The sequence below is a fragment of the Bos indicus x Bos taurus genome, chromosome 9 (genome assembly GCF_003369695.1).
Source record: "Bos indicus x Bos taurus breed Angus x Brahman F1 hybrid chromosome 9, Bos_hybrid_MaternalHap_v2.0, whole genome shotgun sequence".
Taxonomy (NCBI): Eukaryota; Metazoa; Chordata; class Mammalia; order Artiodactyla; family Bovidae; genus Bos; species Bos indicus x Bos taurus.
In genome coordinates this window covers 68,818,039-69,394,754 of record NC_040084.1, presented here as the reverse complement: position 1 = coordinate 69,394,754, position 576,716 = coordinate 68,818,039, and the positions used below count along the sequence as shown (strand labels likewise).

General features: G+C 39.6%; 3 protein-coding genes and 1 non-coding gene across 32 annotated transcripts; 1 reads left to right on the top strand and 3 right to left on the bottom strand.

Annotated features, from left to right (window-relative positions):
• Positions 1 to 3,413: 3,413 nt before the first annotated feature.
• On the bottom strand, positions 3,414 to 125,904 carry AKAP7 (A-kinase anchoring protein 7). Of its 4 annotated transcripts, none has more exons than XM_027551553.1 (8): positions 125,535 to 125,904; positions 118,017 to 118,145; positions 110,924 to 111,063; positions 102,569 to 102,705; positions 96,612 to 96,772; positions 79,488 to 79,600; positions 58,758 to 58,905; positions 3,414 to 5,434 (listed from the first exon to the last, which is right to left on the bottom strand). In XM_027551553.1, the coding sequence occupies exons 1-8, from the start codon at positions 125,779 to 125,781 to the stop codon at positions 5,241 to 5,243; spliced, it is 1,269 nt and encodes a 422-aa protein (XP_027407354.1). In that variant the 5' UTR covers positions 125,782 to 125,904; the 3' UTR covers positions 3,414 to 5,240. The 4 variants fall into 4 exon arrangements, with proteins under 4 accessions (XP_027407354.1, XP_027407353.1, XP_027407356.1 ...); XM_027551552.1 differs by having other exon boundaries at positions 3,414 to 4,564; XM_027551554.1 differs by lacking the exons at positions 58,758 to 58,905; positions 79,488 to 79,600; positions 96,612 to 96,772; ... (2 more) ...; positions 118,017 to 118,145; positions 125,535 to 125,904 and adding exons at positions 34,620 to 34,688; positions 37,045 to 37,474 and having other exon boundaries at positions 4,665 to 5,434.
• A 4,757-nt stretch (positions 125,905 to 130,661) lies between these two features.
• On the bottom strand, positions 130,662 to 130,733 carry TRNAE-UUC. Its single transcript has one exon. It is a non-coding gene; the product is annotated as a tRNA-Glu (tRNA).
• Positions 130,734 to 179,488: 48,755 nt separating this feature from the next.
• EPB41L2 (erythrocyte membrane protein band 4.1 like 2) lies at positions 179,489 to 391,057 on the top strand. 26 transcript variants are annotated; one of them, XM_027551531.1, is made up of 23 exons: positions 179,537 to 179,652; positions 278,528 to 278,991; positions 279,737 to 279,955; positions 303,778 to 303,882; positions 320,174 to 320,216; positions 327,847 to 327,922; positions 329,783 to 330,001; positions 331,584 to 331,671; positions 335,825 to 335,977; positions 336,467 to 336,564; positions 340,752 to 340,924; positions 346,003 to 346,175; positions 350,932 to 350,994; positions 352,902 to 353,048; positions 354,385 to 354,486; positions 358,597 to 358,761; positions 360,741 to 360,794; positions 361,005 to 361,325; positions 363,441 to 363,563; positions 365,413 to 365,511; positions 367,165 to 367,245; positions 372,351 to 372,456; positions 389,795 to 391,057. In XM_027551531.1, exons 2-22 carry the CDS (start codon positions 278,542 to 278,544, stop codon positions 372,453 to 372,455), a joined length of 3,057 nt encoding a protein of 1,018 aa, XP_027407332.1. In that variant the 5' UTR covers positions 179,537 to 179,652; positions 278,528 to 278,541; the 3' UTR covers position 372,456; positions 389,795 to 391,057. The 26 variants fall into 26 exon arrangements, with proteins under 26 accessions (XP_027407340.1, XP_027407330.1, XP_027407342.1 ...); XM_027551526.1 differs by having other exon boundaries at positions 179,538 to 179,652; positions 279,740 to 279,955; positions 361,005 to 361,574; XM_027551524.1 differs by having other exon boundaries at positions 179,538 to 179,652; positions 361,005 to 361,574.
• Positions 391,058 to 395,156: 4,099 nt separating this feature from the next.
• On the bottom strand, positions 395,157 to 405,008 carry SMLR1 (small leucine rich protein 1). The gene is given in 4 exon segments (XM_027552131.1): positions 395,157 to 397,461; positions 403,817 to 403,967; positions 403,969 to 404,088; positions 404,862 to 405,008. Coding segments are annotated over 4 exon segments (504 nt in total). The 3' UTR covers positions 395,157 to 397,375.
• Between the last annotated feature and the right edge of the window lie 171,708 nt (positions 405,009 to 576,716).

Genomic DNA, 576,716 nt, shown 5'->3' with positions numbered 1-576,716 from the left:
GTAGTTTTGAGGACATTACACAAGAGATGATAATAGCACCTTTCTTCAGCTCTCAAATTACCTTATAAACAAGCTTTCTTATCCCCAAAATGGTGTTCCAGGAAAGAATTGTTGTGAATTTTAAATTCACTGACTCAAGAGCGAGTTGCTCTAATATTCATTTTTACTGTGAATGAATAATCTAGGGGTCTGTCTTGTTAAGAATGTGTGCTGCCATCATATTCATGTAAGGACTTGTAAACTATTTTTTAAAGTACACTGGGTTTATTTCTTTTTTATATGAATACCTGGAAAAGTTGGAATTCAGGAATGCATCCACAATTTGTTCAAAGATAAGACTGATACTAGGTTTGGAGATATTATAGTTTTGTTTTGAGTATATAATGAAATAAATTTTTGTTATATAACATGGTAACCGGTTTATGAATTGGTGATCAACTATAGAGGTGCAAACATATTGTATTAGTCTTCTGTCTGAAAGGACATCCAGAATATGAAGTCAAAACTGTTTTAATTATCTCCTTATGGGAACATCTGGCTGCTGAGATGACACATAGAAACACCGGAGTTTTAGAGGGTATAGTTTGAATCTTAAGTATGCTCTAGCTATAACCAGTATATTTCAAAGGTCTGAAGTTTAGAACAAAAGGTAGAGTAATACAACAATCATCTAAGATGCTACTGTTGCTATTGTTCAAGTCGCCCAGTTGTGTCTGACTCTGTGACCTTGTGGACTGTAACACACCAGTTCTCCCTGTTCCTCACCAGATCCCAGAGTTTGCCCAAGTTCATGTCCATTGCATTGGTGATGCCATCCACCCATGTAATCCTCTGATGCCCTCTTCTCCTTCTGCCCTCAATCATTCCTAGCATCAGGGACTTCCAATGAGTCGGCTGTTCTCATCAGGTGACCAAAATACTGAAGCTTCAGCTTCAGCATCAGTCCTTCCAATGAGAATTCAGTGATTTCCTTTAAGATTGACTGGTTTGATGTCCTTGCTGTCCAAGGGACTTTCAGAACTCTTTTCCAACACCACAATTTAAAGACATCAATTCCTTGGCACTCTGTCTTTTTTACCACCCAGCTCTCACAACCACACGTGACCACTGGAAAGACCCTAGCCTTGACTATACAAACCTTTGTTGGCAGAGTAATGTCTCTGCTTTTCAACACAGTCTGTGTTTGTCATGGCTATCTATGCTATAAATAGGACCAAGTTCAAAGCTAGCAAAGTCTTGTCCTGCTGTTGAAAATATTACTTTTTTGATATTTTAAAAAATATTCATATAGGGTCTACTATTTTACCAGTGACAGAAAATGTTGGAATCTGGTCATAAAAGTCAATTTGTGCCTACATGATGCTGACAAAGCCTTCTAGAAATTTCAGTCTCTTGTTGAAAACAGATGTACTAGAATGGTGTAAGCAAGAAGGTCTCACATGTGGGTAGCTGGTTGAGACATGGCATCAGCATGAATACCATCAAAATAAAGTCACAAAGAGACTAGGATCCCTGGAAATCACCTATCACCAAACTGCTTCAATTCAGAAAAGGGAACTGGTTTGTTTAGAATCACCGTTGGTGCGGTCCAGGTCTAAGACCACAGTCTGCCTCCTGGACCAGACTGACACCCTTTCCCCAACCACGCAGCCTCCCTGTCAGAAGACAAGGCTATGTAACAAACTAGACCAATCGAGGACAACACAGTCTGTCTCGGTGACCCAACAAACGATTCTTCTGCAGTTCTGACTAAATGGGGAAAAAGTCATTTTGAATATTTCCCATCACAAACTTCTCTCCTATGTTCATAGAACTTCAGGGCTTCAAGGGAGATGATTTAGTCAAAAGAAAATGACTTCCCTTTGTTCCACATTCTTAACTTGTGAAATGACTTGTATTCGGTGGAGAGAGGAACTGCTGCTGTGTGGAAACAGCTTGGCTTTGAAGTAGAATAGACCCATGTCTAAACTGAGCCCTACCTTTGATTAGCTTTATAAATAGCCATTTAACCATTTAGAGCCCCACTTTCCTAATTTCCTAATCTGTAAAACAGTACTAGTAACTTCCTAACAGGGTCACTGAAGGGAAGAAACATAATAATGTGCCTAAAGCATTTGGCTCGCAGCCAGGTATGTAACACCTGGGAGGTATGATGCTTAATCAAAAAAAACAGTAAGTTGTGCAGAAAGTCGTGTAACTCCAGATTGCAAAAAGGATACTTTTTTAGCTTTTCAAATTGCTGGGAAGTGTTGAAGTAGCTCTTTGAGGATAAAGAGATCTATGATATGCTATAAGATGTGCTGTTTCTCCTAAAATACTAATAACTTAGCATGCTGTTTCTCCTAAAATACTATTAACAGGTTATTGAACAGTGGATGTTGAGATGGGGCCCTAGGTCCGAGCACAGGTCCAATTGCCTAGCAGCAGTGTGGCCTTGGATAAAGCACTTTATCTCCTTATGACTCTTTCCTCTCTTAAAGAACAAGGCTGCTGCTGCTAAGTCACTTCAGTCGTGTCCGACTCTGTGCGACCCCAGAGACGGCAGCCCACCAGGCTCCTCCATCCCTGGGATTCTCCAGGCAAGAACACTGGGGTGGGTTGCCATTTCCTTCTCCAATGTATGAAAGTGAAAAGTGAAAGTGAAGTCGCTCAGTCGTGTCCGACCCTCAGCGACCCCATGGACTGCAGCCCACCAGGCTCCTCCGTCCGTGGGATTTTCCAGGCAAGAACAAGGCAAGCTCCCAAATATCTTTGCTTCCCACCTCAAGGGTTAACTCAAGGAAGTCGTCTACATACAATAAAACCTCCACCCTCGGAGAGGCTCATGGGAAGCAGCACCCAGGTCTCCACATCTGGATGCACATGCTCTCTTATCTCTGCTACTGACATTGCTGGAGTGACACGCTGTGAGCAGTTTATGAGATGCTACTGAGATTTTCTTTGCCTTTAATGTTCTGTTGATATTCTCTGTGAAGCTGACTGATTTGGAGTGATTTAAAAGTCTAAGATTAAAGGTGCTCTGACAACTGTGCTATCTTAGCAAACAGGATAAGGACACAAAAGTTAGGAAACACTAAACAAGGACCTACTGTATAGCACAGGGAACTCTGCTCAATGTTATGTAACAACCTACGGACAGGGAGGCCTGGCGTGCTGCGATTCATGGGGTCGCAAAGAGTCGGACACGACTGAGCGACTGAACTGAACTGAAGTGAGAAAAGAATTTGAAACAGAATAGGCACATGGATATATACAACTGAATTACTTTACTGTACACAAGAAACTATCACAACATTGTTATCCAACTATATCTAATACAAAATAGTCTTAAAAAACACTGAAACTATCAGAGCCCCTATTTCTGACTTCACTATATTCAGATTCTAAGAAGAAAAAAATAAATGAAGAAAGGCAACAAGGGAAAACAATACATTTATTAAGAGGCATGAAAATGCATAAACTCACTTATAAATAAATGTAATATAATTTACCCAGTGAAAAAATAGCAAAAATCCATGAGTAAACTGGATTTTATCTTTGAAATGATTACATATTTGATCTCTAATAATTTCCTCCTCCAGCATGATCTGTTAGTAGCAGCAATTTTACAATGATCATAGAAAAAGCTGTTACCAGTGATTATCATATGGGAAGGAAAATTTTCAAGAATATTCTTTAAAAATGAACCAGTGCAAGCAAATTCAGATTATAAGGGATACAATAAGACATGGGCTAGCTTATCTTCAGAAAAGTAGAAAATAAAAACCCCAAACATTCAGTAAGAAATGAAAAAGCAAACTACATTTCAATCATTGAAAAATAATACATATGGAAATTATAAAACATTCTTAACCAGTGACTGCAATAATTACATTTATAAATGTTCATTCAAGTACTAGTGATCAATAAACATTCAGTCTCATTAAAAGTAACACTAGATATAGATACACATGAACAATGCTTCTTTTGACTGAACAACAACAAAAGTCATGTTAACAGGAAACAAATAACCCTTAAAATACTGGGTTTTATTTTGTGTTTTTTTTAGTAAATGATTTTTCACAGTCTGTATATTTTATCTGTGAGGACTCAAGGAACATCTCACAACAGCTAATTAAGAAGTCTTTTCTATAAAATGAATCTTGATATTACAGAGATAAACATTCTAAAACACAAGTTTAGCTTAAAAATAACAGTGCAGAATTCAGTTTTCTTTGGAAAGAAATTGTTCATTCCTTACCAAATATTGGTTTGCTGTTGTGCAAACTATCAGAACACTTCTTTGGTATTCACCAAAGAGCTATTTAATGAGCTGGAAAGATATCATAAACTCTAGTACCATGATAACAATGTAGAGTTTATGTCAAATTTGCACTGAAATCCACATCGTTTCCTTGATTACTGTTGTTAATGAATCTTCCTTCAAAGAGCTCCCTCCTGATTTTGGCCTGAATCTCAGGCTTTAATAAAAGTGCTTTTATCTCCTTCACTTTGGATTGCAGACCCATCCTCTCTCGACGCAAAGCTTCATTAATTAAGTCCTGGATTCCAATAGGTTTCGGGCCTATGGGAAAAAAATTATATGATACATTTCACGTACAAATGCCAATGAAAAACACTAAATATGGCACACTGACTTATCAAAAGAAGGTTAAAAAGAAACCTTTAAAATGCTGCCCACATTTTATAGAAAAGGTTGCATTTCACCAAAATATATCATTTACAAGAATCAAATTTACTGTAAATAATGCATAGCAACAACACACAAAGGACAGACATGAAAACCTGTGGACCAACTTATGGGCAATAATGTCAACAGTGATCATTTTAAGCGTAGCACTTGTTAGCTCTGTGTGTTTTGGCCTCAGATAAGGTAGTCAAATGCCCTGCTAAGCAATTGAAATGGCAGTATTCCATTTACGTCAAGGCCTCTTCCATGGCCTTTAATTCGAGTCCACAAGGCATAACCCAAAGTCCCCTCTCCCTCAGCCATGGCTGAGGGCAAGTGAAACCAGGGCCATTCTTCCTTCGTAAATTGATTTCCTCTGATAGTCCCAGTTCTCCATTCTTCTTCTGTTGTGCTTCAGAAATGCAAAGACATCAATCATGAAAAGTATTAGGCAATCTTCACGGACTGGACAGGACACTTAGACAGCACAATGCAAATTAGTCCACTGACTCGGCAGAGGAAGGCAGGGGTGCTTCTCATGGAGCAGCGGGGTCCTGCCTGCATTTGGGTCTCATTTCCTGTTGTCACTGTCAGTGCCATTCCTATCAGCCTCTTCAGTTTTCACAGAGCTCCCATCCCCTGGCTTGTTTTTGTTCTGTGTTTCTTCCAGATACTGCTGGACAGCCTTGAGCACTGCATTCTCCACCAGCCTCTTACTGAGCCTTACCAGTTCAGCATCATCAGGCTCACCTCCATTCTTATCACCTACATTCCACAACAGAGAAGAGAGGTCACTGAGATCACATTGCCATAGAAACTCGGCATGCAGGGGCCAGCTAGTTTAGTTAGTTACAAAGAGCAAGCGTCCTTCAATCTGGCAAACTGGATCTATACATTCAAGAATACTGGCTTGGCTTTTCATTTGGTACTTGCAGACTGCCTGTCCCTGAAGACTTCAGGCTGAAAAGCAGTTCATTAGCCCCAATCTAAAAATACCTTACCTAGCAAAGCTGGAAGTTCCCCAGTTCTACATGGGATTTTTGTTTTTCTTTCATCCAAGGCTGATCATTACTACAAAGTCCATGTACCCACCACCGGGAGACTTAGACATGTGAAATCGCCAGCAAGATGTATCTGTTCGTACTTCATCACCATCAAATGTTAGGTAACGGAGATTTCCTAATTAACTAAGCACACAGGATCAGTGATTTTATAATACTTGGCCTGGACAGCTGTTAACAAAGTCTCAGCACTCCCATGAAGACAAAGGTGGTTACTACTGCTAGGAACTAGTTTAAAATAAGCATGTTAAACTAGTATTCTTTTTAATTTCAGATCACTACAATTTAAAAAATAGGAAACTCTTACAGAAGAATTAGGATTATGACAGTAAATTACTAGATGTTAGTATTTTATGGTCATTTTGCTTCCCTGCTAGTGATGATCAAGGTTTAATTATCTTCTCATATTTCTGTAAAAGAGCTGGCTCTCATCTGGTCGAATGCTGCACATTTCGCACTCATTCTCTTTCCTGTCTCCCTTAACTGAGTAAAAGAAAAAAACTAGAGGCTCACCTGTCAGGCCCATTCAGTCCTTTATTTCCTTCCATTGAACTGTGGACCCAGGAAGGCAGATGAGTGACAGCGGCAAAGACTTCTAAGCACCTAAGTCCCTTACGCGAGTGAGTGAAGTGAGTGAAGTGGCTCAGTCGTGTCGTGTCCGACTCTTTGCGACCCCATGGACTGTAGCCTACTACACTCCTCCGTCCATGGGATTTCCCAGGCAAGAGTACTGGAGCGGGTTGCCATTTCCTTCTCCAGAGGATCTTCCCAACCCAGGGATCGAACCCAGGTCTCTAGCATTGCAGGCAGACACTTTACAGGGAGAAGTAAGTACATTAGGTAAATGCTAACAGATCTCAAGGGAGTGATAGACATCAATGTAATAATAGTAGGGGGGTTTAGTACTCTACTTTCAACAATGGATAGATCATTCAGACGGAATATCAATAAGAAAACATTGGGAAAAAAAAAGAAAACATTGGACTTGAGCTACACTTGAGGCCTAATGGACCCAAGAGACATATAAAGAACATTCCATCCAACAGCACCAGAATATACATTCTTCTCAAGTACATACGAAACGTTCTCCAGGATAGACTGTTAGGGCCAAAACAAGTCTCAGCAAATGTTTAAAAACTGAAATCAAACCAAGTATCTTTTCTAACTATAGTGGAATAAACCTAGACATCAATAGCAAGAGGAAAACTGGAAAATTCACAAATATGTAGAATTTAAACAAACACTCATGAACAACCAGTGAATCAAAGATGAAATCAAAAGAGAAATTTAAAACATATATTTTGAAACAAACAAAAATGGAAACACAACGTACCAAACCTTATCATCCAGCAAAAGCAGAGCTAAAAGGGAAGTTTATGGTAAAAAATGCCTGCATTAAGAAAAAAGAATAATCTCAAGTAATCGACCTAACTTAATATCTCAAGGAACTAGAAAAATAAGAACAAACTAAGCCCAAAGTTAGCAGAAAGAACATTAAAATCAGAGCAGAAATAAATGAAATAGAGAATAGAAAAACAATAGAAAAGATCAATGGAACAGAGGGTTGTCTTTTTGAAAAGATAAAACAAAAAAGAACAGACCTTTAAATAGACTTACCAAGATAAAGAGAATTAAAAACTATAAAAGAAATCAGAAACATTGTAACTGATACCACAGAAATTAAAAAAAAAAATGTCACAAGAGACTACTATGAACAATTATAGGCCACAAATCAGACAACCTAGAAACATACAACTTTCCACAGACCAGTAACAAATTTAAGATTACATCAGTAATCAAAAGCCTTCAACAAAGAAAAGCCCAGGACAGTCTGGGTTTATGGCTAAATTTTACCAAACATTTAAAGAAGAAGAATTAATAACAATTCTCAAACCCTTCCAGAAAGAAAAAAAAAAAAACTAAAGAGGATATAACACTCCCAAACTCTTTTATGAGATCAACATTACCCTGATACCAAAGTCACATAAAGGATACTATAAGGGAAAAAAAAAGGGCAGGCAAATACCCTCATGAATTTGGATGCAAAAAACTCAACAAAATACTTCTGCTGCTGCTGCTAAGTCGCTCAGTTGTGTCCGACTCTGTGCGATCCCATAGACGGCAGTCCACCAGGCTCCGCCGTCCCTGGGATTCTCCAGGCAAGAACACTGGAGTGGGTTGTCATTTCCTTCTCCAATGCATGAAAGTGAAAAGTGAAAGTGAAGTCACTCAGTCGTGTTCAACTCTTAGCAACCCCATGGACTGCAGCCCACCAGGCTCCTCCGTCCATGGGATTTTCCAGGTAAGAGGACTGGAGTGGGGTGCCATTGCCTTCTCCACAACAAAATACTAGCAAACCAAATTCAACAGTATGTTAAAAGGATCATACACCACAATCAAGGGATATTTATCCCTGAGATATAAAAGTGGCTCAACATATGCAAATACATCAATGTGATATGCCACATTAACAACCTGAAGGTTAAAAATCACATAATCATTTCAATGTATGGTAAAAACACGCACACACACACACACGACAAAATTCAACATCCCTTCGTGACAAAAACTCTCAACAAACTTGATATGGAGGAACATGTACGTGCATGCCAAGTCGCTTCAGTGACGCCCGACTCTTTGTGATCCAATGGACTATAGCCTGCCAGGCTCCTCTGTCCATGGGATTCTCTAGGCAAGAACACTGCAGTGGGTTGCCTTGCCCTCCTCCAGGGGATCTTCCCGACCCAGGGATTGAACCCCGCGGTTTTTTTAACAGCTCCTACACTGGCAGGCAGGGCTCTTTACCACTAGCGCCACCTGGGAAGCCCATGGAGGAACACACCTCAGCATAATAAAGGCCATATATGACAAACCCACCACATTCAATGGTGAAAGTTTGAACACTTTCCCTCCAAAATCAGAAACAAGGCACGAGTGCCTACCCTCACCACTCTTATTCCACACAGTAATGGAAGAACAAGCAAGAGCAATCAGGCAAGAAAAAGAAAAAAAAAGACATCCATATCAGAAAGAAAAACCCCTCTGTTTGCTGATAGCATAATCTTGTGTACAGAAAATACTAAAAATTGTTAGACCTAATAAGTGAATTCAGTAAAGTTTGAAGATATAAAATCAACATACAAGAATCAGCTGCATTTCTATACAGAACAACAAACTATCTGAAAAATTAATTTTAAAAATAATACCATTTAAAATAGCATCAGAAACAATGAAATATTAAGGAATAAATTTAACCAAGGAAGTGAAATAAATATCTATATACTAAAAACCTGTAAGACTCTGATCAAAGAAAATGAAGACACAAATAAATGGAAAAAAATATCCCATATATATGGATTGGAAGAATGAATATCATTAATATGTCCTTACTACCAAAAGCCATCTAGATTCAATGCAATCTTTATCAAAATTACAATGGCATTTATTTACAGAAATTTAAAAAAAATTCTAAAATCCATATGAAAACACAAAAGATCCCAAATGGCCAAAGCAATCATGAGAAAGAACAAAGCTGGAAACATCACACTTCCTGATTTCAAAATAGTATGGTAGTGGCATAAAAACAGACCAATGGGATGGAGTTAAGAGCCCAGAAATAAACTCACATATATACGGTCAACTAATATTTGACAATGACAATAATACAAGAATACATAATGGGAAAAGGACAGTCTCTTTAATAAGTAGTGTTGGAAAACCTGGATATCCACATGCAAAAAAAAAAAAAAAATGAAATTTGACCCCTATCTTACATCATTGACAAACATTAACTCAAAATGAATTTAGGACTTAAGTGTAAGACTTGAAACCATAACACTCCTAGAAGAAAACACAGGAGAAAAGCTCCTTGACACTGGTTTTAGCAATAATCATTTTTGAATATGATATCAGAATAACAAGTGACAAAAGAAGAAATCAACAAGTGGGACTAAAGCAAACTAAAAAGCTTGTGCACAACAAAAGAAGAGATCAACAAAATGAAGAGACAACACAGAATATGAGAAAATACTTGCAAATCACCTGATTTCATATTCAAAACTTCATGACAAAAATACAAACAATCCTATTAAAAAGTGGGCAGAGAATCTGAATATTTTTCCAACGAAGACATGCAAATGGCCAACAAGAACAGGAAAAGGTGTACTTTCAAATCACTAATCATCGGGAAAGGAAAATCAAAACGACAGGGAGGTACCACTTCACCCATGTCAGAATGGTTATTATGAAAAAAGCAGAAAATAAATGCTGGTGAGGACGTAGAGAAAAGGGAACCCTTGCGTACTACTGGTAAAAATGTTACACTGATGCAGTTATTATGGAAAACAGTATGAGGATTCCTTAAAAAATTAAACATATAATTATCATATGCTCCAGCAATCCCACTTCTGGGCAAATATCTGAAGAAAATGAAGTCACTATCTCAAAGAGCCATCTGTGCTCCCATGTTCATTGTAACGTATTTCACGATAGCGAGAAATGGAAACAAGCTCAGTGGCCATCAACAGTTGAACAGATAAAGAAAACATGGTGTATATCTACTAAAAAGAAAGAAATCCTGCCATTTGTGACATGGATAAACCTTGAGGTCTTATGTTAAGTGAAATAAGTCAGAGAAGGACAAATACTGCATGACCTCACTTACCTATGGAATCAAAAAACACAGAACTTACAGAAACAGAAAGCAGAATGGAGGTTGCCCCTCACTCCAGCGGGGGAGTGAGGCAGGGAAATATGTTGGTCAAACGGAACAAACTTTCAAGTATAAGATGAATAATTCTGAGGATCTAATGTGCAACATTGTGACTATAGACAACAATACTGTATCCTAAACTTGAAACATGCTATGAGAATTGTTCTCAACATAAAAACAAAACTATAATTATGTGAAGTGAAAGATGTGTTAACTAATCTCGTTGTAGAAAACATTTCATTTTATTTATAGATACATAGATATGTTATCAAACCATCACCACTGAACACTTTAAACTTATATAATGTTATATGTCAATTATATCTCAATAAAGCTGGAAAAAAAAGAAGTAATTAGAATCCTCACACAGTAAATGTCAGCTCAGTTTTTGGAATAACAGCCATGACCTCCAGGAGCCAAAAGCCCAATGTTATACTTACAACCTTGGGTCTGGGTCAGGCAGACACAAAAGGTGTGAGCAGGAAGATGCACGTTATTTTCTATCCTCACATGTAATAGGGATTGGAATACAAAAGCATATATGCCAAGAGTGAGAACTGGCACCTAAACCCTCCTTCTGAGCCCCACCACTTCTATTTAACACATGTCCAAGGCCAATTATGCTGATACCATCATTCCTAGCAACATCCAAGCAGAAGAGAGATGGGTTACAGGTCCATCTGGACACACTACCAGTGAGGGCCTTAGCAACTGCTGCCTCCTCAAAAGTGAAAATATGGCACTCCAGAGCTATGCTAAAAAATTCCTAGATAGAATATTTGCAGTGTAAAATATGCTTAGAATTGAGTAAATTTCAACTCAGTGATATCCACACAGAAGTTATTAAACATAAATATGTCAAATTATTAAAAGAAAGATAAAGAAATTATTATTAATGTGGCACTATTAATACCACATTTGGGAGCAAGAACTGTGGGGCTAGAGAAGACTCTTGAGAGTTCCTTGGACAGCAAGGAGATCAAACCAGTCAATCCTAAAGGAAATCAATCCTGAATATTCACTGGAAGGACTGATACTGAAGCTGAAACTCCAATACTTTGGCCACTTGATGCAGAGAGCTGACTCATGAGAAAAGACCCTGTTGCTGGGAAAGATTGAAGGCAGGAGAAGAAGGGGACAACAGAGGATGAGATGGTTGGATGGCATCACTGACTCAATGGACATGAGTTTGAGTAAGCTCCAGGAGATGGTAAAGGACATGGAAGCCTGGTGTGCTGCAGTCCATGAGGTTGCAAAGAGTCGGACACGACTGAGCGACTGAACAACAATAAGAAGACTGTTTTTATTAGTAAGAATGAATGAGTACATTGCCTAATATTTAAAGGATTCTACCAGTCTTATAACACAATGTTTATACTGTATAGATACCTCCAGGTGTGTTACCTGGAACTATTTTATAGTGGCTCTTCAAATTTAAGACAAAACCAAACTTCAAGTGAAGGAGTACTTCTTAAGTACCCTTCAATACATTGTAAATGACTCTCCACATCTGCCAACCTGTTTGTGCTCTGCATCTAAGCCAGAGACTGCATTTCTGGGGGCTCTTTCTGACCCCAGGTGGCTATAAGACAACATCACTCATCACATACTGATACATCATCAATAAGATAACAGGGTTGGACTGGAGTCTAATCATAACTCAGTTTCCAAGATGCCTCTCAGGTCAAAAAGATCTGTGCTGGCTGTGATTTTTCTCAGCCCACAATGAAGTGTCCCTTTTATTTTAAACATTAAGAAATTTAAAACAGAAAAATCTTCCCATAAAACATTAATTTTCCCTTCTGATTTTCCTTTTTTCGTTTATGCTTTTACTATTACATTATCCAAGTCAACCAAGCTCAAACAAGAATGTCACCATCTTTAACTTCTCCCTTTTCCTCATCAATCCACTTCATCACCAAGTCTTATCCATGGGCTTTTTACAACTTCTCCCCTCTTCAATGCATCTAGTATAACACCTCTAGATTCCTATTTCTAAAACATCCTTTTCACACTCCATTGTCTCTACAGGAAAATTGAAATGTGCCATCCAAGGCTTTTCAAAATCTGTCTTTGGTGACCACCCACCCCTGCCACACTTCCACTGTTCGCTTGCAGCATCTCCTCAGGAACGTCTTCACAATCCCTTTTCTCTAGGCAGTCCTGCCTGTCTCAGTAACTAAATCCCCTACTTTACAAAGCCTTCCTTGGCTAACCCAGACAGAAGGGATGAACTTCCACTGGATTACAATAACTCTGACTGCATGTATAATACATGGTTGCTCGGTCATTCATTCAACAAGGGTGCATAAAGCACTTACTATATACCTGGCTATTTCAGCCTATGGTGATACAGGAGACAGACAAAACTAAGTCTCACTGGTTTTCCTTTTAAAATTTCATTACAAATTATGAGCATTACTTATCAATGTATTTATTCACCAACTACTGATTCAGTTATCTGCTCTGCTAAAGACACATCTTGAGTGCAGAAACCATGCCCTACTTTTCTGTTATCTCTTGGCTCTGCTACTCCACGGCACAGTTTATTGAATGCAATAAAAGTTCAATAAATATCTGTCAGTCAAGAGAATAGTTGATTAAAGTCCTCGCAGGCAGTAGCAAAACTTTTTAAATGTTTTTTTTCTAATAAGGATAGCACACAGTGGCCAGAAATTTAAACTTAATATTAAATTTAAATTGAGGGCAGAGAACTCCATTAATCCAAATATCCATATGAAAAATCACCACCCTCTCCACTTGATGAACCTGGTCAGTCTGCCAAAATATCCAGTCAAATATTAACAATCTACAATAACAAACTAATTAACCAATTGACAAAAATACATTTATAAATGAATCTTCCAGATCTGTCCTGGATCCCTGGCTCACCTAGGATTTCCACAAAGCATCCTCAGACTATCAACATTAGCCCAGGGAAGAGGCTATCAGAAGGCTCATCATAGAGCCCTGTTAAATATACAGTGATTCAAGAAATGTGTATCTTCATTCCACTGAGACCTTATTTGTGTTTTCACTTGTAGGTTCTTAATTCAGATTAATCAGAAGAGGCATTTTAGGAATAAAGTTATGCTATGTTCTTTTTCTGCCTACTACTTGAAAAAAGGTATCTGTCTCCCACAGAGACCTCTAGGATAAATGACTGCATTCATTTTCCCTGAAGCCTAGTTAACAATGGAAGTTCAATGTCTATACGATTTATCATTTGACATTCCAACAAAGGGGCTTCCCTGGTGGCTCAGCAGTAAAGAATCCACCTTCAACGTGGGAGACGAAGGTTTGATCTCTGAGTTGGTAAGATCTCCTGGAGAAGGAAATGGCAACCCACTCCAGTATTCCTGCCTGGGCAATCCCTTGACAGAGGAGCCTGGCGGGCTACAGTCCATGGGGTTGCAAGAGTCGGACATGATTAGAGACTAAAACAACACCACCACCATTTTCCAACAAAAGTACACATAAAATATATTACCAAGGTATGCAACAACCTCTCAACAAAAATATTCTTTCTGGTTCTACCTAGGTTATTTACTATCATACCTATTTTAAATGACAGATTAATCTTTGTCTTTGACACTGTTTTTTTTTCTTTTCTTTTTTTTAGAAATCCTCCCCAAAATATCTTTAATTGACTTCTTAGGATAATTCTAAAATTATAAAGGAAAGGAAATGAGAAATGCTATCAAGTCCACCAAACACAATACTTTCCCTAAAAGAACAGACTTAAGAAACTTTTCAATAAACTTGAAGTAAGCAATTCCACTCTCCATAAGAGCTGTAACACCATTAGTCCATGGTATATACCCAAGATTTAGTTTTTTAAATTCTGGTAACAAGTCAGCACTTAAATAAAATTTATATTTGTGATTATGAAAAAGAAAATAAGTGACCTCTTTTGTAGCAGCAAGGAGAGTAGCAATTATATCTACTGGGATAATTTAAGGTCAGTATTAATGTGGGTCAGCTGTTTTTATGTGTGCGTTGACCCAATAATTCCTTAACTGATATCACATGAAGGGCTCCAGAAAGCATCGCTACCCTCCATCCACTGCCAAAATCTAGGTGCCTGTTAGTCACGACAAGAATAAGTCATGCTAATAGATTTTTTTTTTTTAAAGAACCCAAAAAGTCTTCATTACAACATCATGTAAGACCTAAGGGAGAGAATACAACTACATTAAAAGTTCTAATTTGTTTCAATTTGCAGCATAATGTATCCTCCTTAGAAGCAAACTTCTTTTTATTAGCTGAGCTTACCTTTTCTTTCACCTACCTAGACTAAAAGAAACACTAAGTATAGATCCACAGGCTATTCAAAAGGTTGAGGTGGTATACTTGGCTTCCTTGCACACCACCTGCAACTCTTCTGAGATGAGGGACAGGTCAAGAGTTGTCCCCAAGTGCACACTTACACTGACACTGTCTTCAGACCCTTGTGTGCCAACATGGAAAACAGAGCTGCTGTAACAGAAGCTCCCCTTCTTTTGTCAAGTGCCAAAGCTCTCCACCCCCAGCACACAGCAGAAAATTTTAGAATTAAAACACCAAAACCACAGTTTAACTATTTTCTAGAATATAAAGGCCAAAGTGGAAAGAACCATGCCTTTGTAAATTTTATTCTGAATTCAGTAGTACAGAATAAATTTTAAAATCATGATATTTATGTACAAAAGGACAACCCCTGCAGCTTCTGGAGACCATGACACTCCATTTTTACACTCAACCACTACACTGAGACCACTACACTCAACATTTTTAAATTGGAGGGGTGGGGGTGAGCTGCAATTAGGCTAAAAATCAGTGGTCGCCTTGAGGGGAACCTAAGAGGAGATAAGGTCCAACAGGCAGTGACCTGCAGCTGACTGGGTGGAGGCATGTGGCCCCAGCCAAAGCTGTCATGATGACTAAGGGTTCTGAGCCTCTTGAATCTTTTGTTAGCACAGCTGGCACCTCTAAAGTCTTTCCTTCCCTCTACTGTTCCCCAAGTCACCGCCTAAAGCCTCTTCACCCCTCTCTGTAGGAAACTTCACATCCCGTGGCTTGGGAAGATTTCTATGACTTGTTACCTCAAGACTGCCCGTCACATGACCATATGACAGATGAGACAAGATATAAGCACTGGATGTTTGTAGGCCAGTCTACCAAAGAACTCTTTCCAGACATACACAATAGCCTTTTAGATAGACTTCTTTTTTGTCTGTAACATCAGTTTTCTGAGTCCATACTATGATCCACACTGTTCTCTATACAATTTCTGCTGTAACTCTCTTATTGGAAACCTAGATAATACAATAGAACTATCAGTGACGTGGCAGAACTCCTCATATGCATGTAAGAAGGGAAAAGTATGACATACACGTGAGTTTGCATTCCAATTCTGCCATTTTCTACCTGCACAACCTTGTTCATAATCTCTCCAAACTTAAATTTCCCATGAGTGGGCCACTCATGAGGATAATACTCCTTGTACCGCTGCTGTAAACACAAGAGGTGAGGTATGGAACGTGCCTGACATCGTGCCTGTAACACAGTAGGCTCTCAAAATGTAATTATTGTATTAGTGCTTTTTATACATGTGCTATGTTTAAATTTGAGTTCAATTTATTTTAAGAAGAATGGTCTCAATACCTACTAAATACCAATCACCAATCTACTCAAACACCTTACTAAGTGCTTGCTATGTGCCATTACTAAGTATTTAACAAGAAATACAATATAGTCTCTACCCACACATAAGTTGGCCTAGAGGATGACTAATAAACAATGACCTCAAGACAATAGAGCGTGTTCAAGGTCCAAAGGAGTTGGAAAGGGATGACAAGGTTATTATGCTTCACAGAGGAGGTATGTGAATTTGATGAGGAGGCGTCTATAGGCACAAGGTAAGGGAGGCAGGAAGGTCTCGTAACAAAGGCATGAGTGTGTACATAGATGGAAGTGCACGATGCACTTGGGGAACTGGAGGCACTTCCGTGGTACGGCCACAAAGAGTTCATAGTGCCATCCGTGGGGTGGGGGTGCTACAGGGAAAAGGCTACCGAGCAGGGAGGGATGAGGGGCTCTACGGACCATGCTGTGGAGTCTAAGTGCATTCTACAGGCAACAGGCAACCACTGCAGGGTTTTAAGCATAGCACACTTCAGAACACTCACTGTGATAGACCGTGAGGAATACAGAAGAAGGACTGGAGAGGGGCAAAACAAAGACAAGTTCTTGCAACAGACAAAAAGAGAAACAATGAGGACCTGAACTGTGGTAAATGCAACAGGAAACAAAGGGACACATTACAGAGAGTGAAGAAATAGGAATTAAACGCCACTGTGGGCCAATTTAATAAGGAAAGAGAAAGGGGAGTGCAAAATACACACCTGTATAAAGAAATATATGTAATATATATGCTAAGTCCCTTCAGTCGTGTCCAACTCCTAGTGACCCCATGGACTGCAGCCTACCAGGCTCCTCTGTCCATGAGATTTTCCAGGCAAGAGTACTGGAGTGGGGTGCCATCGCCTTCTAATATATATAGAGAGAAATAATGGGCCAAATGTTTGAAATGCAATAAAAACCATAACCTTAAAATCAAGAAGCTCAGAAAATATCAAGTACAAGAAATGTGAAGAAAATCACACCAAGTAACATGATGATCAAACTGCTGAAAACCAATATTAAAAGAAAATCATAAAAGCAGCCAAAGCAAAAAGGACACATTATACAGAGGAACCAAGACAAGAATGATAGCAGATCCACACATCAGGAACAATGCAAGCCAAAAGACATTAGTACAACATCTTTACTAAAAGAACGGGAAAAGGAACCCCAGAATTCTTTATCTGGACGCATTATCTTTTAAAAGTGAGGGTGAAAGACTTTTTCAGACATGTAAATGCTAAATTAATCCATCATCAGCCAACTAGCACTAGAAGAAGTGTTAAAGGAAAAACTTAAGGCAGGAGGGAAATGCGACCAGATGGAAATTTGGATCTATTCAAAGATGAGAACTAAAACCTGTACATATACAGATAAAAATAAAAAGCTTTCTCTCATTCTTAATCTCCTTAAAAGACATAACTATTTTAAATGGAGTTTATATAATACATAGAAATAAAGTATATGGTAACAATAGGACAAAGGCCAAGAGGGAAATGGAAATAATTGTCATAAGGTGCTTATGTTAAATGTGATAAGAAGAAATAATATTATTTGAAGGCAAACCATCTTAAGGATGTATGTTTTAAAACCCAAGAGCAACTACTAAAGTAAAAATAAAAAAGTATAACTAATAAACTAATAATGAACCTAAGATGAAATCCTAATGCTTTTTAATATAAAATAACACAGTAAACGGAGAAGGCAGTGGCACCCCACTCCAGTACTCTTGCCTGGAAAATCCCATGGACGGAGGAGCCTGGTGGGCTGCAGTCCATGGGGTCGCGAAGAGTCGGACACGACTGAGCCACTTCACTTTCACTTTTCACTTTCAAGCACTGGAGAAGGAAATGGCAACCCACTCCAGTGTTCATGCCTGGAGAGTCCCAGGGACGGTGGAGCCTGGTGGGCTGCTGTCTTTGGGATCGCACAGAGTCAGACACAACTGAAGCGACTTAGCAGCAGCAACATAGTAGAAGAGAAGAAAAAGGAACAAAGAGCAAAGGAGACAAGTAGAAAACAATACGCAAAATGGATGATTTAAACTCACCCATATTGATAATCATATACAACAGAAGATGCTCTAAATATACCAGGAGAAAGTCAGAGATTGTTCATTTGGATAAGAAAACATGAATCAGCTATGATGTCAACAAAAAATTTACTTCAAATATACAGAAACAGAAAGGTTAAAGGTAAAAGGATGGAAAAGGATGTACCACACTGACACTCATCAAAAGAAAGCTAGAGAATCGATACCAGACAAGGCAGATGTCAGAAAAAAAAGAAGGATATTATCTGCCATAAAGAGGGACATTTTATAATTATAGTAGAGTCAAGTTTATCAACAGGGCATAAAAATCATAAATGTGTATGCACCTAATAACAAGAGCCTCAGAGTACCTGAAGCAAAAACCAACAGAACTAAAAGTATAACAGATAATCCACAATTACAGTTTGAGATTTCAAGACCACTTCTATAGTTGACAGAACAAGGAGGGAAAAATTCACCAGAAACAGAGAAGACTTGAATGCTAGTAACCAAATCCACCTAACTACCCATAGATAATTATAGAACACTTCACCCAACAATAGCAACAAACACATTCTTCTCTGATGTACAGAAAACAGTTATAAAAGGACATCATATTCTGAGTCATAAAATAAGTCTCAACAAATTTTAATTTACTGAATTCATCCAGTGCATATGGTCAGTACAATGGTGTCAAATAAGAAATTAATAACAGCAAGATATCTTTAAAAGATGTTTTTAAAGTCAACTTATATATATTAGTCATAACAACTAGAAACTGAAATTCAAAAATATCATTTTTAATAGCATAAATAGTTAGGGACAATTCAACAAAGTGTATGTAACACCTAAATGCTAATAACTGCAAAATTTCCTGAAAGAAATGAAATAAGACCTAGATAGAGAGATTAAACTATACTCATTTTTCAAAAGATTCACTATCCTTCAGAGGTCAATTCTCCATCAACTGCTCTGTAAATGCAAAAACTACAGAGTTCTGCAATCCAAACCCCACCAGCCCCTTTCATAGAAATTGAGGAGTTCTAAAATGTATATGAATATGTAAAGAAACCAGAACAACAGAAACAATTTTGTAAAAAAGAACAAAGTTGGAAAACTTATACTACCTGATTTTAAGACTCATATAAAGCTACAGAAATAGAGACAATGTGGTATTGGCCTAAAGACAACCATATCGATCAATGAAATAAAACACAACCCAGAAATAGATTTACAAACATGTGGCCAACTGATTTTCAACAAAGGCACCAAGACAGTTCAACACAGAGAGAATAATCTTTTTAAGAAACGGTGTTTAGAATGATCATCTATATAAAAAAAGAACCTCAAACCTTATCTCATACTATATATAAAAATGAACTCAAAATGGATAGCAGACTTACTGTAAGAGCTAACTTGTCTAGAAGAAAATATAGAACTTCTCAGTGACCTCAGATTAGGCAAAGATTTTTAACCAGGAGATGAAAACCACAACGTATTCCCTAAAAAGGATAAATTGGACATCATCAAAATGTAAAACTTTTGCTTTTCGTAAAACACTGTTAAGGCAAAAAAAGCAAACTACAGCCTAGGAGAAAGTACATATATTTGCAAAATATATATACATAATACATATATAAAGAAAGTGCATTCAGAATACAAAAATAATTCCAACAACTTAGTAAGACAAAATAAAATAAAAAACGACCCAAAAGAATTGAAATGTTCCTTTCCAAGTGATATACAGATGGCGAATAAACATATGAAAAGATACGCAACATTATTAGCCATTAGGAAAATGCAAATTAAAGTCACAGTGAGATACTACTACTCATCCACTAAAATTAAAACTTAAAAGATAAACAATATCAAGTGTTGGTAAGGATTTGAAGCAAGTGGAACTCCTGTTGCTAGTGGGAATGCAAAAATGGCATAGTCAGCTTGTAAAAACTTTGCAAATTTCAAATACAAGTTTATCTTATGAAAGTTGGCCACACTCTTACCATGCAACCCTGCAGTCTCATTCCTCACTAGAATTGAAAACAAGTGATATGAAAGCTTATGCTCACATGAAAATCTATACATGAATGTTTATCGTAGCTTTATTCACAAATGCCCCAAACTAGAAACAACTGAAATACCTTCAACTGGTGAATGGATCAATAAGCTGTGGTATATCCACCCAATGGACTAGTACTCAGCAAAACAAAGGAATGAACACTGATACATGCCACAGCACAGATGAATCTAAGGTGCATTACTGCTAAGTGAAAAGAGGCCAGAGTCAAAAGGCTGCATACTGCCTGATCTCATCTTTATGACATTCTGAGAAAGGGAAAACCATCAGTAGTGAAACAGACCAGTGGTTTCCAGGGGCTGGGGATGAGGACAGGAGTTACAAAGGGGCCCGAGAACATATGAAGGGTAATGCAACTCTTCCACTGTTGACTGGTGGTGGTTAAATGACTCTATGTGTTGATCAAAACTCATAGAACTATACACACACAAAAGTGAATTTTTCTGTATGTAAATTCTACCTCAATTAATAAAATACTAATGAGAACAATTTCCTCCCCACGATGAGGGACTATTGAGGGGTTTATTCCACATGTGAACTCGCTGAATAGACTGGTGCCCTGTCACTCTTTGCAATTAGCATGAAGTGAGTAGTAAGGATGACTCTCTCAGCTCTTCTCTCTAAGAGTCACGTCTCAACTATGATATCTGTGCTCTCTCCCAGCTGCAGGCTTCAGAGTCTCAAGTGCTCTCTTTCTGAATCATGTTTTTTTCTCTTGTGCTCAATATCAAAATTTGAAAATAATTTCCAGAAAAAGAAACTGGGGTAGTTTCTGAGCATGAATAAACCCAAATCATTCTCATTCTCCTCTTCAGTGTATCAGACACATATCATTTGCACCAATATGTTCAAAGACTGCAAACTAAACTGCTACCCGGTACTTGATTGACAGGTGATTATCATCACTCTGTTGTTGAAATCTATTTCCAAGGGGCACTCTGCTCTCCGTGGTTTGTTTGCTCACTTGTTTTGCCTTGTGTTGTCTGTAGGTGTCTATCTGCTGTTCCGTATCATAAATTGCTCTCTATTAAATAGAAACTGTGGTTGTTTCCTCCTGAATTTTGATTCCTGTATTTGCTCAGGTGGAAATATAAGGAGTTCCCTATACCCCCTGATGGTCTGCTCAGGACCACTCTATGTCATTTTGTACAAAGCTGATTGTGGAGTGCAGTTCGAGCAGTGATAAAGAAGCAGACCTTCCAAACCCAAGTCCTGGTGCAAAGAAGTCGAAACTTCTTTGGCTATCATTGGAAAGTGATTCTCATGGCAAAGAAGAAATGAACATGTTTCAGACATGTACGGAGCATAAATTTTCAAATAATCATGCTCTTATCTGGCAGAGAGAGAAGAAGGCTAGAAAATGAGCACTGCTTTGAAACTTAAAATTATTATGTTTATGTTATTCATTCTTTTATTTAGGGCTTTCCTGGAGGCTCAGAGGGTAAGGAATCTGCCTGCAATGCAGGAGATACAGGTTTGATCCCTGGGCTGGGCAGATCCCCTGGAGAAGGGAATGGCAACCCACTCCAGTATTCTTGCGTGGAGAATTCCATGTACAGAGGAGTCTGGTGGCTACAGTCCGTGGGGTCACAAAGAGTCGGACACGACTGAGCAACTACACCACATAAAACTTAAAGGTACAACTAACTAGAATTAATTTTCATGTGTTTGACCAATACATCTGCTCATGATAAACTATACTTTTCTTTCCTAGGCTGATCTTCCAGGGTAGCAGCAGATTCAAGCAGAAATAAAGGTCACTTTCCTGTTTTGAAGGTAATGTTCACCAATGTAATCAGCGGCATAAATGTTGCCATCAATCTAATTGGTGAAATAAATCATAACTATAGATATCACTTCACCTCTTTTATAAGCAAAAAGGATACACCCAGATCAAGAGCTTCCACAGGCTGAGAAAAACCCCAAGGTACCAGGTCACTAACAGCAATAGCAAGAATATATCCTTCCATCTATTTAGGGAACACTTCACCCTTTCCAAAGTGCTTTCAGGAACATTCTTTTATTTGGTCCTCAAAGAAATCTCATGAGGTAAAACAAGTGCTGTTCTTCCATTATTTCAAGCAAGAACATGGAGATACAAGAGCTACATAAAATGCCTACCAATACCATGTAGTAGTGATGGCAATCCACAGCTCCCACTTGCAATCAGAAAGATGAGTTGATACACGACACCCACCCCCCAGCAGATTCTCCACAATTCCCTGTTGCAGCCTTGTCCTGGAGAAATGAAGGTATATGTATGAGAAATACTGTGTCATTTAACAACTGGTTGACTGGAAAACAAAGATTCAGAAGGTTTCGCTAGCAGATTGAAATTTTTATTTATTTTTTTTTAACTTTTAGACTAAATAATGGATTTTGGGGCTTCACTGGTGGCTCAGGGGTAAAGAATCCACCTGCCAATTCAGAAGACATGGCTTTGATCCCTGGGTTGGGAAGATCCCCTACAAAAAGAAATGACAACCCACTCCAGTATTCTGGCCTCGAAAATTCTATGGACAGAGGACCCTGACGGGCTACAGTCCATGGAACTGCAAAGGAGTCGGCCACGACTTAGCAACTAAACAACAACAACAATGGGTGTTGGTGAATGCAGTGAATCCTTTCCTTCCATCTTCCTTCCTTCTTCTCCCCTTGATCTCCTCTTTCTTTCCTTTCATCTCTCTGGCCACACAGTCACGGGCATGGACCCTGCCTTCAGGAAACCTGCAACTGAGTAGAGGTAGAAGTTATTATGTGTTAATAAATAAGGGAAACTTCAGAATGCAGTCTTGTAGGTGGTGACAGAGGAGGAGACAGAGATGGAGAAGGATGAGGCTGAGAATGTGTGCGGGAGGGACCACGGAGGCTCCTGCAGGGCATGCCGTGGAATCTGCTCATCTCTTGTTTCTAGAGCATCTACTATGATCAAATTATACTTCTCAATTCTGACATACACAAAAATTACTATGGCTGGTCTTCAAGGAATTGCTTATTTCAACCCATGAGGTATAATGGTAAAGAAAATCAGATTTTTACAACCCTGCTAATGCTTCAAAATGTAAGCTTGGGTGTCAGAACATTTCTATTATTTTATAGGAAAACATCAGCTATGCCACTAACCAGTGATTCTGCTTCATTCTGTTTCAGGCTTGATGTAAATAACCAGTTGTTAGGCTTAGTGAGAGGGACAAAACCTAAGCTTAACTACAATATGATCAAGAGCACCGTGCATGCCAAGTTGCTTCCGTCGTGTCTGACTCTTTACGACCCTATGGACTGTAGCCTGACAGACTCCTCTGTCCATGGGATTCTCCAAGCAAGAATACTGGAGTGGGCTGCCATCCCCCCCTCCCAGGGATCTTCCCGACCCTAATGAACCCTACATTGTCTCCGGCGTTGGCAGGTGGGTTCTTCATCACTAACACCGCCTGGGAAGTCTTAAGAGCACCATAAATACTTGAAATATCACACACAGGTTGAAAGAAATCAGATTTTTTAAAAGGATTCAAAACCTAGCTCTGTTTAACTCAGCTAACTGCCCAATCTTAAAGCAAATGCTTTTGGTATGATCATGTGGAGTGTGTTTCATGCTAAAAAATGTTCCATCTAATGATTCAACTAGCCAACACAGAAAGTAGGGTAAACTGTTTCTGTTATCTTTCTTTCATGGCTCCCAAAACCTAATTTTCAAAGTCTGACCAAGGAAATTCAGATGCACAGGACGATGTATTTGGCTTGTAAGCCCTGAGAAAAACTGTGGACTGAGTCTAATGGCTATTACTCCAGCAATGCTGCTGGGTCAAACAGAGCATTTCCAGGCTAAACAAAACGTGGAGATGGTTGACCATTAAAACAAAATCAAGAGAAAGTTGACAATTTACGGTCATCCTTGGCCATTACTCTGGGCATACAATAAAAACAAAGAAACAGAGCACAAATTCAAACACTGAATCCTGAGCAAAAAGAACTATTCCTCCACTGTAAAATGGGGCAAGTCATTCTGCTCTGCTGTCTCCACAGAGCTTCCGAGAGGCTCTGAGGGGGACAGAGTGGGCCTACAGAGAGGTGTGGGGCCAAAGGCATTGTCGCTGCTCCCCCACCCCCACCATTTCAGTTCTAACCACCCCCGCTCATCTGAGCCCCACAGCCCTCGCCGTGCGGCCAACTGTTCATTACGCATGGTCTTGTTATATTTTAAAAAATGAAGCTCAGTGAACTCATAAATTGATTGCTGCAGCCTCAGAAATAATGGTTGAGAAAAGTAAATATGAAAGTATATCCTAAAGGTAATCGAGGATATACTTTACTTTTCTCAGTGACCTAAGACTAGGAATTTACTAGAGGCTTCCAAAAAGACAAAAATCAAATGATTTTTTTTACGTTCTCTTTGGTGATATCTACTACTCATCAAGTTCTCTGACTGTGTGAATTGATACTGCTGCTGCTACTGCTGCTAAGTCGCTTCAGTCGTGTCCGACTCTGTGCGACCCCATAGATGGCAGCCCACCAGGCTCCCCCTGCAGGAAGTTAAATGAGCCAGTGAACTTGTTGAATAATCACTGGTGGTCTGTAAGGGTAAATTCATTTCTTCCAGCAATGGAGGTCTGCTTCTCATGCTCTTGGTGTCTAAATGGGGAAGAACTGCTCCTAGCCAAAGGAATTTCAGGAATTGGGTAGAGAGATACACGTGGTTCAGGGGTGGACAAAAGACAGTCACTGCCACACTGGACTGATGTTCCTGGGGAAACCGGGCACCGAAAAGATGCTTAGAAGAAGGAGATCAGAGATGATCTCCACGACATCACCATTCCTCTCTGAGGATGAAACCAGAGCTGCCCCCACCACCACTGCTTAGAGTCTCCTCCCAGGAATTTAGAGGCTGAAGAGCCAAGTTCCTGCATCATCAGCTTCTTCCAAGCTCTAGTAAAGTCCTGTATAATGAGTCCCGAGACTCTGCATACTTATGTTTCCATGACACACAGCATATAACTCTGGCTGCAATAACTGTATTTATGAATCCTTTTAATAATAATAATAATAATAAAACCTAACATTAATTGCCTATTATGTGCCTGGCTTTTTTCCTCACACATTTAAATCAAAAGCTTACAATTGTTATTGCTATTTTGCCCCCACCCTGAACACAAAGGATCAGAAAAGCCGTGAGACTTGCCCGTCTACACAACTAAAGAATGACAAGGTTGTGACTCAAACCACACTTCTGCCATTACACCTCCATGCTTCTCTATCTCCGAAAGTAAAAGTGTTAGTCGCTCCGTCATGTCCTACTCTTTGTGACCCCATGGACTGTACACCACCAGGCTCCTCTGTCCATGGGATTCTCCAGGCAAGAATACTGGAATGGGTAACCATTCCCTTCTCCAGGGGATCTTCTCGACCCAGGGATCAAACCTGGGTCTCTCATGCTGCAGGCAAATTCTTTACTGTCTGAGCCACCAGGGAAGTCCCCCTGTCTGGCAACTAAAAATATTCCTATGATATGTTCTATGATATTTTTAGCTCTAAAAATGAGACTTCCAACCAGAAAATACTTAGAATGCTTCCTTTTTAGTTATAAGGTCAGAATACCTGGACTGGATTCTCACTTCTCCATTCACTAGCTCTGTATCCCTGTGAAACTTGCTTAACCATTCTAAGGGTCATTTTCTGTATTTATAAACCAGGAATAACAGTAGTGTTGTACGAGAATAAAGGGCTGTGAAAATTAAATGAGATAATAACACAAAGCACTTAGCAGAGTGCTCCCCTTACAGTATTCAATAAAATTAGCTACAATTATAGTTTTTATTTAAATGAAATCAATACTGCAACCCTCTTTCAATTTATCAGGCAATAAGGCTATTTGTTTATGAGCTCCCTGCTTAGGGCTCTATAAGCAAATATGATATGGGCAACCTATTCACTTTATACAACTGGAATGACTGCAAATAAGAAAGGTATGCATCGTTCTATATAGCTTACATTCATATTCTTTTGCAACTAAATAATGTTCCTTCTTAGGTAAAGAGAAGGACTACTGCTCATGAATCCGATAAAAAGCCTTCAAGCAGACATATAAACAGACAGTAACTGAAACACAAGATACAGATGGTTTTAAGTTTCTATTAAGCTATTAGGGCTTCCTTGATAGCTCAGTTTGGTAAAGAATCCACCTGCAGTGCAGGAGACCCTGGTTTGATTCCTGGGTTGGGAAGATGAATGGAGAAGGGATAGGCTACCCACTCCAGTATTCTTGGACTTCTCTTGTGGCTCAGCTGGTAAAGAATCTGCCTGCAATGCGGTAGACCTGGATTCAATCCTTGAGTTGGGAAGATCCCCTGGAGAAGGGAAAGACTACCCTCTTTCAATTCTAAGAGTGGTGCTTTTGTGTTTCCAGCGACTACTTACGTTTCTACATGCACCAAATTAAAAGGGAAGCACTGAAAGTAGCAATTTTTCTGTACTTTAAAATCACAATGGATAAAAATAATCACATCAAGTTTAGTGTATATAGACAACGTCCCAGGAACATATCAACATCAGAACATGTGTTATGCACGTGTGGTAACTGTCACAATCTTTTGTGGCTTCAGCTTTACTTTTATCTTCCTGGTAGAAACCATTAGGTACTTTCAGTCACAGTGCTTCTTTGCATCCATTCATTGTCTAATACTCAAAAGACCTGAGATAATTAACGGCAAAAAAAAAAAAAAAATACAGTAAAAGGTCAGCTCAAGGTCAGCTCTCCACCTTCCTTGTTTGCATATGTAACCCAATAAATTTTCCCTTTTAATAAAAAAAGGATAAATTTGCCTTCATGAATGGGATACATGGTGGGGGCGGTGGCTTCAGGCAACCTCTGGGTCCTCACCTTCTCAGGCTTTACTCAGTGGGAATAGGACTTCTGTCAGCTCTGGGGAGCATTTTTCAGCATTCCAGTAGAATAAGTTTTTCTCTTCTAATCCCCATATATGAAATCTCAGGGAAGATACAGGTTGTAAGCTACATGACCCTAGAGGGCATTGTATGTATCAGAGACGCTGCAATCTATGTTTTATGGCATAAAGTACCTTCAGATATGCAACATCCTAGGTAGCTCAGCTGGTAAAGAATCCACCTGGAATGCAGGAGACCCCAGTTCGATTCCTGGGTCAGGAAGATCCCTGGAAAAGGGATAGGCTACTCACTCCAGTATTTTTGGGTTTCCCTCGTGGCAGCCAGTAAAAAATCCACCTGCAATGCAGGAGAACTGGGTTCAATCCCTGGGTTGAGAAGATCCCCTGGAGGAGGGCATTGCAACCCACGCCAGTATTCTTGCCTGGAGAATCCCCATGGACAGAGGAGCCTGGCGGGCTACAATCTGTGGGGGAGCGAAGAGTCGGACACAACCAAGCAACTAAGCACAGCAGCATGTGACTTCCCAGCATCTAGCCTCTCACTGCCTTGACTTTCTTTGCTGCCCTTCTCTATCTCTGCTCTGACTGACTGGTTCCCAGATCCCTGAAAGAATTCCTCAGATTTTCAAACAGTTTATTGACTGCCTTGTCTCCTGGCATCTGAGCCTTTGATTCTCCTTAATCCCCAAAGTCATGAGAGCACAGCTGACCACTCCCAAACACTCATCCCCACCTGCCTGAAGGTTTAACTCTCACCTAATTCACTAACCTGTCCCTATATCTGTGCTGACGGTGAACGCCTAAAATTTCACATAAGTCTAAGTGAGAAAAGCCTTTAAAAAAAAAAAACAGAAGTAGAATCACAGATATAGAAAACAAATGTATGGTTACCAGGGGCAGGATAAATTGGGAGATTGAGACTGACACATTCATAACACTACATATACAACAGATAACTAACAAGAATCTACTATATAGCACAGGGAACTCTACTCAATACTCTGTATTTGCCTGTAAGCAAAAAGAATCTTAAAAAAGAGTGGGTATATGTATATGTATAACTGATATACTTTGCTGTACACCTGAAACTAACACAGCATTGCAGATCAACCATGCTCCAATAAATATTTTTTAAATTTCAAATACTGGTTAAAAGAAATATGCCAAAATTATGTCAATTTTATTTCAATAAAACTGCAGGAAAAAGAAATATTCACCAAATAAATCACAGTAAAGACTGCAGAATACATACTTAACAAACTTCAACAGAACATATTATTTTTAAAGCATTTCCATAAACTGTAAGTTAGTCTAAAATAACTTGCTGTTTTTAAGTTAAATTCATCTGGGTGAGAGTCCTCCTTAGAAATATCTTATTAACAATTAGTCTGAATTACTGTAACCAAATCTGATTTTTAAAAAAAGTTCCTTCAAAACATGTTTAACTAATTAATTCCCTGTGTTAAATACTCTGTTGAAATAACTGGTATAATTCCTATTTTCTTGACTGGATCCTGACACAAACTATTTCCCCCTACAATGTTGTATTTACAGAGGCCTAAGTCATGAAAAAGTTGGCTTAAAGCTCAACATTCAGAAAACTAAGATCATGGCATCCGGTCCCATCACTTCATGGGAAATAGATGGGGAAACAGTGGAAACAGTGGCTGACTTTATTTTTCTGGGCTCCAAAATCACTACAGATGGTGATTGCAGCCATGAAATTAAAAGACACTTACTCCTGGGAAAGAAAGTTATGACCAACCTAGACAGCATATTAAAAAGCAGAGATGTCACTTTGTCAACAAAGGTCCATCTAGTCAAGGCTATGGTTTTTCCAGTGGTCATGTATGGATGTGAGAGTTGGACTATAAAGAAAGCTGAGAGCCGAAGAATTGATGCTTTTGAACTGTGGTGTTGGAGAAGACTTTTGAGAGTCCCTTGTTGAGATCCAACCAGTCCATCCTAAAGGACATCAGTCCTGGGTGTTCTTTGGGAGGACTGATGTTGAAGCTGAAACTCTAATACTTTGGCCACCTGATGCAAAGAGCTGAATCATTTGAAAAGACCCTGATGCTGGGAAAGATTGCGGGCTGGAGGAAAAGGGGACGACAGAGGATGAGATGGTTGGATGGCATCACCAACTCAATGGACATGGGTTTGGGTGGACTCCGGGAGTTGGTGATGGACAGGGAGGCCTGGTGTGCTGCGGTTCATGGGGTCGCAAAGAGTCGGACACGACTAAGCGACTGAACTGAACTGAAGTCATGAATGACAAAGACAACAGGTACAAAGGTAAAAGCAGCTAGGAGTCTGATTTTTTTAAAAATTAAAACTGCATATTTCATGAACTTGTTTCCTCATAAAACAATTTGTTTGATATGTTTTTTAATTTAATATTCAAATTTCATATAGTTTTACATATCTTTTTAGGTTTTGTTTATAAAACCTAAAGATCTGTGTATCTAATTTTATATTGAAGTACAGTGTGGTATACAGAAGTGGGTATACAACAGCACCACAATGAATTTTTATCTTAAATTCACTAAACCCATATTATAGAAAATTAATTTTAAAATTGATGTAAATCTGGACAAAATGCTTTAATAAAAATTTCATTCATAAAGACAATCATACAACACACAGTATGCCTTGGCTTGTTATGTCTAGGACTTATGGATACCAAATACTCGCTATTACTGGGCTTCCCTTGTACCTCAGCTGGTAAAGAATCTGGCTGCAATGCGGGAGACCTAGGTTCGATCCCTGGGTTGGGAACATTCCCTAGTGAAGGGAACAGCTACCCACTCCAGCATTCCAGCCTAGAGAATTCCACGGACTGTATAGTCCATGGGGTCGCAAAGAGTCTGACGTGACTGAGTGACTTTCACTTGACTTCACTTCTTCACTCACTATTACTATGGAGTTCAATATTCAATATTTTATGTGGTGCTTAGGTAAGATGACAACGTACCTAGACAAGAACCCAAAGTTGTCTATTTCTATTTTAAAGCAAGTTTGTTGATCCTAAAGGCACTAATTTAAAATAGGCATTAATAGTAATTATAAAATATGAATTAATAAAGAGGCAATTTTTTTTTTCCCATAAAAATTTTGGTCTTCCATTTAAAAAGACTTCCCTGGTGGCTCAGATGGTAAAGCATCTGCCTACAATGTGGGAGACCTGGTTTCGATCCCTGGGTCGGGAAGATCCTCTGGAGAAGCAAATGGCACCCCACTCCAGTACTCTTGCCTGGAAAATACCATGGACGGAGGAGCCTGGTAAGCTACAGTCCGTGGGGTCGCAAAGAGTCAGACACGACTGAGCAACTTCACTTCACTTCACTTAAAAGAAAAAGTTTGATGGCTAAAAATAGTCTGAAAACTCTGCCTTAAATTATCTTCTTTTAGGCAACGTATTAAAAATTATTAAGGTAAGACCTGATTATAACTTCTTTCTGCTTTAGGGCTTCACTTCAGTATTTTCATTATTTAAAACAAGAGCTGTGCAAATATAATTAGAATACTACTGGGTTTAATGTAGCTTTACCATTTGGCTCCTAAAATCACCAAAAGAAAATGAGTTAAAATGAACACTCACTGTCTTAATTCTACCACCCTGGAGCCATAGAGAATATCTTCTTTCCCTTCCACATTAAAGAAGCCTCCAAATATTATAAGACAATTAACTGACTATCCTAGATAAGCAGCCGGAGTCTGTAAGCCTTCCTCTTATGATGTGGTTTCCAGCCTCCTCGCCACCCTGGCCTCCTCAGGACACAATCCTGATTGTCAGAATTCTAAATAAGGTCTGACTGCTACAGATCTAGATAGAAAGTTTTAGATTAACAGATCATCTACTTGCCAGTTTATTACTTATCATAAACATCAATCAAAACTCTTCAAAAGCTAAGCTTCACAGCTAAATTTAGCTGAATATTTTAAATGCTTAGAAAGTGTGAATTTTATTTTTGCTCTAACAGTCAGATGTAAGATATCAAATTGAAACTTGGTGTAATTCACATGGCAAATGCCAACACCAACTATCTTACCACAAAGTCGGGGTCGGGGGACACAGGCTGCTGAGATGCATTAAAAAAGTCAATCACCCTTTTCCATCAGATTCTTACCAACTGGGTGAGTTCTTTCTTGGGAATATGAAACCCTCCCTCCATGTACTCAAAGCATCCTGTGTTATACCACTTTCTCCCAGCACTCTAATTTTCATGTATACATGTTTGAGGTTAACAAATGTCCTTGACTAAAGTCATAAGTTTTGAGGGAGAGTGTGCAGAAACAGAAAATTGTAAGCTTCAAATATCTTTGACTCAGCCTTTAGTAAAATTAACATTATTTATATCCTAGTTGGCATAGACTATACTGATTCTTTATGTTTTCATCATATAATTAAAACTATACTTATTCTTTATATTTTCATCATATAGTTCCGTTTTTGCCTATGACTATTTGCTAAGGGCAAACAACATTACTATATGCCAGAAAGGTTGGCTTTGTAGTTCCAAGGTCTGCTAACTTGTACCTTTGACATTATAAATGTTTGTTAAGGAAAACTGTATTTGCTAAAATGTCTATTGTAGAAACTGTGATTGCCTGAGTCAAGCTGTAACCACTGCCTGTGATAAGAGCTTGAGGTAACTTCTACCCTGGGTGGTAATTAACTCACTTTCAATGGACTTGGCCGGTAACTTCTCTGAAATGAATGGGTGTGGTTTTGCTTGTTAGACTGAGAGCATCATGATCTTTCATCCCCAACTTTCTCCCTTCAAGGCATGATAAATACTGGAAACCAACACATCTCTTTTTAAAGAATCAAGTGAATTTAAAAAGAAATCCTCCAACAATAAGGACCATGTATCATCATTGTATCTTCCTAACACTTGGCTCAAAGCTTTCCAAATGCGATGTGTTCAACAATATTTATCAGTTGAAGTGAACTGAATTACTCTTCCTAACAGCTCCCATAAATTTCATTGCCACTAAAATGGAACATGAAAGTTCAGAAGAAATCAAAGACTTTTGGTTTCTTTACTAGGTTTAGAAATATTTGTTCCAGAATGGATGTACTCTTAGATACACTGAGTATCTTCCAGAATATATCTGAAGCCTTTTGGTTGCAGGTGATAACAATTTAGCCCAAGCAAGTTAAACCGAAAAAGAGGGGAAGGATTTATTGCTTCACAAAATACAGGTCTTAGTCACAGCTGAACTCAGAGACTCAAACAATATCATCAGGACTGTCTCTTTTTCTCTCTCCTTCTCTGGCCTCTTTCTTCTGTGCTTCACCCTCAGGAAGATGCCCCCTAACTCCCTATCAGCTAGCAATCTTGTGCTTACATCCCTTTCACTCACAACCCAAAAGGAAGACAGATCCTTGATCAACTCTTAAGAAAGTCTCTGGTCAACTCCACGTGGACCACATGTCCCTTGAACATGTGCACATGTCCCAGGGCAGGGAAGCCTAATGTCATGATGGACAGACCCCACAGAGAAGGGGAGGGAGTCCCCCAGAGGAAGGGCAGCTACACAGATAAATGCCGTAAGGCTGCTCAACAATTAAAGGCCTAAAATCCCGAGTCCCTTCCCTTCCTGGCCATGATGGAAATAAAAACAGTCTTCCAGGCTGACATCTAAGGTGACTACAGTTGTACAGTACAGTCTCATTCATTACAGAGGAATTGTATTTACTGGGTCTATAATGAGCCGATAATCAAATTCCAAATCATCAGAAACAAACTATCTTCAGATTAGACTCATATTTATAAAATAGTACAAATGATCTGTTTAACTCATCCCACACAGAAAGACTCAGCTATTTGTCAGCATTACTTTGCCGATAAAGGTCCATCTAGTCAAAGCTATGGTTTTTCCAGTAGTCATGTATGGATATGAGAGTTGGACCATAAAGAAAGCTGAGCGCCAAATAATTGATGCTTTTGAACTGTGGTGTTAGAGAAGACTCTTGAGAGTCCTTTTGACTGCAAGGAGATCAAACCAGTCAATCCTAAAGGAAATCAACCCTCAATACTCACTGGAAGGACTGATATTGACCTGAAGCTCCAATATTTTGGTCACCTCTTTTGCGAACAGCTGACTCATTGGAAAAGACCCTGATGCTGAGCAAGAGTGAGGGCAGGAGAAGGGGGAAACAGAGGATGAAATGAAAGGATGGCATCACTAACTCAATCAACATGAGTTTCAGCAAGCTCCAGGAGTTGGTGATGGACAGGGAAGCCTGGCATGCTGCAGTCCATGGGGTCGCAAAGAGTCAGACACGACTGAGCAACTGAACTGAAATGAACACAGAATGACTGTATTGAAACATATTTCATATATAAAAGTAAAAGGTCTATGTATTATTTAAACACATACTTATAAAATTAAGACGTTTCTTGTTAAAATACATATTCTGTGTGTGTGTGTGTGTGTGTGTGTGTGTGTGTATTTGTGTGCTTAGTTGCTCAATCATGTCCAACTCTAAGCAACCCCATGCCCTGTAGCCTGCCAGGCTCTTGTGCCAGGCAAGAATATTGGAGTGGGTTGCCATTTCCTACTCCAGCAGATTCTTTACCACTGAGCCACCTGGGAAGCCCTAAAATACATACTAATGCTCTTATTTTCAGCATCCTAGAAGGCCAGGGCTAGAAAGTAACTGAGCTGTCAGTGCACCCAACCATTAGCTGTTCTATCCTCCGCTAACACATGTCGCTTTGACAAATCACCACAGGATGGACATTCACCTGTTTCATTCCACATAAAGCAAATGTACTTCAAAATGGGAAAATTTGCAACAGGAAAGGAGCAAATAAAACGCCTTCTGAATTAGCTACAGAGGTATCTCTTATAGTGATTAAAGCTTCCTTTTCAGGTTTTTTAGTGAGACTGACAAACTGCAGGGGCCAATAAGCTTGTATTCCTGTTCAAGAACAATCCCTTCAGGAAGCTCACTAAGAGACAATGAGGTAAAATTCAAAGAACACAAGTACTGTAAAAGACTTCAGCAAAAACTTCATCAGAGACTATTTACAACACTGATTAATCCTACAACATCTGCAGAAACATTTCATGGTAAGTATGGTCCTGTGTAGCAAGGGAAAGTGCTTAATCTTCCAAGAAATACGCATTTATTGTCAGTCTATTCTACCTATTGTGGCCAAAAAGTATACAGTTTGAGAAAATGTTCCACTGCTGGGGCCTTAAACAAAATGGTCTAGCTGCTTTGTGCTGCATTTACTGAAAAATAAACTATGATGAATTCTACTAGATTTGACTACTCACCCCATTATCAAGATTTCTGGCTGTGCATACAGTTAACTTTTTACACAAACATCACCCTTGCACAAGTTGATTTTTTTTTAATCATTTTGCTTGATTAAAATAGTAGCACTAATAAATCAATGAGATGAGAACACTTTCTCTCTACCACCACCAAGGGCAAAGGCAGGATATAACAGCAGCAGGAGGGGAAAGGGACCATTTGACTCTTACCACTCGGCCAGCTGGGTCCCTCCCTTCTGTATCTCTGCAGGACTACAGAGGATGGGCTTTCCAACTCGCCTGTGTTTTGGGAACGACAACCACAAATGTAAACATTTACCAAAAACTCATTTAATTCCTCATTCGAGCTGCTCTCAGAAGGTACATTCTGGGGTCATCACCCTTTACAATGGAATTAGAAGGGCGTGGGCATAAGCTCTCTTGTGCTCTGCTCCTGGGAGGTCCTCACTTAGCTCAGAGCAGGCTAACAAGGCTACTAGGTGGGCTCACAAAAATGAAAAAGACCCAGAAGCTTACTGCACAACCCAGTAGCAAGATCAGGCCCTCCCAAACATCTAATATGGGTTCTTTTACACGCAATCAACACAACTTATGAACTGAATATTTATGTTAGTGCTAATTTACATGTTTCTTCAAGCACGCTGGCTAAGAATTTCTCTGCCTTTTTTTTCAAGTCCCCTTTTTAAGTACTGGTAGACCATCAGCATAGCAGTGCCTGGCAGAGAACCTTCTCTTTAGACCACCCTGTAGCAAAGAAATTAAACACAACACCAGACAACAGCTGATGGGGTATATGAACACAGCGTGAAGAAAACAGTGAAGCAATGAGAAAATCAAAGACAGATGAAAGAATAACGGGGAGAGAATGGGGACGATCCAGGGGCCAGTAGGCATGAATGAGAGGAGAGGGGGCACAAATGCTTCGATTCTAACCATAATTTGCACTTTGGGACTTGAACTTCACTTCAGACACAGTGGCTTGTCTTCATTTTCTTTTTAAAATGTTGTAAGTTGAGAAAGGAAGCCCCCCAAAGTACTTCCTGTTGATCAATATTGAGAGGTGCTCTATGTAAAACAAAAGACTTTGCATTCCCAGGGTCACAGGTGAGAAAGAAAAGAGCAAATTCCTCATCAAGGTAAAGCCTGGCTTCTATGATTAGAGAAGAGAAGGCTGCTCACAGATGGGAAAAAGAGAAAAGGGAACACAAGGAAAGCAGGAACTCTAGGAAAACCTGGAGCAGTGGACTAGGAAGTGGAGAAAGGAAAGAATTCACTCTGCCTACATCTGTCCAGACCAAGGTTTTTCCTATGCAGATCTACCTCAAGGAATCAATCAATCAACCAAAGCCCTCAGTTATACAAATGGATCATTCTGACAAATATCTGAAAAGTTTCACGGTGCCGAATGCATATCAGTGCTCACTGTTAGAAAATGAACAGCTCTGTTGTACAAAGTCATATCAGGTGTTCAGCTCAGGACCACTGTATACTACAGAGTATCATTTTCACCAGTAAAATTTAGAGCACAGCTGGGGACTCTTGTTAATAAGCAAATACTCTGAAGTCTCCTAACATTTATTCCAAAGCATTCCCAGAAGATTTCTTGTAAAACCTGGCTTATTTTCCCAAGTGCATAGGTATAAGATATGTATTCATTACTTTTAAACCTGCCTCTGGCTAGTTTCCTGAGGAACAGGAAATAAAAGCCAGATGTGAATCTTTGAGTATCTGAATCTGATATTGAGAGATTCTGTTGACCTATTTAAATTTCAATAAAGCACTGATGTAAAAGAAATGTGGCTGCAAATTTTAATAAGCACGTCTGTGAACATTTTTACTGAAAAAGAAGTAAAAATTCAATACTTGGGGGTAACGAGTGTACGGCAAATCTATTTGGGATGTTAATTACAATGTGGGTACTGTTTTAACAAAGTTGAAATGTAAGTGATTACACTTAAGTCAGGGAGGAAAACATTTCAGTGCAAATGTCATCACTTTAAGTTCTGTTTTCTGGGCCATAAGCAGATGTGGAACCTGACTGACATTAGTTTAAGAATATTCAGTGAGGTTTTTGCAGAAGTCAAAGTGGCATCCCTCGTCTGGAGGAATCTTACAGTTACACCCAAATTCCCTCCACGGAGAACAAAGCAAAGGACATACGAAAATATCTGCAAATGTATAATACATGTCATTTCCGAGCCAGCTTTACTTCTCTATATGTTATTATTGAGCACTACTCTGAAAACCTCTCAATTTCAGAGAACACAAATGAAGTCTGGCCTGTATAATTTGTCAAATTGCATGCAGTGACATGCAGAGAAACTCAAAACTAAGACTCTAATGTGATAAAAATAAGCTGTAAAATTCCAACAGAAGGAAGATGAAATTCTAGATCTTTAACACAGCCCTATTCATTGAGTGACTGTACTCTGACGGTTAATTATTAACTATATACCTATAGTTAATACACATGAAATACACATGAAATACACACGAAATATCAGAGCTCCTTATTCTCCTGTTTCCCATAAGGGGAAAAAAAAAAAAAAAAAAAAACAACCACTACCCCTAGAAGAAGACAGTCACTCTAAACAGCCAAGCACTTAGGATTCAGCACAGTGCAAATCCCACTTACTGATTTTTTCCTCGTCTCTTGAGAAAGGAAAGCAGCAGAGCTGGCCCATGGCACTGGCGCTCTCTCTCCCGCCTGGTGTTCTCCCCAGGCTCCCCAAAGAGCCACCGCAGTTTACCCCACGGTCCGCGAGCACACCCTGCCTCCTCCACTCCCCGGAGCAGCACAAGAGCAGGGAGAGCGGCGGCGGGGATGCTCTCCGACGAGGGGGCTCTCGCAGCCGCTGGGAGAAGGCAGGCTCCACCTCCCCGGGCCCCAGCCCCACGCAGCTGATACGCGGCTGGCTTTCGGGGAAGCGGGACTGGCTTTCGGGGAAAGAAGCGGCCCTACGTTCGCCTAATTCTCATAAAACTGGGAGCTCTCGCCCTGAGATGAGTGCCACGTGCGCTGCGCGGCTCTGCAGATATGTCTCTAAGAAAGGTAGTGGAGAGCAAACCACAAGGAGTCCTTTCTCCTGCAGACAGATACGGTAATTACACAGGGAAATTCAAAGGGGGAGGGGGGGGACCATATATTCTGTCTGCTACTTAAAGAGGAAGAGCTTTCTTTTATCCCCAGGAAATTTTTATTTCTTTGTTTCAGAAACAGGGAACCTGACTTTGCAGAACACAGAAAACACAAGTTGGAGTACCAGGAACTTCAAGCTGCAAGAAGGGTAGAATGGCGAAGTGGAGGAGGGATATAAAAGAGACCATCAATTGTCATCTGCACATTACAGTTTATCATTTAAATATCTGCTTTTTTAAACACTGCCGTGTTTCTCTACTAAAGCATTAAATCAATACCATGAATTTTTAAATTACAGCATCAAAGTATGTCAGTAGCCCAGAAAATGCCCCAAATCACTGAGAAAAAGATCAGCAATAATAGCATCTTTTCTGAATAAAAACACAAGGTGGTTAAGCAAATTCAGGGATGGCAAAATAGCTGATTTCCAGACACGATATATTCTGAACTTCATGTAATCGTTCATGTAAAGATTTCATGTAATTGTGCCAAATCTGTTATCTTGCATAGGGAAGAGCTTTATCTTGCAACACTATGTGAAGGAAAGACTGCTCATGGTGCCAGGAATACCACCCAAATTCTTACTCTATTCCTCAACTTTCCAGCTAGGCACTCACATCCATTCACTGGGAGCTGGAAGGAGAAGGCAGTGGGTGATGATGAAAATTTCCCTGGTTTTGAATGCAGTGTGTCTATTTTCCTACTCATCTGAAGAAAAAAAGTATACAGTCTGGAAGAAAAAAAAAAACTTATTTTTTAAATCCTAACCATTACTTTGTGTGTTAAAGAAATATATGCAGTGAACACACTTCACTGAGGAACATGAGTAACTCCTGGCATCCCCTAATCCTGGCATTGGTGTAGGGATAGAACCTTTAGAAATAAAAAGCCAGAGGTCTGAATCTCAGATCCGTCCGGTATTAACAGTTCTGAAACGCTGACCTCTCTGTCTGAGTTTTGATATCTTCATCTGTAAATCTGGCAAACTCACTATAAAATTTTAATTTGTTATTGCAGAGTAGGTGGTGTTTGGGAGGAGGGAGAGAAGAGAATAGACTGAATATCTCAAGTCTTTCCAGCACCAGCTAGCAATCGCACCTCCGCCTCTCCCAATTCTGGCGCCCTCTAGCTGCCATCTTGAGTTACTGCTTACACCTGTCACGTCCAAGCAAATAGCCCCCTCACTCCAATGCAACCTCCAGGGGATAATGTCCTGTGATAAACTCTACCAACTTGACTTTTATTAATTAAAGTCAAGTTTATTTATTAATTAAAGTCGTTTATTTATTAGTCCCCTGTTGGCACTACTACTGGAAACTTCCAAATATGAAACCTATAAAATGTATTGTTAGCTAAGTAACAGTGTGTATCCCAGGATGTCCTGAAATCCAAAGCGGAGGTGGGGGGCGGATGGAGTTATAAAATGTTGGAGGCTTTTTTCCCCCATAAGCATTAAAAGTGAATTAAGCATAACAAAAGACTAGAAAACTACTGAAAAACTCAAGAAAGGAATTTTAAAACTGGCTTGCTGCTGCTGCTAAGTTTCTTCAGTCGTGTCTGACTCTGTGTGCAAATAATTAGCATATCGTTTAACCTCAAAGAGGGGATGGAGTCTGTGCTCAAGGTCACTAAGGTTTATCTCAGTTCTAAAAGGCTGCAATTTCACACTGTAGGTTTATGACTACTTCTAGCTCCAATCAGTCAATCCTAAAGGAATCAGTCCTGAATACTCATTGAAAGGACTGATGCTGAACCTGAAACTCCAAAACTTTGGCCACCTGACGCGAAGAACTGACACACTGGAAAAGACTCTGATGCTGGGAAAGACTGAAGGTGGAAGGAGAAGGGGACGACAGAGGATGAGATGGTTGGATGTTATCACTGACATAATGGACTTGAGTTTGAGTAGGCTCCGGGAGTTGGTGATGGACAGGGAAACCTGGCGTGTTGCAGTCCATGGGGTCTCAAGAGTCGGACACGACTGAGTGACTGAACTGACTGAGCTTGGGATTTCTAAGAATGGTTTTCACACTGCATAGTTGTGAATTTTTTCAATAAAGATGATTCCTTCAACATAAAATTAAATGTGATTTCACTCCTATAGATTTCATAAGAGCTTTCATATACATAAATTTTTAATTCAAAATAACTAAGAAACTCATGTGTCTGGATTTTTTCATTTAGGAAAAAAACTATTTCATATGTATATGAAATTCTGGTCAAAAAATAGAACTTTCCCCCCTGCCATTCCATGCCCCACTCCCAAATGTGAATAAGTATCACGCAGAAGGACCTAGAAAGTAGTCATATTTTACCCAATTATTTGAGAATACAACAGTATATAATTAAGTTGAATAGTTTAAGGTAGAAGCCCCACCACAGTTCAGTTCACTCACTCAGTAGTATCTGACCCCATGGACTGCAGCACACCAGGCCTCCCTGTCCATCACCAACTCCTGGAGTTTACTCAAACTCATGTCCATTGAGTCAGTGATGCCATCTAATCATCTCATCCTCTATGGTCCCCTTCTCCTCCTGCCCTCAATCTTTCCCAGCATCAGGGTCTTTTCAAATGAGTCAGTTCTTCGCATCAGGTGGCCAAAGTATTAGAGTTTCAACTTCAGCATCAGTCCTTCCAATGAATATTCAGGACTGATTTCCTTTAGGATGGACTGGATCTCCTTGCTGTCTGAGGGACTCTCAAGAGTCTTCTCCAACACCACAGTTCAAAAGCATCAATTCTTTGGTACTCAGCTTTCTTTATAGTCCAGCTCTCAAATTCATACATGACTACTGGAAAAACTATAGCTTTGACTAGATGGATCTTTGTTGGAAAAATAATGTCTCTGCTTTTTAATATGCTGTCTAGGTTGGTCATAGCTTTTCTTTCAAGGAGTAAGCATCTTTTAATTTCATGGCTGCAGTCACCATCTGCAGTGATTTCCGAGCCCCCCAAAATAAAGTCTGTCACTATTTCCATTGTTTCCCCATCTATTTGCCATGAAGGGATGGGACCAGATGCCATGATCTTAGTTTTCTGAATGTTGAGTTTTAAGCCAACTTGTTCACTCTCCTCTTTAACTTTCATCAAGAGGCTCTCTAGTTCTTCTTCATTTTCTGCCATACCTCAGTCTCCCTAACTCACAAATGCAATCAAGTAGTAATTTAAAATTTAAAATAATTGCTAATAGCAAAGGAAACCATAAACAAGATGAAAAGACAACCCTCAAAATGGGAGAAAATAATGGCAAACAGAGCAACTGACAGAGGGTCAATCTCCAAAAAATACAAGCAGCTCATGCAGCTCAATATCAGAAGAAACAAACAACCCAATCAAAAAATAGGCAGAAAACCTAAACAGACATTTCTCCAAAGAAGACACACAGATGGCCAATAAACACATGAAAAGATACTCAACACTGTTCATTATTCGAGAAATGCAAATCAAAACTACATGCTGCTGCTGCTGCTAAGTCGCTTCAGTCGTGTCTGACTCTGTGAGACCCCATAGACGGCAGCCCACCAGGCTTCCCCGTCCCTGGGATTCTCCAGGCAAGAACACTGGAGTGGGTTGCCATTTCCTTCTCCAAAAACTACATGTGGTGTCATGATATATCTGATGCTTTTGAACTGTGGTGTTGGAGAAGACTCTTGAGAGTCCCTTGGACTGCAAGGAGATCCAACCAGTCCATCCTAAAGGAGGTCAGTCCTGGGTGTTCATTGGAAGGACTGATGTTGAAGCTGAAACTCCAATACTTTGGCCACCTGATGTGGAGAGCTGACTCATTTGAAAAGACCCTGATGCTGGGAAAGATTGAGGGCAGGAGGAGAAGGGGACGACAGAGGATGAGATGGTTGGATGGCATCACCGACTCAGTGGACATGGGTTTGGGTGGACTCCAGGAGTGGTGATGGCCGGGGAGGCCTGGTGTACTGCAGTTCATGGGGTCGCAAAGAGTTGGACACGACTGAGTGACTGAACGCAACTGTACTGAACTGATATATCTGTCAGAATGGCCATTATCAAAAAATCTACAGTAAACACTGAATAGGATGTGGAGCAAAGGGAACCCTCTTGCACTGTTGGTGGGAATGTAAATTGATACAGGCACCACGGAAAACAGTATGGAGATTCCTTTAAAAAGCTAGGAGTAAATCTACCATATGACTGAGCAATCCAACTACGGGGCATACATCCTGAGAAAACCATTAACAAAAAAAGACACATGCACCCCAGTGTTCACTGCAGCACTATTTACAATAGCCAGAACATGGAAGCAACCTAGACATCCATTGAGAGATGAATGGATAAAGAAGTTGTGGTACATATACACAATGGAATACTGCTCAGCCATGAAAAGGAACAAATCTGAGTCAGTTCTAGTGATGTGGACACACCTAGAGCTTGTCATATAAAGTAAGTCAGAGAGAGAAAAACAAGTATGTATATTAATACATATATACTGAATATAGAAAAATGGTACTGATGAATCAATTTATGTAGGGCAGGAACAGAGACGCAGATGTAGACAGATTTGTGGACACAGTGGGGAAGGAGAGGGTGAGATGAACTGAGAAAGTAGCACTGAAATATAGACATTAGGAAAGGAAAGGAAAGTGAAGTCGCTCAGTCGTGTCTGACTCTTTGCGACCCCATGGACTGTAGCCTACCAGGCTCCTCTGTCCATGGGATTTTCCAGGCAAGAGTACTGGAGTGGATTGCCATTTCCTTCTCCAGCGGATCTTCCCGACCCAGGGATTGAACCCAGGTCTCCTGCACTGTAGACAGACGCTTTACCGTCTGAGCCACCAGGGAAGTCCATATATAGACATTACTGCGTGTAAAAAAGACCGCTAGTGGGAAGCTGCTGTATAGCACAGGGAGCTCGGCTTGGTGCTCTGTGATGAACTAGAGGGGTGGGGGGGAGGTTCAAGAAGGAGGGGATATGTGTATACTTATGGACAGTGGAGTCTGGCAAGCTACAGTCCATGGCGTTGCAAAGAGTCAGATATGACTAAGCAACTAACACATGGCTGCTTTGCACTGTTGTATGGCAGAAACCAACACGACAATGTAAAGCAATTATCCTCCAATTAAAAATAAACTTGAAAAAATAAAACAAAAATAATCACTAACACTTACTGGACACCTGCCAGGCACATGTTAAGTGCTTTACATTTACTCATTCATTTCATCTTTACCACAGCTCTGAGGTAGATACTATTAATACTAACCCCACTGCACAGGTGAAAAACTTCAGAAAAACGTTCAGAAAAGTAACTTGGCCAAAATCTCCCCCAAGAGCATGTGACAATAATGGGATCTGGACTCAATCTGTCTGGATGCATAAGCCCTGAGCATCTCATTGCAGAGTTCCATGTTATTTAATATAATTTGTGTGTAGTATCGGGTATATATTGGGTTGGCCAGAAAGTTCATTAAGGATTTTACCTAACGTCTTACGGAAAACTTTTTGGCCAATGCAAACACTTTATGAAACCTCTTACAATTTCAGAATAATGCTCAGAAAAATAGTTATTTAACCAAGCTCTATGGCAATATGTTTTAAATGCCTTGTTTTCTTATGTTTTTTCACCAAATCCTTTTATTAATGGTGCAAGAGTAATATAATCCTAGTTTAAAACAAAGGACCTAAAGACAGATCCCTTGTTGGAGCTGCCTGCCATGCCTTGGTGAAATGATTCAATGAAGAACACAGGGCACCAGAATGTCCCCAGGAAGCATTCATCTTCCAGGAAAAAAGAGCAACTCGGACCATTCACAAGTGATCCCCAAAAATATTAGTGGGGTTTTATTAAGGGGTTAAACAGACTCCTTTCAGTAATATATAGAGATCTACCATAACTAGATTAAAAAAAGAAGTTTAACGTCAATGATACAAAAATATCTGCTATGATTTCATGTTCAGAAATTTAAAACATAACCTTTTCATGTTATCTTTTCTCACAGGCCTGGCTACAAACCAACCATGGAGACGACAGTTGCCCATATCAGCTATAGCTGTTTGAATTTTTATTATAATGGTGACAATGGCAGGAATACAACTAAAAGTATGAGGGGGTGGCAGCTGTCTCTTCTTCATGTTCTTTGAAATATCAGCTCTGATTACTGTCTCCAGTGAAAAACACAATTCTTAACTATGACCAAAGACTCTATTCTCTGTGTCATTGTTTGGCTTTATGTTCTATCTATAACTGAAAACATTTGTATGTGGATTTCTGAGCAACCTTGTTACAAAAGTCTGACTCAAAATAAAGAAAGAAATCTCACTGTAATATTTTGACTCTAAAAAACTGTAGAAATGACCAATTCTTCTGAGACTTCCAGTTCATTAAGAAAGGAAATCTGAGTTTAACAACTTACAGAAACAAATGAGAAAGAAAATAAAAGGTAAATGTTCCTTTAGTCAAAAGAATGGAGACAAAGAGAACATAAAATCATGAAGTGTAAACAGAGGGGGGAAAATGCTTTATCCCTCCAAATTCTGGAACCAAGCCTTAGGAGACGTGCCTTTAAGCACAGAAGACACACTCCAGGCAGACTTCCTCATAAAACAGGTAGCACGCTGATGGGAACTGTTATGCCAAGAAATGTCACCGTTTCAGTGAAAAGGTACGTAAGTTCAAGAAGTGCTTGACAATTGATGGAAATACAATTCACGAAAATTGGGATGTTTTGGAATATATCACAATTTTTCATGTTGACATCAGGGTACCAACAAAACAAACAGCTAATCTGGGCTTGAAAAAGCTGGATGGACTTACTCAAAACTGTTTTGTTTCTCTATGTTCCCATAAAACCCAATTCAGTTTTCAATGATCAATCCACAGTAAGCATATATCTATCATACAGATGTGCTTCCATTTTTCAATCATGCTACATCTGTGTAGCCTTTCTGTACCCAAAGGGCAAGGTTCTGAAACTACAACATTATATATCGATGCTTGAAACCTGTTCTTATGAGTATCTGTCTGCAAGGGAAAAAGACTGAAAAATTATAACTGAAAAGCCTTAAGGATGATCTGTAAATCTCACTGGTGAAGTCCTTTTAAATTACCAGCTAAAAGAACCTTGATCTAACTGAAATTTGGAAGGCAAGAATTATTTTTTACCATTATTCTTACTTAGTCATATTTTCAACAAAGACTTTTAAACTTCTCTCTACAGAGCTTTAGCTGTTTTTCTCAAAAACTGAAAGTTATAGGTATTTCAAACTGCCATATGCTGTACAATTTCAGTATGTAATTGGAAAGAGAAAGTGTTTTTTCATATATGTGAAAAACATACCATATACAGCATATGTGCATTTAGGAAAAAAGAGGAAACAAGCAGACAATCAGAGCAGCACAAGAAGTCCTTCCTTATCAATCCCAATGTCCTTCCCAACCTCTGCTGACGCATGCCTGCCGAGTGCCGGTTTTCAAATGCCTCCTCCATGCTTATCATTCAGTCAGTTCTTTTCTAAGTATGTGGCCCAACCTTAAACAGTGGATGTAGTTGAAGCCTTTTCCTTAATAGTGAGAATAAATTAGGGCGGATGATCTATTTCCCTGCTCAGAGAACAGACAGCAGTAGGGCTGGGAGAAGGCTGAGAATTACAATGTGTTTATACACAGACACCTTGAATTGATATTACACCGTTTTATCAAATCTATCTGATTCCAGGCACTATTTATGAAGCACTGAGTATGTGCTAATATTATAATCACATCAGCTCTTGGGGTGGAGGTAACTCTTGAGTCGGGGGCTGCTGCCAGAGTAGGTGAGAGAGAAAGCCTGGGCCCAAGGAGGGCAGGAGGCCCACATCTGTAGGCACGGTGAAGGGAGCAGGAGAAAGCCCAGAATTCACACTGTGGTAAATCCTATTCGGCAGTTTTATGAAGGCAAAGCAGCACCAGGGCGACAAAGGCCTGTAACAGTCATCTACTCTAGACAGATACTCTTCAGGTCTGCATTTTACAGTCTGTCCTCCTTTGCAGGCAGTAACAATGAATTCACAAAAGCTGACAGGAGTTACTCACAGGCAAGTTCAATGTCTGCATGTTAAAACCTATTTTAAAAAAGAAAGAAGAGCAGAGAATACACTTAATCTGCTGGCCAGTATTTGCATTATCCGACATGGCTGCTTTCTCATTCAAGTGCCTTTAATCCTCTAATGCCATGCACCTTTCAGAGAGAAAGACACATCCTTCACGGGAAGAAAAAAAAAATATTTCAAAAAGCTAACCAATAAGTAATGAGTTTATTTGTAGTTTAACAGTGTAAACAACACAAAATTTGGTTTTACAGTTCTCAACTTATTGGGTTTTTTCCCACAGGTCCTAATTCTTTACGTAGAATATCCTCAAATCTATATTTAGTTCTGAAAGTGGTTCACTGTTTGTCTTGATTCACTGACAGCACAACAGTCAGTCACATTTACTGCGATGTAAAGTATCTGAAGACTTCAAATAAAGGGTGCTTTAACGACTCAGGATATAATGATTAATTCTTTTTTCCTCTAATAACACAAAGTAATACAGAAGAATGAAAGGGAATCCCCAAGATAATGAAAAGAAAATTTTCTTATACTAGATGAAATGCAGTTAAATCAAGATTGGTTTCGGCAGGTCTCAGGACCTGTCATGATCCACCAGGGCCTAGGCTGACACTCATCTGGTACACTACGTCAGTATTCTTTCTGTTTATAGATTCAACCATAAAGTTTTAGTAACTGTCAGAACTGTGTTTAAATATACATAAAACACTGAGTATTTTCTGCTAATACATTCTGTAATTCACATCCAAATTGTGTTACATCTGTTAGGATGCATTCACCTGCAAGTAACGGGAAACTCTTGACTCAGATGGTAAGAAATTTTTAAATGTCACTACCCCTATAATCTAAGGTAGAGTTGCTCTAGGTTGGTTAATTCTGTGGCTTAAGAAGATCATCAAGGGCCGGATGGGAAGCAGGTTCAAGAGGGAGGAGATATATGTATACTTATGGCTGACTCACGCTGTTGTATAGCGGAAACCAACACAACATTGTAAAGCAATTACTCTCAAATTAAAAATAAATTAAAAAAAGAAGAAGATCATCAAGAGTCATGTTCCAGTCTCCCATACTCAGCACATCAGGCGTGAAGTCCCCTACTGTCCCTATGGTTAAGATGCTGCAAAGTCCAGGGTCACATGTATATTCAACAATTTCCAGCTAAAAATAATGATGTCTTCTTCCCAACAAATTACGCATCATCAAAAAAACTTTTCTCTGGGATCCCAAGCAGACTTGCCCTCACTTATCAGAAATGGGTCACATGCCACTTCCTAAACTAATCACTGGCAAGAATGGGACCAATCACCTGAAGGGCTAAAGTGGACCCCACATGCTCTGAAGTTCACTGTCTCACAGGGAAAGAAGGGCTCTGCCAACCAGGAATCAGGGTGGGAAGAAAATGGACTCAGAACAGGCAAACCCCTGTGGCCTCTAGAGTTTTATATTTAACTTTTAATAGAAATGTGGTATCTACTGTTTGGTCTCTTTAAAATTAGAAAAGTGGGACTTCCCTGGTGGTCCACTGAAGTAACCTACTTCACCAGGTTAGGTTCACACTGTAACCTAGGTAGGTTCACATTGTAACCTGCCAGTACAGGGGACATGGGTTCAATCCCTGGTCCAGGAAGATGTCACATGCTGTGGGGCAACTAATCCCGTGTGCTACAACTACTAAAGCCCGTGCACTCTAGAGCCCGTGATCTGCAACAAGAGAAGCCACCACAGTGAAAAGCCCTTGCACAGCAACGAGACAGTAGCCCTGGCTTACCGCAACTAGAGAAAGCCCACTCACAGCAATGAAGACCCATTGCAGCCAAAAATAAAATAATTGAAAAATGTTTTTTAATTAGAAAAATGATTGAAAAGGTCTAAATAGTTCTGAGCAAAGAAAAAGTCCTGAAAAGTAAATCATCGATAAAGGGTGGCATGCTAATTTTTTTAAACACCTATCCTATATAGATAAATGTATGCCATACTTAGGGCTTCCCTGGTGGCTCAGCTGGTAAAGAATATGCCTGCAATGCGGGAGACCTGGGTTCGAGTCCTGGGGTGGGAAGATCCCCTGGAGAAGGGAACAGTGATCCACTCCAGTATTCTGGCCTGGAGAATTTCATGGACTGTACAGTCCATGGGGTCACAAAGAGTCGGACATGACTGAGTGACTTTTACTCACTCATGCCATACTTATAAACTAAATTCTTGCTAAAAATGCATAGCTGGAGCACAACTGTGAACTCTCTTTCTCTAAAGTGTATTAGGTTAAGACTGACTTAAGTAAAAGCTCTGGCTTTTATGGGAGCTGTTAGCAGTGAAAATATATTTGGCAGCTACGGTTCCCTGGTATGAACCACGTGATAATCAAACGTAGTTTCCTTTACTCATAGCCAGAACCAAAACAAAATATTTCCCTGAATACCGTAGTCAATATAAGATCAAATAGAGCCACAGTTCATGAACTGACAAAATGCTGTTCTTTCTGTTAGCAACAGTTATTGCTTTAGGTATTTTATACAAAACATAAATAACACTATACTGTGTTTTTTTCATAGCCCCCAAAATAATAAAGTCCATTTTCTATCTTTACCATTGTATTTATATACATAAATTACACATAAATATGTATATGCAATATAAAATAATGCAGCTCAGTGGTAAAGAATCTGCCTGCCAATGCAGGAGACACAGGAGACGCAGGTTCGATTCCTGGGTCAGGAAGATCCCCTAGAGTAGGAAATGGCAACCCACTCCAGTATTCTTGCCCGGGGAAATTCCATGGACAGAGGAGCCTGGCAGGCTGTAGTCCTTGGGGTCGCAAACAGCTGGACATGACTGAGTGACTGAGCACGCATACAAAGGTATCTGATGGATAAACACATGTAAGTATATGCATGTGTGTATATACATGCATTTTATTTATATATGGTATTTTTATTTTTGAAATGTACCCGTGGTAATACCATGCCAATTTAAGGAAAGCATTAGGAATAAAGCAAATTTATAATAATCTGAGTGGGTGTTCTGATGTCAGGAATAAGTACTGTTACAATAAGTATTCTAATATAACTATTACTGCTGTTAATCTTAATAACTAACATTTTTATAACTTTATGTCAGGCATTGTGCTAAGTACTTTTAAAACATTAATATACTAGCTTGGTTAAAAAAAAATGTGTTCAGAGGCAATTAGGTGATGTGATGGGCCAGTTATCCATAATGTTTGGCAATCAGAAGGCTTTTCTAACATTAATTTCCTATATCTTAATGGTTCCCTTTGACTGCAGACTCTGCCTTCTAATCATTTCATTCATTTTTCTTTTTATTTGGAATTCAATATTTACTTTCATGTTTCTTAAAATACACTTAAAGGCTATACACATATATCATCAGTCAGTTCAGTTCAGTTCAGTCGCTCAGTTGTGTCCGACTCTTTGCGACCCCATGAATTGCTGCACGCCAGGCCTCCCTGTCCATCACCATCTCCCGGAGTTCACTCAAACTCACATCCAATATCACAAATTATCACTATATCATTCTAGCAGTGATGTTTAATTTGTCAGTTAAATTTACCACATAGCAGTGGCCACAGGACTGGAAAAGGTCAGTTTTTATTCCAATCCCAAAGAAAGGCAATGCCAAAGAATGCTCAAACTACCGCACAATTGCACTCATCTCACACGCTAGTAAAGTAATGCTCAAAATTCTCCAAACCAGGCTTCAGCAATACGTGAACCGTGAACTTCCAGATGTTCAAGCTGGTTTTAGAAAAGGCAGAAGAACCAGACATCAAATTGCCAACATCTGCTGGATCATGGAAAAAGCAAGAAAGTTCCAGAAAAACATCTATTTCTGCTTTATTGACTATGCCAAAGCCTTTGACTGTGTGGATCACAATAAACTGTGGAAAATTCTGAAAGAGATGGGAATACCAGACCACCTGACCTGCCTCTTGAGAAATCTGTATGCAGGTCAGAAAGCAACAGTTAGAACTGGACATGGAACAACAGACTGGTTCCAAATAGGAAAAGGAGTATGTCAAGACTGTATATTGTCACCCTGCTTATTTAACTTCTATGCAGAGTACATCATGAGAAACGCTGTGCTGGAAGAAACACAAGCTGGAATCAAGATTGCCAGGAGAAATATCAATAACCTCAGATATGCAAATGACACCACCCTTATGGCAGAAAGCGAAGAGGAACTAAAAAGCCTCTTGATGAAGGTGAAAGAGGAGAGTGAAGAAGTTGGCTTAAAGCTCAACATTCAGAAAACGAAGATCATGGCATCTAGTCCCATCACTTCATGGGAAATAAATGGGCAAACAGTGGAAACAGTGTCAGAGTTTATTTTTTGGGGCTCCAAAATCACTGCAGTCATGAAATTAAAAGACGCTTACTCCTTGGAAGGAAAGTTATGACCAACCTAGATAGCATATTGAAAAGCAGAGACATTACTTTGCCAACAAAGGTCCATCTAGTCAAGGCGATGGTTTTACCAGTAGTCATGTATGGATGTAAGAGTTGGACTGTGAAGAAAGCTGAGTGCCGAAGAATTGATGCTTTTGAACTGTGGTGTTGGAGAAGACTCTTGAGAGTCCCTTGGACTGCAAGGAGATCCAACCAGTCCATTCTGAAGGAGATCGGTCCTGGGATTTCTTTGGAAGGAATGATGCTGAAGCTGAAACTCCAGTACTTTGGCCACCTCATGTGAAGAGTTGACTCATTGGAAAAGACTCTGATGCTGGGAGGGACTGGGGGCAGGAGGAAAAGGGGACGACTGAGGATGAGATGGCTGGATGGCATCACTGACTCGATGGACGTGAGTCTGAGTGAATCCGGGAGTTTGTGATGGACAGGGAGGCCTAGCGTTGTGCGATTCATGGGGTCGCAAAGAGTCGGGAACGACTGAGCGACTGAACTGAACTAACCCTTTCATATGTAAGATTCCCAAGGCATCTAATATAAATCATAAGGTTTGAAACCAGGCCAACAGATGGTTGGATTTTCAAAACACCCTTCACAGCTGCCACTTTGTGTTAGCATCAGATTAATAACTGATATACCCGTTAAAATACAGTGAGCCATCACTAAGATTAATTTGCTCAGTTACTTATCTTGCAACTTCCTCTAATTCAAGCAGATGTAAAAAAGCAAGCTGGGAGTTCCAACTATTAGTTCTCTTTCATTTTTATTTGAGCATAACAATGAAATTTTAAATAATTTCTTCTTAGTAGACAGGTTTCATCAGGGAAACTTTCTTACAGGTTTCATCAAGAAAACCTGTAAGAAGACTGTTAGATTATAAAAAGGAACAAGACTGGCACTTGAAATATAATATTCTACCATGTCAAAGGTTCTGCTTTTCAAGAACATTATGATTTCTAGGTAGGATGACATAAGTCTGTTAAACCAGGATAACTTGGTTTTCTTGGTTTTCTTCTAACTCAGCAAAGTACACTTCCAAGGGTACCATTTGGATGATAAATTACATGGCCACACAATTTATGTGCCATAGAGTAAATAATTAAACACCTTGCACTCAGCTCTCATTAAATTACATGATAATTTTGAACAGGGAAAATTTCTAGACGCTCAAGTTTTCAGGTGAAAAAACAATGTACAATTCCCTTAGGTGATAAACTGTATTTTTACTTTTCCTTCTTCTAACATGCTTGAAACAGATTCATCTTAAACAGTTTAAGTAGAGATGAAATTTTCTTAATCATTTCCCTGTCAGTCTGTGCAAAAGAAAACAAGACCAAAATTTTTGGCCCCGCCCACCACAAAAGAGGCATTCCTATATTCCTACAGAATATAAGTGTCACATAATATGATTTTAACATATCATTTCACATAGATATGCTATTGTCAGTCTTGGGTATTTTTCTACTTGTCACATTTTTAACCACAGGATGCTAAAATGGAAATTTTAAAGGGATGAACAAAAAAATTAAGGAGAGAGGAATCAAACCATTTATATTTTATAGAGAGATAACTGAGTAGCCATCAAAATTAATCTGTTCAAAGAAATGGTTGGAAATATTGATCAAAATTAAGCTTAGAGAGTTGTCTGAGGAATAAATTTTTTCATAGTTTTCTTGGATATATGTACTGAAGCAAAAGTTCTTAAATGTTTTGGCCTCAAGACTCTGCTACACTGTTAATACTTATCTACAATCTCTCGCACCAAGAGCTTTTGTTTATTTGGTATATTTACTACATTAGAAATGAAAAGATTTTTAAATGTATTTCATTCTTTTCAAATTATCAATGATAAATTCACTATATATATAATGTCATCACAAATGTTTTGTGAAAATAACTATATTGTTAATTAAAAATTTTATAGTGAGATGAATGGCATTATTTTACATTCTTGTGACTTTCTTTAATGTCTAACTTAATCAAAGATTTATCCTCATATCTGTTTCTGCATTCAATCTGTTGCAATATGTTGTTTCATTTGAAGTATAAGAAAAATCCAGCCTCACAGAGAAGTATATTTGAAAAATGCAGGAGAATAATAGCCTTTTCAGATAACTGTGGACATTCTTTGATATTACACTGAAACTCAACAAGTTGTAGTTTCTTAAAGCTTAATTGCAATGTTGAATCTTAAAATGGATCAATAAACTTTCATACTATTTACAGTCAAATCTTTTGGTCTATCTTGAATATTAATGGATCTTTTATCCACACATGTCTTTGTAACAACATGCATCAGTCATTTTAAAAATACAAATTCACTGAGTTACAAAGATTCTCCATATTTTGACATATTTCATTATATAACATCAAAAAATTCATTAATATCACATCTTCTTACTAGGAAAGTCTTTATGGATTACAAAGAGGAGCAAATAAATGTCTGAGGGAAAGGAAATTTTCAGTATCTTGATAATGATAATGGTTTCATAGGTACATACATATGTTAAAAATTCATCAACTTATCCACTTTAAACAGGTACAAATCTTGAGTGTAAGTTATACCTCAAAAAAGTAAAAACAAAGTTTGATAGATAAAAACAACCTGGGAAAACCGAGTTCCTTATTCTACTCTGTTCTCTTTCTGTATAAAATTTTCCATTAAAAAAAGTGGGGAAGTTTAGGAATCTGTCTACTCACAGTAATAGATCAGTTTTCTTAAATTCTTACTATTGTCTGAAACCTTGAGTTTTATTATTAGCGGTAAACGATGTCAGTTTTCTTTGATGTGACAGGTTTATTTCAAGAAAATGGCTGCCAAATACCCAAATGTGGAAACAAAAAATGTCTAAAGGTCGTTTTTTGAGAAAAAATGGTGTTCCATGACAGGAAGTGGCTACTTTAATATCATCACTAATATTACCTCTGCTCTGTCCTGCCTCCTAATGTACTGCTTCTCTCCCCTGTAAACTGTACCTATTGTTCCTGGACAGTGTCCTTTCTCTACTATCCATCTCATCCTATTTATCCAAACCCTGAAACTCCCCACGCCCAGCTCTCCTATAAGCTAAAGTTATATGCTTCTTCCACTGTGTCCTATCAAAACCCATCATTGTTATGGATGAAGCTCTATTCATCTACTCCTCCTCCCTCTCCATTTTTCAGATGTAGTCTTAGCTCCCCAGTGACACTGTATACTCTTAAGGACTATGTCTTACACTTCTCTGTATCTTGTGATACCCAAGAGGAGTATACACATCATACACACTCAATAACATTTATTAAATTAATGATGAGTAATTATTATTAAACAGCTAGGGTTCCCAGAAAATCACATTTGTACCTCTGCTTGCTGAAGTTATAAAGAAGTACACGGGCCTGGTAAAAAAAAAAAACCTTCTAGACCTTTCCAAATTCTCCACTGCCTCCTATGAGAAATATCTGACAGCTGAAAGTAAACTAGTCTTTGCAAGCACTAAATTGCTCATCAATCTTCCAAAGGGTGTCATTTAGTCAATTATTTTCCCAAAGGAAATATAAATGGAACAGAGCTGCCAGGGAAAAATTAATACACTCAACTCCAGTAAGTAGCTCACAGAGAAGAGCTTTCACCACCCTAGGACATCTGAGCTATATTTCATTCCTGGATTCACCAGGAAGGACTGGTTTTACACTTAAAAAAAAAATTGTATTTTAAATGATTAATGAATGCAGTTAGGTTTGTAAGAAGTTACAGCCCAATATTAAGTAAGCATATTATCAACCAAATTTTTGATGAGAATTAAAAAGTAGTACTTTTTTCTTGCATCTGAATGTATGACTATTGCCTCCATAACCCACCAAACTTCCCCCTAACACTCCAGATAAAGGTGCACAATGACAGAAGTTGGAGAGGAAAATGCTCAGCATGGAAACCTAAAGCAGGCCCAGGGAACAGCAACAGCTGCCAGGAGATCCAAACTCAGATGCTGTCAGGAACCACGGAGGTAGTGTGACTGAGTTAAGCAAATTGTAAAAGAAGAACAAGAGTGAGGGGATGACAAAAGGTAGCTGCTTTCAAGGTGTACCCACCCAGGAAATCACTGCATTCAAGATCGTGAAACAGGTGTGGCCATATTTTTTGATTGTTCAAAGGCACCAGAAACCCAGATTTTTTTTTTAAGTAAAATTACCCCTAAATTGGCAACAATTATAAAAACAAACAAACAAAAACCCTGTGTTAGTCCAGTATTAATACAACACGTTGTAGCTGTTTAGTCACTAAGTCGTGTCCAACTCTTTTGCAACCCCATGGACTGTAGCCTGCCAGGCTCCTCTGCCCATGAGATTTCCCAGGCAAGAATACTGGAGTGGGATGCCATTTCCTTCTCCAGGGGATCTTCCCCACCCAGAGATCAAACCTGCATCTCCTGTATCAGCAGGCAGATTCTTTACAACTAAGCCACCAGGGAAGCCCAAGACAACATGAAGGGTTGCTAATTAGTGATCTTCGGAACACACAGTAAGGTTGGTGGGGTGCAAAAAAAATTCTAAAAAAAAATTCCTAAAACTAAAGCTCTATTTCACACCCACTTTTAGTAACTGAATTTCTTTCTTAATCTGAGTGTCTGAGTACTTAATTAATGATCACACCAGATAGATGAAAAGCTCAAATGTAAAAATAACCAAAAAAGCAGAGGAAAATATAAATGAAAATGTATCAAATTTTTAGTTTGGAGATGACTCTAGTCACAATAATTAAAGAAATCACAGAATTTTTGTATCTATAATTTTACAAAACTAAAAAACATCTAATATGAAAAATTTCTTGTGACCAAAACTGAATGCAAAATAAAACCTGGCAAATATCTGAAGCCAATATAGCAAAAGGCTAATCATCTTTACTCTTAAAAAAAAAAATCCTCACAAACTATTAAGAGACACAAGAAGAATGAAATCCAACTCCTGATGGACAAAAATAGCTTGCTGCTGCCAGTTCCTAATACAAAGCAATTACCCTGTGGGACCAGGGCTGAGACATCTGCAAAACCACACATGGGGTTATGACTGGGAAACATACATAGTTAAATGAGTTCTCAGAAAAACTTTAAAAGCACCAGAGAAAATCAAGTGCCACAAGAGACCCAACAAATAGAAGAATTCATAGGAACTGGATCTTCAAATATGATAAGAATTTTCAAAATTAATTATATTGAAATCATCAAAGAGATAAATGAAGGAATGCATCCATAAGCAAAGAGCCGAGCAGGAAAATATGATAAAAATCAACTGCAAATCTTGGAAATGAAGCATATAGTCATTGGTATTTTTAAAATGTCCTAAACAATATAACTGAGACAGCTGAAAAGAAGATCAGTGATTTGAAATCCAGTATTATCCAAGAATGCACCATTAACAAATTAAGATGGGAAATATGCAAATCTAAAAATTCTCTCCGCCAAAAAATTCACATATGTATCTATATATACACTTTTATGAATAATTTCAGGAGGTTCCCAGAGTTCCTGAAGCCGAAATTCTACTCTAGAATTCTGAACACAAAATATCTTATGATCATCTGAAATCTGTCCCATTCTCTGTATACAACACAATACTGGTTATAAGGTTCAGGAAACAGACATTATATTTGAATTAGGATCAAATTAAAGAGCAACCATACCAAATGTCAGCCAAATAAATCTGAACAAAAGGGTGGAAGATCTAAAAAACACCTTTCTCCAAAGAAATCACCCATATGACTAAAAAGCACATGAAAAGATACTCAATATCACTAATTATTTGACCAAAACTACAAATAAGATATCACCTTACACTGGTCAGGAGGGCTTCCCTGGTGGCTCAGACAGTAAAGAATCCACCTGAGATAAGGGAGACCTGGGTTTGATTCCTGGGTTGGGAAGATCCCCTGGAGGAGGGCATGGCAACCCACTCCAGTATTCTTGCCTGAAGAATTCCATGGACAGAGGAGTCTGGTGGGTTACAGTCCATGGGGTTGCAAAGAGTCACAAAAGCCTGAAAGACTTTCACTTTCACACTGATAAGAATGGTCATCATCAAAAATCTATTATACAAACAATAAATGCTGGAGAGGTTGTGAAAAAAAGAGAACCCTTCTACACTGATGGTGGGAATGTAAACTGGTACACCCACTATGAAGAACAGTATGGAGACTCGTTAAAAAACTGAAAATAGAGCTACCATAAGATCCTGCAATTCCATTCCTGGACATATATCAGGAGAAAACCATAATTCAAAAAGATACATGCTCTCCAGTGTTCACAACAGCATTATTTACAACAGCCAGGACACGGAAGCAACCCAAATGTCTATCAACAAAGGAATAGATAAAGAAGATGTGGAACATAGACACAGTGGATTATCACTAAGCCACAAAAAAGAGAAGGAAATAATGCCACTTGCAGGAACATGGATCACCCAGAAATGGTCGAACTGAGTGAAGCACGTCAGACAGAGAAAGACAAATACCACATGACAAACATCATTTATATGTGGAATCTAAAAAAAAGGGTACAATTGTACAAATGAACTTATCTACAAAACAGAAATAGAGTTACAAATGTAGAAAACAAACTTATGGTTACCAGAGGGTAAAGGAGGGCGAGGGATAAATTGGAAGATTGGGATTGACATATACACACCACTATACATAAAATATGTAACTAATAAGGAGCCATTGTATAGCACAGGGAACTCTACTCAATACTCTGCAATGGCTTAAATGGGAAAAGAATCTGAAAAAGGGGAAATACATATATATATGTGTGTGTATATATATATATATATATATATATATATATATATATATATATATATAAAACTGATTCACTTCACTGTACACCTGAAACTAACACAACATTGTAAATCAACTATACTCCAATAAAAAAACTTTTTTAAAGATAATACAAAAAAAAATCTGAACAAGAAATGAAACTCACAAAGAGTCCTGAATCCTGCCCAATATTTTCGGCTGTAAAACTCAGGTAAGATCAAGAAAATCAGTAATTATCCACAGCAAATATAAGACTCTAGTGTGTATTAAAATTTGTTAATGATTATAAAATAATTATCATTTTCAATGTCAACAGTAATGTTCAGAATGGTAGGAGAATACAGATTATGTGCAACAGGTAAAAACCATTTTTTAAATAATCTTAATGATCCATATGGGTGAAATTTGAAAGAAGCTAAATTGCTCTGAGTTAGAAAAGGATGAGAGATAAAGAGCCTGAGAGAAAAAGTCGAGAGAAATTGCCTGGGATAAGGGGAGTTTTAGAAACCGAGCTGGAAAGGAGCAGTAAAAGAAAATTCAGTGAGTGGAGCATAGTAATTTGGGGTGAGCTGAACAGAGCTGTGTAATGGCAATATTGGCGATCCATGCTGTGAGCTGCATAATGCAAGCCCACAATATCTTCAGTAAAATCTACATGTTGCTCTTTTTTAAAAAAATAGGAGTGGGAGAGGCAATGAAGCACTGAGTTCTCCTTCAAGGCTGGCCTAAAGTAATTACAGACAAGATATGGAAAGCTAGCCAAAATCTGTATTATGCAAGAAGGATTTAAATTTGCTTTTTACAGTGAACATAAAGAGAAATGTTTGGTCCGCATCAAAACTTTGATGGAAGCCAGCTCTCTTACAGAGGTTCTGAAAACAAAAAAGTCTTCCTTAAAACACACTTGACATGTTTCAGAACACAGAATTCAAATGACATACTGAATATCTTCTGTTTAAGAGGGCTAAGATCTTTGGAAGGTAAAATGGCTTCTCTGATGAGAATTTAGAAATAAAATTGTCTTCTTGAACATTTTAAAAATACTTTCTGTATAAAGATTCTTTCAGGATGTATATTTCCATAGGTTTTCTTCAAGCTGACCTTGATGGTGGCAAGAAAGTACCTTGGTTGAAGACCCTTGAGATATTTAGATACATGTTTTTATCTTCTCTACTTTCACATCACTTAAAAAGTATACAAATGATGTTGTCTTGAAGTTCACAATTTTGTAAGAAGATTGCCCAGCTTGAAATAGTAAATTTCAATCACAACAGATCAGGTTCCTTTGAAAGACAGCCACATTGCAAACGAGAAATACCCCTGTTCTAGTTTTTCACATTCTTCTTTTGGTGTACATGCTCTGTACTTGGAAACATAACTGTGTATGAATCTGTCTCATCACAAGCCATCTCTCTCATAAGATGACAGAGCATTTATGCATGAATCTTGGTCTCCCCTCAAAACATATTTTTCTTAAGGAAAAAATTGAAAGACAAGTTTTCGATCTCTGCAGGCCACCTATGCTTTTTCTTCTCAGAGTGAAACTTTCTGGCCTGGCACAGTCTATTCCTAATTAAAAGCAGCAAAGATGAAAATAGCTGGCATAGAAGGCTGTGATCATATAGGCCTTCACTGATGAAAACGCTTTTTTTATATTCACAAAATAAAATTACACTGAAATGAATTTTGAATCAACATTTCAAGACTTCACGATGATTATATTTTAAAGCACAGAAGCATAAAAACTATTGGTACTGAAATCTTGACTGATAAATATAAATAATAAATATGTTCCACAAAATTTTTAATGTATTATTGTCAAAACATAATGTTTAGGAAAATATGGCACTGAGAAAAACATACAACATAAACTTTGCCAAAACAAAATGACGCTGAAGAAATCAAAACCAAAGATAATAATTTTTAAATGCCACTCACCAATCACAATTGAAGACTCACAGTGATAATAGCCATTACTTTGCTTTTTCTTCAGCATGGAGCAAAGATCTATACAGTGTACCACTTCTTCTCCAAATCTATGGCCGATAAATTTTTCATATAATTTGGGGTCTATTTTTTTCACTCCCTTGAAATGACAAGACAAAATCACATCAATCAATCATTTCATTTAGGCAACCCATTCATATCTTTATCACTTTCTTAGAACCTGATAGTACATTTTGATATACAGTCTTGCCTGCTGGCATCTGAAAATGGATGCCACAAAATTGCTGTAAAGTTGTTTTTAAAGTCTCTCTGCCTGGAATGAGTTGTATTTTTTTTTTTTAAATTGAAGAGTGTTGAGCAAAATTAATAAGGTATATCAAGTTGAAATTTGAGGTATCAAGGACAGAGTAATCATCTCCAAAGACAATGGAGAAATGGGAGAAATTTTCAATGACATGGAACGTAACATTTTATAGTTTATATATATATAAATATAAATATATATATATATATTCTTCAAGTCTTTCTCTATGCATGTATGTTATTTTCAAATTATACTTATATAAAGTAAAGTAAAGTAGCTCAGTTGTGTCCAACTCTTTGCAACCCCATGGACTGTAGCCTACCAGGCTCCTCTGTCCATGGGATTTTCCAGGCAAGAGTACTGGAGTGGGTTGCCATTTCCTTCTTCCTTTATATATACTTATATAAATCTTACTAAAGTATAATTAGAATATGCACTTTCCCTTTTTATTCACAAAAATCACCAAAAAACTTTAAATGCAGATAGAAAAAAAATTAAAATCACACCAAACTACTACTAAAATTTTATATATTTTATTTTTCCTATGCATGAGTTGTACCATGAGTACTATTTGATAATAAGCTTTTTTCAGTTAATATGTCATATTGATAAGTAATAAATAAATGTGAAAAATATTTCTATATAGTATTCCATTATATGGAGATATAATTTATTCACTCAATTCTTTATTGTTGAACATGTTTATTGTTGAACTCTCTCCGAGTTAAGATCCTACATGCCTCAGCCAAAAAAAAAAAAAATATATATATATATATATATAAAACATATTTTTGTTGAGCTATGTGTTTCAACTGAGCTCCTGATCTTTCCTAACCACTTCACTCAGACTTCCCCACCTCAGTTAACAGCAACCATGTTCGACTTGATCAGGCTGAAAACCTTGGGGTCATCCTTGATTCTCCTCTTTCCCTTAGCCCTACTTCCAATCAGATCATGTTGGTTCTACCTTCAAAACACACCCAGTTCTCACCACTCCCCTGCCACCTCTGTCCAAGCACTTCTGTTTCTTTCACCTGGATTATCCCAAGAGCTTCCTGACTGTGTTCTCTTTGGAAGTCAAACCGATCCTATGAAAACATACACCCAGATCATGTCATCCTCTGCTCAAAATTCTCCAAAGGGTCTCCATTTTTCTCAGAGGAGCCAAACTGCCCCAACCCGCCTGCAGGGTCCTGATCTGCTGTCCCTGGACCTCGTGGGCCTCGTGTCCACCACTCTCGCCTTCATCCCTCAGCAGCCTCCCCAACCTCCTCACTCTTCTGTGAACAAGCCAGGTAGAGCCTACCTCACAGTCCCTGTGCTGCCTGTCCCTGCTTCCTGAAATGCTCCTCCCCAGATATCTTCATCGTCCATCCTCATCTCCTTTAATTCTCTCCTCAAATATTACTTTCTTAATAGGGCTTCACTTATTACCTTTTTATATAAAAAGATGCCTAAGAAATTGATGCTTTTGAATTGTGGTGTGAGAGAAGATTCTTGAGAGCCCCTTGGACAGCAAGGAGATCAAACCAGTCACTCCTAAGAGAAATCAACCCTGAATGCTCAATGGAAGGACTAATGCTGAAGCTGAAGTTCACAAACAGATGACCCATTGGAAAAGACCCTGATGCTGGGAAGGATTGAAGGCAAAAGGAGAAGAGGGCAGCAGAGGATGAGATGGTTGGATAGTATCATCGATTCATTGGACATGAACTTGGGCAAACTCCAGGAGATAATGAGGGACAGGGAGGCCTGGTGGGCTGCAGTCCATAGGATTGTAAAGAGTCAGATACAACTTAGCAACTGTACAACAATAGGGCTTCACTTAACCACGCCATCCCTCCTCCCCAAGCAGCCCTCCCAAACCCTCTCTCTCTTTCTCCCCCTATACATACTTATGTTTCTCCATAGCACTTACCATCTTCTAATATATTATGTAGTTCATGTTTATGTCACTGTCTGTCTAGCTGTCTCTCTCCATTAGAATAGGAGCTCCACACAAGGATTTTTGTCTGATTTTTATTCTCTGAAATATATATCCTCAGTCCCTTATAGCTTATGGGCTTCCCTTATAGCTTAGTCAGTAAAGAATCTGCCTGCAATGCAGGAGACCCGGGTTCAATTCCTGGCTTGGGAAGATCACCTGGAGAAGGAAATAGTAACCCACTCCAGTATACTTGCCTGGAGAATCCCATGGATAGAGGAGCCTGGCAGGCTACACAGTCCATGGGGTCGCAAGAGTCAGACATGACTTAGCAACTAAACCACCACCATCCTCAGTCCCTAGAACAGTGCTTGACATGAAGCAGGGCTCGATAAGCAACTGTCACAAGTGCAAAGGAGGATAAAGTTTCAAGAAGAGAATAGTTGACAACATCAAATGCTGTTCATTCAGAGTTCAGCAAGAAAGAAAATGAATGGATTTCTTTTGATTTGGTGAGCAGAAGTCCATGAGGGACAGCAGAGCCTAATGCTGAGGGTCAGTTAGTGCATGAGGGCAAGTCCCTGCTTGGCCACTTCTCAGCCATGTGGCTTCATTTCAGTTTCCTTATCCATAAGATGAGGCTAACAATCATACCTACCTCTAAGTGCTATATGCACTAAATTAGTCAATTTATAAAAGTGCTTAAAACAGTGAAATATGGTAAATGCTATAATATATTGTAGATAATTATTATTAGGAAAGACTACTGAAAATCATAGGTAAGATCTCAGGGGGGAAAAGTTCTGAGTAAATGGAAACTGACCATCTTATTTCTCTTTCAAATGCTTTTTCATTTGTGTGTGTTTGTTGTGTGGGGATGGGATGGGGAAAGGGTGTCATTCATTCCCTTTGAACAGACAAAAGATCAGTGATAACTTAGCAGAAAAATTAAGACCTTCAATTTTTAAGATACCATTGCCAGCATTGTATGGCCACTATAATCTCCATTTCAGTTTTGTAAGATGTCACTATTTTTTTTAAAAAATAAGGAATAAAGGAAATATAAAAGCTACTCTAATCTGTTAGGCTAATTAATTTAGTTTTAGCAAAAAGTAAGTACCAACTCTTTTGTAAGAATTCTCCACAGATGACTTCCAACATGAATCTCAAGAAGCTATTTTTTACTGGAGAGTGAAATGAACTTAGTTCTTTAACCCATAACTTACAGAGAGAGCTGTGGTTCAAAGAGGCAGGAGACCTTAGGACGTACTAAAAGTTACATGCTCTGATCAGAAAACATCTTCAATAATAAAAGTATCCAGAACAGCTTTGTCTGTTATATAATATTAGCATGGTCCTTGTTCTCCAGGGAATTTTTTGTTTGACAATATATTTTGCAGGGCTTTTTTAAGGCTCTTTTGTCCCTTGGAAATATATTTCTTTTCTAGTAAAATCTACGTGAATTAGTCTCACTATCCAGCGGCAGCAAGTGGTATTTCTCCTTCATAATAAGGAAAGGACTTTCATTCAAAAAAATAAACAAGTACATCAAAATTGGGTATCTATATAGTAAGATTAAGCAGCCTCTAATTTTCCAAATGGATCCAGAGGGTTCTCAAACTATTACCAGGGACATCAGACTGCAAAGCTATATTTTTAAAGCTAAAAAAGATGGTTTTCAGGTTTTGGACCACAAATTAGTCTTTGCTTCCCTTCTTCATAGCCCAGACACTTTCCAAGGTACCTCATCATTTAAAGAAAAGATGGAAGCTTAACATGTTGTTGTTGCTGAGTCTTTAAGTCATGTTAGACTCTTTGTGACCCCACGGACTGTAGCCCACCAAGCTCCTCTGTCCATGCCATTTCCTTCTTCAGGGGATGTTCCCACCCAGGGATTGAATCCAGGTCTCCTGCATTACAGGCAGATTCTTTACCATCTAAGCCACCAGGGAAGCCCATAACATATTAGGAAAGCGCAAAGAAAAGCCTCAAAAATGGTTAGAGGCAGGAAAATCTGACCTGTAAAGGCTGAGAGAGTTGGGATTCTTTCAAACAACATGTAGGGTATCTTCAACAAAACCATGCTAAGGGTGCTGCATCCTGGAATGCTGAATATGCCTGGTGACTGTCTACTACTATGCTTGAAAATTATTTTTGCCTAATAAGGAACAGGGTGTATTTTTAAGGCTTTGTATTGATAACTGTAACCAATATAACTGACTTATCAATTATACATCATAACACTGAAGGAGAAAATAGGAATTTAAAGACAGAATGTCACACTTTGAAACAATAAATTAGTGACAAGAAACATCAAACAAAATTTGTTCAAGACTATCTTAATTAATCGTCAGAAATGACTGAAGTTTTACTTCCCTTTGGCCTAGTTTCGGGTATAGCTTAGGGAGAACTATCAGTGCTGTTCACAGCCACATGATAATTTCTGATACAATGGACCATGAAACCCGGAGGGACTTCATTCTCGATTGTTACTTGGCACCCAAACAGCCAATACAGGGAAAATGCCATTGAGAGTGTATTTTTACAATCGTCTGATGGCTGCTTCTGATAACTCATGGGTATTATTTACTCAGGAAGCATTCATCATATCATGATGTGCAAAATTTAATATGTACCAAAGAGGGCTCAGTCTTATAAGCCTATGCATCCATCTCTATTTTCAATTTAGGAAGTAAACAGCCACAAAATAAGAAAATTCATATTAGTTAACAATCTGAATGTGAAAATCATTCAGCTAAGGTTCTGAAAGATAAAATATTTATTATTCAAATTTAGTTTCTACAACAAAGTTATTGTGATCAGAAAAACAATGGGATGCCAGTTTTGTTAAGAAGGTTAATTTTTTTATAATAAAAGATAATTTCATACTGTTACTTGTTATCTTATTATAATGATTACAACCTCCATGATGCAGAAATGTACAGGCTGCATATCAGACCAAAAAGAAAAGAAGTGTCCTTTTGAGGTTAAGTTTGATATTCCTGGAGCTCTGTTATTTTCCAATAGTTTATTTCTGTTACCCAGCAGCTATGAAAGAAATGCATGTTTTCTGTGATAATGGTATGAAATAAAAATTCAAGATGCAAATTAAGACTCAATCCAAACTGGCCTGTCATTTTAGGCATCAGCTGATAAAAGAATGGTAATCTTTTATGTTCATTTTCATAAGTGATAAAAAGTTATATATCTTTAGTGATATGATACCAGTTAGAAAACTAAAATTATTTTTTAAAGTGGGTTTTCAGTGACTTTCTGTTTCCCAGAGAGCCCACACATTTTATTTTTTCTTAATATTTATTCATCTCTCTGTTTCTTTATTTTGCTGTGCCAAATTTTAGTTGCAGCATGCAGGATCTAGTTCCCTGGCCAGGAATTGCACCTGTGCCCCCTGCATTGGAAACATGGAGTCTTAGCCACTGGACCATCAGGGAAATTCCCTAAACTTATTCTTAATGATCACTATTCCTAGTGAAAAGTTACATATTGGTGATTCAAAGTTATAAAAAGATTCTCCATCCACAAGGGGCTTCCCTGAAGCAAATCTTACTTTACAATTCTTAATGACTCTGTCTCTTGGCAAAACTACATTTTTCACTTATTTGTACTGTTTTACTTCCATCTTTCCCCGGATACAGACACTTGATGACCTCCTTGTCAGCTATAGTCTTTCCCTCAGCCCCTCTCAGTGGGGAAAACGGAGACCCCTCCCATTCAGGCTCAGTCCATCCAAGCCTGTTCATGACAGGGACGGAAAGACATGAGGAGTTTCCACCACACAGCCAGTGTGTTCTCGAATAGCATGGTGGTTTCAGATCCAGTGCCTAGCATCCCTGGCTGAGAACTGCCTTGCAGCTTTCCCATCTCCTCCTCCTGCTGCTCTCAGCCTGCCTGTCAGCCTGGGCTGTGCCTGGACCCTCTGTCTAGCAATGCCTATTTCCTCCCTGGCTGGAGCCCTAACACCCTGCCTCAGGCCTGTCAGTAACTTCAGAGATGAAAAAGTTAACGAGTGATGGGAAATACAAAAAACAGTTCTACTTTGCTCATTGATCTGTACCAATCTGAAAAAAAAAAAAATGATGCTTTCTACCATCAGTTTCACAATACTAGAAAATACTTCCATAGTATTTACTATGTACAGGCACTACTCTAAGAACTTATTAGCTCAGTTAATAACTGCAATAACCCTCTGAGATTAGTACCATTATTATCCCCCGATAAGGAAATTGATTCACAGAGAAATCAGGTCACTTACTGACGGACACACAGCTAGTAAGAGGGAGGGCTTGGACTCAGATTCAGGGTAAGTGGAGAACACAAATAAATTGAAAAAGAACAGAATGACAATATTCAAGCTCTTTCACTATTTAAAAGATTAAAATTCTAAGAATACTAATCATTCTTAAGATATAATCATATATACTATCATTGCTAAAACCAATGTGAAAATTGCTTTGAGAATTTGTAGCATCTAAAACACCTACATTTAATATGCTGCATTAGTATTAATAAATAAAGTGATAATTATACATCCATAGTAAATGAATTTTATAAAGGGAGATGGCAAAGAGTTTGTAATGTTACTTACACACGGTAAAAATTATCCGAAGTATCCAGACTGTAAGAAGAATTCCTCTACTGCTAACATGCAAATAATCAACTAAAACACAGGCAGAGATTATCTGCATTTTTTAAACCAGCTGTTTGTTTCAGCATCCAGTATTTCTCAGTTCTTCTTTTTAACTTACTTAATGCTAGAGCATCTATGCATCTCACCATGAGGCTTTTCAGAGAGGTCATCCCCTTAATCCCTCTATTTATATACTTGCGTTTAGCACTACTGCTTTGTTTAATCTTCAGGCTTTAGAGAAAGAAAAAGTAGAAACTCTTTACCCCAGCATTATATCTAACATTTACAATACTGCACCTTTCAGCAAGTAGTAAGTAGAAACAAAGCCACTACAGCTATGTTTTGAATCTGTTGTTGACACCTACTTCTCGCTGTCCTAACACTGAGAAGAGATGGATGATCCTTGGGGGTATCAAGTGGCAAGGAAAGCTGTCAGAGAAGAGGTGATAGACAACTCCCAGTAAAACAAGCCACTTCACAAAAAGCACCAAGAGAATATGCGGCATTGCTTTGTGGTATTGTTTTTATGAGTTGCTGGAATCAAAAAGATCAGAGGCAGAAACACGAATTTGGTTGCAGTTAGCCCATTTACACTGACTATGAATGTCATGTTAACCGGAAAAGAACATGTTGAGGGCACTCAGGGAAGTTCTCAAAGTCACAGACAATGCAAAAGCACAGGGAGGTTACAATACCTTTATTTACAACGCAGACTGCTCCCATCTAGGCTCATTCTTTGTCTACTTAGCAAACCTCAATTCCTCCTCAAGATTTCTCAAGTAGAGCATAAGAAAACATATGCTGTTTGGCCATATAACTGTTTCTGATATTTGCATGTGGCTTTTCTCATTTCTCATATGGAAAACTCAGCAGTGGCCACAAGACTGGAAAAGGTCAGTTTTCATTCCAATGCCAAAGAATGTTCAAACTACTACACAATTGCACTCATCTCACACGCTAGCAAAGTACTGCTCAAAATTCTCCAAGCCAGGCTTCAACACTACATGAATCGTGAACTTCCAGATGTTCAAGCTAGATTTAGAAAAGGCAGAGGAAGCAGAGATCAAATTGCCAACATCCGTTGGATCATCAAAAACACACGGGTGTTCCAGAAAAACATTTACTTCTGCTTTATTGACTATGTCAAAGTCTTTGACTGTGTGGATCACAACAAACTGTGGAAAATTCTTCAAGAGATGGGAATACCAGACCCCCTTACCAGCCTCCTGAGAAATCTGTATGCAGGTCAAGAAGCAACAGTTAGAACTGGACATGGAACAACAGACTGGTTCCATATAGGGAAAGGAGTACGTCAAGGCTGTATACTGTCACCCTGCTTATTTAACTTATATGCAGAGTACATCATGAGACATGCTGGGCTAGATGAAGCACAAGCTGGAGTCAAGATTGCCAGGAGAAAGAAACATCAATAACCTCAGATATGCAGATGATACCATTCTTATGGCAGAAAGCAAAGAACTGAAGAGCTTCTTGATGAAAGTGAAAGAGGAAAGTGAAAAAGCTGGCTTAAACCTCAACATTCAGAAACCTAATATCATGGCATCTGGCCCCATCACTACATGGCAAATAGATGGGGAAACAATGAAAACAGTGACAGACTTCATTTTGCGGGGGCTCCAAAATCAATGCAGATGGTGACTGCAGCCATGAAATTAAAAGATTCTTGCTCCTTGGAAGAAAAGCCATGACCAGTCTACATAGCATATTGAAAAGCAGAGACACTACTTTGCCAACAAAGGTCCATCTAGTCAAAGCTATGGTTTTTCCAGTAGTCATGTATGGATGTGAGAGTTGCACTATAAAGGAAGCTGAGCGCCAAAGAATTGATGCTTTTGAACTGTGGTGTTGGAGAAGACTCTTGAGAGTCCCTTGGACAGCAAGGAGACCCAATCAGTTCATCCTAAAGGAGTTTAGTCCTGGGTGTTCATTGGAAAGCCTGATGCTGAAGCTGAAATTCCAATACTTTGGCTACCTGATGGGAAGAACTGACTCACTGGAAAAGACCCTGATGCTGGGAAAGACTGAAAGCAGGAGGAGAAGGGGACAACAGAGGATGAGATGGTTGGATGGCTTCACTGATTCTATGGACATGAGTTTGAGTAAGCTCCGGGAGTTGGTGTTGGACAGGGAAGCCTGGCATGCTGCAGTCCATGGGGCTGCAAAGAGTCAGACAGGACAGAGTGACTGAACTGAATTTTTTCATTTCAATGAAGCAGAAACTCATAACTAAGGCATCTAGGAATGCTCCCTAGACAGCCCAATCTCAGCTGGAACCTCAACTCCCCTTGATCAAAGTCCAGCTGTGTTCTTGGCTCAGTGCAGCCTAGAGTTACTCAAGTGTAAACAAGTTATATCCTACTCCTCCTAATCACATCTGTTTTCCTAATATTTTGCTCTTTGGAGCAAATAATAACATGTTCTCCTGAATTTACCAATGTAACCATTTATTTCTATAAACTAAAGATAAAACATAAAATATCCAGTCACCAAATTTCTTCCCAATTACGAACTATAAACTTATAACTCTATTTAAGATGTTTTCATTCTTCATTGCAATAGCTTTCCATTTAATCAACAGTTCTCTCAACATTAAGTAAGTAAATATCAGCAAGTCACTGGTGCAAGAAATTCCCAGGATGTTAACAACGAAAAATGACAGTGAAGCTGTTCTGCAAAAGCTCATTCAGAAATAAGTTCATGAAAAATCCTAATGAATAATTTTAACTTGTCCTGTAACACTGGCCTATATACTGCAACATACATATATTGTGGTTGAATGTGTTCTGCTTTTATAGCCTAGAGGTCAGAAGTATGGAATCATTCATATAAATCGATTGGATTATCCACAGACAGAATTTTAGACCAAACTATAGCCTCAGATCCAACCTAAATGAGAACTGAAAACTTAGACAATGTAGCAGGGATTATATACACACTGGCAAAATCTTTTATATGCATCCATAGACATCATTGATGCTCAGTAAGATTGAAGGCAGGAGGTGAAGGGGACAACAGAGGGTGAGATGTTTGGATGGCAACACAGACTCAATGGACATGAGTTTTGGTAAACTCTGGAAATTGGTGATGGACAGGGAGGCCTGGCATGCTGCAGTCCACGGGGTCACAAAGAGTCGGACACGAGTGAGTGACTGAACTGAAATGAACTGAACTGATAAACATCACTTGGCTTACAAGTCAACATTAAGAAAACTAAGGTCATGGCATCTGGTCCCATCCCTTCATGGCAAATAGATGGGGAAACAATGGAAACAGTGAGAGACTTTATTTTTGGGGGCTCCAAAATCATTGCAGATGGTGACTGCAGCCATGAAATTAAAAGATGCTTGCTCCTTGGAAAAAAAGCTACGACAAACCCAGACAGCATATTAAAAAGCAGAGACATTAGTTTTCCAACAAAGGTCCATCTAGCCAAAGCTATGGTTTTTCTAGTAGTTAAGTACGGATGTGAGAATTGGACTATAAAGAAAACTGAGCATCAAAGAATTGATGCTTTTGAACTGTGGTGTTGGAGAAGACTCTTGAGAGTCCCTTGGACTATAAGGAGATTCAACCAGTCCCTCCTAAAGGAAATCAGTCCTGAATATTCATTGGAAGGACTGATGCTGAAGCTGAAACTCCAATACTTTGGCCACCCGATGGGAAGAACTGACTCACTGGAAAAGACCCTGATGCTGGGAAAGATTGAAGACAGGAGGTAAAAGGGACGACAGAGGATGAGATGGTTGGATGGCTTCACTGACTCTATGGACATGAGTTTGAGTAAGCTCTGGGAGTTGGTGATGGACAGGGCAGCCTGGCTGATAGTTTGCTGATAGTTAGGATGATAGTTTGCCAAAGATCATAAACACTGGCATATTCCACTTGCTTTTCTGCTCTACCCAGTATGTTCATCACCCAGGAAACCTAGACCAGCCAAACCTGACACCATTACCTGCATGTAGACCTCATCCCCATTGTGTACAATTTAAGCACATGCCTGTAGGGATATACCTGATAGAAAGTTACAATCTGTTGGGAAATATGTTTCACATGATTTTCGTATCCACTCAGCTAATTACCAGGAGACTACTGCCCCCATATCTGCACTGGAAATCAAGAGCACAAGGTCCTGTTTATGATTCTCTTGATTATCAGGATAGGTCAGGGAGGACGAGGAGCAAGATGGAATCCAAAGGGACCAAGTCATGAAAACAGGATGGAGTATGAAGGTGGGGGAGGAGGGATGCTGCTAAAGGTCCAGGACCACTAGAGAAAGTCACAGAACATTCTCCCAGGTAATGGCTGATTAAGATCTCACAGCTGTGCTGGAGACAAAAGTGAAACCACTCTGAATGAAATGTTCTGCTCTAAATAAAGTTATGTAACAAATCAGAATCAAATTCAGCTGTAGAGAAGGCTGTAGCCAAGGAAGGAAGAAAAGTACCTTCACACACTGGCCATCAGCTTGAGGTCAATGTAAAGACACGATGTACTTATAAGGCCTTAAAGATGGGTCTCCAAAATGATGTCATAGAGTTTACTAACAATTAAAAACGTTGGACTTCCCTGGTGGTACCGTGGATGGAAATCTGCCTGCCAATACAGGGGCCATGGTTTCGATCCCTGGTCCAGGAAGATTCCACAGGCCACAGAGCAACTAAGCCTTTGCACAAAAACTACTGAGACTATGTGCTGCAACTACTGAAGCCCATAAACTAAGAGCCCGTGTTCTGCGAAAAGAGAAGCCACTGCAATGAGAAGCCTGCACACTCCAACTAAACAGTAGCCCTGCTTTCCGCACCTAGAGAAAGCCCAGGAAAGGAAGGCCGAGCGCAACCAAAAATAAAATAAATAACATATAAAATGTTGCTATAGGTGATACGAGCTAGATGTCTTAAGTCTTTAACTACAGATAATGTGAATTTTTGCCCTTGCAAAGAGAAAAGAGCAATATTATTCATCTTTAATTTATAGGGCTTATCAGTTGGAAGAATTGAGTAATTTAGTATTATTCTGTTTTTGAGGTACCTTTCCTTGGCAGAATATGGTTCTAATAAATGGTCAAAGTAAATCCTTTGATATTTAGGATTGGAAATAAAATTCCAGTGTAAACTAGTTTGCTGCTGCTGCTGCTAAGTCGCTTCAGTCATGTCCGACTCTGTGTGACCCCAGAGATGGCAGCCCACCAGGTTCCTCTGTCCATGGGATTTTCCAGGCAAGAGCACTGGAGTGGGGTGTCATTGCCTTCTCCAAAACTAGTTATACATCTGCATGACTCATTTGAAAAGACCTTGATGCTGGGAAATATTGAGGGCAGGAGGAGAAGGGGACGACAGAGGGTTAGATGGTTGGATGGCATCACTGACTCAATGGACATGGGTTTAGGTGAACTCAAGTGATGGACAGGGAGGCTGAATGTGCTGCGGTTCATGGGATCACAAAGAGGACACGGGGACTGAGTAACTGGACTGAACTGAAGGCTAACTCATGCAACTCTAATTACCTCAAATACTTCATTATTGCATCTTTTAATCCTAGCTCTAAAACTGTTTTTTTTTAATGGCATTTAAATCAGAATCTTGCCTTGGGATACAAATGCTCAACAGTAAGTAAACTGGCCAGTGAATCTGTATGTTTGAAGAAAAGGTATCATTTAAGCCTGAATGATCAAGACCAGCGTTGCCTAAATGATGTGCTAAAACATGGGAGATGAAAAAAAGGCCACGCTTATCAAGTACATTTAGGAAATGATGCTCAGGTAGGATGTATAATGTTAAAAATATCCACTGCCCTTCTTGTGGTGTCCTTTGCTGCAAGTGGGTTTTATATCCTGCTCTGTTGAACCCGGAAAGGACCATGTGACCTTCTTTGGCCAATAAGACATGACGAGGAATGACGTGCGTCACTTCTTAGCAGAAACTTTCAGCTGTTTATCACCATCTCTCTCTTCCTTCAGTCAAAGGCCAGTGAAGTCCTAGATGTAAGCTGCTAAACCAAGGTCTTGAATAAAGACAACGTGCAACAGAACCACAGATGACCCAGCGGCAAAAAATTAAACTTTTGTTGTTAGAAGCTCTTAAGGTTCACAGTAAACCTTCACGTTTTGGAGATCCTAAGAAATCCTGAAATAAAGACTCAGATTAACTTTAACCCATCACTGCTAACATGCACTTGATCACAGAATCCTTACCTCACATAAAATCCTGAGAGATGTCCTGAGATAAAACTTTCAGGAAATGTCAATGAAAACACTTATTTCAAATCTCCATTCCACTCTGCACAGACTTAATAATATTAGGTTGACTGGGTCATTTCTTCTAGAGTTTTCAAATTTTTCAAAATCTCTTAACAGAATAAAGGTCAATCAGGAAGCCATTTTGGTATTTTGACATGAATCAAATTCCAGAATTCTTCCTTAAAAATAATATTGCTTTCTGCTTATTATTTCCTATATATTTCAATGTTCAAAGATGTATAAATTACTGAAAGGTTACAAATGAACATTTAGTGAGTCTACTTTTGAAGACAGCATTTCCAATTTTTAAACAATTAAAAGGCATACTTAGGTTTATCTCAAAACACAGAAACAGACAACAGAACAGCATGAAGCTGAAAAATGCCTTAGAAACAAAACTGAAGTCAGTTGCTATATATAGTGCTCTGACACACAATAGATGACACAGTTGACTAATGGCACCTAGACTCTCAGAAGAAATTACAATTCCATCTCACAGTAGATTGCACCACTTTTTTAGCTTTAAAAAAATTAAAGCAAAAAGAGATACTGTATTGTGTTTTCACTTATTGATTTTTAACTAAGAAAAATCCAAAGAGAATTCCATATTACAGCTTCAGAACTAAGTGCACTTGATAATATGAAAAGAGACTCAAAAACAACTAAAATTTTTAAGTTGTTAGGCATTGGGAGATCCAGGAATAGGTTACTGAAACAATCTGCTTTAACGTCAGTTCAGTTGCTCAGTCACGTCCAACTCTTTGCAGCCCCAAGGACTGCAGCAAACCAGGCTCTCCTGTCCATCATCCACTCCCAGAGCTTACTCAAAAGTAAGCTTTTGAGTCACCATCGAGTCAGTGATGCAATCCAACCATCTCATCCTCTGTCATCCCCTTCTCCTCCTGCCTTCAATCTTTCTCACATCAGGGTCTTTTCTAATGAGTCAGTACTTCGCATCAGGTAATCAAAGTATCAGAGCTTCGACTTCAGTATCAATCCTTCTAATGAATATTCAGGACTGACTTCCTTTAGGATGGACTGGTTGGATCTCCTTGCAGTCCAAGGGACTCTCAAGAGTCTTCTCCAACACCATAGTTCAAAAGCATTATTTCTTCAGCGCTCAGCTTTCTTTATGATCCAACTCTCACAGGCATACAGGACTACTAGAAAAACCATAGTTTAGAATAGATGGACCTTTGTTGGCAAAGTAATGTCTCTGCTTTTGAATATGCTAAGTTGGTCATAGCTTTTCTTCCAAGGAGCAAGGGTCTTTTAATTTCATAGTTGCAGTCACCATCTGCAGTGATTCTGGAGCCCAAGAAAATAAAGTCTCTCACTATTTCCACTGTTTCCCCATCTATTTGCCATGAAGGGATGGGACCAGATGCCATGATCTTCCTTTTATGAATGTTGAGTTTTAAGCCAGCTTTTTCACTCTCCTCTTTCACTTTCATCAAGAGGCTCTTCAGTTCCTCTTCACTTTCTGCCATAAGGGTGGTGTCATCTACATATCTGAGGTTATTGATATTTCTCCTGGAAATCTTAATTCCAGCTTGTACTTCATCCAGTCCAGCATTTCACATCATGTACTCTGCATATAAGTTAAATAAGCAAGGTGACAATATACAGCCTTGGCATACTCCTTTCCCAATTTGGAACCAGTCTGTTGTTCCATGTCCAGTTCTAACTGTTGCTTCTTGACCCACATACAGATTACTCAGAAGGCAGGTCAGGTGCTCTGGTATTCCCATCTCCTTAAGAAATTTCACAGTTTGCTGTGATCCACACAGTCAAAGGTTTTAACGTAGTCAATAAAGTACAAGTAGATGTTTTCTGGAACTCTCTTGCTTTTTCTATGATCCAACAGATGTTGTCAATTTGACCTCTAGTTCCTCTACCTTTTCTAAATCCACCTTGAACTTCTGAAAGTTCACGATTCACATACTGTTGAAGCCTGACTTGGAGAATTTTGAGCATGTGTGAAATAAGTACACATGCTAGCGTGTGAAATAAGTACAATTGTACAGTAGTTTGAGCATTCTTTGGCATTGCCTTTCTTTGGGATTGGAATGAAAACTGACCTTTTCCAGTCCTGTGGCCACTGCTGAGTTTTCCAAATTTGCTGGCATATTGAATGCAGCATTTTCACAGCATCATCTTTTAGGACTTGAAAGAGCTCAGCTGGAATTCCATTGTCTCCAATAGCTTTGTTCATAGTAATGCTTCCTAAGGCCCACTTGAGTTCACATTCCAGGATGTCTGGTTGTAGGTGAGTGATCACACCATCGTGGTTATCTGAGTCATGAAGATCTTTTTTTTACAGTTCTTCTGTGTATTCTTGCCACCTCTTCTTAATATCTTCTGCTTCTGTTAGGTCCATACCATTTCTGTCCTTTATTGTGCCCATCTTTGCAAGAAATAATCCCTTGGTATCTCTTACTTTCTTGAAGAGATCTCTAGTCTTTCCCATTTTATTCTTTTCTTCTATTTCTTTGCATTGATCACTGAGGAAGGCTTTCTTATTTCTCCTTGCTATTCTTTGGAACTCTACATTCAGATGAATATATCTTTCCTTTTCTCCTTTGCCTTTTACTTCTATTCTTTTTTCAGCTATTTGCAAGGCCTCCTCAGACAACCACTTTGCCTTTTTGCATTTCTTCTTTTTGGGGATGGTTTTGATCACCACCTCCTGTACAATGCTACGAATTTCTATCCATAGTTCTTCAGGCACTCTATGTATCAGATCTAATCCCTTCAATCTATTTGTCACTTCCACTGTATAATCCTAAGGGATTTGATTTAAGTCATACCTGAATGGTCTAATGGTTTTCCCCACTTTCTTCAATTTCAGTCTGAATTTGGCAATACGGAGTTCATGATCTGAGCCACAGTCAGCTCCTGGTCTTGTTTGCTGACTGTATAGAGCTTCTCCATCTTTGGCTTCAAAGAATATAATCAATCTGATTTCGCTATTGACCATTTGGTGATGTCTATGTGTAGAGTTATCTCTTGTGTTTTTGGAAGAGGGTGTTTACTATGACCAGTGTGTTCTCTTGGCAAAACTCTGTTAGCTTTTGCCCTGCTTCATTTTGTACTCCAAGGCCAAACTTGGCTGTTACTCCAGGTATCATCTCTTGACTTCCTACTTTTGCATTTCAGTCCCCTATGATGAAAAGGACAACTTTTTTTGGTGTTAGTTCTAGAAGACCTTGTAGGTTGTCACAGAACCATTCAACTTCAGCTTCTTCAATATTAGTGGTTGGCACATAGCCTTGGATTTTTGTGATACTGAATGGTTTGCCTTGGAAACAAACAGAGATCATTCTGTCATTTTTGAGATTGCACCCAAGTACTGCATTTTGTTGGCTATAAAGGCTACTCCATTTCTTTGAAGAGTCTTGCCCACAGTAGTAGATATAATGGTCATCTGAATTAAATTCACCGATTCCAGTCCATTTTAGTTCACTGATTCCTAAAATGTCAATGTTCACTCTTGCCATCTCCTGTTCGACCAATTCCAATTTACCTTGATTCAAGGACCTAACATTCCAGGTTCCTATGCAATATTGTTCTTTACAGTATTGCACTTTATTTCCGTATTACCAGTCACATCCAAAACTGAGTGCTATTTTTGCTTTGCCTCAGCCTCTTCATTCTTTATGGAACTATTTCTCCACTCTTCTCCAGTAGCATATTGGCCATACTGACTTGGGGAGTTCATCTTTCAATGTCATATTTTTTTTGCCTTTTCATACTGTTCACAGGGTTCTCAAGGCAAGAATACTAAAGTGGTTTGCCATTCCCTTCTCCAGTGGACCACATTTTGTCAGTACCTTCCACCATGAGCTGTCCATCTTGGGTGGCTCTACATGGCATGGCTCATAGTTTTATTGAGTTAGACAAGGCTGTGATCCAAGTGATCAGTCATTCTCCTGTTGATGAATGTTCAGCAGTTAGTTGCAATATTGGAGTTCTCACAGGAAAAGATGAGCTCACGTCCTTCTACTCTGCCATCTTGTGAATCAGACTTGCTTTAACTTATACCAAGGATATTTCTAAGATCAGTTTTTGTCTGGAATAATAAAAGTCTGCTCTTACCAAGGGCACCTAAAGTGCCTTCTTTCAGAAAAGAAGACAGAGGCAGTGCAACCTGGCAGGCCCTCTTTTGTTGCATACCTTCAGAGTCATGTGCAACTTTTGTGACCTGATGGATTGTAGTCCACCAGGTTCCTCTGTCCATGGGATTTCCCAGGCAAGAATACTGGAGTGGGTTGCCATGCCCTTCTCCAGGGGATCTTCCCTACTTTCCCCAACCTCATCATCGTAGGGTCCAATAACTACCCTTCTGTCCTTAGCTATGTGCATATCAAACTCTGCACTCAAAGCAAACCAGTCCAAGTGAAAAAGGGAGCAAACAATTTCAAAGAAGATCATTTCTTTCATTCTAAAGTTCTCTCATTGTCTGACTTTGTGAAACACTGCTATAAGAAAGGGCCAATTAATAACCTATAGCTTTGATAGTTTAAGTGCTATATTAGTAATTTGAAAGAGTTATAACGCAGGAAAAATATCCAAGAAGTCCAAAAAATAATTTATGATTAAACACAACTGTTCTATTCATGAAAAGAGTGCATTTATTGCTCAAAGAATCTGGATCTGCCTTAAGATGCATATTTGATTTGAAACTGGTCTTCTTCTGCCACCAAGTGTTAGCACACACTTCTAACAAACCAGTTTCTACAATGTCAAATCACAGAAATACCAACACAAGGTCACTCAGTGTGAAAAATAAACCCAAAATAAAGCACTATAAAAAGCACTGACCAAAACAAATAGAGTCTAACCATGAGAAACAAACATACTCTGAAGAAATGATACAAACAAGTTGAATTTTAGCTATTCAGAGACAAAATAATTTAAAGAAGCTTTTCTGAGGCTTCATTCATTTGATTTAAAAAACTACTGTTTGAGACCCCGTGAACTGTAGCCTACAAGGCTCCTCCCTCCATGGGATTCTCCAGGCAAGAATACTGGAGTGGGTTGCCACTTCCTTCTCCAGGGGATGTTCCCGAACCAGGGATCGAACCCTGGTCTCCTGCATTGCAGGCAGACGCTTTAACCTCTGAGCCACCAGGGAAGCCCTTTGAAAACATAGTGATAATCAAAATAGCTTGAAGATATACAAAACTACTTTCAAGGGAATTCCCTGGCAGTCCAGTGCATAAGACTCCATTCTTTCACTGCTGAGGGTATGGGTTCAATCCCTGGTCAGGGAACTAAGATCCCGCAAGCTGCACAGCCCAGTCAAAAAAAAAAAGCATACTACTTTTACTACTCCCTTATGAGATATATTCCACTAGAATTTCATGAAACTAAGAATATGGACAACTAACATATATATGTAAATGCCTCCTGGTGTTAGAAAAACATATAATTGTCAAAAAAAAAAAAACACAAAAAACCATGTTTCCCAGAATCTCAATTAGAAAACTTAATTCTCTAGTTTGAGAACCAGAATACCATACTGGAGCAGAGGAAGTTCCATATCAGGAAATTTGAAGGAGAGTTTTTTATTTGAAGGAGAGTTTTGTTTGCAGGGAATAAGAAAAGGCCAGAAGGATATACTAGTAATGGTACCTAAAAGAGAAATGATATTGGGAGGAAGGGAGTGAGAGATTGGTGATGAGGGAAAAAAATTTATCTTTCACTCTGTAGGTCTGTATGTAGATAGATTTTTTTCAGTAAGCATATATTCATCTAACACTTTTATAATTAAAATAACTTTTAAAATATAAGTACTTGAAATGACACAAACTTCTTAATATGAGTGAAAAAAAAATTATTCAATATCCCTCTACCCTTTTATTTCATTATCAACCTTAAGTAAACTGAATGTTGGTAATACATTCCATTATTGACTTTATCAATGGTCTCACCCTTGTAAATGAGTGGACCCAGAATGAAAACCCAGAAGAGAATTAGAGAAGAAAATAGATTCTGGATGGGGCTCTGCAACTGAGAACAGTGTGATCTCATTTCAGCCACTTAACCTCTGAGTCTCAGATCCCCTTTCTATAGAGTAAAAGGAGCAGACTCCGTGAAATCATCTGTCAAGAAATCACTTAAAATGCATGCAGTCTGAAATGTTGAAATATAAATTCTAGAGTTAATTTAAGCATCCCTTTGATAAACATCCTTGGGTGCTCTCATTTCAAAGTTAATAAAGACAGAAACATTTTGAAATGTGGGCATTACCTTCACCACTGATTTGTCATTCTGGGATTAAGTTTGAAACCACTGGGAAGAGGACAATCCACGTGAAAGCAAGATAAGAAAGATAATGAGTAAAAGAGTCAACTGTCAGTCTACAAGTTTTGTCAGTTTTCATCATTCCTAATTCCAAAATCTATGATATACACAAATTATTTCTACCTAAATATTCTGGAATGGTATCTAATACAGTTATTATTTAATTTGAGCATAGAGAAAAAAAACATGCAAGATACTGGAGGATAAGGTGATTTTTACAAAAGTTTGTAGTAAACTCATAAGCACAGGATGGCCAACCACCCAAACACATGTTTTACAGGACCAAAAAGACTTTCTGAGCCCAGACGTTAAATACAAATTGTCGAATTTAGAAAAAAGATCTACTTACTAATAAACATGACCTTCATTTATAGAGCTGCAAATCAAGTCTGAACTGCAGCAAAGGGTTATGGAGAGCAGGAGCGAATACTAATCTGCACGCCCATCTCCAAAACTCTGGTACATCAGAGCAGCTCAGCAGATGCTTTAATTCGCATGACAACCTCCCTAGGCTGAAATGGGAGAAACAAGGAAGGGTGCCCTTAGGATTCTAGGAGAATTGCTTGTGACTCCAGACAAAAATTCAAAGTGCCTCCAGCCTCTGAAGAAGAAGGCAATGGCTTAGGAAGGCAGCAAGTCGCCCTGAGATAGGGGAAGTCAAAAGACATGTCCCCTGGCTTGTGTCACTGCTGACCATTCCCAGGGACAAGTACTTTCAAATACTGAGCTAGGGAGGGCGGCCCTTCTGTTACCCTCTTGCCCAGTCCCTGCAACACCTGCTCCACGCCCTCAGTGGAAACAACTGCTGAAAAGAGCAGTGGCTTTGTAGAAACTTCGAAAGAGTTACATAAAAGTGGGGAGGGGAGCAGAGCATGTCCCACCTTGAAGAACCCAGCTACAGGGAGCAGCACCAGTGTATGCAAGCCAGTGGAGGAAGCTTTGAAGGCAGCAGGCTGCAAACAATCAGAAGACAATAACGCAGCAAAACCCAACTCTGGCTCCACCCCCCAAGGCTTTTCAAGGGATGAAGCAAGATGTAGCAACAGATGAAGCAGCAGTTAAGTAATGGTCAGTGTGCAGCTAACAGCCACAGAGGCAAAGGAGGAGACAGCAGTAATGGCCTCCATGGAGCCTCATGAGCCAACTCAGCATCCTTGGGAATTGGAACCAAATCCAACTGGAATCCCAGGAGCAATAGTGGCAGGGATGTCGAAAACCACTACACATGTCACTCATGCTGTGGGTGGTGAAACAAGGCTGATAATAAAATGTCCACTCACCTTCTTCCGGAGCCATGGTAACCTGGACAATTTCATGAAGGTCAAATGAGGCTTAAAAGTTCTGCTTTCTCCTGCCAAGATACCTTTTTCTTGAAACGTCCTTTTTGCAGCATCTGAAGAAAATAAAAAGAAGCTTTAAAATGCTACTATATGATACCTTATATGAGAAAAGAATCTAAAAAGGAATAAATACATGTATAACTGAATCAGCCTCTTGAGAAATCTGTATGCAGGTCAGGAAGCAACAGTTAGAACTGGACATTGAACAACAGACTGGTTCCAAATAGGAAAAGGAGTACGTCAAGGTCGTATATTGTCACCTTGCTTATTTAACTTCTATGCAGAGTACATCATGAGAAACGCTGGACTGGAAGAAACACAAGCTGGAATCAAGATTGCTGGGAGAAATATCAACAACCTCAGATATGCAGATGACACCACCCTTATGGCAGAAAGTGAAGAGGAACTAAAAAGCCTCTTGATGAAAGTGAAAGTAGAGAGTTAAAAAGTTGGTTTAAAGCTCAACATTCAGAAAACGAAGATCATGGCATCTGGTCCCATCACTTCATGGGAAATAGATGGGGAAACAGTGGAAACGGTGTCAGACTTTATTTTTTGGGGCTCCAAAATCACTGCAGATGGTGACTGCAGCCATGAAATTAAAAGACGCTTACTCCTTGGAAGGAAAGTTATGACCAACCTAGATAGCATATTCAAAAGCAAAGACATTACTTTGCCAACAAAGGTCCATCTAGTCAAGGCTATGGTTTTTCCTGTGGTCATATATGGATGTGAGAGTTTGACTGTGAAGAAAGCTGAGCGCCAAAGAATTGATGCTTTTGAACTGTGGTGTTGGAGAAGACTCTTGAGAGTCCCTTGGACTGCAAGGAGATCCAACCAGTCCATTCTGAAGGAGATCAGCCCTGGGATTTCCTTGGAGGGAATGATGCTGAAGCTGAAACTCCAGTACTTTGGCCACCTCATGAGAAGAGCTGACTCAATGGAAAAGACTCTAATGCTGGGAGGGATTGGGGGCAGGCGGAGAAGGGGATGACAGAGGATGAAATGGCTGGATGGCATCACTGACTCGATGGACATGAGTCTGAATGAATCCGGGAGTTTGTGATGGACAGGGAGGCCTGGTGTGCTGTGATTCATGGGGTCGCAAAGAATCGGACACGACTGAGTGACTGAACTGAACTGAACTGAATCACTCTGCTGTACACCTGAAACTAACTGATTTACAACAATGTAAATCAACTATACTCCAATAAAATTAAAATGTAAACAAAAAATGCTACTGTGGCTGTCTTTAATTATAAAAATGGCAACTCAAAAAATAAATTATTCTACAACGAAGGTAATATACTGGCTTGAGATATTATTTTTAAGAGAGGAAAAACTACAACGTGTATGATGCCAAATACATTATGACGGTTATATCTGCAATAATGTCAAAGTTTGGCATACGGCAGAAATCAACACAACTTTGTAAAGCAATTACCCTCCAACTAAAGATTTAAAAATAGAATTCAAAAAAAAAAAAAAAAACTTTGGGTAAGCACACAAAAGCAACAATTGGAAAAGGAAATATTTAATAATAATAAAATAACTGACTTTATGATGCTGATTTCATGCAATATCCCAGTGACACCCATATATATATAATGAACTAGTTTATCTGTAACTCCTCATATCCAAAACTTCTGCTTCCAACCAACATAGAATAACAGGAATCTGATTTACCCTCCCATCTGAAATGACCGGGAAAAACAAGGACAAAATATACAAAACAACGGTTTGTAAAATGCTGTACACCTGGCAGTGAAGATGAGTGATCCCTTAGAGATGAGAAAAAAACAAGGTGAGCCCTTTGATTAACCAGCTTACATCCCTGGGTGTCAAGGCCCCTATTCAAGGAAGATAAACCCAGATGGAGCCCAGTCATCACACTAGGTTCAGAAAAAAAAAAGCCAAGAATAGAAAGACCAACGCATCTGGAGCTCATGGGACAGAGTGCCAGAGAAATGAGGGCTGCAGAGAAAAAACTCCAGAGATCTGCAAGGGCTCCCCCGAGTGGATTCAGCGGAGAAGTGACCAGCATGGGTCCCTGAGCAAACTACCTGAAGCTGAAAAACACATTTGAAAGGATTAGAGAGAACACTCCCAGCTCTCACCCAAGGTCAGGAATTGTATCTGTTCCCATCAGCCAGACTGGAAAGCCTCAAGATGCATGGGACACTGGGAAGAATAAGGATTTTGCCTCAGTGGAAACGAAAAATGAGCTCTACTGCTAAGTCACTTCAGTCATGTCTGACTCTGTGCAACCCCATAGACGGCAGCCCACCAGGCTCCCCCGTCCCTGGGATTCTCCAGGCAAGAACACTGGAGTGGGTTGCCATTTCCTTCTCCAATGCATGAAAGTGAAAAGTGACAGTGAAGTCGCTCAGTCATGTCCAACTCTTCGTGACCCCATGGACTGCAGCCCACCAGGCTATGCTGTCCATGGGATTTTCCAGGCAAGAGTACTGGAGTGGGATGTCATCACCTTCTCTGAAAATGAGCTCTGGCCTGGTACTATTCTAGTCCCTCCTAACAAATATTAGAAGCAAAACCCAAGAGGAAAAACCTGTATCAAAGTAATTTAGTTGTTCCTCAGCACAGAGCCCAAGTATAATTATAGAAAGACAAAACCATCCAGCACCCGACAAGTGCCTGATATCGGACAACAGGCATGTAACAAACAGGAAAATATGACCCACAAAGAAGAAATAAATCAATTAATCAAAAGCCACTTAGAACTAACATAGATGTCAGAATGAGCAGGTAAGGGCTTCAAAGCAGTTATTCTAATTGTATTCTTTATGTTTAAAAAGTTATACAGTATACTAACGCATATATATGGAATTTAGAAAGATGGTAACAATAACCCTGTGTACGAGACAGCAAAAGAGACACTGATGTATAGAACAGTCTTATGGACTCTGTGGGAGAGGGAGAGGGTGGGAGGATTTGGGAGAGTGGCGTTGAAACATGTGGAATATCATGTATGAAACAAGATGCCAGTCCAGGATAGATGCACGATGCTGGATGCTTGGGGCTGGAGCACTGGGACGGCCCAGGGGGATGGTGTGGGGAGGGAGGAGGGAGGAAGGTTCAGGATGGGGAACACGTGTATACCTGTGGCGGATTCATTTTGATGTTTGGCAAAACTAATACAATTATGTAAAGTTTAAAAATAAAATAAAATTAAAAAAAAAAAAGAAAAAAAAAGTTGAAACGTGCTAGTGATCAAAAAAAACCACATTAAACTTTTAGAGATTAAAAAATGCAAGGTCTGAGAAAAACAGATGAGACACTACAGAACAACAACAACAACAAAAAAAAACAGTGAACTTGGGAGACGTAACAATAAAAACCACCCAAAATAAAACAGAGGAAAAAAAAGAAATAATAACAACAACAACAACAAAAGAATAGTTCACCAGTGAGACATGAGGCAACTTAGGTTGCCTAATACGTGTGTAAATGGAGTTCCCTGAAAAAAAGGTGAGAGAAGTAGGGAAGTTACTTGAAGAACTAATGGCTGTTGGAGAGTGAGAGCTACCACAACCACAAAGAAAGATAATCTGGGCAGTAACTACTAAAATTTAAGCTGCACAAGCATTTTGACAGCAATTCCAATATTAGGAAAACACACAAAAATAAGCAAAAGTACCAATACGTACGATTTTATATAAAAGATATTTAACATTGCTTGAATTATCACACGCTGAAAACAACCTTCAACAATAAAGAAATGGTTGCTATTGGGTCTCCCAGGTGGTTCAGTGGTAAAGAATTCCCTGCCGATGCAGGAGACGCAGGAGATGCCAGTTTGATCCCTGGGTCGGGAAGATCCCCTGGAGGAGGCCATGATAACCCACACTCCAGTATTCTTGCCTGGAGAATCCCATGGACAGAGGAGCCTAAGTGGGCTACAGTCCCATGGATCACAAAGAGTCAGACACAACTGAGTGACTAAGCATGCATGCATGCATACTAAAAACTGCTATAATCAAAAGAATGAATTCAAGTTACATATATTAACCTGAAAAGACATCTGTGGCACCTATTAGGCAAAAAAAAAAAAAAAAAAGGCAAATTGCATGTTTACTAGATCTGAAACATGATTCCATGATTTAAAAGACAGATGAAGAAACAACAAGGATCTACTGTATAGCACAGGGAACTATATTCAATATCCTGTGATAAACCACAATGGAAAAGAATATATGTGCATAACAATCACTTTGCTATATAGCAGAAATTAATACAACACTGTAAATCAACTATCCCTCAATAAAACAATTTTTAAATAAAATATTTAAGAAGACAAAGAAAATCAATTCTATATATTTATATTTTTATTAGCACAGAATAGTATAGAATACTTTAGGATGGAAGTTGAGATTGAATAGAGGTAGGAGAGAAGAGTAATGTTTTCTTTATACCTTTTTAACTGTATGAATGATTATAATGAGCATGCATTACTTTTGAATAAAAAGTTTAAAAATAAGCATGGTAACAAACTGACAATACATGAGCAATATAAGATTGCTACACGTGCACAAGCATCATGGTCGAGTGCACAGGTGAGAGGGGAGATTACTTTGCCCGACATGTGAAAAATCCATCCCTTTCAAAGACCTTCAGTAAACAACTTCTCATTTGGTCTTTTTATCTTAAAATCAGGGCTAATGCATAAGTCAATTTTAAAGATAAGAAAACTGAAACATAAGAACCTGATGCTCAAGGTCCCACTCCTTGTGAGCAGTAGAGAAGGAAGTGAAATCCAGGTGCCCTAACTTCTACCCTGGTCATGCTTCAAGCTGGCTGAAACCTCGGCTTGAACCGAGGGCACAGGGAAGGGCACAGAAGCTGCCTCTACAACTTCAAGGGGAAGAGGAAGGCAGAGGATTCTGCCATCTCCCACCATACCCATGCACATCGGTTTCAGTCAGAGAAGTTCCCTTCTTCTATACGTTGAGCTCCCAAGTACCATTTCTTTTTTTTTTTTTAAAGAATTCCAACATATACCAAAAAAAAAAAAAAAAAGTTTGAAAATCAATGATCAAAAAACCTGCACAGGGTCCCTTCAGTAGAAATAATCCCACCAATAATGTCCATTTAAAAAAAAGGAAACATAGGACTTCCCTGCTGGCCCAGTGGTTAAGAATCTGCCTGCCAATGCAGGGGATATGGGTTCGATCACTGGTCTGGGAAAATCCCACATGCCAAGGAGCAACTAAGCAACTAAGCCTGTGCACCACAATTTCTGAGCTCGCATGCCTAGAGCCTGTGCTTTGCAACAAGAGGCCATCACAATGAGAAGCCTGTCCACCGCAACTAGGGTCGCTCCCACTCACCACAACTAGAGAAAGCCCGCACACACCAAGGAAGACCCAGCACAGCCAAAAGTAATTTTTTTAATAGAAACTGGTAAAACATAGGACGCAGAATATATCTTTGAATCTCAACAAAGACCACATTCAATCTAAATATTCAGTGAGAAATAGTCCTTTTTCAGTTCAGCTAAATCTTATCAATGTTAAATATGTCCTAATTTTTCTAACAGTTAAAATCATGAACTTAATGAAAGATGACCTAATGATTCAAGAAAAGGTGTCCTTAAAAATAAAAGATACACCAGGTACTGTTCTGGGTGCTGGGAATACAATGGGTAAAATAAACCCTCTACCCTCATGGAGCAGAGAGAAAGCACCACAAACAAACACGCAGCATCAGGAATCAATAAGTGATACAAAGAAAAATAAAGCGGTAGGGGTATACAAAGTGATGTGGAAGAAAAGGGGTTGCTGTTTCAGACAAGGTGGTCTAGAAATGCTGTTCTGAAGGTGAGACATTCAAGAAGCCACTTGGAGAAGAGAATCGTGTGTTTCTGGGACGAAGGAGCTCACAGCAGAAGGAACAACTTTCAGAGTGGTGAGTAGGTTAAAGAGCAGTAAAAAGGGTAGGTAACTGGAGCAGGGTGGGAGGCTTGGGGAAGAAGTAAGAAACGGGTTTAGAGAAGCGGTCAGGGGCCTTATGAAGCATGGTAAATAAGACCTTCAGATTGTATTCTCAGTATGGTAGAAAATTTTGAGTGTTTTAAGCAAAGGAAATTTATATATGATAGTGACTTTCTTTACTCAGCTTTATTTCAGCTGGAAAATACATGTCTTCCTGGTAGGAGAAATTGAGGCTTGGGAGACTCAAAGTGCTCCTCTCTTTCCCTGGGGCTGTATTAGTTGAAGAGAAGACAGCTAAACGGGTTGTCAGAGTGTTTAGAGGAGGGGGACACGTACCAGGCTTGGGTTTTTTTTTTTAATATTTTATTTATTAGCTGTGCCAGGTCTTAGTTGCAGCCTGCGGGATAGTCAGTCTTCACTGGAGCACGTGGAATCTTTGGTCACAGCATGCAAATTCTTGGTTGTGGCATGCGAGATCTAGTTCCCTAACCAGGGATGGAACCCCGGCCTTCTGCACTAAGAGCATGGCATCTTAACCACTGGACAACCAGGCAAGTCCCCAGGCTTGGTTTTTTAAGCTGGAGCCTTCCTTGTCCCCATATATAGTTATTTTCTGTAACTATTCTTGGGTACACGAGATTTCACTCTATTGCTCATAAACTCATAAACTCAATGGAGCTGTCTGAGGGCCCTTTCCACCCTTCCGCTACTCTTGAACACAAAGAAAAAGCAGAATTCCCCGAGGCCAAGGCGGAATGGATAAGAATACTGTACAGCCATCCATCACACAGCGTCATCCTAGCTTCACCTCCACCCTGAGGGCACAGGGAATTCTGGCTTTGCTGCGTCTGTGGACACGTCTCAGAAACAAAGCACAGGTCACTCCTGCTCTCAGCCGTGTGTGACTTTGTTGCTTCATTCATAGGATGATGGAGGGACAAGAATTCACACTCTAGCTTGGCCTCTAACTCTCTTCTTCATCCAAACGAGAACATCTTTCCTAGCACTGGGGCAGGAAAAAACACCATTACGCTTAGTTGCTGAAACCTCAAAGTCCTTTCTCTGTTGTTTCTGCTGTATTCTCTCTTGTGAACACATTAAGTGCCACTGCTTAGAGGGAGGTTAGGCATAAAAGCTAGGGAAGAAGAAACACACAGATAAAAATTCAACAGTTCAAAATACTATTTCACTGCATTTTCAAAATCTTACTTTGTTATTTTGTCTAATATCTACCAAATGCTAGTATGTGCTACATATGATGTTTTGATCACACTTTGTAAATTTGGGGCATGTCCTAAAAACCCTTCACTGCGACTCACTGCCACCAAATGATTTTTCCCATCTCTTCTACAGTAATAAAAAAGGTTAAGCAATAGACCATTAAAATATCAAGAAAACATTAATTCTTAGCTGAAACCAACAGATAACAGTTTTGGCTGAGTTAAGCGGGAAAGGAATTTATATAATAACACTGGGAGGACTAAAGTTCCAGGCTGGAAGGCCAGGAAGCCAAGATGTCCCCTGTTATAGTCCAGAGACACCACAACCTCTCCAAGCTGGCATTACTGAAGCCCGCATGCACACGTGCACACACACACACACACACACACACACACGAAGAGCGATAACCCTGCCACCTGTCTTCAACAGTGACGACTCCACCTATCCCCAGAATGGATTCTGCACAGTACTTTTTTTTGCTCAAGTTGCTAGCTTCTGACTCAAAGTCAGGGCCAAAGCAAGATGATGTAGAACCAACAAAGCAAAACCTGTGAAAGAAGGTATGTGACATGATGGTGCAGGAAGAGTTTAGATGCTGGGCAGCCTAAATAAAAGACAGAGGTCCAGCATACACATGTTTTAAAGAAGACTGTATTTATAACAATCACGGGTGTGCCTTGGAGATTCCGACAGTTCAGTTCCAAACCACCACAATAAAGCAAATATCATGATAGAGTCACACAAATTTGAAGGGACATATACCTGATGCTCGGAGGGATTGGGGGCAGGAGGAGAAGGGGACGACAGAGGATGAGATGGCTGGATGGCATCACCGACTCAATGGACATGAGTTTGAGTGAACTCCAGGAGTTGGTGATGGACAGGGAGGACTGGCGTGCTGATTCATGGGGTCAAAAAGAGTTGGACACGACTGAGCGACTGAACTGAACTGATACCCACTCCAGTACTCTTGCGTAGAAAATCCCATGGACGGAGGAGCCTGGTGCGGGCTACTGTCCATGGGGTCACAAAGAGTCGGACACGACTGAGCGATTTCACTTCATTGCTAAAAACGGCTAACCACCATCTGAGCCCTCAGTGAGTAGTAATTTCTTTGCTGGTGAAGGGTCTTGCTATGAAGTTGATAGCTGTTGAATGATCAGGATGGTGGCTGCTGAAGGTTGGGGCGGCTATAACAATTACTTAAAATAAGAATGAAATCTGCCATATTGATTAACTCTTCCTTTCACTTGAACACTTAGAGGCCACTGTAGGCTTATTAACTGGCTTAATTTCAATATTATTCTGTTCGAGGAACAGGGAGGCCCAAAGAGTGAGTGAGAGATGGGGAAACGGCCATTCAGTGAGTAGTTAGAACACACACATTTATTCACACACGCCTTACATGGGCGTGGTTCATCGCACCCTGAAGGTCGCTGACCACAGGTTACTGTAACAAATATAATAATGAAAAGTTTGAAATATTGAGAGAATTATCAAAATGTGACATACAGACACTTAAGTGAGCAAACGCTGGAAAAGTGTCACTGACAGACTTGCTCTATACACGGTCACCGCCGACCTTCAATTTGTAAAGCAAACAAAAACAAGGCCAGAGCACGTGAAACACAATAAAATGAAGAGCAATAAAACGAAGTGTGCCTGTACTGTTATAATTAACTTATCATCTTTTAGTTCCTATAAATTGCTTTTGTTGTTTAGTCACTATGTCCAACAGTTTTGCGACCGCATAGACTGTAGCCCACCAGGTTCCTCTCTCCATGGGATTCTCCAGGCAAGAATACTGGAGGGGTTGCCATTTCCTCCTCCAGGGGATCTTCTCAACCCAGGGATCGAACCCAGTTCTCCTGCACTGCAGGCGGATTCTTTACCACTGAGCCACCAGGGAAGCCATCATATAAATTACAAACAGGTGTATCTTTTCTCAACTACCCTATCACACAACAGCTTTGATCCTCTCTCTTCTGACATATTCTCAACTGTTTTAAATAGAACTAAAAAAATTTTTAATAAAACAATAATAAATACTTAAAATCAAAACATTAAACTGAATATTATAAAACTCATTTTTATTGCTCAAAAATAGTCAAACATTGGCAATGTCTTAGGGTTTAATATATTCCATGATGGACAAACTTAATAAACTCCCAAAATTTGACTAAAGAGACTAAAGAGATGAGGGCATATTTTCTATGTCTTCAAGTATTTGAAGAATTACCACATAGAAGAACTTCAGATGGCAGATTAGCAACATGTTCAAACTAGCCTTCAAAACAGAAATGGCATGAAGGTATAAAAGGTAAAATGTATTTGTTCAGTTAGTTACTGAGCAGCTCCCACATTTGTCAGATACATAATGTCCTGAAGACAGCAAGCATGTCCCTGCTTTCATGGACCTTACAGTCTCAGGGGACAGATTTTAGCCCAATAAGGAGAAAGACTTAATGCTAAGAATTATCAAAAAATACAAGAGCTACAAGGCAAAAATACAAGAAATACAGGGATTTGTTAACAGAAATCAAAACAGTAGGCATTTGTATGGTTCATTAACTCTCTATATTCATTGTTACATATTATTTTATTCATATATCATTATGTTCAATTGATTCTAAAGAAACAAAATTTTCTAAATTATTGGCTTCAGTAACATCAGATTTTGACTCAACAGTTCTCATTATTCACTGGACCTTGATGGGTATTTATTCACAATACTGGCTTAAATAATACTTGTCACAAAGCACATTTCATTTCTATTAATGTGTTTTTTTCAACAGTATATTCTCTACAAGGATGGAAATAAGGGGGAAAAAATGCCACCTTCATTTGGCATTTTTGATACTTCTTAGTACTGATTTTATATTCCTAATAGTATAATTATTGCTTAGCCAGAGTACTGGGTAATAGTTTCAGAAATATTATTCTTGAGATCAGAAAAGCTTTTGCTAGTGTTGAAAACCACATGTCCTTTTTAATTTATGTTAACTCATATTCCAGAAGAGAAGTTTATGAATATTTTAAGAAATTGTTCGATTCCTCCTAGTAACACAGACATTCCTTCAATCACTAAATAGAAAAACACATAGCAAATACATCAGATATCCTTCAAAAATCAGCTAAAAATGCTCCCTGAATAATATAATTCACCTCAGCTAAAGAAGCAAATTGTCAGAGGAACAAGTTTTTAACAAGTATTTTAAACACAAGGAGACTTTGCTATATAAAAGAACAATGAAATGAATAATAAAGATACTTTTGTAATCCTAAGTAATACCATCTCATCTGTTTTTTTATGTTTTGCATTTACTCAATTCCTTTCCCACTGAAATGAAGCAGTGTAACTGGAGCACAGTGAGCAAAAGAGAGAACCATGGTTAAGACAGGAGACTTCAGCCGGAGACCAGAACACCAGGACACCGTGGGCTGAAGCAAGGAGTCCGGGATTGTAATGAACAGCCCTACCTGATTTAAGGTCTCAGAGTAGTTCTGGCAGATGAAGAGTCAAAGATTTCACTATGCTTATAAACTGCTGGAGTGAAATACTGGAGGCCACTGTCAAAGAAGGCAAGGGATCTCAAGAAAAGTAGTAGTTGTAATGGCAGTAGTGGGGATAATTATTATCATTTTTTACTAATGATAATAGCTCCCATCTTATTTAACATTGTACATGTGCCAAACACTATACCAAAGCACTTCACATATGTTATCTTGTTTTGAGAATAGTTACAATTATGTTCATTCTACAAATAAGGAAATGAAGTAAGAGAAAGTGGGTGACATCTCTGGGTGCCATGTTGCAAGGCATTTGGTGAAACAAGGAACCTATGATCTCAGACTGGAGCTGGGCTTCAGCTTAGGCAGGAAGGTGCTTCCACAAGCTGGTTAGGAGTCCCGTTGTTAATTTACAGTGTAACAGACGAGCAAAGTGATTAAGAACAGAGGATCTGGTGAAAGTGGCAAGACGGCTGAAGGAGGTCAAAAGATGCAAACTTCACCTCTTAAAAAAATAAGTGCTGGAGATGTAATATACAGCGTAGTGCCTACAGTTAACAATAGTGTCTTACATAACTGAAGGCTGCTAAAAGAGTAAATCTTACACATTCTCATCACAAGAAAAAAAAAATGTGGAACTTTATGTGCTGATGGATGTTAACTATCCTTCTTATGGTGATCATTCTGCAATATATACAAACACCAAATCATTACAATGAACACCAGAAACAAATATAATGTTATATATCGATTGTACCTCAAGTTTTTTAAAAAGCCTAACAAGAGAAAAGTAAAATAAATTATGATGCAACGGAATATTATACAACCAGTAAAAGGAATACTTTTGGAGACTATTTCATAACAATGATAACAGTGAACATTTCTTAATTGAGCATTTATTCTGTACCAAATATTGTTCCTTATGTGTATCACATATCACACATACACTATAATAAATAATAATAACAATTTAAAAACAGAACATGGAATCTGGAGCCAGACTGCTTGGATTTGAGTCCTGGCTCTATCACTTACTAACAAATTATTTAGCCTCTCTGTGTCTCAGTTTCCCTACTGAAAAATGGGGATAATGATAATCATCCCTGTCTCATAGAGTTGTTAAGATTAAAAGAATTAACATTTGTAAGATGATTAGAATAAAGCCCCACACAAGGTAAATCCATTTAAGTATCTGATTGAAAATCAAGTAAAATAAAAGACATAGGGGATCAGAATATGCCCTCCAGAAATACGCCACTTGGGCATAAGGCATACTTTGAGTAGAGACAAAGAGAATCAATAGCTGCATAAAGAAACTTTCCCCAAGCTTCCCTTGTCCGAACAAAAGCAGACACTTGTGAAAAATGAGGACTGCCAAAAATCCTCTCTCGTGGGGAAGTCCTACTGCCAAAGTGGACCTGTGCAAACAAACCTTTCTCCACTGGAGTTCCCACCCCACACATTCACTTCCCCCCAGTCTGCCACCCATGAAAGCTTAGAACCCTTTTCCTTTGTCTTGTCACTTCTCTACAAACTTATTGTTCTTCTGTTAAGATGCCATTTAAGCCCACATTCTAGCCACCCCACTGAGTTCCTCTTCATTGTGGTTTCTCCCACAGGATGTGTACTGGACACATTAATAAACTTTGCTGCTTTTCCCTTGCTAATCTGTTGTCAGTCTAAGTCTACAGGGTCCCTTGGGAAGAAGCTAGGAGGGCAGAAAGAAAAACAATTTCTCCCCTCTATGAGACAATATAAACGGTAAAAAGAGAGATGAAAGGGGAGAATAGGCAGATGTGTGCCTGGGGGCCTGCACAGAGGCAGGGCGTATCACAGAGGCTCTGATGGTCCTCTAGGAAGCATGTCTGTGATTCAGACATTCTGGTTAGGAAGAAGAGCTCGTCTTTGCTTAGTTCTAAATGAGGTGTAGCTAGGGTGTTCTGATGTGTCTGAAGACAGCTTAGCCCAGGCCATTCAACAGAACAGTCAGCAGGGCCACTGGGATGTCGACCTGCTTGTAGTGGTTAGAAGTCCAAGAGCCCAGCATCTGAACAGATTCTCCACAAGAAGAAGCACAGGGTGTACACTCTCCATCTTTTGGGGAACATGATAGTCATAATAAGAGAAAGAGTAATATTCAAATGAACATCCTAAAAAACTTTCATTTTTCCTTTTATGAGATAAATGCACTTGGAATCTTTTATCATGCTAACCAAGCACTCTTTTCTCATTTAAAAAAAAAGATTTGCAAGAGCTATTATAATCCAGGCAGGCTAAACTTTTAGCAATCTCTCAATCTCACATACTTTTTAACAAAATTACATTTCATGGAAAAAAATGAATGAAATCATCACATATTCATTTCTATGCAAAAAGCCTTCAGTGCAATTTCATCACAGTAAAATGTGCAGAAATGACATATAAATGCAAAATTTTCAATACCTTCTTAGCTGTATGAGCTATTGTGTACTGCTAGGAAAAGAGAAGGTACTTACTATTTTATTCTGGAAAAAACGGATCATTCAAGGTCAAGGTAGGAAACTGAGACACACAGCCTTGGATGCCTAAATCTTACCAGCTCCCTCAAGTGGCTAACACCATAAGGCTACTTATACACGATGTACAAAGATAGCCGTGGTCTCTTCAGCCCATCAGCATCTACCAAAACCATCTAGTAGTACTAGTAGCTCATCGATTCAGACTTTACTAGTTCAAAATGCATAATACTTTCTTTAATTTTATATATTAATTCTAAATTACTCTTTATAATTTTTCAATAATGAGTTCAAATATTAGTATCTAAAATTCAGTCTTTTTTCATACCAACTGCATAGTTTCAATTTTAAGATTTTGTTTCCTTTAACTTAAAAACTGAAAAACTCCTTGAAAATTACATAAATCAGACTATTCATGAACTATAATTTTCACTATTTTTCAAGTTAATTTTACTTCATAATATGGACTTCTTTATCAAACTTTAATAATTAAATATATATTCTTTAAAAATTTTCCTGCTTTATATTAGGTCAAACTAGGTCTGCCTCCATTAATGCTGAACAAGTAAGATTTTAATATACTGGTATAAGCATATATTAATACACATATATAGTTTATATCAATTTCTAAGAAATGTATTACCATGGTCAATAGAATATATTCTTCTGAAAGTTATAATATATTTGAATAAAGTTTATAAAATATGACACAAAACAAACGTGACATTATTTTACTGATCTTATTGGACTAAAGCAATACTAATACTGAGGCATTCTTTAAAAAATAAATTTAAATAAGTAAAATACTGACCAAAATTCCACATACTGAACATCTGGACATTATACAAATTGAGGCTGCAACCAAACTGCAATGGAATTTTCCATATACATCTTCAAATATTTAGATTCCTTAAACTGCATAAAAGTGGGGCTCCCTGATAGCTCAGTTGGTTAAGAATCCGCCTGCAATGCAGGAGACCCCAGTATGATTTCTGGGTCAGGAAGATCCACTGGAGAAGGGACAGGCTACAAACTCCAGTATTCTTGCGTTTCCCTTGCGGCTCAGCTGGTAAAGAAAGTGAAAGTGAAAGTCGCTCAGTCGTGTCCGACTCTTTGCAACCCCAAGGACTATACAGCCCATGGAATTCACTAGGCCAGAATACTGGAGTGGGTAGCCTTTCCCTTCTCCAGGGGATCTTCCCATCCCAGGGATGGAACCCAGGTCTCCCGCATTGCCGGCGGATTCTTTACCAGCTAAGCCACAAGGAAAGCCCCAGCTGGTAAAGAATCCGCCGGCAATGCGGGAGACCTGGGTTCCATCCCTGAGTTGGGAAGATCCCCTGGAGAAGAGAAAGGCTACCTACTCCAGCATTCTGGCCTGGAGAACCCCATGGACTATACTATACAGTCCATGGGGTCACAAACAGACACAACTGAGCAACTTTCACTTTCAAACTGCATAAAAAGTATAATCGAAAGCAACAGCACAGTTTACAAAAAAAAAGCTAAAAGCAATTGATTATATGAGGGAGACAGAGTGTTATTCTCCCTCCATTTTCCATTTCTTGTAATGTTTTGTTTAAATGTTTAGAAAAGTGTACATATTTTTAAGAAACAGTCTCTGGCATCTAGAAGGGAATTACAGGGGCAGTGGCCTTTTCTAAAATGACAAGCCAACACTCTTGGGCTCATAGTCACACGAAAGTTGGCGAGATTTCACATTCCTCTGCACACAATGGATCTTTCATCAATACTGGAAACTGCTTTTATGAGACTATGTGCTAAGAATGGATGGAATTCTCAATGTTGCAAGCACCCATTGAATTATTTAAAAGAACAATGAATGAATGACTAATTAGAAATGTGTCTTGAGCTCAGAGATATTTATATTACAAAAAGAAAGACCTGAATCTAGCATTCTCTCCAGAGCAGTTCAGGAGGAATAGCTACGTCTGTTCAGTGGAAGGTATGGGTTCCCAAATGCTTTGCCATCAAGACTGTTGGAGTTGCCTTCTCCTTGGCCAACTGATGATTTTAAGTCCTACTTGACTCATAAATATTGTTTAACTGCTTGCTTGTTTGTTACTTATATATATTTTGTTCCACAAAAGAAAAACTTAACAATGAAATGAAATCTGACCCTCATGCCTACCTCCTCCCAAAAACAGGTGCAATTTTGAATGGGCAACTATATAAAGACAGTATGATATTGAGTTTTTCTAAAAAGTATGTCTCAAAAGATCACATACAATATGATATCCTTTTTATTGAATATAAGGTTAAAGCTGATTAAAAATACACATATAATTTAGGAAAATACAAAGAAATAATAAATTCTGACATCAGGATGATGGTTAGCTTAAATGAAGGAAGGCCAAAGGACAGATTGATGAGAAGGACAATGTGGTGAGATTACTACCAAGGTTCTCACTTGTGTTTTAGGTGGTGGATTCCCAGATGATATAAGCCCAGCATGGAGCAATGATCAGAGAGTGTTATGAATTAAGGATTACTGAACCTGAAATGGGATGACATAAAATGATCCGACATGAGAGGAAAAAATAAAAATTTTTTACAGTACGTACATGAATACCCAAACTATGATCTCTGGTTCATCTCAAAAAAGCACTCTTCCAGGTTTTATAATTTTCTGCTTCTATTTCCCTATAAAGCTGACTGCCAAAGAATTGATGCTTTCAAACTATGATGTTGGAAAAGACTCTTGAGAATCCCTTGGACAGAAAGGAAATCAAACCAGTCAATCCTAAAGGAAATCAACCCTGAATATTCATTGGAAGGACTGATGCTGAAGCTGAAGCTCCAATACTTTGGCCACCTGATACAAAGAGCCCACTCATTGGAAAAGGCCCTGAAGCTGGGAAAGACAGAAGGCAGGAGAAGGAGATGACAGAGGACAAGATGGTTAGATGGCATCACCAACTCGATGGACATGAGTTTAAGCAAGCTCTGGGAGATGGTGAAGGGCAGGGAAGCCTGATGTGCTGCAGTCCATGGGGCTGCAGATTAGGACATGACTGAAAGACTGAACAATAACAAACTTCCCTAACATTTTCAACTGTGCTGCACAAAGCAGCATGTTCTCCAATGGATGTTAGATCTACCACCACCAACGGGCCTTCTGCTTAGACAGTGGTACCTAAACACGAAGGAAAAAAGGTAGCACAGAGGGAAATGTCACTGATTCATCTACTGACTCTCCCAAATGGGGCTGGCAATCCCCACAGCTTCTGAACAGGCAACTGGTGTTTCTAATTAACTCATTCAATATTTACTTAATGCCAGCTATATGTCATGATAAGCACTGGATCCTTCGGACTTATGATTAGGATGCTGCTGCTGCTAAGTCACTTCAGTCATGTCCAACTCTGTGCGACCCCACAGACGGCAGCCCACCAGGCTCCCCTGTCCTTGGGATTCTCCAGGCAAGAACACTGGAATGGGTTGCCATTTCCTTCTCCAATGCATGAAAGTGAAAAGAGAAAGTGAAGTTGCTCAGTCGTATCCGACTCTTAGCGATCCCATGGACTGCAGCCTACCAGGCTCCTCCATCCATGGGATTTTCCAGGCAAGAGTACTGGAGTGGGGTGCCAGTCCTAACAAATACTTGAGTCCGATCCATCATCTTCCAGAATCAACATATTGCCCCGAGTCAAAGGATCAAGATACTGTAACTGTTCTGGCCTTTTATTTGGCTACTTATCTACATAAGCAAATGCTGAAGTAGGTCACTCATAAAGTGAGGCTACATTGCCCCCCTCCCCCCCAACAAAGTTGAAAGATGTCAAATCTCTATTATAAGAATTGGGAGAAAAAAATTTCTTCTTCAACAATGAGATTTCATGTAAGTATATCACTGTTTGTTTTACCTGCTATCTCCAAAAGTGAGTTTATGTGATCTCCTTCTGCCAGCTTCACAAATCCAACCTGATTTCCGAAAGTGTCAACCCCTTCAAAGGGCAAAGTCAAAGGTTTTCCTTGGAGGATTTCTTCTACAAATGGTTTTAATTCCAAAAGAGCATCAATACCACTGGCAAGAAACAATATATACTTTTAGTAATATAATAAGTAGTAAAATATACAAAACCAAATGAGAAAAGAGTTTTAGATAAATTAATTTTTGTATTTGTACTAATTATTTTAATGCTCAGAATACCTTCAAAATCAAATCCATATGATCAAAATAAAACTAATATAATTTTAAACAAAATTTATATAAGTGAATTAATCTTTACCTAATTGCAATTTATTTTATATTAAAGATACAAAAGAAGATGTTATAGTTTACCAAAAGGTTTTAAACCAAGGAAATACTGCATGCACAACTAAAGAAAAAAAATAGACAATATATTGCAGAAAAATCTAATACCTACAAAAGTTTAAATCAGATTATGTGAAAGTTTAACGTTCTTGTTAAAAGTACTAATATTTACATAGTATTTACTATTTGTGAAGCACTTAACTAAAACTTAAAATATATTATCTCTTTAAACTATAACAGTCTCCATAATAAGATAATTAATTATACTTAGACTTGACCAAAGCACAAGTTTACAACTACAGTGACATAAATTTGCTGTATATGTTTAGTCTATCTGAATAAAGGGCTATTCTGTGTTTCAAATGCACTATTTTTTCTTTATAAAAATAAAAGTTTACTATATTAGTGAATTAGACATTATCAGGTTTGGAATATTTTGAAAATTAAGATCAATTATTTCCATGCTAAGAGGATTTTAGTATAGGGACTTTATAATGAGAAAAAAACTAAAATCTCACTAGAGGGCAGCAATCACTCAAGAAAGAAAGAAAGACATTTTACATTATGGAGAGGGGTTTAAAATACCCTTCTGGTGAACCACCTTAATTTAAATTATCTTGATCAGCAACTTGTTCATCAATAGTAATAAGATGTCAAATGTGTGAAAAGAAACAGACATTTTTCTAGATGTTTCATATTTCTACATTAGCTTTAAATTTTTAACTGATTTTCATCCACAGTTTCCATACTGGTCTTACTTCTTTGTCAAATAATATATAATACTTCAAAACAGCTTTAGAAATGTCAACATTTCTCACTGGACCTCCAAATTCACATCCGAAATCCAATCTCTCCTGACTGTATTTACGTTCATCCAAAAAGACACGCTGCTACTGCAGTACTACTTTCACCATGGGCTGAATTCAAGCATGTGAAACAGAACAGCTACTCTGGCTCATCTTCCATAAATCAGGGGATGAATATCGGGATACTCACTTTAAATATAACTCTATAGCAAAGCAGGCCATCCTAAAGCTCATGAGTTTTCAGAAACAGTGAATTCTACATTCCATTTTTCTTTAAAGAAATATAAATGATCCGAATTCAGTCCAGTTTTTCCACTCTGTAGTAATATAAACCAATAAATTTATCCTAATGAGATGTCACTGGTCACAGAGTGAAAATGAGTCACAGTGCCTCTTAGTAAATATCACTGACTTTAAAATTCTTTTAAATAGAGTATCTTTTCAAGAACTGTTTATGGAAAGATTTCTTTGTAGTAAACTAAACAGAATATAGGTATGTAGGAAACAGAATTCTGAAACTAGAATTCAGACCCAAAGGTTGTACTCAAAACAAAGACAGGACAGCCATCTTTTCAAATCAGTATCTGGATTAATATATTTCTATTTCTTTCTTCTGCACTGTGAAGACACAAAGCGTGCCACCTACCTGAAGAAATTCATTACATTAAAAAAAAATGTTTCTACACACTCCTTATCTGACCCATTGATCAGTACTTTATATTAAATACCTAAAATATGATACTAGACTTTGAAAAGTAAGGATATAGAACAAGAAACTGACAATATGGATGTCTAGCATATTATACTGTATGGGATGAAAGATAAAATTAAAAGATTAGGGACTCAGAAAACCCCTCACATAATCAATGTCTTGCAGAAAACCCAATCAGTTTCACTCACTATGGAAAGTGAAAGTGAAGTCACTCAGTCGTGTCCGACTTTGCAACCCCAAGCCTGTAGCCTACCAGGCTCCTCCATCCATGGGATGTTCCAGGCAAGAATACTGGAATGGGTGGCCATTTCCTTCTCCAGGAGATCTTCCAGACCCAGGGATTGAACCCAGGTCTCCTGCATTGTAGGCAATCGCTTCACTCACTATACAGCTACCCAAAATGAAGCCATACCTTGAATCTCATCATCTTAAGTGTCATCTTAAAAGTTGACACTTCAGTCACAAACACTTACTTCCCTGGTTCCCCAAACTAGAAGCAAATCTTCTCGCCTTTGAAATTCCATTAATATTTTATACTTTATGAAACACACCACTTTTATCACATTTTTCTATTATAGTTTTTTGGATCCATTTGACCCAGTCAACTATAATGTATAATACATGAGCACAAGATCCATTCATGATTCATCTTTATTTCCTCCAAAGCACTTAGTTCAGTATCTTATAGGTGGTTGATAAACAATGTTGGTTGAACTGCAAAACACTATCTTGTCTGTATAGTAAACTTCAAATATTTCTTAATTTTTCATTGCAACTTAGTCAAAAATAATTAATTGCTAAGTTGCAAGTATCTGGTCATCATTTTCTAGCAGAGCTACAACTCCCAGTACTATAAAGTAGCACAAGGATGTGACTTCAATTCCTCAAATACCAAGCAGACTTGCTAACTATTTAATTTTTAACAGAAAATTGAAATTTGCAAACACATATTGTAAACACAGGGCTAAATGACTCAGAGTGTCACTATGCTCTGGACAGTAACTCTTCAACAAACGATACCACGATTTAGGGCAAGACAGTGCTTCCTAGTTCAGGACTGTTCCATGTACTGACTGCAGGTGGTTTAGTACCACTGACCCCTGCGCATAAAATGCCCATGGCACTCCTTAGTAACTGTGACAACCAAAATCAACCCCCCTCCCAAATAATTCTAAAAGTCTCCTAGAGAAGGCAGTCCTACCTCCAATGAGAAATGTAGACATTATAATATATTGAGAACATACACCCTCACCCCAACCCAACTGCATAGCACTTAACAGTATTTCTAGCTAATTATGTGTTCATCAGTAGAGGCCACTGAGTTACATGCTGCTGCTGCTCAAGTCGCTTCAGTCATGTCCAACTCTGTGCCACCCCATAGACAGCAGCCCACCAGGCTCCTCTGTCCCTGGGATTCTCCAGGCAAGAATACTGGAGTGGGTTGCCATTTCCTTCTCCAATGCATGCTAAGTCACTTCAATCATGACCAACTCTGTGCAATCCCATAGACGGCAGCCCACCAGGCTCCACTGTCCACAGAATTCTCTAGGCAAGAACACTGGAGTGGGTTGCCATTTCCTTCTCCAACTGAGTTACATACAGGAGGCCATTCACACTTGCAGCAGACTCATCTCTTCCACCTCTTTCATGAACTTGTGCTCATCTTCTCCCTCCTATCTCCATCCCACCCCCTCCCTCAATCACACTCCATGGAACAATAATAAAGAAAACCAACTAGTTCTGGTTTCTCCGCTGACCAGCATTCATTTAATTCCTAGAACTCTCAGCTTCTTCATATGCATAAGAAAGATGACCTTTCTGTGTGGCCAGACTCACAACACTTGTTAAGGAAATAAAATAATACTTGTTCGGGAAATAGAGGCTGACGAGCAGAGACTAAAATATATATACATGCCATGGCCAAGACCCATTTTTGATAATAGAGCTAAAACTTAAACTTATCAATCAATGGTAACTCAGTCTTCTTTGGTTTAAAAAGGCCTCTTTGGGGTACAATTATTCTTTAACTCAAATTTCCTTTCAGGATTGCTTTTCCCTTTCCTCTCCCCTCCTCCTTCCTAGGGAACCCAGTATACTTTTGTATAAAGATTGAAGAAGGTCTTTGGTTTGCTTGCTGTTTGGGTTCTCGGAGATGCCCGATTCAGGAGACTGGTCTGGTCATATCCCCAGGTACCCTTCGCTGGTGTCCACAAAAAATCACGTGTCCCTCCTGGGCACTGCACTAGCAGGCCCTGCTGAAGTATGAGACCTCTGTAGGGGCCTCTGATCAGGAAACATGGATACCTGGCATTGCCACTGTCCCTTATGACCACCATGATCCCTCATGATCACCACCCCTACTGATCCACCGATTCTCTGTGAACTTCCAAGTCTACCTACCAGGAAACAAGGAAATTTCTGGATTCATCTATTAATATATACCATGATAGACAAAGGGGAATTGAAGGAACTACCTGAGGTCTCTGTGTTAGAAATCTCCCTCAACGCTAACCTCCTGGCTGTGTGGAAGCACATTCTTCTTTGAGGTCCCCCAGGGAAGAAGGAATTCTTCCTCCAGACTGCCTTCGGACTTGAGACTCTACTAAATTAATTCTCACCCGGGTCTCCAGTCTGGCAGACTGCCTTGTAGATTTGAAATTTGCCAGGCCCCACAATCACCTGAGCTAATTCCTTAAAATAAAGCTCTACATATAGCTACAGTGTACATACAGATACATCAATATATCTATATATACAAATGAAGACCCATCCTACTGGGTCTGTTTGCCTGGGGAACCCTGACTCGTCCACCATTCTAACATACAGAGTGCCACCCATTTTCTCCGGGGCTTGCATCTTCTTGTGTCGCATTTTCTCTGACTTCTTTTAAGAGCATCAGAGAATTTCTTTTTTTTTCTTCTGATTGGCAAAGCAAACAGTGAACGTGAGTTAAGTAAAACCTTCCGGTCCTCTCTGTCATTGTATCTGCTTTTGGGTGGAGCACATTGGGACAGATGAGAAGACTGATCCCTAAAAATATGCAGTTCTACTATTTAAAAGATATCACCACTAGAATCATAATTTGACTGTATATTTTGAGCTACTACTTTATTCTTTTCTCCCTTATATTTCCCCTTTCCTTCGCGCCCTCCCCATCCAAGTCTTATTATTCATTCCCTCAGGAGACTACATGTCAGGGTAGAAGTAAGCTGTAACCTGTAATTCTGACTTTGGCTATCCAAAGAGCTTAAGCTTGAGCTTAATCCAGAGAGCTACACAGAACAAGGGGCGCTCATTCCAACAGTGTCCCAGAGAAGTGGAGGATGAGCAAGGTTTCTCCACTGTGGGCTGGAAAACAGCAAAGACTCATACTCAACTTGTGTGGCACAATTCTGAGTTTGGCGGTGCAGAGTATACAGTATTCTAGTAATGGGGTGGGGGTGAGACTGAAACTGTCCACTGACCTAGTAAATGACAGCTCTAATAGCTAATAATATTAAGTGCCTACTATGTGCCAGGCCCTATACTAAGAGTGTTTACCTGTGTCAGTACTATTATTTTCTCCATTTACTTAAAAAATGATTTGCCCAAAATTGAACAGCTTATTAAGACATGGTTCCAGAATCTTTACCTGGAATCCTAACCTAAATGGTCAGACGCCATAGTGCTTATATAATTAACATGGACAAAATAACTGCATAACAAATGCATCTGATAACAATAACACAGTTCAAAAGTATAGATTAGGGGCAATTCCCTGGTGGTCCACCGGTTAGGGCTCTGCACTTCCACTCCAGGGTACAAAGGTTCAATCCCTGGTAGGGGAACTAGGATCCCGCAAGCCATGTGTCACAGCAGAAAAAAAAAAAAAAATACAGATTAGGAAGAACATTGTACAGCTAATTCTGTACCTTGGCTTGTTGATTGCAACAAATTATAACAAAGAATGTTTCTTTAGAATTTCAGTGCCTCTTTGGGTTCTGTTATGTTTACTCATATTCAAGTAATAACTTGGAAAACAATATTCCAGAAAGATGTAGTACTCACACGTTTACGTCATCTTCATTCAATAACTGCATCACTAGTAGGGTAATATGAAAGGAGCCATCACTGCTCATTGCTCTGGCCAGTTGCTCATCTTGTCGTATTATTGCATTTTGCAGGATCTTAATTCCTTTTGTAATCTAATCACACACAGACAAAACAGAGATTAGGTAAGCAACATTTCCTTACAGCAACATTTAAATTGAGAAGAAAATAAGTAACGATTAAAATGAGAACACTGTCAGGATTTTCAATCAAATCATGCTTGTCTACCTATTCTTAAATATCCTGGAGGGATAACTCGGAAAGTTTAATGGGATGTATAAATGTTTTAAAAATTACACAATGCTTGTCCATCTTAAGAGCATAGCCCAACATCCTTCTTTTACAGACTGGGTCCCTGACTGAGTGGAAAAACTCAATGGCTATGTATCTTTCCAGAAACTTATCCTTGAAATATACAGTATGACTCACCATCATTATGGTCTTTCCTAAAAATAAGAGCTTTATTCTTGCCACAGAAAGGTCAAATCAGCAGACAACATTCCATTTCTGCTGGCAGTAATATTTATTTGTCTCCAAATGAATGTGTCTGAGAACCCATTCTTCATGGCCTTTAAGATCTTTCAGGACAGCAATAATTCAACAGGAATGACTACTGTCATTTCCCCAGACATGTGAGGCGGGGCATAACCATGGTGAGAGCTGCACAGAAGGCTAAACGCGTATGTTTACAAAACTGTATCCAAGCAAAATTCTTGTACAAAAACTGTATCTTTATCCAAGCAAAATCCTTGGTCCCTCATCAGCTCACCCCTCTCAACCTACTGAGAACAAAGAGGAATGATGACTTTTCCCTCCTCTATTTCCAGCTAGAGACAATGCTGTGTGTGCTAAGTCACTTCAGTCGTGTCCAATTCTTTGCAGCAGTAGGGACTACAGCCTGCCAGGCTCCTCTGTCCATGGGATTCTCCAAGTAAGAATATTGGAGAGGGCTGCCATTCCTTTCTCCAGGGAATCTTCCTGCCCGAGGGATCAAACCTGTGTCTCATACGTCTCCTGCACTGGCAGGTAGGTTCTTTACCACTAGCACCAGCGGGGAAGCCCAGAGACAATATTAGCCAACTTCTAAATGGAAAATAGCTTGAATATAAACTAGCAAACCAAGTGATCCCCAGAGAAAAGAGTGCATATAGAAGCCTGGAGGCAGCAGGATTAGAGAGAAAATGACAAGAGAGGAGACTGGCAATAGCAGCAGAACCCCAAAAAGACAGCAGAGATAAGAAAGAGCTGAATCACGAGCGTTCCCATACAGACAAGCTGTTTCATACTGAACAATCTTTCCATTATCTGCAGACTGTGACTGGACAAATCATGAGGTGCTGGCCTGGGATCTGACTTCCCACAGATCTTTACAATAAATCCTCTTCACCCAAATAACCTCAGCATTTCTCTATTCCTTGCAACATGGAGAACAGTAACACAGGAAACAGTGTTTTCCTGGTGGGACGATACGCAATAACACCTAAGATTTCCCAAGGTACGATGTCACTTCCGAGACACCCAACAAAAGAATATTGATAGCCTGGTAGTTAAAATGCTCCTAATAATAATACACAAAGGTCTTACAGTCAGAGTTTCCTCTACCTCTACATTGATCAAATTAATGATGTCCCCGAGGACATATTTCTTCCTCTCCATGTCTCACCACAGTTCTTGGTAATACAAATAAACACAACGTTGAAACAACAACAGTCCCCTTCTTGTGTGGTCACTAGGTTTCAGGCACTAGAGTAAGCATTTTACATCTATTCGTTCACTAAGCCTCCCACCGATCCTGTGAAGTAGGTATTGGTATTGTCTCCATTAAAATAAATTGAAACACAGAAGATTTAAAAAAAAAACTTTTCAAGATCTTAATACTACCCACTCTTGGGCTTCGCTGGTGGCTCAGCTGGTAAAGAATAAGCCTGCAATGTGGGAGATCTGGGTTTGATCCCTGGGTTGGGAAGATCCCCCAGGGAAGGGAACAGCTACCCACTCCAGTATTCTGGCCTGGAGAATTCTACGCACTGTATAGTCCATGGGATCGCAAAGAGTCAGACATGACTGAGTGACTTTCACTTTCAACAGCCACTTTCAATACCCAAAATAGCAAAGGAACTTGAGAAAAAGATAAATTACAAGAGATGAGAAAAGATGAAGGAAATATCTGGAGGAAAAGATCCAGGAGTGAGAAGGAGGAGGAGGAAAACTGGCGAGAATTGTAGAAGAAAAGGTATGAGGAATGTGTTTTTGAGAGGAGACAAGGACAGGGGCAACATGAGGGTATTGACTCAAGTCATGAAACATCAAGGGAAAAAAGACATTTAAAGGAGATTTTGAGGAAGTCTTACTGGATCCTGTGTAACAGAACACATGTGTGTGTGTTAGTCACTTAGTCGTGTCCTACTCTTTACATCCCCATAGACTACAGCCCACGAAGCTCCTCTGTCCATGGATTCTCAAGGCAAGAATACTGGAGTGAGTTGCCATTTCCTTCTCCAGGGGATTTTCCTGACCCAGGGATCGAACCTGGGTCTCCTGGATTGAAGGCAGATTCTTTACCATCTGAGCTATAGGGAAATCCCAGTAGAATACATGGGCTCAAAAAAGCCTTTGGTGTAAGTCCACACTACTCTTCGAGGATTTTACAGGTGAACTTCTGAGAGATTTTTCCAGGTGCAGTGAAGTCCTAGACTGGTTTACAGGAATACTGAAGCAGCTGAAGAAGATCCATGTTCATGTGGGAAGAACCTAGCCCAGTGCTGCGTAAAAATCGTGCATGCTCTAGAATGTCAGACTCAGAACAGTATAACTGCATCTTCAAATATTAGCTGGCACAAAATGGTAATTCTGGCTTAAATAATCATGAAAAAGTGGTTTAGGATGAGAACTTTTTAATACAAAGTGAAGCAAATTAAGGGTGCTAGACTTGTATCAGAAATCCTGGATTTTAATAACAGGTCAGCCACAGGTGTAACCCCACGGACATCACCTAGTCTCACTGAGTCTTGGTTTCTTTTCAATTGTAAAGCACTGCCAAAGTTACAATGGCAACCCACTCCAGTACTCTTGCCTGGAAAATCCCATGGATGGAGGAGCCTGGTAGGCTGCAATCCATGGGGTCGCTAGGAGTTGGACACGACTGAGCGACTTCACTTTCACTTTTCACTTTCATGCATTGGAGAAGGAAATGGCAACCCACTCCAGTGTTCTTGCCTGGAGAATCCCAGGGACGGGGGAGCCTGGTGGGCTGCCGTCTATGGGGTCACACAGAGTCGGACACGACTGAAGTGACTTAGTAGCAGCAGCCAAAGTTACAGGGATGTGTTAAAGGTCAACACACAAGCTACAGGAAGGCAGACAAGCTTAAGGAAAGCACTTCACCACATCTGCCTAATATAAGGTCTGCAACACTGCCAGTATTATGAAAATCAGGGGTTCTCTACCCCAAGGGACATCTGTCAATGCCTAGAGACATTTTCATTGTCACACCTGGGGTCTGCCATTGCACTTAGTGGGTAGAGTATCTGCATTTTCATAAAAATTTAGTTTTTATTCTAAGCTCAAATACTAATTATATATAAATTCAGGACAATGCTCAAAAATTTGTATATTCAGCATTTTAGTGCAATGTCCTATTATTTAGTGCAAAAGAGTTATAGACCATTCACATCTTTGAATTATCCAGTAGCTTATAAAACTGCAAATTAAAATTCATAAAACTTTTGAAGACTATCTCTCTGAAGTCACACAGTACTTAAAATGCAAAATTAACCTCGACCTATGAAAATTCTAAAAGACAACCTAATCAAGTAATGTATATCTAACTATGCTTTGATGCCTCAAATTAATTTATATATTCCTTGATATCATCTTTAAAAAAATTTAATGCTTTTTATTCTTAATTGCATTCTTAAAAGATAAAAAGAAAAAAGGAAACTACTTCAGAGTCTTCTCTGTATGCCATTTTTAAAAGTACCAATGTCATTAAAGGCCAAAGGAAACTAATTTTTATAGCCACTGTTTAAAATTTTACAAAGCCATTGAAGCTTATCTGTTATGATAATCCCCAGCCACTGGCAGTATTGAACAATGCACATTTTTTAAGCCTAACATTACAGAGCCATATTTAAATAGGATACTGAAAGAAACTTAAAAAAATAAAAGCTTATTAAAATCTTAAATATTTCATCCACTGAGTAATTTTCTTTGTATTTAGAGAATAAAAACAGACATGCAACTGCTAAACCTCACCATGAAGCCATATTCCACATGCCTAAAAATAAAAGCAATAAGAAATTTCATTTTTGTATGTTAAGCTTTCTAGTTGATTCAAAGCATACATGAGCCCACAGAAAATGCCTTCAAGTCAGTATGTGAGGGAGAGTGGTTACAGTCTAGCACACAGAAGGACAGTGTCCTTTACCTCATCTTTTGACATTATTTTTGGATTTTTTCCTAAGCTGTTAACATACATCATTCCTAAATTTTCTGCCTCATTAAGGTTTAACAGAATTATCACATCAGTTTGCTACCTAATATCTCTTCAAAGACAAATATAGTCATTTTTCTTGCTTGTCTACAGGATGAAAAAAACTTGAAAATTTGATGATAAAGCGGTAAGTAGAGTAAAAGTAAAAAATCATCTGAAGGTAGGAGAATTTTCTACATCTACCAAGTGTTTAACATGCATGATGACATCATGTACCTTCACAATTGCGTTTCCCAGAAAGGAACAGAATGCATAAATCATATTTCATCTTTTCATAAGACCAGTAATTTTCACATTACAAAATGAAATACAAAATTAAATGTAACAAATGCCTTTTAAAACTCCTAAAGAGTATCATATTTTTCCATTGGTATAGAACTGTCATCTTACAAAAAAATTAATGCATTCTTAATTTCAATTAGCTTCCTTTGCATTTTTCAATATTGACTTATATTATTACCTCTTATAAGAAAGTATATAAAACCAATATATGGGCAAATCCACCTAGAAATAATAATTGAGCAATTCTAGTCAGTTAAGAAATATTTAGGATTCACTAAAATACCATTCAATTTCTCCTCTTTATTTTTAGTTTTAAATTAATGTATAATTGTAGGTAATGGAGAAACACATTCTCATATACATGCAATTACGATATGTTTACGCATTCTAATTCATTTTCCAAATCTACTTCTTAAAAATACAAAAATCATGACCTTCCAAAACTAAAGCATTCCAAATGTCTACTAATGTGTTTAAAAATCAAAGACCCATGTAAGTCTGAATCCTTTTTCCTTTAAAACTAGATGCCAACAAGTAGAGGCAAAAGTAGAGCGGCTCATTGTCAATGTGCTAGCTTCCAAAAGCTTGTTTGCAGGTCACTTAATTGGAACTTGGAATACAGTCTCCCATTGAAACAATGTTATAAATGCTGCTCCTTTTCCCAGGACTCCCCACAAAAGCCCATAAGCAGTTTCAAAAGAAAATTAACATTAGATACTTTCAAACAAACAACAAAAAGGTGCTCACACAGAAGACATAAAAAGGATCTACCTCATCTTGTCCTAGTCCCTAATCCTCCTCCCTATATAGGCATTAAGCTTTGTTACCCACAAGTCAGTCTCTTGAGAGAGAAACATTAAATTCTTTGGTTTCCAGGTTATTTGAAACTTGTGTGCCCACTATTACAAGTCATGGACCTCCTGGAAAACAAACTATCACTGAACCTATATTACAGAAAACCAGCATGTGTCACACCGTATCTATTATTTGTAAATTTGTTCTGGTTGGAATTTGGTATGCCGGAAACATCTTCTGCCCTGAAATGACAGTATTTTGTGTGTGTGTACCTCTATTCCTGCCAAACTCTGTTCTAGGTACTGGGAAGGAGCTGTAAAACTGTGAGGAGGACTAACAAGTGTCAGATTTCAAGGATGACAATGGTGGGGATGGGGGGGGTGGTGACCTAGTCAGGGTGCTCATGGGTGGGAGAAGTTTGAGCTGAGATTTTGGCATTAACAAAACCAAAAGGAAAGAAAAGAAAACTAGCCAGAGAAAGCTTTCCCACAGGCAGGCAGAACTGGCAAGTTCAAACAAGGTCAGAGGGGCTGAGATGGAGGTCAAACCATATAGAACCTTCTAGAATATGGTAAAGCCTTTGTCTTTATCCAAATATCAATGGGAAGATACTGAAGTGCATAGGATGAAGGTGATGTGTCCAAATTTGGGTTTAGAAAATAATCATTATCACCTTCACTTTACACCTCAAGACACTGAAACTACAAAAATTAGGTAATGTGACCAACATCCACAGTGGCATTTGTGATCCAGCTGGTATCTGAGCAAGGTTGGTCAGGCTCCAAAGCCTGTACTATACCCACTTTCTACAGAACCTGCCAGCAGCAAAGAGGCAGAAACAAAGGCTACACTGACTTACAGGGTAAAAACAAAGGGTTGCGATGGTTTTCTTTCATCTCCTCCTCCCATCTTTGTGACCAATCTAAGTGTCAGAAGAAAAGAACCTCTTCACCCTCTTTCCCCTCAGCACCCTTCCCCGCCGGCCTTATTCTAGCACATCACCCCACCAGTCTTCACTGGAGGAGGTGGGAAGCGGGCCCAGCGCTGGCGGGGGCTGGGGCAGGCTGGAGGGAATGCAGAGCTGCTGCTCCGACCAGGGGAACCAAGAATAGCTATTTAGAGAAGAGCTCACCCAACTTCTACACACACAGACTCTGGAGTGGAACAATGTCTAAGCAAGAAACCAAAATAAGGAAACTGGCATCTCTTCCAATCACAAAAAGTGTGGGGATGTCACTAGGCCTGTTTCACGTGCAGTTTCCTCAGGACCTAACCTGCTCTCCTATAATGCCCGTAGGTACACATGATCCTAAATCTCATAGAAAACCTGTCTGAATAACTTACAAGTATTTTAATATTTGTCAAAAACATTAAACTTGCCATTGGCTAAACACTTAAGGGCTATTTTACAGTTAACCTACCACTACATACCAGTAAAATCAAACTTTGATTCTTTACTGTATCAAACTCTAAAATTCTGTATTGCTAGGTAATTCCACTTATCTATGTATCTTTTCTTCCCAAGTGAACTATACCTCACAAACTAGAAGTTTCCTGGAATGCCCCAACAGAATTTGTTCTCTTTTATATTTATTTCTTTGATTTCAATTTTGTTTGCTTTGATTTTTAAAAATTCATTAGCATTCTGTAGAAACATTCTAGTTAAATAAAGGGAGAAACAACCTGAAAATATGCCCAGTTAAGAGATCAGAGTCCACAATCAAACAGGAATTCAGATCTAGCTCTGAAGATACAAAATGGCCAAGTATAGAAACAGTCAGACTTCCAAATGAGACGTTCTTTCCTAAGGCGTTACAATTCCTATCTCACTGCTCTAAAAGGCTTAGCTACTACAGTTTTCTGTCTCAGTCATGTGAGGGTACCTTACTGTGGGACAATTGGCTGGTTTCATTTCCTATTACTGACGGCACATTAAATTTTCAGACTTTTAATAGATTTCTACCAAGTTTATTATACACCATTAAGTTGGTACAACAATGAGTAATTTTTGAAAAAACTATATTGCAATAATCATTACCATAAACTGGACTGCTGCTGCTAAGACGCTTCAGTCGTGTCCAACTCTGTGCGACCCCAGAGATGGCAGCCCACCAGGCTCCCCCATCCCTGGGATTCTCCAGGCAAGAACACTGGAGTGGGTTGACATTTCCTTCTCCAATGCATGAAAGTGAAAAGTGAAAGGGAAGTCGCTCAGTCGTGTCCGACTCTTAGCGACCCCATGGACTGCAGCCTACCAGGCTCCTCCATCCATGGGATTTTGCAGGCAAGAGTACTGGAGTGGGACGCCATTGCCTTCTCCAATAAACTGGACTAAGCAGCAACAAATTCCAGTTTACTTTCCCCACAGAGATTTCAGAATCTTTTTTTTTTTTTTTTAACCAGCTCTCTGCTTCTGAAACATTCTTCCATTATGATGAACAAAACTTTAGAAAGAACCTTGACATGCTATCTGGCAACATTTTTTGAAGTGGCTTTTGTAAAATTGTCATTTAACTGTGATTGCTTAAATAATATTTTCCAAAATTATTGTTTAAATATATTCTATAGTCCCTGTATTTTATATTCCCTATGTGTGTGTGTATACTCCATATTTTCTGCCCAGCTAAAATGCCACTGAAGACTCTTAAAGGCTGAAAGTAACAGGGCTTACAAGCATTTAGTGCACCTTAAATATAATTTAGAATAAAATATAGTAAAAATACTTAAAAAAAAAAAAACAGCACCTCTTTGTTGGTGATTGGAATGGATAGGAAATAGTTGGGTTGATAATCTTTTCGCTTTTTTTTCCTCTTCTTTATTTGCTCTTTATTGTTGCATTCATTTTCTTTACTTCTCTCCAAATTTACTTTAGGAACATCAGTGACTAGAGAAAAAAATTCAAACAATAATATGTCTAATGCAGTTAAACAAAGATAATATAATCAGTAAAAAAAAAAAAAAAGCACTATACAACTAGCAATCATTCATAATTGTCATTTTCAAATCTAAAATAGGAATTGACAAATTCTTCTGTAAAAGACTTCATAATAAATACTTTAGGCCTCGCAGATCATACAGTCTTAACTACCCAAGTCAGCTGTAGACAAAACACAGCTGAATGGGTACAAATGTTTTCCAATAAAACTTTATTTACAAAGCAGATAGTTAGATCTGGCCCATGTGCCATGGTGCACTAACCCCTCATCTGAAGTATAACTAACAACCATTCTCTTCCCCTTGCCACAATTTTCATGATGCTAGGAAAAATCATTGTTTCTCCATCCTGTAATATGTATATTCCTAACTTTTACAACAAAATCACTTGCAGCAGTGCCACTGAAAGTTCAATTTCTGGCTAATGTCACACTATAAACAATTAGCAAAAACTGAGAGGATGCTTTATAAACTTTCAGAGCAAGTAGGCAAAGTAATTTTGTTTGTTAAATTCTGGCTTCTGTTTTGCAGATCTTTTTCTTTAATGTTTTTTTCTAATAATTAATGTTTTATTATATATTTCACAAAAGTATCAGCCAGCAACAAATAAACAACTAAAGAAAAAAAAATAGTCCTTAACCACACCTAACTTGACAAACACTTACCACGCTTTTTTAAAGTCATCTTCAAAAGACATTTCTAACAACCAACAATTCTTATTATGAAACTATACTCCTAGAAATAATTTTCAAATCAATGTGAAATGCTTTTTTTTTCTTTAACAGATTCTATCAGGGGCTTCCAGATGCATGGAAAACTACCCTTAGTTTATATTTCAGGTTGTGTCTTCTTGAACAGTAGAGTACCTCATAGGGACTTTGTAAACTGCAAATATATATCTTCTGAGGTATAATTTTGCAGAGGAGGAGGAAGTACTTTGCCTTAGACTCAGTCTTATGAAGTTGGTCTCACCTTTGAGATCAGCTCTAACAAACCATGGTGACCAAGAGCACAAGATCTGTGCATATCTAACTAAACTCCTTATTTTACATACAATGAACAGAAGAGAAAAAAAAGTTTTAAAAACAGCTCAGTGTCACAGAGTCAAACCTGGTATCCAGACCTTTCAAAGCTCTCCTTCTAGCGTAATTTCCACTGGAACAAATTGCTTCCCTCTTGTGGTTCTAGATAAGTAGTTACTACTATGAACAAAATCAAAGAGCAGAAGAAACTGTCCTTATTCTGTTTTTCTTTGAAATATTAATAGTAAATAATTTTAAATGAATGTTGCAAATAATATTTTAATGAGAACTTCTAAGAAAAATAGTAGAAAATGTTTAAAATTTTAAAATTAAGCATTTGTGGGAACAGACATGCTTTCTTTCTAGGATCAACATATGTGTGAACCCTAGAAGGAGACGTAGAAGACAGGTCTATTAAGAACTAGGTGATCTGGGTAATAAGTCTGACTGTATTGTTACAGGTTAAGACAGAATTAACTGGTCTGTTTGTGCAACCGTTTCTCTATTACACTTCTCAACAACATGCATAATGATTAATATAGTTAAAATGACGTACCTTCACAGAGAATACAAATTTGAAATATAAATTAGCTTCTTTTATACATGTGAGCTTGTCAGAACTTTTATAAGTTCACAGCACTCTCATCCACATTGTCTTGTGTGTGTATGCTCAGTCACGTCCAACTCTTTGCAGCCTCATGGACCCAAGCCTCCCAGGCTCCTCTGTCCATGAGATTTTCCAAGCAAGAATACTGGAGTGGGTTGCCATTTCCTCCTCTGGGGGATCTTCCCAACCCAGGAATCAAACCTGTGTCCTGTGTCTCCTGCATTGGCAGGCAGATTCTTTACCACTAGCACCACCTGTCAAGTATGAGCAGTATATGAATTGCCTCATGGGATGCCCCTGGGTTTTATTTCCATGCAGCTTTTTTCATTTGGAAAATCAAATATGTTGAGCTGCTTGTAAGTTCAGATACATATAAGAAACAGTCCTTACTTTGTAGCAACATGAACTAAACAAACTAACTTTAAACAGAAGCCACAATATAATATGCTAATGAAGTACCACATATTTTAAATCTACTTCTAAATACATTCCAAGCCCACCTCCATCTGTTGTTAGTAAACTGGTACTCAAGAAAAGCAAACCAATTTTAATATAATCTGTGATCTAGAATAACAGAGCCAACTGCTAATTACCTCTGTACTAATTAAGATATTTTATATTGAAACTGGGCTTCCGGGGTGACGCAATTTGGTAAAGAATCTGCCTACCAATGCAGGAGACACAAGAGATGCAGAAATTAAATAAAGAACGGTGGCCAAACTAATAATCCAGTTGATGTTATAACCTTTAGTTCATCTCAAAATTAACACAGTAGAAAGAGAATCCAGAACCTATAGTCTATCTTTTCTTTTTTCAAACTGCAAACCATTAGTGGGTTATGAAATCACCAGAGAAGATAATTTTTAAAAGTACTTTTCAATAACTGGAATGGACAGATTGGAATGGAAAGGAAAGCAAAACAAAATCACAGAATGGTAAACAGTACCCTGCTTCCGGTACACGTAAGTATTACTTTGTGAAATTTCAGTTTTTTACATATATATGTATACCGGGTGGCACTGCAAAATCTACTGCAAAATCTATTTCTTACTTTGAACATAAGACATAGTTTTGCTGTATTTTACTCAATATAAACAGTACTAAGCAGAGGAACAGACCACTGAGTCTTCAGTATTTTAAGTTGTTTTATAGCTTACCTGTTTAAAACTAAAGAGTCCTCCTGTCTGTAACTACTTATTTTTGCCATTTCAAATGTTCCATAAGTCCATTTTGCAGATATTCAGAGAAGGAAAATCATAATCTCTGAAGGTAATAGTTACAATTTATAATAGTTCTAACAATTCCGGTATCATGAGAATGATACACCTGAAAGCCCCCAGTTCAGAATACAACCTCTTGGTAAAAATAAAGTACAGCGTTTTTCTAAATTCCCTTAGCTTCCTTTTATCAATAACTACTAAGCTTTCCTTTGAACTGGATTATCTAAATTTTTTCTTTTGTTAGACATCACAGACAGAGTAAAGTTTAAAATAATCTGGTGTGAGCTGGACAAATAAAGGGGGGAAATAATCCTGTATTTATTGTTATAGTACAGTTTAATTTACAGTTGTAAGTAGTATGCTTGTGTTTTTCTATTTCAGTGAGTCCTGCTGATTTATGGTCAACTTGCTAGACACTTGTTTGCATATCTTCTATGCCTTTCATTAGCAGGTTTATTTGTATGGCCAGGGTATAAAATCCCTTTTTTCCTTACTGAACTTCATTTTATTTATAACTTTTAAATCATAATCTAAGTTCTAAAATACAATTTAATATTATCTTTTTATTTTCCTTAGGTCGGGAAGATCCCCTGGAACAGGGAACGATCACTCCAGTATTCTTGAGAACTCCATGGACAGAGAAACCTGGTGGGCTACAGTCCATGGGGTCACAAAGACTCAGACACAACTGAGTGACCAACACTTTTATTTAATTCATACGAAAAGACAATGAGCAAAGTATTCGAGTAACATCAAGTTTACAATTAAAACATTAAAGATCAATGACAATAGAAGCAAAATGTAGAAAGCTTTGGCCATGTGCCCTGAATCTTTCTCTGGATTATTTAGAGTAACTTTCACTGTTCAGCAGAAAAAAAAGTATTAGTTGTAGTAAAGCTTGTAAACCCATCCCATAAATTTAATTTATTATACTTGTTAATTTTCATAATGATTTCAGTAGCCATTTTAATGTGCTCTAATGAATCTGGTCTTGTTGACAAAGGCTGTAACTCATCCATGCATTGACTCTTTTTTACCTAAAGCACCACGTGTGTCATTTTAATGTAAATTATCTAATTTTCTTAAAGGCTTTTTAATTCTCTCAAAAAACTACAAGGAAATGAATTATGAGAGAAATTAATGTAATGTAGCCCATCTGTTATTGTTGGTTGACTGTTTTTATACTTGCTGTTAGCCAAAACAATGAGTGAATTCAGTTTTGCTTTTATATTCTTTTTCTTGCTACGTAAGCCATCAAATCTCTGAAGTAACCATTCTTAAAATCTAAGTATACAACATAGACTATTACCTTCTATATTTCATAGAATTACTCTGAATAAGGACAAGGAAATGGCAACCCACTCCAGTACTCTTGCCTGGAAAATCCCATGGACAGAGGAGCCTGGCGGGCCATGGTCCATGGGGTCGCAGAGAGTCAGACACGACTGGAGTGACTAAGCACTCTGAATAATCTTTAGCAAATTACTAAAACTTTCTAATTTTCTGTGAGAATTAAGCAAAGAAATGTAAAGCATTTAGTGATGGGCTAGAAGCACTCAAAGGTATTATCATAAAATACTGCTTTCAAGGGACACATTCTTACTTATTTTGGCAAAATATTTTGGTAAGATTAAATTAATAAAAACTTATGGAGACAAGTTCTTTGCCATACACAATTGGAAGGACTTTACATTATTAATAAGTTAGTTGAATCCTGTCAACAATCTTATGAGATAGCTACCATTTTATACAATTTTTGAGATAGTGAAAGTGAGCCCAGACACTGGCTCAAAGCACACAACAGGAAAGTGTAGGAGTAAATTCTGTCCCTTGACAGTCTGACTCCTCAGCCCTCACTTGTAACTGCCTCAGTTTAACACTGTTAGTAAAATCTTGATGGATAACATCAAAAAAAAAAAATGAGTTTCTCTACCTCCCTGTTTACTGAATCGATGAAGCACACATCTTTAAAATCAAGTTTCTAACCACAATTCAAAATTTTAATCATATTTTTTCATGAAAAGAATCAAGAGTTCATAAAATTTGAAGATTAGAAAAAGGAATAAAGAAAAAAAATTGTTCAGAAACCTACTATCTTAACACAATCACTAGGAATTTTGGTGACAGATCACCTAAAGTATTTACACAATTGTAAACTAACATTACATATATTCCCCCCTGATTTTTTACTTTGCATTTTATATAGGAAATATTCCCTATGTTTTCAGAAATATTTTCATAATATGCAATTCTATGCTATGTGGGCTTCCCTAGTGGCCCCAGTGGTGAAGAGCCCACCTGCCAATGCAGCAGGCCATGGGTAAGAACCACAGGTTCTATCTTCCTGGGTCAGGAACATCCCCTGGAGAAGGGCATGGGAACCCATTCCAGTATTCTTGTCTGGAGAATCCCATGGACAGAGCAGCCTAGGGGGCTACAGTCCCTACGGTTGCAAAGAGTTGCACACAACTGAAGTGACTTGAAATGTTCCCCATTACATAGTTTCTAGAAATATCTGCATAACATATAATTCAATACTATGTAACCTAAAGGCACTGGTATAGCTGAATAAGCTATACCACAGTCTAATGGACATTTGGGTTTTCTGGCAATATTTTTACTACTTAAAAACACTGTGACGCATGTTTATAAATAAAACTTCTTCCCACAAGTAAGACTATGTCCTTACATTAGGAATTCCATGAGTGACTCCACTCCATGTATCAACATTGCTTCAGTTAAGTTCAGTTCAGTCGCTCAGTCGTGTCCACTCTTTGCGACCCCATGAATCGCAGCACGCCAGGCCTCCCTGTCCATCACCAACTCCCGGAGTTCACTCAGACTCACATCCATCAAGTCAGTGATGCCATCCAGCCATCTCATCCTGTCACCCCTTTCTTAAGATCCCAATAAACCCCATTCTAAAAGGACTACTACAACAATACTCTGTCAGAAGCCACAAAGAAATAACCTAAAATCACAGAGTATTATTTTCAAATGATATTCCCAATCTGATAAGTTACAATCATATTTTAATGTACATCCTTTGATACTTATTAAATTGAATAATTTTCCATACATTTATTTACTAACTGAGCTTTATCTTTTACATCCTTTGCCAGGCACCAATCATTTTTTCTTATTTGGGATAAATATTTGCCTCAAGTCCTTTAATAATACAATTTGGAATAAACATTACAGACTTCTCCAATAAATTACAGAGAAATACAAGACACAATTTACAGTTTTTTAAAAACTGACAATTTACACTTTTTTAAAAACCAACTCAAGACAATCACTCACTAGACCAAATACTAAGATTCAATCTTTATTTGACATACATTTTTCTGTTAAAATTTTTTTTCAAGTAAATGAGGTTTTAATCAATCCTTTAAAATACTTAAGATCTGAAGTATTTTTAACATACAACTTAACAGTATTAACTAATGAGTACATAATAACATGGTGATTTCCAGTATCTCTAAAATCTACAATAATTACAAAACTGGACTTAGAATTCAGTGAGGTAAAATAAGGATTATGATCATTTCAGTGAGGAGAACCGAATGCCCCATTTAGGAAAGACCTATGACTGAAAGAAAGAAAACTCACTGAACGACTCTGTTTTGAACCTTGATTTAAGTTAAGGTTAACTTAACCTTATCATCTAACTTAACCTTAGTTCATAGTTAATGATTACGATCATCTTGAGAGTTGTTACTGTTGTTTAGTCACTAAATCGTGTCCGTCTCTTTGGCAACCCCAGACTGTAGCCCACCAGACTCCTCTGTCCATGGGATTTTCCAGGCAAGATTACTGAAGTGGGTTGCCATTTACTTCTCCAAGGGATCTTCCTGACCCAGGGATTGAATTCACATCTCCTGCATTGGCAGGCGGATTCTTTACTATGGAGCCAAACAATTATTAATTAACAACCCAAACTCAAAAACATAACAATACTTAAGGTAAAATAATTTATTAAAAAAATATATATATATCACTAAGTTTACTGTTCACTGCTTCTAAACACATATTTATTTAATAAAGTACTTACTTTCACTATCATCTTTAATATCTATGGTAGCAAATGGCAAATCCACCAGAAAATCCATGGTGTTGGCTTCAAATTCTTCTGACATTTCTTGTTTGCTTGATACACTTTCACATTCATTGGAATTCACCCCTATAACATAACAAAAAGAAAACTGTATTATTTTTATTTATTTTTTAATTCATATCCTAAGCTAAAGCACGGAGAAGGAAATGGCAACCCACTCCAGTGTTCTTGCCTGGAGAATCCCATGGACAGAGAAGCCTGGTAGGCTGCAGTCCGTGGGGTCACACAGAGCTGGACACGACTGAAGCGACTTGGCGGCAGTGGCGGCAAGCTAAAGCAACTCAACTAACTGAACTCAATATAAATTAACATCTGTTAAGAAATGGTAAAATTAGTATTCAAACATACTGTAAACTACTTATTTAGTTATACCATATGCTAAATTTCTATAAACCCATTTTTATGTTAAACAACTTTAATAATTTCCTGAAGCACAGTACTTAACTCAGGATTAAAGTTGAGTTAATCAACAAACCTCAAGATCCTTTATAAGACACATTTTCTTAACTTCAAAACTACATTTTTCACATAACTTCTGAACACAAGCCAACAAGATTTTGGCAATCTCTACCATGTTTATTTGTTAACAACATCAATTATGTATTCTCATCTGTACAAGCTCTGACTTTTATTTTTCCTTATGAAAAGATTGAAAAACTTTTTTCATTCCATATTAACATGGGAAATTCAAACATTAAAATTCACACATTAAAAATACATAGCTCTAAATATGCTTTTCTAGAAATTCAGTGGTTAAAAGCAAAAAGATCTTATAGTTTCCCTGATAGCTCTTCCAAAGACATGTACTAATACTAGAGTGACATTTCACACCTGGTCCTTGTTTTTTTGTTTTGTTTTGTTTTCTTATTATGAGTAGAACAATCATATGCCTCAGGAGGAGGTTAGGGGAAAAGGGTGTCTGTTTAAACTGATAAAGTCAATTTGCTAAACTTACCAGCTGGTGGTCTCCCCATAACATTACCCTCCATGCTTTTAGACACAAACGTTGTCTGACCCAGAATTGAACAAAACCCTGGGATACTTACATAATTTTTATTCTATATATTGACTAACAATTAATTTACCACTGAAGATATTAAAGAAGTCATTTATTTCATTGTTATAATCCTCTATTTTCATATATCAGACCTTTAAAACCACACTCCATTAAGAATGTGGCTTACAATACACAAGATAATAAATATTCATCATAAGTTATAGTTAACATAAGCCAAAAAAACTAAATTTTTATCGTAATTTCAGTAATCTTTAATATTATTTACAGACACCCTACACACAGGCACACACACACATACCTATTTTGTAGATAAAAGCAAAAAATGACAGCTAAAACCTTTTTATTGCTGATTTTTTTATATCAACTAGTCATGTTCAACACCAAAATCAAAAAAGTTAATAGTACACTCTTAATAATGCTATTTATTTATATTACAGTTCAAACCTTATTAAGCTTGAGTGCCTGGCATGCAGGTGTTCAACAAGTGTTAGTTTACCATGAATCTATTCACAGCTATTGAAATATGTGAGAACAAGTAAATGTTTCCTTTCTATTTTTACACTTGTGTTGAAAAATACACAGCTTATATTTAAAGAAAAGTTTTAATAAATCAATACATACCTATATTTGGGCAAATGCACCTACACTGAAAAGATCATCACTAATCACTTAGCTTACACAACACTATAAATAAAATGTTTAAAGGTTTTTACATTTTTTAAAAAATAAATAAAATTCTTGAATGCAATGGTATGTCAAAATCAACAAGAGTCTAGAACTTGAAACACAAAATTTTTTCTATTAAATTACCTAATAGCTGAAAACCTTTTTGTAGATATTAATTATTAACAGGCTTTCCTGGTGGCTCAGACTTGGTAAAGAATCTGCCCATATTGTGGGAGACCTAGGTTCGATCCCTAGGTTGGGAAGATTCCCTAGAGAAGGAAATGGCAACCGACTCCAGTATTCTTGCCTGGGAAATCCCATACACAGAGGGGCCTGGTGGCCTACAGTCCATGGTGTTGCATGAATTATTAACTCAGCAATAAGAGAATACCACTTGCAAGTAACTCTTGGAACTCCATGTTCTATGGTCATCCTATAGAACAATGTCTCTCAACAGGGCTCAAATCTGAAACACTTCCTCCAGTTCTCTAAGCTCCAGTGTTTCAGCAAAGGTTGGCAGATATGAATTAAACACATCCACATCCAGCCCCATCACTTCATGGCAAATAGAAGGGGAAAAATGGAAACAGTGACAGACTTTATTTTCTTGGGCTCCAAAATCACTGCGGAAGGTGACTGCAGCCATGAAATTAGAAGACGATTGCTCCTTGGAAGGAAAGCTACGACAAACCTAGAAAGATAACAATTTGTCAACAAAAGACCCTATAGTCAAAGTCATGATTTTTCCAGTAATCACGTACAGATGTGAGAGTTGGAATATTAAGAAGGCTGAGTGTCAAAGAATTGCTGCTTTTGAACTGTGGTGCTGGAGAAGACTCTTAAGTGTCCCTTGGACAGCAAGGAGATCCAATCAGTTCATGCTAAAGGAAATCAACCCTGAATATTCATTGGAAGGACTGATGCTGAAGCTGAAGCTCCAATACTTTGACACCTGATGCCAAAGTATTATGCATTATTAAGAGTGTACTATTAATTTTTTTGATTTTGGTGTTGAACATGACTAGTTGATATTAAAAAAATCAGCAATAAAAAGGTTTTAGCTGTTGTTTTTTGCTTTTATCTACAAAATAGGTATGTGTGTGTGCCTGTGTGTAGGGTGTGTGTTTGTAAATAGTATTAAAGGTTACTGAAATTACAATAAAAATTTATTTGGCTTATGTTAACTATAACTTACGATGAATATTTATTATCTTGTGTATTGTAAGCCATATTCTTAATGGAGTGTGTTTTTAAAGGTCTGATATATGAAAATAGAGGATTATAACAATGAAATAAATGACTTCTTTAATATCTTCAATGGTAAAGAGCCAACTCACTGGAAAAGACCCTGATGCTGAGAAAGATTGAAGGCAGAAGAGAAGAGGGCAACAGAGGATGAGATGTTTGGATGGCATCACTGACTCAATGAACATGAGTTTGAGCAAACTCCAGGAGATAGTTGAAAGACAGGGAAGCCTGGCATGCTGCAGTCCATGGGGTAGCAAAGAGTCAGACACACCCAAGCAAGCCACTGAACAACAATCATAACGACATTTTCTTTTACAGAAGTACAAATTTTTGTTTTGGAAAAATTGCCTTAAAATAACCAACCTTCGGACTTCCCTGGTGGTACAGTTTTGTAAGAATCTGCCTGCCAATGCAGGGGGCATGGGTTTGATCCCTGGTCCAGGAAGATTCCACACGCCTCAGGGCAACTAAACTCAACTCATGTGCCACAAGCAACAATGCCCCTGCACTAGGACCACTGAGCTGGAGCTCTAGAACCTGCTAGCAGCAACTACCGAGCCTGTACTCTCTAGGACCTATGAGCCACAACTACTGAGCCTGTGCGCCATAACTTCTGAAGCCCAGGTGCCTACAGCCTGTGCTAAACAAAAAGAGAAGCTACTGCAATGAGAAGCCTGTGTACCGCAAGGAAGAGTAGCCCCAGCTCTCTGCAACTAGATAAGTCTGCGTGCAACAAGGGATCCAGCATAGCCAGAAATAAATAAAATCATAACCAACCTTGAAATAAAGGACTTAAACTATAAATTGATCATTGTGAGTATTTAAAATTTGGTTTAACTATTGTTAAAATTCTTTTGTACAAATCCAAGTAAGAGTAATGTTGCTAAGTGAATTAATACCGTAAAGATACGGTGAGGGGGACTTCCCTGCAGTTCAGTGGCTAAGACTCTGAGATGCCAATGTAGGGGTAAGGGTTCGATCCCTAGTATGGCAGCTAGGATCCCACAAGTTGAATGGTGTGGCCAAAAACAAAAGAGGTAAAACTGGTTAACCACTACTAGCATAACAACAATATCTAACATTTGAGCAAGTGTCTATGCCAGGCATTGCTGGAAGCACTTTACAGAAGATGGTAACTCCCTTAACCATGTTATAAGGGTAATATTAAACTCTTTTCACAAACTAGCCAATTAAGCAACTTGCCTCAGGTTACAGGTCTTGGGGCTAGAATTTGAATCCAGTTACTCAACCCCCAAAACCTGCCAGCAACAGCACTGCTGGAAAGTTCACATACACAGTTTATATTATAATATACACAGTTTATATAATATAATACACCCAGATATCTGCCTGGTATCTGTTCTGGTTAAGAAGAGCATTTTCATTTTAAAGAGGGGATATAAGAATGCATATGCACTTGTACTATGTGTATAATTATATACAAAAAAGCTGACATAGTTGTACTCAATACATTTCTGCTATTCAAATATTTCAAATAGAATCATTACTTTTATAAGAAAACAATTAATGCATATGCTTCAGTTCAGTTCAGTTGCTCAGTCATGTCCCACTCTTTGCAACCCCATGAATCGCAGCATGCCAGGACTCCCTGTCCATCACCAACTCCAGGAGTTCTCTCAAACCCACGTCCATCGAGTCGGTGATGCCATCCAGCCATCTCATCTTCTGTTGTCCTCTTTTCCTCCTGCCCCCAATCCCTCCCAGCATCAGAGTCTTTTCCAATGAGTCAACTCTTCGCATGAGGTGGCCAAAGTACTGGAGTTTCAGCTTCAGCATCATTCCTTCCAAAGAATACCCAGGGCTGATCTCCTTTAGAATGGACTGGTTGGAACACCTTGCTGTCCAAGGAACTCTCAAGAGTCTTCTCCAACACCACAGTTGAAAACTATCAATTCTTCGGCGCTTAGCTTTCTTCACAGTCCAACTCTCACATCCATACATGACTACTGGAAAAACTATAGTCTTGACTAGACGGACCTTTGTTGGCAAAGTAATGTCTCTGCTGAAAAGAGATATGCTATCTAGGTTGGTCATAACTTTCCTTCCAAGAGTAATCATCTTTTAATTTCATGGCTGCAGTCACCATCTGCAGCAATTTTGGAGCCCCAAAAAATAAAGTCTGACACTGTTTCCACTGTTTCCCCATCTACTTCCCATGAAGGGATGGGACCAGATGCCATGATCTTCGTTTTCTGAATGTTGAGCTTTAAGCCAACTTTTTCACTCTCCACTTTCACTTTCATCAAGAGGCTTTTTAGTTCCTCTTCACTTTCTGCCATAAGGGTGGTGTCATCTGCATATCTGAGGTTATTGATATTTCTCCTGGTAATCTTGATTCCAGCTTGTGCTTCTTCCAGCCCAGCGTTTCTCATCATGTACTCTGCATGTAAGTTAAATAAGCAGGGTGACAATATACAGCCTTGACGTACTCCTTTTCCTATTCGGAACCAGTCTGTTGGTCCATGTCCGGTTCAAACTGTTGCTTCCTGACCTGCATACAGGTTTCTCAAGAGGCAGGTCAGGTGGTCTGGTATTCCCATCTCTTTCAGAATTTTCCACAGTTTATTGTGATCCACACAGTCAAAGGCTTTGGCATAGTCAATAAAGCAGAAAAAGATGTTTTTCTGGAACTCTCTTGCTTTTTGATGATCCAGGGGATGTTGGCGTATGTTTAAAATACATTATAAAATTGTACATGAAGTATACAGTAATATTCAAATACATGTGTACTTACACAAATGACTTCATCAAAGACAAACCAACAGAAGAAAAAAGAATAGTCTGCCCTTCCTCACACAAATTGTAAGTTTCCTATCTGGATAACAAAGCACAACTTTATTAAGCAAAATTCTCTTCTACTCACTCTACTAGGTAGGTATATTCCCCAAGAAGGTATATCCAATATTCCTGCCTGGGAAATCCCAGGGACAGGAGCCTGTTGGGCTATACAGTCCATGGGGTCAAAAAACAGTTGACAGGGCTTAGCAACTCAACAATAGATATATAGTTGGTATAGTTCCCAAGAATCAGTGGAAAGGGTCAGTTCCATCATCCATGCCAGTTCTGGCCTAGCTACTAAAAATAGAAACATCTTACAGCTGGAGAAATGTTGACAGCTGTCAACAAGTCACTTGACCTCCATGCTTTGGTTTCCACATTATGAAAAAAGGAACAAAAGTACAACCCAAATTACTAGCCAGAAATGGACAAAGTAAGCTAATAATATCTGAAACGCAATGTAAAAAGGCATTAAACTCCACAAACATCTTAAAAGTATGCTACCCGCATCCTCAATTCCAAGGCCACACACTGAAGGAACTGGGGTGGGAAACCCTTCTCTTTGACACTGACAAGTTTCCCTTTATAACTGCATCTCAAAAATTCCCATCGTCAGCATTGACCTCCCAAGGTCTTCATCATTTAATTCCCTCAACAATTGTAAACATATTTACACTAGTTAACAATTACATAACATTTTAAGATGTTCATGCTCTTTATATCTATGCGGTGGCTCAGACGCTAAAGCGTCTGCCTACAATGCGGGAGACCCGGGTTCAAATCCTGGGTCGGGAAGATCTCCTGGAAAAGGAAATGGCAACCCACTCCAGTATTCTTGCCTGGAGAATCCCATGGACAGAGGAACCTGGTAGGCTACAGTCCATGGAGTCGCAGAGTCGGACACCACTGAGCGACTTCACTTTCACTTTCATTTTCATTTGTTTATATTTCAAAAATCTCACATGAAAAATACTTGAAAGTCTCTCAGTTGTGTCCCACTCTTTGTGACCCCGTGGACTGTAGCCCACCAGGCTCCTCCGTCCGTGGGATTCTCCAGGCAAGAATACTGGAGTGGGTTGACATTTCCTTCATAGAAGAGCACCTTTTCTCTAATTGGCTTGTCGGTGCCTTTCACCAAAAGTCCAACCCCTAACTCGCTCTACCCACCAACATCAGTTCACAGTAAATGCGGACATGAACTGGAAACTCATTCTGAGCCCTACTGCAGATCTGGCGCCAATTTAGAAAGGTCACTTCCACACCGAGAATAAAATCCTACGAGGAAAACCTAAGTGCGGTGGTTCAAGCCTTTGTTTGTGATAAAGTATAAAAACGGAGCTTTTTCTAGATTTTGCTGATACACAAACACCGTCAGAGGGTATGTGTCGGCAAGAAGTTTCTAAAAGGTTAGAAGATCATCGGGAAAGAAAAGTGAAACTTAGAATGGGTTCACAGTCCCGGCCTCCCGTCGCACCAACAGTGCGTGCATTAACAAAAACACTCGCTGACAGGCAGCACTGATCATACCGGGTGGTACCGGGTTCCCTAAGGCTACACCGAATTCCGCGGAGGCGGGGGAGAGGAGCCCCAGAGCAGGGCGGGCGTGGGATCGCGCTCCAAGCGCTGGGGGCGCAGGCGGGGCGGCAAGGCCGGGCCCTCCCGGCGGCCGAGCCGAGCCCACGCCCCCAAACTCCAGTCGCCCCACACCGCCCGCCCGAGCTCACCAGCTCCGGGGAGCTCCATGCAGGCGGCGTTGGCGGGCGACGGGTCTCCGCAGGCGACGACTGCCGGGCGCTGCGACCACGGGCTAAGGGCGAGGAGGGGACGGAGGCGGGGCGGAGGACTGGCGCGCGGCGCGCGGGGGCGGGGCAAAGGGCGGTGGTAGCGGCTGGCGCCCGGGGCTCGGGCCGCGGCGACCAGACCTGCAGAGGCGCCGAGCCCCCAGAGCCGCAGTCCTCGAAGTAGCTGCATGCCCAGGCCGGGCGCCCAGAACGAGCGGAAAGGGCCGAGCCGATGCACCCGCAGTACCCGGATTCTTGCGAGCGACGCAGGCCAATTGCGGGGAGGGCGGGGGCCTCCTCTCTGCGCGGCGACGCTCCGCCCCCGACCCCGCCTCCGCCCTGGACCCCGCCTCCGCTCCTGGGAGGGGCACTCTGCGGTCTTTGGCCGGGCCGAATTATCTCCAGTAGTGCTGCCGTTCCCATCCCAGGCTTCCAGGGGTGAGATTGGTCGCTGACTGAAAGCATTCCCTGATTGGAGTCTCCTGAGGATCCATGTTTTTAGTTTTGCAAAGAGTTTTCAAAACATAGAATTCTGATTACAGAATATTTGAGAAGAGGGAGATATATACAGGAACGACACCTTGCTTTATAGGGGAGGGAAAAAAGCCAAATTGTGGCAGTCTCAAAGTTTTAACAGTGGTTTCATGCCTAGAAATTAAATGGAAAACAGCTACTTGTATTTGCAGATTGAAGCAATAATATGAGTAAAATGGAAAGAAAAGTACTTGGGGTTTTTTTTTCAGACTTTCAGCTTTAGATCAGAATTTAACTGGAGTTTTCTTTTAAGTGCAAAGAAACCTTGCAGTAAGAAAATCAGGTGTGTCTCTCAACAAATTAATGTAGCCTATTTTACGAGAGACAACACTTATCTTGAATACATCCTAAAATGGAGATGAAGCAAGGACCTCAGTCATAATAGTTGACATTAAAACCGTACACAAAAAGTCATAAACCTCATTATCCTGGTCGCAAAATAATTCTAGCAAATTGGATATTTGGTTTGCACGCCCATGCCCATAGTAATTATGAACTGATTCCGCTAAAGTCTGCTCTGTTCTGAGGGTGTGCAGGTGAATAGACAAGTCTTTTTCTCAAGGAGTTGGTCATCTAATAGCTGAGAATTAAACATGCTGCTGCTGCTGCTAAGTCGCTTCAGTCATGACTCTGTGCGACCCCATAGACAGCAGCCCACCAGGCTCCCCCGTCCCTGGGATTCTCCAGGCAAGAACACTGGAATGGGTTGCCATTTCCTTCTCCAATGCATGAAAGTGAAAAGTGAAAATGAAGTCTTTCAGTCGTGTCCGACTCTTAGCGACCCCATGGGCTGCAGCCTGCCAGGCTCCTCTGTCCATGAGATTTTCCAGGCAAGAGTACTGGAGTGGGTCGCCATTGCCTCCTCTGGAATTAAACATGAGTAATTGCAATAAGCAATAAACTAAAAGCTGCAAAAAAAGAAATCCACAGTCAACAGTTGAATGGGCTTAAAATATGCCACTTTAGCATTAAGATTATTTTTGGAGGCAACCAAGAAACATGCTGAAGAACTGTCTGCCCTTCCCTTTCTGCCTAATACCAGAGCATCAATTTTACTTTGTGAAACTGACATAAATTTCCACTTGTAGAGGCAGTCCTAAGCACTGGATTGCTAGGCAATTCCCCTTGAAGGCACAAACTGTTTTAGTGTTTGATTTCCCAAGGGCATAGAGGTTATTCAATGAATAGTTGTTGAATGAATGAATAAAATTTTATAACCATCAGATCTTGCACCTATTTGTTAAAAAAAAAAGCAACACACCCAAATGAATTTCAAAAAAAAAAGACAGTATCATGGGTAATCTTAATGTCATAAAGCTTCACCAGCCTGAGGCTAAAAATCAGTTGCTATTAACACTAGTATCTAAATCTGGATAGTTGAATTAACATATTTGCTCAAGCCAGAACTCCAGCCCTTAGTGAAATCCCTCCAGAATACATCTAGTGTTCTACACTGTGCCTAACATCACTAGTGAATCTTCCAGGCTGCAACCCATGCCCAAGCTTCATTTCAGTGATCCAGTCTTCTTTCCAGAAGTCCTCTGTCCTCACCAGAGACCTGCTGATTGGTAGTTCACTTGGTCATGGTGGATCCTCTCTGTCCTCAAGGTGACAATCTCTTGCAAATGAACAGACCAGTTCATCCTCCATGTGCTATGCTGCGTAGTAGATAGGGCACAGTGACTAATGTCAGGAGGATGATTTGGACTTCTGAGAGTTACAGAATTCATTGAGATAGCATGTTCCTTTTGTTAAAAACAAAACAACAAGCCCAGAATGGAGTTGCTTATATTAAGCCCCATATTACCAGAGATTTAGAGTTTCTATTTTCCCAGAAATGGAATATTAAACCAGTCAATTAGGAACTGTCTGATCAGCACTAGCTAGTTAATCTGCCTGATAAATCCCTCCCATCCCCTAAAGGAAAGTAACCTTGCAATTTGTGATTGTTGTTTAGTCACTAAGTCGTGTCCAACTCTTTTGTGGTACCATGGACTATATCTCACCAGGCTCCTTGGTCCATGGGATTTCCCAGGTAAGAATACTGGAGTGGGTTGCCATTTCCTTCTCCAGGGGATCAAACTCACATCTCTTGCGTTGGCAGGCAGATTCTTTATCACTGAGCTATCAGGGAAGCCCAACTTTGCAATAACCAACTCAGGTTTTTGTGTAGTATAACTTTCTTGTTCACACTCCTTCTACCTGTAAAAACCTTTCATTTTGTACCATTCCTTGGAGCTCCTAACTGCTAGATTAGTTGTTGCTAGATTTGAATCAATTTTTGCTCAAAAAACTCAAAATTTGTAATATGCCTCAGTTTATCTTTGAACAGTTCACGTTCACCTCTTTTTCTCCCCCAGATAACAGTGTACACTGTCAAGATCACTAGATTGGAAGGTTCCAGTTCAAACTGCCATACTTTTCCTGTACCTGCACCCACCTCTGACCTCTGACCTTCAAGACCTGCTGCTAAATTGGCATATTTGTTCTGCAAGTCTTCTTCTGTATGGTGAGTTCTCTCTTTAGTTCTCGCATTCTCTTTTGTGATACTGAAACAGGACAGAAGAGGGTAGGCACAACCTTTAAAAGAATGGCATAGCCCAAGGACATATAAGCTGATTAAAATCAAATAGGTCCAAGATGGTGGACAAGTTGACTTCCACTAGACCTTGGGCCACTGTTCTCCTTGCTTGGCCCTTCAATAAATCTTTCCCTGCTTTAACTCTGATGTTTTGGTTTGTTTGGCCTCACTCTGCATCTGGCACATGAACTTGCATTTGGTAACAGGAGAATAAAGTCATGCAGTTCTACAGAAAAGTGAAAGTGAAGTCACTTGGTCGTGTCCAACTCTTCATGACCCTATGGACTGCAGCCCACCAGCCTCCTCCATCCATGTGATTTTCCAGGCAAGAATGCTGAAATGGGTTGCCATTTCCTTCTCCAGGGAATCTTCCTGACCCAGGGATGGAACCCAGGTCTCCCACATTGCAGGTAGATTGTTTACCACCTGCGCCACCCAATAGAAAGTCAACTGAGACTTTTGATGACCCACAGTGACTCCAGATGACATTTCATTTTGTTGGAAGAAGGACATATGCTTAACAATAAAACGTGTATGCTTTTCAACTAATGCTTGAGTATAGAATTTAAGAAATCATTGTTTAGTTCATTAAAAAATAATAAAGGGGCAGGGGTGGGAGATAGGAGGGAGGATCAAGAGAGAGGGCATATATGTAAACCTATGGCTGATACATGTTGATGTATGCCAGAAACCAACACAATATTGTAAAGCAATTATCCTTCAGTTTAAAATAAATAAATTTTTTTTAATAATAATAAAGGGGCAAAGGGAGGCTATGTTTATTACATTAAAAAAAAAAAGAAATCACTACCCCTATTTCATAAGGGCTTCTAGGTGGTGCTACGGGTAAAGAACAAGCCTGCAAATGCAGGAGACATAAGAAACGGGGGTTCGATCCTTGGGTTGGGAAGATCCTCTGCAGAAGGAAATGGCAACCCACTTCAGGATTTTTGCTTGGAGAATCCCATGGACAAAAGAGCCTGGCAGATTACAGTCCATAAGATCGCAAAGAGTCAGACACAGCTGAAGTGACTTAGCATCCCTATTTCATAATAGTTTTATTTCAGTAACCAAATACAGTTAAAGGATCTGATAATATTAAGTATCAGGATAAACATTTTAAATTATTTTAAATATTTCTGACTTCAAATTTCTAATTTATGTAAATAAATTTTACTGTTTTATGCAATTTTTCAATTCGGAAAAGCTCATGGAATAACTAAAATTATCTATAATACATCAACCAGAAGTCTATCTCTCTAGATACATATATGCATACACACACCACTATAGTATATATTTATAAAAATAGAATTATATTGTATATTGCTTTGTAGCCTGCTTTGTTTTTTGTAACATATTGTGACAAATATTTCATGTTATTAAGTTCTAAATTTTCAATGACTGCATATTGAATCTTTATATAAATGTACCCAATGTATTTGATCAGTTGCCTATTGATTATCATTGTTCAGCTTCATTTAAACACATCTCAGTTTTTTCATTACTAAAAATAGCTCTATGATAAAACTTTATTCTATAAATCTTTGTATATATATATATATTTTATTATTTCCTTAAAATAAATTCCCAGAAAGAGACTTGATAGGTAAAAGATTATAAATCATTTTAAGGCTTTTGAAATATATATTACCAAATTATCCACCAATTTTCATGCTTACAAGCAGTTTATGAAATTCTAATTCTCTCCTCATTTTTCATTTGAAAGGTACAAAGGCTTGTTAATTTAACTTGAATTTTGTTCATTGTAAATGAATTTGGATATTGTTTTATGTATTTAATAACCATTTGCATGTCTTTTATAAAAAAAAAGTTTTGCTTATTTTTCTTCCAGGTTGTTTATCTTTTTCGACTATATCATAAAAACCTGGGTATTTATTAATGATTTTTTTTTTTTTTTTTTTGGCCATGCCGTGTGGCTTGCATGATCCTAATTCCCTGACCAAGGATTGAACCTGGGCCCCAGCAGTGAAACTGCCAAGTCCTAACCACTGGACCATCAGGGAATTCCCTATTTATTAAAGATTCTTTTAATGATTTTAAAGCCTTTGTCATATATATTGAAAACCTTTTCTCTAATTTGTCATTTGCATTTTAATTTGTGTACAGTAGCTTTTAGCATGGAGAATTTGAAAGTTTGCATATAGTCTTATGTATTAATTTTCCTTAGTGATTAGATTTCTCTGCTGTAACAATTAAAAATATTTTCCTTTCTAGGGACTATTTATGGAGACTTTTCCATCTTTATTTCTTTAATATTTCACTCTTTATGAATCTGGAATGTATGTTATTTATTCCATAGGTAATTTTTCCCTCCAAAGTCGCCAACTGCTCCATTGCCATTTCTCTTTTTATATTTATTTGCCTATTTGCTTGTGCCAGGTCTCAGCTGCAGCATGCATGATCTTTAGTTGCAGCATGGAAACTCTTAGTTGCAGAATGTAGGCTCTAGTTCACTGACCAACGATCGAACCTGGGCCCCCTGCATTGGGAGACAGAGTCTTAGCCACTGGGGTACCAGGGAAGCCACTCCATTGCTATTTCTTGACAAAAAAATCCACAGTCAAGCACTTCCAGGTCCTTTCCCCACACAAAACATCCTTTTTTTGTCAGATCTTGTCAGGTCATACTTTCAGTCAATTAATCTCACAACTAAACTGTGCTAATGTACTAATAATTCTCTATGAATTATTTTGTGAAAATACTGTATACACCACAGCTACTTTAGTGTCATTTAACTGCTTAATTTCTATTTAACAATTATCATTATCTAAATTGTATTATTCAGCTACTCACTTTTCATCTGTCTTTCCTACTAGAATGCAAATTCCATGAGAGTAAGGATATTGTAGTGCTCATTCAGAGTCTAGCACACAGACATATCCAAATAAATATTCATTGAATAAGTTATTTATTTGATGAATTGATGAAAGATTGAACCTGATCCTAAGGAGATGAATAACGGGAGTCAAGGATGGAGATTTGGGAGGTCTGACAGCCTTTGCCTGCTGTTTTGCCTATTCATAAGATTAGCAATGCCTGTGGACATTTACTTCAATCATCGTAAAGTTACACATATTTGGATATTAAGTCTGCATTCACATAGCTAATTCACCTCCAAAGCATGACTTCTGAAACACAGGAATACAGTAAGTAATTAGTAATTTCAAGTACTAATGATTGGCACTCTGCTTCTTCCCAACCAAAAAAAAGAGAAAAGAAAATAAGCAAACCCCATTAAAACTATTGTCACAAGTTGTAGATAATCTGGGCAACCAATAATATGCCACAAATCTGTTGACCAAAATAATTATATACTGTCTCAAGCTTCAAATTTGTGCAGAAATAGAACTTACTTATTAAAGTGAATACTTGTTTAATAACAGAATGCCAACTGAAGAAGGACACCTTTGTGAAAGATGAATGTTTTTCTGAAATTGTGTCATACAGGAAATTATCTTGATGCAAAGTGGCCTTCAAGTCTTCTACTGGGCAAGCTAGTGCAGAGGTCATGGAACAGAAACATTTCCAAACCAAATTAAAATGCTCATGGCACAGAGTTTATCTGATCAATTTAAAACTACAGTAAGGAAAAAGGGGCAAGAAAAAGAGTACATTAATAGACTTAGAGTTGGGTGTGACTTGGGTGATGGGCTGTACTACCTGCGTCTTAGAGTGTGCAGTGTTCATGCACGCTGTCTCTCTCTGCTGCTCCGTCAGCTTTCTCTCCTTATGGTGTGGTTTCTCTTCTTATGATAACCAGAATTGAGGATCAAGCAATCTCTAGCATATTCCTTAAGCCACTGACACACCTGCTCTGATGGAAAGATACAGGGACAAGTATTCCTGGCCACAGGTTCCTGGTATACATCTAACGCCTCGTGATTTTTAGATACTTCTTGGTTCTTCCATTCCTTGAACACGCATCTACATTTAACATGTACATGCTTCGCTTGCTTGGAGAAGGAAATGGCAAACCACTCCAGTACTCTTGCCTGGAAAATTCCATGGACGGAGGAGCCTGGTAGGCTGCAGTCCATGGCGTTGCTAAGAGTTGGACCGGACTGGGCGACTTCACTTTCACTTTTCACTTTCATGCATTGGAGAAGGAAATGGCAACCCACTCCACTGTTCTTGCCTGGAGAATCCCAGGGACGGGGGAGCCTGGTGGGCTGCTGTCTGTGGGGTCACACAGAGTCGGACACGACTGAAGCGACTTAGCAGCAGCGGCAGCAGCTTCACTTGCTAACCACTGATCTGTACGTAATATATCTTCATTCATTCATTCCATCTTTTCTTCTGTAACAGAGGAAATGATTATATTGTAATTGTTTTGTAATAGATCTGAACATTCTCAAACAATACAACATGGGCATATTAGAAATCTCTAACCCAATTCTCTGACTGGTTAATATGCTGCTGTATTACCAAACCTTCATAACTCACCTTGGATTTCAACTTAGCATCAGAAAACCTCCAGAAAGTCTGACCTTAACTTCTAGGTTTCATTTAATTCTCCTGGTAGTGAATAGCTCTGATTCTGTTTCCAAGGAAACAATAAAAGGAAAAAGTTGTTTACCTGTTTAAATTTTCCCTTCAGTTCTAAGATTTGTGATTTTCCCACCCAGTTGGCTCCTTATTAAAACTCATTTACTCAGAATGTATCTTTTTTTTTCCTCCTTATTTTTCTTAATTCCTTAAATAGAGAGAGAGAGAAAATGAGGGAAACGGCAGCAGTGGAGTCCCTTTGGCTATGTGTTTATCTGAAGGTCTCAGCCCACTTGGCCTATCCTTAGATCCAAAAAAATGTTCTTATCAAGGACCTCCCTTGTGGCCCAGTGGTTAAGACTTTAAGCTTCCAAAGCACATGGTGCAGGTTTGATCTCTGGTCAGGGAACTAAGGGCCCACATGCTGGGTGGTGGGCATGGCCAAAAAATATATGCTCTGAAAAGAGAAAAGTGTCCTTTTCACCTTCTTTTTCCCTCCCTGGAGTTTTTTGTGGCCAGCCCTGCCATCTAAATTTCCACAGTAGGCATGTACAAAAAGCGTGGCCTTCCTTTCCTGCCCCAGGTCCCTTGCCACATATATTGCAAGTACCATATATATTACATGTAGAGTGACCAACTGTTCCAGTGTACCCAGGACTATTCATTTTTAGCACTGAAAAGTCCCATGTCCTGGGAAACCACTCAGCCCCGGCAAACAGAGACAATTATCATTCTCATACAAGTGGAAAGGAATAAGATCATATGCCCAAAGATTTCTATGGGCTTAGAGAATCAGGAAAGTCTTGAAAGACGAAGCAATATTTGAAACCAGATCTGAAAATGAGTGGATTAAGAAAACTGGAGCATGGAGGGATTGTGTGAGTAACACATTCAACGTTTGGGAGGCAAGATGGTAGAAATAGACGCAAAAGACAGTGGGTCTACCAGTTTGACTGGATCAGGTATCAGAGGACTGGGAGATAAGGTGAGACAGTTAGTTTAGGACCATATTATTGAAGATCTTAAATTATTTGCCAGACTAAGCAATTGGGATTTTTATTACATAAGAATTGAAGTTTGTTAAAGAACTGCCCTTGGAAGTGACTTGGTGAAGTGTTACTTTAGAAAGACACATCGTTAAGGTCTGTGCAGGATTTATGAGGGAGAGCAGAGTCCAAACCCCATGTCATTAGTTTACTGAGGAGTTCCAGTAATTCACGTGTGAGGGTCAGAAACCCAACCTAAGGTGATGTCCTAGAAATAAAATCAAAAGTCATAGATTTAAGAGATTTCAGCAATGTGGAGAAAGAGAAAATTGATTGGCTGGCACAAAGACGTAGAAGTGAGGTGAACTGGGTGCTCCCAAGCAACCCAGAAAAGGACATGCAGTGAGCTGATGGACACAGGGGTGAGTTGAGTGAGCAAGATGGCAGCAGGTGTGTGCTGGCTGATGGGACCTGTCCTCCATCCCTCAAACATCCTCAGGAGAGTCAATAATTGAATTCACTGATCTTAAGTGTGAGTGAATTTGTTGTGAAACTAAAGAAAAGGCTGAGGAACAGAGAGCACACAAGGATTCCTGGGCTCAGAGGCTGGAAGGGTTGGTTCTATGGCTGCAAGCACCTAAGAATTTGAATTCTCAAACACGCCTTCACGTGAAAGCCAGTTTCACTGAATCTTGAGAGGTAGGAGTGCCATTCAACTGAGTTCCATTTAAATGCTTATGGAAAGACAGAGATACAATAAAGGAGATACGTGGGCTTCCCATGTGGTCCTAGTGGTAAAGAACCTGCCTGCCAATTCAGGAGATGTAAGAGACGTGAGTTCGATCCCTGGGTTCTGAATAACCCCCTGGAGGAGGGCAGGGCAATCCATTCCATTATTCTTGTCTGGAGAATCCCATGGACAGAGGAGCCTGACAGGCTGCAGTCCACCAGGTTGCACAGAGTTAGACACGACTGAAACGACTTAGCTTGCATGTATAGCTGATTCACTTTGCTATACAGCAGAAACTGTATAGCACACAACAGAAACACAACATTAAATCAGCTCTACTCCAATAAAAATTAATTTAAAAAGCAAGAAAGACAAAATTCGATTGAGTAACATTAGGGGTATAAAGTCAGAACAAAATGAAGGCATTGATCTTAGATAAGAGAGACAGGTGGGAAGCAAGTTCGTGTAGGTAGGTAGGTATTTGGTGTAGGTAGATAGGTATTTGGATGAGAATGTAGTTAAGGAAACAACTTTCTAAGATGTCAGTTTTCCTAATGAAAATAGGTGAAGTTATTTGCTGGAAGGAGAAGATGACACTGAAGGAAAAATCTTGGTGATTTGGAAGTTTTATAGATGTCATTGAAACTATGGGTTTATTCATTCAGGAAGAGTGTATGGACTTGGGGAACTATGACTGAAACACTTTCACCATCTTTGTGATAATGATCGAAAAAAATTTTTAAATACATTTCATCAACTGCCTGGATTATTACATGGAAGTAAAAAAGTGAGTCACATCTGACTCTTTGGACTATATAGTCCATGGGATTCTCCAGGCCAGAATACTGGAGAATACTATCCCTTCTCCAGCAGATCTTCCTGACCTAGGAATCAAACCCAGGTCTCCTGCATTGCAGGTGGATTGTTTACCAACTGAGCTATCAGAGAAGCCCAAGTTATTACATTTCTTTCATTCTGTGTAAGGATAAGAAAGAATCATTGTAAGAAGGAATTCAAGATCATGATTCTTCTTCAGTCAAGTGAAAAGAAAACATTTACTTATCATAATGAATATGCTAGTTTGTATTATTTCTCAGAAATAATGATGTTCTTAAATTGTTGATTTTGAGACCATGTCTATTTTTATACCCTAAAGTAGTGCTCCTGACCACATTTTGGGCACAAGCCAAATTGGAAGATTAGACTTAACAGCTCTAATTATGCTTCCTGAATTTGATTAGTGCTGGGGATTAGTTTCTCATTTGATAGTTTATAAGATTTCTTAGCTTGAAGCTGTATGTTTCCTTGGCTATTTTTGGTATCATACACATTATGTAAGCCACCATTTTACTTTTCAATAGAACATTCTGCATTAATTTGTTGTTATTACTCGCTAGTAAGACCTCCTAAATACTAAAAGGAAAATGTTAAGAGCTATGTCAAATTCCACTTTCCAGGGTCATCAAGGCTGTGGTTTTTTTTTTAATTGAAGGATGATTGCTTTACAATATTGTGTTGGCTTCTGCCATATATCAACAAAGGCTGTATATTATTATTTGTTGGTTTCATTGTCCTGTTGCAGGGGGATTCTTTACCAGCTGAGCTACCCGGGAAGACCTGTTAATGTGCTAGAAAGTATTAATGTAGTTGATGTTTAAATTTGTTATTTTTAACTTTAAATGTGTGCTATAATTATTTTCAGGAAGATATTAATATATATTATATTCTGTCTTAGCAGATTTCACATCTTTCTAAATTTAGTCATGGTGTACTTGGCATAAGTATTTCTCATTTTTAGCTGCATAATTGATATTTAAAACAACATTACATAAGACTTCACTAGCAAGACTAATCTTATTTGCATGCCAATCAGAGTATAATGACAATATGAGATTTTCTATGACTAATGTAAGAATTAGATGATATAAGAAATGAAAAAAAAAGAAAGTTTAAAAGTCTTTCAAATATATCCAATGAAGTAATAATTGGCTATTCTCTAAGTATCCTTGAAGACTTCCAACAACTATTTTCTAGTGTATGATGTAAACTTCACCTAAAATGTCTTCTTCATTACCTGTAGAAATTATTTCAGTTCTTCCTTAAATGTCCATCTCATATGTCCTCTTTATCTGATCTTCCCAACCAAATAGGAATATTCTCTACGCTAAAAATACTCTGAGATTTATTTTCTTTTGCAGTAGTTAAAATATTCTACTTTCCATGATAGATAATCATCTTATTGGATAGTTAGCACCTTAAGGAAGCTGAGCACTTCGCTTAATACTTAAGACAGACTTGATTTTTTTTTCTTCCAAAATAAATGACAAGTTGACTGACCCACACTGACACACCAAAGCCTTACTCGTATATGCTATAAAAATGGAAAATCTAGGCAATATCCAGGTAATATTATTTTTTATTTTTAAAGATATTTTTTATATTAACCATTTTTAAAGTCTTTAAAGGTATATGGAATCTTAACTCCGTGACCAGGGATCAAACCCACACCCCTCCTGTGCTGGAATCCTGGGATCTTAACCACTGGACCACCAGGGAAGTCCCCCAGCTAATTTTAAGCAATATTTTTGAGTTGATGATGCAGTGATTTCCTCACCAAAACCTCCGAGTAGTTATACTTTTTCTTGATATTTGCCTTGTGTCCATTAGACAGATTTGCCTTCCATAATTCCTATGGTTGAATCTTAAAGTAACGGACCCCAAGATTTTGAGCTAATCTTGACAAAAGCAAGAAATTTACCAACGACTTTACCTCAATTACATGCTATTATTATTGCCTAATAATCTTTCTTCTCTCCAACAGTTTTAAAAAATCACCTCTTTGTCTTTGGAGCACTATAGCTTTGTTTTCTGGATCTAGGCATGAATTTATTCTCTTTATCTTCTAGAAAACATGGGCCTTCCTGAATCTGAGAATTGGTATCTCTCAACAATTCAATAAAATATCCAACCATTGTTTCCTGTATTATTGCCTATTCCTCATAATCTTTCCTTCTTCTAGAACTCTAATTGACTTGTGTTAGAAATCCTGCTTGTCTTCAATTAGTTTTAACCTCTGTATATTATTCTTCATCTCTTGGTCTCTCTGGGCTTCATTTTGGATAGGTTCTTCAAATGTTTTCTCCAGTTCACTAATCCTTCCTACAGCTTTGTCTAATAGGCCATTTACCCAGCCATTGAGTTTTTAATTTCAGGCATTATATTTTTCATTCTTTCATAGACCTCTATTTGTTTTTCTTTCACATCTACTTGTATATTTTTTTCTAGGCTGTTGCTCATGTTTTCAGGTCTCTTCAATTCTTTAGACATATTAATCATGTTATTTTATATTTTAAATGTGGTAATTATAATTTCTAAAGTCTTTGTGGATTTGATTATACTTCCTGGCTTTTTTCTGATTCATACTTATATTTCCTTTTTATTCTTACATATTTTGTGATTTTTTTTTAAATTATGAGCTTGTGTTAGATTTTAATCTAAGGAAATTCTTAGAAACCTGGCTTGAAGTTCAGTTGATGGGACCAGATACCATGATCTTAGTTTTCTGAATGTTGAGTTTTAAGCAAACTTTTCAACTCTTCTCTTTCACTTTCATCAAGAGGCTCTTCAGTTCCTCTTTGCTTTCTGCCATTAAGGGTGGTGTCATCTGCGTATCTGAGGTTACTGATATTTTTCCCAGCAATCTTGATTCCAGCTTGTGCTTTATCCAGTCCGGCATTTCACATGACGTACTCTGCATATAAGTTAAATAAGCAGGGTGAAAATATACAGCCTTGCTGTACTCCTTTCCCAATTTGGAACCAGTTCGTTGTTCCACATCCGGTTCTAACTGTTGCTTATTAACCTGCATACAGATTTCTCAGGAGGCAGGTCAGGTGATCTAGTATTCCCATCTCTTTAAGAATTTTTCACCATTTGTTGTGATTCACACAGTCAAAGGCTATGGCGTACTCAATAAAGCAGAAGATGGTTTTCTGGAACTTGCCTTCTTTTTTCAATGATCCAGTGGATGTTGGGAATTTGATCTCTGGTTCCTCTGTCTTTTCTAAATCCAGCTTGAGCATCTGAAAGTTTTCAGTTCATGTACTGTTGAAGCCTGGCTTGGAGAATTTTGAGCATTACTTTACTAGCGTGTGAGATGAGTGCAATTGTTCGGTAGTTTGAGCATTCTTTGGCATTGCCTTTCTTTGGGATTGGAATGAAAACTGACCTTTTCCAGTCCTGTGCCCACTGCTAAGTTTTCCAAATATGCTGGCATATTGAGTACAGCACTTTCACAGCATCATCTTTTAGGACTTGAAATAGCTCAGCTGGAATTCCATTACCTCCACTAATGCCGTTCGTAGAAATGCTCCTAAAGCTCACTTGACTTCACGCTCCAGGATGCCTGGCTGTAGGTGAGTGATCACACCATCACGGTTATCTGGGTCATTAAGATCTTTTTTTTATAGTTGAAATTACAATCTTGAAGGCTTGAAGTTACAGTCCTCTTAAAAGGATATGAGTTTGTTTCTATGTCACCAGAGGGCACTATTAATCAGGAACAATTTACATTTGCTACTGAATGCTTCATACCACGTTGGTATGGTTGCCAAACAAAACACAGGACACATAGTTAAATTTAGATTTCAGATAACAAATACTTTTTAGTGAAATATTTGGAACATATATTAACAAACTGTTCATTTAGCTGAAATTTAAATTTAACTGGGCATCCTCTATTTTTATTTGCTAAATCCGGCAACCATATACATAAGTAGCTTGAAATTGGCTTCAAACTCATGTTAGGGCTTGCTTAAGGTTATGAAGTGTCAAAAAAAATATTTTTTTTCCATTCTCCCAGGGCAAAAATTGAGACTGATAAATCTGCAGTGTCTTCTTTAAGGCAGATTTATTTCTTGCTCATTCTTTTTTTTTTTTAATTCTATTTATTTATTTTATTTTTGGGTGCACTGGATCTATGCTGCTGCATGGGCTTTTCTCTAGTTGTGGCAAGCAAAGCTACTCTCTGGTTGCAGTACACGGGCTTCTCACTGAGGTGGTTTATCTTGTAGAGCACAGGCTTCAGTAGCTGTGCCACATAAACTCAGTAATTGTGGCTCCGGGGATGTAGAGAACAAGGTCAATAGTTGTGGCCCACGGTCTTAGTTGCTCTGTGGCATGTGGGATCTTCCCAGACCAGGGATCAAAATGTGTCTCCTGCACTGGCAGGCAGATTCTTTACCACTGAGCCACCAGAGAATTCCCTTGCTCATTCTTATAATGATAGTATTGTTCATTAGAGTCTCAGATCTCTGCAGTGATTTCCCATAGATCCTTGGCTTTATCTGCTATCCTCTGCTCAGAGTGTAATTTTCAAAATGTAAATTCAAGGTCCCTTAAGTTGATTCTTACTGTAAAAATCAGTTTTACAGATCAGTTACCTTTTCAGAGTCTTTTCTTTTTTCTTTCTTTGTTGTTGTTTCTATAGGTTCCTTGCTGTCTTGCCAGCTCCGCGAAATATTGAAAATATTTCTAGGCAGTTCATGCAGTAAGTCTAGTTGTTTTTGGCAGCAGGGGATCAAGGAGTTGATGTTGTGAAGGGGAGTCATCCAAGTATCTCAAATGATATTCTATCAGAACCAGATGTCCTTCAGTCCTTGTTCTCGCTAACTCTGAAATCTGGTATTCTTGGTATCTCCTCCAGTTTTTCATATTCCTTGCCAGGCAGTGTATGTAATTTAGAATATCTAGTATCATTTGACTTTGATTTCATACTCTGCAAAGACTGGTGATCTGTCCAGTGATGAAGTGTGGAAGCTGGCTCTGAACCCTATTTAATGACTTGGGCTCCTTGCCACATCTATTTCCTACCAGTCAGTGCTCTTTCTCTGCAGGTAAAACCTACTTTCCTGTCTCCTAACCTCTTGAGGAATTTTATAAAATACAGGCTGATCTAATGCTGCCATCACCACCACCCCAACTTGTCTTCCCAGTTAGTCCAAAAGAATCCCATTCTTAGTTAAGACTACAGAATTCTGAGACTTCTCATGGAATTAGCCTTAGATTATTTTTCTAGTTACCTTTAGGAAGATTAGTTTTCAGAGCAGAGTTAGATTTCCCTGGCCACCCTTGCCTTCATGGGTGAGTTTTATCACAATTTTAATTTGTCTTTTCTCTAGGACCACCCAGCAAGGTACATTCTTAGTACCAATGGTGTGCTGGAACTGGCTTATACCAAATTGCAGTAGCCAATTGTTGAACTTCAGGAATTTTCAAAGGTGGTGATTAAGTCCAGCTTCTATTAAAAATAATAGAAATGAGAGTCAAATAAATTAAAATGATAGTAAGTATAAAACTCTTAGAAAAGTAAGGATCAATCTTTATGCCTTGAGTAGGCAATGATTTCTTAAATATAAAATGAAAAACAAAAATGACAGAAGACAAAAGTATCAAAATTGGACTGCATCACAGACACGTCTAAGAAAGTGAAAATGCAAGCTATACAATGACACAAAATATTTGCAAATCATATATCTGGTTAAGGACTTGTATCCGGAATATATTTTTTTAAACTCTTATAACTCAATAATAATGAAAACAACAACAAAAATAAGCAATTAAAGGATAAATAATTTGAACAGACACTTCACCAAAATAGATAAACAAATGGCCAATAAGCGAGTGAAAAGCTCTTCAACATCATTAATCATTAAGGAAATGCAAATCAAAACCACAATGAGATACTTACCCACTAGGATGGCTGTAATCAAAATACAAACAAAACCAAATATTGGTGAGGATGTGGAGAAATTAGGAATGTCCAGAATATGCATATCCATAGAAATATAAAGTAGATTTGTGGCTGGGAGGCAGGGGAAGGGATGGTGGTTTCAGGGTTTCTTTTTGGAATGTTGAGAATGTTCTAAAATTAGATTGTGGTGATGGTTGCCCAACTCTAAAATATACTAAAAATCATTGAATTGTATCCTTTAAATGGATGAATGGTATGGTACGTGAGTTATATCTCAATAAGCTTTTTATTTGAAAAAAAGATAGTAAATATTCAAAACACAGTATTTTCTGATTATTTTAGTTTACCTATGCTCTTGAAATTATTTACTAAGAGATGTTACTCAAGTGCCCCATTGTACATGATGTTAAACTGGCAAGAGCTGTTAAGATCTTGTTTATCTCAGACAGCCAGATGGCAGTGAGTGATAATACTCTGTACTAATCCCTTAGGAAGACTCTTTTGCTTGAGCTTTAGATGTGAAAATAATGATCTGCACCATTGTAAGAAATACAATGATACCAGAAAAGACTTTATGACAAATAAAATTATTAGAATATGGTACATAAACAAGATCTCTTCATTCATCCTTCTCACTCCATTGACAAATACTTGCTGAGAATTACAGAAAATACAAAACTGAATTAGATCCTATTTCTATATGCAATCAAGTCTCAGTCAAGAACATAGTATGTGTTAGTCGCTTGCTGCTGCTGCTGCTAAGTCGCTTCAGTCGTGTCTGACTCTGTGTGACCCCATAGACGGCAGCCCACCAGGCTCCCCCGTCCCTAGGATTCTCCAGGCAAGAACACTGGAGTGGGTTGCCCCTTCCTACTCCAATGCATGAAAGTGAAAAGTGAAAGTGAAGTCGCTCAGTCATGTCTGACTCTTTGCGACCCCATGGACTGTAGCCTACCAGGCTCCTCTGTCCATGGGATTTTCCAGGCAAGAGTACTGGAGTGGGGTGCCATTGTGTCCAACTCTTTGCAACCCCCATGGACTGTATAGCCTGCCAGGTTCCTCTGTCTATGGGACTCTCCAGGCAGGAATACTCGAGTGGGTTGCCATTTCCTTTTCCAGGGAATCTTCCTGACCCAGGGATCAAACCCGGGTCTCATGCATTGCAGGCAGTTTCTTTATCATCTGAGCTATAGGGAAGTCCATCAAGAAAATAGAAAGCAATTTAAATATTAAAGCTAAAGGTATTTAATACCAAGAAGTAGGTAGTACTTATAAACTTGTGAAAGATTTTAAGGAGTGAAAGTCCTACCACTACCACCAGTTTTCAGATTCACTGAAAGCGAATCTGAGGGAAGACTTCCCTGGCAGTCCAGTGATTAGGACTTTGCCTTCCAATACAGGGAGTACCGCTTCCATCCCTGGTTGGGTAACTAAGATCCCACATGCCTCATGGCCAAAAACACAAAACATAAAAAACAGAAGCAATATTGTAACAAATTCAGTAAAGGCTTTAAAAATGGTCCACATCAACAACAAAAAAAAAATCTGAAAATCTGAATGTGAAAGTTCTTGCTTTCATGCAGAAACAAGAAGATAAAAGGTCTGAAATCAATCATTGTGGTTGCCCACCTCCCCCACACTGGGGTGACAGGGTAGACAGGAAATATGGAAGGTGTTGTAAAAAGTCCCATCTTAAACTCATATGTTCACCACCACTGCTGGAGAAGGAGGAACGGCTTCTATCTCTCTTCTACCTTCTAATTCATGCACTTGTGCATCTCGTTGACAGAACCTAAGCTCTACTTGGAAGCCTTCTGGCAAGCAACAATGTGGAAAATGTAGTTCTCATTCATCTGATCCCTGCAATGAAAGAAAGGGAGAGAATCAAAGGGAGTGGAAATGGTGCTAAATAACAACAAAATAAGATATGACTCATTACCCTAAGGGTAGTCAGTTAATTCTCTGAGACTGAATGTAGCATGAGTTAGGGACTGTTTTTTAGTGACTGGGTTGTAAGTTACAGAAATTAAATCTTTCCCTTGGGTAACTTGCCATCCCTTGAGCCACTGGACTCACAGACACTTCACCAAGTTAGCAGGCCCTGAAATTTTAGTTTATCTCCCACACTCTGGCTCATGCCTTAAGAAACATAAAGGTACTTGTGAATTCCTCTCACTTGTTCCGATCATCATTACATTACTAATATATAGTGGACCAGCGTGAAGTCCTGTGGGGTGGCAAGACTAGAAAATTTCCTGTGGACTAGATTAGGCTTCCCAGGTGATGTAGTGGTAAAGAATCCTCCTGCCAGTGCAGGAGACACAGGAGACTCGGGTTTGATCCCTCGGTTGGGAATCAGTTCAGTTCAGTTGCTCAGTCATGTCCGACTCTTTGCAACCCATGGACTGCAGCATGCCAGGCTTCCCTGTTTTTCACCAACTCCCAGAGCTTACTCAAACTCATGTCCATTGAGTCGGTGATGCCATTCAGTCATCTGATCCTCCGTTGTCCCCTTCTCCCGCCTTGAATCTTCCCCAGCATCAGAGTCTTTTCCACAGAGTCAGTTCTTCGCATCAGGTGGCCAAAGTATTGGAGTTTCAGCTTCAGCATCAGCCCTTCCAATGAATATTCAGAAATGCTTTCCTTTAGAATTGACTGGTTGGATCTCCCTGTAGTCCAAGAGACTCTCAAGAGTCTTCTCCAACACCACAGTTCAAAAGCATCAATTCTTCAGCACTCAGCTTCCTTTATATACAACTCTTATATATGTGCATGACTACTGGAAAAACCATGGCTTTGACTAGATGGACCTTTGTTGGCAAAGTAATGTCTCTGCTTTTTAATATGCTGTCTAGGTTGGTCATAGCTTTTCTTCCAAGGAGTAAGCATCTTTTAATTTCATGGCTGCAATTATCTTCTGCAGTGATTTTTGGAGCCCAAGAAAATAAAGTCTCTCACTGTTTCCATTGTTTCCCTATCTATTTGCCATTAAGTGATGGGACCGGATGCCATGATCTTAGTCTTCTGAATGTTGAGTTTTAAGCCAACTTTTTCACTCTCCTCTTTCACTTTCATCAAGAGGCTCTTTAGTTCTTCTTCACTTTCTGCCACAAGGGTGGTATCATCTACATATCTGAGATTATTGATATTTATCCCAGCAATCTTGATTCCAGCTTGTGCTTCATCCAGCCTGGCATTTCACATGATGTACTCTGCATATAAGTTAAATAAGCAGGGTGACAATATACAGCCTTGACATACTCCTTTCCCAATTTGGAACCAGTCTTTTGTTCCATGTACAGTTCTATCTGTTGCCTCTTGACCTGCATACAGATTTCTCAGAGGGTTGGGATTATTCCTCTGGAATAGGAAATGGCAACCCACACCAGTATTCTTGCCTGGAAAATCCCATGGGTACAGGAGCTTGGCGGGCTATAGTCCAGACGATCACACAGAGTTGGACACGACTGAGCACTGAGCACAGTACAGAGTAAGACAGAGAGCTAGAGATTTCATATTGCCCTGGGACAGGACTCTTGTGTACTTTTGGGTAAAACTAAGCTGTTTCTATGGCACCCCACTCCAGTACTCTTGCCTGGAAAATCCCATGGATGGAGGAGCCTGGTGGGCTGCAGTCCATGGGTCACTAAGAGTCCAACACGACTGAGCGACTTCACTTTCACTTTTCACTTTCATGCATTGGAGAAGGAAATGGCAACCCACTCCAGTGTTCTTGCCTGGAGAATCCCAGGGACGGCGGAGCCTGGTGGGCTGCCGTCTATGGGGTCGCACAGAGTCAGAACGACTGAAGCGACTCAGCAGCAGCAAGCTGTTTCTGGTCTTCACTTATTTAGCTTGAAACAGAGAAAACTGGAGCTTGCAGGCTGGCCATGTTTTTGTTTTGTAAACAAAGTTTGATGGGATCCCTTCTAGTTCCCATTGATTTGCACATCATCTATGGATGCTTTGACCTTCCAACAGCAAACTGAGAAGTTGAAACAGGGACATTACTGATCAGTCAAAATATTGCCCTTAAATTAAAGACAACAGCAAAATATTGAGTTTACTTCTAAAAGTAAATACTAAAATGTATTTGTACTAATTAAAGCCAAATACTTTTTTCTGAGATTTGAAATAATCAATAACTATTTTAAGTGAACTTTCAGTCTTCAGATTCTTATATAAAATAGAGCTGTGCTGCTTTCAACCACTGATATAAAATAAAATTTAAATTAAATTAAAAAGCCTGGGGACTTTCCTCGTGGTCCAGCGGCTAAGACTCCATGATCCCAATGTAGGGGTCTAGGTTCGATTCCTGGTCAGGGAACTAGATCCCACATGTCACAACTAAAGATTCTTCATGCTGTAACTAAAAGATCCTGAGTGCCGCAACTAAGACCTGGCGCTGCCAAAGTAAATAAATAAATAAATAATATACATACATACATACATATATTCATAAATATAAGTAAAGAAATTTTAAAGTCCTAGGGGCAAAAAAATCTATGTATAGTCTGTACACAGTTGAACAAAGTTACTCGCAATATTTGATTGACAACCAAATGGTATTTCTAATGAAGCACATTAAAAAAGTTTTTTGTTTGCCTATTTTGAAAAAGCTCCAATGCAAATTTCAGCACAAGTCAGAACCCTCATTTAGAATTCACTGGAGGTCACTGCTGAAATGCCTTTTGACTTGAATGAAGAGAAGCTAGCTGGTCTTCAGTAGAGACCTAGGGGTCTGTGTTTAAGTAGAGTTAACACTTCTGGTCCAAAATCTAGATGTAGGTGGTGAAAAGACAATTGCAGATGTTGATTCTCTGATCTTTTAATTTGTACTGCCATTTGTACTTTTTAAAATATATATTTAAATCCTTATTTCCGTATATAATTTGCAATTTTGTAATGCTTCATAGGGTTAGTGTTTTCAATATCCACATCATCCCAGAAAGTATTTTCTTCTCACATTTTATAGCTGAGAAAACTGAGGCTCAGAGTCAGTAAATCACCAGCCTCACAGAGAAAAGGAACTAAGAGAACATTATTTACCAAGCATCCACTCTATTATAGGCACCACCTTAAACCAGAACACATCTTGATTTTTAGACTCCAAGTCTACTATTTTTACTAGACAATTTATTAAGTCCCATCATTATGAATATTGGGGATGGCTATGTGGTGGTGGTGATAACTTTTAACACGTAGAAGTATACCAAGCCCTGCCCCCAAATTGAGAATAAGATGACTAGGAGAAGGGAGACACAACTATAAAACTTTGTGGCCAGGGCTTCCCTGATGGGTCAGTGGTAAAAAAATCTGCCTGCCAATGCAGAAGACACAGATTTCATCCCAGACCCAGGAAGATCCCACATGCCGTGGAGCAACTAAGCCCATGAGCCACAACTACTGAGCTTATGTGCCACAACTGTGGAAGACCATGTGCCTTAGAGCCTGTGCTCAGAAGCAAGAGAAGCCACCACAATGAGAAGGCCCCACACCACAACTGTAACAGGAGGGAAAGAGGGCACAACTTTTGCAAAAATGACAGAGCCCAAGGACACAACATAAACTGATTAGAATCAAATGGGACCAAGACGGGAGACAAGACTAGATCTTGATCCTCAATCAGCAAGTGAAATAACACACCCAGAAGTGCCATGACAGTTCCAAGGCACTGTTAAAATACCAAGGAATGGGCAGTGGCCCAAATCCTGGAAATCTCTGCCCCTTTCCCAGAATAGTTGGAATAACCCGCCCACTCATTAGCATATTAAATTACCCAGCCTATAAAAACTAGCTCTGTCATATTTCATGGCTGCACTCGCCCTTTGCAATGGCCCACACTCTTGTCTGTGGAGTGTGCTTCTCTCTGTATCTGATTAAATCCACTTCTTGCCTATCACTTTGTCTCTCAGTGAATTCTTTCTGTGATGAGACTTCAAGAACCTGAGCTTCATTAGATTCTGAAACCAGGTACCATGGGTTTTGACTGGCTTTGGGTCCCAGCCACGTGGGTTCAAGTCCCAAGCAGCGTTTTGGCTGGGTTGGAGTCCCAGCCACGTGGTTTGAGTCCCAAACTGGGTTTTGGCTGAGTTCGAGTCCCAGCACATGAGTTCGAGTCCCAGCACATGGGTTCAAGTCCCAATCTGTGGTTAATGGTTTCACAGCTAGACAGTAGCTCCCACTCCACGACCGCTGCAACTAGAGAAAAGCCCGAGCAGCAACAAGACCCAGCACAGCCAAAAATAAATGAAGAAGTAAAATTATATATGTATAAAACTTTACGGCAAAGAAAAAGTTGCTATTATACATGAAGAATAAAGCTGAAGAAAAGGAAGTACTTTTAAGAGTTTATTTGTGACATTCTGAAATACCTAACCACAGAAAGCTGTAAAGTGTCTATGAATTATTATTATAGATCAAACATCTTTTGAGAATGATTTAAATACAGTCCTGTGTAAAGTCAGAAGCTGTATGACATGTTTCCCTTCTAGATCTGTAAGCAGATGATTAGAGAGACCCTGAAGAAAGAGAAGCAGAATGGCTTCTTGACATAAGAGAATTCAGTTTTGGCTTAAGCCTAAGTCATTTTGTGATTTAAGCCATTTTGTGATCTGTAGGGGACTGGAGTGCAGAAGTAGGAAGTCAAGAAATACCTGGAGTAACAGGTAAATTTGGCCTTGGAGTACAGAATGAAGCAGGGTAAAGGCTAGTAGAGTTCTGCCAAGAGAATGCACTGATCATAGCAAACACCCTCTTTCAACAACACAAGAGATAATGCTACACCTGCTCATCACCAGATGGTCAATACTGAAATCAGATTGATTATATTCTTTGCAGCCAAAGATGGAGAAGCTCTATACAGTCAGCAAAAACAAGACCGGGAGCTGCCTGTGGCTCAGATCATGACCTCCTTATTGCCAAATTCAAACTTAAATTGAAAGAAAGTAGGGAAAACCTCTAAACCATTCAGGTATGACCTAAATCAAATCCCTTACAATCATACAGTCAAAGTGACAAATAGATTGAAGGGATTAGATCTGATAGACAGAGTGCCTGAAGAACTATGGACGGAGGATCGTAACATTGTACAGGAGGCAGAGATCAAGAACATCCCTAAGAAAACGAAAAGCAAAAAGGCCAAATGGTTGTTTGAGGAGGCCTTACAAATAGCTGTGAAAAGAAGAGAAGTGAAAAGCAAAGGAGCAAAGGAAAGATATACCCATTTGAATGCAGAGTTCCAAAGAATAGCAAGGAGAGATAAGAAAGCCTTCCTCAGGGATCAATGCAAAGAAATAGAGGAAAAGAATAGAATGGGAAAGACTAGCAATCTCTTCAAGAAAATTAGAGATTCTAAGGGAATATTTCATGCAAAGATGGGCTCAATAAAGGACAGAAATGGCATGGACCTAACAGAAGCAGAAGATATTAAGAAGAGGTGGCAAGAATACACAGAACTATACAAAAAAAATCTTCACAACCCAGATAATCACGATGGTGTGATCACTCACCTAGAGCCAGAGCTATTCAAATCCTGAAAGAAGATGCTGTGAAAGTGCTGTACTCAATATGCCAGCAAATTTGGAAAACTCAGCAGTGGCCGCAGGAAGGAAAAGGTCAGTTTTCATTCCAATCCCAAGAAAGGCAATGCCAAAGAATGCTCAAACTACTGCACAATTGAAGTCATCTCACATACTAGTAAAGTAATGCTCAAAATTCTCCAAGCCAGGCTTCAACAGTACGTGAAATGAAAACTTTCAGATGTTCAAGCTGGATTTAGAAAAGTTAGAGGAACCAGAGATCAAATTGCCAACATCTGTTGGATCATTGAAAAAGCAAGACAGTTCCAGAAAAACATCTACTTCTGCTTTATTGAGTATGCCAAAGCCTTTGACTGTGTGGATCACTACAAATGGTGGAAAATTCTGAAAGAGATGAGAATACCAGACTACTTGACATGCCTCTTGAGAAATCTGTTTGCAGATCAGGAAGCAACAGTTAGAACTGGACATGGATCAACAGACTGGTTCCAAATAGGGAAAGGAGTACATCAAGGCTGTATATTGTCTCCCTGCTTATTCAACTTATATGCAGAATACCTCATGAGAAACGTTGGGCTGGATAAATCACAAGCTGGAATCAAGATTGCTGGGATAAATATCAATAACCTCAGATACGCAGGTAATACCACCCTTGTGGCAGAAAGTGAAGAAGAACTAAAGAGCCTCTTGATGAAAGTGAAAGAGGAGAGTGAAAAAGTTGGCTTAAAGCTCAACATTCAGAAAACGAAGATCATGGCATCCAGTCCTATCACTTAATGGCAAATACATGGGGAAACAGTGGAAACAGTGGCAGACTTTATTTTGGGGGGCTCCAAAATCACTGCAGATGGTGACTGCAGCCATGAAATTAAAATCACTTGCTCCTTGGAAGAAAAGCTATGACCAACCTAGACAGCATATTAAGAAGCAGAGACAGTACTTTGCCTACAAAGGTCCATCTAGTCAAAGCTATGGTTTTTCCAGTAGTCATGTATGGATGTGAGAGTTGGATCATAAAGAAAGCTAAGCTGAAGAATTGATGCTTTTGAACTGTGGTGTTGGAGAAGACTCTTGAGAGTCCCTTGGACTGCAAAGAGATCAAACCAGTCAATCCTAAAGGCAATCAGTCCTGAATATTCAGTGGAAGGACTGATGCTGAAGCTGAAACTCCAATACTTTGGCCATTGATGTGAAGTACTGACTCATTGGAAAACACCCTGATGCCGGGAAAGATTGAAGGTGGGAGGAGAAGCAGATGACAGAGAATGACGTGGTTGGATGGCAGTACCGACTCAATGGACATGAGCTTGAGTAAACTCTGGAAGTTGGTGATGGACAGCTAGGCCTGGTGTGCATGGCATTGTGTCCATGGGGTCGCAAAGAGTCCGACATGACTGAGCGACTGAACTGAATTGATGCTTGGCTGTAATGTGCTCTGTGCTCAAGTCACTCAGAATGCTTGGCCTTAAACAGGACTCAGTAATCTCTGATCTTAAGGAAAGTAAGGGCATGCAAGAACAAAGGAATAACAGTCAAGAGACAATAGTTTAGCCTTAAAACACAAGTCCTAGTTCTTCCTCAAGGGATATACGTAACAATCTGATACTGTTTTTGAGTTCTGCAGGAACTAAGACCCCTACCCAGTGGAGGACAGAAAAACGGTGACCCTCCAGAGTTCAGTCTACTAAAGATTTGACCTATTGACCTTTGCCCCAATTCTTTTCTGAATTCTCCTCTGCTCAAGTCCCCTTATGAATATGCAAATACTCTTAGTTTAAAACTTCCTCAGTTTTCCTGTTTGGGGAGACACTGTTTTAAGAAAGATCCGCAGTGTTTTCCTTGCTTGCTGCAAATAATAAACCCTCCCTTCTCCCAGTCTTTTGTTTGGATGTGTCCTACGGGGTTTTTTGTTTGTTTTTTAAATATTAATTTATTATTTATCTGGGGCTTCCCAGGTGGCACTTCGTTGTTGTTCAGTTGCTAAGTCATGCCTGATTCTTTGCAACTCCACGGACTGCAGCAGGCCAGGCTTTCCTGTCCCGTCATATCTCCAGGAGTTTGCTCAAATTCATGGCCATTGAGTTGGTAGTGCCATCCAACCATCTCATCTTCTGTCGTCCCTTTCTCCTGCCCTCAATCTTTCCAGCATCAGGGTCTTTTCCAGTGAGTCAGCTCTTTGCCTCACGTGGCCAAATCAGGTGGCACTAAAGACATAAGAGTTGCAGGTTCGATCCCTGGGTCATGAAGATGCCCCAGAGGAAAGGGTGGCAACCCACTCCAGTATTCTTGCCTGGAGAATCCCATGGCTACAGTCCGTGGGGTCACAAAGAGTTGGACACAAGTGAAGTGAATTAGCGTGCACAAGTCTTAGTTATGTCTCTTGGAATCTTATTTGTGGCATGGATGCGGGATCTAGTTCCCCAACCAGAGATAGAACCTGGACCCCTTGCACTGGTAATGCAGAGTCTTACCCACTGGACCCCCCGGGGAAGTCCCTGGTTATATCTCTTGGCTCAGTACTCATGAAAAGACAAATCCAGTTTTCAGGTAACAGTTCTGTTATTCTATGATACTGTCTCTAATAACAGGATATTTATTTCCCCAACTTTAACATATTATAAATCTGGTGGGAAGGAGTTATAATATCAGATATAGACATGCTTCTTGCAATTATCCATCATCCAGTTCTGTTCACATATGCGGCAAGAATAAGTATGCCTTTCTTTAACTTCTTGCTAAGGCTTCATGCTTCCAGATTCATTGGAGTTACTTACTAATTTGTCTGATCAACCTTTATTATATATACACTATGTGCTAGATTTGTGAGGAATATGAAATAACTTATTAAATCTTTTCCTATATAAGAGATTTTGAGTGGCCTAGTCAAAAGCAACGCTAATGGCACATAACCTTGATGAGAAAGGATAGATAATACACAAAAGAAGCTAAACAAGCATCCTTTTGTCATCTAGGACCGGGGTCAGCAGATTTTTTCTGTAAAACCAGCCAGACTGTAAATATTTTCAGCTTCTCAGGGCTGTATGGTCTTTGTTGCAACTACTTCCCTAAGGCCTCAGATGGTAAAGAATCTGCCTATAATGTGGGAGACCCAGGTTCTATCTCTGGATCAGGAAAGTCCCCTGGGAAGGGAATGGTTACCTATTCCAGTATTCTTACCTGGAGCATTCCACGGACAGAGGAGCCTGGCAGGCAACAATCTGTAGAGTTGCAAAGAGTCAGACATGACTGAGCGACTCACTTTTTTAAATGTGTTTTGTTGCAACTACTTAACTGTCCATTACAATGTGAAAGCAGCCATTGATAATAGATAAATTAATGAATGTGGCTGTGTTCCAATAAGGGCATCCCAGGGGTGCTATTGGTAAAGAACTTGCCTGCCAATCCAGGAGACATAAGAGACGTGGGTTTGATCCCTGGGTCAAGAAGATCTGGAGAAGACCATGGCAAACCACTCCAGTATTCTTGCAGTCAATGGAGAATCCCATGGACAGAGGAGCCTGGCAGGCTACAGTCTATAGATTCACACAGAGTTGGACCCTACTGAAGTATGTTTCAATAAAATTTTATTTATGGACTTTGAAACATGAATTTCACTTAATTTTATGTGTCACAGAATACTATCTTTTTTATTTCTTAAAAGCCATTTAAAATATAAAAACCCTACTTAGCTTGCATAAAAAACATGCAAAAACAGGCTATGGACCATAATTGTCAATCTCTGACCAGTGAAATTAGTATCAATGAAAGAAGTTACAATTGTAGATGATTACAAAGGATGCAGGCAATATAATATTAAAATAAATATAAAACTAAATGTTAAATAGGGCTTCTCAGATAGCTCAGTTGATAAAGAATCGGCTTGCAATGCAGGAGACCTCAGTTCAATTCCTGAGTTGGGAAGATCCCCAGGAGAAGGGATAGGCTACCCATTCCAACATTCTTGGGCTTCCCTTGTGGCTCAGCTGGGAAAGAATCTGCCTGCTATGCTGGAGACCTGGGTTCAATCCCTGGGTTGGGAAGATCCCTTGGAGAAGGAAAAGACTACCCACTCTAATATTCGGGCCTAGAGAATTCCATGGACTGTATAGTCCATGGGATTGCAAAGAGTCAGACATGACTGAGCAACTTTCACTTTCAAATGTTAAATGTTGGGAAGATGATACAGTGTGTCTAGATGAAACAGACCTAGCTCTCCTTAGATAATTTCAGCAATTGGTAGATGAGGAATCTGAACAACTGAGTATGAAAAGATGGAAAATAAAGACGCGATCCCTTCAGGTTTGTCATAGTTCTTAGCCTTATGTTGTCTGGAAGTTGAATTGTTTCCCATACAACTCTCTGTACTTGGCTTCTATTTTTTGTTATTGTTATTGTTGTTTAAGTAACTGACCTGTATATTAATCAGGGGGTTTCCTAGAGTAACAGAAGCAATAGGGAAGTATATATATATATATATATATATATATATATATATACACACAGTATCGAGAAGCAGTCAGCAAGTCAATGTCTTAGTCTGCTTGGGCTGTCATATCAAAACACAGTAGACTGTGTAGTTTAAACAATATAAATTAGTTTTCTTGTAGTTCTAGAGACTGGAAGTCCCAGATAAAAGTCTGGTAAGGGTTGGTTCCTAGTGAGAGCTCTTTTCCTGGCTTGTAGATAGTAGCACCAGTGGCAGCAGATAGTCTCCTTATTGCTATGTCCTCACATGGCCTTTCCTTGGTGTGTGTACAGAGAGGGAGTGTAATCACCTTCTTTTATATAGGCATTAATCCCATTGTCCCAGGCCCCAGCTGCATGGCCTCACCTAAACCTAATTACCTCCCAAAGGCCCCATCTCCAAAGACCATCACACTAGGGGTTGGAGCTTCAATATATGAATTTGGGGAGGATGTGAATATTTAGTCTGTAACACAGGGTAGAACACTGACCTTTCCCCTGGGGAATTGCTGCTTATTTTTACTCCTGGCTTCAGAGGCCACCATTCGTCCTTTAATGCTCTGATCCAAACCTCAATTGGCAGCATAAGTAGTGAAATGAATTCATCTACTGACTACTTTGTAGAAGCTGAGTAATATTATTGTGGCTAATTGTAGAGGACATGGATTGTAAAATAAGATCTCCTCTCAGTTCTCTGAGGACTCTAGTAGGAGTCTAGATTAGATTGCTGCTCCAATGACTAATATCAGATTGCTGTAGATCAGGGTTTCTCAGCCCTGTCTACACAATGGAATCATAGAGCAGGAGTAGGGCATGAGAAAGGGTGAAAAATACCAATGATTTAGCCCACCTCCTGAGTCTAATTTGGTTGCTTTGGTTCAAGGATTGAAGCTTCAGTATTTTTAAATTGTAATGTGCAGCCTCAGAGGTGCAGACTATGGTCCTACCATCCTACATTGGCCTATGCAAAATTGTCCACTACCTGCTGTGAGTTTTAAGGTTAATGTGTGGCTCTACAGCAAGGGGACAAGCAATAGTTAATTTAAAAAGCTCTTTGACTCTCTAGAGAAAATAAACACTATCGTATTTAAAAGCAAAACAGTGTACACCAATGTACACAGCGGCATTTTTGACCATAGCCAAAAGGTGGAAACAATCCAAAGGTCCATCAACACATGAATGGATAAACAAATTGTGGTATATACACAAAATGGAATATTATTCAGCCTTAAAAAAGAAGGAAATTCTGATATATGCTACAAAATGAATGAACCTCAAAAAATATGCTGAGTGAAATAAGCCAGACACAAAAGGACAAATATTGTATATTCATAAAGAAAAGAAAATAGATTTGGGGGAATGGTTAGTTGGTATTTAATGAGTATTTAACAGATTTTCTGTTAGGGATGATGGAAAAGTTCTAGAAATGGATTGTGATGATGGTTGTACAACACTGTGAATATATTGATACTTAATGTCAATGAATTGGATATTTGTGTGCATGCTCAGTCGCTCAGTCATGTTTGACTCTTTGTGACTCCATGGACTGTAGCCTATTAGGCTCCTCCCTCCATGGGATTTTCCAGGCTAGAATACTGGAGTGAGTTGCCACTTTCTCCTTCAGGGAATCTTCTCAGACTGGGGATTGGACCTGCATGTCCAGCATCGGCAGGTGGATTCTTTTACTACTGAGCCACCCGCGAAGCCCAAATTGGGCACTTGAAAAGGTTTAAATGGTAAATTTTTTTATTATATATATTTTTATCACAATAAAACAAGACAAAATAAAACCTCTTCTTTATAGGTGTGATACTTCTGAATGAAAATTGAAGCTGCTGCATAATTGTGAAGGCTACCATTCCACTAATAGTATAAAGAAGAATCAGCAATTGTGAAAGAGAAATCTGTTTAAAAAGGGTTTTGTAGAATGTTATCAACAGCCTGAAGTCACTAGGAAATGATATCTTTACATGACATTTTTCAATCTTTTAAATATCAGTATGTGTGTCCAAGCCTTTTAAAAGAAAAATAATGCTTTCTCTGTTTAGAATGTATATTTTCTGAAAAAATTTGAAGTCAAAATTAACGTTTGAAAATGAAAGCAATGACAATGTCATCAACTTAATCTGGCATCACTATATTTTTAGACACAACAGTATTAAGTGTATAGTTCTTAGCCTTAAAGGTTATCAACCAATGATTAGTGTAATATTGGAACAGGTGCTATAAAGGATGAAGATTATCATGCTTTTGAAATTTCTGACTCATGCTATATAGTCTGCCATAAAGAGCAGTATAAAAAGGGATTTGTTCAGACCAAAGAAAATCATATAATTAGTTCTTTTAGTGATATTAAGAAGTGCTTGTAATAAGATAATGTCCTTCTTGTAAATCAACCGTCACCAGCTCCCTTTTTATTCCATGACAACGAATGCAAAATGTTACTCAAACTCAGATAACGTGTCTTTCTTTGCTTGCTATTAACTTCATTAATCCCTTTCTCACAGCTCCATCTCTCTCTCTCTTATTTCTCTGCCTCTCTCCCATACGAAATCTTTTCTCAAGGTAACATATTCCCAGAAATCATAATGAATGTAATGGCATAAAAAGTAACTCATGATTTCAACATTAGCTTTTGCCAAAAAGTCTTTGGCTATAGATCAGCAGTATGAGGCAATGGAGCGCAGGTAAACAGGGCATTAGGAAGTGCTTCTTCAAGCTGTTTACCAAACCCCTCCTGCAGGTGGGATTTTTTGCTGTGTTAAAAGTTTAGAGTTGACTGAGTGAATGCGGGAAGAAATGGAAATAGTCAAAAACATTCAGGTTTATAAGACTTCTACAGGATGTCTTAGAGTCCTGCCCTCCTATGATTAAATTCCCCTCCGCATCTCTCTCCCACATCAAGGTAGCTTGCCTCAGAGCTCAAAGGCTTTTGTGAGTGACCTTCTCTCTCTGTTCCTTTCTTCTAACCTGACTAAGGAATTTTAGAAGCTTCTCTTTTCCTCCTTGCTTCCTTTGGGCGTTGGAAAATCTTCACCTGAGTAGCTGGGGCTACATTTTGGGGAGGTATTTTCCTACTGGTCAGAGTTGAACGTCACGAATGGGTTTTGGCTTAGAAGCAATGCCATCCAAGGAGCTGTGTCCCATAGGGATAAGTATAGATACATGGTTGAGCCATGTTGCTCAACCATGTATCAATCCCATGTGACCCAATGTGATTTGGGTCCCAATCATTCATTTGTTGATTCAACGTGTACTTCTATGTTTATTTACTGAGTGGCTGCTATATGCCAGGCAGTGTTTTACAGGCTAGATGTAAACCAGGTGAGAATCATTGCTCTTGTGGGACTCATATTCTACGTGAATAAAATAGAAATAGAAACAGGTAACAAATCAACAAGTAAAACGTGAAGAACATAAAAGATGTCAGGTGGTGATAAGAACCAAGAAAAATAATAACAAAGCAGAGAAGAGAGAGAGAGAAAGTGCAGTATTAAAGTAGTGAGAGAAGATCTTTCTGAGGAGGTAGCACCTGAATTAAGATCTGAAAGAGGAGAAAGAACAAGTCTTGCATGTATCCAAGGGAAGGACTTTCCAGACAGAGAGTTCAACAAGTGCAAAGTATCTACCTGAGGTAGTTGTGAAGGTGTGTTCCAGAAGGAACAGGAAGACCCGTGAGGCTGCAGTGGAATAAGAAAATGGGAGGGCATCAAGGGATGGTGACAGAGAGGTCCCACGAGTCCTTGGAGAACATGGCAAGGACTTTGTGGTTCTTCTCTAAGTAACATGGAAAACTATAGGGAGGGCGAGGGTTTGAGCAGATAATTGACATGAACTGATTTTTATTTGAAAAGGCTGATTCTGGATACATATCAAGTCTGAAGGAGGTAAGAGCAGAAATAGTGAAACCAGTTAGGAGAGTGCAATAATCCAAGGAAAGGTGATGGAATTTGGCCCAAGACAAGAGCAGTGGAGGTGATGAGAGGAAATCTGTCTGAAAATATCGTGAAGATAGTAAGCCAATGCCTATGGATCCAATATAGGGTGAGCAAAAATGTGATGAGATGATTCTGTCTGATTAAAATATTCTGCAAGATATTGACATCTCAGTTTGTTCCTCTCCATTTGAAATTAGTGAAGTGAAGTCGCTCAGTCGTGTCTGACTCTTTGCGACCCCGTGGACTGTAGCCCACCAGGCTCCTCCGTCCATGGATTTTCCAGGCAAGAATACTGGAGTGGGTTGCCATGTCCTTCTCCAGGGGATCTTCCTGACCCAGGGATCAAACCCAGGTCTCCAGCATTGCGGGCAGATGCGTTAACCTCTGAGCCACCAGGGAAGCCCCCAGTTGAAATAGATGCTATCAATAATGCCAGTATTTACAGGTGAAGAAATGAAGTTAAGGAGATTAGGTAATTTGCCTAAAGTCACACAGTTTGTAAGGGAAAGAACCAAGGCTTAACCCCAGATCTGTCTGATCAGAATCCATCATTTTAACCATCACTACTTAGTAATATACCTTTTAGACAAACATAAGAACAATAAGTTAACTTAAATATCTACCTTAAAAGAATTTTTTTAAGTAGCAAGTGTCATTGTAAAGGTATATGAAAGAGAAAGAAAGCTATGCACACTGAGTTATAAATCTGCTCCGTTTCCTATCATCATTCATAAAACGACCACATAATAAAGTGGGACCAGTTTATAGGCAGAGCTTTTAAGAGTAGGAACACTCCTTACAGAAAATGGACCTGGCTGGGAACAGACGATAAGTAGGAGAATGTCTTCCTCTTAGTTTAATTTGTACAGCCTGATAGATGATCTTTCAGAAGCTGTCCCCAATCTGGGGAGGTGCGCTGTATCCTGAGATTTTAAATCATGAATCACCAGGCTTCATCCACCGCACACCCTGCTCTTTGATGTATTTTCAACTGTTTTCAATTCATTCTCCATGAACAGCTCAGCCTAAGCTGATCCAGTTTGCCCTGTGTTTTGGTACATTCTGGCCTCAGGCCTTGCTTTGATTCTCAGCTATTATTTTTGTTTCTTTTCTAAAGTTCAGGGTATCAGCAGTTTCTCAGGTAATGTTGCTCTTGATTTATTTATATGTCTTGTGTACTCCCCTTTCTGTTTTTTGTTTGCTTGTTTTGTTTTTTTACCACACCACACAGCTTGTAGAATCTTAGCTCCCCAACCAGGGTTTGAATCTGGACCCGCCGCAATGACAACGCAGAGTCCTAACCACTGGACCACCAGAAATGCCTTCTGTTTTTTTGTTTTTATTTTTTTATTATTTTTTATCCCCCCCCCCCCAATTCCCTAGCACACCACCCCCACCCACCCCCCCCCCCCCGCCTCTTTTTCTTTCCTCTTTTACAAACCCTTCTGTCGAGGGCTGATTTTCAATAGATCGCAGCCAGGGAGCTGCTCTGCTATATAGGAAACCCTGACCCAGAAGCACATCATCTACGAATGGTTTAGCGCCAAGTTCCCCATGAACGTGTTTTTTGTTTTTCAGTAGCGTTCCCACCCAGATCTGTCCTGACCATCTACATCTATTCATAAGTCAGTGATTTAAACTCAAAATGCATTTTCTGTTAACACTGAAAAACTGTCTCTCAGACACATCTGTAAAAGCAGGTGGCAGCATTTTTTGAGCAAAAAGAGCATGAGCTTTAGAGGCAGGCAGATGTGACTAGTATGAGGATAAAAATGAGTAAATATTATAAAACGTAAAATATTATTGGGCTTCCCAGGTGGCGCTAGTGGTAAGGAGCCCTCCTGCCAATGCACGAGATGTAAGCAACTTGGGTTCAATCCCTGGGTCAGGAAGATCCCCTGAAGGAGGGCATGGCAATCCACTCCAGTATTCTTGCCTGGAGAATCCCATGGACAGAAGAGGCTGGCGGGCCATGGTCCATAGGGTTGCAAAGTGGGACATGACTGAAGCAACTTAGCACACACACATGCTCGGCAGCGGGCTCAATAGATTCGAGTTTTCTTCTTTTATCTGTGACTCACTGCCAAACAAAATATACAATCACAACTTTCCCCTCTACACTCCTGTCCCCGAGGAGCTCTAGGGTTTCAAACTTTGGTAACAATGGAAAAGTATGAAATATGTGGAAGTTTATAAAAACATTTATGCAACATCCCCTTAGACTCTGAAGTGGAAAGCCAGTGTAACATACTAGCAATGGTGGTGAAAGAGGAGGAAGCAAGATAGCAGAGACGGGGGAAAGGCAGGGAACATTTATTGAGCGTGAACTCAGTGTGAGGAACTGTGCTAGACTCTTCCAGGCGTTATGTACTTAATCAGAGTGAAATGATGCCATTAGCAGCAACACAGATGGACATACAGGTTATCATGCTAAGTGAAGTAAGCCAGAGAAGGACAAATATATGCTATTGCTTGTATGTGGAATCTGAAAAAAAAAAAGATACAGATGCACTTATGTAGAAAACAGACACAGACTTATAAACATAGAAAACAAATGGATGGTTAACAAAGAATAAGAGAAGGGGAGGGATGAATTAGGAGTTTGAGATGAACATATACACACTACTGTAGAAAATAAACAACAAAGTCTTACTGTATAGCACAGGGACTGTACTCAGTATTTTTTAATAACCTTTAAGAGAAGGCAATGGCACCCACTCCAGTACTCCTGCCTGGAAAATCCCATGGACAGAGGAACCTGGAAGGCTGCAGTCCACAGGGTCGCTGAGGGTTGGACGCGACTGAGCGACTTTACTCTCCAGTGTTCTTGCCTGGAGAATCCCAGGGATGGGGGAGCCTGGTGGGCTGCCGTCTATGGGGTCACGCAGAGTCGGACACGACTGAAGTGACTTAGCAGCAAGGGAAGAGAATCTTAAAAAAAAAAAAAATATATATATATATATATGCATAACTGAAACACTTTGCTATACACCTGGAACTAACATAACATTGTAAATCAATTATACTTCCACTAAAAAAATATTTCTGTTCTCTACAAAAAAGAACATCATGGCTCCAAGTTGACAAATCTTGCCTAAGTTTATGTAACTAATATGTGGTGGAGCTAGAATTTAAAGCTAACTCTGAACTCTAAAGTCCATAATATTTCAATATGTTTAATGCACATCAAAATGTATACAAATAGTACCTTAACATGATTACTAAAATCAGCATTTACATACCCATCATAAGATAAACACTAAATCATTGCTCTCCCAAAGGGTAATTTTTTATTTTAATCACAATATTCTTAAATGTCTAGGCTTAATGAATATGAGAAATTTAGGTCAAATGGTAATGTTAATTTACTTTTGTTTTCCATAGACTCACTTTATAAGGAGTTTATAATAAAAATACCTTCCTAAATTTAACTGTGGCCTAACTTCCTCAGTTCTTTAATAGCTTCCAGATGTTTAGATAATTTTGTTTAGAAACTTTGTATATTATCAAAGTTTTTCACTGATTAAATAAGACTTATAATAAAGCATGTCTTCTCTACCCTGTTAGACCTCATGATGTTGAAAACGTTTTTGAAGTCCTAACTTCAAAGTTGTTCACATGGTTATAGTCTCATAATAAATACAGGATTATAGACTTTTCTGTAAGATTATAAAGGAAATGAAATAGAAATAATGACAAAATGACTTCCCATGTTCATATCTCTGTCTTTCAATGTTTACCAATTGGCCAGCAAAGTTGATATGTTGAAAAGTCTTATTGACATCAAAGGATATTTTCCCTAGCACAAAGGGTCAAGTGCAGCGCCTGGTCAACCCACAGACCACTGGTAACAGAGTCAAACAGTTTACTTAAGATAACGTCAAAGCGAATGACAGTGTACAGTGGGGAGTCAAAAGTCTAGATCTGTAGTCTGGAGATGTGAATACTGACGAGTTAGTGAAGGTGAGGAATCAATTGGGAAAATGGTGAAAGTGAACTGAAAGTGTTAGTCGCTCAGTCTTGTCGGACTCTCTGGGACTCCATGGACTATACCTCGCCAGGCTCCTCTGTCCATGGAATTCTTCAGGCAAGAATACTGGAGTGGGTTGCCATGTCCTTCTCTGGGGGAATCTTCTGGACACAGGGATGGAACCCACAGGTCCTGTGTCTCCTGCGTCTCCTGCATTGCGGGTTGATTCTTTACCGTCTGAGCCCCCAGGGAGAAATATTAATGAGATGCTTAGTTAGCTACTGTGGTTAAACTCCAAATCTCAAGGAGTCCGAAGTTTAGAAAAAAAGAGTTCTGATTTTAAAAATAAAAGCAAAAAAAGCTTGGGACAGTGTGAGAGAGATTTTTAAAATGTTGATTTCTTTGTTTTAAAGAGAGACAATGCTTTAAGGCTGAAGACAGTAACAACAAAAAGAAAGACGTGAAATTTAAACAAGTGGTAACACAGTAGAGATGTGACATGTAGCCACTGTCATTTCGTGTGTGAGGTGAACTAGCATTACTCTCACACTTCTGATACAGCTTCGTTGGATTGCTTGCTTCTCTCTACTGATCGTCACCATCCTTTCCATCTGAGTTGGTGTGAGTACAAAAACACACAGTTCTTTTACGGAAGGATTTACAAGATAGCACTAAGTCCCTCATAGTAAATTCACTTTTAGAGTGTAGCTTAAAGAACTTTGAAGGAGGCATATATTGTACATATTACTGTAGTGGAAAAGTCCACCTGCTTAGAATTAACTCCATTATATCCTGAACAATTGGTGAAATACTTATTTAGAAGTGGTTTTCAGTTGCTTTTATTACATTGTTTTCTGGCTCTTCTTTCACATCCTTTCCCCTGGGAATTCTCTTTTTGCTGAAATTGTTTTGTAATCCAACAAAGGAACCACGCCGCCAAACTGGAAAAACATAAACTGTTTACTTAGCCTCTTATTTTTTTGTCTTGATTTGTCTTTATCCCATTTTGGGTTTTGATGGATAACAAGATTATTGTAAGGCAAGCGTTTCTTTGCCTAAATAAATACTCCCACAACCTATGTGTCCTATATTCTGTGATTTTTAAAAAAACACTTCTCACTTTGGAACCTATATGTGATGGGGGATGTATTTCTTCAGATGAGCACATGTTCACAAGCATAATTATAATACTGCCCTAATTTCTTGAAAAGAACAATCACATCTAATTCACATTGTTGTTTAAAAAAAATGAGTACATACCTTGGGAATCAAGGTCATATAGGGAGAAATAAATTTATACCATACACACACACACACACACACACACACACACATATATATATATATATTGTTGTTATTTTTTGGTTGCACCATGTGGAACTTCCCAGACCAGGGATCAAACCCTTGCTCCCTGCAGTAAAAGCTTGGAATCTGAGCCACTGGACTACTGGGGAAGTCTACCATGTACTTATTTTAAAGTCAGCAATTGATATTCCTGAATAGAAAGCAAAACTGAGAAATAAATATTAAACATATTTATTTAAACAAGAGGCCTAAAATTATCTACAATTTTGAGGGACAGAAGCATATTTAATTTTGACAACCACGCTCCTTTAAAATTTTTTCAGAAATAAAAATAAAAACTGGTAATTACTCACTTGGTAAATAACAGGTTGACATTAAGGAGACAAATCAATCCTATTCAACCAAATGTTAGGGGTAATATCTATGCTATTTTAAAGCTGGTTTTAATATAGTTAAGACAATTTGAAGCACATTCACCAAGTGAGGAATTACTTAATTCTCTCTGCTGTGGAGGCCTAAGATAAAAGCAGAGACACAAGAGAGATCATATAGATACACATTTTTTTCTCAGAATTTTTAAAAATTAAACTTTTTAAACTTGAAGTATAATGTTCATACAGGAAAGTGTGCATTCTTAGGTTCATCATTCAGTGAATTTTTCCAAGGTTAACACACTTGGGTAACCACTACCCACATCAGGAAATAAATCACTGGTAGTGCCCAGAACCCCCTCTTGGTCATTACTCCACCAGTAAAATTAAATCATCTTTGATTGCTATCATCATGCTGCTGCTGCTGCTGCTAAGTCGCTTCAGTCGTGTCTGACTCTGTGCGACCCCATAGACGGCAGCCCACCAGGCTCCCCCATCCCTGGGATTCTCCAGGCAAGAACACTGGAGTGGGTTGCCATTTCCTTCTCCAATGCATGAAAGTGAAAAGTGAAAGTGAAGTCGCTCAGTCGTATCTGACTCTTAGTGACCCCAAGGACTGCAGCCCACCAGGCTCCTCCATCCATGGGATTTTCCAGGCAAGAGTACTGGAGTGGGGTGCTATTGCCTTCTCCGGGAGTAAACTTTTGAATGTATACTATATGCATATGTCTGGTTTTACTATATACTGCCAAATGGCTTTACAAAATGCTTTTACCAACTCTCACCATTCTTAACATCTGATGTTATTCTTTTAATTTTAGTCACTTTGATGGGGCATACAGTGGTATAACACTGTGATTTAAATTTGCATTCCCCTCATGGTTGGGGCTTCCTTGGTGGCTCAGACAGTAAAGCATCTGCCTGCAATGTCGGGGACCCGGGTTCAGCCCCTGGGTTGGGAAGATCCCTTGGAGAAGGAAATGGCAACCCACTCCAGTACTCTTGCCTGGAAAATCCCATGGATGGAGGAGCCTGGCAGGCTTCTCAGTCCATGGGGTCGCAAAGAGTCAGACATGACTGAGCGACTTCACTTCACTTCTCTTCACTTTGTGGTTAATGGGTTTCCCAGGTGGTGAAGTAGTAAAAAATCCATCTGACAGTGCAGGAGATGGAAGAGACACAAGTCTCCTCACGGGCTTTCTCTAGTTGCTGAGAACAGAGGGTACTCGCTAGCTGTGGTGATTGGGCTTCCCCTCGCAGTTACTTCTCTTGTTGTGGAGCACGGGCTCTAGGCATGCAGGCTTCAGTAGTTGCGGCTCAGGGGCTCAGTATTTGCAGCTTACAGGCTCTATAGCACAGGCTCCATAGTTGCAGTGCACTGGCTTAGTCTGAGCTCTGCTGCATGTAGGATGGAACCCGCGTCCCCTGGACTGGCAGTCTGATTCTACACCACTGGACCATCAAGGAAATCCCAAACATTCCTAATATTCATGTAGCTGATCAATTTGTTTCTTTATGGTTAGTGGTGTGTGTGTGTGTGTGTGTGTGTGTGTAAGTGAGCTGTGAGACACTGTTGCCTATTCCAATATGAGGAAGACATTATTTTATATTATCTTGTAGATAGAAGTTTGATTGTTTTTACCATTTACACATGGCTACAATCCAGCTACAGCTATTTTTTTTAAAATTATTTATTCATTTTGGCTGGGCTGGGTCTTCATGGCTGCACGTGGGCCTTCTCTAGTTGTGGAGAGCAGGGGTGTTACTCTTCGTTTCCATGTGGAGGCTTCTCATTGAGGTGACTTCTCTTATTGCAGAACACAGGCTCTAGACATGCCAGCTTCAGCAGTTGTTGAGTGCAGGCTCCAGAGCATGGATTCTGTAGTTTTGATACATGGGCTTAGTTGCTTCATGGCGTGTGGTATCTTCCTAGATCAATGATTGAACCGGTATCCCCTGCACTGGCAGGCAGATTCTTATCCACTGCACCACCAGGAAAGTCCTGCAACTGGTTTTTATGTATGGAGGGAAATATGGGTCAAGATTTATTTCTTTTCCTGTGTGGTTATTCAATAGACTCAATATCATATATTGACAGAACCATCCTTTCTCCATTTCCCTACAGTGGTTCCTTTCTCATGAATAAATGACCATATATGTGTAGGACTGTTATAGGGCATTTTATTGTGTTCCAGTGGTCTATTTTTCTATCCTTCTAGAATTATCACACATTCTATAGCTTTGCAATAAATCTTGATATCAAATACTGAAAAAAAAAACCCTAAAGTTTGAATTAAAAGAATATTTTTAAATGAATAAAACCAAAACTGTAACAGGAAAATGTGCAGAATATTTCAAGAGAATTTTATAGTTCTTTGGCCCATTTTTTGATTGGGTCATTTATTTTTCTGGAGTTGAGCTGTAGGAGTTGCTTGTATATTTTTGAGATTAGTTGTTTGTCAGTTGCTTCATTTGCTATTATTTTCTCCCATTCTGAAGGCTGTCTTTTCACCTTGCTAATAGTTTCCTTTGATGTGCAGAAGCTTTTAAGGTTAATTAGGTCCCATTTGTTTATTTCTGCTTTTATTTCCAATATTCTGGGAAGTGGGTCATAGAGGATCCTGCTGTGATGTATGTCAGAGAGTGTTTTGCCTATGTTCTCCTCTAGGAGTTTTATAGTTTCTGGTCTTATGTTTACATCTTTAATCCATTTTGAGTTTATTTTTGTGTATGGTGTTAGAAAGTGTTCTAGTTTCATTCTTTTACAAGTGGTTGACCAGATTTCCCAGCACCACTTGTTAAAGAGATTGTCTTTAATCCATTGTATATTCTTGCCTCCTTTGTCAAAGATAAGGTGTCCATAGGTGCGTGGATTTATCTCTGGGCTTTCTATTTTGTTCCATTGATCTATATTTCTGTCTTTGTGCCAGTACCATACTGTCTTGATAACTGTGGCTTTGTAGTAGAGCCTGAAGTCAGGTAGGTTGATTCCTCCAGTTCCATTCTTCTTTCTCAAGATCGCTTTGGCTATTCGAGGTTTTTTGTATTTCCATACAAATTGTGAAATTATTTGTTCTAGCTCTGTGAAGAATACTGTTGGTAGCTTGATAGGGATTGCATTGAATCTATAAATTGCTTTGGGTAGTATACTCATTTTCACTATATTGATTCTTCCAATCCATGAACATGGCATATTTCTCCATCTATTAGTGTCCTCTTTGATTTCTTTCACCAGTGTTTTATAGTTTTCTATATATAGTTCTTTAAGAAGACATACAGATGGCTAACAAACACATGAAAAGATGCTCAACATCACTCATTATCAGAGAAATGCAGATCAAAACCACTATGAGGTACCATTTCAAACCAGTCAGAATGGCTGCGATCCAAAAGTCTACAAATAATAAATGCTGGAGAGGGTGTCGATAAAAGGGAACCCTTTTACACTGTTGGTGGGAATGCAAACTAGTACAGCCACTATGGAGAACAGTGTGGAGATTCCTTAAAAAACTGGAAATAGAACTGCCTTATGATCCAGCAATCCCACTGCTGGGCATACACACTGAGGAAACCAGAAGGGAAAGAGACACGTGTACCCCAATGTTCATCGCAGCACTGTTTATAATAGCCAGGACATGGAAGCAACCTAGATGTCCATCAGCAGATGAATGAATAAGAAAGCAGTGGTACATATACACAATGGAGTATTACTCAGCCATTAAAAAGAAAACATTTGAATCAGTTCTAATGAGGTGGATGAAACTGGAGCCTATTATACAGAGTGAAGTAAGCCAGAAGGAAAAACACCAATACAGTATACTAACACATATATATGGAATTTAGGAAGATGGTAACAATAACCCTGTGTACGAGACAGCAAAAGAGACACTGATGTATAGAACAGTCTTATGGACTCTATGGGAGAAGGAGAGGGTGGGAAGATTTGGGAGAATGGCATTGAAACATGTAAAATATCATGTATGAAACGAGATGCCAGTCCAGGTTCGATGCACGATACTGGATGCTTGGGGCTAGTGCACTGGGATGACCCAGAGGGATGGTATGGGGAGGGAGGAGGGAGGAGGGTTCAGGATGGGGAACACATGTATACCTGTGGCGGATTCATTTTGATATTTGGCAAAACTAACACAATTATGTAAAGTTTAAAAATAAAATAAAATTAAAAAGCAAAAAAAAAAAAATAAAATAAATAAATAAGAGAATTTTATAGTCATATTAGAAAAAAAGTACCAAAAATCAATTATCTGAATGACTTTTTCAAGATTTTCAGGAAAAAAAAAAGACAAGCAAACGAAAGAAATAATAAATAGCTGCAAATACTAATAAGATAGAAAACACTTGCATATTAGAAAAATCGATAACAAAAAATTTTTCTTTAAAATAAATAAAATAAGCCTCTGGGAAGATGAACCAAGGAAAAAAAGATAGGCACAATGACCTGGATCAGGAATGAAGTAAAGGATATCACTACATTTTGATATGCAAAGAGTAATTAAAAGCATTATAAACTACGAATGTTAATAAATTTGAAAATTTAGATGAAATTTTAAATTCCTTGGAAAATGTTACTTGCCAAAACGTTATCTAATATAATTATGAGCCCATAAAATTCTTACCACAAAGAAAACTCTAAGCTCATATGGCTTTATCAGTGAATTACCTATACAGTTAAGGAAAAAATAACTTCAATGTTATATAACCTTTTTCAGAAAGTAAAAAGATGAATATAAACTTTTTATTTTGTTTTATAAGGCCAATATAATTTGTGGCTCAACCGGTAAAGAATCCGCATGCAGTGTAGGAGAACTGGATTCGATCCCTGGGCTGGGAAGTTCCACTGGAGAAGGAAAAGTGAAGTGAAGTCGCTCAGTCGTGTCCGACTCTTTGTGACCCCATGGACTGTAGCCTACCAGGCTCCTCCGTCCATGGGATTTTCCAGGTAAGAGTACTGGAGTGGGTTGCCATTTCCTTCTCCAGGGGAAATTCCCAACCCAGGGATCAAACCCAGGTCTCCCGCATTGTAGGCAGACGCTTTACCGTCTGAGCCACTTCAGTTGAGTAACTCAGTCATGTCTGACTCTTTGTGACCCCATGGACTGCAGCACATGAGGTTTTCCTGTCCATCACCAACTAGCGGAGCTTGCTCAGATTCATGTCCATCGGGTCGCTGATGGCATCCAACCATCTCATCCTCTGTCTTCTCCTTCTCCTCCCGCTTTCAATCTTTCCCAGCATTAGGGTCTTTTCCAATGAGTCAGTTCTTTGCATCAGGTGGCCAAAGTATTGGAGTTTCAACTTCAGCATCAGTCCTTCCAATGAATATTCAGGACTGATTTCCTTTAGGATGGACTGGTTGGATCTCCTTGCTGTCCAAGGGACTCTCAAGAGTCTTATCCAACACCACAGATCAAAGGCATCAATTCTTTGGCATTCAGCTTCCTTTAGAGTCCAACTGTCACTTCCATACATGACTACTGGAAAAATAAAGCTTTGACTATACGGACCTTTGTTGGCAAAGTAATGTCTCTGCTTTTTAATATGCTGTCTAAGTGGGTCATGGTCTTTCTTCCAAGCAGCAAGCGATTTTAAGTTCATGACTTCAGTCACCATCTGCAGCGATTCTGGAGCCTAAAAAAATAAAGTCTCTCACTGTTTCCATTGTTTCCCCATCTATTTGCCATGAAGTGATGTGACCAGATGCCATGATCTTAGTTTTCTGAATGTTGAGTTTAAAGCCAACTTTTTCACTCTCCTTTTTCACTTTCATCAAGAGGCCCTTTAGTTCTTCGCTTTCTGCCATAAGGGTAGTGTCTTCTGCATATCTGAAATTATTGATATTTATCCCAGCAATCCTGATTCCAGTTTCTGCTTCATCTAGCCCAACATTTCACATGATGTACTCTGCATATAAGTTAAATAAGCAGGGTGACAATATACAGCCTTGACGTACCCCTTTCCCTATTTGGAACCAGTATGTTGTTCCATGTCCAATTTTAACTGTTGCTTCTTGACCTGCATACAGATTTCTCAGGAGGGAGGTAAGGTGGTCTGGTATTCCCATTTCTTTAAGAATTTTCCACAGTTTGTTTTGATCCACACAGTCAAAGGCTTTGGCGTAGTCAATAAAGCAGAAATAGATGTTTTTCTGGAACTCTCTTGCTTTTTTGATGATCCAGTGGATGTTGGCAATTTGATCTCTGATCCCTCTGTCTTTTCTAAATCCAGCTTGAACTTCTGAAAGTTCCTGGTTCACTGTCGAAGCCTGGCTTGGAGAATTTTGAGCATTACTTTACTAGCATGTGAGATGAGTGCAATGGTACAGTAGTTTGAGCATTCTTTGGCATTGCCTTTCTTTGGGATTGGAATGAAAACTGACCTTTTCCAGTCCTGTGGCCACTGCTGAGTTTCCCAAATTTGCTGGCATATTGAGTCCAGCATTTTCACAGCATCATCTTTCAGGATTTGAAATAGCTCCACTGGAATTCTGTGATGCTTTCTAAGGCCCACTTGACTTCACATTCCAGGATGTCTGGCTCTAGGTGAGTGATCACACCATCGTGATTATCTTGTTCGTGAAGCTCTTTTTTCAACCAGTCCATCCTAAAGGAGATCAGTCCTGGGTGTTCATTGGAAGGACTGATGCTGAAGCTGAAACTCCAATACTTTGGTCACTTCATGTGAAGAGTTGACTCATTGGAAAAGACCCTGATGCTGGGAAGGATTGGGGGCAGGAGGAGAAGGGGACAACAGAGGATGAGATGGCTGGATGGCATCACCGACTTGATGGACATGAGTCTGAGTGAACTCCGGGAGTTGGTGATGGACAGGGAGGCCTGGCGTGCTGCAATTTGTGGGGTCGCAAAGAGTTGGACATGACTGGGTGACTGAACTGAACTAAACTGAAGCATGGAACTACAAGACTGGAAAAGGTCAGTTTGCATTCCAATCCCAAAGAAAGGCAATGCCAAAGAATGCTCAAACTATCGCACAATTGCACTCATCTCACATGCCAGTAAAGTAATGCTCAAAATTCTCCAAGCCAGGCTTCAGCAGTACATGACCTGTGAACTTCCAGATGTTCAAGCTAGTTTTAGAAAAGGCAGAGGAACCAGAGATCAAATTGCCAACATCTGCTGGATGAAAAAGCAAGAGAGTTCCAGAAAAACATCTATTTCTGCTTTATTGACTATGCCAAAGCCTTTGACTGTGTGGATCACAATAAACTGTGGAAAATTCTGAAAGAGATGGGACTACCAGACCACCTGACCTGACTCTTGAGAAACCTATATGCAGGTCAGGAAGCAACAGTTAGAACTGAACATGGAACAACAGACTGGTTCTCAATAGGGCAAGGAGTATGTCAAGATGTATATTGTCACCCTGCTTATTTAACTTCTATGCAGAGTACATCATGAGAAACGCTGGGCTGGAAGAAACACAAACTGGAATCAGGGATTAATTACAGGGAGAAATCTCAATAACCTCAGATATGCAGATGACACCACCCTTATGGCAGAAAGTGAAGAGGAACTAAAAAGCCTCTTGATGAAGGTGAAAGTGGAGAGTGAAAAAGTTGGCTTAAAGCTCAACATTCAGAAAATGAAGATCATGGCATCTGGTCTCATCACTTCATGGGAAATAGATGGGGAAACAGTGGAAACAGTGTCAGACTTTATTTTTTGGGGCTCCAAAATCATGGCAGATGGTGATTGCAGCCATGAAATTAAAAGATGCTTACTCCTTGGAAGGAAAGTTATGACCAACCCAGACAGCATGTTGAAAAGCAGAGACATTAGTTTGTCAACAAAGGTCCGTCTAGTCAAGGCTATGGTTTTTCCTGTGGTCATGTATGGATATGAGAGTTGGACTGTGAAGAAAGCTGAGCGCCGAAGAATCAATGCTTTTGAACTGTGGTGTTGGAGAAGACTCTTGAGAGTTCCTTGGACAGCAAGGGGATCCAACCAGTCCATTCTAAAGGAGATCAGTCCTGGGTGTTCATTGGAAGGAATGAGGCTAAAACTGAAACTCCGGTACTTTGGCCATCTCATGCAAATAGTTGAGTTATTGGAAAAGACTCTGATGCTGGGAGGGATTGGGGGCAGGAGGAGAAGGGGATGACAGAGGGTGAAATGGCTCGATGGATGTGAGTTTGAGTGAACTCTGGGAGTTGGTGACGGACAGGGAGGCCTGGCGTGCTGCAATTCATGGGTTTGCAAAGAGTCTAACATGACTGAGCAACTGAACTGAACTGAACTGAAGCATGGCCCCACCCATCAGAACATAGCCCAGTTTCCACTACAGTCAGTCTCTCCCATCAGGAAGCTTCCATAAGCCTCTTATCCTTATTGTCAGAGGGCAGACAGAATGAAAACCACAGTCACAGAAAACTAACCAAACTGATCTCATGGACCACAGCCTTGTCCAGCTCAATGAAACTATGAGCCATGCCAGGTAGGGCCACCCAAGATGAATGGGTCGTGGTGGAGAGTTCTGAGAAAACATGGTCCACTGGAGAAGGGAATGTCAAACTACTTCAGTATTCCTGCCTTGAGAACCTCATGAACAGATGAAAAGGGAAAAAGATAGGACAGTGAAAGATGAACTCTCCAGGTTGGTAGATGCCCAATATGCTACTGGAGATCAGTGGAGAAATAACTCCAAAAAGAATGAAGAGACAGAGCCAAAGCAAAAACAACACCCAGTTGTGGATGTGAGTGGTGATGGAAGTAAAGTTTGATGCTGTAAAGAGCAATACTGCATAGGAACCTGGAATTTTAGGCCCATAAATCAAGGCAAATTGGTAATGGTCAAACAAGTAATGGCAAGAGCGAACTCTGACATTTTAGGAATCAGTGAACTAAAATGGACTGGAGTGGGTGAATTTAACTCAGATGACCATTATCTACTACTGTGGGCAAGAATCCCTTAGAAGAAATGAAGTAGCCATCATGGTCAACAAAAGAGTCCAAAATGCAGGACTTGGATGCAATTTCAAAAACAACAGCATGATCTCTGTTCATTTCCAAGCAAACCATTCAGTATCACAGTAATTCAAGTCTATGCCCTGACCAGTAATGCTGAAGAAGCTGAAGTTGAATGGTTCTATGAAGACCTATAAGACCTTCTAGAAAAGAAAGTGAAAGTGAAGTTGCTCAGTTGTGTCCGACTCTTTGCGACCCCATGGACTGTAGCCCACCAGGCTCTTCTGTCCATGGGATTCTCCAGGCAAGAATGACCATTATATCTACACTCCAGTAGAGTGGGTTGCCGGGGACCAGAATGCAAATGTAGGAAGTCAAGAGATACCTGGAGTAACAGGCACATTTGACCTTGGAGTACAAAATGAAGCAGGTCAAAGGCTAACAGAGTTTTGCCAAGAGAACGTACTTGTCATAGCGAACATCCTTTTCCAACAACACAAGAAAAGACCCTACACATGGACATCACCAGATGGTCAATACTGAAATCAGATTCATTATATTCTTTGCAGCCAAAGCAGAGAAGCTTTATACAGTCAGCAAAAACAAGACCAAGAGCTAACTGTGGCTTAGATCATAAACTCCTTATTGCCAAATTCAGGAAAAGGATACCCACTCCATTATTCTGTCCTGGAGAATTCCATTGACTTTATAGTCCATGGAGTCTGAAAGAGTTGGACACGATTGAACAATTTTCACTTCACTTCATTTCACTTTGATGTCAAAGTTTGAAAAGGGTATTATTAAAAAGGAAATATTACAGTCCAATTTCTCTCATGAATGAAAATTTAAAAATTCTAGCTATAATACTAGCAAACTGAATGTATCAGATCAGTGTATACAAAGGATGCTACTTCAAAATCAAGTTTTATTATTGGAAGGCAAAATTGATTTAATGTTTGAAGATCATTTAATGTAATTTACCTCACAACCAGATAAAGGAAAGAAATTATTTATGATCATATTAATAAAATCAGAAAAAATTATTTGATTCAACAAGTATTCATGATTTAAAAAGAGAGAAAGCAAAGTCTTGGCAATTTAAGATTAAAAAGTATTTTTAATTTGATAAAGGATATTGACCAAAAGATTCCTACATGTACTCATAGACATAGGTACAAGGATATTAGTTTTGTTGTAGGTATTGCATATAGAAGCAAAAAATTTTAAATATATACATGTCCATTGGTAAGAGACAAGTTCCATACATTTTAACCTAAACATTTAGCTTTAAAAAAAAATAACACAGATTGATAGGTTTCTTTCACTCTGTCTTATTTGCATATATATTATAAATGACCCTTCCCTTGGGGAAATTTTAATTTTTCGCTATGGGTTTTCTTTACCCCTCCCCCCGTCGCCCCCCCCCGCCCCCCCGCCCCCCCCGCCCCACGCCTTGGTTAACTCTGGACAACCTGCTGCTGCTGCTGCTGCTAAGTCGCTTCAGTCGTGTCTGACTCTGTGCGACCCCATAGACGGCAGCCCACTGGACAACCAGACAACCTTATTAATTTTCTCTGTGGTGTAAGGATTACACACTACTCTTATTTTCAAAGTCTATCCTTGTCAGTTTGTGTTTTCTAAGACATACCAAAAACCTTTTATTTTTTTCTATTAAAGCTATAACTGAAACCAACTGGGAAACCTGTACTCTGAGGTCACAGAGTTTCTGGAAGTCCAAACAGGTGTCAGTGCAGAAACAGGAAAGCTGCTTGACCTGGTTGATAAGATTTATCAAGGTTGGTGGTTTAGTTAATAGGTGTTCCAATCAGACTATTCTCACATCTTAAACTTTCGTTCTCTGAAAAACTCCCACATGTCTGGAATTCTTCCTGCAAATCCCTACTCTACTCCGGTCAATAGAGCACCTAGTTTAACTTGCCAAGACAGCTTTGCTTGACATCACTGAGCTCAAACAAATAATCAGATCTTACCTCAAAGTCACATGTCCATCCACCTTTGGAAGATTCTGCTCAGTCATATTCTTTTAGTTCACCTACATTTTTTTTCTAATTAAGTACTTGACACGTACAACCCATTAGGGTGAATGTTATACTCCAACAAAGGGTACATGAGGCTCTCAGATGAAGTATGCATTGTTTTTTATATATAATACTTTCACTAAGCAACTACTTACTTAGGTGTCATTGAACAATAGGTTAAACAGTTGTAAGTCAAGTGCTACTCTTTTTTTTGGTGGGGGGTTGGGAATGGGGTGGCTCGCCAGTCTGTGTAGCACATGGTGCATCAGATGAAAATATTTCCTCATGTTGACTGAGTTTGAATTTGAATAAATCGAATTAGCATGCTTTGGGGTTTTTGCTTTGCTAAGGCTTTCTGGGAAAGTTAAGTTTAAAATAATAAATGGATAAAACATTTAATAAACTAACAATCTTATGAAAACCTGCAGTGAATCCAAACTCAAGCTCCTTTTTAAAGTCTTAATGCCTTTGGTCATGTGTTTCCTCCTAAAAGCTACCTACCCACTTTGTCCAATTTCCATGAATACCCTTAATGAGAATTTATCATTCTTTTCCTTATATTACTAGTATCTTCAATTAGAACTATTAGAACTATTCTGCCTGTTTTCTGAGATTAACCTCAAGATCTTCCCTGTTGTATCATTCTCAGTGAGTTTTGATTTTATACAATGACTTGAAGCATGTTACTTCTTTTCCTATTTTCTGGAAGAATTAGTTTAGCATTGCTATAATTTCAGGATAGGCTTGTGCTCAGTCACTTCAATTGTGTCTGACTCTTAGTGACCCTGTGGACTATAGCCCACCAGGCTCCTCTATCCATGGAATTTTCTATACAAGAATACTAGAGTGGGTTGCCATGCCCTCCTCCTGGGAATCTTCCTGATTCAGGGATCTAACTCCTATCTCTTGCACTGCAGGTGGATTCTTAACCACTGAGTCATTGGGAAAGTCCTATAGACAGGCTAATTGCTATTTAAAAAAACCAACCTCAAAATCTTATTGGTGCAACCATGATAAAGGTTTATTCTGCACCTACTTCTTGCCCATAATCCAATGTGGGTTATGGATGGGGATAAGGAAGGATTCTGCTCCATACAGTCATTCAGGGATCTTGGCTTTACTTACTAGAGAATCTATCATCTCAGGGCTCAGAGTTCTCTGGGTCCTCTGCATCTGGCAAATGAAGAGAGAGAAGCGGCATGAAATATCATACAGGAGATTTTTGAATAGGAACTATTCCTAGAGGCAGTTTACATCAACTCTAACCACATTCTGTTAGCCAGACCCACTTACATGGCCACGCTTAACTGCAAAGGAGGCTCAGAGATGCAGATAGTTTTGTGCTCTAGAGGAAAAGAGAATATGGCTTGGTAACCACATAGCCTTGTCTTTGCCATTATCTATTCTGTCAGCAAATACCTTTTTTATCCTTCTTTCCACACAAAGAACATATATCTTTCCTCCACTAGGGAAACGATGCAAAGTCTCATTCTATCATGGAATCCTGCACAATGTCCAGGATCTCTGGGAAACGGCAATCTTCTCCATTAGTATCAGTTGTGTTCCTTGTGCTCTAGCAGGCTTGATATGCTTATTTGCATTATTAGTAATAGCTGGGAATGGCCTTTCAAAAGGAGATTATCATCTCACAATGTGTCTTGGATGGAAAAGGGGCCTTGTGTTGCTTTTGGAGGAAAAACCTGTGGAAAATTTTACTATACATGGAAAGAGAGTGGTTGCTTAAAAAACCTGGCTTCTATGATGAATTGTTTACCAGGATGACTGCCAACAATTCTTCCTATCACTGTATACACCTCCCACTCCTCCTAGCAAGAGATGAAGTCTGTGAAGAAGAGATGAAGTCTGTGAAGAAGAGATGAAGTGTATGAAAGAAGTCTTCTCAAATTGGGGCTGGCTCTCTGACTTGCTTTGATCAACAGAATGGGACATATGTGAGGCTGTAGGACTTCTGGGTCTAGGCCTACAAGGCCTTGCAGTTTTTGCTTCTACCTTCTCAGAAGCCAGGTGTCATGTAAGGAAGCCTGGGTCATCCAGCTAAGAGGCTGCATGGAGAGAGAGAGGCTCTGGAAGATGAGAGACGATGTAAAAGAGAAATTAAGCTCCCCATGTGACAGGCAGCACCAACTGCCAGACCTGGGGGTGAGGCCATCTTGGATCCTTCATTCATGGATGAGCCTCCCAAGCTGACACCACATGGAGCAGAGATGAGCCATCTTGCTGAGCCCTGCTTGAATGGCAGCCCCAAAGAATCAAAAGCAATAAAATGGTTGTCATTAAAATTTGGAGTTATGGAGTCACAGATAGATGAAACTGCTCCAATGAGTGGCCAAGTGATAGAGTGACTCCTCTTGGCATTTGCATGGTGTCCTTGTAGCTTCTGGAAGTGGAACTGGGATGCATGCATTCACAGGGAAGCCTGAGATTGTCTCCATCAGACAGCATGCTAGGGCAGTGCCGGGTCTTCTTGCCTGTGCATCATGGAAAGAAGGGCAGGTTTCAAATCCAGAGTCACCCAGATACTTCCACCTGGTTGGGCTTGGTACCCAGAAGGCAAAAGATAAAAGAATGAATCACCAGCATAGTGAGATCAAGATTTCTCAGGAGCATGCCTGTGTGAGTGAGTGGGTAAATAAGAACACCAAAGAAGTCCTGGGTGAATTTATGGTCCAAATTGCCAGACTGGGTTTGCTTGCAGATGGTGCCCAGAATTAAGGTTGTGATGCTAAATTTGGATGTAGTATGAATCTCAGATCTGGTATCTACTCCTGTCTTGTTCTCAGTGTCAGTTTCGCCTGTTACTCCAATCTCTCTAGTGGGAAAACCCAGACTTGCTCTTATCAGTCTGCTTTCTGAGGGATTAATATTATCACCTTGTCTGTGTAGCCAGTGTTCCAGCCTGCTTATATCTCTGCATATCACCTGTTCAGGACCTTGTCCTGCTGTCTCTCCAGTCCCTTCTTCTTGCCCTGTTAGGACTTCTCTGTTTGCCTGGACTACCACCTGTTGTTTACTGACATCTGTATGGTACCATGTTCCACCTGTTTTCTTTACTTCCTTATAGCTCCCACGTTGTGATCTTCCTGCCTTCACTTCCTGTTAGGTCTTTGCTAAATTTGCTTCATTCCTTTGAGATGTTGGGGCCAAGTAAGGCTGTGTCCAAAACGGAGTATAATTCTTCTACATAATAGCCTTTAGATATTTGATAACAACCTTTCCATCACCTTTAATTGTCTCTTTAGGCTAAGATTTGCTGGTTCCCACATTATCAAGGTTACCCATCTATGGATATAATTTAACTTGTCAATATTCCTCTTAAAAGGTGATGTGCAGGGCTTCCCTGGTGGCCCAGTGGTAAAGAATCTGTCAATGCAGGAGACACGGGTTAGATCCCCGGTCTGGGAAGATCCCTTATGCCACAGATCAACTGTGTGCCACAGCTCTTGAGCCTGTGCTCTGGCTCTGCGGCTAATGAGCCCATGTGCTGCAACTACGGAAGCCCACATGCCCTTGTGCTCTGCAACAAGAGAAGCCACCGTAATGAGAAGCCTGCACACTGCAATGAAGAATAGCCACTACTCACTGCAACTACAGAAAAACCTGTGCAGCAACGAAGGCCCAGAATAGCCCAAAATAAACAAATTAAATTATTTTTTTAAAAAGTGGTATACAGAAGTGATTTGCAGACTTTAACAGATGATATAGCAGGGACATAATTTCCTCTGATAAGGACATTATGTTTTATACATTATGCCTACATTTAATTTATTACATTGCATTAACATTTTAAAAGGGTTTCATCACAGGTAGATTAAGGTTCTATGGGTCCTAAATCTTATATAATTTTAGGGATTCTTTAAAAGAATAAAACGACACATGTGAAGTTAGTTTCAAGGTCTGCATAGTTTCAAGACCTGTGTAGTTTCAAGTCCTCATTTCATTGTAAATCTGCCTGAAAGTTTATAATAGTATTGTCTCATAATATTCCCTGGTCTTCTTTACCAGAACTGCTTTCTAGTCAGACTTCCTCTCTGTGGTAGTTAACATACCCTATTAAGTTTTACTCGAGTACTTAGCATAGGGGGCATTAAGTAAGTTAACTCGTGTGGGACAGAGAACAATCCCTGGCATACAAAGCAAGCAATAAATGTTAGATTTTATTATTTTTATTATTCACTGGCAAGACCTTAGCAAGTAACTTATCTTCCTGACTCTTACTTTTTTTCTTTGATGTAATGAGGATAACACTTGCCCTGCCTTTTTCATAAACCTCCTGTGAGGATCAAAAGATAAAATGTTAATATGCTTTGTTAACTGAAAATATCATACACGTGAAGGTATTGTAACTGGTGTTTCATTTGACATTGGAATTTTAGAAAAGACTGTTCAGGAAAGAAAAGACTTGACTTTGGCCGAGGTGGAGTCTTTAAAGATCTCAGTCGAGGTGGGAGGAGGCAAAGAACAAGAGGTACATGTGTGGCCGACGCTGGAGGCAATGACCAGGACAAGCCCCACCGACGTGCCAACTTTCAGAGAAGAAAGGAGTAGAATCTGAGAGAAAGCGATCTAATTATTCAAAAGAACCGGAAGAAATCGTCTGTGTGTCTTTCCACAACTGGCCTGAACCTCGGGTTTCTTTTTTCCCCCGCCACATTCTGCTCTGCAGTCCAGGCTCCTAGGCCCCTGCCTGGAGATCTACCCACACTTTGGGTTCAGTATAAAAGCCCCTCTTCCTGGAGGCTTCCCCAATCCCTCCCGTGCCTCCCACAGGAGGAATAAACTGTTCCCTTTCCCTGTTCTCTCTGTGAAAGCATTTCTTCCACTCTAGACAGAGGAGAATCTAGTTTTCCTTATTTTTGTTTCACCAGGGCCTAGCTTGGGGTCTGCTCCCGAATAGGTGCTCAAGAAAGGTTTAGTCAGTGGATTCACTTTTAAGAAATAACTTTTGGAAGTTGATAAAAGGGCATTTAATATCTGGATGCGCGGGTAAGAGCGGCTTGAACACAGGCATCAGCAGTCATTATCTAGGGTAGCTCCCAGGGCGAGACGCGTCCTTTCCGCGCTGGGTACCCGGCGACCGCGAGCCGCTAATCCCGCTGAAAGAGTCGGTCGGACTAGCGGGGAAGGGGGCGGGGCGTGGCCTGGCCGTAGGGGGCGTGTCGTAGCCCGCGGGGTTTCCGCACCGGGGGCGCGTCCGGCGGGGATGCGGGAGGAGCTTCCGCCGCGAGGGGGCGGGGCTGGGGCGCTAGTCCTCTGACGGCCCCAGCCAGGGAATTTCAATTTGAAACCTAGCGGAGGGAGGAGGCGGACGCGGCGGGCCGGCGACTGGGCTGAAGCGGGACTGGTCCCGGCGGCGAGCGAGCTCCTGAGTGCGGCGTCCGGGTAAGGAGGCGTGCGGAGCTGCGGAATGGCTGGCCCGGGACGGGGAAATCCCGGGGCCGAGCGTCTGGTCTCTGCGGATCTGCAGGGGCGGCTCGGATTTTTCCTGTGGCTGCAGCTGGGAAGCTGATCCCGGGCAGGAAGCGGTGGCGGGACGGTCCCACCGGGAGGGGGAGGGCTGCCGATGTTGGGGTTTTCTGCGGCTCCCTGTCTGCCCTTCTCCCCATTCCCGACCCGGGGACCGGTCCTGTTGCTACAGGCCGGATCCCTGCTTCTCTGCTCCACTGCGGTCCCCCTGCTTCTCCCTTCGTGAGAGCGGGGGCCGCGTCTGGTCGGCGCCGAGGGAGGTGGGGGCACGGTGAGGACTGCGCCGGCCTCACGGGGGTGCAGTGGGCTCAGGGTCACGCGTCCCGGGCCCCGCGGCGCGGCTGCAGGAGGGATCCGGCTCCATCCTGGGCGCGGGCCGCGGCGCGCGAGCCTGTCCCGATGCGGAGCGGCCCCCTCCTTCCGGGCCGGGGGCACGCGGCGGCAGCAGCGTTGCCCTTCAGCATGATGGTTTTGGAAGAGGAAACGCGGGCGGAGGACGCCACGCGTCCCGGGGCGGGCCGCGCGCCTGGGCACTCCGGGTAGCTGGGTTCGGGCGGCGTCACTCGCTCCGTCCCTCCAGACGCTGACCTCCCGACCAAAGTGGAGAAAAACGCACGTTTTGCTCTCTGATCCTTGCCGTCCCGGCACCCAGGCTATCTCACCAGCGATGGCTTATTTTTCTCCTCTGTTTGACGGCAGAGTTGGGAGCAGTTTTAGTTGCGCTGCTGGGGTAAGGACCAGGAGCGAGCAGGGTTCGAATCAGAGTCTAAATCCCCAGCAGGAGTCCCTGCCCCGGGCAGCTTGGGAAGAGGTCGGTCATAATTTCTGAGATCTCTCATCTCCCTTGAGGTCAGGGTGTTTTGGCGAGGTTAGAAGAGCCCTTGCCTAGTCTGTTATTTTGGGAAGGGGTCTGTGTGGATCCTTCCCTCTGACTTAGGACGCCTTAAATTGCATTCCCCATGAACAGCACAGCTGGCCGTTTTTAAGAGCTCTAGTGGGGTGAGTGGGAAGGAAGAACCTAGAGGATCTGTGAATGTATGTTCTCTTTTCTGAATCACATCCTTTCCTCAGTTTTTTGAACTTCTCGCGTCTGAAATGGCACGTGTATGCCAGGCATCTTGTTACTGTTAAAGCTTTTTTAAAAAATGAATCATAACAGTTTATCCTTTATTCTTGCATTTTTTTCAGTTCTCTTTTTATTTTTCCCTTTTTTTTTCCTTCTTTCACCGGAGTCAGCTATTTCTGTATTCTCGATTTATAGTACTGTATGGAGAATTTGAGTTTTAACTCGCGTCCTATCACATTTCCTCTTGGGAAACTGAGTCAGTTCCTTGGCCGCAGGAACTGGGATTTAAAATTCTGTCTGTGAACAGGTTTTACTCGGAAACGAATAGTACTTAATCCTATTCAGTTTCCGTTTGCAGGACTCTGCTGTGAGAAATCACAATCTTCGATTGTGATAAGGGCCAGCTGAGTGCATCCATCAGGCTGACACAGCTTTTAAAGAGCTAGGTTGTGTCACCTGTCAGAGCTCCAGGGGTCAGTCCTAAAATTCAATTGGAGAAATCACCGTCAAATCTCAGATGTCTACTTTATAGAGGTTATTGGAGAACTGTACAAGTGGTAATGACTTGGAACAATGGGGTGGATTTAGGGCTAATTTAATCCTACCCTGTCTTCCTCACTTCTTGGGCAGAATTCCCACTGAAGTCAGTAGTGGTCTTGTGTGCAGAAGGACTGCTGAGAACAAGAGGCTGCTCATTTAGAGTAACAGGAGGGGACAGTTTCTTCCCTTTTAAAACATCCCTCTTTAAGAAAGACCTAGTCATAACAGTGCTTTAATCTTTTATTTCTAGTCAAAGTTAGACCTTCCAGAGAAAATAAGTGGTTGAGTGGAGCCCCCAACTTCAGATTCTTGATACCTAAATTGGATGGGGATTGCCTAAAACAATGAAAAGTGATTTAAAAAAATCATTTAATGAATTTCAGTAAAATTATTACTAACTTCAATAAAAAATTTAAACTGCTATATAGTATTCTCAACTGGGTATATATATTAAACTGGGTGTCTGTATATATATACATATATATATAACTGGGTATGTATGTTAAAATCTGAAACTTAATTCCAAGTAAAAAGGAGCAGATTTGCAGATTTAGGAGACAAATGCAAAGAGAAGCCCACCCTCAAACAACTATGGAAATATAAAACAAGAGAATTCAGATAGCCCTTGCTGTATTTGGAGAGGTAGCTTTCAGTTCAGTTTTGTGTACGTATAGGCTTTAATGACTGGGCCCATCATTAGATTTGGAGGTTTCTAAGTTAGTTTTATGTTGATCTGAGTTGGTAAGCTTGTTAGGTCCTTTGCTTCTTAAGTAACGTTCTTGTGGTTTACCCTTTCCAAATTACCCGTTCGAAAGAACTGAGTTTAGAAAACCTATCCAGTCACCAGATCTTAAAAATAGATTTTTTAAAAATCAGAACCATGTCCACGTGGACTTGCCAACCACTTGCTTTCAACTAAAAATACTTGCAAAGATGACAAAGCAGTCCTTAACTGGAATATTTATTGGTAAAATTACTCTGTAATTTAGTAATATTGTATAGTTATGTTTAAGGTCGGGTTTTACCCTGAATCACCACTCTCATCTAACTGACTAGAGAACTACAAAGGTTCTGTCTTTGCCATTTTATTTAGGAATGTGGGGTTTTATGTTTTATATAGCCGAATGCTAAATATTTTTGAAGATTTGGTTTTGTTTCTGTTTCCACAGGAAAGCATAGGCCTTTTCCTTTGTTTTTTGAACTGACATAGTCTTTTTAGAGACTATGTGCGGACTTTCTGAAGAAGTACGAATTGCTAGTATCTGTATAAGGCATTAAGATAGTTTTTAGGGATCAATATTGCTGAGGATCCAATCTTGCATTTCTAAAAGTCTGTATCGTTTACTCAGAGAAAACAAAGGAAATGTGCTGACCGCCCCCCCACCCCGCCCCCACCTTTATTTAGAAACACATCCAGTGGCCTTGTTTTTTTCAGATTCAGAATTACTGTACCTAACCACTGGCTACCCTTACACATTTAAAAGCCTCAAGTAAATGTTTATGCTGGCTTCAGTACTCAGCAAATACTAGCCAAACTCTAATTTACTGCCCGTTTATAGAATCTTGGAATCTCAGGGCCGGACCTTTAGGAGTCAGCAGATCCACTCTCAGCCCTTTCCCAACACACAAACATTTCCAGCCTCTTTGGAAGGCCTCAGTTCATAGAAGATTTGTATATGATTCCCCCACAGATTCCAGACAGAGTGCCCTTTGGGAATGCCATGTTTTGGCATAAACCAGCAACCTGATACTCATAAGATTTCTATCATTCCTCTGACAGAGCAGTGCCCTAGATTAAAATAAAAAATGGAGTCAGTGCCTGGCATCCTTACATATAGGGGACTGGCTTCCAAGTGTAAATACTGTTGTTACTTAGATGTTACAGGTAAGCCAAAAAGGAAGGAAATAATTTCTAATGTCAACTAGAAATAAATGATGATGGTTAATATTTTTTTTTAATTTTTTTCTATAAAGTATATATATTTTATAGGAGAAAGGGAGTCCATTTGTAGAGTTATGTGAAGTGCCTATAACATTGTTGGTACTTAATAATTTGATGAAAGTTTATGTAATATATTGGAAGTGCATTTAGTGAGGATTTTTTGAAAGTTGGAATTGACATTGTAGAATCTGGTACGGTTGCATGTAGAAATGTTATGTAGGTTATATTTCATATAGAGGATTTGGTTTTCTTACTCTTATTATTTCCTTTTGTTCTGTGGTTGGCTTAATCTATATAGGTTTCTTAGATGCATGTTTCTCATGTCTAGGAGGGTAGATAACCTGTACTTGATTTTCCTAAATATCTGATGGTTGGGATATCATTGATTTAAATGAGAGTGTTAGTGATTTTTCTCAATTTTCTCATTTTTTTTTTAAAGTGATGTTGCTTTCCCCTTTGTATGGGGTAGACCTCAGGTGGCTTATGAGTACATCCATACTGCTTCTGCTTTTAAAAATAATTATTTATTAAATAAATACTTGATTATGCTGGGTCTTTGTTACGTCTGTGGGCTTTCTCTAGTTGTGGTGCGCAGGCGTCGCGGTGGCTTCTGTGTGGAGCACAGGCTCCAGAGTTTAGGCTCAGTAGCTGTGGTCTGTGGGCTTAGTTGTGCTGAAGCACGTGGAGTCTTCCCGGAACCCATGTCTCCTGCATTGGCTGGCAGATTCTTAACCACTGGACTACCAGGGAAGTCCTTTCTGCTTTTTATTCCCCCACCAAAGGTTGAATTTGGACTAATTTCATATACTTAGTTACTTTTAAAATAGAAATATGTTTTCATATCACATATACTCTGCATTTTGGTATTATTATTATTATTTTTTACTTCAGTGTATTGTGCATATGTGCTAAGTAGCTCTAGTTGTGTTCGACTCTTTGTGACCCTGTGGACTGTAGCCTGCCAGGCTCCTCTTGTCCATGGGGATTCTCCAGGCGAGAATACTGGAGTGGGTTGCCATTTCTTCCCCTAGAGGATCTTCCCAGGGATCGAACCTGCATCTCTTATGTCTCCTGCATTGACGGGTAGGTTCTTTACCACTAGTGCCGCCGGGGAAGCCTGATATCTAGTGTATTAGATAGAGCTATAAAGGTCTAAATGTATATCGATTGCCTCAGAAATAATCTTTACAGTAATATGAAATCAATTTGAAGAATAAGAATTATCTTTTTATTTGCTCTGAGAACTATCATAAGATTTGCTTTCGTAGCCCAGTGGACATTTCACATTTATAACTAAGTTGAATGTCATGGGGATGGTTTTAGTTCTTTCCAGGTTAAGAACCAGAGGGCATGGAAAGAGTTCCAAAATGATTTTGTCACATGTTCATCTGTAGGACCTTGTCTAGGTCAGTTAGGGGAGTTCATTGTATTGATATTTAAACTAAATTGTTCATATGTTTACGAAAAAGCCAGCTTCCTCTTGCTTTGCTCTTTTTATGGCCTTTATGTCTACTCTGTGAAAGAATTTTCAATACTTGAAGACTTACGTTACCCTCTAATTGCCTTTTTCCAAGAAAAATTGTGATTTTAAAAACTTTTCACATAAGTCTGATTACCAACTCTCTAATCATTTTTTCCAAGCTCTGAATTCAGGTTTCTAGACCTCCTGATGAGAGCTGAAGCTGGACCTACCACCATGATAAAAAAGTGCTAAGTTTAATCATGTTTTTGAGTTTCCTGTAGTCTATTAATATATGTACACATCCCAGTATCCTGAAGTACTAAATTAATATGTAATTTACACTTGGCTTTAATTCTTACATCTTTTCCTTTTTGTCTAGTTAGTCTACTTGTTTTTCATCTTCACTTCATCCCCCTAAGGTACCAGAAGGGAGGGTGAGAATCATTTAGTTTAGATTCTTGACCTTGAGGTGAGAAGTGTGGGTTTAGTGGGGAAGATATTGCCCGGGGTGAGTGGGCCCCACAGATTTACGAACTGCCTGAGACTGTTAAGTAAAGTGTGTATGTGTGTCAGAGAGAGAGAGGGATTTTCGGGAGGAGATTTTGAAAGGGTTTTGGGAAAACAGAAAATGTTAAAAACTGCTGATGTAGTTCTATTCTTATTTTTGAGATTAGAGAATCAAAGTCTTAAGAGATTTCCTTTTTTTGTGTGTGTGTTACCCCATTGCACTTTCATGCCCCCACTATTGTGCTTATTTCCTTTCAGTTGAATTCTTTTAGTTGTCCCATTTTAGCCCATTGTCAAGGTTAAACTAAATTCTGATATAATATTGGCCTCTCATTTTCTTACCTTGAACTTAATGTGCCGTTATTTCCTTACAAATTTCTTTGGTGAAAATATTAATTAGAAGAGATCAGTGACAAGTCCACACATTGGTGTTGGTTAGACTGCCATTTATGCCAGTGGAACCTTAGGTGAAATACTTTTCAAGGCCTCAGTTTCCTTATCTTCACTATGGGGATTAATAATCATAACCTACCTCAGACAGTTAGAAGAGGACTAAATGAGCTAGTGCTTATAAAATGCTTCACACAGGGCCTGGCCTCTGTGAAAATTGTTAGGTTAGGAAAAGATCTAGTGAGTTTCATATGAAAATGTGTAAGCAGTTTTTTGTTTTTTGTTTTTTTTTGCAGTGATCAGGAATAATTATCTATGTGGAAGTACAGTCTTTGATATGAAACTGTAATTTCCTATGGTAATCACAAGTTAAAACCACTTTTTTCACAGTTTCAGTACAGTATCTCTAGAATTTTTTTTAACAAACTACCCACTGCTTTTGGCAGTGTTTAAAAAGCATATAGGTGGAAAAACTGTTTGGATCTAATTTCAGTATCACAGACAGATTGTAGTCTTTTTTATTATGTTGCTGGAGGTAACTGATTTGGAGTATAAAATTTGTATGTATATGCTGTCATATTATAACTTCCTCTGTAACTTCAGTGAGCTTGGTGCAAGAAAGTTGTTAATGAAATTTTTATTGATGGTGTTTAAATCTCTACATATGGCATTAAAATATGACCTTTTTACATCCAGTACATCTTTTTTACATGAAGTAGATCTGCAGACATGTTTTCCCCATAACAGTGTTTTACCTTTCAATTAGTTGACAATGTTAAGAAATCAGGAGGTTTCACAGAAATATCTTTTTTAAAAAAGAAATTTTATTTATTTATTTATTGGGCTGCACGAGGTCTTAGTTGTGGCATGCCAACTCTTAGTTGTGGCGTGTAGGATGTAGTTCCCACATCAGGAATCTGACCTCGGCCCCCTACATTGGGAGCATGGAGTCTTAGCCACTGGACCACCAGGAAAGTCACAGAAGTATCTTCATTTTAGGTTTCTCTGGGGAAATTGGAGGACCTTGGCAAAACTGGGCCCCCATTCCTCTCTTGGAGTGCTGAGGAGGTCCTGCCCCATCTAGCACAGATCATGCTCTCCCTACTTGGCCCAAGTCCCTCCCATTTTCCTTCAGATTACCACTGGACCGTTCCATTCATTTGCATCAAAAACCTGGCTCCTTTAGACTGTTGAGTTGAAAACTCAACTCAATGAGTTTTCATTGAGTAAATGAAATGAATTTCACTAAGTGAGATGTAAATTCAGTAAAATGAGATGAATCTCTTTTTACTAAATAGCAGTTTTGAAATATGCAAAAAGGACCCAGTCTCTGTGACTTTCAAGAAGGTGTCCCGGGCAGTGGGGCTTTTCTACCTTTAGGGCCAGAGGTCATCCCCCACCTCTCCCTTAGCAAAGACTGACCTCTGGTTCACAGTCAGTCATGGTTTCTGGAGCATAGCATGCAGTAGATCCTCAGTCAGATGTGGAAAGAACGCTCTTCCGAGGTTCTTCCCAGAGTTCGTCACTCCTTCTCAGAAGCAGATTGCCTGGTTCTCTGAAGCTTAGTGTGACACTGCTGTACCCCGTAGCTGTAACTTGTTTGTATGTTATTCAGGTTTTTTAGAGGACCTTTTATTTTCATTTCATCACTCAATATTTTGGTATATATATCTAGGAAGATAACTCTTTGGTAGACATGACTGGTGTACCATCATCACACTGAAAATTCCTTAATTTCATCAGATATTCAGTTTTTGATATTCAAATCTCCAGTTATCTTAAGTATCAATTTTTGAAAAAGCTAGTTTGAATCCAGATTGGTTTAAGATCCTCATGTTCTGATTGGTTGGTACATCTTTTTTAACATTTTATGTTGGAGTATAGTTGGTTAACAATGTGTGTTAGTTCTGGTGTACAACAAACAGAGTGATTCAGTTATACATATGCATGCATCTATTCTTTTTCAAATTCTTTTCCCATTTAGGTTGTTTGGTTAGTGTTTCTTCTAAGACTGATAAGCTCTAGTTTCCCCTTCATCTCTTTATTTCTCCTTGCAGTAGTTTGTATGTTGAAGAAATTTGATTAGTTGTTTTATGTGGTTTCTCACAGTGTGAATTTTGCTGATTTCAGCCCTCTAGCGGAGAAGGCAATGGTACCCCAGTACTCTTGCCTGGAAAATTCCATGGACGGAGGAGCCTGGTAGGCTGCAGTCCATGAGGTCTCAAAGAGACTGAGCGACTTCACTTTTCACTTTCATGCATTGGAGAAGGAAATGGCAACCCACTCCAGTGTTCTTGCCTGGAGAATCCCAGGGACGGGGAGCCTGGTGGGCTGCCGTCTATGGGGTCGCACAGAGTCGGACACGACTGAAGTGCCTTAGCAGCAGCAGCAGTGTAGTTAACCTGTTCCTTTTCCTTTGTATTTTCTTTAAATACGTAGTTGGATATATGAAATTGGTCTAATTCACTTTCTTTATTTTCTTCCTTCTTGTTTTTATACTATTCCTCCATGATGTAGGCTTCTATTTGACACTTCTTGCTTGCCTTCCATCCAGCCTTCATCCTGGCTGGAGGTGCTGTCCCACCAGCTGTGTTGTCTTCTTTGTCTGCGCTGGACAAGTGCATTTTATGCTTGTGGCTTAGCCTTGTTCTAGGTTTCATTGTGTGTCATCTGATAAGGCTGGAAGCATTGATAATAAACAGGTGAAAAAGGAAGAAAATTAACCTTTGGAGCACAGACTGAACAACAACAGCCAGCTACTGTAGTTGGTGCTTTATACATGTTAATATCCCCAATCCTTCTTATAACAACACCTTGAAATAGCTGGTATGCTCATTTTACAGATGAAAACTTGAGGCTTAAAACCAGAATAATTTGCTCAAGGGCACCCAGCTTGTGTGCTGCTAAAACTTCTGTTTCTTCTGCAGGGGAGGGTGAGTTACTTGCTTTAATTGATTAATGCTTATTACTCTGTAGAACTCGAAGATTTCAGAAATTTATTGGCATCTACAATATCTGACTTAACAAAAGGGAAACTTGTTTTCCTAACTGGTTTCTGCCTTCTCGTTTCTTTTGTTATGGTGTGATTATGAAGCAGAGTCCTGCTTTTAGCTGCATGATTCTTGAATCAAGCTGGAATGGTGAGAGCCCTCCTCATCTTGCTTTTCACATTAGTGTAATGTTGCCAGGCTGATGTTTCAATGTAAGAAAAATGTCCCAGAGTATAAAACACATCAGAATAAAATGTGTGCCTCCTTCCTTTTCAGTTTTTATTTTTTAAGCAGTTTTACACTTTTTGTTACTTCATTCACAGTGCAAATGGCATTCCCCAGGGGGCTAGTATATAATTTAGAAAGTCAGGTACTAGTGTAGGGATTATAAAGAAAAGCAGCAGACACCTGCTTTTCATGTCCCTTCATGACAGATTTCTGCTCCTTAGAAGCAACTACTTTCAGTTCTTTTGGTTTTATTATCTATGTGTTTTGTTTAAAACCATGATTTTCTTGCTTTTTCCATTTTAGACAGTAGTAGCTATTGACTTTCCACCTTGGTTGGGGTTATTCTCCTTTACTGACTCCCTCATCCCCAACAGAGATGCACACTTTTCTCTCTTTCTACAACACATACAGTCAGCAGCCAAGCTGTGTATCCTGCTTTGGCTGCATAGACTTTCTTTTACAACTTTTTGCTTTATCCTGAAGTTAATTGCCTACTTCTTCCTCATTTGTTTAGTTTTCTTTGTTCCTATCCTTAATTTAACTCTAAACTGTGTTGAAAACCATATTGCAAACCATTTTCTTTTTTTATTAAGGACATCCTTCCTGGGCTGGTTTATTTCTAGAACTGCTTTGCAGTGCCTGTGTGTGCTGTCACCTCAGTCGTGTCCAACTCTTTGCAACCCCATGGACTCTAGCCCGCCAGGCTCCTCTATCCATGGGATTTTCCAGGCAAAAATACTGGAGTGGGTTGCCATGCTCCCCTCCATAAGATCATTGAAATTTCTCTTTTCCTTTCTTCTTAACTTCAGGGTGCCAGACTTCTTCTTTATCTCTTATTTTACATGAGTACATCCTCCAGTAGTTTCCCAACAAAGTGCAAAAAAGGTGAATTTCTTGAGACCTTGTTATTTAAAAGCAACTTTCCCCGCTCTTAAAATGCCTTTTTGTACTCTCAATTTGAATGCATTTATAGTGTGGCTGGGTATAGAATTCTAAGTTAGTGGTTACTTTCCCTCTGAATTTTGAAGGTGTTGCTTCATTGTATTAATATTTTAGAGCATCCCAATGTTCTCTTGAGAAGACTGACTGGATTCTAGTTTCTGATTCTGTGTATGTGCCTAGTTTGCTTTCTTTAGAAGTTTTCAGGATTTTTATCTTTGAACTTGGTGTTTGGAAATTTCATGATGATGTGCTATGATTTGGGAGTCTTTTACTCATTGTGCTGAGCACTCACTGGGCCCTTTCAGCTGGAAACGCTTGTCTTTCAGAAATATTCCACTATGATAATGACTCCCTCTTTGTTCTCTGTTCTTTCTGGAACTCCTGTTAATTTGGATGTTGAGTTTCCTGCATTGCCTTCAGTTTTGTTACTTTTTTCTCTCTGATGTCATCTCTTTGTCCTTTTGTCCCCTCTTTTCGGAAATTACTTCAGTGTTTTCTTCTAATCTCTCTATTGAACTTTTTTGCTTTCCTATTTTCTAAGCTGTTCCTTCACTACTGAATATTCTTTCTGATAATGTCCGTTTCTTTTTTCGTGTCTATTGTTTCTCCAATCCTGCCCATCTCGATGTCCCCCTTTGCTTTCTCTCTGTCTGAAATGTTCTTCCCGCAGATACCTGCACAGCTTACTGCCTTAGCTCCATCAGAGTTTGGCTTCCATGATCATTTATTTGAAACTACAACCCAGCTCCCACCTCCTCTACCCCAGTGTGTCCTGAATCCCTTGTGTTTTCTTTCTTTCTTCTGCAATGTGTATTGCTGTCATCTGATACCCTTATATTTTACTTTTTGTTTATTGAATCTCCTCTTACTAGAATGTATTCTTGCCTGGAGAATCCCAGGGACAGAAGATCCTAATGGGCTGCCATCTAAAGGGTCGCACAGAGTTGGACACGACTGAAGCGACTTAGCAGCAGCAGCAGCAGAATGTAAGCTGGATGAAGGCAAATCTTTCTGTCTTCTTTTGTCCAGTATTTCTGGTACCTACAGCAGTGCCTGTGCAGAGTAGGCACTTGGTAAATATTTGTTGACTGAGTGACTGGACCTCCCTGTTTTACTGTGTAGAACCTCACCTCTGCCCTCTGAATGCAAAGCCTTTCTTTTTTAAGTTCTGTAGAGTGAACCTCTTGTCTTCTGGCTGCCAAGGTTTGATGAGAGTGTATGTGTAATTTAAACATTCCTTGCCCTTATTTCCAACAGGTCCCTGTCTTCAACTCTCTCTCATATCTCAGCCCTCAGAAGTTTCTGGAAGTTTCAATTCCTAAGGCTCTCAGGGCTTCTCCAACAATCACATTGTTTTTGGTAGGTTCCCACCAGAATAGCAATTCAAGTTTAGACTTTCTCTGCTCTGCTAAGTCAGTTACTTTGTACATCTGTTTTCCATCTTCTAAAATTCTATTGATATATCTCATCTGCTGGCCTGTCCCCTCCCTTTTTCTTTCTTTTTGTGGGTTTGTACCTTTTTTTTTTTTCTTTAATTTTCCTTCTGTCATTTAGTGTGGTTTTGGGAGTGAGCAGAAATTAACTCTTGTTCAACCCACTGGTTTTAGAGTTTTCAATTGATAAAAATAAATTTCCAAGATTATTGTGGTACTCACAGTTGGTAAGAACTGCAGCCATAATAAAATTGTCCTTTTTCTTCATGCCAGAAACTGAGTTGAACTTCAGTTATATATAGAGAGAAAAACAGAAAAGTCACGCGATTGAGTCAACCTCTAGGGTGGGTGGGAGTGGGTGACTGATATGTCATTAAATAAGAAAGTGCTTCTTAGGAAGAGCTCAGAAAATGTACTATATTTTTTTTCTTGTGATATTTCAAGGATTAATTCAGTACACACACTTAATCTTATATATTTGAATCTAGATTTAAAAATACACAATAGAAACCAATTTGATGTGTATGTATCAGAATGGCAACCTTATTATGGAATTTACTGAATATCTTAGTGTGTCTCTTTAGACTGACACATGATTGGCATACATAAATTTGAATATTCTTTGACTATTTGAATATTCTTTGGTTATTAGAGGAAACTTTGAACTCATGGGGGTTCTGTTAAATAATTTAAGGGTGAAAAATTTCATTACTAGAGCATAAATAGAGAGTGGGATTTATTCTAATGGGAACACACACATTAGGGGTTTTTGTGTGTGACTTTTGGGAAAAGTGAAACAAAAATGGAGGTTCTGAATAAGGTAGTGGCTGAAAGGTCTGAGAAGCTCTAGGATGATCCCAGGGCTCATGAGTACATGTGATTAGTGTTGGTTAAGTTGCTGAGTGGGTTTTAGCAGTTTATTAATTCAAATACTTTATACATTAATGTAGAGGAAGTTATAGGCAAATAGATCAGGGCAGTATCTGCCCAAAATGTGGTGGTATGTTAGAATGATTTGAGGTGGTACACAGATAAATCTTTTTCTTTTAATGGTTAAATACACATGTCAGTGTTTATCAGAAAAATACCCAAGTATTCAAAACTATGATTTCATTGATATTACGTACTATAAGGCTAAAGTAGGTATTTTAAAGTGTCGATATAAGGAGAAGTGTCACATCAATAATAATACAGTGGCTGTTTGGATTTGGCAAAAATTATAAAGTTGGTCTGATTACTAAAGGTTGATAAACTTTGGCCAGGTTTAAAATAAGATTTCTCCTAATAGATAACAAAACTGTAAGTATGCTGACTGTGGCATAGACTTCTGTTTCAGGTAAGGAAAGTGAGTTAGGAAGGAGTTAAACGTTCTCAAAGCCATTCAGCAATTTAGTAATGGAGCTTCAGGCACAGCCAAGGTCTCCCAGTGTCCAGAGTTGTTCCCTCTAGTGTGTGTGTTCTTTTGATGTTAATGGAGTTGCCAATTGAAGTTTTCTTGGAGAACTCAGGAAGCCTGCCAAGTTTTATAGCTGTCTGTAGCTTTTATATATTTTATCTTGAGCCCTGAAGGTAGACAGAGCTAGGTCTTCCAAAAATAGTTCAATAAATGTGTCAACGTTTTGAAATACTCTTGAAAAAACAAGGAAGTAGAAGTCCTATGGGATTATTGGAAAACGGTGCCAAATGCTTTCACAAGAATTTGAAAAGCAAATGTGTCTCGGTGGTCATATGCTAGACAATGGTGCATATTCAGTCTTCATTTTGGAGCCCATTTTTATATGATAATCTTTTACTTTTCCCCAGTACTCTCTGTTTAATTGCTTTTAGACTCTGGGAGGCAAGCTGCTAAATGAACATCTTCCTTAAAAAGTGTTCTTTAATTCACTTCTCTTAGGGAGAAAAAGGCAGACTTCTTTTTCTTAATAAAATGAATCCAAATTGTGTATGGGAAAGGTTAGAGTGCCAAGTAATGAGTTGGGTCTCTCCACTGACAAAGGAATCAAAAGTTTATCCATGGGCTTGTAACCAGAACTGTTTTTGGATCTTGGCCATTAAAATCAACATCAGCAAAGCCGGAGTCCTAATTTCCTTAATGCTAAGATTGTCTGTTTTAAATTACGCACAGAAGGGAACGTGAACGTTTTTCTTCCTTCCGCCCTCTCTCCCCACCCCCAAACAGAAAAATAAAGGTGCGGGGAAGATAGTCTCCGCTAGAGCAGCTCTGCGGCGAGCGGCTGCCGCTGTGGGCAGCATGTGTAGTGCAGACGTGGCTCCAACTTTTCTCCTAATTGAGGCCAGCTCACTTTCATCCTCAGTGCGGCTGACTTAAATGGAAAGACTTGAGGGTGGAATCCAGAGCATTCTATAGATCTGTGATCTGTGTTACTTGCTCTGCGCAGCACACATGGAACAGTGAAGGATAATATGGCTCTTTTTTCTTTTTTTCCTCCACTCCCCAGTGTGGCTCTTTAAGACTTTCTCTTTTTGTTGCCGTTATTAGGTTTTTTTAAAGTCATGTTTTTACTGTATCTGATTATGTTTTGAAGTGTTATTTTTTTTTTTTTTGAGAAAAAATGTACCATTATCAGCAATAGAAGAGTATTTTTCTTTTTTAAATTTTTTATTATGGAAAAAATTAAAAATATTCAGAAGTATAGAGAAGCCTCACCCAGCTTTGACAATTACCAGCACAGGGCCGGCCAGTCTTGTTGATACACCCCACTCTCATGACTTTGAAGCAAATTCCGGATACTATATAATTTCATTTGTAAGTAGGTAAGATTCCCACCCTCCCCCTCCATTGGCATGTGCTCTGTGGTCTCCAAAATAAAGTTCATGTTCATTACTGATTTTGTAGAATTACAGAAATTAGTTCATTTACGTCGTATTCCGTTGTCATGCTTTTGGAATAAATACCTGCATATTTATTGTTTTGATCAGTAAAAGCAATTTCATCTGAGTTTTAACCAGTGAAAGCAGTTTCATCCAAATGCAGTACCGTGGACATAAAGGAAATGCTTTAGCCAGTGCTCAAAAACGTAATTCCTAAACCAAATCTGAATGGATTTTCAAATTCTAGTGCATTCTCAAGGTAATGTTGATCTTCTATGAATTGTTTTTCCATGGCTCCTGTCTATGTTAATGCTAGATTTTAATATTCTTATTTATTTTTATTTCTGTTGTTTTATTTATTTAATTGAAATATGACTGATTTACAGTGCTGTGTTTTAGGTATACAGCAAAGTGATGCAGTGATTTTCTTTTTAGATTTTTCTTTTTTCTTTCCCTCTCTCAGTTCTTTTTTCTGCCTCTCATTCTTTTGCTTAGCATAGTTTTGTGGCAATATGTTGGAATAAGACCAGGTGAAACATTTTTTTTTTAGCTGACTGAAATTTAATGGGACTATGTGGTTATAAAATCATAGCAACTTGCCATATGTGTAGTTCTGTCTGGCAGTACAGTGGGGAAAGTATATGCCTTAAACAATGGTCATATGTTCGCTGAGAAATCACATGTAAAACATTGATTGGCATAATAGCCAAAGCTGACACTCACTTAATAGTTGAAGTACTTTTCCTAATTAATAAGCATGCCTTTTATGTTGGAGATAGTTTACTTTATATTTTGTTTTAAATTAGAACGTAGTTTAATATATATTTTGTAAAGATATCACATATTGAATTAGAGAATGCTGATAATGATAGATAATAGATAACATTTCTTGAATACTTAGTATGTGTCAGACACTACCCTATGGGTACTTTTACACATATTATGCATTTAATCCTCACAGAAGTCCTGTGTGGTTGGTACTGTTATTCTGGGTTTGCCTCTTAAGAAAACTGAGGCACCATAAGATTAACTAATTTGCTCAAGGTCACTTGGCTAATTAATGGCAGAGTAGGGATTTGAGCCAGGCAATCTGAGTCTAAAGTCATGACTACTGTCCTATTATTATCCCTGAGAATATGTAAATTCCTCTTTGTACCCTATCTGTGCTTGAGTTCCCCTCCCCAGAGGAGCCCTTTTGAACCAGAGCCAATTACACCATTGTATGAGGTTATGATTTGATTACTGGGTGGGTATTTTTCATTGAGAAACTTGAAAGCTGTTAATGTGGTTCTACTCATGTTCCTTTCCTGGCTTTAGTTATAAAGGAGAAGGCAGGAAAAGTGGAAGCGTGTGGAAAGTAACGTGGTAACCACTGAAGTGGCTTCCTCCCCCACCCCCACCCCCAATAGAACGTGGAGCCCATCTGGAATGCTGACAGGTCACAAAGGAGCTGTTGAAGCCAGTACTTCAGAGTACCGCTGAGCCTTCAGTTGAGTACCTTGAAGTGTAGGTGTATTGGTGGAACGTTGGTCTTCGTTGGGCTCTCCTGAGAAGTGTAGACTTTTGTCAGGGGTTTGTGTTGGGTCTACAGTGACTGGAATTTTAACAGACCAGGTATCTGATATTCTTCCCCCTCTCCTTACACTTTTTTTTTTTTCCTCTTCTGAAAGTAGCAGAGGATAGAAAGAAAATAGTTCACCAGTTACTAAGTGTGACGTTGGGCAAGTGACATTGTTCTTGTGTCTGTTTTTCTCTTTAAGTGGTTCAGTTGTCATAGGTCCAGATCCACTTAAGATATTGTCTGTGGCTCATTTATTTGTCTCTGTAGAGAAAGTAATTTAAGATGCCTTTCCGTATAGGAAAAACATAGGCATAGAATTTTGGCAAAACATTTGATAATGTTTTCATGCTGTCTGAATGGTAGCATTAGGGAAAAACTGTGTGTTAGGGGGAATCTATGGTGGTGTTTGTTACTGAAATTTTAATCTTTGTCATCTTCTATCCAAAATATTTTTGCCTGTAATTTTCCTGATGACAGACAAGGACTGCTAATCAGATTTACAGATTTCATGGAAGTGTGTAGGGAAACATATATATATATATATATATATATAAGGCTTATATAGATTGTCTTATTAGCTACAAAATGGGTTGAAATAAAGAAGATGAAAGTTGTTGGAAGTAAAGGTTGTCTATTATAAGGTTTTTGAAAGAGAAACAGGATAGCTTGATCTTCTTTTCAATACTTTTGTTTGAAAAGTAGTAGATATCTTTTTATTCCTTTTATTGACTTCTGGCCTCACCACTGCAGTGGAATTGTTCGTTTCCATGTTGCCCTGGAAACAACAGAGATTGCTCTGTCGTCAAGTCCACTGAACGCATTTTCCTTATATTATTTTTGATATTAGTGGCCAACCATATTGTCTTTGAAATTCTCTCCTGACATGTTAGGGCTCTTTTTCTATATTCCTTCTGTTCTTTGCAAGATTTATATATTCTTTCCGTTCTTTCTTTTCTTCTGACTACCCCTTCATTTATTTTCTGTCTTCCAGGGTTCTCAGTCTTTGATTCTTAGCCTTGACTAATTTCGTATCACCCATGATTTCACCTACAATCATAATTTGTTAACTCAAGTCTCTCACCAGGCTGTCTTTCTTTTCAGCTCTGAATTCTTATATGACTTAGAGGAATCTACCAATATCTCAAAGGTGTTTTTTTTTTTTAGTGAATATGTGAAATATCTTGTGTTTAACTTCGAATAATTTGTTCATTTTTAGATACTACATTTTAAGTGATATGTTGTATGCACTAAGTATGTTTTTGTTCAGTAAGAATGAGTGGAAGCATAGATACACTGAGTCCATGTCCATGGAAGGGTTCCTGGAATGATCAAGTTAGGAGAAAACACAGCAAATGAGGAGCTAGATGTTGAAACAGCTGAAAGAGCAAGACTTGCTGGGGTGGGAGGCCTGTTGAGACTGTCTTTTGAGCACTGGCTTTCTAACTTTCTTAGGACAAAATCCACTATAACAATAGATTTTGAACCTTGACCTATGTGTGTATATATGTGAATAACAGACATGTTTTGTAGATTTAGTTCTTAGCCTTACTTATGTGCTGTATGCTCAGATTTTCTTTTCTAAATAATGATGATAAAATGTCAGTTAACAAACCACTAACTAGATTTTACAACTCACCAGTGACCTGTGATCTGTTTATCCTTTTTACATGGATAAAAATAAGAGATTCAGAGAAGAGAAGTTTCCTACCCATTATGAGAACTTTTTAACAGTTGAAGCAGGCAGAGAATGGAATGGATTGCCATAGGAAGCAGTGACTTTTCCAGGGTTTGAAAGACCCCAGGGCTATGGCTGATATATGTTGAGATTTGACAGAAAACAGCAAAATTCTGTAAAGCAATTATCTGTCAATAATAAATAAATAAATAAAAAGACCCCAGGGCTGATAGTCACCTCTTAAAAGGTGTGGGAAAGAGTCAATGGGTGAGGGATGGGACGTTGTGACCATTAAGGTGTCCCCCAAGTCTAAGATTTTCTGGTTCCCATTTTGATAAAATTTTTTATTTGATAAGCTAACTTTATTCAATGTTTTTTCAACGAAGAGCTTTATTTGGGAAGTTTTAAATATATATAGAAGTAAACTGAATAGTATAATGACACCCCTCATCCCAACCCATGCAGTCTTATCACTCAGCTTTAACAGTTTATCAGGTCATGGCCAGCCTCGTTTTATCTACGTTTCTGTTGCCTTCACCCCAACTGTATTATCTTGAAGCAAATCCCAGGCATCTGATCATTCAAATATAAGACTTTTAGAAAAATCACAATACCATTATTACACTTAAGAAGTTAACAGCAAATCTTTAATATCAAATATTAACTCCATTCAAGTTTCCATTTGTTCTTGTTTTCTTTTAGTTTTTTTTTTTTTTTTTTTGCTGAAATGGAGATCCAAGTTAGGAATCACACATTGCAATTAGTGATTCTTTTTAATCAATAGGTTGTCTCTTTTGTATTTCCTTGTAATCTAGTATTTTGAAGAAATTGGGTTGTTTGTCCTCTCTTGTTCCCTACAGTTTTGATTTTGCGGATTCCATCCCTGGTTTAGTTTGACCTGTTCCTCTGTCCCATAAATTGGTAGTCATATCCAGAAGCTTTTATCAGCTAGAGGTTCAAATTTTAAAATATTTTTTGGGTTGTTTGTCCTCTCTCGTTCCCTACAGTTTTGATTTTGCGGATTCCATCCCTGGTTTAGTTTGACCTGTTCCCATGTCCCATAAATTGGTAGTCATATCCAGAAGCTTTTATCAGGTAGAGGTTCAAATTTTAAAATATTTTTTGGCATGAATATTTCATTAGTTCTGTTCTTTCTTAAAATTGCTCAGGGTATACCAGATTTAATTGTAAGGATGATTGGTTTGGTTTCTTAGTTCTTCATTTTTCAAAGTCATCCTAAGCCCAGTTCCCCATAAAAACAGATGGAATCATTTAGAAGTTTGGGAAGATGATAATCCTACAAACACCACATCCAAATACAAATTACAAGTTTCTTGTCCAGCTTCATTTCCAAAAAAGAAAGGGAAAAAGCAGATGCCTTGGTAATTACTGCAGACCGCAAATCAGGTTTTCAGCTAAAGTGAGACATTTTACAGTAAAGTCAGTCTTGATTATTCTAGCACACTATGGAAACCTTGCAGTTTTGCTGGTTAAATTTCCCACTCAGTAAGCAAGTATTGTCAGTGGTTACTCCCCATCCCTTTCTTCCTTGGCGGTTGGAAGTAAAAGAATAAAAATGGGAAGATGGCAGGTCAGAAAGGAGTGTATCGTGGTTCGGTTGCTAAGTCGTGTCTGACTCGCTGTGACTCCATGGGCTGCAGCACACCAGGCTCCTGTGTCTTTCCTTCACCATCTCCTGGAGCTTGCTCAGACTCATGTCCATTGAGTTGGTGATGCCATCCAACCATCTCATCTCTGTTATCCCCTTCTTCTCCTGCCTTCAGTCTTTCCTAGTATCAGGGTCTTTTCCAATGAGTTGGTATGTATGTGAGGAATCAAATAACTGTTCTTTGGTGATCCTTTTGAAGGATATTGGTAATCTTCTTCCTACTTTTTTATTATGGAAAATTTCAAATGTACAAATAGAAAATATAGTATAATGAGTATCCATGTTTCCATTACATAGTTCCCCTACCCCCCTCATGTTCAGCACATTTTCCAAAATTGGGTCGGGGGTCATGCTATATAATTCAGCAGAATCTTTGTTTCATTTGTTGTAAGACTTGTAGCATAGGCCTTACATCTTTTCTTCTTTGTTTTATTTGTGTTGGTAAATCTTTTGCTGGATTTTATTTTATTTTGGTTCATGTTTATTATGTTAGGTCTTAGGTGAAGAAGATTCTATTTGATGAAGATGCTATGATTAGGCTTTATTCTTTGACTTCTGTTTAAAATTTTTTTTTTTATAATGGAAGCTAACATAAATGTAGAGAGATGGAGAGAGTAGAATAATGAATTCCCATGTGCCCATCTTCTAGGTAATTATCAACATATGGTCAGTTTTGTCTCATTTATGTGCCTGCAAATCCCTGTGTTCCCACCCTGTCACGCTGGATTGTTTTAAAGCTGATCCCAGACATTATATTGCTTTACCCATAAATGCTTTTTTGTATGTCTGGTAAGCATTTTAAAAAAAAAGATCAAACCCACAATCCTGTTGTCACATCTAAAAAATTTAACACTTCTTTAACATCAAATATTCAGTGACTGTTCCTGTCTTCCCATTTATTTCATAAATGTTTTTCTTGTTGGTTTCTTCAGGTTAGGACCCAGATAAGGTCCACATTACAGTTGATAATGTCTCTTAAATATCTCAATATGTAGTTTCTTTCTCCTCTTTTTCAGTTCATTTGTTGAAGAAACTGGGTTGTTTCTTTAGAATTTCCCACCTTCTGAATTTTGTTGATTGCGTTCCTGTGATAGTGCTTAATTTGTTTCCCTTGTCTGAGTTTTCTGTAAATTGTTAGCTAGATCTGATGCCTAATAAGACTCAGAGTTGATTTTTGGTGGTATTGTTGGAGAATCCATCAGAGTTGTTGATATTTATTTCTTATTGCACCACTTCAAGATGTATGGCAACATATGGTTGGCCCGCTTTCTACCATCCAAGTACTAACCAGGCCCAGCCCTGTTTAGCTTCTGAGATCAGGGCACGTTCAGGGTGGTATGACCGTAGATTGTTGGCTCGCTTTCTGAGATGAAGGTTGATCAATAGGCTCAGGTATTGTCAGCCAGCTCAATCCATCCATTGTAGTTTCTTATGGAGCTTTTGCCTAGTGGTTTTTAGCTGCTGCTGATAATCTTTGCCTAGATAAATTGTTTCATTGCATTAACTTCTAAGCATGTATTTTTTCTTCTGAATTACCTAAATTATGGAACTCATAACATTTTGCCCCAATGTCTTCATTATGTATTTGTATAAAATGAAAGTTTTTGCATTTAACTGGGACACTAGTACCGTATATAACAACTGCCAATAGTTCTCTAATATTATCTGATATTGAATTTATATGAAAATCTCTCCCATCATCCCTATGACTTCCTTTATCAAACTAGGATGCTGAAGGAGCACATATATAGTTATGTCACTTAAGTCTCGTGATTTAAAACAGTCCTCCTCCTTTCTCTTTTCACTGACTTTTTCTGACAATGACCTGTTGGAAAGATGCAGGATGGCTGCCTAAGGACTTGTAGAATCTTTCTTTTTTTCTGGGTTTGTCCGATTGTTTCCATGTGGTGATATTTACCTCGGTCTTCAGTACTCTTTATTTTCTGCAAAGTAGAATTTAAATCTAAAGGCATGATTAGATTCAGAATAAACATTTTTGGTAAGAGCACTTAATAGCAAAGTTGTATATTTCATATCATATCAAATCAAGACCCACATAATATAGTTATCCCACTATTAGTGAAGCTAAGATTAAGATGGTGACTAAATTCCTCATTTAGAGTTATATTTTTCCCTTTGTGGTGGGCAAATAATCCCGGGGTAGTGAGACTTTAGCACCATACAAATATTTTAGTTCTTTATCAGTCGTTCATCTAATAATGTTAATATTTGTTGATGGTCCTGAATCAATTATATCACAGGGAGTTTCAAAATGGTGATAAAATGGGATTAAAAATATTATGGTAAAATACACATAATGAAAATATACTATCTTAACCATTTTTAAGTGTATATTTCAGTAGTGTTAATAAATTGACACTGTTGCACAACTAATCTCCAGAACTGTTTTCATTTTGCAAAACTGGAACTCTATACCCTAAGAGTTTTCTCATGCTTTCAGCTTTGTAAGCTTGCAATTTTCTGTGAAAAATAGCCTTTTCTCATCAAGGTAGGCTATCTGATTACCCTGAAATAGTTTTTAATTTAAAATATAGGAGTAAACAATTAAAAACTTAATTTTTCCTTTTATCAAATTTTAAAACAAGCCATTAATATATAATAGTAATCTCAAGGTTTTTTGGTTGGTTTGTGGATTTTTATATATTCAATGTATTTCCATCAAACACAGTCATTCTTTTTGATGTTCAAATTGTCCCAGGCTTGGCCAGTGGGAGTCCCTTCAAAGTGGCTCTTAAATCTTTTTGGCATGACCCTATCAGGCTTTGAAAGTAAGGGATATGTTTGTTTAAAGGCACTAAAGTTTTCTTTGGAGAACAGGGTCAAACCTGTATTAGCCGAAGCACAAATAGCATCCTTATTATAGAAAAGTGCCATAGAGCAGAGTAAAATACCAAGGTCCTAATTCATCAACATAAGGAGAAATAAGGTGAAGTTAGAAGACCTTTTAAGGCCTGTTCTCATTTTATATTGTGTGATCTTTTACCATATATAAGGTTGTTTTACCATTTTGTTATTATTGGAACAAAATATTTCGAGAGTTTGAATGTTATTAGGTTTTTCCTTAAATAACATCTTTATTACTTTCTTCCTCTTCTGATAGTCAGCTTCCTGGGCCATGGATTAAAGGACTGTAAATTGGAAATGTGAGGGTGGAAATGTGAGGGTTTCACACGCATGTTTCACAGTTATAAAGTCCATCCTCAGAGGAAGCATGAAGGGGTTTGCATACTAACCTTTGCCTTTTATTCAAATAAAATGTGGCTAAACATTCCACATAGAGAAGGTCAACCTTATAATGCTCGATCAATAAGCTGCTGTCTTGTTTCCTGCAGACGGCTTTATTTCCTCTCATTTGAGTAAACAGAAGAGGTTTTATCAAGAGTTTAAATGTATAACTGAATTTGTGAGGACCAACATCATAATACTTGTATCATGTTTTCAAACCTCTGGAAGATACCATCTGACATTAAAAAAAAAAACTTTTGGGTTTTGAAAATTGCCTTTTCCCAGTGTAATGTGGATAATGGTCATCCCATAAGCAGTCATTCTTTTCCATTCATTTTTCTTTTTCAGAATAAGTGTGGCTCAGTTTTATCCTTATGCCCCTAGTAGTCACTATGACGACTTTTGGTTAGGAATTGGATATGAATTGCCAGTTTTTTTTGAATACTTTGAACACATACTGAATGTTGGGCAGAAGTACAAATAATACAGCTGCATACCATGCTAATAAAAACAAAATGTTTGCCTTGAAAAACAGTTTCTTCTCCTAGAAAGAAGTATTATGGAATTCTGTATTTATTCATCAATGAGTTTAGTTTTTACGTAAATAAAAGACTATACTGTATTTTATTATAGATCATTTTTTATATGTATGAGAAGATCATTAACTTTTCCAAAGAAAGCTAACCCTTTAAAAATGTGTTAAGTGGCTTTAATTGCAGAAACTATGAATATTGTTATATCTAGTAAATTGAGTTCATTCTGTGAATTTTCCAGATGGTGAGAGCAACTGGAAGAATTTGATACATTTCTTCTCATTCGTAATATTAATGAATTGTGAATTAGTACAGTTGTAATCTGTACTGGATTGTCTGTATAAGACCATAGAGACTTGGCATGAGAAATACCCAGTGTATGTATTTGGATTTAGTTATTTTCTCCACCACTGTAACTGGATTTGAGATATCTTATACGGATTATGTATAATTAAATTGCTGAAGTAAAAAACAAATTGAAGTCTGGTAAATTAGAAATAAAAAGAAAATGTCAAAATGAAAATATGTATGGCTGAGTCCCTTTGCTGTTCACCTGAAACTGGCACAACATTGTTAATTGGCTGTACTCCAAAATAAAAAGTGTGTGTGTGTTTAAATCTGCCTCCACACACCTCCTATCCCTGTAGCTATCCCTGATGGCTCAGTGGTAAGGAATCTGCCAGCTAATGCAGGAGATGTGGGTTCCATCCCTGGGTGGGAAAGATCCCTTGGGGAAAGAAACGTCAACCCACTCCAGTGTTCTTGCTTAGGAGATCCCATGGACAGAGGATCTTGGGAGGCCGCAGTCCACGGGGTCACGAAAGAGTCTGACAGGACTCGGTGACTAAACAGCAACAACAGGCATGCATTTTTATTGATGTTTTGTTTTTGTGTATATTTGTATATGTTTTGTTTTTACACAAGTATTTTTAAAGAATATAATGATAAAGTCATTACTCTTCTCTGAAATGTCTACTGGAAATTATTGAAGATTCTTTTCCATGAATATTATCTTTAAATGTTTTGGCATTTTAAAGTATAAAGATGAATAACATTTTTGAAAAAAGGAAGTCATGATACTTAATAGCTGAACCTGATATTTTTTAAGTTTTTAAAAAATGACAAGCATTTATATTCTTGAGAGACAGTTCTTTTAAACCCTGGTCCCTGTGAAAGTGAGTCATTTCTTCCAAGGTACAGCTCATATGTCAGATTTTCTGTGAAGTCTTTTCTAATTTCCACAAGTACAGTTAATAATATCTCTTTTTCCTGTCTCTCCCAAGAAATCTGTTGGCAATTACCAGGTTGGATTTCAAAATCCTAAAAAGGTCAGTTTTTCTTATATAAATTTTTCCTGGGCAACCAGCCCTATATTGCTTGTGTATTTCCAGTGAGCGACATAGAGGAAAGCATTATATAGATGTTTGTGGATTGAATGAAGACCAGTAAGTGAAATTAAAGTTTTTTTTCTTTGAAATTAAAGTTTTAATAGAGTTTATACTATTAAATATTTTTCTTGTTTTGGAAGAAGTGAATATTTTGACTGAGTTTGATAATCTTTCTAAGGTAGAGAAAACTCTGAAGTGCCAATAGTAATGTGAATTGACTTAGAGAGAATTTGAAACAGATTCTTATATGGAGAAGATGAAGATGGTCAGCTGGTAACAACTGCTCTTCTATCCAGCACTGACTTACCCATCCTTTCCTCTTTCCTGCCCCTCAGTGGAAAGGATAGCCTCCTTTTATTCTGTGGATAAGGAAGCTCCAAGTTGCACCCTAGAATCCTATCCCCATCACTTTTGGCTGTCTCAGAGATACCCTTCTATGAATTAACTGCTAACCTGTTCTGTGTCTGTTTTCCCTTCTTCTAGACAGTGGTTCTCAACCTTGGCTGTACATTAATGTCACCTAGGGACCTGTAGGAAAAAAAACCCCTGGGCTCCAACAGAGATCAACTGTATTAGAATCTTTGAATCCTAGAATCATAGAGTTGAAAGAAATAAAAGTTTTGTTTTACTTTAATTAATTAGCCCAATACTTCTAATTAAAGATGAGGCAAGAACTCAGGGATTTGTAAGTCCTTTCATTGGCTGCCATTTTCCATCTCTCCACCCCAGAATCATTGAATTCCATCTATTTAGTCTCCTAATTAAGGACTTCCCTGGTGGCTCAGCTGGTATAGAATCCACCTGCAATGTGGGAAACCCAGCTTCGATCCCTGGGTTGAGAAGATCCCCTGGAGAAGGGAATGGCTTCCCACTCCAGTATTCTTGCCTGGAGAAACTCATGGACAGAGAAGCCTGATGGACTACAGTCCATGGGGTTGCAGAGTCGGACATGACTGAGCTACTAACACTTTCACTTTCAGTCTCCTAATTGGTTTTTGTACCCTTAATCTCCAATTCCCAGTTTATTCTGTCCTTTATTTCCCATGTTCTTTTACTCTTTGTTGTTCTTATGCTGCTCTCCTGCTCAGGCACCTCTAGTAAGTTCCCCTTTGCTATAAGCGAAGTTGAAATCAGCAGTTTTTCAACCCCACCACCCTCCTTCTTTGGATCGTATGCTCTAGCCAGAGGATTCTTCCCTGTCTTTTGTACAGTCACATATCTGACTTTTTAAAAGAAAATTCCATAAACGGTACCTAGACTTATTTACTTCTTTCATTTTGCCCATTGGTTCCTACACCAAATCATATAATCTTTGTTTCTGAATATTTTAGCAGTCATTTGATTCAGATCTGTAATTTGTAGATAAAGAAACTGAGACTTTGAAGTGTTCAATTACTGCCACCACCCAGGCCACACAACAAATCAGCCTCAGACCCGGTTTATATTTCAGGTTTCTTTGTTCACTTTTCTCAAGACCTTTTTCTAAGATGCAGCTCATTCTAGCATTTCTCTCAGACTTTCTCTGATCACCTCAGTTAGAGGGTCTGTTCTGGCCTCCATCTTCAGTGCTATTTATTGTCTCATCGCAGCATTTGTGCTTCTGTGTTTATAATAATTAACAATGACATTACTGACCTTTGAGTGCTTACCTACTAGTGCTTACTAGTTGAAGAACTGTGAACACTAGTCAACTAGTTAACTCAGTGCTTATTTCATTTTTACTTTACAACCACACGACAGGGTAGGTATTGTTAACCACATTATAGAAAGAAGAGACAGAGGTATTCAGTCGCTCAGTCTTGTTCAACTCTTTGCAACCCCGTGGACCGCAGCGCTCCAGGCTTCCCTGTCCATCACCAACTCCTGGAGCTTGCTCAAACTCATGTCCATCAAGTCGGTGATGCCATCCAACCATCTCATGAAAAGGTCAAGGCTTATTTGTCCCAAAGCCAAGCCCATCTGTGGTGTGTGTAGTCTTTTTTACTGGTAAACATCTGTTTTTTCTTAAGGGTGGTAAACATCTTTTATTTTTCACTGGATCATAAATTTCTTGATAACAAGGAACAGGTCATGAATGTCTTTGTCCTGTATTTCCTAAAACATCTATCATAGAAGAATTCAGTAAATACTTATTGATTTCAGTTGGGAGCATCATAACTTGGTGGCTATGACCTTCAGAAGAAGGTCAAAGTGTTTATGTGCTGTGGGGAGGAACAGGTGACCTGTGAAGCTTTTCTCAAGTTCAGGCCCCAGATCTAAAAAGGGGATGTAGGTGTGGGGTTGACTGAAGGTTCTATGGAATGATGAGGACAAGAGAGCTCTATAACTTTCCATGTTTAGTGGCTGTAATGAGATATTATACCTTTATCTACCTGTGAGATTTTGCAAAAGCATCTCAGTGGCATATTGTTTTCTCTGGCTTTGTTCTCTGTATTGGGTGTTGCCTTCTTGAATAGTCTTGAATTTCTCTCTCAACCAGGATATGAGCAAATATCTTTCCAAATATGATTGTTTATTTACAAAAAAAAACAAGATGTCTCTGGCTCTTCTTTCAAAGAATTTCTTGAACTTTGTCTTCTCAATTGAGAACTTCCGAACTTGTGGGATCCTTAAACTGTGCAGGTACGTTTTGATTATGGATGTGGGTTACATGAATGACTGCCCTTTTGTAGTCAGGCAGTTAGGTGTGAAAAATCTCTTGCGCCTTCTTCCTATTAGCAAAGTGACACCCTTAAGCTTTCAGGCATATTGGCTTTCTATTGTTTAGTGTTTGAGGTTATTAGTTGTCTTTGTTCTTTTGAAATACCACTCCCCTCCCCCATAGAAAAATGTGCCAGCTTAATTCATTAGTGATCAGGAGTATGGGAATGAACTGCTTCCAGTTAAGGGAGGTAGATTTAAGGGTTACAGGGTGTAAAAGTGAAGTATGATTTTCAGGACATTTGAATAATCTTATTTAAAATGAATGCTTATCCATATCTTGAGAGGGAAGAGAAGTAAAATAAGCTAAACCAAGTGTAGAAAGAACACTATAGATAGGACACCTGACTTGTTCTGGTCTTTATTTTATCATTAACCAGTGGCATGGTTTTGCAAAAATAACTCTGAGCTTCATTTTTTTCGTTTCTCATTTTTAGTTAGTTGGAGTATATACCACCCACCCCCATCATGTTCGTTCACTTCAGATGTCAGATTCAGAGTTTGTTTCTGATAGATATGAAACCATAAGTAGTATTCTTATTTATTTGGGAAAATATAACTCTAGTGTCAGTTTGTAACAGTATTAATCCTGACTTGTATGCAGAAGCTGGAAATCTGGCTTTATGGTTCCCCATATTCATTAGGGGGTGATTTGATGGTCATGAGTCCTTTCTGTGCTTATGTCTTCAAAATGGTTGCTGAGTATAAATTTAGCCCTTGAGTTTTTATTGTGGTAAAATACACATTAAAATACATAAAAATGCACATACATTTACCATTGTAACCACTTTTTAGTGTATAATTCAGTAGCATTGAGTGTATCCACAATCTTGTCAGCATCACTGCTATTTATTTCTGGAACTCTTCAATCTTCCCAAGCAGTGTCTCCATATCCATTAAACAGCAACTCCTCCTCCTCCCCTTTTCCCAGCCCCAGGAAACTCTTATTCTACTTTGTCTCTGAATTTGCCTATTCTAGGTATTCATGTGTGTGGAATCGTACAATGTTTGTCTTTCTGTGCCTGGCTTATTTCACTTAGCATGTTTTCAGAGTTCATCTATGCTGCGTCATGTGATAGAATTCCTTTCTGTTTTAAGGTTGCATTTTTATTCTAGAAATTATGCCATGTTTTATTTATCCATTTATTGATTGATGGACATTTGTGTTGTTTCTACCCTTTGGCTATCGTGCCTAATACTGCTGTGAATATTTATATGCAGATATTTGTTTGAGTCTTTGTTTTCAATTATTTTGGGTGTATACCTCAAGAATTGCTGTGTCAGGTGGTACTTCTTAAAACTTTTGAGGAACCATCACACTGTTTTTTCCAGTGACTGTACCATTTTACATGCCCTCATTAGCAATTCTCAAAGGGTTCAATTTCTCCGCACCCTTTTCTGTGCATATTTTTTCCATTAAAAAAGATTATAACTGCCATGCTAATGGGTCTCAGTGTAGTTTTAACTTGCATTTCCCTAGGGACTGAGTGAAGTTGAGCATCTTCGGAGAAATTTCCATTCCATACCTTTGCCTATTTTTATTTTTTGCTGTTGTAGCTGTTAAGTAGTTAGACCTTGACTTTTAAATCTAATATGAATATGGAAGCCACCATTGAAATGGCAGCCCACTCCAGTATTCTTACCTGGAGAATCCCACGGACACAGGAGCCTGGCGGGCTACAGTCCACGGGGTCGCAAAGAATCGGACATGACTGAATGACTTAAGCATGGTGGTGATGGTACTTATCTCAATATTGGTAATGTTAGGTTGTTCAGTTCAGTTTAGTTCAGTCGCTCAGTTGTGTCCGACTCTTTGCAACCCCATGAGTTGCAGCACGCCAGGCCTCCCTGTCCATCACCAACTCCCAGAGTTCACTCAGACTCATGTCCATCGAGTCAGTGATGCCATCCAGCCATCTCATCCTCTGTCGTCCCCTTCTCCTCCTGCCCCCAATCCCTCCCAGCATCAGTCTTTTCCAGTGAGTCAACTCTTCACATGAGGTGGCCAAAGTACTGGAGTTTCAGCTTTAGCATCATTCCTTCGTTATGTTATTATTTTGCCCGGGCTAGTAGATAAGAAAGCATCCTCTTTCATACAGTTTCTCACAAATACAAATTCTTTGTGCTTTGGGATCTTAAGTGATATTAAGTAAACAGAACTTGGGTTTTAAAGTTAAGGACCAGAGTCCTTGCCTTGGGCAAGCTAGCCTGGCAGGAGGACCAGCTGAGTTGAGGGGTTGTGCTGCCTCACCACTGGTCCTTGAGACTGAAGTATGAATCTGAATGTACTTTGTAAAGTGGATACTTCCATTGATGAGTTTTTACTTTTGGCCCATTGAGACTCTGCAATCTGTGGAAGCCGGTTTTTGAAGCATGAGAGGAAAAAAAAAATGAAGGTGGCTAAGCAGTTTCTTCAGAGGATCCCAGATTACTTTCTTTATTCCCCTCACACTCTCAGGAGCTGAAAGGAGATGAACACTAGTGTATTTTGATGCGTAAAAGAAAACAAAGGAAGGATAAATCCCTTGTGCTGTTCCACAGCTTTCTAAACCGCTGGTGCTTAACTCTCTTTAAGCAGGACTTCATAGTGCTGTCCTAAGGCACCACCTCTCCTGTTGTTCCTAATGTGATCACATATACAAAACCATTTGATGATGAGTTTATCTGGTCAACATTTCTTTGAGTGGTTTTCTTTTTCAGATGTGTTTTTAAGGACATCTTTCTCAGAGTTGAAGCCGTTTTGAGATTTGCTGAATAGTTTAAACAGATGCTGGTTTCCTCTTCCCCTGTACACATTATTCTCTTGGGGTCAATGACCTTGTCATTTGTGGATGTGGTTACACCCTCTTCTTCCTCAAGAAATCATATGCGGATTCGATCCCTGGGTCAAGAAGATCCTGTGGAGTAGGAAATGGCAACTCACTCCAGTGTTCTTGCTGGGGAATCCCATGGACAGAGGAACCTGGTGGGCTACAGTCCATGGGGTCACATAGAGTCGGACAGGAGTGTGCAGTGCGGCAACAGCAAAGAGGAAAATAGACCTTTCAATGTGAATATTCAAATAGAATTTTTTTTTTCTAATTCTCATTGGTATATTTTATTAAATGCTGCCTTCAGAGTTGGAGAAAGGTTGAGACAGAAGATGTATTATCAGACTGTCATTGTCAGAATTCTGGAAAACACATCCATAATTTCCATGGTTCATTTTAGAGCTGATATAATTAATAACTCATGGGTTGGATTATTTACTCTTTTGATTATGAATGTTTATAATTCTACTGAATTTTTAGTATGTTTATAAATTATTTTCTTTTTTTGTGTGGTAATTCATATAATGGAAGAGCTGAATGAAGAAATTAGAAAGTTTAACATTGGCCATAAGTTGGATTTAATTTGTAACTAGTAAGATTTCCAGTGAATTAAAGCAGATGATTCTAATGCTTAGAATTTAGCATCTATTCTTTCAACTTGCTTATTGGCACAACATATTGAATTTGCTGCCTGTATTTTTGATTATTTTGGAGCCACTTTGGTTACCTAGTCAGCTCTATGGAATTATTTTATTTTGTCCATTGTTGTTGATTAAAATTTGTTTAACCCTTGTACCTTCTTTGTTTGATCTTTGCATGCTTTCTCATCTTTCTTGTTTTTTTACTTTTCTACCTAGTAGTCTAAATGAACAGTTGGATAATTCTGCTTTTGAAGTACTTACACTGACAGTTCAATCATTTTTGCCTTTTTAACACTATGCTACATTTCAATATTCTCTATCACTCTTTGTAAACTTGAATCAGAGCATTTGGTGCCTCTTGGCACAGGATGTCATTTAATTTATTAGCAGCTGTTGCTATATACATGTGATTGTATTTGACTGCAAGTGTATTTTTATGAGTCTGGTAGAGTCATTATATAAATGATCCAGATTAAGAAAATTATTGACCACTGAGGTAAGTGCTTGAGAAATTGCCTATTTAGAAAGGCAGTGCATTTTAAAGTGATACTGTTGATATCTGTGGATCTAAGATATGCAGGGGAGGCTGTATATTTTACTTTGATGTTATTGCTATACAAAAAAAAACTTATAGAAAACAAATTACTTGCCACTTACTTTCCGCTTTCTGTTGATATGAGATATAGCAGAGTGTTATGCAAGTAACTCCTGGCTGTTTAGTTAAGGGAGAAATAGTTTTTGTTAAGGTGGTTGAGGAACCGCAAACAGTGGTTCTGAATAGTGTGTGTGTGTGTGTTCTGTCGATGGCTGCAGTCCACATGTTGTGTGTGTTTGTCGATGACTGCAGTCCACATGTTCTCCTCCTTGGGTTCCGGGTGCTCTGTGGGAAAAACAAAACAAAGCAAATCCTCCCCTGAGGATTTCAGTGTTGGATAAAGGGCTCTGAACAGTCAAAGCTTGGTTCAGACTTTTAGGCAGCGTGGCCACCGACAGCTGTGGCCCATTAAAGATCAACTTTCAGCAGTTTGGTAGCAGTTAAATGTCACTGGAATGCTTATGCACTTGCTTTGTAATTTGACAGGCATCTCAGATTTTCCAGAGTAAATGTATAAAATCTAAGTCGTTCTTTGACATGGGACTCATAGTCAGGATTCCATGGAAGGAAATGCCCTTTAACTTTTAGAATTAATTTGGCAGTTTAAAAATAGAGCTATGATAACTAATCCTTTCTGCATGTTTAAAAAAATATTTGCATAGAATGAAATTATAGAATGTAAATTTAAAGCTTGAAAAACGTGATTAATGTACTGTTTACCCAGGTGACTCTTTAGAATTTGATTAGTAGAATTTACTAAAAATGCCTTTACACAAACGCTCAAGTGAGGAGTGAGGTGTGGTGATATTTTCAGATTTTGGCAAAGTAAACACTAAACTTTAAAGCTTTTTCAGTCCTAAACAACAGCCCTCAGCATTCACTGGATGCTTTTCCCAAATATAGACCACCAAAGAGGGAGGTAAATCTTAAGGAGATAAAGTTTTATATCCCCTTATCAGAATTTTGGAAAGGAAAACTTCTAGGGATGAAAATTCCCATGTAAATATGGAATGTTTAGGATTTTCTTTTTCCTTTTAATATTGGAAGATTGGAAGCTTGAAACGTTTGCTCTTTGATAAAAGCAACTAAGGGCTTCTCAGGGCTTCCCTGGTGGCTCAGAGGGTAAAGCATCTGCCTGCAGTGCAGGAGACCTGGGTTCGATCCCTGGGTTGGGAAGATCCCCTGGAGAAGGAAATGGCAACCCACTCCAGTACTCTTGCCTGGAAAATCCCATGGATGGAGGAGCCTGGCGGGCTACAGTCCATGGGGTCGCAAAGAGTCGGACACGACTGAGCGACTTCACTTTGAAGGGCTTCTCAGGTGGTGCAGTGTTAAAGAATCCGCCTGCCATACAGGAGATGGAAGAGACGCTGGTTTGGCCCAGACCCTATCTGGGTGGGGAAGATCCCCTGGAGGAGGAAATGGCAATCCATTCCAGTATTCTTGCCTGGAGAAATTCCATGGACTGAGGAGTCTGGCAGGCTACAGTCCACGGGGTCACAAAGATCGGACTTGACTGAGTGCATGAAACAGCAGCAGCAACAAAAGCAACTGATCCTCAAAACACCCTCCTGACAAGATCTCTTTCTGCTTTGCAGTCTTCTGCAGTCAAGTTGAGCAGTCATTATGGTGTCTTCTCAGTAATTCGAGCATTCACAAATGTGACAAGACTTTTTTCAGATGGTTGGAGAAGTGGGGCCACAAGGAATAAAGACCTAACAAGTTCAGATTATTTCAGAGCGAGAAACTTACTCTCAATAATTATTTATAATATTTGAGTGATCTGATTACTCAAGGATGATTGGAGAGCAGTAATGAAGAGAAAAATATATATGTAAGTATGTATTTATCTGTAGTAGGTAATGTACCCTGAAGACTTCCATGAAACTGATGTAATTTAGTATCTGATTTGGATAATTTGAGCTTCCCTGGTGACTCATATGGTAAAGAATCTGCCTGCAATGCGGGAGACCCGGGTTTGATCCCTTTGGATAATTTGGTATATGATTTAGAGACTGTATGATCTTCTTTTCTGTTTTTCTGATTATGGAGACGTAAAAAATTCATTTGTCTGAGGGTGACTTTGAGAAGGGACATGTACTTTAGACGAGATAATGTTTTAATGTTCAGAGTACTGGATCAGACATGAGGATTCCATCATACATTTATAGTTAATATTTTCCCTTTTTAAATAATAGATCAGTAGAGTCAACTTGTGTAGTCTGGTAAGTCATGAGCATCAGACAATGGGATGTTTTTACTTCATTGCTTTATTCTCTAGAGAGCAAAAGTATCACACTGAGGGATGACGCAATCCATTAGTGACAAATGGCACATGGCTCAGAAGGGTAATCTCAAAACGGGAAAATGAATGCTGCACGCAGAACCGAAAGCCGCGTTGTGCCTTTCACGAAGGACTTGTTTGGCTTTTACTTTTCTTAAGGGCCTCATAATTGCTTTTTCTCTTTTAAAAGGATTATTAATTTTCCAAAGACGTCAATAAGTCTGATGTTGCTCTAGACTGACAGGTTACATGAGTTGGTGATTTGATATGATCTCTTTTCATGGTAGTAATGAAGGACAAATTTACTTCGTGACTAAGAGTTTTTAAACTCAGATACCTAATTTGTAAAAACATGTTGGAATGCTGGCTTTCTGTTTACCCTTAACCGGTTTTTTTGTCCCATCTTTTGAAGTTATCTCAGCAGCCACCAAATAAATATACAACATGGTGGATGCTTGTATTTTGCTTAGGCACTTACGACATAAATGATGATGTAGAAGTTTGACTTTGCCTTCCTTGGAAATGCTTCAGATCCTGGCAGTGTTGGATAAACTGTTTAAAATTCAGCAGAAAGTTGAATTGGCCTTGAAATGTGAGACTCTTAGAAACATGCTTTTTAGGTAGTTCTTCTTTAAATTTTTAAGGAACTCAAGACCATGGGCATCATTAAATTTCTAATTCCTAGGTTAGGAACTGAGTCCTTTTTTTGCTGAATGAATGGTTTTTTGGTTGTTGTTGTTGGGAGGCTTAATAAGTTGATGTTTTCAGACTTTGGGGACTATCTGAAGGCAATGACGATTTTAAATGTACATTTACCCAGGAAATTGCATGTATAGACACAGCTTTTGTAAACAATTGTTATGAGAAATCGTCAGAGTTGTTTTACATGGTTTCCTGATCTGATGGAGAAATGATTGGTCACTGCAGGGCCTGGAAACAAAATAAGGGCTAATGGTCCCCCGAGATTATGCTTCATTTATTTTAAAAGTATGAACAATGTGCTATCCTTCGTGAAGTATTATCTTGAGATAAACATTGGAATTTCATTTTTGCTGACATAACTGCGTCCATATAAACTTCTCAGAGTGATGCCAGTTCTTCTGCTGTGACGTTTGGCTCATGGAGCTGCTGTTAGTCATTGGCTGCATTCACCATTGGCCTTGTATCTTTTTGGCAAACACTTGGATCTCTGCAGGTTTGTGAGGTAATGGGTAATAATTGTTTGACTTCCTAGGCAACAGCCTGCTCAGACGCAGTGTGTCATGTTCCAGAGGGAGCTTTGATGGTTATAGCCTGGCTGTGTGGAAAGGAGGTGACGTATTTGCCTTATTGTCAACTTTTGTTGTATTAAAATTCATACTTGAATGTGAGTGATACACATTTAGATGAGAATCTGAATTGTAGGCATTAAGTGTATCTCAGATTTAAAAAATTCATTTACACCTAATGGTTCTGGCTTACAGAGGGAAGAAAAAATAAATTTCAAACCCAAACCTGATAGAGACAAGAAATTTAACTTTTTAGAATTTGGTTATTATCAAGTATTTTAATTCATTAGGAAAACATGCATTTTTCCTATGTATTTTAGCCCATACATACTTCAAATGAGGGATATAAAAGCGATAAGAATTCTTGAACTTATGCATTAACAATGAGCTAATTAGATAAGACAGTAATTAAAAAAAATTTTATATGTGCAATTTTGGCTGTATTGGGTCGTTCTTCTTTGCTGCTCCTGGGCTTTTCTTTAGTTGCACTGAGCAGGAGCAACTCTGTTGTAGTGTGTGGACTTCCCACCGTGGTGGCTCCTGCGTGTTGTGGAGCACAGGCTCCTGGAGCTTGGGCTTCAGTAGTTGTGCACAGGCCGAGTTCCTCTGAGGCGTGTGGAATCTTCCTGGACGAGGGATCAAACCCGAGTCCCCTGCACTGGCAGGCAGATTCCATCCATTGGGCCACCAGGGAAGTCTGGTAGTAATTTTAAGACCAGCATTATGTGTTACATAAGGTGTCTAAAGGAACTGATAGTGAGGGAGTAGGTTTGGGAAGAGTTTATAAACCAGATTGTAAGGGAGGAGCGGAGAAGAATGGAGGTGAAAGGGGTACGACCTGCGCTGAGACCGGGCTGAATGCAGAGAGGCCAGACTATGGCCAGAGGACCGGGAGAGGCCTTCAGTGAAACCCAGAGGAGTTACAATTTGATCTGAAAGACAGTAGGGATCCATTGTCGCTGCTAAACTGTGGCAAGATGTAAATAAGATTTATAAAAGATGAACAGGACTTGGCAGAGATGTGCTGGGTGGTGTGCGTGAAAGGCCTGCATTCGTGTTAAACACCAAGAGAAACAAGTTTATTGATGCACAGGGCTTCCCTCATGGCATGACATTTATGTTGTTCAGTTCTCTTCAGCTTAGAGTTTGATCCTCTGCCTTAGGGAAGCAAATTTGATCTTGTCAGTCAGTATCTTGTTAATAAAAACGGGGCTTGGGAAAGAGGAACCAGGCTTTTCTTCCTTCCCCCCGCCAAGCAAGAAAACTAAAAATCCCAAACCTAGTACCTACAAACGAGTAAATAGTGAACTCTTTTTTTTAAGAGATGGAAGGTTCTGGATTATGAGAATGCCAATTTATTAACTTATAGAAGGAAATATAATGGACAAGAGGAATAATTTGCATCATTCTGTCTAATGTGAGTTTCTGCTTGTTGGTCATGCAGCTGTCAGGTAGTGAGTGGTGAGTGTGGAGAAAGAACTGGAAGGTTGGTTATAATGGTAAGAGAAGGCGTACAGGGAAGTCATTAATATTTTCTGTATCTGTTAACCTTCCTATTCCTGGGCTAGATGCTGTCTTACTCATACAGCGTCAACAGAATGGATCCAGTCCCTGTGCTCATCCATCCTCACAATAAAGCTGTTCTTGCTAGGAGGGATTTAGTATGTGGGTAAGTCTGATCACATACTCTCTCCCTCTGAATTCCTTTTGCTTTGTCAAGACTTGTCATACTCAAGTCTTAGTGACCTGGGGGCTGTTTGGTACCTTTTAGTTGACTTTGCACAGCTTTGATTCATTTTATGATAATTCTGTGTGTGTGTGTGTGTGCTGTTAAAGGACAGTCTTATATTTAGGTCTCCTTTAGCTCCCATGAACTACATACAGTATGAAATATGCCAAGATTGCTGCCAGGGAAGTCAACCAGGAGGTCAGCTCGGCTTCAGCTTCTACTCACAGTGGCATTCCTGCTCTGAGCTATGTTGCTGCTTACACAGTATTTCCACAACCTAGAGAGCTTGAAGAGAGGGTTGGCTGTGGGAATGAAGACAAAGGGATGAGGCTACTGACCTTTGCAAAGAATAAATCACATATTCTGATGATGACAAACACGAGTGAAGGAGAAGGTGGAGTTAGAAGTGAAAGCCTAAGAAGGGGCTGATTTTGTGGGAAGATGATTGATTTTTGACAAAGCCACTATAGATCATCCAGGTAGAGATGAGCATGGGTCAGTGGTTTGATATTGTGACTCCAGTGATTGATTAAGGTCAGAAATGTACATTTGGGCAATCTCCATTAGAAATAGTGGCTGTCTTATCTTGAACTTTTAAAAAGCTCCTTAAGTTCTTTAGAATATTGGTTAATGATTGACAATGTTAATATTTCTAATTGTGGTATAATGCTACTTGCCATGTACAGTATCTCATGTAATCTTCAAAACAAGTAGGAATTAGATACTTATCTCTATCATATGGGCAGGGGTGGGGGTGGGAAACAGGCATAGAGAGGCACCTAAAATCATAGCAAAGGTGGAGTTGGAACTTGTAGGTGTTTAACTGCTGAGCTTACACTCTTAACCACTGTATCATATTGCCTCTTAATTAGATAATTTATATGAAAGCAATCAAAAAAGCATAAGGCTTTCAAGACAAAACAAAGTTGAGATAAGCAGAATAGAATAAGACCACAGTGGAGGACGAAATGGAGAAAGAAATGATTTGGATTGAGGTTTTAGAATAATATCTCATTTTTGGAATATAGAGAAAGTGGACCAAGAAACTGGAGAATTCCAAGATGGCTTTGAATCCAAACAGAAGTGTATTCAGAAGGAGATGATTTACTGTTGAACAGGAGCAGAGGATTTAAATAGAGGATAGGAACTGAAAATCCTACAAGCTGGCTTTTTCTCATTGTTGGGTATCATCTGAAATATCACTTTCTCAGAGAAGTCCTGAGATTAGTTGGGATGAGTATCCAGTGCTTATTATAATTTCTATTGCATTATAGGCCTTTAATATCTGTTAAGTAAAGGAATTGCAGCAGTAGATATTTGGGATATAGGCTGTAATAAGACATCAGAGACCTTTCAGTCTAGTCTGGGAACTTGGTTATTAAAGCATTAATAAGTTGTTGTGTGCTCATAGTTGACATGAGTGCTTTGGCTAGTGGTCCTGCTTCTTTGCCCATTGGTGTATGCAGAAACTCTCAGTAGAATGCATGGTGTGCCCATTGGTGTATGCAGAAACTCCCAGTAGAATGCATGGTGTGCCCATTGGTGTATGCAGAAACTCTCAGTAGAATGCATGGTGTGCCCATTGGTGTATGCAGAAACTCTCAGTAGAATGCATGGTGCGTGGACATATTAGTTGATGCTCTTATTATTACCATTTTTAAAGGTTATTCCCTGTTTCGTGAGAGTTGGTTGGTTGATTTTCTTTTAGAAAAAAAAGTTGCTCTATATTTGAGTGCATGTCATCCATACTTTCCTGATTTGTCTGTTTTGTATCAGTTTGGTGGTATTCACCAGGGTTTTGCCTAGGAGGCTATTGAATGTGGTTCTTTGAGTCTGTGTAGGGTTTTTAGTGTTTTTCATTTATTCTTGCTTTCTCTCCCTTCTAACAGATAGTTTGAACCATTGGTATATTACAGTCCTCCAATCTTGAGAGGATGCTTGCTGAAGTGATGTTCTTTCAGGTGAGCTTCACTAGTGCAAGGGTAGTTTTCCAGGAACACTACGTGCGGTGGGTGAGAAAGGCAGGGGTTGAGGTAAGCTCAAAAATTGTTTCAAGAGTGTGAGCAGCACAGTGAGAGCTGAATCGCGAGGGGCTTATGGAAATCCTGTCAGTAATCTGAGCACTTTTGATTATAATCATCAGTGAAGGGCCAGTTGATGCCATATATTCAGTTCAGTTCAGTCGCTCAGTCTTGTCCAACTCTTTGCAACCCCATGGACTGCAGCAAGCCAGGCTTCTCTGTCCATTACCAACTCCCAGAGCTTGCTCAAATCTCATATCCATCGAGTCAGTGTTGCCATCCAGCCATCTCATGCTCTGTTGTCCCCTTCTCCTCCTGCCTTCAATCTTTCCCAGCCATCAGGGTCTTTTCCGATGAGTCAGTTCTTCGTATCAGGTGGCCAAAGTATTGGAGCTTCAGCTTCAGCATCAGTCCTTCCAGTGATATTCAGGACTGATTTCCAAAGTGAGCCTAAATTGTTGATTGTCATCTCTCAAATATACTAGAGATATTTAGCATGGAAAATCAATTCACTGGTCTCTTTGCTGTCATTTCATTCAACTGTGAATGAAACTCCAGTGTTGGTAACATCTTGGAATATGTGTAAGCAACAGATAGGGAGAGGAAACCACCTTGGGTCAAGGAGAATATAAAAGCTAGAATTACTGACTATTTAGAACATAGTAATGAGCAAAACACTACAGAGCAGAATTTGAGAGAGACCACAAAAGCTCTAACCAGAAATTAATAGCTTTAAATTACTGTCATATTCAATGGGAAAAGAAAAAGAAAAACCTTGAAATGAACTAAGCATTACATTTAAGACAATAGAAAAAGAACCAAGAATAAGCCCTATTGTTTCAAAATAATATTGGGCTTTATACTTAATAGTATGATATAACAGTCTTTTAAGTTCAAAGTAAAAAATTATTACTTTTAGTCATTTGTGTGGTTCTTGAAATTCAACAATACAATATGATAAGGAAAAAAATGAATATAAGTATTAGAAAAGAATCAACATTATTTTTCATGGTTTATATAATATTCTGTGTGCAGAACTCAGTTGAATCATGGATTGCCGATTTAAAAATGCTATGTAAAGATCTTATTTCTAGCTCCTAATAATGGAAAATATCTATGAACAAATCGAACAAGATGTGTATTGGGTAAATTATGGAACACGAAAGGATGTAAAAGAATGGCTGCCAAGAGAATGGAGAATTGTTCATTGTCCATGGATGGGAATGCTTGTTATTATAAACCTAGCAGGTTTCCCTGAATACATCTGTAGTTTTAGTGAAAATCCACTCAAAATCCAGGCAAGGTTTTTATGGAACAGTTGATTGGAAAATATCTGTGGAAATGAGCAGGTGTTCAAGAATAGTCAAAATAATCTTAAAACGTTGGGAAGACTTGCCTTACCACACTTCTGTGGCCAGGATAGATAATTAGGCCAGTAATAATAAGACCTGATAGAAACCGGAAACTCCATATAAACCAGTATAAGGAAATGTGTTATGTTATAGAGATGGTCTCAATCAGTGTGGAGAGATGAAAGAAAGAATTGGTATGTTTGTTTCTTTATATGGAAAAAATGAAGTTTTGTTACTTACTTCATCCCCCAAATTCAGGTTGAACGTCAGTCTTTAATAAAATTCTTAGAAGATGTAAGCATTGTTTGGGAGTAGGAAACAAAGTACATGTGATAAAGAAAACAATTGAGAAGTTTACTCTATTTAAATCTCCATAAAGTATGTGACGTGTGTTAGTCACTCAGTTGTGTCCAACTCTTAAGTGACCCCATGGACTGTGTAGCCCACCAGGCTTCTCCGTGGAATTCTCCAGGCAAGAATACTGGAGTGGGTTGCCATTTCCTTCTCCAGGGGATCTTCCTGATCCAGGGATCAAATCCGAGTCTCCTTTCTTTGCAGACATATTCTTTACCATCTGAGCCACCAGGGAAGTGTACTGCAGAAGAAAGACAAGGCTACAAATATGTTTTAAATGGATATGTGAAAGACATTACTAGTTGCCTAGCTTGTTTATTCTTTCTAACTTTACTAATTTTGTACCCATTTAAAAATGACTGTCTTCTCTGATGTCCTTCAAATGAAATTTAAGCTAAATTTTAGCTAAAAATTTCTAAGAAAGCTTTGCTCCCTGAATATGGGGGTCTAGTTTTTTTCTTTCCTTTTTTTTTTCCCCTCCTTTGCCTAGAATGTGGATATAATGTCTGGAGCTTCAGCACCTGTCTTGCAGCGAAGAAGCTGAAGGTACTGGTTAAGGATGGCAAAGCAGGAGTTTAAAAGGCTAGTTTGTTGATGATATTCTCAGCTAGACATGTCAGTCATGAATCACCTATTCCCATACTTTTAGTAATATAAGAAAAATGGTCTAATCTAGCCGTTGTAGTTGGGCTTTCAGGTAGGATTACTGAAAATAGCCTGTATCCTGCAAGGATTAAAAGCTAGCATATGTGAACAATTCCTATAAATCAATAAGAAAAAGGAAGACAACCTAATAGAAAAATTGAGGGTAACTGTAGGCAGTTCACAGAACTGGAAACCAAATTGCCAGTAAGCATATGAATCTCACTAATAGTTAGGAAGTGCAAGTTAAAACAGAGGCTTTTCCATAACCACAACTGTAAGACTAAAAATATTAAATGTTGGCAAACATGTAGATAAATTGTTATCATCAGTCACTGTTGGTGAGAATATAAATTGGGAGAACCATCCTGGGAAAACATTTTAGCAGTATCAAGTAAAACCGACTGTTACACTAGCCAGCATTGCACTAGATAGGTGTCCTAGAGATTCTTGTACCTTTGCACAGAGATGCAAAAGAAGTGGTCCTTGAGATGTTATGACTTACAAACGTGAGTGTAAAGTTACATATATGAGCATAGAGAAATCTGAAAATGTAGTCTTGAACTAAAATGCAAATGACTATGAATATGATGATGATATATAACATATGAAAGCAGTATTGAAACTATGCACTTCCCGGGTGGCGTTAGTGGTCAGAACCCTCCTGCCAATGCAGGAGACACAAGAGATGCGAGTTTGATCCCTGGGTTGGAAGATCCCCTGGAGTAGGAAATGGTAATCCACTCCAATATTCTTGCCTGGAAAATTCCATTATAGTTCATGGGGTTGCAAAGAGTCTGACATCATTGAGCGCGTGCGCGTGCGCGCGCGCACACACACACACACACACACACACACACACACACTCACACTTATTGAAACTATGCCAAATAATGTCACCACCTGGCTACTGAAAGGTGCAAACCTTGGCAAATATTTTCTACTCATCAGTAAAGGTTCTGGATGCCTAAAAAAATTTTTTTAAATAAATTTTTAAAATCCAACCAATTTATCAGTTCATTGTCTCTTTTATTCCTGACAGGGTCTTCTTTACTGAGGATATTATGACCAGAGCTGCTCCTTGACCTATGATATGATACATTGTTAAGCTTTTAAAGCCCTTTGCAAAATATTTGCATGTGTATTTTCACTTAATTATAGTAATTGCTTTCTGAGTTGATGGGCAGGATTTTAATTCTTATTCAAATTAAGTGGCATTAATTGGTCTTAGCTTTCTGATTTTTAGTTTAGTTCTTTTTATCATAGTTCTATAGCTTTTCCAATATATAATTTAATATCTAGGTATATTTCATTTATGTAGCATAACAAGTGATATTTTAAATATAACTGTAATGACTGTCTATTTGGAGTGATCTAGTGTAGAGTCTTCTTTATTTTTTTAAGTAAATAATGACTTGCTGATTTATTGCTTTTTGGGGGCTGATATAGTTCTTAAACCTTAAACCTTAGTTCTTAAATCTTAATATACACAAGAATTTACAGAAAATTTACAGTAAATTTACAGAAATTCTTTGACACCTCCCTCCTTGCCCCCAGCCTCAGAATTCTGCCCTTTCTCTTTCTCTGCATTACTAGATTAGTTTCTTAAGGGCTGTTCTCATTCGTTTTGGTGTATCAACAGCCTGGTGGGGGTTGTGTGTCTTTCTATGAAAAGAAAGTGAGAGTCACTCAGTCATGTCCAATTCTCTTCAACCCCATGGACTGTAGTCTGCCAGGCTCCTCTGTCCATGGAATTCTCCAGGCTAGAATACTGGAGTGGGTAGCTATTCCCTTCTCGAGAGAATAATCCCAACCCAGGGATCAACCCAGGTCTTCCACATTGGATTCTTCGTGTAAAGAATCCATCCACACAGGTGGATTTTTTACCGGCTGAGCCACCAGGAAAACCCGTGTATCTTTCCTTCAGTTCACTTCAGTTGCTCAGTCGTGTCCGACTCCGGTGATCCCATAAACTGCAGCACGCCAGGTCTCCCTTTCCATCACCAACTCCTGGAGCTTACCCAAACTCATGTCCGAGTCAGTGATGCCATCCAGCCATCTCATCCTCTGTCGTCCCCTTCTCCTCCTGTCCCCAATCCCTCCCAACATCAGGGTCTTTTCCAGTGAGTCAACTCTTCGCATCAGGTGGCCAAAGTATTGAAGTTTCAGCTTCAACATCAGTCCTTCCAATGAAAACCCGGGACTGATCTCCTTTAGGATGGACTGGTTAGATCTCCTTGTAGTCCAAGGGACTCTCAAAGAGTCTTCTCCAACACCACAGTTCAAAAGCATCAATTCTTTGGTGCTCAGCTTTCTTCACAGTCCAACTCTTACATCGATACATGACCACTGGAAAAATCATAGTCTTGACTAGACGGACCTTTGTTGGCAAAGTAATGTCTCTGCTTTTTAATATGCTGTCTAGGTTGGTCATAAGTTTCCTTCCAAGGAGTAAGTGTCTTTTAAATTCATGGCTGCAGTCACCATCTGCAGTGATTTTGGAGCCCCCAAAAATAAAGTCTGACACTGTTTCCACTATTTCCCCATCTGTTTCCCATGAAGTGATGGGACCAGATGCCATGATCTTTGTTTTCTGAATGTTGAGCTTAAGCCAACTTTTTCACTCTCCTCTTTCACTTTCATCAAGAGGCTTTTTAGTTCCTCTTCTCTTTCTGCCATAACGGGTGGTGTCATCTGCATATCTGAGGTTATTGATATTTCTCCTGGCAATCTTGATTCCAGCTTGTGCTTCTTCCAGCCCAGCATTTTTCATGATGTACTCTGCGTAGAAGTTAAATAAGCAGGGTGACAATATACAGCCTTGTCGTTTTCCTTTTCCTATTTGGAACCAGTCTGTTGTTCCATGTCCAGTTCTAACTGTTGCTTCCTGACCTGCATATTAGTTTCTCAAGAGGCAGGTCAGGTGGTCTGGTATTCCATCTGTTTCAGAATTTTCCACAGTATCTTTCCTTATGAAGTGCTTAATAAATGGTTGTAGGATGAATTCAGGAAGCACTTGCCAAAAGTGAATACTTGGACAAATTTAGTACTGTATTAATTGTGGATGGAGAAGACTAGAAAGAATTTTAATACTCAGAAGTTAGGTGTGTGCTGAAATTGGTTTTCAGGTAACCTGTTAAGTATTATTTTCAAACACACTTTTCCTTAGCAAGATCATTTAAAAACATGACTATAAAAGGCGAGGGAAGGTTTTTACTGGAAAAGTTGTAACAAAATAAGAGTAAGTGGAGAAAAATCATGTTATTTTGCACAAGTATAGCAAGCCAGCTTGAAAGTTTTCTCCTTAGAGAAGTTCTCTAACAAGCTACTGGGAATTGTTCAGCCCATTGGCAGCAACACAGAAAATTGCCCTTTTCACCCTTTCCAGAACACAAACGTAGACGATTCATGGCTGGAACCTATCTTCAAGAGACTGCTGGCTTTATTGAAGCCAAATGTGTATAGAGTCTTTCATTTAGACACATGAAGGGCCTCCAGCACTCTTGCCCTAGAGAAAGTAAACCACATAGAGATACTTGAAAAAAAAACAAAAACACGCAAACAAAACACCCTAAACTTATTGTGTATCAGTGCACATGCAGACACCACCTATTTGGTAAGAAATATACCTCTGTCTTGCGCATTCTTTACGCGTCCGTCTCAATGTTAGCTGTGCTTTTTAACGTTGTAATTGCAGAATAAATACTAATTGAACACAGTGAAAGTAGGATGCAAACCAACAGAAATGAGAACCAAGTCTACGCTTTTCATCTCTTTTGTTGTTTAAAAAAGTCCTTAAGATGAGTTTTTCTAGTGGTGTGAGAAATGTAAAAATGTAACAGTAGCAAAGAGGTTCTTTAATTACCCATTTAGCTCAAATTTGAAGTAAACTTTCCCAGGCCAAACTTGTCTAATGTGGGCCAGAAAACCCATGTTTGAACAGTGAACTTGAGTGCTCTGACTTCTCATGCCAGACCTCTGGATAACCTTGGGCAGCTGTTCCTCTGTTGTTATTTACTTATTTGAAAGAAAGTCAAGTGAAGATGTGGACAGTTAACACTTCTTTCTTGGTGATTGTCTTATAGGCTATTTCACGTTGATGCTGACTATCTCAGGACACCCCCTCACCCCCAACCCGGAGTAAAGAAGTCTTTAACAAGGAGGCCATATCTTCCTGCTTCTTCTATAGACTCTTTCTCAGAAATATTAACAATTATATTTACTTTGAAGATGTTGTTAAGCTGATAAACAGTAATGTGAAATCTTTTTGATATTCTTTTGAAGGAGATGAAAGATGTTTTATTACTCGTTAAGTTTAAGGCAAGCAGTGAATGAAGCATGCTTGCAGTTAGCGCTTGTTTGATATGTGCAATTTATCTATTTAAATCGGAAAGATTACAGTAACAGAGCATGCCTTCTGTGCTTACTAGTTTCAGGCAAGCCAGGTCCCTTTACCAACTCGACATGGAAGATTTTGCCTTTGAATTTTCAGTTTTGATTCCCTGGTTTGCCATCTAGTTTTCTCACAGTATATAGTATATATACTATATTTCTCACAGTATATATTATTTGCTGGAAAAATTCAGGTGCCTTTGGAAAGGGGTTCTGAACTTGAAATATTTTAAATTAGTGTCAGTATTGGACTCTGAAAAATAAAATTATCTGTTGTTAAAGTAATGAGTGTATGTAATTGAATGGAGTTTCCTTGGCTTATCATTTTTGTCTGTGTGGTTTCTGGAGTTTCTTGACATTGTACCGTTTTGGAGAAGTTACCTTTGAGTCATGATTGGAACTTGTTTGAGGTTGCATGTCGTTTTGGGGAGACAGAAGTGTTCCCTGGAAAATACTGGACTGATTTTCAGTTTGTGAATTATGAGCTTGGTTCACCAGACTGCATTTTGGAACTTGACTCTCCAGGGCAGAGTAGTGTCCAGCTTCATTCTGTGAGTAACTGCAGTTGCCTTTTTGCCATTTGGGTTTGTTTGTTTATTTATAAATGATCTGTCTGTGAAATTTTAAGCCAAATGGGATACAAAGGAATTCCTAGTTTTCAAAGGTTCTTCTTTAATTTTGCAATTTAAAATTTAAAGATTTAAAATTTAAAAAATAAGGGCAATTTTGCCTTTATTTTTAGAAGTTAAATATGTTACAGCTGTTGAGTAATGCACCACCTCCTGTTCTCACCTCTGCTTAAATAATTGAAGGAGAAAAATACAGATTGATTTTGTATCCCTGAATATAAAGCTGAATATTCAGCTTCATCTTTGTAGCTTGCCCAAGTACCTGTATGTGATCCTTAAGACTGTGGAAAAAGCCTAGAGTCAAAGAGAAGATAGGAGATTTTTTTTTTTTTTTAAATCAAAAGGCAGATGTGCCTACTTTACTTATTTCGAACATGACAAGTTGAGAATAGTGGGGAGCCAAGGACAATTAAGCATCAGGAAATGGCTTCACATGTTGCCTGTTGTGTCCTGGATGATTTGGATAAAACAGAAACAGCTGTAATGCCAAATGCCCTATAAATTTCAAATGCTGGTGTAAAGCGCGGTGTTAGCACAGTTTATGAGCTGACTTAATAGAGAGCTTTGCCCACAGGTCTTCTGGTGACTTGCTTTCAGCTTTCTTCACAAAAATGCAAAATATTTGGGGCCCTTTCATATTGCTAAATGAAAAATGGTGTGCATTTGGCTCCATAAAGCAAGTAGCCTTGAGAGATGGGCCTGCCTAGAAATTGACTACATTTTTGTGGGAGAACGGGTGAAAAGGGCAGTTTCCTGTGTTGCTGCCAAAAGGTCTGAACAATTTGTAGTAGCTTGTGGCTAGAAAACAACTTCTGTGCAGCAAAAACAGCAACTGCAAACTGGCTCTGGGTGTGTGTGAGAAAATGCTCTTCTTTCCTACTTGATTGTTTGCCTTTATAGAAATTTTGTACAGTGAATTTTCAAACTCAAACGCTTAAAATGGTGTTTTGGCTGGTTTGCATAAAAACCTGGGGAAATATATTTGGAGGCAGCCCAAGCGCTGCATAATTTGGTACTAACAAAAGGGCAGCATTTATATTTTGCTTTTATTGTAACCGTGGGTCTAGAGAGAGTTACTCATTTGTCTCCTGCCTTAAAAAGTGCAGGTAAATCTTGGCATCTATGGAGTGTTTCTACAGTAATGGATTTTTTTTTTTTTAGTTAACATATTAGGTGTGTGTTTTCTTAGTTAACTTGGGTGTCGTGTTCCATTTTGTATTAGATGTATGTTTATAAAATATCCATGTGAAACTATTGGCAATTGTCACTTACTGGTACTGACAGTGTGCCAGGTGCCATGCTTATGTTCTTATATTGGCTATGTTGTTTACTTCTCTAGAAGAGGGAAAAAGCTTAGGGTAAGTGTCAGGTAGCTAGAAAATGGTTGGAATGGGCCAGGATTTGGAGTCTGGTTTGTGCTTTTTTATGATGTCAAAATAGTTACTATTTCAGATCTTAATTTGTAGAATTAAAATCTGTTTTTTCTTTTTTTTTTTGGTTGGGTTTGTATAAAGATTAACGGGCTTCCCTGGTGGCTCAGACAGTAAAGAATCTGCCTGCAAGGCAGGAGACGTTGATTCAATCCCTGGAGAAGGGAGTGGGCTACCCACTCCAGTATTCTTGCCTGAAGAATTCCATGGACAGAGGAGCCTGGGAGGCTACAGTGCATTGGGTCGCAAAGAGTCGGACACGACTGTGCGACTGAACTGAACTGAACTGACTGAGACTTGGTTTGATTTAGTTTAAGTGTTCTCACTAAGCTCTTTTTCGGTCCCAGCTTTTACTTTTACCACTCCTGAGCATCTATATACTTATTACTGCTTAAATGCTCCAGGCTTTACTTTTTTTGACCTTAATTTTGATGTTCCTCTTCTGTTGGGGATATCTGTTAGCTTTTCATTAAACTACAGACAATAGTTGATTGAGGCATGACCCTTTCAAGATTTCGCCCTGTTCATCAACATCAGTGTCTTCTTTATTTAGTAAATAGGCTGGTGCTCATAATCTAGCACAATGATTCTTTACTGAGATGGGGGTGGATGGATGAGTTTTGTCTCCTAGGAAACATTTGGCAATGTCTGGAGATTTGGTTTCTTGGTTGCCATGACTGAAGGACCTGCTTCTAGTATTTCTGTATAGAGGTAGGGAATGCTGCTAAAAATCCTTTAATGCACAGGACAGCTTCTTGGATGACAAAGAATTGTTTGGCCACGGTGTCAGGAGTACAGAGGTTGAAAAACCCTGAGCTAGCTAACCCAGAAAGAAAAAGTGAAAGTGTTCATTCACTTGTGTCCGACTCTCTGCAACCGCATGGACTGTAGCCCACCAGGCTCCTCTGTCCATGGAATTCTTCAGGCAGGAATACTGGAGTGGGTTGCTATTCCCTTCTCCAGGGGATCTTCCCTATCCAGGGATCAAACCTGGGTCTCCTGCATTGTAGGCAGATTCTTTACTGTCTGAGCCACCAGGTAACCCCAGCTAACACAGGGCATAGACCAAACCAAATCTTATTAATTGGAAACCATTTCTTTGTAAGTTTTTTTTTTTTTTAAATAACAAAACAACTCTGGTAACTAGTCAAGTTTTTATTCTCCATTCTACAGGTCAAGGAAGAGGCTCCCAGTCTGCTCACCCGGCCCTAAGCCAGGTGACACAAGTTGACCTTACACTGGATTCTTTTAACTCTTTTCTACCTTCATCTCCTCTCCTGACCTAGATGAGATCACACATTCAATTATTATCTGCCATTATCTTAGTTACAATTAGTTGACTGTTAAGAATGGTACATGAAATACTTTGACTTGAGGTGGGAGAAAAGCAAAAGAATGAAAGGAATGTGCACCAAAGTTTGGATTAGGATGAAGGTCGTCATGTGCCTCTTGCCAACATATTAGTTCAGGAGATGCAACTATGAGTGATCTTCACAGGTCCACACATAACTACCGTGGCAACTATTGATTAGCTTTTGTAAACTGAGAACAAATACAAGAGATGAATGAAATTTTCAGACAGGCTAAAAAAGAAGCAATCTTTAGGTCCAATAACTGTCACTTAGCCTACCATATTAGTAGGGAAATTGACTTTTGTATTTTATTGCCTTGTGAATTCTTGGGCCTAACCTTTGTGATTTTAATTAAATGTAACAAGTTGAAAGGAGCAACCTGTACCAGTCTTGAAGTCTTTGCAAATTCTTGGGATGCTGTCCCTCCTTTCTTTGCATCTTCATCCTTTAGTTCAGCCACCAAATGGTGTCTGACTCTTTGTGACCCCATGGACCATAACACGCCAGGCTTCCCTGTCCTTCACTATCTCCCTGAGTTTGCTCAAATTCATGTCCATTGAGTCGGTGATGCACTCTAACCATCTCATCCTCTGCTGCCCCCTTCTCCTATTGCCTTCAATCTTTCTCATCATCAGAGTCTTTTCCAGTGAGTGGCCAAAGTGCACTTTGACCACTCTGCATCAGTGGCCAAAGTATTGGAGCTTCAGCATCAGTCCTTACAATGATTATTCAGGGTTGATTTCCTTTAGGACTGACTGGTTTGATCTGCTTGCAGTCCAGGGGACTCTCAAGAGTCTTCTCCAGCACCACAGTTTCAGAGATGGTTCTAATTTTACAGTCATTCTCTGCTCTTCTACTGTTTTGCAGATGACTTTAAGTAGGTATTTCTCAGAGTGGGTTGTAATCATTGGCTTCCTCCCCTGCTCCCTTACTGGGTTATGTGTCCTAGCACAGTGCTGGGTATACAGTGGCCATCGCCTCCACATAGAGTGGATGAATGGAGGAGGCAGAGCCAGGAGGAAACACCTTAATCTGAAAACTGAGTAACAGAAAACGGTTGGTAGAGCTTTTGAAACTCAGGGTGCTGGGAAAGGAGCCTAAGTAAGTGAAGAGTAGGAACTGTATTAACATCACCTTGTTGGGTTTTTGTGCTGGGCACGTATTTTTCTTTTTTAAACGTTAGCAGTCCAGGTGGCTGAGGTGGGAAGGCTAGTCTGTGGCCTTGGCCCTTTCTGCGTATCTGCTGGTATAAGTGGTGTTCATGTCTTTTACCTGACGTTCCTCCAGGCTATGTTACCCTCTTGCTCTGAAGGGCTTTTATAGCTTTTGCATGTTCTCAAATCTGCCTGTTTGCTGGCATATGTTATTTCAATCTGGATTTCTCAACTGCGTTAGGTCATGTCCGGCTCCCCTCCAGGAAGAACGGAGTTTTAAAGTGATAGAAATGACCCCTGAAACCGGGCAGTGATTTCGCTTTGGCTGCTCTCTTAGGGCACATAGAGTTCTGGCCTTAACCTTTTATTGTCTCCTTGGGCATATTTGCTTCCTTTGCTTTCTCTTCTGGCCCTTGAATTTCAAGAGCCACAGCTTTATTTTACTCTGGGGTTTATTATGTGCCTGAGTGTCACCATTAGTGGCCTGGGTTGGAATAAATAGCAACTCTGTAATGCATGTGTTTTGTTTTTCCATTGAATTACATAAAAGCATTAGACATTTTGATTCAAAATAGAGATAATTATGAGAAAAGCTGTCTCTTTCAGTGAAAGGCTCACTCGCCAGGCACCAGTGCTTACCACTGTGGCCATGTCATTGGACTTGTCCCTTGCAAATTGAACATGCCTGATTGCACAGGTGTTTGCATGGTTGAACAGATTATATTTGGACAATAAACTGTTATGCCTGACAGTGATTAGAAAGGCAGGGCAGAGTTGCACATGAATTACTTTGGTAAGAGAATTGAGGAGAGAGTATTACCAAACATTTTTATAAGAGAAAGCAAAAAGACTTTTTATTCTTTAACAGTTAATTGTCCTTAAACTTAATAATAGTAAGTCAGCCTTGTACCAGGCAGATTTGTTTGTTTTAATGAATGGCTAGTAACTTTTTTTTATTTACTTACACCATTGAGTGTGTTGAACACTATCTGGTTTTCTCTACTGGAGGACAAATAGAGTTAGATTGTGGCTGAGATCATAGGAAGAACCAGTATCCAGTGTCATATATTTCTGGTCTGTCATTTTTGGGGCTTTATGCACAAATGTGAAATCTATGTCTGGGAGAGTGGGGGTGTGGGTTGACTAGGGAGCTGTCTTAGGATTTCTGGAGCTCTCTGAGAGTCCAGTTAAAGTTTGTGGCCATGAATTTGACTTGAGAAAAGTTACCATCGTTACTTATTTTTGTCGGTGGCGTGGGTGCAAGTCTGAAGTAAGACTGTACCTTAGGTGGAGCCAGAGAGTCCGTGGACATGCTGGAGGAGAGAGGGGCTGGTAAAGGTCTGCTGGTGGCCCACGGAAGTCAGGCTGCTGTGAGAGGGTTGTGAAGATGGAGCTGCGGGCACAGGCTGCTCAGGGTCACAGAGTTGTTGGAGTTGTGGTTCACAAGGAAAGACAGAAGATAATCAGAGGTTGGGACGAATGAAAATGAGATAATGGTAGGTCTAGGGCAGGATTTTTCAAGAAATCATTTCAGAAGGCCACAACTGGCATTTAGAAAGTGAAATGGCATAAACTACGTGAGAGTTGGGGCCTTATCTAGTCTATACAGAATTTTATGTGAATTTCAAAAAGACTTCCCTTTTGGGAAAAGCTTTCCATTAGCACTCATCACACCTCGGACAAACCTCACTGACTAGAACTTTGCCACTGCGCAGAGCTTCCCCTTGGGGAAGGGGAAGAGAAAGGGAGGTGGGAAGAAAGAGGTGCCCCCTTTCCTGGCTGAGGCAGCCCGCTGGCAGGGAGAAGGCTCATTGGGACTGGGGCTGGATTTAGCACAAAACGCTTATGCTTTAAGCCTGATCAGAGTGGCCACTTGAAAACTGTGTTTCCATTAAAACTGGGTGTGTTTACTGTATATTTGTGAACTGGGTCACAGAAAAAAATTGAAAGTGTTTGGGAAACATGGGAACGGGTAACAGAGGGTACAGAGGGCAGGATCAGGGGGTTCGCTTTTAAAGTAGGAAACAACACACACAGGACCCCCCCCCACCCCCACCGCTCTGTGGCTTACAGAAAGAAGTGGGGAGTACCGTTAGAGAAAATGACTTCGATTTGGAATGCATCCTAGGTTGGGGATTCAGCCCCCTCTCTTCTAGCAGAGGCTTTATACATGGTCGCGTGGTGGTGAAATATGGTCCAGACACTAGTTGAGCTTCTCGCTCAACCCTGGGTCTAGGGAGCTTTTCTGTCCGACTGAGGGAAATACACTGGAAAAAAGTCAAAGTGTGGGTCACAATTGAGATCCTGTGATTTCGTAAAAGCTAAGTGGTAAGGAGAGGGGGCTTTTGATGTGTTCTTGGTCATAGGGAGAGAGTTTTCTGCAACTTAGAGTCACAGGTTTAGTACATAACATGTAGTCAGTTGTAGAAAATTGAAAATTGATTTTTAGAGGGTTGTGAGGGTGACAAAGCTCTGTAAAAGTTTATGTGGACAGTCATGGGAATTGTGAGTTAGAAGTTCTGGTTTCTTTCTTTTTCGGCTGTCTTGTTGACTTTAAAATAAATGATCATTAGCATCCCCGTGTGATCTTGGCTCTGCCTTTGGAATGTAAGTAAGAACGGACGAACGCATCTGGACGTTCCTTGTCCCTCTTCACGTGCTCTGAGTAGTAAAATCTTGACAGTAAATTGTAAGGCCTTGTGTAGCTTTCTAGTCTGAACTTGAGGTGGAGACTTTCGTTTCCCTTCCTATGGGGCCATGTTGGTCGGGTGTTGGTGGTAAAAAGCAGGCCATGACTTTTAAAAATTCCATGGCTTTTAAAAAAGGGATCAAGCCATGGTGGAGTGGAGAGTTTTAGGCAGTTTGGGTGGAGGTCCAGGTTCCTGTGGCTCTTCATCTCCAGTTGCCAAGAGTTGCCATGTCAACCCCCTGGTCAGGCACCACATCTCTGGATTGGTCCCTGCTGGAGAAGTGGTAGAGTCGGGATTCTTCACTGGACTGTCTTAGTGTGAATGAAGGGTGACAGGAAAGGGTCAGCCCCTACTCATTCTTCTGGGGAGCAAATGTGTATTAGGGGAAACTCCTTATGTGTGTTTTCCTTAAAAATTGCAGTTAAGCTTTATGGATTAATTGGACCATCTGAAGTAGGCTTGGGGAGTTAGTACTCCCTTTAGTGGCTGTTTCTGTGGGGAAAAAATAATAACAACTAACGTTTACTTACTTAGAGTTGTTGTTCAGTTGCTAAGTCATGTCCGATTCTGTGACCGCATGCACTCCCATCCCCGGCTTCACTTGTGTCATCCTTATCTCATTCCCCCCTGTGCTCACTCCTTCCCCCCTGTCCTCACTTCATTTGAGGTTGGGGTGTATGTATGTTTTTTCCTGTTTCCAAGGCAGTGACTCAAAATCTGGCCTGTCATGAGTCAGTTCAGTTCAGTCCCTCAGTCGTGTCCGACTCTTTGCGACCCCATGGACGGCAGCACACCAAGCTTCCCTGTCCATCACCTACTCCCAGAGTTTGCTCAAAGCCACGTCCCTCGAGTCAGTGATGCCATCCAGCCGTCTCATCCTCTGTCATCCCCTTCTCCTCCTGCCCTCAATCTTTCCCAGCATCAGGGTCTTTTCCAATGAGTCAGTTCTTTCTGGACTGCCTATAGACAGGCGTGCAGAATTAGTCCTTCTCAGGCCTGCTGGAAGTTAACGGTTTAGAGCTGCTGAAGTTTGACTTTCAGGGATGGTCCTGCACAGTGATGGCTGTGCTCTACAAAGTGTTTAAAGCCGTAAAGTTCTGAGTGTAGGATTCCTAAGCAGAGTATAGTCACGTGTGACTGTGAGGTTTTCTTGTGCCAGGAAAGACTGTGTTTTTATGTTAAATAGCATTGGGTGGCCTAAGGGATTCTAGCCACAGCTGCATTCCAGAGACAGTTCAGAGCCTTGGCTGGTAATGACATCACCACCGCAGGTGCCAGATCATTCTTTTTTTTTTTCCAATATAGCTTGCCCACGCCTTTTTTTCTTAAAGAACGTTTATGTACTGCTGTGAGGATTTGTTGCAGAATAAGTATGAAATCCAATTCTGGGTGTGTGTGTGTGCATGTGTGTAGGTAGAGATGAAAATAAAGTGCTTTTGGAAGATCACGCAGTCCCAGAAATTCCAGTTTTAGGTTACTTGCGTTCAATCACTCCCAAGAGATTTTGATGGGGAAGCGTGGGACGGAGGAGGGGGTTCAGACTAGAAGAGAAAAGGAGCTGTGATAAAACAAGGTTGAGGGGCTTCCTCCCTCTACTTCCCCCCTGATCCGAGATTGGCCTGGAGTGTTTCCAAGAGAACTCTGATTTCCAGTGTATTTCACAGAGGCCGAAGAGCTTGGGATTGGATTTTTTTTTTTAATGATAAATTTATGTGTTTGTTGAATAAAACTTGCAATACAGGGAAACATAAATAGTAAAAGCCAGCCTCATTCCCACTTTAAGACATAATTTCTTTATATTATATTTTTATTTTGTAAAAAATGCATTTGGAGGTGATAGAATACATTCAGAGGTTATAGGATAACCACTTCAGTAAATGCATATTTATGTACATTTCACAAGTAGGGTTCATACTATGGTTTTGACGTTTATTTTCATTTAACTTTGTGTCATGTTTGCCGCGCCAAGTAGTTTTTTTTTTAGAATGCAGAATTTTAGAACTATGAGGTACTTTAAGAGGTAGTGAATCCTCCCTGTATTTTATAATTAGGTAATTTAATAAAATGAAGTTAAATGACTTGCTCTAAATTCCTGTTACTTTCAGAACTGGAATTAGAACTGGTTCCATCTATTCCAGTATATTTTTAACTATCCCATTCTGCCTATTTTACTTTATTTACTGGCAAAAATGTGTGAATAATTATCTCTAGGATAAATTAGAGATTGTTGCCCCAGATAATTTAATCCATCTCACTCTGAGTATGAAAAAAAGTGAAACTTTGAGACTACTCAAACACACCTGTGTAGTTAAATTACTTTGCCCCAAGTGATTTGGAGATGTTAGAAACCATTATGAGATGGCTGGATTGTTGCTATTTTAGGGTTATTTGATGTGAACCTGGAAGAAGTAAAGTTTAAAAATGTGTGCTTTACACTTAGCACAAGCATATTTGAAGTGTTTCTTTCTGTCATGTTAAAACCAATAAATCTCTTCAAACTTTTTAGTGGTCTTGCCAAACTGTTAATTATCATCTCCTTTGCTAAATTTCCTCTTCTCTGGAATTCTATTTTCCTTATTTTGCTGAATTCCCATAAGAGTTCTTGGCTGTATAATTCCTTTGGCAACTACTCACATAGTCTTAATGCATTTCTTCTACCCCTGTCCTGAAACAGTAACATTTTATGAACCTTAAACTTTCCATGAGGTTGTGTGAGTCCATTTCTTCTACTGTTGTCTTGAAAACAGTAACATTTTCTGAATGTTAACTTTGCATGAGGTTGTGTGCATAAGACTCTTGGCTCCTCAAGGACAGGATGTTGTCTTGTTATTTTCCTTCCTTCCACTTCTCTCCCCTTCACTTTGCCTCCTCACTATAGTACCAGCAGAGCACCTGTGGGCTCACTCTGTTATTATTGTAACTTGTTAAAAAAGTTCTGAGCACATTGAGGGCAAATCAGAGAACATGGCCTCCTCTCTGTGTGTTTGGTAGTCCTGCCGGTACTGCCGATTTCAGGAATATCTCTGCAGAAAAAGCGAGTCTAGTATGATTTGCACATTGTTTTGGTCAGCAAGTAGTTAGATGTCATTTTTGAGGCAGTTGTTATGGATTCATACAGTGTACTGGCACACATAGCCTCAGACTCACCCTCACCTCTGTTTGAACTCAGGCTAGAAGAAACTGTATAAAGCAGCTGATGGGTGGGCTACTGCAGGGCTGTCTGAAAAATAGGTGACGGAGAATCCTCAGTTTTTGTTTTTCTTGGAAAAATTCCTCCACAGGAAGTCTTCAGCATATTTTAAATTCTGCATCTTGAAGAACTTAAGATTTTGTATATCTCTGAACTTGCTGTATCTTGAGGGAAGAAATGGAAGATGGGATGAAGGGCGTGAAGAAACTTAGTGTTGAGTAAGTGGAGAAGAAGTAGGAATAGGAAGTGGAGAAGAAAGGGAATAATGGCTGGGATACATTTGTAGGTAGAGGAAGAAGGAAAGAGTAAGAATGGAAAGAGATCGAGAAATAAGGATAAACAGCCAACTATTAGGGTGGGGACAAAAATCTGAATGTCATTTGGCAAAGATGCTTATACTTTTGGTTTCTTCCCAAAAGTTTTTCAAATGATTGTAGTGGGTGGGGAAACTCCACTAGAGATGACAGCTTAAGTGTTGGATGAGGAATATGACAGAAATAGCTTGAGTGACTGAAGTAGGAAGAAACAGAATTAAGAAACTTTTTTTTTTTTTTTCCTGGCAGTGCTCTGCATTTCTTATAATACTGTGCTTAATTTATTCCAAAAAGGTTTTCAGTATCTTGTAAAGAGTCTCATTTTTGGTCAACTCCTTTTTTTCCTGTGGAGTTGCTTGCCTTAGAATAGGTGTCGAGCTCTCCCTCTCTTTCAGCTTGTTCACTATGGAAAACTGTCAGGACATAGAAGATATGCTGCAAAAGGAGACTGATTCCAAGAGTTGACCGCAGGACAGCAGCCACATCATTCAAGGGACCCAGTACATGTGTGTGACGTTTATGTGCACACACACGTGTTCTTTTTCCTTAAAGAAGTCTTGTGATGCTCGAATGTGATCTTATTTCTTTTGAAGTCTTTTTTTTTTTATTCATTATTTTTAAGTACTAATGGCTCTGCATACTCTCCAGGCTATGGGGAATTGTTTTTCCATATGTTTCTGTTCGGGTCAGTGAAAAGAGGAAAATAATTTAGGGATGAATTTTATGATTGGAAAAGGAACACTGCCTCCTAAAGATATTGATGTTTATCGGTGGGTTCTAGTATCAGTCGTATTATATCCTGACCCGGGGCTGGGCTGCGCCTGACATAAGCGTTAGGAACTGAATTGTGTCAGCACTGCTCCGTAAGGCGTTTATCTTAATCCAGGCGTCCTTGGATTGTGCCCACGAGCACACAGTGGTGGGAGTGATCGCAGAGCTGGGCTGCTGGTGTGAGCTCCGAGGAGCTCAGTGATCACCCGGTGAGTCCAGTCCCGGTGAACCTGAGTTGGTGTTTTTATTTAGATGCTCTATTTTGATCTCATGAGGGGTCGTGGTATTTTAGTTACTTCTGTGTCATTCTCCTGGGATGGACTGAATAGCCCTGAATTCTGTCTCACGGGGCCCTGTTATGCAGCTCAAGTAAGTAGAGGATGATGGCCAGGGAGGTACCAGCCGCGGAGCTGGTTGCGGTACGGTCCAGATTTGGGTGTTTGGGTTGGCCAGCTTTCCTGGAAGATAAGCTTATATTGTATTTACATAGATACATCCTGAAGGTTCTGTGTAATTATACAGTTGTATTTGAGTGTTCCAGAATAAAATAGTACATCTCCTGTCTGTGGCTTTGGCTCTGAGAGCCATAGCTGCTGCTTTCCTGCACGTTCTCCTGCACTTTTCCCTTGTTCCTGCTTTCTCCTGTGATCTTCTGTGTTACCCTGAGTGGAGAAAGGAGCAAAATCTTCCATACTTGTCTCTGGTGAATGCTTTGCATGAAGGAGAGATTATAGAAATGCTGTGGTTTAAAAAAAAAAAAAAAGCCACTAGCCTGCATTTTCGTACTGTTTTTACACCTGTGGGGAATTGGAAGTTTTGAAGGTACACTGGGAAAAGAAAAACCAAGAGGAAAACGTGTTTTGGAAAAACAAACCTGGCTGGGAAGTTAGGTTTCTGCCTTTTCTTACAATATTCTTTAAAAAAATAAAAATTCCCTCACTTAGCTCAGAATTTCTTAGATTCTCTCGTGTCTTTGATGCAAAGGATTGGCTACATTATTTTTTCAGGCCCCTCCCAGACTCGTGATTCAGGAGGACTGTATATCCCCAAACGTATTGTTGTAGGACTTATTTCAGAGCCACTTCTGTTTTCTTCTTGCTTCTCTTAGAATTCAGTACCTTTTTGAAGGTGATGATCCTTTAGGTCAGTCTTAACCCACGAGAACCAGTCATACAGGTGAAGATAGTTGTTTCACACTCCTGACATTTTCCTTGTATGAATCTTAAAAGACGGCATGACATTTCTTGCCATAAATGTGCCAAAATAGTGTTTATTCCACTGGAGGGCCATTTAATTTAATATTAGGCTTACTTTATTGAATCGTTAAGGTGATTATCTTGGATAATAGAAAAATAAGAGGACAGTGCCAGGAATTGTCTGAAAAAACAGGTGCACAGTTTGTTTTTTAAAAAGTGTTTTCTTATAATCTCATCTCTTTCTCCTCAAATGTAGTAAGCATAACTTTGTTCAAGGGAGTGTGTGTTTTGCTTTGGGGGATCCAGAGATAAGACAGACTTGTTAAGTATGGTGGCTAAGATGTGCTCATAGGATCAGTACTGCAGAAAGTGCAGAGCTCTGGAAGGGGGTAAGGGAGTGTCGTGGGCACTTGGAGGAGAGAGGGATGGCACTCTTTGGACAGGGCATGGCCGGTGGATGGCTTTTGCCTGATGGTGGTGGTTGTGATGGGCATGCTTCGAGGAGTAAGCCTGGAGATTCTTGGCTTTTTCCTCCCTCAAGACTAGAAATCATCTTGCATCCTACTGAGCAGAAAAGTTAGAAAGGAGGGTGTGGCCAGAGCCTAGAGGACTGCATTTCAGGTGAAAGAATTTGGGTTTTCTTTCTGCAGTTACTGAGGTTTTCCAAACAGGTGAATGATGTGATCAGAACTGGAGTGTAGGAAGATGAGGTGGATAGAGAGGCACAGTAGGGCTAACAAATTTATGAGAAAATGTTAGTTATGAGAAAAATTTACCTTTGGTAACTTATTTACTGGTTTTACTGACTTGAATCAGAGTCTACTGCTTGTTTTTTTCCTACAGTACAAAAGTCATCAAATTGCTTTTTTAGGGCACTCTCCACTGAAGATAACTAAGTATATACCCTTCAGATAAAAGTGAGGAACAATCAATTTGTCTTTGTTGTGATCTTTTTCCATTAAGTATACTCAGCTATTTACTGTATTTTGTAATTAACCTTAACTACCCTTGGCATTCTCTCACAGCCTTCCCCCCCACCCCGGCCCCCCCCCCGGCCCCCCCCCCCCCACCCCGAGGGCATTTCTTAAGTCCTTTTCATATCAGTGTTTTAAAGACATTACATGATTGAGTGGGTATATCACAACTTCACCTTCACCTCCATTTAACAAGTGTTTAGTTCCATTTTAGTATGCTATTTTAGGAATCTTTTTGTCCTGTTTTTGACAATAGTTTGTCTTTAATCCTTGTGAACATTATTTGATGTTGATAGTCTTGCAAGTCAAAGTATCTTGGAAAGAAAGTCAAAGTCTTATAGCTAATAAGTGAAAGAGTTACAGTTGAAACTCAGATCTGCTTGTTACTGAATCATTTTATATCTGCAGGCCTCAGTTTCCTTATCTATAAAATGGAGGCATCGATAGTACACTTCTAATAGAGTGATCATGGGAAATGAAGTGAAATGATCCCATGTGCTGGCATAGGTTGTTTGTAAGCCATCTTCTAAACAATATAGATGCCTGGTGCTTGTGAATCTAAAACACTTAATTGATTCAACCGATAAGTAATTTTACATTTTGAATTTTAAAGGTAATTTTCTTTTCAAACTTAATGAAATCACCCAACTTTTAAAACCTCAGGCCCTCTTAATTTTGTGTACTGTAACACATGAAACTTGTATTCTCAATAGTTTCTTTTAATTCTTCCCCACAGACTGTCATTCTACACGTTCAGCTCTGTTTTGTGTTAATTTTTACTGCCTTTCCCCCCTGAAATGCAATAGTCCTGTAGTGTCCTAGTGGAAACATTGTTCTCTTTGTTTGGGCTAAAGAAGTGCCTTTGTCATTCCTTTGAGACATTCCGCAGATGCCATTTTGCAGTTCTGAAAAATATGTTGCTGTCCTCCTTGTGCTGTGTTATATTGTGTGTGTATGGCTTGGTATTTTAATGAAGTTGTAGTGAAAACTTGACAGTGATAACTTGTCACGTGATGATAAAACGTAGAAAGGCTCTTTCTTGACTGTAGATATGTGGTCCCCATCTCTCCATAGTGTTGTGTGGTCAGAAAGTAGATCCCTCCTTTATTCAGACATTTGATACTTTTTGACTAACTTCATAGAAAACTGTTAAAACAGCTTCTTCCAACATGTACTGCTTTTTAAAGATCTCTTAATTTATATGTTCTTAATAGCATTTTAAGTGGCAAGTATACCCTATAATTTGCTAAGTGGCTTTAATCCTTGTACTAAGAAGTGGGGGCAAAAATCTTTTGGGAAATTGCCCTGATAAAATCCAGGAAATTCCTTTCATTCTTTTAAATCCAGTTAAAATCTAACTTTTAAAAAAGGCCTCTGATGTAACAGTGTCTGCAAGCATGTGCTTCTTAGAGCCCAGTAGTTTCTTATAGATAGTGCCAAGCTCAAAGAGGAGTAGCATGAATGTATCCCTGTGTTTCAGGTAAATCTATACCCCATGGCACACGACCAGTTTATTATAACTTTGCTGGGACTTAGCCAGCTTGTTTTGTACTGCTTTTAAAACTGCCAAAGTAGGGGTACAGAAATGAAGGGGGGAAACTCATATTTCTTTGTTTAAGTGGATTTTAGTTTATTAAAACATTTCTTAATTATTGTATGTTTAGTGGGAAAAGCTTGTTAATATAGAAAAATACAAATAAAGCAAAATTTTCCATTGTCCACATTCAGGAACAACAATTGTTACCATTACGGCTGAGCATTTCCAGTGTTTTATCTGTGAATTTACGTATGAGGTAGAACAACAGGGTTTTCCTTTTAAACGTGCTTGTTTGCCTTTGGCGACTGTATATCTAAATTGTTCTTCTTTAAATTGAAGTATAGTTGATTTACCATATTGTTAGTTTCTGGAGAAGGACATGGCAAATTCCGTGGACGGAAGAGCCTGGTGGGCTACAGTCCATGGGGTCACAAAGAGTCGGCCATGACTGAGCACATCAGCAGCACATTGTTAGTTTCAGGTGTATAGAGAAGTAATTCGATCATATATTATTTTTCAATTAGAGTTCAATACAGGATATTGAATATAATTCTCTGCACTATGTAGTAAAGCCTTGTTGTTTTTCTCTTTGATATTTGGTAGTGTGCATCTGTTGGTCCCATATTGCCAATTTATTCCTCCCTCCCTTTCCTTTTGGTGACTGTGAGTTTATTTTCTGTATCTGTAAATTTTAAGATAGTACTGCTTAATTTTAGAAATGTTACTCCATAGGGCATTCATTCATTAGATGGACTCACTTGAAAGTTCTCAATTAGTAGAAAGTGTGTACCTTTATTGCCTAAAGATATATGAGTCAGAAAAGGATGGGCTAATCATTTTGGATGTTTTCCAGGATCATAAAAGCATAATAGGTCTATATTAGAACTGTTAAGAAGCCTTTAAAACAAGTAAAGATCCTATCACATAAGCCCTGGCTCGTCTTGGACAGCTGGCTCATTGATTTCCAACAAGAGCTGATTCTGTGGTGGCCTGACTCCTGTCATCTGTGGCAGAGGTACCCAGGGATTACGGTGTTTGTATATGTTTAGCCATCAGCTGGGCTGGTTTTAGACAATGATACCAAGCCCTGTGCCGTACCATCCCATCTGTTTCTTTTAAAGATAAATATACAGTTGGTATGGGACAGATCCTGTTACACTAAACTCCGTGGCAGAAATAAACTTCCCAGGTGGCTCAGTGGTAAAGAATCTGCCTGACAGTGCAGGAGATACAGAAAACTCCAGTTCGATCCCTGAGTCGGTAAGATACCCTGGAGGAGGAAATAGTAATCCATGCCAGTATTCTTGCCTGGAGAATCCCATGGACAGAGGAGCCTGGTGGGCTGCAGTCCATGGGGTCATAAGGAGTTGGACACGACTGATCGACTAAACAACAACAGCAACATTAAAGGTTGAGGTGAGAGGAAATCCTCTCCAGGGGATTGGTAGATACTTCGACCAATCTTCTTCCAGAAGAGAAAAGCATCTCAAGCCTGGCTCTTATTACTCTAGGATCCAATGGGAAGAATATTTACTTTCGATATATAGATGATAAGCCAGCAGGAACAAAATTCTATATCTTGTTATATCTGTGCTGTTGTTTCAACACTTATTGAGTTAGATGTTCTGGTATAGTTAACATGGAATTATAGATGATAATGGGAGGAGATAAAAAAGGGATTGAGGAAGATATGAGACACTCCAATTATGGCTGAACCCAAATGGCTTGAATAGATCCAGGCAAAGTCTTGGGTGGGAGGAAAATATCAGGGGGATGGTGACAGAGGGGGAAGTTAGATGTGGCTGCTAAGTAGATTATTAGGAGTGCTACATTCCACCATTTGTCTGATATATATATGTATACACACAGTTCCATACATTTAAGTGTAATGTATAATTGTGTGTATATCCTTTTAGTTCAGCTTACACAGGTCAACTGCAGGTACAGGCCTTCCCTCTTCCAAGGACAGACCATATAAAGTTCTGTTGGCCTGCTGCATCTAGAGGCAGAGTATAGTCTCAGAACACCGTGTACCGGTCGGTGATGTCCATTCCTCTGGCTTCAGTTCCATCCAGATCAGATGTCAGCGATCAGCTGCATTGTTGAGATTTCCCCCTGGACAGTGCTCTGCTCTGCCCTGTCCTGTCGTATAGCTGTAAATTACCCTCTTGGATCACCAAGTTGTGTGGTTCGTGGTTGATTAGGTAGGTTAAGAGCAGTGGTTGCTCTGAGGATAGCTTGTCCTTGAAGTGTAATTCCTGATCAGATCTTACTGCCCCTGGTTCTGTCCATTTGGAGGATTGCCTTCACTCACTATGTATACCTCAGGGCCGTCTCAGAGCGTGGGCTGTGTTACTCTCCATTTAAGTCTGACTTCGCCATTCTTGGCATCCTGCTTCCTTTGCCAGTGGGTCCTCCTGGAGTGGTTGGACCACTCCCTGCTGGGTTGGTTTACTAGACTTCCCTTTGAGAGCCTTGTGATTTGTGAGAGTGTGTATGTACCATAAACTCACAAATAACTTGATTGCCTCCCCCGCCCCCATGTTTTATTCTGTTGTCTAAAAGTCAGTAACAGAGCTATTGTTAGGTTTGGTTACAAACTGCTTGTTTTTAACCTTATACCTGGAAGCTGGGGTTAGATTTTTTTTTTTTCCTCAAGTGTAGACAGGGGAAGTGGACGGTCTAGACAGAGGAGAGTCAGCATTAATGAGGACACGGAAGCATTTCTTGTTGAGGAGGCTGGTGTGGCTGGAGCTTGGGATGTGTGAGAGAGCATGAGAAGCAGAAGATGAGCCTCGTATTTGGACTGGAGTCAGTCAGTGCGGAACCTGGGAGATTATACTGAGCAGTTTGGTCTCCATACTCCCTGCAGAGCCACTGGAAGCCTTTCAGAAATTTTCATTGCTATTATTTATTTGAAGGAAGAGGCATAATTGCAAATATCTGTATTGCAGAAATACTACATGCCAGGTTTTATGGGGAATTAAGCAGATTTCCCTGGGTATCTGTGCTGGTGAATTTTACCCTCAGTTAAAGGCATCTACCCAAGGAAACCTCCTTTTGTATTTCTTTTATTTATGGCTTTAGGTGAAATTGCCAACTCCAGTAACACTTTTGTATTTCTGTGCAATAAAATCTGGTGCTGAGGTTTTTGGGTGGTATTTATTGTACTGGTGACTAGGATCAAATATTTACTTAACCTAATTTTAATAGTAAATCTCACCGTTACCAGTTAAGTACATTGTTTTTACTACGGAGTAATAACCTGAAGCTTGGCAGTACTGATTTAAGTAGGTGTCTTTGGTATTTGTTGCTCTTTATTATGAAATAAATTTGTGCCCAGTCTTACTGTGAACCAAGCTGGGCATTCAAAGATGAGGACGAAGGCTGAGCTGCAGATAACTTCACAGTGAGGAAGACTGATGCCAGGAACTCAAAAACGGTCATTTCAGCAGTAGAAGTACCTATAGAAAAAAGAACAACACTATGAACCTGGATGAAGAGTGAGGAAAGGGTCAGGAGTGACAACTATACTGAATTTATTTATTTTTTACTGGGATTTTTGTTTGTACTACTAATTGAGTATGACCCATCAGTCCATTCATTCATCAAACATTCCTTTGGCTTCCTTTACTGTATGACAGGTGTTATATTGGGTTGTGGGGGATATAGATGTAAGACTGCAGTCTTTGCCTCTGGGAATCTATTGTTCACATGGAGAGACAGCCAGTCAATAGCAAAGAGAGACATTTTGGGGACTGGGAATTGCCCCTGAAAACTGGATAAATAAAACATTTTTTAACTGTTTTGCTTAATAATTAATAAAATCATACCATGTATCAAATAAGTGAGAATCTTTTTGTAAATTACCTTCTTAATAGTTGTACAGGAAATATTTGTTGAATGAATGAATGTATCTTTTGTGTAAGAATAGGTTTTTACAAATTGGTATTAACACAAAAGAACATTTGCATTATTTGCTACTGTCGATCGCTTCATGGATAGGATGCTTTTTCTTTCCAGTTGAAATTTCCAGGAAGTATCACTGTCCTAGGGTTTCTGGCCAAGCACTTTTCTGAAGCCAATGGGTGGGTGTATGTTTAGATCCAAGAGAAACAAATTATAACCATGGATGTGAACTTTTCACAGTCTTCTCAAAGTAAAAGCTTGAAAAAATATTTTTATGCTTCTCTCTTGCAAATACTAATATCCTTTTCTAAAGAGAGGAGTAAAGCAAAGATAACATGTTGAATATACTGGGTATTCATATTGTTGCCATCCTTCCTTGTAATTATCACAACACCTCAAAACGTTCATTGAGAATTTTTGGCTGTAATTTTGAATCTTAGAACTTGGTAGAAAGAAGTATATATGTTCAGTTCAGTCACTCAGTCGTGTCTGACTCTTTGCGAACCCATGGACTGCAGCACGCTAGGCCTCCCTGTCCATCACCAACTCCCGGAGTTTACCCAAACTCATGTCCATTGAGTTGGTGATGCCATCCAACCATCTCATCCTCTTGTCCCCTTCTCCTCCTGCCTTCAGTCTTTCCCAGCATCGGGTTCTTCTGATTCTTCTCTTCAGTCAGTTCTTCGCATCAGGTGGCCAAAGTATTGGAGTTTCAGCTTCAACATCAGTCCTTCCAATGAACATTCAGGACCAATCTCCTTTAGGATGGACTGGTTGGATCTCCTTGCAGTCCAAGGGACTCTCAAGAGTCTTCTCCAACACCACCGTTCAAAAGCATCAATTCTTCGGCTCTCAGCTTTCTTTATAGTCCAACTCTCACATCCATACATGACCACTGGAAACACCATAGCCTTGACTAGACGGACCTTTGTTTGCAAAGTAATGTCTCTGCTTTTTAATATGCTGTCTAGGTTGGTCAAAGCTTTCCTTCCAAGGAGTAAGCATCTTTTAATTTCATGGCTGCAGTCTGTATATGTGGTGAAATTCAAATAACACTGGACATTGCTGTTTTAAATAATGTAGGTATTCCTACATTCCTAATATTTAAAGTAGATTTTTTTGTACACAGCTTACTTAGAAATGGATTATTTACCTACTCTGACAATCTCTGTCTTTTAGTTGGTACATTTAGGCCATTTACATTTAATTAATTGTTGCTGGGCACCATTTTCTTTGTTTTCTGTTCCATCTGTTCTTTCTTTTTCTTTTTTTCCCCTTTCTTTTTCTGTCTTCCTCTGGATTGAGTTATTTTTCTTTGAGTCCATTCTGTCTTTACTATTGGCTTATTCATCTACACCTCTTTTTTTGTTTGTTTTTTTCTTTTTTTATGTACCTCTTTGTTACCTAATTTAACTCATTAAATTTGTCTCCATACCCTCTGGTTCCTTTTATAACTATTTCAGTGACTGACTTCTGCTGCCCTATTAATTGCTCTTTATTTTTCTCTCTTAACTCTGATGTGTTACCAAATTCTTATCATTCTGCCAATTGAATATTACTTGAATTTATCCATTCCTTCCGCTGATACCTTCTCTAGTCAGATACTATAAACTGCACAAAGCTGAGCTCTTTTGGGGTACAGTTTTAACTTTGGTAGTCAAAGAAATACAAGTCTTACTGCTGACAAAGAATTGACAAACCACTTAGGTTTTTACTCTGGTCTCTTGAAAAACCCAAATGTGGTTTTATAATAACTGCAAAACTTAAAAATTCTCAGTACCACTTTATGAATTTTTCTTACTCTTCTTCTACACAGTTTAAAAACAGCTCTCATACTCTTTCCTTTCAACCAGTTTCCTCCCAAACAATGAACACCAACTCTCTCAGTTTCAGTTTGAGTCTCTCCTGTGTTCTTTATGGATCTGTTCTTTAGTGACTCAGCCCATTCCACAATAAATCAGTCAAGTTGCTTTCAAAATTGAAATTACAATGGCAAAATTCTCTTTGGAGGTGAGGAAGCAGAGACTGGCTACTTATTTGCTAATATTTTATTTTTTAAACATTAATGAGGCTGTCATTTCTTAGATGAAGAAGGAAATGGCACCCCACTCCAGTACTCTTGCCTGGGAAATCCCGTGGATGGAGGAGCCTGGTAGGCTGCAGTCCATGGGGCTGCGAAGAGTCGGACATGACTGAGCGACTTGGCTTTCACTTTTCACTTCATGCATTGGAGGAGGAAATGGCAACCCACTCCAGTGTTCTTGCCTGGAGAATCCCAGGGACATAGGAGCCTGGTGGGCTGCTGTCTCTGGGGTCGCACACAGTTGGACACGACTGAAGTGACTTTGCAGCAGCAGCAGCAGCATTTCTTAGATATGCAGTATCTATGTTATAGATATATAATGGTCTGTCTGGTTTTCCTGCCACCCCTCCCCCCACAGTTTAAAAAATTTTTGTTCTTCATATTGTAGTCAGAATTATAGTTTTAAAGTCTTTTAATTTTAAGCTTAAAATCCTTTCATGGTACCACTTTACTTTTCAGAAGAGCCTCAAATGTTGTAACATCTCTTTTATCCTTGCTGTTTTGGATTTTAACTTACTTATTGAGTTTCAGATGTTAGGTTGCCTCTCTGAGTTTAGCTGATATATCAGGTTTTCTGTCATGTCTAGACTTTGGTACATGTTGCTAGCAATATTCTACTCTCAGGTCTCAATTTAGATATAACTTCCTCTGTAATATTTAGATATAATTTCTTCTGTGTTCTTCCTTTCACTGGGCCTTTTCCTCCCTGTCAAATATACCTCACTCCAATTGATTCTTTACCTGTATCTTAAAAAAAAAAAAATTGTTGTTTAATTGAAGGATAATTGCTTTACAAAATTTTGTTGGTTTCTGTCAAACGTCAGCATGCATCAGTCATATAGGTATAGGTATGTCCCCTCCCTTGAGCCTCCCTCCCATCTCCCTCCCCCTTCCACCCCTCTAGGTTGATACAGAGCCCCTGTTTGAGTTCCCTGAGTCATACAGCAAATTCCCATTGGCTATCTATTTTATATATGGTCATGTAAGTTTCCATGTTCCTATCTCCATAGCTCTCACCCTCTCCTTCCTCCCCCCACCCCGTGTCCACAAGTCTGTTCTCTATGTCTGTGTTATCATGTCTGTGTTATCACAGTTGTTTGATGGTTAATGGGCTCTTAACAATACTAAGTATTTAAATCCATAAACATGGATTTACTTAGGTGTTTGATTTTTTTTGAATAGTGTTACATACTTTTCAGTGTACAAGCCTTATACTTCCTTGTCTAAATTTACCCTATGTATTTTACTCTTTTTGATGCTAAGTGAGACATTATTATTATTTTTGGATTGTTTATTGCTTATGTATAGAAATACAACTCAAGTTTGCATATTCATTTTATACCCTGCAGCTTTCCTGAACCCCTCTATTAGCTTTTTAAATGTATTTTTAAGGATTTTTATTTATTACAATCATGTCATCTGCAAGTAGAGGTAGTTTACTTCTCCCTTTCTTATTTGAGTGCTTTTTATTTTTCTTGCCTAATTACCCTGGCTTGAACTTAAGCACAACATTGAATAGAATGATAAGAGGTTGTGAGAGGGAGCATCTTGTCTTGTTCCTGATCTTAGGGGGAAAGTTTTCAGTCTTCGCCATGTAGTATGATGTTAGCTGTGGGTTTTTGTAGAAGCTCTTTGCATGTTGAGGAAGTTTCCTTCTATTTTTATTATTTTTAGTTTGTTTATCTTGAAAGGATGTTGGATTTTGTCTAATTCTTTTTCTCTCTATTGAGATGATCGTGTATTTTTCTTCTATTATAATTATATTGATTGAATTTCACTTTTTGAATCATCCTTATATTCCTAGAGTAAATTACACTTGATCATGGTCTAAGATCTTTTTAATACCTTGCTGGGTTTAGTTTGCTAATATTTTATTGAGGACTTCTGCCTCAGTTAGGGGTATTGGTTATAGTTTCCTTTTTTGTGACATCTTTGTTTGGCTTTGGTATCAGACCTCATAGAATGAGTTGGGAGGTTTGGGATTTATTTTTGAGTTGATAAAATGTTCTAAAATTGTTTGTGGTAATGGTTGCACAACTGACTACCCTAAAAAACATTGAATTTTATGGTTAAAGTGGGTAGCTTGTATGTTATTTAAAAGACAACAACAACAAACTGTTATTAGCCCCCTTACTCTGCAGGGAAAAAACCCACCAAAATAAAACTTTAGGCAAGGTGACCTGTCTTTTTTAACCCAGAGGCCTTTTCATCTTCAGAGCTCTCAACAGTCTTTCCAGCTATCATATTTCAGCATTACTTCTGACTTATCTTTGTATGTGACTGATCCAGTGATAGTGGTCAGCCCACTGTCCTGCTCACTGCTTCCTGCTTTGCCAGACGTCCAAACCATCTTGTGCATCTTGCTGCCTCAGTCTGCCCAAGGACTGTTCCTGCTTGTCTTGAATATCACTGTCCCTCTTTCCCACCAATGACAATATATCCTTTCTTGCAAAGTCTGTTCAAATTTCTTCTGTTTACAACTCTAGCCTGCAATTATCTTAGTCCCAAATGCCTACATCAGATGATTGTTGTCTCACTTAAAAAATTGTAATGTGTGATCTGGAATTACGTGTAAGTTTGCTTATGCAAAGAGTGGGATGGAATCTTTGAAATCAAAATTATTTTGAGAAATCTTGTATATGTGTTTGTAGTATCAATAGGTATACACTTTATTTTATGCATTTATAGTTAACTCACAAGTTTACAGGACTTCCCTGGTGGCTCAGACAGTAAGGCATATGCCTACAATATGGGAGACCTGGGTTCGATCCCGAGGTTGGGAAGATCCTCTGGAGAAGGAGATGGCACCCCACTCCAGTACTCTTGCCTGGAAAATCCCATGGATGGAGGAGCCTGGTAGGCTACAGTCCGTGGGGTCGCAAAGAGTTGGACACGACTGAGCAACTAAACTTTCACCTTTCACAGGTGTATATGGATGGCTTTTTATTTGCACTTCTCTGGTCTTCTCAAATGGTTCCTAGTGCTTTGAAGAAAGGCACGATGTGGTATTTTTGTTGTTGTTTAGTCACTAAGTCATTTCCAACACTTTTGTGACCCCATGGACTGTAGCCCACCAGACTCCTCTGTTCCATGAAATTTCCCAGGCAAGAATACTGGAGTGGGTAGCCATTTCCTCCTCCAGGGGGTCTTTGCAACCTAGGGATCAAACTCATATCTCCTGCTTTGCAGGCAGATTCCTTACTACTGAGCCACCTGGGAAGCCCATGATGTGGTATACCTACCCATTAACATTATGTCCTGGGTAAGGATCTGTTGAAATATACGTATATGTTTGGAAATTAGAAAGATCAAGACTTTTCACTTGTTCTTTGAAGTTTTCCTTATGTATTTCTAAAAAATATTTTTTGAGAACATGTCTTAGAGGGAAGTGAAAGTTGCTCAGTTGTGTCCAACTCTTTGCGACCCCATGGACTATACAGTCATGGCATTCTCCAGGCTAGAATACTGGAGGAGTGGGTAGCCTTTCCCTTCTCCAGGGTATCTTCCCAACCCAGGGATCTAACCCAGTTCTCCTGCATTGCAGGGAGATTCTTTACCATCTGAGCCACCAGGGAAGCCCAAAGAATCTCCTTCCCCACACCAGGAGTAGAACCTGGGCTGCCTGGGTGAAAACCATGAATCCTAAACGCTAGACATGTATTGGAGTAGAACGTGTATTTACAGTAAGTCCTAATGTCTGAAGTCCATGTGCAAACGTAAGGCATAGGTAGTGAGACTGTTAATGTCAAGACTGCATTTTGGCACGTGGTGACGTATAGCTGGGAGTGTGCATAAGCCTAGTGGTGTAATGTAAAGAACATGCTTCAAATAAAATAGAATTAGGTGGAAGCCTCAGCCGTCTGTCTCATACATGGTTGTTGGAGGTTAAGTCAGGATCCAGGTTCAGGTTTGTCTGGGTCCAAGACTGACAGTTAACCACTTTAGTATTTTGCATTCCATGCTTTTTAAGGCAAGTTAATTCATTTCTCTGAGCCTTAGTTTATTTACTTATTGAATGAACTTGATAATACTTACTGTGCAGAGATGTTTTGAGACATAAATAGAAATGTTTGTAAAGAATAAGGCAGAGAGCTTGCTCACAAAATAAGCAGGCCTATTAATCCTAGTGAAATATTTTGTTCTTTCAAAACAATTCCAACAAAAGAGATTTTGAAAGTATATCTGACACAGAGAAAGTTGCTTATCTCTTGGCTTTAGAATATTGAACTCTTTGCTGTACATCTTGGCACAGTTTTTGGTGTTTTATTTCTCTAGAATTTAGATAATTTTCCAAGTAAGTCATTTGTTAGCAATTTCTTCCGTTCTCATCTTTGTTGTTGTTGTTCAGAATGAGTTATTGTCAAAGAAATAACAAAATTATCATTAACCTCCCTTCTGAAGACTTTGAGAATATTTGACATTTATGGTTAACGCAACTGTTATTTATTTAAAACCTTAGGTTTTGAAGTTTCCAACTTAGGAGTGAAGTTTAGGAAGGCTGATTTTTTTTTTTTTTTTTGGTTGGAAGCCATAGTAAGAATAAACTAGAGAAGTGGTTACTGGTTTTCATCTTGGGTGCGGAAGTATGTGTATGAGTATTTTGTTGATGTTGCTATAGAAACAGTAAAAATCCAGCTTGGAAAACATCATAAATAAAGTATTGATTTGGCTATTTAAATTCTTTTTCATATCTAATTGATTTCAAAATGTCTTTTTTTTTCCTTTTCGGTCACAAATATCTAGGTATCAAAAGTTCAAGTCAGTATTGAGGATATTAACACTAATAATCATCTAAATATTTTTGGTTAGTACTACTCCTTAGAGGTTTGGGGAAAAATTTGTATTAAGGCATTTGGGGAAAAATTTCTATTAAGGCAAATCCAAATTTCCTGTTTGTGGTGCTGATGGACTGTAAGTTAAAAAATGTGTATATCCATGTATTATAGTTTCAGTTTAGTTGGGGATTTTTCTTAATGAAAAACATATATATATACACACACTTTTTTCAAGTTTTATGTATGTTTTCTTTTACAAATTTATTATGGAGTTGTACTGGCCATGCTATTTTAGCTTTTTAGTAAAGCTGCAGTTTGGGTCAGGAGAAAGTGATTCCACTCAGCAGTTTGTAGGGGAAAATAGCTCTGCTTCTGGTTTTTATAGACTCTCTTGCTCAAAGGAAGGACTGCCATTGAGTCAGTTACAACTTCAGTGGAAGATGTCTCGCAGCTGTGCCTTTTTGGTTTTGTTCCAGAGATAGTATTTGTGTGTACTGTCAGAATGTCTTAAAGGCCCACCCTGGAAAGGATTCAACTCTATAAAAGGAGTTTTGTTTTATAACCTTTCACATATTCTTATGGGGTTCTGGTGGTGACCGTGGTCTTTATTGTCTTGTCTTTTAAACTGGTATTTTATTGAGACACAGGCTTCACAGTTTGAGAACAGGAATTACAGTTACGGTTATTGTATCTTGTAAATACATTTAACCAAGCCCTTGGCATGCACTGTGATTAAAGCAAAACAAAATACCCTTCTCCAAACCTTGCGATTTCAGTGACTTATTTTTTAGCTTCTTTTTCTGGGCATCTATAGTGATATGAAGATGGCACTCATTTCATGATATTCTTGATAATTTAATAGATACTGATTTACAAGTCAGTTAAGGTAGATGATTATACGTGGCATCCCCAATTTTGAAAAACTTTGGAAGCCAATAACTTTCCATATTGAAAATTGTTAAGTTTAACCCATTTTGAATCCTGTGTTAAAATGAATGCTGAGAGGATTATCATTGACTGTATTCTAGGAGATGGACCATATTTCCTCTTTGGTTTCATTTTCCTTACACCACTTCCTCTTCTAGTCCATGTATGTTTCCGGTTCCCTTCTCCTTGGTCTCTGGGCTAGAGATGTCCCTCATGCCATCCCAGATTAAATTCATTTCTCTCTTCTGAACTTCTGGCCTTCATTTTCCTTTCTCTCCTTTGTATCTTGAACCTCTCCCTACTTTGTCTTTCCCACCAAAAGCCTGCATGAAATAAAATAACCAATACTTCTCCTGTGTGGGTAGATTGTCTCGCAGCCGTACTTCTTGTAGTTATTGCTGTCGTTTCTGCCAGCCTCTTCTCTGGCACTAAATTTCAGAGATTAGTTTGCCCCTTTTTCATACTCCCCTCTGTTCAGTATTTTTCCTTTAGCCAATTGTCTTTTTCTGTACTGTCCACTGGACTTGCTCTTTGGGTTATCAGCAGTCTTTCATGATGCCTGCAAAGCCTTATCTGGTTCTAGAAGCCCTTCGCCTGTTGTCCATTGCTCCCAGCCCAGCTCTTCTCTTGGGGTAATGCTTGCTTGGTTTGATGTCTTTATCTTATTCTGGTCCTTCCCACCCTCCTTCATAGGTTCTTTGCTCCCTGCCTGGTTATTTACTATGAGCATTTTTTTTTTTTTTTAACCTCTGTCTTGCCTTGGGCTTCATCTCTTCTATAGCTTCAGATTACACTGATTGACCAAGTAGTTCCAGATTTTAGCATGGAAACCTAGGCTCTGTGGTTCAGACACATATCTCCAGCTGGCCTGATTTTCCACCCAGATGTCACACAGTCACTTAGTCCAAATGTGTTAAAAGTGGAAGCTTGGGCTTCTTTCATCCGTCTTTCATATTCTTTTTGGAAATCTATCTCTAGGTTCATGTTCCCGCTGTCTGACCTTTGACTGCCAGGAACCTGGGAACTTTGTTCTCCCTGACTCCCACTGCTCAATTCTTTTATCAAATCCTGTCCATTTTAACTACTAAATATTTACTGACTTCATCTCTTCATTTGCTTCCCTGTTGCCTCTGTGTCAGTTCAGATGCTGTTTTCTGGATCACCGGGGCCTCTGCTTAACCAGTTTCCTTTTACTACGGCATCTGTTATCACACAAGTGCCGAAGCCATCCTCCCGAAATGCAAAAGGAATCTTATTTTTCATTGCCTACAGGACAGAGTTGAAACATCTGAGCTTAGCGTACTCATCACTCATTGTTTGGCTACTACCTCCCTCGTCCCATTTCCTCCATTCCCCACCCCGTATTCCGGGCAGATGAGGTGTGGACTCGCCGTTCTCAGCAATGCTTTTATCTCTGGTGATTCTGTGTCTTCAGTCTCTATTCCCATGGTGAGGAGTATGCTTTAACCCGCTTACAATCAGCCCTCCTTCTCCTTCAAGGTCAGCGCCAGCGTCACCTTGGGAAGCATTCTTCCCTCATCAAGTCAGTTACTGTTGAAATGTTTATGCCTATATTTCAGCTCGGTTCTCTTTGTAGTGTTATTATTTATTTAGGTACTCTTCGGCTGGAGCCAAGTTTTATACAGGTGTGTATCCTGGAGCCAAGTTTTATACAGGTGTGTATCCTGAACAGCTATCAGTAGACAAAGGGTAATTCCTCATTGAATGAATGGATCTTAGCAAAACCTAAAATTACGGAATTCAGGATCTCATAGATACAGATAATGGTGAATCCTCTAGCTTGTGAAAGTCACTCAGTTGTGTCCGACTCTTTGCAACCCCATGGGCTATATATAGTTCATGGAATTCTCCAGGCCAGAATACTGGAGTGGGTAGACTTTCCCTTCTCCAGGGGATCTTTCCAACCCAAGGATAGAACCCAGGTCTCCCATGTTGCATACGGATTCTTTACCAGCTGAGCCACAAGGGAAGCCCAAGAATACTGGAGTGGGTAGCCTATCCCTTCTCCAGTGGATCTTCCCGATTCAGGAATTGAACTGGGGTCTTCTGCATTGCAGGCAGATTCTTTACCAACTGAGCTATCAGGGAAGCCCCCACTCTGGCTTAATGTTGGATATTTATTGTTTCAGGTGGGGAGGGGCTGTGGATTGAGAATGTATTAGCACTTGTGCTTAGGGTTTTCTTTCATAATTCAGATTTGAAGAGGTAAGTTTCTGTAGAAATGAAAGAAAGAAGTGAGTGGAGGGACAGTTTCAGAATACAGAGATAATAAAGATACGGAGGGTTAGAAGTACACTGGATCCTCAAACAAGTGCCCAAACCATGCAGATGGCAGGCTGAAGGAAGATAGTGACGCAAGCAACGTGAGGAGAGGACCCCAGATTGGGTTGTGTGTCCCCAGAGCCTGACGAGTAGCTGGGCACTGTATGTTGCATGCACCTTAACATTTCTGTGGCTTGTCTGCTGTGCTGAACTTTCTACAACATGTTTTTTGATAACAGCCTTATGTTAGCAGGTTTCCTGTTTATGTGGTTCTAGTAGGGGTCTTGGAGAAGGCACTGGCACCCCACTTCAGTACTCTCGCCTGGAAAATCCCATGGACGGAAGAGCCTGGTAGGCTGTGGTCCATGGGGTCCCAAAGAGTCGGACATGACTGAGCGACTTCACTTTGACTTTTCACTTTCATGTATTGGAGAAGGAAATGGCAACCCACTCCAGTGTTCTTGCCTAGAGAATCCCAGGGACAGTGGAGCCTGGTAGGCTGCTGTCTATGGGGTCGCAGAGTCGGACACGACTGAAGTGACTTAGCAGTAGCATTAGTCGGGGTTTTGGAAATAGTAGTGCTTGTTTTAAAGGGAAAGAAAGAAAAGAAGGGAAACTATGGAGGGTAGCTTAGGGTTGGGGAGCAGTTTTCTTTCTACAAGTTGAGGAAAAATTAAATGGTGGTAGATTACTGTAGGTTAATGTTTGACTTAAGAATAAGTGTAATGGTATATTCAACCATTTTGAGGAGAAAGCCTAAGTGAATTTTTTGATGATTGAAATTTTAATAGTCATTTGCATTCATGTGACATTTTGCACTTGACTAGTAGCTCTCGTGTGGAGAAGGCAATGGCACCCCACTCCAGTACTCTTGCCTGGAAAATCCCATGGTTGGAGGAGCCTGGTAGGCTACAGTCCATGGGGTCGCTAAGAGTCGGATACAACTGAGCGACTTCACTTTCACTTTTCCCTTTCATGCATTGGAGAAGGAAATGGCAACCCACTCCAGTGTTCTTGCCTGGAGAATCCCAGGGACAGGGGAGCCTGATGGGCTGCCGTCTGTGGGGTCACACAGAGTCGGACACGACTGAAGCGACTTAGCAGCAGCAGCAGTAGCTCTCGTGTAGTTCTCCTGTGACGCCCACAAGAATCCCATCATATAGGTAGTTTATCTGCTGGTACCTTCATTTTATAGACTTAGTTAAGTGACAACATGGAGTAGTGTCCAGACTGTTCGCGTGTGAATTTAATGTTATTGCAGATTGGGGAGATTAGATAATTTCTTGACAGTGACTTCTTTATTTTGGAAACATACTTTTTGGGGGAGCAGGAAGGTGTAGGGTTTTTCTTGGATCCAGAGGATAGGGCAGAGTTGGGGAGCTTTTGGGGGGTCAGCCGGATCTTTGTTTCTTCTGGCCCTTGGACAGCCATAAAAAGCTCTCTGTTGCTGGGTATCTTCTCAAGAGTGTCCCGGCCCTTACCCTCACGTCCAGGCACTACAGTCTGCAGTGGGGAAAGGCAAATAGAGTTATTAGGCAGAATCGGACATCCATCCTGGGTTCTGCTCCTGATTTACTGTGTAACTTGACAAGTGACCCAACTTCTGGTTTCAGGTTCCCCGTCTGTGAAAGGCAAGGACAGGAGGTACATAAGAGCTGAGATCCCTTTTGATTCTATATTTGTTTTATAAGAATCCCATTTTGCTTGGTCACGTGGATGGTATTGCCCAGATGCTAGCAAGATCTTTGTTTCTGCTTTGTATGTGATGGGCTTTGTGATAATTATTTTTTTAATCCGTAAGGCAAGGAGAGTCATTACCACAGTATTAGCAGAATCATTTGTTCATCTCAAATGAGAGATGAATGAGCCTGAACATTGTAAGCCTGTAATGCCTTCCTTGTCCTCCCCAAGGAACTTGTCCACTTTGCTGTGTCCTGACTGTACCTCTGCTACAGTCCTTGTCCCGTGTGGTGTAATTATTTGTTTATGTATCTGACTTCCCTTCTAGACTGTGAAATCCCTGAGGACTGGTGTGGGGAAGAACTTTCCAGTCCTGAGGGCTTAGACCAGTGTCTGGGGCAAAGGGGGAACTCAGCAAAGTTTTCCCAGATGTAAGTGAAATGAAAATAATACATTTTAAAGTAAATGCTGAATTACTGTATGTACTGGTCTGAATGTGTAATTCTGATAGGGATGCTTTTGACTTTTGAAGTTTAAAAAAAAAGGGGGGGTGTGTGGGCATTTGTTACTGCTTTGTCCTAACACTTCTTAGATGGTTTCAGAACATTAACTTTTTGTTTAGAGAGTCCCAACTGCCATCCCTTTCTTCTTTTGCTTCCCTCCTGTACCTGCTCCTGCTCTCTCTCTCCAAACCCCCTGTAAAAATCTGGGGTCATATGGAATTTTTCTTGCCCAGAGTCTCATAAATCTGTAGTACTTTCTAATGTTACATTTTACAAAACATGGTAGGAAAGAAACTTTGTGAGTGACTTACGTGCAGTTGTGCAAATTATTATGGGTTCAGCGCCTGAGAAAAGTTAAACTGCGGTGTGTGGTCAAAAGATAACTTAGCCAGAGGCTGTGGAACTGGTGTCGCAGTTGTTTTGGTTTTTTTCTTTGTTTGGTTTTTTTCTTTGATCCTGTGAAATGTGGACTGTTAGAAAATTTTATAGACAAGTTGAAATTAATCCAGATTGAGAGAATCATAAGACTTTTCTCCACGTTTTGTTCAGGAAGGATAGTCTTGCATGATGATTGGTATATAGCAAAGTTGGATTCTCTGTGACATCAGTAGAGTTCAAAAACAGAGGGGTTATTTTTTATTTTTTGGAGTACTTTTTAGGTTATTTTAGGGTTTTGCTAGAAAACTGTACTCGCTTTTTTTCTAGTTTGATAGATGATATATGCTTCTCCAATGGAGGCTAGATGAATAATGGGGAGAGGGGAGACTGAAAGGATCTCTTCTGCTCACTGTCTTTCTGTGACACTGAGAACTTTATTTTCTGTACAGAGTTTGTGTCCTGTATGGTCTTGGAGCTTTGAGTCACCATCAGGTTCTTGCATCCTTGCATCCTATTCAGTTACATTCCTTTTCCTCAAAGTCAGGAAATAGGACATTTTGTACAAGTCAAGAAGTCATTTTACTGGGTTTAATTTTATTTATACATCAACTTGCCTATACAAATATAGGAAAAATATCCCCCACCCTACGCCCAACCAACTCCCTTGAATACTGAAGTAGTATTCTGAGGATGAACTTCTAATTTCCCCTTTTCATGAAGCAATAAAACAGTGTCAAAGCAAGGCTATTTAGGATCTTCCTAAGACAGATGCAATAGATACACGTTTATATGAGCAATTTTTAATATTTAAGACCTTACAGCATATGTGTTTTATGTATTTTAATGTGTTTAAAGCCTTACTGGAAATAATTTAAATGATACTGGACCTAGTTTGTAACTTCTGTGCCAGGAACCCACAGAGTAACCTTTTTTGTAAGTTATTTCACTTCTTTGGGTTTAGTTTACTCATCTAGTAAACAAGGGTGTTGAAACTGAGATAATGCAGCCTTGGTGGAAAAGTGTGTTGGCTTTGAAGGAAACTGCTCTCCACTATACCTTCAATGCCACTGGTATTGGTTTTGAAGCAGACTAAACTGGTGTCATTTCTACCTCTGCCACTTATTGAGTATATGAGTTTTGGAAACTCATTTAAATTCTCTGGGTTCTCCTTTTATCCACTCTATTAATGACTTGTTCTTCTTCCAAATCAGTGAGCCACAAAACTCACCTCTTATCTTAATTCTCTTAACCTTTATTTGAATAATGAGAATCTGATGTCTCATAGGCAGGATTGAAGCAAGCAGAGGAGCTTGAGCAATGGCATTGGGTTCTATGTAGATGCCTTACTCAGCTTGGGCTTCCATAACAAAATACCATATACTTGTTTACTTAAACTGCAAGTCTATTTTCTCACACTTCTGGAGACCAGAAGGCCAAGATCCAGTGCCAGCATGGTCTGTTTTTGGTGAACACTCCCTTCTTGGATTGTAGATGGCTGCCTAATCTGTGTCCTCACAAAGCAAGGTGAGAGAGGGAGCAAGAGTGAGAATGTGAGAGAATGAGCAAGCTCACTGGTGTCCCTTATTAGAAAGCCACTAATTCCATCATGATGGCTCCACCCTGATGACCTCACCTAAATCTAATTATTATCTCTCAAAGGTCCCACCTCCAAATACCATCACTTTGGGGGTTAGTGCTTCAGTGTATGGATGTTGGGGAGATATAATTCAGTTGGTGGAAGTAGGGGAGTTAGGAAGTAAGGCAGGCACAGTGGTGTTGAGAGTTGACTGGGAAAGATGGTAAAGATCTCCCTATGTCAGCTTCACTGGGTCCAGTGCTGTACGTCAGTAGTCCTGAGACTTCTGAATTCTGTGGAGCAATGCTGTGCTTAGTTGCTCGGTCATGCCTGACTCTTTGCGACCCCATGGACTTTGGCCTACCAGGCTCCTCTGTCCACGGGGACTCTCTAGGCAAGAATACTTGAGTGGGTTGCCATGCCCTCCTCTGGGGGTTTTCCCAACCCAGGGATCTAACCCAGGTCTCCTGCATTGTAGGTGGATTCTTTACTGTCTGATCCACCACGGAAGCCCTATGGAGCAATACATTTTAGAAAAAGATTTGGAGCCAGTATTTTTTTAAGTCAATATAGTGAAGTCAGTCTGCCATCCTACTGCGGTTTCTATTGCCATTTCTATGGTTTAAAATACACATTTAACAAATGTGGGAAAACCACAATCTCAATAAAAGATGGACTAAACAAATTTGACTCTACTAAGTTCAGTTCAGGTCAGTCGCTCAGTTGTGTCCAACTCTTTGCCACCCCATGAGCAGCAGCACACCAGGCCTCTCTGTCCAACACCAACTCCTGGAGCCCACCCAAACTCATGTCCATTGAGTTGGTGATGGCCATCCAACCATCTCATCCTCTGTCATCCCCTTCTCCTCCTGCCCTCAATCTTTCCCAGCATCAGGGTCTTTTCCAGTGAGTCAGCTCTTCGCATCAGGTGGCCAAAGTATTGGAGTTTCAGCTTCCAATGAACACCCAGGACTGATCTCCTTTAGAATGGACTGATTGGATCTGCTTGCAGTCCAAGGGACTCTCAAGAATCTTCTCCAACACTACAGTTCAAAAGCATCAATTCTTTGGCGCTCAGCTTTCTTTCTTTTTTTTTTTTCAGCTTTCTTTATAGTCCAAGTCTCACATCCATACATGACTACTGGAAAAACCACAGCCTTGACTAGATGGACCTTTGTTGGCAAAGTAATGTCTCTGCTTTTGAATATGCTATCTAAGTTGGTCATAACTTTCCTTCCAAGGAGTAAGCATCTTTTACTTTCATGGCTTCAGTCACCATCTGCAGTGATTTTGGAGCCCAGAAAAATAGTCTGACACTGTTTCCCCATCTATTTACCATGAAGTGATGGGACCAAATGCCATGATCTTCATTTTCTGAATGTTGAGCTTTAAGCCAGCTTTTTCACTCTCCTCTTTCACTTTCATCAAGAGGCTCTTTAGTTCCTCTTCACTTTCTGCCATAAGGATGGCATCATCTGCATATCTGAGGTTATTGATATTTCTCTCGGCACTCTTGATTCCAATTTGTGCTTCCTCCAGCCCAGCGCTTCTCATGATGTACTCTGCAGAGAAGTTAAATAAGCACGGTGACAATATACAGCCTTGACGTACTCCTTTTCCTATTTGGAACCAGTCTGTTGTTCCCTGTCCAGTTCTAACTGTTGCTTCCTGACCTGCATACAGGTTTCTCAAGAGGCAGATCAGGTGGTCTGGTAGTCCCATCTCTTTCAGAATTTTCCACAGTTTATTGTGATCCACACAGCCAAAGGCTTTGGCATAGTCAATAATGCTCTACTAAAAAACTCACCAAATTGCCATTTTGTGAACCAGGGAAAGCTTTGTGGGTGGATAGTGAAGTTTACTTCCATTATATAGAATGAGTTTTTTTGTTTGTGTTTGTTCATTTTGACAGATTAATCTCTTCAGAGCTGCTACTGAAACGTATTTTCATTAAGTTCCTCTAAAGGAAAACTTACTTTTTCTCTCCTAGTTGGTATGAGTGATATCTTGTTCATTTAATTATCTAATGTTTTATTTGTAATAATTCTTTTTTTAAAAAGACTGCTGTAGGTGAATGTGAACATAAAATACTCATTGACTTAAGAATTGTTTGGTAGGAGAGCAGTGTGGTATGGTAACAGGGTCAAGATGTAAATATGTATACCTAGATGCAGAGTCTATCTTGGTCCTCATTGGTTAATGTAAATATCTATACTATGGGAAAAACCAACCAGAATTTAATGTGGAAATGTAAGGGAGTAGGGGGATGGTAATGTAGAATTAAGGAAGGTTGGTGTTTTTCAAAGCTCTCTGACCTGAATCTTAGAATAATTGTATTTCCCTTTAGTGACTATAAATTTACCTTGCTTCCATATGTATTTGTATTCATATGACAAATGGATGGAGGATTTCACCTTTTGTATCCATCATTGCTCAATTTAGGATAGCAATATAATAATAAAATAAGAATTCATCAGCTTTGTAACAATATGATGGTATCTATAATTCTAGATTGAAACAGGCCTTCCTTTAAATACAGTGTGAATGAATAAGGAAATTTTCCTACAAATCAATCAAAATAGTCCTGTTTTCAGTATATAAAAATGAAATATATATGTATTTGAATGGCTTTTCTATATCAAAATATATATACCAGTTTTATCAAGAAAGATGAGTAGACTATATGTTATATGCATGTACTTTTGGTGTCTATAGGGTGGATTAAAATAGCAAGAAATAAAAACAAAGTTGAGGGGTGCAAATTCAAAGCAATGTAAAAACGATACAAAAAAGGAGGGAAAAATTGCCTAGCAGTAGTAGGATTGTAAACAGTTATAATCATAGGATTACAGTTGTGCCATTAAAACTGTTCTTTATGTAAAGTGTTCTTCATTTAGTGGGTAGAACAGACAGCAAGAGGATGACTTTTTCTTTGACCCATGTGGGTTTTCTAGCTGAGGAATGAAGTAACTTGGAACCATGCTGGGCTTTTCTACTGAGCATGCCCTTCTTCAGCGGCGTCTGGCCTGGGTGGGGCCAGTCTTGCTCATTAAGCAGTTGGAAGCTGGATTTCCATCCTCTTTCCACAGCCTTCTAATGACAGGGAACAGCAGACAGCGGACTCCATGTACTTCTATAAAACTGCGTATGTATTTCAAGGCGGGGAGTGTTAGGAAATTTCTATTGTAGCAGTTAGGTTTGTGGGGGTATATACTTGTTTTTGCTTTTGAAAAAAGTTTGCCTTTTGGACTGTCAGTATCTAGGAGACTGAAAATTTGGACAGTACTCATGTACAGAGTACAGAATAGATGGAATCTGATTATGTGCACTATCTGGCAAGGGATTATGTTCAGTTATATTTGAACCAAGCCCTGTGAAAAATGTGTATGTATTTTTAGACTATTTGTTTGCATTTTCTAAGGCAAATGTTGAGTTTTGTCAAGTTATCTTTGCCATAATTGCCTTTTTAGGTTTGACTTATGAGAATAGTGGAGCCAGCTGATTTTAGATATTCGTTCTACTCTTTCACAATTGATTTATTCAGTGGTACTATATACTGTACAGAAATGAATCATTCCTAAAGCACAGTGAGGACTATGTAAGGTTAATAGCATACACTTATTTTTTAACATGTTAAAAGATGATAGATTTCAATTAGCATGAAAATGAAACATTTTATAAATTACCTCCTTTGATTAAAGAACATTACAGCTAGCAGAGATTTGAATTTGCTTTTTACTTTTGACATCTACAGATTAATGGTCATTAAGATCTATCAAGAATTATGTATTGTTTTAATGCTGTCACGGCCTAAGTAAATATTAATTGAATAATAGGTGTCAACTTCTTTTACTGAATATTTAATATGTTGTCACATTGAAGAAATGTGAAAACCCACCATATTGCCCAGATTCAAACATCCAAATTTAGAAAGTCTTCTTCATGCTTCTTCTTGATATAATTTACCTGCCTAACAACCTTCCTTCGAAAAGAAACTTGTTACGTTGCTTCTTTCTAACAAAATGAAAAGCAGTACCATTGTGATAGCCAGACTACATCTGTAAGTTCCTTCATTACTGTTGACATTGCCCAGAATGTTCTTAGACCCTTGAGGAAACTACTGAGTGTTTGGGGGAGGGAGGGCGGTACATATATACTTGTGAAGTTTAAGCTTTCTGTTTTTAGGTTTAACAAAGAATTGTCTCTTCAAACTATTGACACCTCAGATGAAGGAATAAATGTCTGTGGAATTGATGCTGATGACCTGGACAGTCGTTCATAGGACCCCCACCTTCCCTATGGACTGTCTCTTTTGGAGTGTTCCAGTGCACGTTGTATGATATATTGATGACCTGTTGTTTAACATCATAGCTGGATCACAAAGAAAGTTGGAAAGGGAAATTTTAAACTTTGAAATTGTGTTGGCTTGAAATTTTTTGGTGGGTTCCAAGGGTTGGAATACCTAGCATATTCTCCAGTAGATTCCTCTACCAAATCACGTTTACAGATGTTGCATTTTGAGAATCTTATCTCCAAAGAAACAAATATATTTAGCCAAAGTGAAAGCTTGTCCCTTGCCAGCATGACCTAAAAAGTAGTCGTTTAAAACTTTGACTGAGTAGTTTTGAATGTACTAATGCTCACAGTAGAACTACTTGGGGAAAAGTAAAAAGTTTTTAAGCATTCCAGATGGCATGTCTGTAATTCCATTGTAATTACAGCTTTTCCCGCCTGGGGAAAGTTGCTTTTATCACGCTTGGAGGGTCCATATGCTAACGGTCTATGGCACCTTCAGCCGACCAACTGGAGGACTGGCCTTCACATTGGGATCTGCTTACCTAAGCTAGAAAAATCGTTCCGTTTATAGTCTCATATTTTAAGAATACATGCTATGCATTGACGTAACTCTTTGGCAGTGCTGTAAATATTGTAAAATGATAGAGGAGCTAACGACCAAAACTGCAAAAGTGAATTCCATTTTTTGACAAGGTTTAGGTATTTATGCCTGTCAACTGCAGCGTTCCAAAGCTTATGGAGAAGAGGATTTGAAAGTGCGAGATCAGTGTAGGCTCCAGCCTGGTGGCCTTGTCATAGTGTGGGGAGTTGATTGAGTTTGACAGGCTTTTGTCTTATGACCTATTAAAATGCAGCGTCTGCAGCCTGTGCATTTATCCTGTGCAGTTAACCTTGGTGGATTTGTTGTTAGCTTATTTGGGAAAAGCCTCCTGAACCACTGTTATTTTTTAGCTAAAGAATTTAGAGTTTACTTCACACAGAAATAATATTAGACTGGTTGTAGATGACTGCTTGATACCAGGTGAGTTTTACGTTGGGGCTGCGTAAGGATCCCTTGCAGAAGGTGGTTGTGGGATGACTCAGAAGTGTATTCCCTGATATCGCTTATGACAAGATGAGAATTTTGGTGGTGTTTTTGCTGTTGGGAGCCTAGTTATGACATTACTGGAAGAAACTGCAAGTAGGTATATTTTTCTTCTCTATAGAACATTCTGTTTAATGATGGTGGTCCAAAGCAGTGTTCCCCGAACACTAGGAACATCACAAAAGACATTTATCAAGAAGATACCGGCTGCCTACCAGTGCACTGGGAACATGCAGTTACTTATTTGCACAACAGTACCCCCTTCATGGAAGCACAGGAGCAGAAGCGGGGTGGGGAAGCGGTGGACAGGAAACACGACATCCTCATGCTGCTCAAGCCAGTTTTATTCCTGCCTTCCCCTCTAAATGAAGAAGAAGCTGCAGACCAAGATTGGAGATATTTGTGTGTGACCAGCTTAGGAATTTAATAAGAATCTTCCCATGCTGTTTTACTCTCCTTTGAAAACATTTCCTCAGCTTTCAGAGAAATTATTTCCAAGTTCTCTGTTCCAACTCCTCCAGCAGAGAATAAGGAATACTAATTTTTTTTTTTTTTGCCTACTTGTGTAGGCACCAATATTTTTGTTAGCAAAGACAGATTTTTGTTTTAGCTTCACTCTGAGAAGGATAAAAAGCTGGCAAGGTTTCCTAAGGAACTCTAGGGGCTATTATTATTTTTATGAAATGAATACTTGATGTACTTCTTAAAAGATGTCTGGCTGCTCTAAAAGCTTAGGTGTTTGAGCTTTTCCTGCTTTCAAGAACAGGCTATGCGGGGTAAGGTGTGGGTTTGTAAAGTATGCTGAATCGGAGGCTAGGAAAAATCATTCTTTTGAGAAGGTAGAGATAATCTTAAAGGTCATATGGTAAGAAATCAATTTTATTTTAGGCTGTCTTAATGCTACTGCTGAGCTGGAATAGATCGGAAGGCTTTTGCACCCAGACTGTTCATTTATGAGGCCAGAGCTATGTGAGAGGTCAAGGTGACATCGTCACTTGTGGCAGTGTGGCATTCAGGTTGTCTCCAAGAAAGCCGACCAGTTGTGCTGGGTTCACTTAATGCATACGATATTTTAATGCATAAGTATTGTCCTCCTTTAATGAAGTTTTAATGAAGTATTTAAGTCTTCAGTTTGCAAACGTCCACCCAGTGGTGTCTTTGTCTCCATATCTGCATCTCTGCACCTCATCTACTTGGTCGTCATCCATTCCCCATAATCACTGCTGTTTTCCTTATGCTTATATAGGCAGATATGTACATGTGGATTCACATACTTATACCTCCAGCACACATTACTTTCAGCACACAAGGTGCAGCTTGTCTAATGTGCTATCTGAATCTTACTTTTTGGACTTGTGTAACTGGGAGATATTTCTGTAGTAGGGGGAAACCTTCCTCTTTTTCTTTATAGCTGCATAGTATTCTGTTGTATGAAGGTTGCATAGTATCACCTATTGATGGACATTGATCTGGTGCTGTTACAAGCAGTGTGATAGGGAATCATCAGTGCGTAAGTGTTGTACATATTCGGATGTATCTGTAGGATACATCCCCACAAGCAGAGTAACTGGTTTAGAATGTGTATGCATTTGGAACTTTGATAGCTGTTGGCAAACTGACTCCCATTGGATCTGTCCCAATTTACTCTCTTACTGGCAATTATCTGAGAATGGCCTCTGTTCCCATAATCTTGCTCAGTGATTACATGATTAAGCTTTTGGATTTTTCCGTGCTAAATTTTTAGCCTGTATTTATTTTACTATGAGTGTGTGGTAAGCATCTTTTCACGGGTTCATACATTTCATGGGTCCTTTGTATTTCTTTTTTTCCTCTTAACTCTTTACTCATCCTTCAGTCACTTCCCTATTGGACGGTTGGTCAGCCCAGCTGACAATTTATTTTGGAAGTTTTTTCTTCAATTTTTTATTTTGTATTGGAGTATAGGCTGTTAACAATGTTGTGATTGATTCAGATGAACAGCGAAGGGACTCAGCCATACATATACCTGTGTCCAGTCTCCCTTAAACTCCCTGTTTTGGAGTTTTGATGTTGAAGAAATTTATAACCAGGGCTATTTTATTAGGCTTTGTATTCAAATTACTTAAATTTTGCTAGACAGCAAATATATTTCTAGCAAATACAATTGAGAATGAGAATTAAGTGCTCTTTAAAAAGCGTGATACCTGTTTGTGTTTTATGAGTCTTTAACCAAGATTTCCCATGTGTGACTTCCTGAAGAGATGACAACGGTGGTTGTAAAGAAAACCACGGTCAGCTTTTCAAACTGGTTGTGATTTCTGAATTTAAATTACCAAACGTTCTGAATTAATGGCGAGTAGTTTAAATATGTATTGCTGCTAATATCGCTACTTCTGTGCCCCATGAGGCTGAGAGCAGGCTTCTTTCATCTCTGTTATTGATGTCTGGTACATAGGTTATGACAGTCCTCAGAAAACCTTTGAAAGAAGGAGCTAAGATGCTGATATAACCCACATCCTGAAAGTGGGTAAAACTTGTCAGGGGCTCTGTTAAAACATGTTGCTTTGGATTGTAGACCACCGAATGGTAGTAATAGTTTATGGATTTTTGTTTTTCAACAAATCATGAACTTTAAGGGATTGTGCTAGATGCTGGTTACACTACAGTGAAGTTGTTTGAGATTGCTGGCAGGATTGCCCGAAGTCTTTGGAGCCGGATGGCCTGGGTTTGGATCCTGGCTCTTCCGTTCATTTACTGCTTGTGTGGCTCTGCTCTCGCCGTGGATCCTCATTTACCTTCTTGATACTTGTTTACCTTCTTCATCTGCAGCATGGAAGTCATTTTAATTTCTCCCACAAAGGTTGTGAGTATTAAAGGAATTGCTTCATGTAAAATCTCTAGAAGAGTGCTCAGCCAATAGCTGATATTATCATTATGTATTGTTATTTCTGTTCTTACTATTAATATCCTTAGTGAAGATACAGACATTGTCCCTTCGTTTTTAGAATCCCCCTATGATGACTGTGACCCAGCATTTATTATGAATTTATTTTGTGCCAGGCACTTTATGTATAGCATCTGATTTAACCCTTAGAGTCACCCAGTGTTTATGTATAAATATCTTTGTTTTGCTGATGAGGAAACTGAGACTCATTGAGTTTCAATAACTTGTCTGTGGTTCCGTGGCTAGTATGAGACAAGAGCTGGAACCCTAACTCGGTCTCTTCAGTTCCTAGACTTGATCTTCAAACCATCATGTTATTGTATCCAAAGATTATAGTTGGTTTCGCACGCAAAGAATGTAGCTCCGGCTCTGGCCTTTACAAAAATTCAGGGCCCAACCTGAAAGAAGGAATTGAAGCAAACACAGTTCATCGATAATCCTGACCCCACAACTCAGTGTGCATAATTGATTAACTAGGAGCCAGCAGCGTTCTGAATGTCTCTATCGCCTTGATGAGGGTGTGAGGCTGGAGCACCCCAAATGACGAGGTTTATGTGCATTTTGATTATGAGAATGATGGTATGTAGCTTTGGGATCCTTAATGATTTATGCACAGCCTCTGGTATACTGAGCTCCAGGAAAGGGCAGCTGTTCCTAGGATGACCCTAGTTGCCTGTGGAAAAGACTTTGCCTTACTCAGATTTCTTTCTTGACTTGATTCTTAATGAGAACAGCAGAGACTTGGTTTTAACAAATCAGATTGTTAGCACTTATCTTAGGTGTTTTGGGGCTTGGACATTGTGGAGAATAATGCCTTGATTTTCACATACCCTCCTCTCCAGTGTATGAATAAGGGGAATCATACTTTGAACTCTAAGATAGTTTGTTTCATTTTTATATAGAGTTGATAGAATGACAAATTAATGGCTTATCTCTCTTAATATTAACTCCAATGTGCTGTGCTTTGCTTAGTCGCTCAGTCGTGTCTGACTTTTTATGACCCTTGGACTGTAACTTGCCAGGCTCCTCTGTCCATGGGGATTCTCCAGGCAAGAACACTGGAGGGGTTGTCATGTCCTCCTCCAGGGGATCTTCCCAACCCAGGGATCGAACCCAGGTCTCCTGCATTGCAGGCAGATTCTTTACCATTTGAGCCACCAGGGAAGCCCAAGAATACTGGAGTGGGTAGTCTATCCCTTCTCCAGGGGATCTTCCTGACCTAGGAATCGAACCGGGGTCTTCTGCATTGCAGGCAGATTGTTTACCAGCTGAGCTACCAGGGAAGGCCATTAACTCTAATACTAGGTTTTAAAAAATTGAACATCTGGAAAAAGTGGAACGTTTGGACAACCATGGCTTTTAGGCATGAGGGCTCTAAAACCCAGTGGGGAGTAATTGTCTGAGCTGGTACTATTATGTATTCCTAGTTTCTTAGGTCTTAGTTTCTAATGCTTGCCTCAGAATATGCAGAAACTAATAGTGATTGCAAGTAACTGTACCCCCTGCTTTAATTGTTTAAACCACAAGGGGCAGTATGTTATCTCATGTAATGGGAAGCTCAAATACAGGACCTGGTCACCAGTAGCATGCACAGTAGGCTGGTCCTCTTCTCTGTAACTTTTGCAGTGCCTTCTGCTATATGCCACTTTGTCTCCAGGCCTTCCCCCCTCATGGATTATTCCAGATGGTAACAGCATTTCTGGGAATCACATACCCAGTGTTTAGGAGAGGGACCTTCTCTTCTTATGGCTCTTTCTAGAAACAGGCGTCCTTCCCCAGGAGCCCACCAACAGACTTTTACATGTTTTCCTGGCAAAGGGATGGGGAACTACCATGATTACCCTACACCAGAATGCCATTACCTTGTGGCCTGACCTGGAGCCAGCCTTTACTGGCACGCATGTGGAAAAGAGAAAAGCTGAACAAAATTTGAGTTCTGTTAAAAAGTAGTGGAAGGCTGGAGGAAATTCATGCTCTGAATGTAATCTGATCCTGCCTAGACTTGAGTTAGCAAAGGGCTACAGTTCATATCTTTTGTATATGTGGGTTTAATTTAAACCAGATATTTACTTATATCTTTATAGAAATAGTTCTGTCTCTCTTATGGGCCCTTTATCCCTTTAAAATAAACCAAACAAACGATGTAATGTGTTATTAAGGTAACTAGGGTGGGCAGCATTGAATTATTTAAAAAATAACTCTTGTTTACCCTCACTGTATAGATAATTTAACAAATATTCCCTTTGAAATGTAGTTGTATGTATTTGGATATGGGATATAGTATTTTCTAGACCTTTTGACACGGAAGAAAAATAAACCTACAAAGGAGAGGAATTAATTTTAGTCGGCTCTCAGCCTGCCCGTTTTTGTTATTCCTTCTCCCTCTCCAGATATTTTTCTTCTTTGCTCCCTTTCTTCCTCCTCATCTTCCCTCCTCCCCTTAAAAAAAAAAATGTTGACAATTATTTGAGAAGCATCGTTCTTATTACTTCCTAAGTAGAGTTAGTTGACTGCTTGGTCATTCCTTTTTTTGGATTGCCGATTTGTTTTTCTCACATTCAGAGCATTAAAGGAAGGTAGTAGGTGTATTAAAAGACCTTTTCTTGGGATCCAGGCTGTTTGGGGAGATGAACATAAGAAAGTGATTGTGTATATCAGAAAGTGGCTCCCCATATCCTCTGCCCAGTCACAGTGATGGATTAAAAACAGGATTTGTCACACTGGAAAGTGACCAAATTGGAACTGTGTACACGTTGCCAATATTTTTAAAGTTTGTCTTTCTTGCACAATTTTGTTCTTGTCTCAAAGGAAAGCCTCTTTCCATACCTGTACCCCCATTTTTCAAGTTTAGAAATGCATATTCCCCATTCTGTTAATCTTGACTTCCCTAATGAATGTGATAACGATAGAAATCAAAGACCTCCTGTTGCTTGTGATCTCAGCCAAGGTTGGGAGCTACTCAGTGGGCAGCAGCTCCTGCCCTCTTCCTCCTGGACAGGGATTTTAATTAACAGTGAGGGCTCTTAGAGTAGCGCTGGTTCTCCAAAGGTTTTAAGGAAACATCTGGACCCAATAATGAACATGAAGTTCAGCTTGAAGTTCTTTGTAGGAGTGTCTAGATTGTGTATCTTCTTGCTTGGCTTTGCTTACTGTTGTCCTCTGTTTAAGGGCTGGTGTTTTGCTAATGGTGTTAGCATAATATTACAGGGTAGACAGTTTAGGCCAGTGGTAGTGACAGCACCTTGGAGCCTGCCTCCTTTTTCAAACATCAGAAAAAAGAGTAGTTTCATGTAACACAGCTCTTTACCTAATCTGTGCTGCTCCTCTGTTGATGATAGTTTTCTGCTTGGTTCTGTGTTAAATGATGTGTGTTTTTTCTCATGGAGCTATTACAATAATGAATGCTTTTATCAACCCAGATGGAGCTTGCCAACATGGTAATTGTGTCAAAAGCTCATGCCTGTCTAATGGGCTGACTGTTCACAGCAGTGTTCTTTTTGGTTGCTGATAAGTAGGGTGGTCTTTACTTAGTATGTTATGTAACTATATTAATGATGGATTTTAGGTATTTGTAATTAAAGCTTATTGGAAGGAGCATTGCTTGAGTTTGAGTGCTTTCTGGTTTTGGCTTTGCCCACCTGGCTTTGTAATCTCAGGCAAAGTCTCAGACTCAGCCTGAGTCTTGCTGAGCCTCAGTTTCCTTGTTGATAAGATAAAATGAAGGTATTAGTCCAGACAACACTCATTCAGTACATATTTATCTGATGTCCCTTATGTGCCAGTCTAGATGCTAGGAACACAGCAGTGAATTAAAATAAAGATCTCAAGATCCCAACCCTCAGGGGGCTTTCATTTTAGTTGGAGGGCTTGTGTTCCATGGCAGGAGTTTCCATTTTAGTGGGCAGTGGTATTTAAAGGCTTATCCACATTTGGAACTCTGAGTGGTACAGGCATGATAATTATGGTGAATGGATGTGCTATAATCATGTTTTCTTGATGGTGGTAATTTGTTCAAGAAACTTTTATCAACAAAGAAGGTAGTGTTTAGGTTTGATCTAAACACGATCTCTTGAAACTATTTTAAGAATGTATTTATTTACATAAATTATATCCACTCTTATTGTTGAATATTTACAATCCAATTAGCTGTTTCCATTGTAATTTATCTTGTAATTTCCCTTTGATGGGCAACACTGCTCGGCTTTGAAATTCTTAAAACAAGTCTTGGGAGTACATTGTGCTTGAAGAGGACTGCTCTGTGAGGCTTAGTGTTGCAGTGTGGCTTATCTGTGCTCTTTGTGGCTGTAGTAGCACCTTGTCTTTGGTTTTGATCCATCAGCTCAATGCTGGCTACATGGCCAGGTAGTAGCCTTCAGATATGGTTTTCATTGTGGTGAGAATGCCTCTGTACATTTCTTATTTGGGGAAGGGGAGGGCTTCCCACATGGTGTCCGCCTACCGACACAGGGGATGCAGATTCAGTTCCTTGATTGGGAAGATTCCCTGGAGAAAGAAATGGCAATCCACTCCAGTGTTCTTGGCCTGGAAAATCCTGTGGACAGAGGAGCCTGGTGGGCTATATTCCATGGGGTCGCAAAGAGACAGACCCAACTGAGCACACACACACATGCATGCTGGGCTAATCATAGCAAATCACAGAAAAGATTCATGTTATTCTGGAGTCATTTTGATAGACTGATGTGAATCTTCTTTTGAGGACTAAGTCATTGGCTCTGGTTGATTCAGTCTTTGATATACAATGGAGCTGTGACTGCGTTACAGAATATAGGTGTACACAGCCGTGTGGTCCTCCATTCATTGGCCTTAGACAAGTCACTTAACAAGTAACTTAACAAGTCACTCTTCCATTTATTACTGTGCAATGGGGCTAATACCTACCCTGTGGGATGTTGTGAGAAGCAGAAATCATATACGTGATGTCTGACTCGTTAAGCAGTGATAGATTTTTTTATTAAAATGCAAATAGTAATACTTTTAAATATAAAGAAATATAAAGAAAGCTGAGTGCCAAAGAATTGATGCTTTTGAACTGTGGTGTTGGAGAAGACTCTTAAGAGTCCCTTGGACTGCAAAGGAGAGCCAACCAGTCAATCCTAAAGGAAATCAATCCTGAATATTCATTGGAAGGCCTGATGCTGAAGCTGAAATTCCAATACTTTGGCCGCCTGATGCAAAGAACTGACTCACTGGGAAAGACCCTGATGCTGGGAAAGATTGAAGGCAGGAGGAGAAGGGGACGACAGAGGGTGAGATGGTTGGATGGCATCACTGACTTGATGGACATGAGTTTGGACAAGGCTTGGGAGTTGGTGTTGGACAGGGAAGCCTGGCGTAGTGCAGTGCATGGGGTTGCAAAGAGTTGGACATGACAGAGTGACTGAACTGAACTGAATACTTTTAACATAATAGTGGAAACTTTAGTTTTATATTTCATTGCTTCTGAAATATTTTGACCCCAAATCAGCTTTAGTTGATCAGTCTCCAGATTGTTTCTCACAGCTAAAGTAGTTAGAGAACTGCCAATTATCTTGGTTCGCTTAGAAAAGTATGAGGCATTTTTGTTTTAATTTTTACTAGGGCATTGATTTGGCTCTTCAAATGTAATGAGAGAATATTGCCAAAAGTCAGCTTTGCTCATTTCATGATCAATGTAAATAGTATTTTCCACTTAATTGGTACCTGGAAAATGGTACCTTAAAGAAGGAAAAAAGATTTTCTGTGCAATATGGAGCTAGTTCAAGTACTCATATAAGAGTCTTACTGGAAGACATGATTTTGAACTTCATGCATGTAAAAATAAGATGTAAGATTGGCCATGTATTTAATATAGGTACCTAACTATTCCCTCTTCTGTAGCATTGCCCTCAAGGACATTCCTGTGCTCTGATCTCCTTGTTTTACCGTGTGTTTCTTCTCACCTGTGTCCTTCTACCTGTCCCTTAAATATCGGTGGTTAGAAGGGTTCTCTTCAGAGCCCTCGGAGCTCAAACTACATTTTCCCCTCGGTGATGTCCCTATCACTTGTGCTCTCAGTCATCTCTCACATGACGACAGCTCCCACATCTGTATCTCTAGTGTGTATGTGGTCTCCCTTTAAGACTTGGGTGTCGAGTGGCCAGCTGAACACGTCCACAGACTTCGTAGTCACAATAAACTAAAAATCAAGTTTGTGTCAACCAGACCTTCTTCTCCTGTGTTGCCTATTTCCATGAATGGTTCTAACATCATCTCAGTCTCTCATGACTTAGGACTTTTCCTGGACTCTTTCTTCTCATGGACTTGCAGATTTCAGATAGATGCCACGTCATGTTCCATCTTTGTCTTGACCATCAGATTCATTTCTTATCCTATACCCAACTGCTTTCACCATAGTGTAGACCATTATCTTCTCATGCTTAGATTATAGTATCAACCTCCTAGATACCTTTCTATTTCATTCTTTTCTCTCATCCTGTATCTCATCCTCTCATCTCATTCTTCTCTCTCATTTCATCCAAATATGAATTTGATTACTTTACTCCTCTACTTAAAATTCTTATATGACTTCTCATTGCTTTTAAATCCACTTCCAGACCTTTCTTAGCATGACATGCAAAACCTTTTGTGTTCTGGCTTCAGCCTGTTTCTCCTACTTCATCATCACCGATTCACCTTCCTCCTTCCACTCACAAGGCCCCACTTCACTTGTATAGTGTGTTACTGTTCAGTACTTTTGAGTTTCCTGTGGGAGGAGTATTCTCATGTCTCTACACACTTGCCTATTTCTGGCACATGTTTCCCATTTGACCCATTATTTTAAAGCAACTCAAATGTTGACTTTTGCAGAAAGATTTGTCTGATAACTCTCTTGTCCTAATCCTGGTTAAGTGTTCATCCTGTGCTCTTTGAGCAGCGTGCTTTTGATTCATCTATAACCCACTGTCCTTGAAGGTAGTCTTTATTCATGTGCTTAGTATTTGGTACATTGTGGTGGTGGTTGGTGACTTAGTCTCTGTATTGTGTCTGACTCTTGCAACACTGTGGGCTGTAGCCTGCCAGGCTCCTCTGCCCATGGGATTTTCCAGGCAAGAATACTAGAGTTGGTTGCCGTTTCCTTCTCCAGGAGATCTTCCCCTCCTAGGGACTGAACCTAGGGACTGGACTTCTCCTGCACTGTAGGTGGTTTTCTGCATAGCAGGCGGCTTCTTTACCATTGAGCCACCAGGGAAGACCTATGCCCATGAAATACAGGCTGACTAAGTGAATGTTTTTATGCTTGCCTATTAGAAGTATATGGAGAAGGCAATGGCATCCCACTCCGGTACTCTTGCCTGGAAAATCCCATGGATGGAGGAGCCTGATGGGCTACAGTCCATGGGGTTGCTAAGAGTCAGACATGACTGAGCGACTTCACTTTCACTTTTCACTTTCATGCATTGGAGAAGGCAACCCACTCCAGTGTTCTTGCCTGGAGAATCCCAGGGACGGCGGAGCCTGGTGGGCTGCTGTCTATAGGGTCGCACAGAGTCGGACACGACTGAAGCGACTTAGCAGCAGCATTAGAAGTATATGACAATTTAAAAGTTATTTTTTAATTGAGAAATCACCCCTTTAAAGTTTACAATTCAATGGTTTTGAGTATATTCACAAGGTTGTTCAACTATCACGTCGAGTTCCAAAATATTTTCATTACCCCAGAAAGAAACCCTGTACCTATCAACAGTTGCTCCCCATTCTCTACTCCTTTTAGCCCTTTGCAACCGCTAGTTTGCTCCTCGTCTGAGTATTTGTCTATTCTTGAAATTTTATACAAGTGGCTTTTTGTATCTGTCTTCTTTCACTTAGCCAGAGAAGGCAATGGCACTCCAGTACTCTTGCCTGGAAAATCCCACGGGCAGAGGACCCTGGTAGGCTGCAGTCCATGGGGTCGAGAAGAGTCGGGCACGACTGAGCGACTTCCCTTTCACTTTTCACTTTCATGCATTGGAGAAGGAAATGGCAACCCACTCCAGTGCTCTTGCCTGGAGAATCCCAGGGACGGGGGAGCCTGGTGGGCTGCTGTCTACGGGGTCGCACAGAGTCGGACACGACTGAAGCGACTTAGCAGCAGCAGCAGCACTCTTTGACTTAGCATGATGATTTCAAGTTCATAGGGAAGCATGTATCAGTACTTCATTCCTTTTCAAAACTGCTTCATATTCTGTTGCATAGATGTACCACATTTTGTTTATCCATCCGTTAGTTGGTGGGCATTTGGGTTGTTTCCATTTTTTGACTGTTATGAATTACTAGAAAAGTTCATTTACAAGTTTTGGGGTAAGCATATATTTTCTTTTCTTTTGGGTGTATACCCAGGAGTGGGATCACTGAGTCATACAGTAGCTTCATGTTTACTTTTTTGAGGAATTGCCAAACTGATTTCCAAGTGGCTGTACCATTTTACATTCTTTCCAGCAATGTTGAGGGTTCCAATTTTCTAACAACCTCACCAGTATATGTTCTTGTCTTTGATTATAGCCATACTAGTGGATATAAAGTGGTATTTAATAGTGGTTTTGATTTGCATTTCCTAATGACTAATAATGTTCAGAATCATTTCAAGTACTTATTGGTCATTTTTTATTTGGAGGAATTCTACTCAAAGCCTTTTGTCCATTAAAAAAATAATTATTTTTTGTTCTTTACTGTTGAGTTGCAAGAGTTCTTTGTTCAATTCAGTCACTCAGTCATGTCCAACTCTTTGCGACCCCATGAACTGTAGCACGCCAGGCCTCCCTGTCCATCACCAACTCCCGGAGTCCATCCAAACCCATGTCCATTGAGTCGGTGATGCCATCCATCCATCTCATCCTCTGTCGTCCCCTTCTCCTCCTGCCCTCAATCTTTCCCAGCATCAGGGTCCTTTCAAACGAGTCAGCTCTTCGCATCAGGTGGCCAAAGTACTGGAGTTTCAGCTTCAGTGTCAGTCCTTCCAATGAACACCCAGGACTGATCTCCTTTAGGATGAACTAGTTGGATCTCCTTGCAGTCCAAGGGACTCTCAAGAGTCTTCTCCAACACCACAGTTCAAAAGCATCAATTCTTTGGCACTCAGCTTCCTTTATAGTCCAACTCTCACATCCATACATGACCACTGGAAAAACCATAGCCTTGACTAGACAGACCTTTGTTAACAAAGTAATGTCTCTGCTTTTGAATGTGCTGTCTAGGTTGGTCATAACTTTCCTTCCAAGGAGTAAGCGTCTTTTAATTTTCATGGCTGCAGTCACCATCAGCAATGATTTTGGAGCCCAGAAAAATAAAGTCAGCCACTGTTTCCACTGTTACCCCATCTATTTCCCATGAAGTGATGGGACCAGATGCCATAATCTTAGTTTTCTGAATGTTGAGCTTTAAGCCAACTTTTTCACTCTCCTCTTTCACTTTCATCAAGAGGCTCTTTAGTTTTTCACTTTCTGCCATAAAGGTACATATCTGAGGTTATTGATATTTCTCCTGGCAATCTTGATTCCAGCTTGTGCTTCCTCCAGCCCAGCATTTCTCATGATGTACTCTGCATAGAAGTTAAATAAGCAGGGTGACAATATACAGCCTTGACGTACTCCTTTTCCTATTTGTATATTTTGTATACATAAAAAAGAGTTCTTTGTTTATTTTGGATATTGGACTCCTCAGATATATAATTTGCAAAAGAGGTGAATAATTTAAAAAAAGTGTAGTACTGATACGTACTACAACATGGATGAAGCTTAAAAACATTATGCTAAGTGAAAATGCAACAAATTGTATGATTCCATTTATTTGAAATGTCAAGTAGGCAAATCTATACAAAGTGAAAGTAGTTTAGTGATCTCAGTGGGCTGCAGGAAGGGGGGGTTGGAGAGTAACTATTAATGACACAGGGCTTCTTTTTGGGATGATGAAAATGTTCTGGGATTAGAGAACGGTTTTTGAATATACTTAGAATCACTAACTGTATAGTTTAAAAGGGTGAATTTTATGGTATGTGAATTATACTTCAATAAATCTTAAAACAATAAAAATCCAGTGTACTTTGTTTTTGAACTTTTCAAGTTTGTACCACTTTTGAAGATGGCTGTGAAATTTTCCATTGGTCAGGGCGCCAGGCCTTTGAATACTTTCCTCATGGGCAAGCAAGGAGAGCGTGCAGTGTCTGCTGTCCCTGCCCATTTTTTTAATTTAAAAACTGTTTTTATTGAAGTATAGTTGATGTACAGTATTATGTAAGTTATAGGTGTACAACATAGTGATTCACTATTTGTAATGTTTATACTCCATGAAGAGTTATTATAAAATACTGGCTATATTCCCTGTGTTGTATAATATATCCTCGTAGCTTATTTATTTTGTACCCTGTGGTTTATACTTCTTAATCCCTTACCCCTATTCTGCCCGTCCCCCCTCCACACTCACCACTGGTAACCACTAATTTGTTATCTGTATCTGTGAATCTGTTTCTGTTTTGTTATATTCACTAATCTATTTTTTTAGATTCCGCATGTAAGTGATATCATACATTATTTATCTTTCTCTGTCTGACTTATTTCATTTAGCTTAGTACCCTCCAGATGCAAATGGAAAAACTTCATTCTTTTTTGTGACTTGAGTATTCCATTGTCTGTATACACTGCATCTTTATCCATCCTTCTATTGATGGGTATGGAGGTTGCTTCCATGACTTGGTAATTGTAAATAATGCTGCTATGAACACTGGGGTGTGTATTTCTTTCCAAATTAGTGTGTTTGTTTGTTTCTTTCTGATATATACCCAGAAGTGAAATTGCTGAATCACACAGTAATTCTTTCAGAGTTTTGAGAAACCTCTGTACTGTTTTCCACAGTGGTCGCACCAGTTTCCATTCCTAGCATCAGTGTTTGAGAGTTCCTTTTTCTCAGCATCCATGTCAGCATTCGTTATTTGCGTTCTTTTTGAAGATAGCCATTCTGACAGGTGTATTTTGGTTTTAGTGTGCATTTCTTTGATTAATGATGTTGAACATCTTTTCCTGTGCCTGCCTGATTTTTTTTTATGTCAGTGGTGCTGTGATACTTTGAAAGTCCCTCTTTCTTTATGTAAATTTTAGACCAAGAGTTACTTTCAGATTTAATTTCAGTTTTGTTTTCATTAGTTGTAAAAGGATTGAATATTAGATGCATTTCCTTCACTCCTATGATGTCTTTATTTGGTTTAAGTTGGGACCCCTAGATATTTTTCTATAATCACATATACTAAGAAAATTGTGTATGAGGTCGGTGGTATGGAATTTTGGAGTTTTGATTATAGTTTTAGTGCCTTTCTTAAAGACTAACTTACATTGGGATACTGATGGTGAATTATGGGGTTTAATATTGGAACAAAAAAGGTATTTGTGTTCATTTTAATTTTCTCACAATTAGGTACCCAGTACTTAAAATTCATTTTTATTATACCTAACATTTCTTTAGATATTGATTTTAATTTGTGAAATTGCAATGAAATATGTCTCAGGGTCTTCTAGCATTATGAGTAGCTTAATATCAGTAGCTTTAATATTGTGAATAAGGAAAACTAAGTATAGAGAAAAGCAATTTTCCCTAAAAATTTGGGGAGTGGATTATTTTTTCATACCTAGATGAAACTGAGCAATAACTACTTTTTCTAGAACTCTTGACGATTTGAAGTTTTCTCTGTACTGTAGAATTAACCACAGTTAAGTCTATTGTGATGCTATTTTGGTTCTTCGATTCTGATAGAGATTTCTAAACATTAAGGATGGCAGTTTCCATTTTCTCTTATGCGTCTTAACCTTTTTTTTAAAATGTATTTTCTCCCTGTCATCTTTCTGCCATTCCCCTCCCCACCCTTCTTTACCCTGCCCCTTGCCTCCAAACTAAAATGGGGAGAGTTTGTAAAATAACTCTTGGTGGTTTTGTTTTGTTTATAGAATAAGCTGTGACCATGACTACTGAAGTGGGCTCCGCATCTGAAGTGAAGAAGGAATCTGACCAGTTAGGAGCAGATGCAACCAAGGAGAAACCGAAAGAAGTAGTAGAAAATCAGCAGAATCAGACATCTGATCCAGAGGAGGAAAAAGGTTCCCAATCATCTCCTCCAGCTGAAAGCCAAAGTAGCCCACGCCGCCAGAAGAAAGAGAAAGATCCGTCTGAGAGCCGGGGGATTTCTCGATTCATACCCCCTTGGCTTAAGAAACAAAAGTCCTATACCTTAGTAGCGGCCAAAGATGGAGGAGATAAAAAAGAGCCTGCCCAACCTGTTGTGGGAGAACAGGTTTTAGACAAGGAGGAATCTCTTCCTGAAGAAGAAAGGCGGGCCAAGGGTGATGCTGAAGAAACAGCTCAGAGAAAACAACAGGAGATTAAGGTTGACGTCAAGGAAGAGAAACCTCTGGTGAGCAGTCAGGAGACACAAGTATTTTGAGAAGTGATTGTCTGGAAGTGAAGGCTTTGATGGCATAACCAGGTTAACGGAACGGATTTGTTTTGAACCATTTCCAGATTTCTTGTATTCAGATACTGCTTTGGCTTACTGTATCTGGAATATGGATCTTGGAGGGTCTACCACAACATTCTCCTGTTATTCCTTTTAAAGCTTTCAAAATAAAGCAAAAAAAAAAAAAAAAAATCCCCTGTATATGCAGATCATAAAAAAGTCATATTTATTCATTTTAGGGTTAGACAAGTACTCTCAGGCAAGGATCACCTCGCTTCTTAAATAATACACACTTTTGTATCTTTGATTTATTTAAGTGTTTAAGGGGTAGGAAGAAGTAGATTTGTATGTGTATGCATTTTGGTTGCCTGTTGAAGCCTAAGTTTTGCCATGGTTATGTAATTATAATTAGGAGTTTTATTATTTAACATGGTATTTAAATGTCATTGCTGGGACATAGTTTCTTTTACTCATTTAATTCTGATGTTGCCAAAGTGGCAAAATAAGAAAATCGGCAGTGGATTGGGGGAGAGATGCGGTGAAATACCCTTTCTGACAAAGTTTCAAAATCTTTTAAAATCTCAGGCTCACGGTGTTTACCATAAATCACAGTTCTTACTAAAGATCTTTCTTTTTAGTGTGTGTCATGTTCTGCAAATTGGTCACCTTTACTATGGATTTAATTTTTTTTTTCCCCCCTCAGCAGCTTGTTGAAGAAGTAAGTAAGGAGAGAGAAGAAGAGAAGGTGAAGGAAATACAGGAAGCAGAATTTATGGATGAAGCAGCAAAAAGGGAGACAAAGGAAGTGCAGACCAATGAGCTAAGAGCAGAGAAGGCCTCTCTGAAAGCTCCCAAGAAGACCAAAACTGTCCAGTGTAAAGTGACGCTCCTGGATGGCTCTGAGTACAGCTGCGACCTGGAGGTGAGTCAAGGTGCTGGGTGGAGAGCTGTCTTGATGTGTGGAATGGCAGCAAAAGTATCCTCTGCCTTCATTTGTGGCCTGGCACTGTGAATAGAGTTTTGTGTTCCTATGAACTAGTTGTCAAAATTTAACATTAAAAAGGAAAAAAAAAAAAAACCAAAACGAAGAAAACACAGGCTGCTGCTGCTAAGTCACTTCAGTCGTGTTCGACTCTGTGTGACCCCATAGACGGCAGCCCACCAGGCTCCCCCGTCCCTGGGATTCTCCAGGCAAGAACACTGCAATGGGTTGCCATTTCCTTCTCCAATGCATGAAAGTAAAAACTGAAAGGGAAGTCGCTCAGTTGTGTCTGACTCTTAGCGACCCCATGGACTGCAGCCTACCAGGCTCCTCCATCCATGGGGTTTTCCAGGCAAGAGTACTGGAGTGGGGTGCCATTGCCTTCTCCGAAAACACAGGAGAGGGTCATTATTTCTATTAGAAACAGTAGTTCCTGACCCTTTAAGGTAAGCAGGACCGATGTTCTGTCAGGCTGTATTGATCATGTGTATTGGCTGGTGTCCATTCTGAAAGGGCATTATATAGCTTGAAATTACCTGTGGCCATAAGTGTTTCAGTTGAGAAACATTGCAGTAGGTTGAAATTTCAGGGTAATGAAATTTTAGCAGTTTAACCTCAAGTGTTTTCATCCTGAGTCAGGTAATGATTTAAAATGTAGCTCATTTAATTAAAAGACACTCTTGATTTGCAAAACATATAGTTGATTAGCACTGATGCTGACCAAAGTCAATGTAATTTTTTAAAAGCATTTAATGCCTGTAATTTTATGATAATCCAAAGTTTGTTACTTTTCATGGCCTAATTACTTTATTTACATGATGTGTACTTTGCTGTGTTATGCTTAGTTGCTCTGTTGTGTCCAACTCTTTGTGACCCCATGGACTGTAGCCTGCCAGGCTCTTCTGTCCATGGGGATTCTCCAGGCAAGAGTACTGGAGTAGGTTGGCATGTCTCCTCCAGGGATCTTCCCGAACCCAGGGATCGAATTCAGGTCTCCTGCATGGTAGGTGAATTCTTTACCGTCTGAGCCGCCAGGGAAACCTAAGAACACTGGAGTGGATAGCCATTCTCTTCTCCAAGGGATCTTCCCAACCCAGGAGTCGAACTGGGATTGCCTGTGTTGCAGGCTGATTCTTTATCAGCTGAGCTACTAGGGCCTACTATGGCATATACTAATAGCTAATGTTTGTTGAAGAATTATGTCAAGAGCTTTAAATGGGTTGTCTCATGTAATACTGACAAGACTCTATATGAGATAGGTATTATTATGGATATTCCCCATCTTCAGTTCAGTTCAGTTGCTCAGTCGTGTCCAACTCTTTGAGACGCCATGGACTGTAGCCCGCCAGGCCTCCCTGTCCATCACCAACTCCTGGAGTTTACTTAAACTCATGCCCACTGAGTCGGTGATGTCATCCAAGTGATCCTCTGTCATTTTCTTCTCTTCCTGGGCTCAATCTTTCCCAGCATCAGGGTCTTTTCAAATGAGTCAGCTCTTCACATCAGGAATACAAGACTTTAAAGAGGTTAAGTAACTTACCCAAATTTCATAGCTATTTAGTGATTGAATCAGGATTCCAGACCTTGACTGTGAAAGTTTTGAACCTGACCACTGAACTCTTAAGATCAGTGCTTGATAGTCCTTACTTATCTTTGTATTAGTTGCTGCTGCTGCTGCTAAGTCACTTCAGTCATGTCCGACTCTGTGTGACCTCATAGGCGGCAGCCCACCAGGCTCCCCCATCCCTGGGATTCTCCAGGCAAGAACACTGGAGTGGGTTGCCTTCTGCAATGCATGAAAGTGAAAAGTGAAAGTGAAGTCACTCAGTCGTATCCGACTCTTAGCGACCCCATAGACCACAGCCTACCAGGCTCCTCCGTCCATGGGATTTTCCAGGCAAGAGTACTGGAGTGGGGTGCCAGTGTTAGGTAGAACTTATTTTATTCATTTAGCTACAATTGTTCTCATATTTTAGTTGTTTTGAGAAAAGGAATAGCAACAGATGATTAAAAATCCTTAGAGCTCTCACAGAGAGAACAATACAGTGTGTCTCAAGAGTAAGGGTAGGGACAATAAAAAACAAAAGAATGGTGTTCTGAACTTGACTCAGCTGCACTGTTTGATCACATGTCCCTCGTTTTTCCTACCTATCCTAGAAGTTAGGAAGTCTAGATTTTAAGAATGAACTTGTTGATAACTTGTTTTGTGACCTTGAATCATTTACTCCATCTCTGTGTGTCAAACTGAGGCCCAGAAATTGACTTCATCTTTAGAATATAATGTCACTTAGATAGTCTAGAAGGCCCCTGTCGTCTCTGAAGTGCTTTATATCACCAAACCTTGTGATTGACCAGTGTGCTTTATGGTTTAAATCTATTTTTGTTCTCTGTCTTTTTAAAAAGTCATGACATATTTAAAAATACAAAAATATAGTAATAATAGTTGTATATTCACCATAAAAGTTTTAACCAGATTCATCATTTAGCCATGTGTTTTAGATATTGTAAAAATAAATAACACTAAAGATGTTGCTAAAGTGTCCCATCTCTTTGTTACTATGCATTTCTTGTTTTATCATGTGTAAACCTACTTTATTCATTTCATCTGCTATATAGTGTGCTTTTGAATGACTAACCCAGTTTATCCATTCCTGCTGGGGAACTATCTCTTTTATATATTTTTAGCAATCAGTGCTTCAGTGAACATTATTATATATGTTTCCTTGTTTATTTGTGCAAGAGTTTTTTCAGGTAGAACACCTAGGAGTAGAATTGGTATGATGTAGTTTTACTTCTTCAGTTTTCCTAGATTTGGCAAAGTGGTTGTGCCAGTCTAAATTCCAACCAGCAACCACTGTTTGACTTTTCCACATTGTCACCTTCACTTTTTGTTATTAGATTAATTTCAACCTATCATAGTGATGTGAAATATCTCAAAATGTTAATTAGCGCTTACTTGATTACTGTCAACTTTTACTAGGTTATATTACAATAATAGCCTCCAGATCTTCTGGATGTATAATGACAGTGGTTTATCCTTGCTCGTGTTATATGCCCTTGATGAGCTGGGTGTGGGCTCTGCTCCATGTCTTCTTGATTTTTGAATCAAGACTAAATGCGTATCCTCTACATGGGAAACAATGCTCTCACAGTAGAGGGAAAGAAAACACAGTGGAACCACACTGTGGTCCTTGAATCTTCTGCTTGGAAGTAGTATATCTTAATATATATAGATATAAGATATACTACTTATATCTCATTGGCCAAGTAAGTCCTGTGGTTAATAGGTAGGTGGGCAAGCCCGAGCCCATCACAGGAAGAGCTTGGTAAATAATTGAAAACATGGAAATAATCCTACAATTTACTCAAGAGCCTGAGCAACTTTTTGTAAGTGTAGTTTTCTAGGATTGCTCTAGGATTAAAAAAAAAGATAGACATTCTTTTTCAGATTCAGGATATTCTTTTCCTAGTTTCTAGGATTAAACTGGAGAAGGCAATGGCACCCCACTCCAGTACTCTTGCCTGGAAAATCCCATGGATGGGGAGCCTGGTAGGCTGCAGTCCATGGGGTCGCGAAGAGTCGGACATGACTGAGTGACTTCACTTTCACTTTTCACTTTCATGCATTGGAGAAGGAAATGGCAACCCATTGCAGTGTTCTTGCCTGGAGAATCCCAGGGACGGGGGTGCCTGATAGGCTTCCGTCTCTGGGGTCGCACAGAGTCCGACACGACTGAAGCGACTTAGCAGCAGCAGCAGCAGGATTAAACTAGAAAGTTTTGTGAATAGATGGTAAAAGACATGACTAGGTAGTGAATCTTTTCTAATGTATTTTCTGTATCAGCTGAGAGGATCGTGATTTTTTAATCTGTTAATGTAACATATTAATGTTTTCTAATGTGAAGCTATCTTTGAATTCCTAACATAGATACTTGTGATCGTTTGACATTGATTTTGTATTTTTAACCTATGTTTTTTGCATATATTATTTTTAACTTTCTTTTATCAAATCGTCTTCATCAGATTTTGTTATCTGGATTATGTACTAGCTTTTAGAGTTGCTTGCCTTTAATATTCTCTAAAAAAAAGTTTTGGTAAATTAGGGATTTAACTGTTCTTTGGAGATCTGGTAGAACTTGCCTTTAAAACTGTCTTGGGCTGGTGACCCTTTTCTGGGAAAAATGGATTTGGGAGGTTTTTTTGTTTTATTAAATCATTGATTTGGTTTTCCGGTAGTCTGTTTCTGGTTTAATCAGTTGTAGTAATTCATGTTTTTAGTGGAAACTGCCCATTTCATGTAACTTGACAAACCTATGAAGTTGTTCATAGTGTTCTTACCTTGTACTTTTGATTTTGATTTCTTTCTAATTTCTTGTGTTATTTGCATTTTCTTCATTATTTTTGATATAGAGTTAACTATTTAAATCTTTTCTTTCAAAGAAACAGCTTGGTTTTGTTTGTTTCTTTTCTGTTTTGTAAATTTTATTCTTTGTTTTTTCCCTTGGAATTATTCTGTTCTTTATCCCCAATTTCTTGAATTGAGTATTTGGAAAAAAAAAAAAATGTATGTTTTCAGGGCTCTAATATTCCCTTCAGGTATCTCTTTTTGGGTGCACAAGTTTTAAAATACTGTACTTTTAATTGTCATTCAGTTCCTAATATTTTCTCATCCCATTATGGGTCAGCTTAATTGATTAGAGAAGTAGAGGAGTCTTTATTTCAATGACTGTATTAATTTATAGATTGTCTTTTCAGCTAATAACTAATTAATAAATATTACCATCATAAGAATGAGCTTTTGAGGACAATAGATAAATCTGAAAAAGCTTACAGCATATAAATGTTGAGTAAACTTTTTTTTTCTGTCAAGTACAAAGGAAATGGAATTTGAATAGACTTCAGTGATGTGACCCCTTAGCAGATTTTATGTACCGACAGTTCACTGGAATCCTAGGCAGCAACTTTATATGTGACCAGAGGCTGCATAGTTCCTCAGTGTCACGGTAGTTGTCGTAACCATGCCAACATTATAAGTGGCATTCCCGCTTCTGATTAATTTCTGTTTTATCCAGTTCTCTTTCCTATCTTGGTTCTTGTGAGTTCTTAGTATCCTTAGAATGTGTCCGATCCTGAATCACACTGCTGTCACTTCCTCTTCAGGAGCAGAGCCTGAAGGCAGCTGTCACGTGGCTTGAGCATGCTCTGTTCCCCAGTTCCAGCACTGACCTCAGACAGATGGGGTGATGTGCTGATGCTGCTTATCTCTCATTCTGTAGCTCTGTACCGGAAATTGGTGTCTGAGGACTGCTTGGGGGGAAGTATGTTGTGGGAAACTGCAACGATTAATGAACTCGAAAGTACTTAAGGAAATGAACACATTGTGGGAAATAAATACTTTTACTTTGGCCGGGGAGATTAGATTTGTTTCCAGTTGTTTACTGTCATTAAAGATGATAGTTATGTCTTTCATGGCTTTTTTAGATGCCTATAGTTATTGCTTGCTTTTTTTCCTTTCTGTATGTACATGTATCTAATTTTCAACTAGAATTTTAGATTATAGCACACCCACTGAAGATGGCCTTAATGTCCTCACTTAGGGCACCTGCAGCAGTAGAGGAAAGCATGGCCTGTTTAGGAAGTCTTGAGTTGGAACATCCTAACTTATAAGAACCTTGTAGAGGAGGATGAGGTTCTACAAGGCCACAAATGTCAGAATAAGAGGATTTAAACTGACCAGTAGAGTGAAAAGGGGCTGAGAAGAAATGGACCAGAGGTTTACAGTTGTTAATATATAAGACCTAGCAAAATTAAGAATGCTACTTGATTTTAGAATATGACTATAATAATTTAAGGGAGACTTTTTTATCCACTGCATTGGTTATGATGTATAGCATAGTAGTCTTTATAGATACAGTTTAATCAATGTTATTAGAGCATTGGGAAAGTTAGACAGTTTCCTGTTTTTGTATCTGTCAGTACCTTTGGTTAACGAAAGCAGCACTGTTATATCATTTAATGTCAGTGTTACTGTATTAACTGAATAAATTTTAAAAATCAAGAAACATAGTTCTTGGGGGTATTTTTGTTTGGTGTCTTAATATCATATCTGCTTCAGATTATTTGCTTAAAATAGAGAGATCTCCACATATCCAGGACTTCCCAGGGGGCTCAGACGGTTAATTGTCTGCCTGCAATGCAGGAGACCCAGGTTTGATCCCTGGGTTGGGAAGATCCCCTGAAAAAGGAAATGGCAACCCACTCTAGTATTCATGCCTGGAAAATCCCATGGACAGAGGAGCCTGGTAAGCTACGGTCCATGGGGTTGCATGGACCCCTATGAGACACGACTGAGTCAGACACGACTGAGCGACTTCAGTTTCTTTCTTTCCACATATGCATTTTTTTTTATCCTCCCTGCCCCTTCCTTTCTTGGCTCACTGCTTCTGTATTTTTTTTCCTGTGGGCCATTTGAATGTATTCTCGAACCTCAGGAAAGTGAAGACTACCCAGGGAGCCATGGCAGCATCGTTTTCAAACACTGTTATCTTTGAAGTCTGTATTCTTTTGAAGAAAGAGAGTGTGTGCTAATACTATGTGAAAAAAAAATGCTTCACACACAATATTTGGAGCATAAGTATTGGATAATGGTGCATTTTTGGAGAATGATTTTACTTAAGTGTAAAACAATATGGAAATGGCTTGAGTTCAGTTAATGTTATTTCTGCAGCCTAGGCCATGCATTAATTTTGATGCAAGGCTGAGTCTGTGCATTTGTTCCAAAGTTTTGTGTGAAGTATTTTTTAAATTAAAGTTAGTAAAAATTATAATTTACATTTTATACTAGTTTATCATCCTGATAATAAACTATCTCAAATTCTTTTTGAAAAAAATCTTTTCATTGAAGATTATGATTTTCTCATAAAGAAAATTTATAATTTCTGTTCTCTGATATGTCTGTTTTTATCTCACTGAGAAATATAATGCTATGTGAGAAACTCCTTTGTTATCAGAATTTAAATTTTAAGAATTTTGGGGTGTCTCCTATACTCTGCATGCTGGTTCCAGAGACACCCCTATAGAATGACTCTTGTGATATTGCCACTGAAGTTATTTACATACTTGATGTGTTAAAACAGCAGGGCTCTTTCCTCTAAGGAGGAGTACAATAAGAGTTAGTTGGAGCTATGGGTATAGCATCAGGAGATCTGTGTTTTCTTTTGGCTCGTTGGATGTCTTGGAGAAGTCACTTCCTCTTTTTTCTTCTATTCTAAGATTGCAGATTAAGAATGAAAGTATTTGTTTCCTCTATTTCTAGGATTGAACTGGCTTTACTACAGCTGATGTGTGTGTGTGTGTGTGTGTGTGTGTGTGTGTATATATATATATAAGAAGTCTGAAAATAAATGTGAAAGTGCCTGTAATACTTGGGAAGCATGAGTGAATACGCATTCTGAGTTCGAGTTGCTCACATTTTCCTCTGGCATCTGAAAGTCGTTCCCACGTGTTGATTTTGTCTGAGAATTGAGGGCATTGTTCTTGCCCACATAGGAATGTGAGTGCCATTTTTTCTCAGTGCTGTGAATAAAGCTATCAGAATGTAGGCTCTCTTCGTCAGTGTTCTGTTGATAAAAACTACTTATCAGGCAGCAGAATGGTGTCAAGGTCTTCTTGCCTTTCCTCTGTAGAGTACTGGCCTCAGAAATGCAATTTGATATCATTGCTTTTAAATGTTTTATTTATTTACTTGATTGTTTATGTCTGCTGACATCCTTCAAGGCTGTTCTTTCAGATTTCTATAATTGACCCTTATTAGGTTTACTAGTTAAATAGTTTTAACTATCTGTATCCCAGTACTCTTGCCTGGAAAATTCCATGGACAGAGGAGCCTGGTAGGCTGCAGTCCATGGGGTCGGGAAGAGTCGGACATGACTGAGTGACTTCACTTTCACTTTTCACTTTCATGCATTGGAGAAGGAAATGGCAACCCACTCCGGTGTTCTTGCCTGGAGAATCCTAGGGACGGGGGAGCCTGGTGGGCTGCCGTCTATGGGGTCGCACAGAGTCAGACATGACTGAAGCAACTTAGTAGTAGTAGTAGTATCCTTGGAGAAGATCTGGAAGTTGTGTTCCTCTCTAAACCCCTGTAAAATAGTATTGGATTTAAATATGACTTAAATAGAACCGTGAACAATTTAGTTGGCATATATTGTATGCAATTTGAAATTCCAGTGACATAGGTCCAGATGGAATGTCTCTGGCTAGTTGTTCATTTATCCCTTTAGCTCAAAAAGGGAATTTAAGGCAATGATTCTATCTAGTAATTTTTATTTAGTAAATGGGAACAGGCTTCCATGCTTTGAGAGTAGTTTAATGCTTTGGCCTAGCTTGAAGGACACAGGGGTTCGCAGGTGCAAAGCAGGCTCATTAGCTGGGCCTCAGGACACTGTTACGCCCTCAGACTGTCTTTAGATCCGTTACTACAGGATTTTCTGTGCTTTCTCCTTCCAGCCAAATTGGTCTTCTAATCAGGCACTGAATTGTCTGTCCTTTCTTCTGGTTTCTGACCCAGATCATCTCTGCCATTTCACTTCCCCATCCGCACGCTTCTTCCCTGTCTTTTAATGTCTAGCTTAAATCCAGCTTTCTGGATGTTTTTTCCTCCTCTGAACTTGTTTGCACCAATAATTGGGCAATTAATCATGTGCTGCCTTGTGAAAGAGTCTCTTGTATTGTTGTGTTGAACATCAGTTAAACTCTTTGTTACTTTTTGATTTCTTTTCATTGCTGTGTTGTTTTTTAACCTGTATTGTTAATTCCTTGAGAAAAATATCTTTCTTTTCTCTCTCCATAGGGCATTAACACAGAACTTTGCCTCGCCTCTAGCGCTACTCATAAAATGTTAATTTTTTATTTCTCTCTGCTTTCCTGTACTATTTAAAGTTTTTATCCTTCTTATCTAAGCTAAACGATTGTGTTTGCTTGTTCCCAGTTCTCCTCTCCATCCTCTCCAGTTAGAAAAGAAAGATCACTGTTGTATGTATGTATAATCCTCCACCCTCTCATATTACTACTTCTGTTCACAGCTGCACTGCTTTTTAAGTGCTTAGAAACAGTAGGCTAACTTCTTGGAGAAACACTTCATGGGCTTAAATAAATGAAAATGATTTATCAAATTTCTATAAAGGCTATGAACTGACTGGGCGTGAGAGCGATGCCGAAGTGGATAAGGAGTGGTCTTGGCCCTAGAGGGAAAGCAGACTCCCAGAGTTTTTCATGTGAATCTGAACTGCTGTAGGTCAGATGGCTGGCTGGCTGGGTATAGCCTGGGCTTGAAGAGGAGAGTAAAGTTAACACCTTACTCCCTGCCTCTTTTTTCTCTAATGCTCCTCTTTTCTGTTGAGTAAACTAAAAAAAAATGTTATGGTTTTAATTTCTCAGTAGTCAAGAATTCAACCACATGCTCTCTCCTTTGTCTTCCCAACTTGTGGTTTCAAAATCGGGGGATTGCCTTTTTTGCCCTTGTGTCGGTGGTTTCTGAAAGTATTAAACTTGACACTTGAAGCTCACCGCTCACGATGAGTAAACATCCTGATGTAATTTTGAGGGCGGCACACACTTCTGCCCCTTTCTCACACGTGCTGCCAGGCAAGCTGACGCACGGGTAATTTACTACTTAATAAGTTCTTCCTTTCACCTAAGGGTGATAGTTACTGGGCAACAGATCTTTGAAATTTTTTTGTTTCTCCTGTTTTGGAATGACAGTTATTTGATGGTTGAATAACATTTGAAATGGTGGGGGAAATAATTTTCAGAATAAGTTTTGCACTTTAAAATCTGTTCAGATACATTTTCTCCCTCTCTCAGGTAAGTAGGTATTAAAAAATGTTAACTCCTTTTCAGAGTTCATCAAATGAGGGGTAATTTTATTTCTCATTCAACAAAAAACAAAGTATCTTTTGTTAAACCGATTCTGTTCAGAATCCCTCTGTTTTCATTACTCTCTTATTTCCAATCTCTTTTCCAGTGTTTTCCTGAGCAAATTAAAGATGTTTCTGACAGAGTTTTTATTTCTCAGCCATTAGGAAATTTTGCCAAATATTCTCCTCCTTAATCCTATCTTCCTATTCCCACTCCCACTAAGATTTCGATGGAGATTGAGTGCAGGAGCTTGAATAGGGGAACAGAGATTTGAGAATCTGGCCTTTACCCGTGAGCATTTAATTTATTTCACAGAAGCTCGAGCTGAGGTTGTTCTTTCCATCCATCCTTTCCACAGCAGGATCACGACTCGGTGACTAAAGGGAAACATGCGCAGAATTTATCATCGCTATTTACAGCAGTGCGATACAGTACGCTGGGCTTCCCAGGTGACTCAGTGGTAGAGAATCCGTCTGCCAAGCTGGAGACGTGGGTTCAATCCCTGGGTCAGGAAGATCCCCTGGGGTAGAAAATGGCAACCCGCTCCAGTATTCTTGTCTGGAAGATTCCATGGAAAGAGGAGCCTGGTGGGCTACATTCAGAACTCAGAGACTGAGCACACACACAATAAAGTATGCTAGCATTTGCATATTAAAGGGGTTGAAGGCAATGTAACATAATAAAATGTGGCCTATACAAAGCTGCTGAATTAGTCAGGCAAAGTGGCTAAATGATGAAAGTACTTGTAGATGATCTTTCAGATTGCCATTTTTATATTTGTTATATTCTGTAGCAGAGTTTTACATAAACTCTGTTAGAACAGTTATGATTAAGAATATTATTCTTTTTTTTTTTTTTCTTTTTATACTCTGGAGAGACAGCCTCAAAACTACCAACTGAACTACTTTTCATAACTGTGTGTTATATTTGCAGATTCTGGCCTTTAAACCTGTTTTGAAGTTGTCTGAGTTTGTGCACCATTTAGTTATTAACATAGGAAGGAAACTTAATCTAAGTCTTACCAGGATCTGCTTGTTATATCCATTGATCTCTTTTCATATTTCTGTCAGCAGCAATTTAAACTGAGTCAGATAGGAATGCTCTAATAAGCTTTTTTTTTCTATAGCACAGAAAGCCTGTCTGAATCAAATGTCAAAATTCATTCTAGGCGAATAGTTTACAGAGAATCTGCTAGCCTACAGAAGTTTGCTGCTTACACTTTTTGAAGTAAGTTTGAATGCGAACGGTACTTGGCAGTTTCTTAAAATAATACTTAGAAAAATGTGGTGTGCTTCTCTGGTCAGCCTCTTTCTATAATCTAACAGTTTTAGTCACTGTTGTTTTTTAAGCAGTTATAGTTTTCACAGATTTATGCTGAGTTGCCTATTCAAAATGAATAATAGGAAAAGCTGGACAAAAAGATTTTAAAGCTTTCACTTCTTAAAAGTTATTTTATTGACTGGTTACTGACCTCCATTGTGTGTGCTCAGTTGCTTAGTCATGTCTGACTATTTGTGCTGCCATGGACTGTAGCCTGCCAGGCTCCTCTCTCCATGGGATTATCCCAGCAAGAATACTGAAGTGGGTTGCCATTGCCTCCTCCAGGGACCTCCATTAGTGATGATATGTAATTTCTAAGAAAAATAGAAAGTCAAGGATGTCATATTTCCACAGTGTTTATGAATTTGGTCTCGAGTAGTATTCATTTAAATACATATTGTGAGTTTAGAAGTAATTTTTGTCCCCCAATATTGGTTTTTTTTTTCTTGTCCTCTTAAATTGCTTATAGGTTTTACTTTCAGAGATAAACTTTTCATGTGAAATAAAAATACATGCATAGTTGATTTAAATACTGTTTTTGGTTTAGATAAATACAAGTGCAGAAGTGCCAAGTTATTATGGGCTGGAGTTGGTAAGAAAATCTTACATTGAGGAGAAAGACTCTTTAACTTTGAAGAATGAGGTATTGGGTTGGCCAAAAAGTTAACAGAACTTTTGGCCAACCCAGTATTTAGGGTAGGAAGAGAAGGGGGTGACAGAGAATGAGGCTGTTGGATAGCATCCCTGATTCAGTGGACATGAGTTTGAGCAAACTCCGAAAGATAGTCAAGGACAGGAAACTTGGTGTGCAATACTCCATGGGGTCACAAAGAGTTGGACACGACTTAGCGACTGAACTGCTAAGTCACTTCAGTCGTGTCCGACTCTGTGTGACCCCATAGACGGTAGCCCACCAGGCTCCCCTGTCCCTGGGATTCTCCAGGCAAGAACACTGGAGTGGGTTGCCATTTCCTTCTCCAGTGCATGAACGTGAAAAGTGAAAGTGAAGTCGCTCAGTCCTGTCTGACTCTTAGCGATCTCATGGACTGCAGCCTACCAGGCTCCTCCATCCATGGGATTTTCCAGGCAAGAGTACTGGAGTCGGGTGCCACGACTGAAGAACAACATCATTATTTAGGAAGGGCTTCCCTGGTGGCTCAGTGGCAAAGAACCCGCCTGTCAATGCAGAGTTGTGGGTTCAGTCCCTGTGTTGGGAAGATCACCTGGAGAAGGAAATGGTATCACACTCCAGTATTCTTGCCTGAGAAATCCCCTAGGCAGAGGAGCCTGGTGGGCTACCGTCCGTGGGATTGCAGAAGAGTCCAACATGGCTTAGTGACTAAACAACAATGATATTTAGGGAATCTCAACAATACCTAGCCTAATACATTTTTTAACTTGAGAATGGTTAAATAATAAAAGCCAACCAGAATTTTGGGGTTATAGGAAAAGTCTTAAATGCCTACTTCCTTCTATGTCAAGAAAACATAATAATAATAAACTTTGTTAAGAGCAAGCCATGCTTTGCCTGGCCAGTGTTGTCATTTTTGGCCTGGGCTCTCTGCGGTTTGGCTTTCACTAGGAGTTCTCTCATCTTGCAGAGCCCGAATACCATCGGTGTTCAAATGGATTCATCTCTTCACTTCTGCCAAATATTAAGAAGAGGTGGGCTTCCACCCATAGGAGAGGTTGCAAAGAGAGCATAAAATATAAAAAAAAAACTTCATGGAGACTATCATTTACCCTTTTCCAGTCTACTTTCCAAAATTTTGTTGGCATTAATCCCATTCTCTTTCTCCTTTCCATTGTCGGGGGAGAGGGGAAGAATATGTGCATATGCCCTGGTGTGCACACACCACATCATTTTAGAGTAGCTTCCATAGGGAGCAGAGCTAAATGTGTATTTTAGTGTACTGTCTCTAATTAGAAGTCCATTTTCTGCTTAGGAAAATCTGAACAATGAGCCTGTGTTATCCTCAGGATAAAGTGAAGTGAGCTCTTCCCCTTAGAATAGCACATATCAAAGTTGCCCGGAAGTTTTCTGGATATCTCATTATAAAAAGTCTTTGACTTGGTTGTAGCAGCATTAGTGGCATCTGTTTTGATCCTGTTTGTTGTTTGTGTGCAGGCGTTTTTTGTTAGTCTTCATTTTTTTGCCTCATTATTTCCAGTAGGTGTCTAGATAGTCCATTTTATTGTTTGTATGTTTCTAATTGGGCAGAGCGGAGGTCAAAGTAAAAGAATGGAAATGCTATTCCACTTAAAATACATTATTTTTTGGCAATGATAGGTATGATTTAGTTTTTATTCACTTGGTTTGGGTCATTAGGTACTTATTATATAAAGTTTGTGGCTTTGTTCATCAAACATTTCTGGACATTGGTGACAATGTTGGGTGTGGGGGGCGTCCTTCAACAAGAATGGACTTGGGAGAATTTCACTGGAGGATCTGATGCTCGGCAGTAAGATACACTTTAACTCTTCATTCACTGTGCGTGAGACAGTGGGGCAGAGGAAAACTGCCTTTGTTGACCAGTCCTACATTTAGACATAAGAATGCCAGGAAATGAATTTACTGTGAGAGATAACTGCTAGGAAGAATAAACATTTAGATTTATTTCCTTCATAATAAGAAAGCCTTGAGGTGATTTCAGATGCTACATCTTAAGAGATCTTTATGAGCATGCAGTGCAGAGTACGGAGTATTATAACAGCAGGCGTCTTTAGCCTCCTGTAGCTTGATCCACCCTGGAGGGTGAATACGTCTGTCCACAGGCTTTCAGGCCAGATATCCTTCTTTCTAGTGATACTGCTTGCTTCTTCCCACTTTTAGTTATCCCTGTTCTTCCCCCTTCAGGAAGCCTGATTGGATCGTAGATTTGCTGGATACACATTCATGCACCAATCCGCCTGCCCTTTCTTCCACTAACATTTTAGACATTTTATTCCTGAGTCTCCTGCAATTAGATTATTTCATCAATCACATGTTGTTTTTACTTAAGATTTCCCAGGAAATGTTAAACTAACTCCAGATTCTGTAAAAGTTATGATGGACTTTAGTATTTACATTTAGACATGTTACAGACCTCACAGTGGTGGGCATGGGAGTTGAAGATAGGGAATGATTGATGGAAACCCACTTACCATGTAAAAATATTGTTTCTGTTGGAAAAGATTCTGATTTTCAAGCAGATGTCACATGTCACACGTTCTGCATTTTAGGGCAGAAGTAAGATCGGGGGGCTTTGAGTTGACCATCTGAATATGTGAATACAGGTGCGCAGAGAAGTATTATAAAGGATGTTTCCAGCTTATAACAGGTTATATATATGTACGTCATATTTCAGAAAATTATTTATCTGGAGTGTATGTTTTCTATAGAAGTAATATACAAATGATTAGACTTCCAAGTCAATTTATAAAAGTATACATATAAGTTTCTGAACTGAGTTCTGGGTGCTAAATCTTGGAACAGGTGGAAAAGGACAGAATTTCTACCTCATTTTTCTAATTCAGGCCAAAATTTAAAGTCCTCTTTTCCCCCATATTATTTCTGTTTCTTAGTCCTTTTTGCCACCTAGACTTTCTTGTTGTTGCTAGTTCCATGATGATATCCTGTTACTTTTTTGTAGAATTATAATACAAAAATGTGCTATGCTACCTGCCTACTGTTTCTCCATGCAGAATCAAAATTCTTCTAATCCCAAATGTTAGCAGATCTCTCAGCTAAGTAACGAGAGAATTAGCAGCCTGAGTGAATGACTCCAGTGTGTGGATGATTGCTTACATTGCCTTCTAGGAGACATTAGCATTTTAACAGAAACCTGTTCACGCTAAAGGTTCATAAGTGGTCGGATTTCACTCATGACACCAAGGGAAATGAAAAATGAAGGCAGTTTGAGAAGGAGGTAGAAGGCTGTATTCGAGGTGGCCTTTTGGGGAGGCGTGCCCTGACACTCCTTAACTTTCTTGCTGAATCTCCATGTTTCTGATCCCTCAGAGTTGTTCCTCTTCTGTAGTTGAATTAGTTGATTAGAAATAAAGGATGTATGGCTATGGACAAAAGATTAAAGTTTGTTTCCTTTATTAAAACTAAAAATTAGCATTTATTTGCCATTTTCCATATACCATAAAGGTGAAACATTTTTCTATCTTATTTGCCATCTAAACTTATCTGATTGCTTATGAGATGATTTGTGTGCTCTGTTAAGAATTATGAAACATTTCAAAACCCAACAGATGGGAGTAGAAAAGCATTCCATGTCAGTACTGCATGTAGACTTGGATAGACTTGGAATCACTGAATCATGAAATAGGGCTTTATAACATAGGGGAAAGGCAAGCTCCTCTGTTCTTGAGGAGTTAATTAAGGCATGCATGTGATTGTATTAAAGATGAGCCTCTATGCTGCTTCTATCTACACTAGAATTTCCTTTAATACTATTGTAGGATACAGTTACTTGAGCATATTTTTCAGTGTGTTCTGGCCTAGCATATGCTTTGTTTTGTAGCAGCCTTTTAATTTTTATTTCTAGTTCCTAAAACTACACTGAATAGTGTTTTATGTCATTCATGTCAACAGCACTGCAGAATTTCCCTTGTTCAGTCACGATTCCTTGGATACTGTGGAATGGAAAGAAATAGAGATTTTGTAATGAACTATGAGGATTTTTCACTTTTTCTCCCTCCTCCCTTGGAGGCTGTTCATGAAGGAATTGAGGGCTTTCCAGGTGGCTCAGTGGTAAAGAATCTGTCTACCAATGCAGGAGACATGGGTTTGATCCCTGGGTTGGGAAGATACCCTGGAGGAGGAAATGGCAACCCACTCCAGTATTCTTGCCTGGAGAACCTCATGGACAGAGAAACCTGGATGGCTACAGTCCATAGGGTCACAAAGAATTGGATGCTACTGAGCACTTGAATGGAGAAGGAAATGGCAACCCACTCCAGTATTCTTGCCTGGAGAATCCCATGGACAGAGGAGCCTGGCGGGCTATAGTCCACAGGGTCGCAAAGAGTTGGACACGACTGAGCGACTTCACTTTCAAGGAATACTGTGTAGGGAAAGTGGAAGTCGCTCAATTGTGTCTGATTCTTTGCAACCCCATGGACTGTTACAGTCCATGGAATTCTCCAGACCAGAATACTGAAGTGGGTAGCCTTTCCCTTCTCCAAGGAATCTTCCCAACCCAGGGATTGAATACAGGTCTCCCTCATTGCAGGTGGATTCTTTTTTCTTGTTATTTTTGGTAGTGTCTTATAAGAAACCTATCATATGTGAAGGTTTTATAAAAAATTTATTTTATTTTATATAAAATACGAATAATATACATATTATTTTTTGAACAGTCAGAAATCCTTTTTCAAGTTTAATGATAAGGGGAATGAACAGAACTTAAAAATCTTCATTATAATGATATTTACTCTGGAATTACATTTTTCATACACACACACAATTGTTGGATGTGATTTCTTCCTTTTTTTCCAGGATTTGAATGCACTTTGGGACTGAGGTGTGTCATTCAGATGGGTAGGAAAAGAATGACCTGATAAAATGATGGCCTGAAACTATTTAAGACACTCCTTTCCCCTTTTGTAAGGTTCTCTTTGATTTCCTCCACCCCCATGACAATGTCTCCGTTGTTGTGTTTGCTCTGTGTATACCTTTCTTTCCTTGGCCTTTTATATTTGCACAGTGTAGTTGTGAGCTAGCGCAAAACACTTAGCTCGAGGCTGGGATGTATGGATTGCATTGTATGCTTCCCAGCACCGTCTCCTGGGTGCACAATAACTGCAGTGTGGAGGGGCCCACACGGAGACAGTGATGGTGTTTTATAGAACACCAGTGGTGTGTGGCATCAACTGCAATCTGCCGGGTAAGCAGTTGCACAAATTCCTCCAAGTCAAGAGGCCTCCAGAAATGTCATGTTTTGGCCTCAATAGTGAATGCCACAAATAACAGCACAGGCTCCGGGGAACTCCGCGTCTCAGATTCCAGCCTGCCGTTCTTCAGCTGGGCTTGCTATAGATTGCTGAGCCTTCCCAACCCCTCCCAAAAGAAGTTCCCCAAAGCCAGTCTTCTAATCCTTGAAGAATATGTATTTTAAACCTACCTAAATTGTCTTGCTTTGTCTCTGTCCTTTGGATGTCTCTCACCTGGATATAGACCAAAGGACTGTTTAAATTTTTTTTTTTTTTTTGGTTTAAATTTTCAAGCCATTGATTTTATACTTCTGTTCATTGATATTCTTGGAGTTAGGTAGAGGTAGATGGGAAAGTTGATTGTAAAGCTTGCTGTCATTTAATATAGGAAGTAAGATTTCTTTTTGAAGTGTACTTGCCAAGTTGATTAACTGTTGTATGGCTTTAATTGTTTAGTTAACTGGTGCTACATTATCAGAATAGAGATGAACACAGTTTGTACTCTATAAAGATTCTAGTGTAAGAAAAGATATAAAGCAAAAGCACGCTTCAGATAGCAAGAAGAAATAACAACGACTGATGTCCTAGGGAAGGAATGTGTAAAGACTGCAAAACCCCAGTCTCCTTTTGGATAAAGGTGGTGCATGGCTGGCTCTTAAGAGAAAGGAGCACATTGGTTTTTCTGCCGACGTCATTCCTTTAGTTCCCAAGAAGTATTTGGAAGTGCTCTAATTACTAAGGAAGAGTCAAATACAATGTAGAAAATTGTACATTGTGAAAATAAAATGTAGGTCTGTGGCTGTTCTAGAATCTAGTTGGCAGTGTGTGTCTAGCTTAGTTCCTTGAATATCTATGGGTTGGTAGTCCATGAGCTCTAGAGCCAGGAGCTTGCATAAGACTGAGAGCCAGAAGACCTGCTTCTAGACTCAACTCTGCCAGCTTAAGTGCCAAGCCATTGCCCCCAAAGTATCTTTTGGCCTATAAGTGAGCTGAGTTACTCAATGAAGCGCTGCTATTGGAGACACTGGAGTGAGTGAGACACACTATTACTTAAAGAACCCAGTCTTCAGAAGTAATAAGTATCAAAAGAAGTAGAACTAAAGAGTAAGTACCATAGGTGTGAAAGTACTTAAAGGAGAAAGATAAATATTAGAAGATTGGAATAGGCTTCGTGGAGGAGAATTTGGAGCTTTGTCTTAGAGGTAGGGTTTTACATTTGGAAATTAAGGTAGAAAAGAAATTCAGAGCTTGCCTTGGCAAGTTAACTGCCCTTTTTATGTGGGACTGGCAGCACCTGCCCATAGTTACTACAACTAATGAACCAGCCACATATACTAGTATCTTAATGCACATTGTAAAGCAAAATATCTGTGTATTCCGCTTGGTTGAAAAATGTGTTTGTAGTCCCTTCATGCACCATAATTCAAGTTGTTTATAGAAAAATCAAAACAATGATAATATGGGAAAACTGCCTTACTGGATACAAATGTAGAGTACTAATGTTTATGGACATCACACATAGGAATTCCGTTCTTTAAAAGAAATTCAGGAAATCAGACTGAAAAAGTTAGATCAGTTAAACTCTCTATAACCTCAGTTTTCTGATTGTGAAGTGAGATTGAGTGTAGTAATGGAAAGCTTTTTATAATGATATTTAAAATTGGTTATTATTTTAGAATAGTTCAAAAAGTTTCTGTGCTTTCAGCTGCCTTTTAATGCATTCACACAATGTGCCAACATTTTATTAAGTATTTCAGTACATTTAACTTTTTGATCCCCACCATAAGGTGACTCACGACATGCCTGAGGTTACACACCAGTTAGGAGGCAGGGCTGGTGTTCAGATCCGTGTCCCGTTCTGCTCTGGCAGTGATGCTGTTACTAGCCTGTTGTTGACATTGAGGATTCACATGAATGGTGATACATGCCAGAATCTAGGAGGGGAGAAGGAACAATCTCACTTTGCATGCCCCCCACACAATTTTTTTTTTTGGTTACACACGTGGCATGTGGGATCTTAGTTGCCTGGACCAGGGATCAAACCCTTGCCCCCTGCAATGGAAGCATGGATTCCTAACCATTCCTGGACCTCCTGGGAATCCCACCCTCAACATTTTTATGTACTTGTATTATGAAGTGTATCTTGATTCCTCTTCTCCAAATGATGAGGATTATTACTTAAGGAGTGAGTTGTGAACAGCATGAAGGCAAAAAAGAAGTGGTGAGCCACTGGGTCGTGTTGCTGTCAGAGCACACTCAGGCAAGTTTGATTACAGATTAATATTTATGAAATGTAATAACTTGGTACAGTAAAAATGTATCATTTACTATGTCTCTGATAATTTGGTATGCTTTCTTTATGAGATTAGAAGAAATATGCTAATTTGTTTGCCTTTTTAAATTAGGTTCCAAGGCAGATCAGTTTTAGGTGTTTTAAGAGTAACTTCTTGAGTTTTCTATTACAGTTTTCTTTCTCTACTCCTTATTCTCCAGCTCCTGTTTCTTCTTCTCTTGTCTTGATGGCTTTGTAGTATCTATTTTTTTTTAAATACATATAAAAATCTTTGAATGTTGATGTGTATAAATAATTAATGGAATAAAGTGATTGTAGGTTAATGGGTTTTATTTTATCTGACTAGAGATCCATTGGGTTTCCTTAGTTTGAGAGTTTTAGCATTTATCATCCATTACTCTGTTAATATTGCCTCTTTCTTATTTTACTGTCTTCATCTAGAATTCTGGGAAGGTATATATAGAATAGATCCCCTCTTCTAGCTTACAGGTCTGAAATTCTTTCATAGTCTTTATCTGTCTTTGCTTCATTTTGGTTAGTTTTTTCAGATCTGTCTTCCACCTTTTAACTGTATCAAACCATGCCCATTTGGATTATAATTTAATTATTCTAGTTTTATTTCTAAGTATTCTAATTGGTTCTTTTCAGAAGTTCTGCTTTTTGATAGTTATTTTTTCCTTGGTATTTTAAAATATTTATTTCTTTAAACACATAAAAATGCTAATTTTGTGTTCTGTACTTGATAATTCCATTGTCTGCTGCTGCTGCTAAGTCGATTTAGTCGTGTCTGACTCTGTGCGACCCCGTAGACGGCAGCCCACCAGGCTCCCCCGTCCCTGGGATTCTCCAGGCAAGAACACTGGAGTGGGTTGCCATTTCCTTCTCCAATGCATGAAAGTGAAAAGTGAAAACTTTTCCATTGTCTACTGTCTCTGAATTTCTGACTGATGTCATATCTAATGCTCAATAATAGTAGCTGGTTTCCTTATGTGTCTTTAATCTTTTTGATTATACTTGTTGGGATTTTATCTGTGAGAATCATTTATTTTCCATTTCCTTAAGAATCATTTCAGATGCCACAAACATGGTGAGGTTACAATATTTCTCAGCCGCTTTTACTCATTCCATTCTTGGTGCTTCTCCCATGCACTTTTGTATATGCATCTTTCAGCACATGCCTCTTGGCTTTGTTGCTTTTTTGTCTTCCCAACCAGTTAAGTTCCTTGAGGGTGGAGATGCTGAATGAAAGCTTAAGTAATACTTGTGTGCAATTAAGATCTTATCGAGCATTTAAAATATCTATTTCCTGGAGACGGGAAGGAGAGAATCGTGGAGAAGCAATCTGAGCATCTAGAAGATATTTTGGTGCTTGTTGGTTTGGGCTAATGAAAGACAGTTGGGAATAGAATTCATCTGCGATTGAGTGAGGCACTTGGTTTGGCACTTTAATATACACCATCTTCCTGGGTTTATTTGACCCTCACAGTGAGCTGTGAGAGAGCTACTATCTCATCTTACAGTTAAGGAGACAAAGTGGTTCATCCATTGTTAGACTTGTCCGATAATAGTAAAGTGCTTACAGAAAGTTGAATGAGGGAGGGACTGGGTCTGACTCCAACCCCCGTGTGAATGCCTCCCTGTGCTGCCCAGTGTGCCAGCACCAGACTGTGGCAATGAGCTTTGTGGATACTTTGCTCTTAATCTTTTAGGGGAATTCTGTCCATGAGAGCATGTTTCTATTTTTGAAATGGAAGGCAGTGAGAAAGTATGATTTATTAATAAAAATTGATGGTAAGGCAATGTTGGAATGTGGTTTTCTCTTTGAACTGAGGTATGTGTTACTATTTATAGACGTCAGTTGTCTTAACTATCCTTTTTACCCTAATTTCAAATAACATTCCAACCAAATAAAATAGTATGAATCTCCTTTGAGGCTGTCACATTTCACCGTGATTTTTTAGGGCTAATCCGTTTCAGTAGTTAGCTTATTTGAAAGGAGTTGTCATTCTGCCAGAGGTTTCCTGGAGGTAACACCTTTGCTTGGAAACTGTATCTGATTACAGGCCGACTGCCTATATAAGCACCCATTGAGTTCTTAGTGTCTTTCTATGAAATCTTCTGTGACCTAATTTATACCTCCTTATAAGTGCATAGTGTGTGATGAACAAGTAGACAGATGTGGCGAGAGCTGTAACAGTTTTCTCCCTTTGCTACCTTAGATAAGAACACTTCCTAATTATAAAGTAGTCACTGGAATTATTAGTACAACTGTGGTCAGTCACTGTGAGCCTGAGTGGTAGCTGTCACTACATTTAAAATAAGTATGTCACATAGAGTATGCTGTATTATTGTATTTTCATTTGATTCAACAAGCATCTATTATGCTGGGCAATCTTCTACTCTCTAGAGACTGAACAATATTGTTGAAATTAATGTCAGAGGAATTGAATTCTATCTTAGATTATTGATTACCTTTAAAATATTTTTTGCTATTGTTTGCAACCAAATCTCATATCTATTCCAGGCACTTATGAAGAGATAATGGATTTTACTGCACATTTAAGAAAGTAACTATCATGATATGAGTCACCTTCTCCTTGTAAAGTCAATTAAAATACCTCCAAACTCAGAGTCTTAATTATATAGATTAATAATTGCTTGCAGATAATGAAATTCAGAAACTTTCATTTTAGAAGCTTAATGCTAATTTTCATGTAAGTGAAATTAGTTATTTTTCATGTTTAAAAACTCTCCAGCTTTTAATAAGAGCCAATATTGACTAAGCCCTCACTATCCACACACTGTTCTGAGCTCTCATCATGTGTTATAAGTCATTTAGCACTTAACCACATCCTGTATGGTAGATTCCATTATCATTTAATAGATGTACAAATTAAGGCAAATAGAACTTAAGTGTCTTGTCCCTGGTCACATAGATTATAAATAGTGAAAAGGCATTTAGAACTTTGGAATTTGGAATCTGGAGCCCAGTACTCTCATTTATTACACTGTATCTGTGTGTACTTTAAATGTGTGGACATATAAACACTTATCTGTTTCATGTATACTTTATCATTGTTTGAATCTGTAGCGAGGTGGATAGCACATTGCTTGTAATGTTGAAATCACGTAATCTGTGTGGCTTTTCTCCCTCTTCCCTCTACTATTTAATGTAATTCTTTTCCTAAAAAAGAAGTGTTTAATTATAAAAATTTGATAATAAAGGTTGTAGATTCTCCTTCACAAGTGTTTCAGGCATGGATTTCTTACCTCTGCTTCCATAAATAGAGGAGAGAAACACACACTTGAATCAAGTTTCTGTGAAGACTTTATCTTTTGAAAACCCTTATCAGAGTTGTCCTGATTTGAAATTGAAATGTCTTTTATATCTTACTCCATTTTTAAAGATGTCTGTGTGGCAAGCATTCATTTTCACACTCTGGATGAACTAACTAGTAGACATTTCGATAATGTGAGGCATTTGTCTCGAGGATGAACATGTCTATCTTCTGGCTTGTTCCTTTCTCACTTGTAGTCCAGGGATGGTTTATATCCATGCAGGGGAAGGAGTGTGTGTGTGACTCAGCTCTGCACTTGGTGGTTCCCAGGGCTGTGCCTTTTAATTGGAGTCACCACTTTGTTTTGACATCGATTAAATAGTGAAATTTTCTTCTGAAGCTGTCATAGGCTTTTATATATCTTGATAGTAAATTAAATCCTTGGAGGCAGCTGATTTACTGTCTCAGTTTCATTCTCTTTTATTTTTAGGATTTGTTCTAAGGAGTGAATGCCATATTATCCTCCAGAAAAAGTGTAACTTTGTATTGAAAAACATAATTTCTACTCTACAGATACTTGGGAATAAAAATCAAACTTAAGTGGTGATGGGATGATTCGGGTTAGGGTACATGGAGCTTAATGATTTTCCTGGGGAGAGAGTGCATGAGCCACTTTGAGGAACTGAGGGAGGCAGGTTGGACATACTTTTGTACTCTTTTAAAAACAAATAAGTGAACTCTTTAAGAATTTTACTTTTTTTAGTTTTTGAAATATTAACACGGAGTAGCAGTAAAGCCTAGACCATCTGGCTAATCATGCTTTCGTTTTAGAACTTAATGTTTTGTGTGGGAGTGGGGAGTTTAAAATGAAAAAGTTATGAATCATTTTTGGGTATTGTTTTAATAGAGGATTGGAAAATAAATATCATATTAATTTATGCTAGATAATTTTTCTGATATGATGTCCTTTATTTATAGCACTCATGGACCTTTAGTGCTTGAAAAGTAAGGATGTTATTCTTTTTCCTCAGAAACGTGCAAAGGGGCAAGTATTATTTGACAAAGTGTGTGAACATCTCAATCTCTTGGAAAAGGACTACTTTGGACTTGTGTTTCAGGAGAACCCTGAGCAGAAAGTAAGTGAAGTTATCTTAAGTTTGTTTATATTGTGTTAAAAAAAAAAATCTGTGTGTTTCTCTTAACTGGTGTAAAATTTAGTTTTCAGATAACTTATTTTATGTTTTTATTGTGACAGTTTATATTCATTGTGGTGGTGGTTTAGTTGCTAAGTTGTGTCTGACTCTTGAGATCCCATGGACTGTAGCCTGTCAGAGTCCTCTGTCCATGGGATTCTCCAGGCAAGAATACTAGAGTGGGTTGCCACTTCCTTCTCTAGGCGATCTTCCCGACCCAGGAATTGAACCCTGGTCTCCTGCATTGCAGGCAGATGATTTACCAATTGAGCTATGAGGGAATCCCCAGTGTTCATTGCAGGAATTTGGAAATGTTGAAAACTTTTGTTTTCATGTATAACTTTTTGCTGTTGTGGGTATGTATGCTTTTCCACTTGTATTTTAAACAGAATGGAATGTCTTATCCAACATGAATTATTAGAAACTGAAAGAACTGGTTTTAAAATTTTTATTTTGAATTTTTAGCTCTTGAATTCACCTGTATTCTAGGAGTTAAGCTTGCCAAAAAGCAGGGAAGGAGGCATATTGGAAGAATTATCAGGTGTCCATGGGGGTTCGGAGAAGGCAATGGCACCCCACTCCAGTACTTTTGCCTGGAAAATCCCATGGATGGAGGAGCCTGGTAGGCTGCAGTCCATGGGGTCGCTAAGAGTTGGACATGACTGAGCGACTTCACTTTCACTTTTCACTTTCATGCATTGGAGAAGGAAATGTCAACCCACTCCAGTGTTCTTGCCTGGAGAATCCCAGGGACGGGGGAGCCTGGTGGCTGCCGTCTATGGGGTCGCACAGAGACGGACACGACTGAAGTGACTTAGCATAGCATAGCATAGCATGGGGATTCACCAGGCAAGATACTGGAGTGGGTTGCCATGTCCTTCTCCAGGGGATCTTCCCAACCGAGGGATTGAATCCAGGTCTCCCACATTCCAGGCAGATTCTTTACTGTCTGATCGACCAGGGGCGCCCAAAAAGCAGGGAAAGAGGAATATTGGAAGAAATATCAGGAATACCCATCTACACTTGTCTGGAGGTTCAGGAGAGTGTTGGCCTTGCTGAATAGATTAGTGATTGTGTAGGGATGAAGGTGTTCCTTACCCTGTTGTGTGGGTTATTGGGAGCAAAACAGAACGAGGAGTCCAGCTTGACTCAAGTGGTAGAGTGATTGATGGATTAATTGATTTGGGCTGTACCAGGGTAGATTTGTGATCAGTTTATTGTCTGTCTGTAATTTTGTTGCACTTCTGTTTTTCTAGCACGCTGTTTCTGAACCTTTTTATCATAGGATGATGATATAAATGGGTTTATTCTCACTGTGTGCTTAAGTTGTCTGTGCCATTTGATTTAGTAAATTAATTAAACAACCCACAATAGCCTGCTTTTTATATGTACAAATGGCAAGAAAAAAAAATAATACAAACTTTTCTCAGTTACTTTCATATTTTCCCATGGAGTCAGAGGGAAATGTTTTAATACACTCTTTTAAGTTGTTTTCTGGAGGTATGCAAATTAAACTGACAAAAGATGACTTTTATTCATGTGAGTAAGTGGGAGTTCACAGAAAACTGTGACTGCAGGAAGTGGTTAGGGCATCTTAACAGAGGAAAGAGGTAGGAGAAGGCACTTATGGAAAATGAGTGACTTTTGGGAAATATGAGGGCCCTGTGGGAGAACAGGTGGGAGACAGGCTAGTTTTGTGCCAGTGTCTGTCTAGCTGAGGGCTTCTCCTCTCAGTTATAAGAGTCAGTCTTCCCTGGTTGGAAGGAACCTTCCAAGGAAGGAAAGAGATTTATGACAACCTAGTTCTCCTACTTCCAGGTAAAAGGAAGGCCTGTTCATACGTGTCTGCAGCTCAAAGTGGTGTTTATCCACCATGGTGCGTTCTGGACCCTGTCCATGGTGACTTGAATTGGACATAGACGTCCAGGGTGTAAGAATCGAACTGCAGGTCGGAAGGGAGTGGAGTTTGCCAGAGCCCACTGTCCTCTGAGTAGAGGTGACTTGGTATATCTGGAGAAGGAAATGGCAACCCACTCCAGTATTCTTGCCTGGGAAATCCCATTGACAAAGGAGCCTGGCGGGCTACCATCCATGGGGTTGCAAAGAATTGCACATGACTGAGGGACTAAACGACAACAACAAGGTCTTAGTTGTAGCAGTTGCTGCTGCTGCTGCTAAGTCACTTCAGTTGTGTCCGACTCTGTGCGACCCCATAGACAGCAGCCCACCAGGCTCCCCCGTCCCTGGGATTCTCCAGGCAAGAACACTGGAGTGGATTGCCATTTCCTTCTCCAATGCATGAAAGTGAAAAGTGAAAGGGAAGTTGCTCAGTCGTGTCCGACTCTTCGCAACACCGTGGACTGCAGCCCACCAGGCTCCTCCGTCCATGGGATTTTCCAGGCAAGTGTACTTGAGTGGGGTGCCATTACCTTCTGTGAGTTGTAGCAGTTAGGGATCCTTAATTGCTGCATTTGAACTCCTCATTTGCTGGATGAGTGGTCTAGTTCTCTGACCAGGGGTCCAACCCAGGTCCTCTGCATCGGGAGCCTTAGCCACTAGACCACCAGGGAAGTCCCCTGAAGTGGTAGGTTTGATCAGCCAAGATTCTGTGAAGATCTGCCTGATCCCAGAGTGTACTGAGATGGTTTCTGCTCCAGGACTTTCTTGAGACGCTGCTAAGCAGGACCTTCAGAGTGCTGTAATGCTTGATGCTAATTCCAGGGACCTTCAGGGCTTCTGCCATTCCCTAAGCATATTAAAGAAAGAAATATTCACCAGTTCTGGCAATTAACCAGACTTAACCTCTAGCCTTCTGTCTTTGTCATTTTGAGCTTCTCTAACAAAGTGCTGTTAGTTCTAAAAGGTTCCAAAAGGTCTTGTAGGTCTTCATAGAACTGTTCAACCTCAGCTTCTTCAGCGTTACTGGTTGAGGCATAGACTTGGATTACTGTGATATTGAATGGTTTGCCTTGGAAACGAACAGAGATCATTCTGTCATTTTTGAGATTGCATCTAAGTACTGCATTTCGGACTCTTTTGTTGACCATGATAGCTACTCCATTTCTTCTGAGGGATTCCTGCCGCAGTAGTAGATATAATGGTCATCTGAATTAAATTCACCCATTCCAGTCCATTTGAGTTCGCTGATTCCTAGAATGTCAATGTTCCCTCTTGCCATCTCCTGTGTGACCACTTCCAATTTGCCTTGATTCATGGACCTGACATTCCAGGTTCCTATGCAATATTGCTCTTTACAGCATCGGACCTTTCTTCTATCAGCAGTCACATCCACAACTGGGTATTGTTTTTGCTTTGGCTCCATCCCTTCTTTCTTTCTGGAGTTATTTCTCCACTGATCTCCAGTAGCATATTGGGCACCTACTGACATTCCAATCCCAAAGAAAGGCAATGCCAAAGAATGCTCAAACTACTACACAGTTGCACTCATCTCACATACTAGTAAAGTAATGCTCAAAATTCTCCAAGCCAGGCTTCAGCAATATGTGAACCATGAACTTCCAGATGTTCAAGCTGGTTTTAGAAAAGGCAGAGGAACCAGAGATCAAATTGCCAACATCCACTGGATCATGGAAAAAGCAAGAGAGTTCCAGAAAAACATCTATTTCTGCTTTATTGACTATGCCAAAGCCTTTGACTGTGTGGATCACAAGAAACTGTGGAAAATCCTGAAAGAGATGGGAATACCAGACCACCTGACCTGCCGCTTGAGAAATTTGTATGCAGGTCAGGAAGCAACAGTTAGAACTGGACATGGAAAAACAGACTGGTTCCAGATAGGAAAAGGAGTACGTCAAGGCTGTATATTGTCACCCTGCTTATTTAACTTATGTGCAGAGTACATCATGAGAAACGCTGGACTGGAAGAAGCAAAAGCTCCAATCAAGATTGCCGGGAGAAATCTCAGTAACCTCAGATATGCAGATGACACCACCCTTATGGCAGAAAGTGAAGAGGAACTAAAAAGCCTCTTGATGCAAGTGAAAGAGGAGAGTGAAAAAGTTGGCTTAAAGCTCAACATTCAGAAAACGAAGATCATGGCATCTGGTCCCATCACTTCATGGGAAATAGATGGGGAAACAGTGGAAACAGTGTCAGACTTTATTTTGGGGGGCTCCAAAATCACTGCAGATGGTGATTGCAGCCATGAAATTAAAAGACGCTTACTCCTTGGAAGGAAAGTTATGACCAACCTAGATAGCATATTCAAAAGCAGAGACATTACTTTGCCAGCAAAGGTCCGTCTAGTCAAGACTATGGTTTTTCCAGTAGTCAGGTATGGATGTGAGAGTTGGACTGTGATGAAAGCTGGGTGCCGAAGAATTGGTGCTTTTGAAGTGTGGTCTTGGAGAAGACTCTTTGAGAGTCCCTTGGACTACAAGGAGATCCACCCAGTCCATTCTAAAGGAGATCAGCCCTGGGATTTCTTTGGAAGGAATGATGCTGAAGCTGAAACTCCAGTACTTTGGCCACCTCATGCAGAGTTGACTCATTGGAAAAGACTCCGATGCTGGGAGGGATTGGGGGCAGGAGGAGAAGGGGACGACAGAGGATGAGATGGCTGGATGGCATCACTGACTCGATGGACGTGAGTCTGAGTGAACTCCGGGAGTTGGTGATGGACAGGGAGGCCTGGCGTGCTGCGATTCATGGGGTCGCAAAGAGTCGGACACGACTGAGCGACTGAACAAATTAACTAACAAAGTGCTGTAGACTGAGTGACTTATAAACAATAGACTTGTGTTTCTCATTGTTTGGGAGCCTGGGAAGCCAAGCAAGGTGCCCACTGATTCAGTATGTGTGTGGTAAGGGACCCTTCCTGGCTCATGGACCTCCTGTGGTATCATTACATGGTGGAACGAGCAGAAAGGCTCTTCAAAGCCTCTTTTATAATGTCGCTAATTGCACTCATGTGGGCTCCACCTTCATGACCTAATCACCCCAAAAGCTTCAACTCCAAATACTGTCATATTGGGGATTAGGTTTCAGCATATGAATTTTGGGGAAGGACACAAGCCTTCAGTGTCTGTCACTCTCCTCATTGTTAAGAAAGTTCTTTTTCTACTTCACTTTCTGAGTATTTTAACTCTGGTGGAGAGGATACTGATGTAGGGTGAAGAGTGAAGGCTGGGTCCAGGGTTATGCCCTAAAGGGAAGCCCTTTGGAATCTGTTAGACGGTGGTATGGGCAGACTCACTGTGATGGTTTTGAGGATGCCCAGAATGCTTGGTCACAGTGTGACCTTTGCAGTACCTCCCAACATCTAATATTCATCTCACAGTCAGTTGGTAGGTGAATATAGACTGTAAGTTTTATTTATCCACAGGCCTTCATTATTTGTATTTATACATCCTGGTAATGAAATGCAGGGTACAAACAGTGGTGATTATATATAAATTGAATTTTCTCAACTTGCTGCATTTTAAATCCTTGATACCTAATTTGTGGTTTAATTCCACATTGAAACTGAAGACAATTAAATTGCATGCCTACCCACTGAATAGTGTGTAAGCGTTCTTATTAGAATTCTGTTTAGAATATTTTTCTTAGAAGTAATACCATATTAGACATTCAACTAAATAAACTAGGTGCTCTTTCAGACTTTAAATTATAAGGTAGTCTTGATAATGTTTCCAACCATGTGCCCTTCTGTTGGCCCTCAAAGCTGTTAGAGAGAAAGTGATGGAAATTTGGCTAGGAGCACTTAATCTTTCTTAAGAAGGAAAACCATCAGTATGTTGTAAAATATGTAGAATAACTTCTTTAGAAACATGATATGCTGTACTAAGACATACAGTATTTCTGCAAAACTAGAGTTGCATGATAAAGAGTGGTATTTAGATAGTAGGAGTCTCTATTTTTTATTTTGCTGACTCTTAATATATGTGCCTGATCCATGTCTTTCTCCTGAATCTCAGACTCATATACTTCACTCTCTACTGGACAGTACACTCATTTGTCTAAAAGCCAACTAGTCTTCTGAACTTCATCTATTCCCTGAAGAGTGGAATAGATTGCTTCCACTTTTTATACCTCTTTTCATTGCTTGTCAGTCAATAAGTTCTGTCTTCTACCTGCTGACATCCTGGTTCTCTTTGTGCAGTGTTCTTGCTTTGGTTTATGCCCCTGTCGTCCCTTGCTTTGAATATTTTATTAGCCTCTAAACTGGTTTAACTGCCCAGTCCCAGACCTCTGTGATCATTCTTCTCCCTACCGCTAGATGGAACTTTCGGGAAATAGCCCATCTTGGCACTCCTTGCGTAAAACCACTTAATGGATGCAATCTAACCCTCTTAGTGTGGTTTACAAAGCTCTTGGTCAAGTGACTGTGGTCTACTTCTCTGTCTTCATTTCTCAGTAACTTCTCACAAAAATTCATATTCAATTCACACTATATTTCTCTCATAAGGGAAGCTTTGCCAGTCCATAGTATATCTGCTTGAACATACTATCCCTTGTATTTGGAATATCCTTCTCATTATTTTTCTTTTTTTGAATCTAAATGTCTATTATTCCTTAAGATCCAGCTTAGGTACCCTACTCTATGAGATTTTTCCTTGGCTGTTTTCCACCCTCATTTTTCCTGGCCCCAACTCAAGGAGAGTTGATAGTTCTATCATCTAGACATTTCAGTTCAGTTCAGTCACTCAGTCGTGTCCGACTCTTTGCGATCTCATGGACTGTAGCATGTCAGGCTTCCCTGTCCATCACCAACTCATCCTCTTTTGTCCCCTTCTCCTCCTGCCTTCAATCTTTCCCAGCAATAGGGTCTTTTCCAGTGAGTCAGTTCTTCACATCAGGTGGCCAAAGTATTGGAGTTTCAGTTTCAGCATCAGTCCTTCCAATGAATATTCAGGACTGATCTCCTTTAGGATGGACTGGTTGGATCTCCTTGCAGTCCAAGGGACTCTCAAGAGTCTTCTCCAACACCACAGTTCAAAAACATCAATTCTTAGGCGCTCAGCTTTCTTTATTGTCCAAATCTCACATCCATACATGACTACTGGGAAAATCATAGCTTTGACTAGTTGGACCTTTGTTTGCTAAAGTAATGTCTCTGTTTTTTAATAAGCTGTCTAGGTTTGTCATAGCTTTCCTTCCAAGGAGCAAGCATCCTTTAATTTCATGGCTGCAGTCACCATTTGCAGTGATTTTGGAGCCCAAAATAATAAAGTCTGTCACTGTTTCCATCATTTCCCCATCTATTTGCCATGAAGTGATGGGACAGGATGCCATGATCTTAGTATTCTGAATGTTGAGTTTTAAGCCTACTTTTTCACTCTCCTCTTTCACTGTAATCAAGAGGCTCTTCAGTTCTTCACTTTCTGTCATAAGGGTGGTGTCATCTGCGTATCTGAGGTTATTGACATTTCTCCTGGCAATCTTGATTCCAGGTAGACATCTAGACATTTAGCACAAATGTCCATCTAGACATTTAGCACACACCTTATTTATCAGTCTTTGTCCCCATTGTTCTAGAAACTGTGTAGCTTCTGTATGTCTCAGTTCAGTTCAGTCTCTCAGTCGTGTCCGACTCTGCGACCCCATGAATTGCAGCACGCCAGGCCTCCTTGTCCATCACCAACTCCTGGAGTTCACCCAGACTCACGTCCATCGAGTCAGTGATGCCATCCAGCCATCTCATCCTCTGTTGTCCCCTTCTCCTCCTGCCCCCAATCCCTCCCAGCATCAGAGTCTTTTCCAATGAGTCAACTCTTTGCATGAGGTGGCCAAAGTACTGGAGTTTCAGCTTCAGCATCATTCCTTCCAAAGAAATCCCAGGGCTGATCTCCTTCAGAATGGACTGGTTGGATCTCCTTGCAGTCCAAGGGACTCTCAAGAGTCTTCTCCAACACCACAGTTCAAAAGCATCAATTCCTTGGCGCTCAGCTTTCTTCACAGTCGAACTCTCACATCCATACATGACCACAGGAAAAACCATAGCCTTGACTAGACGGACCTTTGTTGGCAAAGTAATGTCTCTGCTTTTGAATATGCTATCTAAGTTGGTCATACCTGTGTGCCATCTCACACCCATTAAGATGGCCGCTATTAAAAAAAAAACAAAATAGAAAATAACAAGTGTTGGCAAGGAAGGATGGTGAAAAAATTAGAAAACCTGTACACTGGTGATGGACAAGTAATATGGTGCAGCTATTAGGGAAACAGTATAAAGTTTAGTCAAAAAATTATAAATAGGATTGCCAAGTGATCTAGTAATCTCACTTTTGGGTATATATCCCAAAGAATCAAAAGTAGGATCTTGAAGAGGTATTTGTACACCCATGTTCATTTCATCACTACTCACAATAGCCAAGAGGTAGAAGCAGCCCAAATGTTCCTTGATGGATGAATTAGATAAACAAAATGTGGCATGTTCAGAATACAGTGAATGGAATGTTTTTGAGCATTAAAGAAGGAAGTCTTGTTAATCCTGTAACATGGATGAACCTAGAGGATATTACACTGAATGAAATGTTTAGTTACAAAAGACAATTACTGTATTAGTCCCTTGTATGAGGTATTCCCTAGTCAGGCCCATGGAAAAACAGAGTAAAATGGTGGTTACCTGTATTAGAGGGAGGAGATAATGGAAAATTGTTGTTCAGTGGGGATAGAGTTTGTTTTGCAAAATGAAAAAGTTCTAGAATCTGTTGCACAGCAATGTGATATAGTTAGTTCTCCTTATCTGTACAGTAAATGTTGGTTAAGAGGATGAATTTTATGATTTTTTTTACCACATTAAAAAAAATTACTACCCGTGTGCAAACTAGTATGCATCTGCAACTCTGGCAGTGAATAATTAAGACATAAATTCTGCCTTCACGAATGTCCCCACTTAGTTTCAGTTGAGAAGATTGAGTAATTTGGGTTTTTTTTTTTAACTCTGTTAATAAATTTTGACTACTGTTCTATAGGAAGAGTTCAGGTTACTAACAGGGAAGGCTTCCTAGGAGAGGATTATGCTTAGGCAGAGACCTGAAGTTTGAGTGGGCTTTGGCTGGGCCAAGGGACTTAGGAACCACACACATAGGGCCCTGAGTAGGAACAGCTGACCGCTTGCAAAATGAAAAGACATCTCTTGTGGCTAGTGAGGGGAGACCGAGTGTTGATAGGGGTCAGGTTACGCAGGGCCATCTAGGCTGTATATTTATTTATCAAGGCTTGGGAGATCTCCTTTATACTCAGAAAAATGATGGCATTGATAAGCTGATGCAGTGATATGAGACAACCAGTCTTGCCTTTAAATGATCTGAGAGAGTGTGAGCAGGACTGTTCACCCAAAGCACAAAAGGAGCCTCAGTTGAGGTTATGGTAGTTGAAAGTAGACAAGCAAATGATTTAAAAGAGATATGGATTGCTTGCTGTTGACAGTCCAGCTGGGATCGTAAAATTGTGATGGCAGCAGAATATTCTGTGCTTCTCTAATTGCTCTCTGGGCGTAATAGTGGAGAAATGGGGTGTTATGTTCACAGTGGTTATGGTAAAAGGGCAAAAGGTTGAGAAAGCTGGAGATCCTGATGCATAGGTAATCAAGCTGATTGATTCATAAGATCAATCATAAGGAAGGAACATAAGCAGAAAGCCCATGAAGCTGAAATGGGCTGATAGGCTGGGAGAAAATGACCAAGGGATAAAAGTTCTAAGTTGAAGGGCAGGTATGGTGAGAATAAATGGGGAGAAGACTTAGGAGAAGAAATGATTGCATCTGAGAATGGAATGATGACTTCTAATGAGGTGGAGAACTGTGTGTGGTGACAAGCCTGAGTGTTCAGCCATGAAAAGGTTTGGCTGAAATCAAAGAGAAGCTAAGGTCATTAAGGCAGGATTAAGGTAAGGTTAAGTTTGGAGGGGTTCTCCATAGGGTTCTCATGGACAAGAAAAGCTGTTAAACCAAGAACTCATAATCTCGTGTTTTTAAGTGTATAGTTTCTCTTCCAAAATGTGGGATGAAAATGCTCACAAAATTAGGCACACACTTTATTATCTAGACCTTAACTATAGAACAGTGGGAGAATAAACAGTGGGGTGTCCTTTCTGAACTACTTTGCAGAAAATGAATGCACACATGTAATTGGCATTGCCAATATTTAATTATTTCATATATAATCTGATTTTCCTATGTAACTTTTGTGTTGTATAATTTTCTTATTCCTTCTTGCTTACATAGCTCAAATCTAGTTCTTAAGACACCTGGGAAAGAGAATCTTTATTTTTCCCAAGATAAATTTGTATCATGTCCTTTTTTTCCCCCACAGAAGCTTATTACTGTTGCACTAACTCACCTCATGCAGTTTCAACAATGAGATGCTACAGGATATAGGAATTTAAACTACTTTTTTTTATGCTGAATAGTATCTGTGTTTATAGATATTTCAGTCACTTATCATTGTAACATATTATAATAAGAAGGTGAGGTAAAGCTGTGGTTATTTGTATGAACACTTTCCAAGGAGAGGAAAGTCTAATATTTGTTTTAGTGTAGTGCTGTGTGTCTTATGGTTGGAAGCCTTTCACTTCACTCTTGAGTATGAAAATCTATCATTATTAATGTTAGAACCTTTTAATGTCTGCAGAGAACTCATATACACTTTATTGTGGAAAATTTGTTAAAAATATGTGAAATCAAGCAATGTGTTATTCTTTTATACACAGAATCCAAGTCTATATAGTTCTTGTATTCAGGTCTAAATGGAACCATCATTAAGAGTTTTGGATTGTCTTTAAAGGGAAAATACTGCCTTGAGTTTTTGATGTTAATAGAATCTGGCATCTGGCCCACGGATTTTATTGTCATTTTGCTTCTAGCTATATTGAAAGGGGAGCTTGTTTGAAGTGTAGCTGATACCCACAGCTACATTTATGAAAATTGATTAATGCATTTCTCTGATAGTCAGACCATTTCCTTCCCCCACCAAAATGAGACCTAAAAACTCTAGTATTAAACTATTTGTCATTTTTAAACTGTTCTTTAATAAAATTCTATATTCAATCCAGATACACCTTATAATACCACAGATAGGAGTTGGAATCACATTCTCCCAGATGCATAGTGAGTATTTCACTGTAGCTTAGAAGGCCTGTGACGTTTCTGCTAACACCTTCATGATGGCAGTGTACTATTAGACTTAATTTAGACAGAGGTATGTACAGTAAAGTAGATCTGCTTCAGTGCTGTATATTCTTAAAGGAAAATGCAGATTTCAGACAAAATTACTCTTTACCATCTGGTGATATGGTGTGTGTTAGGTTAACTTTAATCTCTCTCACTGGCAGAATTGACAAGCACCAGTTTTTAAGGCATGACCAGCCATTTTGAAACACTTCTAACTCTGGGATCTAGGTGTTTCTGTTAGAAAATAAATGAGAATCACTTTATTTAACACTTTGCTGAGACTCAGTGTTGAAAATGTTATAGGGAAATGACAAAGGACTTGGTATTAATAAAAACTGTTCTACAGCCTCAGATTTGTAGTGGATAAGAAAGTAGTAGGGAAAGATTGAAGGCAAAAGGAGAAAGGGGTGTCAGAGGATGAGATGGTTGGATAGCATCACCGACTCAGTGGTCACGAATTTGAGCAAACTCCGGGAGGAAGTGAAGGACAGGGAAGCCTGGTGTGCTGCAGTCCATGAGGCTGGAGAGTTAGACACAACTTGGCGACAACAACGATTACGGAGCTTCTCCTAATTAAGTGGCAGAAGGACTTAAGTGTGAAAGAAAAAATATGTGTATAGCTATTTGCTTCTTAGTTAAAAATTTTTTTCTATAACCTCCAAGGCCCATTTTTGTTTTAACATTTTTATGTGTGGTAGATTCCTTTGATAGTCTGGTGAATGCTATGTACTACTTCTTTTTTCTTTTTGTATTCAAGAAGTAGTTTTATTCAGTGGGCTAATTGCCAATTTCAAAATATTTGGTATTCATTACTCATAATTCAGCGTGTTTCACAATTTAAGTTTTAAACACTGAATGAAAGATTAACATTGACAAATAATTGGGATTTCTTTCCAATCCACTGCCTCTTTCAACCATAAGACATGATTTAAGCTATTAATAATTTTATGTAAAATTGTATATGGGCTGCTTCTCAGAGCAGTGTTTGAAATATATGATTATAAAAAAGTACACATGTCTATGAAGGAAACCAGTAAATAACATTCTAACATATTACTTTAAAAATTGAGATGAAGTCATCATCAATATTTAACCCCTACTGTGATTTCAAAATATTGATTAGCATAAGTGATATTTTAAGATCTGCAGCTATTCTAATGTGCTGTGGAAAAAGTTTTGATTCCTGTGAGTGACAAAGCTAAGAACGCTGCTGATATTAGCCAGAACTTTTCCCCTCTACATTCATAACTGATTGTAATGTCAGATTTCAGCTAAAGGTTAATGAAGATAGAGATGTAACACTTTTTCCCCAGATTCATAGACTTTTGATTTCATTAAGGTAATTTTAATAGTACAGACATTCTAGGACCACAGTTTAATTTTAATTTACTCTTGTTGGAAGCCTGTGATAGGATTCTCTAAGGAGGGAGGGGTCTGATTTTTTATCTCATCTGGCCCATGACTGCAGAGACTATATTTTTTTAATCCAGAGTCTGATTTATTAACTTTTTGTGGGTAGAAATAGTCACATAAATATTAACTTCTTTAATATATATAATACATCACCTTTGGAAATAAAAAATTACATGAAAAGGGATATACACAGAAAGGTGATAGGCCAGTTTAATTTTATCATTGCTGGGAAACATCTACGTTAAAAGCATTGGATAAAGTCTTTGCATGTGTCCTTACTCTTCAGGAAACATTTGAATGAATGGTTGAAAAGAAGAACCCCAAGAGGTAGATGATGTGATCTTCATCTTAAAGTTTAGAAACTTGAGGCTTAAAGAAGAAGATTAATAAGCCCAAGATCACAGAGTTGGTGGGAGGCCAGAATTTTGCTCTAGAAATTTCTGATTCGAAAATCTATGTGGCAGCCAAATCTTTAAAAAATGTGAATGGTACACCATAGTCTGTCATGGTGTGTGCATGTGTGTGCGTTCGTGTCTTTTTCCTGGCTTTTCCCATCTTTTTGCATCTGGTTCTTGATCTACCCAGCATATCTCAAGTATCAAAACCAAGAATTTATCATTTCTTTGTTAAAGAGTTTTGTGTCTGCTATTTACTTGTAATTGATAACGCAGAAAATAAGTCCTGTTAAGGCATTTTTGGGTTTTTCACTTTGTTTTTGCTTTGGTTTTTTATGAACTCATGACTCTAGGCAATAAAATTATATCCCAGTCATCATGGTTGAAGGACTCATTGGAGCTAATTATTCAAATAAAAATAAACCTAAGAAAAATAATCTGTAGTCTTTTAAGATGACCACAGCATGAGGAAGGAGGAGGCCAACAAAGGCCAGGTACTCACCTACAGGTATTAGCTCATTATTGACTGGGGGATTTTTGCAGAAACTTAACACCGGTGGCCAGCGATTTGTTGTGTAAGTAAATATTGAACTGTTTCCAGTGAGTAACATTCGGGTAACAGAAGACTTGTTAATATGTCTCTGGTCAATAGTGTGTTAATTTAGTACTTAAACTGGTTGCCTGGAGCTGCCAAGTCCTATGACGGATACAGGAAATGGGGGGTCTCTCCAGGCCTTGCAGAGACCCCCTTACTCCTTGTGAGAGTGGAGTTCACAGTGTGGAAGTGGTCAAGGTTAATTGATGGTGAGCAAGGGGCAAACCAGGTTGGTGGATGCAGGGAGTCTGCTCTGCTGCCCCTATTTGATCACATGAGGAACACTCTGCCCACTTAGTCTCTGAATGGGCTCTGAAATAAAGAGAAGCCACTTTGACCTTAATATTGTGCCTGACAGTGTGGTGAAAAGTGGCCCAAGAGTGAGTCGGTCTGACCGTGGCTGGCTGGTGCGCTGAAACTTGTCAGCCATACCCCTGGGTCTGTGGAGCTGGTACTGACGGTCTCCATGCTGTACAGAAACTGTCAGGTTACTCCTCCATGGCTTTGGTGCTTCAGGTGGGAATGGGCAGTGCCAGATGGCTGGGGCACAGGGTTACTCCTAGGGGTCCCAGAAGATGGTATTGCCCACCACCCCCACCCCCACCCCCCCCAGTTTTCCTCTGAGAACAGAGGTGTTTTTGTTTTTGTCTGTTCCATGGGAGGCATCTCTACCAACTGTCACACAGTGAAGCTGGGGATTTGGAAGGATCTGTTTAGGCCTGGGAGACCAGTAGTTTTCCCTCCCCCTTCTCTTCTTTCTCTGTGCTCATGTTCTGAGGGATTTTTCCTTTTCAGTTTGGCACCAGTTGTCTCTGATTCAGTTTTTCTTGATCTGGTAGTTACTTCCTTGGATGAAATGCCACAACACTTTGCAGCCTCCTTCTCTCTTCTCCCCTAGCCGCTCCCCAGGCTGGGCTGGAGACTGAATGATGTGTTTTCTCATTCTTGTGCCTCATGAGAGCCCACCATTTGTGAGCCAGCTGTTGAGTGGACAGCAGCTGCAGGGCCAGGAAGCTGAATGCCAGGCTGTCTTCTCGGGGGAGAATGAGAGCTGCTCCCTAACACAGCGCTGGAGGTACCATGAGGGGGTCCTGCAGGCCCTTCACTTGAGCGGGCCACACAGCTGGGCCACCAGTCCTGTGAAACTTAGCCCAAGCTCTGGTAGCTCTTTGTTGAGAGGGTTGAATATAACCAGTGTTTGAACAGAGCCATACACACCTTGGATCCTTGCTGCCCTGAGTGTAAGCCCTGAATGGCATAGTAAGACCCATGCTTTTGCTTTCAAAGCATCCTGTTATTACTACTACTTAATGCTGTGTAAGATGATGTTCTGTTGTACCCATTCAGTGTATTGTTAAGATCGTAGGTTATAATTTTCTCTATAATGATAAATGTTTTAATTGTTTGCTTTATATATGCGAATAAAGTTCTATTAATATTTAAAACACTAATGTTATAATGCATTATTTGAGATGCTTTTAGAATGCATGAAACATTTTTTTGTAAAGCCAATTATTTGAATCATTTTAATACATCTCATAAAATGTAATTATTCTATTAGTGAGGATAAAGTAAACTTTAATAATGACTTGAGCATAAGATAGGAGACATAAAAAATAAACATATTGCATATATAAACATATGTATGTGTATATATATGTATATATAATTCTTTTTGGATACGCCTTTCACCTGTGGCTTTGAAAGACAAATATTTAATGTCCTTAAATGATTTGAACCTACTAGTTCCAATTTGGTCTTTTTGCCTTTAAGCTATTACAATGTTTTCCTGGAATCTTTTTAAATTTTCTTCAAGTGTGGAAATAAAGGAGAAGTAGAAAGAAGTTCCTTACGATTGTGACTCTTAACTTGGAATGAAGATTTTAAAAGGTATTACATGAAGACAGACAGGAAATACCAGTTCCAGTCTGACCGTGCTTCTCCATGGCCTTGTACAGTGGCAGGGAAAAGCAAAAGTCTAAGGAGGAGTTGGCACTAGGAGTTGAGATGACTATTTGATTGGGCTGTATGTGCTGTCAATCAGTGGTTTCCAGTTCACATTTTATCCTTCATGAATAAGAGCTCCTTGACTGAGCTGTCATTTCATTGTCTGCAGGGGCTGTTTGCTGTTTGTTCTACTGCAAAATAAAGACTATATGTAGATATATTATGTCTCCTCATTTGGGTAGGTTTTGATTTCACATCCTAGAAAATGAAGCCCAAGAGATCCACCTTAAATTGTTTCAATATTTTATTTATAACACATACACATACACTTTCAAAAACAAATCAATACTAAACCTAGTGGAATGCCAATCAGATCAGATCAGATCAGTCGCTCGGTCGTGTCCGACTCCTTGCGACCCCATGAATCGCAGCACGCCAGGTCTCCCTGTCCATCACCAACTCCCGGAGTTCACTCAGACTCATGTCCATCGAGTCGGTGATGCCATCCAGCCATCTCATGCTCTGTCGTCCCCTTCTCCTCCTGCCCCCAATCCCTCCCAGCATTGGAGTCTTTTCCAATGAGTCAACTCTTCGCATGAGGTGGCCAAAGTACTGGAGTTTCAGCAATAGCATAGGACTTTGTTAAAATACGTTTATACCTAAATAAGTATGTGAACTGTCAACTGTTTCACTTTGGACTATGGAGACTGTTTCTTATGGGTTAAGTAACCTTTTTTTCTCCCCTTGCAGAACTGGCTAGATCCTGCAAAAGAAATAAAGAGACAGCTGCGAAGTAAGTATTAGATCATCATACTTTTGAAGTTATTAAGTTAATATTTATGTCTGTTTTTGTCTTTAGTAAAATTCATAGGGGTGTAAGCTAGAATAAGATAGTGATAGAATGATAGACTCTAGTTTGTTTTCATATCATATAGCAAGTTGAAACTCATACTATTTTGTAGAATTATGACTGTTTATTTTGGCGATGGTTTAGGGACTTCTCTACCGGTCAAGAGGTTCTAGACCCCTAATCTTAAATATTTCCTCACGATGTCTACCACTGTGAAGCAACAGCTGATCTTTATCTGTGGGGAAAACAATGGAAAGCCACTCTTCTGTAACTTGCTCTTTTTATAAAATGTACCTAAGGGAGCCCTGTTACCCTTGCTTTGTCTACTTGATTTTGGTAGTGTGTCCAGTTAGTTTCGGAGAAGGAAATGGCAACCCACTCCAGTATTTTGCCTGGAGAATCCCATGGGCAGAGCAGCCTGGTGGGCTGCTGTCCATGGGGTTGCACAGAGTCTCTCAACTGAAGCAACTTAGCATGCATGCATGCATTGGAGAAGGAAATGGCAACCCACTCCAGTGTTCTTGCCTGGAGAATCCCAGGGAGAGGGGAGCCTGGTGGGCTGCCGTCTGTGGGGTCTGGGGTCACACAGAGTTGGACACGACTGAAGTGACTTAGCAGCAGCAGCCAGTTAGTTTAATTGATAAGCTGACCTCTGGCCCTAGAGGCGTGTGGATACACTGTTCCTAGGTGTCCTGGAGTGAGGGTTTGAGGGTGAAGCCCATACAGAACCATCCTTCCAGCCCTCTGAGGTGTTTGCCTTCTCTCCTCCTTGGACTGCTTGTTGTGCTCTGACTCTTGGTTCATTCTTGGTCCTGCTTGTCCCTGACTTCCATTTTCCCATTTGTTCTGTCATCTCTGTAAGTGACCGATGTGTCTTTCTCTAACCAGCTTCAGTCCCCTCCTGTGACTGGTTTCGTGATATCTGCGTCAGGAATCATTAGCACCACACAGGAATCTCTGATAGAGGATCTGGCTACTTCATTTACTTCTGTAAATGAAGGGTCTGTGAAGAACTGAAGCAGAAAAGGCAGGGAGCCACAAACAGCTGGAATGTTTAGACAAGACAACAGCTTTCTTCCTAGCCCTTTGGATGGTAGGCCCCAGAGTCATCCAGGGAGAAGCTGGGTGCTGGCCTGCAGGGCACCCTCGGTACTGCTGGTTTCCTTTCCCTTCTTGTTTGTTATTCCCTACGTATTTCTTCCCAGCATTAAAACACTGAAACACATCTCTGCTTTTCCCTTCTATTTCTTTCCATCTACTTTCTGTCTCAGTTTTGACGCTCCACATTTGTTTTCTTCATTCCTTTCTCTCTGTCTCTCAAATTATTGATCATTTGGGTAGTTTTCCCTGTCATTTCTTTCCTTTTGTACTCTCCTTTTCCACTCTGGGTGTATAATTTATTTTTTCCATTTCCTCTCCTTGTATACTCATCTTTCTTTTCAAGTTTTAAAAATATCTTTGATTAGAGTGACTTTCCTGATTTGCCCAGGACTGAGGGCCTGATGGGTTTCTCAGGCTGTGGGGCTTTTGACTCCTAGGTGTCATCTGGGGTCACCCCGTCTTTTGACTATCACCCTTCGCTTTCCATCCATTCCTCTGTCCTGCACTTATTAGCTTGATGTTTTATCCAATTATGTTTGGTCCATAATAGAAAAGGGAGAGAATAAAGAAAAGTAGTAATTAGACATAGATACATTATGCTTACATTATGTAAGAAACTGTACCAGAAAGCTTTGGAGCTTTTTCTAGTCCTTTCTACAGTTGTTAAAACTTGGCAAAGTTCATTAATTCACAAAAGATACAGATGCTTGGTTCTTTGACTTCTCTGAAGCCAGACCTGCCAAATGACCCAGACCATGAACAGAACAGAATAACCTCTGAAACACGATTGATGTTCTGTTGAGTTTGTTTCCTATGGTTTGTTCTGGCTTTTGTTGGATTATTTTTATGTGCTACTCATTTCAGAGTCATGGAGCTATCCTAACTTTCAGAGGGCAAGACTTTGTTGCTAATTATGAATCACAGTCTTACATTTTGATTATTTGTTTTTAAGGTTTTTTTCCTTTCTTTTTTCTTTTAAAGAGTTATTTCAGTTCTTGCCCTTGTGGTTTAGCAAGAGGAATAACAGTAACACATAGGATTTGGCTTTTCCAAACTATTGGAGCTGGTTTCCTGAATGAAATTCTGTACCGTCTTGAGCATGAAAGTAGGCTGAGGAAATGAAGTTTTACCTCTTTCTTTCTGCTTGTGTTAAAATGGACGAAAGAACTGTTTATTCTATCTTAGACCAGTCTCTGCTATGATTTTTTATTCAGTTAAGAGACAACTAGCAGAGGTAAACATTAATCTTTTTTGAGTTCAATTCAGTTCAGTCGCTCAGTTGTGTCCGATTATTTGCGACCCCATGGACTGCAGCACACCAGGCCTCCCTGTCTATCACCAACTCCCAGAGTTTATTCAACTCATATCCATTGAGTCGGTGATGCCATCCAACCATCTCATCCTCTGTCATCCCCTTCTCCTCCCACCTTCAATCTTTCCCAGCATCAGGGTCTTTTCCAATGAGTCAGTTCTTCGTGTCAGGTGGCCAAAGTATTGGAGTTTCAGCATCAGTCCTTCCATTGAATATTCAGGACTGATTTCCTTTAGGGTGGACTGGTTGGGTCTCCTTGCAGTCCAAGGAACTCTCAAGAGTCTTCTCCAACACCACAGTTCAAAAGCATCAGTTCTTTGGTGCTTATCTTTCTTTATAGTCCAACTCTCACATCCATACATGACTACTGGAAAAACCATAGCTTTCTTGGCAAAGCAATGTCTCTGCTTTCTAATAGGCTGTCTAGGTTGGTCATAGCTTTTCTTTCAAGGAGCAAGGGTCTTTTAATTTCATGGCTGCAGTCACCATCTGCAGTGATTTTGGAGCCCAAGAAAATAAAGTCTGTCACTGTTTCCCCATCGGTTTGCCATTAAGTGATGGTACCAGATGCCATAATCTTAGTTTTCTGAATGTTGAGTTTTAAGCCAACTTTTTCACTCTTCTCTTTCACTTTCATTAAGAGGCTCTTTAGTTCTTGCTTTCTGCCATAAGGGTGGTGTCATCTGCATATCTGAGGTTATTGATATTTCTCCTGGCAATCTTGATTCCAGCTTGTACTTCATCCAGTCCCCCATTTCTCATGATGTACTCTGCATATAAGTTAAATAAGCAGGATGACAATATACAGCCTTGACATACTCCTTTCCCTGTTTGGAACCAGTTGTTGTTCCATGTCCAGTTCTAACTGCTGCTTCCTAACCTTCAGACAGATTTCTCAAGAGGCAGGTCAGGTGGTCTGGTATTCCCATCTCTTTCAGAATTTTCCTGAGTTTATTGTGGTCCACACAGTCAAAGGCTTTGGCATAGTCAATAAAGCAGAAATAGATGTTTTTCTGGAACTCTCTTGCTTTTTTGATGATCCAGCAGATGTTGGGAATTTGATCTCTGGTTCCTTTGCCTTTTCTAAATCCAACTTGAACTTCTAGAAGTTCATGGTTCACGTACTGTTGAAGCCTGGCTTGGAGAATTTTGAGCATTACTTCACTAGCGTGTGAGATGAGTGCAATTGTGCGGTAGTTTGAGCATTCTTTGGCATTGCCTTTCTTTGGGTTACATAATGGTAAAGAATCAGCCTGCAATACAGGAGTCCCGAGTTTGATCTCTGAGTTGGGAAGATCCCCGGGAAAAGGAAATGGCAACCCACTCAATTATTCTTGCCTGGAGAATTCCATGGACCAGAGGAGTCTGGGGGCTATAGCCCATGGGGTTCACAAAGAGTTGAACACAACTGAGCAACTAATACTAACTACCAACAACCTATCAGTTCCTGTGTAAAAATTGCCTTAAAATCTGTATTTTCTCAAATGTACACAAATAAGACTATATAGATACGTAAGACTATGTATATGTATCTTAGGCTTGCCTGTATTAATATCTAAACAATCCATAGCTAGACATACAGTTTATATAGCTAAGTAGAAATGATAATATCAATAGTACATAACTAAACAAAAAATTTAGCATTATTGGTGCATTTTATCAACTTTAAAATTAAAAATAGATCCTGAAATATGTGTTCTATTAGAAACTTATTCCTGTTGTCTGTCCAGGTTAGCATATGCTAGTGTTAATACCTAGAAGACAAGTAAATAAGGATCCATTAAAAAATGATATGATAATCCTGTGATGATTTTGCTTAATTACGGGTTAGGAATGACCTCAAACAAGTACATATATATCACGGCCAACCTGGTGCTGCTGGCCAAAAAATGGCGTGTTTCTTAATACTCAAAATAGTTCCCTGTCTTTTTTTATGATGTTTTAAATGTGTAGAGGAAAGCAAAATCTGTTCCTTAAATTCAGCAGGACTGACTTTATTAGTAGAGTAATGATGTATTCAGCCCAGACTCAGCAAGGGTGCTACGTGGTGCTGTGTGTTCACAGTGGACATTCAGTAACTATTCGTTGACTTTTTTAAAATTTATTTTTAATTGGAGGATAGTTGCTTTACAGTGTTGTGTTGGTTTCTGCTGTACATCAACATGAATCAGCCATAGGTACACATGTGTCCCCTCCCTTGTGAACCTCCCCCCACCCCATCCCACTGCTCGAGGTTGCCACAAAAGTGCCAGGCTGAGCTCCCTGTGCTGTACGGCAATTTCCCACTAGCTACCTGTTACACGCATGGTAATGTATGCATTTCAGTGCATTTTTTCAGTTTGTCCCACCCTCTCATTTTCCCTGTGTCCATACGTCTATTCTCTATGTCTGAATCTCTGTTCCCGCCCTGCAAATAGGTTCATTGATTTTTGGGTGGGAGAAAAATCAGTGTGTCTATGGTGAGAAAAGAACAAAATGACCCCTGGAGCAAGAGAATAGGATTCAAGAAATTTTCCTTTAAGTCCAAAGTTAAAGCAACTGTAAAGCTTGCAAATAGTGTATGAAATAACACACAGACACACACCTTTTTTTGATTTTTATTTGGAAATACCATGAACTTTGAGTATAATTCTAAATTCAGGCCACTGGAATTATTTTGCTCCCTTTTGGCAAATAATACCTGTGCTGTCTCCAGAGTTGTGTGTGTCTGTTTGTTGTTGATTTGTTTTTAAAGCCATCTGAAGCATGATAAATCAAACATTAGTTAAGTGGTAATATAGATAGCAGTGTTTTAACTTTTGTTAGTCATTATCACGTGGTTGCTTACTATATTTACTCTTTAGGCACACTACAGCAAAGTATATGTTCAGTTCAGTTCAGTTCAGTCGCTCAGTCGTGTCCGACTCTTTGCGACCCCATGAATCTCAGCACGCCAGGCCTCCCTGTCCATCACCAACTCCCGGAGTTCACTCAGACTCACGTCCATCGAGTCAGTGATGCCATCCAGCCATCTCATCCTCTGTCATCCCCTTCTCCTCCTGCCCCCAATCCCTCCCAGCATCGGAGTCTTTTCCAATGAGTCAACTCTTCACATGAGGTGGCCAAAGTACTGGGGTTTCAGCTTCAGCATCATTCATTCCAAAGAAATCCCAGGGCTGATCTCCTTCAGAATGGACTTGTTGGATCTTCTTGCAGTCCCAGGGACTCTCAAGAGTCTTCTCCAACACCACAGTTCAAAAGCATCAATTCTTTGGCGCTCAGCCTTCTTCACAGTCCAACTCTCACATCCATACATGACCACAGGAAAAACCATAGCCTTGACTAGACGAACCTTTGTTGGCAAAGTAATGTCTCTGCTTTTCAATATGCTATCTAGGTTGGTCATAACTTTCCTTCCAAGGAGTAAGCGTCTTTTAATTTCATGGCTGCAGTCACCATCTGTAGTGATTTTGGAGCCCAAAAAGATAAAGTCTGACACTGTTTCCACTGTTTCCCCATCTATTTCCCATGAAGTGATGGGACCGGATGCCATGATCTTCGTTTTCTGAATGTTGAGCTTTAAGCCAACTTTTTCACTCTCCACTTTCACCTTCATCAAGAGGCTTTTTAGTTCCTCTTCACTTTCTGCCATAAGGGTGGTGTCATCTGTATATCTGAGGTTACTGATATTTCTCCTGGCAATCTTGATTCCAGCTTGTGTTTCTTCCAGTCCAGCGTTTCTCATGATGTACTCTGCATAGAAGTTAAATAAGCAGGGTGACAATATACAGCCTTGACGTACTACTTTTCCTATTTGGAACCAGTCTGTTGTTCCATGTCCAGTTCTAACTGCTGCTTCCTAACCTGCATACAGATTTCTCAAGAGGCAGATCAGGTGGTCTGGTATTCCAGTCTCTTTCAGGATTTTCCACAGTTTCTTGTGATCCACACAGTCAAAGGCTTTGGCATAGTCAATAAAGCAGAAATAGATGTTTTTCTAGAACTCTCTTGCTTTTTCCATGATCCAGTGGATGTTGGCAATTTGATCTCTGGTTCCTCTGCCTTTTCTAAAACCAGCTTGAACATCTGGAAGTTCATGGTTCACATATTGCTGAAGCCTGGCTTGGAGAATTTTGAGCATTACTTTACTAGTATGTGAGATGAGTGCAACTGTGTAGTAGTTTGAGCATTCTTTGGCATTGCCTTTCTTTGGGATTGGAATGAAAACTGCCCTTTTCCAGTCCTGTGGCCACTGCTGAGTTTGCAAATTTGCTGGCATATTGAGTGCAGCACTTTCACAGCATCATCTTTCAGGATTTGGAATAGCTCAACTGGAATTCCATCACCTCCACCAGCTTTGTTTGTAGTGATGCTTTCTAAGGCCCACTTGACTTCACATTCCAGGATGTCTGGCTCTAGGTGAGTGGTCACACCATCGTGATTATCTGGGTCGTGAAGATCTTTTTTGTACAGTTCTTCTGTGTATTCTTGCCTTCTCTTCTTAATATCTTCTGCTTCTGTTAGGTCCATACCATTTCTTCCTTTATCGAGCCCATCTTTGCATGAAATGTTCCCTTGGTATCTCTAATTTTCTTGAAGAGATCTCTAGTCTTGCCCATTCTGTTGTTTTCCTCTATTATCTATGCATATTTTTAAGCCTACTTTATAAAACCTGGGAAATACTTTTATTATCTTTAAGTATTATGATGTTTTATCACTCTCTCAAATAGCCCAAATCATTTCTTGAATGGTTACATTGATGATTTGAAACCCCAACAATGTAGAAATCTTAGATTTCTTTTTGTTTTTAAGTGTGGAGATTTGGCATCTAGAGATTCTGTGGTTAAAACAGATCTTAAACTATTATGTGAAGGTTATATTAAAATTTTTGCATTCTAGCTCACCATGTAAAGGTACCTCACATGTGCGGGTACCAGTGAACATTTATAAAAAAATGAACCTTATTATTCTTTAATGATGGGTTATTTATGGAAATTATTTTATTTTTTACTTCATTTTTGCTTTGTCAATGATATTTTCTTTAATTAAAACCAAAATTCTCCAAACTGATTTATGTTGGGACTGATTTATACTATATGAATGCCGATTGACCTTTAAGTTTTATCTGTAAATCATCATTGTCTTGGTCAGATAAATAATCATAATCTTTAATAATCACAGATCTTCCTTGGCTGTTCAGCTTTAATGTGAAGTTTTATCCTCCTGATCCTTCTCAATTGACTGAAGATATCACCAGGTACTTTATGTTTATATTAAAAATGATTCATACTTATAGCTCTCATTTCTGTGCCCTGGGGGAATGGTGGTAATTTCAGCATTAAAAGAAAAATATTTATTCTTGAGTAGAGTTTTAGAAGTTTCCTGGGAAGTGAATATTCCAAAATACTTTGAAATGTTTCTAGTTTCAAAAATTTTGTTCATGTTTCTTTAATTCCCCACTTACATTCAAGTAATGGATTTTTTTTTAACTGCAGCAATCTTGTGTCCTATGTTATACTGTCAAAAATTACTGGTACTTAATATTTCAAATTTTAACACTAAGATGGTTTTTATTGTGTAACCTATGTGTGCCTGTGTAATGATCTTATATTACAAAGGTGATGCAAAGGTAGAAAAATGAAAAACTTTTTAAAATTTAGTTTTGGAAGTCTATTGAACTATGATTTTTTTTTACCCCACCCCCATCCCGCCCTTCTCTCTGGACAGCCCAGCTTCCCCCTCTACCCTGTCCTGAATCCCATGCTGACACTGATAGTCAGCTGACTTTCATCCTTAAGAAAATTATGGAGCACTTGTCATTCCTGGAAAATTAAGGAGCACAAGTACTTTGTTTACTATGGAATTATGATCATGATAAACAGAGTCCTTGCCTTGCCTGACAGGAGATTAGGGGGTAATACAGGTGTCACTGAATTGGGAGATGGCTGATTCCATGTACTGGGCCATGTTTTCCGACTCAACAAGAATCCTGGATCGGAAGCGGCTTGTCTGAATGCATTGGGTAGAGGCAAGAGGAGGGCAGGGCCGTGACACTCATGCCAGGCAAAATAATCCACAGGAAGAAGCCAGCAGCCCTGAGGAATGGCAGTCTCTCGACCATCTTCAAGGAGGAGGGAGGATCCTGCCATTTTGTTGGGTGGGGTTGGTGGTAACCATTGCAAGTAGTTAAATTTAAGAGTAGAAATGGGGTTTTAAAATGTTACCACAAAGAGTTGATAGGGAGATACCCCCCTCCCCAACCCAGATCCACACAGAGTATAAATAACGTGTTTCTGCATGTTATTTTGTAAAAGCCAGCATTTTTTATAACTGTATAATAATCCACTTGGAACCTTGAATGATACAGTATTATGATTATGGCTACTAGTCACTGATTCCCAGATACCATGCCATGTGTTTTATTTACATTATCCAATTTTTTGCCCTTACCTTCAAAGGGAAATTGAAGTTCTTCCCATTTTACAGACCAGAAGTTAGTCTTAGGCATGTAAATTAATAGTCAGCTCTGCCTGACTCTCAAACTCATGCCCTTTCTACTGTAAACTGATTTAGTTGCCTCTCTGGCTGGGGTAAATGGGCAGGTGAGGGCTTCCAAGTATAGACTAATTTGTAATTATTATTAAAGGATCTGAGGAAAAGAAATTTGTATGGAAAGGGTAGAGAGAATAAAGGGTGGCTGACCTTAGCTTTTCTTGCAAATGCTTAAAAACTGCAGCTATTTCTTAAATTTTATTAAGCTCTACAACTTTTGAAGGGCATGCTAATTTTGATTAGTTTTAAATCCAAGGAGACTAAGTGATTAGAATTTCACCTACAGTCACAAAACTCTTTATTGTAATAGTAAAAAGACACTGTTGCCAGAATAGCCATTCAGAATTTCCATCTATTACTTTGCCCTCCTGATTCAGTTTCTGTAAATAAGTCACAAAATTAGGAATCCATGGAGGATGTCGGGCTTCTTGTTACAGAAGACTTTTTGCTCTGGATTTGAAGAGTGCCATATTGTACATTTTTTTTTTCAAAGGAATATCAGAATTATGAGTGTTACAGTCTTGACTAATTGTTCTCTCTACTCTTTCTTCCCTGTTCTTCACAGATACTTTTTGTGCCTTCAGCTCCGGCAGGACATTGCCTCAGGTCGCCTGCCCTGCTCTTTTGTGACTCACGCCCTCCTGGGATCTTATACACTGCAGGCTGAACTTGGGGACTATGACCCAGAAGAGCATGCCAGTCATGACCTCAGCGACTTCCAGTTTGCCCCCACCCAGACAAAAGAGCTGGAAGAGAAGGTGGCAGAGCTGCATAAGACCCACAGGTCTGTAGACTTGCTTACTGGGGAGACAGTGGCCGTGGTGGGTTCAAATTGCTTCTCTTAGCGCTGGCTAGACATCTGAGTATAGCTGACAGGGTTGATCAGTTTGCCCTTGTGAAGCTTCACCTAGGACTGGTCAAGACAGCTTGGAGCACTGAGATATCCTTTCATTGTCTTTATGACTATAATACGAGGAACTGTGCTCATGGGTCTAACTTTTTTCATTTATTAGAAAAATTTACATTTCCCTATGACATTTCCTTGCCCTATCCCAGTCTTCTCCCTTCATATACACGTGTGTGCATGCACACACACACACACCCTTGACACAAACATATGTACTTGTTTGGCATTTATTATGCATTTCTTCTGCCTTTTAATTGTTTTTATCACCATATTTGTGAAAGCCAAGGAGATAATGAAGCATCAGGATTTGGATCAGAAATGTGAGTGACAATGGACACAAAAGGAATGAATCTACAGTTGGTTTCTCTGTCCACAGAAGATGACTTTGGTTTAGTTGAGGATTATTAATTACTTAAATACCATGTTGCACTTTGAGAATGTTTACATCTGTGTGAAAACAAATGGCTTTCTTAAGCACAAGTTTTTAAAACTCCCAGTGACCAAGTTCTAACTTGTCCCATATTGCAAAATTGAATTTTTCAAAAAATTTGATTGAAGTGACTTGAAAGGAAATTTAAGAGATTAGAGGCTTTTAAAAAACCACCTTCACTGACTTGTCTTTAAAAAAATAAATGCAATATTTGACTTTAAATATTTTCTTATTAACTTTATTCCAATTTTGTTCAGTAGACATGTATCATATAGTTTGAAACTGAAATATCAGGTGCTGAAATGCCATGGGGAATATGAAGATTAATGGAAGCCTGCTTTCTAGGAGCTTAAGATTTGTTTAGTTGGGGTATGTCAGCTGTAAAATCAAGTACAGGTACTTCTGATCTTTAGTATGATCAATCCTAGTGAAATAAAATTTATGAGAGAATTTGTCTATTCAGAAAGACACAATGACTTTATATTCTTTTATTTTTAAAGTTAATTTATATTGTACCCATTACTGCTGGGGTTTTTTCCCTAGTAGAAAAAAAATGAAAGCAACTTTCTAAGATAAAAAGGGTGAGGGGTGGAGGGGCACCTCTTTGCAATGAGTAGGTTCCTAATGAGAATGCAAACAGCCGACTCATTGGAACAGACCCTGATGCTGGGAAGGATTGAGGGCAGGAGGAGAAGGGGGTGACAGAGGATGAGATGGTTGGGTGGCATCACCAATGCAATGGACATGAACTTGGGCAAACTCCAGGAGATGGTGAGGGGCAAGGAGGCCTGGCATACTGCAGTCCATGGGGTCTTGAAGAGTTGGACATGACATGGTGACTGAACAACAACAAGAAAAAATTGCTGGAGGTTGAGGGTTGAGCCTTCTTACCTGTTTCTTTGTTGTCTGCGCATTTAGCTGGACCAATCCCTTCATCCTAAACTCTAAGCTTATGTACTCCTTTCCCCATTTTGGCTATATTTGCTTTGCATCCACCAATAAGATAATGTTGTTTCGTTTGATCCTTAGGGGCTTATCTCCAGCACAAGCTGATTCTCAGTTCCTAGAAAATGCCAAGAGGCTTTCCATGTATGGCGTTGACCTGCACCATGCCAAGGTACTGGGAGTGTGATGGGGAGGTGCCTCTTTCTGGTCTGTTGGCTACAGTTCTGAGAAGGCTTCAGTTTTAAATGAACCCACTTCACTTTTAGCAAAGGCTACTCCTCCTCCCCTGAGGGGCTCTGTAATAGTTCCTTGGGGTTTCTGGTTGTGGGGTGGGACCAGTGATTCTCCCCCAATTCTTCCTTCTTTTCTCAATGTTATGAGTTGATCCCTTCTCATATATACTTACTATAAGACTCACCTGATCAGCCTTCTTTACTCCTCATCCTGTCTTTATTCTGTGTCCCAGCTTTTGCTCTGCCAAGTGCTGCCTCGTGTCTAAAAAAACATCTCCTACTTAATGATTCTAGTTTTCATGATCAGGTAGTAGGAAGAGTCGGGATGGAGAGTGGGGTTGGGGGTACAAAAGATAAGGTGAAAGATGTATTTGGTTTTGAGCAATATGTCCAGAGTCAACTCAACATGAGACGGGAACCTATTGTCTGTTTTTAAAACACCCTGCCAATCCTTCCGTGTTAGGAAGTGCAAGTTATAGGAGTTAATAGGATTTGAGAAATCTCTAGGAAAGCCCCTCACTCAAAGATATCCTCTCTCTCTTGGCCTCAGATTATTAATTCTTGCTTTTGTGTTAATAGTACTTCATATTTGCAAAGAATTGCCTTTTCCTCTGTGTCTTCCTCCATTCTTTAAATGCTTTTTGTTATTACGAGAGAAATGCATATTCATCATAGAAAATAGAGGTGAATAGAATGTAAAAAGACTGAAATCGGTTTATGCAGAAATAGGCACTGTTGATATTTTTTTTAATTTTCTTGTTTTATTAAAAAAAATCTGAGCAATGTCACATTTTTAAAATGGGATTATACTATGAGTATTATTTTGTAATTTTTTTAACTTGCTCTTAGAAAACACTGCTCCATGTTAGTAAATAGTCTCTGACAGCAACATTTTTAACTGCTAAATGCTATATACTCTTAATTTTTAAAAGCACTTCCACATATACTATCTTATTTACGGTTTGGATGTTTTTATTTTTACAAAACTACATAAAACAGAATGCAGATGGCTTGTTACACTAACTGGCTTGTTGCCTCCAGCCACATAGTGTAAAGTAGTCCCATCTGTGTGATGTCTGCTGATATATCCTGCTAGGAAGTGAAACAGATCTTTTCCACACTTCAGTGTCTTGTAGCTCATTTCTCTGTATGATGGGGACAGGCGGAGTCAGCAGACACACAGAACTAAGGGAGGGAGGAAAGAGAGGTTTGGTATCCTAAAGGCCCCTAGAGCCCATGTCTCCTGTAAGCCCTGTTATTCTTGTCACACATGAATCTTCCATCTGCTGCTTTTGTTGATCATTAGTGAGAAACCAGTTTTTAGATGGTAATCCTGGAAGGTTTCCAGATTCTTCTTTTTGAAGTTATGGAGAAGGGGATGTCAGAGAATGAGATGGCTGGATGACATCACCAACCTGATGGAGATGAGTTTGAGCACAAACTGGGAGTCGGTGATGGACAGGGAGGCCTGGCGTGCTGCATTCCATGGGGTCTCAAAGATTCAGACATGACTGAGCAACTGAACTGAACTGATGTTAGAAAAGTTAAAAAGTTGCTGGTTTTGTTATAATTTCAGTTCTTACTGTGTGGTTAAGAGTAGATCACTTTAGAAAAGTCAGAATAACATGCATATATTCAATATATCATCTGGTGGACTTGTTAGATAATACCTGATGAGCAAGATATTTGTAGCTCATTGAAAAAAAAGTCTGTAGCAATTTAAAAACACCTTTCATGTAGTTTAAAGTTTTGTGTGTTTATACATTTTTCATTGCCTTGAGATCATGTTTAAAAGTTTTTAATTAATATTTTATTGTCAAAAGAGTTTTTAACGGCACACTTATGTCAGGACAAGGTGGGGATGTTGAATGAAAGGGCTCTGGACAAAGGCAGGCAGAAACCACAAGAGTAGAATGATGCCTGTGAGCTGTTAACAGCAGCTCTCCTAACCTGGGTGTGGATTGGTTAGGCAGAGAGTAGCTGTCAGAACTCAGGAGAGAGATCTGTGTGGAGCTGCGATTGTCGAGGACAGAGCCACCCTCATGCGACTACACGGGGAGGGAGTCTGGGTGTTAAAACCCCAGACCTTCCCAACTTCTTCCTCTCTGGTCTTATCTGAGAACTTCCCATTGGCCGAACCCATTGGAAGTCGGTGGGCGTGGGATCCTGTTGATGTCCCTCGTGGGGCGGCTTCCTGAGGCAGTAAGCACAGCGGATGGAAGGAAGGAAGGAAAGGGCTCCCTTTTTATTAGTTTATTTTACTGACTTTGTTGCTGAGTGGCAGAAGTCAACCATGGAGAACTAGGACTTTTTTCCCTTCAGCTTCTTTATCTGTAATTTCTGTTCATACAGATACTGATAATTCTAAAACAATGTGTGGAACAATCAAAAATCAACTGATTAACTTGGATCCAGATTGTGTTTATTTTTAAGTCAGATAAAATAGCTTCAGTGTCCTGTTGAAAGATTACCTCACACTAGTGATGGCTTTGTTGAATGTTTCAAATGAAGGGTGCCTCCCTCTTCGTGCAGAGTACATGCTGTCTTGGGCACTCTTCCGGCCTGCTCCCTGTGCCTTGGTCAGTGATGTTTTGAGCAGATGCATCTTTTGTGTCTGGTGCCACATTGCTTGGGTACCTGTGACTGGTTCACTCCAGCTTTCACTCTGTTCCTAGAGAGAACTGTGACTGTCTGGATATCGGTGAATAAAAGCACCTGATAGAAGAGATTTTTAAACCTGTTCAGATGGTTTAATGCGATATTATTTATATACATGAATTACTCACACATCACAGCAGTGAATACAGTCGGCATCAGTTACCTAGCACTATGGACTTCCCTGGTGGCTCGGAGGGTAAAGAATCTGCTTGCAGCGTGATTCAACCCCTAGGTTGGAAAGATCCCCTGAAGAAGGGAATGGCTACCCACTCCAGTAATCTTATCTGGAGAATTCCGTGGACAGAGGACCCTGGCAGGCTGCAGTCCACGGGGTCACAAAGAGTCGGACACGACTGAGCGACTCAAACACACACACAAACACCCCTAGTACTGTACTTCTGTTTTTAAAAAACAGATAAAAATTGCATTTAATTGTTCTCAGTAACAAGGCAGTTGAAATGTTACACATTTATTGACTTGAACCTAGACTGTATGAGGTTTGTTTTAGCATATTTTGTGAGAATTTTTCTATGTTATTAATGATTTCTGAATATGTGAATATCTCTGAATGATTTTTCATATCTTGAGTGAGATCTAGTTCTTCTCTTAAAGATCCTTGAGTATTATATATATTAGATCTTCCAGCCCTACTTGAAATGTGAGGAGACAATTTTTTTTTTTTTTTACTTTTGTCTGTAAATTTATTTGATCTTTAAAAATGTCAGGCTGAAAATTATTCTAGATGGTTATCTTTTTCACATTAAAACATTGAGGGAAGAAAACAGTATTAATAAGTTTAAGAATAGTCTACCATCCTTTGAAACATGCCAGCTGAAGGAATGTTGTAATGAGAACTAGATGTCAGCACTTAAGAGTTATTGGAAAACTGCTTGAAAGAATTCAAAGATTTCAACACTGTCATCCTAGAATAGAAACTGTCTGCGAGGTTAGTGTTTTGCAGAATATAGGCGTTATTTAACAGCCATTAGCTGGCATAGTCCATCTGAGATAAATTTGCCTACAGTAAAATGGCTGACTGCACCTTAGGGCAGGCTGACACGCTGTCCGGAGCTGAAATAGCCTCTCACAAAACAAGTTTTATCTCCCTCGCTTCAGGATGTCTAAATTGAGGTCTGTTTCCTCCCTTTTGGGTTTTGCAGCCAAGCTTGAGAACATATGAGTTAGGCCTTTTGAAGAATACTGCGTCCTGTAGTCATGTTGCTATACCTAAAATCTGGCCCCTCGAGTGAAGTATCTAGATTTAAGAGGTGTCATGTATCTTACTGCTTCTATTAACACATGTTCTGTTGCTGAAACTGAAACACAGACCCGTTAGATTGGCATTCTTGATCATGGGTTGAGGGAGATTGTAGGTTTTCCAACCTGTGTAACTTCCACAGCTTTAATCATGGTCAAATGGCCTTCTCTTGGCAGGACTCAGAAGGCGTGGACATCAAGCTGGGTGTATGTGCTAATGGACTCCTCATCTACAAAGACAGGCTGAGAATCAATCGTTTTGCTTGGCCGAAAATCCTGAAAATCTCCTATAAGCGCAGTAACTTCTACATTAAAGTTAGGCCAGCAGAGGTAAGCAAGGGCACGTAGCCCTGGCCGTGTCTAACTGGGCTTTGTCAGTGTTCTCTTTTATGGCTGTGAGCTAGCAGAATTCTTTTCCATTGAGTTTTAAGAAAATGAACTATTATTTATTCCTCCGTGGTTAAAAAAAAAAAGTCAAGTCAGGGTTTTGATGATAAACTTGCATATATATTCCTGTTGGTAAGAAAACCAGTATCAGCCACAATTTCACAGAAAAGAGAAAGTACTATGCGCCTGCCACACCATGGGGGTTCGTTTTTCTTTTGAATCAGCTAAGTGGGCGAGATCCATGGATGGCAGGTGGGAAGATGAATTTTAGTGGACATTAAAGGATAGCTGGTTTATGTCAGTGGTTGATATTTGCCTTTTTTTCAAGAGGAACAATTAGTTTTTAGTGCGATATCTGAGCCCATGATTTTTAGTAACTTCCAATCAGCTCTTAAGGAGACATGGCTGATTTGTCTTATGGATTTATTCTAGCTGGAACAGTTCGAGAGCACCATTGGCTTTAAGCTGCCAAACCATCGGGCAGCAAAAAGGCTATGGAAGGTGTGTGTGGAACATCATACTTTCTACAGGTAATTTTGAGAAAACAGCTTGGGATTCATGTGAGCAGCTCTGGGTACCCTCGAGATCCGAGGCGGTGGCAGTGCATAGAGCGGCAGACACAGCCGCACCTTAGGTTCTGCGGGCTCCCCATTCGTGTGTCTGTTTCTGTCACCTGGCCGTGCTCCTCATGGCTTGGGGCTGATCTTCTGCCATGGTCCAAAACTCCAGTTGCCCTTCCTTCTACCCTCCCGCCTTGGCTGTTCTTCCGCTGTCACTCACCTTAGTAGGTTTCACTTAATTGCTCTTACCAGCTCCCTCTGCTTTCACTTCTTCCCCAACGAAACCAGCTCTGGACCTGCCCCTTTGCTAGTTTGTCAGGAGTGTTCTAGCCCCCTTAGCCCCGGTCATTGTTGCACATCAGCCTCTAGTCTCCTGGCTCTGGGTTAATCCTGTGTCCTGATCTCATCATTTCTATTCCTGTGCTGCCACACAGTCCCTTCAGTAGCATAACTATTCTCATAGACACACTTGCACAGCCCTGTGGATTGATGCTATTGCAGAGCGACTGTTGCCTACATTGGCTGGATCCTCAGGGCCACCATCACAAATGTGCATGGTCTTCTTCGGCCCCCTGCCCCACTGCTCAGATGCCCTCCATCATGGGGTATGCTGATAGTAGACACTGTGGGTCATGAGTGTTCTTGGTTTCATGATCTTCTCTTTTTGTGTTTAACTAAGCATCATTTCCCTCTCCCCTTTCTTCTCTTGTCTCAAGGAAGAGGAGTCATTCCTCTGCCTTGAGAGTATATATAGCCCGCATGAAACAAACTTAGAACTGTTTCTGGTATGTAATAATGTTTGTCACTCTTATCATTATTCTTAGTTTGGTAGCATAGTGTGCTGTTTATCTACTTTCAAGACTGCTCTAATACACTCATTTCAGAGGAGTCACATTACCACTGACTTAAGTCACCAAAAAATTCTTTTGGAGAAAACTCATAAATGCTTGTGTTCAACCCTTTTTTGTTTTGTTTTGTTTTGATTTCTGTTTCTGTTTAATTGTAGCTTAATTGCTTAAAGATTTCTTTGTGATCAGGAAATTAGTCTGTAAGCTAATACTTTGCGTATGTGGTCACAACTGTCAGTTAGTTGGGCAAGAAAGCCCTTTTATCCTCTGGTAAATGACTTTCCCCCTTTTGCATTATGACTTATATCTTATATTTCTTAGATTTAAAATATTTTTCTTATATTTCTTGAATTTATATTTTTTGCAAACTGGACATAAGAGAAAATGCTCAAATGGAGCTGCTCATTCTGGGAAGATGTGGCCTGTGGTTGAATTACAGTTAGCAGAGGAGAACCTGCAGAGGCTGCCAGATAGTCCAGTCTCACCCTCCTCTTTGCCTCTAGTCTTTTTTTCTCCTTTTAAAATAATTTTATTTTATAGTGGCAGGGTCGCTTAACACATTTTAAGTATTATTACTGACTGTAGGTACAATGGGGCTTCCCTTATAACTCAGCTGTTAAAGAATTCACTTGCAATGCAGGAGACCCTGGTTCGATTCCTGGGTCCGGACAATCCACTGGAGAAGGATAGGCTACCCACTGTAGTATTCTGGCCTGGAGAATTCCATGGACTGTATAGTTCATGGAGTTGCAAAGAGTTGGACATGACTGAGCAAATGTTATCCTATTTAGTTGAAAGTTTTTCCCCAGTGATTAACAACTCCCCATTGCCCCCTCTCCCACCCCCTGGGAACCACCATTTAAGTATTTGAGTCTGTGAATATGACTGTTTTGGATACCCCATATAGGCAGAATTGTGTAGTACTTGTCTTCTGTGTCTGGCTTGTTTCACCTTAGCATAATTTTCTCAAGATCTATCCCTATTGTCACATATTGCAGACTTTCCTTCTTTTTTTTTTAAAAGGATGAATAGTGTTCCATTTACGGAGAAGGCAATGGCACTCCACTCCAGTACTCTTGCTTTGAAAATCCCATGGACGGAGGAGCCTGGTAGGCTGCAGTCCATGGGGTCGTGAAGAGTCGTACACGACTGCGTGACTTCACTTCCACTTTTCACTTTCATGCATTGGAGAAGGAAATGGCAACCCACTCCAGTGTTCTTGCCTGGAGAATCCCAGGGACGGGGGAGCCTGGTGGGCTGCCGTCTATGGGGTCGCACAGAGTCAGACACGACTGAAGCGACTTAGCAGCAGCAGCAGCAGCAGCAGCAGCAGTGTTCCATTTTATGTGTATCCTGTAATTCCTTTATCCGTTTACTTATCAATGGATGGTTAGGTTGTTTCCACATCTTAATTATTGTGACCATCGCTATATTGAATATGGGAATGCTCATACCTCTTTGAGATCCTGATTTCAGTTCTTTTAGAAAAATACCCATGTGTGGGATTGATGAATCATGTGATATTTCTATTTTTAATTTTTTAAGGAGCCTCCCAACTGTCTTACACAGCTTCTGCACCATTTTGTATTTCTACCAACAGTATGGAGGGGTCCCGGCTTTTTCACATTCTCTCCAGCATTGGTTGTCTTTAGTTTAACAATTTTTGTGGAGCAGGGTGTATTTCCTTCGGGGTCATCAATGCATATTTCTTATTTGAGATATTTTTTAGAAATGTCTCTTTTTTTGTAGGTACTGGTCTCTCAGTACCTACAGAGCATACTTCATGAATAGATGATGAAAATAAATGCGATTTAGTCAACTTGTTTTTCAAGGAGAATGAGCATTTGTTAATTACTGCACCGATGAGCTTGTCAATGACACTTTTTCTCTATACATAACTGCTTTCTTACATAGCGTTCTTTGACCATAGGTGGATTGCAAGGTAGGGAAACCTACCATATTCAGGCAATCAGAAGGCAGTGCATGGTGAATGACTGCCTTTCTCACCTTGCCTCTGGTCCTCATGGTTGGTTTAGACTTTCAGAGCCTCAGCTTCTTCCATGTAGAGAAAGAGAATACAGAGCACAGATAAGAGTTCATTTCCTGTCTAAATGTCTTAACATTCTGGCTTTCTAATTTAAGGATATAGAGCTTTTTCCAAAGTATAGTTTAAGGCACCGATGTCTTCAGATTTTGCTTTCTCAGCAGTATCATCTGTGTCTCCTTTGAAGATCTGTTGGCATAAAATGGATGTTCTCAAGAAACACTTCTGCCACCCTCCACGACAAGACTCAAGCCAAGAATGTATCAGTTCTTTTTTCATCAGTTTCATTCTAACTCATAGTATTTCTGGGTTAATACGATTGAGAATTCTGAATCGATGGGAAGCCACCTCTTGAATTACTATATGTGGCTTTACCCTAGACTTGAATCTCTCTTCATTGCTTGTTAAGCACAAGATTTCTAAAAATTGAGCAGAAATGCCTGACATACTTGATATGGTAAAGAACCCTTTAAGAAATCACGCTTCTCTGGAGAATAATAAGAAAAGTTTTGGTGGAGTTCTCCATATTCTGAAACTGTCAACTGAAGTCTTCTTATTTAATACATTCTCTGAGAGCTCTGGGATTATCTGTTTTGTTAAAATGCTTTGACAGCTTTTGATCAGGCAGTGAAAGCAAGATCATTTCGGTTGTATACCAGACAAGATTGGCTCATTTACTAAAAATTTGTTTTCACATAAGTCTGGAAGTACTTGACATCAGTAAAGTTTTACCTCATTCATTACAGACCCGGGGTTTAAGCAGTACAGTCGCGCTGCCAATAAAGGGTGTTAGTCATCTCTGCAGATCTGCTGTGTACTTCATGCGAGAGCATCACTTGATGGAACAGATTCTTGAGTTAATGTTCTTTCCCAGAGAAATAGACATAAATATTAAGAATTGCTAATGGTAATGGATTGCTGCTTGGCACTTAAGGCTAGGAGCAAGAATTCAGGCATATGTGTTTATATAAATGATTTAAGTTAATACAAATAAATAACCTTTGGTACACACAAAGAACAGCTGCGTTTTTGCTCAGGTTGAGGAAAACATATTACTCATGAATATATGAATGAGGAGTTATTCATCTTATCATGATCATAAAGCTCTGTATATAGGAGGGTTTATAAACAGTGTTCACTTTTATTAGTGTAAGCAGCGTTTTTGGACCAAATAATCATACGTAATGAAGTGAGATATTATATAGTTTCAAAGTTAAAAAACATCCACGAAGTCTAATTTTGTTCCCCTTCCCCCACCTTCATAGGCTTGTGTCTCCAGAGCAGCCACCAAAGGCCAAGTTCTTGACCTTAGGGTCCAAATTCCGCTACAGTGGCCGTACACAGGCGCAGACCCGCCAGGCCAGCAGCCTGATTGACCGGCCGGCGCCACACTTCGAACGCACTTCTAGTAAACGGGTCTCCAGGAGTCTAGATGGAGGTAAACACATTTATTGTATTAGGATTCTGGATTCCAGTCGTCTTTTTCTAATCCAGTGGGATTAGAAAATATTGAACTAGTTATTAACAAGACCCCTAGAAATACCTAGAGGGATAGCCTCTAGATATTTTTTTTCCGTGAGTAAATAAAATACTATTAATTACACTTACTTGAAAATCATTTTATAGTGTTTTGAAGTTGTCGTTCTGAACCTAAATTTTCTTGGCACTGTCAAAACACACAGATGTTAGAGTTTTTGATGAGATGTTGGACAGACTTCTTAATTGTGATGTATTTTATGTGATTTGATTTCTTGAACTTATTAATTAATGGCAAACTTGGGTTTTTGGAGCCGCAGCAGCAGTATATATAGACCCTTTATTCAAAGGAATGCAAAACTTCATTGCATCATCACAATTTTAGGTTTAAAAACTCTTATTAAAGCTTAACAGACATTCTAGCATATAGGAAACCATTCACAGCTTCAAGGATTAGTTGAAGGACAGTGTTCTAACAACAAGAAAGGAAATATGTATTCATCTATTCTTACACCCCAGGAGAGACATTTATAAATGTGTATACATTTTTTCTATTCGAATTCTAATTAGCTACATATTTGTAGTTTTTAAATAAATTACACATGGAAATAAATTGATGTTGCTTCCCTTCATTTTACGTATATATATATGTATATCTTATTACCCTAATTTTGGGTTAATAGCAGGTTTTCTATAAAAGAGCTGAGGTTATTTTTTTTAAGATATTTAAAAAAATGTTTTCCTTTCTACCTACTAGCAAGTAAGTGGTGTGGATGCTTTTCTACCAAAAGTAGTTTCCCAACATTTTTTGGTTGCTTAATCTCAAAACATATATGCAAAAGATCCTTTAATGTTGAACTGGATAAGTTCTATTTTACTGCTGTTTATCAGTAAGAACCTATTTTTCATTGTTATTAGTATTGCTGTTAATCATTCTGAAATACAAACTCGAACGGCTTATGTTTCATATAATTAGTTAAAGCAGGCTGGATATGCTAATAGATAAAAAATCTTCTCTCATTAGTGAAGGATTGACATTCATTGCCTTAGATCTATTTTTCCTGGAATAAACTTAGGAAATAGATCTGGGCAGACACACAGAGATAGTTAATAATATTTGTTGGTGGACATTTTGGTATATATAGTTACTGAATTTTCTGGAGAATCTTTCATACAATTTATGAGGCCACAGAAAAAATGTGCAATGGGATCATAAATTGTGGTTTGAATAAATGTCCACATCCCCAAATGTAGTGATTTACATTTAATGAATTATTGCTGTATGATAGTTGTTAGAGTATCTTTCAGTTCATCAACAACTGAGCACTTTTTTCCAAGTAAATCCGAAGAATGTGCCCGCTTGTGTAAATATTTCACAAGCCTTGCCCCTTGCCACAGTGAATTTATACAAGTGCTGAATAAATGCGATCAGTGTTATTTCATGCCTTGAGAGAAATCATTCCTCTTTCTGTAACACTGTCTGTTTCAGCCTTTGTTTTCGAACTATGAGGTTTTTATAACTCATATGTTGTGAGTTTTTAGAGTTTAAAAAGAGCAGTAAAGCAGTGCCTTTTCTTGGAGGTATATAAACTGTGCTCGAGGAAACCCACCGTCTTGTATGGGCAGTTACCGCAGTGGGTTATAGTGGGTCTGTATCTGAAAACAATGATTTTCACAAGTAAAAGCAACAAACATGGCACAGTAATCCATTATTTTTCCTTTTGTGTTTTGGACACTGTAATTCATCAGATGGGCAAGTCATCAAAAGGATTATTGTGTTATTGTGAAAAATAGGAGGCTTTTCATGCCAATACATGACCAGACAGCTAGGGAACTATTTGGTGAGGGCTTATGTTCTTTTTTTTTCCCCTTCAGAGCAAAGCTAGGCTGTAACCTGGTACTGAGCTTTATTTTCCCCACCACACCATCAATATACCTTTTTTTGTTGTTGTTGTTTACATGTATTGTAGTTTCTTTTTTCTGTTTTTAAACAGACTATTTAGATATATAAATATTCTTCAATTTAAGGATTGAAAAATTAAATTTACTAGTGATTACATTGATTTTTACTTTCTATGTGATATCTAAAGATAAAATATCAAATAAAAATCAACCTAGATAGCTATTTTAGAACAGTGAGATTCCAGGATTGCACAATAAAACCTGAAATGAGACAAATCAGTCATTGAGAGTGCTAACACCCAGGATGCATGTGAGAACAGGGAACTCGTGATTTCCCGAAAGTGGAAAGTGTAATCAAGGACATTACAGACTGGGTAAGGTCTGTCTGAGGAAGAACCATTTGGGTTGAGACTTAAGGGATGAGAAAGAGTAGAACAGGAGATACAGATTCCAGGTAGCACTAGTAGTAGTAGCAAGTCTGAAGGTCATAAGTTTGGGGACAGCTTGATACATTCCAGGAACAGAAGGAAGGCAAATGTAGTCAGAGCTGATTAGTGATGGGGAGAGGTAGGCTGGGAACAGATCACACAGGAGCTTGCAGGCTATTGTGGGGAATGTGGTTTTTATTTTAGGGAAGCACTGAAGACTGTATGTGTTCATATGTACACATGTGTACACACTTGTGCCAGCACATGTTTACAGGTCAGTTCAGTCACTCAGTTGTATCCAACTCCCTGCGACCCCATGGACTACAGCACGCCAGGATCCCTGTCCATCACCAACTCCCTGAGCTTACTACTCAAACTCATGTCCACTGAGTCGGTGATGCCATCCAACCAGCTCAGCCTCTGTCATCCCCTTCTCTTCCTGCCTTCAATCTTTCCCAGCATCAGGGTCTTCTCCAATGAGTCAGTTCTTCACATCAAAAGTATTGGAGTTTCAACTTCAGCATCAGTCCTTCCAATGAATATTCAGGACTAATTTCCTTTAGGACGGACTGGTTGAATCTCCTTGCAGTGCAAGGGACTCTCAAGAGTCTTCTCCAACACCACAGTTCAGTTCTTCGGTGCTCAGGTTTCTTTATGGTCCAACTCTCACATCCATACATGACTACTGGAAAAACCATAGCTTTGACTAGAGGGACCTTTGTCAGCAAAGTAACATCTCTGCTTTTTAATACTGTCTAGGTTGGTCATAGCTTTTCTTCCAAGGAGCAAGCATCTTTGAAATTCATGGCTGAAGTCCCTATCTGTAGTGACTTTGGAGCCCAAGAAAATAAAAGTCTCTCACTGTTTCCATTGTTTCCCCATCTATTTGGCACGCCATGAAGTGTACAGTGCTGTTCTAAAAAAAAAAAAACAACAGTCACTTGATTAATGCCGTGTCTAGAACAATTGGAGAGGATGAGGGAAGAAGTTGAGGCCAACTGGTTAGGCATAGTCCTGGTGAGAGTCATGGTGGTTTTGTCTCAGATGGTGGTAGACCAATTAGCCATTTGGCACTGTAGGTTCAGCTCCTTGGGCTTATAATCTTAGGGTTCTACAAAGGTGTAAGACCTGACAAAAGTTAATAGCAAACTGAAATCAGTAACTGTTTAATAAAAGTATGCAGTGTGAACATCTTGCCAACTTAATTATGTAACTTTAAATTTGATATTCATTAAAATTTGATATCATTATATTTAAAACCATTTCTAGGTCAGATTTTCTCATTTTGCAGTAAGTTTCTGAGTATGCATAATGAGTGCTTAGGGACCATAATCTTAAGTTAAAGCTAAAAACTCAAGCCATATACTTTTCAAGGAAGAATTATTAAAATTTTTTAAAAGTTCAAAAAAAAAACTCTAGAAAATAATTATACTTTATGTATGATGTGAATTTGTTTTAATGTTTAATTGGATTTGGTGCAGGCTTTCCAAAGTATGAGTGTTTAAATCCATGAAACTCTTAAAAGGTACCTGAATGGTAAAATAGAGGTGGAAGGAAATTTGCCATGTTTAGAAATACATATGAGGATTCTGTTGGACATACTGATTGTTGAGGGGTAAAGGAAAAGACTTCCAGGTTTCTGACTTCAGTAATTTGGTGAACGGTGAGACTAGAAAAGAAGGAAGTTTGGACAGGGTGTGTGAGGGGTATGGATTAAGAGGCTTCTTGTAACACATGAATTAGGGGTCTAGAGGTTGCCCAAGTTCAGTATGGTGGGTCACACACATTTCTGCCCTTCAAGAGCTTGCAGCCTAAAGGCCTGTCTTTATTGTGCTTCCCTGGGAGCCTGGGACCAGAGCCAACCATACTGTGTCAGGAAGATGCTTTTTATGCAGGTGAAATGACTGCAGTGGTTGTCCCACTCTTTGGGGGAGAATCTAAAGATAGAGGCTTTTGCCAGTTGCTGCTCACTTGGCCTTGTTGAGATCTGAGGCCATCTTGGGTTGCTCTGGCATATGACAGAAATGTCAACACGGTACATGTTCCTGCCCATCTGTATGATAGATGAAGGGACCCAAAAGGCCAGATTTGCTAAGGCAGAAGGTTTCTATGTATTAGGCTTGCTGCAGGTCAAGTCGAGGCATTCAGGAGGGAGGTTAGAAAAATAAAAAACAGTAAACATAAATACAGAAGTTAATTCTCTAAAATCTACCTTTCCTGTCTTGGCACAATTTTGACTAGTGTTCTAATTAAAGGTTCCTTTATGGAGGAATTATTAAAACTTATTAAAGCAAACCATTTTAATAACTAGGTAATTATTTGTTGCAATAGATAGATTCAGAAATAAGTGCAGGCAAGATTAAAGAAACCCCAGAGAACTGAAGTACTGCTCACATTGTAATTCTGCTGTGCTTCCCTGACTCTGGTGTTTCATCTGGTCTTAGAGCTCCTCCTACTGGCCAATTCCATGATCAGTATCTCTCCTTCAGATATCTGTGACTTGAGAGACTTAATGGGTTACAATTCAGAGTTTTGTTTTTTTTTTTTAAGTATAATCGTGAGTTTATTTGATTTGTTATTTTCATGATCAAAGAATCTTCTGGTTTCTATTAATTGTCTGTAAGCTGCCTATTTATCTGGAAAGGGAGGTTTTCATAACATTTTCTTGTTTAAACATCCTAACGTGATCCCTATAATCACTCGTCACTAGCTCCGATTGATGCTGTGGACCAAAGTCTTATGAAGGATTTTCCTGGCCCTGCTGGGGAGGTTTCAGCACCAGGCCCTGGAGTTGTAAGCACTGCCGTGGTACAAGATGGTGATGGCAGAAGGGACCTGAGAAGCCCAGCTAAAGTCCCGCATATGCCGCTCATTGAAGGAAAGGTATGGTGAATTAGTGGAATATATGGTTTTAAATGTGTACTTAGATCAGAGGCTGTCTATTGCATTTGTTTCAGAACTCAAGTATCATTTAAAACCAGTCATTGTATTTCTCTGTTGATAAAAATTTCCGCCTTTCATATGTGTGTAGACTCTTGCTGTTTTAGACTGAGTCGCTAACCTTTTTCTGGTTGTTGTTCAAAGCAAAATATTTCAACATAAATTACTTTAATCCAAGTAAGTAATTTATTGACCTTTTGTCCATCTTTATAATCATCCTATTTCATTAAGCCCCCCAATTATAAAAGCTATGATTTGAAATTCATATTTGATTTGTTTCAAGTAAATTTTAAGATGTAGCCTATGTCTTGGTAATTTTATTATGATATTGACTTGAATATTTTGAAATGAAGAAAGATGGTCTTTATGGTTTTTCATTAATAGTCTGTTACTGAAGAAGAAATTCTCAAGCAAAAAGTAATTGTTTTGTGAATACTATGTGAGAAGATGGTGTGTGGCTTTCGGTCTTATTTGGTGTACGTGCCATAATGGATGGAGAAGTAACCTGTATTGTGTTTTCAGACTTGTTTGGGTTATTTTATATTACCATGGGCAAGTGTAAGTATAGTCACTTAGAAGTTGATCTGAAGTGGCTTTGAGTCCTTCAGATCTCTTTTCCATATCCCACAGAGAAACTTTAGAATAGGTAACATTGGAAGTAAACATGAAAAAGAAATAAAATCATCCTGTGGGTTTATAATATTTCCAGAAATTTAACTTTGAAAATTTATAATGTTTTAAAACTTTTAACATTGAAAATGTTAAAGATGTGTAACATGAATTTATAAAGAACCTGCTAGAAGAGATAACTGCCAGGGTCCCGGGAATTCCTGCAGTGATAACTCCCAACCCCAGCGGAGAGAAGGGCTCAGGCACCATGGGGGCCCTGCCTTATGTGGCAGGAACAAGTGCCTCAGGCAGAGCGAGCCATGAAATCCTTTTCATTGCTTTGTTAAAAAATCTTTAACTATCATATTCTACAAAGGATTTGATTAAAAATTTACTAAAAATAACAGATATCATATCAAACAACATCCATCAGTAACTGAATAGTTGTCAGGAGAGTTTATGATTATGCTACCAACTCATTGGAAAAGACCCTGATGCTGGGGAAGATGGAAGGCAGGAGGAGAAGGGGGTGACAGAGGATGAGATGGTTGGATGGCATCACCGACTCAACGGACATGAGTTTTAGCAAACTCCGGGAGATAGTGAAGGGCAGGAAAGCCTGGCGTGCTGCAGTCTGCGGAGTCTCAATGAGTCAGACACGACTTAGCGACTGAACACCACCAACACGCTACCAGTGTACCCAGTAGAGTGGCTACTTCCATCAGAAACGGGAGAGCTCAGCATCACGGGAAGCCTCTATTCCATTCTGCATAGTTAATATGATACAAAAGAAAAGTTCTCTTAAATTCCAAGGGAAGTTCTGCCTGTTTTTGGCAAATGACTCAGTGTGCCTTTTCACTGATACTTTCAATGTTTGGCAGCAACCAGGTTTAAAAATAATGCTATCTGAGTTTCATAGGATCCATTTGCAACCAGTCAGGAAATACTAATTGAATCAGGCTATACCTGTTAAGTTGTATGTGATGAAAGTAGTCCAGTTTTCCTCTTTTAAAAATGGATCATTTAATTAATTTTCTAATGATACTGTTAATACAGTCGTTACTTCTGAGTAAAAGTTTTCACTAACTTTCTTCTTCTCTCCTCTTTCTTTCTTTTACCTTTGGTTCTCCTTTGATTGTATCCGCTGTGTAACTTCACATTCAACCATGGGTTTGCTTTTGAGAACAGCCTATTTCCTTGTGCCCACCTTCACCACTCATCCACTGTGCTTCATCTCTTTCCCCAAACCTATTGCCAGTCCCTGAAATGGACTTCCTTTCTGACATTTCAGAGGAAGACCCCTTTGGGGAGGCCGATCGTATCACTCTGGACAGCTTAGAGTGCCTTTCCACAGGCGAGACGTCAGAGCAGGGGCCCTGTGATCCTGGCTTGGGTCCTCTTGAAGCCCCTCCTGAGCCTGACTGCCCCCCTGCACCCGAGAAGCCTCTAAAAGAGGCTGACCACACGGATTCCGAGTGTGGGTCCTTCTCCTTCAGTTTCTGCAGGTGCCTTCTGCCTCGCTTCCCCTCGCTCCTCAGTGACAATGGGCACCTTGCCTTCCCCAGCCTCCCCAAGGTCTGGGTCTCCTTCCTGCCCGCAGATGTCCGGCATTACGTTCCCATCACCTCCCCTTCGTTCTTCCCCTCTCTCATCCTCATCTTTGGGCTCCTTCTCTCTGCTTCTCAGTCAGTGCCTTTTTCTCTCACCTTTTCCCTTCCTCTGGCTCTATGCCTCTGCTATCTGGAGGCGAAAGCTGCCTCCCTGACTGTTTCTTACGACTGTGACTTGAGTGACAAAACAGAGGAAGAGGAAGCAGTTACTGGCTGTCCTCCATAAGCTTTAAATCTGTGCGGGCAACAAAGCTCCACTTCATCTAATACCCTTCCTAATGTAGAGTGTAAACATGCGCATAAATCTCATCATGGGTTGCCCTCAAAATAGTATGATCTGCACACTTTCATACACACAACACAGCTTTAGTGCATGAGAAATAAGTGTAATTAAGCGTTTCCCCTCACTGATATTCATTGACTAGGTCCACACAGTCTACGTTGAGTGCAAAGTTATAGGTTTTTAAAATAAATATCTGAACCATACTAGGCCACAAAAAAAGGAGAGGGGGCCCTCCATTGCCCTTAATAGTCTGATCTGGGTCTATCCATTTTGCACATACATGTGAATGCTGTTCCTTTAGGACGGAAACTTTATTTTGGTATAGAATTTCGAATACAGTGGACATAACTGATTGATATATATTAGTAGAATTCCTTAGTGTTACTATTTCACTGTTAGAAAGCCAAGCTTGTTCTTCACTTAGGAGAATGCACCTGTGACAGTTACTCCTGATGTGTGTGTAGGTCTAATCTCAGAACCTCTTTGTCTCCCTATTATTGTAGCATTTGGGACCCAGATATGAAGTGCATGTAGTTTATTTTCTTTTACTTTTTTTTTTTTTTTTACTCAAAATCATATCTGGGAGTCACTGTCAGGTATTTTTAAGGAAGATACTCTTCTGTTATCTTTAAAAAATACTTATGAAAAATGAACCTCAGCATTTTGAAAATTTAGACTCTGTAGCCCTAAGGTTGGGTGAGACCTCTTAGTGTCCTTTTATTTAGCATTAAGTATCTGGTTTGAGGATTTCTGCCCCTTATAAGGCTACCTCTGCAGTACTAAGCTGTGCTCACATGTGCAGTAGTTTTTTTTTGTTTGTTTTGTTTTGCTAAATGTGGTCTGGGGACCTAGGGTCCCATATCCTGTAGGTACTATTCCTACATAGAATAAATCACAAAATTTAGAGCAAACCTAAGGAAAAATGTGAAGATAATTAAGCATAGGGGGAGAATCCATGATTCCTAAAGGTTACCCAAGGGATGTCAAAGATTGACATTTTAGAAAAATGTTGACCAAGGAATTAGAAGATTATTCTTAACAAATTGTTGAGCGGTTGTATTCTGTTTTTCCCTCTTGATCAAAAGATACTCTGAGTTCCCGGTTTACCTCTCAAAAATGCTTGAATGGTTAAAAAAAAAAAAGCACAGTAAAGAAGAAAAATAATGTATATGATCCTGCTCTAAATCAAGATGTGAAAGTTAAACTATTTTCCTTTGGTATCTGAATCAATATTTTTCTTTTACGCTCTTCCCTTCCATGAGTCAGTAGTCATCAGTGTTTCTGTTAGTTTCAAATACACAGATTTATTCTTTGGATCATTAGATAACTGAGAATTGTCCAACTAGGAATAAATATGCTTGTTTGAAAAATTTTATGACAGAAAAGTGACTATAAAACTCAAGAATAGTTTTTACTCTCCACCATTTTAAATGAAAGTAGCAAAATAAACCGGTTCCTCCCCAAGGAAAGAAATCTATGTAGGGTGAACATTTGTCCCTGATAGAAAGTGAAAGCTAAAATTTGCATCATTACACTTTGCCCTCACAGCCAGTTGACTTAAATATTTCAGGTTAGAACAGACTGAATTATGCCATTTTTACACTCTCATATTTTCATTCCTGAGTCAAAACATATTAAAAAGCAACACATATCTGGTGACTGAGAAAGAGTGAAGCTTCCCTTCTCTATTCCACCTTTGCAAAGGACCATTTCCATCATTTGTACAACATTGTAGGTGAAGAAAGACCAAAGTGGCTTAATATTCTGCATCTTCTGAGGGCCAGACAATAAAGGTTGGTAATGCTGGTTCACCATTTTAAGTTCAAATACAGCTTCCTTGCACCGGTGATAGCGTTTCCAATAATACTCCCCTTCTCTCTGGCCGCTTGCTGGGTGACTTCAGGCGAAGATGGAAGAGGACGAAACACAGCTGGAGGAGGTGGATACTATTCCCCCCAAATTAAATTCCTGGTAGTTGCTGCCTGCCATTATGATTGCACGGGGGTGGGGTGGTGCACATTTAGGATTTATTTGTGACTTTTGCTCATTGTGGCTTTAGGTTCTTAAGATTTTTATTTCTCTTTTATTTTAATGTCTTAGACTGTCCAACTCTGGGTCATTTCTGGTGCTTGCTGATTGATACACTTATGTTTATTTGCCTTCCCCCTCCCTCCCTATGTGTGATTTAATTTCACAGAAAAATTCCTTGAGAGTAGAAGGAGATAATATTTATGTCAGACATAGCAATTTAATGTTGGAGGTTTGTATAATTTAAGAAAACAACTCTGTCCGAATGGCTGCCCAGGCTGCTGTGGACGGGGGGTCACGCACAGGCTGGCTGGCTGGCAGCTTTCAAGCACGGTGCACGAAATGCATGGGGAAAATTCAACGTGGGAGTGCATGTTAGCATTCTGACTTTGTTCTGTTAAAGTGGCTTAGGTAGCAATATGTCTATGAGAAGTTCTCAAAGTGACAACTGGGAAAAAAAGAAAAGATTCTGTGTAATCAAATGAATAAAGTTTTTATTCGTTAATCTTAAGGTTCTGCAAGTAAACCTGTTTTCTCCTAATGGACATGATCCATCCTTAATATATATTAAACTGCAAAAAATATTTGTCAATCTGGCATTAATTCATTTGGCCCTAGATAGGTGTCCGTGTTTTTTTTTTTTTTTTGGTAAAGTGAAGAAGTACCAAAATCCCTGCAATTAGGAATGTGGTCCACTTAAAAATCTTCCTTTTGAGAAGATGCTAATTAATGGGATTGTTTTGATTAAAAAGAGAGAAGCAGTGAAATAAAGTGAGAAAGAAAAGAGGAAAAAGAAGCCTAGCTGCCCAATTAGGAAGGTGAAATGTATTCCCCATGTCACACGAGAATGGTTTTTTGTTTCTTTTTCCCCCTTCTTTTAGGATAGGATATAGCAATGTATTCAGTGGAAAACTCCGGTCCTCAGTAATTTGACTAATCTGTTGGGTTGCTTTGGCCAGCTTTAATAACTGTTGGAGATGTATTTTTGCATAACTTACTAAAATGCTCTAAAGAATAATACATAACAGCGCTTTGAACAAATGCAAGAAATGTGCCTGATCTCAAGCCACAGTCATTTTTCCATGCCATGCAAAGATTTTTAGATTTTCCTGAGTTTTTGCAGATGGCAATAGAAGCTCCTAGATGAGCTATCCGTACTATGCTTGTGCATGCATATGGAATATTTCATTTACTCAGATGCATGACCTATTTCTCAAGGAGTAGTGTAATTGAAAGCTATAATCCACAGGTGGCCCTATGATTTTTGAAATGTAAGAAAGCACTTAAAGTTCAGTTAAAACTTTTTTGAATACTACCTTTTATTCCTACAAATACCATTTATCAGGACCAATCTAAAAAAAAACCCCACAAGCAACATTTGTCAGGGCCTATTTCAATGAAAATTGACCTGGTAGTTTTTCTCACATCTTCTTTTAAGGACCATTTGATATGTGGGTGGCTGGGTCCCACATTTATGCTTGGCAAGGACGTGAAACCAAGATGACGTTCATTTATTTTAGAGAAAGACCAAATAGAAGCAGCTTCTGGCAGCTGTTATGTTTATTCTATAAGGATTAAAAACCATTGCTGGAATTTCCTGAAAAAAGTCAACTGTTTTTTCCCCCACCACCATTCCCTCCTCTTTTTATATGATCCTGGACCGGATTTCCCATGAGGCCCAATATGCTCTGAGTCCACCTTTCTCTAATTTTACTTTCTTCATTATATTCACAGAATGCAACTCTAGTAGTAGCCCAAATCTGAAAGGTGAATTTGCAGGAACAAAATGCCTTTTAAATGTAACTATGAGAAAGAAGGTTTATTAGCCATGTTGAGTTCCATGGCCTCCTCTTCATGATTTCTTAAACAACTCTGAACAAAGAAATCAGAACCCTTTAAGGCGTGAATCATAAAAAAATTACACATTGGCTTTAATTTTCAAATTTGGACAAACTCATATTTGTAGGTGGTGATATGGCTTTTGAGACTTGGCATTTTTCTTGCTTTATTATGTTTTTTTAATCGTAAGTTTGCTTTGTCTTATTTTTGGTTTCATTTTTTATTTTTATCCTATTGGGTTTTTTTTTTTTTTTTCTTCCTTTTGGATTTTCCCCCTTTTATTACGTTACATACTGCTAGGACCTGGATAAGGCCCAGGAGGAAATACTGAAACACCAGGCTAGCATTAGTGAACTCAAGCGCAATTTTATGGAATCCACACCTGAACCACGCCCTAATGAATGGGAAAAACGACGTATCACACCTCTGTCCCTACAGACACAAGGGGTATGTGACTAGCTATTTGTTGGCTGTATGTCTCACTCCAGCTGTTCATAAAACTTAGGTTGTTAATCTGTTATGTTGATTCTTATGAGAAGTTAGAAAATATTCCCGTTTTTAAAATGTAACTGCTAACAATTTTTTAAATACTAAATATTTATTAACAGCGTGTAATACTTATTGACATAGTTCTTGGGTAAATTGTATGAGTTTCAAAACACTTTTCAACTACCTTCAAAATAATTTCACTATTTTACTCGAGTAAATTGGTAGTAATGAGCTGTTACATCAAGTGACTTAAAAACCAATGTATACTGTATTTAATAAGTTTTTAAATTATTGACGTCTGAAGTAAGAGTTTGTTTAATAATTAAAGAATTAGTAATTAAAGGGATGTAGTAATGTAGACCATATTTAGAATGGTTTAAGGTTATTACTGTGAGGATAAAGAGTTAAATTTAGCTTTGAAGACTGCTGAGCTCTGTTGAAAACTGGCAAAATGTTAATTATATAACTTATATTGAAACTTCTTAGTAATAAAATCCAGATTAATGTTTTAAAAATATTTTCACCCGTCTTTCCAAACTCATCCTTTTTCTCTCCATGGTTCATTTCTCTCCGCCACCAACATAAGCATTGCCCTTAAAATACATTCTTAAAATGTTTCTTCATTTGCGTCTGCATCTGTTCTTTTCTGATGCTCCAAAGTCTCTCCTTTTGTCAACCAAGAACTTCATCAGCTCATCTGTTTTGCTTGAGGAAATCGTGATCATCCTATGTTTAATACACAGTTTTAAAAGTATGTTCAGATGTTACCCAACGGTTTCTCTCCTTTTCCTTTCACCCCTCTCTTCTCCTTAAATTCATCATCTAGTCTGACTTTGAATATTGCCAAATTGTAGGCATTTGAATTCGCTATTCTCATGCTTTTTTATTCACCCTTTTCTTAAAAAGCAAAGCTGTTATTTGCTTTAAATTTCTGTGTGACAGTGGAAGGGACAAATCTCTTTAAAGCAGACGAGCAAAAGAAAAACCGGTAAACCGCAAAGACTTTTGACAATATTAAGATTTAAAACACTATAGCGGCATCTTCTGAAGTTGTACTACTTTTACGTTCTTGTTTTCAGCTTTTCTGAAGATATTAATGTCCATATTCCAGAATCAACCCTAGAGTGTTGTGTGTTCTGGGGAAACTGACGATGTGCTGAGACTGGGTCCCCCTTTTATGTGCCGCTTCGTCTGGTTTGTTTCGCTGACCCACACCGCCATTTTATGTTTGTGTTGCTGTAGGTGTAACGTGTTTGTCTTATTTGTTGATTATGTCTATTGTTTAAAACAATAGAGCAAAGGAGACCATCTTTTCAAGGATATTTTATCCATGAAGGAGAAGCATCAGATGGTGGCAGCACGGACAGTTGAAGAAAAGACCCAGGAGGCAGACAAGGTGTTCACCTTGCATCCTTGGATCTACTCTTGCTTTTTCCCTCTTTTCCTTGATTTCTGTCCGCAGCCATGAGATACGTCTTTTCCCTTGTGTATCAACATGAATTTTTAAAAATAATTTTTGAGTGCTTGGAAAGGTAACTCCATGTAAGATAGAAACATGGGATTATTAGATGAGAATCACCATATTGCAGAAGGACTTGATTTGAAACTCCACAATTTGAAATGCAGACATCTCAACCAATTTAGGTGATAAGTGACCCCTAATTTCAATGCATGTGTCTGGCAGTTGGGAAACCATGATTTCATGAAAATGCACTGTTTGCAGAAGGCACACTGTGGTGGTGTTAAAATAACAAACTGTGTGTGACTTAGATTACTGTTTTACTACATTTGGAATCCTTTTGAATTTTTATTTTTAAGATTTAAAAAAAAATTTTTAATTGAAGGAAAATTGCTTTACAGAATTTTGTGGTTTTCTGTTATACATCAACAAGAATCAGCCCTAGGTAGACCCATTTTTAATGGGGCAAAAGATTTTGGTGCAGACAAGCAGCCCCTCAGATCTCTTTGTGCTCCTGCATATATGAAGTATCTGGCATTTCTAGAGAAGTTAGCTTTCTGTTGCTTTTCCACTCTTATTCCTCTGTTTCTGAGTTTGTTTAGCCAGCTGATCAACCTGCTGTTTGTTGGGACTAGAATGCCTAGAGTCTAGTGTGGGAGATAGCAGACATGCAAATTAGTGACTGGAAAATTTGGGGTACAAAGAAGTATTAGGGAGATGAAATACTTATTATACATTATACGAGAATTGAGAAGGCATGTGAAGAGATAACATTTGAGTTTGAGGCCTTAATGATGAAAAAGAAGGTGGACATGTGAAGTTTCTTCCATGTGTAAGGAAGAGCAGATGCAACAGCCCCAAGACAGGAATTTCTTTAAAGGACTGAAAGACCAAATGACAAGGTCTTAGAAGAGTCATAGAGGTCAGACCCCAGATCTTGGCAGGATCTTTAAGAGCATAGTAACAATTTGGAATTGTTACAGGAGTGAGTGAGGGGAAGCCATTGGAGAGCTTGAAGCTGAGTAGTGATATAATCCCACGTGTCTGACGAAAATCCCTCTGGTACTGAATGAGGAATGGATTATAGGGGATGTGAATGAGAGCACAGATTGGAATAAGGAGAATGTGTTTCCCTCCCACCTCATCTGATTTTGTTAATCAGTAGAGAGTATTACTCATCAGAACGTACACTGGGGTGGTGGAGGAGGCAGAATAAGCAGAAGATGAAGCTTTGCGCTAAAAGGATTTGAGGTCTAGGTGAGATGAAATATTTTTGGAACACCACAGATGTGAAAGATAACATCATAAAGTTAAACCAAGTAGCATCTTTATATACTTGAAAGATTAGTTTGAAATCTAAAGCAAATCAGACTCTGTATCAAATTATTATTTTAATATCATAATGCTTTGAAATATTATATAGTTTTGAAAATGTATCCTCCTGAGAAGTGAGTCAGATGACATCATTTGATCAATTTAAAGTGATGTCCTTACAGTAGGAAACTTTGGGATTTTGGTAAAGATGTTTAACATTATGTTTTCTGGATGTCATCATTTAGGAGTGTACAATATAAACCGTGTACAGTGAAAACTATCCATTATTGTAGAAGTTAACATTAAAATGGTCATGTGAAATTTACATCTGGAATTCACCCACTCTTAAACTCCTAAATGGTTTATCTGCAATTGAAGTTATTGCTTTTTTCTTACTCTTCTCCTCTGTAGCACATGATAGAAAATATGCACTTATTTGACACATGTATGGGTTGTTGTAACTGCAATCATCCATTCACCCAATAAACATTTTTTGACCACTTACAATGTACTTCCTCTCCCACTCCTCAACACATCATTACTATTAGTTGAAAGTTAAGTAAGTCTACTGGAGTATTTTGACTTTTAACAGAGTATCTTTTAAATTGCTGTCTTTCTTCCAACTTCATTTTGCTACTTAATTTTTCAGAGTTTCTTGATTTTCTTTAAATTGCAGTCCTTAATAAAATGCAAAATAAAAGTTATACATATGTATACTTTCTCCAGATTTCCAAATGTCTATAAGGGGTTTTATAGATTAAAAAAAATAATTGTTTCTTGTTTAGAAATCAATACATCAAACTTTCAAAATGACTTCAGTATATTATGAATGATTTTGAGAATAGGGCAGAAAATTTGAAATCAAATTACTTAGTCTTTAATAGGCAAATTGGGGCTTCCCTGGCAGCTCAGATGGTAAAGATGCCTACAATGCAGTTAGACCCAGGTTCAATCCCTGGGTCAGGAAGATCCCCTGGAGAAGGGAATGGCAGCCCACTCCAGTCTTCTTGCCTGAAGAATTCCATGGACAGAGGAGTCTGGTGGGCTTCAGTCCATGGGGTTACAAAGAGTGGACATGACTGAGCGACAGGCATACATACATATAGGCTAATTATTATTATTAAATATTATTAATTTTTTGGTATAAATATATTCTCTTATATATTGTGAGAATTATGACATACTTAAACTTGTATAGGGTTTCCCTGGTGGCCCAGACAGTAAAGAGCCTGTCTGCAGTGGAGGAGACCCAGGTTTGATCCCTGGGTCGGGAAGATGCCCTGGAGAAGGAAATGTAACCCACTCCAGTATTCTTGCCTGGAAAATCCCATGGATGGAGCAGCCTGGCAGGCTATACAGCCCATGGGGTTGCAAAGAGTCAGAAATGACTGAATGACTTCACTTTCTTTGAACTTGTATCATATTTCTCTCAAGAGTCTAGTAGAGATTACATAGACTAGTTTTAAGGTACTTTTGGAGATATTTTACTGAATACTTAGATGCATGATACTTATTTAAATTCCCCAGTGATCTTTTACCTAGTAGGACACCATCTCCACCTATCTGACCCTAGGGATGATATAATTATGGAGACTGTTAATTCAGCTGAAATTGTCCAGAAGCTTTTTTCTCTCCTGACTATTGTAATTGCTTATGCACCTTGCTCTCCTCATCTCTGAAGCAATTTAGCATGCTCCGCATCTCCTTGTAGCTACCACTCATCCCGGTTAGGGCACTGTCCCACGAAGCACCCCAGAGTGCCATTCATTCATTCATTCATTCGTCTCTGATCTCTGAGCTGTGGGGTTTGTTAGGACATATTATTGCACACATCTAACGTGAGAGGGAGCTACCTGATAATTCCTTACCATTGGTATTCTAGGTGTAATATCTGAGATAGCCCCCAGCTTCCCTGTTGTACCCTCAGGCAGATTAGGGACCATCATTTAAGGGCTAGAAAGGCGAAGATTAAATTCACCTTAGTAGCTTTTCAGAGACAGATTTTTTTCACATTGCTTAGTGTTTACCCTCTGAGGTTTGTCTTCCTGTTTCGAATTTTTTCCTTTACCCATTTCTTACTGAAAGAAAAAGAGACACTGTTTCTTTATTCCATAGCATATCTAGCATATCTGAGGGAACTTCAATGGGTTACTATCACAGTGCTTGTGGTATGGACAAAGAGGTATAGGGAAGGGAGAGATCATAGGAGCTGAAATAGTTCGTGAAGGCCATACACAGAGCGTGGAGTGGACCTCAGAGTGACGACAGAATTGGCAAGGCCCAGAGTGCCTAGTTAAGAGCGTTGGAGGCAGGGGTTAGGGACATAAGGTCTACCACTGAAATAAGTGTAGCAAGTAGAGGGGCCCTGGAAGAGGCTGTTATATTCAGAAAGGCCCATGCCCAGAAGCTCCCTCAAGATTATATGAAGTAGCGTTTGATGGGCAGGTGGGTCAGTCATGCTCAGCTTGTGATAAAGTTTCAGTGAGAAACCAGAGAGTTTAGTGCATTTCTGAAGGTTAGCGCTATGAACAACCCTCAAACAGGGTGGAAAGCCAGCATTCAGGCAAATGGCCACAGATGCCTGCTGCAGCATCTTTAGAATCCTCGCCTTTCTTTCAATGTATGCTGCTCTGTGATTCTTTCTTGCCTAACCTTCCCTTTCTTTCAATAGGTCACCGCTGTCCGTTCTGACTCATTGCTAATTCTTTGCTCTTCCTTTTCTGACCTCTCCAGAGCCTAGAAGAGGAGATAACATCCATTTTGTTTAGTGAAAAGGGCTTTTCTGATAGCATGAAGGCCTCCTTCAGCTCAGCCACCACTTGGACAGCAGAGGGCACTGTTGTGAACTCTAATGCACCTTCTGAAAAGCTTTCCTCGCCCTTCTCACGGTTGCCTGAGGTGCATTTTGATTTGTTTCCCATTTTTTAAAAGTCACATTTAAGAGTGATTTTTATTTTTTCAGTATTAAGGAACCCTTTCCTCCAGTGCTTTCATTGGTGAAATTAACTCTTCCTGGGAGAAACATTCAAGAAATAATGAGTGAATTTGAACACGAGGAAAAGATACCGATTGGATGTTTCTCTTGCTTTCTATTCTCCCCTCTCCATTCTGCCTAAATTGAGAGAATCATTTAAACCAGTCACAAAGGTACAGAGTCTGGGGTGTTATGTGGAGGGAAACCCTCAACCACGTAGAAGCTAAAGCATTTTTTGCAGAAGTTTTCAAAGCCAAAATGTCTTTTAAACATCTTCAGATGGCTTATTATTTTAAAAATTCTGCTCATAGGGAAAAAATTGAAGTGCTTGCCATAGTCAATTTTGATTTTGGGGGGAATGACCCCTAAGGGATTCCCTGAACTTGGGCAGAATCCATCTGGCCATTTGAGGTTCAGTAATAAAAGTAATAATAGTGAAATATCTCCTTTAGAAATGTTCTGATCACTGGATATCTTTATTTATAAAGAAGTTTGTAAGGAGTTACAGTTGAATGTTGCCTAAGTAGCAAAGTCTATTTAGAGGTTTCCAGTTTAACATGCGAAACCTCAGCTTTTCTGTCAGTGACATGATTTACATGGTATTAATGTTGAGCTTTGAAAATGTTCCCTTACCATACATGTAAGAATAACAGTGCAGGTCAAAGATGGTCTGTGAGTATATGTTGATAGGTAACCTTTTAGGATATATTGCTCATGGTTTTCCATGTTGCTGGAGCAGATAAACATGAGCTTGTGTTATTTACTGTAGGAAGCAGCTCCAGTCCAGTTAGTGTCTTGGCAGCTTCACAGTGTGGTTGTTTCTGCCCAGAGGGTTCAGAGGTGCAGTGCTCTTCATTCAGCACTGAGGTACCTTTCTAAATAAGTAGGGCTACTGTCTCTAGCTGAATTTGTAAAGTCAGAGCACAAAGCATTAGTGCTACTGGAATGCCAAAAACTTGGCTAGGAATTATTTGTTATCAGTATAAATTAGCCTTTTCAAAAAATAAGGAAAATTTTAATCTTTAAAAACAGATTGCTTTTAAAGAAATTTCTACCCTGATTATCAATTCTGTAGTATAGCAAGTTATATTTCTAATGTATATGATCTTCAAGCATTTATATGAACATTTAGGTGCTGTACTTAGCGAAAGTAAATTTACACCCCCAAAGTAGATATCTGCAGGGGGTCAGCAATGAGCATCTCAAATAATAAACTTGGTTCATTTCAATTTTCACATGGAGGAGCTAAATTCTAAGCGAAAACACTTGGAGCCATCACTGACACCCACCCTAATGTTATAATATCCCTTTTTGCTAATCTATAACACAGTTTGGGATGCTAATAACCATTTCTGAAATGGCAACACTTTTGTGTTAATAACTATCTGAGACCAACTATAATTTTGCCAATTAAAACTGACTTTTAAATAAGCCAGCAAAATATAAAAATATCATCTTATTGATAATTCATTTAGGAATCGTGTTCAGGCCATGCTGTGGTGTTTGTTTGTTTGTTTTTTCCTTAAGTCTGATTAAAATCAAGCTGTCAGTAGATTTTAAAAGTCTTAACATATAAACTTTAAAATAATGAGTAAGCTTTGGTATAATTCCATTCCCCACCCCCACCCCTCCCCCACACCTTTTCAACAGGAAGGAGCTTATAGATCTAAGTATAATAAAAGCATTTCATTTCTTTGGGAGGATGCTGGCTATTTTTGTGTTTTTGTTTCCTTCCCTAAGCTTCTTGCATTTGTCTGGATTGTCCTTCACGTGACCTTGAACAAAAGGTTTTTATAGCTGTTGATTCTTGCTGCTCTGCTTTGCAGTGTCAGATGTTTGTCTTGGTGGGTGTCGAGGTAAACCTTTATTGATTTTGTGTCCTCGGTTGCTTTTTGTTCCGCAGAGACGTGCTCCTGAGTCCGAAGGGCCTTGCGCCGGAGCCACTGATGCTGTTAAGGTTCTCCCCTTTACCATGTTAACACCATTGCTCGACGTTTCCAATCCTGCTCACGTTTCCCCCCCCGCTTCCCTTTCAGTCCGCCATCATCATCATCATCTTTGCTTTTCTCCATGACATGAAACCTGCCATCGGTTAATTTGGGTTGCCGTCGTTTTTGATTTATTCATCTATTTTTGTTTCCCCTCATCCATTTTTGTTTCTGTGCAGAGTTCACTTGAGACTCTGAATGTAGTGGAGGAGAAGAAGCAGGCAGAGGTTGGGAAAGACGAAAGAGTAATCCCCGAAGAAATGAACGGTAAAGAGCTGTCCCCTGGGCGTGGTCCTGGGGAGATGCGGAAGGTGGAGCCAGGGACGCAGAAAGACTCCACCTCCCTGTCTTCTGAGAGCAGCAGCAGCAGCAGCGAGAGCGAGGAGGAGGAGGACGTGGGGGAGTACCGGCCCCACCACCGGGTGACTGAGGGCACCATCAGGGAGGAGCAGGAGGAGGACGAAGAGGAGGTGGAGGAGGCACCCGGCCAAGCAGCCAAGGTAGTAGATAGGGAGGACCCAGTGCCAGCAGCCAGCCCAGTCACACACGCAGGGGCCAGTGTCGGCCCAGTAGAAACAGTGCCCCAGGAAAAGGTAGTGGCCCCCCAGATCCCTGCTGAGAAGAGTGTAAACGAAGGCGCTGTTAAGCAAGACACCGGCGAAGAAACAGAGGAGGAGCCGCAGAAGGTTAACGGAGAGGTGGCTCATGTTGACACTGATGTTTTGCCACAGATTATTTGTTGTTCAGAGGTAAATGGGAGCTCAACTCTAGAGCTGTTTCTCAGGTGGAGAGCACCTGCCTCTCCTCCTCTCCTGTCCTCCCCGTTCTCCTTCAGCTTTTCCGACAAGATTCTGAATTTGATCTCTTCAGGGAGGAAGGGGGATGGCCCTGCTCTGTCGAATTTTCTGCCCTCTGGGGTCACAGTTTCTGGCATCTTTACTGCAACTGGATCTCCTGATTGATAGAGTAAACTTTCCGACAGCAGCCACTTCGTTTTTTTTTTTTTTTTTCCCCTTCTCATTTCACACTGAAATTTTTCTTTGCACGTTTTCAGATTTTTTTCAAGGCTTATCTTTAAGTTGCACTGCCTCCTCATACTAAATGCCTGAATTCTGTTCATTAGGAAATTGTGTGTGTATTGTTGAAAAATGATCAGTGTGAGTGTTGCTGGTGTCACGACTGGGTTTGACCTTCTGGCTCATTCTCTCTTCAATATAAGATTTTCAGGAATGGCAGCAGGCTCCTATTACCGTGGTGCTCAGAATTCAGCATCTAGCAATGATGAAAACGTTATTTCTTGAATACCACTGGCATTTCAGGTTTTAGATTCCAGGGATTGTACGGTCTGGTCAAGGGACTTAGCTTTCCTTCTGGGCAGTGAAAAGCTAAGCAGAGGATACCCTTTGCTTTGCATTCTGTCCTCTAGTCAATTCTGGATTATTTGCAAGTTTGGTTATATGTTTTGTGACTTGTCTCGATCAAGCATGAGGCTTTCCCTTTTTTCTCTTCAAGAAACAGAACTTTCCACACTCCTCTGAGATAAAGTCTTGGCCATTTAGATGCAGGGTTCCTGATTTGGGAGTTATAGTTATGCTGAGGAAAGATTTACTTCTATGTGAATGTTCCTCGATTCTAAAGTTAAATGCCGAAAGTAGAGGGTTTTCCATGTTTGCTCTCATTCATGGGGTGGAAAATTTTGAACTGACTTTGTCTTGAAATAATTAACTGGATTTATGTTACTTTTAAATTTCTGATTTCACTTCAGCAGATGACATTTTGAAAGTCTTTGAATGCTTTGAACTATTGCTTTCTGCAGAGATTTCCTCTTTAAATTATTACACTTGGGAATTTTCTCTCAAGGAAAGCACTCTAGTGTTTTGGTAGCAGTATAGTCTGTATTAAGCATACATGCTCGGCAGACTCCAGTGTTAACAGCCTGTGACCCTCTGTTTGGATGTTTTAAATAGTTCAGAGCATTAATGCATCAGTGGTGGAGTAACTCTAGAGATGTATCACATTTTAACTTATGTAATACAGAAGAAACACTGTAAGATTTAGATGAGTATAACTGAAAACAATGCTGCTTGAAGATATTCTTTCTGAAAGTGAAATCTCTGTATCAGCAGGGCAGCAAGGGCTTTTGGGGAAAGAGTGCTGCTTAGTCTACCGACCGGGTGTGCCAATTAAAGACCATGAGCCTTCACACAGACCATGTGGTTCTTTAAACTGTAATAAAAACAGAGGCAGGTCACTTCTCATCATTAATTCTGTTTTGTTTTCTTTTCAATTTGATCACTACTTGCTTAAAGCTAAAGTTTCTATATCACTGTACGCCAGGCTTGACACGTAAGTAATTTGGGACCGTCGTAATTGGAAACCTACCACAATTTCAGGAGCCATTATGCTAGCTTATTCTTCATATATATATCTATACACATATATATGATTTTGAAGGAAAGTGTTTTTCTTTTGTGTCATTCTTATTATTTCCTTTTGCTCTTTTCATTTGTGTATGAGTGTGTGTTTGGATATATTTCAGTTATTTTTGAAGGCTCCATTAAGCACCTTTATTTTATTACCTCTAGAATTTATGTTTCCCTTCCTTTTCACTTCAGCCACCAGTGGTAAAAACAGAGATGGTAACAATTTCTGATGCCTCACAAAGGACAGAAATCTCCACCAAGGAAGTCCCTATTGTCCAAACGGAGACCAAAACCATCACATATGAGTCTCCACAGGTACAAAAGCTCTAGACTTGGACAGTTTGAGTTCTTTTTTACTTTGTTTCTGTTTTCATTCTGTCTGCTCCTAGTTTACATTTCTGACTTTGACATAGCTTTTTATATTTTCATTTTGTAACTGTACTTTAGCCACATACCATGCTGCAATTGAATTGCTGACCCAGTAATTATGGGGTAAGAGTATATGTGATTTTTTTAGGACAGGCTATATGTGATTTTTTTAGGACAGGCTGTACCAATGTTGCTGTTATTATTCTTATAAACCATTTCTGGCTTGATATATCCAGGAATGTTTATGTATACTTGGGGAATACATCATCTTACAAAGTTGATTGGATCTGATGTAATTTGTGGATTCATAGAATTAGGCTTTTATCCCTGCCACCCTCCCACCCCTGACTTCATGAAGACAGAGCCAATCAACTCACTTTTGTTTGCGTATTCACGTACACATCTGTGCTTCTCCTTACAGTTGATTATTTTCTGAAAACATATGTCGCCATTCTTACATAAATATGATACTGTGCGTCTAAATATCACATTTGTGTGTTTGATTTTTGGTATTCACACATTGATTCTGTAACGATTTGAAGTAAGAATTAAGATATTTAACCTTAAGAGTAACGAAAAGGGGGAAATAGTCATCATTTGAAAATGGAACCATTTAGAAACCCAGACAACTCTTTTCTCAACTGAGAAATTTAGTGTTCTAGAAGGTACCATCCTAGAGGATTGCAGATTATTGTCCTCTCAAAATATTTTTTTCCAAGCTGTAATGCATTTATGTGTGAAACAGTCTTTAAAAATTTTTTTTTAAGATATGCTCTCTGTAAATGTGCATAGATTCCCCTATAAGCACAACTAGGTTTCTTACGAATGGGTGTGGTGGGAGAGCCTGTATTCATGTGTTTCTATTGTGGTAAGTGCCCTTGTAAAGAAATACAGGAGCATGACCTAACCTCGAAAGATTTCCTCCTAACTTATAGTAAGAAAGACTCTGAACCTTCCAGTTATTTCCTGTGTCAGTTTCAGGAAACTGGAGACAAATATGTTTGGTGGTCTTAGCATAAACTTGTAGGCCATTAATGTGCTTCATTATTTCCCCTAGTAAACTCTAGAATTTTCTAGTATCAAAGCAAAGAAGTTAAACCATATATAGACATATGTATATGTCCATATATGTATCTGTATCTGTGTATCTATGTATATGTATCTATATACATATATATATAAGATTTATGTATGAGCGATATATGCACACACACATATAGAGAGAGTGCATGCGCAGGTGTGCATGTGTGCCATATGCATTGTAGCTGTGTATATGCACAAACTATTACAGGAACAGTGTCATTTAAAAAAGAAATCTAAAGATAAGCAATTAACCAAATCACTTAAGCTTAGTCTATGCTAGGCAGGCTCTGTTGCTTAGTAATATGAGAAAACATTTATTTTTACCCACCTGTGCTTAAAAACAACAAACCCAGTACTTCTGGTCACTGTGGAAACTTCTCTGCTTGGTTCTCTGGTTTCTTCTTCTAGATTCTGCAAATGGCCCTCAGTCAGATTTTCTCATGACTCCCCTGTCGTTCTCAGTCCCATCTTCTACTTCCATTCTTTTTTCTCTCTGCTCATGCATGTGCATTTAATCCTTCCCTTTACTCTTTAAATGCTAGCCAATCTATGATCAGTAAATCATCATTACAAACATGCAGGGGATTGGCAGCTAGCATTTTCTGCCAACTGCATAAATCTTAAAAGATGAGTGTTTGACGGGGAGGGGTCTTCTCTGAAAACAGAACGGAAGTTAAGCATTACTTTGTATTTTCCCCCTAAATCTCCAAAGATTGATGGCGGGGCTGGTGGTGACTCAGGCACGTTACTGACCGCACAGACCATCACATCTGAGTCCGTGTCGACAACAACAACCACACACATCACCAAGGTAAAGCAATCCAGAGAATGTACATTGCCAACAAAATCTTTTCTGAATTGTTTCTTTGTTCCTATTCACTCTTCAAATTTTTACACACAGTGCCCTGGAATAAACATGCATAGATTTAAAGTATGCAAGAAATTGGGCTCCACTGACATTTGTATTTAAACCAAATTGCAAATTTGTAAAGTACATGGGGTAAAAATATGTTCAAAATAGCTATACCTGAGAGAGCTATAAGAGCAGAAGAAACTTAATAAAATAGAAGCATAGGTTTGGTAAGTACCAGTTAGCTCTCCTGACTGAAGCAAATGAGTGGAGACCGCCATTGGAAATTTTCACCAACTTATTCAAATAATGTAAATTTCCCCCATTGATTTAAGGTTCTAGTATGTGGATTTGGGGCATTTTTTCCAGATCATTCTCTTAAGCGTTTAACGTGTGATGACCAGTGATTCTTAAAATGTGGTCTCTGCACTGGCAGCAACGGTCTCATCCAGGGGCTTGCTAGCAGTGTGAATACTGTGGCCCCTGTCCAGATCTTCTAAACCCCAGGAGTGTTTAGGAAGCCCTCCAAGTGATTCCAGTGTATGCTGTGGTCACCACATTTCTAACCAAGCATTATTTTCCAGTAATGCCTGCTGCTTCTACTAGAGACTGAAGGTCCCAAATGTATCCCTTTTGCCCTCCTCACTCAATATTTCAACAACAAAAAAAACTTTGTAAATTAAAAAAGTCCCCCAAATGCATGATGGTATTGGTGTTCATTTTAAAGTGTATCTAGCTGTTAAAACCTAATGATCTCTGTGGTCAGCCCTGTGTCTTATACTTAGGTGTACTCACCCGTGACTGTGTAAATTTGTCAGTGTTGTAGAGGTTGGGTCTGTGCTTTCTCAGGACTGTGCTATTTACTGATGGTTTAGAGTGTCAGAGCATATCATCTCTCAGCCTCTGTCATGCCTGAGGCTCTGTCACCTTGCTCCAAGCCAGTGACTCTGTTCGGCAGTTTACCCAGAAGCTCCTGCTCCCGGGTCCCCTCCAGCCTTTGTTCAGCCACGTTCTGTGTTCATGTCACAACCACGTGCGGAATCAAATCAAACATTGGATGGAAGTCTTTCTATCACCCTCACCCATCTTACATATCTTAAAGCAAATCCAAGTTCTCTTTCTGTTATTGCACTAAACTAAATGAACAAAGTTGCTATGGATTTGTATGAAGCCAGTAGAACAATCAGAGCTATAACATCAAGCAATTTTCCAAACGATGATTAGGAGTCCCTGTAAATTCTACATAAACCAAACAACTGTTTCTTCCCTGCTTGCTTCTTTTCAAAATAATGGCCAATGGGAAATGAAGAAACTCAGGAAACTGTACTGAAATGTTCCAGTGGAACTGTTTGGATTAAATGACATCTATTGCATCCTGATCTCACCTGAATTATGCTGAGAGAGTTTTTAAGGTTGCTTTCAAATTGGATGATAGAATTCTACATTGAGCGTATAAATAAAGACATTTCTGGAGCGTCAGTGTTCCCCACTCAGTGTCAATTGCCTAATGATTATCAGAAGGTCTAGGTGTGCTCCATTTGTGTTTTCTCTGATTTTGTGTAAACATGTTTTAGTGATTGCTAACCCCCCTCCCTTTTCCTTTATGACCTCTAGACTGTAAAAGGTGGAATATCTGAAACAAGAATTGAGAAACGCATCGTGATCACAGGAGATGCAGATATTGATCATGACCAGGTAAAGATCAGAGTATCTGCTTCTTTGACCATGCTTATTTTCTGAGTTTCTGTTATGTCACATTCCTGTGTCACATCCCTTCTGCCAGTACCTCCTGGATGAATCCACCTCCTAAGCTTGACATAAGGACACCTCACAGCCTAGACACAGCCTGTCCTTTCAGCCTTCCTAACACTGAATTGCATAAAACATGGGTTGCTTTTTCATTTCCCACTAGCTTTACACACACCTTTGCGTCTAAATATTAAAAAATTTTGGCAACCGTCAGGCGTTCATGTGTGCCTGATTTAACGGTAAGTCACCAGTTATAAGAAAATAAATGACATTTTCATGACCTTGGCTTCAAAAAATAAGAAAAGCTGCTAAGTTTGACTTATGCCTGTCTTTAGGAACTTATCAAACATTTTTTAATAGCATTAGAAAAGTTGGGCTGTTTACCTCTAGGTATTTTCCTCTAGTCATTACCATTATTGAGGGGTAGGAGAAGGTAATATAAGGTCTCTTAGAAAGTAAAAATTTACATGTACTCAGAAAAGACTTTTTAAAAGAATCATAGTGCTTCCGTTCTATTGTTGAGCAGAATGCATGCTTTTAAAAAGCAGGCAGTGAATGGAACCACTGTGACTTGGAAAGTTGTTTTAATTTTAGACTGCAGTGCCAAGTGGTTTTGAGAATTTTTTGTCTTCTTATATTCTGAGTGATTTTTATCTCAACTTTAGAGGAGACCAAGCTTTTTTCCTTTTACAATAATTTGAGGAAAAGGAAATGTTCAATTGGCCATCTCAGTTGAGAAGTAGGAACAAATGATAGTTAACCCAGCTTTGAACACTATTGGACTTGGGAAAGAGCATTTTAGAGAACAAAATTTCTCGTTTAAGAAGGGCTCACTGTATGTGGCAGAAGAGGAGTAGGTTTTCTTCTATGCCTAGAAAGAAAATTATTCTTTTTTTAAAAACTACTGTATACATAATTTTACTTACATATTTCCTAATGTATTTTTTAAAATTCCATTAGAGTTCTTAGAGGTAAAGGGTTGCCCTGACTCTATTTTGACTTAGTAGTGGGGATTCCTCGTATATGACCGTATATGTCTCTTCATTACTGGGAAGTGAATTACCTGTGTGGAGACCAAGCCTCTGGTTTCCTATATAGAAGACTAATTCTGCTTCTCTTCACTAGGATAGTGTTGAATTGCTCTGACCTTAAGTTTGAATAAACCCTGTGCTTAGTCTGTTCCCCCCTGGGACTCCTACTCAGCCTTTGCTGAATGTGTGCTGGGCAGGAGCCTACATTCTTTGGCATGATGGAAGGTGGGAATCCGTGCCTTCTCTCAGCTTTTGTTTCTTCTGTGCTCTCTCTCCACTGAACTAGGCCTTTCAGGCTTTAAAATGCCACTTTTTCTCGTGATGGATTACTCTCAGGCTTTATTTTATGTGTGTTTCTTTGTCCTGTTTTAACTTGAAAACTAAAATCTAGATGATACTGCTTCTGAACAGCAGATATTAAAAACACAGCATGAAATGTCAGTTCCAAAATAACACACATTCCTAACTCTTGCGTTAAAAAAGAGTCCTGATGATGCATCACAGCTTTAGCTGTTGCTCTGAGGACACACACCTTGTGTGTATGATGTTCGGTTTTAGCCCATTTTAAAACAGAGGAGGGAGGGGGAAGGATAAATTAGGTCGGGATTAACACACACACATTACTTTATATAAACAGATAAACAACAAGGATCTGCTGTATAGCACAGGGAACTATATTGTGTCTTGTAATAAGCAATAATGGAAAAGAATCTGAAAAAGAATGGATATATATATATCACTTTCTGTACATCTGAAACTAACACAACATTGTAAACCAGCTATATACTCCATTTAAAAAAAAAAAAAAAAAAACCCTGAAAATGAGGTCAGATATCCAAATGAAGAGAAATTTAGCCTTTTCATAACTTTTGATGAAAAAGTTAAAAGTTTTAAACTTTTTTGAGTAAATGTAATTGTGGTTTCTGCTGTGCTTGTTATCCAAAGCTCATGGTATTTGCTTTCCCCTTAAAGCCTGTGAATGAGACTGTGAAGCTATTTAAAAGTAAAGGAGGAAAATCACTTCCCTGGCAAAAACTGAGGTTGATCATGCAGTGACTTTCATGTCATTGGCACCTTTTTCAGTTCCTTGCCCACATTAGAAGAATTTTAATAGTGGAAGGAAATCCTTCATCTGAGCAAGATAGGAAAAAAAGGAATCTTTTTTTGTGTTGGCAAATGAAAGAGGCATGCTTCTATAGAAACTCGCTTTGCAAGTTCTACACCTGATGGCTCTCAGCTCTGAACCAGGGAGAGAGAAACAAGATGGCAGAGTTTCCTTTCTAATAAAATAACTTCTCAAATTGGCAATGTGATGTGATAGCTTTCTCAGTCTTGATTGTTGCTATAATACACTAAAATTTTACAGTACTTTATTATATGTACTGATGTTATGGAAGGAAAGGAACTAAAGGAAGACTGATTTCAAATGCATTTGAAGATGATAATAGCAGTTTTCCATTTTCCATTCTTTTCGGCTAATTAAAGTGTGTTTCGTGTATTCCACTTTCTCTTGGGTATCATGTATATTCCTCTTTAACAAGTGCACTGGTTTAATGTAGGCAGATCTTTGTGAAAGAAAGTGAAAGTGTTGGTTGCTCAGTTGCATCCGATTCTTTGCAATCCCATGGACTGAGGCCCTCCAGGCTTCTCTGTCCATGGAATTCTCCTGGCAAGAATACTGGAGTGGGTTGCCATTTCCTTCTCCAGGGGATCTTCCCGACCCAGGGATCAAACTTGGGTTTCCTGCATTGCAGACAGATTCTTTATCATCTGAGCCACCAGGGAAGCCCAGACAGACCTTTGTAACGAACATAAATTCAAAGTGTCTGAGAAGTTGGTTGTAGCCACGTTGGCCCCCATCAGAGTTGGCCTTTCTCAGATGGGATTCCACACCAGCCGGGAGTAGATCAGGTGTTCATTGTTGAGTCTCTCCCTTCCCTCTGCACAGGCACACAGACTTAGAGGCCCCCTGCTGTACTGGGTATCCTTCCCCATTCACATGGCAGTCGGCACACGGCAGCACTTTCTGTCCTGCTCTGAGACCAGGTCCCCACTTCACTCTCACCCTCCCAGCTGCCTGCTCTCCCCATGTGACAAGCAGCTGTGCTGCGGCTCAAATGGAAGCCTGATCCCCTTAGTTCTCTCTTGTCCCAACACAGGTGAGTTGCCAGAATTTGTTCCCCGGTATGAACTGAAGCACCTTCAAGTGCCTTCCAAGCTGAGTAAAAATTTGCAGAGTAAAAAACAATCTTTTGTTAGCTTTATCTTTCTTTGTGGACGGAGGCTCAGGGTTTTGTTCTGTAACCTTCCAGCTGACAGAAACAGTGTTGCAAACAAGAAATGCAGTTGTCCTTGAAGGCAGGTGACAGAGTCACAAGAAAATTCTGCTGCTTTTTTCAAAGGCCTCTTTTCCTGATGAGATACAACTCTCTCTCCTAGTAGGACTTCCTTTTTTGTTTTCCAGTTCTGTGCTAGAAGAGTACTGTTCTGTGTGGGTTTTCTTTTACTTTCTCCCTAAGACCTCTTTAAACACCTTTCCCTCTGAAAAATAGGATCTTTCCACTTTGTATATAATGTATATATACAGTTTACTTTCTGATCAAGCACAGAGAAACCTTGTCTGCGTTCTCATAGCCAGGTCTAGGAAAGAGCCCATGAAGCAATGGAATGGCAGCTCAGGTCCTTCTCCGGCCCTGCAGCCCCCCAGGAGGATGGCCCTGAGAGAGCCGATTAATCTTTGCACCTTCGCTGTTTGCATGTAAAAGAGGGAGCCGTATTTTCTTTTTTTTTTTTTTTTTTCTTCCAATTTTATTTTATTTTTAAACTTTACATAATTGTATTAGTTTTGCCAAATATCAAAATGAATCCTCCACAGGTATACATGCGCTCCCCATCCCGAACCCTCCTCCCTCCTCCCTCCCCATACCATCCCTCTGGGCCGTCCCAGTGCACCAGCCCCAAGCATCCAGCATCATGCATCGAACCTGGACTGGCAACTCGTTTCCTACATGATATTTTATATGTTTCATTGCCATTCTCCCAAATCTTCCCACCCTCTCCCTCTCCCACACAGTCCATAAGACTGTTCTATACATCAGTGTCTCTTTAGCTGTCTCGTACACCAGGTTATTGTTACCATCTTTCTAAATTCCATATATATGCGTTAGTATACTGTATTTATGTTTTTCCTTCTGGCTTACTTCACTCTGTACAATAGGCTCCAGTTTCATCCACCTCATTAGAACTGATTCAAATGTATTCTTTTTAATGGCTGAGTAATACTCCATTGTGTATATGTACCACAGCTTTCCTATCCATTCATCCGCTGATGGACATCTAGGTTGCTTCCATGTCTTGGCTAAAGATTAGTCTCTCTCTTTAGCTTTTAACTGATTGTTGTCATTGTTGCTTGCAGTGTTAATCGTTCTGTGTCCTGGAAGTTGATAGATATTTTTCCCACAACGTTCCTCAAGCAATTACTGAGAGCCTAAGAGGGAAAAGATGAGCTGAGCCTGGTCCTGTGCTGGGGGGCGTGTTGGGGGTGGGTGGGTGGGTGGGTGGGTAAGGCAACTAGATAACTACAAGTATCACTAGAGTGTGGAGGGCAGACAGCATGCCGGAGGCTTTACCTCATTCCTTCAGTCCATACAGCAGGCCTTAACGTGATCTTTACAATCTCAGCGTCAGTGTCAGGTAATGGATGAAAATTCAGAGAAGATCTGTTTTCTCCATGTCTCATGCTGTCAATGCCAGGCTGGGTGGAATTCAGGGCCTGAGTGTTTCTCCTCCATGAATTGTTATCTGGAAATGGATGGGAGAAATGGGAAATCTGGGGAAATGAGATGGACTCTCTAAAATGAACAAGGAGGCAATTTCAGATCTTCTTGCTTCCTCAGATAAAGCAGTGAAAGCATCGCTTTTTGCTGGAGGCTGGAACGCAGGTGATGGGTATGCTTGTGCATTGCTACCCCAAAAAAGAACCTCTTTCTCTGCTCACCACGCTCTCTCCTGACCCTGCAGGCGCTGGCCCAGGCCATCAGGGAAGCCAGGGAGCAGCACCCCGACATGTCGGTCACGAGGGTGGTGGTGCACAAAGAAACCGAGTTGGAGGAGGGGGAAGAGTAAGGTAAGAGCCCTGTCGCCTGTGCTGTGTCCCTGCTGAGTAATGCGAAAGGTGACCTGCATTCAGTTAATTATAAACTCTGGGGATCAATGGGCATCATGTGGTGTTGATAACTGCCATGTGTCGAGAGCTGCTGATAGTCAACATTTATATGTTTCTGTCCTATTTTGTAAAGCACATTAGTGTAAGTTATCTGAATGTTCACAGTGACCCTCTGAGAAAGACGCTATTGCCATTGTTTAGATGAGGGACTTTTATTGTAGGGGCCCAAGGGCAAGATGAGTTAAGTCTTTTAAATGTGGACATTAAGAATAATTGTGTATCAGAGAAGGAACCATAAAGTGAAGGCTTGCTTTGACTATAGAAATATGTACAATTTGAGCCAAACCAGCAAAAACAAAAGTAAAGGGTAAGTGATACAGTTCAGTATGCTTGGCAGAGAAAGGAACATATTGTCATTTATGTGTCATCAAAAAATGTCAACACTTAGGTGAAAAGGCCTTCCCTTGTGGCTCAGCTGGTAACGAATCTGCCTGCAATGTGGGAGACCCGGGTTTGATCCCTGGGTTGGGAAGATCCCCTGGAGAAGGGAATGGCTATCCACTCCAGTATTCTGGCCTGGAGAATTCCATGGATTGTATAATCTATGGGGTCACAAAGAGTTGGACACAACTGAGTGACTTTCACTTCACTCACTTAAGTTAAAAAAAAAAAAAAAAAGAGCAGAGGATTAAGCAAGTAAACCATGTAGAAACATAAGCAAAAAGTGTTTAGCCTCATTATTTCCTAAATCAGTACAAATGAAAAATTCACTTCTAAATGTGGCAAAGTTTATATTAGCGAGAGTTAGGGAGGTTGTGGGAGGGAAACTATACTTACGCTGGTGTATAAATTAGTAATATTTCCTGGAGGGCAATTTGACAAAACCTTATATTAAACCTGCTTACCACTTGAACTACTGTGAGGAGTTTCTTAAATAATCAGGGATGTATACAAATACTTATCTTCAGGACTATCACATTTTTATATATGCTAGCAAGAAATTTGAAGCCATCTAAATGGCCAGCAGTAGGGCGTGGTTATACATTGTGCTGCTTCCATGTGATGACAAAAATGCATATTGCCGTTAAAAGCAGTGTTAAAGAATTCTTAAAAAAGGGGTAAGTGTTCCTAATTGTGTATGTATTAGGATTTTGAAAAACAGGTTTTATTATACAGCACATATAACTGAGATTGAATTTTTGTTTTTAAAGTGATCCATACACTGATCAATTGAGAGAGAGGTCCCCACAGGAAGGGCGTGTCACAGACCACGTCTTCCTCATCGTGGCAAGGCCAAATGTTCTCCCATCGCGGGAAGTGAGGGGTCCTACCAGAACACAGCCTCCCTTCTGACTTACTCATTTTTGCCAATGTGGTAGATAGATATGAAACGATGTACAACTTACGACATATAGTGACGTGTAACTTAATGCCATATAACTTTCTTGGTTTTACTGCTTCTGAATAGATTCTGAATACTAATCTTCCATCAATTTTATGTGTTGCAAGAATCTTCAGGTTTGTGGTTTATCTTTTATTATTAATAGAGGTCAATATGTTAATATACTGAATGTAGCATTTAATATATTAATGTAGTTGAGCCATCACACTTTCCTTTATGGCGTATGCTTTTTCCATACCCTGAGGTGTTAAAGATATTTTCAATTCAGAAATTTCAATGTTGCCTTTCATGAATCAGTCCTTAATCTATCTGAAATTTTTTCTGTGTGATTAGAAAACTGATTTGTTTGTAGCCAATGGTCCAGCCCTCTACTGAACAGCTGACCCTTGCCCCCATGTAGTCTGCAGGTCAGAGAGCAGGTTTTTTACAAGCGTGGGTGTGTTTCTGAGCACACTCATTTCCATCAGTCTGTGCCTACCCCTACTCCAGTGCCATATAGCTTTAAAATTAGAATTTATATCTGGTAGGATAACACCCCCCCAGTTCTTTTTCTTCAAGAATATCTTGGCTGTTCTGGATTATTCTTGGTACCTTGTATTCACTTGTGCAGTGAATACACTGCACACACACACACACACACACACACACACACACAGCCTTTGAAGTATGCCTGTCTCAGAGGTCATCTTTTATAAGCATCCTCGTTAAACAGATTTAGGCAGTTAAAGTATAAATTCACATGTAAGGTGGGTAAGCTAGACAAATTTAGGAAGATTCATTCAGTCATTGAAAAGATATTTAACAAGTGCCAAAAGGTGCGAGGGTAGCTTAGGCAGTGAGAGTTCGGATTGTCCATTGTTAGACAAGAGTCATGGTCCCCTTCCTTCGGAAGGGTCCACTCCAGGAGGGGAGGCATCAATATTAACAAATAAACAAAGTGTAATTGCATATCTCACAGATGCTCTGAAGGAAATAATATGAGGGAACAAAGTAGAGGGTTTGAACTGTTACCAGATTAGGCAATTACTTGGGAAGCTCAGCTTTGAGTTGAAATCTGAAGGACAAATGAGAGCTACCTCAGTGTGTCTCAAAGTCATTTTAGCACCTCCATTCCCAACTGGCCACACCACTTGTTCCTGAACAATTTCCTTTGCTGATGACTGTCGGGGCTGGGAAGAATGTGTTTCCACTGCTTCAGCTACCCTCTGGCTGCCCTGCCAGAATCCCACAGAGGCAGCAGGTCAGTGGGGACAAAGAGCAAGACCAAGACAGTGTTTCAACATCAGAGAAGAAGAAAGTATTGTTTGTGATGTATTGGCCCCGTCTCCCTTTTCAGGTGTGAAAAGCTCTCCTCCTGATTTAACCTGACCTCTTCCTTTGGAGTAGTCTGACCTCTTGATCAAGCATTGAAAATGGGGTGTGGAGGATGGAAAGATGGTCAAAGAACAACATGAAGACAGAACTCCCAGTCTGCCTCCCCTAGCCGGACATTTGAGGCTGAGGAGCTAAATGCAGCTCCATGAACAAGAAAATACTTCAGAGGAGCACTTCCCTAAATCTTTGCATTGTTTTTATGTCCTCTTAAGGACTACTCTCCCTTACCATCTTATCCTAACTGCGTACTTATGAGGTTTCGGATAGATACACAATGTTACTGACCTTGTCTCCACTAGAATGATGTCCGAAAATGGTCCTAATGAGGAGGGAGAAGAACCCAGGCTTGGTGGGGTGATCTGTGTGGACTCAGAAAGAATGAGCCCCAGGAGGGGGAGCTCCCAATCCTGCTTCAGCTGGCACCATCAGCTCTGTGAACTCAGACTTCAAATGAGCCTCTCAGACTCCTTGAGTAATCATTGATGTAGGATGAAAAAGTGAATGACACCTCCTTTTTGCTGACAGCAGTGGATAGCCAAAGGATGAAATGATGGAGCTGTCTCTCATCTATTCACTCATTTTGTTCTCTCTGTTGTTGTTCATTATTCACATATGCTGGAAGGCTCGTTAGTGTTAACTGCTGTTTTACCATGGAGATTTCAAATCAAACAAGGTCTGCACTCACAGCAGAATAGTCTCAAGTTTTCTGATAGGTTCTGCACTGGATTTGGTGGGAACAGAGACAAGATCTCAGAATCAGGATGGGGCATCAGAGATGGCTTCTCTTGAATGTCATGGTGAATCAGAATTGGCCCAATGAAGAAAGGAGTGGAAGGGGGCCATCCACAAGCCAGCATGATCTGATTTTGTGAACCCAGCACTCCAGGAATTGTGCAAAATGCTGTGCAGCTGCCTTGCAGGGCACTTGTAGGAGAGTCATGGGAGATGAGCGGGGCAGAGAGGCAGAGGCCTGATCATAAATAGTCGTAGTAGCCAATCAGAAGAGGCTGAAGTTTATCCTGAAAAGCTATGGGGTATTCCTTTGTATTTGAGAAACAGTAAGGAGATAAAGTTTGTGACTTGTTGACTGCATGAGGATATGGAAGTTAGTGAGTTGGGAGGATGCAGGAGCTGGGGAGAATCCCAGATAATGCCCAGGTTTCTGTCTTGGGTAAATGCGTGGTTGGTGGTACCTGTAATTTTAGTCATAGAACACATGAGTTTTATTTTTCATTTGTCATGTGCAATATGGCCGGTTCTCTCCGTGTAGTTGTCTTAAAGCAAAAGCGTATGTTCTTGTTGTCATTGTCGGGTACTGTAGGAGAGGCCAACTGTCATGGAAATTATAGTGGAAGCTTGGATGTGAATGTATAAGGCTCCGATTTACACGTACACACATAGGATATGCTTAATTGGAAATTTACCAGATAGTCTGAGTGTCAAGAGAAAGTGTAACAGCAGCTTTGCAGGGCTCAAATCCAATCATAGTTGTGTGATGTGGACAGCTTATTTTATTTCACTGTGTCTCAGTTCTGCCATCTGTAAACTGGGGGAGACAATAGAAGTTACAGATGTAGAATTTGTTAATAAGACACATTGTAAGAACTTTTTGTAATGCAGAAGGCCAGCCATGAATCCTTTTGTTCTTAAAAAGTCAAATAACAATTTAGAATTTTCAACCCCAGAAATGCTGAGTTTGAGATGCATGTGGAATATCTCCATGGAGAGGTCCAGGAAGTAGCCAAGAGCTTTCAGAGAGAGACAGACCACTGCAGGCTTCAAAACAGGAAGTGGACACATCTGAATGTGTCGTCCACTGATGAAGCCTTTGGTTTGAGTGTCGCTACCCAGGACCAGGTCAGAGAGTTGGGGCCTGGGGACCAGAGGAGCTCTAGGAGGAGGAATCAGATGGCAAGAAGATAGGAACAGGGAGGAAAGGGTGCCACAAAAGCTGCAAGAGAAGCTAACTCCAAGAAGGAGAGCGTAACCAAGCATTAAATATGGCAAAGAAACCAGGCACATACATGTTCCTTTGGAATTGGTGGTCCAGAGTCAGCCTGAGGGCTTTGTCAGCGCTACTTCAGTCACGTAGTGGAGAGGGAGCCGATAACAGGTTGAGGAAACAGGATTTACACAGAGTGATTTCAGGAAGTGGGAAAGCTCAGTAATTGGGCCTTTTGCTTTTCCATCCACCTTGCCTGCCTTCATCTGAGAAGCCAGAGAGTGTCGGTCTGACAGAGCCACCAAAGCTAGTGCGGTGCTCACTAAAAACCTGGCACATGCCTCATTCCTTTGAGCCTGTCCGATGGCCCCTGAGTTCCAGGCCCCGACCGACCCACAATAAATAACTCTGAGTTAGCGGTGTTGCTCTCTGGGCTGGCATGCATCCATGAACACCAGTTTCTAAGCAAGATGATATTGTGTTCCAACCAGCATTTCAGAGTCAGGGTGATGTTCACGGTTTCAAAATGAACTTGAAAATCCAAACAGGAAATTAGCATCAAGTGTCTAACTACCTGGACAGGAGAGAGTGACAGTGCTGGCTGAACAGAGCTCCAACGGATCACAAGCTACTCACCTACATGTGAGTGTCTCTCTGTCCTTGAAAGAGAAGCACCAGCCTATTAGCTTCCAGGTGACTCTTCTCAGTTCAAGAGCCAGGGATGTTTCAGGCATATCAGTTCCCATTGTATTTATTGCGTTCTTATTTTATTCTGTTTACCTAGTTGTACTAGTCTTACACCCCCAAATTAGCATTTTATTACAGCTTAGTTTTCAATGCAAGTTAAACCTAAAATGGAGACTTCTACATAGAAATGAAAAGTCAGTTTGGATTTAGTGTGTTTCAGGCACTGCCAGTTTTCACTGTGGAACGCTGTAGAATGTTCCATTTAACATTTGTGAATCCTGCAGGTGCTACCAATGAGTTACTTGCAGTATATTTGAACTTCCCCACAGAGGGGCAGTGGGTGCCTCTGCCACTGTGCATACATTAGCACCTGGGAGTCTTGATTCCCCAGGGTTTGCTCTAGGACAGAATCATCATTGACTGTTGTTTTTCCAAATGAAGCTCTGTGTTTTTTCTGGTAATAAAAAAGGAGAGGCAATCATAATTTTTTGAAAGGGGAAGATGGTAGAAAATGTAAGTGACCCATAATCATTCCGCTCCTGGAGACACAGTCCCTTTCCACAATGTATATGTGTGTGAACACGTTCAGATGCACTCGCTCGTGTGTTTTCATGTCTCTGTGCGTTTAGGTCAATCCTGTTGATTCTGTCTATCCTATCTATCTGGCGTTTTTCTCCATGGTACAGGGTCTTCACAGTACATTGTAGGTAACTTTGCCCATCATTATCTCATCAATTTCCAACAGCCATCAAATGGACACAGGACAGCTTCCTTGACCCTCATTAATGGCTATTTAGACTAATTTCTCAGTTTTCATGACTAAATGCACAGCTACAAATATTGTAGTTGTATGTACATTTTGAGGCCATTAATTTCATTGTTTCTCTAGGACAAATTTTTAGAAATTAGAGTTGGTGTGCCACCAAACACCAAGTTTCTTCTTGACATCTTTCCCATCTGTCTTCCTTAGAGGTTCTGCAGAGTTAGACACCCATTAGCAGCTTAAGAGTCTCCCGGTTTCCCCGCACACTCACCAACACTAAAGATTGTATGATATTTAAAAAGTCTTTGCCAACCTGGTGAGGAAAGAGCATTTGTGCCCTCCCTTTTTTAAACTGTGAGGATAGAGTATTTTTAAATCACTATTTTTCATTGCTAAGGAATACACGTATTTGCACATATATATGTATACATATGTGCACATGAACACAATTTGCATTTCTTTGAATTGCCATTTTGTGTCCTTTGTCCAACCCTTTGTGACCCCATGAACTGTAGCCCACCAGGCTCCCCTTTCCATGGAATTCTCCAGGCAAGAATACTGGAGTGGATAGGCATTCCCTTCTATTCAAGTGTTTATCATCTTTGATCTCTTACAGAACTGTTAAGAATATTAATCCCTTAGTCACAAATGCTGCATGTTTTCTCCAGTTTTTCATTATAATTGAGAATTTTAAATGGCTCTAAAAAGAGAGGGTGAGGACAAGACAAAATTAACAAATTGGAGACACACAGACCATATCCAGAGTTTTGGTTTGTTTTTCATCCCAAACAAACTTGAATGTTTAGCATGTTATAGAACTTGAATTATTGATGCTTAAAATGGGAAGATACCCAGTGATCCTAAAAACGTCAGAGCCTGCTTTCTCTCAAGGCCACAGTGGCTCAGTAGGTGCTGCCACTTTAGGGGGAGGACAAGCCCTCCAGGTCTCCTTCCCATCTCTTCATTTTGGGGTCCTGGTACCTGTCTCCCTACTTAGATGTTACCCACCCCCAACCCAGCCTTTGAGAAATATGGAGGTGGTGACTTTATTATACCCTAGTGCAGGGGTGTATTGTAGAGGATAGAAATTAAAAGAATATTTAATCTAAAACTTCACATAGAGCATCTTCTTTTCCCCCACAACCCTAGAGATTGAAGTAATTTGTCATAGGTCAGTTCTAGGCAAGAATCATAAAATACCATCATGTGTAGAGCTGAGTATATTTTCATTTGTCTAATGTTAGACATCCCAGATACTAGTTTTTAAATAGTAATTTTAAATTTTAATGTAATTTTGTGGGTGGCTTAGGAGGGAATTTTGCTGGGGGGATAAATTAATAAGTCTCTGTATGTTCTTAAGATATTCCTGTGTTCATGAGGATTATATTCCCAGGACATGTTGGCCCTACATTTATTTTACTGTCATACATCAAAATACTTTAGTTATTAGCATTAGAGCAAAATGAGAATCTGGTCTTGTTCTGTCTGCTAGGGCACATGTGGCTCTTGAGCATTTGAAATGTGGCTATTCCCAATTGAGCTGTCCTGTAAGTGTAAAATAACAGACGGAATGCTGAAAAGGTAAAAAAAAAGAATGTTAGTAAATGAGGGAGTTGAGTCTGGAGATGAATTCTTTTGATTCCCATTAACTTTCCTATTTAAGGAAAATACAAAACAAATACTGAGTGAGTTTTAGTCATATATATTTCAAAACTGTTTTTCTAAACAATAAAAGAGTTTTGTTATGGTTTTTTTTTAAGTACAACTTTTATTTTGTTTGATTTGATTAGAGAAATTTTTCTCATCCCCACTTGTGAACCTATGATTGACAATATTGATGTAACCTTACCATAGTCCACTTGTTATTTAAAAGAAGCTTTAAGATTTTGTGGAATGCTTTCAAATCAAGTTCTTACAAGATTCGAAGTCGGCAGAGTGAACCAAAAGACCTGCCTCTCCCTTTAGGGCCAAATACTAACTACTCTTAGAAATCTTTGTCAAAGCTTCAGAGATTCAGGAACACCATTTTTTAAAGAACTGAGAGTCCTCCTGGGATATTTCAGAAGTAGTTATTCAACAAAAGAGAGCAGGAAAATGAGCCTGAAATTTTTCCACTTAAATCAGCAGATGAAACTGATGGTGAGGACAGGCCAGTAATGCTTTGTTCCTGGAGATATAATACCATTCTGTTTGTGTTTTCCCTCCCAAGCTCTTGCCTTTCAGCCTTGCCTTGTGGGTTAGTCCCTGTTACTTCATTCATGGATTCATTAATGTATATTGGGAACATAACCACATTCAAGGGACTGTAATAGTTGTGAGAAAAGTAAACGCATAGGAACAAGTAGGCAAATAACATACATGATTAAAAAAAAAAAAAGGTGTTTTAAGAGAAGCCTTGAGAAAGGGCTGTGAAAGTTGACAGGAGAAACTGTTTCTGACTGGCAGGTCAGGGAAGACCTCCCCCTGAAGGCAGTGGGACACTTCCTATGTGCTGAGTGTGGGGACGATTGGCACACGTATTGGGCAGAGAGGAAAGAGCACGTAGGAAAACCATGGGCCAGACATCAGGATAAGCAGATCCTGCATTGTGGCTGGGGGTTGAGTTCCCAGCAGGGGCTGGACAGATTGTCAAAGGCAAATGACAGGGGTACTACACGTGAGTATCTTAGTTTAGACTTTGCTCTGTTGGTCGTTTGCAAAGAAGAAGAGCATTTTTAGCACCATCCTTTATCAGTGGTGTGCAGGATTAGATTGAATGAATATTTGACTGAATGAAATATTCTGTAAAGAAATCATTATATTGGTTCAGGCAATTATTAATGGAAAAACAGAACTGGACATCTGTCTTTAAGAGTAGAATACAAAAAACCTCGAATAGCCAAAGCAATCTTGAGAAAGAAGAATGGAACTGGAGGAATCAACCTACCTGACTTCAGGCTCTACTACAAAGCCACAGTCATCAAGACAGTATGGTACTGGCACAAAGACAGAAATATAGATCAATGGAACAAAATAGAAAGCCCAGAGATAAATCCATGCACATATGGACACCTTATCTATGGCAAAGGAAGCAAGAATATACAATGGATTAAAGACAATCTCTTTAACAAGGCATGTTGGGAAAACTGGTCAACCACTTGTAAAAGAATGAAACTAGAACACTTTCTAACACCATACACAAAAATAAACTCAAAATGGATTAAAGACCTAAACGTAAGACTAGAAACTATAAAACTCCTAGAGGAGAACATAGGCAAAACACTCTCCAACATAAGTCACAGCAGGATCCTCTATGACCCACCTCCCAGAATATTGGAAATAAAAGCAAAAATAAACAAATGGGACCTAATTAAACTTAAAAGCTTCTGAACAACAAAGGAAACTATTAGCAAGGTGAAAAGGCAGCCTTCAGAATGGGAGAAAATAATAGCAAATGAAGCAACTGACAAACAACTAATCTCAAAAATATACAAGCAACTCCTGCAGCTCAATTCCAGAAAAATAAACGACGCAATCAAAAAATGGGCCAAAGAACTAAATAGACATTTCTCCAAAGAAGACATACAGATGGCTAACAAACACATGGAAAGATGTTCAACATCACTCATTATCAGAGAAATGCAAATCAAAATCACAATGAGGTACCATTTCACACCAGTCAGAATGGCTGCTATCCAAAAGTCTACAAGCAATAAATGCTGGAAAGGGTGTGGAGAAAAGGGAACCCTCTTACACTGTTGGTGGGAATGCAAACTAGTACAGTCACTATGGAGAACAGTGTGGAGATTCCTTAAAAAACTGTAAATAGAACTGCCTTATGACCCAGCAATCCCACTGCTGGGCATACACACCGAGGAAACCAGAAGGGAAAGAGACACGTGTACCCCAATGTTCATCGCAGCACTGTTTATAATAGCCAGGACATGGAAGCAACCTAGAGGTCCATCAGCAGATGAATGGATAAGAAAGCTGTGGTACATATACACAATGGAGTATTACTCAGCCATTAAAAAGAATACATTTGAATCAGTTCTAATGAGGTGGATGAAACTGGAGCCTATTATACAGAGTGAAGTAAGCCAGAAAGAAAAACACCAATACAGTATACTAATGCATATATATGGAATTTAGAAAGATGGTAACAATAACCCTGTATGCGAGAGAGCAAAAGAGACACAGATGTATAGAACAGTCTTTTGGACTCTGTGGGAGAGGGTGAGGGTGGGATGATTTGGGAGAATGACATTGAAACATGTATAATATCATATATGAAACGAATCACCAGTCCAGGTTCGATGCATGATACTGGTTGGTTTGGGCTGGTACACTGGGACGACCCAGAGGGATGGTACAGGGAGGGAGGAGGGAGGAGGGTTCAGGATGGGGAACACGTGTATGTCTGTGGTGGATTCATGTTGATGTATGACAAAACCAATACAATATTGTAAAGTAATTAGCCTCCAATTAAAATAAGTAAATTTATATTAAAAAAAAAGTAGAATTGAATTAAGTTTGAAAGTAAAACCAGAAATAAGATATATGTGAAAATCCATAGTAATATTATTAGCTCACATTTACTGAGGGCCTACTCTATGCTGAGCTTTATTGAAGGACTTTACCATGTATCATTTCAGTTAGTTCTTACAGTCACTTGGATGTAGATGATGACACTGAGGCCTAAAGAGGTTGTCCCTCACCCAGTCATACCGTCGATGCCTGGCAAAGCCAGAGCTGATCTTCAGTCAGTTTGACTCCACACTGCATATTGCTGTGCTCTGAGGGATTCACCATGGGAATCTTTGAAGTATAGACTCCCACCAGTGGATTGCATTGACCAAAAAATTTGTTCGAGTTTTTCCGTAAGATGTCATAGGAAAACCTGAATGAACTTTTGGCTGATTCAGTAATTGAAGCATACCTCATTTTAGAAAAATATATTTTGGACAGAATTTCTTTGAGGCTGCAGCTACAATATGTAGCTAAGTGCACAAGTAAAACTTTTATAGATTTTATAGAATAATTATGTTTAGAAATGAGGTAGAATTGATGTTGCTTTCATTTGAGAGGATATTCCACAATTGCCATGTGTAGTAATTCTTTAGGGAGAGTGACTGGAATGTGCATAAAGGCTCTAACAGAAGATTACTGTTAGCTTTGAAGAAAACCCTCATGCGAGCCTCATGAGAAAAGTGGCCTTCACACAGCATTAATGTATTCAGGCAAACCAAAGGATGCAAATTATTTGTGGAAGAGGTATTTTGCACCCTTTGACTGAAAAGGAAAAGACACTAGATTTCATTTTTCCTTCTCTGTTCAGCAGTCACACAAATATCTGTGAGAGGAGGAAACAGCAGTAGGTCAGGAAGCAGATTCCATAGATGTAGTTCTCAAGCAAAGGTCTCGGGAACACACAAAAATTATTAAAGTAGTCCAAAGAGTGTTTTATGTGAATTTTATTGATTAAAATTTGCCATTCACAAATCAAATAGTTTTCAAAATATTAAGTTAAAAATAATCACCTAGTGAAAGAAGCCTGTCTGAGAAGGTACCATGTACTGTATGATTCTGCTGCTGCTGCTAAGTTGCTTCAGTTGTGTCAGACTCTGTGCGACCCCATAGAGAGCAGCCCACCAGGCTACCCCATCCCTGGGATTCTCCAGGCAAGAACATTGGAGTGGGTTGCCATTTCCTTCTCCAATGCATGAAAGGGAAAAGTGAAAGTAAAGTCGCTCAGTCATCTCCGACTCTTAGCGACCCCATGGACTGCAGCCCACCAGGCTCCTCCGTCCATGGGATTTTCCAGGCAAGAGTACTGGAGTGGGGTGCTATTGCCTTCTCCGACTGTATGATTCTAACTATATGCCATCCTGGAAAAGGCAAAATGATTAAGACAGTAAAAAGATCTGTGGTTGCCGCTGATCTCATTAGAAGAGTCTTTAAATATAGAGAAGCTATCAAGCTCAAGGGGCCCAAAATACAGTTTTCCAAAATTATCATTTTCACATGAAAACTTGAATTTTATCATTGGTATCAAGTTCTGTCAACTGTTTTTCTTGAAGTGACAGGCTCATCTCATTTTCAAGCAAACACGTGCCGGAAATCCAATGCCAGAGTGGTTTCTGCTCACAGTTCATGCGTTCATATGAATTCAGTTTCCTTCTCGACATCCGCTGCACGTTTGTATGCAGAGGGAATGTACTATGTGTACTTCCCATTTCATCACACAGAATATTAAAAAGATGTACTCTCGGGTGGAGATGTAAGAAAAAATGATATTTTTTTCCCGTTTCACTGAGGACAACCTTGAGAGAAACTGACTGGCTTGCTTTTTATTTCACTGTGAGTGCTTGGTGGTAAAGAATGCAGTGACTTTGGGTACAGTTTGGTGTCACTCCCTTGACCTGTGTTAAGATGTCGGCAGGTTTACTCACCATTGTTTCTGCATCATCAGTGGAAGTGTTCACACCGTGAAAGGGGCAAATAGTGTCTTAGGATGATTATGAAATAGCTTTGACTTTATAACCCTCTGAAAGAATCATGGTGACCCCCAAGGTCTACAGACCACACTTTGAGAACTGGCGGGTCTAAATTATAGTGATAATACAAGCATTGTAAGAATTGACTATTTCTTGGTCTAACCAAATAGATTATCTATCATACTTGTGTTTTTTGGCTCTAGGGTTTTATAGTCTTACAATGAAAATTCTGTTTTAAAATTTAAAAATGCAAATTGAGAGCCAAGGAAGACTAAAATGAAACTTTAGAAATAACTGAAATTCATAAACTATCATATTTAAAACTGTTTCACACTTGAGTACATGCACCTCATTTTTATTGAAATAGTTGCATGTACCTTACAGAAATAATTTACTCATGTTTTTAAAATCTCAGCTATATTACTGCCCTATGGTATAATAATTGAATCATCATTATCCTGAAAGGTTTTATATTTTCTTGAATTATTTTGTGTTATATAAAAGCCACAGTTTTGCATTTTTATTAAGACTCCCCTCTGGATGAGTGCTTTACCGCCCATCATTTAGGATGATCTTTTTAAAGTGCATATTTGCTATGTACTGAATCCATTTCTGGAGTAGAACGTGCTCAAGATTGAGGCCATGTGAACCCCCGTCTCTGGAAACTCTTAAGTTTGTGCTTTTCAGATAATTTTGTAGCACCATGCTTGACTGATTGCCCACTCTCATCAGGCACACTGAGAAAGATAAATTTAAGAATTCTCTGGACCCTACATGAAGACTTAAGGTAAAGTAGGCAACCAGTGTGTATGCTTGAAAAATTGAGATGCAGAATTAGACCTGTAATCAGGTGAAAAGGCTGTATTGATCTATTCTCTCATTGCCTGACAGAGGGGGACACAGGCTAGGGAATGTGACTTAGACATGTTCACTGACATTGTATAGTCCAGGGGTGGGAAACTGAAGCGAGGAAATAGCAGTTTGGTTTTTTGTTTTTACTTGACCAAAATTCAAATACATAAAGTATAGCTCATACTTAACTGTTAGAACCACATCCAAACTCAAGGTGAATGTTATGACACTGTCAAAAAGTGAAAGCGGGTTGAATTAATGCTGTAATTAATGTGTGTCAGTTTGCATTGACAACCAGAATTCTGTGTCTGTAAGGTAGTCGAAATTAAGAAAGCTTTTAAAACTTGTACAGGTTTTCATGAAGAACCATGCCTAGTTTCCGATTGATTGGGCTATGTAATAAATTATTTAGACCCCAAATGTAGTTTGCTTAAAATGGCTAAATAATACGGTATTTTTTTCCCCCCTGCTAAAAAGACAGAAAAAATTTAAATGTCAGATGCTTGTGTATTAATGGCGTTGGTGATCCCCACCTTTCCTCCTTCCCAGCTCAATAGCTGGATGTTCAGTACTTGGGAATATATTTCTCTTGTGTTTAAATGCAAAACACAATAAAAAAGGATAAACAAGGGCTTCCCTGGTGGGCTCAGTGGTAAAGAAGTCACCTGCCAGTGCAAGAGACACAGATTTGATCCCTGATCTGGGAAGATCCCACATGCCATGGAGCAGCTAAGCCCCAGTGCACCACAGCCATTGAACCTGTGCTCTAGAGCCCAGGAGTCACAAGTGCCCAAGAGCCCACACTCCACAATAAGAGGAGCCACTGCAATGAGAAGCAGCAACAAGGACCCAGCAAAAATGAATAAATAAAATTATTAAAAAGATAGATGAATGTGTAAATGAATTACTTCCTGTTCATCCGGAACAGTAAGGAACTGGGATGTTCTGATACATTGAATATCTAATTAACTCAGTTACTCAATTTATAGTTTTTTAAAGAATGAGAAAAAAATATAGTGAACATTAAAATTACAATAAAAATAATTTTCTTTGATTCTGAAAGTTGTTGGGAACCCTAAGAGTACATTAAGGCTGTCATTTGTAATACTTATTAACCAGAAAAAAATGGATTTATTTTACTTTCTAATGGTTTGATTGTGAATAAATGAAAGTACATGATATTTGGATTTACATGGGTAACTAATTTTATCTACATATATTTCAAGAAATGTTGAAGCTCTTTGAAACCAAGATCTCTTTGATGCAGTTTCTCCATATTCCTAGATTCTTATTTATCTGCTAATGACTGAAGCAGACTTAATTTTAGCTTTCTTTTACAAATTAAAAATTTAATCTTTGGTGAAAACAGATTCAGTGAAATAAAGTGTCCTGGAAATGTGTGAAGGAAGTGGAGAATACAATACTACTTCTCATTCTTTTGAAGATTTCCAAGTAGTATCAAGTCAGGAGTTCATTTTCTGTAACATAAGCTAGGCAGAGTGGAAGTTGTGTTCAACAAGTGATACATGTTCACTATCAAAACAGAGTTACAAGCTCTCAAAAAAAAAAAAAAAATAGGAATAGACAAACCGCACAACTAAAGGTCACATTACGCTCTAAGAAGTTTGATTGGTAGTTTTAGCTGACCCCTTTACCGCCCCCCACATTTCTGTTCATGATTACTAACCTAAAAAAAAAGGAGACTGTTTTCTCCATTGATTTTTTTTTCCCCTGCCTAGAATTGAGCAGAAGTCCTATTGAGTAATGAAATAGCCTAGAGCAGACAGCAAGGTGGGAAACAGTGAATTCGATTAGGCAATCTGTCCTGAATAATCAAGAGGCTATACTAATATCTGTGATAAATCTAATTGGTGGGGAATTTTTTCATTAAACAAGGCAATTTTATCTAATCAAAAGAATATACAATCTAATTGACTTTGGACCAATGCCGCTTGGAAAGGACATTAATTACTGCTCTCCACTGCCCTCTCTCATCACCTACCATTTGCGAAAAATTTCAACCAAGCTGAAATAGAAAGTGAAACAATTGCCTTCTTAAAACTCCTTTCTCTTGTAGAGACAATGCACCATCCTTACATTTTGTCTGCCTCCCTGTCCACTTCTATTTTAGCCCACTCTCCTACCTACCTGCCTCTGATAGTTGGCTTCCTCAAGACATGCTCACGTGAGACTAGTTCCGTCTGTTGGTCTCGTGCGTCCGTTGGTGCCAACTTGCGGATCTACATCTCTAATCCTATGACCTCGCCCAGGCTCCAGGCCTCTCATCCTCCTATTTTTGAGGTCCCAGATTCCACACCTGTTAGTCTCCTCTGGTGTCTGCAGTCAGATCCAAGCTCCTCCTCTTCTGGGTTTGTCATGCCTTATGTCAGCTGACTCATACTGAAGTCATTGCAGTAGATGGACAGTTGACTGTTTTTTATATTTTTTGTCTGAGTGCTGTTTCTGAATTCATTATTTTTATGTTTTATTGTATTGGCCACAAAGTACCTTTTTGGAAAAACCCAAACTAACTTTGCCACCAACCCAGTAAATCAAGCTCATACTTCTCAGTCTGTTATTAAAAAAGTAGATCTCGTGTTTTTTTCTTGCCTTTGATTACTCACCATACCAATGCTTAGCCTCCATCACTTCCATTTCTCCATTGTCCTGTCTCCCCCACCCACCCCCCACCTCATTCATTCCTGTCCTCCACCCCATAATCTGTATACTCAACTGTTATGTTGGTGCAAAAGTAATATGTGGTTTCAGGCCCTGAATTTTAAATTGTTATAACTAGGCTGAAACACATCTTTATTAATCAAAAAAGGAACCATTACAATCAACACATTTTTGCCAATGAGAAATAAGATGGTTTATTCCTATAGCATAAAAATCCGTGCCTTTGGATTCTATAAACTCTTGGAAATCATTTTCGGTATCCTAGTTGTGGAAGCATTTTCCCTGCAAAAAGTTGTCAAGATACTTGAAAACGTGGTAGTCACTTGGCAAGAGGTCAGGTGAATATGGCAGATGAGGCAGAACTTGGTAGCCCAATTCGTTCAACTTTTGAAGCACTGGTTGTGCGCTGTATGGTTGGGCATTGTAGTAGAGAAGAATTGGGCCTATTTTGTTGACCAGTGCTGGCTGCGGGCATTGCCCTTTTTGGTTCATCTCATCAATTTGCTGAGCATATTTCTCAGATGTAATGGTTTTACTAGGATTCAAAAAGCTGTAGTGGATTAGCCTGGCAGCAGACCACTAAACAATGACCATGACCTTTTTGGGGGGTGCAAGTTTGGCTTTTTGGGAAGTGCTTTGCAGCTTCTTCTCTGTCCAGCCACTGAGGTAGTAGTAGCTAGTAGTGGTATACAATCCACTTTTCATCTCATCTCACAACTGGATTGAGACATGGTTCATTGCAGTTGCACAGAATTAAGACAACACTTCAAAATGACGATTTTGTTGATTTTTGGTCAGCTCATGAGGCACCAACTTATAGAGCTTTTTCACCTTTCCAATTTGCTTCAAACACCAAACAACTATAGAATGGTCAACGTTGAGTTCTTGGGCAACTTCTCAAGTAGTTTCCAGCATGCTTGTCAATCCTCCAGATATTTTAAGGCCCTCAAGAGCGAATCAGAGTCTCATACTTGTCTTCCGGTAAAGTACTATTTACTATAGAACCAGGCAGATAGGAATTGTCTGGTTACTTCATTTGGAATTGAATGAATCTTACATTTTTTCCCCAAGCCTCTGTCTTTGGAATATTTAAGCCTTCTCTTTCTCTTTTATTTTCCTTCTAGAAATTCATTTTATAGACAACATTCAACTTTGTGAACCTGAAGAATTTTGACCATTCCAAGTCTTAATGCCACACCACTGCTCCAGCGAATTTATACTACGACTGGTTACAATGGCCAGAAGCCTGAAGAATTAAAATGCCAACACCAAACCTTACCTTAACAGCTCTGGTCTATACCATTCCCTTGCATTTTAATATATTGTTTTGTTTTATAACCACTTCTAAATATTATTTCTTTTCTTTCCTTTTTTTTTTTCAGTTAGAGAGTTTTGTTTTTTGTTTCCTGTTTACTTTGTGTACAACTACCTGCTTTTTGTGACTCATTTTGATCAAATGATAGTGAACAAAGCCAGCCACAGCTGGTAGGTGCTGTTCACTGGAACAGGTGCTGTTGTGCGGAAAGGAGACTCTGTGACTAATTTTGATAGTGGCTTTCCTTCTTCCGGATGCTTCCCATTGGGTTCTTAGAAGTCAATATTTACAGAGTTTTCAGTTTGCGGTAAATACACTGTATGAGAAAACGTTAATGCAGATTTAAAAGTGTTTCTTACATTATGAAAATTTTCTAATGTTTTGAAAATTTCACTGGGGCTATTTTTTGATGATGAACCCTTTTGACTTTCCAGTCCTGTGACTTTTTACTTTGGAGCAGAAAGTCCAGGAATCTGCAGACTGGAGAACTACGATGAAGTTCACTGACCACGCACTGTGTTCAGAGACCCTGTCGCACCACAGTGCCGATCCTCCTCAGACACGGGCTCTTCGGCAGCATTCCAGAAACAGGAGGGGAGAGAGAGTGATTTCTTCCCTCCTACTAAAATATTCAGGCAGCTTAAAAACCTTAGTGCTTTCTTTCTTAACATGTCCAAATTTCCATACTTTCTATTATTTGAACACTTGTGTAGAACACTTGGCTTTGTATTAAACCCCCTTGTCTCCATGTAAAAACTGACCTTTTGTTTATCAAGCAGGTGTTATCTCTTTCAGATAGCGTGATGATTCACAGGTGTGAGGATGCTGGGATGGAGGAGTAGGGCCATGGTGGGGTTTTTTTTTGACAGTTGTAAGAAAGTTACACCAGTAAAGCCGATGCCAGAGACCTGATAGGGACGTATTAACTGTATTGAACATTCTTTCCTTTGCTTTGCCCCCATGTATAGTTATGATGGCAGATTAGATTTCTAGAAGCTTCAAGTTGTATTAAATGATATTTTGCTTTCTGTAATACTGTTATAAAATAAAGTTTGTTTATTCTCTAAACTTATCACTTCTCTTTTTATGAAGGTTTTAAAAAATAAGCTCGAGTCCTCCTGTCAGTCAGAGGTTCTAGTATTTTGTGGGATGTAGCATTTTTTAAATCTGTTATTCAGATATTTTATAATTTCATGCTGCTGCCAGCTTCACCAATTTCAAATGGCTAAAACAGTGTCAAATGTTTGTAAATCTACTCTTTAGAATGCCCATTCCTTCTGCCTGGTTACATAATCCACCCCCAGCTTGTACAAGTTCTCCAAGGCATATTTTTGCTTGTTTTCTTTGTGTATTTTTTGTTTTGTTTCAGGAAATGTTTTAGCTGCACCGTCTAAAATCTGGTCCTCTGCTTCAGTTTTGCTTAACAGTCCACTGACCCTTAATGCATCAGGCAGAACGGGCTCCGCCGAGGGCTGCACCTGTGTCTGAGCAGGATGGTTCACTGTGAAGCTTTTGCCCAGACTCATTTTCTTTCAAATGTTAAAAGCATTATACAGCAAATGACCAACAGGGTATGGTATATTTCATTTAAAATACTCTGAAGAATGTCTGTCCCTAGTTATTTAAAGTGAACGTGTTAAATATAATTTGCGTGGCTGTCTTCTTTGGGATCAGTTCCCACGGAATTCTCTCTCACCTTGTGAAAGATCTTTATTGCTTTCTCTAGAATTTTTACATAAACAACTCCTCCTCTCTGGGGAAACCTGTCTCAGCAAGCCAAGCCATAGAGATATAATGGAACCAAATACGACTCTGTAAATATAATTTGCATCAGAAAGTATGTATATGTAGCATTTTTATTTAAAGCAGAGGTTGAACTTGCCAGAGTTTTTTTGAGAACCACATCCTTCTAAATTTCTAATGATAGCTACAGTGATAGGAGACTAAGTATGTCTCTGGCAGCTCCAGAAATGCCATGTTCAGTCAGGGCTCAGTTTTAGCAGGTGGCAAGGACAGAGTTTGGGGTCCCAGAGATATTCGGAATATCTGTGGGGGCTTGGTACCCAAGAAGCATCTGGGAATCATGTTGATCATGCCACCTGTGATGATGGCAGCAAGACCTTCTATTTTAGTATTTTGTGTTTCTTGCAAAATAATTCTCAGAATGTTAAAATTTCATTGTGTGAACTGAGCTTCTAAAATCCCAAGAGGTAGAATAAGAATGTAGGTCAACAGGGTTCACTGCTATGAGACATCCAGGTGCTAATTGTTTATCTTAAGTCAGAAAGCAATATAATTTGAGGGTGACAAGCAATAATTCCTTTTAGTTATATAGGGTTTTTATGACTCTATCACATGCACCTTCCAGTGATCCTGTGTGGAACACAGGAAACAGAATAATGCATATTCCACAGGCCACAGCAGGATGGGAAATGATCTTGTTTAAAAACAGCAGAGAGCTGGTGAATTTTGGGCACATCGCTGTTGTGAATAGTTTCTGTTTCCCTTTGTGATGTGCACAGCATTCCTCACTGCATAGACCACAGTTCATGGAGTGATCATCACCAGGACCCCAGTCATAAGGCAAACTAGCATAACTACTGCCCAGCGTGGACTTTTAAGTTTTCCCCTTACTTATGGATAAAATTGTATGATGTCTGTGAAACATCATGTAATTATCTGAGAATTCAAAATAATATGGGTATAGGGAGGAGTGAGTTGTGCTTTAGGTGAACTGAGATTGGCTGTGAATTGATAATTGCTAAAGCCAGGAGGTGGTAAATAGGGGCTGGTTATTTCATTCTGTTAAAATATTCCATGATGAAAGACTAAGAAATCCCATAAAAGCCCCATAATTTAAAACAAGTCCAGTCATGAGAACATTGCTCTTCTGAGTATGGTGCTCTAGTCAGTTTCCAGTAGAGTCTTACACACTTGCACAGGACATGTGCATGTCCCTGCTGACACAGTGAGCATAGGTTTAACTATATTTGCAGGAGTCCACATAGGTTTGCATATGGATCCTCGCATGCACCTGTTCATGTGTGTGCTGGGATCAGGCCATAGCGGGGAGTTGACCCCAAAAGAACACAGTCGGCTGACAAATCTGAGGTGTCCAACTCTTGATCCTTGGCCAGGGCCCAAAACACTGACCCTCTGAATAGTCACGATGCCAAATTGGGTTAATAGTAGCTTCAAGTTGTATAAAACGTTTTGCTTCAGAAACACAGGCTTGCGGTGCCTTATGCTGAGTAACTGAACCATGTGACTTCAATGAAGGTACTTCTCTATGAAGTGAGGGTAGTAATACATCCCACACCAGGCATATTCTCATGGTTGCTGCTACTGCTGCTAAGTCACTTCAGTCGTGTCCGACTCTGTGTGACCCCATAGACGGAAGCCCACCAGGCTCCCCCGTCCCTGGGATTCTCCAGGCAAGAACACTGGAGTGGGTTGCCATTTCCTTCTCCAATGCATGAAAGTGAAAGTGAAGTCGCTCAGTTGTGTCTGACCCTCAGCGACCCCATGGACTGTAGCCTACCAGGCTCCTCCATCCATGGGATTTTCCAGGCAGGAGTACTGGAGTGGGGTGCCATTGCCTTCTCCGTGATTCTCATGGTTAGATAAAGTAAAAATGTGTAATGTGCCTAGTGGAGCTCCTGGCACAAAAATGCCCTCCAAAAAGTTTACCGCTGTGAGTATTAACAGCACTGCGTGAATTAATCCACCAAAGGTAAGTAATGGGAGATTCTGCCAGGCTGAGCTGTGTTCTTGTGAGAACTTGCAGGATAGAATTCTGTACCATTATGAGCTAAGTTACTTGGGAAGCCCGTATGGAAAGTTTTGACTTCGGATTGTATAGATGCAACTTTCCTGTGAGTCCTGCAATGTCAGGAACCCGATATGGTCTACTCATCCATTGTAAGTAAGGTGGCCAGTGTAAGAGGCAACACAGTTTTTTCCTAAGATTCTTGACTACAGGCTTCCTTACCACAGACTCCTTGATGGACTTCAAGGGTCTAGGCTTTCTCCCAATATATGCAAATTTACAGGTATACTCATTTTCCCTAGAGATTAAAAAAATTATTCCTGGCTCTCATTAAATTCTCAAAAGGCTCTCTGTTACCTCAATAGAGGTTCGGAATTTCTGCTCTTAACAATCTGGGTTTTGGAATATAGATTTGAGTTTTCTTAACAGAATTTCAATCTGGTGGTGATGGTGGTTTTTGTTCAGTTGCTAAGTCGTGTCTAACTCTTTGCAACCCCATGAACTGCAGCACATCAATCTTCCCCGTCCTTCACTGTTTCTTTGAGTTTGCTCAAACTCATGTCCATTGAGTTGGTGATGCCATCCAACCATCTCATTCTCTGTTGTCCCCTTCTCCTCTTGGCCTCAACCTTTCCCAGCATCAGGGTCTTTTCCAATGAGTCAGATCTTTGCATCAGGTGGCCAAAGTATTGGAACTTCAGCTTAGCACCAGTCCTTCCAATGAATATTCAGGGTTGATGTCCTTTAGGATCGTCTGGTTTGGTCTCCTAATTATAAATAAAATTTTTAGATATGTACTTCCTGTTTATATTCTGTGACTCATTTGCCAGGGTGAATGCCTTTGCATAAATGTTGATAAACAGAGGCTGCTTCTGATGAGCACACTAATTATAAATTCAGAAAGCAAGACTCAGGAACATTTGTTTGGAAAAATTCTAACTTTTTATAAACAAGTCAGAAAATTGATTTACAAAATGTGTTTAACAGTTATGACTGATTTCTGAGCTATAGTTTTGCCAAAGGACTTAGATTTCAAAGAAAAACTGTTGTTGGTGTGTGAAAGTGTATATCTATTCTTTATTTTCCAGTTGCTACTATAAGATATATAGAAAATACTGGAGGTTGTTACCTGGTCACACTACTTATAAATAAGTTTTTTCTTTAAAGGATTGTGAATAACAGTAGCGAACATGATGTGTGCCCTTCCCTGCCCCATTTTCTGTTTTATCAACATGTCTAAGCTTAGAATGTGAAGAAACGGTCATGGACTTGTAGTGTCCCAATGCCACATTTCCAAATTACCAACACAGTTAACAAGATGGATGATATCAACAGCTTTAGATTTGCTCTGTAAAACAAATTTGTTGTCGTTGTTGTTGAATAGGTGGCAATATAACAGCACTTACAGCATCCATTGTGTTATTGAAAGTCTCATGTCAGGGAAACAGAATTGAGAGTTCATTCAGATACTAGAACATTAGAAATAAGGTTAGTAACTATTGAAGAGAGACCACTTAGGAGCATGTTTGGCCCCTAATGAAATGCTTTGGTGTATAGGAAGAAGCAATATAGAATGAAATATGAAGGAGACCACCAGCCTGGTCTCGGGGAGAGCAGCCATGAACAGGAACCTGCTAGACTCTTAGCAGGTGGCGAGCAAAGATGTGACTGGGCAGCTGATTGGCTGCAGTCTGTGAGGGACTCATGAAATCCAGTACAGTGCCTTCAAGCAGATGGTAGTAAAACGCTTGGCCTTGGTCTCTCCATGAGAAGACTAATGTTTCTATTTCTCTCTGCATATAAAAGCATTCATGACTCATGATTTCTTTAGAAATTCCTTGCACTCTCATCTTACCCAACAGCAACAGAGAAGTCAGGTCCTGCATTGCACAACTAGGTTATGCTAAAAATCCGTATGTTTAGAGCTCCTCTGTTCCCATAGTAGTTGACATGCATTTTCTCTGCTAGGACAACGGTGGTGGAATGCACCCACCAGACTCATCAGTCAGGCTTCACAAGTGCCTGTTGCCAAGAGAAGTTGGAGCAAACCTTGGTGGCTGAAACTTCTACACCTTCTGTCAAAGAAAGCATTTTTACAAAAGCTGATTTCCGCCAGAGGCTATAACGAGATCCCTCCCAGAATTGAAGGAATATTGTTACTCCTTCCAGATGGCATGCACACTTATGCTAAATTACCTCAGTCTGGAAGTCCCAGCAGATATTTTCCTTGTAATCAAATACAATAAAACCCAGAAATGAGTGTCTCCAGTTGAACAGTGAATTTCATATTATGCAGTAAGTGCAAGTGGAGACTGATAAGTCATTGGATGTATATGAGGATTTGGAGAGTGAGGGAGGCGAGGGGAGAGAAGCAGAGAATAGCATTCTCGCTTTGCGTCAGCCACATGATTTCTGTGTCACTACATAAATGCATTTCTTTCAGGTGAACAAATTCATTGTTTTATAATCAGTCTAATAGCCTGTTGGATTCATATGCAAACATCGGTATATAACCAGACTTAGGACATGTTAAGTGTCTTTTGCTAACATTAACTAGGAAACTGTGATGAGCAAGGTAGTAATTTTAACTACTACTTTGAATTGAATGTTTCTTCTCAATTACCTAGATTGGCTCTTTGGGGCTCTCACTGAAAGAATCCTGCTAGTGAAATTTCTCTATTTTTTGCCTGCCTCCTACCCCATCCCACCCCGTCCCACCCCCATTCCACCTCTCTAGATCATCACAGAGAGTAGCATTGACATTTATACACTACCATGTGTAAAATAGCTAGCTAGTGAGAAGCTGCTGTATAGCACAGGGGCTCAGCTTGGTGGTTACTGCTAGGGAAATGTTGACTTCTTTGCATATTTAGAAATGCTCCCTGATGTTTGGTTTTCGAGACAAGGTCTTGAGTTATTCTCCATATGAGTTCCATGAACATTGTGTTCTTTACTTTTCTCACCAAATGGCCAGTATTTCCAAGTGGTGTCATGCTGAAAGCTACCTTCATGATGATCCATATCCAGTGAAGAGAGGTTCTTGTTGTGGGTTCTCACAACGATGATGTGATTTGCAAAAGCAACTGGGAAAGGGGGAGAAGCAAACCAACAGCCAGAAATAATGCCTGAAAAGGTGACATTTATGCCTTGCTGAATGTCAAGAAGAGGAAGTGGGAACTCACAGTGGGAATCCACAGGCACTCGTCTTTTGCTATTCATTTTCTCTCTACCAGAGTTTCTTCACCTCCAAAGTCAGAATAATGCCAGCTTCCACGAAATTACATAATAATGATGTTGAAGAATTTTAGTTTGAAAATAATGCCCTTCAGAGTAGACATGGTTCTATAAAAGTTTGTTACAAAAGTTTTTAAGTGTCCAGTCCATGGACCCATCCAGCACAACCTTGGGACTCTGAAGAACTGCTGATTAAGCTGAGTCTCATAGCTGTCTTCTTGGACAATAGCTGCCACTTTTCAATATAGTTTGGACCAAGCATCTTAATATTCTTTCTATCTCGCTGTGGATCTGGTTTATTCACCTACTTTATTGCTAAGCCATTGACTGTTACTCTCTGACCAGCGGAAATCCACTGTGCTTTGGCCACTGATCAGTCCCTGACGGTCACGTCCGCTTCTTTCTCTGGTAGGGGGAAGAGCCAGCGTTGAGACTGTGTTGGTGATCAGGAGTCTGTGACAGTTCTTCATTAACTGAAAGGAAAAATACTAGTTAATACTTCAAAGGCAGCTGAGTGCCACTGGTCACTTACAGCTCCTAAGATGTAATTGGCCAGCACTTCTATCCTGGTGGTTACAGAAGTCATGGCCATCAGAGCAACTACTACTGCAGGATCTCTCCTTTGCTTCTCAGCCTCTCCCAAAAGAAATGTAAATGCTTATTTCTAAAGAATGGTCATGGTTAGACTGGGCAAATTACCACTGTAATAAAGATCGTTACATGTTAAGTATATTTATATTCAGTAGATTAAATGTTGATTAAATGTATTAAGATTTCCACATTCAATAAACATTTATTAAGCCTGTCTAATGTAAGGCCTAGGGATATGGAAATGAGTGAGAGAGGGTTTCTGTCCTGCTCCTCCCCACCAAAAATGTGTTTCAGCATTTAGTCTTTAGATAAATCATATTTGTCTCCGCTTTACCTTTTGGTACTTTTGACTGAAAACTGAGATGCTAATTTTCATTTACTCCTTAATCCCTTAAAATATAACTTCACTTAAAGCTACTGAAATATTAAAACTTATCAGTGACATCGTAATTACAAACTGGTGTCATTTTCTAATCCCCAGTTTCCTCCCTCTGTAGCATTTGACATGAGCTCCCTTCCCATGACCCCCACGCTAATCAGGCTCTTCCCCTTGGCTTTTATTATGTAGCATATTTCTGTATATCCTTATCTGCTCTGGTACTTTCACCCATTACCTCTCTTGCAATAATACATTTGATCTTTAGCCCTGAAATCCTGACAGTTATCCTTTGAGATCTTCCTGATACATCAAAAAAAAAAAAAAAAACAGCCTTCTTTCTGACTACCACCAACACGCATAACAGAAACTATTGTTACTCTTAAAAGTTTATTTTCAGAATTATAATTAATCAAATTATCGAAGCCAGAGACAAGGAGTTTATAATCTCATAGGAGATAATGCATGTTTATAGCATTGAACCTGAAAATATTCTTTTTGGCCCATAGGTCAAATCCTAGCAATTTATTCCTTGCCAGGCACTTTATATGCCATGTACCCCAGGACATGAGCACTCTCTCTGACTTTCTGTGATTCCACATTGCTTGTCATCTTAGTCGAGAGAGGGTACATTTGAGTTGGAGGCTATCAGGTCTTAGGTTACACAAGCCTCAAGTTTTAACAGCTAATGTTTGTTGATCACTTTGGTGCCATACACTGTGAAAAGACCTTTGTGGGTCTTATTTAATTCTTATGTTGTAGTCACTTACTCTTAATTCACAGATGAACAAAAGAAGGTGTAGAGAATCAAAATGAGGCAGTTTGCCCAAGATCATAGAAACTGATGGATTTAGGATTTGATCCCAGGCAGTCTTGACTCCGGAGAAGGCAATGGCAACCCCCTCCAGTACTCTTGCCTGGAGAATCCCAGGGACGGGGGAGCCTGGCAGGCTGCCATCTATGGGGTCACACAGAGTTGGACACGACTGAAGCGACTTAGCAGCAGCAGCAGCAGTCTTGACTCCAGAGGCCATACTCTCAGCCACTCAGTTTCACTGCCTTTCCACATAGATTATTGCTAGTTCAAAGGTATTGCTTCAGATAGCCCATGCCTTAGGTAATAGACTCATTGCAATATGAGTAATTGCTTCCCTCATTCTTCATTACCAAAGATGCTTTGAATGAGGAGCCAGGATACAAACTAGAACTGAGAATGGGTGATCTGAATAATGACACTGAAAGAACAGAACTAGAAGCATGGAAAACTAGCGGGGAGAGACCAAAAGGAAATCCATCATTCCTCAATGAGCTAGCTATCCTGTAAACCAAGTGTCTGTGCCAGGCTCAATGCAGAGAGCAAGAGAAATAGCTCATAATACTGAAAGAGCTTGTAATTTGGCCATTATTGCATTTTAATGGAACTTTTAGGAGAGCATAGAGAGATTAGACAGGTGAGAATAGGCAAGTGGCCATGAGAACATAGAATATCAGAGTTTGTAATTGAAGATTATTCTTCAGGCAATGACATTGTCTCTGTTGGGCCACAGGTGAAGAAATGTAGTCTCCTTGATTCAGAGATAAATCTTCATGCTGAGGAATCACCATCATCAATAATTACCCTGTTAAAGAGGTTGATTCATCCCCTCAAAATTTTTGTAAAATTCTTGCCTTTAAATTCTCCCACGTTGGTGATAAGCTTCTTTGCCTGGGCTGAAAGTATTCCTCCATTCAGCAGATACTTACTGAACACCTACTCTGTGTTCAATACTCCAGGGGTGGTGTTTTAGCTGAGAGGGCTATTTCTGGAGCCAGATAACCTGTCTCTACCATTTTCTAAGTGAGTGACCTTGGGCAACTTACTTAATTTTAAGTAAAATTTTTAGAATTTATTTTTAAGTAAAGGTAAATTTGTCTTGAAGTTTAATATGGCTATTGGCTTCCCAGGTGGCGCTGGTGGTAAAGAACCCGCCTGCCAATGCAGGAGATATGAGAGACATGGGTTCGATCCCTGGGTCAGGAAGATCCCCTGGGGGAGGATATAACAGCCCACTCCAGTATTTTTAGTGCAGGTATATTTTAATGATGGTTATTATAATGACACAAACGCTGTCTTCTGAGAATTCATATTAATAAATCAGCAGGGGTCATAATGACTGAACGTTGTTCAGAAAAGGCACTGTTAAAAACCTTACATGTATTACCTCACTTAATCCCCACACCAACCCTACAGCTACATCCTGCTATTAATTCTACTTTACAAGTGAAGAAACTGAAGCTTCAAGAGGTTAGGTAGTATGCCACTTAATTGGACATGCATCTTAAGTCACGTTGCTGCAGCTGCTGATGATGCTGCTTCTGCTAAGTCTCTTCAGTCGTGTCCGATTCTGTGCAACCCCATAGACGGCAGCCCACCAGGCTCCCCCGTCCCTGGGATTCTCCAGGCAAGAACACTGCAGTGGGTTGCCATTTTCTTCTCCAATGCCTGAAAGTGAAAAGTGAAAGTGAAGTCGCTCAGTTGTGTCTGACTCTGTGCGACCCCATGGACTGCAGCCCACCAGGCTCCTCTGTCCATGGGATTCTCCAGGCAAGAACACTGGAATGGGGTGCCATTGCCTTCTCCAATGCGTGAAAGTGAAAAGTGAAAGTGAAGTCGCTCAGTCTGTCCGACTCTTGGCGACCCCAGGGACTGCAGCCTTAGTTGTGTCCAACTCTGTGCGACCCCATGGACTGTAGCCCACCAGGCTCCTCTGTCCACGGAATTCTCCAGGCAATAATACTGGAGTGAGTTGCCATGCCTTCCTCCAGGGGATCTTCTCAACCCAGGGATTGAACCAGTTTCTGTCTCCTACATTGGCAGATGGGTTCTTTACCACTAGCACCCTGGGACAGTGAATGTAAATGGATTATTTTATGGAAAGGCAATGCCAAAGAATGCTCAAACTACCACACAGTTGCACTCATCTCATACGCTGGTAAGGTAATGCTCAAAATTCTCCAAGACAGGCTTCAGCAATACATGAACCGTGAACTTACAAATGTTCAAGCTGGTTTTAGAAATGGCAGAGGGCAAAACTAATACAATTATGTAAAGTTTAAAAATAAAATAAAATTAAAAAAAAAAAAAGAAAAAGAAACGGCAGAGGAACCAGAGATCAAATTGCCAACATTCGCTGGATCATCAAAAAAGCTAGAGTTCTAGAAAAAACATCTATTTCTGCTTTATTGACTATGCCAAAGCCTTTGACTGTGTGGATCACAATGAACTGTGGAAAATTCTGAAAGAGATGGGAATACCAGACCACCTGAACTGCCTCTTGAGAAACCTGCATAAAGGTCAGGAAACAACAGTTCAAACTAGACATGGAACAACAGACTGGTTTCAAATAAGAAAAGGAGTACGTCAAGGCTGTATATTGTCACCCTGCTTATTTAACTCTATGCAGAGTACATCATGAGAAACGCTGGGCTGGATGAAGCACAAGCTGGAATCAAGATTGCCAGGAGAAATATCAGTAACCTCAGATATGCAGATGACACCACCTTTATGGCAGAAAGGGAAGAAGAACTAAAGAGCCTCTTGATGAAAGCGAAAGAGGAGAGTGAAAAAGTTGGCTTAAAACTCAACATTCAGAAAACGAAGATCATGGCATCTGGTCCCATCACATCATGGGAAATAGATGGGGAAACAGTGCAAACAGTGGCTGACTATTTTTCTGGGCTCCAAAATCACTGCAAATGGTGATTGCAGCCATGAAATTAAAAGACGCTTACTCCTTGGATGGAAAGTTATGACCAACCTAGACAGCATATTAAAAAGCAGAGACATTACTTTGTCAACAAAGGTCCGTCTAGTCAAGGCTATGGTTTTACCAGTAGTCACGTATGGATGTGAGGGTTGGACTATAAAGAATGCTGAGCGCCGAAGAATTGATGCTTTTGAAATGTGGTGTTGGAGAAGACTCTTGAGAGTCCCTTGGACTGCAAAGAAATCCAACCAGTCCATCCTAAAGGAAATCAGTCCTGGGTGTTCATTGGAAGGACTGATGTTGAAGCTGAAACCAGTATTTTGGCCACCTGATGTGAAGAGCTAACTCATTTGAAAAGACCCTGATGTTGGGAAGGATTTAAGGCAGGAGGAGAAGGGGATGACAGAGGATGAGATGGTTAGATGGCATCACTGACTCAATAGACGTGAGTTTGGGTAAACTCCGGGAGTCGGTGATGGACAGGGAGGCCTGGCGTGCTTTGGTTCATGGGGTTGCAGAGTCAGGCACGACTGAGTGACTGAACTGACTGACTGAGGACTCTAATCACTTTCTGTAAAGATTGTTTGATATGTTAAGAGAGCTTTTACACAGTTGATTTATTCATGCTTTGACAGACCAGTCAAGAATCACCGCTCCCTCAATGAAATCTTTTGACAAATGTATATGTTATGATCTATTGAAGATTAGAGTACATACTTAACAATTTTTCTTTAAAGCCCTCAATTTTAGCTGTGTTTTTCTTCAACTAATTGTTACCAAATATGTTTTATTTTTAAATGCCCAACCTGTAAGATAAATTGCATATGTTAAAAAACAACAACAAAAAGGTTAGGTAGTGTGTTAATCTGTCAATGTCCCTTTCTTCACAGGACAAAATAGGAATGATTACACTTGCCATAACCCTGGTTGCAAGATTGATGACATGACATTTGACCATCTGTTTACAGTTTTTAAGTGGGAGCTGCTAAATAGAGATTCAAACTGGTGATATTTTATTTGGGGCCAAGTGATCTCTTTTGCCCTCAAACTGGAGAGAAGATATATAACTGCTTGCCCTTAGGAAAACAGTTACAGAAAGAACTATAATTTTTAAAGCTATATGTTCTCAGAGGTTTTTTTTTTTTTTTTTAAGAAGAAAGGGAAATTTGGAATTAGGGGGATTGGATCCACATAAAAATGAAGGCATGCCTAGTTTAAGGTTGTCTGCTCACACTGGAAAATGTAATCAGAAATGACTCCAAAAAAGGATATGCAGATCCTAAATGGGAGCAGAGAGAAGCAAAGGAGGGTAGGAAGACGTACTTCAAATTTGATTTTTGGTTAACACGACATCATCCAACTTAAGGAATATTACTGGTTTTTGTTGATATTACTAAAATAACTATTAACCTCTCATATTAGTCTAACATTTGGGTACATTATTAATGCTTAGTCAATCAAACTATAATGCAGTTTCATTCTTTTCAGTTACAGCAGAATAAATAGTCTAAATCCAGGACCCAGCAGCCTGTGGCCCAACCACTTTAAGCTTCCTGAGGTTTCTTTTTTCTCCCCACCTTAAGACCACAGTTTCATAGAAAAGTCACACCAAGCCATCAGATATCTATTAGAGCTTGACATTTACTAACACTCTGATAGCACAATGATGGCATGTTTCCTTAATAGAAGTTTAATGGAGAAAGAAGTGTGTGCACACACACTCACAAGGACTTACACACACATGCACCCCTGTCAGGCAGACACAGCAGACCATGTAACACCGTGTATTGTTTGTGAATCTATTGGCCTGAGAGAGACAAGCAGTCATGTGTCCAAATTGCTGATTCACAGTTCATCTGTCTTTGGGGGGCTGCAGTGAAGGATCCCTGCATCAAGTCTTCAGGGCCTAGTGTACCATCCACACTGCTGGTGAGATCAAACTTGCCATGTTCACCCGTGAAGGTATCTTAAGAGGGCATTTATTGAGGGGTCCCTGCACACTCAAAAAAGATGTGATTCCAGGCCTCCCAGAAAGACGGATAGTCCATGGACTTGTTCAGATGTGTGCCGTGGGAAAGGACCTCTAACCCCTGCCCTGGCTGGCTTCTCACTTACCCTCCATCAGCTTGATCCTGAAGTAGGCAATGAGAAGGAGCAGCAGCAAAGTCACAGGCAGGAAGATGCCAGAGAACAGGAACCAGCCTGGAAGCTCGCTCAGGAGCTCTGACAGCACAGGGCTCATTGCCAATCACAAAGATCCCCTACCCCGGGCCAGTGGGGTTTGCACTCCAGGTGAGGTCAGCTTCACTCAGAGGCTACACTTGTTTTCTCCTGGGGCTCTGGCCTTTGCTCAGCACATCTCGGTGGAAATTTTTGTGGACTTTGCTCTATTTAAACAGCCCCATGAATTCTGAGAGGATTGCTGGCAGGTTACTCTGTAACTCAAAGTATAGTGGAATTGAGAGTTGATTCTCCCAGGCCATTCCAGAGATGACTGTTTATTTGGTGAGGTTGGGAATGACACTAGGAGGCCTAAATTTCTTTGTAGCCAGTTTATTTGATTTGAAAAGTACCTGACTTCAAGCAAACCTGTTTGTTATACATATGTGTATATATATGTGGGTGTGTATGTGTTAGTTGTTCATTCATGTCCAACTCTTTGCAACCCCCTACACTGTAGCCTGCCAGGCTCTTCTGTCCATGGAATCCTCCAGGCAAGAATACTGGGAATACTGCCATTTCCTTACACTACCAATATATTCCCAGATGTAGAAAAGAACTTTTCCTACATTCTCTAAATTTCAGAGAAAAAAATCACCATGTCAATATACCTGTGTCTAGAAAACCTGAAATTTCCTTCATACAGAGTTCTTTCCATTTATAAAAACTCTTCCCAGTATGTCCTGCTCTGAATGCTTTTCCAAGCAGTACACTGGTTTGTTCAGTTATTTGACAAATACTTAATTCTGCTATAACCCAACCTCTTGACTAGATGCTGGATGTATAAGAAAAAATCATGGTACCTGCCCTCTGAGAGTGGAGATGGACACAGAAGGAGAGAATGGCCACAAGACACGATGATGGAACGGATGGCAGTACGGTCCCCGGTCCTTCTCCCCTTGGCGCATCAGTTTGTGCTTGCTGCTTTAGCAGCTGGCACCCTCCGCTGTCCTCTGCTCGCACATTCCTGTGGCCCTCCATTGGCAGTAGAAGGTGCCCCCTGAATGACAGTGATGTGGCTTATGTGGTAACTACCAAGTTTCTCAGAAAAAACTAAAAGGGCAAGGGTAGGAGACTGTGTTGACATTGGCTCATACACTGAGTTGAGTTGCCATCCACTGAAGCTTTAGTGGAAAAAAAAAAAATTGAAGATACCGGTCTACTAAACTAAAAGCAACTAAAAAGTCACTTCTATAATGAAAAGTCTCCTAGAGAATGTGGAAAATTTGGGGAGGGAGATTGGTAGCCACTCCTTGGGGTGATTTCTCTTTTCACGTTCTAACCTTCCCCATGGCCACTTGGCGCCTGCCTTAGTGAGTGGCTGGCAGACTCTACCAAGGACAAGCTGTTGTCACCGCCTCCGGAATTATCTCACCGAGGGTTTCATGTGGCTATGCAGAGTCTCTGTCACAGCTGTAAAGTCTTCACCCTGATCTATAAAACAGTAGAATGGGGAGGGTCTCTGGGATGCTTAGCTGGCTTCCTAAGCAGTAAACAGTAAATAGACTTCTGACAGACCTCTCCCTGAGTATTTCATATTTTATTATAAAGGATATTGCTTTTAAAATTTTGATTCCTGGTTGTGGCTGGTATTAATAGTTTTCTTCATTTATGAAAAATACCACATCACTGGGAACTTTTAGAAGATTAGATATTAGGATTTGTTAAACATCCTTTAGAGCTTAAGAACTTTTTTCAATAAAGGCTATTTTCCAAATTCACTCTGGTTGCTTGGGTTATGCTAAGTAGGTCTAGCAGATAGAAGGATGGAGATGAAACACTGGTAATCAGCCTATTTTACTAACCAGAATCTGGGGTGGGGTTCAATAAAGTGTGCAATTAACTACCATAATGAGAGCAAATTCTTTACTTACATTTCAATTTAAAATTCTTTTCAGCATGTGGTGGGAATAATCATTAATGTCTTTGGAAGATGTATATCTGTGAAAATAGAGGGACATGTTACATTAGGGGTTAAATTCTCCTGTTATTTCCTTAGTAGTAAATGAGCCCATTGTTGATTTCCTTGACAATTTCAGGCACAAGTGATCGCAGATGTTGATATAAAACTTCTAGAGGATGACTTAGTGACAGACGGACAAAGCCTTTTTTACATAGTTGTGACCTACTGAAGGTGATACCAAACCCCCCAGGCCTCTGACTTGAATTCTGCATTCATCTGAATAAGTCATAAAGGATGACTCATTTCAACGACATGCCATAGGGCAGTGAAGGTTCTGAAGTCCATCAGTGGAAGACGCCAAAGTGCCATTACTGATATCTAGAGAATCCAATTACATAGAGCAGCAAAACCAATACAAAAAAAAAGTAAATACAAATGAAACGGACACACTTTAAATGAAGTGCTCTGATTTGATTATATGGGTGATGTTTTGCTCACTATAAATGTAGTCATGACTACTTCAATGTGAGTCTTTTGGGTTGGAAAGCCTATAGCCTCTGCCCCTTGTTAACTGCCCTTCTGAACTTGGCTCATTAGTGCATGTCAATTAAAGTAGTGTCACTTGGCACCAGTACAACAGTCAACACAAAATAAGGACTCTGAAATCATGTGGTAGTAGCAGATTATAAGGTGTTCATTCAGCAAAAAAGGTAGACATGGAAGTGACAATAAAGAATTTAAATTCTTTGCGAACTTTGAGACAAGGTCCATAGGACTTCATTTATTTATATTTCATGTAACTAATATTTATTGAGGGCTTAATATGTGCCTTGGAGGCACTGTGAGCATAACCATGGGTAAGACAAACTCCCTGTCCTTATACATTCCAGTGGGGTAGACAGAACATAAGCAAAGTAGGTAACAATTTTTGAACATGTGTGTTGTTCCAGAGAATAGTAGTTGTGTTCTCTTTTTTTTAACTTGTATTTTGTCTTTTTCTCTTTTTTGGCTGCACTGCACGGCTTGTGGGATCTTAGTTTCCAGACGAGGGATTGAACCCAGGCCCCCTGCAGTGGAAGCCTGGAGTCCATTAGGACCACCAGGGAATTCCCTCCCATGTTCTATCTCATTACAGTCTTATAACAATGCCTTTGAAGCAATATCAATTCTGTAAAGCTCATGAAACTTCCATAACTCATCAATGATCACACCACTATGAAGTGGTAGGGTTGAAATTTCAACCCAGACCCCAAACACTTATCCACTATACTCTACTGCCTCTCAACCTCCTAGAGATAGAGTGTCAAGTCATGATAAGCACTCTGCAGGAAAAAAAAAAAAGAAAGAGAGAGAAGGCAGGACAAAGAGAGAAGAGAATTAGGTGGGCGGTCAGGGAAGGAGTATTAGCCTTCTAGAGCTACTGTAACAAAATCCGGCCGACTGGGTGGCTTAAACAACAGAAATTAATCTTTTCAGTTCTGAAGACTGGACATCCAAAACCGAGGTGCCCGCGGGGCTGGTTTCTCTTGAGATCTCTCATTGGCTTGTAGATGGCTGGCTGTCTTCTTGCTTTGTCCTCACATGGCCTCTTCTCTGAGCTCAGGCAACCGATGTGTCTCTTCCTTTCCTTATAAGGATTGGATTAGAGTCTCACCCTTACAACCTCATTTAACCTTAGTTACCTCTCTATAAGGCCCCATCTTCAAATAAACTCACTGGGGGCTATGGCTTCAACATATGAGTTTAGATGGGGTACTCAATTCAGTCCATTATAGAAGATGTCTCTGAAATGCAGGCTTTTGAGCAGAGGCTTGAATGAAATGAAAGATGGAGCCCGTGTGCATACGTAGAAGCATGGAGTTCTAGGCAGAGGGAGCGTTGAGTACAAAATCCCTGAGTTAGGACGGTTTTCAGCTTGAAAGGAGGTGCAGAAATAGACCTATTGTGGCTGGGTCACACTGAGAAAGGGGGAAACTGGTAGAGGATACACTTTGGGGGCTTCCCTCATAGCTCAGTCGGTAAAGAATCTGCCTGCAATGCAGGAGACCCGGGTTCAATTCCTGGGTTGGGAAGATTCCCTGGAGAAGGAAATGGCAATCCACTCCAGTATTCTGGCCTGAAAAATCCCATGGACAGAGGAGCCTGGCAGGCTACAGTCCATGGGGTCACAAGAGTCGGACATGACTTAGTGACTAAACCACCACCACCACGACACTTTTGAGAAACTCTGATCTGGAAGTGGGACAACACTGACGGTAGCTCAAGAAAATGTGCCCACAGGATGGTCTGTGAAACTCATTCTACCGCATTTTATTAGACATTGCTTGGAAATGGATAAATGTAGAGAATACTGGGGTAAGTAGATTACTGCAAGATTTCTTAGAGACTTTAATTCAATAGAGTGCATTGTGAATCTCCAAGAGGGATACAGTATGAGTCTTTTCAGACTTACTGGACCATTGAGGGTTTTTTTTTCCAGAAGAATCTCAGGAGATTATGGCTTGCAGAACATGCTTCTGGGTATTGGCCACCAGGTAAGGAGATTTTTCCAGGCACTCTGAACATAAAGCCTTCCCCTAAGCATCATTTGTGCATGTGTTCTAAGTTGCTTCAGTAGTGTCCAACTCTTTGTGACCCTATGGACTGTAGCCTGCCAGGCTCCTCTGTCCACGGGATTCTCCAGGCAAGATATTGGAGTGGGTTGTCATGGCCTCCTCCAGGGAACCCTTTCCAACCCAGGGATTGAACCAGTGTCTCTTGCGTTTTCTGCATTGCAGGCAGATTCTTTACTGCTGAGCCACTGGGAAAGCCCAAGTATCATCACACAGGATTGGTATTCTTAGGTACAGAACAATAGATGGGAATCAAATTATTCTGAAAAAGTATGTTGGTTTTTTTTTTTGCTTTTGTTTTTGTGATTGTACTAGTAAAGATTGACCCCAGCAGTTCAAGAAGCATCAACAATGTCTTATTCATTAAATTCTCCAAGTATCAGCCCAGCCCACCCTACTTTACAGTTATTTTGTTGATAGGGAAATGTTCTTGTTTCATTCATGAACTTTTTTTACGGTTAGTTTGTTCACAGGAAAATGGTCCTTGAAATAGATTCCCTATAATCCCATCATATCTGGGATGGTGATAACAATTTGATGTTTCTGGTCACTAACAGGCTATGACAGGAGTGAGTGGCTCTCTGGGAATTGTTTAAGGGTGAATGTTTGCACCCCAGGGTCTCCAGGGAAAAGAGGGCACTTTGACACCCCAAATTACTTGTTGCTTGAATAAATTTGGGGCATAAGAGATGAAAGTTCTGTTCAATGCAGCTTTTCTTTCCCTTCATCCATTATGCTTTGGTCAATCAACACAATTATAAAATAAGTGATAAGAATAGAGACTGATTTATGCTAATTTGAGAGCTAGTGAAGTTTACATTTCAGCACCCCTTATTTTCATGGATCCTTCCAAGACCCAGGGAGGGACACTGAAAATATATACACGTGGTCGCATGTTTTGTCAAGTTTGCAAAAGAAAGATATGTTAACTGTAATTTATACCTTTCCACTTCAAATTCCTGTCTGTCACACTCTTTGTGTCAGGAAGTGTTAGAGCAGTCGTGGAAATTTTGGTGGCAGATCTAGGGAAAAGATGCGTTGCTGCTGCTGCTGTTGCTAAGTCGCTTCACTCCTGTCCGACTCTGTGTGACCCCATAGACGACAGCCCACCAGGCTCCACTGTCCCTGGGATTCTCCAGGCAAGAATACTGGAGTGGGTTGCCATTTCCTTCTCCAATGCATGAAAGTGAAAGTGAAAGTGAAGTCACTCAGTCATGCCCGACTCTTAGCGACCCCATGGACTGCAGCCAATCAGGCTCCTCCATCCATGGGATTTTCCAGACAAGAGTACTGGAGTGGGTTGCCATTGCCTTCTCTGAAAGATGAGTTAGGGACATTTAATTTTGATTTAGGGGAATATTTGTGTGTTTTGCAGCCATTTCTGTACATAGTTAAGTTGTAACTAGTTGTCTTAGGGCAGCAATGACTTTCAGGGATACTCATACCACTGCCTGTACTATAATTCACCTTGTGACCCAAATTTTCAGGGGCAAAAGGTCGTATCACAATTTAAACATGTCTTATGCATTCAACTTCATCAGTGTGTGGGAAGTGGGAGAGCAATCAGATTTGAAATGTTAGGAGTCAGATTCTGTTGTAGAAAATTCTTCCAAACCTCAGGCATGTAGAATTATAAGTGCAAGATTGAATTTCACTCCTGCTCTGTCAAAATGAAAAATTTCTCGTGCAATGTATTCAGCTACATTTTGGTGTTAATTGAGGAGAGTAGAATTTGCCAGAGCTCCTGTGTTTGCAGTAGTACTACAAACAGTAAGTGCATCTTTGTGTGATATTGTACATTTTAAAGATCCCAAAGCATTGCGTTACATTTTAGGGTGTATGATAGATCTTATCTTGACAAAGTGTGGCAGTTTGGGTCAAAAGAGAGCACTGAATTGGGATCTAAGGAAACCTTAGATATCCGATAACAAAAATATATCTTCATGAAAGTTCAAAGTATGTAATATAAGGAAATTTGATTATATGATTATATAGCACAGTATAATGGCAATTTAAAAGCACATTTAATTCCTCATGGAAAGCCTTAATTTCAGATTATTTTTGTGTGTTTCAAAATGATGGATTATACCAAAATTCAAATATGATGAAAAGGAAGCTTCCCAGTGAAGGCCAAAGGAAAAAAAAAAAAGTGAAGAAGGATTGACAGAAGCTTCAGAATATTAAAAAAAAAAAAAAAAAGTTTGTTAGCTTTTTAAAATCTGTAATTTATTTCATTTCCCAGTCTATGAAATATTCACTTTCACCCAGTATTTTGTATTTGCAATTTTGTATTCTTTTCTCTGGGGACTTTCAAAACATATATGCTATAGACCTGCATTATCTGGGTCTGCTGCTGGTAAAAAGAGAAAGTTCCTAAAGAATAAAGCTTGAGACAAGTACTGAAGGACCTTGCTCTAAATTCTCTAGTTTATGCTTCTTGCCATCATTTCAGGATACTGACCCCTTCTCCTTGGTCTCTCTGGCTATTTGGGCCTCATAAGTTAGAGGGAGGTGGTGAAAGTGATGCTGCAGACTATGTCAGAGATGAGCTTTACCCAAGCAAGAATGAAGTTTAACCCAGATATCATCAATCAATCTTATGTATTTTTTTTAACTTGAGTCATCCTTTTCCTGCAATATAGTATTATACTTAAAGAAACATTCCAGAGAAGATAATCCAACATAATGCCATTCCACAGATTTTATAGCCAACTTTTAATATATAAATCTAAATTTTCTTTCTTTTTTTAAAAATTTATTTCTGATTCCCTTTAGAAGAAAATTCCTTGTGACTTCAGTGATATACAAGCAGTAAATCCAGTGTTCATTAAAGTCTAGGAGTTTGCAGTTGACTGACAAATTTATCATTTTGCACCAGTCCTGCTTTCTGTTGGAGAGCTGCAGTTTAGAGAATCACTGTTACAACATAGGTGAAGCTCTTTCCTTAGCAGCTGAGTCGTTATAATGCACAAGTCTGTATTAATCACTAAGGCTAACCTATCAGGTCATTAGTAGAATTCTGGGCCAAGGTGGTACAGGAAAATAACAGCTGTTTGTATAAAGAAACTAGGAGCTCATTTGCACAGCTACTGGAGGCAATAGGGAGATTAATGCATGTTGTCATTTCTACAGGTTTAATTTGACTTGCGTTAAAACAGCATCAATACACATCGCCCCTTTGCCATTCATTCCTCCTGAATGCTGATTAATTTACTCTCATTTTCCCCAGCCTGCTGCCAGGCAGTAATGAGTTGTAGCCATCTGGCAGGCCTATTTTATGTTGCCCACTGCCCCTAAAAAAAAGCAGAGATGGGGACAGTCTTTCATGGGCATCCATCCAGCTACTCAGAGTTCCCAGCCCTCCTCTTGGGGAATGCAGGGCAGATAGCCATCCAGACAGTGGATTCCTGAACTGGCATGCTATGGAGCTGGTGATCCAAAGCCTCCTAATTTCAGAATTGGGAGGGACGTGTAAGAGAGCCTGTATGTCAGAGTTAGCATTAAGTCATGTAAAAAGAGATTTGTAAAGTACAGCTACTGCTATAAAGTGGTATATTATAGATACATACTAATGCAATGTACACGGAGATAAGGCTCTTTACAGACATATAAAGCAATACTGTTAATCATGTCTAACTCCTGAAAGAGCAGGAAGCCATCTGGTCTCAGTAATTGCTTCCAAATATAATTTTTTTTCTTTTCATGATGTCTTCAGAAAAATCAGACCAATTACCTCATTATGGGTAAAATAATAAGTAAGACTGACATAAATTTGATTCTATTTCAAGGACACTGTTTTAAAAAATCCAGTTTATTGAGGTATAGTTCACACACAATAAAGTCTATATTAAGAATATAAGAATTTAGGGGACTTCCCTGGTGGTCTAGTGTTTAAGACTTCTCTTTCCAGTGCAGGGAATATGGGTTTGATCCCTGTTCAGGGAGCTTAGACCCCACATGCAAGGCCAAAAATATTGAAAATATAAAACAGAAATAGTATTGTAACAAATTCAATAAATACTAAACATGATCCACATAAAAATTTTTTTAAAGAAAGAATATAAGAATATGTCTATATTTCAATGTATTTTGACACATTCACATATTCATACGATCATCACCACCATCAAGATACAGAATATTTCTATCAGCCTTCCAAATTGCCCTTGTGGTCCTTCCTGTCAACCTACCCCAACACCGAATAACCTGTGATCATCTGTCAGTGTAGATTAAATTGACCTCTTCTAGAGTTTCCATAGAAATGGAATAGTATGTATGCTTTTGCTTAGCATAATTCACCCCTAGTATTTCACTTTTCAGTAACTGATTCTCCCTTATTGCTAATTAGTAGTTCACTCCATAGAGAAGGCAATGGCACCCCACTGCAGTACTCTTGCCTGGAAAATCCCATGGACAGAAGAGCCTGGAAGGCTGCAGTCCATGGGGTCACTGAGGGTTGGACATGACTGAGCGACTTCACTTTCACTTTTCACTTTCATGCATTGGAGAAGGAAATGGCAACCCACTCCAGTGTTCTTGGCTGGAGAATCCCAGGGACGGGGGAGCCTGGTGGGCTGCCGTCTATGGGGTTGCACAGAGTCGGACACGACCGAAGTGACTTAGCAGCAGTAGCAGTTCACTCCATATCCATTCTGTATCACTGTGGATTTGCCATAATTTATTTATATAGTCACCTGTTGATGGACATTTGATTTCTAAGTTTTATTATTATGAATAAATTTGTGTACATGTCTTTGTGTAGATATATCTTTTCATTTCTTTTGAGTAAGTTCAGAATTAAGAACAGAATTTCTGGGTCTAATGGTAAATGTAACTTTAACTTTATAAGGTACTATCAAACAGCTTCCTGAAATGATTATGCTATTTCACAATCTCACTCCAATGAGTAAGGAGGATTCTAATTTTTCCACATTCTCATCAACTCTAGGTATTGTCATCTTAAAGCATTTTTATCTGTGCTATTGAATATAGAATGGTATTTCATTATGCATTTAATTTGCACTTCTCTGTATTTTAAAATACAGATTTTATTATTTGTCAGCTATAGTAAGGTCAACAGATCAGGAAATGATTGCCATTAGGGTCAGCAAGGACCTAAAATATTAAAACAAAAAATATTGAATAAATGGCATGATTAATACACCTGCAGACTAATGATGTTGAGCAATTTTTCACATGTGTATTAACCACTCATACAGCTGCTTTTGTAAACTGTTCAAATTTTTTGCCTATATAGTATTATTGTGTTGCCCTCTTAATGAGTTCTAACTAAATTCTTTATAAATTCTACACGCAAGTCCTTTGCCAGACATTTGTATTGCAAGTATTTTCTCCCTATCTGGGATATATCTTTTAATTTAATAATGTCTTTTAAGGGACTTAAGTTTGAAATTTTGATGAAGTCCCACTTATCAATTTGTTATTTTCTGCTTTTTGTGTTTTAAAGATGAAATCTTTGCTTACCCTGAGATAAATATTGATTTTCTCCTATGTTTTTTCTAGTTTAGTTGTTCTAAACACTGCATTTGGGTCTGTGATCCATTTTAACTTAAATTTTCATATTGTCTGAGGTAGTATTCACCCTCCCCATCCTGTAGTCTAGAGATTGTCTTTTAGCAGAAAACTTGGATAATGGTAGGACTCACCTTATTTTTTACCCTACTCCTAAAGATTACAGTTGACTCATTGGAAAAGACTCTGATGCTGCGAGGGATTGGGGGCAGGAGGAGAAGGGGACGACAGAGGAAGAGATGGCTGGATGGCATCACTGACTCGATGGACCTGAGTCTGAGTGAACCCTGGGAGTTGGTGATGGACAGGGAGGCCTGGCGTGCTGCGATTCATGGGGTCGCAAAGAGTCGGACACGACTGAGCAACTGAACTGAACTGAACTAAAAGATCATCCACTGTCCAATGTTTGAAAATATTTTTTTTCTGTGTTTTATCAATTTTTCTAGTTGTTTACAACAGGAGGGTAATATTGGACCCTGTCACTCCTTCGTGGCCAGAAACAGAAGTAGATACTATTTAATTCTAACTATCTACCAGTTTTTAATTATTGTTCTGTTAAGAGAGGGGAGTTTTGACCAGTGGTTTTCAACCTGTCTCCCATTAGTTTTATTTGACAGTTCCTTAAACATTCCAGTGTTCAGGCTGTTCCTTAAGAGGTTCTGACTTAAATGACATCATTTTCTTTAAAACTCTCAAGTGATTATAATGTGTCACAGAAAGTTGAGAACTACCAATTTACTTTTGAAACTTGACAGAACTTGCCAAGGTCATGTTCCTCAGTATCCTGGTGTGACCAAAATGGCTTACAGGTGTACCGAGTCACAGATCTCTTCATCCCTGGGGACAGAGCCCTTGCCCAGCAGGAATCTGCATCCTCAGTTTACCCTGGCATGCCACGCAAATGCCATCATTCCCCTGTGTTTGTGAACGCAGAACATTGGTGCTTTAGAATTCAATCCTCCTTCAGTCTCTCATCTTTAGGTCCCAGCTCAAATGTCACAAAACCTTTCTTTGACCCCTCAGGGACCATCCTTTCTCCTTCCCACCCATTCCCTTCATGACACACATATGCCTCTATGACAGCAATATTAGGGTTTTAAGATCTTACTGAAGATTTTAGTCCCTGGAGGGTAGGGGATTCTTTAATATCTTTTTGTCCTTCCTATTACCAAGTACAGTGTTTTGCATTTAATATTTATTATATTTGGGTAGGCCATTTTGGAGTTTAATGTTTGGAAATGTTTTATGGGCAAAAATATTTCCTGTCTCATTAAAATTATATTCTGTCAAAATACGTTTTTCAGATTCTCCATACGTCAGCTGGGTGAGAGAAGAATGAAAACCTTGTATTACTTATTGTTTTTACTGGCACTTGCACTGGGTTCAGGTCTCTCATCTTTTTTCATGATTAATTTTGTCCTTAAGGAGGAGAATTTGGGAGTGCCTTTCTCTCTTTAAGCATGATACTTCAGAAAGTAAAACAGATTTTGATGAATTTTTCTCTTTATACATTTCAGTGTTTTAAGTCCAGAAATTTTTTATTAGATGTGGTTATTTTTTCATATTAATACACAGATAAGTTGGATGGAAAATGAATTTCCATAGGGATAATTTGGAAGAAAATGGGGACATTCATTGATATTATTATTGGAATAATCTATTTGGCTACATAACACCCAGCTTCATATGTTTACTCAATTCTTTTTTTTTTTTTCCATTAATATTGACATGTCCAGGATCACTCTGTTCACTAGGGTATCTATTTATAAATTAGGGGAAATCTCCCGCTCTGGGTACTGCTTGGCAAACAGAGCAAAGGCTAGATTGTAACCCAGTCACCTGGGTCAGAAATCCTTGTTTAAGGCAAAATTTGTACAACCTGACGTGGTGACTCTTTGATGACCTCTTTACTTTTAGGACAGTTTATTTCTGTATAATTTGTTATAGTTCCAGGAGATAAACACAAACTTAATATCCTCCACTGAGTATAAGACACATGAATACTAATTGTGAAATTACATTGGAGGGAGAAATTTAGGACATCTTCACTAGAAATCTCAGTTGCATAGTTGTTCCTGTGAGAAAAAACCAAATGAGATCAAAGATAGAAAATGAGGTAAATATTTACCATATATTAAGGCAGGGGTGAGGGGACCTGTGGGAGCCGGGACACTTTGGCTGATGTCTTCCATTAATGGCATGTTTTGGTTGGCTAAGACACAAAGGAAACAGCACATTTGCCAAGTGGATGAACATGCACTCGCTTAGCTTCTGGCCGTGAAGAGAAATGTCGAGCTGTCAGCTGTCAGGGAGGAAGAGCCAAGGACAATAGCAGAAAGTGCCAGAGTAACAGTAGGGAGGGATCACACGTAGTGACCTAATGACTCTGACGTCTTGAACTTCTCACCAGCCATGAAATTTAATTTTGAAGGGATGAGTGATACACTTGCTACCAACCATGGACGTGATGCCCTGCCTTGGAGCTGCTTCTCAGATTGCTCGAAGGGAAGGGAATGGAACAGGAACACCTATTGAATAGCCCCATTTTATCTCCAGGGCATCAGATGCATTTACATACATTGTCTCACTTAAGACAAATGTTAAATTGTTCCACTATACCTAACAAGCGGAGAAGGCAATGGCACCCCACTCCAGTACTCTTGCCTGGCAAATCCCATGAGCGGAGGAGCCTGGTAGGCTGCAGTCCACGGGGTCGCAAACAGTCAGACACGACTGAGCGACTTCACTTTCACTTTTCACTTTCATGCATTGGAGAAGGAAATGGCAACCCACTCCAGTGTTCTTGGCTGGAGAATCCCAGGGACGGGGGAGCCTGGTGGGCTGCCGTCTATGGGGTCGCACAGAATCGGACACGACTGAAGTGACTTAGCAGCAGCATACCTAACAAGAAGATGTTTTCATTGGCAGGAAAGACTAGTTGAATATTTCTGTTCCAGGTTTTACTTGATGGAAGTAATGAATTTCACTTAGGCTTGACTACATTTTTCTAGTTGCAAATCACAGTGAATATTGCTCTTAAACAAATGACCTCATTCATTAATGCATAGGTTCCTTTCTTTTCCCACCTACAGGTCCTGATTCTGTCTTCTTTTCCCCTGCTGATATCTATTTTCCCCTTTCTGTCTTTATCTATGGTTAACATCATGTTTTGGTAGCCTGCTTGTGTCCTCAAGTCCACAGACCTCATTTGTTGTTAAGTGTTCTCTTCCAATCAGGGCCCCATGTGGGGCTGTCTGGGGTTTTTATTTAATAGGCTTCAATTAAGAGACTTATTCGGCAGTTTTTTTTTTGCCTATTTTTCCTTTTAGTTCTCAAAGTAGAAATATCATCACAGCAAAAGAGGAATCTCTGTCTCATCCTCTCTCCTGTTTTATCACAATATTCTTGTTAAAACTGAGTCTGGGCTAATGGATATTCATCTGGGGGGTTAAGTAAACAATTTAAGGGAAGCATTTTGTGTTGGCTATTGTAATTGCTTTCATTTGTATTAAAGAAATAGAATAAATATAATGTACCACTCAGCTCATACAGGTGATGGAGGGCCTGGTCCATAGGCCTATAGAAGTCGTATCTCAAGGAGGGCTTATGGGTCTTGGGACTCTGCAGGTGCTGCCTGCCAATGGCTGACTGCATAGACCTCATATACAAATATTCCCAGTGCAAAATCATCACCTTAAAGGCTGTGATTTGAAAACTCTGGCCAGTTCAGCATGAGGAGACTATTTAAAATATTCATCTCTGTTTTTTTTTTTTTTTTTGTCAAGAACAATCTGCCTTCACGTTTTTGCTGGTTTACATTTAGATCTTTGTGCAGTCAAACTCTAAAAGTGAGACCTCTGTTCTTGAAGAGCAAGCAATTTAAATATAAAATGTTATAAAGGTACTACACAAACTAAAGTAGGGCTGCTGCTGCTGCTGCTAAGTTGCTTCAGTTGTGTCTGACTCTGTGTGACCCCAGAGACGGCAGCCCACCAGGCTCCCCTGTCTCTGGGATTCTCCAGGCAAGAACACTGGAGTGGGTTGCCATTTCCTTCTCCAATGCATGAAAGTGAAAAGTGAAAGTGAAGTCGCGCAGTTGTGTCCGACTCTTTGCGACCCCATGGACTGCAGCCCACCAGGCTCCTCTGTCCATGGGATTTTCCAGGCAAGAGTACTGGAGTGGGGTGCCATAGGGTATTAATTATGCTTTTTTATTTTCTATAATTTTAATGCTTTGACCTCTTGGAGCCTGCTGATGCTGAAAAGGCTGCTCTTCCCTGAGTGGCCACTTCCTAGAGTTAGGATACAGCCTCACTACCAGAGAACATGCCTTTTGTATGCAAACTCACCAATCCATAGACCACACAACCCTCCACCTCTGCTATTGGGTGTTCATACTAAGGGCCGATATTCCTCTGCCCTGATCACTCCAGGGCCAGGTACTAGACAACTAGAGACAGCCCCTGTATCACAGAGCCTGCTGAAATTGTTCAAACTAACCAACCCTAAGCCTGCTTACCTTGCCTTGTCTTGCCTTTCCGGCAGAAACCACAATAAAGGCTCTTGCCAACATTTTCCCCTCATTTCACTGACCCTGGTGCTTCCCCAGGTGGCCCTCTGTGACATAGTCTGCCTCCTCCTCTTGGGAACTGTTGAATAACAAGCCATCTTTTCAATAGCAATCATCTCCTGTTCGCTTGGCCTTACTTGAATAATACTAAAACCTGCATTTTAAAACAAGGGGCTGCTCTGTCCTATAAGCTTGGAAACAGTGACCCCAAAGAACTCTAAGGTTTGAAAGGACCCTGAGTGTCAGGTGACTCTGATATTCCCATGGAAATGTAGGAGTCAGGGAAAGAGGAGATCCAGAAAGTAGACACTGCCCACAGGAAAGAAAAGGTGTGGGTTCAGGGAACAATGAATACACAGGGTGGCGAAAGGGTGGGACAAGGAGAGAGGTGGCAAAGAAGATGGAAAGATTGGTAGTATTAGATTTCTGAGGTCCTTGTTAACCCTGCTAAGAGGCTGGATTTTATCCTATCTGTTTGAGATGGTAGCAGCATGAATACATATATGTGACAGAAAGATGACTCTGGCAGCTGCATGAAGGGTGATTGTGAGCAGAGAACAGATTGGAGCAGGGGAGGCTAATTCAAGGCTGTCTCAGAAGTTTAATGATAAATGTGAAAACTGGGATCAACAAAAGGTGAAGGTCAGGCCCCTGGGAAGAGAATCAGGGAGGGTACATGTTCAGTTGCTCAACCATGTCCAGCTCCTTGCAACCCCTTGGACTGTAGCCCACCAGGCTCCTCTGTCCTTGGAATTTCCCAGGCAAGAATATTAGAGTGGGCTGCCATTTCCTTCTCCAGGGGATCTTCCCGACCCAGGGACTGAACCCAAATCTCCTACATTGACAGGCAAATTCTTTACCACTGAGCCACTTGGGAGGCCCAGGAGAATCAGGAATAGCATTTAAACCTCGCTCTTTCATTACCCGTTGCTACAGTAAAATTTCTGGTTTCAAAAAAGCCTTCCCCGAAAAAAGCAGGTGAGTAAAAGTACTTCTAAGGTGACTACACATTACTTGAGTGCCTTCTGGTTTTTATTTGTTTCCAGTTGAATTTGGAAATTTAAAGTGAATTAGAAAGGTTGATGTGTTAAAATACAGGAGAAAGAAGTGTTTTACATCCAGATTATTTTAATGCTTATGTAAAACACTATATTCTTCCTTTTTTCCCTTCTGTTTCTCATTCTCCTTTTTTCTCCTCCCTCTTCCCCCTGAAAATATTATTACATTCCCTTAATACCTTAGCTGCATATTTCTGATGTGTTCAATAATGCCTTCTTGAAAGCCAAAAGCATTTAATAGCCAACAGGAAAGAGCTCTGAGTGTTTGCATGACAGATATTTACAACTCTGTACTTTTATAAGTGTAGCGTCAATGCCATGACTAGAAAAAGAAAGTTCAATGAATAATGATCATGGTTTGCCAAGAAGAGGAGAGCGTAAACAACAAAATAATTTAATTCTTCTCACTATGAACTTGTCTTATTCAAAGATTTCTCGGCTGAAGAAGGGCTTATTGGGTTCTCTGTTACAGTGCAGATAAAATGACATCCTGGATTATTCACACCAGTGCTGAAAATTGATTTTATTTCTCCAGCTTGCTGAATTTCAAACTAATGAGACTTGACTGTTATACAACTGTAACTGTTGTCATCTAGCTTTACAATTACCAGAACTAGACTTTTTTTTATGAAAAACCAGATAGTAGACTGTTTTTTAATATCAATATTTGACACTTTTTCTTTCTCTGATCACTTTTCTTTAAACTTCCCCTAATTACATTCTCTTTCTTCATCAATGGTATACCAAATAAGTAGCAAGAATTTTTCCCTATAAGGAAAAAAATTTTAAAGGAAGACATTAAATATTGACATTAAAAATGTGACAGCACAAACATTTTCTTCTGAGTCATAAGGATTAGTCAGTTTCTGTTTCAGATTCAATTAAGGGAATTTATCACAAGCTCCTTATGCTATTTTATGGTGTCACTGAATGTCACAAGTAAGTGTAAAAATTCATAACTCATGGAATGGTGACCGACAGGGTGTGGACATTAGGGATGACCAACCTAGATAGCATATTAAAAAGCAGAGATATTACTTTGCCAAAAAAGGTCCATCTAGTCAAGGCTATGGTTTTTCTAGTGGTCATGTATGGATGTGAGAGTTGGACTGTGAAGAAGGCTGAATGCCAAAGAATTGATGCTTTTGAACTCTGGTGTTGGAGAAGACCCTTGAGAGTCTCTTGGACTGCAAGGAGATCCAAGCAGTCCATCCTAAAGGAGATCAGTGCTGGGTGTTCATTGGAAGGACTGATGCTGAGGCTGAAACTCCAATACTTTGGCCACCTCATGCGAAGAGTTGACTCATTGGAAAAGACCCTGATGCTGGGAGGGATTGAGGGCAGGAGGAGAAGGGGATGACAGAGGATGAGATGGCTGGATGGCATCACCGACTTGATGCACGTGAGTTTGGGTGAACTCCGGAAGTTAGTGATGGACAGGGAGGACTGGCGTGCTGCGATTCATGCGGTTGCAAAGACTTGGACATGACTGAGGGACTGAACTGAACTGAACTGAACTGAAGCAAGAATTGGTGTTGGAGAAGACTCTTGAGAGTCCCTTGGACTGCAAGAAGATCCAACCAGTCCATCCTAAAGGAAATCAGTCCTGAATATTTATTGGAAGGACTGATGTTAAAACTGAAAGTCCAATACTTTAGCCACCTGATGCAAAGAACTTACACATTGGAAAGGACTCTGATGCTGGGAAAGATTGAAGGCGGGAGGAGAAGGGGATGACAGAGGATAAGATGGTTGGATGGCATCACCGTCCATGAGTTTGAATAAACTCCAGGAGTTGGTGAGGGACAGGGAGGCCTGGCATGCTGCAGTCCATGGGGTTGCAAAGAGTTGGACATGACTGTGTTACTGAACTGAACTAAGCAAGAATTTCCTTGAGGCAGGTTGATCTTTCATTAATTGCAGAATCAACTCTCTAGCTCATTTGCCAATTTCTCTTCTGTCTTGTTCCAACTTGTTCTTTGTGTGTGTGTGTGTGTGTGTGTGTGTGTGTGTGTGTGTGTTTGACTATACCATGTGGCATACAAGATCTTAGTTCCCCCACCAGGCATTATCTATGCCCCCTGCATTGGGAGCTCAGAGTCTTAACCACTCCGGAAGGGATGTCCCCCAGCTTGATCTTGATAGCCATTGTGTGTCTTCTTGCAGAGCAAAGCTATGTGAATACTTTACCTTTGTCATGTTGTGTGGTTTGCTTTCAATAGATCTGAGTTTTGACTAAACAAAGAATTCTTTACAGTGTCATAAAATCCTTAAAGGCAAGGCTGTGTTTTGATATTCTTTTGGGCACACATACGCTGTCAGGGACACAGTCCACATAATGTGTAGGGAAGACAGGCATTGCTGTTGGTAATCTGGTTAGATTAGGGGACACTGCAGGGAGCCTATGTTCCCCTGTGACTTGGGCTATTAGCCTATTAAGTCTTATGAGGCTGCTTCAAGGTAATTATATATTTGACAAAAAGAACTTTAAAGCTTAGTCTCTCAGACTATCCAGATATTCATTTACATGCAGGAAATTAGTTTTTATAATTGCATATATAATACAAACCAAATACAGGCTGTGGACTAAGGGGACAGTGCTTTGTGCAGTGCCTGACACACAATCAGTTCTAAAGAAAAATTTGTTGAATGGGAATAGACTTGAAGCAGAGTATATATGAGAATGGGATAGGATCTGTCTTTAGAGTCAGACAATGCCATCTCCACTGGTTGAAGTTGCCACGCATCTGTATCTGTTGAACAAGATTACCTCTTTGGAAGAAACTCACTTATAGTATGGTGGAAATTCAGTTTATGGATGAAAGAGCTGTAATTGTCTACATGCTTTTAGGAAGCAACCTACCTTAAATGTTCCCAATGAAAAATCATTTGGAAATATAGGTAATAAATATAGGTAAATATAGGTTAGCATTTTCTGAAAGCAAGTTGCAAAAAGAAAGGGACATCAAAATTACAAATATAAATAAAAGGTAGATGGTTAACATAGAAACTAAGTCCAGGGTCACAAAACTGAAGAGAGCTTTCAAGATAATCTACTGAAATGGAACAGGATCCTATATACCCTCCCCCTATCCCCCACTTCCTCTGTCTGTTTTATGTCTGTGGAAAAACTTTAGCCAAAGAATAAGTTTAATTAGACAAGTGAGAAAATGTAGAAGCAAAGAAAAACAGTCCAACAAGACTAATAATAGTTTAGTCATTAAGCATAGTCAAAGATCTTTAGTTCCTCTTCAAGGGTTATACATAATATTCTGAGCCATATCCTTTGAGCTGTCTTGCAGAGACTGAAGCCTCCACCAGGTGAAAGAAATTAACTACATCATAACGAGACTAGTCAAGACATAAGCTGCCACAGTTCTGAGAATTGACCTCAAAGAAATGGGAACAAACACCCTGGAACTGAAGATTAACTGTACCTGAAACAATCAAGATGACATTGGTCTAACCATCGAATGACCAACTTCAAAACACCCAAAAAAGATGTCCTTTTCATCATAGGGGACTGGAGTGCAAAAGTAGGAAGTCAAGAGATACCTGGAGTAACAGGCAAATTTGGCCATGAGGTACAAAATGAAGCAGGGCAAAGCCTAACAGAGCTTTAAGCCAAGAGAATGCACTGGTCATGGCAAACACTCTCTTCCAAAAACACAAGAGAAGACTCAACACATGGACATCACCAGATGGCCAATGCCAAAATCAGATTGATTATATTTTTTGCAGCCAAAGATGGAGAAGCTCTATACAGTCAGCAAAAACAAGAGCGGGAGCTGACTGTGGCTCAGATCATGAACTCCTTATTGCCAAATTCAGACTTAAATTGAAGAAAGTAGGGAAAACCACTAGACCATTCAGGTATGACCTAAATAAAATCCCTTATGACTATACAGTGGAAGTGACAAATAGATTGAAGGGATTAGATCTGATAGACAGAGTGCCTGAAGAACTATGGATGGAGGTTTGTGATATTGTACAGGAGGCAGTGATCAAGACCATCCCCAAGAAAAAGAAATGCAAAAAGGCAAAATGGTCATCTAAGGAGGCCTTACAAATAGCTGAGAAAAGAAGAGAAGCGAAAGGCAAAGGAGAAAAGGAAATATATACCCATTTGAACGTGGAGTTCCAAAGAATAGCAAAGAGAGATAAGAAAGCCTTCCTCAGTGATCAATGCAAAGAAATAGAGGAAAACAATAGAATGGGAAAGACTAGAGATCTCTTCAAGAAAATTAGAGATACCAAGGAAACATTTTATGCAAAGATAGGCACGATGAAGAACAGAAATGGTATAGACCCAACAGAATATATTAAGATATTAATAAGATAATAAGATAAGATATTAAGATATTATAAGATATTAAGAAGAGGTAGCAGGAATACACAGAGAAGGCAGTGGCACCCCACTCCAGTACTCTTGCTGGAAAATCCCATGGATGGAGGAGCCTGGTGGGCTGCAGTCCATGGGGACACTAAGAGTCGGACATGACTGAGCGACTTCACTTTCACTTTTCACTTTCATGCACTGGAGAAGGACATGGGAAACCACTCCAGTGTCCTTGCCTGGAGAATCCCAGGGACGGGGGAGCCTGGTGGGCTGCTGTCTATGGGGTGGCAGAGTCGGACACGACTGAAGTGACTTAGCAGCAGCAGCAGGAATACACAGAAGAACTATACAAAACAAATCTTCATGACCCAGAAAACCACGATAGTATGATCACTCACCTAGAGCCAGACACTCTGGAATGCGAAGTCAAGTAGGCCTTAGGAAGTATCACTACAAACAAAGCTAATAGAGGTGATGAAATTCTGATTTAGCTATTTCAAATCCTAAAAGATGATGCAGTGAAAATGCTGCACTCAATATGCCAGCAAATTTGGAAAACTAAGTAGTGGCCACAGGACTGGAAAAGGTCAGTTTTATTCCAATCCCAAAGAAAGCAATGCCAAAGAATGTTCAAACTACCGCCAAATTGCACTCATCTCACACACTAGCAAAGTAATGTTCAAAATTCTCCAAGTCAGGCTTCAACAGTACACGAACACTGAACTTCCAGATGTTCGAGCTGGATTTAGAAAAGACAGAGGAACCAGAGATCAAATTGCCAACATCCGCTGGATCATCGAAAAAGCAAGAGAGTTCCAGAAAAAAAATATACTTCTGTTTTATTGACTACACCAAAGCCTTTGACTGGGTGGATCACAACAAACTGTGGAAAATTCTTCAAGAGATGGGAATACCAGATCACTTGACCTGCCTCTTCAGAAATCTGTATCAGGTCAAGAAGCAACAGTTAGAACTGGACATGGAACAACAGACTGGTTCCAAACAGGGAAAGGTGTATGTCAAGGCTGTATATTGTCACCCTGCTTATTTAACTTATATGCAGAATACATCATGAGAAACGCTGGGCTGGAGAAAGCACAAGGTGGAATCAAGATTGCCGGGAGAAATATCAATAACCTCAGATATGCAGATGACACTACCCTTATGGCAGAAAGTGAAGAACTAAAAAGCCTCTTGATGAAAGTGAAAAGAGGAGAGTGAAAAAGTTGGCTTAAAGCTCAACATTCAGAAAACAAAGATCATGGCATCTGGTCCCATCACTTCATGGCAAATAGATGGAGAACAGTGGAAAAAATGAGAGGCTTTATTTTCTTGGTCTTCAAAATCCCTGCAGATGGTGACTGTAGCCATGAAATTAAAAGATGCTTGCTCCTTGCAAGAAAACTATGACCAACCTAGACAGCATATTAAAAAGCAGAGACATTCCTTTGCTGACAAAGTTCTGTCTAGTCAAAGCTATGGTTTTTCCAGTAGTCACATATGGATGTGAGAGTTGGACTATAAAGAAAGCTGGGTGCCGAAGAATTGATGCTCTTGAACTGTGGTGTTGGAGAAGACGCTTGAGAGTCTCTTGGACTGCAAGGAGAACCAACCAGTCCATCCTAAAGGAGATCAGTCCTGGGTGTTCTTTGGAAGGACTGATGCTGAAGCTGAAACTCCAATACTTTGGCCACCTGATGCAAAGAACTGACTCATTGGAAAAGACCCTGGTGCTGGGAAAGATTGAAGGCAGGAGGAGAAGGGGATGACAGAGGATGAGATGGTTGGATGGCATCACTGACTTGATTGACATGAGTTTGAGTAGGCTCCAGGAGTTGGTGATCGACAGGGAAGTCTGGCATGCTGCAGTCCATGGGGCAGCCAAGAGTCATATATGACTGACTGATTGAACTGAACAGAGTAGATTGTGTCATTTCTACATATTTCATCCTCCCTCTGCCTATAAAAATTCTTGTCCCCTGATTGTGGTGGATGGGGGAATCAGGCTTCGAACAGGATTTCATCTTTCCACCCTGGTTGCCAGCATCCAACAGAAAGCAAGCTTTTCTTTCCACAAACCTTGCCTCTTTATTGGCTTTTGAGTGGTGAGCACCTAACCTCACTGTTCATTACATTAGTTCAACCCTTCATGATAAAGATAAGTATACTGAGAAACATTGTGATCATCGCTTTGTTGGTGTTACTTCGGAAGGTAATTCAATTGTTTTTATTTATCTTTTTTACTTTTTCATCATTTCACTTATTCCACAAATGTATTTTGAATGCCTTCTCTATGCCAATCATTGTCTAATATAGTAAAGAAATAAAGAAGATAGATAATTTTTCTATCATACCAAGCATCCAGAAAAGGGAACTGGAGAGAAAAAATTTAATTATTATATTCATATATGATTTTAAAGTTTTCCAAGTAATTTTGGATAGCTTATTCTAGTTAACCATGACAAACAAGTTTCAGTTATAGACACAAAACTTTCAGTGTTTCTTCAGACTTAACTCATAGAGCCTTCTTTCCTGTTCAGCAAGCATCCTTCTATGTGAGAATGATTCAAGAACTATTGTCGATCTGACTGTCCAAGCAGTATTTGAAACCATGCAAAACCAGTGGAATTTAATACATGTTTCTTTTCTGATAACAACCAGACTTGTACAAATTAGGGCAGCATGAACTAATGCTCCCTGAATCAGTTGACCATTGATGATCAAAATATTATTAACTGTCAGGGACTTATCTCTAACAATGGTCTTTTAGTCTCCAAGGCAGTTATCATACTGAAAATCACCCAGACAGGTGAGAAATGGCTGACCACACCTATAAGCAAGGCCAAATTTACCCCTTGGGTACTTTAAATAATTGACTTACTCACTGCCCAAAATGGATTCTCTGACTGGCCATGGAATTTCAAGGTTAAAGATTTTAGGGGATCAGGGAATGAGTCAGAATATGCAACTCATTGCCCATAGGAAATGATCAGATGATGTAATTATAACCTACTTGGGGATGTTCCATGGTAGAGACTGCAGCCAATGGTGAGTGTTATCTAAGGACTAAGTCCTCTATTTCTTGGGCACAGAAGCTTGACCAGGAGCAGGATATAAAGACACAGTGTATTGGCTAATCAATGTAATTTCGGTAACTATGATTTGAAGGAGCGTATAATTTAGTGGCTGGAGAAGGAAATTTAGTGGGAGGAAAGAAGAAATTTTAGTGCATGGCGTACTTTTGCTTAAAGGAGGGTCAATTCCCATAGCCAGTGGATTGAAGAGAAGATGCCTGAGAAGACTTCTGATGGGTGAGATCTGATCTTAGTCCTGAAAGATGCATGAGAGTTGGCCAAGTGATGAATGAGGGGGAGGGTGTTCCAAGCTAAGGAAACAATATGAGCAAAGTTTAGAGGTAGAAAACAGAAAGGTAGTGATAGGGAACTACAGTTTGGTGTTAATAAAATAGGAAAAGCAAAGCAAGAAGTGCTTGGAGATGAGGCTAAGGAGGCAACTATGGATCATGTTGAAGAACCTATAGTAATAGACCTGGCTAAGGGCAGCTTGAATAGGGATGTTGGAAGTAGGAAAAGAAGAAGAGATAATTTCTGCCTGTGGAGACCACGATCTCCTATTCACCATGGTTGTCAACTATTCAGCTAGAAAAAGAGGGGAATCAGAATGTGTCACCCTCAAACATGTCACATTGATATAAAGATTATTTTGAGCTGAAGACAACTGAGAAACAGATTTCCAAAAACTCTCCTCTCATTTACCTGAAAGCAGGACATGAACTTGCACTTGTAGAGGTATCTCACTCTCTCATACCAGGAAGAGGAGGAACATGCTTAGGTTCTTAGTCATGGAAGACAACTCTAGACTCCTATCAGGCCAGAGAAGAAGCCAGAGGAAACTTCATAATGAACCTTAGTAAAATAACCCTCATCTTCCATCAGTTCCCCTCATATTCTTACCTTCCCATAGTTTCTGCCCCCTCAAAGCTAAACCCCTTTTCTCTATCTTGTCACTTCTCTACAAAGGCATTTTTCTTTGTTAAGATGTTATATAAGCCCCAAATTCTAAACACCCCTTTGAGTTACTTGTTAGTTTTTCCTGAGTGTATGTGTGCTGCACATATTAATAAACTATCTTTCTCTTATTAATCTGTCTTTTGTCAATTTAATTTCCAGGGCCCCAGCCAGAGAACCTAGTAAGGGAGGAAGGGTTTTTTCCCTCCCCTGCAGAGATAATGTCTTCTGAATAACTCTTATTTTGCTTTAATCAAACTTTGCACTTAACCAACTTCTGAAAGAGTTTGAAGTAAAAGCAGTTCATTTTAAAGTCTACTGAACATCAATGCATCTTTTTACCTAACCCAAGACTATACCTAAGGAAATTTCTGGGAAGGACCACTGAGTAGCTCTACTGAGACTCTGCACTGCAGAATTCCAGGAGGAGCTATGCTGTTGGCTATAGGATGAATGATACCTCCTGGAGTTCTGGAGTGCAATTACTCTCTTGGAACTGAATTCACTTTAACACAAGGAGAAGCAAATTATGCAGTGTTTCTAGCCCTTTGACTTCTTCAAAATTCACCCCTTGAAAACACCAGCCGGCTGACAGAGACATGGGACTCTTTCATATACTCTGTCTAGTGAGCTTGGTTTCCTCAATGAAATGATAGAATTGTCTAAGACAATCTCCAGGACTTTTGTTTAGAAAAGTCTGTATTTTGGGGGATTTTTTTTTTTATTGTTCACAGTTATAGGAGTTATAGTTCAGATAAAAGCCAAACACAGTACCTCTCTCCACTGCCCAGCCCCCATAAGGTTAAGAATTTATAGGGAGTTTTGCTAAAAATACAAATATCTTTTTTTAAAAATTTAGATATAACTAATATATAACATTATATTGGTTTCAGGTGTATAATAATTTAATATTTGTATGTGTTGTGAAATGATCACCACAATAAATCTAGCTAACATCTATGACCACACATAGGCACATATTTTTGCATGATCAGAACTTTGAAGGTTTACCATCTTAGCAACTTTCAGACCTACAATACAGTGTTAGTAACTAAAGCCATTATGCTGTATATTATATCCCCAAGACTTACTTATTTATAACTGGAAGCAAAAGAGTGTCTTAAGATAGTTAAGCCTGCTCTAAGAATGTAGTGTAGGCTAGGCAGCCGATACTGGGTCACAATACCTGGGTGTAAGAGGCTACTCACCTGAGGTCTACTTCTGTATTTCCAGTTCCTATCAGGTGTTCTCCTGGTTTTCAGTTATGTCATTGTAGAGAGTGTCGATCATTATTTTATTTGAAGAAGAAAATTGCATCGTGAGTTTCTGGTTCAAGGTGTGTACTTTGAATGGAGACTAGAACTTGTGTATAATTCTTTTTCTTCAGTCAGTTCAGTTCAGTTGATCCATCATGTCCAACTCTTTGTGGCCCCATGGACTACAGTACGCCAGGCTTCCCTGTCCATCACCAACTCCTGGAGCTTACTCAAACTCACGTCCATCAAGTCAGTGATGCCATCCAGCCATCTCATCCTCTGTTGTCCCCTTCTCCTCCTGCCCTCAATCTTTCCCAGCATCAGGGTCTTTTCCAATGAGTCAGTTCTTCGCATCAGATGGCCAAAGTACTGGAGCTTCAGCTTCAGCATCAGTCCTTCCAATGAGTATTCAGGACTGGTTTCCTTTAGGATTGACTGGTTGGATCTCCTTGCTTATCTAATGGCTCTCCTCTGGGCAAGTACGGCAGTCCCGTCTCTCTCAGAACTTTCATCTGAAGAACAGCATCAGAGGCTGGTTTTCTTGTGGGTCCCTTTGTTTTCTTGTTGTGCCTTTCTTTTGACTGGTGGCTCAGTGATAAAGAAGTCCCCTGCAATGCATTAGACACAGGTTCGATCCCTAGGTCAGGAAGATTCCCTGGAGAAGGAAATGGCAACCCACTCCAGGATTCTTCTGAGAAATCTCATGGACAGAGGAGCCTGATGGGCTACTGTCCATGGGGTCACAAAAGAGTCAGACATGACTTAGCAACTAAACAACATGCTATTGAATGGCTTTCCAAACAAGGAGAAATTCTCTTTTCTTCATATTTAAGTTTACATTTTCCTCATAATCCCGTTCAAAGTGAAAAATATTCCGTTAGCCCAGTTTTACCTTATACACTTGACAGGATGAAAAGCACTGGGCTATGTGACTTGGTGCTCAGATGTTCCCCCACCTGCTTGTCAATTGGAAGACCGTTCATCTTCACTCCCACTCCTTCCCAGAATAATGGTGGGCTAGGTGACATTTTCAAATTAGCTCCCTTTGATTGATGAATGGGCTTTATTCTTTCACCTGGAATAAATGTATTAACGCCATTTTCCTGTCAGAGTTCTGGCAAGCCCTTCTATTCATTGAGATTCAATTTTCCTAGGTTGTATGTGGGTAGCACCAGGGGAAAGGAGAAGAATCTGTGTGGTTGTTAGGTGGAAATAATTACAAACTTTCTGTAGGCAACAGCAATATCTCTGATAATCAAGTTAGGAGGCACATTCAAGTTGAAGTGTGAAGTCACTGAGACCATATGAAGATAAAGATAGCACTTCTCATGGTGGCACTCCATCCACTATGAGAGAGGTAAGTGTCACGATAGCTGGCAAGGTCCTATTTAGGATCTGGTCCCACATTACATCTCTGATCTTACCTCCTACTGCTCTTACCTCATTCCCTCCATTTTAACCACACTGGTCTCCTTGGTATCTCTTGGACAAGCCTGGTACACTCTGCTGTTGGGCCTTTGTATTGGCTGGAATTCTCTTTGCTCACGTGTATGCTGGGCTAATTTCATCATTTCCTTCAAGTCTTTGCTCAAATGTCACCTTCTCAACAATACTCTCCCTGACCTTCCTATATAAATGGGAAGCTTGTCTCCTGCCTCTCACCCCTGTATATTACTTACCCTTCTCAATATCTTTCTTTTCCCATGGTACTTACCTATCATAAAATACTAAGATTCATTTTCTTGGGTCTGTTATGGCCTGTCTCCCTTGGTAGGTGTATCCATATGAGAACAGGGATCTTGGTCTGCTTTATTCATTGATTTTTTTTCCCCCAAGTGACTAAAACAGTGCCTGGCATGTAGTGGGTCCTTAGAAAATATCTGACAAGTAAAGGAAATACATGAGCCAGGGAGAACTTTACTGTCTGCATCTCCATATGATCCCCACCTCAGATTCTTTACCATCTGAGCCACCAAAGAATCTGCCTGCAATGTAGGAGACTTGGGTTCGATCCTTGGGTCAGGAAGATCCCCTGGAGAAGGGAATGGCACACCCCAGTATTCTTGCCTGGAAAATTCTATGGACAGAGGAGCCTGGTGGGCTACATTCTATGTGGTCACAAAGAGTTGGACACAATTAAGCGACTAATACTTTTTACTTGAAATTACGTATTTAATGTCAGTATTTCCCCATAGACGGCAGACGCCATTAGTGCAAGGTCATGTCTATCATATTTTTGTACCCCCAACATTTGCATAATACCATGTAAACAATGGGTACACAATTGCTTATTATATGAAGAAATATAATGTGGATGATGTTTAACTGCGATGACATTTGTTCTCTATTTCCAGAATAACTGTTTTATTTTACAGTTTTATTTTAGTCTTAAGCTAGATGCTATGGCCACCACTCACAGTAATCTGTACTGTCCATTCCAGGTCACTAGACATGTGTTAATGACGCCCTAGGCCAGATACCTGGAAAAGCTAACATCCCACTTATACCTTAAAAGGACCAGAAGAAAATACACTTTAAAAAGGCACATGGAAAAATTACTTAACAAATAATTAATTTGGACATCATAATTTTTTCCAAATATTCTTTCCCAGGAAGTACTAGAAGAGACTAAATCGTCTTCTTCACTCTCTAATCTTAGGTGGCTCTGGATGACATCTTTCACTTTGTCCTGTTTCGTTTTCTTTATGGGCTTACCTTTCACTAGATTGCAGTCTCCCGTGGTTTATTTTGTCTCTTCACTATGATGAGAAGTGCCGTGTGAGGATGCATTCGTTGTCTAGGGCTGCTAAAACAAATGATTACAGACTTGTTGGCTTAAAACAACAGAAATATATTCTCTTATGGTTCTGGCAGCCAGAAATCTAAACTCAAGGTGCTGTCAGTGCTGGGTTCCCTCTGCAATCTCTCAGGGAGAATCCTTCCTTGCCTCCCCCAGCTTCTGGTGACTGCTGACAATCCTGGCATTGCATGCATACATAACTCAACCTCTGCCTCCATCTTCTCATGACCTGCTCTGCTGTGCTTCTCCTCTGTGTCTGTCTCTGCTTCCCCTTCTCTTCTAAAGACTTCTTATAGGACTTTTGACCTATCCTAACTCAGAATGATCTTACCTCAAAAGCCTTCACTGAACTATGTTGCAAAGACTCCTTTACCAAATAAGATTTTATGTATAGGTTCCAGGTGGACTTATCTTTTGGAGGTCCACTATTCACCCCACTACAGGGGCTTGATTATGTGAATCAGTGCTATATCCCTAGTATGGAGGGTGATTCCCTGGAGATGTTGTAGGTGCTCAATCAATATTGGTGGAATGATATAAAGGAAAAAGTTTCTCAGGTGGCCTAGTGGTAAAGAACCCACCTGCCAATTCAGGAAACATAATGAGAGAGGTGTTTGATCCGGGTCGGGAAGATCCCCTGGGGGACAGCATGGCAACCCACTCCAGTGTTCTTGCCTGGAGAAGCCCATGGACAGAGAGGTCTCGTGGGTTACAGTCCATAATGTCACAAAGAGTCGAACACGACTGAAGCAGCTTAGCACACACATACACACATAAAGGGAAAAAGGACATAGAATACAATGGATACCTGACTGCCTCGCAAATACCAAATACAACAGCAGTGAAACTGTTAGAATCCTATAGCATGAGCCAGAAGATCCTTCAGTTCAGTTCAGTCACTCAGTCGTGTCTGACTCTTTGCAACCCCATGAATCACAGCACGCCAGGCCTCCCTGTCCATCACCAACTCCTGGAGTTCACCCAAACTCATGTGCATCGAGTTGGTGATGCCATCCAGCCATCTCATCCTCTGTCGTCCCCTTCTCCTGCCCCAAATCCCTCCCAGCATCAGGATCTTTTCCAATGAGTCAACTCTTCGCATCAGGTAGCCAAAGTATTGGCGTTTCAGCCTCAGCATCAGTCCTTCCAATGAACATCCAGCACTGATCTCCTTTAGGATGGACTGGTTGGATCTCCTTGCAGTTCAAGGGACTCACAAGAGTCTTCTCCAGCACCACAGTTCAAAAGCATCAATTCTTCAGTGCTCAGCTCTCTTCACAGTTCAACTCTCACATCCACACATGACCACTGGAAAAACCATAGCCTTGACTAGACGGACCTTTGTTGGCAAAGTAATATCTCTGCTTTTGAATATGCTATCTAGTTTGGTCATAACTTTTCTTCCAAGGAGTAAGCATCTTTTAATTTCATGGCTGCAATCACCATCTGCAGTGATTTTGGAGCCCCCAAAAATAAAGTCTGACACTGTTTCCACTGTTTCCCCATCTATTTCCCATGAAGTGATGAGACCAGATGCCATGATCTTAGTTTTCTGAATGTTGAGCTTTAAAAAGCCAGCTTTTTCACTCTCCTCTTTCACTTTCATCAAGAGGCTTTTTAGTTCCTCTTCACTTTCTGCCATATGGGTGGTGTCATCTGCATATCTGAGGTTATTGATATTTCTCCCAGAAATCTTGATTCCAGCTTGTGCTTCTTCCAGCCCAGCGTTTCTCATGATGTACTCTGCATATAAGTTAAATAAACAGGGTGACAATATACAGCCTTGACGTACTTCTTTTCCTATTTGAAACCAGTCTGTTGTTCCATGTCCAGTTCTAACTGTTGCTTCCTGACCTGCATATAGGTTTCTCAAGAGGCAGTTCAGGTGGTCTGGTATTCCCATCTCTTTCAGAATTGTCCACAGTTTATTGTGAACTACACAGTCAAAGATTTTGGCACGATCAATAAAGCAGAAATAGATGTTTTTCTGGAACTCTCTTGCTTTTTCGATGATCCAGCAGATGTTGGCAATTTGATATCTGGTTCCTCTACCTTTTCTAAAACCAGCTTGAACATCTGGAAGTTCATGGTTCACGTATTGCTGAAGCCTGGCTTGGAGAATGTTGAGCATTACTTTACTAGCGTGTGAGATGAGTGCAATTGTGCGGTAGTTTGAGCATTCTTTGGCATTGCCTTTCTTTGGGATTGGAATGAAAATTGACCTTTTCCAGTCCTGTGGCCACTGCTGAGTTTTCCAAATTTGCTGGCATATTGAGTGCAGCACTTTCACAGCACCATCTTTTAGGATGTGAAACAGCTCAACTGGTATTCCATCAACTCCACTAGCTTTGTTTGTAGTGATGCTTTCTAAGGCCCACTTGACTTCACATTCCAGGATGTCTGGCTCTAGGTGAGTGACCACACCATCGTGATTATCTGGGTTGTGAAGATCTTTTTTATACAGTTCTTCTGTGTATTCTTGGCACCTCTTCTTAATATCTTCTGCTTCTGTTAGTTCCATACCATTTCTGTCCTTTATCAAGCCCATCTTTGGATGAAATGTTCCCTTGGTATCTCTAATTGTCTTGAGGAGATCTCTAGTCTTTCCCATTCTGTTGCTTTCCTCTATTTCTTTGCACTGGTCGCTGAGGAAGGCTTTCTTATCTCTCCTTGCTATTCTTTGGAACTCTGCATTCAAATGGGTATATCTTTCCTTTTCTCCTTTGCTTTTCACTTCTCTTCTTTTCACAGCTATTTGTAAGGCCTCCTCAGACAGCCATTTTGCTTTTTTGCATTTCTTTTCCATGGGGATGGTCTTGATCCCTGTCTCCTGTACAATGTCATGAACCTCCATCCATAGTTCATCAGACACTCTATCTATCAGATCTAGTCCCTTAAATTTATTTCTCACTTCCACTGTATAATGATAAGGAATTTTATTTAGGTCATACCTGAATAGTCTAGTGGTTTTCCCTACTTTCTTCAATTTAAGTCTGAATTTGGCAATAAGGAGTTCATGATCTGAGCCACAGTCAGTTCCCGCTCTTGTTTTTGTAGACTGTATAGAGCTTCTCCATCTTTGGCTGCAAAAATATAATCAATCTTATTTCGGTGTTGACCATCTGGTGATGTCCATGTGTAAAGTCTTCTCTTGTGTTGTTGGAAGAGGGTGTTTGCTATGACCAGTGTGTTCTCTTGACAAAACTCTATTAGCCTTTGCCCTGCTTCATTCTGTACTCCAAGGCCAAATTTGCCTGTTACTCCAGGTGTTTCTTGACTCCCTGCTTTTGCATTCCAGTCCCCTATAATGAAAAGGACATCTTTTTTGGGTGTTAGTTCTAAAAGGTCGTGTAGGTCTTCATTGAACCGTTCAACTTCAGCTTCTTCAGTATTATTGCTTGGGGCATAGGCTTGGATCACCGTGATATTGAATGGTTTGCCCTGGAAATGAACAGAGATCATTCTGTCATTTTTGAGATTGCATCCAAGTACTGCATTTTGGACTCATTTGTTGACCATGATGGCTACTCTATTTCTTCTAAGGTTTTCCTGCCCACAGTAGTAGATATAATGGTCATCTGAGTTGAATTCACCCATTCCAGTCCATTTTAGTTCACTGATTCCTAGAATGTCGACATTCACTCTTGCCATCTCCTGTTTGACCACTTCCAATTTGCCTTGATTCATGGACCTAACACTCCAGGTTCCTATGCAATATTGCTCTTTACAGCACTGGACCTTGCTTCTATCACCAGTCACATCCACAACTGGGTATTGTTTTTGCTTTGGCTCCATCCCTTCATTCTTTCTGGAATTATTTCTCCAGAATATACTTCAGAGGGTGTCAAAGGGCAAAGTACTTTAGAGCCAAGCCAAATCAGTCTTTGAGATTTAAGCCTCTAAACTCACCTCTCTCTTTCCCTTATGTTTTGGTTCTCAAGGAGGAGAACCACCAAGAAAATCAAAAGATGGGCAAGTACCAATTATAGAATGTTACTAGGAGAGTTAATAATTGTATGCAAAGAGAGAGGAAGAAAAAGATGCATGCAGAAAGCCCTGGGTTCTCTCTACAGTTGCCACCATCTGTGCTCAGTTTTGCCTCAGGCCCTGTTATGTCATCAGAACGTGGAATGTGGTTTCCATACCAGGTGACCTCTCTTTTAGTAAAAGACAAACATATGTAAAAGAACTTCAAAAGCTATTAATCTGTGCATAGACTTTATTGTGTGGCAGACCCAATTGCAGGAGAATTGAAAGAAAAGATTATAATGAGGGCAGAAGCTGTTGAAAATAGTTTTTTAGCTGGTCCTGAGAGGGTGGTTAAGATACAGCTACGTGAGACTTTCCCAAGGAGGAAGATGTTGAGGAAAGACACAAAGGCAGGGATCTACACGGCACAGTGAAGATTTTCACAGCATGAGCCTGAGAGGAAACAGGTTAATTTGGAGAAGATAGGGAGTTTGAGTGCATTAGGGGAAATCAAGTTAGACGCTGAGTTGAAGAGAAAGGATAGTGAATTCATTTTTCAAAATTGGCTTTCTTTCTAGTTGAAAATGATCAGAACTCACTTTTTGGTCTCATCTCTTCATCTCTTAATATATTCTCTCTGACAGTGGGCAGCTGTGTAAAAAAGAAATGTCTTCACTTGCCCTAACCAGATGGATCCTACTATTTTGCTTTTTGTTATCTTAAAGCCATGGCCACTGAGTAATCTTCATCTGTTAGCTTTCCTGCATTTTGCCTTCTAAATAGCATCATAGGTCACATTCTGCTTTTTATTTTACAATTTTTTCCAGTCCTCTTGTGATTTTTTCCCCTCTCTCAAATGTCCATTTTTTTCTAAATGTTGTCACATAGTAATTCTTATTTCTTGTTACATCAGATTTAGTTCCTTAAAAGTATTTGACTGCAACCAGAATTCCAGTTCTGGAAAATTGTGATGGATTTTCACGCTAGTTTGTTTTCCCTACTCAGTAGCATCATATTTGAAATGAATGAAAGCTATTGTATTCTTAGATCTTGAGAGAGCATTGGCATTAGCTTAACAGTAATTCTTTTCATAAAGTGCTTTGGAAACTAAGTTTTTCAACTGTCTATTAATTATTTAAGCACTGGAGCTGAAGAACAATTCAAAGGAACTCTGAACTAGTGCTAATCTTTGGGTTTGTTACCTCAACATTTTTAAACGTTCAAAAGAATCTGAAAAGCAAATTTTCTACGAATTTTAAATGAGCAAAAGTACAAGAACCAATTAAGAAAATAATTGATGATGATTGTATTGGAAATTTAGACTAAGATTTGTGTTGAAATGAAGTGCAAAATGGTAAGCCAAAGCAAAATACGAAAAAATAAAAAGGTATAGCTCTTATATGATAAAACAGAAAACAAACCAGAATATCTCTTTAATCAGAAGAGACAGATTTTTTTTTTTCCCGGGGGTCTGGCACTAATTTATCGCCTAAGTCAAGGAATAGTGGACACTTTGAATAATGTGTTAATAATTTCTTAAAAGATGCAGAACTATGTTTTGTTTGCCCATTTAGTATGCCACTGATCAATAAAAATTAAGTATATGATATTAAATTCCATGTTGAATGTTTTTATATTGGAAGAGAAGGGGGCTAATCATTAATAAAAGTTGTTACAGACAGTACTTGTCAAATGTCAGTTCTTCCTTTTTTGTAAAAGAACTCAGGGCAATGTGCCCAGCTGAAAAAAATAGATTTTCCAGCTTACTTTGCAGTTAGGTAGGGGGGACTCTGTGACTAATTTCTGGTCAAAGAAGAGTAAATGAAAGTTACACCTAAACAGTCTTCCAAAAGGGAGAGTTGAATTCTTCCTCCATTGTGCCCAGCAGCCGTCTTGACTATGTAGTGACTTGGAGGATTGAAAATAGGAGGTATCGGGGCCCCTAAAGACTTCTGGAGTTGTCACACTGGCCTTTTACTGGGCATCTTTTCTGTAGGATAAATATTTGTATGTTTAATCTGCTGGAGTAGGATCTCTCTTGCCAGCAGCCAACTTAAACTACTAACCTATACACACGCCCATGTAGTGTCAGTTGCTTCTCAAATACTATGTCTAAGTTGTCTCAACCTCACTTTGCTTCACATATTACTGATTTAAAGCATCTGAGGACCTGACTAAGGTCATAAAAATATTTAGGTGAGTTAGAATTTGAACTTAACTCAGATCATATGCATCCAAGTGCTAAGATTTCCTACACAGTTGTAATCTCACCCAAAGGCTTATTTTAGGGACTGAGCTTAGACCTGGTGTCTCCCTTAAGATTTCCACTTTGAAGCTTTAAAAAAATTTTTTTTAATTTTATTTCTTCATTTATTTTTGGCTGTACTCAGTTTTCATTGCTGTGTGTGGGCTTTCTCTAGTTGGGGTGTGTGGGCTTCTCATTGTGGTGGTTTCTCTTGTCGAGGAATATGGGCTCTAGGGCATGTGGGCCCAGTTGCACACAGGATTTGTTGTCCCCACAGCATATGGGGTCTTCCTGGATCATGGACTGAACCCATGTTTCCTGCATTCGCAGGTGGATTCTTAACTACTGTGCCACCAGGGAAGTCCAAGATTTCAGTTTTGAATTTCCATCATCATAGCATTTCTTGGCAGTGCTAAGAGGAAGTATGGGAAGAGCTTTGTCCAATATAATCAGACTCCACATCCTTTGGACCTGTGTATTGGGAACATTAGAATCAAAAGAAAAACTCCCCAAAGGAAGATGAAATTGAGGACAACAGTTCATGCATCAGCATCCTTTCTTGAGCTCCACAATAACCCTGGAGTTTATTTAGAGTTATTTAGCTAAGTGGGGTTGGTTGTATACACCCTTTCTCCTAAAGTCCATGACTCTACTAAAGAATAGTGATCAGTAACCCTTCTTCCCAGGCTTCCTCTGGAGGCTCGGTGAGAAAGAATCCTCCTGCCAATGCAGGAGAAGTGGGTTCAGTCCTTGGATTGGAAGATCCCCTGGAGGAGGAAATGGCAACCCATTCCAGTATTCTTGCCTGAAAAATTCCATGGACAGAGGAGCCTGGTGGCTACAGTTCTTGGGGTGGCAGAAGAGTGGGATATGACTTAATGATTAACAACAGTAAGAACAACCCTTCTTCCTACACCACACTTGTTCCCCAGTGGTTTCCTAGGGCAAATCCTCAGCAGCACCTGTCCACCTTATTGCAAGACCTCTAGCTGGTCTCCCTCTGCTGGTCTCTGGCTCACCCCAGGTGGCTGTATGTATCTGCCCTTGAGTTCCCTTGTCCAACACAAACAGGAATCTGTTATTCCCCTTCCTTATAAGTTTCCACTGAATCCCATTACCTTCAGGGTGGAGCCCAAACTCTTTGACCTATCATTGTGTCCCTTAAGTCTACAGTTTATCCCCTATAGCTTCATCCCTTCATGTGAATACTCATCTTTCCATAGGTCACACTGAGCTTCCCTTTCTGCAACATTCTCTTTTACACCTAGCCCACTTCAGGCTAACCAGTTCTGACAACATACCATTAGAAACAGGCTATTTTTGAATTTAACTTACATTGCTCATTTATGATGCCTGGGTCCCACTTCACAAAGGTCTTATCTTTGCTATGAAGGTGCCAGTGTTATCTTTATTTTTCTCTTTCCTCCTATTCTCTCAAGTGATTTTAACAGGGCCGATTTTAACAGCGTGAACTTATTTCTCTTGACATTGGGTAATACTTGCAATTTAAGTGTGTCACTGAACAACCTTGAGGCACTGCCTCCTATTCATTTTCTCCTAGCTGAGTTGGCAGTATTACTTTTTTATTCTTCTCTAAAGAATTTGTTTTCTCAGTTTATACATAACGTACATTTTCTTCTTGGTCAGCATCTCAGCTTCATTATTTATTACCCTTTTGTAAAAAAAACTGTTCATGACCGCTTTAGTCCTAGTAATGAAGCGACAAATGACTGTTCTAAATTTAGCCTATTTGTTGGGCTGAGAGGAAGGTGTCATTTTGAGGGCATTCAAGTGCCCTATTGTCTCCCCATGCCCTCTAATTTAGCAGAGCCTGATCTTCTTTTTGGATTTCACAGCTCTTTGGGGTTATTTTAAATGTTCATTGAAGGAGAATGAGCCCAGAGCATTAGCATTCATCTCTCCTCGTTGTTTCTCTAATGCTCCTCTATGCAGATAGTTCCCAAATCTGTCTCTCTAATATCAGAAGCAAGTTCCAGATGCCTATCTCAGCACTGGTTGGGCATTTCCACCAAGACAGTCTACCAGGGCTTAAAATTTAATGTCTAAAAATGAACTATCAGCATCCCATACAACAAATGGTCTCTCCTCCAGAAAGATGTAGATATATTAATGGTTCTATCTTGGTCAAAACCATCCAGATAATTTCATCAGTTTCTTTCCTGTTCAAAAATTACAGGAAATTAAACTCATAAACTTGATGTTCAAAGTGTTCTACAGATTGACCCTGATGTCTCTCTAGCTTCCTGCTTCACTGTTTCCCACCAATCTTTCTCTATGATCAGGCATGCATTCACTGCTACAGGGAATATATTTTCACCATATTTGTTTAAGTAATATTTCTGCAAGAATGTCCTTCTTTCTCTAGTTAGAAAGTTGCAATGAAGGGGCTTCCCTAGCAGTCCAGTGGTTAAGACTATGCCTTCCAATGCAGAGGGTGCATGTTTAATCTCTGGTCAGGGAGTTAAGGTCCCACATGCCTTGTGGCCAAAAAACCAGAACATAAAACAGAAGTAATACTGTAACAAATTCAATAAAGAATTTTAAAAACATTAAAAAGAAAAAAAAAAAGAAAGTTGTAATGAAGTTGCTGAAGGCTTGGATCCTTTGGTGAGAAATATTCTGATTCTCTGGAATATGAGGGTTACTTTAGTAGACTTTTGAGTATGTGCCACTCCCTTGGTAGGCATTAAACAGAATTATAGAGGATTTAACATGACTTGTAAAAGTTAGCAGTACAAAATTAATGATGAAAACTAGAACTATTTATAAAGAGCAGGAAGAAATGTTAACAGATAATCTGAGGTGAAATATTTGCTATAATGGGTCACAATGTGGCTGACTTTCCAAGCAGCTGAGCCAAATCACAAGGTCATTGGGTCATATCATCCTCATTTAATGGCTTAATTTTTCAAAACAGGAAACATGTGAAAAAGCTCTGCAGAAAGCAACATTTTTCTGGAACCAAATCTCAGGACACATTTACAGTGTGAGTCTCTTCATAGGTAAATCTAGTTCACAGTAAAAAAGGGACAAACGCACTTCTTGCCTGAAATCTTCCAATATTAACTCTTTATAAAGAATATAGTGTGAAATGAAGAGCTGAGAGAGTGTGATTCTGGATTGCGCTTTCTATTGATCTAACAATACAAAGGTAGAGCTTGGGGGAAAAAACAGGCGGTGTGCTTGCCTATTCGACTCTGTCCTGTTGGCTATATTAGATATAAGAGCTTTTAGATGCTGTCAGTTTCTCTGACAAGCTCTTGTTCTGCATGAAGTCTATGTTGCTGATAAAAGTGAGAACCACATGCTTAGAGAAAAGGTGAACAAGAGGCAGAGTTGTCATTCCGTTGTGAAAATTTAAAAGCCAGAGTTGTGTTCCATCCAGACAGTCTAGTCTATTTCATCTCAGATGACCAGAAACGGAACCAACTTTCTCCTCCCCTCAAAAAACCCCCAATGTTAAAAGTTATGAGATTGTATCTATAAAACTATTATTACAGTATTACCTATAAGTGTGTCTAGGTAAAAAGACTGGAAATGGAAATGAAACAAGTAAATTTTTTATTGAATTAAATTTTATTAAAAGGATAGAATTATGGGGTAAATTATTTCTAGTCTTAAAATTTGCTTGCCAGTTAAGATAATGTTTGTTGTTTAGTCGCTGAGTTGTGTCTGACTCTGTGACCCCACGAACAGGAGCCCACCAGGCTCCTCTGTGCATGGGATTTCCCAGGCAAGAATACTGGAGTGGGTTGCCATTTGCTACTCCAGAGGATCTTGCCAACCTAGAGACAGAATCCACCTCTCCTGGACTGTCAAGTGAGTTCTTTACCACTGTGCCACCAGGGAAGCCCTAAGATAATGCTTAACAGCAACTAAATATAGTAAAAATGCTTCTCATCTTCTTCAGCTAATTTAGCTGTGTAAGACTCAAAGTAAGCTTTAATGTCTTCAACAAAAATATTTGACACTCCGTTCTCTTTTCCAGTGAAAAGACTGATCCAAGAGAAAGAGGGAGTGACTAAGTTTGCCCTCTACCCGTCTTGTTCTCTAAATAACACCTTTCCTGAGTTAAATCCCTAATATTCTTTTCTTTCTTAGGTTGGAAATTTTGTATTTTTTTTCTCAGAATTCTTTTTAAAAAATTGGTTTATTTGTAATTGGAGGATAATTGCTTCACAAGATTGTTGGTTTCTTCTGTACATCAACATGCACCCCAATGTTCTTGCAGGATCTGATGCTGGTTCCCTGGAGGACGGTTTCTCTCTCATCTCCTATTATAACTTCTATCCTAGGGCTCCAGGGGTCATATATTCTGTTTTAGCGTTCTTCTGATGTAATTTAATCATCAATACCAATATTAATTCCCTAACACCATTATCTGGTGTCCATAGAATTAATTCCTATGCTTTCTTTGTTATTTGTACTTCTGGACATATTACTATGTTGGTCATGACATGACAAGATGGAAAAAACAAAAGTGATATAGTATGTCTTACAATTCTTTGTAAAGTTGGTGAATATCCACTACTAAGAAACTGGCACAAAGTCATCCTGGGACAATGCTTTCTGGTGACATAACAATTCTAAGATAGGTCTCCAGGCAAGAGTACTGGAGTGGGCTGCCATTTCCTTCTCTAGGGGATCTTCGCGACTGAGGGATCGAACCCAGGTCTCCCGCATTCCAGGCAGATGCTTTAACCTCTGTGCCACCAGGGAAACCCAAGATAGGTCTAGGGGAACACAAAATGTTGGGCAGTTAATGATTTTGTTCATAGTACCCCTATGATTTTGGTCATAGTCTTAGATTCTCTTGGGTCTTAACTCCAGAGTATAGGGAGGAGATCTTGTCGACCTCATATTTCTCTCCCTTTCTCTCGCCATTCTGACTTTATCTGTCCTTGAGATAGGCCAGCCATTTCCTTGTCCTTTGATTTCCTCTTCCTAGAATGTTTTATCCCTGGGGACACATGTGTCTGGTTTTTCTTTGAGCTTCCAAGTGCCAGATATAATGTCACCTCAGAGACACTTTCTATAAGCATCTAATATAAAATACCTTTTGCCTTTGTATGCCCTATCTAATTATCCTATTTTATTTTTGCCATATATAAGAACATGAATTTATTGCTTACTTCCTGACCATCTATTTCCAAAACTTGACTAGAATAGGCTATTTTCTGTCTTGTTCACTGCTGATTTCTAGCTCTTATAATAATCCATGGCAGATCGAAGTTGCTCAATAAATATCTGTTGAACAACTGAGTTCTGTATAAATATGAGTCTCACCCAGATGTGGGCAGCTTTCTGATCAGGGGAAGTCTAGGACTGGGCAGACAATGAAATAGTTGTATTTTCCAAATACAATTAGTAAGTCAGTTAGTCGTTCCGTTGTGTCCAACTGTTTGCAACCCCATGGACTGCAGCATGCCAGGTTTCCCTGTCCATCACCAACTCCCAGAGCTTGCTCAAACTCATGTCCATCGAGTCAGTGATGCCATCCAACCATCTCATCCTCGGTCATCCCTTCTCCTCCTGCATTCAGTCTTTCCAGGCTTCAGGGTCTTTTCCAATGAGTCAGTTCTGCACATCAGGTGCCCAAAGTATTGGAGTTTCAACTTCAGCATCAGTCCTCCCAACAAATATTCAGGACTGATTTTCTTTAGGATAGACTGGTTGGATCTCCTTGCAGTCCAAAGGACTCTCAAGAGTCTTCTTCGACACCACAGTTCAAAAGCATCAATTCTTCGGCCCTCAGCTTTCTTTATAGTCCAACTCTCACATCCATACATGACTACTGGAAAAACCATAGCTTTGACTGGATGGACCTTTGTTGGCAAAGTAATGTCTCTGCGTTTTAATATGCTACCTAGTTTGGTCATAACTTTCCTTCCAAGGAGTAAGCGTCTTTAAATTTCATGGCTGCAGTCACCATCTGCAGTGATTTTGGAGCCCCCAAAAATAAAGTCTGACACTGTTTCCCCATCTATTTGCCATGAAGTGATGGGATTAGATGCCATGATCTTTGTTTTCTGAATGTTGAGCTTTAAGCCAACTTTTTCACTCTCCTCTTTCCCTTTCATCAAGAGGCTCTTTAGTTCTTCTTCACTTTCTGCCATAAGGGTGGTGTCATCTTCATATCTGAGGTTATTGATATTTCTCCTGGCAGTCTGTGCTTCATCCAGCCCAGCATTTCTCATGATGTACTCTGCATATAAGTTAAATAAGCAGGGTGACAGTATATAGACTTGATGTACTCCTTTCCCAATTTGGAACCAATCTGCTGTTCCATGTCCAGTTCTCACTGTTGCTTCTTGACCTGTGTACAGATTTCTCAGGAGGCAGGTCAGGTGGTCTGGTGTTTCCATCTCTTGAACAATTTTCCACAGTTTGTTGTGGCCCACACAAACGCTTTGGCATAGTCGATATAGCAGAAATAGATGTTTTTCTGGAACTCTCTTGTTTTTTGATGATCCAATCGATGTTGGAAATTTGATCTCTGGTTCCTCTGCCTTTCCTAAATGCAGCTTGAACATCTGGAATTTCACAGTTCACGTACTGTTGAAGACTGGCTTGGAAGATTTTGAGCATTACTTTGCTAGTGTGTGAAATGAGTGCAATTGTGCGGTAGTTTGAGCATTCTTTGGCATTGTCTTTCTTTGGGATTGGAGTGAAAACTGACCTTTTCCAATCCTGTGGCCACTGCTGAGTTCCCCAAATTTGCTGGCAAATTGAGTGAAGCCCTTTCACAGCACTATCTTTTAGGATTTGAAATAGCTCCACTGGAATTCCATCACCTCCACTAACTTTGTTCATTGTGATGCTTCCTAAAGCCCACTTGACTTCACATTCCAGAATGTCTGGCTCTAGGTGAGTGATCACTCCATTGTGATTATCTGGGTCATGAAGATCTTTTTTATACAGTTCTTCTGTGTATTCTTGCCACCTCTTCTTAATATCTTCTGCTTCTATTAGGTTCATACCATTTCTGTCCTTCATTGTGCCCATCTTTGCATGAAATGTTCCCTTGGTATCTCCAATTTTCTTGAAGAGATCTCTAGTCTTTCCCATTCTATTATTTTCCTCTATTTCTTTGCATTGATCACTGAGGAAGGCTTTCTTATCTCTGCTTGCTATTCTTTGGAACTCTGCATTCAAATGGGTATGTCTTTCCCTTTCTTGTTTGCCTTTCACTTCTCTTCTTTTCTCAGCTATTTGTAAGGCCTCCTCAGACAACCATTTTGCCTTTTTGCATTTCTTTTCTTGGGAATGGTCTTGATCACTGCCACCTGTACAATGTCATGAACCTCCATTCATAGTTCTTGAAGCACTCTGTCTATAAGATCTAATCTCCTGTGCCAGGAGACCCCACAGAGTCTGAGCCAGACCTGCCTTTGAGTGTTTGAATATCTCCTGTGGAGCTATGGGTCAGCAGTGGCCTCCACAGGGGCAGGGGCTCTCAGTGCAGCAGACCTGGGTGTGGCCAAAGCCCTCTTGGAGGATGCCATTAACCCTGCCATAGAGCCACCAAGCAAATGACCCACAAACTGTAGAACAATACCAAATAAATTCTGGCATTGTTAAGAAAGTTCTAGGATGAACAACAGATTTCCCAATCTGGGAATCTGGCAAAGGGATTGAGAACCCCCAGGGAATTTGACTTTGGAGGCCAGTGGGATTTGATTACAGAAGTTACACAGGCCTGGGAAAACAGACTCATGGAGGACATAAACAAAACCTTGTGCTCACCAAGACCCAGGAGAAAGGAGCAGTGATCACACAAGAGATTGACCCAGACTTGTCTGTGAGTATCCAGGAGTCTCTGGCAGAGGTGTGGGTCAGCGGTGGCCTGCTGCAGGGTCGGGGGCACTGAGTGCAGCACTGCATGCAAGGGACCTTTTGAAGGAGGTCACCATTATCTTCATTACCTCCACCATAGTTTGATCGCAGGTCAAGCAATAGGGAGAGAACACAGCCCCACCCATCAACACAAAATTGGATTAAAGATTTACTGAGCATAGCCCTGCCCATCAGAGCAAGACCCAGTTTCCCCCACAGTCAGTCGATCCCATCAGGAAGCTTCCATAAACCTCTTATCCTTCTCCATCAGAGGGCAGACAGAATGAAAACCACAATCACAGAAAATTAACCAAACTGATCACATGGACCACAACCTTGTCTAACTCAATGATTCTATGAGCCATGCCATGTAGGGCCACCCAAGATGGATGGGTCATGGTGGAGAATTCTGACAAAACCTGGGAGAATGGCAAACCACATCAGCATTCTTGCCTTCATAACCCCATGAACAGTAAGAAAAGGCAAAAAGATATGACGCTGGAAGATGAACTTCCCAGGTCGGTAGGTGCCCAATATGGTACTGGAGAAGAGTGGAGAAATAACTCCAGAAAGAATGAAGAGACAGAGCCAAAGTTAAAACAACACCCCGTTGTGGATGTGACTGGTAATGGAAGTAAAGTCCGATGCTGTAAAGAACAATACTGCACAGGAACCTGGAATGTTAGGTCCATGAATCAAGGCAAATTGGAAGTGGTCAAACAGGAGATGGAAAGAGTGAACATCGACATTTTAGGAATCAGTGGACTAAAAGGAACTGAAATGGGTGAATTTAATTCAGATGACCATAATATCTACTACTGTGGGCAAGAATCTCTTAGAAGAAGTGGAGTAGCCTTCATAGTCAACAAAAGAGTCCAAAATGCAGTATTTGGGTGCAGTCTCAAAAATGACAGAATCATCTCTGTTTGTTTCCAAGGCAAACCATTCAGTATCACAGTAATCCAAGTCTATGCCCCAATCACTAATGTTGAAGAAGCTGAAGTTGAATGGTTCTATGAAGACCTACAAGACTCTCTAGAGCTAACACCCAAAAAATATGTCCTTTTCATCATAAGGAACTGGAATGCAAAAGTAGGAAGTCAAGAGACACCTGGAGTAACAGGCAAATTTGGTCTTGGAATACAAAATGAAGCAGGGCAAAGGCTAACAGAGTTTTGCCAAGAAAATGCACTGGTCATAGCAAACACCCTCTTCCAACAACACAAGAGAAGACTCTACACATGGACATCACCAGATGGTCAATGCTGAAATCAGATTGATTATATGTTTTGCAGCCAAAGATGGAGAATCTCTATACAGTCAGCAAAAACAAGTTCAGGAGTTGACTGTGACTTAAATCATGAACTCCTTTTTGCAAAATTCAGACTTAAATTGAAGAAAGTGGGGAAAACCACTAGACCATTCAGGTATGATCTAAATCAAATCCCTTACAATTATACAAATACAATACTAATTCACAAATATGATACTAGTATTGTAGACAAGGAGACAGAGAATAAAGGTGTAACTGGAGTGGAATGCAGGAGATCCTGAAAGGTGCCTGTGAACATATGAAATATGCAGAACAGGAGAAAGATAATTTCATTTAGAGTGTGAAATAACTTTATTTAGAGTGTAAAATAACTAGAATAGAAGCTAGAATATTAACTAGGCAAATGGAAGTATCTAAAAAAAATTTCTCATAAAAAGGATGAATGAAAAAGAGAATGAGAACACCTCTCTGCACTGGTGTGGATGAACCTCCAAATTACATTGTAAAATTAAAAAAATAAAAGAATAAGAACATATAATCTTGTCCAGACCTTTCAATAAACAATCATTGAATGAGTAAATTAACAAAATATTCGTAAGAGGCACAAAATATGGGTTTTGGTACTCTTCCTGAAAGAGGAAGGCAGGCCTGACCTTAACCACAGTCATGGAGCTTGTCTTTACCAATGAGTCTCCTCAGAATTTCCACGGCAGTGTACAACTTTGGCCAACCCTTCTAGCCACAGTCCCAGTTCTTTTCTGATTCTTCTTTTAATACTTTCCTCCATTTAACAGCTTAACAGCTGCTTCAGTCAGTATGGAATCTATTTTGGGGGAGGGGAGATATGTAATTGTTAGCACTTCTTCAGTGGGGCTTCCCTGGTGGCTCAGAGGTTAAAGCATCTGCCTTCAATGCGGGAGACCAGGTTTGATCCCTGGGTTGGGAAGATCCCCTGGAGAAGGAAATGGCAACCCACTCCAGTATTCTTGTCTGGAGAATCCCATGGACGGAGGACCCTTGTTGGCTACAGTCCACAGGGTCGCAAAGAGTCGGACACGACTGAACGATTTCACTCACTCACTCACTGACTCACAATAGTACTGTCAAGAACTGTGAGTGGTCTAAGATTTTATCCTACTTACAGGCTAACAAGTCAGCTTTTTTCTTGCTCATGGCTACCTTCTCAAAAGGCAGAGGACATGAGAATCCTGGGTCAGAGATAAAATTTTTTTTTTTTATTAGAGCAAAAGCATTAGCCACAGCTTCATGCCCCAGAGTCGCACAAGGAGTGGCACACGTGGTCCTGGGTGGATGCTTGTGTGTGCAGCGCGTTGCCTTCTAGGAGAGGAACACTGAACTTGAGGAATCTGCCACTTTCATAGGAAGTGGAAGGAAGCCTAGTTTTTGTCTTAGGGGAGATGTAACCTCATCTTATTGAGGTTTCAAACTCAACCCTGAGATGTAGCTTTTGTATAGAGTGGCCAGAGCCTTGATTCTTGATGTGGCCAGCAAGATAATGCAGCAAAGCCCAAAGTCAAGAGATAATGGCTTCTATCAATATGGACCACAGGAGGTGTGAACAGAGCTGGGTTTTCGTAGACACACAGAACAAACTTAAGATGTAATATTGGATAATAACATAGCTGCTGCTAAGTTGCTTCAGTCGTGTCCAACTCTGTGCGACCCCATAGACAGCAGCCCACTAGGCTCCCCCGTCCCTGGGGATCTCCAGGTAAGAACAGTGGAGTGGGCTGCCATTTCCTTCTCCAATGCATGGAAGTGAAAAGTGAAAGCGAAGCTGCTCAGTCGTGTCCGACTGGCAGCAACCCTAGGGACTGCAGCCTACCAGGCTCCTCCATCCCTGGGATTTTCCGGGCAAGAGTACTGGAGTAGGTTGCCATTGCCTTCTCCAATAACATAGCAAAGGCTGACAAACGTTTAAAATTCTTTTCTAACATCAAGTAGAAAGATTTGAGCATTTAGAATCTAGTAATTCTAAATGGTGTTTTCTATATTCAGATTCACAGTGAGAAAATTTTTATTTAGCAGGATTTCAAAAAATTGAATTCCTGAATACCCTAAATTCAGATGATACCATTTTTTTCAAATTGCTCAACTTATATTTTTGTCATTGTTCCTGCTTATGGATCTACTAAAAGAGTAGAATAAATATATTCCCTTCTTTTAGTACTTGGGATATAATATTAGGATCTCAACATTATATTATCAAAGGTACTTCACAGTTGGCCTCATAAAGAGTAGCTTCATCCCTTCTGAAGAGCTGAGAGAACTTCAATAAAAGAAAGAGATGAGATTGCTCAAGACCCAGGTTAGTAGTAGATGTGACGGTCATTTAATGTGTCCGCCTTGCTGGACCATGGTGCCCACATGTGTGGTCAAACATTCTGGATGTTTCTGTGGAGATATTTTGGGACACGTTATGCAAATATATAATGACATATATCCATAGTGTAGTATTATAAAGAACTGTCTCACTGCACTAAAAATCTTCTGTGCTCTGTCTATTCATCCTTCCTTCCCTTCTAACCCCTGACAACCATTAATCGTTTTTCATCTTTGTAGTTTTGCCTTTTCCAGACGTCATCATATAGTTGGAATCATACAGTATGAAGTCTTTTCAGCTTGCCTTTTTCTACTTAATAATATGCATTTGCGTTTCCTCTATGTCTTTTCATGGTTTTGTAGCTCATTTCTTTTAGGCACAGAATAATATTCCATTGTCAGTATGGGCCACCATTTCTTTTTCCATTCACCTACTGAAAGGCATTTTGGTTGCTTCCAAGTTTGGGCAATTATGAATAAAGCTGTTATGAATATTCATTTTTGTGTGGGTATATGTTTTCAATTAATTTGGGTAAATGCCAAGGAGCGTGATTGCTGGATTGAACAGTAAGAGTATGTTAATTACATAAGAAATTACCAAAGTATCTTCCAGAGCGACTGTACCATTCTGTACACTCAGCAGCAATGAGTGAGAGGTCCTATTGCTCCGCATCCTTGCTGGCACTTGGTGGTGTTAGTGTTCTAGACTTTGGACATTCTAATAGGTATACAGTGGTTTTCATTATTTTAAAAACATGCATTTCCCTGGTGAAATTTGATATGGAGCATCTTTTCATATGCTTATTTGCAATCTGTGTAGTTTCTTTGGTGAGGTGTCTATTCAGCCTTTTTGTCCATTTTTAAATTGGATTTTTTTTTATTGTTGAGTTTTCAAAGTTCTTTGCATATTTTGGATAACAGTCTTTTATCAGACATTAAGGCTTTTTATACAAAAATATTTGCTTTTAAAATAAAAGCAAGTTTTAAAAATATTTTTAAAATATTAAAAATATTTTAATAAAAATGTTAATATTTTTCTCTGGGTTGTGTATCCCAGTAATTGGTTATCATTGAGATACCATAGATTTAACAGAGTCAGCTGTGAAGTAAAAGGGAGATTAAGTTGAGTTTACTAGTTTTAAAAATGTTTTGCATAAGAGAGTGTGGGTGTAGTGAAAAGTAATGTGAAACAAGGAAAATGAAACAACTTAGCTTTTTAAAAAATGTCATGTTAAAATTTCCTCTCTAATGAAGCAAATGACAGACTTTTTTGGTGTGTAATGTTGGAAAACCAATTTTATGACCTGATTTATATTGGGACCTTTTAAATTCTTCCTAAGGTAGTCCCAAGACACTTTAACAAGAGCATTTTTGCGAAGCAATTTTTTGATCAACTTGCAAGATTAGTTTTGCCTGAGTTTAACTAGGTCATGCTTTCAGCTTTTCAGCATTCTGCTTTTCAGCAGAATCATACTTTAACAAAGCCCCAAACAGCAAATTTGGGATATACTTTTAAAAAGTGTGGGTTTGAGATATTAACAAATTAGTTTGATAATTTTAGGTATTAGGTAGGGCCCTCTAGAGAAATGAAACTAATAAGATTTATATACATACAAATAGAGATTTAGTTTTGAGGAATTGGCTCATGGAATTTTAGGAATTAGCAAGTCTAAAATCCATAGGGCAGGCTGAGTGGCTGGAAATTCAGGTAACAGTACGATTACTTAAAAATTGGAAATTATACATGTGGCTCATGTTATATTTTACTGGTCCGTGCTGCTTTCACACTTGTGAAAGGAGAGAGGAAGAGGGATTAGGTAGGATGACTCGATCATGCAGCTCTAATAAGGTTTGGGCCTGGCTGATCAGGGGGGTCCTTGAGCAAAGGCTGGCCTTTGAAGGAGTTCCATGTTGGGTAGGAGGGAGTTGGCACTAGTATCCTAGCCTCGCTCAGCTGTTGGCTGTAATTGTACTCCCAACTTCTGCATTGCCCAATGCAGCTCCATTTGTGTGGAGAACCCAGAACTGAGTGCTGGATGAGGGCCATCCTGAGGACCTCTGTAACTTCCCTCAAACTTGCGAGCTTTCTAAGCCTCAGGGGAAGGTAGAAATATTTGGGTTTGAAGGCTTCTCCTGCGTCACTTCAACTAGCTACTTACTGTTCTGGAGCCCTTACTCAGCCAAAATTGAGGCTGTAAGTCTTGAAGTTCTGTTGTGGTTCACAGTCTCTAAAAAACACCATTGAGCAGAGAACATTGCAGAACTCCAGCAACTGCCATTGTCTTTATTTTGGAGGTGATTCTCATAAAATGTGTGCAGCCTTTACAGCTGATCAGCCAATCTTGCACTGGTAGTTAAGGTCTAATGAGAAATGATTCTGTTCTCAAAGAGATTACAATTAGGTCTATGGGCAAATTCAATGGATGTAGTCTTCTTTGAGTTTGAATGTTCTGTGAAGGAGCTGATTGCAAAGAAGAGAGAAGAGATTAAGATGCCAGGGTTTTGATGAAGTGATCAGTTCTTTTATGGAGGTGTTGCAAAAAAAATATTTTTTAAAAGATACTTTAGAATGTAACCTTCACCATCCAAAGAAATGTCATTCTTTCTGTGTGTGTTGATACTGAATCTCCAAAGAAGGAAAAAAAATAAGTTTATGCCACAGATAAAAAGCCTCAGTAGGAGAATCCCCTTCAGCGAAGTCAGGGATTATTCTATAAGGTCACAGATGCTTTTCTAGTCATTAAATATTTTACATAATAATGAATATGATGAGTTATTATTAGGTACAAAATATCTTTGTGTATATTTTGTACAAATTTTATACCTGTTAACATGTATTTTTCTCTCTAAGTAAGACAGTACAGTTTAGTGAATAATTAAGACTGTAGACATTGAAAATCCATCAAGTTCCCTCTGGCAGCATGCTGCTGCTGCAGCTGCTAAGTCGCTTCAGTCGTATCTGACTCTGTGCGACCCCAGAGATGGCAGCCCATCAGGCTCCCCTGTCCCTGGGATTCTCCAGGCAAGAATACTGGAGTGGGGTGCCATTGCCTTCTCCGTCTGGCAGCATGGACTTGAGTAATTATTTAGCCTTCCTGAGCCTCATTTTTTAAACTGTAAACTGAAATGTTTACAGTACTCAGCCCATATTATCCATTGTGAGAATTAGTTGAGATAATGCATGTAAATACTTAGCATTGCACCTAACACATAGTAAATGTTCAAGAAATAGTTAATATTATTTGAAGAGACAGGAACTGCTATACATCATCAGCTATTCAAGAAATGTCATATTTCTTATTTTTCTAACTTGACTGAAAGTTCCACCTGCCAAGGTTAGCAAAAAATGTCCAACATGAACCAAATGTCAGGCTCCTCTCCTCCCCCTGTATTGTAGAAGAACCTCTAGAGCTTATGCAATGCAGGAAAATGGGAATAGTCTCTGTTGTACACCACAGAGTGGCCATTGCATTACTTCATTTGAAAACGGACAGCTCTAGTAGAAGCTTGCTCTGTCTGTGAAGGAAGACAGCCTTCCAAGATGTGGGGGACCATCTTGCCTTGGTTTACCTAGAACTCTCCTGGTTTTACATTAATAGCCTGAATCTTGGGAACTCCTGGAGCAAACCGGGGCAGCTGGTCACCCTTGAACCCTATCAGCCTTTTGAGAGTGACTGAATTGGAAATGGGAATGATCATGTGAACCTTTCAGAGCTGGGTCCCTGCACCTACCTTGGAAACCAGCAACATCATGTGACTGGGGCCATGTCCCTATTGCATCCATTTCCTCCCTTTCTGATGGTCTTGTTTAATGCTTGGTAGACCTAGGATATAAAAACAACAGTCGATTTAAGAATTGCCCTCCTGGCAGAATACCCCTTTTGACAAGTCTCCATTTTATTCAGAAAGGTTATGAATAAAACACAAAGGACTATTAAGATCCCCCCATGTCAAAACTCCAAGGACAGACCACATTCTAAAGTGTGGGTCTGTGTCATATATGTGGGAACTAGAAAAATGGTGTAGATGAGTTTATTTGCAAAACAGAAATAGAGACATAGACATAGAGAACAAATAAATAGATACCAAGATGGGAAGGGAGGAGGTGAGATGGACTGGGAGACTGGGATTGACACACATAACACTGTTATGTATAAAATAGATTACTAAAGATAATTGACATATAGCACAGGAATCTCTACTCAGTGCTCTGTGGTGACCTAAATGGGAAGTAAATCTAAGAAAGAGGGGTACATAAAGCTGATTCACTTTGTTGGACAGCAGAAACTAACACAACACTGTAAAGCAACTATCAATCAGTTCAGTTCAATCACTCAGTTGTGTTCAACTCTTTGCGACCCCATGGACTGCCACACACCAAGCTTCCCTGTCCATCACCAACTCCTGGAACTTGCTCAGATTCATGTCCATTGAGTCGGTGATGCCATCCAACCATCTCTTCTGTCATTCCCTTAAACTATACTCCAATAAAATAAAATAAAAAATAGACAAAAAGATGAAAATAAATAAATAAAATGTGGGCATGTGGGAATGGGAACCAACAATTCCACAGGTGAAAACAGACAGATAATTTATCAATAGGCTGTTTGGCCACATTGACTTCTTAACTTTTACCACCAGCATCACTACCATTGTTATACCATCACCACCACTACTGTTATCTGAATTGGCCTTGCTAAGATATATCAATTAGCTCATTAATCCAGATCTCACCTAATAATTTTTGTTGCCTTCCATTGATCTCTGAAGTGATAACAAAAACCCTAGTTTTGTTTGCTGCAAATACCCAAAGTTTCTTCCCAAATTACCTCCCATCAAACCCAAGAAGGAAGCGAGAAGGAACGGCCTAGAGCACCCCTAACTTGTTCTCTTGCTTCTGGCTCTTCCTTCTCTAACCCATGCTGCAGAAACATCAGCTTAGGCTTCAAGTTTTAAAATGTCGCTGTCACCAAGGCTGTGAGTCTGCCCCCATTTTTAAAGAAGTTTTCAGGTTAAATTTCAATCAGCTTGGCAACTAAGGGACTCCACACACCAGCCTTAACATTTTATTCAAACTCTCCCTCTCATTATCCTCACGATGAAACTTCTAGAGAGACAGACAAGTCCTGCTGGCCCAGCCTTGCTCATCCTCATCTTGATGGCTAGACTGGCCTTATCTTTTCCTCCTTCTTCAAAATGACCCATCCCCCAAAGATGAGCTAAGTCACTCCTCCCTGAGGCATATCTCCCTCTGCTGGAGCTGTCTCTCCTTCTTCTGGAACTTCTGGGAGAAGAAGCATGAGTTCCTCACCTGGGAAGCGACCAGGAGAAGAGGAGACAATGTCAGACAGGGCTGAACAAGCTGCTGCCACATTTTTGTCTCTCTGGGGATATATCTTGGTAAGGATAGTGTTAGCTGACACCTCAAATATTCAGAAAAGCTGAAAGCCTCCTTTCCTTGGCACTTAAATTGCAGAGTGGAATGAGAGGAAACTTCACGTTGGTCACATGTTGTCATACTCATGGATCACCAATCATTTGCATTTTGTGACACTAAGACTACCAAATGAATTCAACGTTTATTATCCTTTGGCTTTTTGAGATTTAACTCCTTTTTTCCAAGGAGCACCCAAACTAACATTTGGAGAAATGCCCATTATGCCATCTTGGTGGCAGTTCGTGTCCAGGAGCAGATGACACAGGCTTAGTGAAATGAATGCTTTCTCCTGGAACTTTAGTCTTTACAGAAGTGCCTGGAGTTGGCTGGAGTCTGTCTTTTACCGTAGCAGTGGGTGTGCGGGCCAGACATCCTGCTGCCCCCATCTGTGCTGTGACTATGGCATCCCAGCCCTTAGCCCTCTCCTGCTCCCTCATATTTCCCAGCCCTGGGCCTCCCATCTCCTATTAATTCTGTGACACCAGATAGTCCAATAATTTCTCTGTTTTGCTTAAGCTGTCCAGATGTGGTTTCTTTCACTTATGGACAAGAATTTTGGCCGATAATAAATAGAGTAGTAATATTAATTATCATTTTTTATAACGGTAAGCTAACAATAATTGAGCACACTCTAAGTGTTCACATGTATTAACATCCCATCCTCACTGAGATAGGTACTATTATCCTGATTTCCAGATGAGGAAAATTGAATTGCAGGAAGGTTGCTTGAATCTGCTTGGCTAATAAATAAATAGCAGAGCTAGAATTAGAATCTACACAGTCTCTTAACCAAACTGTTCAGAAATTTGTATCCGGAATTGGAGTTCTAGGTAACAGATCTTCAAGGCTACGTGGAGAACTAGAGACAAGTTTTCAATCTAGATAGCATGGAGAGCATTCAACATTCTGTTATTTTTCTGGGTTAGTAATCTAGCAGTCCTTGGCCTTCAGTAATAAGATAGTGAAAGAAATGATTGCTTCTGGACATCTGTAATCAGGGATTCATTGAAGAGAGGGTTCTGGCAGACCACATTGTCACCACCATCAATGAAGTATGAAAAATATGAAATATTGATGGATGGCTGCTTCTGGTAACACTGAATGGCTTAAAGCCAGAGAGCGATGACCTTAAATCCCTAAATTCTCAGTTTGAGCCATGGAATGAAATTCAGGGACCTTCTATAACCATGATGAAAGAATTTATTATTTTGCCCTGACAGACTGCAATAGCCAAAACTCAGAAGCAGATTTTGATCGTAAAGGGTTTCAAACTATATCATTGGATAAAATTTTCACTTCCATGGAAAGGTAGTCATTAATCAAAATAGAGTAGACTGCCAGGGAGTGGGATGGGGTCCAGGAGAGGACCTATGTCTGAGTAACCGAAATCCCCACACTACATGGAGCTTCTGCTCATAAGGGCAGAGCCTCCCCTTTCTTCTCTGATGAGGTTGTTCTTCTCTTGCTTCAAGGTTCTTTTATTTTTTTGCCTGAGGAAAAAGGTCTTCTTGAAAGAAGACACCTATTCTCTAAATTTCACACTTGCCTTACACTTGGCTTTGCTCAGAGAAATTGTTGTTGTTCAGTTGCTAAGTAGTGTCCACCTTTTTGAGACCCCATGAACTGAAACACACCAGACTTCCCTGTCCACCATCTCCCAGAATTTGTTCAAACTCATGTCCATTAAGTTGGTATTAGTCACTCAGCCATGTCTGACTCTTTGAAACCCCATGGACTGTAGCCCCCCAAGCTCTCCTGTCCACAGAATTCTCCAGGCAAAAATACTGGAATGGGTTGCCATTTCCTTCTCCAAGAGATCTTCCCAACCCAGGGATTGAACTCAGGTCTCCCACATTGCAGGCAGATTCTTTACCATCTGAGCCACCAGGGAAGCCCATTAAGTTGGTGATGCCTTCCAATCATCTCATCCTCTGTCACCTCCTTCTCCTCTTGCCCTCAATCTTCCCCAGCATCAGAGTCTTTTCCAGTGAGTCAGCTCTTCATATCAGGTGGCCAAAGTTTGGAGCTTCAGCTTCAGCATCAGTTCTTCCAATGAACATTCAAGGTTGATTTCTTTTAGGATTGACTGGTTGCTTAAAACTATTACTAGAGTTAAATTTCACTATGCTGCTGCTGCTACTGCTAAGTCACTTCAGTCATGTCCGACTCTGTGTGACTCCATAGATGGCAGCTCACCAGGCTCCCCCATCCCTGGGATTCTCCAGGCAAGAACACTGACTTGAGTGGAAATCACAGAGTCACTCCTTGGATGAGAAGGTTTACATACCATAAGAATTTGAGGGCTTTGCTAATTTTATGGGAAAATATCTGTGGAGTATGTGTGGGGATGAGTGGTGGTGCTTGATAAATAGGGAGGAATACAATCATTTTTTCTAGTAGAATTTGAATACAGATATATTCAACATATATTTTGCATTTAGAAAAAACCTGAGTAGCTATATGGAGTTCCAATAATTTGTTAGGTTGATTAACCCCAAACTGATTTCAACTATAGTCCATAAAATATTGGGTCAGATGAAAACACTTTTTGGTGTAGATGTATAAATGAATATATTATTTTATACAAGGGAAATATGGAGTGATCCTTTGTAAGCATCCTGTCCAGCTACATTCTAAATTATCTTACAATCTACTCCCTTCAACAAGGTCTTCAGACAGGCACGTGGTAAAGGAAACACTATTTATGGAACGGGCAATTTTCTGAAGACTGAGGATTCTAGTAGGAGACCACACCGTATAAATGAATTACATGATTTCAGTGTTGACTGGAGGATTCCAAGGTGGCAGAAGCCAAGTAGCCCCACTTAATTTTTAGAGACAAAAGGAGCAGTATTTCCGTAATTGTTAGGAGGGTCAGCATGATAATATAAATGATCTGACCCAAAGAGACTGTTAATAGTGACTACTGATATTAGAGTCTGTGAACTAAAGGATAATTACACCTAATAACCTACTTGCAATTTTCTTTGTTTAACTTCTCATTCTGCATGCTGGGTGTGACTGGTCTAAATGCCTTAACTCCAGGGTAAGAATGCTTCCAATTTGGATACAACAATGATGTCAGTGAATTGGGTACCACATTGCCATATGGCCATTTTGAGGTCATCAGGTCCTTGGTTTATTAGGATAAAAGGCAGTTACTGTGTGTAGAATTGAGAAAGAGGATTTGGCTATCATTGATCTCCATGGTGGCTAGGAGCTTGGAGCCCATGTGACCTCTGGGAGCCTCCTCATTTCTCTATCTCCCTCATTAATGCAACCTCATGCACACAGCACCTCCAGGGGCTCAGCAGTGAAGTTCAATACATTGCGGGTAACTCCACAAAGCAAAGAACTCCAACCACTGGTGCTGACCCAAGCAAGGGGAACATGGAATCTGTCATGGAGAAGACAAGTTAAAAAAATGGGTGAGTGGCTGCTTCTGTTAACAGTGAACACTGACTAGCAGCAATAGCTTTGTGCCTATATGCAGGAATAAGGACTATAACCTTAACTATATTTGACTTTCTACTCTGTCAAGTGTACATAAATATTTTAACTGATATATCTTCTTTCTCCTCTCTTTGATCTACATTATAGGGTGAGTTATTTATGATTATATCTATATTTTGACCACAGGTTACAGATATGGGGAAAAGTGTATACCAACTAGAGATACTAGACTAAGAGTTGGGTTGCAGTAGACTCTTAATTTGGGAATTTCCCTTTGAGTGGGAACTGAGAATGTTCTCAGTTCCATGAGGGGTTTGTTGGTTTTTGTTAGGCAGGAAAAAATTTGTGGATTCAAAGTGTAGACTGTAGTGGACTTTTGTAATTTTTTTCACTGTTAAGTATTTAATACTCTTCACTGTTTGCTCCTCAGTCTATATTTTGGAAAGTCCTCAATTATATGTAGTCTAGATAGAAGTTACCTTCCCCACTGGGATCTAAAGCAGTCAGAGTTGTTCTTTTCCTGCATCTCATTGCTAGGGAATTGCATGTGACTTAGTCTAGACAGTTAGGCACTCTCCCTGGAAATTTCAGCCTTGAAAATACAACCCAAGAATCTGGAGATGGAATTGATTCATTCAGCTCCATACTGGTGGTGGCGGCTTGTAACTGGGACTCCTATTGCTCCCCCCAGCTGCCTTGGTTAACTTTTTGTTTTCTAGATCCAATTTTCCAGCTTTGTTATAATTCTATGAGCCCTCAATCTTTCCATTAAATTGCCCTTTTGCTTAAGATAGCCAGATTTAGGTAGGTTCTGCTGCTTTAAACCCAAATGCTATTATATAAATTCAAATGATAAGTTTAGTTCTTAAGCTTAAAAACATTTTTGTGATTCCTTTCAAGTATCTTTTTACCTGTAAAATGTTTTCCCTCTTTCCTCCCAATTTTAAGGATAAATGGCAAACATTTTTCCTCCTAGCTTTATACTGAATTATCTTTGAAAAGAAACAACAGGGAATTTTACAATATTCCAAACTATGGGTCTCAATTTTTTCCTGAATGACTTTCTGTGCTCAGTCAGAAACATATGGAAAAATAATGCCCGTTGTGTGTTTGTTTATTTTTGCTTATTTTCTCCCAAATTCCTATTCCCTCCTTCTCCTTTTTTGGGGGACTGTGCCCTACAGCACAAAGTGGGCAGGTGTGGGTAAGGCTGAGCCTGGAGCATCGCACACAAATATGCAGAATGGAGAACTGCATAAGGGCGGGGGCACGCACGCACAGAGCTCAGTGCCCAGAACCAGGCCTAGGAAGATGTTGGCCTGGTGGGCTGTAGTGAAGAATCTGAGACAAAGGAGATGGGGAAACAATGACTGGGGAGACCACAGTAAGAAATGAGAACAGAGACTCCTGGTGAGAATGAGTAGGTAGTGTGGGACACAGGCTGGCCACCGAAGGTCCAAATCCCATTTGATCCAATATTGGAGCAGGGAGGGCACCGTCATTATTTCTGAGATTGAAACTCCCAAATTGAGAAGATGGAGAGGTGGATGCAACGGTCAGGCTTGTTGTCCAAAATCATACCCTGTCACTTCTTTCCTCAAAATCTTTAATCCACCGGCATCTATAGAATGAAATCCTAGTCACTTGGGCTGGTTTGGGGGTCTCAGTAACCCAGGTCCCCTGACCTCACCCTGTCTACCACCCTCTGAATCACTGACATTCCAGTCACCCTGTTTGCTTGTGCTGTTCCCACAGCCAGACAAGCCTTTCCAGTTCTCCATTTTGAGAAGATCTTACTCATCAGAAAAGAGCCTGCTCCAATATTGTCTGTCCCATGATGCTTCCTTCTGATCCTTGAAGTCAGAACCTTGGATTCCTCCCCCGAGGTTGATGCCAGTCTCAACATTGTCCTACTCTCTCAGACATATCCTAACCAGAATTATGGGGGGGTTCAGCTCAGAACATCTAAGACTGGTATTGACTTTGGCCCCTAATTCTGTTAGTTGGCTTGATGGGTAGGTCCTAATATAGATTCTCAAATTTATAGGCCAGTTTTGGGAATTGGCTTTCAGTCCTTTGCTCTGTGCCCCAGAAGCTGTTGTTTATCTGACTAGACTCTGAGAGTATGTATAATGTGGGACATCAAAGGTCTCACTATATAGCCATCTGCTGCCCCCTTTATATACATGTCTTGCCCCTGACCCGGAGCCTAGGAAGGGCTTTTCTGAATGACGGCAGAATGTAGGTGTCCTTACAGTCTTCTTCTTTGCTTGAATCTGTGATTATCAGCTGTTCTGGTTTCCCCTATTTCTGCTCTGTCCAAAGGTAGGGTCATACATAGTGTTCCTGAATGTTGGGTCCCCTCATGGTAAGATGACTTGGGCTGGATTTCTCCCTCTAATTGGCGGCTATGCTTTCTGGACTCCACATTCTGCTTGCCAAGCGGAACGTCCTCTTTCATCTGAAGTGGAGTCTGTCCTTTCATTACTTTTCCATTCTAGTAGACATATCTATTTCCAAATTCCAGCTGCTCCCAGTCTGCCCCGCTCAGCTGCAACTGGCCAGGTAGTACTAGATCATGCCCTGAAAGGCAGAAAAACTATGGAGCATCTACTGTGTTCTAGCTTATCTTTTGGTGTTCTGTGTGGGTTTTGATTTACTCTTTGATAGCCAGATGCCACACATTGGTATATACTACCCAGGGCCTAATGCACAACTGCAACCCTGCAAGGATTCAGTATACAGTATTAGGTTTACGAGTCCCTTGACAGGCTCTTTCTAGGAATTAGCTCTGACTTCTGTTCCAGTGTCATTTTGTTTAATTTTTGGTATGCTGTGATCCTCCAAATAAGCAGGATGTTTTTATGGGACTCTGGTTGTATTCTCTCTTGCCTCTAGCCCATCAACCATATTCATCTTTCCCAGGAATATAGTTTGATTATGCAAGACCCTCCAGCATGTGGAAAATGACTTCCTAGAAGCTACAGACTGTGGGTCTCAATTCTTGGGGTTACATACATGTCCCTTCAGAGAATGCCTGAATTTGTCTGTCCACGTTATTACTGACAGCTCCTCTATTAGTCCCTTGTGATAGAGATGATCTGAATTTTGGATTGTCCCTCCACATTCCCCATAGTTTCCCACTTTTGTGCCTCTGTCAATATTGTTTCAGCTCATCACTCTTCACTAAGAAAATCTTCTTCATCCTTCAAGATCCATTGCAAAAGCACCAAAGATTTTCTTAATCTCTGCAACTTAAGATGATTTCATTATCTTTGAACTTGATAATTTTCTGTTGGATTCTTTTTTGCATTCTGTCTTATAGTTGTTTGTGTACTTTTTATCATTTTTGTATTATTTTAGATGAGGAAGTCCTTGACAGTCAGAGTGGTCGTCAACTCTGTACTTAACTCTTATTGAAAGAATAGACATTCAATAATTATTTTCTATTTTTATTATAAAACTGTAAAATATTACCAGTTATTAAGGGTAGTTTCTCCATGAAGAATTTTGCTCTCTAGCCCAAACTTGCATATTGCATTTTAAAACAGTAATATTTTAAATTTATTCTGTATTATAAAGCTAGAAATGAGGAAATATAGAATTATAATACAATTTTAAAGCCTGTAGTATTTTTGCCTAAATCTTTCAATCAAATACATCACCCTGATTTATTATGAATCTTCTCTGAGTCATAAGAGAGAGAATGACTTAGAAAATATTTGACTCCTTAGAGAAAAATCTTATTTGTCTATTCAAAATGTTTAATTTATTGTAATTTTTAAATATAATATTTAATCTATTGTAATTTTATATTTTCAATAGACAAATAAGATTTTCCTCTAAGGAATCAAATTTTTTCTAGTGTTTTACAATGAGTTGTGTGATTTTTAAGTAACTTTCACATGATGGTTCTTAAGTAATTTTAATGGAAATATTATTAAATTTATGTAGTTATTAATCCATGATAAAGAATTATTTTGAGATAATCAGATCAGATCAGATCAGATCAGTCACTCAGTCGTGTCCGACTCTGCAACCCCGTGAATCGAAGCACGCCAGGCCTCCCTGTCCATCACCAAGTCCCGGAGTTCACTCAGACTCATGTCCATCAAGTCAGTGATACCATCCAGCCATCTCATCCTCTGTCATCCCCTTCTCCTCTTGCCCCCAGTCCTTCCCAGCATTAGAGTCTTTTCCAATGAGTCAATTCTTCGCATTAAGTGGCCAAAGTACTGGAGTTTCAGCTTTAGCATCATTCCTTCCAAAGAAAGCCCAGGGCTGATCTCCTTCAGAATGGACTGGTTGGATCTCCTTGCAGTCCAAGGGACTCTCAAGAGTCTTCTCCAACACCACAGTTCAAAAGCATTAATTCTTCGGCGCTCAGCCTTCTACACAGTCCAACTCTCACATCCATACATGACCACTGGAAAAACCATAGTCTTGACTAGACGGATCTTTGTTGGCAAAGTAATGTCTCTGCTTTTGAATATGCTATCTAGGTTGGTCATAACTTTCCTTCCAAGGAGTAAGCGTCTTTTAATTTCATGGCTGCAATCACCATCTGCAGTGATTTTGGAGCCCCCAAAAATAAAGTCTGCCACTGTTTCCACTGTTTCCCCATTATTTCCCATGAGGTGATGGGACCAAATGACATAATTTTTGTTTTCTGAATGCTGAGCTTTAAGCCAACTTTTTCACTCTCCACTTTCACTTTCATCAAGAGGCTTTTTAGTTCCTCTTCACTTTCTGCCATAAGGGTGGTGTCATCTGCATATCTGAGGTTACTGATATTTCTCCCGGCAATCTTGATTCCAGCTTGTGTTTCTTCCAGTCCAGCGTTTCTCATGATGTACTCTGCATATAAGTTAAATAAACAGGGTGACAATATACAGCCTTGACGTACTCCTTTTCCTATTTGGAACCAGTCTGTTGTTCCGTGTCCAGTTCTAACTGTTGCTTCCTGACCTGCATACAAATTTCTCAAGAGGCAGATCAGGTGTTCTGGTATTCCCATCTCTTTCAGAATTTTCCACAGTTTATTGTGATCCACACAGTCAAAGGCTTCGGCGTAGTCAATAAAGCAGAAATAGATGTTTTTCTGGAACTCTCTTGCTTTTTCCATGATCCAGCGGATGTTGGCAATTTGATCTCTGGTTCCTCTGCCTTTTCTAAAACCAGCTTGAACATCAGGAAGTTCATGGTTCACATATTACACATCTTTAACTATCACATTCTAATTTGAATTAGTATACCACTTTTCATATAATGTGAGAACTCACAAGTGTAATTGCACTCTTTCTCCCAACTTTTGTATTATTTTCATATTTTTAACCTCTAGACATGAAAGAAATCACAGAATGGGGAACACATGTATACCTGTGGCGGATTCATTTTGATATTTGGCAAAACTAATACAATTTGTAAAGTTTAAAAATAAAATAAAATAAAAAAAATAAAAAAATAACTTATTGTCATTTTTGCTTTAGTCAATTGACATTTGAAGAATGTAAGAAAAGAAAGAAAAATAGTGTATTCACATATTTACCATTTCCAGTGCTTTTCTTTCTTAACTACAGATCCAAATTGTATCTAGCATCATTTTTCTTCTGCTTGAGAAAATTTATCATCTCTTGTAGTGAAGATCTCCTGGCACCATATTCTAACAGCTTTTTATTTGAAGATAGGTTTATTTCATCTCCATTTTTGAAAGATGTTTTTGCTAGATATAGAATGTTTCATTGAGAGGGTTTTCTTTTCCCCTTTCAGTATTTAAAAGCTGTGCTTCCATTGTCTTCTGGATTCTATTCTTTCTGATAAAAGCCACAGTAATTGTTGTTGTTCCCTTTATGAGATGAGTCTTTTTAAAATGTGGTTACTTTTAAGAATTTTCTTTTCATCTTTTATTTTTAGAAGTTTCCTTTGCTATTACCAGGTGTGGTTTTCTTTTTAATCTTGCTTAGATTTTACTGAGCTGCCTGGATCTGTGGGTTGAGATCAAATTTTGAAAGACTTTGGTCTTTATTTCTTTAGCTTTAATTTTCTGCTCAATTCTTTCTCTCCTTTCCTTCTGGGACTCCAGTGACATGTGTCTTAGAGTGCTTGATACTATTTCATAGATATTTCATATTCTATTTTAAAGAATATTTTCTTTTTCTATGCTTCTGTGTGGATGACTTTCATTGAGCTGTGTTCAAGTTCACCAATTATTTTCTCTGTTATGGTCAAACTTCTTTTAGAGCTAGCCAATGAATTTGTTTCAAATATTATATTTTTTAGTTCTAGTATTTCCATTTGGTTCTTTTCTTTCTCAAATTTTCTAAAAATTCTACATAGCTCCTAAAATTTCCTATCTTCTCATCTATCCTACTAATCTTTTCCTGTAGATGCCTTAAATATTTTTAGTCATTTCAAAGTCTCTTTCCAACATCTGGACCATCTACTGCCTTGTTTTTATTAACTAATTTTTCTCTTGACTGTAGGGCACATTTTTCTACTTTTCTGATGTGTAGTGTGTTTTAATTGCAAGCTTGATACTGTAGTGATAAATTATGGGCAATCTGAATTCTCTTATCTTCTTCTGAAGAGTGCATAGTTTTGTTCTAACAGGTAATTGTATTGCTTGAAGGTCACCTTGAGCCTGGGAAAACTTGGTTTTGGCCCTTCTCAAAGTAGATTTGTTTTAGTTTTGTCTAAAGCACATCTCTTAGTCTGAGGATAAGGTCTTTCTTTTTCTTTCAGGATCTTTTTAAACAGCTTAAATGAAATACCATTTACATACCATAAAATTCACCCATTGTCAGTGTATAATTCAATAATTTTTGGTAAATTTATAGAATTGAGCAAATATAGCCACAACAAAATGTTTTTAAATTATAAAATACACATAAAATAAATTTACCATCTTACTCATTTTTAAATGTATAGTTCATTGGCATTAGGTGATTCATATTATTGAGCAACTATTACCACAATCTCCATAACTCCTTTATATCTTACTAAGCTGAAAATCTATGCCTGTTAAACAGTAATTACCCATTCTGCTTTCTTCCCAGCCACAGAAAACCACCATTCTATTTTCTACCTCTGTGAATTTGACTACTATATGTACCTCATATAAGTGGAATCATACAGTATTTGCCCTTTTGTGACTGGCTTAATTCACTTACTATTAATGCCCTCAGGTTTTATCTATGTTATACCATGTGTCAGAGTTTCCTTTCTTTTTAAGGCTGAATAATATTCCATTGTGTATACATACCACATTTTGTTTATTCACAATTCAGTTTTAGAACATTTCCGTCACTCCAAAAATCTCCCTTGTGCCTGCTTGCAATTAATCCTCATTCTCACCCCTAGCCCTAGGCAACTACTGATCTGCTTTCTGTCTCTATAAATTTACTTTCTTTAATCACTCATATAAACAGAATCATAAAATATGTAGTCTTTTGCATCTGGTTTCTTTCATTTTAGAGATTGAGAAGAGCTCCTTGCTCCTGAGGCATGGGCCTTCTGAAGTTCTCAGTTCATTCAGTTCAGTCCCTCATTCGTGTCCGACTCTTTGCAACCCCATGAACTGCAGCACACCAGGCTTCCCTGTCCTTCACCAACTCCTGAAGTCTGCTCACACTCATGTCCAGTGAGTCAGTGATGCCATCCAACAATCTCATCCTCTGTCATCCCCTTCTCCTCCTGCATTCAATCTTTTCTAGAATCGGGGTCTTTTCCAATGAGTCAGTTCTTCACATCAGGTGGCCAGAGTATTGGAGTTTCAGCTTCAGCATCGGTCCTTCCAATGAATATTCAGGACTGATTTCCTTTAGGATAGACTGGTTGGATCTCCTTGCAGTCCAAGGGACTCTCAAGAGTCTTCTCCAACACCACAGTTCAAAAGCATCATTCTTTGGCCTTCAGTTTTCTTTATAGTCCAACTTTCACATCCCTACATGACTACTGGAAAAACCATAGTTTTGACTAGATGGACCTTTGACGGAAAAGTAATGTCTCTGCTTTATAACATGCTGTCTAGGTTTGTCATAGCTTTTCTTCCAAGGAGCAAGTGTCTTTTAATTTCATGGTTGCAGTCACCATCTGTAGTGATTTTGGAGCCCAAGAAAATAAAATCTGTCACTGTTTCCATTGTTTCCCCATCTATTTGCCATGAAGTGATGAGACTGGATGCCATGATCTTAGTTTTTTTAATGTTCTAATTGAAGCTAAAAACATTTAACAAATCCTTCTAATTTGATGGATCTTGAATTCCACACTGTATCTCCTATGGTTAGTGACTACTGGGATCTAAGCACAAGTCTTTCAACTTTCCAGCTTTCACTTTCCTCTTGAGTCCTTAACACCTTAACCTGTACAAGTGTGATTCAAAGGTTAAGGGAGAACTTGGGGGTATTTAATGCACAAATTTTGGGGTAGTTAATGCACTACTCTGACTCCTTTCTGAAATGTCTTTCAATTTCCAGCAACTGTGATAGTCCACAGAGACTCAGGCTAATAAGATTAAGGCTCTCTACTGGAGATTAAATGGACTTCCCTGGTGGCTCAGTGTGTAAAGAATCCGCCTGTCAATGCAGGAGATGCAAGTTCCGTGCGATCCCTGGGTTGGGAAGATCCCCTGGAGAAGGAAATGGCAACCCGCTCCAATATTCTTGCCTGGAGAATTCCGTGGACTGAAGAGCCTGGTGGGCTACAGTCAATGGGGTCGCAAAGAGTCAGACACAACTTAGCAACTAAACAACAACTGGAAACTACACTCTATGCTCAGGATTGGACTGTGTCCCCCAGAAGAAGCTGAATAAATGTCTTACTCACTTTAGTTGCCTCTTTTAAGAGTTGCATGCCTTCCCAATTCTGCCTCCTTTAGGTCGCTCTTCAGTGAAAATGCAGTGGTTGCTTTTTACATTTTGTCTGTTATATACAACTGTAGTTTGTAGGAGGGTTAGTCTGAAAGAAGATACTTCCATTACCAGAGTCAGAAGATTTTCATGATCAGAAGACTATGAGTGTGAAAGATAAGCATTAAGAAAGAGGTTCAGAATCAATAATTAAGAAACCATCACTTCAGAGTTTGCGATAATTCAGACAGAACTTTAGCCATAATTTCTTTAAGGAAGTGCATATTATCCATAGGATTATAAGAATAGTTCTTAAACTATCTAGGGAGGAAAATCCTTATTTTTCTTGTCATTTTTATTTTTTATTTTGCTTTAAAAACTTTCAATTCTTTGTAATAGATACTTCTAAACATGTAACTACCATAGTGATAGTTGCTGGAAAAATAATGAGAAGAGTTAACATTGCTTGAGCACTTGTTATATGCTGGAACTATAATAAAAACTTTAAAGTACGAGTTCTTTTAATATTAACAGAGAGAAGTTCATTGAATTAGGAGCAGTTTCATGAACTTGAACCCAGGGACCCATCTGCAGAGCTTGTTCATTTCGTTATCAGAGATACTCGGCATTGGCATGAGAACCTGAGGATGCCATGTGAAAGGGGAAATCGTGAGCTCTGTCTGCTAACTGGCCCTAACCTGAAATGGGCTGGTTGTACCCACCTTAGGTGCTTCTGAAGAAGCAAGTTCCCTTCTGAGAAGGGTCTGGGTGAATGTGGTGTCACAGATTCCACTCCCCCCTAAGCTGGAGGGAAACACTCACACTTTTCCCCTGCAATGAGTTGTACTGTCAATATACCTAGCCAGGAATGGGTGACCTTAAATTCTATGAGAAAACTAATGGTTCAGTTTCTGATGGAGCTCTTTTATGGGCAGACTCATAGGTCCGCTGGTGTTCTTTGTATGTGGGGAGAGGAGGCTGGAGCTCTCATTAAGCCTCAAATCTTAGATGTACCAGGATTCTGTTGCCTCCTCTTTTGTCTCCCAGGATGGACAAATTCTCACATGTATCATCTAGTTCAGGCTTCACAGCCCAAGCGACAGCTGCAGGCAGCTTTTCTAATTATCCCCTGCTGAAGACAACCAATTGACCGTGGAAAGTTGTCAGTTAGGCAGGACTTGGTCTTTTAATAGGAAGTCATGGCTAACTGCTGCTCTTATTATCCCATTGAAGCATCTTTATTATACTCTAAACAGCCATCTAATTTTGATGTGACAGAAGAGAGAATTAAATGAACAGAATATCTTGATGGATCAAAATGATTCCAACGTACAGACCCAAGAATTAGTTCACAAAATGAGCATTTTCTTATTATAAACAAATGTACCAATATATGAACAGAAGTTACTTCTTGGTAGTTGGTCTATGGATCGTTTTTATTTCTTATTTGTGTTTTTCTGTACTTTCTGTGTTCTAGAAACAATATATATTCCTTTTGGACTCAGATTTTTAAAAAATGAGAGATAGGGTAGCCTAACCATCAGGGTTCTACTTTCGGAATGAATGAGGCACAGAGTTCTGCTTCAGAAAACTATAAATCATCCCTAAAGTCCAAGACCTTAAAAAAATTCAAACAATACCGGAACTATAATTTTCCTCTGAAAACTTTCCAACTGTAAATATCAAGGACAGGATATATAATTTTCTATTTAAATCCAACATGTGGTAGACATCTAATTAACATATAATGAATACATGCAAAAAAGAATGTGTAACATTCATGAATAGCATTTTTGGCCAGAAGTCTTTCAATTGCAAGTTTCTGAAAGCTGAACATAATGGGCCATTAGTGATTATGGTACCTGGCAGGAAGAGAGTCAAACTGGACGCAGGTATATTTTGCCTTTGCTTAGCTGCCCCCGAATGACTTCAGTTTGTCTCTGGCTTCTTTGCAGGTATGTCACAAGAATATGACCCTAGACAGCTTTGTAGTTACATTCTTAGAACGTTTAATTTAAACTAAAAGAACTTGGCTTCAGCTCCTGTTTGGGAATCCCACGTAAGTCTTTAACTGGATCACCATGAGTCATAGCCCACCCCTGTAGCCAGCATGGGTGAGCAATGTGACTGACAGGCCCTCCAAACCCAAGGAACTGGGAAGAACCCCTCAGAGGAGGGGAGTGGGAGAGGCAGATACCAGGAAAAGCAAAGAGGGAGGTACAGTGAGCAGACAGATCTAACACATCATGTAGAGAAAAGCATTATTAATAATGAAAATGACATTGATAATAACTGAGGTTTATTACACGCAGGTATGATCTAAGCCCTTCACACCCATTATCTCAAAGCTGTTTCACAACCCTACAGGTACTGAAGATCAGAGCCATTAAGTGACTAAGCCAAGGGCAAAGAAAATAATGGACAGTGAGGAGGTTAGCCCTTAATGGGGTCTAATGGAAAGGGGACAAATGCACTGAGATGCTTTAAACTTATACAAGCCTGCCAATGACATGCTTGACCTATTTTTCTCAAAAAGAGGAAGGAAAGTCATCCACAAACAAAATTTAAGGCTATATTGCTGACATACATTTCAATGTATAAATTTATGCCTTTCTTTGGGCTCTGGCAATGAAACATTTAACTTTTTATGTAACGTGATTCATTTCAAGTTAAAATGATTCAAGTCAAGGATCATGTAACTGAACAACTTAGTTTTTGTGCCTTTTAAAAATATAAGGGGAAAAAAATATATATATAAGGGGATTTCTCTATTGGTCCAGTGCTTAAGACTCTGTGCATCCATTGCAGGGGGCATGGGTTCCATCCCACATGCTGGGGTGCATGGCCTAAAAAGGAAAAATAAAGTTTTAAATATATACATATATGTATATTATGTATGTATGTATATATATATGTATATACATATATAAAATCATTATTATCAAGCAAATCCAGAAATAAAAAAATCACTTAACCAGATATGTGTTTTCATTTGGGATTTGGGAAACACTGACAATACATGACTTTGCATTTTAAAAAATATTTGTGTAAAGCAAGTCATGAACATATTTTGTACTCAGAGGTTCAGAGCATAGGGTCCGGGCCAGAGCTGGATTGGAATGCAGGTTCCTGGTGCTGCTTTTTTAGCTGTGTGACTTTGGACAGATGATCTAACTGTTCAGTGCCTTGCTCTCATGTGTGTAATGGAGATGAGAAGAGATATTCTCTTAGAAGGTTGATGCATGGATTACAGTGCATCCATTCAACCTATCAAAGAGGTTAGAGCAAAGCCAGCTTAATAAATAGAAACTCTTGATTTTATTAGAGCTCTGTTTGTGTTTGTGTAGAGGCTTTTTTTTTTTAACCTCCAAATAGTACTTGTTTTGTTTTTGTTTTTATATCACAGATCTATACAGATCTATGGGCTTCCCTGGTGGCTCAGATGGTAAAGAATCCACCTGCAATGCAGGAGACCTGTGTTCAATCCCTGGGTTGGGAAGATCCCCAGGAAAAGGGAATAGCTACCTACTCCAGGTAGTCATTCTTAAAATTCTTAAAGAGATAGGAATACCAGACCATCTGACCTGCTTCTTGAGAAATCTGTACGCAGGTCAAGAAGCAACAGTTAGAACTGTACATGGAACAACAGACTGGTTCCAAATAGGAAAAGGAGTACGTCAAGGCTGTATATTGTCACCCTGCTTATTTAACTTCTATGCAGAGTACATTATGAGTACATTTCCTTATGAGAAATGCTGGGCTGGAGGAAGCACAAACTGGAATCAAGATTGCCGGGAGAAATATCAATAACCTCAGATATGCAGATGACACCACCCTTATGGCAGAAAGAGAAAAAGAACTAAAGAGCCTCTTGATGAAAGTGAAAGAGGAGGGTGAAAAAGTTGGCTTAAAACTCAACATTCAGAAAACTAAGATCATGGCATCTGGTCCCATCACTTTATGGCAAATAGATGGGGAAACAATGGAAACAGGGACAGACTTTCTTTTCTTGGGCTCCCAAATACTGCAGATGTTGACTGCAGCCATGGAATTAAAAGATGCTTGTTCCTTGAAAGAAAAGTTATGACCAACCTAGGCAGCATGTTCAAAAGCAGAGACATTACTTTGCCAACAAATGTCCATCCAGTCAAAGCTATGTTTTTTTCAGTAGTCATGTATGGATGTGAGAGTTAGACTATAAAGAAAGCTCAGGGCCGAAGAATTGATGCTTTTGAACTGTGGTGTTGGAGAAGACTCTTGAGAGTCCCTTGGACTGCAAGGAGATCCAACCAGTCCATCCTAAAGGAAATCAGTCCTGAATATTCATTGGAAGGACCGATGCTGAAGCTGAAAGTCCAATACTTTGGCCACATGATGTGAAGAACTGACTCACTGGAAAAGACCCTGATGCTGGAAAAGATTGAATGCAGGAGGAGAAGGGAACAACAGAGGATGAGATGGTTGGATGGGATCACCGACTTGATGGACATGAGTTTGAGTAAGCTTTGGGAGTTGGTAATGGACAGGGAAGCCTGGCATGCTGCAGTTCATGGGGTCGCAAAGAGTCGGACATGACTGAGCAACTGAACTGAACCTACTCTAGTACTCTTGCTTGGAGAATCCCAAGGACAGAGGATCCTGGTGGGCTACAGTTCATAGAGTCACAAAGAGTCAGACACGACTGAATGACTAAGCACAATCACAGCACATATGGGTCTATTCATCACAAATCTACATCATTGCCGTCCCCATTAGAGAGACTGCGTTCATCCCTCTATCTGCAGCTGCTGGGGGATATTGGGGAAATCATTTCACAGATCTGGGTTGCTGAAGCATTGAGTGTCCACAAAAATATCAACTAATAGACTCTTCCGTATTACACAGTTTTGAACTCTGCAGTTGAGACTGATGTTCAGTGAGAAGATGAAAAGATATCTGATGGCAAGGACATTACAAGTCTCAGGAGTTAGAGAAAACAGGGCTGAGTCTTCAGACAAGGGCATTTACTGCATCAAAGAAATGAGGTGGTGATTGGTTAACTGCTTCTGTTAAATCAAGGACCCCAAAGACCAAGGTAAAATAAAATCAAGTAAAAGGCATGTTTCAACCTACAACAAATTTCAAAGCTGGTTGATGGAAGTTAAACTTTACATTTTTGATCAAGTGAGAATATTGATGCTTAAACAATGAATATGTACTATTTAATTGCATCTGCCTTTGCTTTTCAGTTACTTATTAAGAAGCTAAAGGTCAGTACTTTCTTCAGCTTTATCTTTCTGGGTTAGATGAAAGTCCACTGAGATCAGAGACTCAGAAGAGGAAATGAACAGAAGTAATGAACCAATCCATATTTCTTCCCCTAAGTCAGTTGTCGATTTTGAATAATGTACGGCATATGCAGACAGTTCACTACATCAAGAGGTCCCTAGAAATCAGAGAGAGTGATGATCAAATTGAAAACACTCTCATTAGAGAGCTAATATCTTGTTCCAACATATATGTAGGTACTGAGTTAATTCTTCTGCTGATTTTAGGTTTAATGGGTTGATATTCTTCTGATCCAAAAACTTAGAGGTTGAAATCTGATCATTCTAAATTTACTGCCTACTTTTGTCATCCTATGAACTTGTGCTTTATTGATTTTTAAGAAAAGAATCAAGTACTGACCATCCATGGACATAAAAGCCAGGAAAAAGATAAAATTTGCATTTTGAAAAAGGAAAAGATCTAAAATGACTATTGCTTTGAAATTTTTCCTCTTGAGAGGAATACACATGCTTTATAAATATTAACCCAAAGCTCTTTTGATATTTGGCCTGTGTGAAGGAGATTCTAAGACAAAGCCTGGAAGCCTTAAATCTCTTCTTTGAATGAGAAGGCTTCACTGTTGTCAAAGTCACATTTGAAACTTTTTGTAACTTTATTTTACTTTAACTTGGCCTGGGCTCCACCTCTGCCCCCCTGAGAATCAGAATTCATTTAGCATTCCAAATGTTCATGGCATTGAACTTAGGACTTGGATGGAGGTAAAAATGAGGAAAGGGAAAATGTTTGTTTGTGGCACTTAAGTTTTAAAATGGAAAAAATATAGGTTTTTAAAGAAAGTACATCACTCAAGACATTAGTCAAAAAGAATTTTGGCACATTTTTGGGAGGGGTCAGTATAACTTAGCATTTATCCTATACTTCTGTGACATTATTCCAATGATAAAATTTTAGATAAAAGAAGTTATAAGTGTTGAATTTTTCAAGCTTGTAACTGATTTTTTTTTCCTGTACCATTTCTTTCAAATGTTAAAAATCATGACTTAGGCTTCTGATGGGTTCAAAATATATTCTGAGTAATGTTCAGCCCTGAATTCCACCACACGCTCTTGTATGAATAATGCCACCTCACCCCAAATCGAAGCATGGGAAATTTGCAATTCCCTCAAAGGATTGTAAATGAGCTGCTTGTCAAGCTGCCAAAGCAAATTAACAGGATTTAAATTCTGCCATAATATCTATCAGAAATTCAAATGACTAGTTATTAAAGCAGTGCTTGCTCTCCTGTGACGCATGCAGCGTGCCAAAGCAGTACCGATATGTCACCTCTCTGCTTCTGCCTATTTGATTACAGCTCGTTGGGCACCAGGTGGCTTCTCTGTAGAGTGTCTTGCAGTCTATTAAATTCTGAGTGTGAAATAGAAGTAAAGCACAATAAATATTTTATGGTATGGGTGTGTACATGTTCCTCAAAGCTGTTCTGTACTCTTGAGTTTTTATAAGGATAGCCTGTTCTCTTACAAAAAAATCATTATAGAAAAAAATACTTGAAAATAGGGAAAGACTACCCTAATCCATCACCCAGAGATAGTAGCTTTTAATATTATTTTTGTGTTTTGGGGCCCAGTTAATCCTAAAGGAAATCAGTCCTGAATATTCATTAGAAGGACTGATGCTGAAGCTGAAGCTTCAGTGCTTTGGCCACGTGATAGGAAGAGCCAACTCTTTGGAAAAGACCCTGATGCTGGGAGAGATTGAAGGCAGAAAGTGAAGGGGACAACAGAGGATGAGATTGTTGGGTGGCATCACCAATTCAATGGACAAGATTGCACAAACTCAGGGAGATAGTGAAGGACAGGGAAGCCTGGCACGCTGCAGTACATGGGGATTGAATGAGTCAGACACGACTTAGCGACTGAACAACAAGAACACAGTTTTGCTTATATTCAGAAATAAAAGATCATATGACACACAAATTGATTTTAAAACATCTCTTTTTGATTATGAAAGTAATTAGTAACATTACTGAACATTTGGAAAATAAAGAAAAGAAGAAGATAAAAGTGATATTGAATCCCACCCTGGCATAACCACTGTCAATAGTTTACTTATAATTTTTTTGCATATTTGTTTATATTTAAGAGTACACAATAGCAATGAATAATGGGTTGTTATGTAAATCATGGGTGAGGCTAATGTTAATAAAGGTACAGGTAACTGAAAATATATAAGGCCACAATAAATAGTAATTTTTACGGCATAATGAGAGGAGGAATATCACAAAACTTGGGTTGAAGATGCTGTGCAGTGGAGCTAAAGACAGATGATATGTTTATCTTTCATAGCAAAAGTTAATCATTCGGGTCATTAAAAATGAATTAAAATATTGAGAAGTTTTCAGGTTACTTGGCAATTAAATGGTTCCCACTTATTTCCAGGAAATTCTGATTGTATATATTGAGGGGTAAGGAGATAGAGCTTGGAGAAAAGAAACTTCCCTTTCAGGTTTCTCCCAGTCTGTGTCATAACTGCAGGAGATAATTTAGCCACTGTTAGCAATGCCAGAAATGGCAACCCACTCCAGTGTTCTTGCCTGGAGAATCCCAGGGACGGGGGAGCCTGATGGGCTGCGTCTATGGGGTTGCACAGAGTTGGACACGACTGAAGCAACTTAGCAGCTGCAGCAATGCCAGACCCAAACTTTGCCAAGTAATTTTTTTTGCCACACCTGGTGGCATGCAGGATCTCTGGTTCCCCAACAAGGGATCAAATCTGTGCCTCCTGCAGGGAAAGCCTGGGGTCTTAACCACTGGACCACCAGGAAGATCACCAGCCAAGTAGTCTTTTAAATGATCATTAGGTATGCCAAGGACTTCCCTGGTGGCTCAGCTGGTCAAGAATCTGCCTGCATTGTGGGAGACCTTGGATCAATCCCTGGATTGGGAAGATCCCCTGGAGAAGGGAACAGCTACCATTCCAGTATTCTGGCCTGGAGAATTCCATGGACAGAGGAGCCTAGTGGGCTACAATCCATGGGGTCACAAAGAGTCAGACATGACTGAGCAACTCTCACTTTCACTTTAGATATGCCAAAGGATTCCAGCTGAACTCTGGGGTGAAGAATGGGGTTCAAGAAACATGTTTTCTAGAATTATGGGAAGGACATGTCCCCAGGCTATTGAATACTTCTAACAACACATATCCAGTTGCATTTCCAAGTTTGGAATTCTAACTAAAAAAGTTAAGTCTCAAGAGACCTTTTATAAAGGTAGACTATTATTAAGTTTTTAAATTTTTGATTCATCTTGGTTGGAGTACTCTATGAAGTTTTTTTTTCCAAGCGAAGTCCATAGAGGGTTTGGGGGCATTTTCGTACCTGAGACTGACTTTCTGGACATTCTTGGTTCATATTCCTTTCCTCACAAATTTCACAGACATTGCTCCAATGTCTTTTGTCAACTGATCTTGTTGGTGAGACATTTTAAGTCTGTCTTTTTTTGTATATTTGTAAACAATGGATGATTGTCACTCGATCTTCAGGTAGATTTTTTTTTTCCCCTTTATTTTTCAATCTTGGTCCATTAGCTCTCATTTACATTCTGACGTTGAAACTAAAGAACTAGCTTTAAATCCCAAAGTCATTCATCAGGGATTTACATACCATGACACTATACGTGCAACAAGAATATTATTCAGCTGACACATAAGGCACCTGTCCCTCCTGTTCAGAGGGCATATGCTCACTGATCCTCACCTGAACAGCTTAATATGCTGTGTTTCTAAGACAGGCATTGCTTTTGCCTGTGACCTCTGGCTGGGTTGGGTTTTCCAAGTCATAGGCTTCCCAGTTGGCCCAGGGGCTTCCCAGGTATTGCGATGGTAAAGAATCTGCCTGCCAATGCAGGGGATGTAAGAGACATGGGTTCAATCCCTGGGTTGGGAAGACCCCCTGGGGTAGAAAATGGCAACCCGCTCCAGTATTCTTGCCTGAAAAATCCCATGGACAGAGGAGCCTGGTGGGCCACAGTCCATGGTGTCTCAGAGTTAGACATGACTGAGGTGATTGAGTGTATCACGCCGGTGAGATGAAGTTTATGAATCATTTTTCTAGGAAATGATGACCTCCGTGGATTAGTCTTAATGACTGCAATGCTTCACCTATTGATTAAAGAAAGGAATTTTGTAGTGACACCCTGGTGAGCCAGAATAGTGATGCCAGTGATTCCAGTGAGGGCTTGGAATCTACCACTGTCCAAGATGAAGGCTTGAACACTATAGCAAAGCAACAGCAGAATGTAGGTGGCAAATATGGAGGATCACAAGCAATCTAGTCTAATTACATGGCAGTAATTGAAAGTTTTACTCAGGATGTCAGACTATCATTGAGTTGAGTTTGTGTCTCAGTAAATTCCTTTAATCTTCACATTCAGTGTTTTATCAATTTCAAAAGAAATTCCTTCATTGTGCCTTTGCTCTTTTCATACATTTTTGTTATTTTCTCTTCAGAAGCACAAACATAATCCTTAAGAAATAATTAAATTTCCAGCTTTGGGCATATTCTTCTAGTTCCAGGGTGCTGATATGGGAATTTTTTTCCCTGGAATTTTTTTTTCCTTTCAACTTGGTACTCTGAGCAAATAAAATAGAGAAAAATGTGAGTATACTAATACCAAACTTTCTGTTTCTATCTTTAGGTCAGCACTGTGGGAACTCTGCATCCCTGGTGTCACCCTGTCTCCCCTACTTTATATTCTATTAGATGGAGAAGTTTCAGCTTCTGAGTGGATGGGGAAGGGCAGGGGCAGCCCACCCGCTCTGGCTGCCTCCCCATGGCTGTGGGCCTCCCCCTGATGCGACTGTTGCCTGGGGCTGTTGCTTATTTCAGAACTAATGGCTTAATGCCGGTCCTGAACCTCTTTCCCTGTCCATTCAGATGTCTGTTCCAGTAGTCTTTCTGATACAAAAAGATTGAGCATTTATAACATTAAAAGTAGATAAATGCCTAAATGAAATCCAATTTATAGTTGGTTTTTTGGCTACTGAATCTCTGAGTGATTTTATTATTCCTGTGATATGTCTTTTGGGTGATAATACAGTGAAAAGGAAATTAGTAATAATTACTCAAAGATTTGAAACAAGATTCATTACTGATATGTTCCTGCTACATTTCCAGACATTACAAAAGTGCATAAATTTTCCTTTGCTAAGGTCCTGCCTTGTTTCTAAAGATCACAGTATGAAATCCTTTAGCATCATGGAAATTACAGTTTGTAAAGGATGTGGACATGCATAAGATAAGGAAAATCTTACGCATGTTGCACAGGGATTTCTTATTGTGTCCTTGACCCAATATTTGACTCCAATATCTCAGAGGTGCTTAGAAACTAAAGACAAAAAGATGACACGTTAAGTGTATATTTTTCTGATTCCATTGATTCTCATATTACATGTGATGTAGTTTTAGTTTAATTGTATAATGACTGTGACAATAACTATAATAGTTAACAAATATAATGCTCATTCAAGCCAGTTTTCAGTTCTCCTCCTGAAAAATTCATCTTGTAGTTTAATGTATTTATATTTTTTATTCCAGAAAGAATTTTAAAAATTTCCTTTATGCTGTTTTAAACACATTCAAATACATTTTCTATATTTTTAAAAGAAAGATCTAAAACTGTTCTGAGGTGAAAATAGACTCACATGTTTAAATTAGTAATTAAGAGAAACTGATCTGCATTAACCTTGGGAGCCGTCGACATTTAAATGGAAATCCGTAATAGTTGCATATCTTTTTTGCATATTTTCCATCATGAATGCATGATTTTACTGTTCGTAATTCAGTTTTGCATGTATAACTTGTATGTGGGGTAGAAAGATTAGATGGTGATCGGCCATGACCACCATCTCTGCCATCCTGGGTTGAACAGTGTGTGGTTTCTTGTTTCCCAGTGCCTGCTTGCCTCTTCAGGGAACTGGGGAATAATGGATTTTCAGAATGGCCCTAGATGGGCGAATAGCCTGAGAAGCTGGTTTCTGATTATGCCTGTAATTGTATGTTTATGAGTTGACAGCCACACAATTTTGTCCTCTACTTAAATTACTCTGAAGTCTTTTTATCTCTGAACCCTATGGTCTGTGCAATGCTTCTGAATTCCTCATTATATACTGCTTTGTATTATTATTTAACTGTTTAATGTATTACAATTTTGCCTTTTCAACTAAATTTTTAGTTCCTTGAGGGCAAGAGAAGCATCTTATAAACTCTTTTCTTATTATCACTACATGTCAGGCATCCAATAAATATTTGATGAGTGAAACAGGACTGAATGCAATTGACTACATGCTCTCAGAATCAGAGTATTCAAAATCATTTGAGTTTCTGACTAAATGAGTATAAGTCAAGAAATTATTTTGTTTCAGGCCTCATTAACTTTCCTGATTTAGTAATATATATCTGAAGAGTTCTTAATGAAGGGAGACAACTTATGCTTTGATGTTAATCAGGATACAAAATTGAATATATTATATCATTTCAACTAGAATAGGAAAAATGTAGAAGTATTTACCTCTGGATGATTGCATGACTTTTCCTCTTTTTTTAAAAAAACTTTAATGAAATTTAAACATTTTTGACCCTGAAAACATTTGCTTTTATAGTTAAAAGGAAACAAGAGAAAAAAATCTTTGCAATCCTTGTATGTGTGTATATGTGGGTATGGAGGTAGGTGTGTGTATATGAGGAATAAGACTGAGGATTGTCCCTTTAAAGTAAAGTACAGCAATAACAACACACATCTTTAAATAGCATTGAGTCATGATTAATTGCTATTTTACTGAAACATGCATAACAGCTTGTTAGAATAAAAGTCATTTTGTTTAACACTTATTAATCAGAACTCTAGCTGTATGTTTAACATGTGCATATCCCCCTTCTATATTTGTAACATCTCTTTCCAACCTCTATTTTTAATACAGCAAGCTCTAACTTAAATCAAAACAGGTGTTCTGGTGAATCAATAGTCAGAGTTAAAAAGGAGAATAGCAATTTCTAGTTGGTAACATGCTAGAAAACAATATTTCTTATATTTATTGTTTCTTTTAATGGGCAATCACTGAGAAAAATTAAACTTCTGTACATAATATATATTACTATTTGGCTTCCTTCCTCAGTCGGATATGACTGAGCGACTTCACTTTCACTTTTCACTTTCATACATTGGAGAAGGAAATGGCAACCCACTCCAGTGTTCTTGCCTGGAGAATCCCAGGGACGGGGGAGCCTGGTGGGCTGCCATCTATGGGGTTGCACAGAGTCGGACATGACTGAAGTGACTTAGCAGCAGCAGCAGCAGCAGCTTCGCCCCCTGTCCCACCTTCAAAAGCAGAGTAGAACATCTAAGGAATTATAAAGCAATGATTCTGGAAACAAATGGCAGTAAAACTGTTTTGAGGCCCAGACTGTGACTCTGCTGGTCACCGATGGGACCTAAGCAGATTGGTGAGCCAGTTCCTGTTTCCTGAAGCCACATAAGTCCCTAGAGGCAACGAGGGGTCTACCAGCTACCTACTGAATGGCAGAAAGAGAAAAGGGAAGATACAAGAGAAAAGCAAAACCAGACCAAAGTCTTAAAGTATTACTGAGCCATACTAGATTTGTAAAAGTATCAGAAGAGCAATACTAGTTAACATTTACATAACTCTGATGTGGTGGTTTTAAATGAATGTGCATAAATTCTTTGATGGTCCTTTTTTCAAGAAGTAGAACTTAATTTTCCTCCTTTTGAATACTTTCTCTTTCCTTTGGATCACTTGCTCTGGGGGAAGCCTGCCTCTGTAGTGTGAGCTGTCTCCTGGAGGAACCCACAGGAAAAGAACTGAGGTCTGTCAGGAATGATGGGAACAATCTTAGATTCAGGTCTTCTGGCCCATTTGAGCCATGAGATTACTGCAACCCTGTTTGTCTGCAATCTCACAGGAGACCACTGAATTACATACATATATAGAATAAATTGGAACCATAGATGACCATTTAAGTACTATGAGATTTAATGGATGAAATTAATAGCAGAAAAAAAGTTATGTCCACCTCAGTTGTATCAAAGAAACCATTTCTGTGACAACACATTGAAAAATCACTGTTTGACAATAAGTTGAAATAAGGGAAGGCCAGCATGAAAGGTTTTACTACTCAGTAAACCTATGAAATGAGATGCCTGCATTACTCTGCTCAGAACCAACAGCAGTGTGTGGAGTAAGGAGCCCCAACCACTAAAACTGCATCTGTCTATAGTTTGCATTGTTGTAATCCTGGTCTAGAGTTAGTAAATTTGCTTTTCTCTTTACTCTGATGTTTAGCATCTGAAACATAATTGCCTTAACTTTGAAGCAATTTAAACAGTATTTTGTTAGAAAAATTACCCTTAAAAGTGTGATTTACAGAGAAGTCCACTGGTGTCAGCAGCCACGGTTATCTCTGTTGTCATAGTAACTTGCAGTTTGAGCCTAACCCAGGGTATTAAAGTAATGGAGTACTAGAGAAATGTTGGCAATATTGGAATACAGAAAGATACATACGCTACCATTGACATACAGAGACTTAGGCGTGAAATTGTCATCAAGATTTTAAATCACAAAAGGCAATTTGTTTTGAAAAAGCAGCACTTTCACTTGAACCAAAAATTACTGAGAATTTATATGTGATCTTTTATATGACAAAAAAAGTTTGGTTTCTGCTTTTTCTAGAAGTAAGGCATGGGCGAGAAATTCTGAAGGTTATGTTTGATGCCTACCCTAATGATTTCATTTCTCTCTCTGCATCAGGAATATTCTTAAACAAATAAATTTTGAATCATAGTTCCATTAAAGATCATGAGAAAAAGAAATGAGATCATGGCTTTGACAAACAAAATAAATATTCTGCACTCATATTCTCTAAAGTTTCATCACAATTTATGCCACATGCCTACGTGGTTATATACACACATAACCTTGAAACCTTAACAGAGTCAGTTTAGATGATTTTATGTGCTTTCTGTAGTTCAGATTGTATTAGTAGAGGTGCCTTGTAGAAGCTCCCATAGACTTAAAATAACCACTGAACAGTAAAATATTGCCTTTGTGACAATCTTACTGCTCTCTTCATGTGGGACATGGAGTAGGAACTGGGTGAGCCAAAATCAGGCAGTTAAGTTTGAAAGTTTTAATACTGACCTGCTCACACATTGTAATTTGAAGAGGGTCAGAATACGCCACCCCCAAATAAACCACTTTGGCATGTGTTACTTTGAGCTAAAGACATTTGAGATTCAACAGATGCAGAAATAAGCCTTCCTGGAACTTCCCTTATCTGACTAAAAGTAGAAACTCCTGAGAAATAAGAACTGCCATATATCCCCTCTCCCAGGTAAGTTGTATGGCCATGAAGAAGAGGGAAAGTTGGCACCAAGATGGACCTACACAAATAATCTTGGCTCACAGTGTTACCAAACCAGGTTGACTTTGCCCATTGCACAGCAAGCCAGAATATTGAGTTGCCAAGGCCTGCAGTGAAGTTTTATTCACAAGGCAGCCAAGAGAGGAGACGGGAAAACAAGTCTCAGATCTACCTCTCTGAAGACCAAGGGTTCCAGGTATTTATGGGATAAAGAAAAAAGAAGCAGGGTGGTCTGAGGCCTCAGGAGCACATGGCGGGCGTGGGGAATGGTGATTGGAAAAACAGGTGGTAACTGTCCTTCAGCACAGGCATAACGAAGCTGCAAGCATTGGCACATTCAAAAATAGAGCACTTAGTGCCCTCTGATGTCAAAAGGGCACCAAGCAGACACTTTTGCATGCCCTGTTGGAGGTTCTGTAGTCTTTTGTAGTACTAACCAGCTCAGCCTGGACTAAACACAGCTCACTTCAAGTTCCTAGAAAAGAACTCAGACAAACATCTTCCTTGTTTATGTTATATGCCTCTTGGAGGACATGGAAATCTTTTGCAGCAAAAGTTAAAATGACCTTGATTAATAAAGACAGGTGAAATAGATTTAATTAATGATCACCCATGGTTTCATAAGCCTTCATCTTCCATTCATTTCCCCCATATATTTATTTTTCTATGGTGAAGTCCCTTGAAACCTAAAATCCCCTCTTTGTTAAAAAAGGTATTAATATATAAGATCTCAGCCCTATCCACTTTGGGTTTTCACTTCTTTTCTAGGAAGACCCCCCACATCATGTAAAAATTAATATCAAATAAAATTTGTCTCCCTTTTATTAATTTGTCATATGTTATCTAATTTGCAGGGCCCTAGACAATGAACCTAAGAGTGTGGAGTAAACAGTTTTATTCCTCCCCTATATAATTGAAAGCCACACCTCAAAATATTATTTCTGGGGCATCCAATACTCAGGACCAGGGTAAAGAGAAGTCAGTTTTGAGTTCAGAAGTCTGGGGATGGGAGTACAGGGAGGAGAGAGATTTCTGAGTGAAACAAGGAAATGGAAAACAGAAAAACAGGGAGAGACTGGGAAAAACAGAGGCCCAGTCTGCTTCACCATCCACTCCTCACACTAGTACTATGTTGGACTTAACTCTAGAAGAATGTGGAAGAGTCAAGTTCTGAGAGGTGTTCATTAGGAAAAAAATCTGTCTTGTTTTTCTTCTTTCAGGCCTTTCAATTTCTGAGATAACATGAAGAACTCTGGTTGTGAAGAGATTCAACAGGCAGCTCCCACCTGATCCTGAGTCCCTGATCAATCTCCCCAAACCATGGGAGTGTGGTCTCTCTGAAGGGCAAACCTAGAAGGAGGTCACAGTTGGTATTTCCTAGGTTCTCAGCCCTCACTGTCTTTTCACAAAGGGCCTTAGGACACGTGAATCTTCCCATTTATTTGGAATTCAAATGTAAGCTGTCCTTTAAATCCAATCATGTATAAAGCAGTTTCCTGACTGCCCTCTGCAGTAGGATCTCTTCATTAACATCAGCAGCAGCAAGAAGAGGGACAGCAGCACTCGTCACCACTACTGTCATTTAACGAAAGTCGATTAAGTGACAAGTTCTGCCCTGGGCGTTTTAGAGATATTTATCTGACATAATTCTCTCAATGATCCCTGGAATAAGCATTATTACCCTTATTGATTAGGTGAGATATCTAGGTCTGATGAAACTAAGCAAGCATCAATATAGCTTCTCTGTTTTCTGAATTTATTTTATAAATTGAATCTCTTATCACCAATATAGAATTTAAAGGCCTTGGAGGGCTTAATTCAGCTATGAATTGTATTGATGAAATAAAAATTCATATTCTAAGGCAAGTCAAAAGAAATTTAAACAGAAAATATTTTCTCTGCCCTTTGGCTTCCTCTCTGCCCTCTACTGTGCATTATGTGTTTGCTTTATGCATGGAACAAACCTCGCCATCGGCAGAAATACCTGCTCAACTATGAAAAGCAACATTCTTCCAGCACCAACCAGACAACTCCTTAGGCGATAACCTTCCTTCTTTATCTTGTAAGGGATCATGATGATCCATGACTCATTACTTGCTTTGCTTGCATAGATCTGGATTGTGAAATTGTCAATAATACGTCATTTAAAGTACAGCCCTCAGTCTCAAAACCTTATATAACTGTGCTTTGACCTCTAATGAGTGGAACAGTTCTCAGAGCGTTCTGAGAGGCTGTTCCTGGGTTATAATCCTCAATCTGACTCAAGTAAAATTTTCCATTTCTTTCTTAGATTGACTGATTAAATTTTTTTTGCCAGCATTTAAAATTGAATGGCCTCACGGCACTGAGAGCAGTATTTTGTTCACAGATACTCAGTCGTTTGCTGATTGATTGATTGTTCTAGTTTGTACATGGGCATAATTTACCTAGCCTTATTATTTCTGTAGCTGATATGCCACCTATCTCAAAATTTCCTCTTAAGCTTTTGTGTTGTAATTTTGTGTTGTAATTTTGTTACAATTTTGTGTTGTAATAGTTATTACTGGTTAGAGAGCTTTGATGGAGAAGGCAATGGCACCCCACTCCAGTACTCTTGCCTGGAAAATCCCATGGGCGGAGGAGCCTGGTGGGCTGCAATCCGTGGGGTTGCAAAGAGTCAGACACGACTGAGTGACTTCACTTTCACTTTTCACTTTCATGCATTGGAGAAGGAAATGGCAACCCACTCCAGTGTTCTTGCCTGGAGAATCCCAGGGACAGGGGAGCCAGGTGGGCTGCTATCTATGGGGTCTCACAGAGTCGGACGCGACTGAAGTGACTTAGCAGCAGCAGCAGAGAGCTTTGAAAGGGAGGGATGGGCGGATCTTTAAAAATATTTTTTAGAGTCTATTTATTCCTAGCAGTAGTAGATTTTAAAACCTTAATCCATTTTCTATTTTGATAGCAAAACCTTGATATTATAATTTATAGATGCTTAATCCACATTTACAAAAGCACACTGTTAAAAGAGAGTATATTTAGATGGAAGACCCAAAGCAAAGTGAGTGTTTGGACTTTCCTAAGTTTCACAGTAAATGGTTTCATTTGTTTAGATGGTGAATTAAGAGTTCAGATTCTGAAGTTCAGAATGTTTGCGTTATCAAGATGCTGCAAAGGAAAAAGAAGCTAGAAACCTCATAACCTGGCCTTGATGATTTGGGGGTTCTGCTGCAATCATGTGGGTATTCCCATTACTCTTGAGATTACTGAAGTGTCAGAAATTACTCCAGTTGTTTCTCTTCTCAAATTTGGCAGCCTGTTACTCAGGCGATGCCACGTGATAAAAAGTTCAGAGTCAAAATCCACAATCAGAATATTTATTTATCACATCTTAGGATAACATTTCCTCTCCAAGATTACCAAAATAACCTGTGAACTTTTTACTTTGACTAAAGACATTTTTTTCTGTTAAAGTCATTTTCTATTTAAAAGTACAAGGAGGTCATTATAAAAAGCAACAAAAAGGTCAATACCTTATTTTGCTTAATATGATATGTAAATCCTTGTTTTCAGCTGACTGAATAGCTCACTGCTACTTTAGTAGAATCTGGCACCTCATGAATAAATGAAAATACACATGAATGTGGTCTAAATGGTATTGTCTAAAATACAAAGATAGCTATATTTAGCATCATCACAATTGCATTTTCTTAGCCTCTTTGTTCAGATTTTTCAGATAATCAGTTTGTTGACAGATAGTGGCAAGTGCTGATACAAACATTTAAACATAAACATAACACTTGCTCTTAACCAGCACACCTTTTCTTTTTTCTATTTTGTTCTTGAAAAAGCACTTGAAAAAGCATTTTGGTATGTTATTACTGCTGCTCTATAGATTATTCTCTAAAAGAGGAGATATTACTTTCTTAATTGGGCGTAAGCCAATATCACCTTGAAAAAAAAATAGTGATAGATAATCAATACATCATGAGACTGAGAAAATGTGAAAGGGGCTTAGTGTTGTAATCAAATATAACTTATAGAAAATGCATCATGTTCATAGTCATGACTGAGTTGCAAGTAACTTCCACATCAGTGGAAATTTATTTGTGGAAATGACTAATTTTTTTATTTTTACGGTACCAACTTGGATATATGTGGGGGCTGCAGAATAAAAAGAAAGGGGACCTGGGGAGATGCTGAACTTACTCTGGGGCCATAATCAAGAGTCCCAGGTGCTGTGGTTTGTATGCATTTTGATTAGAGGTGATGCTGTTTCTCCCAGTGATCGGTAGCTGGTCCAGGACAGAACCTAATACACTGGAAGGCAGAGTTCTACACATCCTCCTGTAATGAAAATTGTCTCCTTTCAATTGAGGGGTAGAAGCATTGCACCTGAGACTCTGATGGACTGCACTATGGGAATCAGACTATAGAAGAGTCAATTACACCTAACTAGTTCCTCCAGTAGAGAACCAATTCGCCAGTGATCGATTTTATACATAATGCACTGTCTAGGTCCTGCTGAGGACACAAAAATGAGAATGATCCAGTTGCTGTGGTACAAAGAATTCCTCTAAATCAGTTATCTAGGCCATCTTACTCCTATCATTGACTCTGGGGCTGTCTCTCAGTTAAAGTAGCAAAGTGGTTATTGGCGTAAAGGGAATTTTGTGTGCTATGCTGTGCTCAGTCAATCAGTCATGTCTGACTCTTTGTGACCCCATGCACTGTAGCTTGCCAGGCTTCTCTGTCCATGGGATTCTCTAGGCAAGAATACTGGAGCAGGTTGCGTTTCCTACTCCAGGGGATCTTCCCAACCCAGGGATCGAACCTGTGTCTCTCGCGTCTCCTGCATTGGCAGGCAGATTTTTTATGAACCTCTGATCCCTCTGTTGGGGAAGGAAATTGGTTTATCAACACTTTTCCTCCATCCTCCCTGGATCTTTATAGATACGAGAGTAGCCTAAAGGGTAAGATTTAGGTAAATTTCTCTTTTTCACCGTTAGCTCCTCTCTCCTTTTTCTATAACCTACATACAACACAGTTTAATATTTTACCAACTGAAAATCATTTGAGTTGGCAACACTTGGAAATTAGATAACTCCATATATCTCCTTAGGTAGCTTGCAAATATCACTTACACTTATCTTCCTGTGTCATTAAACCATTCAATATCTGACATATGTGAAATAAATGCATTGAATGAGATCTCAGTCATGAGATAGCCCTAGAAATGCAAGCTGAATGATAAATGAAGGATGTGGATCAATATAATTAAACTCCTTTTCTTCTACCATCTATCTAAGATTCAGGGGATGTAATCTGGAGTTTTCAATGGTGAGGAGTATGGAAAGAATGGCACTTTAATACAATGGGCAGGGGGCTCAGAGGGCAGCCAAAGGCAGCATAACTTTCACTGGGCTCCAAGGGATGGGGAGGGCTTTACTCTAGAAGGGAAAAAGCAGTGGGGAAAAGGGAGGTAAGGGGCTGGTAGAATTTTCCTAGAGGTAACTTGGTCTCATCCCAAGTAAATGTTGTACTTTCTGTGCATCTCCTCAAAGCCAGAGCATCAGTTTTCCTTCCGAATACCAGAGAGGTGAGAACAGAAGAGGGAATAAGGGAGTCTGATGTATTGGAGGAGCATAATACATACTGAGGGAAGGGGGCAGATTGAGCTAGAGGTTAGCTGGAAAGATTATTTAATGTGTGAAATACAAGTTTTATCAGATGCATCCATGGGCACTCTTTAACACACTTATTCGATCGTGTACCCAGCTCATCTGCAATTTCAGTCTTATGAAGTCTTCAAACAGAATGCACTGTCTGAGGACTCTTATCAGCTTTGGATGACTTCCTGGAAAAAAGGGAGGATTCTTAATTAGTAATCATGCAGATACCTTAAATCCAAGGGCTAATGTCCACAGTTGGCAATGGAAGAGATCTCACAGGAGATTTTTGTAGATAGATCTTGAAAGGAAAAAAGTCTGAAACCCTCTTATTTGGTAAACTTGGAAAATGAGATTTAGGAATGCTACAGACTTTATTACTTAAAAAGTTTGAAAATGAAAGCCACAGTGAATTGATTTCTAGAATGAGGATGAAAATAACAATGCCCTCAGTTTACTTTGTTCCTTTAGTGTTTTCTATTGGGCAAGTTCATGTAACCCCATGCATATCTATGTCTTCATTTAAAAATACTTATAATTCTATATATTAAGCTTACATGACTGATTAATAACATAGTCAAGACTAGAAACTAAAAGTCTTACTAACTCAAGTCTTTCCCTGGCCTATAGTTCATGGACACAGGAAGAAAGGAGACAGCAATAGTAATACTAATAGTAATACTATTATTAATAGTAATAATAATAATCTTAAAAAGGGCCATAGAGAAAGGGGTACTATTGAATCATCATAGTAAGCGTAAAGATGGAGGAAAATTACAACTACAAAGCAAAGTCTGTTATTCAAATCAGAATTTCTAACATTTACTATAAAGAAGAGTGTGAAATTAGTAAGGAAGTTTGATAAAGGCAGGTGATGGTTGATGGGTGGCTTTAACAGTAGGCCATTGTCCATAGACTCAAACCTAAAGCTTCAGAAGACTCCTGAGGAATCAGTGGCATGAAATCTACAGTTCTTATTATATCTTGAAATAGGATGAATTACTTATGTCCATTTTAAGGACAGATGAATTAAGGGAAGAATACTAAAAGCACTCATTGGAACCAAAAGGTAAATTGTAAAGAAAGATCAATCCCAGTTATTATCACTAGTTAGTTTACCTGCCTTCTATTTTCTGAGAAGCATAGTAATGGTTTGTGACAAAATTCTAAAGGTTAAAATAGTATATGGAATTATACACTGGTATTTGAATTGCTGGTTTAATACAATGGAATTTTCCCTGGGAAATGATTGTGATTTTCTGCTAAACGTCTCTATCTCCTTGTTAATATGCATATTAGAGAAATCTGTGAAGTTAACAAATGTTCCCCTGTGAAAGTTATAGACATAAAATGCTGCATAAAGACATTCACTTCAGTTCAGTCGCTCAGTCATGTCTGACTCTGCAACCCCATGCTGCGACTGCAGCACGCCAGCCTCCCTGTCCATCACCAACTCCCAGAGTTTACCCAAACTCATGTCCATTGAGTTGGTGATGCCACCCAACCATCTCATCCTCTGTTGTCCCCTTCTCCTCCTGCCTTCAATCTTTCCCAACATCAGGGTCTTTTCAAATGAGTCAGCTCTTTGCATCAGGTGGCCAAAGTATTGGAGTTTCAGCTTCAACATCAGTTGTTCCAATGAACAGCCAGGACTGATCTCCTTTAGGATGGACTGGTTAGATCTCCTTGCAGTCCAAGGTACTCTCAAGAGTCTTCTCCAACACCACAGTTCAAAAGCATTGTTATTCCTTCTCTCATTGGTGAGTTCAGCGAGCCTGCATTGAGCACAGGGCTGACTACATAATTTGTAGGCCCAGCACAGTATGGAAACGTGGGAGCCAGGGTTGGAGCTGCCCAGCGGGAAGTCACCTGTATGTAGATATCATTGAAAGATGTTGGTCTCTAGGGACGTCAGCCTGGAAGAGATGGAGATGGAGATGAGTAGAGGAGGAGGCAGAATTGCTCAGCCACGTTAACATGTTGGCGATTATGAGCCTCGCCAAGAGGAGCCAGCAGAGTGTGGGAAGGAGAAGGTAGTGAGGTAGGAGTAAAGGAATCATTAAAGCTAAGAGAATAAAGTGCTTTAGATGAAGATGTTGTCCCAAGTACTACTCCTGTTAAGAAACTTGGTCAGATGGTCAGGGGCAAGGGACCCTGAGACTCTCAGTGACCTTGACAAGAGTGGTTTCAGTGGAGTAAAGGCACGGAGGCCTGACTGGAGTGGAATGAAGAGTGAAAGAGAGCAGGGAAACAGGACGGAACCTGGGATTCCTCAAAACAGCTCAAGGGAGCTGTTTTTTTGTTTGTTTTTTAATTTAAGATGGCAGGAACCAGAGCAGACAAAACTGTTACTGAGCACAGGAGTCTGTGGGCTTTGGTTGGAAGACTCTGCAGAAATTTCCATGGGTATGCCAGATAAATATTTCAGTAGTCCAAAGTTTATTTAGTATTTGCTTCTCCCATAGCTTATTTGAAATCTGACCCAAAGATTTTCAGAATAAATGTGTACCATGTATCCAGTTTGACTCTTTTAGGTCTGTAGATAAGATTTGATTGAGAGCCCAACTTTGTACCAATATTAACATCTCAGACATATAATTTCCTGTGGTTCTCATTTCCTACTTTTTGCAGTGCCATAAAAGCTTTTCTTTCTAGTAAACAAAGGAAGAAAAATAAATAATTTAGAAGTCATACCTGTCATCTCAAGTAGAGATTAGGTTGCCCTTCACAGTTCAAGTAGTGAAAAGCATGAAGTAACCGATTTGTTATGAGCAGTTTATTGCTTTTCACTGTCTCAAGGATTTAATTAATTCAGCAGCCAAACAAAATACAGGCAGGCATTGGGTTTCTACTTAAAAACTAGCAACTTGACACAAATATGAATAGTTTTCTTATACTTTACAGGAACAGAAATAAAAATTAAGTACTGATATATCTTTGTAAAAAATTTTTAAATAAAAAATTTCAGAGCAGTTTGCAAGTATATGGTACTACTTTCTGGAAAGAGTATTTAATGTGTGAAATACAAGTTTTATCTGTACAGCTTCAGAGTACAATCTATGACTTTTATGAGTGCCTTTGGTGATGGTTAATAAGGAATTTCAGGTTGAAAGTGAGTATACACGAATATATGTGCCAGGCGAGTGTAGGATGGGGGTGTCCTATAGTCTGGGGTGGGGCATTACCAAGTTCCAGAGAAATGGTGAAGTAGGTGATAGTATTTGCCCTGGGCCCCTTTTCCTGAATCCTTTCCCCCTGCCATTTCCCATTTCTAACATTATCAATTCCCTCTTCCGTTTAAGCATCTGGTACCCTCATGATTGCTTCCACACACCTTTCTTAAACCAGTGCTATGCTGATAATAAAGGTTTAACAGCCAGCTATCTTTAAAAAAAGAAAAAAAAAGATCTGGTTTGTAGCTTTGGTCATTTTCTGTGGTATAAGCATTCCCATCGTGGTGGATTTAAAGTCACCAACATGCCCACAGAGCACACTGTATGCAGAGTTGGAAAGAGAGTCACCACCATTGACTGTGAACCAATTGCAACACGCTGCTGTCAAAACCCATCCCCTGAAAGTGAAGGATAAACTGGCTACTTCAAGAGTCAGATGGAGAGACCTGCAAAAAGATCCTTAGACTTAAGTTACTTGGTATTTGGGGGCTGGGGTACAGAGTGGATTATAATTTAAGATCTCTAATAACCAAAAGTCCAGGCACACATCTACCATTTCCCAGCTCATCTTTGATCCTATTGTCAAAATAGAGATACAATTGCAGTTTCTATTCATGAAGATCTAGGAAGTAAAAGTAATTTCGCTCTATACCATTAGAACTGCCACATTCTGACCCTCTCCCCTGTGGAGATTCAGTGACATGTGAATGATGGTTTTCCATTTTTCATGCCCTAGTTGAAATCGGGTCCAGGGGGGAGGTGTCACTATCACAGCACCACTCACCCAGCAGTGTGAGCATAGCCCTGGAAAAGGATTGTGAGTCTACAGAATGGAGACAGACCTGCCAGGGTACATGAGCTCAGGTGAAGGTGGCAGGTGTGTGGCTGTTCAATTCATATTTTGGCAGGTGCAAGATGGCTTCTTTTAACATGTAAAAGCAAAACAAAGCTGAAAATAGTATATGATCTGTAGCAATGGCAATTGTATAATGAGGTTTACGTAAGTCTCTAGTTTCCATGGATTTGAGAAAATGTCTCTACATTTTGCTCATTTTCCAGGACTGTCCAGCCCTTTGTGTTTTCTGACAACCTACTGCCTATGAAGTGGGCTGCTAACCTGCTTCTACAATGAGCTGAGGGCAAGGGTTAGTGTGGGATGGACTGGGTTGTTTTTTTTTTTTTTCTGTACTAATTTATCCTTAAGATACCAGAAGTTTGATGCATGACTATTTCTGTCTTATAAAAATGATGACAACATAATTCACCAAGCTTTTAATCCTGTGCTAGGCATTATGCTATGTCCTTTGAATATATTATCTTATTTCATTAATCTTATTAGGAGGTGACAAGGGGAGAAGAAATGTACATCCTCCAAAAGGGGATCTAATATATTTGGGGACAGAATATTTCTTTTGGTAAAAGTAATTGGTGATATTGAGTGGGGCATATACAGTCCTGAGATGCAATGAAGACAATCTCCATCAATCCTATACCTTCAGAGACTTGTGTACTGCATTTATTTTCCCGTTTCCTGCGTACTTGTTATCTCATTTTTCTTTGATGATTAGAAGAGGTATGCTCTGATGGTCTCCTATAGCAAGCCCCTGAGATGTACCTGAGCTACAGAGGCAGGATTATTTATCTGAAAGTCTATGGACTAGGCACCTGACAAGTTTGCTCTAATTCAAAAGGAATCAAGGAAACTGGACCGGGAGCTGGCTCACACATCCAGTAGTGTGTTAGGCACAGTGTCAAATCTACAGTAAAGGGAAATGCATTCCTGAAATCCCAGCAAGAAAAATATTGTCACACCCGGTGGTGATGTGCTGTGGAAGAGTAAGTAGAAGTTGGGAGACCAACCTGGAAAACTCAATCGCCAAGTATAAATTCTTTTAGAGAAGATGGTACCAAAATCTAAAACTTCAGATGGTTTTGGAAAATAGCATATTTTCAGATATGGATTTCCAGAGTAGACGATATTTTGTCACTCAGCTATTACAGTGTAACAAGCTACTCCAAAATTCCACATATGAGAACAATGAGCATTTGATTACTCTTGAGTATGGTTAGTGTGGCCTTACCTTGGCTGGACTCTATCATGTATCTGTGAAAAGCTAGGAGTTCAATTGGGAGCTGGCTGGTCCAGGATGGATTCATTGACATGTCTGCTGTTCAGCTATAGTTGAAAGGGTGGGGTAGGGAGTACAGAGTCATGGGTCTCATTTCTCAGCAGAGTAGGCTGAGCTTGTTTTCCTGGAAGTAGTAGGTTTCCAAGAAACAGTGGAATCAAATGGACCTCTTGAGATCCAGGTTCGATGTTACTTCTGCTATTTTTTTATTTTGGCCAACACAAATCACAGGACAGCTCAGATTCAAGCAGTGGAGAAAGAGATCCAACCTGCAGTGTAGAAGCAGACCCAACCTGGAGTTGCAGAATCACCATGTAACAGCATGATCCAGAGTGGCCATTCATTGGGCCATCAATACAGTCAGTCTTCCATGGATACAAAATTAATAATCCCCAGGAATATAAGACCAGCTCAAGCTAGAGAAGTGGTTGAAATTCATCTTTGCTCTCCTGCCATTTCCCATGTCTGATTTCTCCCTTTGTCCTTCAACAAGGTGACTAGTTTATACATCGTTTAGGAAAGTCTAGCTCTCTGAGATCTGTTAAAATAATCACTAGCTAAAGTTTTGCTCTTTCCAGGTATATATATATATATATTTGACTGGAGAGTTTCTAAAATCCCTAGTGATGGAATCTTCAGACACTCTATTTGGTGGTAAGATAAATTTGGAAGGTAGTGAATACAACCTACAATTTTCAAATTACCTTAATTACTCTTAAGACTAACCTTGTTAGTCAGTTTTGATTTAATTAGTTAATTTATACATTAATTCATTCTGTTTTCCATTCTGTTATTTACTCCTCTGAGGTGCTGGAGTTCTTATCAAGTATCATTGTGTAGTTGCTACATCTCTTTGGTTTCTTGTGTAGATAAAAGAAACACAAACCAACAATTTAAGTTTGAAAGGGCACATTTTGTCAGAGTGTTCACCAGAAGGCAAAGACAGAAATAAGATCTGGCCTCAGGAAGGACTAAAACAGGGACTGGGGCTCTGAGGGACAGGAGACTTGGACTCTTCATCTCTCACCTGGATTTCTCTGTTCAGATCAGCCTCATGTGTCTCCCTGTGTGTAAAGCTGAGTCCAAGGGCTAGAAATACAGCAGTAAACCAAGAAGACCTTGTCTTTACCTTCCTGGGGGCTACACTCTTATGAGGGAGGTCAGAGGAACAAAAACAAGAAAGAAGTACATAAATAAAACAATATCAGGTAGAAATCAGGGCTACAAAGAAAAATGACATTAACAATGTATCTAGAGTCATGAGAAGAATTCTAGACAGGATATTGGGGAATGTGTCCTTGAGGTGATGACTTTTGGGCAGAAATTTGACTGAGATATAAGTGTTGGAAAGACCATTTCTTATTATTCCCCTAGCTCCCAGAGAAGGAACCTTGTTGTCCAACTTAGATTTGTGCCCAGCACTGGAAGAGCCTGGGGGTGAGGTTGGGGAGAGCAGAGTCTTGAGGTTTCAGCATAGCCACCCAGAATCTGAAACCATACAGATTGGTGGGAAGCCAGTCTAGAGAAAGAAAATATAAGTTTCTTAGAGCTGCTGTAACAAATTGCCACCAACTTGGTGTTTTAACACAACAGAAATATGTCCCCTCACAGTCCTGCAGAACAGAAGTCCAGAATCAAACTGTTTCCAGGGTCACACTCCCTCTGAAGGCTCTGGGGAGAATCCTTACCCTCCTCCCAGCTTCTGGTGGCTCCTGGTGTTCCTTGGCTTGTGGCCACATCACTCCAGAATCTGCCTGTCTTCATGGGGTCTTCTTTCCCATGTGTCCCTCTGTTTGTCCTTTTCTGTCTCTTATGTGGGCACACTGTTGGATTCAGGGCCCACCATACCCCAATAATGTCCCATCTCACACCATCCATTAAGTACATCTACAAAGACCCTTAAGAACCCGCCTGCCAATACAGGAGACATAAGAGAAGTGGGTTCAGCCCCTGGGTTGGAAAGGTCCCCTGGAGGATGGCATGGCAACCCACTCCAGTGTTCTTGCCTGGAGAATCCCATGGACAGAGGAACCTGGCGGGCTACAGTGCATAGAGTTGCAGAGTTGGACCCAACTGAAGTGACTTATGATTCATCACACAAAGACCCTATTTCCAAGTAAGGTCACATTCTGAGGTTGTGGGGGGACACTGGTTAAGCCCATACAGGAGGATAGAGTGATTATTGGTCCTTGGGGCTTGGAGAACATCTGAGGACATGCTCACTACCTGTACACTGTCCTGGGTAATGAGGATACAGGTGCTGGCCCCAAGGAGCTCACTGTTTAGAAGTGAAGACAAGTTTAGAGTGTTCAGAAGTGAAAACAAGTTCATCTAGGCTGACAGAGCAGTGAGAATGATAGGAGACTCTACAGTGCTACGGGAACCTAGATGGAAGTAGAGTGCAACTTCCCTGGGGTGTCAGAGACAGATCCCCAAGGAGGGCATTTTGAATTGTCTTCTAAGAAGAGTAGAGGAGTTTCCAGTGAATTCTGGGTTTAGGATGTGAAGCAATCATTAAAGAAAGAAAGGGTGCCACGTGCTACTGAGTTACTAACCCTTTTTTCAAAGGGGAAGAAAAGACTAGCAACTTGAGTATGTAATCCAAAATTAACATTGATTTGAAGCCCTGATATGGTAGGTGAGTTTCTGGCAGAGATACGTGAGTCCTTCCATAGACTTACAGCTGTTTTTATGATGTTCCCACTCAGCCTGGTGTCTCCACCTCCGTCCCCATCAGTCCACTTCATTTAGAGCAGCTGCCATTACCCAGCAAGGGCTTTTGCAGAAGACAGGGCATCTCACCAAAGGAGACAGAGTTTCACTTTAGGAAGGTGAAAAATTCAGGAGGTAGATAATGGTGAGAGTTGCACAGCAGTGGGAATGTACTTAGTGCCACTGAACTCTACAGTTAAATATGGTTAAAAGAGTATGTTTTATATAATGTGAATGTTATCACAGTAAAAAAAGAGAAATACATTAATATTCTTAAGTGTTGTACTGAGAGGCTTTTAGCTCTGTGGTTGCAGTCATGTCTTAGATATACCAGAATCATATCTCCTAACAGGATAGAAAAGGTTTTCACTTTTTGCTAGATGTTTCATATGGAGGGTAATTAGGTTCAAGAAATGCCAACCCAGATGTGTTTTGCAATTTTGCAGAGTGCAATCCCTTTGCCCACACTTGCAAAGGGGTGACATTTTAAGAGACATCAGAGACCCGTTCTGCATCTGAAGCCTTGAGTGCTTGCTTGAAACATTTCCTGATCTTCAGTTCCATTTGCTAGTAGAGGGAATAAGCTACATAACATTAACATGAGTGTCTGTGGACACAGGACTTGTATTTAGCCATTGCTAGGCATCTAGACTTTTAGTCTCACCCCCAAATAAGGTTTTCCTTCATTATTCCCTTGGCTTTGTCTATCATGATATTTGTGTGAAAAAATCTTGTTATTTGAGATATAGAATGAGTCAATGGGACCCCACTACAGAATCAGAATATCTAAGAGGGAATTTGTTCCAAGAATGTGTGAGATCGGTTGTCTGAGCTGAGAGAAAAAGGGAAGAGTTAGAATAGATACATTTCAGAGAATTCATGTAATTACAAAGTACTTTTAATATGGAATTTAAACAGAAATTTTGTTGCTATGCTGGATGTGTGTGTGTGTGTGTGTGTGTGTGTGTGTGTGTGCATGCGCATACTTAGACACTCAGTCATGTCTGACTCTTTGTGACCCCATGGACTGTAGCCTGCCAGGCTCCTCTGTCCACTGGGATTCTCTAGGCAACCCACTGGAGAGGGTTGATATAAACAAGGCCAATGAAGAGAGATTTCTGATTATGAGATAGCTCATTCCTTTTTGGTCTTTATTGCATTTAGTGTTGTTTATAAAGCAAACTAATGCATTATATAATATCTTTGTTGTTCCACATAAAGTAGGTCTTTATACTAAACACTGAGGGTCTGGAGAGAGATTCCTGGGACTCACCATTTTCCAGAGGCAAAGCTCTGGATGAATCCTCAGTGTCTGAGACCATCCCTCAGTGGGGAGCCAACAGTGCATAAGCCAGACATTAGCACAGTAGGGAAAAATCATCATGTGGATTTTCAAAGGCTAGGAAGGCTTTAGCATCCCTCCAAATTTCCCCCAACTGGTCAGAAATTAGCATTTTAGTGATCACAGCCCATGAAGGGAGTGGCTCATGAAGTGGTTACTAGTGATGCATAACAGTCTGGAGGATCATGCAAAGTGGAGTACCAGACGATGCTGAGTGTCGGAGGAAACTGGGAAACACACACAAGGACCCTTTGGCAGCAAGTGAGGGCTTTGGGGTGGCAGACTCTGGCTTACATCCTGGCTTGAGTCCTTCTGTAAGTCATCTCTCCCCTCTAACTCTGGCTCGCCTGCTTTCAAGAGGAGTTACACCACCACTCATTTCCACCTCGCTGTGACCGCTGAAGGCAGTGTCAGAACCCTGGCTTGCAGGAGACACTAAATGATAGATATTCTCCTCTGTTTCTCAATTTCCTATAGAGCCAGCTCTTTTCACTCCATGTTCTTCTCACTAAGCCAATTTTGCACCTTGCCATCATCTAATGGTTTTCTTTGTTTTATTTATTGTGCATGTCACGAGTGAAGATCACTTCATTTTTTCCCATCCGTGTGAGAGAGATATCCTGTTTGCTCCATTACTTCTGTGCTGCCCAACCACCAAGCTTTGTTCCGAGTTGGGCTTTCTCCTGGCTTCAGGTGTTACACCTCCAAGGGCTTGCTGGCGTTGCCACTTGGATGCTCTGCCATCTCATCAAATCCATCACCTGTTTATCTCAGATTGAATTTACCACTTCACCCCTAGAGCTGACTTTCTGTTCTAGTTTTTGCATCATTTCCATCATTCTTTTGGCCATCAGGGTTGCACAGAGTTGGACACGACTGAAGCGACTTAGCAGCAGCAGCAGCAGCAGCAGCAGCAAGGGAACCAAGAAGGATCTCTGACGTTTCCTTCAATATTTTTGTATTAGACTTTGAATGCCATTGATTTCCCACTTCCTCCACCCCAGTGATCTTTGTACCTATTATTTCCTTTTTCCCCTCCTGTTTCATTCATCATTTACTCATTGAATATAATTGTGGAGCACCTCGTATATGCCATTGCAGCAAGTCTAATTAAATGCTTGTCATCTCATTCTTACACAGTTCAGAATTAACAGTTCAGACACAGTTCAGAATTAACCAAGGTATATTTCTATTACAAGTTAGTTTATCCAAGTAAGTAAAGAATAAACCACAGTGTAGCTCCCTTAGCCTAGGAGTCAGGTTTTAATGACAAAGTCCGTTGCCAGCAATGGACATGCAGGTAACCATTAGAGAAGTTGTAAATACAAACCCAAACTGCTTTTATAAACTGAAAAGATCTTTGTTGAGTCACAGGCAAAAAAACAGGGCACTGGCACTGCATCCAATTAATATGGTCTTTATGATTTATGTATACAAGTGCCTTCTAGAGTGGTCATGAGGATCACAGTCTTGTGTCATTTAGTTGGTTTTCTATTTCACTGGTAGCATCTTCTTTATTATAATCCATCCAGACAGCTATTTACAAAGAATGTCTAAATCTGGAACTCAAGAGACACTGTAGCTTTCCACCAGATAAACCAGCTTTTTCTGTAATTTAGTAATAGCTGTAGAAGGCCAATATAATCCAGAGAAAAATATTGTAACTGATTACAGAAGTCTGACTCTGGAAACCAGATATCCTGGATTCAGATCCTGACTCTGAAGATTTCAGTGCAGGACTTTGAGCAAGTTAGCCACAGATTTCTCATTTATAGAGTGGCAGTCATGACTGTGCTTATCTCGTAGGGTGACAGGAGGAGTAAGTGAGTTAATATCTGTGAAGCACTTAGAATAGTGTCTGACTCAGAATAAGCACGATATAGATGACAAATATTAAGTAGGTCTTCTCTCCCTCTATTTCCTCTATCTGTGAGCATTTTTGAATACTCATCTGATTTTTTGAATTTGCTTTTTAAAAAATTTATTTTTAATTGGAGAGTAGTTGCTTTACAATGCTGCGTTAGTTTCTGCTATACAACCACGTGAATCAGCTATAAGTATACATATATCCCCTCCCTCTAGAGCTTCCCTCCAAACCCTCCCTGCCTTGAATTTGTATTTAATAAAGCTTCCATCAGATCAGTTTTCAGTTTAGTGGGTCCTTATTCCTTACAGAATAAAACCAGTTCCTTCGTTTGACTTTAAGGAGCCTGTATACTTTTGGCTTCACCTCCTGCTTTTCACAAGCTCTCTCCTGCCATTGTGAACTTATGCTTCAGGTGGGAGCAGCCCTTCCTGTATGCATGGTCCTGTCCAGTGTCCATTGTTTTCCCTGGATACTGGCTGGCATCTCTTTACCATCCTCTGCTTGCTCTCCACTCCTTATCTATCATGCCTTTTCCCTCCCACCCCCAAATTGTATATCTTTTCAGTCTCACTTCTGCTAGGGATTTTTCTCAGAACACTCACATCCTTGGTGGTACACAGAAATTCTTAACAGCTTTTATTTAGTCATTTATCTTGACTGTAGCACGTTGTACTCATTTCTGTGCTTTGCGATCTTCCTTACTAGATTTTGGCTCCACATCATCTAGGGTAAGAATTAACAAACCTTTCCTGGGGAGGGCAGATAGAAAATGTTTTTTAGGCCTATGGGCCATCTTGTCTTTGTCACTCCTGTCCACTACTCACCTGCCACTAGGACTTGAAAACAGCCAAATGGGTGGCTGCCTCCAATACAACTTTAGTTCTAAACACACATGGCAGGCTGGATTTGGCCTCTGGCTATAGTTGGCAACCCCTGATCTAGGGAAGGGTCTCTCATATCCTGAGATGTTAAATAAAATGTTATTGATGGAATGATTTTGAATGTCAGAAGATTTTGATTGGATTTTGATGGCTCTGTGACCATCTCCACAGGTGGGGAGGGAAGATTCACCCACTACTTAGAGCCCTACAGTAGCTGCACTTGGAAAAATCACAGAATTCTTGCTGCATAACCATCCTGGTTCTTTGTAGAAATCCTATCTAAACTCCTGATGGTGGAGAAAGGTGGGAGGTGGGGGAGGGATAGTTGCTAGGAGGAATGTCTCATCACCATGGAAACAGTTTCTGCATTCCCCCATTGGTCTATGAAAACCAGGGTGGTTCACAAACAACCAAGAAGCATCTGAACTTAACACTGTGAAGAGATAATGACTTTCAACAATACTAAAAAATGCATGCCTTAGTCACTGGCCCATGGGTTTCTGAATAATTTTTGTGAGTACCTGACCACCATTGTTTGCTGCATAGCCTTGGAGAACTCTTTTAAAAAACTATTAAACACAGAAAACAACAGTGATTGAAGTTTTGGATATTCTTTCTCTCCCTTTAGACTGTAGACTGATATTAGACAAGCATGGCTAATCAGATTTACCGTTTCTTTATGCTTTATTACTTCAACAAATGAGACAGGAAAATTTCCTAATACTCAGAGCTCCTCAAGATTTCATGAAACTTTTTAAAAGATTTATTTTTTTCCTCCCTGGAGTTTCTTGCTCAATTTTAAATAGTGACCATTTTAATCCTCACTTCCAATAGAAGATTAGTCTTTTTAAAATCTACCTTGCCTCTTTTTGCCATGTAATCAATTGCAGATCAGGCTCTTTGAGGGATGGCAAGTAATAATTACTTTCTATAATTAATTTAAGTCTCAGAGTCAAAGGTCTTTGTTTCCCTGTGGGGAGGGATGCTGGAGGACTGAAGAAATGAGAGGCTAAAACCAGGAACTGGGAAGTAGTGCCCAGATCAATGGAAGTCTCATCAGAGTACAAGGATGGTGGATTTTAGCTTGAGATAACAGAATTAGGTTCCAGTTAAAGACAATGATGACTTGAATAGGGCTGCATTCTCAGAGAAATGCTGCCCAAATGTCTGGTCTAAAGACAGCCTAACCCCCAGAAACTGTGCATGTGATGTCCTTATAATAAGATCAAGATATGGACACAGACACATGGAGAGGAGAAAGTTATGTGAAGATGGAGACAGAGGTTGGAGTGATGCATCTACAAGCCAAGGATTCTGGTAACCATCAGAAGCTGGCAGAGGCAAGGAGGAATCTTCCTCTAGAGCCCATGAAAACATCACAGCCCTGCTGACACCTTGAGTTTGGACTTCTGGTTGTCAAGATCATAAAAGATCAAATTTCCCTTGTTTTACGCCACCCAATTTGTAGTACTTTGTTACAGCATCCCTTGGAAACTACTACAACTTATATTATTATTTAAGTAATATATTTTATCAAAAATTGATTCTTTTTGACAAATACAGATTCATTTTAAAAGTCAGTTTTACAGCAGTACTGAGCATGGAGAAGCAATGCCTTTTCCCACGTATAAAGTTATGACAGCAGAAATATGAAAAGATGCTACTGATGATCCTGTATGCAGGGAAGCAAAGGAGACACAGATGTAAGGAACAGACTTTGGGACTCAGTGGGAGAGCATGAGGGTGGGATGATTTGAGAGAATAGCACTGAAACATGTACATTGCCATATGTCAAATAGATGAACAGTTCAGGTTCGATGAAAGAAGCAGGGCACACAAAGCCGGTGCTCTGGGAGAACCCAGAGCGATAGGGTGGGGAAGGGCTGGGAGAGGGGTTTAGGATGGGGGGAACACGTCTATACCTGTGGTCGATTCATGTTGATGTATGGCAAAAAAAAAAAAATCACAATTTTGTAACTATCCTCCAATTAAAATAAATTTTTTAAAAAGAAAAAAAATTTTTAAATTTCAACAACAAAAAAGAAATTACGTCCATAAAACCTGTTTGTCACTGAACTACCCAAGGGCTTGCTTCAGCTGACCTCTGGATCACAGCTCAGGTTGAGCAGCTGGGTGCCCTTTGTACTGGCTTAACCCTCTCTTATCCAGTTTTTCGCTTGCTCAGTCGTGTCCGACTTCGAGGCAAAGAAGTTCCTGCTGAAATCCTTGAATTTCTACGTGGTTGGTGCATCAGGAAACTTTTTTTTCCACTTAATTTATTTTTTTTTAATTGAAGGATAATTGCTTTACAGAATTTTGTGGTTTTCTGCATCAGGACACTTTTGATTGAAACTAAGAGGCACTTCAATCTGAACTGTCTTAGACAATAAGAAAACATATTATCTCAAGTAACAGGAAGACTAGAGATGATGTAAGCCTCAGAGACAGTATGATCATGGCTCTGGATCAACTTCTCTGCTCTTTCCTCCACTCAATCTTCCTCCATAGGTTTATAGCTACAAGACATAGTTCTTAACTGAAGGAATATGGTGGATTGAAGGAGGAGTCGGTGGGTGGTTAGAAAGGAGAATGAACCTGTCCCACATGGGTTATACAGACTTTCCCTTCACTTGACTGGTCCACTTAGGACAGGTGCCCATCCCTGGACTAATAGCAGCACTTTCCAGGGGAAATGCTATGCTCTGGGTTCATGAACCATCCACTGATCAGCTTGATGTGCATTCACTGAGACTGGTTCAAATATTCTTGCTGTTGCCGTGCTGTGCTCAGTCGTGTCTGACTCATGCAACCCCCTGGATGTAGCCCATCAGGCTCCTCCTCTGTATGGGATTTTCCAGGCAAGAATACTGCAGTGGGTTGCCATTGCCTACTCCAGGGGATCTTCTTGACCCAGGTATCGAATCCTCGTCTCTTGTCTCCTGCATTGGTAGGTGGATTCTTTACCACTGCGTCAACTGGGAAGCCCCAAATATGCTTGGGCTGAACTAAAAATCTGGACTCAATTAGAACTCTATTAGGAAATGTCATGGAGGGATTAGATGCCAAGCAGACAAATAACAACGACCTCCACACCCCTTTGACTATATAACACCTAACAACACCTTCTTCACATGAGTGCACTCCCTACCTCCACTCAGCCAGCACCGCATTTGGGAGTCTACTGCCTCCAGTACCCCACTGTCCATCACCAATTTCTGAATCAGTCTGAGTTGGAAGTCAACAGAAACAGACTGTTTATTTTAAGCAAAATAGCAGTTTATGGAAAGAATACTAGGTACCCTCATAGAATTGTTGAGAAGTTTGGAGAACGAGGTTTGGAAACGATCAAGGAGGCTGCACATCAGAGCCACAGCAAAGTCTTGTCACAGTTTCACCCTGGCGAGGACAAGTGAAGCCACTGCTGCTGGACACTGGTCACCGGAGCTTGAAGTGACAACACTGCTGCACCGGGAGAATGGATGCTGATGCTTCTTCCATGGCCCTCAGCTAGATTTCCTGTTCCGGTTTCATTACATCACTATCTCCAGATGCATCTGATTGGCTTCCAGGAACTCTGTGAACACAGCTTGCTAGTGTTTTCAGCTTCCATAAAAAGAGAAAGGACCTACTTTATCTGGGACTCTTAAGGTGCAGAATTCTCTATACAGAGGAAGGAGGTGACACTGGGTCATTAAAAAGAAATGATGTTCATTTCAGCTGAGTATACACCTGTTAGTTGCCTTTGCTCTGAATTCACAATTATGTTTTAATTTATAGCATTTTTCAAAGTTCGGTGTGTGCCTCAGTAATATCAAATACCTTTTATAAAATGAACATAAAATTCATCAAGTGTTATTTGTAGTTAACCTCTGATTTCATAACTCTCAAAGTAGATATTATGATCCTAATATTAATGATGGTGAGCATGATTAACTACAAAGATTACAGTAACGAGGATTTGGGGTTCCCTGGTGGCTCAGAAGGTAAACAATCTGTCTGCAATGCGGGAGACCTGGGTTCGATCCCTCGGTTGGGAAGATCCCCTGTAGCGGGGCATGGCAACCCACTCCAGTATTCTTGCCTGGAGAATCCCCATGGACAGAGGAATCTGGTGGACTACAGTCTATGGGGTCACAAAGAGTTGAACACGACTGAGTAACTAAGCATAGCACACACAGGATTTATGCATACTGTAGGACAGGCCCCATGCTAAGTGTTTCATCCTAGAGCCTTATTCAATCTTTCCCTTTTATTGTTCCAGTTTTATTCACGGGGAAACTGAGATCTGAGAGTTTGTGTAACTAGTCCAAGGTCAGCTCCATTCCTGACACTTTTTCCTGGAGCACACTCTAAGACTATGAAAAATAACAGTTGCATTAAAGCTGAGTTTGGGGCTTGGATGTGGCCCGTTTATAACTCTGCTTTGACTTTGACCTTTGGAAAGCTAAGTAGCTAAATCTTCCTTTCAGTGTCATTTGCAGCATCCTTGAACTTTTGGTCAGCAAATTGTCATCACATAGTTTTCATTGTATCTAATTAATATGTCAACATCAGTAGTGTGAACAAATTTTGTCATTTGGATTCATTGTCAATATCTGAATATTCACTTTTCACACAAAGTAAGCATTCCCGATGTAAGTTGAAGTGAAAGTTTCCTCATCAGTCATATGTTTAAATTCTATCAGTTGATTGAAATATTATTACAAGAATAAAATGCTTTAAATTAATGGTGATTGCTAGAGTTGTTAGCTTTATGTACAAAAAATTGTTATTATGGACTTGAAAGGGGTTAAATAAATAGGGAACTAGATAGTTGATATGAATTAACTGGATTCATTAGCTAAATAACTTCTAAAAGGTTATCATTTACCTTCTGAATAAAAAACCACTTGTAGAATTTTCAATAATAACCCAAGATGGAATAAAGAATTTAGATTATATCATGATTCTACTCTTCAATGCTTTGTTTCTTATGCTGCAATTCTTATTTTAAAAGTATAATTTTTAGATAATATACTGAATTTTTAGTCATTTAATTCAGTTGAGGCCTGCATATTTTAAGAAAAACAATCCTCTTGGGAAGTTTTCATTCTGAGAGGAAGAATTTTAAAAAGGAGAATGTCAATATTGTCACCGCAAAATTTTGCAAGGAGGAACAAACACTCCAAAATTATGTACAACAACATCTAGGATGACTCATCCAGACAGAGTAAATTTAAAGAGTGTGAAGAAAAGGAGAAAGTACTAGGAAAGCCTGTGTATGTACCTAGAGCATATAATATGCTCATGAATCAAACCTTAAAACATAGACTTTACCAAAAAATGCCTGAAGAAGACAATTTCTTACACTTTTCATTCTACAGAGTATAGAAATTTAAACAAAAAATCCTAAAAAGTCAGTGAATTGATTTCTCTGGAGTTTAAACTGCCAATCACTTTTAGTAATTGACATTGAAGGGTTGTTTTTTTTTTTTTTTTTAGGTTTTCCAGGTCTATGAATCCAAAGGTAAAAAGTCCCTTATACAGAATATGCTTCTGAAAATAATTTTCCTGTGTTACATTCTGCTGTTTATTAAAGGGTTAAAAATATTAGATAAGCCAAAGTGATTGTTCACTACAGCACTGCAACTGTAGCGCAGATAGCTGACAAACGGCAATATTAAAAAATTGTGTTCTTGAGTTTAAAAAATTTGAATCCTAAAAATGTTAGTAATAAAATCACAATTTGGGGGCTAAAATTTCATATTTATACTCTAAAAAAAAAAGAGTTTTTTCTTTGAGAGCTATATCTAGCTTTTGTCTTAATTTCCAGCCAAGTACTGTTAATAGCTTGGCCATTCAACATTAACACAAAAGCCTGTGTCACACGCTTGCCTATCACAAAAATGGCTCCGGCATGTCTAGAAGGCTGGACATGCATTTCTTAAAACTTAGAAATTACAAAGTGCTTTGAAGGCACCAAAAGAGTGGCTGAAGCTCACCAACTCCAATCCTGTCTTTCTTCACTAGTGGTTTTCTTTTTCTCCAGTGTTCTGTGGAACCACTGGGGCTTCCCTGGTGGCTCAGCAGTAAAGAACCCATCTGCCAATGCACAAGATGTGAATTCTATCCCCCGGTCAGGAAGATTCACTTGGAAAAGGAAATGGCAACCCACTCGAGTATTGTTGCCTAGGAAATCACCTGGATAGTGGAGCCAGACGGGCTGCACTCCACGGGGTCGCAAGAGTTGGACACGACTTTGACTGTGTGGATCACAATAAACTATGGAAAATTCTGAAAGAGATGGGAATACCAGACCACTTGATCTGCCTCTTGAGAAATTTGTATGCAGGTCAGGAAGCAACAGTTAGAACTGGACATGGAACAACAGACTGGTTCCAAATAGGAAAAGGAGTACGTCAAGGCTGTATATTGTCACCCTGCTTATTTAACTTCTATGCAGAGTACATCATGAGAAACGCTGGGCTGGAAGAAGCACAAGCTGAAATCAAGATTGCCGGGAGAAATATCAATAACCTCAGACATGCAGATGACACCACCCTTATGGCAGAAAGTGAAGAGGAACTAAAAAGCCTCTTGATGAAGGTGAAAGTGGAGAGTGAAAAAGTTGGCTTAAAGCTCAACATTCAGAAAACAAAAATCATGTCATCTGGTCCCATCACTTCCTGGGAAATAGATGGGGAAACAGTGGAAACAGTGGCAGACTTTATTTTTTGGGGCTCCAAAATCACTGCAGATGGTGACTGCAGCCATGAAATTAAAATACGCTTACTCCTTGGAAGGAAAGTTATGACCAACCTAGATAGCATATTGAAAAGCAGAGACACTACTTTGCCAACAAAGGTCCGTCTAGTCAAGGCTATGGTTTTTCCATTGGTCATGTATGGATGTGAGAGTTGCACTGTTAAAGAAGGCTGAGCGCCGAAGAATTGATGCTTTTGAACTGTGGTGTTGGAGAAGACTCTTGAGAGTCCCTTGGACTGCAAGGAGATCCAACCAGTCCATTCTGAAGGAGATCAGCCCTGGGATTTCTTTGGAAGGAATGATGCTAAAGCTGAAACTCCAGTACTTTGGCCACCTCATGCGAAGAGTTGACTCATTGGAAAAGACTCTGATGCTGGGAGGGATTGGGGGCAGGAGGAGAAGGGGACGACAGAGGATGAGATGGCTGGATGGCATCACTGACTCGATGGACGTGAGTCTCAGTGAACTCTGGGAGTTGGTGATGGACAAGGAGGCCTGGCGTGCTGCTATTCATGGGGTCGCAAAGAGTCGGACACGACTGAGCAACTGAACTGAATTGAACTGAACTAGAGACTGAACAGCAATGACAGTGGAGCCACTGGTAACTTTTGCTTCTTTGCTCAACCCAGAGTACTACTCGTTAATTTGATAAAAATTGAAAAACTGTTAAAGGCTAAACTAGACCTCAGCTTCTACTAAATTGGGGGTGACAGGGAAGCATCACTGCACCATCAAACTGGGCCACTAGGTGGCACCAAAAAGTAAGCGCCAGCACCGCAGGGAACTCAGATGAGGAGGTAACCCCTGTCTAACCCTTTACAAAGAGAAAGCAAAAGATAGACAATTATTTCTTGAGAAAAATGGACTTTGCATTAACCTGTTCATTTTCTTGCTTTGGAAAATCATGGGAATCAGTAATTGAGGAGCCAGGTTTGGACTAGAGAGAAGATCCCTTCAACTCCTTTAACCTTGACCTTGTAGGATCCTCCTGGGGTCAGTAAGCTCTTAGTTAATTAGACAAAAATGATGGTAACTGGCAGTATTTATTGTGTGCTTGGGATGTGCCAGGGTGCTGAACTTTGTGAATTGTATGGATTAGTTTATAAGTTTATTTTTCTTTCTTATTTCACATGAGAATTTTATAAATACCAACACTGTAACTAAAATCATTATTGTGATAGTTTTATACCGAAGGAATTTGGCATTGTAGAGGCTGAATGACTTATACAAAGTCACATCTCAGGTAAGTTGTGTAGCTGGGATTTGAACCCTCCACTCAGCCTCTGGAACCTGGGGGCTTCATTGCAACACCATATACCACTTCTGAACTCCCCTTCCCAGCTATGAGAAGTAAGTTTATTTCCATGGGGCTTTTTGTTAAAGAAGAGCCTCCTGCATAAAGCATATAATCTATTTAAGAAATTATTCTTCTTGCTATGGGGCTTCCTAGTGGTAAAGTATACACCTGCCAATGCAGGAGACACAGGAGACGTGGATTCAATCCCTGGTTGGGGAAGATCCCTTAGAGGAGGAAGTGGCAACCCACTCCAGTATTCTTGCCTGAAAAAACCCATGGACCAAGGAGCCTAGTGGGCTACAGTCTACAGGGTCACAAAGAGTTGGACATGACTGAGCAACCATGCAAGTACTTCTTACCACATTGTTCATTGGGGAAACAATGATAAAGCTCACTACACTTATCACCAAATTTTAAGGTGAAACCATGTCTTTAAATATTCAAAAGCACAATAGTTTTGACCAGAAACTCCCACTGGAGTCCAGCAGAGCCAGGACAATTGCTTTTTTAGCTCACAGTCCCTGGACAGCAATCTCAGGAGCCATTCTTTGTTTCCTGTGGCTGTTGTATTCTTGTTTTTACTGTCAGACAAGACAAGGAACCCTTGATTGGATCTTCCCTCTCCTCTATGAGACCATGAGTGACTAACCTCCAAGTCAGCAAGCCTGCCTGCCACGGCATGAAGTGTTCCCAATGTCCCTTTCATCACATCATTCTTAGGACAAATCAGCACTTTGTGGTTGTCATATTTTCCCTCCTTTTAATCCCTTGGTTGCTATAGTTTTTCTTGCCTTTATCCTAATCTCCACCTATGTACAGAATTCACTATCTCTCCAATTTCTTAAACTTTTAAGTATTTTCTTTGAGCTGAACATTCTCTGTCCCTGTCAGTCTCTCTGGCATTTCTGGTTGAATCAGCCCTGGGGCTGGGCTGAGGGCTGGTTAAGTTGACCCATGGAGTAGTTGGGACCTCTGAGGCTCAGGAGTGACATGGCACCAGGTGGGGATAACCTATGCAAGCCTAGATTTGTTGGTAGATATTCATTGGGTCCACTCTCTGTTAGTAATTGTGTTGACATCATACAACACCAGGGGGCTTCCCAGGTGGCGCTAGTAGTAAAGAACCCACCTGTCAATGCAGGAGACATAGAGATGCAGGTTTGATCCCTGGGTCAGGAAGATCCCCTGGAGGAGGAAACAACAGCCCACTCCAGTATTCTTACCTGGAGAATCCAATGGACAGAGGAGCCTAGCAGACTATAGTCCATAGGGTCACAAAGAGTAGGATACGACTGAAGTGACTTAGCATGCACGCATACAACACCAAGGGTGATGATCTGGTCCCAGTGCGGGGTGTCTGTGTGTTTACAGGCTGGGCCTGGGATAGGATGGTGAGGGGTAGTTACGCCTCCATAGATCTGACATGACCCTCACCCTTGGTCACCTGCATTGTGATCAGTTCACCAAATGTTGCTGGTTTTGCTGTGTGTGCTGACCGTATGGGTTTCTCCTGTAAGCTTTTATGAGAATCAGCCTGTGACTGGTGTTTCTCTCAGCTCTTAGCCACTGCTGACAGCCAGTGTTGTGCATTTCCATAGCTAAGGCATGGTGCTTGAGGAATGCAGTTTTAGGGTGGCCAGGCAGGTTTCTTGGGATATTTTCTTCCTGGGACATCTTAGCATAGATGGTCAGTTTCCATGATGCTGGGCTACTATTGCTTCCCGAGGCAGCCAACTCTGAGGTGATGTTGAAGAGGCCTGAAACGTACTCTGATGGAAAAACTGAGAGTTAAGTCTGGATTTTTGAGGGTTTAAATGTCAAACTATGATTGTTAGTGTTTATTCAGCATGCAGTAGTTTAAAAATAATACCAATTGTTTGTTCTGATTAGAAAATCCATGTGTGATCTTTGTCGCCTATGTACAGAGAATAATAACAAAAATTTTGACATTGTCAAGGTGACTTGGTCTAGAGTACGACAAAGTTGGGATGACAAGAAGAACTCAGATTTGAGGTGGATTTTGAGGATAGAGGCTTCAGCACTTATTCAAGCCTTTTTCAATGAATATTATGACAGAAATATTTTTTCCAAATTTACAAAACTATTTCTGTATCTTTAGCACTGCAGTTTTTAAGGACTGGGATGATACGATGTGATATGGAGACAAAAAGGGGGCAAGACGAATGAGAATTAGTTAGAAAGCTGTGGAAATCAGCAGAGAGGGGTAATAAGGGCTCAGACTGAACTGGCAGCTGTGACTGGAGAGATGAACGATGAGCCAAACACAAAAGAATAAAGAAGTCTGATGACTGACATGGAGACAAGGGCCCAGGGAATAATTCATTATCTCCATGCTGGAGATGACTGGGACAGCACTGTGAGTGATTCTGTGTTGCCAGAACAAATGGCTGGGGCAAATAATAACTTCAGAGATAATAAGTAGGACCTGTCATTCTTGGTAATCATCCTCCGGAAGCAAAAACAAAACAAAAACTGGCCATGGCAAATTTTCTCTTAAAGAAATGGCCCATTTGCAGCTATTAAAAGCACAGATTACTCAAGGTTCCTTTCAAGTTTTGTTACTGCTGTCTGCTCATTACAGGCAATGTATTAGTGGAATTGTTGGGGGCCCTTTTGGAGGCTGGCAGCCACAGGTGGCCTCCTGCCTTCTCAGCTGGTGAACAGTGTACAACTAGCAGTAAAGCACAGCAGGGAAGTCCATTGAAGAGAGAGACCCAAGTCAACTTAGGATACCCAATGCTATAAAGGCTGGGCTGAAATACAGAGACAGTGTTCCTTTCTCAAGAACAGCTTTATGGTTCCTTCTCTTTTGTCCATACTCAAGAATCCCACAGATTTGCCTAGTAAGTACCTACCTGGAAAACCGAATTAGTGGTAGGTGAATGAGGGAATAAAATAGAAAGCTGGAGGGCTTGTTGGAAGAGTAAAAATAAGCTGACATTGCAATGAAGTAGCTCTGTAATTTGGCTTTTTGCTGGGTTGCTCTGACCAAGGATTTGGAGGCAATGAGGTAGTAACCACTGGCTAAAATTGGGATTGGGATTATCCATGAATTTTTGTTATCCACTGACTCCCTGTCCTCCGTTACCAATAATAATGGAGATTTGGTTATGTCATCAGAAGATGGGAGTGCCACAATACCTGTGGTAACTAGCTTCCAGGCTTAGGGTAGGACAGCGACTTCTGGACGTGAGAACATAAATCTCGTCGGTCTCTTTCCAGGTTCTCTGCATCAACTGCAGCTTCTCCCCAGTTTAAACAGAAGACCCTGAGCTGAGAGTGGCAGCTTATTGCTGGTCTCAGAAAAGCAAGCAGGCAAGTGATAGAAGGGAGAGTCAGGGGCACTGTCTGCAAGGAAAGCGGACAGGTGAGCAGGCGAGACCCTCCCCCTAGAGGCAGGACTTCTGGTCCTGATCTGGTCATAGGGTTGGTGTGGAGCTAGGGGGATGTGACTACAACCCTGGCTTCTGATCAGGGATTTGGATGGAATCTGTAAAGATGTAGTATTGCTAGTCATGGATGCTAACTAGATTAGCCTTAACTACTATGGATCCTAGGTAGCTGTTTCATTACTTTGTCAGGAGAATAATTAATAATCACTTTGCCAATAGCTGTGATTTGATGCTTCATTTTGTTCATATGAGAAGTTAAACAAAGACAGATTTTAATCCCTGTGACATCCCTAACCCATTACTATATTCCCAGGTGAATCCCTATGTTACCAAAACGTGGGGTCAGTTCAGTGTAAGTTAGTTAAATGTGTTGTTTGGTGTCATTTATTAAGTCCTTCATTCAGCAAATATTTATTGAAGTCTACTGTGTTTGGGGCTCATTGCTAGGAAGGGACTAACAACTAGGCTGAGCCTCTTAGCTCAGAAGCCTTTCTGGGAGAGATTAATTGTAGACACATGTAATATGAACAAGCCATGGAGTGGGTCTAATGTTTCACTGTTCAATGGGATATTTGAGAATTAACATTTTTCAGACTTTAACTTCATGCTTCTTAACTTATTCTGTCCTTCCTGCTTATTCTTCTCTATATTTCCCCTTGACTGGGCCTCCTTTCTCTTTTTCCAATTTATTGAATCATAGTTGAATGCCTTTTTGCTCTGGAAAGTTCTGTTGTAATGAAACAGACAAAGTATATTCATGTTTCACCTTCAGTATTGAGAAGCTACAGCCAGATTAAATTGTTCTAAACTGAAGCATCCTAAATGTAATAGAAGAGCTCATCCTTCACAGGAATGTTCTTGCAATGAATCCTTTGGTAAATAGAAGAATCCTTTTGTGATGTAAATAACCATCCTTTATCTTATCTGTTGACACGATCTAAATTTAAAATAGGCTGAAACTGTTTTATAACCTTAGAATGAGATTGGAAAACTCATCACTTTGAAAAATGACTAGGTTGTAATAAGAATTCTATGTAAACACAATTGCCAACTGATTTTCAGGTTGATGACAAGTGTGGCAAATGGGCAGTCAGCATTGGGATTACATTTTGTGTTGCAAAAAGGCTCTGAAAGAATATTTCCATCTTTAAGAAAAGTTATTCCGGGAAAGCAATGATGAAGTATGAATATGAATTTTGTACCTGAAAATGAGAATGAGCTCTAGTCTTTCTTTTAAAGTAGATTACCAGTTTATTATAAAAGGATATAACTCAAGAATGGCCAGATGCATAGGGAAAGTCATGGAGAAAGGTCAGGCATTGTCCATTTCTCTCTGAACAAACCACCGTCTCTACATCTGTATATGTTCATCAACCTAGAAGCTCTCCCAACCTCATCTTTCTGAGGTTTTTGTTGTTGTTGTTTTGTTTTGATTGAGGTATAGTTAATGTACAATATTATATAAGTTCCAGGTATGCAACACAGTGATTCACAATTTCTAAAGGTTATTGTTCACATATAGTTATTATAGAGTATTGTATGTAAGCCCTGTGATGTGCAGTATATCTTTGTAGCTTACTTTTATACATAAGAGTTTGTATCTCTTAACTCCCTACCCCTATCTTGCCCCTCCCCTTTTTCCCTTTCTCCACTGGTAATCGTGATCTTGTTCTCTGTATCTGTGAGTCTATTTCTGTTTTGTTATATTCACTATTTTTATTTTTTAGATTCCACATGTAAGTAATATCACACAGCATTTGTCTTTCTCTGTCTGAGTTATTTCACTTAGCATAACACCCTCCAAGTTGTTGGAAATGACAAACTTTCACTGTTTTTTTATGGCTGAGTACTATTCCATTGTGTATAGGTACCACATCTTCTTTAGCCATTCATCTGTTGATAAACACTTAGGTTACTTCCAGATGTGCCCTAATCTTAGTACATATTTCTAGTGGGTCAATATCTGTCTTTCTAATATGGTTGTTACAGTTTTCAGGTTTTCTGGCAGTGAATGTAATTATTGACACTCAGCAGTGAGTGGCTAGATCAGAGCATTGGGGAAGTTTTAGTGAAATGTGCATGTAGAGGTCTAGAGTGATTCAGAAGCAGATAGCTCCACTTCTCTCAGAAATTCAAGTTCCCCCAATGCTATCAGTTTTCAGCTCTTCTTTGAAATTGTTCTATGAATTAAAAGTTATCTTTTCTTTGTATGTCTGAGAAGAGCAAACCCTAAAAAAGGTTAAAAATACTCTAAGTCCTTCCTTTGAAAAAAAGTGCTTTAGTTAGGAGTTGAATTGTTTCATTTTTTTTCTCAGCAGAAAACCACTGTAATACCTAAAAGTTAACTAGTATTATTCTATCTTTGTGGTTGAAAGTATATGGGCTAGGTTATAGTCTATCTTTCCCAAAACATCTTAATGTTTTCATATCTAAGTTCAGAATGTTGTGTTCAGTTGCTAACTTGTCTCTGAATTTTTTGTGACCCTATGGACTGTAACCCTTCAGGCTCTTCTATCGATGGGATCCTCCAGGCAAGAATACTGGAGTGGGTTGTTATTTCCTTCTCCAGGAGATCTTCCCGACCCAAGGACTGAACCATGTCTCCTGCATTGCAGGTAGATTTTTAACCACTGAGCCACCTGCGAAATCCAAGTTCAAGATAGTTAAGGATATAAATAGAATTAGTAAGGTAAAAACTATTTGATGGGTCGCTACACTACTTTACTATGACTTGTTTGTTATTAGTGTGCTAATTAGAAATAATTTTAGGATGATTAATAAAGGCTGAGTCAGCTCTCTACTTGGCAGCACTGATCATTGTTTCTTTTTGCTGGAGAGAATTTAGAAAAATTGCCTGACATGCCTTCCAGAGAAAATCGCTATTTGTGTGTTGATATATTTGCTTTCAGTCTTGGAGAAGGAAATGGCAACCCACTCCAATGTTCTTGCCTGGAGAATCCCAGGGACGGGGGAGCCTGATGGGCTGCCGTCTATGGGGTTGCACCGAGTCGCACACGACTGAAGCGACTTAGCAGCAGTAGCAGCAGCAGTGGTATATATATAATTGAGTCTTCCCTGATGGCTCAGATGATAAAGGATCTGCCTGCAATGCAGGAGACCCTGGCTCGATCCCCAGGTCAGGAAGATCCACTGGAGAAGGGAATGGCTACCCACTCTAGTATTCTTGCCAGAAAAATCCCATGGACAGGGAAGCTTGGTGGGCTATGGTCTATGAGTCACAAAGAATCAGACACAACTGAAGTGACTGAGCAAGCACATCAAATTTCACCAATACTCATGTCTAGTTAATCATTTGCTTTTGTTTAAAATTTTTGATGTATGGAAATGTTAATTTTATATCATCAAATATAAGTGATCTGTTTTCTTTGTGATTTTTTTTCTTCCATCAAAAATCCTTCATAGAAGTATTCTATAACTACATTTTTCTAGGTCTTAAAAGCATTCTTTAAAAATTTTTTTTCTTTTTTCAATTTATTTATTTGGCTGTCCTGGGTCTTAATTGCAGCACGTGGGACCTTTGATCTTCACTGCAGCATGTGGGATCTTTAGCTGTGGCATGTGGGATCTAGTTCCCTGATCAGGGATTGAACCAGGGCCCCCTGCATTAGGAGTGTGGAGTCTTATCCACTGGACCACCAGGGAATCTCTAATTTTTTTCATTTAACACTTTGATTCAGCCTTTTTCCAGTTGTGTCTTTGGTGACATTGGTTCTCTGGAGTGACAATAGGTGAGAGGCACAAGTGTTTTATGGTCAAAAGTTTGGAAACACAAGATTATACATTACGCTGATTGAAATAATGCAGGACTCCTCAGAACATTTAAATGCTAACATACATTCTTTCATTTATACAGGTCAAGCAGAGAAAGGATGTAACTAGACTTGTTTCATCAACTGATCCTTTTTGTTTTCCTGAGCACTTATGGAGATGAAATTCCTCAGGGTACACTTTGGGCAACACGGCACTGATCCACAGCCATCCATCCACACAGCCAAATGTCGTTATAATTATGGGACAAGGTGAGCCTCCAGTTGAACTTTTCCCTGAACTCATTCATCATCTGTTTGAGCCTCAGAACATCCTTTATGCGATAATCATTGATTTCCTTATTGATTTGTGAATTTGAATATTCTTCCTTTTAATCTGAGACAGATTGGAAAAGGATAAAAAAGAAAATGTAGAGAAGCAGCAGGCTTGCATCCCTACAAACAGAACCTGAAGGCAATTACATTTCCAAGTATTATGTTAATAACACAAACTGTGTTTAATAGTCAGACACAGGGAAACAGCAGACGGGCTTTAATTAAAGCTTCACATCGGTTTTCTAAATAGCCTTCTCGTCACATGAACAGCTGCCTAATGGAACCCACAGAAGAAAAATGTTTCCATTTGAAAACTTCCTGGCACAAAATGTAAAATTTCATCCAATAGCAGTTCTCAAAATTGGGTTTCTCTGAGTGGCTTGTAGCTCCTGGATTGGGTATTACATTTTGCTTATTTGGGAAATTCTTGAGTGTTTTATTGGTGTCTATGTCTGATTGAGTGCCTTACATCCATCAGACTGAAAACATATATCATTGTGTGTAAAATGCTAAGATTAAAGAAAAAATACTAGTTTAAAGAGAAAGGTGATGACTTTAGATGACAGAACTTTAAAGGAAAAAAAGGCATCGAATGATAAGGACAAATATTAGGGAATTTGAGAGTTTACTTGCTGTCAGTTATTCTGTGCAGTTAACATCAGTCTAAAGCAGCCACCTGCTTAAACAGCCTGGCCACCGGGATCGTTCGTTGAAGCTGCCAGGTGTCTAAGGAGGACATATCATTTACATAGATAACACCTTCTAGGCAAATTATAAGATATTTTACCTGCTGATGAATTCTTGGGAAAGCAAGACGTAATGGGTTAAGTGAAATGAAGTCACTTTTTCTTTAACATTCACATGTTGCATCTGATACTGTTAGGCAGCAGGATTCAGGGATTCTTGCTCCATTAGGTATGTCAAAGCAATTTATAACTGTGATGTGTCCTCTACATTTAAATTTAAAGATCAAAACAGAACACTGTAATATTACTTAAATCTTAGAGTCCAAGACTCTTAATTTATTTCTTAATTAGGAGTTTGGAATTAATATATACAAGCTGCTGTATATAAAATAGATAATAAACAAGGACCTAGTGTAATGCAGAAGGAACTCTGTTCAATAGTCTGTAATAACCTATAAGGGAAAAGAATCTAGAAAAGAGTCAATACATGTATAACTGAATCACTTTGTTGTATACTTGAAACTAACACAACAATGTGAATCAACTATACTCTAATACATACAATACGTAAAAATAAAAAGACATAAATTTAAGAATCAAATGCTTTCAAAGTCAAATGGAAGTTCAGAAGTCATATAGACCAAAGTAACTTACAACAGGAAAAAGCTGTAAAAGTTATTTTCATCTTCCTTAGGACACTGAGTTGATTTTTTTGTTGTCAGTCAAGTGTGGGACAATAACAGGCACTAAAATAACTCAAGTGCAGAGTCCTCATTATCAGCTCCCCAGTGAGCAGAGTCTTTAAGCTTTCTCAGCCCTGACCATTAGTCTCCCACTGGTTTGGATGCTCACAGGCAGGTGTCGCATACACTATGGCTTTTAGAGAGAGGAGCTAAGGTTGGGGAGGCTACTCCAGGCTGGAACTACAGCTGCAGGTGTGGAGGGACATTCAGAGGTTGCACCCACACCTCCAGCATCCCATCTGATACATTGAGATTCTGGACTCTGCCCATGCATAGATCACTTGCAAGGTGGGGTTTTTTTTGTGTGTTTTTTTTTTTGTTTGTTTTCTGGTTTTTAATGTGTAGTCAGTTCAATATACTCATCTCTATCTGTGAATATTTTTGGAGCTATAATTTACATCCTATCTACTTCCAAACTGTATTTGAAATTAAGAGTCCCATGTGCTAACAAATGAACTGACTGGGCAACCAAGATACATTTGAAATTGCTTCCCTTATGCAGAGTAGAACCTAGTATAAAGTATGCTTCCCCTACAGCCTAAAACCTGGTCTTCTAGTCATTGGTGAAGAATTCCACACAACTATTAGTGATATTTGTACCATTCATTCACTCTTTCACTCATCAGTTATTAGGTACCTACTCTCTTTTGGAGGCTTAGTTAGGTTTTGGGAATGCAGAGATGGATATTGTTTTTCCATCAGATAACTCAGAATCAGGTCTGAGGGACAGACTTACCAAGAAAGAAATCAGCACTTCAAGATAAGGGCTGTCCCGGAGGAATGGCAATAAGGAGTTCATGATCTGAGTCACAGTCAGCTCCTGGTCTTGTTTTTGCTGACTGTATAGAGCTTCTCCATCTTTGGCTGCAAAGAATATAATCAATCTGATTTCGGTGTTGACCATCTGGTGATGCCCATGTATCGCGTCTTCTCTTGTGCTCTTGGAAGAGGGTGTTTGCTATGACCAGTGCGTTCTCTTGGCAGAGACAGAACTTTGCCTTTGCCCTGCTTCATTCCGTATCCCAAGGCCAAATTTGCCTGTTACTCCAGGTGTTTCTTGACTTCCTACTTTTGCATTCCAGTCCCCTATAATGAAAAGGACATCCTTTTTGGGTGTTAGTTCTAGAAGGTCTTGTAGGTCTTCATAGAACTGTTCAACTTCAGCTTCTTCAGCGTTACTGGTCGGGGCATAGACTTGGATTACCCTGATATTGAATGGTTTGCCTTGGAAACAAACAGAGATCATTCTGTCGTTTTTGAGATTGCATCCAAGTACTGCATTTTGGACTCTTTTTTTGACTATAATGGCTACTCCATTTCTTCTAAGGGATTCCTGCTCACAGTAGTAGATATAATGGTTATCTGAGTTAAATTCACGCATTCCACTCCATCTTAGTTTGCTGATTCCTAGAATGTCGATGTTCACTCTTGCCATCTCCTGTTTGACCACTTCCAATTTGCCTCGATTCATGGACCTAACATTCCAGGTTCCTATGCAATATTGCTCTTTACAGCATCGAAACTTGCTTCTATCACCAGTCCCATCCACAACTGGGTATTGTTTTTGCTTTGGTTCCACCCCTTCATTCTTTTTGAAATTATTTCTCCATTGATCTCCAGTAGCATATTACGCACCTACCGACCTCGGGAGTTCATCTTCCAGTGTCATATCTTTTTGCCTTTTCGTATTGTTCACGGGGTTCTCAAGGCAAGAATACTGAAGTGGTTTGCCTTTCCCTTCTCCAGTGGACCACATTCTGTCAGATCTCTCCACCATGACCCGTCCATCTTGGTTGGCTCCACACAGCATGGCTTAGTTTCATTGTATTAGACAAGGCTGTGGTTTATTTTTCTGGGCTCCAGAATCACTGCAGATGGTGATTGCAGCCATGAAATTAAAAGACAGTTACTCCTTGGAAGGAAAGTTATGACCAACCTAGACAGCATATTGAAAAGCAGAGACATTACTTTGTCAACAAAGGCCCGTCTAGTCAAGTCTATGGTTTTTCTAGTGGTCATGTATGGATGTGAGAGTTGGAATATAAAGAAAGCTGAGTGCCGAAGAATTGATGGTTTTGAACTGTGGTGTTGGAGAAGACTTTGAGAGTCCCTTAGACTGCAAGGAGATCCAACCAGTCCATTCTAAAGGAAATCAGTTCTGAATATTCACTGGAAGGACTGATGCTGAAGCTGAAACTCCAATACTTTGGCCACCTGATGTGAAGAGCTGACTCATTTGAAAAGACCCTGATGCTGGGAAAGATTGAGGGCAGGAGGAGAAGGGGATGACAGAGGCTGAGATGGTTGTATGGCATCACCTACTCAATGGACTAGGGTTTGGGTGAACTCCAGGAGTTGGTGATGGACAGGGAGGCCTGGCGTGCTGTGATTCATGGGGTCGCAAAGAGTCAGACACAACTGAAGAACTGAACTGGAACTGGAGGAGGAATGGCCAGGCTGCAGGAACCCATGTGGAGGCTCCACTGGTGGAACTGGGAGAGACTACCCAGAAAAAGAGACTTTTTTAAAGGGTCCTGAAAGATGAAAAGGAACTGGCCAGGCAAGCTTGGAGAAGATATTTATCCCAGGAAAACGACAAGCAGAATAAGTGTAGACAATTGTGAAAGACCAAAATTCAGTGTGCCATGCTGAGTTAGAAGCCCAGGGGTGAGGATAAACAGGGCATCCGGGCCAGTTTAGGAAGGGTCTCCATTGTGTGCCAGTGTGAGAAGTATCCTTACAGTGTCATGATCAGGACCACAGACTTAGAGCCCGCTCTGCAACTCACTAGCTATGTGTCCTCAGGCAACTTACTTAACTTCTTTGTATCTATTTAACATGGAAATAACAATAGGATTTCAAATTTAGCATAAATACTTATGGATAAATATGTGTATTTGTGTGTACATATATAGGTATATGTTGTGCTGTGCTTAGTCACTCAGTCATGTCTGACTCTTTGTAACCCCATGGACTGTAGTCCACCAGGCTCCTCTGTTCATGGGGATTCTCCAGTCAAGAATACTGGAGTAGGTTGCCATGTCCTCCTCCAGGGGATCTTCCCAACCCAGGGATTGAACCCAAGTCTCCGGCACTGCAGGAGGATTCTTTACAATCTGAGCCACCAGGGAAGCCCAAGAATACTGGAGTGGGTAGTCTATCCCTTCTCCATGGGATCTTTCCGACCCAGGAATCGAAGGAGGGTCTCCTGCATTGCAGGTGGATTCTTTACCAGGTTAGCTACCAGCAAAGCCCTATATAGGTATATATGAAGGCTGAGTGCCAAAGAATTGATGCTTTTGAACTGTGGTGTTGGAGAAGACTCTTGAGAGTCCCTTGGACTGCAAGGAGATCCAACCAGTCCATTCTGAAAGAGATCAGCCCTGGGATTTCTTTGGAAGGAATGATGCTAAAGCTGAAACTCCAATACTTTGGCCACCTCATGCGAAGAGTTGACTCATTGGAAAAGACTCTGATGCTGGGAGGGATTGGGGGCAGAAGGAGAAGGGGATGACAGAAGATGAGATGGCTGGATGGCATCACTGACTCAATGGACGTGAGTCTGAGTGAACTCCAGGAGTTGGTGATGGACAGGGAGGCCTGGCGTGCTGCAGTTCATGGGGTTGCAAAGAGTTGGACACGACTGAGCGACTGATCTGATCTGATCTGATCTGATGCATATGTATATATTATATATAAAATATATATAGGTATATATATATGTGTGTGATTTGCATATGTGTAAGGTACACTTTAAAAATGTACCTTAAATAGAGATGATCATCTGAACGTTGTAGATTATTATCAAGTCCAAAGGCTAGCACATAATAAGCACCATATAAGTGTTCATTTGGAGAAGGCAGTGGCACCCCACTCCAGTACTCTTGCCTGGAAAATCCTATGGACAGAGGAGCCTGGTAGCCTGCAGTCCATGGGGCTGTGAAGAGTCGGACACGACTGAGCGACTTCACTTTCACTTTTCACTTTCATGCATTGGAGAAGGAAATGACAACCCACTCCAGTGTTCTTGCCTGGAGAATCCCAGGGACAGGGGAGCCTGGTGGGCTGCTGTCTCTGGGGTCTCAGAGAGTTGAACACGACTGAAGTGACTTAGCAGCAGCAAGTGTTCATTATTCTTATTTCGGGAGATGGACGTTTTCCATATGGTAATCCAAGTGTGCCCTCCTACTTGCCCACATAGTTTGCACACAATTAAAACATGTGCCTTGTCTCCTGCAGCCAGCTTTGCTCCCTGTTTTACAGTTCCTTCTATAAAGATCCTGTCTCGTTGCCTTCCTAACTCCAAACAACTTTGCAATCGATTCAAGTATAATAGGGCATGCTTTGCAACTTTCCCACCTCCATGTGTTTTGATCTTTTCCCATGGCTGTATTTGTTGGCTTGAATCTCCTGATTTGTGTGGATAAACAGCTTCTGGCGATATAAACAACAATAACATGCACAGACTGAGGGCACGATCCAGTTCTTAATTTCCTTGAAAATTCATGAAGTGTTTGAATGCTTAACAAGACTGATGAGCCAGTTGTATTCTCCGTGCATCCACTAGAGCCTTTGATCTCTTCTGCTGATGGATAAAGTGAGACTCAGTGTAACACTTCGTCAAAGGCTTTCTGGCTGTTTGTTAAAGGCCGTGTTTCTTAGCAGATGGTGGAAACACCAATTAGGAGTTCTCAGGAGAGCAGTGGGCCTGACCAAGGGGTGCAGCGTAAGTGCTGAATAGAAGCTGAGCTGAGGAACCCACGAGGTGCAGAGGAGGAGAACTGGCCTAGGGGCAGGCGACCAGGCTTCAGACCCTGATATTAACTTGCTCTGAATTCTGAACCACCTCACTTAACTTTTCCATGTTGTTTTCTGGCTCTAAACTCCATGATTCTGTCTCAGTGACTCAGATATGCCTTTCATGGTATATGGTAAAATTAACATATTACTGTTAATTTCTCATGGATAATTTGTGCAAGATGGCTGCAGGACACAGTCCCCTGTGTTTCCTTCAGAAATCCCAGAAAGGAGGAACAGGTCATCTGTCCCGTGACTCTCTCAAGAGTCAAGGCACTTTTCTTAGGAGCTTCCTCATAAATCTCTCATTTCTCACCAACTGAAAGTCCCATTTGTATTCTGGATGCACAGGGAGTGGGATTACCCATAGGCAATCCAGAACCAACCCTGGAATTGACATGAGGCCCCTGCTGTGGGAAGAAGGGGCGGGTACCTGAGTTTAATTACTATTTAGTTAAGAAGAGGGGCATTGGATGTCTATGTCCATAATTTCATGCACAATATGGTTACCAAGGAGAGAAGGGGCTATGGGATGAAATGGGAGATTGGGGTTGACATATATATACACTATTGATGCATGAATCCATGCTCAGTCGCTCAGTTGTGTCCAACTCTTTGTGACCCCATGGACTATAGCCTGCCAGGCTCCTCTGTCCATGGGATTTTCCAGACAAGAATACTGGAGTGGGTTGCATTTCCTTCTCCAGGGGATCTTCCCAACCTAGGATCAAACCATATCTCTTGCATTGGCAGGTGGATTCTTTACTGCTGAGCTACCTGGAAAACCACACACTATTGATACTATGTACAAAATAGATAACTAATAAGTACCTATTGTAACCCACTCCAGTGTTCTTGCCTGGAGAATCCCAGGGACGGGGGAGCCTGGTGGGCTGCCGTCTGTGGGGTCGCTAGGAGTCGGACAGGACTGAACGACTTCACTTTCACTTTTCACTTTCATGCATTGGAGAAGGAAATGGCAACCCACTCCAGTGTTCTTGCCTGGAGAATCCCAGGGACAGGGGAGCCTGGTGGGCTGCCGTCTATGGGGTCACACAGAGTCAGACACGACTGAAGTGACTTAGCAGTAGCAGTAGCAGCATTATATAGCACATGAAATTCTACTCAGTGGTCTGTGGTGACCTAGGTGGGAAGGGAATATAAAAAAGAGTGGTTATATGTATGTGTATAACTGATTCACTCTGCTGTACACCTGAAACACAATATTGTAAAGCAAATATACTTCAATATCAATTAATCTTTTTTTAAAGGAAAAAAGTGCTGACAACAGAGGGTCAGAAGCATGTCTTAGGGTTTTCCACCAATTATTCCCTTTTACAGAATGGGATGATAATAATTTTTTTTTCTGTGTGTCTTTACTTGCTTTTGCTTTACTTTTATTTTTAAGATGGAAGTTAAATGTTGTGTTAGTTTCAGGTGTACAGCATAGTGATTTTATATATATATATTCATATATATATTCTTTTTCAGATTCCTTTCCATCATAGGTTATTACAAGATATTGAATATCATTCCTTGTGTTGTTCTCAGCCCATCATTTGAATCAGGATATCTGGGTAGGGCAGGAGTGCACTGTAGAATGGGCATCTGTAGTTTTAAAAGTTCCCCAGGTGATCTGAGGCACAGGCAGTTTGGAACCACTGATCTAAGGTAGTCTCTGAGGAAGAGTATCTGTTTAATTGTCCCTTTTAGTCTGGACACCTATTCTGCATTGATCCTGAGTATAGATACAGCACAGGTTCTGTGTCTTTTTTCTATTATATTGATCATCATGGGCAAAATCCTGTGATTTAAAAGAGGAAGGAAGAATTTTGATCCAAGTAATTTCAAGAAAGCAAGACATTTGCTTTTGTTTTCACTCATAGCATTTCTTGCCATGTCAATAGGTTACCAGGCTGAAGGCATTTTAAATTACACAGTGGAATTAGTTCTGTAATTACTTTTGCCACACAAGCCTACACTCCTTGGGGCTATGGATTTCAATAATACTTGCAGAACATATTTGTTCATGTGGTTGCTGGAAGAGGCCAAAACACTGACTTATTTCAGCAGGCGTGAACATTCTCCTTGGTCCATGGCTGTCGTGTGGTTCATGCACACACACACAGACACACACACAGACACACACACACACACACACACACACACAGAACCTTGACGTCAGGGTTCCTGAATCCTAGAGAAATGACCATATTTTCATGCTACATTAGAAAAACAGAGGAGAGAGTCACGTGTATTCATCTCATTTCTTTCATTCTGGTTAAACCTGGCTCTCTTTTGCTCCAAATTCTTTCACCCTATTCCTTACAAAGTTAGATCCATTACCATGTAAAGCATTCTTGTCATGAAAGTTCCCCTCCTGTGGGCTGGGTCCACATCCAGCTCCCCACCCATGCTTTTTCTCTGAAGACGTGCTTGTGAAATGGCAGCATCATAGGATAAAGAGCCCAAGTACCGAATTTCTCCCTTGTCTTCCCTTCCCTTGGTTTGTCTGACACTTACAAGGTCCAGCTGGAAAAAGGGGATAGTGAATTTGCCTCCACTTTTTCCATGAAGAAGGAAGGGTCTACCTCCATGAACACCCTAGGTGGATTCTGGGTCCAAGGCAGAAACCTGCTGCAATCCCAAATCTCCTCATCAGCTAGAGAGAATGAGAAAAAAGAAAAACCTAATCCACCCAGACGTGAGGTGCCTCCACAAGCTCCGCTCCCCCGACCTTTTCTTTGGCACTTGTTGGGCCAGTTCTTTACCCACGTGTAGAAAACAGACAGGAGCAGTTTTTGTTCTTGTTCTGTCAAGAGGATGCCTTTTTGTAATTTCATAGGGTCTTCAGGTGTTAGAAGATACTCTGAAGTCCATGCTCATTTAATGGGGATGGAGGTGCCAAAATTGTGTTTTTTCCCTCTTCCTTCCACCCTGGTCTACTTGCACCCTTCCCCCACCCCATGGTTTTATCCCTGCATCCCCCATGTATGTGACAGGACAGCTAGTTTAGTCTGTTGTTGGGTTGGGTGGTCAGTTGGAAAATCCAGCCTCAGTGAGCTTCTCCTTATGGGGTGGGAAAGAGGGCACAAGATGGTAACTTGTGCCATGGGAATGGTTCTCATACTGGGGCCTTTTTTGTTCCCTCTGCACATCCAACCTTGGATCATGTGTATGTGTGAGAGTGTGTGTATGTATGATGTGTGTAAGGGGAAAGAGCATAGAAAATATCATCCTCTATCTTCTAATTCCCATGGACCGATATGGCTTCACACTCCCTTTCTCCATGCTCTCTTTTCAGAGAATGACACATCTGAGGTCTCCCCTTAGCATATGCTGCTGCTGCTGCTGCTGCTAAGTCGCTTCAGTCGTGTCCAACTCTGTCCGACCCCATAGACAGCAGCCCACCAGGCTCCCCCGTCCCTGGGATTCTCCAGGCAAGAACACTGGAGTGGGTTGCCATTTCCTTCTCCAAGGCATGAAAGTGGAACATGAAAGTGAAGTCACTCAGTCGTGTCCGACTCTTAGTGACCCCATGGACTGCAGCCTACGAGGCTCCTCCATCCATGGGATTTTCCAGGCAACAGTACTGGAGTGGGGTGCCATTGCCTTCTCTGCCCCTTAGCATATACCTAGTCTCAAAGTCAAGGCTGCATCACTTTCTCAAGGGTGAATTTTGACAAGTTTTAAGGATACTTGAATGCTGGCTCTTCTTCTCTTGGGCTTCCTTGATTGTAGAAACTTGTATTTGGTTGATTGGTTAAGATTCTTCTGTTGTCTAATATGTCAACTGCTTTAGCTAATGCTTTTCCAATGAAATGGAATGGAGGAATTATAAGCCAGAACTTTTTTGCTTGGATATTTAGGAAATTCTAGAGGCTAAGACATTTTCTGGTTATTGTTTTGAGTAGAGCATAGAAAAGTTAACTTGCTTGTTGAAATTCTTTTTTATTTTTCTTAAACAAGATGGTGGTGACAATGAATCAGTTTGTTAACACAGATGAATCAGTTTATTAACACGAGGCTTTGAAATCACAGTGCTTTTTACCCATCCGTGTATCTATATTGTCTCCCAAAGGCAAAGAAACTGAGAGTTGACTGTACAACTATTCAAATGATGCTGCTGCATTTCCATTCCAGAAGCGTACTTCTGGTGGCATGCTGTTCATTACTTGATAGATGTTCTTATGGTAAATTACTGTAAAATGAAGAAAGATAGGGGAGAGAGAGTCTGGTAAATTGAAAAGAATTCTACAATGTTACCTCATTCTACCCAACATATGATTCAGAATTTGAATGAAGACATGTGCTGGTTTATTAATCATGATGAAACGGACAAGTTGCCAGACCTTAACATTAGAAATCTTTGCTTTGGGCACTATTTTATGATTTTGACAAGGCTGAGGATACAAACTGCTTTATGGACTACCTTATTTCTATGTGTTATGGTGTAACCTGTTCCTGCCATTCAGTAAAACATGTTGAGTGTGAATTGATGGGATAAATACTGAATTTACTGTCTCATAAAAAATCCATTTAAAACATGTTATTATTTAAGAACCAATGCATTCTTTTATAGCAATTGGCTACTAATCAGTGAGCTCTAAGTTTTTATAAGTGTGACTGAACATTTTGAGCATTCACTAACATCAAGTGTTTACAAACAGCTGACCTGATTTGTATATATATTTATCAACTAGAAGTCAGGTAAAAATAAGTTCTGTTTGTAGTATTTTTTTGTTTTTGTTTTTGGTTTTAGTCTCTCTTGGAATGGGATTATCCACTGATGTGAAAAGGCTTTTTGTGGTATACTAACATTTTTCTTTTTCTTAGGAAAAAATTCAATTGTGGAAATGAAAAAAGACCATTAAAGTGGAAAATGTAATTATAATCATAGCAACAAGAACAATAATGGTATTTGGCTTTGAAATAACTTTTAAACTTATTTAGTCCTATAATAACTGTAGGATGTCAATAGGAGAGGTGTTGTTGTCTTTGTTTAAAAATATAAATATAGCTAAGCTTATATTAGATTTAAGTACATACCAAAGTATTGCAACTGCCTAGAAAAATAGGGATGAATTTCAGCACTTTTGACTTGATGCCTTTATGTGTTTCTGTTGTGATTATTTTATTACAGGGCTATTTATATCCTAGTGGGGGTCACCTAGGGAAGTATTTCCTCAAGGTTTTTGATACCGTAAATAATCTCAGACTGCTTGAGTGATGTTTCATTCCCAGAGCTCCCTAAAATTCCTAAAAGTTCTATTTTGATTTTTCTAACCAAAATGGAAAATGGCTAGTGTTTCTCCGTAACTATGAATGGAGACACCTTTAGTTTTAGGCTGGACTGGTATCCTGAAGGATTTAAGATCCACACTTGAATATCTCTTCCACTTTGTGCACTAAGCACTGGAAATTTCAGATACAATTTCTATAATTAAATGGCAGTTTTTACCTTAATAAAATGCCAGAATGTTCTAACCATTTGGAGTGTCATAACTGTTTGTCTTGTGCTAACAAAAGGTATAATGCAAATGCAATTTTTTTTCAGGGTACGTCAGAAATTGTTAGCAGTGATTTCAACCCTTAAGGAGAGGTCAGGGAGATTTTTTTTTTCCAGTACTATTTAAAAAATATACATGTATTACTTAAAAAGATAAGTTAAAAAATGTACAACACTCATGTAAAGGAGTGAAACAAGAGAACTGTGAACTCATCTTTAGAAGACACAACAGCACAGCGTGGTGAGGAGTCTCCACACCAGGGCTGTGTTCTCTATCAGTGGGTCAGACTAGTCTGAGAATTATGGTAGAGCTGCAAGTGGATACCACCAGCAGGGAACCAGTATTCTGAGTGAGTGAAGAACTTGATGATAAAGTGAAAACGAGGGGGTGGACATGCCGAAAGTGATGAGGGAAATTAATACTTCTATATTCAAAAGAATATATGTAGGTATTCTGCAAGTTAGAATTGCTGCTAGAAAAAATACCAATTCAATTTCTTTTCAAATGTATGTCTCCCTCTCCTTTCAGATGTACAGTTTACCTCTTTATTTTTACTGCCCTAGTTTTCAAAGTGTATATTTGAATCACTGTTCAAATATACACGAGATGTGTATTTTTATAGATCCGTACATGGGTCTTCCTCCCTTTTAGGTCCACAAACAATCTCTAAATGGACTTCTCTGTGTGGAGGGGGTGGAAGGGTGAGGATCTCAAGCTGGTGGTTAAAATGAGGTGTGAAAAACTCAAGTACAGAAATCTGGCTAGTGAATTCTTCACGTATGCAGATCTCTTAGTAGTGGCAAAAATCGTGTTTCAAAACTTTCCAAATCTGTGGTCTTATTTTCACAACAGTGGTCAGGGTAAGCGTTATAACCCCTGAGAACTGAAGAAACCTTTGAATCTCCAGTGTTTGGGAGAAAAGGCAGTGCAAATGTGAGAACATGCAAAGGTGTGATAGGGCACTTACTGAAGGGTCTTTAAAGTGTAGGGTGTGCAGAGACACTACATAGAATACTAAGGTCAGTCGTGTTTATTCTGTCCCAGGCTCTGTGCTAACTGCTTTACTTGCATTATTTCCTTTCATCCTCACAAGTGATGTGATGAGAGGTTACTATCATCTTGGTTTTATAGATGAGTTAGCTGAGGCTTCCAGAGGAAAAATAAGGTCACACGGTTAGTAACTAGCCATGTTCTAGGCTCTTAGAACTCAAACAGACAAAAGCAAAACATATTCTAAATTTTACCGAGGTTATTCATGTCCTTCCTCTTCCTACACTCTTTCCCTCCCATTGTCATATTCCCCCAAAGAAAACTTCTAATGATTTCTACATCTTTGTTCTTTGGATGTTGAACCTCCTCCATTTCTTCTTTTTCTTATGTTTTCTATCTTCTGGGATTTAAAAAATTGTTTTCAAACATTATATTGAATTATTAAAATATAACTGGTGAAACTTTTAAAGTTATACTTTGTATTAATAATATAATATAATAGTAATAATATTCTATTTTGCTGGTAGGCAACTCTACAGACTCTCTTTATTAGCTTGATGAACTAAATGGCCATATTGGAGAAGTCCTCTTTGCAAAGAACTACAGAGAGACCCAAGCATCTGTGAGCAGCCTCTGGGAACTGAGGATGAGCTGGTTGACAGCTACCAAAAAACCAGGGCCTTCAGGCCTACAACTAAAAGGAAATGAATTCTGCCAACAATCTGAATGAACTTAAAAGTGAATTCTTCCCCAGTTTAACTTCCAGATGAGTATATGATCCAGTCAACATCTTGATGACAGCCTTGTCAGATCCTAAACAGAGGGCCCAGTTGTGCTGTGGCCAGATTCTTGACCCACAAAAACTGCTGGATAATAAATGGGTATTGTTTAAGCTTCTAAGTTTGTTGTCATTGGTTATGCAGCAACAGATGACTAATACAGAGGTTTTTTTTTTTTCTTTTTCATAACATGTTGTTCTTGTTTTGTTATTCATCTTACCTTAAGGATATATATTTGAGTTTCTTTTTAAGTTTTCTTCTTTTTCCTGGACCACTTCTGTTTCCTCCAGTGTCACTTTTTGTTTCTTCTTTTTCTTTCATGCTGCAGATTCAGTGTCTGTTGACCTCTGGGTATCCCATTGTTTTAAGTCAGAAAAACTGACTATGTTTGAGTTTCCTCTGCTATTGGTTAAGATTTTCTACACCAAATTCTCTCTTATTAATATGAATTCTGCCTAGAAACTGTGGTACAGGACTGGAACTGTGGACTAACAGTTTAAAAGTTGTATTAAACAGTGCATGGGTTCATAGGTAAGAAGCATTTAGACTACAGACTCTCATGTGTGGGATGCTTTAATTCTGGGTCACCAATATCACCAACCAAGAAGGCTTAGTCCCCCAGTGTTTTATTCAACTTTTAGGGACAGATGCAGACTGTCTTTGCGTTGGGTGCAGAGGTGAGGGAAGACAATAAAAACATCACTTTTCACTTTCATCCTTCAAGGATCAGATCAGCGGATTCCCTCTTGACTGCTGCTTCATCATAATTGTGCTTGGGCTATGGCCCTCTCCCTTTCTTCCATCTGTTGATTAGTTTTTTCTAAAAAAATCTTTTCATGTTTTTTTAATTAACAGTTATTTAATATTGAAGTATAGTTATTTACAATGTTATGTTAGTTTCAGGTATACTGTGAAGTGATTCAGTTACAGTTATACATATATATTCTTTTTCATTATCAGTTATTATAAGATATTGAATATAGTTCCCTGTGCTGTATGTTATTAGGCCCTTGTTGCTCTTCTGTCTTATACACAGTAGTAAGTATATGCTAATCCCAAACTCCTAATTTATCTCCAAGCTTTTCATAAATTTTAGTCTTCCAGAAATGTGTTAAATTCTGTTTTCCATTGTAATAGCCCTTCCTGTTGTCTTGGTTCTTCTTTTGGCACAGTTATTTCAGTGACTGCATTCATTTGCTAGGGCTGCCATATCAGAATGTCACAGATTGGGTGGTTTAAACACCAGAAGTTAACTTTCTCACAGTTATGGAGCCTGGGAGTCTATGATCAAATGCCAGTAGGGTGGGTTTCTAGTGAGGCCTCTCCCCTTGGCTTACAGACAGCTGCCTTCTGTGTCCTCACATGGCCCCATCTCTATGCATACCCACTCCTGGTGTCTCTGCTCCTTCTTCTAAGGATACAAGTCTTATAAAATTAAGGCCCCATTTTTATGACCTCACTTAACCATAATTACCTCTGTACAGGCCCTAACTCCAAAGGCAATCACATTGGGGTTTAGAGCTTCAGATTTTGTATTTGGGTGGCGGGGATCCAATTCCATCTATAGCAATGGGGCATCTCAGGAGTCCACCAGCTCTAACCAAGTCCCCTATTTAAGAGCACTGTCTTATGCTGCTGGTGTGTTTTGAGGCCTGACATTCCGTGTTTAAGTGCCAGAATCCTTAACGGAGTAGAGCTATTTAAAAAAATAGCAAGGACACATGAGCAGCAAACAAGTAGGTCTGAAGATTTTCTGTGGCAGTGAACACACCAGGGAGAGCTGCTTTCTAACTTCAACCTGGGACAATCCAAATAGAGCTGACCAGATCAAACAGAGAGACTGAGAGGGAAGCATTTTAAGTGGGCCCTCTTAATGTGGGCTCCCGGGAGACAGTGAGGGCAGCAGGGCAGTCCCAGGATTCTCTGGGTGTAGGTGGGGGAACAGGGAGCCAGTGAGCAGCAGCTGGGAGAGGCGGCAGGTGCAGGGTGGCCTAGGTATTTTCTCTGCATCAGAAGGGTGGGGATTTGAGGTGGTGCATTCCAGAAAGCCAGCTGGTGGAGCCAAATTGCCATTCTCTTGTTTCTGAGTGTGACCCCACTGTGGCTCTTGGCCAGTGGCCTGGGAAACACCTGTTGGAGTTCTTGGGGCCCATGTGCTGGTTCAGGCTGCTGAGCTTAGGGACCAGATAGTTATCACTGATAAAAATAACCTCTCAGCCGCAAAAGGCTCCTTTAGCTGGCATCTTTTAGCAAAACTCTCTACCCCCTACAGAAGACTTTTCAGTTCAGGTACAGATCCCAATTGCACCTCTAATGTGAAATAATGTCTTTTAAAGCCATCACAAAAATGAATGAAAACACATTAAGGAGATAAAATGCTTTCAACTATAAAAATAGATGATTGGTTTCAGTTATCTCCTAGCAACACTCGTGTGTGTGTGTGTGTGTGTGTGTGTGTGTTTTCCATTTCAAGCTCAGAATTTACAGGTAACTTCAAATTATGGTCTGTTTTCTCCTTTATATTGATGTATTTATACACAACAGAATTTTATTGTTAATTTTATTATGATTGTGTATTTCTAGTATTCCAGAATGCTTTTCAAGGTGGTTAAGTTTTGTCCCTCACAATTCAAAATAACAGGTAAGTACAGAAACCATTCAAGACCATCCAAATTCTTTTAATTAATTGGAACTTTGTTGTATATTGGGCTTCCCTGATAGCTCAGTTGGTAAAGAATCTGCCTGCAATTCAGCAGACCTGGGTTCGAACCCTGGGTTGAGAAGATCCCCTGGAGAAGAGAAAGGCTACCCACTTCGGCATTCGGCCTGGAGAAGTCAATGGACTATAGTTGTCGAAAAAAGCTGGACACAACTGAGCAACTTTCACTTTGTTGTATATATTTCTTGAAATGTTTGATTGACCTCTTAGAATTTTCAGATGTACTCATTTTATGGAGTTTGTTAAATATAAAAGAATTTGGGGTACTTTATCTTCACAAGTTTCTAAATGTTTTTGCTTCTGTCCTTATAACTCCTCTGGCACTTTAATAAAAGGTAGAATATACAGTTTTCGCATTTTAGAGTGCATTGCCCAACTGTCCAATGATACTTTTAGTTCTTTGGGGAAGAGACTGTACTGCATTGACTGTGAAGCTTGATGCAAATATTTCTTAAGCACCTTTGTTGTCTACTTGCTCAGTTGTGTCTGACTCCTTTGCAACCCCACGGACTGTAGCCCGACAAGCTCCTCTGTTCATGGGATTTCCCAGACAAGAATACTGGAGTGGGTTGGCATTCCCTCCTCCAGGGGATCTTCCTAATCCAGAGATCAAACCTGAATCTCTTGCATTGGCAGGTGGATTTTTTTTACTGCTGAGCAACCAGGGAAGCCCCTTCTTAAGCACCTACTATACCTTAAATTATGTAGCTGGTGTCTGGGATACAATGACACATCAATTGTCGCAGTACCCATCAGATGTACACACTCCAAATAGACGTGACAAGCAGAAGAATAATCTCACTGTAATATAGATCCCAAACTGGACATACAGGACTACAGTTCTCAAAACTTTTGGTCTAAGAATTATATTTACACTCTTAAAAATAAATGAGACAGAAATATAGATCAATAGAACAAAATAGAAAGCCCAGAGATAAATCCACGCACATATGGACACCTTATCTTTGACAAAGGAGGCAAGAATATATAATGGATTAAAGACAATCTCTTTAACAAGTGGTGCTGGGAAAACTGGTCAACCACTTGTAAAAGAATGAAACTAGAGCACTTTCTAACACCATACACAAAAATAAACTCAAAATGGATTAAAGATCTAAACGTAAGACCAGAAACTATAAAACTCCTAGAGGAGAACAGAGGCAAAACACTCTCCGACATACATCACAGCAGGATCCTCTATGACCCGCCTCCCAGAATATTGGAAATAAAAGCAAAAATAAACAAATGGGACCTAATTAAACTTAAAAGCTTCTGCACATCAAAGGAAACTATTAGCAAGGTGAAAAGACAGCCTTCAGAATGGGAGAAAATAATAGTAAATGAAGCAACTGACAAACAACTAATCTCAAAAATATACAAGCAACTCCTACAGCTCAATTCCAGAAAAATAAATGACCCAATCAAAAAATGGGCCAAAGAACTAGAGACATTTCTCCAAAGAAGACATACAGATGGCTAACAAACACATGAAAAGATGCTCAACATCACTCATTATCAGAGAAATGCAAATCAAAACCACTATGAGGTACCATTTCACGCCAGTCAGAATGGCTGCGATCCAAAAGTCTACAAGCAATAAATGCTGGAGAGGGTGTGGAGAAAAGGGAACCCTCTTACACTGTTGGTGGGAATGCAAACTAGTACAGCCACTATGGAGAACAGTGTGGAGACTCCTTAAAAAACTGGAAATAGAACTGCCTTATGATCCAGCAATCCCACTGTTGGGCATACACACTGAGGAAACCAGAAGGGAAAGAGACACGTGTACCCCAATGTTCATCGCAGCACTGTTTATAATAGCCAGGACATGGAAGCAACCTAGATGTCCATCAGCAGATGAATGGATAAGAAAGCAGTGGTACATATACACAATGGAGTATTACTCAGCCATTAAAAAGAATACATTTGAATCAGTTCTAATGAGGTGGATGAAACTGAAGCCTATTATACAGAGTGAAGTAAGCCAGAAAGAAAAACACCAATACAGTATACTAATGCATATATATGGAATTTAAAAAGATGGTAACAATAACCCTGTATACAAGATAGCAAAAGAGACACTGATATATAGAACAGTCTTTTGGACTCTGTGGGAGAGGGAGAGGGTGGGATGATTTGGGAGAATTGCATTGAAATATGTATAATATCATATATGAAACGAGTCGCCAGTCCAGGTTCGATGCACGATACTGGATGCTTGGGGCTGGTGCACTGGGACGACCCAGAGGGATGGTATGGAGAGGGAGGTGGGAGGAGGGTTCAGGATAGGGAACACATGTATACCTGTGGCAGATTCATTTTGATATATAGCAAAACCAATACAATATTGTATAGTTAAATAAAATAAAATTAAAAAAAAAATGAGAACTCCACAGAGCTTTGATTTCTATGAGTTATATTTATCAATCTATCAGTTAGATATTAAAACAGAAAAATTTAAATATGTGTATTGGTTAATTAACTAAAAATAATAAACCCATTGTATGTTAATGTTAAAAATATATTTTATGAAAAATTTCTGTATTTCCCAAAACAACAAAAAAAGTAGTGGTAAGACCCAGAGGGATGGTATGGGGAGGGAGGTGGGAGGGGGGTTCAGGATTGGGAACATGTGTACACCCATGGTGGATTCATGTTGATGTATGGCAAAACCAATACAATATTGTAAAGTAATTAGCCTCTAATTAAAATAAATAAATTAAAAAAAGAGAGACATTATTTTATGTTTTTGGAAAGAATGTTAACATTTGGATTAATAGAATATAGTTGGATTCCTGTATCCATGTCTGCATTCAGTATATTATTGTACCTTGTTTTGCTTGAAGTATATAAAGAAAATCTGGCTTCTTGCAGATATGAGAGAGAAGAAGGAAGAGTAGAAGAGTATTTTAAAAGTGTATTCAGATAATTGGAGAAGGCAATGGCACCCCACTCCAGTGCTCTTGCCTGGAAAATCCCATGGATGGAGGAGCCTGGTAGGCTGCAGTCCATGGGGTCGCTAAGAGTCAGACATGACTGAACAACTTCACTTTCACTTTTCAATTTCATGCATTGGAGAAGGAAATGGCAACCCACTCCAGTGTTCTTGCCTGGAGAATCCCAGGGACAGGGAAGCCTGGTGGGCTGCCATCTATGGGGTCACACAGAGTCGGACACGACTGAAGTGACTTAGCAGCAGCAGCATTCAGATAATTGTGTATATTCTTCTTTGAATGTACATCAAAATTCAACAAATAGTAGTTTCTTAAAAGTTAGTTGCAACATGGAATCTGAAAATTATTAGTGAGCATTTGTACTGTTTTGCATTGAACTCCATTGGTTTACTTTGCATTTTGAATTCATCTTTTTTTCATGTATGATTCTGTGACACAGAGCATTGTTTAGAAAATACTGTTTCACTGAGGTGTGCAGAATTTTCAAATGTTTATACATTTTACTACACAATAATTAAAACAAATCTTTAATAATATCACTGATCTAATCTAATCATGGATTAGAAATATCTTTAACAATTGGGAAAGTGTTAGATTCACAGTGGTAGATATGTGTTTACCAAAATACTAATTTTCACTTAAATGTTTAAACTTATGTTTGGCAACACATACTGCAGTTTTTTTCTATGTAGTGACAGTCGTTCTTGGTTCATTTTGAGAAAATGTTTGCCGAGTATCCAAGTCTGAATAACCATAGTTTGTCAATTGTCTTTTCAAATAAAAATGGTGTTCCATGAAAAAGCCAGTTGGTTCAGCTTGCAACTGACATCACGCAAGTCTTTAGGACAACTTTTAAACTTCAATATGCAGCAGGAGTGCATTTTTGAATATTTTTCATTGAAGGATCATTGCTTTACAGTATTGTGCTGGTATCTTCCATCAGTATGAATCAGCCATAGGTTTGCCCATGTCCCCTTCCACTTGAACATCCCACCCACCTCCCTCCCCGTCTCACCTCTCTGGGTTGTCACGAGCCCCAGTTTGAGGCCCTGAGTCATACCGCAAATTCCCACTGGCTGTCTATTTTACATACGGTAATATGTGTTTCCATGTTCTAGCAGGAGTGCTTTTTGTGTGCATCCCATTTTGTCACCCAGAATTTAAAAGATTGTACTTGAGACCTGAAGTTTAATAAAATGAATGCTTTCCATTGTGAATACACAGGCATGAAGACTATAGTGACTATTAGGACACTTTGGTGTCGCTGTTTTAATTCATGCTGGTTTCTAGCAGTTTTACTCACCACTGCTTTGGATTGTGGGTGCCAACGTCCATACAGTGAAAAAAGCAATATTACCAGAGCATTAGTATGGAAATATTTTTGTCTTTGTGGACCCATTGAAATTTTCTTGGGGACTCTTAGAACCATTGCTTTAGAACAAAGCAGAGGCATCTTACCTGGTCTGATTGGAGAAGGGTTGGGGTGGTGGAAGGAGAGGGGTGAGAACTAGCTCATGGATGAGATGACTCCCTAGCAGAGTCTGCAGATGAACAGGTGTTATTCAGTAAAAGAACGTAGGAGATGGTATGTAGAAAGTGCCTTACTTTTATATTTGTTGTTGTTAGTCGCTTAAGTCATGTTCCACTCTTTGCAACCTCCTAGACTATAGACCACGAGACTTCTCTGTCCATGAGATTTCCCAAGGCGATGGAATGGGTTTCCATCGCCTTCTCCAGGGGATCTTTCTGACCTAGGGATTGAACCTAAGTCTCTTGCTTGGCAGGCTAATTCTTTACCACTGAGTCACCAGGGAAGCCATTTTTATATTACTATATAATAAATTATTGCAAACTGAACGGTTTAAAGCAACACCTCTTTATTATATCACAGTGCTTTATTATATCACAGTAGGTCAGAAGCTCAGGCCTGGCATGGCGAGGTTCTCTGCTTAGGGGCTCACTGGCTGAAATCTAGGTTTCAACTTGATGTGTTCTCATCTGAGGCTGAGGTCTTATTCCAAGCTGATGTGGTTGTTGGCAGAATAAATTGTGGTTATGGGATTAAGGGCTCTCTTTTCTTGCTGGCTGTCAACCAGGAGCTATTTTCAGCTGTTAAAGGTGACCTGAAATTTCTGCTATGTGACCCTCTCCATAACATGGCAGTTTGTCTCTTCAAAACTGGTAGACAAATTCTGTACCTTCCAATCTCCTGCTTCAGAAAGATCCCAATCCCTTTTCAGGGTTCACCAATAGGTCAGGCCCACCTAGGATAATCTCCTTGTCCATTAACTCAAGGTCAGCTTTTTTTGGACCTTCAGGTTTTTTCTCCTACATAATGAAATGTGATCATGAAAGTTAAATTCATTTTATTTACAACCCCACCCAAATTTAAGGGGTCATAAAGGGTGTGTACTTTGGGGGTGGGAATCTTTCCAGAGTATCTCAGAATTCTGATTACCACAGAAGGACACAAGGACAGTTCAGGCAGAGATACACAAATGAAGGGGATCAAAGCTTTCATATTTGAGGGTATATGTTCTGTAGGAGAAATGATGAAAGGAGAGAGGAAAATTACGCACTTCACAATGGTCCTTCTGGCTGCTCCCTGGGCTGTCACACTACACCTGCTTCAGTCGTGTCCAACTGTGTGACCCTGTGGACTGCAGCCCACCAGGCTCCTCTGTCCATGGGATTCTCGAGGCAAGAATACTGGGGTGTGTTGCCATGCCCTTCTCCAGGGGATCTACCCAACCCAGGGATTGAACCCACATCTCTTATGTCTCCTGCATTGGCGGGTGGGTTCTTTACCCCTAACGCCACCTGGGAAGCCTGTCACACTGCACTGTCCTCCAAGACCCTTTGCCTTCTCCACCTGCTGCTTTGTGGCCTCCTAAGCATGGCTCCTAAGCATGACAGAATGTGGTCCACTGGAGAAGGGAATGGCAAACCACTTCAGTACTCTTGCCTTGAGAACCCCATGAACAGTATGAAAAGGCAAAATGATAGATTTCTGAAAGAGGAACTCCCCAGGTCAGTAACTACCCAATATACTACTGGAGATCAGTGGAGAAATAACTCCAGAAAGAATGAAGGGATGGAACCAAAGAAAAAACAATACCCGGTTCTGGATGTGACTGGTGATAGCAGCAAGGTCCAATGCTGTAAAGAGCAATATTGCATAGGAACCTGGAATGTTAGGTCCATGAATCAAGGCAAATTGGAAGTGGTCAAACAAGAGATGGCAAGAGTGAACGTTGACATTCTAGGAATCAGCAAACTAAAATGGACTGGAGTGGGTGAATTTAACTCAGATGACCATTATATCTACTACGGTGGGCAGGAATCCCTTAGAAGAAATGGAGTAGCCATCATGGTCAACAAAAGAGTCCAAAATGCAGTACTTGGATGCAATCTCAAAAACGACAGAATGATCTCTGTTCTTTTCAAGGCAAACCATTCAATATCATGGTAATCCAAGCCTATGCCCCAACCAGTAACGCTGAAGAAGCTGAAGTTGAATAGTTTTATGAAGACCTACAAACCTTTTAGAACTAACACCCAAAAAAGATGTCCTTTTCATTATAGGGGACTGGAATGCAAAAGTAGGAAGTCAAGAAACACCTGGAGTAACAGGCAAATTTGGCCTTGGAGTACAGAATGAAGCAGGGCAAAGGCTAATAGAGTTCTGCCAAGAGAACACACTGGTCATAGCAAACACCCTCTTCCAACAACACAAGAGAAGACTCTACACATGGACATCACCAGATGGTCAACACCGAAATAAATTGATTATATTCTCTGCAGCCAGATATGGAGAAGCTCTATACAGTCAGCAAAAACAAGACTGAGAGCTGACTGTGGCTCAGATCATGAACTCCTTATTGCCAATTCAGACTTAAATTGAAGAAAGTAAGGAAAACCACTACACCATTCAGGTATGACCTAAATCAAATCCCTTATGATTATACAGTGGAAGTGAGAAATAGATTTAAGGGACTAGATCTGATAGACAGAGTGTCTGATGAACTATGGATGGAGGTTGGTGCCATTGTACAGGAGACAGGGAGCAAGATCATCCCCATGGAAAAGAAATGCAAAAAAGCAAAATGGCTGTCTGAGGAGGCCTTATAAATATCTGTGAAAAGAAGAGAAGTAAAAAGCAAAGGAGAAAAGGAAAGATAAAAGCATCTGAATGCAGAGTTCCAAAGAATAGCAAGAAGAGATAAGAAAGGTTTCCTCAGTGATCAATGCAAAGAAATAGAGGAAAACAACAGAATGGGAAAAACTAGAGGTCTCTTCAAGAAAATCAGAGATACCAAGGGAACATTTCATGCAAAGATGGGCTTGATAAAGGACAGAAATGGTATGGACCTAACAGAAGCAGAAGATATTAAGAGGTGGCAGGAATACACAGAAAAACTGTACAAAAAAGATCTTCATGACCCAGATAATCACAATAGTGTAATCACTCACCTAGAGTCAGACATCCTGGAATGTGAAGTCAAGTGGGCCTTAGAAAGCATCGCTACGAACAAAGCTAGTGGAGGTGATGGAATTCCAGTTGAGCTGTTTTATATCCTGAAAGATGATGCTGTGAAAGTGCTGCACTCAATATGCCAGCAATTTTGGAAAACTCAGCAATGGCCACAGGACTGGAAAAGGTCAGTTTTCATTCCAATCCCAAAGAAAGGCAATGCCAAAGAATCCTCAAACTACCACACAATTGCACTCATCTCACATGCTAGTAAAGTAGTGCTCAAAATTCTCCAAGCCAGGCTTCAGCAGTACGTGAACTGTGAACTTCCAATGTTCAAGTTGGTTTTAGAAAAGGCAGAAGAACCAGAGAGCAAATTGCCAACATCTGCTGGATCATGGAAAAAGCAAGAGAGTTCCAGAAAAACATCTATTTCTGCTTTATTGACTATGCCAAAGCCTTTGACTGTGTGGATCACAATCAACTGTGGAAAATTCTGAAAGAGATGGGAATACCAGACCACCTGACCTGCCTCTTGAGAAACTTATATGCAGGTCAGGAAGCAACAGTTAGAACTGGACATGGAACAACAGACTGGTTCCAAATAGGAAAAGGAGTACATCAAGGCTGTATACTATCACCCTGCTTATTTAACTTCTATGCAGAGTACATCATGAGAAATGCTGGGCTGGAAGAAGCACAAGCTGGAATCAAAATTGCCGGGAGAAATATCAATCACCTCGGATATGCAGATGACACAGCCCTTATGGCAGAAAGGGAAGAGGAACTAAAAAGCCTCTTGATGAAAGTGAAAGAGGAGAGTGAAAAAGTTGGCTTAAAGCTCAACATTCAGAAAATGAAGATCATGGCATATGGTCCCATCACTTCATGGGAAATAGATGGGGAAATAGTGTCAGACTTTTGGGGGCTCCAAAATCACTGCAGATGGTGATTGCAGCCATGAAATTAAAAGTTGCTTACTCATTGGAAAGATAGTTATGACCAATCTAGAAGGCATATTAAAAAGCAGAGACATTATTTGCCAACAAAGGTCCGTCTAGTCAAGGTTCTGGTTTTTCCAGTAGTAATGTATGGATGTGAGAGTTGGACTGTGAAGAAAGCTGAGAGCCGAAGAATTGATGTTTTTGAACTGTGGTGTTGGAGAAGACTCTTGAGAGTCCCTGGACTGCAAAGAGAACCAACCAGTCCATCCTAAAGGAGATCAGTCCTGGGTGTTCATTGGAAGGACTGATGCTGAAGCTGAAACTCCAATACTTTGGCCACCTCTTGTGAAGAGCTGACTCATTGGAAAAGACCGTGATGCTGGGAGGGATTGGGGGCAGGAAGAGAAGGGAACGACAGAGGATGAGATGGTTGGATGGCATCACCGACTTGATGCACATGAATTTGGGTACACTCCGGGAGTTGTTGATGGACAGGGAGGCCTGGCGTGCTGCGGTTCATAGGGTCGCAAAGAGTTGGACATGACTGAGTGACTGAACTGAACTGAACTGAACTGAACTGAAGCATGGCTCTACAGAAGAGATGAGCTATCTTCCAAATTTCATGAGGAAACTTTCTGGAACTGTTTCCAAAAAGTCTCAGCTGTCACAATTTACCTAATCTGGAAAAGAGAAAGGTTTCCCTGGCCTCAGGCAACAAATCACGATTCAACACAAAATCAATCCCACACAGTCACCAAAGGCATCATCAAGGGTTGGTTTTTGATTAAGCCACTTGTCTTCTCAGATGGAGTGGGAAATGGTAACCCACTCTAGCATCCTTGCCTGGAGAATTCTATGGACAGAGGAGCCTGGCGGGCTACAGTCCATCGGGTTGCAAAAGAGTTGGACATGACGGAGTGAAGTGAGGAGATTCCTCAAAGTCTCTCAGGTAAAACCTAGAATTTCTGCATGTGGATTGTGAGGCTTCTGACCAGAGGGGCCTTTATCACCAGATCTTTATTCCCAGCCCTTCTCCCTCATTTTTCAGGCATTGTTCTGTTGATCATAAAGCACCGGGCGACACTGTAGTGCTGCACCAGGCACGTCATTTGGGACAGAGAAGGTGGAAATGGAGCCATGTTCAACCCAGATGTCCCTAGGGACAGCACCAGCTGGGCTCTTTGAGCCGGACAGAAATGAGAGAAACAGTTCTCTCCTCTCATCTGTGGAGCCACAGGGCTCTCCTGCTTCACAACACTTCTCGTGTAGTACTTTAGCTGGCTTTTCCAGAATGGGTTAATTTGACCCAAGTTGTTGGTACACATTAGGAAGGAATGCAGAATGCCAGCAAGAAACAAGTGACTGATTGAATAAATGAAAACAAAACAGGGAATAAAAAAATAAAAATTAAAAAAATCTTTTTTTTGAATGTCCATCTTTGATCATTAATAGTACTAGAACTACCTTCAAATATTCCTCCATTTTTTAAAAGATTTTTTTATATGGGTGGACCATTTTTAAATCTGTATTGAATTTATTATAATATTATTTCTGCTTTATGTTTTCTGGCTATAAGGCATGTGAGAACTTAGCTTCCCAACCAGGAATTGAACCTGCACCCCTAGCACTGGAAAGCAAAGTCTTAACCAGTGGACTGTCAAGAAAGTCCCAGATATTCCTCTCTATTGAGTTAAATTAGTTTTTCTCTAGTTTTTCAATATCTCCCTTTCTCTCTCCCTGCCTCCTTCCTCTCTTCCTCCTTTCCCTTCTTCTTTCCAGTGTGTACTAATGGCTCTTGGCACTCGGGCTATGGAAATCAATACGACAGAGTCTGTCTCATTAAGAAGGGTAATTTCTAGGGAGGAGGGAAGCCATGCAAAGAAATGTCATAATTCAGTGTGATCCAAAGGAGAAAGCGATCACTTCTTCCTCATAGGTGCAGTGGTCAGTGAAGTTTCCACAGAGGGTTCAGCCTCTCAGCTGGAGCAGAAGCAATGAGTAATTTTCATGGAAAGGCTTTTTAGGAAAAAGAACAGTATATGCAGAGAACAAAAATTTGGAACAGTGGCAAGTAATGATCTATTCAACTTTAATTGGTTGTATTCCAAAACCTAGATGGTCATTTAGACCCCACCATACTCTAGGTAGAATTTCAGGTCATTTATAATATACATGCATTACCATAAGATTAACCAAAATAAAAGAAAAATAAGTGGGTGAGAAAAACAGGACAGAGAAAATGAGAGGGAGAAAAATAAGACAAATTTGATATACAAGGCACATGGTATATGATTCTGTCCACTTGCCAGGGGAAGGTCATAAATTTGGATCTAAGCCTTTTGGTGCCAACCCAGAAAAAGGAAGATGCAATCAATTATAACACTTAGTGTCCACAGGATTAGAAGGACCAGTTGTTCAGAAGAAGCACAACTATTCCTGGTGTTGAGAGGAAAAAGGAATTTCTCCCATGGGTCTGCACAAAGAGGACATTTAGTAATTCTGGGACTAACGTTCCCAGCAGCATCTTTATCGCAGTATAGGGCCAAGGCTCTGAAAGCTATTTCTTACAACATCTTCAGCATAAGCTAATGACACATCTCCAAGGTGCCAGTGAATTTAAGTATTTTTACGTTGCTCAAGGTTAAATATTCTGTCAGCCTTCTGATTCTCTCTTTCCTCTCTCTCTCCTTCTCTCTCTCCAATTAAGCCAAGATAGGGGCTGAGCTACCTGTAATTAAGACTTTTCTCCAGGCTACAGTTCCTGCAGGGATGCTGTGTGGTGCATGTTCTCTTATGCACTGATCTGGGTGCTAGTTGGCTTTATATCTTTTCATTGGGTTCTTTAATTTATGATTATAATGATCTCATCAATTTACTTATCAGTTTTTTCACAATTATTTCCCCTGTTTCCTCCATTAGATGATGAAATTCTTGCAATAGATGAAGGAAAATCCTCAATAGCACATTGTTCTGGGGTTCAGCTTGCAGTGGGTCTGATGTGGCTGACTTACTGCTTTTGGGTGATATTATCTGACATTGGTTGTTCTTTTTCCTTCATTTAACAAAGTAATATCTAATTCTTTCACTATTTCCTGATCTTACTGTCCTCAAAAACATTGCCTCATACATTAATTCTTTCATTCAGAAACTCTTACAACTTTTATTTTAATATCCTCTCAATGCAACACATATAAGAGGTATCCAAAAATAAAGATAAGAAATATTCCAGATTCCAAGGAGAAGAAGACAATAATAACCTTGGCCATTTTCAAATGTGGCACATTTATTCAAGTGTAAATCTAAAGGGCTTTAACTGTAAGATAAAAGGGTCTGTTAATTTCAGTATTTAAGTTGAATTCTGCAACATTAACAGACCATATTAGATTTATATTGTAATTTCTTTCTACCTGTACAAATATATCACTTTTGTAAGTCTAAAATGATTTGCAAAATAAATATTATATCCTAACCTAAATAATACTTATATCTAAGTATGTCAACTCTAAGTTAATCCATATGTAGGACTATTCATAAGAGAGCCAAACAAAATATTTTTGAAATGTAATGCATCAGAACAAAATAAAACAATAGGAAGCTATGTCATAAGGTTTCATTGGATAGAAGTTCTAAGCTATAATCTTGGTTGTACAAAAGGCTGAAGGGTAGGCTATTTATAAAATGATTGCAAAATGATACACAACATTTCTCCATGGGAGTGCAGCTGTGGGGAAATGTTTTTCTTCTTTGATGACCTGAGCATTCTACCCAAGGATCTTACAGAAGAAATAGATGATGGTTCTTAATTTAAGATCTAGTCTAACCCACTTAATGAACTAGTGTAAAATTCGAATACAAAACCCAATACCTTTCAGAAATAAATCATAATTCAAAGAAGAAAGTCATTAATGATATAACAATAATAAGATTGTGGATTGAGGTATGAAAATAAATGAAGACCAACCAATGGGAAAAACAAAGCCTGTTTATTCAGAGCTTGCTATAGCATGGGGCCAACTATTATCCTTTGCCTTTTGGCAGAGACTCCAAGGCAGGCAGAAGAATAGGAAGCTTTACAGTGGGAGGAAGCAGGGGCTTCAAGTGTGCCTGACTGGATGCTATTGGCTTAAGCAAGCTGTAGGTAGGCTAACTGGAAGTAGAGCATCTGATGTCATTGGTTAGGCATGCATCCTTGACTTTCTCTGGTTGATCCTAAACTGGAAACAGGGGTAAAAATTAGGGAAGCTGTCAGTAATTAAACAAGTTTGGTCATTTGAGGACAATTGTTACAGAAGTTAATCTTTAGCTTCCTGGATTGTTACCCATGTAAATAATCTGATTTCTGCAAATCTGACTTCTAGCAGACTGGGTTCCTGCACTGATTACCATAGATAAGGGGCTGACTTCCTAAGGGTGTTGTAGGTTGTAGGTTAGAGTTCTATTTTTACATATGATCTACCCATTGTCCATTTGTATATTCAGTCTCTTTGGGGATAGGAAGGTCTTCACGTTTACTGCTGGCTGTCTGAACTTCCAGAGATGGCCTCCTAGCTCTGCAGAGATGAGTAGATCCTAGAAACAAAAAGTGGTTCACACAATGAAATTAAAACAAAAATCACTTTTATTTATTAATTTAATGTGGAAATTGTCTTTTCCTGGGAGAAAGGCAAGTTTAGGGACTAGAATAAGAACTGGAATTTATTTTGCTCTCAAATGATGGTGAAGATGATGGAAAAGGGATGGATATCAGAATCATTTTAGTTTGATCTCTTCCCTCCTCTCCTTGCAGAATAGCTCAGCTCCTCAATGGTTTGTAGAGTTTGAAGTGGCTTCTTAGATGATTATTGAATATGCTCTGGGCTCTTGGTTCCCTCCATTCCCAATCCATTATGTCCCTGACCCTGGGACAAGGCAAGAACTCTGTCTGCCTGGTGATGGATATTCTCACCCTCAATTTCTCCTGAAGAAATGTTGCCACTCTTGCTTTACTGCATGTTGACAGGGTAACATTTAGAAAATCAATAAAGTACTTCTATGTGCTTCTCCCTAGGATAGAGGGAGAGGAAGATGAGGGAGATTCATCACATTTTTTCAGTGGGAATAAGAGAAAAAGAGATACTATTGGGTTCTTGGAATTTTGCAGCAAAGCAGTAGACTTGAGAGGCAGGTGTGGTCAAGAGAGATGGGATCATTCAAGTTCTTCTAGATCCATACTTACTACACCCACTACCGAGCCTGCAGTCCCATGCTCACAATGTTCCCTCTGCATCTTCACCCCAACCACCTGAGGGCAAAGCATAAGGCAAAGGGGAACAATGCTGGGTGTTTTCATCCAAGAAAGACTAAACGCAACCAAATAAATGCTCCAAATATCTGTGTTTTCAATTCTTTCTGTGATTTCACAGTAGGAAATGGATTTTGCACATACCACACACACATACGTACACACAGAGGCTCACTTGTGTGCACGCACACACACTACAGTACATTTCATCAAATAATGCTGACTCTGTTATTCGGTTCTTTTCTATTTTATTCTGTTCTTTTTTGTTTTTAATGTATTGTAGTGATAACTTGCTAAAAATCATGACCAATAAATGGATCATGTCCCTGAGTTTGAAAACAGAGGTTAAATTTTGTCTTTATCTAAATATAATTCACATTTTATATTTAACTCATTTTTTTCCTGATAGCTATCATGTGGAGAGGAAATATCCAAATAAGTATAGGGAAAAGAAAGAACAAGAAAACAAAATTGATATTTATACCACATCTAACTTGTAGTGTGAGTGAAATTTCATGACCCCATCTCTCAAGCTTCTTCTTTTCAGTAACTCGTAACTCTTCCCTGCCCTCGCCACCCTGCTAGAATTAATTTGTTCAATTTACTCATCATATAATGTACTAAATACTCTTTATGTCCCAGGATTGTTCTGGGCCTTGAATATAAGTGGTAAATAAGTTAGTTATGGAGCAACCCCATGAAGTTTATATTCTATTAAATCAATATTTTACCAACTGTAAAGGCTTTAGGAAAACAAAGCTTCTATTAGAAGTAGGTGGTATTCACTTCTGAAATACACTTATGCAAGGTCATCATTTTAACTCTTCTTTCAGAATTTTAAAGGCAACAGTGTGGGGTAGAAAAAATCCACTCTCATGGGATCAGAAGCTAGTATCAGCCTGGACAGTGAATTCAATGAGATGTTCCTGGGGACGAGGAGGGGCACTCTCTTTGTTTACAAAGTTACATAAATACATTAAGAAGAGTATGCAGATGATATTTATAAGAAAAGTTAGAAACTTATCCAAAATTTGTCACCTCTTCATTCTAAAGATTTATTTGTAAAAGTTTATTTTTGTGAATTCGTAACATTTAAAACATTGCACACTTATTGTCTACCCAAGAATTAAAAAGTGCTTGTGTACAACCTATGCCATTGAAATAACCCAAAGAAAAAAATAAAGCATTTGAAGGGAGTGTAATGTAATGCAACAGTAATGTAATAGAAGATGTCAGTAAACTGGCTATTCTCATGAAGCACAGTTTTGCAGAAATATTCAGGAAGTCACTCAGGCTGTATGAACTCAGCTGGACAGGTGGACAGAGTTGGGGACACAAGACCGATTTACAAATGGTTGTTGTGACAGCCTTCAAATATTAGCGTGAAGTAAGGAAGTCAAATTAGAATTTTTATTATCAATAGTTCTTGCTTACTGTTCAGTTCAGTTCAGTCACTCAGTCATGTCCAGCTCTTTGCGACCCCATGAACTGTAGCATGCCAGGCCTCCCTGTCCATCACAGCTCCCGGAGTTTACCCAAAATCATGGAATCGGCGATGCCATCCAGCCATCTCATCCTCTGCTGTCCCCTTCTCCTCCTGCCCCCAATCCCTCCCAGCATCAGGGTCTTTCCCAATGAGTCAACTCTTTGCATCAGGTGGCAAAAGTATTGGAGTTTCAGCTTCAGCATCAGTCCTTCCAATGAACACCCAGGACTGAAATCCTTTAGGATGGACTGGTTGGATCTCCTTGCAGTCCAAGGGACTCTCAAGAGTCTTCTCCAATACCACAGCTCAAAAGCATCAATTCTTCAGCGCTCAGCTTTCTTCACAGTACAACTCTCACATCCATACATGACCACTGGAAAAACCAGAACCTTGACTAGACGGACCTTTGTTGGCAAATAATGTCTCTGCTTTTTAAAATGCTATCTAGGTTGGTCATAACTTTCCTTCTAAGGAGTAAGCATCTTTTAATTTCATGGCTGCAATCACCATCTGCAGTGATTTTGGAGCCCCAAAAAATAGTCTGACCCTGTTTCCCCATCTATTTGCAATGAAGTGATGGGACCAGATGCCATCATCTTTGTTTTCTGAATGTTGAACTTTAAGTCAACTTTTTCACTCTCCTCTTTCACTTTCATCAAGAGGCTCTTCAATTCTTCTTCCCTTTCTGCCATAAGGGTGGTGTCATCTGCATATCTGAGGTTATTGATATTTCTCCCAGCAATCTTGATTCCAGCTTGTGCTTCTTCCAGCCCAGCGTTTCTCATGATGTACTCTGCATAGAAGTTAAATAAGCAGGGTGACAATATACAGCCTTGATGTACTCCTTTTCCTATTTGGAACCAGTCTGTTGTTCCATGTCCAGTTCTAACTGTTGCTTCCTGACCTGCATATAGGTTTCTCAAGAGGCAGGTCAGGTGGTCTGGTATTTCCATCTCTCAAAGAATTTTCTTGGCTTATTTATCCTGCACCAAATGATCAGTTAAGGCACATATGTTCTAAACTGAATTAAAAAGAAGCTATGTAAACATCATTCTTTCAAACCCTCTGCTCTTAAAATGCTTTATAATTTACCATCCATTCTTTCTAGAAAAGAATTTGAGCCAACTCCAGGAGATAGTGAAGGACAGGGAAGGCCTGTTTGCTACAGTCCATGGGGTTGCAAAGAATTAGACATGCCTTAGTGACTGAATAACTTTCTGGAAAGTTGTCTTTTAGATAACTTAAAAAATCATTCATGTATATATTTATGTAATGATATGCGACCTATATTTTTATATCATAATATCAGTGCACACTCTCATTTATTCTGTCCCTTACGTTACTCCTGATGGTCATCTTTCTGTGATCAAACCATGCTTCATGCTCAAGCTTCTGCTGAAATAGCTTATGTGGCTTTACAGGGCTTATGTGCTGCCCTGTAACATATCTCATGGAACAGGTGAAAATGATCAGATGGTTTATTAAATATATTAAATATAGAATATCCATTACTAGAATAAGTCTTGAAATTATCCATACCTAATCAGGATTTGAAAACACAGTAAGTTGTTCAAGAGAAAATTCTTTTGGGGGTAGTGAAAAAATAGGACATAAAAATCCAGTGCGTATTTTATGAAAATCAGTAACTAAAAGATGTGGAAAAGTAAAACTGTGGAAAATTCAGAAAGAGATGGGAATGCCAGACCACCTGACCTGCCTCTTGAGAAATCTGTATGCAGGTCAGAAAGCAAAAGTTAGAACTGGATATGGAACAACAGACTGGTTCCAAATAGGAAAAGGAGTACGTCAAGGCTGTATATTGTCACCCTGCTTATTTAACTTCTATGCAGAGTACATCATGAGAAATGCTGGGCTGGAAGAAGCACAAGCTGGAATCAAGATTGCCAGGAGAAATCTCAATAACCTCAGATATGCAGATGACACCACCCTTATGGCAGAAAGGGAAGAATTGAAGAGCCTCTTGATGAAAGTGAAAGAGGAGAGTGAAAAAGTTGACTTAAAGCTCAACATTCAGAAAACTAAGATCATGGCATCCGGTCCTATCACTTCATGGCAAATAGATGGGTAAACAGTGGAAACAGTGTCAGACTTTATTTTTGGGGGCTCCAAGATCACTGCAGATGGTGACTGCAACCATGAGATTAAAAGACACTTACTCCTTAGAAGGAAAGTTATGACCAAACTAGTTCATTTCAGTTCAGTCACTCAGTCGTGTCCGACTCTTTGCAATCCCATAAACCGCAGCACACCAGGCCTCCCTGTCCATCACCAACTCCTGGAGTCCACCTAAACCCATGTCCATTGAGTCGGTGATGCTATCCAACCATCTCATCATCTGTCATCCCCTTTTCCTCCTGCCCTCAATCTTTCCCAGCATCAGGGTCTTTTCCAATGAGTCACCTCTTACATCTGGTGGCCAAAGTATTGGAGTTTCAGCTTCAGCATCAGTCCTACTAATGAACACCCAGGAATGATCTCCTTTAGGATGGACTGGTTGGATCTCCTTGCAGTCCAAGGGACTCTCAAGAGTCTTCTCCAACACCACAGTTCAAAAGCATCAATTCTTCAGTGCTCAGCTTTCTTCACAGTCCAACTCTCACATCCATACATGACCATTAGAAAAAACATAGCCTTGACTAGATGGACCTTTGTGGACAATGTCTCTGCTTTTTAATGTGCTATCTAGGTTTTGTCATAACTTTCCTTCCAAGGAGTAAGTGTCTTTTAATTTCATGGCTGCAGTCACCATCTGCAGTGATTTTGGAGCCCAGAAAAATAAAGTCAGCCACTGTTTCCCCATCTATTTACCATGAACTGATGGGACCAGATGCCATGATCTTAGTTTTCTGAATGTTGAGCTTTAAGCCAACTTTTAATTCTCCCCTTTCACTTTCATCAAGAGGCTCTTTAGTTCTTCTTCCCTTTCTGCCATAAGGGTGGTGTCATCTGCATGTCTGAGGTTATTGATATTTCTCCCGCCAATCTTGATTTCCACTTGTGCTTCATCCAGCCCAATGTTTTTCATGTGCTCTGCATATAAGTTAAATAAGCAGGATGACAATATATAGCCTTGAGGTACTCCTTCTCCTATTTGGAACCAGTCTGTTTTTCCATGCCCTGTTCTAACTGTTGCTTCCTGACCTGCATACAGGTTTCTCAAGAGGCAGATCAGGTGGTCTGGTATTCCCATCTCTCAGAATTTTCCACAGTTTATTGTGAACCACACAGTCAAAGGCTTTGGCATAGTTAATAAAGCAGAAATAGATGTTTTTCTGGAACTCTCTTGCTTTTTTGATGATCCAGCCAGTGTTGGCAATTTGATCTGCCTTTTCTAAAACCAGCTTGAACATCTGGAAGTTCATGGTTCACGTATAGCTGAAGCCTGGCTTGGAGAATTTGGAGCATTACTTTACTAGTGTGTGAGACGAATGCAATTGTGTGGTAGTTTGAGTATTCTTTGGCATTGCCTTTCTTTGGGATTGGCATGAAAACTAACCTTTCCAGTCCTGTGGCCACTGCTGAGTTTTCCAAATTTGCTGGCATATTGAGTGCATCACTCTCACAGCATCATCTTTCAGGATTTGAAATAGCTCAACTGGAATTCCATCACCTCTACTAGCTTTGTTCATAGTGATGCTTTCTAAGGCTCACTTGACTTCGCATTCCAGGATGTCTGGCTCTAGGTGAGTGATTACACCATCATGATTATCTGCGTCATGAAGATCTTTTGTATTCTTGCGACCTCTTCTTAATATCTTCTACTTCTGTTAGGTCCCTACCATTTCTGTCCTTTATTGAGCCCATCGTTGCATGAAATATTCCCTTGGTATCTCCAATTTTCTTGAAGAGATCTCTAGTCTTTCCCATTCTATTGTCTTCCTCTATTTCTTTGCATTGATCACTGAAGAAGGCTTTCTTATCTCTCCTTGGTATTCTTTGGAACTCTGAATTCAACTAGTCAGCATACTAAAAAGCAGAGACATTACTTTTCTAACAAAGGTTTGTCTACTCAAGGCTATGGTTTTTCCAGTAGTCATGATGTGAGAGTTGGACTATAAAGAAAGCTGAGTGCTGAAGAATTTATGCCTTTGAACTATGGTGTTGGAGAAGACTCTTGAGAGTCTCTTGGACTGCAAGGAGATTCAACCAGTCCATCCTAAGGCAAATCAGTCCTGAATATCCATTGGAAGGACTGATGTTGAAGCTGAAACTCCAGTACTTTGGCCACCTGATGCAAAGAGCTGACTCATTTGAAAAGAGCCTGAAGCTGGGAAAGATTGAAGGTGGGAGGAAAAGGGGATGACAGAGGATGAGATGGTTGGATGGCATCACTAACTCAAAGGACATGAGTTTGAGTAAGCTCTGGGAGTTGGTGATGGACAGAGAAGCCTGGTGTGCTGCAGTCCAGGGTGTCGCAGAGTTGGACATGACTGAGCGACTGAACTGAACTGAACTAAATAAAAGATGGTTGAGTATATTTACACATAGACGTGCTAAGTCACTTTAGTTGTGTCCGACTCTTTACAACCCTATGGACTATAGCCTGCCAGGTTCCTATGTCCATGGGATCCTCCAGACAAGAATATGGAGTGGGTTGCCATTTCCTCCTCCAGGGAGAATATTCCCAACTCAGGGATTGAATCTTTGTCTCTTAATGTCTCCTGCACTGGTGGGCAAGTTCTTTATCACTATCAGCACCTGGGAAGCCCCCTACACATAGATAGTAACACAAAGAAATATTTAATTAACAAAATAATCAAAAGTTAGGTTTGGCTAGTTAGGGTTTTTGAAACTCTAGTTCAGGGTAAATAAGGAATAAGCAAAGAAAATACACAAGATCTTTTCTTCCAAGATGTAATAAGCCATTGTAAGTACTATGAGTGTAGGATATCCACAGAGCTGATGCTCATCAGATTAAGAAAAAAAATGTTACTGTCAAGGGTCTGATTAGGTGGGGAAGGTTTAAAAGGCAACAAGAGAGAAGACACCTGGAGATTGACTCAAAGACTGCCCTTGGCTGCAGTAGGAAAAACAGTATCCGAAGACTGACAAAAATGGATGTCAGATTGTATGAAACATAGAAATGAATCAGAGGAAAATTGCACCAGAATAGAAGAAGCATGCTGTGTGTCCGGGAACATGAAGCAGAAATAAGAGATGGGGTAAAAATATGATCAAAATCAGCTATATGGTGTATAGAACCATGTGAGAGAGTTTGAAAGTTCTATTTATGATCCCCCAACTTTAGCAGTTGAGATTAAAATAAAATTGGTAAGAAAGTGTCAACCTTGTAAGAGCACTTCCTATATACAGAACATTTTTATGATATTCTTTTCTTAGGAGAGATAAGCAAACATAATTACATACTTAACTTTCATAGAATTCATATCTTTTGACTTAAGAAGTACTTGGAAATGAAAATATGTTTGCAAGGCAGTGAGAATCTAGCCAGAGAAATATTTTGTTCACTCATGTAGATGTCAGCATAGGTCCCATATCTATCATGACTTACACGAGATCAGGTCAAACCCTCATCCATTCTGTCCCCTGTGTTAGTCCGGATCATCTACTTGCAGTCACATCCCTTTCTGAACTCAAGATGCTGCAGGAAGAGCTCAGTTTCTATGCAGCTGTGTAGCACACCTCATGCAACAGGTGGAATTCTTAGACTTTCCACAATCCCCACAATAAACAACCAGAACAAATCCTTTGCTCCCTCTAAGCCTTTTAGTGGGCAACAGATTTTGCTGATATTTCAAGAACATAAAGAGACCAATTATACTTCAGCTATGTCAACAACTTCAGATTGAACTTGAGACATCCTTTTTTGAAGTCTCAATACTGTCATCTGTGAATATTTATCCAACTTTCCAAAATAGTGACTGAAAATAAAGAAAAGGAGTATGCAAATTCATGGTAGAAGCTGAAGAGCTACTGCTCCTCCATGTGTTCCATTAGCAATCTTGCTGCTGCTGCTGCTGCTCCTAAGTCACTTCAGTCGTGTCCGACTCTGTGCGACCCCATAGACAGCAGCCCACCAGGCTCCCCCGTCCCTGGGATTCTCCAGGTAAGAACACTGGAGTGGGTATTAGCAATCATAACGTAAGTTAAATGCTGGTGGCTTTTAGGCATTTAACAGAAGTCAGTACCTGACACAATTCAAATACATCACCAGTTTTATTTATAACTACAGAGAAAACATATGCAATCAAATTATAAATGTAAAGAAATAAAGCTACATATAATTCTATGTCATTATACAAGTTGAAAAAGAAATGGAAAATTGAGAAAAAATGGTAAGGTAATGAGAGAACTTTGTTAAACTGCCAAAATTTAGGAATCAGAAGAAAGGGTTCGGGTTTTCCTCTTTCCTCTCATTCCTCAAGAAAACATTTCCCAGTGCTTGCTCTCTGATCAATTCCCAAACACTCAAGTTGCCAGATGTAGCAAAAAGTAACCCTCTGTCTGTTTCAGAATATTTTCAGAGACTGTTTCATATAATGCATGGTGGTGGTGGTTTAGTCACTAAGTTGTGTCCTATTCTTTGTGACCCCGTGGATATACTGCATACTGATCTTTAAAAATATTTCTTAAAAACAGTTTTTGTTTACTTATCTGTTAGAAACATTAAGAATATGATTTTGAGATATTGTTTTAATTGAGTTTGAAATATAATTTTAAAATTCCCGGGACTTCCCTCGTGGTCAGCAGTTAAGACTCTTGTGCTTCCAATGTAGAGGGCGTGGGTTTGATTTCTGATCAGGGAGCTAGGATCCCACAAGCTGTGTGGCATGGCCTAAAAATAAATATATATAATAATAACAAAACAAAAGTTAAAAGAGAAAGAAAAAGTTAAAAAATCCCCAAGAATGTAAAAATAGAGTACAAAATAAGCAAAGTAGAAATGTATCGGGAATTCTAAAGAGGAAAAAGATACATTTTTCTATACCAACCACTTCTCATTATCTTAGTAAGTTCCTCTGTGCTGTGTGTGCTCAACTGTGTCTGACTTTTTGCAATCCCATGGACTGTAGCCCATCAGACTCCTTTGTCCATAGAATTTTCCAGTGAAGAATACTGGAGTGGGTTGCCATTTCCTTCTCCAGAGAATCTCCCCGACCTAGGTATCAAACCCATATCTTTTTCGTCTCCTGCATTGGAAGGCTGGTTCTTTACCACTGTGCCACTTAGGAGGCCCTGTTCCTCTAAATGAACCCGATTTTCTAGATGTTAAACAAGTTCACTAAACTTACTGTGCTAACCATTTTATGATATATGTGACTCAAGTTACTATGCTATATACTGTAAATTTGTACAGTGCTCTATGCCAATTATATCTCAAGAACAAAAAGAAAAAACATCAAAACATATAAGAGGATGTAAAAAATGAGCAAAGATCGAGGATGAACTTCTTTCTTTTCTCACAATGACATATAGAGGAATGAAAAGGAGATATGTCCTGCCCTCCTTCTCTTTGAGGTGATCCAGTGAAGAGATAGTTTTCAAGGGTCAAGACAATTTGCAAGAGTCATAATAGAGACTTTGGACAATGGGTATAACCTCTAAAGGGCACCGTTTGTTTAGGTATTGAAAGTATGGCAGTTAAAATATTTTAATCATTGTTCTTTAGCCACTTTTGATATACACAGGAATCTTGAAGATTTACATTAAGAATTTGCTTGCAAAGTAGATTAATCATCAAACACACATTTGGAGAATATACTCCTCTCATCCTCCCCTAACTCATCAAAAAATGCCAGAATTGTTGAATAAAAAATGAATATGGGGCACAGGAAGCTGTTTATGGGTATGTTTTTGAAATAAATCATGAACCCAGAACTTCTTTTCAGAGTTAACAAATCTACATACCCCACTGAGAAAAATATAAGTTTACATTTAAGTGAGCAGAGATGCAGAAAAGGTCATAATAAACATAAACCTGCTCTTGGGCACCACTGAACTTTAAAGTTGGGGTGAAAAGAAATCTTACAAGTTGTTTAGTTTAATTCCCTCGTTTTACGGACACTCAGGAGGCCTAAGACATTTAACCAAGTTTGAATGGCCATTTGGTGACAGGACTGATAATGCATTACTCCTGGTTTCTGCACTTTCCTCTTCTTCACACCTCTAGGTTTTCTCCTGCTTGTAAATCTCCTACATTAAATCTGTCAGGAAGTCCTCTTTATTCTCCCTTGGACTTACCTCTTAGATTTATTCTTTCTTCATTCCCTGTTACATCTTCCTCATTTCACACCTTAATTGCTACAACTGCCCTCTAATTATTTTCTCTTAGCCCAATTCATCTTTTATCTTACCACCCGGCTGATCTGCCCTACACAGCATGTTCATCATTTCACACTAGGACTTCCAGAACCTTCTACAGATGACACTCAAACTCTTCACCCTGGCCTTCAATCCCCTGTATCATCTGGCCTTCACTATCTTTTTAGTTTTACCTCCTAATTCCTTAGCATGAGCTCTTTGTTCCAGCCAGGATGGTCTATTTACACCTTCTCCCTCTCATTTCTGCTCTGCTACACTATTATTTTCATCGCCTGAGATGTCCTTTTTTCCTATACTACTTGCAAAAGTCACATTAGTTTCTTAATCTTATTTTAACACTTTATTGCTTACCTTGGCTCTTTCCAATAACTCCAACCACAGAATACTCCTCTGAGTACTTTTAGTGAATGCTTTCCATGAATTATGTTCTAGTACCTGAGTACATCTCTAATGGCAGAAAGTGAAGAGGAGCTATAGAACTTCTTGATGAAGGTGAAAGAGGAGAGTGAAAAAGCTGGCTTAAATTTCAACATTCGAAAAACTAAGGTCATGGCATCTGGGCCTATCACTTCATGGCAAATAGATGGGGAAACAATGGAAACAGTGACACATTTTATTTTCTTGGGCTCCAAAATCACCGGGGACGGTGACTGCAGCCATGAAATTAAGATGCTTGCTCCTTGGAAGAAAAGCTATGACAAACCTAGACTGTATATTAAAAAGCAGAGACATCATTTTGCTGACAAAGTTTCATACAGTCAAAGCTATGGCTTTTCCAGTAGTCATGTATGGATGTGAGAACTGATCCATAAAGAAGGCCGAGTGCTGAAGAATTGATACTTTCTAATTGTGGTACTGGAGAAGATTCTTGAGAGTTCCTTGGACTGCAAGGAGATCAAACCAGTCAATCTTAAAGGAAATCAACCCTGAATATTTCTTGGAAGGACTGATACTGAAGCCGAAGCTTCAATACTTTGGCCACCTGATACAAAGAACTGACTCATTGGAAAAGACCCCAATGCTGGGAAATATTGAGGGCAGGAAGAAAAGGGGTTGGCAGAGGATGAGATGGTTGGATGGCATCACCAACTGAATGGATATGAATTTGAGCAGACTTTTGGAGATAGTGGACAGGGAGGCCTGGGGTTGCAAAGAATTGGACACGACTTAGTGACTGAACAGCAACAACAACATCCAGTTTAGTTCTTTGTACGTGGGCTGTTTGTACATAAAGGATAGATCCATTTCACAACAGAGATGTTAGGTCTTAGAATTGGTTTGTGAGTCATCAGTGAATCAATAGTGGTTGATTTCCTGGGATTGAATAATGTCCCTCAGAGAAAGCATAGAAACTATGAGAAGACTGAGGATGGAACCCAGTCAAGGGAGAAAAGAAGACAAGGGGCCAAAATGAGATGACGTAAAAAGGTCAGAGACAGTCAGTGAAAGCAGAATTAGAGAGACAGTGTCATGGAATGGCATATTTAAGGCAAAATGTTTCATGGACTACTATATATATTTTTGATTTAAATTTGATCCTTCAGAAATCAATTTGTATATGAAAACTCTCATGGTAGAAAAATAAACATGAAACTACAATCCAAACAATTCTTATTTTTAAAAAACACTTGAAAATATAGCTTTTTTAATTGAATTATATTTGCTATACAATATTATATAAATTATAGATATGTAATATGAGAGAGTGAGTGAAAGTCACTAAGTCGTGTGACTCTTTGCCACCCCAGGGGCTATATAGTCCATGGAATTCTCCAGGCCAGAATACTGGAGTGGGTAGCTGTTCCCTTCTCCAGGGAATCTTCCCAACCCAGAGATCGAACCCAGGTTTTCCACACTGCTGGCAGATTCTTTACCAGCTGAGCCACAAGGGAAGCCCAAGAATACTGGAGTGGGTAGCCTATCCCTTCTCCAGGGGATCTTCCTGACCCAGGAATAAAAGGAGGGTCTCCTGCATTGCAGGTGAATTCTTTGTCAACTGAGCTAGCAAGGAATCCCAGGGATAATATAGTGATTCACAATCTTTAAAGATTATGCGCTCCATTTATAGTTATTATAAAATATTTGTTAATATTCCAGTGCTGTACAATATATCCTTGTAATTTATTATATACCTAATAGATTGTACCTCATTCATCCCTCATACATACCTAATACATACCTCTCTTATACTTAATAATACATACATACCTTGCTTGTAAATACCTCCCTCATACATACCTTCCTTACACATACATAATACATGCATCCCTCATACCAACCTAATAGGTTGTACCTCCTACATCCTCTACTCTTACATTGCCCCTTGCACCCACCCCCTTGCTGGTAACCTTAGTTTGTTCTCTACATTTGTAGACAAATACTGTATGATATCACATATGCCATGCCATGCTTATGCTCAGCTGTGTCTGACTCTTTGTGACCCCATGGACTTTAGCCCACCAGACTCCTCTGTCCATGGAATTTTCCATGTGAGAATACTGGAGTGGATTGCCATTTCCTCCTCTAGGGGATCTTCTCTACCCAGGGATTGAAACTGAGTCTCCTATGTCTCCTGCATTGCAGGCAGATTCTTTACCACTGAGCTACCAGGGAAGCCCAATATCACATACGTGGAATTTAAAAAAATACAACAAACTGATGAATATAGCAAAGAAGATAAGAGTATTGGGTGATTTTCAAGTATGTAACTAAAGTAAATGAGATAAAAAGACAAGTTTCTTTGAATCAAAAAGCTGATTTAAGAACCAAAAAAAGAAAAAGAGAAAAGAAAGAAGAGAGAAAATAATTTAGGCTGCAAAATATGGAGGATAACAGCTAAGCTGTTTATTGTAAGTACACTGCAGGTCGTTGCCAAATTACTTCTCCCACATGAAACAATTTAGTCTGGCCAGACTATCCCTTCAGGGAGACAAGCTGCTAATTGTATACACCTTGGCAGTGACCTTAAAAAAGTGCTGTGGCATTGAGAACAGCCAAATTACTTGTGTTTGATTTATTACGCCAGCTAATTAAATGAGCCTTTGACTCAATGGTAGTCCAGTTTAACTGAGTAAGTAGACTACCTACAGAAATCAACCAAGTCACCTGCCATTATAGGTATGTGAAGAGTCTAAAGGTACTCATTGGAAAACCAAATGAAGCAATACACAATCACACCCTCACTATTGGGAGACAAAAATTAGAGCCATGAATCATTATAGAGCTGAATGGGGATGCCCCAGATGTATTCCATCGTATATTTAGCTGGTGCAGCATTTATTCTCAATAGAACCAGCTGCTTCAACTGAAGAACATTAGGTGACCACTGAACCCAGGATTTTGCTAGAAACCAAAAGACCAACCACAAAATTGTACTCATCTCACATGCTAGTAAAGTGCTGCTCAAAATTCTCCAAGCCAGGCTTCAACAATATGTGAACTGTGAACTTCCAGATGTTCAAGCTGGTTTTAGAAAAGGCAGAGGAACCAGAGATCAATTGCTAACATCTGCTGGATCATGGGAAAAGCAAGAAAATTCTAGAAAAACATCTATTTCTGCTTTATTGACTATGCCAAAGCCTTTGACTGTGTGGATCACAAGAAACTGTGGAAAATTCTGAAAGAGATGGGAATACCAGACCACCTGACCTGCCTCTTGAGAAATCTGTATACAGATCAAGAAGCAACAGTTAGAACTGGACATGGAAAAACAGACTGGTTTCAAATAGGAAAAAAAGTACGTCAAGGCTATATCTTGTGACCCTGCTTATTTAACTTATATGCAGAGCACATTATGAGAAACACTGGGCTGGATGAAGCACAAGTGGGAATCAAGATTGGCAGGAGAAATATCAATAACCTCAGATAATGCAGATGACACCACCCTTATGGCAGAAAGGGAAGAAGAACTAAAGAGCCTCTTGATGAAAGTGAAAGAGGAGAGTGAAAAGGTTGGCTTAAAGCTCAACATTCAGAAAACTAAGATCATGGCATCCAGTCCCATCACTTCATGGCAAATAGATGGGGAAACAGTGGAAACAATGGCAGAGTTTATTTTGGGGGCTCCAAAATCACTGCAGATGGTGACTGCAGCCATGAAATTAAAAGACGTTTACTCCTTGGAAGGAAAGTTATGACCAACCTAGACAGCACATTAAAAAGCAGAGACATTACTTTGCCAACAAAGGTCCATCTAGTCAAGGCTATGGTTTTCCAGAAGTCGTGTATGGATGTGAAAGTTGGACAAAAAGAAAGCTGAGCGCTGAAGAATTGATGCTTTTGGATTGTGGTGTTGGAGAAGACTCTTGAGAGTCCCTTGGACTGCGAGGAGATCCAACTTGTCCATCCTAAAGGAGATCAGTCCTATGGGTTCATTGGAAGGACTGATGTTGAAACTGAAATTCCAATACTTTGGCCACCAGATGTGAAGAGCTGACTCATTTGAAAACACCCTGATGCAGGGAAAGATTGAAGGCGGGAGGAGAAGGGGACAGCAGAGGATGAGATGGTTGGATGGCATCACTGACTTGATGGATATGAGTTTGAATAAACTCCGGGAGTTGGTGATGGACAGGAAGGCCTGGCATGCTGCAGTCCATGGGGTCATGAAGAGTTGGACAGGGCTGAGCGACTGAACTGAACTGAAAAGACCAACATTACTATCTCCATATTTGCATACAGAGCTACTTTCTATTTTTTATCTCAAGGACAAATGATAGTTCAAAAGGCTCCATGACATTCTCCATGTTATACTCTCCTATAAGCAGATGAAGCATATATTTATGTTCTTCAGATCAGATCAGTCACTCAGTCGTGTCTGACTCTTTGCGACCCCATGAATTGCAGCACGCCAGGCCTCCCTGTCCATCACCAACTTCTGGAGTTCACTCAGACTCACGTCCATCGAGTCAGTGATGCCATCCAGCCATCTCATCCTCTGTCGTCCCCTTCTCCTCCTGCCCCCAATCCCTCCCAGCATCAGAGTCTCTTCCAATGAGTCAACTCTTTGCAAAGTACTGGAGTTTCAGCTTTAGCATCATTCCTTCCAAAGAAATCCCAGGGCTGATCTCCTTCAGAATAGACTGATTGGATCTCCTTGCAGTCCAAGGGACTTTCAAGAGTCTTCTCCAACACCACAGTTCGAAAGCATCAATTCTTTGGTGCTCAGCCTTCTTCACAGTCCAACTCTCACATCCATACATGACCACAGGAAAAACCATAGCCTTGACTAGATGAACCTTTTTTGGCAATTTTCCAATATAAAATTCAGATCAGAACCCCTCCTTTTGTTTTCTGTGGTAAACAAAGGATGTTGTTGTTGTGTTATTGTTGTTTAGTCACTAAGTCGTGTCTCTTTTGTGACCCTGTGACTATCCTGCCAGGCTCCTCTCTCCATGAGATTTCCCAGGCAGAATACTGGAATGGGTTGTCATGCCCTTCTCCAGGGGATCTTTCTGACTTAGGGATTGACCCCATGTCTTCTGCATTGATAGGTGGATTCTTTACTGGATTCTTTACCACTGAGCCATCAAGAAGCCTGTGGCAAACAAAGGATAGCTACTATCAATACTTTTAGTGGGGGGAAAGCATGTATAGTGTCCCTGTATCATGTAATGTTCCCTTGGAACCTCAGAATGTGACTTTGGACATAGGATCTTTGCAGATCTAATTAGTTAAGTTAAAATGAGGTCAAACTGGATTAGAGAGAGTTTGAAATCCAATATCTGGTGTCCATATAAAAAATGAGAAAATGCAGAGACGTATACAGGGAAGAAGAGAGACTGCATTTTGACTCTTTACCTTTTATTTTTTTAGAGTTTCTGGGGAGTCTTTTCACTGAAATGCCATCTCAGCATGGCCCCAGCTCTCCAAATTGCTCCTTGTGTGGGCTCAGCTGGCATCTCCTTTGAGCATCGCCATGTGTGCTCAACGGCCCAGGGAATCTGATTTGTATTCTGTGACATTCCCACCCCTTAAAGGTCATGTAACAGTCTCATGCTGAAGAAATGAGCCTACTGGAAGCCTGAGTTACTGCACAATGGGACCCAAGAGCCATTGAAGATTTTCCTTAGATAAAAAGCCTTTATTTTTTAGTGCTTTTGGAAGCTGTATTTATTAAAGCCCGACCTCTAAGCTTACTGTGTTAGTAGTCTTTCAAGAGTCTTAGATGTCTGGTCTCCATTTAGGATCTCTGTGTCTGGAGGCAGGTCTCTAGGTTTGGAAATCATTGATTTGATAGGGCAAAGGATTGCTGTTCTTTTCCATGCCATGCAGTATTATGTGATGGTTCCAGGGACAGCTTGGAAGGCCAAGAGGGCATGTGTTAAAATCTTGCTTGTTTGCCTTCTGCCCTTTAGTATGTTACTTAACACCTAACACCTCAGTTTCTCTCTAGCTTATATAGTTATTGTAAATTTTAAATGACTTAAAGTATATACAGGGCTTAGAACAGTGCCAGCACTTTTTAAACACCAGATACATGTGACCTCTTATTATTAATCATGTGCATTATATCTTGGACTGAGATGCTCATTATACTTGGCTAATAACAAATAGGTATATTTCAAAGCCAGAGAGTGGTATTCGAGTTTCTTGTGATTTTTTTCCCTCTGTCTACCTATTTTCAGAGAGCTGTTTTTGAGGTAGAGATGGTGATATTATGCTGGGAAAAAAGTGAGAACCAACATCTCAAAACTTTTCAGGAAATACTATTTATCCAGTCTGATAAAGAAACAAATATCTAGTTCCTTTGGTTAGTAGAGAATTGACATTGAAAGCACATATAAATTGTTAAATAATTCTTGTATATAAAATAAAGTGGTTTCTTATTAGCACATGACAAAATTTATGCATGAAGAGGTTTGTACAAAGAGGTAATCTGTTCTGAAAGTAAAAGGCTTTCAAGTACAGAACAAAACACAACTTTGCTCCTGGCTTCTAAAGAGGGAGAGTCATGAGGAGGGTCATAGTATTCATTTACTATGGATTCATTCAACAGTTTGTTCATTCACCCACTCAGCTATTCAATGAAATATTTAGTCCCATCTGTGGGTCAGGTGTGGTTCTATATCATAAATTCAAAGATGACTGAGACCGTCCCAGGCTTCAAGGAGCTAATTCAGAAACAAAATGAATAGGCAGTGGAAATAGGGCTTCCCTAGCAGCTCAACTGGTAAAGAAGTCACCTGCAATGTGGGAGACTTGGGTTTGATCCCTGGGTTGGGAAGACCCCCTGGAGGAGGGCATGGCAACCCACTCTAGTGTTCTTGCCTGGAGAATTCCATGGACAGAGGAGCCTGCAGGCTACAGTCCATGGCATTGCAAAGAGTTGGACATGACTGAGTGACTAAGCACAGCACAGCATATATGCCTTAGCCAATACATCCTCCTTCATAAAGTCCAAGGCTGATTTCCCAGTTTAATAGAGTGCGCTGTAACTATCTGTAGAAAACTGTTTCCATAGAGGAACGTCTGTGTTGTGCTTTGTGCCATACTTGGAGCCTGGTGCTTCTAAAAGGGAACAGAGCCAATCAAAAAGGGAAAATCCCCCTCTTTTCCATCCAGTGGCTTCTTACACATTTGTAGTTTATAAATATAGTGTCCATGACACCAGTCAAAACCCTCAACTGGCAGAGAAGGGCTGACCAGCAGGTCTTAGCTCCTCAACAGTTACTGAAGTAGAAATAGTGGGAACTCAAGGTGTTGATGAGAAAACCAAATAGGCAGAAAAATACTTTCAGTAGCAGACAAGATGGAGTAAAGGAGGTGATGCAACTAGAATTGGACTGTTTGTTTTAAATTTTATTTATTTTTTGGCCAAGTGGGCATGTGGGATTTTAGTTCCCCAAACAGGGATTGAACCTGTGCCCCCTGTGGTGGACGTACGGACTTTTAACCACTAGTCCACCAGGGAAGTCACTTATTACTGCATTAAATTGAATGTCTTGGTCTCTCCCAAGCAAAATTCCTATGTTCCTGAATTAGCTAATTCTGGTTTCTAAGGACTTAAAGACGTTGAATAGCAAAACTCTTGATTTTGTTACTCATCATGTTCGTTTTCTACAGATTTTGATGTGAGATTATAGAACAAAGTTGAGTAGCTGGTGTGTTGATCAGGGTGCCAGAAAGAAGCTGACAGCACATCCAGATGAAGATAATTTGAGGGGAATTTAATAAACAAAATACAAAGCTGTGGTTGGGATCTAGGGAACCAAGGGATGGTGAAGTTACCTGGGACTGGGACAGTGGCGCTGTTATGACTTGTAGGCTTGAAGGGATGAAGGGGCAGAGGTGTTATGAAAAACCCAAGAAGAGGGAGGCATATAGAGTAGGTACTCTTGAGGGGACCTTTCAGCCAAGGATCCAACCAACCCAAGATGGTCGTATAAGGAAGGAGTCAGAGTAATAAGTACCTTGCCCTCATTTTCTTTCCATTCTCCTATTTCCTGACAGTGTTTCCAATTGTTGAACACAAACAGAAGCCAGAACGTGTGGAAATCTACTGATGTAGTTCATACTATGTACATTCTTTATAAGGAAGAGCTCAAAGAGAAGGAAGAGTAGATCTAAAGAGGCGGCTGAAAGCTACAACAGCTGGTTTTTGTAAACTTTAGCTACACAGTGTTTTCTATGCACAGCAGCTGGACTAGCAAGTTTAGAACCTATAAATCCATGATCCACAAAGGTCACTGCCAGAATGATGTCATAGGCAAAAAAGCACAGTCCATGCAATCAACAATCATTTCAAAGCAATTAGTCTTTTACTTGATTTTCCCGGACGCTGTGAAGGGATAAACAGATGAAAAATATTTCTTAAAAATCTGTTTTTCAGTCATAGTTTCTTCTGTTTTTCTCTTTAATATCTGTCCTTTCAGCTCCTGAAATCTCCTCCAGCAATTCATTCCACGTTTAGCCCTTGTTCGCCCTCTTTCCCCACATTCACCGCCTGTTCTTCCACCATGAAACCCCCAAATCCTTTGATCTTCTAAGGTAGGGAGGACCGTGGTTAGAGAGTGAAAGAGAGAGAAGGCTTCAGGGCTAACACACGGGGTAGGGTTCCAATGGGCTGGGGAGATGTAAGCTGTGATATAGTCAAATATTTTTATCCCATTTTACAAGCATAGGAAATACCTAGAGAGACTGAGTAGTCAAGCTCTGATGAATTGTGCCAAAGAATTTTCTGGGCTAAATGGCCTAAATTCAGCCTTAATATGGAGGGTTCCACCTGTCTGATGACTCTGAAATAAGATGATAAATAAATGAGACCATTTTTTCAAAAGACCCACTGAAATTGATGCCATTTAGGGAAAAGCATGTGATCATTTAAATGACTAGCCTTAGGATTATCCACAGATGAATCTAAAGTTCAGTTTCCTGAAGCAGGAGTTGGCTGCAGCTGTAACAGCCTCCCTCTCTCCTTCTGGATGCAGAGATGGAGTCAACAAGGCTCAGAAAGAAAGCGGCTGTCACAATCCTTACTGTACACACAGAGTCCATTGTGATGAAACCCCAGAACAAGGCAAAATCAATGATAGATCAGTGATAGTCATGGTCATGATCTCTAGGAACTGGCATAATGGACTGTTATTTTTTAAATGACTCTAACCGTGATGGGTGTGTGTTGGGATCTGTATTAACTCTTCAGGTTCAACTAATGTTTACCAAAAATTTTAATGCATTAGAAACTGACTTCATAAAAAATACCTGTCCCTATTGAGAGTCTACCATATGGTGGTCATCAAGATGCCTTTTCTAGTTCAGATCAGCTGGCTTGTGTAGTGTGTGTACAAATCCCCATTCTATGGACCTAGAGGTGTTCTACCAACTGCCCACACCTGCACATGTAGTAAATGGTAGAATTAAGATATAGAACCATGTGGTCAGTTCAAAATCTACATTATTTCTATCTTGTAGGTGTTTTGCTGCTAGAAGCATAATCTGTGTTCATCAATTAGATCAGTCTCAATATTGGGTGATTAGAAATAAATTAACAGAGAAGGCAATGGCACCCCACTCCAGTACTTTTGCCTGGAAAATCCCATGGACAGAGGAGCCTGGTAGGCTGCAGTCCATGGGGTCGAGAAGAGTCGGACACAACTGAGCGACTTCACTTTCACTTTTCACTTTTCACTTTCATGCATTGGAGAAGGAAATGGCAACCCACTCCAGTGTTCTTGCCTGGAGAATCCCAGGGACAGGGGAGTCTGGTGGGCTGCTGTCTCTGGGGTCGCACAGAGTTGGACACAACTGATGTGACTTAGCAGCAGCAGCAGAAATAAATAACATATTAAAATCTGAATTAGATATGAGAAAAAGGTATTCCTTTTGCATTCTGATAAAATGATTTATGCTCACATCTTTCTTTTGCCTTGTGTTTCCCAGTGATTTGAGTATATTGTACTTCAGAAATGGAGTAGACTTTGGGGTCAGATAAGCTGCTTCTGGAACTTGTGTGCTGAGTCACTTCAGTCGTGACTGACTCTTTGACTGTAGCCCGCCCAGGTGCCTCTGTCCATGGGATTCTCCAGGCAAGAATACTGGAGTGGGTTGCCATGCCCTTGTCCAGGGGAGCTTCCAGACCCAGGAATCGAACCCACATCTCTTAAATCTACTGCATTGGCAAGCGGTTCTTTAGGACTAGCACCACATTAGGCCAATAGTGAAACATCAGATTGTTTCTGTATATTTAAAAGAGAGGTAACTTAAAGCTCAACATTCAGTAAACTAAGATCATGGCATCTGGTCCCATCACTTCATGGCAAATAGATGGGGAAACAGTGGAAAGTGTCAGACTATATTTTTCTGGGCTCCAAAATCACTGCAGATGGTGATTGCAGCCACGAAATTAGAAGACGCTTACTCCTTGGAAAGAAATTTATGACCCACCTAGATAGCATATTAAAAAGCAGAGACATTATTTTGCCAACAAAGATCCATCTAGTCAAGGCTATGATTTTTCCAGTGGTCATGTGTGGAAGTGAGATTTGGACTATAAAGAAAGCTGAGCGCCGAAGAATTGATGCTTTTGAACTGTGGTTTTAGAGAAGACTCTTGAAAGTCCCTTGGACTGCAAGGAGATCCAACCAGTCCATCTGAAAGGATTTCAGTCCTGGGTGTTCATTGGAAGGACTGATGTTGAAGCTGAAACTCCAATACTTTGGCCACCTAATGTGAAGAGCTGACTCATTGGAAAAGATCCTGATGCTGGGAAAGATTGAGGGCAGGAGGAGAAGGGGAAGACAGATGATGAGATGGTTGGATGGCATCACCGACTCAATGGACATGGATTTGGGTGGACTCTGGGAGTTGGTGATTGTAGTGGGGCTAGAGGATAGCCCTTTTATTAGTTTTCCTGTTGTTTTTGTTGTGTCTCTGATGTCAATGTATTTTTATCTTTATCAAATTTGGAACGATGTTTATTTAACTAATGGAATCTCTTTTTATATTTTGGGCAAACTCTTGGGGGCTTTTTATTTTTTTTTTAGAAGTGGTATTATTTTTAGTTGTTTGTATTGGCATGTGGCATTGTTTTTTCATATGGCCGACTTTTTTGCAGTTAAAACATTTAGCATTGGCAGCCTTTTGTACATTAAAAGTTTTTAGCGTTGCTAGTTTTGTTCTATGGGACATAGATTTGATATCTCTATAAGCTTTTAAATATTTTATAAGAGAATTGGTTTTTCGAATTGGTCTAGGTATAGATTGATATTTTTTATTAGCATTTTTAAAGGCAAGTTGTTTTAAAATAATATTTTGTAAGGTTTTATCTTTGATAGATTTTTTGATGGCATCTTTTAATTTTTTTATAAATTGGGCATATTTTTTTTTCATGTCCCTGGGTAATCTTGACAAATGAACCATCAGAGGTAATACTATCAATTTTTGTCTATGTTCTGTAAGAAATTTTTTTAATGAAATGTAACATCTGAGGGGTAATATTAGCTAATTGTGCAGTCATATTTGCCATGGCTCCTATTCCAGTGAGTATATTATAGGTTAAATTGGCAGGGTTACCATGAGATTGTTGGTCAATCATTATTTGTCGGGCTTTATCATTAACCCATATTTACCACTGAAGTAATTGTTGAGGATTTAGAACCATCTTTGTTACTTGAAAAAAATCATATGGCATCTAATGATCAGCCCATCTGAGGAATTTTACATAGTAAGAAGAAGTAGGTCCATACAAAGTGTATGTTTTTTTAAAGCTAGATAACATTCCGAAATCTAAACTAGCCCAAGCATTCTGGCCTTGGGCAGGTTGATCAAACTGTATTGGGAAAGCGAAAGCGCAAGTAGGCATCTCCCGAGGAGGAATGAAATGGTTAGTATGAGTGAGGTTAGTAACTGTTGTTATAGGTGGAGCAGAAGGAAAAACCTCAGATTTGGGCTGTCTGTTGAATGAAATGACCTCTGTTCTAAGTGGTTTTGGTTTTGATATATCTTTTATATATACGTCTTCAAGCTGTTTTTTTTTTTGATTGAGCATAACATTTTTATATTTCAAAGCACCTTGCATATCTTGTTCTTCAAGCTCATATTCATGTAAAGACCGAATAGTTTCCACTTCCAAATCAACATTATGTCCTTTAATTTGTCTTATGATAGCCCATATAAGTGACCATGTAACCCACCATTGAGGGGGAATATGGACTCCTTACCAATATGTTCGCAAAACCCCTTTTCCATATGTCTAGATCGAGTGTCCCCTCCTACGGGAATGATGGATTATGTTCCAGTAAAATATGATAGCAGTCATTTAACTTATGTCTTGAAACATTAACACCATTTTGTTTCAGAAAGTGATGTATTATAGAAATGAAAGGAATCTTACTGCTATGTTGTCTCATCTTGCTTACCTCTTTCTGCAGGGCTCACCGCTTTGTTCAGTCTTTCTATCAAGTCCCTGTTCGGGCGCCACTTGTGGGAATTTTCTTCCTAGGACTTGGATATGGTGAGCCTGAAAGAACAACACTTGGACAGTCTCTGCAAGGACTGATAAGTCTATTTCTGCAGTTGAGCCTTTTTATAGGAGCAAGGAACAAAGAGCTTAGAGAAACAGCAAGCAGAGCACATACAGGGCTAAGACATAATCAGTAAAAGATACTTCAAAGACCAGCGCGTTCTTAACGACCCATGTGTTTGTTCCATGACCCATTTTCTCAAGCAACATCTTTAATGTTTAATCATTAAACCTTGGCGCCGAGCATAGCCAAAGGCAGGAAATGTTTTTCAGCTATCAGTACACAATGCCTGGGTACTTCTGGCCCTTCGCCATTTCCCCGAGGACCTTCTCCTTCAAAGCTATTCTGCACTGTGCCTCCCAACAGTGATGGACAGGAAGGCCTGGCGTGCTGCAGTTCATGAGGTCGCAAAGAGTCAGACACAACTGAGCGACTGAGCTGAACTGAACTTTCCACATTTTATGTAAGGATTAGAAATAACAGATGTAAAGTATCTGGCACCATTTGGATCACTCAAAAATGGTAGCTATTCTGGCTTATGAAATCATTCTGGTAAAGGGACTTGAGTCTTCTGTCTGTTTATTTGCCTTGGAGTCCTAAGTTAATTTGTGAGTTTTGCTGAGCAGTAATCTATATGGAAGCTTCAAAGAACAAAGAGCTTTATTTGGGTAACTTAGGAATTGCAATTTGGGAGGCACAGATTTGGGTAAAAATGAGAGTGTTTGGGGGAAGAGAAAATGTCGGGGGCTTGTACAGGCAAAAGTCACAAGTTTGTCAAAGTTGTCTGGCAAGAATTATGATTGACTCATGCATCAAAGAAAACGTTTGTCCTTTAAGGGTAAGGTAGGGGTCCAATGAGAATCCTGTTTTTGGAACATTATACAGATGATATGGATGCCTGCATTAAGACAACAAATGGTCCTGCTATATTTAAAATGGATAACCAGCAAGGACCTACTGTAGAGCACGTGGAACTACTCACTATTATGTGGCAGCCTGGATGGGAGGGGCGTTGGAGGAGAATGGATACATTTACATATATGGCTGAATCCCTTAGCTGTTCACCTGAAACTGTCACAACATTGTTAATCGGCTGAACCCCAATACAAAATAAAAAGTTTAAAAAAAGACAACAAGTGGTCAAAAGGTCAGATTCCATCTAATTTGAGATATGCATAAGTCACACTTCCTCAGTGGCTTCCCAGATCTATTTTAGGATGCTTTCTTAACAATACCAACTTCATTTTGATTTTCCTTTCATAGCACAGAAGTATACTGACTCCTGTAAGAAGGTGTAAGTAGGCTGACTCCAGAGTTGCCTGTGCTCTAGGCCTATACATACACCCCATCTAATGTCACTGCAAGGCACAAAGATGATATATGTTTTTAGAGTTCTAAAATAAAGATGCTGTTGTACTAAATAGCTTATTATATATCTGTGGACTCAGGCTGAGCAGCAAATTAAAATAAGGATTTTTATTGAAAGACACTGATAAAGGAGATAGAATGATCCATAGATCTAATGTGGGTTGTCATACTTATCAAATAGGATTAAACCATTAGGGGCTTTTAGTTCAAAGACTGGAAGACTTCAAATCTTGTTAATAATATAAATTACAAACTAGGCAGGGGCACCCCACTCCAGTACTCTTGCCTGGAAAATCCCATGGACGGAGGGGCCTGGTTGGCTGCAGTCCATGGGGTCGCTAAGAGTCAGACATGACTGAGCGACTTCACTTTCACTTTTCACTTTCATGCATTGGAGAAGGAAATGGCAACCCACTCCAGTGTTCTTGCCTGGAGAATCCCAGGGACGGGGGAGCCTGGTGGGCTGCCGTCTATGGGGTTGCAGAGTTGGACACAATTGAAGTGACTCAGCAGCAGCAGCAGCAGATACTTAATGAGTGATAATATGTTGTTTGGAAAAAATTACATGCAATAGATTTTTATATTACTAAATTGTTACATAGTCAGTAATATTTCCTATATATGCACACAAGCACATATATACCAATACAAAATAAATATCAGCAGACTCTTCAGACTATTTAGTGATAGAGTTTACAATTCCAATATGACTTAGTAGCACAATCTCATGGCCCACACTCAAATTTGCAAAATGTTTTCTCTTCCCAGTTCATCATTTGAGCATTTCTACCTCATTTTCTCTTTCTTCTTGGTATTGCCTTAGTTGAAAATTAAGTGGATTCTTATAAATGAATCACAGTTTTCAATATAACAGAATAATTTGGGGAGCATTAAATTAAACCAACTGATCAAAAGATATTATGTTTTGACTTCTAGAGATAAAAGCATTCCAAAAGAGCCTGGAAATGCTGAAGGAAAAAAGAAAAATTTTAAACTTAAAAAGGCAAGTACCTAAAGGCTATTATTCTCCAAATTAATCACAACAGAACACAGAGTTAGAAGCATGAGAGGAAGGAAATATATCTCCAAAATCCTTCCCTGAATTTGTTTTCAAGATTAAAACAATGAAATATAAATAGTATAAGATGGAGTAAGTGAACTGAGAAGTTTTAGAAGGTCAAGTAGGTAAAATTAAAAGAAAGATTATTTCAGACTTTTTATAATGAGTTCTCTGTGTTCTTCTTTCTGCTTCTTTTATGTTGAACACAATAAAACATCTGTAGTCTTTTACTCTTCTAAGGGCAAATATCACTCAAACCATACCTCTACCTGAGAGAGTTCTATACCAATTTTACCCTAGATTCAATACACAATGCTTCAATACATAATAGCTTCTATTCTTATCTGTCAGCAGTGGTGTTGGTCATATGGTGCATGTTAAGATAGACACAAGATTTCCAAATGTCATAAGGCATTTTAGAGGCATGAATTTTATAAAGTAAAAAAGTCACGTCAGAACCCTCTTGCTCAGCAAGTCCAACCCCGCTGTGCTCAGAGTTTCTGACAACAGGAAATTTCATTCATTGCCCTACAGTGAACATACATGATACTTAGTAGGAGCAGAGCCTATTACATAAAATGCCAGGCATGCAGAGTTCTGTGCAAATGCTCTAGAAGTGTATACAAGGAAATTTGGGGATGGGCATATGTGCAAATTCACTTGCTTTTTTAAACCTAAACTTCCCCATTCCTTGTTCAAAGCAATGAATTTGTAGCATGGAATGCCAATAGCCAATAGCTTAGGAGACAACTGTGGTTATTTATGCTATCCTAGAGAAAAAAGAGAGGAAACAAATACAGGTGACATTGTAGAGGAGTGGAGAATGAATGGTCTTTTCAATAAATGGTGCTGGGAGAAATTTATACCAACAGGAGAAAAAGAGAAATTTGACTCTATTTCAAATCACACACACAAATCACTTTTGTGTATATTGTAGATCTAAATATGAAAAGCAGGCAATAAATCTTCTAAAAGATAAGATGAGGCCAAATCTTCATTATTGATGGGTAGGAATAGAATTTTTAAACAGTACACACACACACATGAACACTAACCATAAAGGAGATGATTGATCAAACTTTACTACAAAAAGGTAAGCACTTCCCTGGTGGTTCAGTGGACAAGAATCTGCCTGCCAATGCAAGAGACATGAATTTGATCCCTGGTCCAGGAAGATTTCACAAGTGGTAGAGCAACTAATTCCATGCACCACAAGTACTGAGCCCACATTCTAGAGCCCGCAAGCTATAAGTAATGAAGTCCCTGAGCCTAGAGCCTGTGCTCCACAATGAGAAGCTACTGCAATGAGAAGCCTGTGCACCACCACCAAGCAGAGCCCCCACTCACCACAACTAGAGAAAGCCTGTCAGCAGCAAAGAAGACTTAGTGCAACCAAAAATAAATTAATTAATTAAAAAAATTAAGACCTTGAGTTTCTCAAATGCACTATTAAGTGAGTAAAAAAAGCAGCCACAAATTGGGTTATGATTACTGGCAACATGTATAAATAACAAAGCACTGTAATCTAGAACATCCCCCACCCCCAATTTACTGAGATATAATTAACATTTAACATGTAATGTTGTACACCATGAGTTGATATATGTGTATACTGTGAAGTGATTACCACAACTTTCATTTTGCATAATTATAAATTATTTTTCCCTTGTGATGAGGACTTTTAACATCTACTTTTTCAACAACTCTTGAATATGTGGTATGGTATTGTTAATTATAGTCACCATGCTGTTCATTACATTCCCAGATCTTATAATTGGAAGTTGGTACCTTTTGATCAACCTCAGAAAACTTTAAGAACTCCTGCAAATATGAAAATATCAACTGTGACGTGAGAACATGGAGGTGTGGGGGCTCCCATATACTGTTCTTGGGGGTATAAATTGGAAAATTGGAACAGCCACTTTGGAAGACATTTTGAAAGAATTATGGTTGAAGATAGACATACCCTGGAACCAACAATTCCACTTCTAGAAATGTGTGCTTATGTATAGCAAGATACATCTATAAGAACAGTCCTAGGAGTGTAGTTTATAAAGTTCTTCAGCAGTTAAATGGAAAGATAGATCATGATACAATCATAGGACAAAATACTAAAAAGCAATGAGATTAAAAAAACTACAGCTAAATGCAGTTATATGGAAATGTTGAACAAAAGAATCCAGATGCAAAAGGAGACATCTTGTATAATTTCACTTACAGGACACTCAAAAGCAGGGAAAACTGAACTAATGTTTAGGGGTTTTTGCTTAAGTAGTAAAATCATACTTTGAAAAGGAAGCAAATAGTTAAGTTAAATATCAAGTTAGTGGTTACCTTTGAGGGGAAGAAAAAGAAGGAACAGTGAGTAAGAGGGATTATGCATGGGCTCTGAATGACACATAATATTCTATTTCTTCACCAGATTATTAGAGTGCTTCCTTTGTGATAAATCAAAGCTGCTGTTTTGCATTTTTTGGCAGAGGTGTTTTATTTCCCAATAAAAAATTAACCAAAAAAAAGCCAGGCATATACAGAAGATAGAAATTCTGACTTCATTTTTAATATGCTTCAATGACTAGGATTAGGTCAGAGAATATAACTTACTTTTTCTGCTTCAGTGTTTCCATCGATTCCTTTTAATTATCACCATGCCAAGCACAGTTATAGAGAGAAGCAGTGTTTGGGGCTTTCCAAACAATTTCACCAACAGAATAAGATGACAATTTGAAAATACAACTCATGCTAAGCAAAATGCATGTGGTGCTGTTTTCCAAATTAATCACAATTCCAGTGGAACCATCAAAATAATATCATGGCTGTGAAAAAATTTCCACCAATTTGGTCGACGTGACTTCACACAGTTTGGGCTTATATTTTCTCATTTCACCCATTCTGTGATCAGAGACCCACTGTGCAGTTGGAGGAAGTCTTAACATTCCCCTTTACCATGACCACGTAGGTCACAGAATTTATAAGACTGCTAGTCCAATTTCTGGAGGTTATATCACTGAGAAATACTTTGCTAACCAAATTGACACTTATTCCAGAGAGTTCTAATTAACCCTCATAAATTACTTGAGCTCTTTTTTCCTGTATATCTCTACTAAAGATCAAACACAATATTGCACCTGAGACAAAGAAATCAAGTATATTGGTAACTTATTCTTTTGATTTCAGTGTATTTCCTAAGGTGTTTCTTTTTCCAATTTAAAGGAAGAACTTCTGGTTTTATTCAGGCCACTTGCACATGAGGATTTGCTTAGCCTGTTTTGGTAATCTGTGTGTGCTAAGTTGCTTCAGTTGTGTCCCACTCTTTGCAACCCCATGGACTATAGCTCACCAGGCTCCTCTGTCCATGGACTTCTCCAGGCAAGAATACTGGAGTGGGTAGCCATTCCCTTTTCCAAGGGATCTTCCTGACCAAGGGACTGAACCCATGTCTCCAGCGTCTCCTGCACTGGCAGAGTTTACTATATGTGCAAGTATATAATATACAATATTGTATAATATATTGTATTATATATTGTACAATATATACAAATATATACAAGTATGTTTACCTGTATATATTTGTACTTGTGTGTATAAACTCATACAATTATTTTGGTTAAAGAAATAATTTTTTGTTTAATAATAAATATAGTTATTTATTAATTATCTGAATACAGCTTACTTCTAATTGATTCAGGTGATCAGCCTTGGAACAGAACACTCAAAGGACTGAAGGGCAAGTAGAAAGGGCAAGGATCCACTTTATGATTACATTGAAACTCCAATCATACATCATGCTGTATTGGTGAATAACCTAACACTGTTTTATAGGTAAGTCTCCAGAATTGAATCACATCCTTAAAAGAAATTGTTTTAATTTGGGGACTTAAAATAGGAAAGCCAGTGAAATCCCTAGTGATATGTGTGGTAACAAGACATGATTTTGAAAAAATCAGACAGGACTGAGCAACTGAACACAGCACAGAAGGAAGTTTGTAGTGAATATAAATGTACAGCCTGCAGATCAACTGTCTTTGGTCAGCAGGACAGCTTTGTCAAGCTGTTGTGGGAGCATGGAGAATTACTGGACATTTTATGACAATATTACTGTACATCACATTTGCATAATGTTTGATATAACCAGTTTGAACATTTGATCTTTACACCGCCTACGTGTGCCATATGTAGTGATGAAGAGACTTAAGTCAGGAACGATTATCCTCTTTTTACCTATATCTGAGTGGAGGCAGGCTCTTCCTTTTATATTTTGAAACTTGCAGCTGGCTACCCAGTGAGGGGCAGTTAGGAAGGCGAACAGTACAGAGTCTCATGGCCAGGGAAATTTGACTGAGTGAAGGAGAAAAACAAACAAACAACTTTCATCTATTTTTTAGGTTCTTCTGGCTGGTTTAAGAATTAAACTGATAATTTAACAGGAGAAAATCAAGCCTAGTAACATACATATGAAGAATCTGAACATGAGAGATAGCAAAGACAGACAAAATGAGGTTTCTAATGTCATTCTAGACTGGGGTCTGGGACTTTAACGTGAAGGAAGGCAATTCACAGGAAGATGAATAAACAGTAAATGTTTGGTAAACATTTGCTGGGGCATGCAGAATCAAGGGGACCCAGAGAGGAATTGTGACAAACAGACTTTGCTAGGTTCCTCTCTGTCTAAGACACCTACTTCATATTATACTATAGGTATCTCTAGTGATAGTTCTCTTTCCTGGAATAGGCCCTCAACCTAACTTCGATTAGATAGTTAAGGGGGAGATAAAAAACATCCTGCATTCTTCTGCATCTTTTCTCATGCCAAAGAGATACATTGGAGGGTGGCAAATTTTGCTTCCCTACCGGACATGACTTCCCTGATGGCTCAGTGGTGAAAAATCTGCCTGGAATGCAGGAGACGTGGGTTCAATCCCTGGGTCGGGAAGATCTCCTGGAGAAGAAAATGGCAACCTAGTTCAGTATTCTTGCCTGGGAAATCCCATGGACAGAGGAGCCTTGCAGGCTACAGTCCATCAAGTCACAAAGGCTCAGATGCGACTGAGCACGCATGCACGGGTCACGAGTAAACAGCAACAGTTGCTACAAGTCCATAAGATCTTCCTCAAATGCCCCAAACTGCTAGTTGATTTATACCTTAAATTCATGCAGCCAATTTATTACTTTAACCATCACAGGGACACATTATTTGCTGATGACTTACCACCAATTATAAGAAACCACAATAAAGCTTCAATTAGATATTTTCCCTAAATACTATGTGTGAGTAAATGTGTGTATGATGTCATATACAGAGAAAAGGTAGCTAGTGGCTAACAGGACTCAGAGGAGGAAAGGATAAAAAAGGAGAAAGAATCTAAACATGTAACTTTAGGAGTCAGAAGGTATTTTTTATTGCATCCACTTGTAATAGAGAAAGGCATTCTGATCCTGAGTTTGGTTCACCTCAATCAACACCAGCAATTTTTTGTTGTATCTGGTCTACAAAGACAAGACAGCTGTAAACTTTCTTATTTCTCTTCCTTCAGGAAGGGTGATACATAGGGAATTTTTTATGAAAAAAGAATCAATATTTAGAGTGCACCTTCACTTTAGAAAGGTAGGAATGATCCTAAATCAAATGTATCTGACATGCAACTCTTTTTCTCCTGGGACACATGAAGGTTGCAAATGAAATACATTTACCCTCCTTGAAATAAACAATCTTTACTTGTGGGAAAACTGTACAAGGTGAAAACAGAATATGTGTGGCTTTGTGAAATGTTACAATTTTATAGCTGATGTGAAAAATTTCATTTGGGATATTTGGTCCAATTCAGCATCAAAATTCAATCACCATCCACTTGCAGACAATACAAGCGTAAATACATCTGTTGCTTACTTATCGAGTCTAAATTTAAAATGAGAAAACACAGAAGGTTTGCTCTGATTATTTTCTGAGGCAAAAAAATCTATTTTTGAAAGTCTTTCTTGAAGGTCATAGCCTGTTCTTCAGCTCATTTAAACTCCTGGAAAATGATTTTTTCCCCTCTCAAATCACCCCCTTCCCTTTACCCCTTACCTTAGAAAATGCTTCTCTTTTCTCTTTTGATTTGCACACTCATTCACCAGCTCCACATCCCACACCAGTCTTTTCTTGAGTGAAAGAGATGTTGAATGACTGGTGTGTCCCAGGCTCCTTGGCTTCTGATATTGTATTATAGA

Coding starts and splice junctions, on each gene's coding strand:
- AKAP7 (XM_027551552.1), bottom strand. CDS start 125,781: ATGCAGCTACTTCGAGGACTGCGGCTCTGGGGGCTCGGCGCCTCTGCA. Junction 118,146..125,534: donor CATGGAGCTCCCCGGAGCTG/GTGAGCTCGGGC, acceptor GTTATGTTATAG/GGGTGAATTCCAATGAATGT. Junction 96,773..102,568: donor AATGAAGATGACGTAAACGT/GTGAGTACTACA, acceptor GTTTCTTGCCAG/TGGTATTGATGCTCTTTTGG.
- EPB41L2 (XM_027551524.1), top strand. CDS start 278,542: ATGACTACTGAAGTGGGCTCCGCATCTGAAGTGAAGAAGGAATCTGAC. Junction 327,923..329,782: donor TTGACTGAAGATATCACCAG/GTACTTTATGTT, acceptor TGTTCTTCACAG/ATACTTTTTGTGCCTTCAGC. Junction 346,176..350,931: donor TGCCGCTCATTGAAGGAAAG/GTATGGTGAATT, acceptor TTAATTTCACAG/AAAAATTCCTTGAGAGTAGA.